Genomic DNA, 404,753 nt, shown 5'->3' with positions numbered 1-404,753 from the left:
TCCTTTTTGTATTTTTGAATAGTGGTTTATCTTGGCGCTTTTTAGGCACGATGGGAAAATTCCAATTTGAAAGGAACTGTCACAAAGATGAGATGCCTCATTTTTAAAGTTCTGATAGCTGACAGGATTTCTTTCTTTGTGTTGGAAACGGAAAGGGTGAAACAGGATTTATGTCGGTATTTTCTGATGATACTAGACAGTTTTTTAGTGCAAAGTCTGATTTCAGTGACTAATTGCCCACTTACATTGCTAAAATAAGTATCAAACACATTTGCTATTACTTCAGCATTAGTAACATCTTTGTTATCATAGTTCAGTTTAGTAACCGATCAAGGTGGCTCAGTGGTTAGCACACAGGACTCACATCTGAGAGGATAGCAGTTCAAAACCATCTCTAGGCATCCAGATTTATATTTCCGTGATTTCTCTAAATTGCTCCAGGAAAATGCCAGGATGGTTTCTTCGAAAGAGCAGAGCCGATTTCCTTTCCTATCCTTGACACCATCCGAGCTTCTGCTTGTAAGTAGGCTGTTTATGTTTTTTTATTGGTAACGTTACGTAGCGCTCTGTATGAAAATCACTGGCTGTGCTGTGTGCAGTATGTGGCTAGTTTGCATTGTTGTCTGCCATTGTAGTGTTGGGCAGCGGCAGCTGGATGTGAACAGCGCGTAGCGTTGCACAGTTGGAGGTGAGCCGCCAGCAGTGGTGGATGTGGGGAGAGAGATGAACTGCTATATATATTATGACTATTAAGGTAAATACATTGTTTGTTCTCTATTAATATCTTTCATTTGCTAACTATCCCTATCAGTAGTTAGTGCCTTCCGTAGTTTGAATCTTTTATTTAGCTGGCAGTAGTGGCGCTCGCTGTATCGCAGTAGTTCGAGTAATGAAGATTTTTGTGAGGTAAGTGATTTCTGAAAGGTATAGTTTAATGTTACTCAGGGCCACTCTTTTGCAGGGATCTTTGATAGTCAGATTGCGTTGCTCTAAAAATATTGTGTGTCAGTTTAAGCACAGTCTTGTATAATTGTTCTAAGGGGACGTTTCATATGTCGACCCTTAGCCAAGGATATCTCACTGGAATCTTCTGATTTTTTCTTGTAGTTTGTGTATTTAGTGTAGCTTTTGTTTATTGCTAGCGCGTAATTATAGAGAGAATTTCCTTGGTAGTTGTGGTTTTTCACTGTTGCATAGTAAAACAGATGTGGCATGCATGTAGATTTGCACCAAGTATTTCGCAGCTGCAATTAACTAGATATTATTTTCAGTGCTATGTTAATGTGTTCTCTTATTTTTGCTCTTCAAATTGTGTTTTTCTGTGTTATCGTGTGAAATATTGTCACAATAATGGCGTGTGAAAAACGTAACACTAGGCTCCAAAGTAAACTGAGAAATAATAGTGACGACGAGCGTAGCTTATCAGCACCACCGTGTAGTGAATTAACAGACATTCCAAGTAGTAATTTGGTAACTGTGCATAGGGAAATGGAGCGGGCGGCAAATAATGGTGTAGACAGTGAAACAGGTAGTGAACAGGGAAGCATTATCGATCGATCGGTCGGCAACAGCTCGCCTCAGGAATCCGAAATGACAGAACACAATACTGCAAATACTGTAGACTTCGGTTTTGGGTCCTCACCGTTTTCTCAAATGAGTCAAGACACATTTTCTGCTTGTCAAAATGTGAATGTTGCCGGTGAAAATGCACTGCCAAAAAGCATAGAGAAACAGATTCCAGACACTAATACATTACTATTGCAATTAATGCAACAAATGGAACAAAATCAGAGACAAACGGGACAAAATCTTCAAAAGTTAGACACAATGGAACAAAATCAGAGACAAACACAGCAAAAGCTTCAAAAGTTAGACACAATGGAACAAAATCTTAAAAATTTAGACACAATGGAACAAAATCTTAAAAAGTTAGACACAATGGAACAAAATCTTCAAAAGTTAAGACACCACACTTGAACAAACACGTGAAGATTTAACTACTGAATTACATAACATTCAATCGAAATGTCAAAAAGTCTGTAATGACGTAAAAACACAAATTTGTGAGCATTTTCAACCTATTTTTTCGCGGCATGAAAATGCATTACAGAATCACGAAGCAGCCATAAAAGAACTGCAAACCATTGTTCGTGAAAATCATGAGACCTTGTGGGCTAAAATTGACTCAGTTGCATCTACCGATTCGGTTACGCAACTTGCAAAAACTCAGGAAAACTTAAAGGACACAGTAGATACGATTTCAACACAAATGGACACTCTGAAACTTGGTTCAGAAAAACACACTGAGGAATTAAGTACACTAGCGGAGAAAGTAGCCGAACTTTCGGATCAGTTCACTAACTTATCTGCAAAGGTAGATGATGATCTGAATGACACAAGACCTGTAGCCATCACTGACACAGAAGAGTGCGAACAAATTAGGAAATTCAAACAAAATCAGAATCAAATTAATACGCAACACCAAAGAGAAATCCAGGAAGTACAAGATCAGCTGACACAGGTAATACAAGAATTACGTATTTCAGAGGCCACTCGCGCTTCAATACGGGAAGAGGGACATAGAAATACGGAACAGCCACAAAATAGTAACTCAGGGCACTTTGGAAATTATGAAAGAAATTGGCAAAGTACACCGAATTTTGAGATGGAACCACCGACACGACGAACCAATGACCGATATGCGACTTGCCGACACGCTGATTTTGACTATAAGCTGCTCATTACTACACGTAAATTCAAAACGTTTAAGAATTCTGCCAACGACATTCATCCACAAGCGTGGCTCCATCAATTCTCTCATTGTTTTCCTCCCAACTGGTCATTGGAGCACAGGTTAGAATTTATGTGTGGCTACTTGGAGAATGAACCAGCTGTAAGAATGCGATCGGTCATACACGATTGTCACAGTGAAGGAGAATTTTACCATGCCTTCCTCTCAGCATATTGGTCACAAGCTACACAAGACCGAGTAAAACATAGCATCATGATGATGAAACACTTTGAACAATCTGAATTTTCCAGTCTTGTCAAATATTTTGAAGACATGTTGCACAAGAATCAGTACCTGTCAAACCCATACAGCCCCTAAGAACTCATCCGCATTTGCTTAATCAAATTACCTGAACATTTACGGCATATTATTTTGGCAGGACGTTGCAAAGACGACATTGAAGCTTTTCAGGGACTCTTACAAGAATTAGAAATTGACACAGACAGTCGCGGGATGCGAAAACAGGGAAACAATCACTACAGGTCACATCCGTCACAATTCCGTGACAACAGAAACAATAAATGGCCACGACAAGCCTATTCTTACAACGTAAATCGTGACCAAAACAGACACCACCCGTATGACAACCACTGGCAGAGTAATAGTTACAGAGAAAGATCGCATTTCCGTAGTAATGAATATGACAGAGACAATCATAGAAACAGACAATTTGGCAACCGGAACAATTATTATCACGGGAGACAGAATAACTTCAGACGCAACGGTCCACTGTGCAGTGGTAATTCAGGAAGAAATTTTCCACCACATGACTGACAAACAAGAAACTATGTAAACTACCGACAAAACGACAGACGTGAATTTCATCAGAACTGGCGGGTTTCTAAAAGAGCTGGGCCCTCTCGGCAAGGTGAATTTGTAGAAGTTAGGCCTCCTAATCCCAGTAACGACGCGCGCCAACAAAGAAACAGACAATGACTCGCACCCCAGGCAGCCTCGTGCGCCGGCTGGCTCAGAGAAAAATAACATATGTGCTAACCTTGAGAAAAATTCCAATATTCCTCACCGATGTATACCACATGATAATTGCATTCAAGTTGAAACTCTGCGTACTGAGAAGAGCAAAGGTTTACACCACATTTCACATGTAAAACCGTTTATTGAAAGATAATCTGCTTTTTAACTTTGTCTTTCCCATAAAACATTTCACTTCACATTTCTAGTATGCATTGTCAGACTTAGAAACTGTAACCATGCAACAATGTTTTGAAGTTCAATATCCACTCAAGAACCAAGAGAACTTATTTAAACAGAAATTACGAATGCATTGTTATTGCGAACAGACGACACAGTGTTATTGTGTGTGTGCATTCTTGCTTGTTAGTTGCACGATTATGTAACGACTATAAGGCTCACATACTTAGAACATTTACCAGTACTGCTAATGGGATTCTAATGCAACATTTTGGTTTACTTGAAAATACATTCCGGATTTAAAGTACTTTCTGAGAGATACCAGAGGACACAGTGGTTAGTTTATGTGACAGCTACACGATTATATCACAACGTTACTAATGTGTGACACAATTTACATTGTTGCTTTTGCGGAGTATCTGTTTTATATCTGCATGGTTTTTCTGAATTCTTCTGGAAAGCAAAACATGTTTTAGTAGTAACTTTTGTGGTATAGCTACAAGGAGACAGCCTTTTCCGTAGCACAACAATACGTTACAGCACAGCACTTTCTTCATCACGGCAATAAGCGTAATAAGTAAGATATCTATACGCAAAGCATTTCACTTTTGTTTATCATGAGGTCAGTACATTGACTTCTGCAGAACTTAGCTTTTGGAGGACGATAACTACGACACTTCCACAGAGATTATCTTACAGCAAGACGCACATTTAGTGCTACAGGACACGTATTTGAGTGATTAATTTTGTACTTAAAACATTTATTTTTCAAGATTTTTGAAATACAAAGAAAGTTTTCTGTGATACATTTCATTCCATGGATGTAATCTGTAACACCTGAGGGTATAATTACATTAATCCTCAGGGGGGTACACGCTTACTTTGTGTACCATGTGTTTGGCAAGCACAAGGAGCCCTAGCTAATATGGTATTTGCTTATACAACTTTACACTTCGGTACCATATTTCTCTAACACAAATTAAACAGCTATCTGATCATTTAACTGAGAGAGACAAACTTTTTTATTACGTCAGTGACAGATGTTTACGCAATTACACCGTTGTATAACTTCACACTTATGAAATTGTATTTTGTCTGTACTTTGTGAACTGTTCATATTTTTTCGGACCCATTGTGATATTATGAGAGCTTTGAATGATGTATTTGGGATGGGATCATGATTTTTAAAGTACGTTTGAGGTAGATGACACTATTGAAATGAGCAGAGAATTTTCTTTAGGTTTCGAAATTATTGCAAAAAGCTACGACGTTTTTGTGATTTGACTGAGGTGTTATGATGTTATTTTTATGACGATGTGTATTATGCTGTTGAGGTATGTTTATGATCAATAAGCTGATGCTATATGAGTTATTTGATTATGCTACGTAGCTGTTATGATGAAATATTGAAGAGTGTCGATGAATATGTAGATGTGTAATAAGGTAAGGAATAATGAGTAGTGGTTAGGGACTCTGATTTATGAAAAGGATGTTCGAAACCAAGAAACGCACTTTAAGAGTTATGAAATGTGTGTGTATATGCGTGAATGTATCACAATGCTAGCGAAAATTTTTTGGACACTGTTATATTTATAGGATTTGTTTCTACACATTTGTAACGCTAATTCTTGACCTGTGAAATTTTTTATATGAGACTGCCACTGTAGCAGAAATTGCTGTCGTAAATATTTCAGTAAGAAAGGTAAGTGACCTTGACGTAATGCGTTTTGGGCGCCCAGCTGAGAAGTACTCGTCTGACAAAAGAAAGCCATTAGGTGGAGAAAAAAAAAGAGGCCATTATCCTCGCTATTGACATTCCTTTGTAGGAAGCATCGCAAAAACGACATGGTCGAAATTGAAAACATATGATTACACTGTGGAGCTCTTAATTTATGATATTTACTGAAATGCCTAATGAAATGACGAGAAATATTTTTATGTCTATACACCTGATTATGACTACTGTCTCTGTAGTTGAGAGATTTTTCTACTAACTTATGAAATGCCTCATGACTACTGAATGATGTTCTTATGTTTTACTTTGTACATAGTTGCTTATTTCATTTGATATCTGGTTTCCAGCTGTCTTGCAGCATTGGTTTCATAAAATAAAATTAAATGCATTTGCTAATGTGAACACTTTCTGTCAACAGATCTATTAAATAATTATTTTATGATCCACATTCTTCGAAAAAGGAGCTCTTGGAATGGAAAGAACAATAAGAAGGGACTAGTAACAGTAACTGCATACATAATATTCTTTTCAAGTACATGGTAATATTTCTTTTAACAATAAGTTGTTGTGGTGCACCACTTTAATTACATAGACATTAAGATGTGAATAGACATTTCCCTTTTCTGCATTGTTGTTTTTACTGTAATATTTTTTCTGCTTGAGCTATGTCATGTTTAGGTATAAGTTACTGCTGTTTGCCAGACATAGTGTTACTGAATTTGACTATGTGTTACTCTGCTAAGCCAGTTTATTACTGATTCATTTTTCTTATTTGCTGCACAGTGCCTTATATTAGTTGTATTATTGCAATTGCTTTGCCAATTTGCATTTTTTTTAAATTGCTGTTTGTATTAATTGTTTTATGCTGCTGCATTGCCTCGTCCCTTAGTTAAGCATTTGTGCTCAGTAGATTTAAGTTAGCTTAAGAAGGGTAGACTATATAAGAAACTGACTATGGACAGTAGGGAAAGAATGCATTGAGAAGTTATATGAAAAAGATTTGGGCCAAAATGAGTATTGTACAATCAGAAATACTTATTTTGAAAGAGATATGAATAGAATACAGGAAGGAGGTATAGATAGGACTTTTTGGGAATAATGATGAATGAAGGGAGATCTCCAAGAAGCAAAGAAAGTTTTGTTTGCCAAATACTGCAGTAAAACAAACCCTGTCCTTTCCTTGTGTTATCCCACTATGTGTTTGTGTACCCTTGTGTATTTGTTTTCTTCCTGTCTCTGTGTAGTTTCATAGAATTTTTTCTTCTAATACTAAGCTATATTCACTATGATGAGGAATACTGTTATCCTCAAATATAATTGGCATTAATAATATGTTATTTACCTTATAAATATGCTTAGACATTATTTATTCTGTTTTGTTTTAATGCTCATGTGTAAAGTTGATGTTTCAAAAGTTATTCTGATCGTTTATGTATCTACTTATCTCATAATTCCTGTAACATTGATGTATATGTTTATTTCTATTCTGTTGTAAAGCCTGTACTACAAATGTTATCTGTATTGTTATGTTCTTTAATGATGTATTTTGTACCTTTGTAATTGTATTCTTATGTTATATATTTGTAATTGACACCAGTTCATCATATTATTAACTTGTAAGTTCCATTTCACTGCACACGTTTCTGTTGGTCACGGTATATGGACAATATGTGAGAAGTAGGGACTGTTAGTGTTTGCACGTGTGTTAATAATTCAGCAAGGGACTGGTTAACAGCATTGCTGGTTCTAAGGACAATTCCAAAAACTTTGTGAGTGCACAAGTGGTTGTTATGGACTTGCTATATTCTCCGCAAGACTCTTCGATGGTGATTGTGCACCTGCACAGTCGCAACAGATGGCTGTTGGCCGTCTCTACAAGGACTTCAGTGGGTTTGCATCTTTGATGACCCACCAATACCACAATCTCTACCAGGACTACAGTGGGCCTGTCCACAATTTCTACAAGGACTGCAGTGGGTCTGCACCTCTGGTAGCCCACCAATACCGTAATCTCTACCAGGACTACAATGGGTCTACTCTGTGATGACCTACCTACCAATCTTCTTCAAAATGTCGAATGACTCTGCTGTGGGTTTGCTCTGTTGTGGCCCATTACCTGTCAGCATGTCACGAGTCAGCACAGTCTTTCCATTGGAAGGTCAACACTACTTCTTCAAGACTGCATGGACATCCACTACTTCCGTGTGCATTGTCTTTTACTGCTCAGACTTTGATAAAAGAAACAGCAGTTTTACTCTGATGAATGATAAGGACTGTCTTTATTGACTGTGAGAAAATTTTAGCTTTTGACCAACATTGTATTAATAAGTGTGTGCATTTGATATCTTTCTTACTGTAATTATGAAAAATTTTTTCAAATCTGTACTGGCCAGTGCCCAACACATTTTGTAAAATTTTTTGTGGGGAGCATGGGAGCTATGTAAGTAGGCTGTTTATGTTTTCTTATTGGCAACGTTACGTAGCGCTCTGTATGAAAATCACTGGCTGTGCTGTGTGCAGTATGTGGCTAGTTTGCATTGTCTGCCATTGTAGTGTTGGGCAGCGGCAGCTGGATGTGAACAGCGCGTAGCGTTGCACAGTTGGAGGTGAGCCGCCAGCAGTGGTGGATGTGGGGAGATAGATGGCGGAGTTTTGTAATTTGTCATGAACTGCTATATACACTCCTGGAAATTGAAATAAGAACACCATGAATTCATTGTCCCAGGAAGGGGAAACTTTATTGACATATTCCTGGGGTCAGATACATCACATGATCACACTGACAGAACCACAGGCACATAGACACAGGCAACAGAGCATGCACAATGTCGGCACTAGTACAGTGTATATCCACCTTTCGCAGCAATGCAGGCTGCTATTCTCCCATGGAGACGATCGTAGAGATGCTGGATGTAGTCCTGTGGAACGGCTTGCCATGCCATTTCCACCTGGTGCCTCAGTTGGACCAGCGTTGGTGCTGGACGTGCAGACCGTGTGAGACGACGCTTCATCCAGTCCCAAACATGCTCAATGGGGGACAGATCCGGAGATCTTGCTGGCCAGGGTAGTTGACTTACACCTTCTAGAGCACGTTGGGTGGCACGGGATACATGCGGAAGTGCATTGTCCTGTTGGAACAGCAACTTCCCTTGCCGGTCTAGGAATGGTAGAACGATGGGTTCGATGACGGTTTGGATGTACCGTGCACTATTCAGTGTCCCCTCGACGATCACCAGTGGTGTACGGCCAGTGTAGGAGATCGCTCCCCACACCATGATGCCGGGTGTTGGCCCTGTGTGCCTCGGTCGTATGCAGTCCTGATTGTGGCGCTCACCTGCACGGCGCCAAACACGCATACGACCATCATTGGCACCAAGGCAGAAGCGACTCTCATCGCTGAAGACGTCACGTCTCCATTCGTCCCTCCATTCACGCCTGTCGCGACACCACTGGAGGCGGGCTGCACGATGTTGGGGCGTGAGCGGAAGACGGCCTAACGGTGTGCGGGACCGTAGCCCAGCTTCATGGAGACGGTTGCGAATGGTCCTCGCCGATACCCCAGGAGCAACAGTGTCCCTAATTTGCTGGGAAGTGGCGGTGCGGTCCCCTACGGCACTGCGTAGGATCCTACGGTCTTGGCGTGCATCCGTGCGTCGCTGCGGTCCGGTCCCAGGTCGACGGGCACGTGCACCTTCCGCCGACCACTGGCGACAACATCGATGTACTGTGGAGACCTCACGCCCCACGTGTTGAGCAATTCGGCGGTACATCCACCCGGCCTCCCGCATGCCCACTATACGCCCTCGCTCAAAGTCCGTCAACTGCACATACGGTTCACGTCCACGCTGCCGCGGCATGCTACCAGTGTTAAAGACAGCGATGGAGCTCCGTATGCCACGGCAAACTGGCTGACACTGACGGCGGCGGTGCACAAATGCTGCGCAGCTAGCGCCATTCGACGGCCAACACCGCGGTTCCTGGTGTGTCCGCTGTGCCGTGCGTGTGATCATTGCTTGTACAGCCCTCTCGCAGTGTCCGGAGCAAGTATGGTGGGTCTGACACACCGGTGTCAATGTGTTCTTTTTTCCATTTCCAGGAGTGTATATTATGACTATTAAGGTAAATACATTGTTTGTTCTCTATTAATATCTTTCATTTGCTAACTATCCCTATCAGTAGTTAGTGCCTTCCGTAGTTTGAATCTTTTATTTAGCTGGCAGTAGTGGCGCTCGCTGTATCGCAGTAGTTCGAGTAATGAAGATTTTTGTGAGGTAAGTGATTTCTGAAAGGTATGGTTTAATGTTACTCAGGGCCACTCTTTTGCAGGGATCTTTGATAGTCAGATTGCGTTGCGCTAAAAATATTGTGTGTCAGTTTAAGCACAGTCTTGTATAATTGTTCTAAGGGGACGTTTCATGTTTCATATCTAATGAACTCTATGTCGATGGGGTGTTAAACACAGTCTTTCTCCCTTCCTTCCTTCTTTCAATTTCATATTGGAATTTTGAGGAGAATTATTATCAATTTGCTATTTCAATATACTCCGTACAGCTTGCATTTTGTTATTGGAATTATTTATACAGGGTGTCCCATTTATCTTGACCACCCTAAATAACTGTTTGTCCAGATGCATATTACAAAATGTTTCAAGCAAATGTTCTGTAGCCGTCAGGGGGACATCAATCAGCATGATTTCCTTCGTTGTATCTTTGTTTCTTACAAAGATATGAACAGCGGCATGTAGAGATGGGCAAACTGAAACACGTAACTGTTTCGAAACAAATGAAACAGTACAATGTAATGTTTCGACACACTGTTTCGAAACGGTGAAACAGTTTGTGTTTTGTAATCTAATAAACCTACACATTTTATCATCTTGAATGTCTACTCTATAAGTATGTCCATATAAACACAAATGAGGTGCGAGAGCGCTAATCATATCGCAGAAAGCTTGAAACTATCACTTAGGCGTCTTGGCAGTTTCATATTTCCTGCAGCAAATGCGCTGCTTTCGTGTCGTGTGACTTTCAGACTTTTCAATTGGCTGAGGACAGCCATAGCTGAAGACAGACGAACCACCACGTACGGAACTGGAGGTGGGAGCAAACTGCAGAAACAACGGATATGCTACTGGGATTCCCATATTCTGCTAGTATGGGTAATATACCCATCCTGCTAATTTCCATTCACACAAAAGGAATCATTGTGGATTGTGGCGACGTCATTTATCCACTGCGCCAAAAACAGCGGGTGAAAGCTGCAGCTGATAGATATTTATCATTGCCGTAGTCGGCTTGGTTACGAGTTGTTTATTCTTGTTAGTTTTTGATCTGTGCTTGGAAAATTAAATGTTTTCTCATCTCATGAAAAAGCTGTTACTTCATAAAATATAAGGGCTCCCATAGTGGTGACCCCGAAAAATCGTAGCAGAAGCATAAAGAAAATATATATACCGACGAGAATAATGAATTCAGAGACAAAAGCATGGGGCAGTGGAATCAAGATTGAAGACTACAGTCTGTTCGACCAAGGATCGCGGTCCACGCCCTTTGATTCGCCACAAAACGGAACGACAGATGTTAACGCAAAAGATCGGAGTACCTACGCGAGACAGGGAAATGTTAAGCTTTCCGCGTTCTGGTCGACGCGCCTCCAGCTTTGGTTTACGCAGGCTGAATGCATATTTCGGCAGCGTGGGGTGTCTAACAACATTGACAAATTTAATATAGTGGTTTCAAATCTAAATTTAGAAGTGATAGAGCAAGTAGAAGAAACCTTGTCGCAACAAAATTACTTTGTGCTAAAGGAATCTCTCATACAGCATTATACGTTGTCACCAGATTTGCGACTACAAAAAATTTTCGCATACGAAGATTTGGGCGACAAGACTCCGTCACAAGTACTCAAAGCCTTACGTACATTAGCCGGCCCGGAACTCCTACCTGAAGAGTCTTTACGTCTAATATGGCTTCGTAAACTTCCTGCCAACATCCGTGCCGTCATTGCAGCAGAAACAGACTTACCATTGCAAGTCTTAGCAAAACAGGCAGACACCATCGCAAACACCTTAACCGAAGTTTCTGCGTGTTCCGAATTCAACTACAGCCAGGATAGAGGCCCAAGAACGTGTAGTGTGATGGAATCTGACGTCAGTGAGCCAGGAACATGCAATAATACTTCCCAACAGCAGTGCTCATCGACCGAACCCACCATACAGCAACTGGCAGCACAAGTGGCAAAACTCAACGTGCAAGTAACTTCACACCACCACCAGCTACGAAGTCGCAGTTGGAAAAGACGAAGAAATGCTATCCAACAGGATTTGACAGATCAATGGTGCTGGTACCACAGACGCTTCGGTAACACTGCCAGCCAATGTATTCAACCCTGCAGCTACCCAAACTTAAAAGGCGGGCGTTAAAGTGCGCTAACGTTCGTCAACAACAACATAAGCGCCCGAGTCTTAGCGTGATTCAAAGAGGTGAAAACGCCACGGTATCTGCAGTCAACCAATGACACCGACTGTTCGTGTTGGACCTCTCTTCAGGTGAGAAGTTTCTGATTGACACAGGTTCAGAAGTCAGTGTTTATCCAAGAAAGAGAGATGATATACTCACGACAACAACGCAACAAGTGCTGACTGCGGCAAGCAATTCCAGAATATCTACCTATGGTGAGAAACAGTTGGCATTACATCTGAATTCCAACTTCCATCCAAAATAGACTTTTGTGGTTGCTGATGTGCCGAGTCCTATAATTGGAGCGGACTTTTTACGGAACTACCGACTTATGCCCGACCTGGTTAACCGTCATTTGGTGACAGTTCCCACAGAAGGGATATTGCCTACTGCGTCTTCCGCGTCGGTTCAAGTGCAGTGCGATGTGCCCGTGTCTTTCCGCACGAATATTTCCGGCTCCTCTACCGCGTCATCCGCGTCGGGATATTTTGATACGATTTCGTACCCGCAACTAAGCGGGGCGCACACGTGTGCGTCACGCAAGAAGACACCGACAGTCGTAACGATTCGTATACTGTAGGCAATATCAGAGCACTGTCGGAGGAATCACTTTTTCGTAAACTGCTTCAAGACTTTCCAGCACTTACCGAACCCGTCAACGCAACCAGGAAATACAAACACAATACTCAACACCACATCAGCACGACACAAGGTCAACCCGTTGCCTTCCGCCCGCGGCGTCTGCCTCCAGAGAAGCTGCTCGCGGCGCGAGCTGAGTTTGACAGACTTCTAAAAACAGGTATTGTAAGTAGGTCTGATAGTTCATGGGCATCTCCAATTCACATGGCCCGTAAAAAAGACAATTCATGGAGAGTATGTGGAGACTACAGGGCGCTCAATGCCCGCACAATTCCCGACCGCTACCCAGTACCCAATGTGACTGATTTTAACAGTACGATTAGCAATGCCAAAATATTTAGTGTGATTGATTGCACCAAAGCATTTTCCCAGATTCCCATGGCTCCATCTGACATTAAAAAAAACAGCAGTTATCACACCATTCGGTTTGTTTGAGTACAATTTTATGCCATTTGGTCTCAGAAACGCTGCCCAAACATGGCAAAGATTCATGCATGAGGTGCTTCGAGAATTGCCATTCGTATTTTGTTATATGGACGACATTTTAGTATTCTCTGGTTCTGTATATCTGCATGTCGAACATCCGCGGCAGCTTTTCCGCCGTCTGACAGAGTATGGCATAATTATTAACGAAACAAAGTGCACGTTTGGAAAACGCGAGGTTAAGTTCCTGGGATATTTGGTTTCAGCAGCAGGCCTGTCACCTTTGCCTGAGCGGGTTGAAGCAGTACAACAGATGCCCCTTCCCACAACTTACAAAGGACTTCGCAGATTTTTAGGCATACTCAACTATTACAGACGTCACTTACCTAAATTAGCTGCCGCCCAAGAGCCACTCACAACGTTACTTGCAGGTAAAAATACAACAGGAAATCGTAAAATTCCATGGAGTCCAGATGCTGAAGCAGCTTTCCATGACTTAAAGAAATGTCTTTCTCGGGCAACACTACTGGGACATCCAAGATTGAGCGCTCCTTTAGCGCTCATGGTTGATGCGAGCCAAACAGCAGTGGGTGCAGCGCTACAGCAAGAAGTTGATGGCAGATGGCAGCCGGTCGCATTTTTCTCTAAAAACCTGACTCGACAGCAGCAAAAATGGAGTGCTATTGACCGTGAGTTGCTTGCTATTTACTTAGCCATAAAGCATTTTCGCACGTCTGTCGAAAGGAGGCATTTTGCAATTTTTACCGATCACAAGCCGTTAGTAGCTATATTTCAACGACACACAGAGCTCAATTCACCACGTCAGTGCAGGCAAATCGAGTACATTGCACAGTTCACAACTGACGTGCGTCACATTTCAGGAAAAGACAACCTGGTCGCAGATTGCCTGTCTAGGAATTGTGCCAGTTTAAATTCAATTCGTTGGACCGAGTTAGCGTCTAAACAACGAGAAGATCCTTTCTTGCGCCGTCTAAGAGAGGAACAGAGAACTGCGCTGCAGCTCAGACGTGTGTCTGTCCCAAATGTTCCAGACGGAATTTGGTGTGATGTAGCAAAAGGAAAGGAGCGACCTTACATACCAGAACCATGTCGTCACGAGATTTATAGTGCACTACATAACCTATCACATCCAGGAGTACGAGCTACAGCCAAGTTAGTTTCCTCCAAAGTAGTGTGGCCTGGAATACAAAAAGATTGTCGTGCAGGGGCGCGTGCATGCCTAACATGCCAGCGTAATAAAATCAGCAGACATGTCTTTGCACCTATTGCTGACTTCCCGACGCCATCTGCAAGATTTTCACATATACATGTGGACATTGTGGGCCCGCTATCATGCTCTTCAGAACAACGCTATTTGCTCACAATCATTGATCGTTTTACCAGGTGGCCAGAAGTGGTTGTAATACAAGACATTTCTGCGGAGTCGGTTGCCAAAGCACTGTTGCATTCATGGTTCTCCAGGTTTGGCGTTCCGCAAAACATAACAACAGATCGCGGAAGGCAGTTTGAAAGCCAACTTTTCAATGAACTTTTACTACTGTGCGGGTGCAACCACCTACGCACCACAAGCTATCATCCATCTAGTAATGGAATGGTGGAACGACTACACCGCACGCTCAAAGCTGCATTAATGTGTAGTTCCACTTCATGGCCTGAAGCACTACCGCTGGTCCTACTCGGATTGAGAACGGCCGTGAAGGAGGACTTACAATGCTCTTCCGCAGAGTTGGTTTATGGCGAGCAATTGAGGGTTCCTGGAGAATTTATCGTTCCAGCATCTACACAGCCGTTCGCCCCTGAGCTATGCACGCAATTCGCGAGACAACTCAGCGTTAGAATGAGAAACATCAAACCCACTAACCCTGTCAGACATGGAGACCGGAGAGTGTTTGTACATAAAGACCTGCAAGCAACGTCCCACGTGTGGCTTAGGGATGATACGGTGCGCCCGCCGCTTGTTTCGCCTTACTCTGGACCATACAGGGGAGTCACAAGAGGAAGCCACAGCTCAAAAATCGATAAGGATGGTAAAGAAGAGACAGTCTCAATTGAGCGGCTTAAACCTGCTTACACCGAAGAGGGCACACTCCTTCCACGGTCTGCAAAATCACCCTCAAACGTGGAGGCCAAAGAAACAGCAGAGAGTCTCGCCGAGGCCTCGGTTTCAGAAGAGGACAACGAGCAGCAAGTGCAGAACAGGAGCAGCCATTGCCTGCACCAGATGTTTTCACGAGAGCTGGTAGAAAAGTCAAGTGCAAGTTTCCCCACATACCTGGTGCACCCGGTTTCAAAAGGAGGGGGGCTGATGTGGCGACGTCAGTTATCCACTGCGCCAAAAACAGCGGGTGAAAGCTGCAGCTGATAGATATTTATCTTTGCCGTAGCCGGCTTGGTTACGAGATGTTTATTCTTGTTAGTTTTTGATCTGTGCTTGGGAAATAAAATGTTTTCTCATCTCATGAAAAAGCTGTTACTTCATAAAATATAAAGGCTCCCATAGGATAATAGGCACAGTGACACCAATTTAGTATTGGAGGGCAGCGTGGAGGGTAAAAATCGTAGGGGGAGACCAAGAGATGAATACACTAAGCAGATTCAGAAGGATGTAGGTTGCAGTAGGTACTGGGAGATGAAGAAGCTTGCACAGGATAAAGTAGCATGGAGAGCTGCATCAAACCAGTCTCAGGACTGAAGACCACAACAACAACACGACTATAGACTCACAAATAACGCCAAATAATTCGAATAAATAACAAAATATAACAGAATAAAATTTTGTCTTTCAAGGTGTTTCAAACCATTACTATAAATTCACCCAGCCCTTCCCATTCACCATTACACTATCAGTGATACGTCAAACAGATTGCTTGCAATTATACCTACATCAAATTTATGTATATGTCTAATAACCTTTTTTTATTCAAAATGTTGTAGGTTTACTTGCATTTCTTAATGTGATTACTGTACGTGAACAGAGAAGAGTATGTTATAAAAAAGTGTAATTTAACTGAATTGTATTCACATATTTATTATTTTGAATGTGAATAGTATGCGTTGTTTTATTGTTTGGTTAGTGTTTATGAAACAGATGTTACGCCATTTCGTAATAGGACAGTCAGCTAGAAACGAAGCTTTATTTTCGGATATCTTAAGCTTCATGCAGTTGCTTGTCAAAAAGATTTCGACACTCTTGAAAGTGTTGCATGCAGTGTTATGTTGTGTTTCAGCACCTGTGCCGAGCCCGAATCTCGTCCGACACAGACCGGAATGAAACATCACTGTTTCGATACAATTAGTCCGTTCCATGCACATGTGGACTGAAACAGCCTTATTTTGAAACAACGATACAGTTTCTGTGTCTGGCTCGAGATCGAATCTGGTCCGGTTATCCGAGCCAGGGGCGGAATGAAACACCACTGTTTCGAAACAGTGAACCACAGCCGTTCCGAAACACTGAAACAGTTCCACGTATCGATACACTGTATCGAAACATAGAAACAGTGGCCCAGTCTAGCGCCATGACATTTTAAATGACACTCTGTATATTGTATTTGGTAATTCGTATCCTCGCCTAAATACCTATTCAAAAATGTGTCACACTGTACGATTCACTGAAACACAACGTTATTAATTACATAACACAACACTGACTTTGAGCCTGGAATCACAAACTTGTCCACTTGCTAGAGTTGTCAGAAAACAAATTAAAACCAAGTAAAAACGTAACACAAAGTTGACTCTGACTCTCCTGTACCATTGCCCAGGAGTAGAACATTCAAAGGTGCTCAAAGTGATGAGCCTGGACACCGATACACTGGTGCACTCGTTGAATGAAAGAATTACTTACTGTTTCCAGTGTTGCCTGCTGAAGAGATTTACAAACAATCACGATACATGCTAAGCGACGCCTGGGGTGGCGTTACCTCGTCAGCAGATGAGGGAGGCACGCGATCAAGGTGCCCTTCCTTGGTGCTGACTTCCTGCAGCTAGATCGTCGAACAAAAGAATTTACAGGCAGCCAACACTGCCGGCCGAGGCTTGGCCATAACAAGGAAAATGAAGGTACCATTTGAAAGCTCGTATAATAAAGCAAAATCCCCTACTGTCTGGCTCATCCTTCACATGTATCTGCCATATTAAAATTCATTATGCACATACAGACGATAACCACTACAATGCACAAATGGCTGACTCAGACACGTTTAGAGTGACAGATTTGTAGCGATCTCCTGTCCACATCCTTCAACTTGTCTGTGCAAATATGATTTGAGCCAACAAATTTGATAAATTTCGCTCAAACCTCTACCTCCAACTTCCAAGTTTGGGGATCTCATATCTACACAAAACTCCCATGCACACACGAAGATATGTCGATGCAGATGCGATGTACACAGACATTTGCGCAGACAGATCGTTGCATAGTTTTTTTAAATAGAGGTGGAGCCCCTCCACGCCCACACCGGCATGATGGCCAACACAAAAGGTCTACTGCCATCTCTGCATAAGGGTTAGTATTCACTAAAGTGAGGTGTCGCAGGATGTGGGTACTGCGATGTTTGCGTACGTCTGGTTAGGATTAACCATTAATACGCGCTCATCTGGAGATAGATTGGTCGAAATCTGACGAAGGGTAGCGGTTTGAAGGGCAGAGGGAAAAAAGTGCCAAGGCAAGAGCCAAGGGAAAAAAACCTCTGCGAAAGTTAGGTCGGGCGGCAAGAGCAGTAGCGGTTGTCTTGCTGCCTGCGATAGGTTGTGCAAGGATAGGCTTTGTTAGTAGTGGGTATCATGCATGTCGATACCTTGACGTTGTGCGTTTGTGCTGCTCGGCGGCTGGCGCTGGGTGCTGGTACAGAGTCCTCGTTCAGCGTCCTGCAACCTGCAACAGTTATGTTTGTTATCGGTCTTGTGTCCAGTAGGTCATATACCGGAGGCACAGTGTGAGGGAGTGTTGGGAGATTGTTCGTGCGTCTGTGGGCGAGCTCGTCGGTGTCCCTGCTGTGGCCTGTTGGTCGGCTCTAATAGCAGCTGGTAGTTGCCAGTCAGTGTTGCTGATATGCAGGGGCTTACCGACGTTTGTCGCTGTTTGCGTATGTTAGTTTACCATAGGTAGTTATGCCCTAGATAGCAGTGTCTTTGGTCGCTTGTGTTTCCACCTGTGGTTGTGATCGTAGTTTCCCAGAGCGAGGATGAAAGGATTGTTCGAGTGTCTCGAGTTCCTGTATAGTCGTGTGGCGTGTTTCTTGAATACTTCCTTGAGGGTATCAAGGCGGTATTCATGGTGAAGATCCACGGTGCGTGTGTAGCGTGGAGCATTGCTAATGATTCGTAGCACTTTGTTCTGTATGATCTGCAGGCGGCGCAGTCGTGTGGGAGCTGCATATCCCCAGACGGGAGCTGCGTACGTCATCAGAGGTCTAATCAGTGTCATGTATAAGGACCTCGACACCCTCCTATTCAGTGTGCTTTCCCTGTTGAGCATTGGGTAGAGCTGTTTGAGCTTCGCGTGCGCTCGGTTGGCAACGTATTCGATGTGGTCCCCCCATGTAAGTTTCCGGTCCAGCCAGACACCTAGGTATCTGACTTTCTCTCGGAAACGTATTGGGCGTGTATGTAGTGTTATCGGTTTACAGTGTTGGTGTTTGCGCAGTAGTTTCGGTCTGCGTGTGAACAGAACTGCTTCGCACTTGTCGACGTTTACTTTAATACGCCATCGCTCCAGCCAAGGCTCAGCTGTTCTGAGTGCTGTCTGTATTCGTGAGTTGATGTTCGACGGTTTCCAGTCTTGCGCGAGGATGGCTGTGTCATCCGCGTAGACGGCTAACGTCGTGTTTCGTGTCGCTGGGAAGTCATTAATGTACAGGTTAAACAAGATGGGCCCCAGGATGCTTCCTTGGGGTACTCCAGCTTGGATACCGTGTTGTGTTGATTGTTTATCCTGCACGTTAGTGTTGAAACATCTGTTCGTGAGATATGAGTGTATGAGACGTACGAGTCCGTCTGGGAAACCAGCTTCGCTTAGTTTGCGTATGAGTCCGTTGTGCCAGAGACGATCGAAAGCCTTTTCGATGTCTAGGAACACGGCCCCTGTGGCTTTGTTCATGTTGTAGCCGTGTGTTATATGTTCGACTACGCGGAGGAGTTGTTGTGTTGTCGAGTGGTGATTCCTAAAGCCGAATTGCTCCGGTCTTAGGGTGTCGTTGGCGATGCAATGCCTAGTGATACGTTTTAGTATTACCTTCTCAACAATCTTGCTGAGCGAGCACAGCAGACTGATGGGTCGGTAATTTTGTGGGAGGGAGTGGTCTTTCCCTGGCTTCCTGAACATCAGGACCTTGGCCACCTTCCAAAAGTCAGGGAAGTGTTGGTGTGTCAGGATGGCATTCGTTAGGTGTGTGAGGTATTCTACGGCTTTATCCGTGAACTCCTGGAGGACACGGTTTTGAATGCCATCAGGCCCAGGGGCTTTTCTAGCGTTGGTGTGCTTGATAGCCCATGTGACCTCATTTGTGCTAGCACGTCTTATTTCGTCACGCGAGGGCTGGGCTACAAGTCGTGTAACCTCCTGGTCCGTTTCAAGTGTGAATGCTGGGTCTGAAGGAAACAGATTCGGCATGAAGGACGCTGCAAGTGTTGTGGCCATAAGCTCTGCCTTCTCTGTCGCGGAGTAGGCTGGGCCGTCTGGTCCTTGTAACGTGGGAATGTAATGTTTCTCCCTGGTGAAGTGTCTGGCCAGCTGCCACACGCCAGGACGTGTGGTATCCAGCCGAGCGTTGCATAGGAATGGGCCTCAACCCTTTATACGATAGTGGTCGATATATTGATCACTACCATAAGTGTGAAACAGTGTACTTTTTACACTGAAAACTGACCCTTAACAACAGATTAGGTGTTCCTAAATAGATGTTGGGCCCTTGAGAAGCCACTTTTCGTTCTATGATGTTGTTAGAACGTTCTTATTGAAATGGTGGTCGGCTAGCTGTCCACTGTCCACGTGAGATGTATCTTTTGCTACTGTTTTGTGTATATGAGATAATATCATTCAACTGAAGGCGTTATTAATGTGAGAATTCGTTAAAAATAATATGCATGACATTTAGTGAATTAATAGTTATGTACACTTTACATTATATACACATTTTATGTAACCTAAATTGAGAATGCAAGTAATAATACAAAGAAATCCGTGAACATAATAGCAAAATTGGAGAGTCGCTTATCACGTTTTTGTAAAAGCGCTCTTCTATCACATATGTACGAGGGGCTATGCAATATTTACGTTATACCTAGATAACATGTGAGTAATTTATAATATATATGAACTGGATTTAGTGTCTTGCTGAGGAATTATTAGCAAATGAACACTTACATAATGTAGAATAACATAACCTCACATCCTCACATTTCATTTTTAACAGCTGCACAAAATGATGAACAGGTTTTCATTTCGAGAATTTGAAGAGATGTCACCACAGGATTTTCGACGTTTGATGGACGAAACAGGTGATGATCAAGTTGTTGATTCTAAGCGTGTAGGTTATCCGGAAGCCAAAGACGTAGTGCCAATTACTCATTCCAATACTAGCAGCAGAAATGACTCTTGTAGTGATATCATTCCTCCATCACACAAACAAAGGATTGTAATCCCTGTAAGTTACAAAGATGAAGACGAAAATGAAGAAGAGGATGAAAGTGATAATGCTCATTTTAGGACTTACCTTGCAATACAATTTTGCAAAAAACTTTACTGATACTTTCCTATATAATTCAGTAATTTATTTACCAGGTTTGGAACAAAGACTGATGTGAATTTAGAATTCCCGTATGTACTCTCATTGTTTTTTATAACTTCGTCTTAGAACATATTATTAGAGAATCTTATCTTTATGCTAGTCAGCAAGGTACTCACCTCAATCTGACCTCAGCTGAACTGCAAGCACTCTTTGGTGCACTTCTTATGATGGGATTCCATCTACTTCCGAGCATAAGACATTATGGTCATCTGATTCCAATTTATTTGTAAATGTCTGTCAGAAGATTTTTGAAGATAATAAGACTTATGCATGTAAATGATTTCCAAAAAATGACAAAAAAGGGGGAATGTGGGTATGACAAATTACATAAGATTCACCCCCTTCTTTCCCACCTAAATCATCCTTTTTTAAAATTTAGACATAGAAGATTTCTCAGTATTGATGAACACATGGTGGCTTTCAGAGGCAGAACTTTCCTAAAGTAGTATATGCCAATGAAGCCAATGAAACAAGGATTCAAAATTTGGGTTACAGCCTGTAGCATTATGGGGTACATGTTAACTTTTCAGATTTAAAAGGCAAATCTGAATTCAAGGCAGAAGAATCTCTGGGAGAGAAAGTTGTTTTGTCAGTTTGAAAACGATTCCAAGTTTTAGGGTGCCACCCCTTTTTGACAGAATTTGTACGAATTTACCATTGCTTTCAAAATTACTGACTAGACGAACATTTTACTGTGGAACAATGCTCCAAAATAGAAAACATTTTCATAATATGTTACTAAAGAGTGACAAGCAGATGAAATTAGGAGAGCATCACTCTGCTATGGAACATGATATTTCCATAACAAAATGGAAATACAGAGCTACAAAATCAGTTGTAATGTAGAGTAATATCCATAGCCCCAGTGTGGGGTGTCAAGAGTCTAGGTAAAACAAGAAGGGTAAGAAGGAAGGTATTGAGTGTCCCAAGGATATTGCTGACTATAATAGATACATGGGACGGGTTGATAAATTTGATCGACTGATGTCGATCGACTGTGTTTCCTGGAAATCAAGAAAGTTGTGGATCAAATTATTCTATTAATTTCTGGATGCTGCAGTTGTCAATTCCTTATTCTTTATAATAAGGCTACAAAAATGGCACAATATTATGATGGAAAGCCAATGCCATACCAAAAATTTCTGAAGTATCTTTGCCAATGAATTAAATCGAAATTTTAATAGTTAGAAGTAACATGGACAACAGAGTTCCCCAAAAGTTTTGAACACAGATGCAAAATTTATGGAGAAAAATGTTTGCAACACGTATCCACAGAGAGTGACGATTGTAGGGGCAGATGTTCCACAGAAGGATATGAACAGAAGGTGTGCTCATTGTACTACAAAAAAGCAACACAAATGGAGTAGTATTATACACAGGGAATACAAAGTTACTCTTTGTCTTCCTGTTTTTCACCTGTTTCATTCCAAATAAAATGTTTAGCTTTGGAATTTATAACATTACATTGGGTTCAGTTTAGTTTTCTTGTCTGATTATTGTAATATGTTCCAGTTTTGTAATTCAGCAAATTAATTAATATATTGTATCAACTTTGCCTTCAAATGGTCATGTTTTTATATATCTACTCCAGGTATAAGAAGATGGTCTTTTAAATAGCCACTATCCACAGCAATCCAAGCCCCCCCCCCCCAAATGGATAGAGGTCTGTAATTCTACTAACTATATTTTTCTCTCATTTCCAAGGAAAATGAACACAGAATAATTGTAAGTACATTACTTGTATATATAAGAAATAAGGAATGCAATTAAAGTAACACTTTTCGAATTCTGACAGGAAAGTGCTTCACCTATAAAGAGTTAAAGACTGCTTTTTAAATGTTGTCACACTACAGATTTCCTGTTCCTTTTAAAAGTAAAGCATTTAACTCCACATAAAGTGTCGTAATCATAATGTTTTAATCCACACAGCACACTACATCTACATGTACATCTATGTCTATACTCTGCAGACCACTGCGAAGTACATGGCAAAGGGTATGTCCCAATGAGCAGTTATTAGGGTTTTTTCCATTACATTCATGTATGGAGGTAGGCAAAAATGGTTGTTTATTTGTCTCCATGTGTGCTGTAATTAATCTAATCTTATCTTCATGATCCCTATGGAAGACATATGTGGGGGGGTTGTAGTATATCCCTAGTGTCATAATTTGAAGCTGGTTCTTGAAACTTTGTATGTATACTTCCTCAGGGACAGTTTACATCTATCTTCAAAAGTCTGCCATTTCAGTCTGTTCAGCATCTTTGTGACTTTGTCGCACAGGTCAAACAAACTTGTGACTGTTCGTGCTGCCCTTCTCGGTGTACAGTCAATAGCTTTGGTAGCCCTATTTGGTATGGGTCCCACACACTTGAGTAATATTCTGGACTTGGTTGCACAAGTGCTTTGTAGGCAATCTCCTTTGTAAACTGATGGCATTTCCTCAGTATTCTACCAATAAACAGAAGTCTACCATCTACTTTATCGATGTGTGAGCTTATGTGATTATTCTCTTTCATATGCTTACAAAATGTTACTCCTAGGTATTTGTATATGTTGGTCAATTTCGACAGTGACTCACTTATATTGTTGTCAAAGGATACTACGTTTTTCGTTTTATGAAGTGCATAGTTTTATATTTCTGAACGTTTAAAGTAAGTAAAAAGTCATTACACCGTTTGAAATCTTATCAAGATCTGACTGAATATGCAGCTACTTTCAGACATTACTTTATTATAGATAACTCATCATCCACAAAAGTCTTGGATTACTAATAATATCATCTGCAAGGTCATTAATATACAACATGGACAGTAAGGGTCCCAACACAATTGCTTGGAGCACGCCTGAAGTTACTTCAATGTCTGGGAGTGACTCTTCATCCAAGATAATGTGCTGTGTCCTCCCTACCAAAAGATCCTCAATCCAATCATTAAATTTGCTTGATACTGTACCCTATACGATCGTACTTTTGATAACAAGTGTAGATGTGGTACAGAGTCAAATGCTTTTAAGGAATCATGTCATATAGCGTCTATTTGACTGCCTTGATCCAAAACTTTCACTACATCATATGAGAAAATTGCAAGTTGCGTTTCACATGATAGACGTACTTGTAATCCATGCAGTTGGCATGAAGGAGGTCACTCTGTTCGAGAGATCTCATTTTGTTTGAGCTCAGAATATGTTCTAAAGATTCCACAACAAATCGACGTCAAGGATATTGGATGGCAGTTTTGTGGATCACTTCTATTACCCTTCTTGCAGATGGATGTGATCTTTACTTTCCTCCAACTGCTGGGCATGGTTTTTTGTGTGAGGGAACTATAACAGGTTATAGTGAACAGAGGTGCTAAGTCAGCCACAATTTCAGTGTAGAATCTTACAGGAATTTCATTGCATCTTTGAGCTTTGTTCAGTTTTAATGATTTCAGTTGTTTCTGAATGCTACTGACACTAACACTTACTCAACTTATCTTTTCAGTGCTATGGCGATTAAAATGGGACGTTTCTCCTGGGTATTCCTTTGTGGAGGAATTTTTGAAACTGAAGTTAAGTATTTTAGCTTTTGCTTTGTTATTTTTAATTTCAGTTCCTGTCTCATCCACGAGTAACTGGAGGCTTGCTTGGATACTACTAACAGCTTTCATGTATGACTAGAATTCCTTTGGGTTTTTTGAAAGATCATTCAACAATATTCTGCTAAGGTAGTCATTGAAGGCTTCATGCATTGTTCCCTATCTATAGCCTTATGTTATGTTTCACACCTATCAGGGAGAAATCACAGTTTCTTTAGAAGTTTCTCTACAACGATTGTATATCATGGAGGGTCCCTCCTGTTATGAACTGCTCTAAAGGGTACAGATCTATCCAGCATATAGTTAACTACTCTTCTAAAATTGAGTTAAAGTTTGTCTGCATGCTCCTGTTCTGTGCTAAGAGTTTCAAGTTCCTCATTGTGATGTGACACTATTGCTTATTTATCTAGTTTGTTGAATGTATATATCTTTCTACTTGTTTTAATTGTCCTTTGTACATGACACTAATGGACAGTATTCCAGAATGTGTCACAAGACTGATTGTTACTATTTCCTTTCGTCATGAGGAATAATTGTTCAATATTTTATCAATAAATTTACATCTCCTTTCTGTTTGAACCATAAATAAACTTATAACAATGTTTAGCTTCTTCAGCACTAGCAGACAATATGAAAATGTTTCAGTGCTCACAAGAATAAATGTAAATAATTCCTTCGCTGCAAGACTATTATGAACACAAATGTTCTATAACATGAAAATTATTCATTTTCTTGTGCATTCCAAGTTACGTTCCTTCAATATACAGGGTGTTACAAAAAGGTACGGCCAAACTTTCAGGAAACATTCCTCACACACAAATAGATGTTATGTGGACATGTGTCTGGAAACGCTTAATTTCCATGTTAGAGCTCATTTTAGTTTCGTCAGTATGTACTGTACTTCCTCGATTCAGATGATCAAATTGTAAATTTTCACAATCAACATGTGTGGTCTGACGGGAATCCGCACGCAATTGTGCAATCACGTCATCAACACAGATTTTCTGTGAACGTTTGGGCAGGCATTGCTGGTGATGTCTTGATTGGGCCCCATGTTCTTCCACCTACGCTCAATGGAGCACGATATCGTGATTTCATACGGGATACTCTACCTGTGCTGCTAGAACATGTGCCTTTACAAGTACGACACCACATGTGGTTCATGCACGATGGAGCTCCTGCACATTTCAGGCGAAGTGTTCGTATGCTTCTCAACAACAGATTCGGGACCGATGGATTGGTAGAGGCAGGCGGACGAATTCGATGGCCTCCACGCTCTCCTGACCTCAACTCTCTTGACTTTCATTTATGGGGGCATTTGAAAGCTCTTGTCTACGCAACCCCGGTACCAAATTTAGAGACTCTTCATGCTCATATTGTGGACGGCTGTGATACAATACGCCATTCTCCAGGGCTGCATCAGCGCATCAGGGATTCCATGCGATGGAGGGTGGATGCATCTATCCTCGCTAATGGAGGACATTTTGAACCTTTCCTGTAACAAAGTGTTTGAAGTCACGCTGGTACGTTCTGTTGCTGCGTGTTTCCATTCCATGATTAATGTGATTTGAAGAGACGTAATAAAATGAGCTCTAACATGGAAAGTAAGCGTTTCCGGACACATGTCCACATAACATATTTTCTTTCTCTGTGTGTGAGGAATGTTTCCTGAAAGTTTGGCCGTACCTTTTTGTAACACCCTGTATTCTGCTTTTCATCTACATTCACCAATGTCCAGGGTGTGTTCCTTCAATATATTCTGCTTTTTATCTACGTTCACCAAGGTCGATAGATACTCTTCCGCTTCTAATGTTTGTAATTCCTGATCAGGGCAAAAAATGAAATATCTTTTATTCATTTTAGATCCTCATTCCATTTTCGTGCCGGCCGCGGTGGTCTAGCGGTTCTGGCGCTGCAGTCCGGAACCGCAGGACTGCTACGGTCGCAGATTCGAATCCTGCCTCGGGCATGGGTGTGTGTGATGTTCTTAGGTTAGTTAGGTTTAAGTAGTTCTAAGTTCTAGGGGACTTATGACCTAAGATGTTGAGTCCCATAGTGCTCAGAGCCTCCATTTTCGTAATCAGTATAATATGGTACTTGATTTTCACTACTACACCAAAGAAAATGATGTTTTTTAAATACAATAATTTGATATTTATGTCACAAATATTAATTACAGATTAAAGTATTGAAGGTGACAAGACAATGCTACTACTATCGAGTATCCAATGGATGTTATACTAGCAATACTTGTTGAATACAGGTACACACAAGCTTAGCATGCAGCAATGTAATAAGAATACTCTTACTTTTGTTAGACCAATACAACAATAGATAATGTCCAACAGAATAGTTGCATTAATATATTTAAAACTGCTCTGAATTAGCAATTTAACTTACATTATCTTACAAATAATCAAAGCCTCCACATAGTAGGAAGGGTGGGAAACTAACCATACTTCAATTTTTCGTTAAAGTAAAAATAGTTTCTGTGTTTCACTGACAATCGACAAAAATTAGTTTACTTTAAACCAGTAAGATGCTTGCATTATTAACATAATTTTTCAGGTTGGTAAGCCTATTACTCCTCCTCAGGGGACACTGCTGTAATGTAGCACTATCCGTGTGGGCGAGGAGGTTAGTGTGCTCTGGATACAGAGGGCTATGCCAGCAGTAGCGTAGCTACCAGCAGGGTCACCCATGCCATACACACCAAACGGGAGGAGCCAGATGAAGAGTGTCCCACAATGACCTATCATTAGCCTGTCTCCTATCCTATCCTATCCTATCCTATCCTATCCTATCCTATCCTAAACCTCTCCTTTTTCCTTACCATTATCAACTTTTGGCAGGGATATGGTGAAGTCCTTAACAGCAGCTACTATGGAGAAGAACATCTTTGGTACAGTGCAGCTGACGGAGGAGGCACCCTTTCCCTCCTAAGGGCAAATGAGGAGTGGTACCACTGCCTTGTGGTGAAGAGGGATCTTCAAAGGCTGAGGGAGTAAACCCTGAAAGAAAATCCTCAGATGTGTTAGGCTTAGCAGGCCAGCAGATGAGAAAAAGTTGTTTTTGCTTTCAATCAAAGAACGAGCATTGGATTAAAAATACCTAATGCAGACAAGACAGCACTTATTGTTCCCCTGGAACGCATGACAGCTCATCACAGCCTGAGGAAAAACCAAGGAACGCAAGGAGATACACTAAACAAGAACAGAAAACTAGACACCAATAAAAAGACAAAAACAAGTTGAGAGTTGGAACATTAGATGTAACAACCTTGACAGGAAAGACTGAAGAGATTGTACACATGATGGAGAGGAGAAAAATTCATATCCTTAGATTGAGTGAGACCAAGTGGAAGGGAAAAAGCTCTAAATTGCTGAGAGGTGGCTACAAATTATACTGGCAGGGTCACAATAAAGAGGCAAGAAGTGGAGTGGGGATGTGTTTCACAAAGACATTGACCCAGTTACATATGTGAACTTTGTAAGTGATAGGATAATTAGAGCACGAGTGAACTTAGGAAAGAATAGTTTTACTATACTCCAAGTGTACGCACCTAAGCAAGGCGTACAGTGAGGAAGAAAAAACGAAATTCCTTGAAGAACTGGAAGATCATGTAAGATAAGATAACATTATGATAATTAGGGATCTGAACGCTCAGGTCAGCACCGATAGAAATGGATATGAGAAGGTGGTTGGCCCTTCTGGATACAGAAGACGAAATGTTGAGTATGAAGAAATTCTAAATCTCTGCACAAGGAATCATGTTTTAGTGAAGAATACATTCTTCAAGAAACAAGATAGCCATAAGATTACTAGATATCGCTAGGATGGCAAATATAAGACAGTTATAGACTATATATTAACAGACAAATTAACTGGAGGAAAAGTAAGGGACACTAAGGTCCGACCAAGTGTGCACTCGGATAGTGACCACAGATTACTAGTAGTTGATCTAAATTATAATAAGAAAAGTTTGAATGCTGTAGAAAGAATGATAAAATTGAGGTGCGGAAGTTGAAAGAAGAAGGAAATTAGAATAGTCTCCAAAATCTAGTAGCACAAAAATTGCCAGAAACTGAAAGGGTTAGTGTAGAGGAAGAGTGGAACCTATTTAAAACATCAACAGTGCTGTGCAGATATGTGGCAAAACAAAGGGTAAAGTGAAAGACAAAGATACCAGTTGGTGGTACGATAGAGTAAAAGATGCAATTAAAAAACGTAACATGGCACAGAAAACATGGAGTTTGAAAAAAAAAAAATCAGAACCAGGGGCTGGTACCAATAGATGAACACAAGGTAATAACATTGGAGAAGGAATACCGGCAAAAGTAACTCCAAGCAAAGAGAATTGTGAAAGAAAAAAAGGAGAAGAGTTGGAAAATATTCAGCCAGGAACTAAAGCAGGATAGCGGAGGGAACCAAAAACTGCTATGTGAGTTATTGAAAAGTAAAAGATCTGATAGAGAAGACATAAAAGCGATCGAAACATAGGATGGGGATATTCTCAGGGACATGAAAGCTTTCAGAGAAGAGATGAAGAATTATTTTGAAATCTTACCGAATGGGGAAGGTGCACAAGCATGTGACACCGAAGTCATTGAATTAGAGGAGGAGCAGGATCCAGTATCTTGGTTAGAAGTTGAGAATTCCCTGAAATTTGAAAAGTGGGAAGGTGGCTGGAGTAGATGAGCTGTCAACGGATCTGATTAAAGCCGCAGGTATCCATGGAATACAAAAGTTAAATTGGGTGCTGGGGGTGATATGGAAAGAAAACAAAGTGCCGAATGAATGGAAAAAAGGAATTATAATACCATTGTTCAAGAAAGGTAGTAGAAAGAAATGCACCAACTACCGAGGAATCACACTGTTATCACACTGCCTTAAGATAATGGAAAAGATCTTATAAAAAAGATTGCGGAAAATTCTAGAACACCAATTAGAGGAAAAACAGCGTGGGTTCAGAAGTAATAGGGGAACAATAGATCTCATTTTCGCCCTCTGTCATTTAATGGAGAAGTATTGGGTAAAAGGAAAGGACGTGACAGTCATATTCGTGGATCTGGGGAAAGCATATGACAGTGTACCAAGGGATAAAATATGGGAATGCTTGAAACAACCTAATGTTCCTGATTCATTATTCAAAAAGGTCCAGATGCTGTACGATGGCTGTGAGAGCAGTGAAAAAGTAGAGGTGGAAGATCAAAATGGTTTAAGGCAAAGAGAGGTGTTCGGCAAGGCAGTTCACTCTCCCCTTTACTCCTTATTACACTTATGGACGCAATCATCAAAGAAATCAAGGAAGAAGAAAATGAAGGTCTCAACGCTTTTGTTTTTGCTGATGACATTGCCATTTGGGGAGAGACGGAAATGGAGTTTCAGAGGAGACTAGATTACTGGAATACAAAATTTTAAAAAAATCAAGTCAACTGTGAGTAGGAGCAAGACAGTGACAACGAAGGTGAGCAGGACACCCACATCTAGTAGCATTATAATGGAGGGGAAGAAGGTTGAATGTGTGAAAAGCTTCAATTATCTGGGAAGCATCATATCACATGATGGAAGTTCCAAACTAGAAGTCTTAAACAGAATAACAAAAGGATCTAGCTTCTTTCAGCAAGTACAAAATCTAATCTGGGACAGGGAAGTACCTCGAAGAGCCAAACAGACCATGTATAAAATTTATCTCCAGCCAACCATGGTGTATAGTCTAGAGGCCTTAGGTCAGCTTTAGATTAAACTAGGAGAGACAGAGCCAGGAATGATTATTTAAGGAGAGACCTGCAGGTGGTGTTGACTACAGAGGAGAGGATGAGTGCTTTGAGATTGAAGTGGTTCGGTCATGTGAAGCGAATGCACCTGATACGAACTCCATGGTAGTATTTGGAGATGGAGGTACCAGGAAGAAGACGAATTGGGCGGCCTAGAAAGTGATGGACAGACCAGTTCAGGAAGATCTCAAGAGGAGAGGAGTAACATGGGATGTAGTGGAGAGGGAAAAGGTATAGCAGGTCAGAAAACAATGGAAGCATATCGTTCACAAAGTTCCTACCCAGTTTACTGGAAGGAAACCCTGATGATGGTGAAGATGAAGCCTATTACTAAAACGAAGAAAGGTTGTGTCATCCACATATGATACTTAAAAGATCTTGCAAATGGAGGTATCTCAATAACCACTAACAGAAACAAAAAAATTACAACGCAGATCTGATCTATGCTATATCTTTCTTTGAAAACAGAGAACTTGCTTACTATATTCCAGAAAGAAATTTGCAAGTTTTAGGCTGTTGCTTCAAATACTATAATAGTACGTATTCTTCATTTTTCATTTATATTTTTCCATTTTTATTTTTTATTTTATTAATTTTAATTTTTTATTTTTTTGCAGTCCCAATTCCTACTTACAATTAACTGAATTCCAGAACGATTTGAAGCACACCATTTTTATTTCGACAAAAATAAAATAAGAAACCGAATTCATAAACAAAGCTAAATAAAAACATCAGAAAAATATAAATTTTAACCGACTATAAAATAAATAAAAAAGTAAAAAAAACCATAAATTGTAACTGAATATAAAAATTAATGAAAACCAGTGGATCATAAATTTTCAATTGGATTAAAAACTCCATGCTATCTCATGTTGGAACCTGGGACAATACAAACAGAGCAGATGGTGGATGTGTTTAGTGGAGGCAAGACTGTAAACCCCTTCTGACACCAGGAAGTCGCCAGAATCTTTTAGCAAGTGGTAAAAACATATATTTCATGGGCACGACTGTGTGGGAAGCTTAACAGCTGTCTTTCAGAAACTGGAAATGGTCGGCCCACAAAGATTAGATCTTTCCGTAAATGAGGGACTGTAGTCCCATGTAGGTACATGTTTTTTGCCAAAAATGCTCATGCTTACCATGAGAACGACTCCTTCCTAGTCTAAAAACTTCTTTCTTAGACAAGAGAGATTTGGAGGTGCTGATTGGGTCCTACAAGGATATGCAAGGTGGAGGCTTGTTCCTCCATCTTGGGAATCCCGGTGCTGTGTGTGGATTGGCTACTGGGCCAACAGAACAGTCCAGAAGGGAGATTCAGTGACTAGAGGATAGTTCAGTTGGTTTGTGCAATATGGGTGTCTTTCGTTTTTGCTAATTCGGTTCCCATATCGAAGCTTGTTGGAGAGTGGTTGTGATTTTTTGGGACTAACCAATGTCCCACCTCGCTCTGTTTGTCATTTTTGTGTAAGATTTATCAGCTAGTTGTAGTTACAAAAGGTTTTATAAAGCCTGTCATTATTTGTTCTCATTCTTACTCCCTCAACTATTCACTGTTTTTATTTTGTAGTGGTGGTACATGGGTACTCCCACAATTTCAGGCCCAATCTATTTAAATTAATTAATCTGATTATTAATTTGAATTCTGAAAGTGAATACAGGCACAGGCAACAAAAGTAACATGGGTAAATTCACTGATTCATATATTTAAAATTAAGGGTGTACCTCACAGTTTAAAGGTTACTAATAAGATAACGTTTTTCTTAATGTAAAAATAATAACATTTAGCATCGTACAGACATATATTTATGATTAAAGCAAGTGATGGCTTGCAATCTTGGATTACATATTTTTGTTGGACGACATATAGGGTAATAATCACAGTTATTGTACAGTTGGATAGAGAGTACACACATCAATATTTCTTATTTTTGCGTTACCACTGTCTGCTTAAGCTCTCAATTTTATTACGTTTGTATGACCTCTATAAAAAGCATCTCTTGGATGCTTTGGTTCGACAACTTCAGGTAACTGTTTTAATTTCTTCAGTTTTTTACACACTGTTGAGTTAATTCAATTACATTCCTCCATCTCTACTAAATTATATCCTCAATTTCATATTTCTGTACTTCTTGTTAATGTCTTTCGATATAAATCATCCATTTATTCTCAGTTTTTCTTGTTAATAGATTCTGATTTGAAACATTTCTTACAATGATGCCAAAAACCGCCATGGTACTGATAAACAGTATTCGTTTCCTTATCAAAGCCATCCACTCTTGCTCCAGCTATATTTACTTCTCCACCTTTAAGACCATGAGGATTATTATCATTGTTTTAATTATTTAACCAAGATATAGCCTCTTCTCTATAAATTTCCTTCTGTTCCTAGGCCAATACAGCAACAATTCTGTTAGGCAAGTATTTAGATCTGTATATAGCCATACAAACTCCAGCAGTTCTTAAGTAACAGTATAGATTTATATTAGCTGTTCCTAAGAATTGTTTTCTTAGTTCTAAACAGCCTTTTCTTACTAAATCTACATCAGAATTACAGAATCCATTAATTTCTTTCTTCATTGTATTTGCACAATAATATACGATATCAGGAACTACACTCCTGGAAATTGAAATAAGAACACCGTGAATTCATTGTCCCATGAAAGGGAAACTTTATTGACACATTCCTGGGGTCAGATACATCACATGATCACACTGACAGAACCACAGGCACATAGACACAGGCAACAGAGCATGCACAATGTCGGCACTAGTACAGTGTATATCCACCTTTCGCAGCAATGCAGGCTGCTATTCTCCCATGGAGACGATCGTAGAGATGCTGGATGTAGTTCTGTGGAACGGCTTGCCATGCCATTTCCACCTGGCGCCTCAGTTGGACCAGCGTTCGTGCTGGACGTGCAGACCGCGTGAGACGACGCTTCATCCAGTCCCAAACATGCTCAATGGGGGACAGATCTGGAGATCTTGCTGGCCAGGGTAGTTGACTTACACCTTCTAGAGCACGTTGGGTGGCACGGGATACATGCGGACGTGCATTGTCCTGTTGGAACAGCAAGTTCCCTTGCCGGTCTAGGAATGGTAGAACGATGGGTTCGATGACGGTTTGGATGTACCGTGCACTATTCAGTGTCCCCTCGACGATCACCAGTGGTGTACGGCCAGCGTAGGAGATCGCTCCCCACACCATGATGCCGGGTGTTGGCCCTGTGTGCCTCGGTCGTATGCAGTTCTGATTGTGGCGCTCACCTGCACGGCGCCAAACACGCATACGACCATCATTGGCACCAAGGCAGAAACGACTCTCATCGCTGAAGACGACACGTCTCCATTCGTCCCTCCATTCACGCCTGTCGCGACACCACTGGAGGCGGGCTGCACGATGTTGGGGCGTGAGCGGAAGACGGCCTAACGGTGTGCGGGACCGTAGCCCAGCTTCATGGAGATGGTTGCGAATGGTCCTCGCCGATACCCCAGGAGCAACAGTGTCCCTAATTTGCTGGGAAGTGGCGGTGCGGTCCCCTACGGCACTGCGTAGGATCCTACGGTCTTGGCGTGCATCCGTGCGTCGCCGCGGTCCGGTCCCAGGTCGATGGGCACGTGCACCTTCCGCCGACCACTGGCGACAACATCGATGTACTGTGGAGACCTCACGCCCCACGTGTTGAGCAATTCGGCGGCATGTCCACCCGGCCTCCCGCATGCCCACTATACGCCCTCGCTCAAAGTCCGTCAACTGCACATACGGTTCACGTCCACACTGTCGCGGCATGCTAACAGTGTTAAAGACTGCGATGGAGCTCCGTATGCCACGGCAAACTGGCTGACACTGACGGCGGCGGTGCACAAATGCTGCGCAGCTAGCGCCATTCGACGGCCAACACCGCGGTTCCTGGTGTGTCCGCTGTGCCGTGCGTGTGATCATTGCTTGTACAGCCCTCTCGCAGTGTCCGAAGCAAGTATGGTGGGTCTGACACACCGGTGTCAATGTGTTCTTTTTTCCATTTCCACGAGTGTAGTTCTATGAAATTTTCATTTTCCTGTGTGTTGAAGAAGTGTGGGCAATAGCCTTTTTTTAGTTCTTACTAATCAAATGTTTTAGGAAAACTAAGAAGTGATCCTTGAACAAAACTGCTGCTCTCTGTAATTTTTAAACCTAACTGTTTTATCATTAGTAACATTAATTTAGTTCCTGTGTAGGTAGTGTATGGCTGTATAGTGTTTTCAACACAATACTGTAATTTGTGAATAATTTCTAAATTATATTCTTTAGCATATTTAACTATAAATATATAATTATTATGTTAATTAAATATCATCCACCTTCAGAATTCATCATTTGTTTTAAATCTGTAAGCTGTGCAACCATTCTAGTACGAGATTTGGAACATGTATTGCTATCTCTTATTGAGCTCCATAATAAAATCACATGTATTTTTCAGTATAGGTACAAGGAATTCTCTTTAGGGATCCTTTTTTACAACACTTAATCTGTTTTCCTGTAACTACATTATTGCAGTTCAAATATTCAAAAATATAATATTTTTTTAACTCTCCAATAAAATAACAGCCATTTTCAATACATTTTTGACAATCTTTGACTAAGTCTTCACTAAATTTTCTTCAATGTACAACAATTTTTAGTATTTTGTATTGCATGTTACATTTGTGATCTTTAATTTCTGCTTCAAGATCACAGTTTCTACATCTTTCAAAGCCTCAATTGTATACTCCAGATCTCAAACAAATCCTTTTACATTATTCATATTTATAAGCTATAGTACAAACTTCTTTGTGGTTGTTTAAGCATTCTTCATTATAGCAGTATCTATTACATTTTTCACAATATATCTTATTTTCTGCAGTATTGTGTTCTTTACCCTTCCACAACATAGAGGCCAACAGTCATTGAACTGTATGAAATAAAATCGTCATAACTTCTGAATGGTTTGTGACCGAGAGAGGTGGCGCAGTGGTTAGCACACTGGACTCGCATTCGGGAGGGCGACGGTTCAATCCCGCGTCTGGCCATCGTGATTTAGGTTTTCCGTGATTACCCTAAATCGCTTCAGGCAAATGCCGGGATGGTTCCTTAGAAAGGGGCGGCCGATTTCCTTCTCCATCCTTCCCTAATCCGAGCTTGCGCTTCGTCTGTAATGACCTCGTTGTCGACGGGACGTTAAACAGTAATCTCCTCCTCCTGAATGGTTTGTGTTAGGATGTACAAATTGCACGGGTGGTACAGGCCATGATGAGAATTAGTACGCCCATGTGCACACACTTTGTTGTTGTCGGCCATTTGCATGTGAAAATGTCACAGTACAGCGTGACTGAGCGTACAGCTCTTGTGAAGGCTTACCATGCTAGCAATAATAGTCCAACTGCGGCGCAAAGGAAGTTTGCGACCGAGTTAAAGCTGGAGACAACAGATCCAGGCGTGCTAACAATCAAGAATTTGATTCGCAAGTCTAAAAGAACAGGTAGTGTTCGTGATGAAGTGTTCGCAATGTCGGTCGTCCAAAACGGCTGAAAATGCCTGAAAAAATCTAGAAGACAAACGCTGTGTTTCGAACCAGCCACTGGAAATCGATCAGACGAGCTGCACAATAGGTAGGAATCACCCAGGAGACACACCGACAAATTATTTTTGAAGACCTGCATCTCTTCCCACACAAAATTCAAATCCATCAACCATTAAACCCCAGGACCATGGAACAGTGGATGTGTTTCCCCAACACTATAGTGCACAGAATTGACGAACAGGACTTTGATGTTAATATAGTTTGGTTTGGAAACGCAGCCCACCTTCATTTAGATGGGTTCATCGATAAGCTAAATTGGCGCATTTGAGGGACTGAGAATCAGCATTTCGCGCTCGAGAAGTCTCTTCACCCTCAGCGGGTGACTGTGTGGTGTGCAGTGTCCAGTCACAGATTAATTGGTGGCATATTCCTTGATGGCACTGTACTACCGAATGGTATTTGAAGGTTTTGTGAGATGGTTTAATCCCGAATATCCAAAGTGAAACTGATTTCGATAAGATGTGGTTCCTGCAAGTTGGAGCTCGACCCCATCGAAGCAGCAGAGTGTTTGATGCCCTGGAGGAACACTTTGGGGGCCGCATTGTTGCTCTGGGGTACCCACAAGCCACTGACATGGGCCTCGATTGGCTGCTGTATTCTCCAGATTTGAACACACGAGACTCCTTTCTGTGGGGTTATATAAAAGGCAAGGTGTACAGCAATAACCCTAAAACCACTGCTGAGCTGAAAACAGCCATTTAGTAGGTCATCGACAGTATTGATGTTCCAAGACTTCAGCGGATCATGAAGAATCTGGCTATTCATCTGCGGCCTATAATCACCAAGGATGGCAGGCATATCAAACATATCATAATCTTAATACAAATATCTATAGTGACATTCACATGTTGAATACAGTGTATGCAAGCCGTAGTTCGTGACTATTTTATGTGTTTTTAGATATAGTCCCTCAATTATCAACCTGTATATAACATTCTTTCTATCTTGCATTTATGTTCATTCTTGTTTTGTTACACTTATTAAAAAAATACGATGACCCTTAGAAAGCTGACATACTGTTAATTACATCAAAGTGGTTGTGATTTCTATACAGATATATTTTTATTCCATTCTCAGCACCATAACAGGTAACTGAAAAGAAATTTTCAGTGCATACAACATTTATTCGAATATCCAATAGCTGCTCAACATTTTTAATATCGTCTAGAGTAAATGCTTAATCCTTATATTCGCCTAATTGGTTACATGATATTTTGTTTAAATCTTTATGTAATTAGTATTTATCTCCTCCAATTTTCTTAATATCGCCAGTAGTTAGCTCTATCTGTAAGATAAAATTTGTGTGATGTGTTAATGCAACTATTATTCCTCTAGGGCAACACAAATTTTCACCATTATTAATTCTAGTAATGCATCTTTTAGTCTTTTTATCATCAACTAAATTTATTATTTTATTACCTTTGCTACCTCTTGGAATTGCTAGCATTTGAATATTAATTGCAGTATTTGCTGTATCAATAGACTCATCAGATGTTAAAATATCTCTGCTTTTATTGCATAAAACGTGAACAAATTATTAAGTACTTTTTGATGATTTAATCTTGTAGAAATTGGGTAAAACATTTTTTGATTTGCTGTTGTTATATTCATCTTACGTCCTTTTTTAAAATTATTTCTATTTTTAGCTACTTCTAACATAGAATTAGGTGGTTTATAACTAACAATATCTAGTTTACTAATGTTGGAATCGTTAAAGACAATGTTATAGTCAAGAGACAAAGCTTTAAATTTTTCATGAAACTTTATTTAATTTTTTTATTCACGAATAAATAATTTTTCAACAGTTTGATCTCTTTTGTTTCTCAAATAATTTACTGCTGAATGGATAAATGTGATCTAGCTTTGACTATTTGTCCTTACTTGGTGGGCGAGTGTTTTCAAAACCATCATCATCAAATCTGTAAAAATATTTTGTACACTCCTGGAAATGGAAAAAAGAACACATTGACACCGGTGTGTCAGACCCACCATACTTGCTCCGGACACTGCGAGAGGGCTGTACAAGCAATGATCACACGCACGGCACAGCGGACACACCAGGAACCGCGGTGTTGGCCGTCGAATGGCGCTAGCTGCGCAGCATTTGTGCACCGCCGCCGTCAGTGTCAGCCAGTTTGCCGTGGCATGCGGAGCTCCATCGCAGTCTTTAACACTGGTAGCATGCCGCGACAGCGTGGACGTGAACCGTATGTGCAGTTGACGGACTTTGAGCGAGGGCGTATAGTGGGCATGTGGGAGGCCGGGTGGACGTACCGCCGAATTGCTCAACACGTGGGGCGTGAGGTCTCCACAGTACATCGATGTTGTCGCCAGTGGTCGGCGGAAGGTGCACGTGCCCGTCGACCTGGGATCGGACCGCAGAGACGCACAGATGCACGCAAAGAACCGTAGGATCCTACGCAGTGCCGTAGGGGACCGCACCGCCACTTCCCAGCAAATTAGGGACACTGTTGCTCCTGGGGTATCGGCGAGGACCATTCGCAACCGTCTCCATGAAGCTGGGCTACGGTCCCGCACACTGTTAGGCCGTCTTCCGCTCACGCCCCAACATCGTGCAGCCCGCCTCCAGTGGTGTCGCGACAGGCGTGAATGGAGGGACGAATGGAGACGTGTCGTCTTCAGCGATGAGAGTCGCTTCTGCCTTGGTGCCAATGATGGTCGTATGCGTGTTTGGCGCCGTGCAGGTGAGCGCCACAATCAGGACTGCATACGACCGAGGCACACAGGGCCAACACCCGGCATCATGGTGTGGGGAGCGATCTCCTACACTGGCCGTACACCACTGGTGATCGTCGAGGGGACACTGAATAGTGCACGGTACATCCAAACCGTCATCGAACCCATCGTTCTACCATTCCTAGACCGGCAAGGGAACTTGCTGTTCCAACAGGACAATGCACGTCCGCATGTATCCTGTGCCACCCAACGTGCTCTAGAAGGTGTAAGTCAACTACCCTGGCCAGCAAGATCTCCGGATCTGTCCCCCATTGAGCATGTTTGGGACTGGATGAAGCGTCGTCTCACGCGGTCTGCACGTCCAGCACGAACGCTGGTCCAACTGAGGCGCCAGGTGGAAATGGCATGGCAAGCCGTTCCACAGAACTACATCCAGCATCTCTACGATCGTCTCCATGGGAGAATAGCAGCCTGCATTGCTGCGAAAGGTGGATATACACTGTACTAGTGCCGACATTGTGCATGCTCTGTTGCCTGTGTCTATGTGCCTGTGGTTCTGTCAGTGTGATCATGTGATGTATCTGACCCCAGGAATGTGTCAATAAAGTTTCCCCTTCATGGGACAATGAATTCACGGTGTTCTTATTTCAATTTCCAGGAGTGTATTAACTATATGGTGTGGTCTTTTATTAGTCTTTAGAAATAATTCTTGATGAAATCGAAGATCTTGTAAAATAATTAAATTAATTTATTCTGATCTCTTTAATTTACTATAGCCTCTATTACCAAGATTTTAGCTTTAGTTTTGAGTTCAGATACTCTCGTATTAATGAGATCCTCCATAGGAATAGGTAAATTATTAGATATAATTAAATTAATTAATTATTATAATTAGTTATAGTACTTCTTCAATAATCATGAAGTTGGGCAATCACAGATTGCTCCATTTTAGTCTCTTATTTAATATAAAACATTTTATTAAGTAATTTCTTATTTTTGATATAAGGGGCGTTCGAAAAGAAACGAGCCACAGGCATAAGTACAGAAACCAGTACGTGTATGTTAGAAGTATTAACCCTGGGTGCTGTAACACTTGTCCCACTGTGACACAAGGTGGTGAATGACTGTCTCATAAAATTCCCGGGGCTGCAATGTTAACCAGTTCCGCAAGTACAGCTGGACGTCGTCATCTACATGAGTGCAAGAAAGGTTATGCTGAAGTTCTTCTTTGACCAAGATGGCCCTCTTCTGATTCACTTCCTGCAGCACAGGACAACAGTGAATGCCCAGCATTACTCGCAAACCTTGACCTTCAATAAGCAATCAAATCAAAATAACCATGCCTCACCCGTGGGGTCATTCTGCTCCACGACAATGTAAAGCCTCATACTGCCAAAAAAGTCGTGGGACTCCTGCAGAAATTAGAATGGAAGTTTCACAGCCACCCTCCAAACAGTCTGGACCTCTCTCCCTGTGTTTACACCATTTTTGGTCCCCTTAAAAAGGCTCTGAGGATCAAACGATTCACCTCGGGCGACGACGTCCAGCTGTACGTGCAGAAGTGGTTAACATTGCAGCCCCAGGAATTTTATAAGACAGCCATTCACCACCTTGTGTCACAGTGGGACAAGTGTCGCAATACCCAGTGTCAATACTTCTAACATACAGATACTGGTTTCTGTTATTAAGCCTCCAGATCTTTTCTTTTTGAAAGCTCCTTATATATTCTAGAGTACATTGCTTACATCAACTTGTATGTTAGATGGGGTTAAAGTAAAAACAGTCTATTTATTTAATCTCATGACATTCAACACATTTTTATGTGTTAACTGTCTCAGCCTGTTGTCCACTATTTTTCATCGTCAACAATATCTTCAAATCTTCTTCACTTGGAATTCATTGCTAGTGATTTTTATAATAATATATAGAAACATTTTTTCTGCACACACGAGGAATTCGTTTTCTATTGTATACTATTGTATACAACAATTCATTAATGTACCTAAACACCGAATTTATTCTAGTACACAATCCTGGAAATTCGCTGGTTGTAATACCTCATCTTTTATTTTTAAAATCGCATTCATATGTCACTACATGGAAAAGTTCATTATGGAAATCAACGGTGTTTTTGTATATCTGTTTACTAAACCATTTAATTTCAAGTCTTAATGCAATCCCGTATTTGATGTTGCCTTAGCATATCCTGATATTAATTGTAATATACACATATTTATCATATTGTCAACAAAGAAAACAATTTCACAGTCTCATCTTTGATATATTTAATCTATTCCTTGTAAATCACGCGGTAAAAATGTTATTAGCTGTGATTTCAAATCACTATCTATCCACACACACTTCTGATAAAAGATGTATACAATTCCATTCACAGATAATAAGTGATCCAACATCTTAATCTGACACGAAGAGTCAGTTCCTTCATATGAAACAACTGGAATTCTTTTCAGTATAGATGGCAGTGTTGTTGTCAATATATTTTACCATACAATTTTGAATAGCATCCATATGATCTTCACATAATTCTAAATGTGAACCATTACCGTATGGATACATTATTGCTCCATCAACATCCATGTTTTCTAAACCTTATCCATGACTACTTTCATGAACCAAAACGTCAGATTGATTTGTTTTATCTTTTCGCATATTCCTATCAATCTCCAAGTACCACAGCTCTTCGTCATCCATATGAAGTTTCACTGGATCATAATTCATATTTGGAAAAATGTGTGACCTACCACATTAGCAATTCCATCTACATCATATGGACAATGGTGACCATAAATTTCGCAACTACATACACACATTTTATATTTGATTAAATCGTCAGGATTATTGGCATCTTGATGAGACTGAATGTCAATATACTTATGAATAAATGAAATGCAGCCTTTGTCGCTTGTAATACCTTTTTAGTTGCACCTTTATAATACCATTATATATATTTTTATTGCATTTATACATACTAGTTCTATAGCCGCTATTTATATCATGTACACCAAATTTAGGTTTATACACAAAATTTAAAGTTTCCTCGCAAGTCGTCATTTATTTCAAGACCATATGTGTCCTGAAATATCAAAGTGCTTTTCTAAATACAACATCATTCAGTTGAGGAAGTTCTGTGTCATCCTGAATATCTAGGTAACCATAATCATTCAAATATTTTATTGCTTTACTTCTGTCATCTCCAACTACTATTTCCACAATCAACAATAGTAGAAGTACATTCATTTATATAGACTTAAAATATTATAAATTTTTATTAATAAAAAATTTATCAAAAATTATTTTTATTAAATGAAGACAGTCACAGACCTCATCAACAACAAGCTTACATTCAAAGGGAAACAAGTATTAGTGATTATTGATGAAAAAATGTTTTAAAGGAAAAGATGAGACTAAAATTTTAGAATTTAAAAATAGGCAATCATTCAAACATTTTGATGATGGTGATATTATTGCATTAGAAAAGTTAAACCCATTAATTCAGAGTATTGAAAGGAAATGAGAAATCAGCTATTTCCCTCAATAAAGGTGGCCTCTATTCTTTAACTTTACAATCACAACTGGAAGAAACCAAACGATCCAAGAGGTGGATTAGATATGAGGTATTACAATCAATTAGCAAACACGGAGAACATCAAATTAAAGAGATGTACTGAGGTCAAATAACTAACTTGGAAAATGTAAACAAATTAAGGATGAATGCATAGAAAATTTAAATGGAGTAGTTGATAATGCTATGGGAATAATACAAGACAGAAGCAGAGAAATTGACAATTTATTACCTTATGTTGTCCCTCAAACATTCCATCAGAAAATCTGATTAATACTATGAATATATGTTATGTCATTAGAAAACATCGAAAATATTTTCAAAGGGCAATTTATTGAACGGAAGACAGATATCCAATTTATGAAGAAATGTTAAGACTTTATTATAATCTGAATTCAGTAAATTTATGCCAAAGAATGAAAGAAACATTAATTATTTCAATATTTTAAATGATTACACACAAGAGCAATTGATTAATAATACAATTACTTTTCTTCAAAACTGACTCATCTCACAAATTTTTAACAACTCTTCAACGCACTGGACAAGAAGCATGATCTGCTAACCACTGATCAATACAATCTCTACAAAAAATATGATTGCATTTTGTTTTTACAAATTTATGATTTGATCAATTAAACATGTAGTACAATCATTACCTTCAGACTGATCAATTATTTCATAAGGTACTGTTATTTTTTGTATGAATGATGCAGATAAATTTTGACAGCTTAAAATTTTTTCCCATTTACTTTACTTTTAACTTCCATTAAAAATCTGCAGACAATACTTGGTTACTTGATATACCATCCAAATCTGATTTATCTTTTTAAATCCTCTCATAAAATTTTCAGATAAATTTTGAAACATTGATATACTTTACCAATTTATTTTATTTTGAAGTTCTCTCATATAATTTTCAGATAGTGTTTGTTCAACTGATACACTAATCCAATCGATTTCATCTTGAAATTCTCTGACAAATGTCTTCAGATAAATTTGGATTACTTCATACATTATTGAAATCGACTGTATCTTTAAATTCTCTAACAAAATCTTCAGACAATTTTGGATGATATGACACATATGACCAATCTAATTTGTCTTTAACTTTTCTTATGGCGATTTCAGATATATTTTGTTGGTATGATATACAATCCTAGTTTACTTACACCTTAAATTCTGTCATAAAATATTCTGAGAAGTTTTGTTGCAATGTAATATCTACCCAGTGAACATTATCTTGATATTATCGAATAAAATCTTCTGACAATGTCTGATACACAGATATATTATTCCATTCTAATTTATCTTTAATTTCTCTCATAAAATCTTCACACAATTTTTCTTTTTTTGATACATATGTTCAACCAGATTTTCCTTTTTGATATAACCAACAATTGTAGTTCCATGTGTTTAATTTTTTAAGTACAACTCATGCAAATGTTCTAAATTTAAAATTTTACACATAAGATGAATCATTTGAATAAGTTATTGTTATTTAGCTTTTAGTTAATTCACCTTATTGTTATTGTTAATATTATTATTGTTGTTACTGTTAATAAAATTAACAATAACAACAAAAACGTTTACACCACCAAATGTGCATTAGTCTTTGAGAGATGATCAATAAGGTGCTCTTTTCTCGACTTAGACTATCCTTTTATTTCTATCTTACTTTTAGGCTCTCCATTTATTAGCACTATTTTTTTAGAAAAATATAAAACTATATACAAGATCGAATGATATTTTATGGAATTATAAGGTCTGGCAAACCAGACACTGTAAAACTAAGAAATTAAGTAGCGGTGTAAGTAACCTACATCTCTTTTTTCTCATATACATAAGCAATAGATATTTCTTCTCCGTTTAGATTGTATAAATAAATTACATTCTCATAAATTAATTAATCTATGAATGTCGATACATCATCATCCAGATAACATACATAGAGAATATGAATGTTTTAATTTTCTCATTGATATTGTGTGATACATTTATATATAAACATTTTTTAATAAAAATAAAAATTCTAATACAAATTTTTTGTTTAAATGGAACCAACTTCAAGAAAATTGACTTAAGCTGTAGCACCGGAGTAACAACAGGACTGTTTACAACAACAAAGAAATTATAAAAATAATGATGATGTCATTCAAAAACATTTAGATATCGATGATAAAGTAAAGTATAAAAATATATCTAGACCTGACAAATTACCAGGAGTAACTAATAATGAAAAAAGAAGTATAGTTATCAATTAATCTGGACTATACCAGTTCATATTTTAATCAAATATGCCTCTTGCTTAAAGATTTACTAAATGGGTAAAGAAAGAAGCTGTACCATCAATTCAAAAACACGGTGTATACGAACCACATTCAACAGCTGAAAATTGACAAGAACTAATTGAAGATTTATGAACTGATAAAATAATCAGCTATGTGTGTTCTGAAGAAAAGAAGAGATGAAATTCAAAAGTTAAAAAGATGAGGGGAAGTGCTTGTTGAACAGATAAATGAAATACAACCGCATGTCATTGTACCAACTGGAGATACTGATTTTGGAAATATGTTTGTTACTCTTTGATTATTTGATGATTAATTTGAGTATGATTACTGTGTGATTAGATGCCAAAGAAAAAAGCTTCAAACATGAATAAATGTACTTGTAGATACACATAGGAACTGTGAAGAAATAATAAAAATAAAATATAATCCAAACACAATAAACTTGTACAATAAAATAAAAGAAAAATTGGATCAGAATATTGTCTTTACTTTTCATTAGTTAATGGATACACTGAGAAACAACTTTTACAAGATGTAAGAATCTTTTTCGTCAAATGCCTTTAATTTATACATGACTGGATTAGAATGAATAACATCTTTGGTTTCAAAAAATTCTATTGACTAATTAGATGTACAATATTTTTCAAAACTTCTTTTAAACATACAGATTCTAACTTTATTGCCAACTTTATATTTAGGTTTGTCATTAGATACAAAGACATTAGGATTATAATGTTTTCATTAACTGCTATTGGCTTCATTTTTATTTTTGAATGCTTTGTATTACTGTATTATCAAAGAATCTTTCAAATAATTTAGTCCATTTATTATATCTTGTAAGTCAATTTTTTTCCACAGCGCTTCTTTATGTATTCTATTAAATCTATCTACAACAGATGTCTTTAATTCAGTAAAAACTGAATATTGATTAATATTATATTTTTTCGTAAGTTTTATAAATCCTTTATTATCGAATTGTGTCTGTTTGTAAATTCCATAGCGTTTCCTCTCTAAAAGTATTTTTTTCGGACACATCAACTACATTTTTAGTTGTTTTCTCTTTAACTAGAATAGGCAAAGCATATTTTTAAAAAAATCTATTACAGTTAATAAATATTATATCCTTTATTTATTTTTTAACTTCCTTTCAATTTACTGGAATCCATTTCTACTAGATCAGCTTTAACTATACCAAAAGAAATCAAATGTATTTTTCTAAATATTTTTCTCATGGTTTTATGTAATTCATTAATGATATCAGGACTGGATGAATAACCCATCTCTCACGTACAAAATTTGGGTAACATACTTACTCTATGTAGTTTTACAAACAGTGCATTTTTTTATTTTTTTTTTTTTTTGCTACTCTGTGAGGATTGCATGTTTAGGTTAATTTTCTGCATTTAAGCATCACATATGTTTATTCATTTATATAGATTAAAATTTATTAAATATTAAATTATTTCACTAAATATAATTTTCTTTACATCTACTGGTGCAGCTGTAACTGTATCTTTTAATCTTACAGTCACAAAATTAGATTTGTGTACCTTTATTGATTCATTACTATAATTTGCTTCATACAACGTGTAAGATACATTTACTGTACTATCAGACTAACCAAATTTCGAATCTTTCTTTATATTATTACCAACAACAATAATTATTTTAGGTCATACATCATATTCAAAATTGCACATTTTTTTGTCTCCAGTCATATAAGTAAATTCAAATACTTGTTTATTATGTACTATATTTTCTAGTCTATTGCTACTGTCTAAAGCAAATCTAAGAGCTGTATGCAAACTTTTCACCTTCTCATCTATATGTTTTAAAGTGGTATAAATATGTATCACGTTTTCATTAAGTTCATTTGTAGTGGCTTAATTACTGAATTGTGTTAAAACATCTGAGTTCTCAGGTTTACTAAGAATACTGGTTGATTCACTTTCTAATTAATGTTTAGTAACTGCATCATAACTATTTGCAGGATCTGTTATATTTACTAACCTTCTACCTTTAAAAATAACCTTCAATTGCTTTAAAAATCTTACTTAATTCTTGCTGAAACTGACTCATTAAGGTGTCTGTTTCTGGTTCATTAACCAATTTGTTAACTATTTTTCCTGCTTTTGATTCTTAGGATTCTATTTCCTCTGATTTTATTTTTATTTTTGTCTTTATTTCTTCAGTAGTCTGTAGTTTAGCTTATTTGAAAAAATATCAATGCACTATATTCAAAATTTAATTAAACATACACTATGTGATCAAAAGTATCCGGACACCTGGCTGAAAATAACTTACAAGTTCGTGGCGCCCTCCATCGGTACTGCTGGAATTCAGTATGATGTTGGCCCACCTTCAGCCTTGAGCAAAGCTTCCACTCTCGCAGGCATTCGTTCAATAAACTGCTGGTAGGTTTCTTAGGGAATGGCAGCCCATTCTTCACAGAGTGCTGCACTGAGGAGAGGTACTGATGTCAGCCGATGAGGACTGGCATGAAATCGGCTTTCCAAAACATCCCAAAAGTGGTCTATATTATTCAGTTTAGGACTCTGTGCTGAGCAGTCCATTACAGCGATGTTATCATTGTGAAGCTACACCGCCACAAGCTGCGCATTATGAACAAGGTTCTCGATCGTGTTGAAAGATGCAATCGCCATCCCCAAATTGCTTTTCAACAGTGAGAAGCAAGATGGTGTTTAAAATATCAACGTAGGCCAGTGCTGTTATAGTGCCACGCAAAAAAACAAGAGGTGCAAGCCCCCTCCATGAAAAACACGACCACACCATAATACCATAATACCACTGCCTCCAAATTCTACTGTTGGAACTACACACACTGATGTTCACCGGGCATTCACCATACCCACAACCTGCCATCAGATTGCCACATCGTGTACCATGATTCGTCACTCCACACAACGTTTTTTCACTGTTCAGTCCCAATGTTTACGCTCCTTACAACCAGCAAGGCGTCGTTTGGCATTTACTGGCATGATGTGTGGCTTATGAGCAGCCGCTCAACCATGGAATCCAAGATTTCTCACCTCCTGCCTAACTGTCATAGTATCTGCAATGGATCCTGATGCCGTTCGGAATTTCTGTGTGAAGGTCTGGATAGATGTCTGTCTATCACACATTACCACCCTCTTCAACTGTCAGCAGTCTCTGTCAGTCTACAAACGAGGTTGTATGTATGCTATTGTGCTGAATGTGTCCCTTCGCGTTTCCACTTCAGTATCACATAGGAAACAGTGGACCTAGAGATGGTTAGGAGTATGGAAATCTCGTGTACAGATGTATGACACAAGTGACACCTAATCACTTGACCACGTTCGAAGTGCATGGGTTCTGCGGAGCACCCTATTCTGCCCTCTCACTATGTCTAATGACTACTGAGAACGCTGATATGGACTATCTGTTAGTAGGTGGCAGCACAATGTACCTAATATGAAAAAAGTGTGTTTTAGGGGTGTCCAGGTACTTTTGATCACATAGTGTATAATTATCTGACATTAGTTTTAAAACAAATATACACAGTGGCCACAAATTTCATCCAAATGAATAAATCAACAATTTTTATCTTTTTTCTTGTAATAACAGATCCAATGAGAGCCAGCATCATCACATGTATCTAAATTAATTAATCCAGACTTATATTCTCTAGGATGATTAGGTAATTCATCGATCATAAAAACACCAAGAATGTATTTGATTTGTAATTGTTTAGCAAGGTTTCCTGTATCAAAATTACTTAACACATTAGCATATGAATGGATAATTTTTTGCACTTTTTTGTTCCAGTGCCAGATTTCTTCTCCATTACTAAATTACATCATTTTTGTTCTTCTGTTTCTCCATCACCTTTTTCTTGTCCTTTACTGCTTTTACAATACCAACTGCCCCACCTGCTAGTGAACCAATTATTGATAATAATGGTAATGCTGTCAATAAGAAAGAAAGAGATCTTCCGTCATGTTTTATTACTTTTGAATTTTCTTTCCTTTTTGTTAGGAATTTGATAACTTTTTTCATTACTGGTATCCTTAATGTTATGAGTAGATTACCACCAGTTTTTTTATCTCTCTTTATTTTTTGTGCCTCAGTTAAAAATTAGCAATTTTATTTAATTGTTTATTATTGAATTCAATTTTAATTGATTTAGTTTTCCAACTAGGTAGCAAAGTAAAATCAGTACTGAAGTGTTTCATTTAAAAAGATATTGTTTATAAAATTTAATATTTTTACAGTACCCAACTGTTATCATCAAGGTCCAGGGGGGATACCTAATTTTCTCTTTCCAAACTTATTCCTCTGCTGTAGCAGCTAATTTATCTGAAATTGTTGCATCAGAATCATTCATTCTTTCTTTTGTAGCTAGTTGAAGTTCATTATCTGCTTGGTGTCTTTTTTCTAAATCTTTATTATCTCTAAATGTAATATCATATTTTTTTGCTAGCTTCATCTACTGGGTTTCTTCCTTCATCTTCTCTAGATAAACTTTCATCTGTTTTGATCGCTGGACAACAAAATCAGTACTGGTAGATGCATTTCAAAAGGCAATTTAAATTTAATGTGTTAACTAATACTTTTCAATATTTTGCATTTTTCCAAAATGTGTGTGATAAGTTATTCAAAACTCTGATCCAATATGGAATTTCTTGCAGATTGTTAATAATTAAGTCACTAAATTTATTTGTTAATGTTTGTGATATCCCCAGTTTTTCATTATGATCATGTTTATTTCCAGCTAATTCTTCTCCATGAATAGCTGGTAATCTATCAATTAAATACCTAACATCATTCATCCAAATATTTTAAATTAGTTTTTCTGTATATTTTTATTATCTAGTTCTATTTTTGGGAAATCATGTGCATCTGAATAATCTGTGATTCACTGTAATCGTCTTAATTTTGGGTAGTAATGATTATCTATTTGTTTTATCACTTTAGTTGTATTTTATACCTATACTTGAGTTTACTGTATTTGGTTCCTTTTCAGAATATAATGCATCTCAATGATATAATTTATCTGCATAATTTGATAAATCAACACCATCAAATTTTTCACCCATATCATCCATGTGTTTTTGGGTTAACAGACTCATTAGTCCATCTGTACCTCCACATTCCTTTCCATTGCTAGTTAAATTATCTCCATCAAATTTTAATGTTTTATCACCATTATATTTAAACATATTTATTTTTCTACTTTCACATTCACCTTGAGCTATTCTCCATATTATGTCTGGAAATCTTGCATTTATGATTTACTTAAGGTATAGTCGTACTTATTAGGAAGATCATCAGACCATTCATACTTTGGACGTAATATCCTCCTGTATCTCCAAATTCTTGTAAATATCTATGACGATATGGGACCATTTCTTTTTCAGCCTCTATTTTCTTCAATAGCTTTCAGTACATTATCACCTAAACCGTCAACTTCTTTTTTAACTTTTTGATTGCATCAATGACAGGCTGAGCTTTTTTATATTTTTATTTTTATGTACTTGTTATTTTTTTCCAAAACTTGAATCCTTCTTTTATTTCTTAATTTTTTGGTCCATTTCGTTAAGCTTTATTTATAACCCCTGGGTCATGTTTCTGAAGCATGTACTAAGGATATAAAACAGAAATTAAATATATTTTTATGTATGGATTCATAAAAATTAGCAAGGTAATTCATTCTGCTTTTCCCCTTATCAAAAAAATTGCAGCCACATGTACTTGGCCCACAACTAGCTTCTTTACTAGCCTACAAACAATTAGTATAACATTCACCAGTCTTTTCTAATTTTTCATATTCAGTTGTATAGTCAAAACCATCTTTAAATTAATTTATATGTTCAAGTACAATACCATCACCATGGTCTAACAGTTATGCGATATCATATTTTAAAGTGCTCATTTAATAAGGATAAAGAACATTAAGTTAGGAAATCTCTTATATAATATCTGTATTTTCTTTCAATTGGTTTCCTAGTCATATATCTTGCAAAAAATCGAAAGTGATCATTCTAACATTTACAACACATTTCTTTAAAAATCATCAAATTTCAAATGTTGTCCAAAAATATTTAAAAAATTGGACTATCCCTTATTAATTGGTTTGGTATTTTTAAATATGTCTGAGCTAAATTAAAACCACCTAGTAATTTATGTCTTCCTCTGGTAAAATATTGCCTAACTACATCTTTATTTTGAAGAATGAAATCATCTTGGTGTTGATCTAGTCATATAATTCCATCACTGTGATTCTTGAGTTTCTCCCGGCGTATTTGATAATCAAAATATCTACGGGTGTAATGCCTGTCTACAGTGTCCAACGAGCACAATATTTCAGCGATCATACATGTCGCCATCATCAGGTGAACTGACGGACTGAGCTCCTGTGAACGTGCCGTCACGGAGATCCATACACTATGGCTGCTCGAAAGGAACTGGGTTCGATCACAGCAGCAGCCGATTTAAATACCCTCCGCCCGCGGCGAGCTCCCTCCATTATCTGCACCCCGCCCCACGGTCACGCGGTGGAACAGATTGCGACGGCGTCTGAGATGACGTCGGAGTGATGGCTCTGTCCACTGTGGTCGTCACAACTATACGTTTGCTGGATTTACTCTTGATTAACCCAATCGCTGGTTCCCAAGCCTTGCTAAGATTACAGTCACAGTCACGGTTTATGAGGTCATCATTGTTGCGAATTTTGATGGCCTCTCTAACAACATTGCCCCAGTATCTCGACGTCTGTACCAGAATCCTCATGCGTTCATACTCCATAGCGTGATTTTCTGACAAACAATGTTCAGCCACCGCCAACTTGCTCGGATACGTTACTCAAGTGTGCCTCTGGTGTTCAGGGCATTGATCCACGACGGTACACCTGATGATGGCGACATGTATGATCGCTGAAATATTGACCCCATTGGACACTGTAGACCAGCAGTACACCAGTGGATATTTTGAATTCCATTACTGTTTGCACCAAATTTTCTCATTATTTTATCTACCACCTTTGTACACATTTTTATAAATTCTTGATATTTTAGTTGAATAAATTTTTGAATAAACATACAAGTGATTTATCTTATTCCAGTTTAACCATCCTGGAGTTCGCATATAAGTGTCACTCATTGATTTTATTTTTCGACAACCATTTGGATGTATTATAGCATATCGAATTGAGTTAGGTAAAAACTTACCATGTTTATTTCTTTATCTCCTCTTTGGAATTCTTATTTTTGGTTCCTAATTTGTTTTCATTTAATTCAATAATTTGTTCTAATATTATATGAGTCACCTATTTTAATTGATTGGTAAGTCATCTGTTCTTAAAAAAAGATTGACTGTACTTGTATGAGAAAGCTCTAGCAATGTTGCACTGGTTGGGTTTTATACAACAGTTCCAACTCCAGATGTTACACCAAAAAATAACAAATTATGTTGTAAAGGAGAAACAACAGAAATTCCCAATGACCAATGCAGTTCGAAAAGCTTCGTTCAAAAAGCCTAATATACACACTAAAGCCGATAAAATTAAAAAAAAAAAATTCTACTGAGAGGGGTGTTAAATTATATATAGATATAAAGGATGGTATTTGAATCATGCTTTGATTTAGTGGTCGAAGTATTGAAGCTAATAAAAAAGCATTTTCTAATGATATACCTAAATTTATTCCAGTAGAATTAATCAATGTAAATTTTAATCAAGCTGATGGAATTATTGTGAAACATACTGATCATTTTCATTGAGAATCTTATATTATTGCCTCATTCAAGAGTAATGCTGAATTTGGTGGACAAATGATTTGTGAACCACATAATCCTGTACGTATTCGAATTTTTGGTACTATACAGGAATTAGAAGAAACTATGACTGATGAAAATGATAAAATACAGGATTTAGAAGTAATTGATCGACTTCAATGGTGCTACTGTAACAGTAATTTTATAAATGGCTCAATAAATTTTTATCCTTAATACGTAGTGAACAAAATAGAGAGTTAGGAGCTCTACTTTTTCCCTGTGAATGAGGGATCAAAAAATAATCTAAATATTCCTAATAAGCATACAGAAATTAACATAAATAAGGGTGACAGATAGCTTTGTCCTAATCATGCTCAGTTGTACATGAGCTTCAGTATTATTGGTGCTAATGGTACAGATTATCCAACTTATGATGGAAAATCTAATAAAAAATTAACTAACAATTATTTGGTGAAGCTATTTGATTTTACAATCATAAACAAGGAAATATAGTTGTGTTTAGAATAGTGCATGCTTTTATTTCATAAAAAGTTTTTTGTATTTGACTTCATGTCTTAATGATAAAATAAGTATGGAATAACAGTAAGATAAAAAGTAAGAAAAATGAAGTGCTTTATCCACTGAATATAGTTGGTGATTTCTTCAGGGACTATAAAGAGATTTTATGGGAAGAAGATTTCTATTTGGAGTACCAGCACTCGGGATGTTCTTCTTAGATGGGCTTACTACAGTTATGCTGCAGTTGAAAACAACAGAAGGCAAAAATATAGTAGAATTTATGGAAACTTTTTGGAATGAAAAAACATAGCTATTTTTTAAATTAATTCTATTGTTTCAAAGTCCCCATTATTTTCAACTAAATTTTATTTCATTCTATTGAACTCAAAATTAACTTGGATTTTTATATATAGTAGTAAGAGAGTACACTGAGCACACTAGGCCTGTTTTTAATACACAACCCTTTTTTACAAATTTTATAAAATTTCATAAAATTTGTAAAAAATGGTTGTGCATTATAATCATGCCTAGTGCACTCAACATACCAACTTACTACTTAAGTGTCATGCGAGTTCACACTGATATTTGGAGTGGACGTCCAGTGATCAGCGAACAGCAACAAAGTTGAGAATTGTGGTTGGGCTGCACAGCAGTGGAAATAGTATTTTGCAGTGCATTATGAACAGTCTTCCGCTATTATCGCCTGACCTTCATTAGATGATTTGGATGTAGCTATAGTTTGGAGAACGACTCGGCACATTATATGTTATCAAGGCTTGCACTTTCTAAGCAGTGTCTTCTTAATTTCTTCATTTTTATAGGCACTGATTGCGCACAAACACAATAACAAGAGAAAACAAGAAGAAAACAGTGAAAGAGAACATAAAGTTCCGTTCGTGCCATATCTGGGTGCATCTCCCACAAGAATCGACCAAGCTCTGTCTCAGGGAGTTATTGAGCCCATATTCCAACCACCTGCAAAAATAAGGATCTTCTGTTTGGCATGAATGACAACCATGGACGTCGTACATGTTGGCTCTGTACTTTGCCTATGAATCGGGAAAAAACTTACTTTGGATGAATTGGTGCAGCGATGTGTCCCTGAACATTGCATGGCGCATATACAAAATGTAAGGCTTGAGCAGGAAAATAAATGTGTACTGACAGAGCATAGCTCAACAGAAGAATACACATTCGATATAGAAAATACATCCGTCCATTGCTCACTTTACAGTTTCTGGGACAGCATTTTTAAGGAGGCAACTGAGAAATGAATGATGAGGAATCTTGTTGACCGATATAAGGGTTTTGCCCTCAACACAGCTCCAACCAGTCTTTAAGCAATAAAATGGCAGAGGGAGATTTCTGCATAGCTTATCCAGCAATGTATGACGGAAGTAGTTGCCAGCTAAGTAAACAAAATACCAGCATTCATACTGTTGTGGAGTGGCAATTGTGGGGTTTAAATTGGCACTTCTGATACCTGCCGTACATAACATGGATAGCCACTTACCTTACCTTTGGGAGCCGAAAATGTATGGAGGTGTTTCGGCGCGAGCCGCATTTAGAGACTAACAGTTAACATTAATGAAGAAACACTATTTGAAAAATGACATTATTGAACTATTTTATTACACACCAAGAAACCGAAAGTTACTTTGTGACATGTCTTTTCGGCTGTTTACTTTTGCTATCAGATTTTTGAAATCCGGCTGATAAATGGTAAATGCACTTTACACAAATTCACTTAAATGTTCATCACATAGTACAGGTTGATATTTAGATTTTATGAATTTGAGTCTTGAGTACAATGATTCACACATATAAGTTGCTTCGAAAGTGGAAATCCATTTCTTATTAGTGGATATTTTTCTTTTGGATCCTTCTTCAAAAATTAAAGAACTGAACAATTGTTACATTTCAGACCACTTAGCCCTTTGTCCACTAAAAGTTCTAGTACATCCAACTATACAGCTGATGAATCCTTAATAACTGCCGGTGAAATGAAGCACCCATCATCCATAACACCACCAAGGAAATGATTTTCCAGGATTGAAAATGAAGTTTTAAATGTCCTCAGATCACTGAATCTGACATTTATTTCTTCTGAAAGGGCAGACATTCGACATGAACATTGTTGTATTTACAACTGAACTAAAGGGAAGCTTTTAATAGTTAAATTCAGGCATATGAAATGAGCAAATGTTTTAGTCTGAAGATGTTTCTGAGAGGAAGTTATGAGAGCTGAACACAGACTGTGCTAAAACGGAAATAAGATTATCTCTTCTCTCGAAAAATGTATTTAGTGTCTGCAATTGCTGAACAACATCAGTAAAAAAGGCCATGTCTAACAGCCACTGTGGCTCCTCTAGTTGAAGGACTAAATAGTACCAAAACACATCATCAGGAAGCTTGTCATTGCTGATTTCTTCTATGAAGGATTTGAGCTGTCGGTGAGTTTCGACATTTGAGCAAATGTAGCTCACAAGCTTTAGTAGCATCTGCATCAAATGTAGACACTGAAAATATTTAGATGTTAATTTTTTTCTCTGTGAATAATACAGTGGACAGGTCGGAAATCAGGACATGAAGTGTGAGCATTTAAAAGCCCCCAAAGACCTTGCTTTCTACCAGTCATAGACCTTACACCAGCAATACAGACAGTTCTTCCAGTAGGTACTGAATATTTCACTAAAGCACCATCCAGGGCTTCCTCAATGTCACAGCCTAGAGATGTAGCCTTCAATGTAACAAGATTTAATAGTTCTTCCACCATTCCAAGTCATTTGACACAAATCTAACAAATATGACACAGCTGGAATTTATCTTGGATACCTTTTGACCCATCCAAAGTCAGACTCATTGCTGGGCAGTCATTTATATATTTCTGCAAATTACTTAATACATCACCACTAATAACAGAATCTCACCTCTCTATTGAATATGTACAAGTGGTCATTTGATAATACAGTTTTTGAAGTCTCTTATTTTCGAGATCTAAAAGAGAAACAATTCGTGCAGTATTGTTATTTCTAAACTTCCCCTTTTTTGTAAGGATTCTTTAACTTTGCAGTATTAAAAGCCAAGATGAGAGCAGCTTCAGTTGTAAAATCTGCTTCCCTGGTAAACATAGTCATAACCCTAATCTGCCCTTGATTTTTCCCTTTAATGATGACAATTTAGTTTTCCTTAACCGAGAACCATCAGAAAAGCCTTTCGTGAAACCACCATGACCAGTGTCAAGAGGGCGTTTGAGATTACTAGCCTTGTACTGTAACAGTGTCATTTGACACAAAGGATACATTGGCCTACCGTTCCTCTCTACGAAAACGAATTGCTCCTTCCACTATTTATTAAACACTCTGTTCCCTTCTTCTTATTTACACTTCTTAGATAACATCATATCTTTTAGGACACTAAATATAATCATAAATTTCCTTAAACAATGTTACCACATGGATTAGCTATGAATGTGACTTGCTACTGACTGCTGCACCTCAATTTGCACTTTCACATGACCAGCGCGAAATGGCGCAGCATTGCCAAATCAACAATGTTGTCCTCTTGCCAATGAAAGTAAGGAGTTCCGTTTGTATTATATAAGCGTGTATCATTTTTTACTTTTCAAACTTTTAAATGTACAGTATTTTTATAATATATTTACTTATTTGTATATTTCACATCGACAGCCACACTTCATTGAAGCATGAGGCTTGTGAGCTTCGTTTCACCACTGCTGGTATATAAGGATACAGTCTCAGATACTTCAGCACTTTGCCAGAAGATGGTAATAGACAGTAGCCTCTCTGAAACGTTGTGCTCAGGCTATAATATATGTGTGAGAAACCCATGTAAATTTTATTGCACTGACACACCACAAAAAACTCATGGAGACTTATTGCATTGATTCACATCACAATTACCCAGTTATTAAAAGAACAAAGGACTATGTAGAGTACAGCACATGCAGGGAAAGACAATTTGGCACATCCCATGCATACATGCGTTAATGTGTTGTATAACTAATTTCTGTTTCTGGCGATACTTTGATTTCAACGTTCTAAAACTGCAATGCCCGATAGGACCCAAACTGTGCATTACTTGCAAAGAGTTCCCTCATGCAGAATTAGCAGTTTGCCATCACACACATCGTAATAAGAGTTGTTGATGCTTTTCCTGTGAACCTTATACAGTTAGAGTCTGGGTGGGGGAGAGAGAGTTCAGCAGATTACCAGAAGTGATATGGAACTTCCTATTAATTGTGTGATACTCAGTCCAAATGACTTGTGTAAAGAGGCATACATCGTTACTATTCTCAGCTACTTGTAAATGAGTTTAAGTTTACATGGTGAGAATTTTTATGAATTGCATTGATGACTGAAACACAAACTTCTCTCTCTCTCTCTCCACTTATATTATTTATTTTTGTCTGGATGAAGGACAACACTCACAGAAACAAATTAAATACAGATACATTCAAATGGCTCTGATTATGATATTTTTAATGCTTCCAGTGGTTGTCAAGCAAATGTTGCAACTATAAACTGCGTTCCAAATCGGAATGCTTTTGCCTTACCACCAACTTGCTGTGACTAGCTGAAAACAACGAAGTTCCACAAAAAACTGCTTTGTCTCATAGGTTTCAGCCAAGCAGCCTTTGTATCACTGTCTCTTGCCTGGTGTGTAAATTGATATTATGTGGGTGAGATATCAACTGCATATCTACAATTTCACTCATAATATTTTGTTATGCTTCTGTCACAATCCTTTAAGTTTTTTCATGTGACATGGGATTTTAACTTCTTGTGGTACATATGGACTTGTGTTAGAATAAATTGGTTGATGACTAAGATTCATCACAGCACTGTTGTAGTGGGACTTCATAGCTGATGTGGTGCACAGATACCAGATGGAGGGCCATGTGTGTCATCACCACCCTACAGAAAAATTTTACGTATTTCATTTTTGTTTTATTCCTCATTCAAAAGATCACACATGTGATATGGAATCTGTCATTAGACTATTAATATGTAACACATGATAACAACACATAACATAATAACCAAGCAAAGCAAATTATGTACCCGTAGCACATAAATAAAGAACAAACACTTAGTACACAAAACATACACACTCATTCAAACATATGTAGGGCATTAACTGTGCCTGATATACAAAACGTATTGGAAGACTTTAACAGAATTTTTGAAAGTATTTCATAATTTGAAAATTAATTTAAATTCGTTTAAATTATTGAAACCAAGTAAATGTTTCAATTTATGGTCTGAAACAGATATTCGTTGACACTGTAGGAGGATTTATCCATCAGGTACTTTTTCTCCATGCTTGAATTTACGTTTGTCTTCCAGCTCTTTAATTTGGGATGGAAGTTCATTTAAAAGCTTTATTCCTAATTGCCTCACATGATTCTGACTTCTGGTTTTTGCTACATAGGGAATGTGAAAATCTTTACAATGCCTTGTATTGTGATTATGCTAGCTAGAAATGGTTTGAAGATTTCAGTGATTTTTACTGATCCTTTCTGGGAATCTGAAAATATATAGATGGTATTGTTAGCATCTTTAGCTGTTTAAATAAGAATCTACAGTGTGTTTGTGGTGTGCTATGAGTCATGGTTTGAATAGCTCTTTTTTGTGTAATAAAAATTTCTATTAATCTTGACGTGGTTTTGCCTCTAAAATTTATGCGATAGCTATTCAAATGAGGGTCTACAGTGTGTTTGTGATTTTCTGTGTCGTGATACAAATAGCTCTTTTTTGTATAGTAAATATTTTCTTTAATCTTGACTCAGTTATGCCCTGAAACACTTATGCTGTTGCTTTCAACTGAATGGAAATAACCCAAGTACACAGACATGATGTTTGGAAGAACTCCACTTGTAGCTGTAAGCGGAGTTCCTCCTGACACCACACCTTTCAACAGCTTCGGTTGCCTGGAATATAAAATAGTTTTCAAAGAACACAGCTCTAGCACATGCTAGGCTACATACCTTGGGTATTATTCTTAAGGCAAAACATACTAAACTGAATTTCTGAGTAAGATACGTAACATGTTCATTCCATTTTAAATGTTGGTGAATCTGCATTCTGAATAACTTTGTTGTACACACCTTTCCTACTGTTTGTTTTTCAGCATCATGGACATATTTTCCTCTTCACACCTACTTCTATACTCTATAAAGTTAATTTTTTGTATTTAAAGTCAGCTAATTGGAATAAACTCATGACTGTAAGTAGAAGAGCACTTTTTCTGGTGTTGACTCTTTTATACGGCTAATTATGACAATTGTGTCACTTGCAAATAACATAATTTTGGCTGAGCTGTCTGGAATGTGTATCATTGATATAAATTAGAGACAACTATGGGCCGAGGACGCTGCCCTGTGGAACACATATTTCATTTTGTTTTGGTTCTGATATGAGTTTAAAATTATGAAAATTGTGAGACTACCTCAGTTCAGCTAGTTGTGACTTGTTTTGCAGGTATGATTCAGACCATTTTTTGACAGTACACCTAATACCTATTGCTCCAAGTTTCCCTAGTAGTATTTCATGGTTCAAAGTATCTAAAACTTTGGGATTTCCATAGCTTTATTTTCCTCCAAATTGCTTTCTATTTCTGTTGTGTAGTCCAAAATGGCTGTCTTTGTACTGCACCCTATTCGGAAACTGTGTTGACTGTTGTTTATTAGTTTATGTTTTTCTAGATATTTTGTGACCCTGATTTTCATTCATGCCTCAAGCCGGGAGGGGTGATAAAAGTCGGTAATTTTCTATTTTGTGCCTGTCATCGTTTTTGTGTAGTAGCATAACTTTTGAGATTTTAAGCTTATCAGGAATAATCCCTTCAATAAAAGATAAGTTTGCTATGTGGGCTATAGGTTTAACAATACATGATGAAGTTTTCTTAATTATTGATACAGATACTTCATCCATCCCAGATGACATTTCGGATTTCAAGCTTTTAATAACTTTTAGTACTTCATATTCATTTTTTGGAATTACCACCATGCTGATATTCACCCTTGGAGCCACCACTATTTGTTGTTGCTTAAAGTTGCTATTTAAATTATGGGGAATATTTACAAATTCCTTGTTTACATAGTCTGTCAAGACTTCTTTTTCTATAGATTTATTTTCACTTTTTTAAAGATAGATTTCCTGTTCTTTTCTTATAATTTTTCACATTTTGGATGTGTTACTAGCCTGCCTTATTAATCTGTAATTGAATAATACTTTTGCTTTTGCTATTACTTTGTGGTAAGTCTTTTGAAGGTCCTCACATACACAACAAATTGCTGATCATGACATGTCTTTAGCTTTAAACTTATCATTTTCTTGGTTTTACCTGACTTTTCAATTTGTGGTGTAATTCATGAATGTGACACTTTGGATCCAGATGATCTGTAACTTACCAGCTTTTTCGCGAAACGCATTTCAAAGTTTGTCATCAAAATGTAAGAAAATATATTGCAAGCGTCATTTGGTTTTGCTTGTGCCAAGACTTCTGACCAAACTCTATTTTTTAAGATACTTTTAAACTGGTTACAATTTTCAGTAGAGCAAAGTCGTTTGTACTCATTGTGTACTACCTTTTCCTTCTTAGGAATTACAGTGAGAGTAAGGGCTAGTGGGTTATGGTCTGATAACACCTCATTTGCATTTATTACCATCACTTCATTTGTGACACATTGGAAACATGTTACCCAGTAATTTTCACTGGAGTGTGTTGTTCTAGTGAGATTTGATATGTGGGAAAAGATGTTGAAGCTTTTTAATATGTCTAGAAACTTTTTTCTGAGTTAAAGTCATCACAAAGAATTATCATAGAGTCCTCATTTGAGAAAGTGTTGAGCAATACTTTCAATTTCTTAAGAAAGACATCAGATTGTGATCTGCAAACTGCTGCAACAATTATTTTCTTCTGTAAACTATACAACTGAATGGCTAGTGCTTCAAAAATCTTTTAAATGCTTAATCATTTAGCCTCAGATTTTAACTTGAATGTAAGGTTGGGGTTTATATAAATACGTACACCACCACCTTTGGCATTTTTCCTGCACTACTGACTGGCAAGTTTGTATTGGCTTAAGTTTATGCTATTTAATTCACTCTCCCTACACCAATCTTCCATAACACATAAACAATCTTTACTGTCACTATTTGCTACTACATCAAGTTCATGGAACTTATTTTTAAGGCACTTAATATTCAAACTAATAATCCTTAGATGATTTGAACGATGTGATTGTCCTATGTCTTTACACTCTGTTGATACACTCTCTCTTACTCCGTTTAAAGTTTTCACACTTTGTTGCAGATTCCCCTGCTTGCAAACTGTTTCCCCATTATGTGGTGTTGTTCACTGTTTGGCCTCAGAAAAAAATTCTTGCTTTGTAAGGCTCTGCTTCCAGTGTGATGACTGCTGCTACTGCAACTATTAGTAGTGCTGCTGCGTGCTGTTGCTGCGATGCTCACGATTTTGATAGGTTTGTCATTGATGTTTTAACTACTGTTACTGATGTTTGTTCTGCTGCTGCTGCTGTTAATGTTGGTTCTGTAGAGGTTCCTCTGTTGCTACTGTCATTTGGATGGCTGGCCATGGTGCTACTGCTATTTTTGCTGGTGACGATAGTATCACTGCTACTGGAGATTCATACAACCCCAGTTCATTCACTGCCATTTTCGAATTGCACTAATTGCTTCTCTTATTAAGTTTCCTAACCTGGCCTTCCCATTACTGTTTAAGTGTAACTCATGATTAATAAAACGTTCTCTATCAAGTGTGCTTGAGTAAATTAATTTCACATTACTGAATGGCCCACCACAACTTTTACGTGTAGCATTACTTCTGTGAATTTCCTTATTTACAGATGACCATTCAGGTAAATCATGCCGATGCGTAAAGTTTACAAGTATAATATTTGTATTTGATAGTACTAGCAAAAGACTCAAAAGCAGTTTATACATTTTCGTAGTATTATTTTTGTAAATATCTTTTTCTCCCCGCAAATTAGAACAGTTTCGTGCTTGTCATAGTTATATTTTACAATGTTTTCCGTCACTTCTTTGAACCAGCACTCAGTTTAATCATACCTGTAACTATTGATGATTTTCTGTTGATTTGCAATTCTTGACTGAGGGGCAGCTGTTATTTGAGGTGCCTGGGCAGAAGACCTGCTTGTGAGAACCACTTTCCTCCTACTGTAAGTGATTAATTTCAGCAGTTCAGAATGTCCTGACTAATAGTGGCAATTTGGTTGTATCTTTCACTTTTTTATGCTTAAGGGTAGTGATCCAGGTTCTGCTTCTAAATTATGTCAATTTTTCGTAAGTTTAAGAGAAATGTCCCAGTTTGTCAGACAGAAATTATGGTAGCCCTAGGCTGGAACCCACATTTGACTTTAGCAAAATAATGTGCTTTCATATTGCCAATGGTTTGTGAATCTGCTTAGCTGATTTTCCTCTCACAGCATTTGAAACTGTGTGTGTTATGGCTGAGGATTCACTCCTATGCCAAATAACATGAAAAATTTAGCTTGGTTGTCAAAAGTGATTCCTGCCCTTGCTTTCCCAGGACTTTTTACCTATTTCTCCTTGAAAAATAGAATCAACATGATCAATGGACAATGAAAAATACAGGATGGTCATTCCGCCATCATTGCATCAGTGTGCCATAAACTTTCTGCCCCTGAACACTGGGGCATGATGTGCATGAAGGCACTTGCGAGAAAGCATGTTACTTGCCAGGCAACACATATGAAATAAACTAGAGAAGACCCAGCACAATGCTTCCATACTTGTGCAACGCCTCTGTGTCTGTGCAGTAGCACTGCTCTTGGCCTACTCTTCATGAACTGTCTTAGTCAAACATTTTCACATTCAGATTCAACTTAGCCTCAAAAGATTTAAGTTTTTGCTTTAGCTGCCAACATGACTTTGCATTCTACATTTCAGTAAGTACTTAGGTTTATGACAAATAACTACTACTATCAGTTTTCAGTTCTAGCCAACTGGTGATATCGAGCCTTATATGAGTCCCCCTGTTTTCAGGAGTTCTCCATGCCAGCCCTTTTAGTACATATGTTCTTAGAGTTCACCTTCCTCTCTAAGTATAGAGACAGAGGATAGAAGTAAACTGTGTTGACAGCTATAAAATATGCAACATCAGAACCCAAATGTAATAGTATTATTCTAAGAGTGGATATAAATAGAGTTTACACAGTAGATAGAATCAATTACACCTGAGTTCCCAAGAAATATATTAAATACTAAGAGAGAAAAGTTAAATAATGATATGGATGACTAAAAAGATGGAAATGACAGCCTAATGGTGTAGAATATTGACGAAGAGGTCTCATGAAACGAAAGTTAAGAGAGAAGATAAAAAAGGAATGAAAATAAAAATCAACCTTCAAACTACTAAATTATTAGTGCAGTTAGAAAATATCTGCATTCCTTGAGATTTGAACATAGAAGCCATAAGCTTACTATCAATTTGTTAATGAGCACACTTTCTAAAATAACACTGTTGTTACAAGTACATAAAATTTGCCTGCACTCATTCATTCTTATTAAGTACTTTATTTGGTCATTCCACAAGAATAAAGATTGTCTTATCAATAGTTAGCACCCAGTTAGCTAGAATGAATCACAAGATGCCAGTTAAGAAAAAGAATTCAGGTTTTGATAGATAAAGGATAATGATACGAATCAGTGGTCATCTAAAATCATACACTGACATTAAAAATAAGAGTAGACAATGTAAACAAATACATATAAAATCTATTTAATGAGCAAAAACAATATTTTACAAAGAAACACATTATAGACATACGGGTATAAGAAAATGTACTCATAAACAGTTCAGCGATATTGTATAACAGCTATTACAATAAATATACATTATCATCTAAGATATATAACAACCATTCAGCATCAGGATGCTCACAGCAAGTTTGAAACAGAAATATAAAAGATTGTTCCTTTCACACCATGCCTTATTTGTGCTTCAGAATTTACAAACTTGTATCATCGATGTACCTTACCCAAAATTTGATATTTTACATCTGTATCTGCATTACATGAGGTCTCGTTCACAACACTGATCAACTGAATTACAGCAAATGCTAAGCAGATTACTGTTCTCACACACAATGACTACACATTAGAGGAGTTCTTTTTTTATATAACTGAACAGTTGAGTATAGTAGATGATGCACAGATTTCATTTGTACATAAAACTGTCATGTGTCAATGTTATTAAGCAAAAGTGACACATCTTTTAATAGCTGCTTGCATTTGTTTCAGTCACTGTCTGTCTCAGAAACTGTTGCATATGTAGCCTATTACAAAATATAATTAACAAAAAGTAAACCTTTCAAAGTATGTACACAGGAAAGAACTAAACAGTTATAGATTGACCAATTGAAGTGTATGCCTGGTGGTGAACAGCACTCAGCCATGGCAAGTGAGGGGAACTATTCAGCTACTCACCACAACTGGAAAATGGAGCAGTTGGTATTATTCTCCTCTAAAATGTCCTATAATTAAGGAAATGAGTGAAGAAAGTAGTACATTGACAAGAAATGGCAAAATATGTGTGTGCAGCAATATTAAACTGAACTTGTTGCTTCACTCTTTGTTTTGTTGTGTGTATATAGTCTAATTGTTGAGCACAATAAACTTAACAGCCCACACAACCCACTCTAGCAATACTTAGCTAAAAAAAAATCTGCCATTCTCTCTCCAGGTCCACACCATGTTTAGTTGAGCTACACCACAATTTAGCTGAATCTTGTTTCAGAGCAATATACATTGCACAATAATCTTTCTGGGGATTGGCTAGTAGAAATACATATACATATTTCACATTTCTGCACCTCATATCCTTCAATAGTTCAGTATGAACTGAGAGTTTTGATTTTATCATCTAAAGAGTGAATAATGCAAAAGCAAGGAAAAAGTAGAATAGTCAGCAAAGTTTATTGATCTGAAACATTTATGGCAATAATAATAATAAAATAATAATAATAATAACTCACCAATACTTATTTATGGCAATGAAACATTTCTGACAGCAGATGACAGGCAAAATTTGATAACTGCCATATGTCTGTGACTGATGCAAATTTTTAATATTCAGCTGTACATCACATTATAATTTAGATCTGACTAGACTTTAACTTATCATAAAAAATATACAGTGATAAAAACAAATAAAATTATGAACTGACAGTTTGACAGAAACTCAATTGAGTTATTTTGTTATGGCTCTTGTTTATAACAAATCTGCAGTTGATGTATGGTATTAACTTGACATGAGAATACACACATTCACATATAAAATCATGCTATGAATACCATGGGCTTCCTAAAACTGTAAAAATAGCTTTACTCCTTTTAAACCCTTATTGTCTGCATTATGTGGGTTAATAAAGAGGGACTGTGTTCAGAATACACGTATTTGATTTAATGCCCACAGAATGTTGTAGATAAAACACTTTTTTTTGTTTACATCCACAGCAGTATAGAGGAACACTTCAGTTGTTCACTGTCTCCTGCTCATCATCACTTACAGTTGATAATGAGCATTTACATGTCTGTTTTCCTAAAATGAAAACAGCACTAAATCAGTACTTCATCAGTTTGTACCATTTGCTAAAGACTTATTTGCAACTGTACGTAAGTGAATATCTGTTGATGCATTGATGTAATAGTCTGATGCTTGATTCTTGGAGTAGCCATTTGTTACAGCATGTCCATTGCTGACAGATGTGTGATTGATTTTGGTTTCATTCTGTAAGAAAAGGATATTCTGTGATTAGTTCAAAATACGTCTTGTTGCAAAATCATAAGTTGTCAACAATCAGAGGAATCCTTATAAATAAATTTATTAAGTGGCGCTACAACCAAATGAAGAGGAAACTGTTTAGATGTTAAAATAGTTCTAACAGAGCCAAAAAAAGCACTGTGACAGTTCGATTATTCCGGACGTCTGACAGTGTTTCATTGGGATTTGGTTTTGACTCATTTTTCAGCCAGTCTGATTGCTATTATTGTCAAATACAGTAGATTATAAGTAAAGTTGTCACCAGTCTGAAGATTGTTTTGAACACCACAGTGCATTACTAGGCATGGTCTCTTTGGAGTAGTACGCCGTTGGCTTCCTCTGAACTTTGAACTGACTTACCTCACCAGTTATACCTCACCAGCTATACCTCAGTTAAACGTGAATTTCAAATCACAGTGCAATTCTGCCTTTTCACATCAATAAACATTGACAGAGGTCAAAGCAGTATTAAATGAGAGATTAAAATCCTAGGACTTTAAATTTGTAGTATAGCAATTCATCAGTGAGCCACCAAGCCACACACAATAGATTAAATCATCACAAAACAAAAATTTTCTTTGTACTGTATTGAGTCATTCTTTTTTCTGGAGTTCAGTATCACTGGTTAATTGCACAGTAAACTGAAATGGGTAGTTATAAAAGTAGCCCATATAAACGTTGACAAATGAATCCTGTTAAGACTGAATTATTTCACTTGTCTCACTTTTTTAAAATCGTTATGAAAGTTGCCCATAAAAAATGCTATGAGCAGACTATAAAATATTACTTATTGTTTATTTCACTTATAGTTTCCATAAATGAGTTCTACATTACCAATGATATAATGAGTTTCTGTGGTTATTTTGTGATGATATCAAGTCATTAACTACTACATTTACATCTACATGATTGCTCTGTAGTTCATAATTAAGTACCATGTTTGAGTGTAATATGTGTCATACATTGGAATTCATATACAGTTACCACAATAGCCCATGTTAATTTAACAAGTGACTGATTTATAAATGAAATATAATCATTCCAAAAGAGAAATCATCATATATTCCACAAAATTCAGTTACTAGAAATATTCCAAGGACATACATCTTCTGAAACTGCACAGCTGCTCACTAACAAGAAAATGAATGCAAATTTATTAAATTGTTTGATCTTAGATTAGTCAGATGAAGACCAAAACTCTCCTGTCATTAATTGGCTTGAATGATAGGAGGGATGGCTGAGAATAGATACTGGTGAGCAGTATACTGATTAATCTCTCACAAATAAAATCAACATGTCTTTTGTGTTGCACATGACGAGATTCAATAAATGTGAAATGACAGAACAATTCCTCTTGATGAGAAAAGAATGGAGTACATGAAAAAATAAGTACACCCATGAACATCAGACTACAAAATTGCAACTCATCATCACTGAAATGACGCAAAAAGGAAGATGTAACCACTGCATCAAAGCCGTGGCAGATATCAATAAAAATTATTCATCATACATTGCAGGCTTTCACTGCTAGTATATGTGTCCTCGGTGACTTCTGTTTTATGAGCAAAAGGCTGTACCCCAATGCATATTTCATGGGCCTAATTCATTGTCTTCTAATGCTGGAGACACCATCAGATAGTATAGACTCATATAAAAAATTCAAACTTACACGAGTTCAGCGAGCCAAACTGTTTATATGTATCCACACAATGGCCAAGTCATGGCATCTTTTGATTAATGCCTAAGATCACAGAGTCACGCCTACGAGTCTCTTGGAGCTTGCGGTGCAGTAGAATTGGAGCGGTTCGCTTCATTTGCTACTAAGCATCACAACTTGTCTAATTTCAATCCTTGTTCTTTATTCTAAAGTTATTTTTATTATTTTTTTCAATATGGCCTCTCTGTACATCCAAGCAGAGTAATAGTTGTATTTTAATAAAACTGTAGTAGTATTGAACAAATGAAGTTGGCGGTTCTCTGGTCCCAGAGTATGATCTGCTACTGCGAATTTATTCATGTTTCCCAGGCAAACATTACTCTTGTATTCTTTAAGTCACATGATAATGCTTCTTTTTGTAGATCCTATGTATACTTGACTTCATGTGCAAGGGATTTTGTGTACTCCTACTGTTGCAGGCAACAGGCATAGGTCCCTTGCTGTGTTAAAATATTCATGCACTTTTCTTATTGGTTTAAGCACTATCAGTACCATGTCTTTTTAGTAATCTGCTGAGGCAATTTGTGACTCTTTTTACAAATGGGAGGAAAATTTTCCCTTTAGTTGGTTTTGTTTTTTCACCTGAAACTCCAGATCTTTTAGGAGGCAGTGCCTTATTTATCTCTTTGCAGAGTAGCAGTTCCTTTTGAAAGTAGTTCTTAAATGATTGAACTTTTTCTCCAAGTACTGTGGTCCACAGAATCTTTTAGGCCAGTCCACCAATGTTTTAATAATTCCCCTTTTGTGCTTGGGATGGTGACTGGAATTTTTGTGACAATATCTATCCATGTGAGTAGGCTTTGTGCTCTAAAAGTTCTGCCACGTTTTTTAAGTACCTGGATATACAAAACTGAATTGGAACCTTCTTTCAGTTACACTGTAGTTATAAAGAGATAAAGATAAGAGATTTTTTACTGCAGAGGATGAAAAATTGAAGATATTAGTTTTGGGTGATAATTTGGTAGCCATGCAATTTAAGCACATAGCTCAAAGAATAAGCAAAAATGCATTACAAAGATGGTCAAAATTACTCTCTCAAATAAGGATAATCTGTGGTGAATCAGAAACTGAGAAACTGTAAATTAAAGTCTAAAAGAAAATAACCAACTTTGACAAATTTGATTCCAAAAGGAACCAATGTGCACGGCGACTGTAGATTAATTAAGGAAGAATAGGAATACAGCAATCAGTCATAATCCTACTAGTTTCTTACTATATTTGTATACTCAGATTTCAATTACAAATAGCCATCTTCAGTGTACTTAAATGAGTTACCATCCAACGAACTCTCAACAGTACGTCACCTTAAGTCACATGATAATGCTTCTTTTTGTAGATCCTATGTATTCTTGACTGCGTGCGAGGGATTTTGTGTACACCAAATGTGGAAAAAAATTCATAAGGTGACATGTACTGTAGTGAGTTTGTTGGATGATAGCTCACTCAAATGCACTGAATATGATTATTTATAGTTAAAATCTGGATGTACAAGAATAATACAAAACAGTGGGATTGCCACTGACTGCTGTGTTCCTATTCTATCTTAAAAGAAAACACTGAATTCATTCCACCTGAAAAAGTTTGTAGCACACTAAAAGACAAGAAGAAAATACAAAAACTGAGTGAATTTAATTTGAAAGAAGAGGAATAAAATCAAAGCAAATTGCAAAATAGTATAAAGAAAATGGAAAAGAGAAACTCATCAAACTGAAATAGATTGTAGTGCAGAAGCAATGAAAAATGAAATAGAAGTTCGCAGCATATAAAAGTGCAATGCTGGACATTACAGTCAGCAAAAGGCATCTGTATATTTTGGATGAAAGTAAATGACCTATGGAGAATGTACAAATGCAATGAGTACATTATATGATAATATTTTGTTATCAGAAAGAAAAATTAAGGAAAATATCTTCTCAAAATCAACCCTAGAAAGGAATCAATGAATTCAAATCTCCTTGTAAATGAAATTACAGAAGATTTTCCCCCTGTTCCGAAATATAAATGATCTATCCTTCCTTTACAACCTTCCCTTTCCCCACCCCCTCACCCTTCGAGACTTCCATTTCCCTTCCACAGGAAATAACTGTTGGTTCTGAATGTTAGGTAGTGTGTCACTGCTACTTTTATATGTGACTATTGGCAGTACTACACATTTTGCATCTGAAGGTAAGCGCTGGTAAGCAATTGTGTTTCATAATTCATTACTTTTCTCTGGTGAATTTTCCTTTGATACAATTTACAGTTGAATTCAGAAAACGACTTAAAACATGATAATCTTACTCCAGGATCCTTCTCTGAGACTGCTGACTCTCAGATATAATAGTTCAGTATGGTTGCAAATTAGCTTGAAACTCCTGTGAGCTAATGAATATGTTGCTATAAGTCTACATTTAACTGTATGAGTAACCTAGGAGAAATTATAAAATCAGAAGAATTTGAAAACAGCATGATAGTGTTAACTACTGCAACATAACAAATTTGTGTCAGGCTGTAAATCTGTGTGTTTCTCTAAATTAAAAAAAAATGCAGATGGCTTATAGGGGACAGTCAAATGAAAACATTACAGATGGTGGAAAATGTGGGTAGACTGTTTATTATTTAAAAAGTAATCACCATAACAGTTAATACATTTATCTTACTGTGAGACAAGATGGTCAACACCTTCATGGAAAAATGTGTGCAATTGCCTACAGAACCATGATTGCACCCAGGCATACACCTCTTCATCTGAAGCAAATTGACGGCAATGAATGTCTTTCTTCAAGGCTCCAAATATATGGAAATCAAATGGTGAGAAATTTGAACTGTGTAGAGGATGTGTAAGGGCTTACGAGTGAAACTTATGCAGTATAGTCAAAACAACTTGCCAACAAAATTCCTGTCCACATGTTCATCTATATCTGCATCTGCTTCTACGTCAATATGCCACAAGCCACTTGACAGTGTGTGCTGGAGGGTACTTCTGGTACTACTAACTGGTCCCCCATTCCCTGTTCCACTTGTGAGGCGTGAGTGGGAAGAATGATCATTGGTAAGTCTTTTCATTTTTGTCAGAACGTAAACTAATTTTGTGACATATTACAAGTTCCTAATCAGGAGCGAATTATTTAGTCTCACCTGAGTGCTTTGGTAGTTCAGTTTTTTAATCTCTGCATGTGAATCTGATTTACTAGACACAGTTCTCCATGCGTACAGTAGAGTTCCATAGTGGATGTCGATTGTCCTTGTTTGTCTGTGTAGTGTAGTTTCCCACAGTCTTTAGTAAGGATAGGGCTGTGATTGCTGTGTGTGGATATGAGGTGAGTTGGTGACTCTTTGCTCTCAGCTCCAGGCTGTGATGGCTTCGGTTACACAGCTTGAAACTGCAGTGGATGGGCATCATTGTTGTGGGCCGGTCGTGGGGATCCAACAGACATCCAGCACATCTGAGTTCACTGATCAGTCCACACCAGTGGCCAGCACAGTTACTGCTCACACTGAGGTTGACCCCTCACCCATTGTCGAGTGGGATGTCACCTCGGAGTGTGGAAAGCGACGAAGGACTTCCCAAGGGGCTGAATGTAAGACCTCCCCAGTTAGTCTGACAAACAGACTCCAGGCACAAGACATTGTCCCTCAGTCAGATGCAGTTGCTTGTCCTGTTTCAGAGGAAACATCTCAGCCTGAAAGATTCAGACAATCACAGAGGGTAGGATTATTGTTAGTTGTGAGCTTCAAAGTTAGGCACATTATGGTTCCCCTTAGGGACTTGGCTGCCAAGGCGGGGAAGAAATCCAATGTGCACTCCATGTGCATGCTGATAGGATTGGTTCCAGATGTGGAACTGGTCCTTCTGCATGCACTGAAGAGCACTGCAGTGGTGGCTCACATCTGTGATGTGTGTTGCTTTGGACTGGAAGAGATTCTCTCTGGTTTCGAGCAGCTAACAGAAATGGTAAAGGCTGCCAGTCTTGCTTGCAAGATGAAAGCAGAGCTCACCATTTGCAGCATAGTCGACAGGAATGATTGCCGACTCCTGGTAGAGAACTGAGTGTAGTGTCTGAATCAGATGCTCAGTTGGTTCTGCGGCCATGTAACTGAAGACTCCTTGACTTGCGCGACAGGGTGGTTGGGTTTCTGGTCAGCTGAGTAGGTCAGGAGTCCACTACATGCTGTGTGGCATAGACTGGGCAGTTTTTTAGGTTAGAGCATCTTGGGAAAACACAAAAAGAACTTCATTCTCAAAAGCCGCAGGTTGTACGCAGGAAGAATATAGAGCCAGGAACTATCGGTATCTGTTGTAAACTGTCATAGCTGTGCTGGGAAAGTACCAGAGCTCCAAGTGCTAATAGAAAGCACTGATTCTCAAATTTTTATGGGCACCAAAAGCTGGTTAAAGCTGGAGATAAGTTCACCCAAAATTTTTGCAAAGAACCTAACAGTGTTCAGCCAGGGTAGGTTAAGCAAAGTTGGGAGTGGCATGTTTGCTGCTATTACAAGTAGCCTAGCTTGTAGCAAAATTGAAGTAGATAGTTCCTGTGAGTTAGTATGGGCAGAGGTCATTCTTCGCAACTGGATAAAATAATAATTGGATCCTTTTACTGAGCTCCTAAACCACATAATAACAATTGCCAAAAGGTTCAAAGAAAACTTGGGTTTAATTTCAAACACATACCTGACCCATACAATTCTAGTTGGTGGTGAATTTAATTTACCCTCAATATGTTGGTGAAAATACATGTTTAAATCAGGAAGTACACAGAAAACATCTTCTGAAATTGTGCTAAACGCATTCTCTGAAAATTATCTCGAGCAGTTTGTTCATGAGCCCATGTGAATAGTAAACGGTTGTGAGAATACACTTGACCTCTTAGCAATGATAATCCTAAGCTAATAACGAGCAACAAATTGAAAACAGGGATTAGTGAACACAGGATTGTTGTAGCGTGATTTAATATTTTAGCCCCCAAATCCTCCAAAAATAAACAAAAATATACCTATTCAAAAAATCAGATAAAAATTCAATTGACACCTCCCTGAGAGACAATCTCCACTGCTTCACAATTAACAATGTAAGCATAGGCTAGATGCAGCTTCAATTCAAAGAAATAGAATCGACAGCAATTGAGATATTTATACCAAGTAAATTAACATATGACAGAACTAACACCTTATGGTACATAAAACTGGTCATAACAGTGTTGCAAACCAATGAAAAAAGCATGCCAAATTCAAAGATTGGCAATTTTTACAGAAGCTCAAAATTTAGCACAGATGTCAATGCAAGATACTTATAATAGCTTCTACACCGAAAATTTGTCTTGAAACCTGGCAGAAAATCCTATAAAATTCTGATCATATGTAATATGTACTAGTGGCAAGACAAATTGCCTTCTCTGTGTAAAAGCAATGGAAATACTATTGACGACAGTGCATCCAAATCAGACTTACAAAACACAGCCTTCCAAAATTCCTTCACCAAACAAGATGATGTAAATATTTCAGAATTCGAATCAAGAACAGCTGCCAACATGAATAACTTAGAAGTAAATATCTGCAGAGTAGTGAAGCAACTTAAACCACTTAATAAAAGTAAGTCTTATGGTTCAGACTGTATATCAGTTAGTTCCTTTCAGGGTATGCTGATGCAGTAGCTCCATACTTAACAGTGGCAACACGCCCCCCCCCCCCCTCCCCCCCAACCCCCAAACTCGATATGTTCAAGGAAATGTAAGACATGTTATTTGGTCTTTTGTGTGCCAAAGTGCAGTGCCACACCTATTCACACAGCATTCTTCTATCGCACGTCACTTTATTTTGCTCTGTGCAATTCATACATATACATTTTGTAATGGAAGCCATCAGACCCATATTCAGGACAGTGGAAATTAAAATATTCTGTGGTGCCTCTCCTGTTCCCAGTCGGCTCATTTGACACCCTACACCCCCTTAAAAAAACTCGCAATTAATACTGGGTGGGATTATTTGTGACCGAGAGAATAAGAACTCTTCAGAAAATTTACACTATTTCTTACCTGTTAGCTAATAATGTTCTCTTTTGTGTGACATAAAATTAAATATAGGAAACATAAAACCAGTAAAGACAAGAGACAAGCAAGACAATACGCATTTCTTCAATCCTTAGGTCCCAGAATTTTTTTCTCTCTATCTTGCTAAGCGTTACATGGCTTACTTTCCTTTCTGCAAAAGAATCTATTACCTTACTAAAGTTCGCCAAATGTCTTGCTACATGAAAACTCACAATGTAATTGTATAATACTGAAACAGTTGGTAAAACAAATAGTACTTATGGCTTGTGTGATATCTCGATTTGATTACATCTGTGTTGTCACTGTCTGCTAGATAAAATGAAAAAGATCTTTCTAATATTGCAGCAATTGTAACACATTCCAAAATAGTGAGACTGATTTTGCACAAATGGTCATTTTTATATACCTCATTCACATAAATAACGTGACAGAATGGAATTCGCAAAGCACTAATGTTAAATGTCTATTAGGCCCACTACAAGCAAAAAGTTCTATGTTAGGAAATAGTTTCACATTTCATTCAAATGCTTCAGTTCCTCAAATATGACATCGAAAACTAGTAGTACAAAACTTCTCTATAAATATGGAACTGACATATTCTTCCACATAATTTGTATGATGTACCCATTTCTTCTCCTTTCTCGATCCAACAAACAATCTTGTCATTACTAATTCTTGCAACTATTCCTGCCATTGTCAAAATTTATTCTCCAGTTAACTTCCCTAAGCCTGCCAGAATCACCAGCTCAGTTATCCCACATTTATTTTCTGGTTAGACATTATCAAGTGTTCATACAATACGTTTTTCATGCTGTTCTGAGAATAGAACTTAAGCAACTGCTAATAGGGACTGTACAACTGGCCATTAACAGTGTAGGGTTCTGTCAAACATTTTCTGTCAAAATTTCATTTTCTTAGATATACTGAGAAGATATGTAATCTTTCTTGCCTGTTATTCTTGTTAGTCATTTAAGTCCACTCTGGTAATCTGACTCTACGGATTTCACTAATAATTATAAAAATGCTGATCATTCGCACACCCCATCAACCACATAAACAAACAGCAATTGGCACTCAGCAGTTTGGGTTTATTTGACTCAGCTCATATAGCCCCATCCCCTCTTGTCTGTGGGAAAGTTTTTCATTTTTAGATGCAACGGAGATGCCCCTGGCAGGTAAATCATGTACACTATGCACCCATTCAAAAATCAACTTATGATTCATTTAGAAATCAACTTTGAATGTGCTCAAAAATGTTCAAAAACCAACAGGGATGTGTTTCAAAACCATATGAATAATCGATATACCAATGTGCGCTGGTTGCTAGGTGCTTTGTGAAACAAGATTTTTTTTCTTCAAGTATATGAATTTGGCACCCCATAAAATTCCTGCCCAGGGCAGATACCCTGGTTTGTTTTTTGTCTGGTTTGAAAATATTGTAGACCCAGGGCTGTAAATGATTTAGGAGATAAACTGATAAGGGAAACTTCCCATCACAGCCCCTTGTGATTTAGTGGTAAGAGTGCCCAGTGTACAGCCCATCAAAAACTGAACACAGATCAAGCATGAAAACAGGAAGAAGGTGTACTGATCTGTGAAGAAAAAGCAAAATAAAAACTGTGAGTGGTCCAAATTTAACAAGTGCTACACTGGGTGTAGAAGTGACAATGTTGTTGTTGAGCACAACATGGCTTGGCAAGCCAGCGTGTTCAGTCAGAGGGTTAGCTGCTGTCTGCAATAAAAAAAATAAAAAAAAACTGAGTAAATGGATCAACAATGAATTTTCACAGGTATCATGGGATGTCCACCCTGAACAAATTCATTGGAAAAAAAGTGGTCATGGTGTTGGACCGCAAAGTGGGCGAGCTGTGTTCAATGCTCTCTTTTAGTGAAGTGTAAGGAAGGGACCTACAATGAAATTCAATTCTGCACAACTACTCTATTAGCAGCTGAAAGGAAGTGGCTTATGAATGGGAACCAAAAGACCAGAAAACACATCTGGTGGGTCATACATACATAGACTGTATGTGTGTCATATGATAGGACCTAATTTGTACACCTGGTGAGTGAGTGAGATATGCCTCCCTGCCCAGTGTAGGTGTTTTTATGAATGTGAATGTGATCTCTCTCAAGGAAATGAGAACATAATAGTTTGCCACATAAGCTGCAGATAATGAATGCAACAGTTTCATAACCACACAATTTCTCTGTGCTCTGTCAAAACACATATTTTAGTGTTTTTGAAGTTGCACTCAGTTTTGGAAGTTTTGCTCTTGAATTCCTTTGTTAACATAGTTAACACCTGTTTATTTGTTGTTTTCATTCCTGTGAGGTGTATATGTGGTATCTCACCTGCTCTTACTATTCATCATATCTACTTGTGATAGTACTGTATTCATACCACATGATTTATGTTCTATAACCAATGCACAGTATGACAACCACCAAGCCTACAGAAAGAGAACATACATTTCAATGACTGAATGGACAGTTCATAAAGTTGTGAAAAAAAAATAAATGGCTCAAGGAGGTTTAGAACCCAGATCACCCACTTCATAATCCAACCCTGTGACCACTTAACCATGGCACCATTCCTCAGTATTGTATTTGTTACATTTGGACTGTTCACTGTTTCTGTTTTTTTTTTTTTTTTCCGTAGTTCAGTACACCTTCTTCTTGTTTTCATGCTTGATCTGTGTTCAGTTTTTGGCAGGAAATCCACTAGGCCATCTTCCCACTAAATCTGATGGGGGTGCGATTGGGAGGTTTCGTTGTGAGCAGCCATCTTAGGTTGTTTGCAGATGATGTTGTCATTTATCGTCTTGTAAAGTCATCAGAAGATAAAAAAAAATTTAAAAAATTACAAAATGATTTAGAAAAGATATCTGTATGGTGCAAAAATTGGCAATTGACCCTAAATAATGAAAATTGTGAGGTGATCCACATGAGTGCTAAAAGGTATCTGTTAAACTTCAGTTACATGATAAATAAATCAAATCTAAAGGCCGTAAATTCAAATAAATACCTAGGAATTACAATTATGAGCAACTTACATTGGAAAGAACACAGAAAATATTGTGGGGAGGGCAAACCAAAGACTGCATTTTATTGGCAGAATGCTTAAAAAATGTAACAGATCTACTAAAGAGACTGCCTACACTACTTTTGGAGTACTGCTGCAAAGTTCAAAGAAAAGTACCATGTTTCATATTATCGTGAAATAGGGGAGAGAGTGTTACTGACATTATACAGGATTTGGGGTGAACATCATTGAAAGAAAGAGGTTTTTTGCTGCGGTGGAATCTACTCACGAAATTTCAGTCACCAACTTTCTCCTCCGAATACAAAAATATTTTGATGATGCTGACCTAAATAGGGAGAAAAGATGATCATAATAAAATAAGGGAAATCAGAGCTTGGACAGGGAGATATAGGTGTTCCTTTTCTCTTTTCTTCATGCACTGTTTGAGATTGGAATAACAGAGAATTATTGTGGAGCTGGTTCGATCAACCCCCTGCCAGCAATTAAGTGTGATTCATGGAGTATAAATATATTTAGATGTAGATGCAGATGAAGCCTCTGTATTAGCTCTAATTTCTAAAATTTTTTCTTTGTGGTCATTTTGTGGAAGGAAGTAATATGTTGTCCGACTCTTCTCAGAAATCACACTCTCAAAATTTCAACAGGAACCCTTTCTGTGATGCACAATGCTTCTCTTGTAGTATCTACCACTGGAGTTTGTCAAGGATTTCTGTAATGCTCTCATGCTGACAAAATGATCCTGTGATGAAATGTGCCACTCTTTGTTGGATCTTCTTTATCTCTTTTATCAGTACTACCTGGTAAGCATCCCAGGCTTATTTATGAACAGTACTCAAGAATCAATTAAGCAAACACATTGTAAGCCATTTATTTTGTGGATGAGTTAAATTACCTTAAGATTCTTAACATTAAATGTCTAACAGTACTCCACCAAAATATTCAGTGTGTAAAAAACAAAGTGCAACAGCTGGAAGTCGAGTTACAAATCTTAGACAGCACTGTTATCTGTATTACAGAGCACTGGTGTAAAGAAAGTGAAATCTTATATATTAATTTACCCTCATATGTCCAAGCATGTTCTTATTGCAGAAACACAATGAAAGGTGGAGGATCATGTATTAATGTTATGAATGGCATTGAATTTAAAGTCAGAAATGATATTATCATGCTAAGTGTAGACAAAGACTTTGAAGTGTCAGCAATAGAGATAGTTGCTATAAATATGCCCAAGAAACTAACTATATTATGTGTATATCATTCTCCCAGTGGTAATTTAGAGATATTCTTTTCAAAACTTATATAAAGCCTAGGACTAGGATTGACTCTGAAACATAATATCCTTTTGTGTGGGGACTTTAACATAAATACAACTAAAACAGATGACACCAGTAACACATTTGTGAATCTCCTACATAGTTTTGGTATATCATCACTAGTCAACTGTGCAACAAGAATAACCACACATTCATCATCTACCATTGACCATGTAGCTACAGATGTAGGCAGAGAAAACTGTGATGTACTTGTCAAAAATCTGGGACTGTCTGACCAGCTATGTCAGATTATAAAAGTAAAAGCTTGTGTAAAAAAAGAATCAAAACTGCATGTATATAAAAGAGTCTACTCCCCATCAGCTTTGCAAGAGTTTTCTTTAAAGTTAGCATGTGAAAGTTGGGAAGGAGTATACATAGAAACTAAAGTGAATAGCAAGTTCTCCCATTTTATGTTTGAGTTTAAATTAAAATTTGAAGAAACATTCCCCAAAGCATTAATTCCCGTTGGAACATACACCAACAATAAATGGATTACTAAAGGAGTTAGAAAAAGTGCTCAAACTTGTAAATACCTAAACTCCATCAAAAAGGACAATAGTGATCTAATTTTTTTGCACTACTACAAAAACTACAAAAGGATCTATAGGAAGGTACTCCAAAGTGCAAAAAAATCAGCCAACGATAGGTTCATAAATTTAGCCAATAATAAAAGTAAAGCTACATGGGCTGTAGTGAAACAAGAAACAGGAACTGTGAAGCAGAGAGGTACAAACACACAAATCAGAACTTAGAAAGTAACCTGAAAGAATTAGCAAATTATGTGAATACCTACTTTAGCAGCATTGCAATGAACTTACAGAAAAATTGTTCAAAAGGTGCTAATCAACCAATACAGAAGCATACAGCAAACTCAATTGTATTGCTTCCAACTACTGAGGAGGAAGTATGCAATGTTGTAATGCAATTAAAGAACAAAAACTCAGCAGGTTTAGATGAAATCCCAATGTGTGAGCTGAAAAAAATGCATAAACGGTATCAAAGCTCCAATAACAGAAATCATAAATGAATACTTCAAAACTGGTTGCTTCCCTGACTATCTGAAGCATGCTAAAATTTTACCAGTTCACAAGAAAGGTGACATAGAAAACGTTGAGAACTACAGATCAATAGCCCTAATGTCATACTTTTCCAAAGTGATAGACACAATAACAAAAAACAGGCTTTTGAGCTATCTAAGTAAATTCAACCTCCTCTGCAATGACCAGTATGGTTTCAGGGCTGGTAGAGGTACAGAATCTGCAATAGCACAATTTACAAAAACAGTTTTAGAAGCACTAGATGAGAACAGCTATGTAACTGGCCTTTCCGTAGCCCTGTCTAAGGCATTTGATACAGTTGACCACCAGAAGCTGTCACATAAATTAGAGGCACTAGGAGTAAGGGGAGTGGTTCTCAAATGGTTTCGTTCACATCTAGAAAACAGAGTACAGTCAGTAGAGATCACACATGTCTCCAGTGGATCAAGTACATTGGGAAACATATATCTGATCCACAATATATCAATATTGGGGTCCCCCAAGGAAGTGTACTAGGCCCTGTATTATTTCTGGTGTTTATAAATGATTTCCTACAACATATCAGCCATGGAGAGAAGATACTGTTTGCAGATGACAGCAACATAGTAATCACCAGTAAGACACCAGCACAAATGTTGGAAAATTCTACTGAAGTGCTAAGGGATGTTCACAAATGGTCCCAGGAAAACAAAGTAGCTCTCAATGTAAAGAAAACAAATACAATATGCTTTAGAATGAACAGAAAACAGAGCCCCTTAAATTTAAAACTAGATAACATCTCCATAGATGATGTACCTACAACAAAATTCTTAGGGTTGCACATTGACAGCCAAATGAAGTGGAATGAACATGCTATGAAACTCTCAAAAAAGATATCCACAACATGGTATGCACTTGTATCCGCTTGCAGTAGTGAATATTTGAGGACTGTATACTTTAGTTATGTTCATTCGGTACTCAGTTATGGTATTATTTTCTGGGGAAACAGTGCTCAGAATTTACAAACAGTATTTAAAATGCAAAAGAGAGCAGTAAGAATTATAACAAAAAGCAGTAAGCAGGCCCACTGCAGAGAACTTTTCAAAATGTTAGAAATTATGACTGTTCTTGTGAATTTATATTCCAAACCATAGTGTACATCAAGAAAAATATAAAAAATTATAGCACAAATAGCAGTTTTCATAACTATAGTACAAGAACAAGTCACTGTCTTCACCTAGACAGAAAGAATAAACATAAGACTCAAAATAGCTTCTTGTATGAAGGTGTAAAACTGTACAATAAACTGCTAAAGAAAATAAAAGAAGCAGATAATGTGTACTACTTTAGGAAAAATCTTAAATTGTTTTTGCAGGAACACTGCTTTTACACTATAAGTGAATTCCTTAGTGCAAAATGATTGTAAATAGCTTTTGTTTTGATAAGGAGCAAAAATGATTGTAAATAACTTATATGTCACAATGTTTAACTACATGTAACAACAAACTGTATAAATATATGAATGTACGCAACTAACAACATCCATACATTTTAAATGTCCACAGATGGATAAATAAATTAATTAATTAACCTCAGTTGGCAATGTTGCTTTGACTACAATTCAGAAGGTTTGCTGGGCAGCCATAAGACATCCTCAATACAGTCCCATTCTCTTGCCATGAGAGTTCCATATTTCTAGAGCCCTGAAGGAAAACGTTTATGGCCATCAATTTGCTTTGGATGAAGAGGTGCACATCTGGGTACTATCACGGCTCCATAGGCAACCACAAACATTTTTCCATGAAGGCAATGACTGTCTTGCCTCACAGTGGGATAAATGTACCAACAATTATAGTGATTACTTTTGAAGTAATAAACAGTGTACTTACTTTTTTCTATCTATCTAGTTTTCATTTGACTGCCCCTTATATTATAGGGCTACATGTGCTGACCATGCTGCAGACATTCTAAAGTTTTCTATGGTTTTTGTTCCAGATTTAGTGTTACTATTATTTTTCTTTTCCTTATTACAATTTTTTTCCTACCTGTGGTTCAGATTTCTCTTCTCTTCGTGATTTGCTCTTGTAAGCTTGATTATAAAAATTCGAAAACAGGAAATAGAACATGACAGCATGCATTCCAATCCACCACACAAATGCCTTGGGATAGTTGCAGTCTATGAACAATAGCTGGAAGGCATGTACCATTATTGCTACAAACTGTACCTGCAAACATAAATATTTGTTTTGCGGCTTCAATTATTTATACACAACAAAGTAACAAGATGAAAAAAGACATCTTAACTTTCTAAGCAACTCAAAAGTCCTCTACGGAAAGAGCTACTGGTATATCTGGTAACAGTAAAACAAAATTAGAGCTAAATATCATTCTGTTTTGAGATAACAAAATACAAAGTGAAGGTAACTGTTATTTTGAAATGGGGGAAAAGCAAAACTTACACACACACACACACACACACACACACACACACACACACATGCACACTAGAGCTTATAAGACAGTTACATTCAACAACTGGCCACTTCACAATACTGCAAGTTGCGGGGATAAACACATCAATAAGTTAGTGTATGCTGACAGTTTTCACTGACTGGTGTCTTTTAGAATCACATTTTGAGAGACTTACATAAGCAAGGAAATTCTTAACCCATATAGCTTTGTCATAAGTATAACATGCTGTGTTAGTAATAATTATCTTCTAGGCATTTTTAAACAACAATATTATGAAAAGGAAAGTTGCTACTCACCATATGGCAAAGATGTTGAGTCGCAGATAGGCACAACAAAAAGACTGTCACAAATAATGCTTTCAGCCATTAAGGCCTTTGTGAACAGTACACACACACACACACACACACAAAGTCGTGAGTGTGCATGCATGAGTGTGTGTGTGTGTGTGTGTGTGTGTGTGTGTGTGTGTGTATGTGTGTGTGTGTGTGTGTGTGTGTATTGTTGACGGCCTTAATGGCCGAAAGGTGTGTAGTGACTTTCCTTTCTGTAATATTGTTACATTCCATCCAGGCATTTTAAATAGTTAGACAAGTTAACTGCAGTTCCACAGTGGATATATTCTTTAAATAAATTTGTTATAAACAATGCACTGTTTTCAAAATGAATAATAATATCTGTAACTAAGTTACCAAACGATAACTGACTGTACGTGCTCTTCATTGAACCTTACTTTGGTTTGAAAGGGGAGAATCATACTATCACAGATATTTTCATGACTTTCTCAATGATTTAAATATGCCCAATGGCTAGCAAAGCCCACTCTAAAAGCAAACCAGTGATGTTCCTTCTTGACAACTCTTTCTTGTATAAAAAAAAATATACTTTATTTAAACATTTTAGATGGCTCCATGAAGAAAATGGGATCTTTTATGAAAATGAACAGTTTCACTCAAACAAACAAAAATATATGGTATATAAAATCTAAATTTCACATGTTAATGTGATACTATAATAACATTTAATTAGCATGATGCAGATTTCCAATTATCATATTACTTTTAGATGTGCTTGGAAAGTTGCATGGTCAGCCTCTGTTTAGGCAACTTCAGCACTGGAATTGAAAGATTAAATGAGGCTGTTTGTAAGCCTTGTCCAACATCTTAACAATTATGCCTTTACATGTTTACAGATAATAGCTTTATTCTCAGAATGTAAAACAGTTTCCTCATTTTATTTGCTTTTACTGTGTTTGTTGATTTTTGTATTGTAGAGATTAAGTAGCTTTTATTGTTATTCACTGAATTGGCATCTCCTAACCACTGGCTTTGTTTAAGTTCTCAGTCAAGAATCTCATAACTGATGTGTTTATGAAAGATGGTGGTTTTTAACATTAGACAATAAAATTAGGAAAGAGAGAATGGTTCTTCACCCATAGAAAAATGAAAATCATCAAAATACAAAAACAGGAAATAATTATAGCTGGTATAAGAAAACTTTCCTTATTGAGAGAATAAGCATTGTAAACCAGTTTTAACTTACCATTTGGAAGGCAGTGAGGTATTTTTTCCACCAAAGGTATTTTTGATATTGTGGGCCCATTGCAGCCAACAAGTAATAAGTATACATAATAATGTGAACAAATGTGTTAACCAGTCCAAAGAAAGTGCTGTGGCCTCCTAGAATTGAAACATAAACAATAAAACGTGTCACTATCATATGGTATACTCCAAAATTTGTGAAGTGCAAGTCAAAATACTGGTAAGGTCTGCTTCACATACAAAGAGTTAATATGGGTAATTTGTAAATTAAATATAGGGTTAGGTGTTTTACAATAACTTTGTGCAGATTTTGGTCAATATTATCTTTTGGTATCCAATTTTATTAAAAAAAGAAAGTTACAATATTTCAGAGATGAAATTAAAAGAAAACTGCTGGCTGTGTACAGGAGAGCAATCTTACTAATTCTAAAAAAAACATTTTCACAACTGAAATTGCTGCTGGATTATCTATGTCAGATGATTTCTGTGATAGTTTTCTGAATACATAACATTTACAGCTGAAGTGGATATTTGAGGTTTTGATTGAACTGTCAAACAGTTTGGGAGAAAAAGCCCTGATTGCTGACTATATTTTCTTAATCATCTAGTCATACACGTCTTTTTAGTATTTTGGAATATGTTCTAACTGTCTCTTCACTGTACTGCTTCTCTTCATCTGAGAAGAATTGTCTTCAAAGACTGCCATAGCAGCATCTCCATTTGGAAGAATTTTACCATTTCCTTTATTGTCAGATTAAACTACCATGAGTTCAATTTCTACCTTCTTATTACACTTGCTGATAGCCATAAGGTCCTCATAGTTCAGTTTCTCACAATTAGAGTTCAGAAACTCACACACATTATCTTCAGTAAAATAAATGAAAACCAATTGAGGCACCATGCAATACCTCTTCAGTTTCACTGGTAATTTCACTGACCAGTTTATAATTTGGATATGATTAAGCAACAGCCAATGTGTTTCTGTGCATACCCATCACAAATTTTAGAGTGAAATAATTTAACTGTACTAGTTACCATCCTAATGTCAAACTACCACCAATGTGTCCTGATGGTACACTCACCAGCTGAACCAAATGCTACAGCAAGCTCAGAAAAATTCCAACATTGTGACAATAGTACCCTGATCTATGGGTTGTGGTATACGTCTGGTCTAAGAAGACAATAATGGAAGGTTGATGGCTGTAAATATTATCAACAAGGAGGAGAATTTTGAAAGGAATTATTTATTTATCAGAAAATTTCTTCAACTCATTTGTAGTTCATTATTAAAGTATTTAATGGAAATTAAAGATATCATGCCAATTTTTTACCTTTACTGGAGATGCAACCTGTTTCTATTAAATCTCTTGAGTACTCTCAACTTTTCTGAATGATAGACCAAATGAGGTTTTAATTTACAACCACCTGAAGTGTTTTCTATGAAAACACAAGTGCATTGATCATTAGCAGTCTTAAAAAGGCTTTAGTTTAGAAATGGGTATATGTATGGTAAGGCATTCATTTCCAGAGCAAAAATTGAACCTGTTTCATTCAGATGTGTATCCTTTCTGTCACAATGTATTTCAATCTTACTTTAATCTATTTGGTTCCAAGTTATTCTCTTGGACTTGCTAACTCATTAGTTTCATATTATGGAAGCCAAACTCTTGCCTGAAACAAAGAAACCTACTTCTTAGCTACAGCTTGAATTACAGCTCCAAAAAGAGGCATCACCAGCAGTTGCTGTGAAGAATCTATTGACTTATCTTTGTTACCATTTGTTCTTAGTGAAATTTAGTCACTCTCATTTCAGTGAAGTAGATTTGACATTGAGCTTTTTTCAATTTATTCGGCATTGTCACTAAAAGTTCTCACTGTAGATCCCATAAGTCCCATAGCACACGGACTCTCTATGCTCACCTTACTCACAGTGATTCAAAACATGTAACCATTTTTTAAGATGACTTCCATACATTACTTGACATCAAAACATTCACATGCTATTCTTTCTTGTGTAATTTTGAAAACAGACCCTCTCGCATGCACATGAAAGCCACATAGCAATGATTTGACGACAATGATAAACAAGCTCATAAAAATGTACAAATATACAGTATTACTGAAACATACAGGCAAATTAAAAATGTGTGCTGGATCAGAACTTGAACCTGGGTCCTTTGTTTTCTATGGGCAAGTGATCTATCAACAGAACTATCCAAGTATGACTCATGACCTGACCTCACAGCTTTACTTCCACCAGTACTTTATCTCCTATCTTCCACACTTCACAGAAGTTCTCCTGCATACATTGCAGGCCTTGCAGTCTTGTAAGAAAGAATATTGCAGAAACATGGCTTAGCCACAGCCTGGGGGACTTTTTTCCAGAATTAATTGTCATTCTGCAGTGGAACACACACTAATTTGAAACTTCCTGGCAGATTAAAACCCTGTGCCAGACTGGGACTTCAACATGGGACCTTTACCTTTCATGGCCAAATGTTCTGCTGACTAATCTGTCCAAATATGACTTATTTTTAGAAATATAATGTAAAAGGGTACATAAAAAAATCTACTGACTAAGTGGTGGCAAGAGAACACACATATAAATGTACTGAAACTTGCAAGTTTTCAGAGTGAGTGGCTCCTTCTTCTGGCAGAAGGATTGCAGGGGAAGGAAGATTGGTGAAGGAAAGGGACAACTGTGGTTTAGGAAGTGTTTGAAAAAGTTGCCCAGAGCAACACTTCAGGGGAGACTTATTGGACAAGATGAGGATGGTTTCCTTCTCATCCTGTCCTGTAAGTCTCCCCTGACCGCAGTTCTGGCTGACTTTTTCAAACTTTCCTTATTTCCTAAGCCTCACCAGCACTTTTCTTTCAGCCATCTTCCTTCCCTTTCAAACCTTATACCACAGAAGGAGCCACTGGCTATGCAAATTTTAATGTGTTTATATGTGTGTTCTCCTGCCAACCCTTGGTGAGTAGATTTTTTATCTGTTATACTACATTATATTTTCAAATATGACTCATGACACACCCTCACAGCTTTACTTCCACCAGCACATCATCTCCTATGCAGGAAAATTTTTGTATTGTTTGGTAGGTAGGAGAAGAGTTACTGGTGGAAGTGAAACTGGGAGACTAGGTCATGACTTGTAATTGGATAGCTCAGTTGGTAGAGCACATGCCAGTGAAAGCTGTATGTCCCAGGTCTGAGTTCTTATTTGGCTCCCTTGTTTTAATCTATCAGGAAGTTTCAAATTAGTGGGCATTCTGCTGCAGAATGAAAATTCATTTTGCATACAGTATTATTTTTTGACTTATTGGCAACTAATGAGGCATGTGTTATACTCAGCACACACTTTACACATGAATAATAAAACAGTGAAAATGCAGATAACAGAAGTACATACACCAGGGTTTTATTGCATTTCATTTTCTCATGCTTATTTACCTGGTGTAAATTTAACTCCAAACCAAACACTCATAGGCATTACTCCATGGTGAATTACATGCAGTGTTGACACATGACTGTTCTTTTTCCGAAGCACAAAAAAGAACTGAAAGAAAAAAGACAAAACAAGTTATTTAAAATTTATTATTCAAGTAACATTACAAAGTCAAGAAATATTGTTGTTTAAATGTAAGACTGAAAATTACACAATGGAAAATAAATAAGAAACTTACTGTATCAAAAAATTCTGTGAACTTGGAGAAATAATACCACCAACATGCGTGGACCATCTGCAAGTAAATTCATATTATGGTAAGTTTTCAAATACAAAAGACTGTCTTACAAGTGCCAAACATTTCAAGGGACCTTTTGTACTGATTTGATTCTTATGAACTATGTTTTATACTACATTATACTGTGTTTTATACAACATATTGAGTTACATTAAATCTTTTTTTTTTAAGCAATGTTAGTAACATGACAAATAAGCCATGAATTGCATATCAATTATAGAATATGAAATGCTAACATATTGGAACATTTGCAACTAACAAAAAGCCAAGGTTCCAATGGTAAAGGAATTATGCTTTATTTATCAAACTATATGCACAAATGACAGCAATATGGAGTTCTTGGAACATAAAATCACAGTAGCAATTGATCTCATGGTCTGTTGAAACTGGTGGTTTCATCCATTTTACACCAACTCAACAGCAAAAACATCAGTGCTGGCTAATTATGCATGTCTGCCTTATGTAATCAACCATACTGGCTCTAAATAATAGTGGCAACACAAACTTAAAAAATGTTATAAATAAAATTACTGTTTATTGATCAATTAGTGCTTTCATAAATAATTTGTAACTCATACTGAAAATATTCTACTCTTTGGTTTATTTATGAGATTAATTTAATCCAAGATAACAGATTAGTGTTCCACTCATTTCAACAGACCATTCCTATAGCCACTGTGAGCTGTTCATGTGAAGTAAATAAAATAACAATGGAGGAGAAAGTAAGAGCTAAAATGCATTAATTCAAACCCACTCTACAAAGAAATAGCTTCTTTCCTGAATCGTTATCATACAAGCATTCCATGAAGACAATAATCACAGATGAATTAGAATTATTAATAGTTTTTTTCCTACACATGCAACATAATTTCAAGCTGCTGAACTTCAAAGCAGTCTCATTTCAATAATTTGCACCATTTCACAGTTACCAAGAATTATGCGTGTCAGACATCCAGCAACATATTTCATCATTTTCTTCTTATTTTCTGTATGGTCTCTAGGCTACAGATATAGGATTTTCTCATATTTGCTGCATGTTTATGTATTGTGCATTCCAGTGCAAACCTGCAGATAGTTTTTCTGTGATCATTGTTGAAAGCTAGCAACAGCTGTCCAGCTCTCCTCTTTTTATGTGCCCAACTTGCTTGGTGTTTTGCACAATACATCTGGCCACAATCTGTTTAAGGTAAATAGTTGTCTAACTATGACCTAACTTTTGTTATGTTTCTTATACATTAATTGCATTTGCAGTTTCTGAGCATTATACAGAGACTCTTTCTTTCTGTAGTTGCTTAGTGTGGTTTAGTTAAATGTGGATTCTTCTTTTTTTTTTCAGGACCCCAACCACTTTGCAACTTATCATATACATTATGTGATCGAAAGTATCCAGACATTCCCAAAAACATACGTTTTTCATATTAGGTGCAATGTGCTGCCACCTACTGCCAGGTACTCCACATCAGCGAACTCAGTAGTCATTAGACATCATGAGACAGCAGACTGGGGCACTCTGCAGAACTCACAGGCTTCAAACATGGTCAGGTGATTGGGTATCACTTGTGTCATACATCTGTAAGCGAGATTCCACACTCCTAAACATCCCTAGGTCCACTCTTTCCAAAATGATAGTGAAGTGGAAACGTGAAGGGACACATACAGCACAAAAGTGTACAGGCCTACCTTGTCTGTTGACTGACAGAGACTGCTGACAGTTGAAGATGGTCATAATGTGTAATAGGCAGACATCTACCCAGATGATCACACATGAACTCCAAACTGCATCGGGATCTATGGCAAGTACTATGACAGGCAGGAGGTGAGAAAACTTGGATTTCATGGTTGAGCGGCTGCTTATAAGCCACACATCATGCCAGAAAATGCCAAATAGTGCCTTGCTTGGTGTAAGGAGTGTAAACATTGGATGATTGAACAGTGGAAAAATGTTGTGTGGAGTGACGAACCACAGTACACAATGTGGTGATCCAATGGCAGGGTGTGGGTATAGCGAATGCCTGGTGAATGTCATCTGCAAGCGTGTGTAGTGTCAAGAGTAAAATTTGGTGGCTGTGGTGTTATGATGTGGTCATGTTTTTCATGGAGGGGCTTGAACCTCTCGTTGTTTTGTGTGGCATTATCACAGTACAGGCCTACATTGATGTTTTAAGCACCTTCTTGCTTCCCACTGCTGAAGAGCAATTCGGGGATTGTGATTGCACCTTTCAACATGATCGAGCACCTGTTCATAATGCATGGCCTGTGGTGGTGTGGTTACATGACAATAACATCCCTGTAATGGATTGGCAGGCACAGTGTCCTGACCTGAATCCTACAGAACACCTTTGGGATGTTTTGGAACGCTGACTTCATGCCAGGCCTCACTGACCAAAATTGATAACTCTCCTCAGTGCAGCACTCCATGAAGAATGGTCTGCCACTCCCCAAGAAACTTTCCGGCACCTGGTTGAACGTATGGCTGTAAGAGTGGAAGCTGTCATCAAGGCTAAGAGTGGGTCAACACAATATTGAATTCCAGCATTACTGATGGAGGCCGCCTTGAACTTGTAAGTCATTTTCAGCCAGGTATCCAGATACTTTTGATCATATAATGTACATCCAATGCTACACATATTAGTACAGTTATTTACAGTCTTTGACTGATCTTGTATGTTCACTTCTTGGAAAACGTACTCGTTATTTTCCCATATGTTGTGCCTGCTTTTGGCTTCATATTTCATATTAATTTAATTTTTGGTATATTCATTTATAGACTTAATTTCATTGCTTCCAGGCATAATTAATGGAATGCATCTTTAATTTCTGTCTTACTCTGAACTAATATGATTATTTCATCAATGAGCTATATATTCCTACCTGATATCCTAACTCATTTTGCTTCTCAGTATCTGTTTTTAAACATATCTTTTATCACCAATGTAAATAATTTTGCATCTATTACATCCTACCAGCTAATATTACAGTTGATTTTTACCAATTTGATGTCTTAATATATGCTTCATTTTATGTTGTTTTTCCTAATCTCTGTGTAAAGTTAATGAACTGCACATTCCTTCCTATCACTTTCATCATTGTTATTACTGCCAAAAATACTACTGTGTGGAAGTAATTTCAGAGTGCCCTGCACATTCCACTGTTGTAATCTATAACTTTCTGGATAAGTATGCCTGAATATGGATGTGCTCTACTGTCCTGGAGTCCATTCTAAAGTCTGTGTCTTCACTTGTTTGACACAACTCAAATTTTTATCCTAACTATACTGTGAGTGTTCTCACAAAGAGTTTATAAAATTGTAATATCAGTCTTATTGTCAGTTTTTCAGCAATACTTGGATCTTCTATGTTGTATATCAACATAGGTGTTGTAGGGTCCCAACTCTTGCGAAACTTCTTTTTATTCTAAAAATATACTGAGCAATAAGTTCAGCTATTTTATTAATGATTACTTTCCTTCTTTTTAAATAACTGGCAGTTCTTATTTTTTTAGTCAGCTCATTGCTTGTATAGTTCCTCATATTGAATGCTTGGTATTTCTCTGACAATGTATTGCAGATTCTATTACAGTAACCATTATCTTTTTAAGTTGCTTTTTTATTTATTTATTTGGCAATCTTGTGTTCCAGTTTGTGAATATATCACAGCACATGGAACAGGTCAGTCCAGTTTCGATTCTCAAAAGCCAATGTAGACTTGTTATTCATATATATATATATATATACACACACACACACACACACATATATATATATATATATATATATTATATGTTGTTGTGGTCTTCAGTCCTGAGACTGGTTTGATGCAGCTCTCCATACTACTCTATCCTGTGCAAGCTTCTTCATCTCCCAGTATCTACTGCAACCTACATCCTTCTGAATCTGCTTAGTGTATTCATCTCTTGGTCTCCCTCTACGATTTTTACCCTCCACACTGCCCTCCAATGCTAAATTTGTGATCCCTTGATGCCTCAAAACATGTCCTACCAACCAATCCCTTCTTCTAGTCAAGTTGTGCCACAAACTTCTCTTCTCCCCAATCCTATTCAATACCTCCTCATTAGTTACGTGATCTACCCATCTAATCTTCAGCATTCTTCTGTAGCACCACATTTCGAAAGCTTCTATTCTCTTCTTGTCCAAACTAGTTATCGTCCATGTTTCACTTCCATACATGGCTACACTCCATACAAATACTTTCAGAAACGACTTCCTGACACTTAAATCTATACTCGATGTTAACAAATTCCTTTTCTTGAGAAATGCTTTCCTTGCCATATATATATATCCTACAACCCAAAGCATTACATTGACTGTTTATCAATGTGTTCATTTCCCTGTTATACCTGACTCCTTGTTTGAAGATTTTATGTCGCTATTTGAGTGCCTCAGATTTGCTGCTTTAGCTCTTTCCTTGATGTCTTGTTAGATTACACATATTATGATGTTTCTTTAACCATTGTTAATATTTTCTTCTTTCTAATACTGGTAATACCTTAACTTTCTTAGTGGTGTTGTCTTCCTCTCCAATACTTTTTCACTGAACTCTGGGTTCTGTTCTTCCAACAGGCTTTGACCCATTCTTTACATATTGTATTTGATCAAAAAGTGCACCAGAGTTGAAGCAAGTTGCAACAGAGCCAGCCACAGGCAGGTTACATGTTGCAAAGCAAAACATGGCCAACAGGCATTGTGAAGCAGAGCCAGCTGGGAGCGATACAGCAACAGCTGACACTGCAATATGCTAGCAGAAGGAAGGAGCCTTTCATCACTTGCCACTACAGAAATGTTTAGAGTATGTGCCTTAAGCCCTAAATGAACATAGTCATGTACTAAAATATTCTTGTCTTAGTATCACAGCCTACACCATGAGCCTGTGACACCTGGAGTGACATCCTGGAATGCAGTACAGGATCTGCTGCTCAACCATGAGACAGAACAGCCTGCACTGACTCATGAGTGAGCCACCACCAGAGCAGAGAGCAACCCCATTGGTGAAGGGAGGTCATGGCCATCTCCACAGTATTGTCAAATGTGCCACCATGCAGTCATCACAGTTGCAGCCAGAGATGTCACTGATAGTGGCATTTGAGTGATTCCACACGCAGCCCCGCTCTTTGCGCTATCAGAAATGCCAGACATCTATTGCTTTGCATGAGAGGCAACTGGACACCTCCACTAAGCTGTTCCTGATACAACTGAGGACTAGAATAAAGAAGTTAATTAAACAAATCTACTGTCATCCTGACATCCAATTTCACTGCCCATGTGTGACCATCAAAGGGTCATCTAACACTCATGTCACATCACTGACATCGTCTTCTTAGAGCAACATCTGAACCTACAGCCTACAGTATGGTGAGTGCAAAAAATTTATCATATTTTGGTCATGGAGAAAAGATTTGTTGGTTGTGCATTTTGTAAATTGGATTTTATTATGAGTAGAGAGCCAGTGGATTTCTCTAGTTTTAGAGGTAATGGAAGTCAAGTGGTGGGCTTAGGCATCAGAAACCACTGATGGCCTTGCAAAAAATGTTTTGAAGCTGTTAAAATTTTAGCTACTTAATTGTCCATTCCTACATCCGTATGAATGTAGTACTATTTATCCAGGGTCATCTGGCAACACTATGACAGTTAAGCCTCATTACAAGATGCATCTAAGGTGTACACCTGTGTGGCCGCGCACCAAGCACACAAGTTTGGGACTGCAGACTGGTTCTGGTAGGCCTGTTACATTGCATGATTTATACAGGATATACCTACCACGAATCAGCACATGTGCACTAGATAGCAGTAACACATGGAACTCGAAGGAGACTGTTTTATTTTAAAGTTTTTCATACAGACTAAAAAAAATTGTAAAATAAATTATTAAATTATATACTTAAAGAGGAAGCTGATCGCCATATTACAGAAAGATGCATGTTAAATGGAAAATACACTTACTTTTCTTTACACCATATTCACAGCCCACTTGGTATGCAAAGTTTTTCTGAACTGACACTTCGATGCAACAATGAGCAAATGCAGCATTGCTCTGTGGAAGAGTCAATACAGGCAGGAGAATTGTCTTGGCCAATAATGCCAGCTCTCTGAAACCAATCCTACCAAGTGACACTTCACTCTTCTTTCAAGTTATGGAACTGGTACAAGTGAACAAGTCTTTTATCTCTGAAGGTGGGGTTGAACAAATTTCAGCCATACATACTAAAGGAAACCCATCCTATTTAAGTCAGTATACAAATACATTTCTGGGTATATTTATTTGGCTGCTGTCATGCATGACAGAATTTAAAAAAAAGAATTCTGCCACGTATGATAATCGCACAGCTATACTATGACACTGAGTACTTTAAGTACCCTACTGTACTTTCAATGTACTTAGCACAAAGTGCTTTTTAGATCATCATGTCTGGCAGACTCTCAAGAGACAGAAACATAGGCAGAAAATGAGAATCTGGTGCATCAGAAAGAAACAGAAAGGCTGAGATGATTATATCGAACCGAGCTATGAGTTCGAGTAAGATGAAATTTCTTAAGAAAACTTCAGGTGTAACTGCTCCCGAGGCCTCCAATGAAGCTCTTATTCAAGTGTCTTTATCCCAGAGGATCTCATGGATAAATTAGGCACTGGACGCTATTTTTCAAAAACTGATTTGTGCGACGCATATCTTCAAATACTGCTTGATGAAGAATCTCAAAAAGTGTGTGTAGTGAATGCTCATTTGGACTTGTTTAAATATTTGTGTTTGCCTTTCAGCAGTGCTTCTGCACCTGCCATTTTTCAATGGTATTTGGAACAGCTGACTGCACAAGTGTCAAACTGTTCAAACTATTTGAATGACATTGTCATAGCAGGTCGTACACCTGAAGAACATACTGCAAATTTATGTGCTTTCTTTAATGTGTTGTCTGAAACTGGACTGGAAAAGTGTGATTTTTTTTAAACCTGAGTTGCAGTATCTTGGTCATGTCATAAACAGTCAAGGTGTGCATCCTCTTCAGCCACATTTGTTAGCCATATGACACTTGCCAGTTCCTCCCAGTGTCACAGAATTGCAAACTGTTTTAGGGAAAATGAACTATTATATTCAGTTCATAGCAAATGCTGCACAAATTGCAGCTCCAATTCCTTCCATCACAAGAATGTCCCCTTTGTTTGGATGAATGAGTGCCACATAGCTTTTCAGAAATTTAAAGATGTATTGTTCCATGATCGATGCTTAGTTCACTTTGATACTGCAAAACCAGGTGTATTGCAAGTTGATGCTTCCTCTTACAGAAACCGTGTAGTGCTTTTGCATAGAACTGGTGATAAAGACAGACATATTGCTTTCACATCAAAAGCGTTGTCCAAAGTGCAGTGTAAATATTCACAAATTGAAAAAGAGTCATTGGCTATTGTGTATGTTGTCACCAAATTTCACCACTATTTCTATGGCAGAAAATTCTGCTAAGTAACAGATCACAAGCCTTTGCAGTCATTGTTCCATCCGATGAAACCGGTTCCTGTACAAACTGCAGAAAAATTGCAAAGGAGGACTTTGTTGTTGTCTCAACACCAGCTCAACATGGTAATGTAGACTCACTTTCACATCTTCCGATTGGCCCTGATACAGACTTTGACACTTCTGCTGCATCTTTTTGTCACATCAATTATCAGGATTCTGAATTGCTTCAGTATTTTCGCTGAACCATAAGAAAATTGCACAGGCCACAGTCCTTGCACTGTATAAAGAACTCTGTAGTGTGCTGATACTTTGCATATCAGCATGGCCTTGCTGTACAGAAAGGTGTGATTCTTGTACAAAATGTCACTTATGTTTATTCCTGTAGAAAGTCACAAAGGGGAAGAACTAGCCACCACAATTTCAAATTTTTTAAACAAATGTAACATTGCTATAAGAAATTTGAGAGGCCAATCTTATGATAATGTGCCAAATATGTCTGGATATTACAGTGGTCTACAGGTGCATATTATGAAAATAAATCACCTCTTACACTACCTACCATGTTCAGCACACTCATTGAATTTGGTTGGAGTGCACGCTGGAGAGAGCTGCTTTGGAGCTATCTCATTCTTCAGCTTTGTACAACTTTTTTGCAGCATCAACTCATCACTGACAGTTATGGTCAAACATCTTGAAAAAGATGATAAAGATAACCATTATTTGTCATCAGTTCTGGAAAGAGTCTCCAACACCAGGTTGTGTGTAAGAGGCAATGTGACTAAGGCTTTGTAAAAAGGTTACAATGTTTTCCAGAAAGCTTTGCAGTGTACTGATGATGAGACTCAGACATCACAAGTGATTCATGAGGCCAGATGTCGATTAAAGGATTTGGGGGGGGGGGGGGGGGGGGAATGCCTTAATGGCTGTTTTCTGGGCTGCCACACTACATAAAATCAGTGTTGTCGGTATCTCTCTACAAAAAACAACTATTTAACTTGGAATGGCAGTTATCCTTTTAAAATCACTTTTATATTTTTTACTTTCATAGCAAGAATTATTTGATGATTATAAGGTGAAGGCAAGTGAGAAAGCTGATATCCAACACAGTGATGAAAATGAGAAAGTGTGAAGAAGGAAAAGGCATCAAAATGATGGAGCTGCAGAAGACATTGCATACAGAGGAAAGGAGAAGTTAAAAACTGAAACTTATTTGTGTGTACTACATATGCTGTGTACAGTATTGTCACAGTGACTAGAAGCTTAGGGAAATTAATTCTCTGTTTGAATTTCTAACAGATTTCTTGACAAAGTCCACTCATTAAATTACAGAGGCTTGTACAAAGCTTATTGAACATTATTCTGAGGATACCAAGCCTGAATTTATAGACAAGATTGTGCAGTTCAAATACTTCATCTTACAATTAGAGAATGCCAGAAAAGATAAAACTGTACCTGCTGAGGAATCATATAAACTGATTTTTGGTAATATGGCACAATCAATTTTCTCAAATGTAAGGACAGCATTGCAAATGTTTGGAAGTCTGGTGATTACAAATACCATGGGTGAACATAACTTTTTATAATCAGAATCTGTCTTCATTCATTAGTGTGTTGGAACTGTTTAAGTTCATTGGTGATAATGGAGGCTGAAAATGACATATTGCAAAATGTCAGCTTTCAAGATGTTTGAAGTGATTTTGCATCTAAAAAATTTAGAAGAGTTAATATTTAAACTTTTGTTACTTTAAAATACAGTTTAGTAAAAATATGCATATATATTCATTTGTTTCAATTTTTATTGAATAGGTTGATGGTATATCTCTATAGTGCATAAAACAGTTTAATTATGAATAAAACTGAGTTGTGGTAGAAAAAAATATATTTTATGGAGTTAGAAAATGGTAAAGGGACCTCAAGACATGCATTGCCTAGGAACCTCGACATGGTTAATCTGACCCTTCTGGCAATAATTTTTAATGTGAAAAATACCAAGTTGTATTATATCTTGGAGTTCGCACTTAACTGTGGATCCCATTATAACTGGCTGGATAAAAACCTTTGAGTTGAAGACAGCTTTACCTTATCCATAACCCAAATTCTATGCTGACAGTCTGTTGATTTCATTCAATAAAAAGTAAGTTCTGTAATCAGGCCCGGAGCACTGAAAAAGGCCAAGCTGCGGCTGTGTGATCCTTTGCAACACCATATGGTACGGAGGGCATGGAGTTTGCACATGGCTGTTGCAGTCATTGTTTGCTTTCCAAACCTTCGAGCTGTTACTTCTCATTCAAGTATCTCCTCAATTGCCACCATGAGGCTGAGTGGACCCCATTCCATCGCCACAGAAAAATTCCTACCAGTACAGACTGAACCCAGATCTTGTGCATAGCAGTCAGCCATGTCAACTGCTCAGCTGTGGAGACAAATGATTCAATAATTCTTTTAAATTTTCCTTCATTTTGCACAGGAGAGTTATGTCACATATGTATCCAAGAATTTGTTTCTGTTAATTTTGCACTTTTAGTGCCCTTTTTAAATTTTGTTTTGCTTCCTTTACTACTTCTTGGAGATACAAACTTAATGCTAGAGGAAATTAACTGTGAGTCTGCCTTATGTTGTTTGTAATATGAACTTGTCCATTTTTATATTCCACATCTATTGCACCCACTTTATTTTTGAAGATATTTTGGTTGATTGTATCTCTCCTCCTGTACTTTATTACAATTCATGATTTCAGATATCTTACATTGTTGACGGCTTTCTCTAGATCACTATAATGGTACACTGTTTTTTTTCCCTTATTCTTCTTCCATGGCTATGAAAAAAGCTACAGTTATGTCTCTGGTATCATTAATTCTCCTAAAGCTAAAATGATCTTCATAATATATGTCTTTAATTTTTCTTACTATCCTCCTGTATGTTATTCCATTTGGTGATTTACTAACGTGAGATGTCAATAGTTTTTACATTTACCTGTTCATCTGTTGGTCTGCTCATTCCTTCTATAGTGTAGCATTTTTTGTAAGTCTGAGGGTAGATCCCATCTTTCACAGATTTTAGACTTGAGGTTCAAGAATCTTTAAGTTACGACACTTCACACTGATTTTACTATCTCTGAAGGTATCTCATCAGCTCCAGCCGACTTATCAGCTCAAATAATTTAGTGTTCTTTCAACAATAATCACACTACTGGACCACCTATTTCTTCCACATCAAACTCCTTTTCTTAAATTGTTACGCTCCAAAGCAGCTCTCCTCCATCACACATACATTAATTGTCCTCATGTGATCAGTTGTTGTAAATAATCTACTGCAGCTCAAAAAGAGCAATTATGTAATAATTAGAATATCAGAAGAAAAAATGCTATTCATTACTCCACATTAAGGCTGTTTGTAGCACAAAAAGAGGGGCACAATGCTGCGTTCAAAATTTTGGTCACTTATCCAGTGATACAAAATGTCTGCCAGACTGCAAAGTTAAATTTGAAAACTTACTGAAAAAGTTTCTTCTTGACAACTTCTCCTCTTCCACCGAAGAATTTGAATTTCTATTATGTGTAAAAGGTGGTGGGTAGGAATTACTAACTCACAGCAGTACTAAAAAAATTGTAAATGGTCAGTATGTAGCCATATTTACATGTGCATGTGAAACGTGAATGTAGAATGACTGATTCCACATCATTATGATTAATCCCACAAACAATCCATGGAACATGAACTAATTACCAGTAAATAATTAACTAACACTCTTCCTTTTACACTTAACAGTTCTTTCCCATTATCACCTAATACGTTCTCATGAAAGCAATCTACACTGGTATCTTCCCACATCATTATTTGAATTGCTGATCATTTATTTCACTGAAAATCTTGAGTATTTCCAAATGTACCATTGGGTTTCTTTCTTGTACCTTTACTCTACCTGTGGAGACATTTTTAGCCTTAACTATTTCATTGTTTATGAAATTTCACTTCATTTCTACTGAATATTTCTCAACACTTCTGCCCAGATCAATGATAATTGTTCTGAAAAATATCCACTTTCTCTCAGTTTTGTGTTAAATGACCGCAAATTAAAGGGCTGCTGCCTAATATGTCAGAAGGGAAAAAAATATTTTCATCTGCAAATTATGTGATTTTTCTATTAATGGTGTTCCTGTGTATATGAAAAGTCACCCTGCATAAAATGATGAAACTTAATGTTTGATAGTACGCAATTTCTGGAAAAAATTGTCAGTATATTAAAGCAGTGGAAAATCAAGATGTTTCATACTAACGTTAAAAAACATTCATCATTTAATAGTTTACATCATTTACCTCATTTCTTCCATAGCAACTAAGATTACACACAGTGAATAAAAAAAACATTCATACAGTTACCATTAACAGTTACACAGAATGCTTGTTTGATAATATGCTAAGATTCACATTTGCACATCAGTATTCCTCACAAAAGAAAAAATTAAATATTCCTTAAATTTCAGAAATTTTGTAGCTTTACATTTACTGCAAAAATGAAAATAGGTAAAACTTTTGTCATATGGCTTAAAAATTACAAGAAATCCACATTCTGTGTTTATTATCTGATAACCTGTAAGAGAACTCACAGTTAAACTTGCCATAATAATACTCTATACATTCCACATACTCACATGTGCTGGCACATTAAAGGGATTGTAGCTGTCATGACTAAAATGAAACAGAGGCTTCATTATCTTCCCCAGTGAAAGATTAAGTATTTTAATGTGATAATGACATTTTATGAACACATTTATTAAATTATAGATGATATTGCACCACATCTGTACCCCACAAAGCTTTTCATTAAGCATTATGCACTGCAAGATTGCCCATTTGCTGCTTTCTGACAATGTGCATGCAATGCTTGTAACAATCACATAACATGTATGTTGTGTGAAACTCTATACACATATGAGGGATAGTCATAAAGTTTTAATTATCACCTTTTGGGAGGGGGGGAGGGGGGAGGGGGATGAAATAAAGTTACATAATTAATTTTTATAACAATAATGGAAATTCCTGGATGGAGCATTATGTAAAATGACATAAAGGCAACTACTCACCTATAGTTGATCGATGTGTGGAGCGTGGTAACACATAACAGAAAACAGCATTCACACTAGCTTTTGAGCACTAGCTCTTTTTCCAGCAATAGTACACACTCTCATGTACACAACCACACAGACACTCAAACCGACTCTCCCATGGCCACAGGAGTGTGTGTTTGGCTTTCTGTTTGGTTGTGTGTGTGAATGTGTGCACTATTACTGGAAAAGAGCTAGTCCTTGGAAGCTAGTTTAAATATTGTTTTCTGTCATGTGTTACTGTGCTCCATGCATCAATCTGTTATAGGCAAATGGTTGTCTTTCCCTTATTTTAAATAATTGATTTTTTGTTTGTTTACAGGTATGCGTCCACAGTCCCAGTGCAGACTGAAATCTCCACACCACAGTACTGTTGCACACTGCTAGAGGAACCAATACAAATTGGCACAGGCTATTGATAAAGTAAGTGGAGTATCTTGCAGTAAATAGTTTTTAGCAGTGGTGGAAATGTCACAACTATGTCAGGCGATAGCCATCATGGTTGATCTGACACAGTTGTAGTAGTTTAATTGATGCTGGGAACAAATCACTGCATGTTACTCCATTTTGTCAATGGGCTGCACTATTTTGTTTTGCCAACTAGGGCATGGAACAGTACTGAGGCATGAGGACTTTGATTATACCAGGTCTGCAGACATGTATTTGTAAAACAATCAAAACATTAATTATATAACTTTATTTTTGTTTTGAAGTGATGATTAAATGATAGGAAATGTTAAGTATAACAATAAACACAGAAATGAATGACATTTGATGTAATTTCATGCAGTAATACAAGCCAAATGTGAATGCTAATTTTAATAGTAATGAATAACTAGAAAAAAGTCTACAGCCCACTATAGTTTTTTAGAAAGGTTTAAGTATGCAATCGCTTAAATAATTCATAATTTCTCAAATAATTATATGTATTCATGAAAGCCAATGAGTAATATATATTTAGCCTCTTTATTACTGCAATTGCTTGAAATACTCTCTGATTATTGATAAACATTGATTAGTGGGCAGCATATTTTTTCCCAGAATGAATGTAGGAAGCTCCTTTCATGACACAATGAACTCACCCTTAATGTCTTGGGATTATTTGAATAGTCGACAGGTTGACAACGGAAATTATACAGGCCTGTTAACCAACCTGACATGCTTATCTGCAAAACAAGTACCATTATATACTTGGATGGAATCTAAATATAAGCAGACACAACAAGCACTTCACTTTACTCCTTATTTCTTTCCAAAGGATGAACTCTGGAAATGTTTCTGTAGAAATATGGCTGATACATTCAGCAGCACTTTTCATGTTAAAATTTTAGTTAATTTAGAAATTGAAAATTCAAAGCATTAGAGAGAATTAAGATACATAAAAGACCATGCTCTAGGGGTGATAAATTAGCTCAATTCTTTTGACAGGTGTAAGCATGAAAACTGAAATTTGAACTTTTCCTTTTTATACAGGAAAGGCAGTTGATATGAACCAAAGGTCACGATAAACACAGTGACATTTGTCCAATAATAAATGAACACAGTAAAGAAATAGTGTGTAGAGAAACCTACACAGAAAATATGAAGGAGGCAACTGTCTGTTCAAGAGGTGACAATCACAAACAGGAAAAGCTTAGAATAACACAAAATGGGAACTATGAAAAAAAGAGGTAAAGGGGAAAAGTGAAAACAAAAATAAAGCAATTGTGGCTGAAGAAGCAAGTAATTGATTTAGGAAATAAGAAGGTCACAAAAACAGTGAGAAGTGATGTAAATGTAGGACAAAATGAATACAAACATGTGATACACAAGGTGTCAAAAAAGAAAAATGAGGAGAAAAGGAAAAAACACAGCAGCTAGAAGACAACTTTGCCATAGGAGGCAAGTCAGGATTTATGTAACAGAAATTTGAGGAAGAAAGAGGAGTTGAGGATCCTAATATTAGCTAAGAGGTATTACAGAAAATGGTATGGTATTTCTTTATAGAATTCATATACTTTTCCTTACTTTGTTTATGTCTTACATTTATGAAGGATGAAATTATAGTTCCAAAAACTGAATGTTTAACACTCTCTATATATGTATCTACATAGAATTTAACTTATGATAAGCATGGCTCCTTTATCTATCTTTATTCATTTTAGTTATTCTACCATTTTCTGGTTACACTTTGGTAAAGCAATGATTATAACACTCTTCTTTCACCATGTTAGATATGAATATCAACTACATTAACAAAACTGGACAGCAAACTACAAATTCATTACTACAACCACATAAACATGCATCTTTTGCAAACATATACTTATGAGTATTTTGATAAAGCATATTGAAAGTATTCCTTCTGTTTCTTCCAGAGTAACATAATTTGAATTGTTTTATTTAGCTTACACAAGTCAAAATGTATAATTGCTATGTTATGTAAAAATTCAGCATTAACGTGTATGGTGTTACAACTTTCACTTATTTGTCACGTTTTCCTCAAAAATATACACAAATAAACAGTAGTATTATACTTGCAGAAAAGTTTGTTAATGTAGTAAAAAATTACTCATTTCTGTCAGTTTCAGATGATTAGAATAAATTCAGCAACTGATATTCATTGACATTCTGAATAGAATAGTCATCACTACGAAAGTAATTTTTTGTAGCCATAGTATTTTAAAGACTATAATTAAAAGCAATATTTATTATGACAATATTCATTATAAAAAAGTTATTCACAAATTTAGTGTCCCCAAAACGCAAATTTTTAACTTCCATAAATAAAAAGCTTAAAAATCTGAGAATAAATCTCTTACTACCCAAAATCCATTACGAGTGATTTTGGAACTAGTCAATTGCAGTGCTGCTCCAGCTATTATGAATCTCTCTGGTTTTTATATTGATTAAAATGCAAACAAATAAACAACATGGTGAAAAATTATTGCACATCACTCTAGGTGTACCATAAATTTTCACCAGTACTGGGAGAATTGCACAATTTAGATGAAAATCATAGCTTACGGCTATTCAGAAAGATTAACAATTTGTACACTTTCCTCATACCAGAGGAAATGTACACCAGCAAGACCAGAAATGCAACTGAAATTGATGTACAAATATATTTAGATGATGAGCACAAAAGCCAAAAGGAAGCTCATGTACTTAATGACCAAGTTGTGTGGTCGGTATCCTAACACTGCACTCATAGCAAGGTCCTAGTTGTTTTATTTTTGTATTGTTTTCTGCTTGTGTGTAAGATGTGTCAAATGTGTGACTATATGCTTCAGATAACATTAAAGAGTGCAGTACTTGTGAAGAGCAGTGTTCTGCTGATGTCTGCATGAATGAATGTAAATAAGAAAGAAAGGGAGAATCTAATACAGTATCACATATAGCTTTGTCTTCTCAAATGGCACTACGGCATTCACTATATTTTTGTGTCTGTATCTCCATCCACACTCTTCAAATCTCTATAACATTAGTGTTAAAGGGTGCTTACTACTTTTCCAAATCTTAAGCATCTGCCATGTTCCATTCACAAATGGGGTACATGAAGAATGAATAGTCGTCTATGTCAGCAGTTATTATCTTCATTTAAAAAAGTTCTTATTCTACAGGACAGTTGTGAGAAGTTCAGAATTTAATCCTGGATGAGGGGACATAATGATAGGATCAAAACTGTACTGCACATGTCTTCATTTTTTCCGCTCCTATACCAGCTCAAGACTATGGATGCTACAGAGCTGTGATTTAGAGAAATCATAAAAAAATATAGTTCAACTGACTGAAACTAATTTTTAAAAATAAGAAAAGAAAGATGTACCTAGTCAGATATGATGTCCTACACAAAATATTATATGCCACTGTCTACATGAAAGGGGAAAATACAAGTTTTTTGCAATGCAAAGACATACACTGAGGGAACAAAAGTCATGGGATACTCCCTAATATCCTGTTGGATTTCGTTTTGCCAGGCATAGTGCAGGAACTCAATGTGGCATGGACTCAACAAGTTGTTGGAAGTCCTCTCCAGAAATATTGAGCCATGGTGTCTCTATAACCATCCATAATTACAGAAGTGTTGCCAGTGATGTATTTTGTGCATGAACTGTCCTCTTAATTATGTCCCATACATGTTCAATGTGATTCATGTCAGGATATCTGGGTGGCCAAAACATTTGCTCAAATTATCCACAATGTTCTTCAACGAACAATTGTGGCCTGATGGCATGGTGCATTGTTATCCATAAAAACTCCATCTTTGTTAAGGAACATGAAGTGCATGAATAGCTGCAAATGGACTCCAAATAGCTGAACATAACAATTTCCAGTCAATGGATGGTGCACTTGGACCAGAAGACCCAGTCCATTCCAGGTAAACATAGCCCACACCATCAGTGAGTCATCACCAGCCTGTACAGTGCCTCATTGACAACTTGGATCCATGGCTTCATGTGGTCTGCACCACACTTGAACCCTGCCATCAGTTCGTACCAGCTGAATCTAGGATTCATCTGATCAGGCCACAGTTTTCCTGTCATCTAGGGTCCAACCAATATGGTTACAAGGTCATGATAGGTACTGTAGGTGACGTGCTTTTAGCAAAGACAGGTTGTCTGCTACCATAGACCATTAAGACCAAATTTCTCTGCACTATTATAATGGATAAATTTGTCATACATCCCACATTTTTTCTGTGGTTATTTCAAGCAGTGTTGCTAGTCTGTTAGCACTGACAACTCTTCAAAATCGCTGCTGCTCTCCGCCATTAAGCGAAGGCTGTCAGTCACTGCATTGTCAGTGAGAGGTAATGCCTGAAATTTGGTATTCTCAGCATACTCTTGAAACTGTGAATCTCAGAATACTGAATTTCCTAACGATTTCTGAAATGGAATTCCAAATGGATCTATCTCCAACTACCATTTTGTGTTCAAAGTCTGTTAATTGCTGTTATGCAGCCATAATCATGTTGGAATCCTTTTTCATATAAATCACCCAAATACAAATGACAGCTTTACTAACGCACTGCCCTTTCATACTTTGTGAAAGCGATACTACCGCCATCTGTGTATGTGGAAATCACTGTCCCATAACTTTTGTCACCTCAGTGTAATCATACAACAGGGACCAAGCAAATGAGGCATTTCTTCATCGAAGCCATGGCAGACCATCTATCCTATCCTTACAATGCATACTTATATGTTTAGGATGCATGCATATTTTTTAGCTATTTATTTTCATTTTATTATGATGACAAATCAAGTATCATTATCAGGTGATTCCTCAATGAATATATGTGTGAGCTCAACTTTAGAGTGGAACAAAACATTAGCATTAAGGGAGACATGCTGCATTTGGGAGCTTAGTTTTACTAGAAAGAAGCATTTATATCATGTGTGGAGTTTACATAGAGATAAGAGGCCTATGGATGGCAGTTGTGTGGTGATTGTAGTAGCAGTATAACTATGTGATGACATGTGGTACAGGAACTTGTCTCTAGCCTGCTCTGATAAAGTCACTGTTCATCCCTAATCCACTATATTTGCTTTCCAAGCCCCTTCTGTTCCTTATATGCCATCTTTATCAAATTTCATATCCACAATTCTGTCACAGTGGTGAGTACTGGACTCCTATTTGAGGAACTGGCACTTCAAATCCCTGTCTGGCTATCCATATTTAGGTTTCTCATGGTTTCTGTAAATTACTAAAGGCAAATGCCTGGGCAGTTCCTTTGAAAAGGACATGGACCAAGAACTTAACCAAAAACAAAGCAATGTTTTTAATCTTGTTTCTATGTATGTCAGCTATTCTGTGCCTCTAGTACACAGTGAGTGGATACCTTCACTCCTTCCATTATTTGTGTTTCACATGACCTACCAGTACAATATTAATATCTCTAGGAAAGTTAGATGAACTGACCATTGGATACATTGTGTGAAGATTCTGTTACATTTTCTCCTGATACTGTTTCAACAGATTCCTAAACCATGCACAGGTAATATAAGTTATGGCTTATCTATAAAAATAAGAAAATTTTAAATAAATTTTTCACACGTGGAATGTTTCCCTCTATTATATTCATAAAATAAGAGGTTTGTTGCAATTGTTCCTGTACCTTCAACCAATAGCACAGTCTGCAGGAAGAAGTAAACACCAATTCTTGTTTCCTCAGAACACTTCAGACAGCAATGAAACTGAGTTACACATAATAGATTCATCTAAACATCTAGTCAGCAGTGCAGTGATAATTACTCTTCAGGGAGAAGCTCACATTCTAGAAACACAGATACACAGCACCCACGTATGTTGTTAATTAAGCCATTAGTATCATGCGGTAAAAGGCTTCAGTGTTAATGTTCAATCACAGTTAATAAATGACATCTATACACACCCCAATTCCTTCACAACAAACACCTCATGCGAGTCAAGCATTTACCGTTAAGCAAACAAAGTACATACAAGTGGTAATGTAGTAATGAGATACTGATGAGTCAATGGAAAAATGATATCATAGGGGAAAATAATTTAGCATTTTCACTTTGGCAGATTTACAGCAACTATGTTTTCATATTGCAGCTTTACAGCATAAATATTTAGCAACAGAAAAGAAGAAAATTTTACATTAAAAATATTTTATATTGACAAAATTCAGTGAAAAAGTAAATATCCACAATTTATCTCGAATGTATATATGTACAGAAAAGAGTTGTTAAAAATAACTGAAGTGACATGTGATTGACCCACCATGTGATGATGTTTTTGCAGTGTCTTTAACAGCATTTCACTGCATTCATGGAACATGGAATGTATATTCCATTAGGAGAACACTTAGTTTCATCTCTCAAAGACAGGATAAGCAATTTTTCATCAAAATTCTGCTAAAATACCATCACCTGGAGGAATCACAAGCTACTTTTTTTTTAATTTGAAGTTAGAGAAAATATATACTAACTTTTTATACAGAAGTATTATACCAGCACATGTCGTATTTATTTTGAGTATGCAGTTTCAGATTTTGCTTTAAATGAGTTAAAATTAGGCTTATTTAAAATTTGAATATTGTTAAAATTTCCAAAGAAGAAAAAGGTACATAGCTGTATGTACCTATACTTCCTAGACTGAAATTCCAGGCAGTATCATAAGTTTACAGAGTGGGCACAGTGACTCACCCTGACAGCTAAAGGGTTGTCGGAGTAGTCGATAGGCTGGCACCGGAAGCTGTATTCAGTCAGCCATCCACTCATGAGACACTGAGAGAAACAAGCTGTTACATTCCATTCACCGAAAGCTACTCTATGTGCACAGTTTCCCCACAGAATGAAGAAGTGCCTTCTCCTGGAGAGTTTTCATTACTCACATATTAATTTTGATAGAATTTCACATGTGTATTTCTAGATATGTACATTGACATCAAGACCTACCCTTCCGCATTTACTGATATATTTATTTCAATAAAATTTCACACTTGTTTATGTACATACGGATATTGATACCAAGAGTTAACCCTTTGAAATTTGGTCATAATGATAATATTAAAGCAATCTGAACAGATATTTGCTTGTTCTTTTGATGTCTTCTGACCAAATTGTAGTTAATTTGTACAGTGATGTATGTTATACCTATGCAAAATAATTTGTCATCAGCCAGTCTATTATCTTCATTATTTTGGCCTTATGCTGCAGGAAGATGAAAAAATACCATAGTGTTAAATATTAGAAAAGTTATGTACTATGGCTGCTGTTTAACTGTAGCATGGATGAAACTTTAGTTTCATTAATTCATTAACATGCTGTCCCATAAAAATAACTCTCTGCATCAAAAAGTTCAACTATACTTTCACATGTAGACCTACTTCAGATAATATTTTTAAGTAACTCACTGAATAATTGTTCTTTCAGGTGTTTAAATAAACACGTGATGTTTTCATCAAGGAATAGTCATACTTTCTGGTCAAGAAAGTTTCACTGTTCATTGAAGATTTGCAAAGTATCTCAGACAGCAAAAATCCAAAATTTTAGACAGTGACTGGACAGCATATTCCTGAATCTTTTGACTTTATTTAACAACATTGAGTTTTCCCAGTTCTCATGAGACAAATACTCTCTCGCTGTTAAATAGGAAACTAATGAAAATATGTATTCCAAAGATGGATTACAGCAATGTGGTAGCCTGAAGAGTGCAGTTATATTAATGGTATATGGAATGCAGTAGGCTGGGAGTTATATAATCTCATCTTTTGTGCAGAATGTATATATAAAACTGGGTATTTATTTTCATTCATTCACTATCACTTCAGGTAACGCAAAGTCTAGTTTCATTGCCACTATGGTTCTCTGCCCTTCGATCAACTTTTCCAATAATAATTTTCTAGTGTGATACAGTGGTGTAATGGTGTCTGCTACCATTAAAAATCTTCTGCAATTATTACTCTTCAGTTTCCCACATTAATTTCTAGTTCATGAAATTTTATATTTGAACGCAACTGAAGCACTGCTGTTGTTGTTTCAGGGGCATTTGACTTCAAAGTCATAAGTATCCACTGGAATGCAGATATAGATGTAAACTGCAATGTGTTACTTTCTCCATTGCTACTGGAATGAAGTCATATATTGCCAGATTGTTATCTTCATATCACCTACATTCTCATAGTCAATATACTTCAATGATATAGTATGTTCCAATTTTCTTTCTATAAAAATAATGATAAGGGTTTATTATTCTGTGAACCATTCATCATCTTTTTGGAGTTTTCTGTATCAAAATTATTATATAATGTCAACACACAAAAAGCAAACTAAAAACAAAACAACACTGAAATTAGCATTTATCATAGTAGCTGTTCAGATCATCTCTTCCACTTCTCTTTAAGAAATTAATTGCCTTAGGTGCAGAACAGACTCATGTAAATTCAGGAAAATGTAAGTTAGGTAACCCTTTTTACTACTAGTCATTTACAACTCTGTAGCAATACTGAATGCTTTGGAGAGCCAAGAAAGTACTGAACAATAAACTAAGCTTGTTAAATACACTGAAACACAAAGTTTTAGTAACAATAGTAACAGTCTCCATTAGTTTTTTCTCTGCTCAGTAGAGGAATTTCAATATAAATCAAAAACATTTAGAAGCAATAGACAAATTATTTTTGCCATTTGGTGAAAAACTGAAAAGGTGACAAACAGCTGAACTAAAAAGCAAGCTGTACTGGTAGCAAACACTCAAAGCATGAAATGCAGAAGAAGAAAATCTTATACTTAACTCAAGGAAGAACAAAATAAAAGAGGGTAGAATTATTTCAAAGTTTTAACTTTTCATATATTTGAAACATGTACATTAATATACTAAGGCTTTGCATCATATAAGGATTCTGTGCAACAACAAAATGTATTATTATGAAATAACACATCATTCAGCTAATGTATCTTGATTAAAAATCTGTTGTAAAGAAAAATCTGATTTTGTAAATGAAACAAGAAACTGTATTTTGAATAAGTTACTTAAATCTAAGGAAAAAATTAAATTAAAACCAATTTCTTGAAATTTATATGTACAACAAGTAAATCAACATTTTCAAAGCAGTTGCACAGGTCATCCTTCACATTCACACAAAATTACAACTGAATCAGAAAGTGGAGAGAAAGCTAAGTACCAGTTACGTGCAGAAACAGTTTAAAGAGAGAAAGATTATTTTGTAGTTGAAGTTCATCACCAGAGGACAGAATACTGTACTAAAATAAGACATTTCACTTATTCTGTGCATGTTTATTTACAGTGCTTGTCCAAAATCCTATTTACAAGTGTAAGTGATTTTTAACCTTCACCCATAAGCTGTAATTAGGTTTTTGCAAGTCATTCCATACACTTTTCTTTCATTTTACTTAAATTGTAGTATGTTCCCATGAAAGAATGGTCTTCCAATCTGTAGTAACATTATTTACAGAGGTTAAGAAATAATGCCTTTATTCTGTTCAGCAATACCCACATTTAGGCAATGCTGGTGCTGATATATCAAATTCAGCTAATTTATTTATTCTGAAATGGAGATCAGTCTGAGGGACTTAAAATACATGCACTGCACTTCTGATAACATGTGACATCCATATTAGCCTCCCTCCCTCCAACCCCCTCCCCTACCATCTCCCCATAACTCTGTGATTAAAAGAATTTGTTTATTAATTTGGCTGACAGTGCATACACCTGTATTCAAATTATTTGAAGCTTGTTTGATGCAATAGTTCAAACTTAACTGACATCTTTCAACAGATGGCTATATGAGGGACCACCATGTGGTGTTTGATAATTATTTGAGGAGTTAGCTATACTGACAGTGTAACAGCAGGTGTTTCGTCACAGAAATAGGAAATTCTTATACAATTTACTTCTGTAGGTAATTGTGCAAAGATAATTGTACAAAGATTCAGCTATATCACTGCTTACTATTATTATCTGATTATTACTGAGCAGTATTACCACAGATTGGTAAAACAGTTCCACATGTACTCATGTGGACATGTTACTAAAAAGATAATCTACTCTGCTTTGAAGTGTCTCATATAGTGCTGATGACTAAATTTCCCATGTTTATTTATTATTTATACTTCTCAAATGACTTTCATATCATCAGGCTGCACTGCTGTTCTGATGATCAGAAAATGTATTGCGTTCTGTGTGTATTTGAAGGGAAACTCGACTATCACACTATAAGGCTACTCTAGCCTCACAAACTCCAAAAGACCTTCCAAATAGGATTGCACATATTACATTCACTGATAATGGTGCTCTGCTGTAACTTGAAGACTAGTCAAAATATTTCTTACTTAGTTTAAGGGAGGCAAGTTGTATGCTTCGTACATTTACATGCTCAGTATTCAACTATTAACATTGTATATATCTGTTTGTGTGTGTGGTTTTCCGATATTTCATTTAAACTATGAACTTACAATACACATGCTCTTCAAAGAAGGTATGCTGGAATGTTTGTGTACTATTACTTACCTCGTAAAAAAGCCATGCACTGAATATAACTTGGAAAAAGTTGTATGCAATCAGTAGATTTTTTAGCTCGAATGGCTTACGATTTTCCATAAGTCTTGGGCCAAGTACTTTTACAATATATACATATGTGAGACAGATTGCAGCAGTAGGGAATGGGCTTGACATTAGGAACCATTTGCTAGTCCTCGGATCTGCAAACATTTTAGAAATGTCAAAATCATGTACATAATCTAATGAAGTTATAATACAACAAAATATTTAACCTGTGAATTCAGAGAGCATTTCATAACAACACATTATTGTCACAGAATCCATTAGATTACAAGTCCTGGCATGAAGAGCACATTTTAATGAAATAAAGGCATGCGGTCATAACAACCTGTAGTTTCTTGATGATCCACGATAAGTTTTAAGTGCGGAAATGAGAAAGAATATAACACCATTTTTGTGACTGCTTTAAGAAAAGAAGAGAAATAAACTGAAAAATTGGTGTCTACATCTTATTCGCAGTGACTGGAGGTGAAGATCCCCACACTCGGCATTATTAAAATAATGGAAAAAAATTTCTGTGAAATTTGCTAACACTGATCATCCATGTACTTCAACTGCCATTTTTTACTCCAGTGAACAAGGTTGTCTGCAATATCATAGACAGTATAGTACATATTTGTCCATATAGGTGGCCAGATGTACATGAAGCAAAATGGCTGATTATTTGGATTCTCTGTTAGACAAGATTTTAAAAGATCTTGTAGTTTAACCCTATTACAAAAGAGTGTGTATAAACAGCAATGTGTGATGACAGTACACACTCTTTATGAGAAGTCACTTGCAGAGAGTAACTGCAGACAGACATCAGCTCCCAGCAATAGTAAAAAAAAAAAATAATAATAATAATAATAATGGTTCAAATGGCTCTGAGCACTATGGGACTTAACATCTGAGGTCATCAGTCTCCTACACTTAGAACTACTTAAACCTAACTAACCTAATGACATCACACACATCCATGACCGAGGCAGGATTTGAACCTGCGACCCTAGCGGTCGCGCAGTTCCAGACTGAAGCGCCTAGAAGTGCTCGGCCACACCGGCCGGCGAGCAATAGTCAAAAATTGTAAAAGAACTGTCATAAAGAACTGTGCAGATAACTACACACAAGTGATTTAGACCCTCAGTAAATATCTACCAAAACCAGTGTTTCAAAATTATAGCTTTGCTGAAAGGTAAAAATTGAACTTCTGTCTTTAGGTTGTTGTCCTGAAGCACCCAACATGCGACAAGAATACATTAACGTGATGCAAATTCTACCACGTCCATGTCACAGTCTCTGTGTCACTTTTGATGTTTCCAACTACTGCACAGGTGAGTAGTAACTCCAAATACGACAGAAGGAGCCTCAACTGCTTACTTTGAGAAACGAAACTAATAGTAAGAAAAGAGCAACATTATTTAGTTTTTCACTGATTTAACAACTTTTAACATCTTAAGCTCGCAGAAACTCATCAAACGGATGACCACCAGTGGCACTGCACACATTACAATATCTTCTATTGTCAGAACTGCTCTTTGGGTTCAAAATCCTTTGGCCTATTGCTAACACGTACTGTCTATGATTCTTCAGAAAGTACTTCATGGTTGTCAGACGCTTATGAATAAATCTTCTCACACACAACCTGGCACCGTCTCTTCAAATTTTACTGTGTGAACAGTTCTTTGCTGAAAACCTTGGCCAGTTCTCTGAGAATCCAATGACCCAGTTTCTTGTAAGTTTCTATACATGGTGGTAAATTTGAAGCATTCTCAAATGGTATCCGTACAAGATCCATATTGTACAGCAACATGCACCAAAGCACTCACAACAACATGTTGACTTCACTCTCCACTTTCTCACTAGGATTGAAGTTGACGAGTGCTGGCCCTGGACCATCTTATGGACATATGACGCTCATTTTTCTTAGATGGGTGAGGTGAACACATAGAATTGCCGAGTGTGGTGATCTTCACCTCCAGTCACTGCAAATGAAGTTCCTCTGTACGGTGAACATGTCACTGTATGGTGTGGCTTCACAGTTACGTTCATCATTGGACCGTTCTTTTTTGAACAGGGTGGTGCTCAAGGACCAGAGACGTGCAGTGTGACAGGCCAGCATTACTGTGATATGCTTCACCAGCACATCATATCCACACTACAGGAGAGAAACACATTGAACTCAATATTTTTCATGCAAGACGGGGTCCCAACGCACATCACTTCTGAAGTTCACCCGCTTCTCTGAAACACATTTGGATACAATCAAATTATCAGCTGATCATTTCCAAATGCTTGGCTGGCACGATCACCTGATCTCACTTCCTGTGATTTCTGATTTTGGGGCTACCTAAAGGACAGGGGAACATTCACACATGTGCTGATCTCAAGTGCAGCATATCAAGAGAGGTAGCTGGCATACCCACAGACATGCTTCATTCTGCTGTGCAGAATGCAATCCTGCACTTTCAGACTCTTCTGGGCACTGATGGGGGCCATATTGAGGCCCTTTTGTAGCAGTAATGGTACCGGTATGTGATGGTATGATGTACCATTGCAGCACATCAACAGTGTTTCAGTTGTATTGATTCTGCATTATTTATCTTATCCATGTCCTTGAAACTAATGCTACCAAGTTTGTTACTCATACGGTAATTAGTTACCATGTTATGATGTGCTAAATTGGGTAAGTGGTAATTAAAGTGCATTACTCACAGACATTCAGTGAGGGCTTTGATTGCCATATGGCAACAAAACTTGGTAGGTATTCTAATGCATTAATTCGCAACTGATTTATGCTGGAAAAAAATTATTTCCAATTTTAGCTACCAGATGCAAATCTGTCTTTGTGAGTGCAAGAAAAATGGATTAGTAATGAGACATGGGCAGAAAAGATCAAATAAGTGAGAAAGACATAATCTTGATTTTGTTATGAAGCACCACTTACACAGTTTGTTCAGTATCAGCATGAGAAATGTTGACGAGATGCTATACAGTGCCATATTTGCATCTGATATTCAAAATTGGAACTAATTTTTTTCCAGAGTAAATTGGCTCTCCATTAATACATTAGCACATCTACCAAGTTTTGCTGCTGTACAGTAATTACAGCCCACAGCAGACCTCTGTGTGTTGCTGCCCTTTAATTATAACTACCTGGTAGTTTTGTCACCCTGCACCTCAAACCAAAAACTGACTGAGGACAGCACCTAACAGAGCAAGGACACTGCTGACCATTAAAATTGCAATACCGTGAAGACAAAATGTGACAGGTGTCAAAATTGCATAACATGTACTACTGCATACAAGTGATTATAATTTCAGTTCAACTATGCATAGTAGATAGGAGTAATGCCATCTAATTCTCTACATAAGGAAAGATTACATTTTTCATTCAGAAATAGTATTTGAATGTCCATTGTTTATGAGAAGAGTGTGGTATATGCCTCTATGGTGATATACCTAGCAGTATGTGTTGGAATTTGACAGTGGCCAGATTGAGGCCCTTCAAGACTGCAGTTTATTATTCCACAACACTGCTGCATCTCTTGGTAAGGATCTCACAACTGTGATGCAAATATGGAATTGATAGGTTCAGGGAAGGTCACACTGAGCACTTGACAGATCAAACATATCATTCATGCGACTGTGGATGACTATATTGCCAAGTCAGGTATGATATGACAGAAAATGGGCTTGTTTGCAGTAAGATAAGCCTCCACAAAGACAGTGTGATGATTTCTGGATCACCATGGGCTGTCAAAGCACCAACCATTATAATAGTTTCCTTTGCCACAGCACCAGAGTTGTACACCCACGGACAACACTGTGGACAGGAGAGGTACCCTGTCATCTTTTCATACGAGTCCCAGTTCTGTATACAACACCACAATGGGCATATCTGTGTACGGAGGCTTCAAGGTGAAGGAATGTTGTCAAATTGCATTCATCATCGTTATATGGGAGTGCAGCAGCTACCGTGCCAGTACATATGCCACTGAGTGCACAAAACCACATGGCTGGTAATTTCTACAGTAGTCATTTGATTTCATGTGTTAATATCTGTGCTTGTGCTCTTCTTTGTGGACTCTGTGACATGCTGTTTATAATGTGGTTATCTACCTTGGCACAGAGGAACTTCGACTGTTGCCCTTGCCTGTAAGTTCTCCAGATCTCTCACACACTGGAAACATCTTGTCATGGAGAGACTGGCATGCCACAACTCATCAGCCTTAACAAATGCCAAGCTGTTTCCTAATCATCTACAGTCGAGTCTGCAGGGTGAATGAAGGCAGCACATAGGCTACCACGGACAGAAGTGTGGTGTGGAGGCAACGAGCTCCACTTTGTCTAGTGCTGGTATAACACTGGCAGCCATGGGGTGGGCCGCAGTGGGTGGTGGAGGAGAAAGGGGGGGGGGGGGGGCGGGGCGACAACCAGCCGTGTTTTTCATCACACACTGCTGGTACTGCTTGTTGCGTCATATTGTGCATTATGCTAAGCTATGAGTGAATCCGATCACAATCTTTGTTTGGCTAATGCCAGCTGTACCGTAGTCATTTTAGTGATTTATCAGAGCATTGGTAGGCCGAAGTAAATAGACATCTACCGACTTCCGCTGGTCTAGAACTAGGGAGTCCTGGTTCAGGCTGTTGTGTGCAAGTAGTGCAAAAACAGGAGTACCATACCCAAGAAATGAATGACTAAGTTTGTTTTCAAAACGATCATTCGGTGACGTTGTTATAATTAATTTCCTGTCTTCATTCTGTAGTTTAAGAACTGATCAGAGAATTTGTATTGAATGTTGCTTTTGATGAGTCACCTATGAGTAAAACAAGAATTTACGAGTCGTGTAAGTGTTTTAGAAGTCGGGTGCGAAGGTGTCGAAGACATTTCCAGCACTTACACTTGAACATGAGGTTTGCTCCAGACGCAGATAGATGCGATACACAAATTCCTGCCGTCCGGCCTCTAACCGTCGCTAACATTGTTAAAACCCATATAATAACGCCGATCCCGTACAGCGACGACAGAAGAGAAGGAAGAAGGAGAGGAAGTAGATGAAGACCATCTTGCTTTGGCCGCTGGCAATTAAGAATCAGTTCTACAAGGCAATCCGAGGGTAATTTTCCGAGGTTCTTCCAATTCACCGAGCGAGGTGGCGCAGTGGTTAGCACACTGGACTCGCATTCGGGAGGACGATAGTTCAATCCCGTCTCCGGCCATCCTGATTTAGGTTTTCCGTGATTTCCCTAAATCGCTTCAGGCAAATGCCGGGATGGTTCCTTCGAAAGGGCACGGCTGATTTCCTTCCCCATCCTTCCCTCACCTGAGCTTGCGCTCCGTCTCTAATGACCTCGTTGTCGACGGGACGTTAAACACTAATATCCTCCTCCTCCTCCTTCTTCCAATTCATCTAGTGTTCACAAATGGAGCTTCTGAAACATGTTTACTTAAGCTTTAATTATGCCAGTTGGCATTAAAAAATAAAAATGAATGGTAATGCAAGAAATCGAGTAACATGATCAGATGTAAAGTTATCTAGGCAGATACTGTTATAGATGGCATCAAAGTTGATTCTTTTTAAGTAAATGGCCAGTAGAATTTTTTTTATTGTTAATTATGTGTTCATATCCAACAGGAAGGTCTCAGTTCTATCTTTTAATTTTGAGTGTCAACTTAAGCGTCCTTGGTATACAAAAATATCTCTTGAGAATATTTTGAAGGTCCATTTCCTGTCTTGGTAGGTAAGTTGGATTTAATAATATAGAGATGTAATTTATAATAGACAAATAAAAAAGGTGATATATTAACAATACAGGAAGATGTACTTTGCGTATACTAATGAAATACGCTTAAATGTTAGGTATCAAAGTAATCTACCGTAACAAAATATTAAGTGGACACACACTTGAGGTAAAGTAAGTGTTGTGTATCTTCTGTAACATACGGTTCTAGGGGTCAACTATACTCCGTTCATCATAAGAATAAAACTCATGTAAACATTAGGCAATGTATTCTTCCGCATTTTATGGAACCTTGTTGGGATTTCGTTTCACTTGGAGCTGAAGCCAAGCTGTCTCGTGTACAGTCTAGTACAATGAGGATACGTTTTATGCTGTGTGTGACGCACACATCGATTTGGCGATTATGCGGGGCAACATCTTTGCTGACGCATTTAACTTGGACAGCACTGACCAGGCAAATGAGCCAACTAACCTGTAGTGATGTGAACAGCTGCAGTAAAGAAGTAAAAAGAGACGAGCAGAGAACAATATAGCTTTGAATGTCGTGACAGGCATATGTACTGATTTATCTAAAGCATTTGACATCACTAACCATAATGCCCAAGCAGAAGATTGACCAATTAGGAATTAGAGGTATATCCAATGAGTGGTCGCAAACAGGTGGTTGAAGTGCAATATACTGACCATAACAAAATCAGCTACTACTATTCAGGATATGAAAATGTGAAATATGGCGTCCCTCAAGGATCACTATTAGGACCCATTCTGTTTCTCCTCTATGTCAATGATCTTATGTACAACAGGTATTGCTTACCTGTTGCCTACCCTCCAATTTGCAGACGATACAAGCTTCCGTATTAGTGGTAAAACAGAAGAAAAACTAAAAGACTCTGCTATCCACACAATGAACAGTGTAGAACAGTGGTTCAGCTATAACAAACTAATTATAAACAAAGAAAAGACAGTACCACTGAACTTCTATAATGTAAAAGGAAGACACCACCCAAACATAGAAATAGAACTTAGGGACAGAGTTCTTGAAAGTGTTGACAGCACAAAATTTCTGGGACTCTCACTCCAGAACAACACAAAATGGGAGGTACACATTGAATATTTGCAAAGAAAACTAAGCAAAACCTGTTACATGATACAGATCTTAAAAAATTGTTGCAGCAAAGCCAGCCTGTTAAATGTATACTACTCCTATGTGTATTCTGTAATTAAATATGGTATAATCTTCTGGGGCAATGCAACAACAAATATTAAACTTTTCAGGATGCTAAAGAGAATATTAAGAATTATTGAAGGGGGGTAAACAATACGAAATCATGCAGGCCCATATTCAAAAAACTGTCAGTTCTTCCTTTTCCTTGCATTTTTATCTACAAAACATCAGTTTTCATCAAACAATATATTGATAGATACCCAGATATCTTATCAATAATGAAGATATACATGCACACAATACAAGGCAAAAATCTGACCTTCATATGAAACAGGTGAGAACATCATCGTGCAAAAAGGCACACTACATACTGGGATAAAGATTTTCAATAATCTACCTAACCAAATTACATCAGCAGGTAAACTCTGTAGTTTTAAGGCTGAAGTAAAGGCATATTTAATTGATAATTGCTTTTACAGTCTGACAGAATACATAAAAGCCAAACAACAAAAATAAAGATGCATTATGAATATTCTACTTTGTATGTTGCCTGTAATGTTTGTTGTATGTACGAATCTTTGCTAAATTACTTCAATATCTAGTCCTTAGGATTGCAACAAAACTGTATTTTATCTTGTAAATACCTAACCATGTCCAATATCCTTGTATATATTCTATACATGTAGGATTTGAAGAACTAAATAAATAAATAAATAAAAGAAAGCAGGCTAAAATTAACAGACAAAAAACATGCAAATGCTGGGCACATACTGTACAACAGTTTACCGCAATGTATAAAGACATCTGATCGATATTTGCCCTTACAGTGTTAAAGACTATCTTGACATAAAAAATTAAATAATGTTTATGTATAAATTTTTTATAAAGTACTTTAATGACATTTTCTGTGAATATTCTATAAAATATATGTATATGTACTACCTTTTTGTAACTAGCTATGTATATGCAAGATTTATGTAAAAATGAAAGTGTCCAATATCATTGTAATAAATGATCCACAGACAAATAAAGAATACAGGAAATAACGGTAAAACTCAGGCGATACCCTTCTTAGATGAACATAATATGCTCTCGATCTTAGATACCATAGTATCGTACTTATCCCTTAACTTGGCATCAGAACAGTTCTAATGGTTTCAGATTGCAGTGTTAAGATGACAACTGTAAAAATGCAGGATTTGTAGGGTGTGCTCGACGCCATGAAAATTATTGTTTTCCATGTTTCTACAATGCTTATCACTCTGGCTCGTGTGAAACCACATTTGCCCTACAAAACAATGAGCATATTCAAACGATGAGTATTTGATTTTTCATTTTTCTCAAAAAATTTAATTGTGTAATTTTTTCCTTAACTTCAACAATCTTTAACCATATTTTATAAAATATCGATAACTAAGAATGAGTATTTGCAATGAAAACCATAATTTTACGTGTGATAGTTAGTTAGTTATGTGTTCCATTGATCAACCTCACGGTCACTGTTACGATGTGGAACGTGACAAGTGCATAAGAAATGCACACAAGAACCATTTTTTTTTTTTTTTTTGAGATTAAAATTTTTATTACTTACCCCATTCCCTTAAATGGCACAAAATGCGTATATTATACCTGTAGATTTATTTATTTCTATTCAAGAATTCAACTATGGTACAGAAGGAATTGTCACGGAGATACAATTTCAGTTTATTTTTTAAACTATTACTGCTATCTGTCAGACATTTCATTTCACCTGGTGATTTATCGAAAAGTTTTACAGCAGCTTATTTTACCCCTTTCCGTGCCAAAGATAGCTTAAATAGAGGATAGTGTAAGTCTTTCTTTCTTCTGGTATTGTAATCATGAATGTCACCGTTGTTTTTAAACTGGCCCATGTTGTTGAGAACTAATTTCATTACTGAGTAAATGTACTGTGAGGCTGTTGTAAGAATTCCTAATTTTTTAAACAGATGTCTATAAAATGTGCTCCAACGAGCACCACACATTATTCTAACCACTTTCTTTTGAGTAGTGAATATTTTTTTTATCAAACTGTTGAGTTACCTCAAAATATTATTCTGTATGACATCAGAGAGTGAAAGTATGCAAAGTATGTTAGCTTGCTAATTTCTATATCCTTAAAATTAGCAGTTATTATGATTGTAAAAGTTTCTGAACCTAGTCACTTTAGGAGATCCAAAATATTAATTTTCCAATTAAGATTCTCATCTACATGTACACCCAAAAACTTAGTATTCTCTACCCTGGCTACTGACTTGACTTCTATTGATATTTTACATTTATTGAAGGAACAGTACTTCTTGCAGTAGAAAATTGGATGTACTGCGTTTTTTCAAAGTTCAGAGGAAGCCCATTCACAGAAAACCAAACAGTAACTTTTTCAAAGACATTATTTATATTATTTTCTATTGGAGTTTCTTTTACTGGATTAATAATGATGCTTGTATCATCAGCAAACAGTGTCAGTTTAGCTTCTTCTTTCACATAAGAAGATAGATCATTCACATATATCAAGAACAGAAAAGGCCCATGATCAAACCCTGTGGAATACTTAATGTAATTGCAACACAGTCTGATGAAGTGGGAAGCTTTCTTAAGTCACTTAAACAATATAATGAGACTTACTGCTTCCTGTTCTGAAGATATGACTTAAACCACTCATACGATGTTCCATTTATACCATAGAATTGTAATTTCTGTAACATAATGTCATGGTTCACACAATCAAATGCTTTGGATAAGTCACAGAAAATTCCTGTTGGTGACATTCTACGATTTAAAGACTATATTATGTAGGCAGCGAAATTGTATATTTTTGTTTCAGTAGAACAGTATTTTTGAAATCCAAACTGTGATTTACTAAGTATCCAATTACTACTGAAATGGGTAACCACTCTTGAGACATTACTTTCTCGATGATTATTGACAATGCTGTAAGCAGGGATACTGGCCAGTAATTATTGATATCTGTGGTGTCCCCTTTTTTGTACAGAGGCTTGACAATAGCATATTTTAATTACAGATGTGACTCATAACATTGTTTTAGTAATTTGCTAGAGATGTCACCTATGTAATTAGAAACTAGAAGACGTGCAATTTTCTTGAAAAAATGATTGTGAAGTACGAGTAAGTTACCATATATTTGATGGATTTCGTATGTAAATGATTTAAGTATTCAAACAGAAAAAAAATTACAAACCCAACGGGTTTCGCACTGTCGCCCGCTAGCGCACTCCATTATTGCTCAACGACGCTATCGATTACACCACACATGTAATGAAAATATCTTTCTTATATTTATTACGTGAACTGCTTATCCATTTCAGTTACTGTTTTTTATGCTCAAGTAGTCAGACATAGTTTTATTTACATTTTCATCTGAACACTCATCTGATGTTTCTTTGTCTTAACGTGATTCACTATGTCAGACCTTCAACAATGTCCAGTACCTAAATTTGATTCACACAACGTACATTCTGCAGTGTCTCCGCTACCTGTGATAGGAGTAACTCACTTTTTACGAGGGCGTGCTGAAAAGTAATGCCTTAGAATATTTTATGCTGCTGTCAATATCGGTTGACGTATTAACGTCATGCATATTACCCTGTCGACTTTCCCGCTTCGTTGCCGCGGCGAATACATTTCTCCTGACGAGAGATCAGTTTATTGATTCTGTTAATGTTGACATTGTTAGATCTGCAGACTACAATAACAACGATCTGAGAAAAAGTGAGCAGTATGGAAAGCAATGAAGCCTTTTCGCGCTACATGAAATTCCTAGTGTCTATTCACATTCTTCAGCTGTCGTAAACGGTATAAATTAAGAAAAAAACTAATAGACGTATATTTACCTCCTTGTCTGTCCATTAAGTCCTGAAAATCGTCTATTAAACTGAGGATGGCTGCCATGGTCTCGCGTCAACCTTCCTGCAACAAAGACGTGAACCATTTAGTCTTAATAACGTAGTGTGTTAATCGTTGAAGAGCACAATTATGTATCCCATTCACCTCTGACTTGTCAACGGATCTACCATTCCTCTTATGAAACCCTCGTGTATCAGTGTTCTGATTGACATAAGTTACAATTAACGAATAATTTGAGTTGTTAGAGAGAATGCGGGTGGCCTAGCAACAAAATAAGTTTGAGCGTCAGTGACCAAACCTACTTACTTCTTTTGTCATATACACTGTTGATAGGAAATATTATGGCCACTGCCGACCGCGATACTGCATACTGCCTGGCGGCGTTGTGGACACGTGATAAATCCTGACTCAATAAATATATCGAGGTGCGGTTTTCGCCCAGTTATAGCGGACAATATGGCGAATTTCGTGACATTCGCAAGTAATTGTTATCGTTTATGATCGCCAAATTACGATACGACTTCATTTTTTTCTAATATAACAGGCTATATACTTTTCTCTGTGGCATTTTAAAGAATCTTGTAAGAGAACTTCAACGACAGAACTTGTATGATACTCGATTAAATAGTATCAAGATAACAGCGCCGCAAACCATTGTCCCGCCGCCAGGAGAAAAGGTTCCACAAAACGTCTGCCCTATTATACCAAATGTATGTCTGGTACGGTTCTTGTATTTACCTGTGTGATTGCAGCTGTGTTCTACTGTTGTAGCAATCAGATAACTTGCTCGTACGGTTACTCGGGCATTCAGAATGTATACGACAGTTGAGAACTATTAGAACAAGTGCGGTTGTATGCTGAAGAATATCCATATCGTGTCAAGCACTCACAATCTGTCTTTGCATATATTACAAAAAAAGTTCTAGAAACTGGAAGAGTCGAGAATAAACTACGCCGAGGAAAAAGAAGAGCAGCCAAAGAAAGAAATGAAACAAATCATATTTTAGCAGCAGTTAACACACAATGCAAATGCCAATAAGAGGCATCTCAGAAGTCCGAGAGGGATCAACCAAACGAATGCTCTACAAACGCTACATTCCATCGCATTTCATCCTCTCGACATTTAGCTGCTTCTAAGCTTCATGGCAATGACTTCCAAAATTGGTTACAGTTCTCCGAATCTTATCTAAGAATCGTTAACTAACGATGGGCGAGTCAATCTTCGCAATGAGCAGTAATCGTCAGATGAAAATCCACATAAGATTTCACACACATTTTTTTGGAAAATCCACGCTGAATAAAAACAACGCTCTTGGTCTATCAACGCTTGGTAAGTGTTTTTCAAGACCTGCATCATTGTTCCCCGTTTTATTAATGAGAATCTAAATACACTCAAGTATCTCAGGTTCCTAATACACTCCTGGAAATGGAAAAAAGAACACATTGACACCGGTGTGTCAGACCCACCATACTTGCTCCGGACACTGCGAGAGGGCTGTACAAGCAATGATCACACGCACGGCACAGCGGACACACCAGGAACCGCGGTGTTGGCCGTCGAATGGCGCTAGCTGCGCAGCATTTGTGCACCGCCGCCGTCAGTGTCAGCCAGTTTGCCGTGGCATACGGAGCTTCATCGCAGTCTTTAACACTGGTAGCATGCCGCGACAGCGTGGACGTGAACCGTATGTGCAGTTGACGGACTTTGAGCGAGGGCGTATAGTGGGCATGCGGGAGGCCGGGTGGACGTACCGCCGAATTGCTCAACACGTGGGGCGTGAGGTCTCCACAGTACATCGATGTTGTCGCCAGTGGTCGGCGGAAGGTGCACGTGCCCGTCGACCTGGGACCGGACCGCAGCGACGCACGGATGCACGCAAAGACCGTAGGATCCTACGCAGTGCCGTAGGGGACCGCACCGCCACTTCCCAGCAAATTAGGGACACTGTTGCTCCTGGGGTATCGGCGAGGACCATTCGCAACCGTCTCCATGAAGCTGGGCTACGGTCCCGCACACCGTTAGGCCGTCTTCCGCTCACGCCCCAACATCGTGCAGCCCGCCTCCAGTGGTGTCGCGACAGGCGTGAATGGAGGGACGAATGGAGACGTGTCGTCTTCAGCGATGAGAGTCGCTTCTGCCTTGGTGCCAATGATGGTCGTATGCGTGTTTGGCGCCGTGCAGGTGAGCGCCACAATCAGGACTGCATACGACCGAGGCACACAGGGCCAACACCCGGCATCATGGTGTGGGGAGCGATCTCCTACACTGGCCGTACACCACTGGTGATCGTCGAGGGGACACTGAATAGTGCACGGTACATCCAAACCGTCATCGAACCCATCGTTCTACCATTCCTAGACCGGCAAGGGAACTTGCTGTTCCAACAGGACAATGCACGTCCGCATGTATCCCGTGCCACCCAACGTGCTCTAGAAGGTGTAAGTCAACTACCCTGGCCAGCAAGATCTCCGGATCTGTCCCCCATTGAGCATGTTTGGGACTGGATGAAGCGTCGTCTCACGCGGTCTGCACGTCCAGCACGAACGCTGGTCCAACTGAGGCGCCAGGTGGAAATGGCATGGCAAGCCGTTCCACAGGACTACATCCAGCATCTCTACGATCGTCTCCATGGGAGAATAGCAGCCTGCATTGCTGCGAAAGGTGGATATACACTGTACTAGTGCCGACATTGTGCATGCTCTGTTGCCTGTGTCTATGTGCCTGTGGTTCTGTCAGTGTGATCATGTGATGTATCTGACCCCAGGAATGTGTCAATAAAGTTTCCCCTTCCTGGGACAATGAATTCACGGTGTTCTTATTTCAATTTCCAGGAGTGTATATGCTGTCGCCAAAGTTATTGGAAGACATCCCATAACGCAATCATTGTGGTACCAACATGACGAATGTCCCTCCCATTCCGCACCTGTAATGATAGACACTCTTAAGAGAAAATTTAGACATTGGAACGATCGTTCAGAAATGGTCTGCACATCCACCAAGCTTAACATTTCTGTAATTTTATTTGTGGCAAAAATTAGCATGAGAGGTCTGTTAGGAAACACCGACGACTCCCGAAAGCATGAAATGCCTAATAATACGGGCCTGTGCTACCGTTAACTCCAGATGAAATTCAACATGCAGCATTGTTTTTCCAGAACCACTTTAAAGCGTGTAGCAGTGCTCAAGGTCAACATATTTTGCACTTGGTACGACAGCGGTGGTGGTAAACAGACGAACCGTAACTGAGTTATGTGCTTGCATACATTTGGTATAATAGGTCAGACGTTTGTACAATCTCTTTTCCTGACGGCGGGGCAGTGGTTTCCGGCGATGTTACTGAAATACTGTTGACCAAGTTCCATGCACATTATGTCACTGAAGTTCTCTCAGAAGCTTCTTTCAAATGACACAGAAAAAAAGTATAGTTCTTGAAGAAAATCAAAGCGACTATAAACGACAAAAATTACTTGCGAACTTCTGAAATTCGCCATACTGGAAATTTGTGGTAAGGTCTTACGGGACCAAAGTGTGTGTCGTAATTCGGCGACTATAAACGACAAAAATTACTTGCGAACTTCTGAAATTCGCCATATTGGAAATTTGGAAATTTGTGGTATGGTCTTATGGGACCAAACTGCTGGGTCATCGGTCCCTAAGCTTACACGCTACTTAATCTAACTTTAACTTACCCTAAGGGCAACACACACACCCATGCCCGAGGGAGGACTCGAACCTCAGACGGGGGAGTCGCGCGATCGGTGACAAGACGCCTGAGACCGGGCGGCTACTCCGCGCGTTCGCCATATTGTCCGCTATAGCTTGGCGGAAACCGCATGTCGATATGTTTATTATGTCTGACCTCGCCCTGTCTAAGCTGAGCAGAGACGAATGGGTTATCATTCTAGCGACGATACGGGCCGCAGATGACGAAAACCACCGAAGAAAACGACTTTGACAAAGGGATGCCTTCATGCTTGATGTCTTCTTCGATCGTGATCGCTTCTCTCTGCGGGATAATGGTCCGTGCCACAAGGCCTGAATAGTGCTACAGTGGTTTGAGGAGCATGTTAGTGAACTCACGTTGATGTCATGGACACAAAATTCACGTGATCAGAGCCTGATGGAACACTTGTGGGGCGCTATAGGGCGCCAGCTCCTTACCCACACAGCACGGGCCCATAATTTATGGTGATTGCGTGACCTGAGCCTAGATATCTGGTGCCACATACCTCCGGAAACCTATGAACGACCCGTCCAATTCATGCCACGCTTAATAGTTCCTGAATTAGATTCCAAAGAGGAGCGAATACGATAGTAAGCAGGTGCCCATAATGTCTGACTCATCAGTGTAACGATCGGACTGTTGGGACTGAAGGCTACGTAATGGGTGGCTATAAGGTTGACTAAACTTAAACTAAAAAGGCAGGATTAAAAAATACTCACAATACATATTGGTTATGGAAGAAAGCCTTCGCAAAGAGAAAACTAGTAAGAAATTTTGTAAATACTCATGTAGATAAGTTAGACGTGCAATAGAAGAAGAACAGATGCTGTCCTCCTCAAGAGGGGATCCGCGAGTAGGGGACTGGTACAACAGGAACTCAAAAAGTAAGTTACACGTTACTATGGGAGACCAAGTAACTTTTATTCAATGCTGCACTGCACATCAAAGAGACACAGATACACTATTGGCCATTAAAATTGCTACACCAAGAAGAAATGCAGATGATAAACGGGTATTCATTGGACAGATATATTATACTAGAACTGACACGTGATTACATTTTCATGCAATGTGGGTGCATAGATCCTGAGAAATCAGTACCCAGAACAATCACCTCTGGCCGTAATAACGGCCTTGATACGCCTGGGCATTGAGTCAAACAGAGCTTGGATGGGGTGTACAGGTACAGCTGCCCATGCAGCTTCAACACGATACCACAGTTCATCAAGAGTAGTGACTGGCGTATTGTGACGAGCCAGTTGCTCGGCCACCATTGACCAGACGTTTTCAATTGGTGAGAGATCTGGACAATGTGCTGGACAAGGCAGCAGCCGAACATTTTCTGTATCCAGGAAGACCCGTACAGGACCTGCAACACGCGGTCCTGCATTATCCTGCTGAAATGTAGGGTTTCGCAGGGATCGAATGAAGGGTAGAGCCACGGTTCGTAACACATCTGAAATGTAACGTCCACTGTTCAAAGTGCCGTCAATGCAAACAAGACGTGACCGAGAAGTGTAACCAATGGCACCCCATACCAAAACGCCGGGTGATACGCCAGTATGGCGATGACGAAAAAACGCTTCCAGTGTGCGTTCACCGCGATGTCGCCAAACACGGATGCGACCATCATTATGCTGTAAACAGAACCTGGATTCATCCGAAGAAATGTCGTTTTGCGATTCGTGCACCCAGGTTCGTCGTCGAGTACACCATCGCAGGCGCTCCTGTCTGTGATGCAGCGTCAAGGGTAACCGCAGCCATGGTCTCCGAGCTGATAGTCCGTGCTGCTGCAAACGACGTCGAACGGTTCGTGCAGACGGTTGTTGTCTTGCAAACGTCCCCATCTGTTGACTCAGGGATCGAGACGTTGCTGCACGATCTGTTACAGCCATTCGGATAAGATGCCTGTCATCTCGTCTGCTGGGGATACGAGGCCGTTGGGATCCAGCACGGCGTTCCGTATTACCCTCCTGAACCCACCGATTCCATATTCTGCTAACCGTCATTGGATCTCGACCAATGCGAGCAACAACGTCGCGATACGATAAACCGCAATCGCGATGGGCTACAATCCGACCTTTATCAAAGTCGGAAACGTGATGGTACGCATTTCTCCTCCCTTACACGAGGCATCACAACAACGTTTGACCAGGCAACGCCGGTCAACTGCTGTTTGTGAATGAGAAATCGGTTGGAAACTTTCCTCATGTCAGCACGTTGTAGGTGTCGCCACCGGCGCCCACCTTGTGTGAATGCTCTGAAAAGCTAATAATTTGCATATCCCAGCATCTTCTTCCTGTCGGTTAAATTTCGTGTCTGTAGCACGTCATTTTCGTGGTGTAGCAATTTTAATGGCCAGTAGTGTACGTGGCACTATTTTTCAACACAGTCACCAAATCTCTGTAAACAATGGTGGGAACGTTCCAGCAATCGTTCAGTTCCTAGAAGGTAGAAATCCGCTCCTTGATCACGGAGGACTGATGATACCAGCTGTGTTGATATGCGTCTAAAAAAAGGAACAGGAAGTGTTACGTACGTAACAAAACATTCACTTATCAGGGAATGACCCTAATGCAGGAGTAATGAGTGAGCAGGGAAACTGGAATATGTAACCCCTTCTGACAATACGCCACTGTTGTTGCACAGTGGTCTTAACGAGTGAAGACAAGTGCAGCTTACTTCCTGAAGCCCCTAAGTATATTACAGAAAAAATAACAAAGTGTTGAGATTCATCTCTATGTATGAATGAACCTGAAAGGGACGTGGAATCATGCCGACTCAGCGACATGGTCACCTGGCGCTAGGTTTATCAGTTAGGATCATTGTCGCGAACAGTCCGATCGAGGTGGTCCCACAGATTCCCGATTGGGTTTCAATCCGGGGAATTTGGTGGTAAGGGGAGAACTATAAACTCATCCTGGTGTTCTTCGAACCACGCACATGCACTTCAAGTTGTGTGACATGTTGCATTGTCCTGCTGGTAGGTGCCATCGTGTCGAGGAAAAACAAATTGCATGTAGGGATGGACATGGTCCCCAAGAATAGATGCATACCTGTGTTGATCCGTTGTGGCTTCCGGAACGAGGAAATCAGCTATAAAATGCCACGAAAAAAATCTCGAGACCATAACGCTCCCTCAGCCGGCACGGACCTTTCCAAAGATTGTTGCGAAATATTTCGCGCCGTACTCGCCAACGGCCATCCATTAAAACTTGATTCATGTCTATGGGCCACCTGTAGCTACAAAGGGGACTCTTGCAGTGCTGGCGTGGAAATTCCAGATGTTGGGACATGTCCTGAGGCATCAAGTAATCGTCAGTTTGGTAATGATGGGAAGTACGAGGGAGTAAAAATTATCGAGGAAGGTCAAAGGATACTCTAAGCAGCTTCAGATGAATTTCGGTTGCAGTCGTTATTTAGAGATGAAGAGGCTTGTACAGGACAAACTAGAGAATAGAACTACAAACCAGTATTCAGACTGAATACCACAACAACAACAGCAGCAACAACAACAACACTATTAATTACATATCACACGTGAGAGTATATGTACAAAGCTGCCAGAGTTCTAATTCCGAGATGCAAGTTGGAATTCCGCATTGACACTTGCAGCTGTGGGAGAACGCTCACCGAAGGTCTGTTTCAGTGAGTTTAAAACATGCAATAAATTCCGAACGTCTCTTTTATGTAATTATTTTACGAGCCAAATTCTTCAGTTTGAACTGATGAATTTTTGAAGAGAGTGAAAATGACGTCGTTAAGCTGAACAAACAGGAAGAGTGCTTTTTAGGTGGTCTTTAGCAGGGTAATATTTTCCTCTCGGTAGCCTAAATGAATGGAAGAGTCCATTATGTAACGTATCATAGAGCTGATTGTGAGGCAATGACTCCCAAACGACTGGCCCGTAGACATGTGGTCCCCGCTGCAGGTGGCTGTATGTTCTTCTTCTTCCAACAGATTAAGGAGAGTGTGAATGCCCTCTCATGCAGTCATCGTGACTAGAAGTGGCGGTCGGTCATATAACGGCATCACACAGACCCCACTGTTTGTACACTGCCCAGCTATCTTTGCTATCTCTCTTCTCGTAAAAGGAGAAACAGAGTCCGACATATATGCATCGTCCTATAATAAAAACGACTGTACGAGATAGTACAGTGGTTTGTACACTGGAGTCCACATCGACGACGGCTATTTTTCTTTTCAAGGTCCATTCGGTAGCGAAATTGAAACCACAGTGAAAATCAAACATGTTTTGTTTGTAACATTTAGCTACATCCTCCAGCTGCTTCACTGCGCAGTCGCTATTCCGACTTACACATTTGTCGTAGCGGTGCACCGGCTTTTCAATACCCGTGTCATATAAGGCAGCCGCCTGCGTTTTCCGCCAATTTTCTATTCTTGTACCAATTCTGCTTGTTGATCGTAAAGTGGAAGTTTATTCATATATATAAATAAGGGTGGACCCAATATTGAACACTGTGGGACTCCCTTTGTGATTTCTCCCCTGTCACTAAATTTTCTACCATTCCGACATTGTGTGAATTACTCAGCACACTCTTTTTCATTCTGTTTGTTAAGTACTATTTAAACCAGCTGTGCGTAGAGCCATGAATTACATAATACTTGAGTTTTTCTAATACAGTAAAATGAGCTACACATTCAAAGGCCTTGGAAAGAGCACAAAAAATACCAACTGACGATATATTGTTATTTAAGGCTTGTACTGTTTGGTGAGTGAATATACAAATACCAATCTCAGTCCAGAAGCTCTTCTGGAATCCAAACTGTTTTCCGAATAATTCTGAAAAAGATATCAGTATGGAAATTGGGCTATAAGTCTGTCTTGTCATATTTCTTATGGAGAGGTTTAACAGTTGCATATTTTACCTGTCTGGGAAAATTCCCTGTGCAAGAATTCACATTCGCTTGTTCTGAACTGACCTTCTGTTCTGAATTGGCGTTCTCAGGTAATCCTGGTCCACTCGCTGAACAAGATCATCGGTTGATACGCGATTTCTTCCCTGACCGTCTGATCATAACCGTCTGTATGTCCTGCTTCAAAGTTCCTGCACCGTTGTCGGACTTTGGTGCCAGACATGACAGTTACGTTATGTGGACTGCATGAAATCAAGTGGAACCGCACTAAATAAAGATATCGAATGACAGCATGCACTTCAAACTTGGCAGGAGACACTATTGTCCCAGCCATGTTTACGTGCTCACCGTGCGCTCAGAACTCGTTAAGTGCGACGTGACGCGGTCGACAGTAGAGACACAGCGCAACGTATCTGCGCAGAGCTTAATTGGATTTTCGCTGTGGTTTTAATTTCGCTACCGATAGGACCTTGAGAAGAAATAGCCCTCATTCATAAAGAATGCTTCAGATAAAGTGTTTTTCTCTGCATTTAACAAAATAATAGGTGAAAGGAATATTTATTTAGATAGATGAACGTAAGAAACTTTAATATTTCTGTGAAGTTATGAACCTAGTTTATGTAATTATTTTATCAGATAGTTCCAGCAATGAGTTAAAATGTTTTAAATAGAAGATTACTTTTTCTGTCATGCGACAGATGTACACTGCCTGAAAAAAAGAGTAAATGAAGCAGGCAGAAAACTGGGTGGGGTGTCAATGTACCTACGTACAAGTACATACCACCTACGGGGATTTAAATGATTATAGCTGCAGTTCTCTATGAGAGGTAGAACTCATAGCATAGTACAGTAACGTTGTTCATGTTTAGTGTTGTTACCAGGCCTGGTAGGGCATATAAGAGTCGTGGACTACTTCAGGTGCTGAATGATTACTGTGAAGGGCTAGTGCGAGACGTCGTTATCAGCACCTGACAGAGCTTCAAAGTAATCTCATCGTAGGTCCTCATATGGCCAGGTGGTCGAATCGTGCAATATCCATATTTATGGTGCATTCAGATATGGCTGTGACCTCACGTTGGACTGCATGGGAACGTGAGGAAAGGCATATTCGTCGTCAAGGTTCTGGTCCACATCTGACCACCGAATTGGAGGATCCTCCTTGTCTGCCGCAGACACATACACTCTGTGATCAAAAGTATCCGGACACCCTCAAAAATATACGTTTTTCATATGAGGTGCATTGTGCTGCCACTTACTGCCAGGTACTCCAGATCAGCGATCTCAGTAGTCATTAGACGTCGTGAGAGAGCAGAATGGGACGCTCTGTGGAACTCACGGACTTCGAAGGTGGTCAGGTGACTGGGTGTCACTTGTGTCATATGTCTGTACGCGAGATTTCCACACTCCTAAACATCCCTAGGTCAACTGTTTCAGATGTGATAGTGAAGTGGAAACGTGAACGGACACGTACAGCACAAAAGCGTACAGGCCGACCTCGTCTGTTGACTGACAGAGACCACCGACAGTTGAAGAGGGTCATAATGTGTAATAGGCAGACATCTACCCAGATCATCACACAGGAACTCCACAATGCATCAGGATCCACTGCAAGTACTATGAAACTTAGGCGGGAGGTGAGAAAACTTGCATTTCATGGTCGAGCGGCTGCTTATAAGCCACACATCACGCTGGTAAATTCCAAACGACGCCTCGCTTGGTGTAAGGGGCGTAAACATTGGACGAACAGTGAAAAAACGTAGTGTGCAGTAACGAGTCACGGTACACAATGTGGCGATCCGATGGCAGGGTGTGGGTATGGCGAATACTCGGTGAACGTCATCTGCCAGCGTGTGTAATGCCAACAGTGAAATTCGGAGGCCATTGTGTTATAGTGTGGTCGTGTTTTTCATGGAGGAGGCTTGCACCCCTTGTTGTTTTGCGTGGCACTATCACAGCACAGGCCTACATTGATGTTTTAAGCACGTTCTTGTTTCCCACTGTTGAAGACTGGGAGACTGATATAGACTGGGAGACTCAAACGTTCATAACGGGTGGCAGGGACAAAGAATCCAGTGAAATTTTTTTTAAGTGCTTTATCTGAAAACTACCTTGAGCAGTTAAACAGAGAACCGACTCGTGGCGATAACATATTAGACCTTCTGGTGACAAACAGATCCGAATTATTTGAAACAGTTAACGCAGAACAGGGAATCAGCGATCATAAAGCGGTTACGGCATCGATGATTTCAACCGTAAATAGAAATATTAAAAAAGGTAGGAAGATTTTTCTGTTTGGCGAAAGTGACAAAAAGCAGATTACAGAGTACCTGACGGCTCAACAAAAAAGTTTTGTCTCAAGTACAGATAGTGTTGAGGATCAGTGGACAAAGTTCAAAACCATCGTATAATATGCGTTAGATGAGTATGTGCCAAGCAAGATCGTAAGAGATGGAAAAGAGCCACCGTGGTACAACAACCGAGTTAGAAAACTGCTGCGGAAGCAAAGGGAACTTCACAGCAAACATAAACATAGCCAAAGCCTTGCAGACAAACAAAAATTACGCGAAGCGAAATGTAGTGTGAGGAGGGCTATGCGAGAGGCGTTCAATGAATTCGAAAGTAAAGTTCTATGTACTGACTTGGCAGAAAATCCTAAAAATTTTGGTCTTATGTCAAAGCGGTAGGTGGATCAAAATAAAATGTCCAGACACTCTGTGACCAAAATTGTACTGAAACAGAGGATGACAGACTAAAGGCCGAAATACTAAATGTCTTTTTCCAAAGCTGTTTCACAGAGGAAGACAGCACTGTAGTTCCTTCTCTAGATTGTCGCACAGATGACAAAATGGTAGATATCGAAATAGACGACAGAGGGATAGAGAAACAATTAAAATCGCTCAAAAGAGGAAAGGCCGCTGGACCTGATGGGATACCAGTTCGATTTTACACAGAGTACGCGAAGGAACTTGCCCCCCTCCTTGCAGCAGTGTACCGTAGGTCTCTAGAACAGCGTAGCGTTCCAGAGGATTGGGAAAGGGCACAGGTCATTCCCGTTTTCAAGAAGGGTCGTCGAACAGATGTGCAGAACTACAGACCTATATCCCTAACGTCGATCAGTTGTAGAATTTTGGAACACATATTATGTTCGAGTATAATGACTTTTCTGGAGACTAGAAATCTACTCTGTAGGAATCAGCATGGGTTTCGAAAAAGACGGTCGTGTGAAACCCAGCTCGCGCTATTCGTCCACGAGACTCAGAGGGCCATAGACACGGGTTCACAGGTAGATGCCGTGTTTCTTGGCTTCCGCAAGGCGTTCGATACAGTTCCCCACAGTCGTTTAATGAACAAAGTACGAGCATATGAACTATCAGACCAATTGTGTGATTGGATTGAGGAGTTCCTAGATAACAGAACGCCGCAAGTCATTCTCAATCGAGAGAAGTCTTCCGAAGTAAGAGTGATTCCAGGTGTGCCGCCGGGGAGTGTCATAGGACCGTTGCTATTCACAATATACATAAATGATCTGGTGGATGACATCGGAAGTTCACTGAGGCTTTTTGCAAATGATGCTGTGGTGTATCGAGAGGTTGTAACAATGGAAAATTGTACTGAAATGCAGGAGGGCCTGCAGCGAATTGACGCATGGTGCAGGGAATGGCAATTGAGTCTCAATGTAAACAAGTGTAATGTGCTGCGAATACATAGAAAGATAGATCCCTTATCATTTAGCTACAAAATAGCAGGTCAGCAACTGGAAGCAGTTAATTCCATAAATTATCTGGGAGTACGCATTACGAGTGATTTAAAATGGAATGATCATATAAAGTTGATCGTCGGTAAAGCAGATGCCAGACTGAGATTCATTGGAAGAATCCTAAGGAATTGCAATCCGAAAGCAAAGGAAGTAGATTACAGTACGCTTGTTCGCCCACTGCTTGAATACTGCTCAGCAGTGTGGGATCCGTACCAGATAGGGTTGATAGAAGAGATAGAGAAGATCCAACGGAGAGCAGCGCGCTTCGTTATAAAAATGGTTTAAATGGCTCTATGGGACTCAACTGCTGAGGTCATTAGTCCCCTAGAACTTAGAACTAGTTAAACCTAACTAACCTAAGGACATCACAAACATCCATGCCCGAGGCAGGATTCGAACCTGCGACCGTAGCGGCCTTGCGGTTCCATACTGCAGCGCCTTTAACCGCACGGCCACTTCGGCCGGCCGCGCTTCGTTATAGGATCATTTAGTAATCGCGAAAGCGTTACGGAGATGATAGATAAACTCCAGTGGAAGACTCTGCAGGAGAGACGCTCAGTAGCTCGGTACGGGCTTTTGTTAAAGTTTCGAGAACATACCTTCACCGAAGAGTCAAGCAGTATATTGCACCCACCTACGTACATCTCGCGAAGAGACCATGAGGATAAAATCAGAGAAATTAGAGCCCACACAGAAACATACCGACAATCCTCATTTCCACGAACAATACGAGACTGGAATAGAAGGGAGAACCGATAGAGGTACTCAGGGTACCCTCCGCCACACACCGTCAGGTGGCTTGCGGAGTATGGATGTAGATGTGGAAGAGCAATTCGGGGATGGTGATTGCATCTTTCAACACGATCGAGCACATGTTCATAATGCACGGCCTGTGGCGGAGTGGGTACACGACAATCCCTGTAATGGACCGGCCTGCAGAGAGTCCTGACCTGAATCCTACACAACACCTTTGGCATGTTTTGGAACGCCGACTTCGTGCCACTCCTCACCGACCGACATCGATACCTCTCCTCAGTGCAGCATTCCGCGAAGAATGGGCCGCCATTCCCCAAGAAACCTTTCAGTACCTGATTAAACGTATTCCTGCGAGAGTGGAAGCTGTTATCAAGGCTAAGGGTGGTCCAACACCATATTGAATTCCATCATTACCGATGGAGAGCTCCACGAACTTGTAAGTCATTTTCAGCCACGAGTCCGGATACTTCTGATCACATAGTGTAGTAACTTCTTCACATCTGCGTCAGCCATCCGAGAACAAGCAATGGACTCCCTGGGACATTGGTCGGAGACTAGCGGCAGCTTAACGAGGAAATGACTCTCCCATACGTAAACCGCCGTTAACACCGAAACACAGACGGCTGCGCTTGGAGGGGTGCCTTGACTGGGAAGCATGGACTGTTGATGAATGGTGACACATTGCACTCAGCTATGACTCGCGCTTTTGCACTACCCCGGGTGACCAACGTCTGCGAGTACCGCGGCGACCTCGGGGAGCAGTCCATTCTTCCAATGTTTTGGAGCGCCACGGCGGTGTTGTTACTGGCGTCATGGTGCGGCGAGCCATCGGGTATGGCTTCAAGTCAAGGCCGGTAATAACTGAGATAACACTGACAGGAAAACTGTGCTTCACAGGTATGGTATCCTGCGTCCTCATGTCTTACCTCTCAATCGAGAGTATCGTGGTGCCATTTTTCAACAGTACTATGCTCGTCCACACATAGCACGTGTCGCTATGAACTGTCTGCTTGATGTCGAGGTACTTCCGCGAGCAGTAAGATCCTCATATCTGTTTCCGATAGAATATGTATGGGACCAGCTCGGATCTCAACTCTGTCCCACTGCCAATATCCAGGTTATCAAGGACCAGGGAAGACGTTTGAAACTCTTCCTAACCTAATGGATGCATGAACCCGTGACAGCGGGGTGGAGTGCAACGTCATACTGATAAGTCAAGTTCTCTGTAAATCTGATTTTGTTTCGTAATCACTGACGTAGCATCACTTACCCTCTCAAACCGTGAAGTTTCATTTCATATCCTCTTCCACTTCTGGGTATTGTATTGTATTGTATGTTAACCGTCGTGTCTTACGGAGAGAGTATATGCGGCACTGTTTTAAGCTCGATGGTACCCTGGCGGCTATTCGGGAGGACTAGGCTATGAGCCGACACCAAGTTTCATTATCTCCCATTCGTTCAACCTTAAAACGAAAAAAACACTAAGAGGGGTAGTCATACAGTCACCTCGAGAAAATAAAGTTACGTAATGAATGTTTTGTTTGTTTCAGGTTGACGCCTATAGTCTAGGCGATGCAGTAATTTGTTTTCTACATTTGAATGATAAATACGTTGCAACAATCCATACTGAGCTGGCGTAACTGCATGATAAAAAAGCACCATCATATGACACAGTGTGGCGCAGACGTACGCGGAGTGTCGAACAAGTCTGAATGACGATGAAAGAACTGACAGGCTATCTCTCTGGGAATTGCAAAAGAAGTGCGGGCCCTTATGGGCGAAGGATGGCAAATTGGAATGGAAACGATAGTCGACAAAGTGAAAATCAATCACAGATCGGTGTTTACGATCTCGCACAGTCTGAACTCTGTAAAAAGGTCGACAAGCGCTGGGTTCTCCGACTGCTCACTACCGAGGGAGCATCGTTTCTGTTGCACTGTGTGTCAGGTCAATCCAGACGACTTCTTTAGCCGTCTGTGTTGGGTGTATCAGTATATCCCCGAGACAAAGAAGTAAAGTGAGCAACGAAAACATGTACAGTGTTATTTAAAATGGCCTAAATACTCCCAAGTGATTGTAAAAATGTTTGCATGATTATATGTATGCGAACAGCAAATCAAGTTTTTTGTCACAGTGATCTTTAGCCACATAGCTTTTAGACCAAAGGAGAGGATATTTTGCATAGTTTATGCCGAAATTTCAAGATAACAGTGAAAATTTAATTTTTCAACAGATTGGTGTCTCAGTGGACTTCCACAAGAATGTTCGTGAGTTCTTGGATACTGAGCTATCAGGACGACGGGTCGATCGTGCGTCAGCCGGCAATTTATAATAATGCAGTTTCTCACATTCCTTCAAACAAATGTAACTCTTCCATTATTCTTCTCTAAATCTGGCTTATGAGAGTGTCACATATAACATATTATTGCTCCAATGTTGCCAAATTGCCCTTCGTAAAAGTCCACTTTCTACCGATGAAATTTTGTTATGAGCATTTTTGTACTGCTGATATGGCAGGATTCGCTCACTACGCAATTTTTCTTTGCCCTGTACAAACCGTTTGAAGATGAGTTAGCTAATCGGTCGTTGCGTGTCCACAGCAACCATCCCTGTATTCCCATTGCCGGCCGTGGTGGCCAAGCGGTTAAAGGCACTACAGTCTGGAACCGCGCGGCCGCTACGGTCGCAGGTTCGAATCCTGCCTCGGGTATGGATGTGTGTGATGTAGTTAGGTTTAAGTAGTTCTGAGTTCTAGGGGACTGATGACCTTAGAAGTTAAGTCCCATAGTGCTCAGAGCCATTTGAACCATTTGTATTCCCATTAAGTGATGTCAGAAAACCAGGAGCAACATACACTCCTGGAAATTGAAATAAGAACACCGTGAATTCATTGTCCCAGGAAGGGGAAACTTTATTGACACATTCCTGGAGTCAGATACATCACATGATCACACTGACAGAACCACAGGCACATAGACACAGGCAACAGAGCATGCACAATGTCGGCACTAGTACAGTGTATATCCACCTTTCGCAGCAATGCAGGCTGCTATTCTCCCATGGAGACGATCGTAGAGATGCTGGATGTAGTCCTGTGGAACGGCTTGCCATGCCATTTCCACCTGGCGCCTCAGTTGGACCAGCGTTCGTGCTGGACGTGCAGACCGCGTGAGACGACGCTTCATCCAGTCCCAAACATGCTCAATGGGGGACAGATCCGGAGATCTTGCTGGCCAGGGTAGTTGACTTACACCTTCTAGAGCACGTTGGGTGGCACGGGATACATGCGGACGTGCATTGTCCTGTTGGAACAGCAAGTTCCCTTGCCGGTCTAGGAATGGTAGAACGATGGGTTCGATGACGGTTTGGATGTACCGTGCACTATTCAGTGTCCCCTCGACGATCACCAGTGGTGTACGGCCAGTGTAGGAGATCGCTCCCCACACCATGATGCCGGGTGTTGGCCCTGTGTGCCTCGGTCGTATGCAGTCCTGATTGTGGCGCTCACCTGCACGGCGCCAAACACGCATAAGACCATCATTGGCACCAAGGCAGAAGCGACTCTCATCGCTGAAGATGACACGTCTCCATTCGTCCCTCCATTCACGCCTGTCGCGACACCACTGGAGGCGGGCTGCACGATGTTGGGGCGTGAGCGGAAGACGGCCTAACGGTGTGCGGGACCGTAGCCCAGCTTCATGGAGACGGTTGCGAATGGTCCTCGCCGATACCCCAGGAGCAACAGTGTCCCTAATTTGCTGGGAAGTGGCGGTGCGGTCCCCTACGGCACTGCGTAGGATCCTACGGTCTTGGCGTGCATTCGTGCGTCGCTGCGGTCCGGTCCCAGGTCGACGGGCACGTGCACCTTCCGCCGACCACTGGCGACAACATCGATGTACTGTGGAGACCTCACGCCCCACGTGTTGAGCAATTCGGCGGTACGTCCACCCGGCCTCCCGCATGCCCACTATACGCCCTCGCTCAAAGTCCGTCAACTGCACATACGGTTCACGTCCACGCTGTCGCGGCATGCTACCAGTGTTAAAGACTGCGATGGAGCTCCGTATGCCACGGCAAACTGGCTGACACTGACGGCGGCGGTGCACAAATGCTGCGCAGCTAGCGCCATTCGACGGCCAACACCGCGGTTCCTGGTGTGTCCGCTGTGCCGTGCGTGTGATCATTGCTTGTACAGCCCTCTCGCAGTGTCCGGAGCAAGTATGGTGGGTCTGACACACCGGTGTCAATGTGTTCTTTTTTCCATTTCCAGGAGTGTACATTTGATGATGTGAATCCCAGTACTGCCGAATACGAAACCAGTGCCATAAAACCTATGGCACCTCGGTTGGTTTGCCTATCTGAGTACGCCTCATATACCGACTTCAGGCTTCCATACAGAACACTCGACGTGTGTCGTAAATTGGATGGCTCTGGTTCGAGACCCAAGTCAGCCGCTATCAGACAAATGACGCCTTGTTTCAGTAAACTACACCAGGCCTTTTTCGAATACCTTCCTTTCGTAAGGCCCTCCAGACTTCACCGACGATCCTTATCTTAAGTGAGAAAGTCAGATGCTTAATGGAAATGGAAATGAGCATTTGACGTCATTGACCGGGAGGCCCTTTACGGGGCAGGTCCGGTCGCCTTGGTGCAGGTCTTATTACATTCGGCGCCACATTGGGCGGCCTGCGCGCCGGATGGAGATGGAATGATGATGAAGACAACACAACACCCGGTCCCTGAGCGGAGAAAATCCCCGACCCAGCCGGGAATCGAACCCGGGCCCGTAGGACGGCAATCCGTCACGCTGACCACTCAGCTATCGGGGTGGACAGCTGCTTAATGATCATCTCTGTTGATGTGATTTTAAAATATCGAAAGAAAAATTATCTTTCTCGGTAAGCACGCGGAGTGCTACTCCGGGCCCGCTCAGTTGGCGAGTTACTGTGTGACGTATTTAGATCATCTAACGATGACTTGCTAATCAACTTTCAATGGGTCTTCAGGAAAACCTCCTGAGTATTTTGATATAAGGGACACATAGCCTCCGGTGACTTGTTACAAAGTTATTGCATTTCGTTTGGTTTATTGCCTCAATTAGATATGTATTTGTATTGCACTGAAAATAGTGCACAACAGTGCAAATTTTGACGGATATGCATGTGCCTTTTGGTTGGAAACGAACTTGTTCCAATGAGCCACACTACTTGCTGTGGTCAACACTAACGTTCACTTAACTCTTCGCCCTGAAGGCTGCAAACACTACTGCGTGGTTCTGTCTGGGATAGTTTTTCCGGCAGTGTTAGCTGTACGCTAATACTGATACATAGCAATACGAACAGGTTTATTGACGAAGAGCTGGACATCACGCACAACGTTTGTGGTGTCAATGAATACAATGCAAGAGTGGCACAATGACTGTGCGCTGTGCTGTTGACACAGCGGCGGTAACCTCGTCACAGTACTTTTGGACCTGGACTTAAGTGTTTTGGGTTCTACGGTCTTACGATTACATATTACAGGTTTATTAACTCTTATCAAGGTATGTTCACAGAAGCAAAGATAACTGGAGTAAGAAACCGAGTAAGCTATTATTATACTGTAAAGAGGCATCGGTGATCACTGGTTCCTATACCGAAATACTCAGAAAGCATTCTCGAACAATCTCTCAGATTTCGTCGGTGATGTTCTGGTCTCCTATGAGTCGTCAGATATTTGCGATTTCGTTTTCGGTACGTGTACCTGGAGTCAACCCAAGCAAATAACGTTCACCACTTCCTTCATACAGGGTGTTTCAAAAATGACCGGTGTATTTGAAACGGCAATAAAAACTAAACGAGCAGCGATAGAAATACACCGTTTGTTGCAATATGCTTGGGACAACAGTACATTTTCAGGAGGACAAACTTTCGAAATTACAGTAGTTACAATTTTCAACAACAGATGGCGCTGCAAGTGATGTGAAAGATATAGAAGACAACGCAGTCTGTGGGTGCGCCATTCTGTACGTCGTCTTTCTGCTGTAAGCGTGTGCTGTTCACAACGTGCAAGTGTGCTGTAGACAACATGGTTTATTCCTTAGAACAGAGGATTTTTATGGTGTTGGAATTCCACCGCCTAGAACAAAGTGTTGTTGCAACAAGACGAAGTTTTCAACGGAGGTTTAATGTAACCAAAGGACCGAAAAGCGATACAATAAAGGATCTGTTTGAAAAATTTCAACGGACTGGGAACGTGACGGATGAACGTGCTGGAAAGGTAGGGCGACCGCGTACGGCAACCACAGAGGGCAACGTGCAGCTAGTGCAGCAGGTGATCCAACAGCGGCCTCGGGTTTCCGTTCGCCGTGTTGCAGCTGCGGTCCAAATGACGCCAACGTCCACGTATCGTCTCATGCGCCGGAGTTTACACCTCTATCCATACAAAATTCAAACGCGGCAACCCCTCAGCGCCGCTACCACTGCTGCACGAGAGACATTCGCTAACGATATAGTGCACAGGATTGATGACGGCGATATGCATGTGGGCAGCATTTGGTTTACTGACGAAGCTTATTTTTACCTGGACGGCTTCGACAATAAACAGAACTGGCGCATATGGGGAACCGAAAAGCCCCATGTTGCAGTCCCATCGTTCCTGCATCCTCAAAAAGTACTGGTCTGGGCCGCCATTTCTTCCAAAGGAATCATTGGCCCATTTTTCAGATCCGAAACGATTACTGCAACACGCTATCTGGACATTCTTCGTGAATTTGTGGCGGTACAAACTGCCTTAGACGACACTGCGAACACCTCGTGGTTTATGCAAGATGGTGCCCGGCCACATCGCACGGCCGACGTCTTTAATTTCCTGAATGAATATTTCGATGATCGTGTGATTGCTTTGGGCTATCCGAAACATACAGGAGGCGGCGTGGATTGGCCTCCCTATTCGCCAGACATGAACCTCTGTGACTTCTTTATGTGGGGACACTTGAAAGACCAGGTGTACCGCCAGAATCCAGAAACAATTGAACAGCTGAAGCAGTACATCTCATCTGCATGTGAAACCATTAAGCCAGACACGTTGTCAAAGGTTTCGGGTAATTTCATTCAGAGACTACGCCATAATATTGCTACGCATGGTGGATATGTTTTCCAGACCGCAGCGCCATCTGTTGTTGAAAATTGTAACTACTGTAATTTCGAAAGTTTGTCTGCCTGAAAATGTACTGATGTCCCAAGCATATTGCAACAAACGGTGTATTTCTATCGCTGCTCGTTTAGTTTTTATTGCCGTTTCAAATATACCGGTCATTTTTGAAACACCCTGTAAGATGCCCAGTGTTAGCAGGAAACGTCGATTTGTTTCTCGTCACAAACAAAATGATTTCTAATGCAGAATTTTACATACCCTTCGATAGAGCGGTCCCAAATTTGTCTAGTACGATATTAGTTTTAGCAATATGGGATTAACAGGGACAGTAAAGAGTGAAGACAGTAGTCTAGCAGCGACATAGCCGTTCTTGCCCGCGCTGACTGCTATCCCCATGAAGCAGCGCTGCTCATGCGCTGTTGGAGTACCGGCTCGATAGTACTAGAGTAATCTGCGACCGCTCTATCAAATGGGCATGTACAATACGGCTCCATTTTTTTTTTAAAGAGGAAACGACTGTTCCCGTCGACGCTGGTCGTCACATGGAAGAAGTGAGTATTTGGTTGGGCTGACTCACCATACACATGCAGAAACACAATTACAAACATCTCCTGAAACGCCGTAAAACACACGTCTGACCATTTTCAGGAGAGACAGGGTGAAGAAAAATTCGCGCACTCGGACTTCGCAGCGCGATTCCTCACATACTAGCAATACAAAGATGTGTATCACAAATTTTCAGCATGCGCAAATTTCTGGCAGTAAATATACGTTACCAAGATTGGCAATCTGGAAACACTGTAAGACGTGTACAGTAACTACCTCTGTCAGCAGATAGGAACAGTGCTGTGCAGTGGGTGTAGTGGATAGCGTTTTGGATTAACATGCAGGAGTTCGAGGGTTCGACACTGGGTGGAGGCGTGTTTGATTTTATTAGCTAAATGTAGCCTGCGTGGTACGGTATTTGGCGTTTTAACCGTCATACGGTGATTACAGTGGGTCTTCTACGAAAAATGTTCACTTATATACTACGAACGCATAAATCGTTTTCATTGGTAAAGCCTTTTGTACGTCATTCCATTATACGGTTGGTGGTCGTCCATATTAGCAACTGCAAATGCATTTCATGTGTTTAATAGGTAATGTCTCAGAAAAAATTATTTCAGTGTTATGGAGAGACGTATTAGCCGGCCGAAGTGGCCGTGCGGTTAAAGGCGCTGCAGTCTGGAACCGCAAGACCGCTACGGTCGCAGGTTCGAATCCTGCCTCGGGCATGGATGTTTGTGATGTCCTTAGGTTAGTTAGGTTTAACTAGTTCTAAGTTCTAGGGGACTAATGACCTCAGCAGTTGAGTCCCATAGTGCTCAGAGCCATTTGAACCATTTGAGAGACGTATTGTTCGTAAAACAGCTTTGCTATGTGACTGGAGCGATTAAGAGCAAACTGTGTTCTTTAGTCTAAATGTGTTGAGTGGTGTTAACTGTATTGTTCAGAGGGACAAAAATCAAGGCCGCTAACATCTGTTAGTTCTGAAATCGGTGAAACAATATTTTATCAAGCAGTAACTTCGCATATTATATGGAACTCAAATAATACGTTGAAAGAAGTACGTATCGTGGAATAGAGGTCCTGCTGTTCATCAGCGCTACGGTCCCAGCGCCAAATTTTAATACCTATGCCTCAGTGTCTGTAGACAAGCCTCTAGAAAAGTTAGGCTGGACAGGAATCTGACCTTTCTCATCCAGTATCTTAAAAATTTAAAGCATCATCGTCATTTTCAGTTCTTAACCTGTATTGAGAATCACACGCAGATAACTGTGCACTGATGGTTCATATATGGCTCCTCGAAGAGATTTGAGACTCCAGTGCTGCAATGATAAAATTTGTATTAAGCCACAGACCCATCGGTCTGTTGTAAGCCTGTCTGTAAAGTGCAGAGCGAGCAGCGCTTGTGGTGTGGGAGAGGCCTGCCTGCCTCTGTTTTGCCGGCAAGGTGAGGACAGGAGGTGGCGTGAAGTTCCTGGCCACCTGTCTTTGCACCAAAGCCCTGGCTTAAGTTCTAGACGTCTGTAGTGTCTCATCAAGTGATGGCAGGCAACACTATTGTAGGTGATCCGTCCGTCGGATGGGGATGTTAAGCTCAGCAGCCCCTTTCGTGCTATTCGAAAATGGTTCAAATGGCTCTGAGCGCTATGGGACTTAACATCTGAGGTCATCAGTCCCCTAGAACTTAGAACTACTTAAACCTAACTAACCTAAGGACATCACACACATCCATGCCTGAGGCAGGATTCGACCTGCAACCGTAGCGGTCACGCGGTTCCAGACTGAAGCGCCTAGAACCGCTCGGCCACACCGGCCGGCACCTGCTAACCATTACGAACTCAAACCAAATGAGTCACGTAGTTATTTGCAAAATACTGTGTCAAGTAGTAAGGGTGCCACTCAAACGTATTCTTATTTACAGAAAAATAATTTTTTAAATAAGTTTCTTGAATATACTGTCAAAATATTGTTGGCGGCTCAGTTTTTGACCTTTCGCGGTCCAGATCTGGACCGCGGTCCGTCAGTTGGCGACCTTGATCTATAGGCTGATTCCAGTCTCATACGGGTCCTTTGCAGTGCACCTTTTAAACCAGTTGTGACACAGTGCTAACACATGTCCGGGACGCATTTTTTTCACTAAGCTCGTTAATACTGTAAAGAATACGGAAATTAACAACTGAAATAACTAACGCAAGAAACGGACACGAACAGATCTACCCAAATCGCTGTACCTTGCACTGTCCTACTACCCTGATACACGGGAAAGTAAAGATGTAAGTGGCGTATGGCATTGTTGGCTCGGATATCCAACGGGGTGGGTTCAGCCTGCAGCATTTCTGGCTTTACAGCCATCATATTCAGCTAAAAAGAGCTCTTCTTAGAGTAGCTGAGAAGGCAACAGTGGGGAGATGTGAGGTACCGATGGCAGATGGTTTTTTCGGTACGTGTATGGTGAGAAAGGCCGCCTAAATTCTATTCCGACTTCGCGACTGACTGCTGTCTGCGGAAGTAGCGCGCCAAAATGGATATATTTTGTTATAAATATTAGAAAACCTAAACAATGAATTTACTCGCATTTCATATAAAATCGCTTCTCAGTAACAGGCTATCATTCCATTATTTCAAAAGTGTCGATAACCTGTAGAATAATAGACAACTGCTAAACGAAAAGCAGACGAAGCACTTCGGAGATCTTCGGGTCGCGCCTAACTTGGATGGCAGGTGAGGTGGATCGGCTGACAGATGAGGGCTCCAGTGGCGGTTGCTGTGTAAGAGAACAGGAGCACGTGAACACTCTAAGTTTGGACACCTTGCGGATTTATTGGTTATTTTTCTTGAATATTGTTAAAAGTAACATAGATGCTGCAGTCCTAAGGATACAACACTTAAATCTACTGCGTTACTGCTCCTGTAGATTCTGTGAAACATGACATCAGGGTCGCCAGTACACCTCCAGTTGTGCACGTTTTAAGGAGCATGCGCATGCGCAACTCGCGTGACGTAATGGCCTTACGGATTTGATAGAAAAACGTGCACGGTTCATAAGGTACAACGCGAGCCCTTGCCACTCAACTAGAGGTTTACGTCAGTTCCACGAGGTAGTAACACACTGCGGCAGGCTTTTATCCCCGTTCGCTCGGCATAAATCTTGCTAGATGATAGCACATTCCCAAATACGATAATTCACTCACTATATACTGTAGTAAAATTAGATCGGACGATAATGTAGATTAAAGTTGTGCTGACAGTAAACCTATTTTGTGGGTCTCCGAATGAGTTATAGTACATTAAGTTGTGAATTCTATCATACAGTAATCCATTTGAGGCGCTGAGGATCATAAGGGCCTAAAGTACATCACCATCGACTGTGAGACTGCAGCATTTGTTCATGCTTCTGAAATCTGTTGATCTGATGGTGAGCCACGTTTATCTGTATTATAGGACCACATTGTACATCTGAAAACTCACGAAAAGCTGTATCACTGGTTTCTCCGATATTCACTTAAATGTGAGATCGATAGCGGTGTGCTTAAGGTCTTTATGAAAGTCAGCGCCTCATTTGTATTTTAGTCAGGTGACCATTTTGGTAAACATTACGACTTGAGTATAATCATTTCCATAAACGGCACTTTGTGTGTGGAGTTAGTTGTTAATTGTGCGGTAATCGGCTTTCGTGCGCAGTGTAAACGTGAACTATGTCGAATCTATATTAAATGCGAACAAAAAAGTAAAGCTGTGAGGATGGGTCGTGAGTCGTGCTTGGGTAGCTCAGGCGGTAGAGCACTTGCCCGCTTTGCAAAGGTGCCGAGTTCCAGTCTCGGTCCGGCACACAGCTTTAATCTGCCAGAAGTTTCATATCAGCGCACACTCTACTGCAGAGTGAAAATCTCATTCTGGGAACAGAAAAGTAAATTAGCAGCAAAAGCTAGCCGCAAAGGAACTAGGGCCTCCGAGAACGGATCCTCTGATTGAGAGTGTGACGAAATCAAATACGCGTGACCACAAGCGAACATTTAACAAGGAAGTGTACAGTTAGCACAAGTTGTTGTGTGGCTGCAGCGTAAGATCTGGAAGTAAATTCGTGAGCGAATACATCAGTTAGGGTGTTGCACATTTGTCCGAAAAAATGAAATGCACAAAAACTCCCAGTTACATAAAAATGCGAAATGGAGAGTTGCGAAAGCTTACACATTATTTCGTTATTGCCCTAAACTATACATAATTATGTACAAAACAACAAAATTCCACTAAAACAATTATTTCTTTTGTCAGATAAGTTGTGCATCTTATTATTTATTGTTATCATTATTACTGTTGTTATTATTATTGGCAATGGCAATAATTGCAGACACGTTGTCTGTCGCGGTCGGTGTCAGTTAAGACATAATTATGAATCTCTGGTTTGTAAATGTGGGAGCTCCATCGGCAATCATGGTCGTTGTTAGTTAAGAACTTAATTAGCAGTACAACTCAAATAATTAATGGATAACTTGATCAAGTTGATTAACTTTTTGAGGTCCCGTTCCGCTCTTCAGCAGAGACAGTACGAAGAGTTTCTATCTGAGTTCGATTCGTCGCATTCTGACTAAACGCAGCACAACAATGTTCGTTGGCTAAGTAAAGGTGGAGTGATAAAATGGTTTTGCAAAAGTAGAACTAACCACTTTCGTAGACAAGAAGCTACGAGTTCCTAGCAATCGAACGTTGTATTCTATCTGTGGCTTTCCTGAAAGACTTTCTGAAACGTTCAAACGAGCTCAAGTACCGACCTACACGGAAATGGGAATTACATATGTGATCTGACACGAAGCCTGTCTTCTTTCCGTCACAAGGTGAATATATCTGAAAAAGAAATGTAATTCAAGAATATAATCGCTTTCCAACAATTATTGAATATAAAAATAGTTCTTAAACAGTCATAGCAGTTTTTTCCAATTTTACGTCTGATCTTAAGAAGGAATTGCAGCAAGATTCCAAGACTTCGCTGAGATAGAGAAGTTGTCGCATTTCTTAAAATCGCCTTTTGAAGTTTCTGATGTGGCTGCGAAGTTGTTCCGCCATTCAAAGCCTTTCCTCCAAATGGAGATAACAGACTTGAAGGAAGACATTTCTTTGCTAACACAGAATAATTTTGGAGGAAACATTTTCCAGAAAAACAAGGAAATTGCAAAAAGTTAGCCATTTATCTGCTATTGTGTTTGGCTCCAGATATGTTTGTGGTACTACGTTCTCCAGTGTCTTTTGTATGGGGCCTGTTTGCTGTTGAAGCGGCCATAATGCTGCTTTGATCGTCACTGCAGGGGCAGTTCCTTCTTCTTCTTTAACAAAGGCTGTCGCATCGTCACATGATGCGGATGGTTTGAAAGTGAACTTGGAGTCCGAAACTTGTCACCATCAAATAAAATAAGAAAGATACTTCTTAATGCGACTTATGACGGGGCTAGAACCATTTATTTAATTCATTTTTAAAAAGATTTTTTTTGAAGAACCAGTATCTCTCAAGCCTAATGGTCGGCCACCTTGAAGACGCTCTTCGCATAAACTGCTCCCTGCGTGAACCTAAGTTAAAAAACTGCCTCAAGACCGGAAATGTAATTTCTCCCATTGATTCTGGAATACAGTTATGGCTACCTATTGTTGTTCATATTAGTCTCTGAGTGAAAATTAAAATAATATTAGTAAGAAATATGAGTTGCTTTTTTTGGGATTTCGATAAAAATTTTCAAAAGTATCCGGACCCCACCTAAAATTACTAACCGACCCCTGCTATAGGTCCTCCTTGTGACGGAACTGGGTAGATTGACTGCTATTCGGTTTGCAGACCAACTACACCTTCTGACAATGACTGAATGTAAGACAGTGAACGTCACGGCCTTCAGCGGTAACTAAGGCATCACCACGCTCGGCGGGAATGCCACACATTCCTCCCGAGTTTTCATACTCATCTGCAGAGCAGTCTGAATGGAATAGTACGTAATAATGCGGAAATGCTGGCGCAGAATAGTATCTTGGTGACAGCGAAAGCGAAGCTGGCACGAGAGCCTACTTTCGCTGGCGTAGGCGGCACCGCGCGGTCCGTCCTAAAAGCGCTTCCAGCCGAAGCAAAAGCACTCTTCCCCACCAACCGTCACCCGTACTTTCCGGCCTCGAAAGTGGCCGACGTCTGAAAGGTGAACAAATCCTTGTTAAGAGGAAGGCCGCCATGCCAAGTTTTTAAGAAAGGGCCTTTTGTAACTATCGAGTCGATGGTCAGTTGCCACCGTTGCAATCGATCCCTCAGACACACTGGAGACCGAGAGCAGTCCACAAAAATACAAATGAAAACTCCGAAAAGTTGTAACAGTTTTGTGTGGAGAACTTCGCGCACACAAAACGAACTGAAGACGTTGAAGACTTGCTCAGTAGCGTACCAACGCTTATTAACGAAAGTAAAACTGTTTACAACCCGAAGGTTGGTTTGAACACCGCAGTGCTTACTAGGCACGAGTAGGAACACAGTAGGCATACGGGGTCCAGAGTGGTTATAACTGGTTTCTTATCACTATATAAGATAAGGTCTTCCAGGTTGAACACTTGGGCTCCTTGCTTCCCCTACTCCCTATCCCTGGGGAACCACAGGGAATTGATCAAGGTCACCCAGGTAATCACCCAGGCAGTTGTGCTACTTACATTCAAAGTCATGACGTCATGTGACATTAAAATGGCGGCAACCCCCTCCGTTCCCCTCTGGACCAATGAGGATTAAAACACCCTCCACACCTTCATCTTTTATACGCTGTTGAAGTGACTGTTATTTCGATTGCGATGTGAAGTTCCTTTGGACATGCATACACTGCGGCGACCACACCGTTACGAAACACATCAAATGAATTCGCAACTGCGAATGACTACCATCAGCTGTATACTGGAATGACGACAATGAAAATTTGTGTCGAACCGGTACTCGAACCCGGATTTCCCGCTTCTCGCATAGTTGACAACGTATGGAAGTTCGGGTCTGGCCGTGAGTCGTAAACGAGGTAACCAAATGATAAGGCGACTGCTCGCGATAAGCGGGAAATCCGGGTTCGAGTTACGGATTGGCACAGATTTTCACTGTCGTCATTCCATTTTACAGCTGATCGTAGTCCTTATTTGCAGTTGCGAATTCATTTGATGTGGTTCATCTTTTATACACTACTGGCCATTGAAATTGCTACACCAAGAAGAAACGCAGATGATAAACTGGCAGTCATGAACAAATATATTATACTAGAACTGACATGTGATTACATTTTCACACAATTTGTGTGCATAGATCCTGAGAAATCAGTACCCAGAAAACCACCTCTGGCCGTAATAACGGCCTTGATACGCCTGGGCATTGAGTCAAACAGAGCTTGGATGGCGTGTACAGGTACAGCTGCCCATGTATCTTCAACACGATACCACAGTTCATCAAGAGTGGTGACTGGCGTATTGTGACGAGCCAGTTGCTCGGCCACCATTGATCAGACGTTTTCAATTGGTGAGAGATCTGGAGAATGTGCTGGCGAGGGCAGCAGTCGAACATTTTCTGTATCCAGAAAGGCCCGTACAGGACCTGCAACATGCGGTCCTACATTATCCTGCTGAGATGTAGGGTTCCGCAGGGATCGAATGAAGGGTAGAGCCATGGGTCGTAACACATCTGAAATGTAATGTCCACTGTTCAAAGTGCCGTCAATGACAACAAGATGTGACCGAGACGTGTAACCAATGGCACCCCATACCATCACGCCGGGTGATACGCCAGTATGGCGATGACGAATAAACGCTTCCAATGTGCATTCACCGCGATGTCGCCAAACACGGATGCGACCATCATGATGGTGTAAACAGAACCTGGATTCATCCGAAAAAATGACATTTTGCCATTCGTGCACCCTGGTTCGTCGTTGAGTACACCATCGCAAGCGCTCCTGTCTGTGATACAGCGTCAAGGGTAACCACAGCCATGGTCTCCGAGCTGATAGTCCATGCTACTGCAAACGTCGTCGAACTGTCCGTGCAGATGGTTGTTGTCTTGCAAACGTCCCCATCTGTTGACTCAGGGATCGAGACGTGGCTGCACGATCCGTTACAGCCATACGGATAAGATGCCTTTCATCTCGACTGCTAGTGATACGAGGCCGTTGGGATCCAGCACGGCGTTCCGTATTACCCTCCTGACCAACCAATTCCTCATTCTGCTAACAGTCATTGGATCTCGACCAACGCGAGCAGCAATGTCACGATACGATAAACCACAATTGCGATAGGCTACAATCTGACCTTTATCAAAGTCGGAAACGTGATGGTACGCATTTCTCCTCCTTACACGAGGCATCACAACAACGTTTCACCAGGCAACGCCGGTCAACTGCTGTTTGTGTATGAGAAATCGGTTGGAAACTTTCCTCATGTCAGCACGTTGTAGGTGTCGCCACTGGCCCAACCTTGTGTGAATGCTCTGAAAAGTTAATAATTTGCATATCGCTTCATCTTCTTCCTGTCAGTTAAATTTCGCGTCTGTAGCTCGTAATATTCGTGGTGGAGCAATTTTAATGGCCAGTAGTGTAGTTGGATCAGTTATGTGGGAGGGGTTATTCTGCAGCTGGATAGCTTAGTGAGATGATTTGTCTATTTCTTAATAACAGATTACGTTAAGTCACGTCACTTGAGTTCTATTTATTAACAAAAATATTACGTGGCACCAGCAGAGACGTCATCTAGGCAGATATGTAAGTACTCTCACTTTCATGTATTTCTCGTAGTTTCACGTATTTTTCATCTATTTTCCTATTTTATAACTGGAGGCACTCTGGAGCATAGGGAGAGGTTGTGTATGTTTGTAACAAATTACGTCACTCTAGGTCTATTTGTCAATAACATATTAAACAGCATCAGGAGAGACATCACCTACGCAGATATGTAAGTACTCTCAGTGTTGCACATCTTCCTCAGTTTTACGTATTTTACCGGATTTTCCAAAATTTTAAGTATTTTATCTCAGGCAATCACAATATAGAATTAGATACCACTGATAAAGAGTCACACCTCCCCTAATCCATCTCCTAAAACTGGGACACTCAGGAACGGGGCGGCGTAAGGATAGGCCGAGTCTATTAATAGCAAATTACGTCACTCGAGATTTGTTCAATATTTCGAAGCACCAGCAGAGGTCTCACACAGAGAGATAATGTGTAAGTAATCTCAGTTTTACGTATTTTCCTCAGTTTGCTGCATTGTACACAATTACTTGAACTATGTGTCAACATCGCGACGCGTCGGGTCACGAAACCACGTCACAGTGTCGCGTCGCTTCGGGTCACGTCGCGTTGCGTCACGTCAGCTTCATGATGCTTTCAGCTTTGGTTCCGATGTATGTACCATAGCTAAGCCTAAGCTGGTGTTTAACGTCATAGTAGTAGCTACGTACACGTTGGTAGAAATAATTGTATAAGAGATATCACACTGCATTACTAGATTATGTGACGTCATAGGAAAATTATGATGCCTCCAACCAAAGATACTGTATTTTTAGCACACCTCTTGCATGCTGGAGGCTAGATCGCCCTCAGACTCCGACTTTTGGGGTGTTGCAGCGAACGCCAGTGGTCGCGGACACAGTGCCCAGCAGTTGCCGAGGAAGTTGCGGCTGCTGCCTAACTTTGCTGCTATATCATTTCTGGCCGAGAGATCCTCCGCTCGTGGTAATAACGGCAAACAGATCCGAAGACGTAGGTGGAAATATCAAAGACCGATGCAAATCCACACCGCCCTCGTCACAGTATGTGCTGGATAATACCGACACGGCATGAAGATCCTCGTACGATCGTGATTGCCAGGTTGCGAACGGGAGTGCTCCAGGTGCCTGCCTAACAGTACGCCAGGCCATACCCCCAGACGTGTTAGAGAAATTTGCAATCACCTCCGACCCAGTAGCTGGCACAAATGCCGTTCAATCGTCCGGGGTGAGAGCGTCCCTCCACAGCGAAGCCTGTCGCAACTTGTCGACGCCTTTGCAGATAAACACTGCTACCAGTTTAAGCCCCAAGCACCCGCTCCCTCCCTGCTGCTCTGTGTAACGCCTAAACAAACAAGTCTTAACTCATGGACATCTACAACCTCACCAAAGGAAATCTGTGGACTCCTTTGCGGATAACCACTCCAACAGCTTAAGCGCCAAGCACATCCCTCCCCACCTCCTCGTCCTCCTCCCTCCAACCGTCATGCTTTTGAAACGAGTGCGGGTGACTCCATTTTGAGCTGGGCGGCCTCCCAAGTGGGATGAAGGCTCGTAAAAAAATAAACCCTGCAAGAATATGCGACATTATTATAAGCTTCGTATATTAACTACGGGGAAATTCGATTATGGTACGTGATTTCGACTGATCCACGTACAATACTTCCTTAGAGACCGAGCACTGTGTCTCGTTAAACTGATTCTCCAAACATTAATTACCAACGCGATTCAAAATTACGAACAATACACGCAGAATGACCGCTGGAAAAGCGAGTTGCACGTACTTGATAACAGTGCTATCAGCACCACGTTTGTGACGAGATGCTGCTCGTATGTGCCAGCACTACATACAGATGTACGAAGCACGAGGAGCGAGACTGCCACTATGAGACTGTAATAAGCCGTGCAACACGTGCCCGTATACGTGCCCACCAGTCGCGGGGAAAACCCATCTCATGGCTCCAAGTACGCGAGGGAAGCTATCCACGCAAAGCTGATACATGGAGGGGGATCACCGATCCGTGATGCTGTGAGTAACGGTCCAGACTTCTTTTTTTTCGGCGTCTGGTAAATTGCACCACCTCGACCGCAAAGCGGCAATTGAAGCAATAGCCAAAGAGTGCCTACACGCTGTCAGTAATCTCCAGAGGCCTGCTTGATAAAGCTACCAGCTCATCGCCTGTCAGACGCGAGGCAGACAGCAGAGACTGTCAGAGCAAAAACATTCAAAAATTAAATTTTTATCATACATTTGTGAGCTGCTACATACACTACAATATTAGTGAGTCGTAACTGGACTCAGTCCTCATACAAAATCATTTCACTCATACAACTCCTTAGGCATCTTGAATGGAATGATCACATAGGCTACATCATAGGTGAAGCAGGTGTTACACTTCAGCTCATTGGTAGTAGACTGGGAAAATAAATTTGTATGTAAAAAAGATTGTCTACGAAACACTCCTTCGACCCATCCTACAATACTGCTCTTAGGTGGGTGGGACCCATACGAGATAGGACTGACAAGGGATACGGAGCGCATACAAAGAAGGGCAGAGTCAATGGCTGCAGGTTTTCTTGCCCCAAGGCGAGCGTCAGTGAGATGCTGTAAAAGCTGATCTGGCGGACGCTTGAAGATAGACATCAGTTTTCCACGAAAACCAACTTACAATATTTCAAGAGCCTAGCAACATCGACAACCCTTTACGTGCTGCTTCCGCAGAGATCGTGAAGACAAGATTAGACTAATTACGGCATTTAAGCGATCATTCTTCCCGCACTTCATACGCGAAACCTTAATACGTGATACAACTGGAAGCACCCTCTGCCATGCTCTTGACAGCGGTCTGCAGAGCACAGTTATAGATTTAGATGTAGACTGAAAATGCTCATGACTCCTTACCACGACGACAATACGCTGCACGCTGAATTCATATCGTTTCATGGGACACGAATACACGTACACCTACAACGCGATTTTGCTAAATGTTATATGGAAATTTGACCGGAAATGCGTTCCAAGGGAGGTACACTCACTAGACTCCGCCCTAACAGTCCCCGGAAGGCCCAACGTTACCGACCGACCCGACCGCCTGGTCATCCTCGGATGTTTCGAGTTGCTGGATGCGGATTGGAGGGGAATGTGGTCAGGACACGACTCTTCAGGCCGTTGTCTGTTTTCGTGACTGCAGCCGCTACTTCTCAGTCAAGTAGCTCCTCAATTTGCCCCACGAGGGCTGGATGCACCCCTCTTGCCAACTGCGCTCGACAGACGTGGTGATCACCCATCCATTTGGTAACCAAGCACAACAGCGCAGAGCTTCGGTGATTTGACGGGAAACAGTATTACCACTGTGGCAAGGCCATTGACAGCACACCCACTTGAAGGTGGAGATAAAAGATCTTTGACAGTGATCAGGACGAGGCACTTGGCCCGCCAGCATGTGGTAAGCCAGACGACTGTATAGAACATTTTCCATGAAAACTGTCATTGTCCATGTCACTTAAGACTTATTACCTATGGACTCGGCGACGATTTTGTCGCTGGTTCGTCGCCCAGGCTACCATGGCACTAGGATTCTTGACATCCACCCTATTTACAAATGGTTCAAATGGCTCAGAGCACTATGGGACTCAACATCTTAGGTCATAAGTCCCCTAGAACTTAGAACTACTTAAACCTAACTAACCTAAGGACACCACACTCACCCATGCCCGAGGCAGGATTCGAACCTGCGACCGTAGCAGTCCGGCGGTTCCGGACTGCAGCGCCAGAACCGCTAGACCACCGCGGCCGGCCCCTATTTACAGATGAGGTTAATTTATAAGGGCGGTATCGTCAACTTTCACAACACCCACATGTGGGATACGGAGAATGCTTATGGTACTGTGGACGTGAACCATCAGCACCGATTCAGCCTCAATGTGTGGACGGGGATTATTGCCGACCGCCTCGTGGGACAAGTCATCCTTCCACAATGTCCCATATGCGAGGCATATCTGTACTTGCTGAGGGTGAAGCTGTCTGCCCCGCTGGAAGACATGCCTGTGGTGGTACGAAGGGTAATGTGGCTACTAAATGATAGTGCTCCAACTCACTGTCCTCTTGAGCGTGGAGAAGAAACACTAGTATAGACAGAACATTCCCACTTGCATGGTGTGTTCTCATGTGTGCTTTCAGTCGTTGAGACCTCTAATGTCAACGATCTTTTATCTCCACGTTCAAGCAGCTGTACCTCTCTTGGAACACATTTCCAGCCATATGTACATATGGCCTTTGTTGCTTATCTTCTCAGACCCGAAGTTTTTCCCCATTTAGCAAAGTCATCCAGCATCGTCTGCCAATCACCTGCCAAGAGCATTTTTGTAGTAACTGTCCTCACTTCTTCGAGTGTATGCTACCTAAACAACTCTTAGATTTCTGTTTCACTTTCTTGCCACTCAAACAAATCAGTCGTCATTAGCGTTGCCCTTCTTTGCATACAGTGGATGCCGCATTGGGGCCCGAACTTTTATGTATCCCATACCATTCAAGAGCAGGTCTTACAAGCGTTTTGTATGCTATCTCTTTTGTGCATAAACTGCGGATGTTCGATATTTACAAAATATCGATGTTGGAAATTTAGATATTGATGTTTCGACAGCGATGCAGAAGTCGTAGCATCGATATCAAAGTCAAAATCTCGACCTTCGATGTGGGCAAAAAAAAAGGCCACTTGTTATCAGTGTCAATAATTTTTTTGTCACTTAAACGAATTTTGCCTCTGATCATGCCTCGTAATGACATCTGTACAACACATTTGTGACTTGTCAAAGGCGGCCATGGGGGAGAGAAACAATATTTTTAGCGACAGTAAATCAAATAGAAGCAGTATTTCACATTTAGTGTCTAAAAACCCTCTTCAGGCAACAGAGAGTTCAAATTTTCGAAGTATCTCAGTATATACTTCAGAAGTTGGAATGGAGGGTGTACACTTGTCTGTACTCTAATGCATTTATTCATCGGTTGTAAATATGTATAACCTTTCTAAATTGTTGTAAATGAAGGCTTTTTAAATCTGTTGAAAGTTATTACACTTTTGCGCGAACTACCGTCGAGACATACATGCAAGAAGATGCTGAAAAAGAATTTAAAGTTAATCATAACTACTCCAAAACTAAAATTCAGAACGTAGACAGTTTAACACTCACGGCAGATATTTGGACGACAAGGTGCAGAGTAGAAGTTTCTTGGTGATTACCGTTCATGATTTGGATGGCTATAAAATGGAAATAGCTACTCATGTGCTCTGTGTGAGGACGACGTTCTTTTCGCGAAACACTATCCAGAAAATTTAGAGAACCGGCATTTGAAGCTGACTGCGAAACGGTTCTGCTGCCGCCAACGTATATTTCGCACAAGGACCACGAAAATAAGATAATACCAGTTTGGGCTCGTACGGAAGCATACGGACAGTCGTTTTTCCCTCCTCCTATTTGCGAGTGGAACAGGAAAGAAAATAACTAGTAGTCGTAGAAGATATCCTCGGTCATGCACCATACGGTGACTTGCGGAGTATGTGTTAGATGAAGATGTACCGCGTTGAAAAGGATCATAATTAGGTACTGACATGGTCAAATCGGCGGACGTGGCAGATGTAACGCACACAGGCTTTTGTGGTTAGTTGAAACAACCTACCTGCAGGATTTTCAGTACTCGTATTGTGTTGCATTAGATCGCAACAGTGTAAGTTTGGCAGAACAAGTGGTAGTCCAATAGTATCTGAGGGGAAATATTGGTTCAAATGGTTCAAATGGCTCTGAGCACTATGGGACTCAACTGCTGAGGTCATTAGTCCCCTAGAACTTAGAACTAGTTAAACCTAACGACATCACAAACATCCATGCCCGAGGCAGGATTCGAACCTGCGACCGTAGCGGTCTTGCGGTTCCAGACTGCAGCGCCTTTAACCGCACGGCCAGGGGAAATATGACAAACAAAAAATGAAGCCAGAGTCAGCTCCATGCTCACCAACGAGTTTTGACGACAGTCCTGGTTAAAGTCATTATAGTACTACCGTAAGTTAAAGAAGCCATCAGCGGAAACGGATATTAAGGTGAAATAAACTTCCAATGGAGACGCAAGCGTGGCAGAACCACTGTAATTTCCAATGAGTCCATATAAATTACGAGAACAATTTGTCAACTTGAGTTTAGAACAGAAAAAAGAAAGCCAGTTTCTCCGCCGAGTGGGTATCAGTTTTGCCGTGTATTGAAATATATGTAATTTGTTTCAAGACGCTTTTACTTGGTGTGATCTACAAGCCACGGGACACTTGGCTCAAAAATGGCTCTGAGCACTATGGGACTTAACATCTATGATCATCAGTCCCCTAGAACTTAGAACTACTTAAACCTAACTAACCTAAGGACAGCACACAACACCCAGCCATCACGAGGCAGAGAAAATCCCTGACCCCGCCGGGAATCGAACCCGGGAACCCGGGCGTGGGAAGCGAGAACGCTACCGCACGACGACGAGATGCGGGCGCCACGGGACACTACTGTAAAAGAAAGTGCTGCTTCTGATGTTTGTTGAAGAGAAATTATAGCTTGCACTATAAACATCTGTACATTAACTCTCTGTCATCGAGTAGCATGCAGAGCAAACAACGATAATAAAGTACTGGGTCTTCTTTTTGGTTTTGTACTGGTCTGTATTCCAGAACAGGTTTCTCGTAGTATTCGTTTGCGAAGTTTCGCACAACTAAATTTTAGGTTAGTTAATGGCACGTTGGAGGACCGTTAAAACGTAAGCATTAGGTTTAAAAACAGCCGTCTTGGTAGGATAGACTTCTCACACAAATTACATTGGTGTATGAAATACATCAACTAACGAGATAATCTGCATAAGCTGCATCGACAGTTGTTTTCTTTTCATTCGCATTTTTTTATTAGCAGGACTCGTGATCACAGTTGCGTAACACTATGGAAATGGCTGCTAATTTCTCATCGATTTCGCGTAACAACGAATCGTGAAGTCAAGCTGCGGTCGGCGGGTGAGGCCATCGTGACTGGAAAAAAGAAAGCGAGTACGTATTTACGAAGTTGATTATTCTCTCATTTATAGCATGAAGTTGTACAGAAAGAACAGGTAACTTGAAACATTTTCGGTGTTCTTTTAATTTTGTCCACAATCTGCAGAACGGCTATTACATATGCTGGAAGTACAATAGACAATGTCTTTAGTCACAAACGTTCGCACTTTAGGGTGATAGACATTGCACTTCGGACCTTTAAAAATTCAAACATATCACGTATTAAAAACTAAACTCCTCCCGCACAGGCCATGAAGGTCCAAAGGTACCGACTGGCCGCCGTGTCATCCTCAGACCACGGGCGTCACTGAATGCGGATATGGAGAGGCATGTGGTCAGTACACCGCTCTCCCGGCCGTAGCTCAGTTTCCGAGACCGGAGCCGCTACTTATCAGTCAAGTAGCTCCTCAGGTTGCCTCACAAGGGCTGAGTGCACCCCGCTTGCCAACAGCGCTAGGCAGACCGGATGGTCACCCACCCAAGTGCTAGCCCAGCCCGACAGCACTTAACTTCGGTGATCTGACGGGAACCGGTGTTACCACTGCGGCAACGCCGTTGGAACATATGACGTGTAATAGTCCTTTAATCCATCATACGTTAGGGAACTGTTACCTGTTACAAATTATCGGCACTGATGTCCAGAGTAGAAATTTTGAATGACTGAAGTTTCACCAGTGAACAGAATTTGGGCCCCGTCACATGCTAAAAGTCTCACGAATACACCACGTGACCAATGATGAGGTACTTCACCACGCTGATAAAAATGTTGGTGTCGTGGTGTTCAGTCCGAAACGTAGTTTGATGCAAGTCTTCACGCTAGACTATCCTGTTCAAGCCTCTTCACCCCTGCGTAACACTTCCTCCCATTACCAAATTATAAGCGGCGATCAGAAAGTTTCCGTTCGAAGCACTTACAGTCCATTAATTAATTATTCAAAAACAGTCTTAATCGCATTTATTATTATTATACCGCCAACCGGTTTGAACCCGACGTTGGGGTCATCTTCTGGGCGTTTACACCATTGGTCGAACCTCGTTCGGTAAACCAGCCAGGAATTGTTGCCGTCAGAGAATGCATGTCAATTTCAACCAGCTTTCAAGCTAACATTGACAGGGGAACTGCATGTAGTGGAGATTTGGAATTAGGTATCACACAAAATCAATTCCTCATACTGGCAAATAAAAATGCACGCTTTCAGTGGTGCGGACAACACATAAACAGGACAGGAAGGCGTGCTGTGTGTTCATACGAATTGCAGTTTTTCTTCTTTTCATGTGATGAAATGACCAATGACGCGTTTAACCCTCTTTGGTGGGTGTAGTTTAGGTCGGAGGTGGTTCTGCGACTTTTGCGTTTCTTGTTTCCATGATTTGAGACCAGTTATTCAGGTTACAATGAATATGAACGAGGATGATTATTTCAGTATTACAGGTGACCAAATGTTGCCCATACCTCTAAGTCTTCGCGAAGAGTATGCTGTAAATATTCCCGTTCTCCAAGATGCTGACAGCCATGTTCACAGAGCTGAACGCGTATCGTCCTGATTTGGCGAACACTTAGGGACGCTACTGCACCTCTACTGGCCCGCTGAATGACTCTGTATTTATCCCAGAGAAAATATCTGGAATTATTTGGAACAGCGAGTGACAATTAGCAGTCAACATCACCACAATTTGATTTCTCTAGAGGATCTTATCATCAATGAGTGGCTTCAGCTGGATGTGCCATACAAGGGTTGGGCAAAAAATGGAAACAGCGCAAGAAATGCCTGCTTGAAGATAAATGCAGATGCTAGCGAAGCATGCAGGTGGGGTTATTGTATCTGACCATGAACGGCACATGTGCAATGCCCTCCATAAAGTGCAGGTGTCAGTTACTTAGAGGTGGCAAAAGTCGTGGAATACCATACAATATCGTGTCGGATATCCTTTTTTCCGGAGTAGTGCAGCAACTCGACGTGGCATGGACTCAACATGACGATGGAAGTCCCCTGCAGAAATATTAAGCCTTGATGCCTCTATAGCCGTCCGTAATTGTAGAAGTGTTGCTGGTGCAGGATTTTGAGCACGACCTGACCGCTCGATTATGTCCCATAAATGCTCGATGTGTTTGATTTCTGGCGATCTGGGTGGCCAAACCATTCGTCAGAATTGGCCAGAACGTTCTTCCAACCAATCGCGAATAATTGCGACCCGGTGACACGGTCCACTGTCACCTAGAAAAATTCCATGTTCGTTTGGGTTGCTGCCAAGAGAGAGACTAGTGGGGGTTAGGCCAGCATTTGGATAGCCATACCGTGGTATTCTATGCTGGCCATGGTTAATCTGCAAGGGTGCATTACTGCTAATGATTAAGTGACCATTTTGGCTGATCTGGTCCACCCTAAGGTACGATATTTGTTCCCCAATGGTAATGCTGTGGTCCAAAACGACAAGGCCCGTCTTCACACAGCTCGCTTTGCCCAGGATTGGTTCTGCGAGCAGGATTAACTGTCGCATCTCCCCTGTGCACCACAGTCACTAGATCTCAATATTAATGAGCCACTGTGGTCTACTTTGGAGATAAGGGTGAGTGATCTGTATCCACCTCCATCATCGTACCTGAGGTTGCCACTATTTTGCAGGAAGAATGGTATGAGATTCCGACGAAAACCATACAGGACCTCTATTTATCCATTCTGAGACCACTGGAAGCTGTTTTGAATGCCAACGGTTTTCCTTTTATATACACCCCTGGAAGGCGGCGCGTGGGTCTGCTCCTGAAAACCGAAAGGTTGGCCGAATGTAGAAAGTGAGTAGGTGCAGGAAAAGGTGAAAATCTCTCGGTACTGCTCTTAGAAATGGTTTTACTATATCACAATATCAACTGAATACATAACAACGTGAATACCTAACTTTGCGCCGGCCGAGATGGCCGAGCGGTTCTAGGCGCTACAACCTGGAACCGCGCGACCGCTACGGTCGCAGGTTCGAATCCTGCCTCGGGCATGGATGTGTGTGATGTCCTTAGGTTAATTAGGTTTAAGTAGTTCTACGTTCTAGGGGACTGATGACCTCAGAAGTAAAGTCCCATAGTGCTCAGAGCCATTTGAACCATTTGAACCTGACTTTACACTGAGGAGCACGTAGAGACTATCACTCAGGCACACGGTAAGGGCTACTAGTAGTGAGACAATCTACCACTGAAGTAACAAAGTCAGAAATGGCCCCCTATGAAGTAGAAACAATGTTGCTAGGTCATCTCCTCGGAATCATATGAGTGGATCTGGAGTCGAGCTCATCGAGCTGCACAGCGCCGGCTAGAGGGCGCTGTCGTCTGTGTCGAGTAGTGCCAACCTACGAACTTGCACCTACGCCGTGGCATCGTAGCTATCGATACCACATTTCCTACACCGTTTTAAGCATAGTAATGTGTTGGGTTTTTTAGTGTTTCCATATTTTTGTCTACCCTGTGCATATGAATAAATTTGTAGACTCTTCCTCGCTCGCCAAACAGTGGCCACTTTCAAGGTTACAGGGAGCGTTACACGGTATTACCGTGTTTTCTTAAGGGAGCGACAATTCTTGTGTGTGGTGCACTCATTACTACATGAAATAAGCTCATGCTAACATGAGGTAATGTAACGACAATACAGAAGCCAACATACACTTTAATTCCGGCGCTGAATAAGAATTTACATCTGCGGCTAACTGGGAGTATACCATTTATGTAGATTGATTTGATTTGTAGCCGAACATATGCGTCTTGAGCGAAGTCATGTGCCGCGGTTAATGAAATTATACAGAGCATGTGATTGCATTGTCAATATGTAAAACTCTCCGAAGTTTCGGCCGCTGTTGCAATCGGACATTTTGGGACAGTGGCCGATACGTCGGAGGATTTTACATATGGTATTGCAGTAAAATACCGTGAAGAATTTTATTAACAGTTACAACGGCCGCGGAAGACTACGCTTACATTTACTGTGCTATTCTTAAATGCGGTTCGCAACGCTTGTAGCCAATCTAGCGTCAAAGCACGTTCCTCTGATTTTAATTTCCTTTTACTGGCATGTTTTCAAAAATTGACACCACCTTTTCGTAACAGAAACGCATTTAGTAGACTTCATAACGCGCAAGAACAAGGCAACTAAATTAAGATGCAAACTACACATGGAGTTCGCAGTACTGTTAAGATTGAATTTTTGTGGATGAAGGGTTTGTCTATTACCCATGGTGGCCAGAAACAGTCTGAGAAGGTTGTAAGGGTGTTGCAGGGTATGCTGTGGTGAGAAATACTTATTAAGTTAAATAAATTGACACGATACGGTGTTTCCAAGTTAATTAGCGTTGAAGTTAGCCAATCAGACCATTGCGCGAACCCGAGCCAAAGGCTGAGCAGTCTCGTGCGCTATCATCTACTACGTTATGAGAACAACTGACACTAGCAGTACCTGGCGGGCCGCTTCAATTTGTGCGCGCAACGGCCTGATTCGCTAAATTCAATGTTAATTGAATTGCAATCACGGCACAACGTGTCGAACTTTTTCTTAACAATTATTTATCAGCAAAACCCACCGTGCAACATCTTTAAAAGGTTTTGAGACTGTTTCTGACTACCGTGTGATTACCAGAACTTGAAGTGTGCAGCACTGGCAGGGAGATGACGGCACCAATTATTTAGATACGACCGTAAAACTAGTGTAGAGACCACATGAGACGTGGACCCTAGCCGCTAACAAAGTAATGTGCTGAGTCCCTACATTTCTTGCTCCGTAATTATGGCCTACTGTTCTTAATACGCAGGTCAATGGAAGGCGAAGAGTCTCCATGCAGATCGCGTACCCTCAAACTACTACAGTAAGACAGCGCACCATTCACAGGGCAACTAAAGGCCGAACATGGAGTGCTAAACGTTCCAGAATATTCGTAGGATGCTAGTCCAAAGTCTTACTCCGATTAAAACCCGTTTTACACGAGCGACTTTCTGGTCAATATCGACTGCTAGAAGTGCGTGCGTCTTTCGTGTTAACGAGAAAATCAGCACACAAACAGGTGTCAATGACGTCAGTGATCTGTAGATTGTGCCAAGTGTGGAGTTCCATTTTTCCCAGTATGCTGCACGCTGCACGTGCGCAAAAACAAGGGACTGTGGCAGCAAACATCGGAAGTTAAACTGTTCTAACAGGCTACCTTCCACTATAAAAATGGATTTGGTGCTTTTGTGTCTTCTTAACCTTTCCTGTGTTGTTTGCTTTGTTTTCGTGACACACTGAAAAAGTTGTACGATGTTCTGGTATTTTTCGTACTAGTGTTCTCCTAAAAGAGAGGCGAAATATCTGAAAGCAAAAAGATATTTACGTTTTACAGAGGATAAAAAAGCCTACACCATTCATAAATGAGTACGTAAATTGGTAAACGTGTTTTAATGAAAATTATTTCTGCAGTGAGAAAGTATGAATTACTTGACGAGGAAAATAGTTTTCGGCGTTATTTGTCGTTTAGCAAGACAATAAGATACAAAGGGTAAAGTAAAAGGGCGTTATTTACTGTGTTCTACACATTGTTTGATGTGTTTGCAAGTACGTATTTTTTCAAGCAATAAAGGTGTATGTTTTGAAATGTTTGGACGATTCTTTCAGTTCTCAGGACTGTAGAGCATTTACCACACAATCTTTGCCAAAACCATCCACTATGACTTTTGCTTTGGCCGTTAACAAACTCAATTATAATTACTTGTGCCTACATTTTGTTTCTATATATCGATTTCTTTTTTTTTTTTTTTTCAAAAGTTGTGGCCCTCATAACCTCACTTTCACCGTTCAGGTGCCAAATTTAATAGCACGCAGCTCTCTCAACGCACGCAATTTTGGCGCTGACGCGAAAATGTCAGCGTCACTGCAATTGTCTAGAGTAGTCAACTGAGACAAGAAAGTCGATCGTGTAAATGGGACTTAAGACTGGAGATCTGCATTCATGAAACAAACACGGAATGAAGATCAGGGTTTACCGTCCCGTCGACGACTAGACCGTTAGCGTCAAGCTCGTGTTTTGGAGGGATAGGAGAGGACTTCGACCGGGTCATTTTCAAAGGAACCACTCCGGCAGGTGCCTTAAGCGTGAAACGTCCCCTTAGAAAAATTGTACAAGACAGAGCTTAAACTGACACACAATATTTTTAGCGCAACGCAATCTGACTTTCAAAAATCCCTACAAAAGAATGGCCCTGACTAACATTAGACTATACCTTTCACAAATCACTTACCTCACAAAAATCTTCGTTACTCGAACTACTGCAATACAGCGAGCGCCACTACTGCCAGCTAAATAAAAGATTCAAACTACTGAAGGCACTAACTACTGATAGGCATAGTTAGCAAATGAAAGATTTTAATAGAGAACAAACAATGTATTTACCTTAAAAGTCATAATATATATAGTAGTTCATGCCATCCAGTATTACAAATTTCAAAACTCCGCCATCTCTCTCCTCACATCCACCACTGCTGGCGGCTCACCTCCAACTGCTCAACGTTACGCGCTGTTCACATCCAGCTGCCCAACACTACAATGGCAGACAACAAAACAAACTGGCCACAGACTGCACACAGCACAGCCAGTGATTGTCATACAGAGCGCTACGTAACGTTGCCAATAAGAAAACATAAACAGCCTACTTACAAGCGATTTGGCGAAACCGTGGAAAACATAAATTCGGGTGGTTGGACGAGGATATGACCACCACTGACCCAAGTGCGAAACACAGCTGAAGTCAGTCAACTCATAAAAGTATTTGCTCGTAACAGTTTGTGAGGATATGAAACGAAATGATCACAGAAACCCAGTGATAGTTTCTCAGATACATGAATGGCTCGAAGACTTTTTCAGTAATAGAACCCATTGCCTTGTCCTGGATGGCGAGTGTTCATCGGAGTTAAATTTTCGCCAAGAGTGTCCCAGGGAAGTGCGATGGGACCATTCTTGTTCTCTATGCACCCAAACTGTCTGACGGATAGGGTGAGCAGTAGTCGGCAACTGTTTTCTGATGGCACTGTGGTGTACGGTAAAGCGTCGTCGGTGGGTGACTGTAGGAGGACAAGAGATAAACTGGGCAGAATTTCTGTTTGGCGCGATTAATGACAGCTGCCCTAAATGTGGAAAAATGTACGTTAATGCAGATGAGTAGGAAAAACAAGCCTACAGTGTTCGAATACAGTATCACTGGTGTGCTGTTTGACACAGTCACGTTAATTAAACATCTAGACGTAACGTAGCAAAGCGACATGAAATGGAACGAGCATATAAGGTCGGTTATAGAGAAGCCGAATGGTAGACATCGGTTTACTGAGAGAATTCTAAGAAGCACTTGCTAAGCCATTCTTTCCACACCACGAGCAGTTTTGCCACTGGTTTCTTCACCAGGCAACCACGATTCGGGGATATGTGTCATCCATCCTATTCACAGATGAGGCCACCTTAATGCGTATTCACGCTGCCTTTGACACTGTTCGGATGCAACCTGGCCGATGTTAAAGTGTGAGACCGAACATGCTACGACACGTACACACATGCTTTAAGGCACATGAAAACAATTTTCAGCACATACTGTAACTCTGACTGCATGGTACAGCGCGTGTTAGAGCGCAGTCTCTGTGACTATGTACCACTGAATAAATGATCTCTAACATGGAAACCATGCATTTCCGGACATAAGTTCATTTGACCTTTTTTGTTCCGTATCCTCTCATCGATCAATCCCTAGATTTTGTACATGGTGGAAAAAAAGTCAGCCTATACATACATGCAAATATTTTAATACGCTATTCTACAAGTAAAACTAAGGAAAAAAGTTCATATAAACATAGGTTCGCAAGTGTTTAGTTACGGAGTTACGGCTAATAAAAGATTTTGCCTGAAATTTAGCAACTTATAATATGAAGCCATCGCAAAACTGTACGAGGTTAAAGTAAAGCACGATTTCCACTTGTTTTGTTTTTATTGACCTGATAAATCTAAAAAACATGTCCCAGACGTTTATCTGCACTAGTTTTCCAGAACATCCTGAGAAGCGAAGATGTAATTTCGTAAAATTTATAATTAATTAACAACTTGGCCCAAGTTGTTTTTTAAATTCCAGACAATTGCACAAAGTTTTCAGTAGAAGTTGTAGAGAATTTAATTTTGGAAAAATGATGGTAATAACTTTAACTGAAACTGTATGAATGTGTCAGATAATCTGCTTTTATTACTACAATAGCACACGTGAATTCATGTTAAACCGTTGTTATTACGTTCTTTCACTGAACAATACAGAAAAATAACTCGTTTCAAGGTTAGGAAATGACTGAAACAACTCACTAACGGTTGTCAACAATGACATAAACGCTTGTTCATTCTTAATGGAAAGTAAACAAATTGACTTGTATAATAATCTTTGCTTCTCTGGACGTTCTGAAAAACTACTGTACGTACACGTCTGGGACATGTTATAATAGATTCACCAGACCAATAACAACAAAACAAATGGAAATCGTGCTTTACTTTAACCTCGTACAGTTTTTCGATGGCTTCATATTAGCGATGTTGCTAAGTTTCAGGTAAAATCTTTTATCAGCCGTAACTACGTAACTAAACATTTGCGAACCTATGTTTATATGAACTTGTTTCTTTACTTTTACTTGTGGAATAACATATTGAAATATTTCCATATCTTCGTGAATCACCTGTATACAGGGTGGTCCACTGATAGTAACCGGGCCAAATATCTCACGAAATAAGCATCAAACGAAAAAACTGCAAAAGCGAAACTCGTCTGGCTTGAAGTGGGAAACCAGATGGTGCTATAGTTGGCCCGCTAGATGGCGCTGCCATACGTCAAACGGATATCAACTGCGTTTTTTTTTAAATAGGAACCCCAATTTTTTATTACATATTCCTGTAGTACGTAAAGAAATATGAATGTTTTAGTTGGACCACTTTTTTCGCTTTGTGATAGATGGCGCTGTAATAGTCACAAACGCGTAAGTACGTGGTATCACTTAACATTCCGCCAGTGCGGACAGTAATTGCTTCGTGACACATTCCCCGTGTTAAAATGGACCGTTTACCAATTGCGGAAAAGGTCGATATCGTGTTGATGTATGGCTATTGTAATCAAAATGCCCAACTGGCGTGTGCTATGTATGCTGCTCGGTATCCTGGACGACATCATCCAAGTGTCCGGACCGTTCGCCGGATAGTTACGTTATTTAAAGAAACAGGAAGTGTTCAGCCACATGTGAAACGTCAGCCATGACCTGCAACAAATAATGATGCCCAAGTAGGTGTCTAAGCTGCTGTTGCAGCTAATCCGCACATCAGTAGCAGACAAATTGAGCGAGAATCGGGAATCTCAAAAACGTCGGTGTTGAGAATGCTACATCAACATCGATTGCACCAGTACCGTATTTCTATGCACCAGGAATTGCATGGCGACGACTTTGAACGTCATGTACAGTTCTGCCACTGGGCACAAGAGAAATTACGGGACGATGACAGATTTTTTGCACACGTTCTATTTAGCTACCAAGCGTCATTCACTAACAGCGGAAACGTAAACCGGCATAAATTGCACTATTGGGCAACGGAAAGTCCACGATGGCTGCGACAAGTGGAACATCAGCGACCTTTGCGGGTTAATGTATGGTGCGGAATTGTGGGAGGAAGGATAATTGGCCCCCATTTTATCGATGGCAATCTAAATGTTGTAATGTATGCTGATTTTCTACGTAATGTTCTACCGATGTTACTACAAGATGTTTCACTGCATGGCAGAATGGCGATGTACTTCCAACATGATGGATGTCCAGCACACAGCTCGCGTGCAGTTGAAGTGGTATTGAATAGCATATTTTATGACAGGTGGATTGGTCGTCGAAGCACCATACCATGGCCCGCACGTTCAGCGGATCTGATTTCTCCGGATTTCTTTCTGTGGGGAAAGTTGAAGGATATTTGCCATCGTGATCCACCGACAACGCCTGACAACATGCGTCAGCGCACTGTCAATGCATGTGCGAACATTACGGAAGGCGAACTACTCGCTGTTGAGAGGAATGTCGTTACACGTATTGCCAAATGCATTGAGGTTGACGGACATCATTTTGAGCATTCATTGCATTAAGGTGGTATTTATAGGTAATCGCGCTGTAACAGCAGGCGTTCTCAGAAACGATAAGTACACAAAAGTACACGTATCACATTGGAACAACCGAAATAAAATGTTCAAACGTACCTACGTTCTGTATTTTAATTTAAAAAACCAACCTGTTACCAACTGTTCGCCTAAAATTGTGAGCCATATGTTTGTGACTATTACAGCACCATCTATCACAAAGCGAAAAAAGTGGTCCAACTAAAACATTCATATTTCTTTACGTACTACACGAATATGTATTAAAAATGGGGGTTCCTATTTAAAAAAAACGCAGTTGATATCCGTTTGACCTATGGCAGCGCCATCTAGCGGGCCAACCATAGCGCCATCTGGTTTCCCCCTTCACGCTAGACAAGTTTCGTTCTTTGTAGTTTTTTCGTTTGACGCTTATTTCGTGAGATATTTGGCCTGGTCACGATCAATGGACAACCCTGTATACACAGATCTCCTCTAGAGCTGAAAGCAAAGAAGGTAGTGGTGTTGGACACTAGGATTTGGAACGAAGTCAACGTTCTGGCTCGCCCCAAAGGTGTTCCACTGGGTTCATATTGGGACTATGGGTACGCTAGTACATTTCAGCAATATTATTGTCCACAACCATTGCCTCAGAGATGTTGCAGGGTGACTGGGTGCACTGTTATGCTGATACTGTTCTTCTACTGTACACAGTGCACAATGCTGTAAAATGTTTCCATATCATTCCTCATGTAGCATTTTCTTAAGCGCCTCTAGGGGAACACAACCTAACCACGAAAAACACCTTCATACCGAAACACCTCCTCCTGCGAGCTTCACTGTTGGCCAAACCTTTCCATCGCACTGCCACATCACATAGCAGTTATTCACCACTTCAAATCGCTCGTTTCCAGCCATCCTCTGTCTAGTGGTTTTGCTTGTTACACCACCTCAAGCATCACTCAGTACTGACTACATACATGTGTAACATATGAGGAGCTGCTCGATTATTGTACCCCGTTCTTTTTACCTCCCTACGCACAATCATGGTGCTAGATGTATTGCTGGTAGCATTTTGGAACTCACGAGTGATTCCATCCGCTGATTTGATGCTATTTTTTTACAACCACCCTCCGCAGTGCCCGACAGCCCCTGCCCGTCAGTAGGTGAGATCTGGCTAGTCTTGGTTTAGCTGTGGTTGCTTCTTCGCGTTTCCACTTCAGAATCACGTCGCCAGCAGACGAGTTGGGTAGCTTTCGAAGGATTGAGCTGCCCCTGACGGACCTGTTGTTTAGGTGACCTCCAATGACTAGTCCACGTTCGAGTCGCTCGCTGAGCTGTGCTGACCGACCCTCTGTGCCGTTACTGCATCTCTACTGACACCACAGTACTGCCCGCCTCCTTTGATAGTGGTAAGTCCGCCTCTCGTGACATCTAGTGGTCAATTCAGCATTACAAAGGGGTGTTCGGATGCTTTTAATCAGATAGTGTACATGTAGAAAATCTGGCCTTTCGATCTTCGGATCTTCCTTTCTCAAGGAAAGGACAGGTACTTTATTTCAGTTTCTATAGTAATGTGTCACATTACCAACAACTTTAATCTTGGCACAATTCATGCATCTTTAACCCATACGGACACAGACTCTGATTCATTTACTTTACGACGATTCCTTGTTCTAAGAACCAACGAAATTAACGACATTGTAAGCATATAGTAAGATGAACCACGATCTCTGTTGTACACTTCACATACAGGGTAGCGCACGAAATTTGTTACCATTTTGTTTTTGAATATAAACTTTATTGTCAATACAATCTGAAAGGAACATATATTACAATGAAGAGGCGCCCATGGAGATTTGTTCTAACTCAGCATATGCTCAATATGCCCACCATTTCGTTTCCTAACTTCCTTCAAACGAACACTGAAGTTAGTGATTACCCTACGGCACATGTCTTCCGTAATTTCACTGCAAGCTTGAAGAATAAGTCTTCTGAGCTCCATTAAATCACTTGGACGTTTTGGGAAAATTTTTCCCTTTAGGTACCCCCAAAGAAAAAAGTCACATGGATTGAGGTCTGGACTATTGGGGGCCAATTTTGTCCGTCATTGAAGCGACCTGGAAACCTGAGTGAAATGATCTGCATGTTGAAATGCTCGTGTAAAAACTCCAACACAGTGTTTGAAGTATGTGGCCTTGCTCCATCTTGCATGAACCACTGCGTGTTGAAGGGCAAGGCAGTAGCAAGAGGCTGTGGAATGAAGCTATTGCGAAGCTTGCTCAAATAACGCTCGCTGTTCACAGTTTCTTCAAAGAAAAAGGGTCCAATAATTCCGTGACTGGAAATTGCTGCCCACGCTGTAATCCTCGGAGCATAATGTTGTCGTTCATGAAGCACTTGTGGGTTTTCAATGGCCCAAAAGCGTACATTTTGTTTGTTAACCATACCGACTAAATGAAAATGGGCCTCGTCTGAAAACCAAACGTTGTTAAGAGTTTCTTCCCTATCCTCCGCCCAATGAGCAAACAGTAGTCTCTGCTGCTTGTGTTCTTCAGTGAGCTTCTGTGCACAGGTCATCTTGTACGGTTACATATGGAGGTCACTTTTAAGAATGCGTTGAACGGAGCGTCTGGATATTCCCAGTTACACTGCTGCCTTTCTACACGATTTCCCGGGACTTCTCTGTACAGCAACTCGTACCGCTTCAATATTCTCCGGCGAACAAACAGGTTTAGGCCGAGGTCGCTTCGCTTCCAATACTGTTCCTTCCTGTACAAATTTATCGTACAACCTGTGGATGGTCTTCTTGCAAGGGACCCATCGTGTGTTAAACTGTTGTCGAAAACGCCTCTGAGTCACAACAAGGCTTTTCGTTTCATGAAAAAGTAACACAATTGCCGATCGTTGCTGTGTCTTCAGTCTTCCATTGTCAGTCATTGCTGCTTACTGGACTCCTAGCGGCAGTATATCTAATGAGCGTCGTAAATTGTGAAAGAAACAATTGGTAACACATTTCGTGCGCCACCCTGTATCTGAAATGTACGATAAGCAATAACTTCTCGGCTGTTAAAAGTCTCCAGCCCTGATACAGTCTCCACTTTACAAATGCGAACTAGAGCCACAGTAACCCAACCATTACAACGTGAACTAGCATCAACATTCGTAAGTGTAAAATTCTGCACGCATCCACATAACACTGAAGGACCATAAAGAATAACTTGCGCATCTACTCCGCTCTTCGTAGTGATAGATATATTATCGATAGCTTTATAGACTGTAAGGTGCGTACGCCTTCTCCTCCTAAAATAAGGCGGCATAAGTAGTCTGTGTCGATGCTGCTGCACGTGCGGCTGCTCGACGACAGACGCCGTCTTACCAGAAAGTTATGCCGCGTTATTTTGGGAGGAGAAGGCGTACACTCCTTACAGTCTATAAAGCTATCGATAATATATACGAGGGGTGTTTGAAAAGTCCGTGCAAAAATAAAAACTACTTACGTGTTTGGCGTAAACCTTTTTTTTATTTTTCGACATAGTCTCCCTTTAGACTTATACACTTCGTCCAACGCTGATCTAATTTGTTGATCCCTTCCGAATAATAGGAATTGTCCAGATCTGCAAAATAACTATTAGTTGCTGCAATCACCCTGTCTGAATAAAATCTTTGTCTCGCCAGCCATTTCTTCAAATTGGGGAACAAATAGTAGTCCGAGGGAGCCGAGTCTGGAGAATAGGAGAGATGTGAAACGAGTTGGAATCCTATTTCCATTAATTTTGTGGCCACAACTGCTGAGGTGTGTGCTGGTGCATTGTCGTGAGGGAAAAGGACATTTTTGCGGTCCAATCGTCGGCGTTTTTCTTGCAGCTCGGTTTTCAAACGGTGCAATAACGATTCACCTGTAATAGTTTTCCCCTTTTCCAGGTAATCGATGAGGATGATCCCTTGCGAATCCCAAAAGACAGTCGCCATAACCTTTCTGGCCAAAGGAATGGTCTTCGCCTTTTTTGGTGCAGATTCTCCCTTGGTAACCCATTGTTTAGATTGTTGTTTGGTCTCAGGAGTATAGCAATGTATCCATGTTTCATCCACAGTGACGAAACGACACTTAAAGTCCTGCGGATTCTTCCTGAACAGCTGCAAACCATCCTTGCAACACTTCACACGATTCCGTTTTTGGTCAAGCGTGAGCAATCGCGGAACCCATCTTGCGGATAGCTTTCTCATGTCCAAATGTTTATGCAAAATATTATGTACCCATTCATTCGAGATGCCCACAGCACTAGCAATCTCACGCTCCTTAACTCTTCTGTCATCCATCACCATATCATAGATTTTATCAATGATTTCTTGAGTCGTAACCTCTACAGGGCGTCCAGAACGTTCCGCATCCCTTGTGCCCATATGGCCACTCCGAAAATTTTGAAACCACTTATAAACTGTTCTAATAGAAGGTGCAGAGTCACCGTAATGTTTATCAAGCTTCTCTTTAGTCTCCTGAGGCGTTTTGCCTTTCATAAAGTAATGTTTAGTCACTACACGAAATTCTATTTTGTCCATTTTTTGACAAGCACTCGACTTCCTTGATTCACACGAATGCCAAAACACAAAGAAATAGACGAATATGGCTGAAACGTGGTGTGCGTTCTTTCCAAAGATGCTACTAACTAAACATGACCTCGATGCGCGCCGGTGGTGCCATCTCTCGGACTTTGCACGGACTTTTCAAACGCCCCTCGTATATTACTACGAAGAGCGGAGTAGGTAAGTTATTCTTCATGGTCCTTCAGTGTTTTGAGGATGCGTACTGAATTTTACACTTACTAATGCTGTAAAGTAAATGAATCAGAGTCTGTGTCCGTATGAGTTAAAGGTGTACTGAATTGTGCCAAGATTAAAGTTGTTGGTGACGTGACACATTACTATAGAGATTGAAATAACGTACCTGTCTTTTCCTTGTCCTTTCTGACTTGTAAAATACGTCAGGCTGACAGACTGTTGTTTCATTTTATTTACTGGAATCTGGTAACAATATCCATTTCCGTGTGAGCGCGGAGCTTCGCAGGGCGAACAAAGGACGCCGCGTGTCCGTTGGTCAGAGGCTGTTACATAATAGGCTCCGCGGACTATTGTCATTCTGGACAAGTGTCGCGAAAGCGAAGGCGCCGGCCGTCGTTGCCAACTGTGTCACCACGGTGCTGCCGTACTACGCGTAAACTGACTCGTCTCAGCTGATATTGGCAGGCAACAGACTGATTCTGGGACAAACAGCTGACACTGCGGGCGCTTCTGAAAGCAACACTAAGCAGCTACTCTCTACAGTTTCAGAATTACGGCTGTTTGAAGCCCACTTTCTTTGGCATGTTCGTCATGTGAGTGCAACACAGACGGGTGTGGCTAAAAATATTACCTGTGCTCAGGTCGCGGCGGCCCCTCTTCGACAATATGAACCCACTTTTTTAAACTATTATTTTACTTGGTTGATGCTATAACAATGAATTCAAAAGCAACCGTAACAAAAGAAGCTGACTGAAGGGGGAATGGGACACTTGCAGAGTATTTTTCAGTGAGATGGGTCAGTTGCCAGCAGAGTTACGGAGCGCAGGAGGCGGTTTCGCCAAACAGCTTCAGATGACACTGTGCGTGTTAGCTTCTGAAAAGTAGTGTGGTGGTAACACTGACGACGGCAGTCGAGCAATCTGCTTTTATTTTGTGCAGAATAATAATAAAAAACAAAGATTACGTAGTGTTTCAGTTTGTCTTAAATTTTTATTTAGTTGTCTTAATCGCAAAGGTTTTGGACAGAAATACCGGTTTCGGCTGTACAATAGTCATCTTCAGAATGTACAACAGAATTAAAAGATAAGAAACATTAGTATCTACTAAAATAAGAGATTAAAAACAAAAGACAGAAAATATAACATAAACGCGACACATCTCTCATTCCGCTGCGCTGCAACAAGTCATAACCATGTAAAAATGCTATGTGTCAGAATTGTCATGCATGCATCGACCGGATATATACAGGCTAAAATGGTTCAAATGGCTCTGAGCACTATGGGACTTAACATCTATGGTCATCAGTCCCCTAGAACTTATAACTACTTAAACCTCACTAACCTAAGGTCAGCACACAACACCCAGTCATCACGAGGCAGAGAAAATCCATGACCCCGCCGGGATATATACAGGATGCAAAGCTGTCCCAGAGGTTGTTCATGCACGCGTAGCTTACAGATATTTATACAAAGTAATTAAAAGGGATTCATTTAAAAATACAGTCCTTCAAAGTGTCTTCAGTTGTATGTAAGTAAGCAAAAAGTTTATTTTGTTTATTAACTTTTATGTTAAATAATGTGAAAAATCTGTTTGTCTTCTTATAGTTTAAAGCTGATCAGAATTTAACAAGGAGTTCAGGAAATAAAAAAAATTGATTCTGTAATCATTCTAAAATACATAGAATGCATTGTACTACAAACAATCCTGTTTGACGAACATCCGCAACTGAGCATTATACTAGAGGTTGAAAATACCGCTTCAGTTGTAAATTTCTTTTATTATCACGACCGGTTTCGGGCTCTCATAAACCCCTCCTCAGGTGTTGAAACTGTGCTGTGGCCCCTGAGCGCCGCAGTGGACGTGTAGTAGGCGCTGTTTGCTACCTATGAGCACAGAACATGTTCTGGGGTAGGCAACTTTCGGAGGCAATATGAACCCACATATCCAGTAAACATGGGTTTTAAAATGCATACTTTAAGAGCTATGAGCACTTGTTCAATAGGGGATATGTATTTCACAGTAGCGAAGATGAACAAGTGCTCACAGCTCCTACTACCATATAATCTTTGCGACAACAGTATCACTTCATGTATTTCATTGTCAGAGGCATCAGACAGGTTTTCGTTTATAAATTCCGACTCGTCCATTTCCGGAACAGGGACCCTTAGATCAAACTGATACATTTATCCTTCTCCATCACCTCAGGAAGTCTGTAACATCATCACGGAATCATCCTCTTCATACATTCGTTTACAGGCGCCGGCGCCTATAACTTTGGCGCTTTTGCGCGTCGTTGGACTATGTTTCCGGACACAGTTTCCTATATACAACCTAATCTAGTATGTCCTCTCTACAACCTCTAGAAGCGTGTGACATGAATTGTGAGACACCCTGCACATTGTAAGTAGCACAATAAGTAGTAAAACTGGAAATGGAAAGGAAACAAACGTGATACCAAAAAAGAAACAAATTACACCAACATTTGAATAACGTCAGTGAGTCATACCGTGTTGTATTGGGGGAAGGTAGTGAAGCGCAGGTATGTCGTGTTTATTTTATATTTTCTATGCTTTGTCTTTAATCTCTTATTTTAGTAAATAGTAATGCTTTTTCTTTTACCTCTATTGTATATTCTGAAGATAGCTACTGTATAGGCGAAACGGGTAATTTAGTTCAAAAAACTTTGCGATCATGACAACTAGATAAAAATTATATAGGTTATATAATCGCTTTCCAAATTGTTATTTTACACTAAAGAGCCAAAGAAACCTGTACACCTGCCTAATATCGTGAAGGGCCCCGTCAAGCACGCAGAAGTGCCACAACACGATGTGGCATGGACTCGATTAATGTCTGAAGTAGTGCTGGAGGGAATTGACACCATGAATTCTACAGAGCTGTCCATAAATCCATAAGAGTACGAGGGGGTGGAGATTTGGCTCTGAGCACTATGGGACTTAACTGCTGTGGTCATCAGTCCCCTGATACTTAGAACTACTTAAACATAAGAACATCACACACATTCATGCCCGAGGCAGGATTCGAACCTGCGACCGTAGCGGTCGCGCGGTTTCAGACTGGTGGAGATTTCTTCTGAACAGCACGCTGCAAGGCATCCCAGATATGCTCCATAATGTTCATGTCTGGGTAGTTTGGTGGCCAGCGGAAGTGTTTAAATTCAGAAGAGTGTTCCTGAAGCCACCCTATAGTAATTCTGGACGTATGGGGTGTCGCATTGTCCTGCTGGAATTGTCCAAGTCCGTCGAGATGTACAATGGACATGAAGGCATGCAGGTGATCAGACAGGATGCTTAAGTCGTATCTAGCCTCCACCAGCTTGAACAGTTCCCTGCTGACATGCAGAGTCCATGGATTCATGAGGTTGTCTCCATACCCGTACATGTCCATCCGCGCTATACTATTTGAAACGAGACTCGTCCGACCAGGCAACACGTTTCCAGTCATCAACAGTCTAATGTCGGGGTTGACGGGCGCAAGCGAGGCGTAAAGCTTTGTGTCGTGCAGTCATCAAGGGTACATGAATGGGCCTTCGCTCCGAAAGCCCATATCGACGATGTTTCATTGAATGGTTAGCACGGTAATACTTGTTGATGGCCCAGCATTGAAATCTGTAGCAATTTGCGGAAGGGTTGCATTTCTGTCACTTTGAACGATTCTCTTCAATCGTCGTTGGTCCCGTTCTTGCAGGATCTTTTCCGGCCGCAGCGATGTCGGAGATTTGATGTTTTATCGGATTCATGATATTCACGGTACACTCGTGAAATGACCGTACGGTAAACTCCCCACTTCAACGCTACCTCGGAGATGCTGTGTCCCATCGCTCGTGCGCCGATTATAACACCACGTTCAAACTCACTTAAATCCTGATAACCTGCCACTGTAGCAGCAGTAACCAATCTAATAGCTGCGCCAGACACTTGTCTTATATAGGCGTTGCCGACTGCAGCGCCGTATTTTGCCTGTTTATATATTTCTGTATTTGAATTCGCATGCCTATACCAGTTTCTTTGGAGCTTAAGTGTACATCAGTTTCCATTTTTGTTTGTCACTGAAACTATTCAAATCAGCTCTTCTAAAGCTTTGGACCTTGGACCAAAGGATTACAAAAAAGACATATGTGGTGTCACCGCCAGACACCACACTTGCTAGGTGGTAGCTTTAAATCGGCCGCGGTCCATTAGTACATGTCGGACCCGCGTGTCGCCACTGTCAGTAATTGCAGACCGAGCGCCACCACACGGCAGGTCTAGAGAGACGTACTAGGACTCGTCCCAGTTGTACGGACGACTTTGCTAGCGACTACACTGACGAAGCCTTTCTCTCATTTGCCGAGAGATAGTTAGAATAGCCTTCAGCTAAGTCCATGGCTACGACCTAGCAAGGCGCCATTAACCATTTCTAGAGAGAGTCTCACTTGTATCATCAAGAATGCTGTATACAAATGATGGATTAAAGTTAAGTGTTCCAGCAGCTACGTACTTTTCTTTATAGCATTCATTACGTATCCTGTTTCAGAGTTAGCGCCACCTGCGTGAGTTGACGCGTGCATTTCGGCCTCCTCTTGCAACACAGTGTTGGCTCTTCTGCCAACACTACAACATGTGTGTTCACGGGAGTTGTGGATTTCACAGACTACCGAATGCGGGCACGAATTTATGACAACTGAGCTTGTAACACCAACATTCTGTGCCATCAGTATAACTATAGATGTCTTACTATTGTCTGTTCATAAATGTATATATTTTTTTATTATTTGTAATAACGATGAATATTCTTTTCTGTGCGGTTTATGTATGTAAAACCGTTCGTTCGGCTACAGATTCATGCATAGGGACTGATTGGTAGAAATATACTGTTAGCGAAGGAAAAGCTGGACGGGAGTCCGTCTGAGTACACGAGGTGTTTAGCGCGCCAAAATGAAAGGCATAATAGCACCTAGTGAGCGGCCACTAGTCAGTCGCTGGAATTTAGACTGTCAATATTATGCAGTGGAAACGAGACTAAATTATCTGCAGATTTCTTGGAGTGAGCCTCGGGTGGACACATTACTAACTTACTGACCGTGGAATGCTCCATGATGTTTGGGTGTGGAAGGAGGAATTACGTTAGAGCAATTTTTATAATGATCCACGCTTGCGAAATGCTAATCAACGCAGTCACCCCCGCATCTTAACGCTCGTCGCATCATGGCAATGTGCTGCTTCTTTAGACTAGTAAAAATGCATGAGTCAGTATTTCTTTTACTGTGGTATAATACATTTGTGGATGTGGCAATCGTGTGTTACAAGACAGTTATTGACCTTAGATTCGTAACCTGTGCTAGGATCCTGTTCCTAATTCCTAAAGTTATCTGAGTGCGTATAATGATGAACCTGATGATAAAAGGACTGTTTGATTTTGCTAATAATAATAAATGAATGCTTAAAATGTGAGTAAAATCGCTAGTCAAGCTAAAGAAAAACTCATTTCTTAGATTGCATAGTCTAAACTGAAAATTTACTTGTCGAAGAAGAAGGTAACTAATATTCTATTTCACTCTTTTTGAAACTATTCTTGAATAAGAAATTGATACAAAGGTTGAATTTTGTGTAATATATTTTTGCTGGAAGAGTGTTTGTAATAAGTGTTGCCATGTGTTATTGTAACGAGTGGACCCCCATATTCTAGAAATAAGTTTCCACGTTGGTTGAAAAGATATCATAAGAGGATTACTTTTTCAGAGTTAAATAGTTCAGTTAGGAAACATTATTGTGAGGAAAGAGTTTGCTAATCTGTTTATGCACCATAGGCAGAATTATCAACCGTCTGGCTTTTTCCGGAATATCCGGCTAATGGATGCTTCGGAAATGTGCGGCTGTTGGATGCTACTTTTTTAACGCCCAATGCCCGTTCGGCACTTTTTTTTTTTTTTTTTTTTTTTTTTTTTTTTTTTTTTTTTTTTTTAGAAAACGCAACTGATTTTGGAAGCGAAGTTATATATCATCAGCTAACGAATCTCTGCGTAGAGGAATTGGAATGAATTATAAGCTGCACACACTTGGCTATATATTTTTCACCAGGTTCGCTACCAATGGTGTTATTGTTTTCAGAAACACTGCGTTTATACACGACGTATAAGATATCTCGATTCGAGATATTGTAGTTTGTCTAGCATTGTCTCGGTATTTTCATACCCTGAAACAAAAGCTTGTTAGTTAATAATTTGAAGCTGAAGTTTTCATGTGTTGCCGTGTTTGGAAGTGTTGATTCACCGAGAATTTTAGCGAAGTACTGTGGCTATATACGATTAAATATTACTACTTCCAAGACAAACAGTAGTGAAGGCAGATAAAAGCCAAACAAGTTCTCAGACAAACGCACTTTCAAACGAAACACCACTGGAAAGGACTGAAAATTATTTCTAGGTAATTGCACTGTATTTGTAAAAAAAAATACCATTGTGTAATACTACAGCAGATATTCAACGTATTTTCTTCTCGTATTGACATTAGAGCATGTTTCTAGCGCCATTGTGTGAAATATAAGCAATTTATTGAATCTAAAATAAACTATTAAGCTTTTTTTAAATGCCGTGCTTTTTGTGAAGCACTGTCCTGCTTTTGATAATTTTGAGTTGATAACCCTACGTTTAGTAGACAGCTGTATAGAAGCTGTTGTTAGTAATTGATTTTGCGAATCTGACCTTACCTGAGATAAATGTTAGAAGGTTTCATTTATCTAATGAATCTCTGAATTCTAAAACGATTAACACTTATTTCATAAATATTAGTTCGATTTGGACTCAAGATCGTATTTTTTACCTGACTAAAAATTACCACAATTTCTAAACGAATCCATGTTCTCACACTCGTTTCTAATACATACTCTTCTGCATAAAACAGTATTGTATTTTGGAGACGAAACCAATAGTCTGACTGCTTAAAATTCATTAGTTGCACGATCGCGGCCATAAACCCTGTAAAAGAGTAACCCTCACTAACATACCGCAACAAAGGAATGTTATAACCCCAGGTGGTTGTCGAAGATGGAGGTGATAAAATTAATGCGTAAATAAAATGGATAAATAAGAATGGGAGATGTCAGGTAAGTGATAGCATTGACTTCAGGAAGGCGTTACTAGTGCCACGAGGAGAATAAAAGTCTACAGAAGGATATTGACGAAATTCCTTCGATTCCAGATTAAAAATTCATTCAACATTTTTATAGTTTTTGAGCATAGGCACAGAAATAAAGGTTACTCATGAGAATTTGGGTAGTTAATTCCAATCAATGCTGTGTTCGTTGAGTATTTATTGACATTGGCCTTTTCTCTGTAAAGAAAATCGCCATTCTTATTTTTGTGGATATAATTTATCCTGGTTTCACTACGTAGCTTTCTCATTTCGTTTAATTGCAGCTGCAGCTTTTACTTGCGAGGTATACTTACCGTCAGGGAACTGGGTGAATATTATATCATTTCAAATAGTAGCTTTACAGACCTACGCTCACAGGCGCACGGTTGACCTGCTTCATTATGTCTCAAGCGTCAGTGGCGCTTTGCCGCCCACGACAGCGTTCGAGGAAGAGCCGTTCCTTGTCGAGACAAGCGCGCGCTGGCTAACCAGTCAGCGGTTCTCGTCAGGTGGGTGTGGGAGTGTCTGCACCAAGCAATACAAAAACGCGCACTCAGCGAGCTTCTAGGAATAACTGCTGTCTCGACAGCGTGTGACAACTACATTTACCCACGGATATTCGTGGCGTGCATAGCGTTGAAGAAACGCAGTGAAATCTCCAAACGCGTCCTAAATCATATTGCGCTCAGATGAACCTGCGGAAACTCAACAGGACAATAGGGTCACCATTATCCCTGCAGGTTTTATCCGAAGCTTGCAACAGAATTATTTTCACACTTGGCTGCAAATGACCATAAATCTGATGGGCAGAGAACTGCTCCATCTGATAACAAATGAGTCTAAGTCATATTAGTCTGCAAAAACAAATAAAAATAAAAAAGATAGCGGAACTGAAGCAAAACTATTATGGAGCGTTGACCGTATCAGGCTCTAACAGGATTCCAGGAACTGTTACGAGTACAAAAACCTACCACCAGCACTGTTTTCGAAATTAACAATCAATCGAAATTCTTCTTGTTTACTTCACTTGTGGTGGTCTTAAGTCTGGAGCCTGGTTTGATGCACCTCTCCACGCTACTATATCTTGTAAAAGCCTCTTCATCTCTGCATAACTGCTGCAACGTACATCAACTCGAAACTGCTTTCTGTAATCAGCCTTGGCCTACCTTCACAACGTTTACTCCCCACACTTCAGTCCATTACCATTTTGACGATTCCATCGATAACCAAATAAAATATTCTACTAGGTAATATTTCCTGAAGGACAATGTTTTTATCAGGTTACCTTTCATTCGGATAGTGCGTGCACTCAGCGACTGTTATGTGGCTTATAAATTATAGAATGCAGCAATCAGTCGTCCTTTTCTTAGAGTTAATTACGTAAATCCATTCTCTATTCTCTATTCTCAATGCATGTAAGTCGCTGTTGTTCAGGCGTCAGTCACATTTCTTTGAATACTTGAATAGCATGGCATACCTACGCTCACAGACGCACGGTTGACGCCCGAACAACAGGGACTTGCATGCATCGAGAATAGAAAATCGTGCATTGGGAATGGCTAGCTTGTAGCCGAAATCTGGATTTGTGTAATAAAATCTAAAAAAGGACGACTGATTGCTGCACTCTATAATTTATAAGACAACGTTTTTGCCTTTCATTGTTGACTTTACTTAAAAATCACCACAAATATTTGTATATCAATATATACGCTATTGTACGAGGACTCGTATTGCAAATTTGTTCAAATACACTGACGCAAAAAAATCACAAAACCAAAGAGTAATTAGTGTAGAGTAATGAAAATTTGGGAATACATTTGTCTAGGTAACATATTTAAGTCTACATCTACATCCATACTCCGCAAGCCACCTGACGGTGTGTGGCGGAGGGTACTTTGAGTACCTCTATTGGTTCTCCCTTATTGTTCTCTGGTATTGTTCGTGGAAAGAAAGATTGTCGGTATGCCTCTGTGTGGGCTCTAATCTCTCTGATTTTATCCTCATGGTCTCTTCGCGAGATATACGTAGGAGGGAACAATATACTGCTTGACTCCTCGGGCCGGCCGCTGGTGGTCGAGCGGTTCCAGGCGCTTTAGTCTGGAACCGCGCGACCGCTACGGCCGCAGGTTCGAATCCTGCCTCGGGCATGGATGTGTGTGATGTCCTTAGGTTAGTTAGGTTTAAGTAGTTCTAAGTTCTAGGGGACAACTTCTCCTTGGTTTTGCAACTTTTTTTCCGTGAGTGTACAAATGGTTCAAATGGCTCTGAGCACTATGGGACTTAACTACTGAGGTCATCAGTCCCCTAGAACTTAGAACTACTTAAACCTAACTAACCTAAGGACATCACACACATCCATGCCCGAGGCTGGATTAGAGCCTGCGACCTTAGCGGTCGCGCGGTTCCAGACTGTTCACCTAGAACCGCTTGGCCACACTGGCCGGCCGTTAGTGTACAACATTAGTTCGTTCCGTGATACGATGTAATGCTATTTCCTCCTGTATTTTAGGAAATTATTAAATTTTAAGCAGAGCTATAGCTGAAGGTTGTTCCTAGTCCGTAGTTTCTCGTCAATCATTTGCATTCCCACAGCGCAAGTCAAATATCACGTGATTGCTCCAGCAGCGCTGGATACCGTATCGAGTTCTGAGGCGTATCGTTCGCCGATGACATTGTAATTCTGTCAGAGACAGCAAAGGACCTAGAAGAGCAGCTGATCGGAATGGACAGTGTCTTGAAAAGAGGATATAAGATGAACATCGACAAAAGCAAAACGAGGAAAATGGACTGTAGTCGAATTAAATCGGGTCATGCTGAGGGAATTAGGTTAGGAAATGAGACACTTAAAGTAATAAATGAGTTTTGGTATTTGGGGAGCAAAATAACTGATGATAGTCGAAGTAGAGAGGATATAAAATGTAGACTGGCAATGGCAAAGAAAGCGTTTCTGCAGAGGAGAAATTTGTTAACATCGAGTATAGATTTAAGTGTCAGGAAGTCGTTCCTGAAAGTATTTGTATGGGGTGTAGCCATGTATGGAAGTGAAACATGGACGATAAATAGTTTGGACAAGAAGAGAAAAAAATGGTTCAAATAGCTCTAAGCACTATGGGACTTAACATCTGAGGTCATCAGTCTCCTAGACTTACAACTACTTAAACCTAACTAACCTAAGGACATCACACACATCCATGCCCGAGGCAGGATTCGAACCTGCGACCGTAGCAGCAGCGTGGTTCCGGACTGAAGCGCCTAGAACCGCTCGGCCACATCGGCCGGCGGACAAGAAGAGAATAGAAGGTTTCGAAATGTAGTGCTACAGAAGAATGCTGAAGATTAGCTGGGTAGATCACATAACTAATGAGGAGGTATGGAATAGAATTGGTGAGGAGAGACATTTGTTGTACAACTAGAAGAAGGGATCGGTTGGTAGGACATGTTCTGAGACATCAAGGGATCACCAATTTGTAAAAATCGTAGAGGGAGACCAAGAGATGAATACACCAGATTCAGAAGGAAGTAGGTTGCAGTAGGTTCTAGGAGATGAAGAATCTTGGACGGGGTAGAGTAGCATGGAGAGCTGCATCAAACCAGTCTCAGGACTGATGACCACAACAACAACAACATAAGTACGTAGGCTTTCCCGGCGTAATAAGTCTTGAAAGTCTTTTCGGGTTTGCTGCCGGTTCCTAAAATCAACTTGACTCGATATTTCGGCGATCCAACTATTCGCCATCTTCAGGAAATGCTGCTTCTGCTGATGAGTCCCGCTGAGAAATGACGCAAGATTGCAATTCGACGTCCTATATAGGCCACCGTTCAGTACACGGCGCATGCGCCGCCCATCACGGTTTCTGACTTCCAAAACAGGGAGGTGGCGCCGCCCTTAGTGAAACACTGCTGGCAACGATATATCGCAATCAAGGCCGCACCGAAGAACGTTCAGTTTTGATGCGAGATAATACAGGATTCCACGTTTTGCTAAGAGGAAACCCATTGTCCCTGTTGATTAAATTATCAGCCAACCTAATTTCGATCGCCTCTTTATACACACTATTCCAAAAACCGGAAATGTTGGCAATTACAACAGTTTCCTCAAATTTCATTTTGTGTCTCTCATTCAGGCAGTGTTCTGCTATGGCCGATTTTTCCGGCTGTTGTAGCTTCGTGTGACGGCGATGTTCCACACACCTGTCATTCACTGTGCGAATAGAACGGCCAACGTAAGCTTTCCCACATTGACATGGGATTTTGTACACCCCGGGTTTCCTAAGTCCCAAATCATCCTTCACAGAGCCGAGCAGAGCCCTAATCTTAGAGGGTGGACGGAACACACTCTTAATGTTAAAACTCCTTAAAATTCGTCCAATCTTAAACGATAAGCCTCCAGCATAAGGAAGAAAGGCCACAGATCTATGTTCCTCTTCGGACACCTCCGGAGACGGTCCAAATTCCATAGCCCGACGAATCTGTTTCTCGGTGTATCCATTTTCCTTAAAAACAGTCATCAAATGCTCAAGTTCTTGGGTTACGCTGTCCTTATGCTGGGGGCTCATCAGCAGAAGCAGCATTTCCTGAAGATGGCGAACAGTTGGATCGCCGAAATATCGAGTCAAGTTGATTTTTGGATCCGGCAGCAAACCCGAAAAGACTTTCAAAACAACATAAGTAACATACTGTGTTCTTCCCTTATTTTCATTTATATGACAGTAGTAGCACTTGCAGAACTTGTTCTATGTGGCATACCAAAGATGTAATATCAGACAAGCAGAATGAAAAATAAATATTGCCCGACATTTCTGTGGGATTATGATTTGGAGATTTAGCAGGCCATCTGAAGGGCGACAGTGTGCCTGAGTGTTCGTCAGACCAGTCCTATGCACGTAGCTGTTGTCATCTTGGAAGCTGGGAACGTCCACTGCATACTATTCATGAAAGTGTAGTAGAAAGGCCAACTCTTCGTCACCGAGAATATGGAAATAAATATCGCGTGAACCAGCATAATTGGGCCAAGTAATGGTGCGAAAGACACCCCAAAACATCACCTTAGAACCTCACTGCATCATCCAGGCTTAAACGCTGCGGATTAAACGTCTCACTAAGCCGTCGGTGAACTCGACACCGTGCATCATTTGAAAATAGACAGAATCTCGACTACACGCCTCCAGTCAATTACCGTTCAGTTTCTGTGTTCTCTAGGCAACTGAAGACGTACAGCTTTGATCCGCTGTGTGGGCCTCTTTAGGTTGCAGACACTAAACGTCTATCGCATGCAATTCCTTCCTCAATTTTCACTCGTAAATTAGCCGAGAGGGACCTGTATTCAACTATAACAACAATTCCTGTCGGGTTTGAAACCGATTGTCATCGGCAGGACGTGGCCCTCGCCTCTGGGCCCTGTCGGTTAGGATCTTTTTACGACCACTTTTCTTAAGCCGTGTTACATTCCTTGTGGGCAAGTAGGACGGTGCACAATAATGCGCCAACAAGTGGGGTGGTCGTGGGCACGTTCAAACAAAATAGCTTCTTTGTGCTACTCTATCACGACTCCACGTCCATCATACGATCGACTGGCACATACACACTACTTCATTGCCATGACTTCCGCCGGCGGTGGAGGATCACATGGGAGCCCAGAACCAGTTCTACATGATCTACAGCACTTTAAAGATACCAGTGCGCGGACAAGAAGAGAATAGAAGGTTTCGAAATGTGGTGTTACAGAAGAATGCTGAAGATTTGGTGGGTAGATCACATAACTAATGAGGAGGTATGGAAGAGAATTGGGGAGAAGAGAAATTTGTAGTACAACTAGAAGAAGGGATCGGTTGGTAGGACATGTTCTGAGACATCAAGGGATCACCAATTTGTAAAAATCGTAGAGGGAGACCAAGAGATGAATACACCAGATTCGGAAGGAAGTAGGTTGCAGTAGGTACTGGGAGATGAAGAATCTTGCACAGGATAGAGTAGCATGGAGAGCTGCACCAAATCAGTCTCTGGACTGAAGACCACAACAACAACAACAACAACTATTTTCTCCGAATGTTGACGCCTCCAGTTTCAGTGGGGCAAGTGTTCTGCCACGTGCTCACGGGACATTTGATAGCTAGCACGCAGACGAGTTGAATGCGTCACACAACAGGACTCAATTCCCAGCCGCAGCTGTCAGCGCTTCGCTCTTGTCCTTCTTTTTGGTCAGTCTCAGGTTAGTTTGTTATTCAACTATCAACATGCATCGCTTCGATTGAAGTTTTCCGGACTAGCCCAAGACTGTTTGTTTAGCAACTGTCCAGGTATTCGCCTGGGATGTTAGTGAAAATCGAAGAATAAGGTAAAACAGTTTTTTTGTCTATTTTACTTCAAGCGTTTGAAGCCCTGTCAGATGCAAGGCCACGTCAGGCGGAACGGTATAAATCTGCGCCGGGTAATTACTGCACGCTGATGTCTGATTGCGCAATCTGAAACCGTTCCGCAGTAGAAATCCTGTTAAGTAACGGTGCTAACTGAGAAGAACCCTGTGCTTTGAAAACTATGTTTTTGCAATTTTGTAAAGCGAAATCCGATGCCGATCACACAATAGGTTGAAAAATAGTCATACTGAAGCTCGATGCATACAAGAGACCAGCTAAATGGTGTGTGTCGAAGCCTAACTTAGAGTTGCTGCATAAAACTGCAGGCATTTGATTTTCGTTGCAATTATTTAGGACGGAGTAATATCGGTTGCAGATTCTGAAGTTTCGTCAACGCCGAGGTAATTGGGAGGAGTCGAATAATGACTGGTTGAACAAAGAAACATTTTTGTATTGTTTTCGAGAAGTCGAAGAACATTTTTACTTGTAGTACAAGATAAGAATTATAACTTCACTTAAAGAGGTCAAAAAGATATACTCTACTGGCCATTAAAATTGCTACACCAAGAAGAAATGCAGATGATAAAAGGGTATTCATTAAACAAATATGTTATACTAGAACTGATATGTGATTACATTTTCACGCAGTTTGGGTGCATAGATCATGAGAAATCAGTACCAAGAACAACCACCTCTGGCCGTAATAACGGCCTTGATACGCCTGGGCATCGAGTCAAACAGAGCTTGGATGGCGTGTACAGGTACAGCTGTCCATGCAGCTTCAACACGATACCACAGTTCATCAAGAGTAGTGACTGGCGTATTGTGACGAGCCAGTTGCTCGGCCACCATTGACCAAACGTTTTCAATTGGTGAGAGATCTGGAGAATGTGCTGGCCAGGGCAGCAGTCGAACATGTTCTGTATCCAGAAAGGCCCGTACAGGACCTGCAACATGCGGGCGTGCATTATCCTGCTAAAATGTAGTTCGCAGGGATCGAATGAAGGGTAGAGTCACGGGTCGTGACACATCTGAAGTGTAACGTCCACTGTTCAAAGTGCCGTCAATGCGAACAAGAGGTGACCGAGACGTGTAACCAATGGCACCCCATATCATCACGCCGGGTGATACGCCAGTATGGCGATGACGAATACACGCTTCCAATGTGCATTCACCGCGATGTCGCCAAACACGGATGCGACTATCATGATGGTGTAAACAGAACCTGGATTCATCCGAAAAAATGACGTTTTGCCATTCGTGCGCCCAGGTTCGTCGTTGAATACACCATCGCAGGCGCTCCTGTTTGTGATGCAGCGTCAAGGGTAACCGCAGCCATGGTCCCGAGCTGATAGTCCATGCTGCTGCAAACGTCGTCGAACTGTTCGTGCAGATGGTTGTTGTCTTGCATACGTCCTCGTCTGTTGACTCAGGTATCGAGACGTGGCTGCATGATCCGTTACAGCCATGCGGATAAGATGCCTATTATCTCGACTGCTAGTGATACGAGGCCGTTCGGATCCAGCACGGCGTTCCGTATCACCCGCCTGAACCCACCGATTCCAAACTCGGAAACGTGATGGTACGCATTTCTCCTCCTTACACGAGGTATCACAACAACGTTTCACCAGGCAAAGCCGGTCAACTGCTGTTTGTGTATGAGAAATCGGTTGGAAACTTTCATGTCAGCACGTTGTTGGTGTCGCCGCCGGCGCCAACTTTGTGTGAATGCTCTGAAAAGCTAATAATTTGCATATAACAGCATCTTCTCCCTGTAGGTTAAATTTCGCGTCTTCGTGGTGTAGCAATTTGAATGGCCAGTTGTGTAATTGTGTAGTTTCTCATGTTCTGCTAATAAAAAGCGAGTGGCATCTTGTATAAACAAAAGTAAATGAAAATTTAATTATTCACATAATATTGGTTCCTCGCTAAGAGTTTCTTACAGTCTAAAGATAACGGGTTCAGCACTTACGTATTGTTTTCTGTACAGGGGCAACAACTATAGAAGAATGCAGGTTGGTGAACATTTATTAGAACTTATGCATCCCACTCAGGGCGGTGTACTGCAGTCTTAGTACAAATGGAGTCAGGACACGTCATCTGTGGTAACACAGAGGAGGTACGAAGGAGAGAAGATTTCGAGAGAAGGGATTTTTCATACGCACATATATACACTCCTGGAAATGGAAAAAAGAACACATTGACACCGGTGTGTCAGACCCACCATACTTGCTCCGGACACTGCGAGAGGGCTGTACAAGCAATGATCACACGCACGGCACAGCGGACACACCAGGAACCGCGGTGTTGGCCGTCGAATGGCGCTAGCTGCGCAGCATTTGTGCACCGCCGCCGTCAGTGTCAGCCAGTTTGCCGTGGCATACGGAGCTCCATCGCAGTCTTTAACACTGGTAGCATGCCGCGACAGCGTGGACGTGAACCGTATGTGCAGTTGACGGACTTTGAGCGAGGGCGTATAGTGGGCATGCGGGAGGCCGGGTGGACGTACCGCCGAATTGCTCAACACGTGGGGCGTGAGGTCTCCACAGTACATCGATGTTTTCGCCAGTGGTCGGCGGAAGGTGCACGTGCCCGTCGACCTGGGACCGGACCGCAGCGACGCACAGATGCACGCCAAGACCGTAGGATCCTACGCAGTGCCGTAGGGGACCGCACCGCCACTTCCCAGCAAATTAGGGACTCTGTTGCTCCTGAGGTATCGGCGAGGACCATTCGCAACCGTCTCCATGAAGCTGGGCTACGGTCCCGCACACCGTTAGGCCGTCTTCCGCTCACGCCCCAACATCGTGCAGCCCGCCTCCAGTGGTGTCGCGACAGGCGTGAATGGAGGGACGAATGGAGACGTGTCGTCTTCAGCGATGAGAGTCGCTTCTGCCTTGGTGCCAATAATGGTCGTATGCGTGTTTGGCGCCGTGCAGGTGAGCGCCACAATCAGGACTGCATACGACCGAGGCACACAGGGCCAACACCCGGCATCATGGTGTGGGGAGCGATCTCCTACACTGGCCGTACACCACTGGTGATCGTCGAGGGGACACTGAATAGTGCACGGTACATCCAAACCGTCATCGAAGCCATCGTTCTACCATTCCTAGACCGGCAAGGGAACTTGCTGTTCCAACAGGACAATGCACGTCCGCATGTATCCCGTGCCACCCAACGTGCTCTAGAAGGTGTAAGTCAACTACCCTGGCCAGCAAGATCTCCGGATCTGTCCCCCATTGAGCATGTTTGGGACTGGATGAAGCGTCGTCTCACGCAGTCTGCACGTCCAGCACGAATGCTGGTCCAACTGAGGCGCCAGGTGGAAATGGCATGGCAAGCCGTTCCACAGGACTACATCCAGCATCTCTACGATCGTCTCCATGGGAGAATAGCAGCCTGCATTGCTGCGAAAGGTGGATATACACTGTACTAGTGCCGACATTGTGCATGCTCTGTTGCCTGTGTCTATGTGCCTGTGGTTCTGTCAGTGTGATCATGTGATGTATCTGACCCCAGGAATGTGTCAATAAAGTTTCCCCTTCCTGGGACAATGAATTCACGGTGTTCTTATTTCAATTTCCAGGAGTGTACAATGAAGAGCCAAAGAAACATACACCTGCCTAATATCGTGTAGGGCCCTCGTAACCACGCAAAAGGACTTGACTAATGTCTAAAGCAGTGCTGGAGGGCATTGAGACCACGAATCTTGCTGGGCTGTTCATAAATCCGTAAGAGTATGAGGGGGTGGAGATCTCTTCTGAACAGCACGTTGCAAGGCATCCCAGATATGTTCAATAATGTTCATGTCTGGGGAGTTTGGTGGCCAGCAGAAGTGTTTAAACTCAGAAGAGTGTTCCTAGAGCCACTCGGTAGAAAGTCTGGACGTGTGCGGTTTATCATTGTCCTGCTGGAATTGCCCATCGGAATGTACAATGGACATGACTGGATGCAGGCGATCAGACAGGATGCTTGCGTACGTGTCACCTGTCACACGCCCCACATCACTACAGAGCCTCCACCAGTTGAACAGTTCCCTGCTGAAATTGAGGGTCCATGGATTCATGAGGTTGTCTCCATACCCGTACACGTCCATCCGCTCGATACAATTTGAAACGAGGCACGTCCGACCAGGCAACATGTTTCCAGTCATCAAGTGGGCCTTCGGCTCCGAAAAGCCCGATGATGTTTCGTTGAATGGTTCGCACGCTGACACTTGTTGATGGCCAGCATTGAAATCTGCAGCAATTTGCGGAGGGTTGCACTTCTTCACGTCGAAAGATTCTCTTCAGTCTTCGCTGGTCCCGTTCTGGCAGTATCGTTTTCCGGCCGCAGCGATGTCGGAGATTAGATGTTTTATCGGATTCCTCATATTCACGGCACACTCATGAAATGGTGGTACGGGAAAATCCCCAGTTCATCGCTACCTCGGAGATACTGTGTCCCATCGCTCGTGCGTCGACTATAAAACCACGTTCAAACTCACTTAAAACTTGATAACCTGCCATTGTAGCAGCAGTAATCGATCTAACAACTGCGCCAGACACTTGTTGTCATATATAGAGTCGCCGACCGCAGCGCCATATTCTGCCTGTTGACATGTCTCTGTATTTGAATTGGCTGGTCCCGGCGGAGGTTCGAGTCCTCCCTCGGGCATGGGTGTGTGTGTTTGTCCTTAGGATAATTTAGGTTAAGTAGTGTGTAAGCTTAGGGACTGATGACCTTAGCAGTTAAGTCCCATAAGATTTCACAAATATTTGAACATTTTTTTGTATTTGAATACGCATGCCTATACCAGTTTCTTTGGCGCTTCAGTTTATATCTCGCTCTCTCTAGCCCTCTCGTTTTCGACTTGCCGTAGCCAGATACCCGGCCTTACCCGGAATGCCCGGCTTTTTACGGTCATGCCCGGCGAAATATATGCTAGTCTGGGGTGTCTGGAATTTTTTAGACTTTTTAGCGATGAAATGGAGTAAACACAACAAGACCCGTTCTAACACAGTGGCGTAAGCGCAAGGAATAAACATGAAAATGAATAATGAGATATACAGTAAGGATATACAGAATGCTCCTGTAAAAGAGTGCAAAAATGCAACATTGTTGGTTGGTTGTTTGGGGGAAGAGACGAAACAGAGAGGTTATCGGTCTCATAGGGTTAGGGAAGGATGGCGAAGGAAGTCGGCCGTGCCCTTTCAAAGGAATCATCCCGGCATTTGCCTGGAGCGATTTAGTGAAATCACGAAAAATGCAAGAGGACATAGAGAACGCTCCAATGAACAATCTGAGGTAGAGAACCTGGAGTCGAAGATATAGAATTAAACTTGTCGAGCATGACTGTTTCCCAACTTATTTACAACTAACATGCATTCCAGTTTACATGTACTGTGCTGTTTATCTACATCTACATTCTTCATTTCCTGCAAGGAAACAACGAGGACGAGCCAGGAAGCCATGATGCAGATTTTGTTTACTTTACTTGTCCTTAATGAGGCTCTGTTGTATCGTATTTACATTGTCCCTTGACAGAACGTGCTATGAATCAACAACAGACTCATTCATTACTCAGTGCTTTTGAGAGACGTACAGTACAGTACGACGGAGCAGTACCCAGTACAGTTTCGCAGAACTAGCTGATATGCACCTTGTGTATGGTGAACTACCTTGAAATGCTCTCACTGCTGAATGGCTGTACAGGGAACGATTTCCTAACAGGCATCATCTGTCACGATGCGTGTTTATTTCTCTAGATCGGCGAATGCAGGAGGCTGGTTCACTGGAAAGAAGAAACGAGGGACCTGGCGACATGAGGACCACTGGCACACGCGATTTTGAGGAGAAGATGAACGTGTTGCAGCGGACCCCACTACAAGTACTCGTCGTATAGCTGCACATACAGGGTGTTTCAAAAATGACCGGTATATTTGAAACGGCAATAAAAACTAAACGAGCAGCGATAGAAATACACCGATTGTTGCAATATGCTTGGGGCAACAGTACATTTTCAGGCAGACAAACTTTCGAAATTACAGTAGTTACAATTTTCAACAACAGATGGCGCTGCGGTCTGGGAAACTCTATAGTACGATATTTTCCACATACCCACCATGCGTAGCAATAATATGGCGTAGTCTCTGAATGAAATTACCCAAAACCTTTGACAACGTGTCTGGCGGAATGGCTTCACATGCAGATGAGATGTACTGCTTCAGCTGTTCAATTGTTTCTGGATTCTGGCGGTACACCTGGTCTTTCAAGTGTCCCCACAGAAAGAAGTCACAGGGGTTCATGTCTGGCGAATAGGGAGGCCAATCCACGCCGCCTCCTGTATGTTTCGGATAGCCCAAAGCAATCACACGATCATCGAAATATTCATTCAGGAAATTAAAGACGTCGGCCGTGCGATGTGGCCGGGCACCATCTTGCATAAACCACGAGGTGTTCGCAGTGTCGTCTAAGGCAGTTTGTACCGCCACAAATTCACGAAGAATGTCCAGATAGCGTGATGCAGTAATCGTTTCGGATCTGAAAAATGGGCCAATGATTCCTTTGGAAGAAATGGCGGCCCAGACCAGTACTTTTTGAGGATGCAGGGACGATGGGACTGCAACATGGGGCTTTTCGGTTCCCCATATGCGCCAGTTCTGTTTATTGACGAAGCCGTCCAGGTAAAAATAAGCTTCGTCAGTAAACCAAATGCTGCCCACATGCATATCGCCGTCATCAATCCTGTGCACTATATCGTTAGCGAATGTCTCTCGTGCAGCAATGGTAGCGGCGCTGAGGGGTTGCCGCGTTTGAATTTTGTATGGATAGAGGTGTAAACTCTGGCGCATGAGACGATACGTGGATGTTGGCGTCATTTGGACCGCAGCTGCAACACGGCGAACGGAAACCCGAGGCCGCTGTTGGATCACCTGCTGCACTAGCTGCGCGTTGCCCTCTGTGGTTGCCGTATGCGGTCACCCTACCTTTCCAGCACGTTCATCCGTCACGTTCCCAGTCCGTTGAGATTTTTCAAACAGATCCTTTATTGCATCGCTTTTCGGTCCTTTGGTTACATTAAACCTCCGTTGAAAACTTCGTCTTGTTGCAACAACACTGTGTTCTAGGCGGTGGAATTTCAACACCAGAAAAATCCTCTGTTCTAAGGAATAAACCATGTTGTCTACAGCACACTTGCACGTTGTGAACAGCACACGCTTACAGCAGAAAGACGACGTACAGAATGGCGCACCCACAGACTGCGTTGTCTTCTATATCTTTCACATCACTTGCAGCGCCATCTGTTGTTGAAAATTGTAACTACTGTAATTTCGAAAGTTTGTCCGCCTGAAAATGTACTGTTGTCCCAAGCATATTGCAACAAACGGTGTATTTCTATCGCTGCTCGTTTAGTTTTTATTGCCGTTTCAAATATACCGGTCATTTTTGAAACACCCTGTACTAGCGTGTGGCGAGTACTGCACGAACAACAATTACACCCATATCACCCACAACGAGTCTCTGCAATGCTTGAGACTGACTTTGCACCAAGGGTCGCATTGTTTCAGTGGTTGCTCCAACAATGGATCGACCAGATTTCCTCCAAACTGTGCTGTTTGCTGACGAGGCCTCATTTGATCGTGGTGGTATTTCGCACAGCAGGAATAGCCATGTGTGGGATGAGGAAAACCCTCAAGTTGTAGTAGAGTCACATCATCAAGTACGTTTTGCTGTGAATATCTGGGCCGGCATTGTTGGTGACAATTCATTGGACCATATCTTCTACCTGGCCGTCTGAATGTCCACTCGTGCTTGAGGTTCGTGCAATGAGTTCTCCCTGAGTTGTTGGAGAATGTGCCTTTGGCACACCCTGTATACAGGGTGTTTCACAATTGATGTTACACACTTCTAGAGGTTGTAGGACCCAACAACAAACACATTTCTCCCAGCGAGAGACCAGTTTCCTCAAACTTTGTTGACGGGGCCACAACCTCTCCTATGCTTGCACCGCTTCATTACTATCAAAGTGAAGTCCACGAAGGTGTTCAAGTTTTGGAAACAGACGAAAATCGGATAGGGCCAAGTCGGGACTGAATGCAGGACGATCAATGACACTGAACTCAAAGTGTCAGATTGTTGCAGATGTCGCAGCGCTTGTGTGTGGTCCGGCATGGTCATGCTGAAGGAGAGGCTGCTCCATGTCTGGACGAACTCTTCGAAGTCGAAACAGCACGCTGTTTCTCACGGACCGAAATAGTTACGTTACACATCGCCATGTTACACGCTGCAATTGGAAGTCCTTTAGCGCCGCGCCAGAGGGCTGAAAATATGTAGACATGAAGAATAAAGATGTAGAATGGTAATAACGTTTGTTTTATTTAAAAAGCTTTAAGAGTTTTTACACAAGATATTCGGAGCCGTTACTTTATAGCACTCCGTCGTAATTCTTCTCGTGATACTGGTCCTCGAAACTTTGTAGGAAAGCTTTTGCGGAACAATTGACGTCTAGTTTCAAGCGCCTGATAATTTCTGCTTTTCAACATTTCCGTGACGCTCTCCCTTGATTCAGACAAACCTGTGCCGATTGCGCTACATTTATTTCTACACGGCTATATGAAATGGGTTTCTCATACCAGACCAGTGTTCTAACAAGAAAACCTCCCCATCGCACCCCCCTCAGATTTAGTTATAAGTTGGCGCAGTGGATAGGCCTTGAAAAACTGAATACAGATCAATCGAGTAAACAGGAAGAAGTTGTGTGGAACTATGAAAAAAATAAGTAAAATATACAAACTGAGTAGTCCATGCGAAGATATGCAACATCAAGGACAATGAGAGTTACGGAGCGCCGTGGTCCCGTGGCTAGCGAGAACAGCTACGGAACGAGAGGCCCTAGGTTCAAGTCTTCCCTCGAGTAAAAAGTTTTTTATTTTCAGTTTGTGTGACAAACTCTTATGTTTTCATCACTTTTTTGGGAGTGATTATCACATCCACAAGAAAACCTAAATCGGGCAAGGTAGAAGAATCTTTTTACCCATTCGCTAAGTGTACAAGTTAGGTGGGTCGACAACATATTCCTGTCATGTGACGCACATGCCGTCACCAGTGTCGTATAGAATGTATCAGACGTGTTTTCCTGTGGAGGAATCGGTTGACCTATGACCTTGCGATCAAATGTTTTCGGTTCCCATTGGAGAGGCACGTCCTTTCGTCTACTAATCGCACGGTTTTGCGGTGCGGTCGCAAAACACAGACACTAAACTTATTACAGTGAACAGAGACGTCAATGAACGAACGGACAGATCATAACTTTGCGAAAATAAAGAAAGTAAAATTTTCGGTTGAGGGAAGACTTTTGAACCATGGACCTTTCGTTCCGCAGCTCCTCACGCTAACCACGGGACCACGGCGCTCCTGACCTCATATTCACCTTGATGTTGCCTATCTTCCACATGGACTACTCAGTTTGTATATTTTGCTTATTTTTTTCATAGTTCCACACAACTTCTTCCTGTTTTCTCGATTGATCTGTGTTCAGTTTTTCAGGGCCTATCCACTGTGCCAATTTATAACTAAATCTGAGGGGGGTGCGATGGGGAGGTTCCCTTGTAAGGTGAGGCGTGCGAGTGTTTTGTGAGCAGTCACATTTGTAAACTGACTCTATTTCCCAGTTATACCACCAACGAACGGATGTTTGCCACCTGTTTTATCTATGATTGACCCTATATGATAGTTCTGTTCCATATTCCCACAAATTTTTAGAACGACGTATGAGTTGATTGATTCTATTTGTGACTCATGGCTGTTGTAGTCATAAGATACTACTTTTCTGCCCTTTAGTGAAGTGCAAAATTTATGTTTCTGTACATGGATCACCTGGCGAATTGGCCTCCTGGATGTCATTCGGGAAACTTGATTGCAATCTCAGCAAACCGCTTATCGACCGAGCGAGGTGGCGCAGTGGTTAGACACTGGACTCGCATTCGGGAGGACGACGGTTCAATCCCGCGTCCAGCCATCCTGATTTAGGTTTTCCGTGATTTCCCTAAATCACTTCAGGCAAATGCCGGGATGGTTCCTTTAAAAGGGCACGGCCGACTTCCTTCCCCGTCCTTCCCTAATCAGATGAGACCGATGACCTCGCTGTCTGGTCTCCTTCCTCAAAACCAACCAACCAAACCGCTTATCCCTATAAATTTAAAGAAGGTTTACAACACACTCATCCTGGCAGTAACAACATACCGGCTTGAGACAATGACACAACAAACAGCGCAAATCGCCTCTATCAGAGAGTAATAGAGAGAGCATACTTGGAATGAGTCTGAGAGACAGAATCAAGAACGAAGAGCGAGCGTTTATCGAGACTGAAATGGCGTTGGGCAGCACATGTAGCCACGAACAACTTCAAATGGACCAAAACACTGATGCAGTGGCGTCCAAGACACTCGAATAGAAGAACTGGACGTCCTTAGGTGCGATGGAGAGACGACATCCGATGACATGCGGGAAAATACTAGACACAGACCGCCCAACGAAGATGGATACGGAAATCTCTGAAAGCGGCCTTTGTCAAGGAGTGGATATGTAGAGACTGAAGAAGAAAGCAAATTACCAATCTTTTCACCACTCTGAAATCTTATCATGATCTGCCAGGATATTTATCCAGCTTTTTTTCAGACAGTACTTCAATAAACGTAATTGCATCGTCTGTGAAATGTCTATCGGGTCATTATTATACAACAGGAACAGAAAAGGTCCCATTACACGTCCTTGTGGCACTCCTGAAATTACTTCTACTTCTCTAGATCCAAGGTAACATGCTGCGTCCTGACTATCAAGAAATCCCGAATCCAGTCACAAATTCCGTTTGATTCTCCATATGGTTGCCCTTTCAGTAATAAACTCCGGGTCGGTGATGAGTCACTACTACTTTATTTTATTTTTTATTTTACACGCCTCGTTCCGTAGGACCAAACTGAGGAGCAAATCTCCAAGATCATGCAACGTGTCAGTACATGAAATTATAACAGAAAAGTAATAACATATAAAATAAAATGTTTATTAATCCAAAAAAATGACAAGACATAAGCTTATGTACACGCATTCAACAATATAACTCAGAAATCAGCTTAATTTTTGAAGGAACTCCTCGACAGAATAGAAAGAGTGACCCATGAGGAAACTCTTTAGTTTAGATTTGAAAGCGTGTGGATTACTGCTAAGATTTTTGTATTCTTGTGGTAGCTTACCGAAAATGGATGCAGCGGTGTAGTGCGCACCTTTCTGCACAAAAGTCAAGGCAATGCGATCCAAATGCAGACTGGATTTCTGCCTAGTATTAAGTGAGTGAAAGCCTCTAATTCTCAGAAATAAGCTGGTGTTGTTAACAAGAGACAACAGTAAGGAATATATCTGTTGAGAGGCCAACGTCAGAATACCAGACTAATGAACAGGGGTCGACAAGAAGTTCGGAAACTTACACCACTTATTGCTCGAGCTCGAGCCAAAAATACCCTTTAAGAATGGAATGAGTTATCCCAAAATATAACACCATAGGTCATAAGCGAATGAAAATAAGCAAAGTAGACTACTTTTCGTATCGAACTATCACTTAGTTCAGATACCGTTCTAATAGTAAAAATGGCAGCATTAAGTCTTCGAACAAGATCCTGAACAGGGCTTTCCCCGACAGTTTACTTTCTGTCTGAACACCTAGAAATTTTAACAGTTCAATTTCACTAATTATATGCCCATTCTGTCAAATTAAAACGTCAGGTTTTGGTGAATTGTGGGTTAGAAACTGTATAAACCGAGTCTTACTGTGATTTAGCGTTAGTTTATTTTCTACAAGCCATGAACTTATGCCTTGAAATGTACTATTTGAAACAGTGCCAACGTTGCACACAACGTACTTTACTGCCAAGCTAGTGTCATCAGCAAACAAATATTTTAGATTTCACGTGTGATACTAGAGGGCACATCATTTGTTTAAATAAGGAACAGGAGCGGCCCCAGCACTGATCCCTGGGGCACCTGGTATTTAACCGTGCCCCAATCGGACCCCACATCATAACCATTTTCAATACTGTGGAGAATAACCTTTTGCTGCCTGTTATTAACGTAAGTGGTGAACCAGTTGTGAGCTACTCCCCGTATTCCACAATGGTCCAACTTTTGGAGCAACTCTTCAACAGTCTGCACCATATACGATACTGTGCATGGAACTTGACTTGTTAAAAACTGTCAACTTCTAGGTGGAGGCTAAATGAACACATCAGTCTACTTACCTCTAAAGCATATACGCACTCAAAGAAATCGGAGCTTTTATGAGCATCAGATGGGGGTCTTGGGACACCTGCCCCGAAACACGCCTCTCCTTATGCAGTGTACTTTGGATCGACCCCGGGAGAGAAATCAGGGAACGTGCGGAAGTATGCGTGCGACCGGTTTCCAGAAACTCCATACGCGAATGTGACATGAGAGAAAGCAAAAGATTCTTGTTCGGTAGCTCCGTGTAGAGATCAATCTCAAAGTCAATTGCATGCAGTCTTCCTTGTAGTGTGAATTTCCATGCCTGTAAAGTCCCTTTTACACAAGGACTTTCTTGTCTCAGTCGACTATTCCTTGCTAGTGAGTCTACTGCAGCGCCCCGGGAATATTATTTCCTTAAAAGTATAGGAATAAAATAAACTATCAATTCCCTTACTGAAAAAGCAGCTATTTGAAAACGTCAACAGAGCGTTCGAGGTAAATGGATTATCACTGAATTTTGACAGTTCAGTACTTCTCAAACAATGAAATACAATAAGTAGAAAGTTTTAAGGTTTTGGGATTACAGATACATCACAAATTCAGTTGGAAAATCTGTTTCCTAGAATTTACGAAGAGCCTTGGCTTAGCTACGTTTCCAGTACGAATGGTTACTGCTATAGGCGGTTTTAAAACGAATTCACTAATAGGTTATGGAATCATTTTCCTAAGGAAATTCGAATTACAGGGATAGTATTTTCAGAATACAGAAGCGGGTTACAAAAATCTGGTGATACTGCAAGAACATTCTGCAGAGACCTCTTTAAAAAACTGAGTATTTTGACTATAGCTTCACAATACACATATTCATTAATATTCTTTGTCATTACTAATATTTCTCTTTTCACGAAAAACAGTGAAAGTCATGAATGTAACATTTGGACCAAAAACAACTTCTAAAAAGTCTTGGAGTTAAAAATAGTACAGAAAGGAGTCACGTTCCTGGATACACATGTATTCAGAAACCTAACATAGCACATTAAATATCATGTAGATAATGTGGCGGAGTTTAAGACTGAACTGAAGAACTTCATGTTATACAACTGTTTCTACTCCACTGCAGAATTTGTTCACAGTAACTCTTAAGTTTAATGTTTTATGTTAATTTATAATTATGATTAGCACTGTAATACATTAATGTCATTTCACTGTATTAAACTTAAATGTGCATATTTGGCTTCTTTACACGTCCAAGACGCCATTCTCCGTGAATTCCATGGAATACTACTAGTGTAATGTAACGAATGATCGTTTTGTTTACACGGTGGTAGAAAATGTCATGGATGGACCGACCGATGTAATTGCTTCCTCATTCACAAGGGATGTTATAAATCCCAGGGATCCTGAGACTGAGACTGCCCTTCACATCTCCTTTATGTTCTTAGGAGGTCAGAAACTAGGTCTTACACCTCGTCCTCCCAGAACTCTGTCTGCTTTGTTGGATACAGCACCGCAGAGAGAAAGGAAGATAATTGGTGGATCATCACGTGAATGTTGATATCTTACTCAATGAATGTACTAACAATACTTTTTAATGATGGAGTAATTTGGATTTCGACCTCATCATCAAATGCCTGCATCTACTTACCCACTTTGGAATATTCACTGGTTCACACCCAGATGGTTTTCCTAGAAAAAGAAAACAAAAAATGATTTAATTTTCGTGTGTGTTTGTACCGCACTAGATAGACAATGTACACATTATGTGAGGAATAATGTAAGTAAATGCTGGGATTGCTGGTGTACAGTCGGATGTAGTTAACTTTGAATACTTCAGAAGATAGCGGAAATGCACACTGACAAAATCAGTACATGGAACTAAATATACCAGGTTACATATGAGAACTTTCGATTACTAAGTGCATTCTGTAAAACTAGAAGTTCAAAATACCAGAAGGAATAGTTTGAATGTTTCGAGTTTTTGATATCATTGCCCACATTAGAGCACAAATTCTTCTTTTTTTAATCCTTCGTTATCCATATGATTTGACAAACCTTTGCCCATTTCGCGAGTTGACATGTATTTTATTAACCGCATACTCTTTCAGTCTCCACGACCCATGCTTGTCTTATTGGCAGGTTTTCTAGGAATATTTTAAGTTATAGTTCATGTATTAGATAAAAATCTGTAAATATTTTTTCCTGTTCAATGTGATATCCGAAACCAAAGACGCTTGATGCTGGAATGAGCCAGTATATGAGCAAACCAGACAAAAAATTAGTCGACGCTGGAGAAACGGCGCTAATACCATGTAACACTGCCTCGAGCCTTGATAATGACCTTAGTGTGGCGATGAAGAGAAGCCACAAGTCTCTTTATGTATTCCATATCCAGCTGATGCCACTCTCTGATTGGGTGAGCAGCAATGTGTTAATGTTTGCTGATGACGCTGCAGTTCACGGGAAAGTGATGTCACTGAGAGACTGCAGTAGGATGCAGGATGAGTTCGACGGAATTTCTATTTGGTGTGGTGAATGGCCATTTGCACAAAATGTAGGAAAATGTTAGTTACTGAAGATCAGCAAAATAAACAATCCTATAATGTTTGAATACAGTATTTGTGGTGTGCTGCTTGACACAGTCACATCAATTAAATATCTAAGTATAAGTAGTGGGACTGTGACAGAACTGGTGCAGTCTGCATTGTTAGTCGATCTCAAGGTCAAGGTCAAGGTCACCTTTTCCCCCCTTCTCCCTTCTCCTTTCCCCCTCCCCTGCTCTAGGACGATTGGGTGAGACAAAATGGCTGCAAATTCAAAAGTGTGTGTTCCTATTGGTCTAAAAAGTTTGTGCAGCCAGCATGGTTACCATATTTATCCTCAATTAGTGTATGTCACTTGAAGCAATTCCACATCTCAATTTATTACATAGTTATTATAACTGAGGTCATGTCACATCTTCTTTATGAATTAATACGTCATGCTGCTTCTATGATTTATGACCTAGAAATGTGTGCCTTTTCTCCATCACTAGCGGGAAATTCAAAATTTGGAGTTGAAGCATTATCCAATTGGACAGGAAAGATGGTGCAGCCTGCATAGTTGCAGACTGATTCTGTTTCTTTGTAGTAAAAGGATCATCGTCATGTTATGTCAGCAGCAGAGATCTGCAACCTCCAGGCGGGTTAAAAGAAGAAAACTGACTCATTCAGTTGAATGTAAGAAGTAACCCATTCCTCATTGATCATTATTATTCATTATACTTTTTCGCATTTAATCCACAACAAAATTAAATGGTCACTTCTTCGAAACTACGTAATTGCCTCCCACTGTGACACAGAAGTTTGAAATTTGGCTAAAAGAGGGTGCCAACAACCTTCTTCTGTAATGATGCAAAAGCCCTGCGACGTCACTCCAAGGCTCAGCAACATTTCAGACAGCAGTGTATCGACACAAGCGAAGAAAAGGCTAGACCTCAGAAGTTCATATGAGTAAGGTGGATTAATTACATCACATTGGCGCCAAATTTGACCGCAGTTCTGACCAACGCCACTGTGGACGTGTCACATGATGCGAAGGTTTTCATACCCCCTCTTACTCACATTTCACCTCTACTTTTGAAACCTCTGTGATGGAGGCCAGTACCGCGATGCCCAGCTTCAAATCACGCTTTTTTCTTATGGGTGGCTGAGGAAAACAATTGAGACACACTGCCACTCAGTATCGACACGAAAAGGCCTCAGAGAGGTGGCATAAAGTGCAGCAATCGAAACACCCCTTCCTTAGGGCGTGAATGCCAATACATTTAGCTGTCGAAAATGACTTTTCACACTGTGATGCGCAACAGGACGACTTTCCCCATAACCTTTGACACTGCTGACATTCCCCAGTCGGTTCAACCCTTCTCTAAAGACATCGTCGGCCTGAAACCCCACTGAACGTGATCGTACCCCTTTGGAGTGTATTGCGACTGTTATTTTTCCTCTGCTACAGTGAGTGAATTCACTTGGGACAGCTAAAAACCATCTCAAGAAATGTGAACTTGAACGGAAACCCCGCCCCCCACCAAATTGACAACACCCTCAGTGCCAGCCACAACATTTTATTGAATACTTTAAAAATGTACATGTACAGAGAGAACCAGTCACAGATTACTAGGCCGGCCAGTAAGGTAGAGTGGTTCTAGGCGCTTCAGTCTGGAACTGTGCGAGCGCTACTGGCGCAGGTTTGAATCCTGCCTCGGGCATGGATGTGTGTGATGTCCTTAGGTTAGTTAGGTTTAAGTAGTTCTAAGTTCTAGGGGACTGATGACCTCAGATGTTAAGTACCATAGTGCTCAGAGCCATTTGAACAGATTACTAGGCGCCGTCATGACAGGCATCTCTTTCGAGACCCCTTCGATTTCTCATGTGGCCAGCAGGTATTAGTTCAGCGATGCAGTGGTACTCAGCTCAGGGGTCCCCAAATGGTTGTCTGTCACGCTGGCATCTAGCAATCAGCGACTGTTTGTATACAGTTACATTTTGAAAGTGCACAACAGAGGCGTGCAGGTGGCACTGAGAGTGTTGTGGAACTGTGAAGGGGGTCTTACAGCTACCCTTTTACATTTTATTCACGACCCCCCCTCCCCCCTTCCTCTAATCACGCCACAGGAGGACGCGAAACGGGAGGGATGAAAAAAGCATAAACACCATTTGCTGCTTGGGATCACATTCAAATTTTGTTGAATGGTTTTGGACGATCCCTAGTGGTTCCACTCGGCATACCAGAGCAAAAATTGCTGACCCTCTACATTCTAAAGGGGCGCAATCACATTCGATGGGGTTGCAGGCCCACGATGTCCTCAGAGAAAGGTTGAATTGTCTAGGGGGTTTCAGTAGCGCCAAACGCTGTAAGAACGTCGTTCTGTTGCACATCGCACTGCAAACTGTCGTCTTCGAATGCAAAATACGTGGGAATCAACGCCCCAAGGGAAAGGATGTTTCCACTGACACCCTTTATACCACACCCTGAGGCCGTTTCGTATACTGAGCGGTAGTATGTGTGAAATGTTTTCCTCGTCCACCCATAACGAAACCAAGCGATTTCAACGCTGGGCATCTCAGTTCTGACCTCCATCGCAAAGGCGTCAAAAGAGAGAGAGGGAAGGGGGGGGGGGGGTGATTTGTGGGTAAGAGATGGTATGACGATCTTCCCATCGTTTGACATGTCCAGGCTACCATTGGGCCGAATTATGGAGAAATTTGACGTCTGTGTGACATCGTTAACCAATTTTACACCTCACATGAACTTCTGAGTTATGACCTTTTTTTTCACATGTATCTACACCTTGCTGTTTGGAACGTCGCCAAGCTTGAGGGTGACGTCTCGGGACGCAACGCTTTTGTACGATTACAGAGCAAAATTTTAAACTCCATCCTCGCAATGGCAGACAATTAACGGGTTTCGGAAAACTGACCCTTTAATTGTGTTGCGCAACGTTGTTCTGACTTTTTCCTTTTCCACAGCCCTTGCGCCGGCCGGAGTGGCCGAGCGGTTCTAGGCGCTACAGTCCGGAACTGCGCGACCGCTACGGTCGCAGTTTCGAATCCTGCCTTGGGCATGGATGTGTGCGATGTCCTTAGGTTAGCTAGGTTTAAGTAGTTCTAAGTTCTAGGGGACTGATGACCTCAGAAGTTAAGTCCCATAGTGCTCAGAGCCATTTGAACCATTTTGAACCACAGCCCTTGATCAGAAACCAATACTGCCCTAAATATCGAATCAGGAGGCTCAATTGTTTCATAAATACGAGTTTTTATTGTCTGCACTGCTGCTGCTTAGTGAGCAGAAATCAACACCTGATATTTCGGAGCAGGAACACAACTGTTCGCTGCAGTAGCACCACCAACGCCGCCACAATGACCGCCACCATCAACTCGCCAGTCTGCATCTACATGGTTTGGGTGATGATAATAGAAATTGAGAATGTTAAACATGTTGCTATAGTTTAGTTTACAAAGATTTATTGGTATAGAGTATGTGGTAAGAGGGAGTACATCGATGATCAGATGACGATGGAGTACGACCCATCTAGTCCTCCTCGTGCCGTCTGCTTCTTTGGCGTTAAGTTGTTCATCATCAAGATGTATAGGGATACAGCATTCAAGCTAATATCTGGAGACTCTTCCATTTATTTACATCATTCCAGTGTCATGAACTTGCGCGATCTACGTATATGATGCATTATGGATTGCAACAGACTGACTGAGTCGTTGGCAACTGTATGTCAAATCAGTATTCAAGGATTTCGTAAGCTACATGTGTGAGAATAGTGTACATGTGAGAGAGTTAGAACAATGTATAAATCCATGTGTCCTCGCAGTACCAAAGTCAGTAACTATCACATTCATAAGTATTAAATTCAAACAAGAGGAATTTATGAATAGATTACGTCGACACATTACTGTTCCAATAAATATGGATGCAATACAGGGTGAATTCAAACCAAACAAGAAAAAGTTGTTTGAAAAATTCTACAGTGGGGATACTGCAGAAAAAAAGAGAATGAGTACATTTTTTGATGATTGTCAATAACAATGTGTGAAACTATATATAGAATAAATACTATTTCTTACAAGACTGTTTCATTTTTTCCCACCCCATCCTGAGTGATTTAAGAGTTTATAAAGATGCGCAGTCATTGTAGTTCAGTGATTAAGGTAACTGAGGAGGAAAAGGAGTAGCCCCATTACTACCCACACTAAACAGGCTAAGCTGCAGTGGCTGCACAATTTTCTAAGAATTTCTTTAAGAAAAACGTATATGAGATACTGTGAAAAAATTATTTTATTTGTTCCCTTTTACAACCCCCACAGCACAGTTTGGTAGAAGTAGGTTCATTAGTTTGATATTTTCCGTCCAAATTAAAATTCATACAAAATTATCATACATGGAAATAAACAGATCACCCTGAAACACTTGAGGTAACTCGTGAAATCCATGTGAAATATTACATTAGTTGTTTAGGACTTCGCGCATTGCCCTTCTTGTAGCCGAGTGCATTTCGTTAGCATCATCGTATCTGCAAATCTATGTTTTGCTTCTTACCTGTAGTGCAGAAGACTCGGTTTCTTAACAAGTTTCACGATACAGTCTGTATTCCAAGGATGATAACTACGATTTGATTAGTAACGCGCACCATCAAGTGAACCGGAACAGTGAACGCACAGCAAAGCTGCGAGGTGAAAGGATAGTTTGGCGTCTTGAAAGTAATGAGTTGCCGGGAAACGACAGAAAAACAAATATCCTGTCATCCGGTGCAACTTGCTAGGCGTCAGCCCAGCCCGGCGCTGAAACACCGTGTATTTAAACTTAGCGCCTGCCTGTCCGCATCTCCCTCCAGCTGTGCCAACATCGCGACTACCAAAGATTTGTCGAATACGGGAAATCAGCAGTCGGGGGAGAGAATGGGGGACGTACACTGCTTCCCAGTAAAACTGCAACGCCACCGATGCGATATGCAAAATACGTCAAATTGGCGTGAAGTGTATTGCGTGCTTGGATATTATTTTATATCATTTTATTCGCTGCCATTTAAATTTTACTTGCCTCTAAATAATTGACACAGGTCGCATTTTCACAATATTAAATTGAACATGTACATAAAATGAAGCTGTTTTAGTTTCTTGGCGTTATAATAAAGGCGCAGATTTACATATTTGGGAACTTCAAACCAATTAGGAAACGTAAAAGCTTAAAATTAACAATTATGTATTAAGAAGATAGAAAAATAGAAAGAAACGTAAGAGTTTAGATTTATAGCATGCCACTACCGATGTTGCCCAGGCGGGAGTCCCTCACAAAATCATTGAGCTTCTCGCTCCTGGGCAGCGACTACACGAAATAAGCATCCGAGAGCGAAGACCTTGGCAGTAGTTTGAGCCTCTCGCCCGTAGCTGGCTTGGTCCCATATTTAGGAACGATTTTATTTCTTCCAGCTACTCGACAGGGTATCGTGTGTTGTCCTCTACTTTCCCTCTGTCTTACAATCTAAACCTACTGTCTAATGTACACTTATTTTCGTGGCACTGAGATGACAGTCACCAGTCACATTTAATTATGATTCTATTTATAGCTTTTCTACTCTGATTCTTCAGACCTCTACCACGTGTCTATTTATGAGTATGTTGTAGTGTGAAACGATCAGAATTGTTCCATGCCTCTGGAAATATGATTCACCTGCATTAGTAGCTAGCATCTACGCAATGTTAGCACTGTACAGTTAGTTCTTATGGTACTTTGCTCAATTTTCGTCTTTCCCGCTGTCGTATGATTTGCTACCATTATTAGCGTTGACTGCCTCGCTAGTATTGCATGTGGAGCCATTAGTCGCCTGTGTTCGTTGGCCCCTGTGCTCTTGTCACTACAAGTACTCTTATTCACTGCTTCAGATATTCTATCTGCACAATCGTTGAGATCTGTCCACAAGGTCTGGTCTCTAAGTGGTTGTGTTATGTCGCGGTGTGAGTGTGCTAGTCGTCTTCCCTGCGACCAACGGTCACAGTGTAGAAGTATGTGCTCTGGCGTCCCTTTCTCTCCACAATCAGCCTCACCAATGTGGTTTACACGCAGCAAATACGTGAGCTATGGCCCGTGGCAAGTTAAGAAATTAACCGTGCGCCGGGTGGGATTGACATGTTTCATCCTCAACTGCTCTCTGATGTAGGATAAGAATGCATGTAGGCTATGGGCTGTGCGTTATCGTCTGAGTGCGCAGGCCATGAATTCACTCTGCAGTTTTTGAACTCTCGCTAGATCTATATTTCCTCCCCACTGTCTCTCGCTGTGTCTGATGCTTAGATATACAAATGATTAGAATTTCAGAGCAACCTCAAAAACTAGGTGGGAGTAATGCTTCCTAACTTATGTGTAAAGGAAAGAGTATGTAGCGTATTTCTCATTCAGAAATCGCATTTGAATGCTGTTTATTTGTGAGAAGGTCGTGTTATGCCTCGTACTATAATCCCTTCAGCATAAGGATAAACCTGATGTAAACATTGTACTATGTATTCTTCCGCGTTTGCTGGAACCTCATTGGTTTTCCGTTTCACGTGGGACTGCAGCCAAGCTGTCTCGAGTACTGTCAAGTACGATAATAAGGTACGTTTTGTGTTGTGCTTTACGCACACATCGACTTAGCGATAATACGGGACAACAGCTTTACCAGCGCATTTAACTTGGACATCACTGGCCGGTCAGCTTCTACAGCTAGCCTGCAGTGACGTGGCCAGCTTCAGTTCACACGTAAAAAGAGACTATCAGAGGAACAATACAGCTTCGAATGTCATTCAGTTTTAAGCAGAATGAAATAATACACTGTAAATCTCCCACAATACGCTCCTTAGACGACTAGACGAAAATGACAACACGTTATCGTTTTTAGCTAACAAACAACAATGATGAAAATGCCTGACATAACCGCAGGATAATTTTTCTGCATAAGTTGTGTGTAACGTAAGAGAGTATTGAAGGATTTCACCGTATAGTTAAATACTGAAGCCACTGAAGGTATTACTTACAGTTAGTCGTCTGGTAATCTCTTAGCTCCTTCCTTATCCGAATCCGAGAGATACATTTCAGTTCTGGAAGTGTCACCCGCTACATTGATAACGAGCATATCAACAACAGAATCCACGAACCCAACCAGGCACAGCATTTTCTCTTCTTTTATGACGAGCCGTTATATATTCCGCCAGCGCTCGGCATTGACGTGTGAAAAAGCTGCGTGCATTAGTTCCAGTATGTATGGCAGCTTAACAGTCTTGTTATTCCTCAGGCCAAATAACGCAGCTTGACTCCAGATCATTCTGTCGGGTCCATATTGTAATGGTACAGTGGCAAATGTAAAAATGCAGCATTTGAATGATGTGCTCGATGCTGTGAAAATAATTGTTTTTCATGTTTCTACGATACTTATGTACCTTTGTGGTACAAAACGATGGACATAGTCCAAATAAAGAGTATTTGGTTTTTCATTTGTGCCTTAAACATTAAATTATGTTTTCTTAATTTAAACAACTTTTATGAACAGTCTTTCACAAAACATCGATAATTAAGGATTTGTATCTGAAATGGAAACAGGAATTTTCGCGTGAAATATATAATTAGAAACAAGAAGACGTGCATTATTCGTAAAAAATGATAAATTTTATAATTACGAGATGTAGGTATTTCAAATTGAACGAGAAAAAAGAATTATACTGTGGAGATGTGCACCAACGCACGAATAACCGCATTTTGTTAATATTCCATTACGCTCCCGACTGCGCTACCCATTCAGTGTGGATTAGTTTGTCAATTGCATTACATACAAAACTTTAAAGCCGATTATCTCCGTAAATTTATGAAAAACATTAAGAACATCGTATTTCTCGGACCTCTCAACCGTGTTCCAAGCGCGTGTTTCGCTACGGAACAGAAAACAGCCTCAGCCATGTTCATACTGCGCATTAATAGCACGAAAAGCAGAGCACAATGCCAACCTAGCGAAGTATATGTGCCGGCCGCAGTGGCCGTGCGGTTCTAGGCGCTACAGTCTGAAACCTAGCATGCCGGCACGGTAGCTCAGCGTGTTCGGTCAGAGGGTTAGCTCCCTCTGTAATAAAAAAAAACTGAGTTAATCGATCAACAACAAACTTAAACGGATGTCCTACGACGTCCGCCCCGAGCAGATGCAACGAACAAAATCGAACAAAAACGAGATTTAAAAAAGAAAAAAAAAAGCGACCGCTACGGTCGCAGGTTCGAATCCTGCCTGGGGCATGGATGTGTGTGATGTCCTTAGGTTAGTTAGGTTTAAGTAGTTCTAAGTTCTAGGCGACAGATGACCTCAGAAGTTAAGTCGCATAGTGCTCAGAGCCATTTGAAGTATATGTTCGAGACTAACTTCTATTTATGATGTTTATACCGTGTATGTGTGTATGAGTGAGAGAGAGAGGGGGATAGTGCCGACGATTTTTTTTGGAGGGGGTGGGGGTGGGCGTGGCGTGTGTACTAGCTGTTAGTGAGTGGCAAAACTATTAATATAATAATACTGTCCAATGTAATAATAATAGAACCCAACATCTTTACACTCACTCATCCATGAACCCCTCCACAGAATACTGAAATGAAAAGTCAAAACAACTGCCACCTAAGTTTTCAGCCACTCGCTAACAGCTAGTACACCGCCCCTCCTCCCCCCCCCCCCCAAAAAAAAAAAAAAAAAAAACACTCATACATATACACACACACACACACACACACACACACGGTATAAACATCATAAATAGAAGTTAGTCTCGAACGTATACTTCGTTAGGTTGGCAACAAATAGGTAAACATACCAAAGAAGATGAAACACGTAATGGAGTCGCAATATTTACGCTGTGAAAAGCTGTGTACGACGAAATAGTTGTATCGAGTGACAAAAGAACAATAGTCCACCATAAAAAAGATTGAGAAACATGGTGAACAGTGTGTGGAAGGCGAGAACACAAAGATGTGATTATATGGCAGTGATAAAAGTGGTAGTGCGACCTCCAGACCAGATGTGAGGAAACGCAGATCGGCAAATCGTAAGTAATTACTTTTTTTTTTTTTACAAAAAATCGCGAAGTGAACTGTTTGATAATCTATAACTAACGAAACTATATCGTTATAGATCCCACTGATGATGCCTTAGAACAGAAGGCGAAACGCGTATGGGATAAATAAAGTGACTAGCAGCAGGAAAAGGCAGTTTTATCTACAAAACAAGTATACATAGCACAATGTTTGCTTGCGTGTTAAACTTATGATGAGTAAAGTATAGAGCACAGAGTTTTTGCAAACTGGACGGCCTGACACCCTTGGTTGTCGAGTGGTAATATCAAGACTGTCGCGAGACTAGTAGATTCAGAATGGGGAACTTGTTGTAAAATAATACAAAACACCTTTCTCTTTGTTCAGTGTAGCCATAGATAATGTATTAAATGAGTTATCGGTATGTTGAGTTCACCATTTTGTTCATAGAACTTCCAGTCATGGCACTAGAGTTGTCTCTTCTGCTGCTATGCATTGCCACTCTCTGTCGGTCCATGTCTTAACAATCTTCTCGTGTGGCGATTGTATACTTTTTCTTCCGTGTGTTTCTTGGTTTCGTTAGTGACAGGTGTCATTATTTTGCTTCTTTCAAAGTGATTTAATTTGAGAAGTCATCAGAAATGAATGAAGTTATTGTTAGATAGAGACCTTCGTCAGTTAATGAAACATCAGATGCAAAGCAACAGTTAAGCGATGTGCCTGAAACTTAATAGACGCGCAAAACTTGTCTTGCGATTTCTCGGAATTGCCAGAGTAGTACACCTTACTTACTTACTACTTGCACATTATGTTCTTTTAATGGCCAACTAAAGGTGTACACGGTGCGAAGTAAATCCGTGATCCCAACGTCGTGGCCTCCTCTTGTTAGAAATGAAATACAAAACTGAATATTTCTTAAAAATATCATTTGTTACAATACAGTCTCTTTTATTCATATTAGCGAAAGGGTATCACTGTTTTTATCTCATTTTGTTGGTTATTATTCGTTCCATTTGAACGACAGCGCTGCACTAAAGGGTGAATGCATATTAGAAGGGTGTCGCCATGAGGAAAAGTTTGGAAAGCTCTGGTTTAGAGTATTGGAGGCGCGTGACCGTTGCCGATGGTGTTCATTCAGCTGCGATTCGCGAGCGAGACGGCGATTAAACTTAGCATGGCTTGGCGGAAGTTGCCAAAGATGAACGATAGTATCTCGCCTAATGACATGTCACCGTATTTTTAAATATTTTTTTTTTCAATAAATCGGCCGTGACCTTTTCGAAGAAACCGTCTAGCTGGCCGCCTTAACTGATTTGGGAAATCCGTTTCATCTAGAATACAAATCCAATGCCGTATTCTGCTGAACTCTGTGATCCTATTCTTTGCTTGCCTTATATCTTCCCGAATACTCCAACACTTATACAAAGATTTGTGCCAAAACACAACCTTGGGTTAATTATTCCACAAAAAGCGGAGAAATGCAGCGAACAGTTCCGTGAGTTAAATGTGGGCCATTGAGTGGGCACTTTCACTTGATTTCTCTACGTAGAATGAGCCACGGATCAGGTTGCGGAGCGGGTTCTTTGTATTCGTGGCAGCCCTGCACACTGGATGCCACCTTGCATCATTGCCTCTGCTGTTCTCCGGACGCAATTCTACGTCTACCCCCAGTCACAACACAGCGTTCGCAAGTCAGCACCGCGCTGTACTACAGGGTGGATGCACACGAGCGATTTATCATCGCGAATTCGCAGGTTCATTTCTTCGCGCGTTTTAACAGTACATGTGAAACAATGGAGCGACGCACACTATGGGAGCGAAGCTGCGAACTCGCAGCGAGAGAACTGTGTCCGCCGACAACTGCTGCTTCCCAGCGATCTTCCCGATCACTGCGAAGCAGTGTGAGAATTTGGCAATACACGTGTGCTCGCAACTTTGGAAACAGCTATCGTCAGCCTGCCGGTTTGGACGTTGAATTATATATTGAAGATGTGAAAAAACACCCTGAAATATTGGACATACCTCGCAAGGAGTGCCATCGTAAGATTAAGACGAGAGCCACATGGTTTCAAATGCGGGAATTGTTTTGTGAGGGTTCTGCTGCGAAATCGCATCAGGAGTAAGATGGTATTAGAAAACGTCAAAATTAACTGTTTAATGTTTACGTTCTAGTGCTGACGTTTTTGATGGTATGTGGCCATTCAGAGTTTGAAATAGGCCTAAACAGCAAATGATTCGCTCCCTGGCTAGAGCCTTTTCATCTCAATGTACAAATCTTCAGTCCAGAATAACAGTTTAAGTATACAGGGTGTATCAGAAAGAATCATCCGATTTGGCACGTCTATATTTCTGAAACTAATAAACATATACAATGAATTTTGTTTTTTTAATAAACGGAAAACTCAAAAAGTTTTTTTCATACCTTTTCATAGGGTTCAATATACTCCCCTTGAGATGCACAGCATATGTCAATGCAGTATTCAAATTGCTCCCACACTGCAGTGAGCATGTCTTGAGATACAGCTTCCACAGCTGCTGTTATGCGATGACTCAGTTCATTCATAGTTGTTGGCAACGGAGGCACATAAATAGTCTTTTATAAACCCCCACAATAAATAATCACATGGAGTCAAGTCTGGTGACCTTGGAGGCCAGTAATGTAAGGCTGAATCATTTGATCCAGTGCGACCGAACCATCGTTCAGTAATCCTTTGGTTTAAAAATTCCCGCACTTCTAGACGCCAGTGTAGTGGTACCTAATCTTGTTGGTAAATGAAGTCGTTCGAATCAGTCTCCAACTGTGGGAAAAGTTAGTTATCAAGCATATCGAAATGTGTGCTTCCAGTAACAGTGTTCTCTGCCAAGAAAAATGGACCATACATCTTTTGCGGTCAAAATGCACAAAACACATTAAATTTTGGAGAGTCCCTCTCTCGTCGTACAACTTCATGCGGTTGTTCCGTACTCCATTATGATGGTTCACCTTTCCGTTTAAATGGAATGTTGCCTCGTTACTAAACACTACGTGTAGAAGAAAACTGTCATCCTTCATCTTGCCAAGAACGAAGTTATAGAACTCCACACGTTGTTGTGTGTCACCTTCACGAAGAGCTGGCAGTAGCTGAATTTTGTATGGTTTCATGTGTAAACGTCGACGCAATACACGCCAGACGGACGTCGAGGGCATGTTGAGCTGCCGAGCTGCACGGCGAACGGATTTCTGCAGACTTATTGTGAAACTATGGCGGATGCGTTCGACGTCTGTGTCAGACACTCGGGGACGGTCCGGCGATTTGCCTTGCACAAGCAACCTGTTTCTCGGAATTGTCCATGTCATCGTCTAATGTTCTTTGCTGTAGGATGATTCACACCATACCTAGTACGAAAGTCACGGTGAACAGTTAATGCTGAACCGCAGTGCGCAAAATGTTGAACGCGAAACGCTTTCTGTTGTCCCGACACCATTTTTACTAGAACTGAAGTGGGCGCACACCATTGATACCTAGCGGGAACCATGTAAAACTCGAGAGTTTGCTCTTTCCAATAGTATGTTGTCCACGCACATATCTCAAATAACGTAATAGTTATGATTTTTTAAAAAATCGGATGATTCTACTTGATACACCGTGTATATTGTGTTATTTCAGACATTTCAGTGTAATGACTGCTTTCTTGTACACCAACCGACTTTTTCTGCTTCCTTCTGCTTACGCCTACACTGTTTGCCTTCCAGTTTAGTACTGCTGCGCGATTACCACTGCAATGTCACCGTGTGTGTACTGAAACGATTTTTAACGCTATTGAGCTCGCTGTGTGCACAGCACGCGCATTTCCTCGTTGCATCGAGACTGAGGCCTGAGACAAAATGGACGGTCCTTGCATATATTCTCGAACATACAAGATTGGATGGTTGTTTGGTATTGAAATAAAAAGCAGCATCTGTCCCTTTACTAAAAAAAAACAACTTTATAAACATTAGAAAATATTTGCAAATGATTCAAAACAAACGGTTTATGTGAGTTTTCCGGATTTCTCAGTGGGTCTACTGCAAATACACTTCTTGGGATTGCCGCCGCATCACATTTGTGCAAGTCCCACAGTACTTCTTCGAAGCAACTGTTTAGCATCTTCAGGTGATCACGGTAATTATTGCTGCAATACGCGGGTGTAGATATTCGCAAGGCGGCGTCCAAATTTATCACGGCCACAAACAAGAACCACACATGAAACTTCCTGACAGATTAAAACTGTGTGCCGGACCGAGTAGAGCACTTGTCCGCGAAAGGCAAAGGTCTCGAGTTCGTGTCTCGGTCCGGCACACAGTTATAATCTGCCAGGTAGTTTCATATCAGCGCACACTCCGCTGCAGAGTGAAAATCTCATTCAAGAACCACACATGCTCGGAAAAGCCCTTATGTTGGACAAAAGTTGAACACGCTCCATTCGAATATTCAGTTCACTGTGGAAGTGGAAAGAGATAGCAGCCTACAGTTTTGGGTTATCATAGTTAGCAGAAAAGCCGACGAAACGCTGGGGAATAACATCTACTGCAAACCTACTCATACAGAGCTATATTTGCAGGCCAAAAGTAGTCATCACCCTGCAAAATGTGGAAGCATCTTATGATCTCTGCTCCATAGAGAACATGTGGTCCCTGATCTCGATAGCGTGCCACGTATGCTGCAACATCTAAGAGTGGTGTTCCGACAGAACGCTTACTATTCTGAAAAACAGTTAAACAGCGCATTCCGTTCCAAACGAGTTCAGCACAGGGAGGTAAATCAAGATATGAAGATAACCACTACAACGGCCTTCTTGCCGTTTTTTGAGGTAATGTCTTCAAGAATCGAAAAGATCCTTTTGAAATATGACACCAAGTGCGTTTTTCATCCTCCTGCAACGCTGAGGAATCAACCCCACGGGAAATAAGGAAGGTCACGTGCTGTGTGCAACAGGAAAGGTTATGGGTAATGAGGTGTGTAAGTGTGGCATACTATCAATTGTAACCTGTAGTGTGTGCATCTGTTGCATTGGTGACATGTTTGACTAAAAAAAACCATTCAGTTACAATAGATGGATTTGTTCTTATCTACATTATAAGTATAATTGAGACTCCGGTTTTGTTCTGTCAGTTACGATCTTGGTCTTAGAAAACGCGGCGTATGTAATATTCCATCCTAACGTGGGAAGTCTTTTATTAGACGGAGATGTCATACTGTGCAAGAACGCTGTGTTGAACACCGTAGAAATACACACCTGGGCCAGCCTGACAAATCGGTAGCAGCGGAGCATTGTCTAAATATGGGACACCGTATGTTTTATGAAAAGACTCAAGTTTAGGTTCAAAAATGGTTCAAATGGCTCTGAGCACTATGGGACTTAACATCTATGGTCATCAGTCCCCTAGAACTTAGAACTACTTAAACCTAACTAACCTAAGGACATCACACAACACCCAGTCATCAAGAGGCAGAGAAAATCCCTGACCCCGCCGGGAATCGAACCCGGGAACCCGGGAAGCGAGAACGCTACCGCACGACCACGAGCTCCAGACTCTCAACTTTTGTCCTCAGAATAACAATTCTCGGGCTGTGTTTATCCAGACAATCTCATAAGCAGGGATGCGGGATTTCAATAAAGGGCTGCCTTCAACCCAGCGCTGGCTGCCATTAAATTAAAATGGGAGAAGCAAGAACTTCCGATAACATACTCGACGCAACGGATTGCAGAGATTTAATTCAGATTTTAGCCGACAACGACCAGGACAACGGTGTGCTGACCCCTTATTCCTCCATATCACATACGAATGACACCATTGACACGGCTGCCCCCGTCGGAGGTTCGAGTTCTCCCTCGGGTGTGGGTGTGTGTGTCGTTCTTAGAGGAAATTAGTTAAAGTTAGATTAAGTAGTGTGTAAGCCTAGGGACCGATGACCTCAGCAGTTTGGTCCCATAGGAACTCACCACAAATTTCCTTTACACCGTTGACAGAGGATGACACGGCGGTCGGTTGGTCCCGACTGGGCTTGAAACTTGAAAAAGCAAGCCGCAATAACGATCGGCAGCACTGTCATCGCCGACGACGCATTGGCGAATGGCCTCTTTTCGGCTTCCGACAGGTGGAGCGGTGAGTGTTATTTTCTTCCAACTATAAGAGCGTTTCCGTGCGTGCGTGTTTCCTTCTCGTGGCCCTTGTAAATTTGGACGCCACCCGCAAGTACCAATGATTGCGCCTTAAAACGTCCACTAAAATTACCGCCTTGGTATCTTACTGAAACGACTCACGAAGTAACTGGGATGACGGTCCTCCCCACGCGCTTCAAGTTCTACGAAAACACTACCGACGACAGCAATGCAAAAATTCGTACTATGTGCCACAAGGTCCACCGGCGGCTGCGCACACAGAGCGTTGTTGTGCTACCTGTCCAGCGCGAAATGACGATACCAATGACTATCAATTAACGCCTATCGCAACCACACCCGACATCAAATAACGTAACGACACTTTTCTCTTTATTAATCACATTAAAATTGTTTTATTGCTTCCTTGGATACTTGGATACAAAGGTCAGAAAACTCAAATTAGCTACTACCTCCAGCTTAGACGCCATAGGCGCTACAGTCCGGAACCGCGCTGCTGCAACGGTCGCAGGTTCGAATCCTGCCTCGTGCATGGATGTGTGTAATGTCCTTAGATTAGTTAGGTTTAAGTAGTTCTAAGTCTAGGGGACTGACGACCTCAGATGTTAAGTCCCATAGTGCTCACAGCCATTTTGTATTACCTGTCAGCTTGGCGCAACATCTCTAAATACAATCTTATGTGACCTTTCAATGAGAGAGCTTTCTAGACAAATGACGTACCACATAACTTGTGATTAATTTAGTGTACAGTCATTTTATGTGACCTCTTGTTGTTTTAAAAATAAAAGGCATATCTATTGAAGTAGTAGCGTAGGGAGTTTGAAAAAAAATGTGTGTGTGAAATCTTATGGGACTTAACTGCTAAGGTCTTCAGTCCCTAAGCTTACACACTACTTAACCTAAATTATCCTAAGGACGAACACACACACCCATGCGCGAGGGAGGACTCGAACCTCCGTCGGGACTAGCCGCACAGTCCATGACTACAGCGCCCCAGACCGCTCGGCTAATCCCGCGCGGCCAGGGCGTTTGAATACGACCACCACTCCACTGCCGAGAAACAGGAAAAGCAGCTCCGCAACATGAGGGAAAGCACGAATACGCACGCAGCTCAACAGCAAGATTCAAAATTTCACGCCGGCGTGAACACGTTAAACAGTTAAACATATCACAGGTTACATCTTACTGAATCGGGGTTTGATTTAATGGAATATGTATGTATGCTGAACGATTGGAACAGTTCTAAGAAAAAGCAAACGACTAGGAGAAGGGAATCATCGTTGCTTAGAGATTCCGCAGGCAGAATTTCGAGGGAAAGGAAAGCTGGTAACCGATGGCAATACTGCTTCGTGAATATTGCGTCGGTAGGGCTTCGCATGAGGTGGCCAAAGCCTGTCGTACACTCTCCGGAACAGTGCTCAGTCGAGCACGTGTGTATTATTTGTAAAAAAATTGCGATGTAATATCGACGATCGTAATTAAGGACACCAGTGTCCAGCAGTGTACTGGCATCTCTTTTAACGAAAGCTCTGTCTAAGTGAGTATTGAGTTATGAAATCGATTTGCGGAACGTACGTGACGTACACGAGGAGGTATGAGTCGCTAGAGAGAGAGAGATCAAATCAGATTCTTTCTTTTATAACTTCGGTTATAGAGGAGTGACGTCAGACGTCATCCCCTCAATCATGCCCCGATACCAAATGAATTGATGAATCGTAACAGGTGACACCCTTGTTTCTTTCTGTAGGGACCACGGGAGTGGGTCAGTTTTCAGAAGTTGGTAGACACCAGGAACATAGACCGAGCAGGAGTGGAGGAGTGATTGTTAAGATTTTTAGTGCTACTTTGTTAACGGAAGCCACCGGGAGATCCCTCAAACAACAGTCGTTTTGGCGTGGCCAGGAAGGACAAAGATTTTCAATTCAGTCGTCTCCTCTCGTAGGTAATTTCTTAAATTATTGAATGTGGGATGAAAACTGTCCGGAAAGTGGGAAGATAGTTCTCCACTGCCTTAGGATCATTTTTACATGGCTAGTCGAATTTTAACTTTTGCAGTTCACGGCAAAATTATCTTTTCAATATACACGAATTCATGATTAATCAAAATAACAGTATGAGTGATCTGTACTGCATCCATTCTTCAATCACTCAGTACATTCACACCTAGTTCACCACATTTCTCAGACAAATGAGGCGGCTCCACTAGGAGGCATATAAAGGACTTTATTGTACGAATGGTACGAGACCGTCAGAATTGAGCTTGTTCATTGGCTTCGTATTGCAGTGATACGTATTACCTTCATTTCTTGAAAAATTAAGTTTGAATTTCTGAACTTGCAGTGCAGTCAACATTGAGTTGCTTAAATTTATTTTCTATCGTACTGTGAATAAAGTATATTACACTGACGGAAAAAAGATCGCAACACCATCAAGGAGTTGTGCAACGTAAGCGAAAATTTGAAGGCGCGTTTCTACCTCTGAAAGATGACGTCTACCCTAATTTCGCGCCAGTCGCATAAGAGTGGCGCTAATGGCGCCACTACGGGATGCAAATCAGATTTGCTTTAAATATACGCTGTAATGGTCTTGAGCGTTAGTTGCCTTTGATATTGGACATGGTAAGTTGATGTTAGTCACTCATGCCTTCAAGGCGACAAAGACGCTTTCCTCAACATCTCACTGAGTTTTAACGAGGTCGTGCAATAGGGGTACGAGAAGCTGGATGTTCCTTCTGCGATGCTGCAGAAAGACTTGACAGGCATGTAGCCACTGTAAATGATTGCTGGCAGCGGTGGTCACGAGAATGTACGGTCGCAAGACGACTGGGTTCCGGACGGTCACGTGGCACTACTGAGGTGAAGGCCATCGTGTTTGGCGACTGCATTTGCAGCAGCAGTCAGAGCAGCAGTTGGCATCGCATTTATATAACGGACTATCACAAATCGTTTGCTTCAAGGACAGATCCGAGCAAGACGACCCGTAGCGTGCATTCAAGTGACCCCGAACCACCGCTATTTACGACTTCAGTGGTGTCAAGCGAGAGCTCATTGGAGGACAGGGTGGAGGTCTATTGTCTTTTGCGTTGAAAGCTGGTTCTGCCTCGGTACCAGTGAAGGGGGTGTGTTGATTAGAAGGAAGTCAGTTGAGGGCCTATAACCAACCTGTTTGTGAAGTAGACACATTGAACATACACGTGGAGTTATGGTCTGTGGTGCTGTTTCGTATGACAGCAGGAGCACTCTCATGGTTATGCCATGCACCTTGACTGCAGATTTATAGATCAGTCTGGTGATTCGACCGGTTGTGCTACTATTCATGAACAGCTCTTCAGGGGGTGTTTTCCAACAGGATAACGCTCACCTACATACCGCAGTTTTAACCCAACATGTTCTACAGGTTGTCGACATGCTGTCTCAGCCTGCTCGTAAACCATATGTCTCCTACCGAGCACATATGTGACATCATCAGACGACAACTCCAGCGTCATCCACAAACTGCGTTAACTGTCCCTGTATTGACCGACCAAGTGCAACAGGCATGAATCTCCATCCCACAAACCGACATCCAGCACCTGTACAACACGATGCATATACGTCTGCATGCCCACATTCATCATTCTGGCAGCTACACCGGTTATTAACGTACCAGAATTTCACATTTGCAATGACTTATCTTTCTTTGTCTGAGCCTTGTCCCGCAGTTACACAGGGTCGGCCATCGGTAATCGGATGTGGCATGTTAAGTTTAAGGGGTGGCTGGATGCCCTTCCTGCCGCCACCCCGTACCCCCAGGGAAGGAATTAGTGTACCCCAGCTGTCTGTGTCTAATATAAGCCACGAAATAGTGCAAATGTGTTCCAAATGTCTGCCAGTCGCGTAAATGAGGCGGAACGTGGGGACCAGCCCGGAATTCACCTAGGGGGATGTGGAAAACCGCCTAAAAACCACATCCAGGCTGGCCGTCACACCGGCCCTTCATCGTTCATCGTTAATCGTTATAAACGAAAACGATTCTGATACCTATGACAGTGGAATACGTGTACTTGTACTATTGTTACTAAGATTATAGGTTAGGCAAATTTCAGAGGTGGTAGTATGGACGAAAACAAGGAAAAAATGTCCAGCAAACATGGGTTGTAAAATGCATACGTGAGGAACTATGAGTACTTGTTTATCTTGAACGTTTGATACATTTATCCTTCTCCATGATTCTAGAAAGTTTGTAAGATCATCACTCAATCACTCTGTATATACATACATTTACAGGCGCCGGTGCCTATAACTTTGACGCTATGTGGCGTAGTTGGATGACGTTTCCGGACATGGGTTCCAACATAAAACTTGATCTACTAAGTCCTCTCTACAACCTCTAGAAGTGTGTATTATGAACTGTGAAAAACCCTGTATACAAAAAAGACATATGGTAGGTATATAATGAAATATAGTATACAATGAAAGATTAATGACAGGTACTGGATCCGGGAACCAGCAGCATGTGCCATGGAAAACCGGAGCATGAGACTGTTTTGGCAAAAGTCACATACTGCTAGCTGATATTCGGATCAAATGATAGTCTGCATTTATAATTAGATTAATTTTACATGTAAGATAGTAAGTCTTTATTGCTGGAATTTATGTGGTTATATAATTAACATACTGGTTCAAATGGTTCAAATGGCTCTGAGCAGTATGCGACTTAACTTCTGAGGTCATCAGTCGCCTAGAACTTAGCACTAATTAAACCTAACTAACCTAAGGACATCATACACATACATGCCCAAGGCAGGATTCGAACCTGCGATCGTAGCTGTCGCTCGGTTCCAGACTGTAGCGCCTAGAACCTCACGGCCACTTCGGCCGGCAATTAACATACTGTATTCTTCTCTTATTTTCTGTTATATGATAGTAGTAGCACTTGCAGAACTTGTTCTATGTGGCATACCAAAGATATGATATCAGACAAACAGAATGAAAAATAAATATTGCCCATCATTTCTGTGGGATTATGATCTGGAGATTCAGCAGGCCATCTGAAGGGCGACAGGGTGCCTGAGTGTTCGTGGGACCAGTCCTATGTACGTAGCTGTGGTCATCTTGGAAGCTGGGAACGTCCACTGCATGCTATTCATGAAAGTGTAGTAGAAAGGCCAACTCTTCGTCACCGAGAATATGGAAATAAATATCGCGTGAACCAGCATAATTGGGCCAAGTAATGGTGTGAAAGACACCCCTAAACATCACCTTAGAACCTCACTGCATCGTCCAGGCTTAAACGCTGCTGATTAAACGTCTAAGCCGTCGGTGAACTCGACACCGTGCATCATTTTAAAATAGACATAATCTCGACTACACGCCTCCAGTCAATTACCGTTCAGTTTCTGTGTTCTCTAGCCAACTGAAGACGTACAGCTTTGATCCGCTGTGTGGGCCTCTTTAGGTTGCAGACACTAAACGTCCATTGCATGCAATTACTTCCTCGATTTACGCTAGTAAATTAGCTGAGAGGGACCTGTATTCAACTATAACAACAATTCCTGTCGGGTTTGAAACCGATTGTCATCGGCAGGACGTGGCCCTCGCCTCTGGGCTCTATCGGTTAGGATCTTTCTATGACCACTTTTCTTAAACCGTGTTACATGGTTGCGAGTGGTACACCATTCCTTGTGGGGAAGTAGGACGGTCCACAATAATACGTCAACAAGTGGGGTGGTCGTGGGCACGTCCAAACAAAATAACTGCTTTGTGCTACTCTATCACGACTCCACGTCCATCCATCTTAGTGCGTTGATTTCATACAATCGACTGGCACATACATACTACTTCATTGTCATGACTTCCGCCGGCGGTGGAGGATCACATGGGAGCCCAGAACCAGTTCTATACGATCTACAGCGCTTTAAAGATACCAGTGTGTTGTTTTAAAGAGGCTATTAAATTTTGTGCAGTGAGCTTAAGTAAAAAACAGTTTTATTAATGTTGTATAAAACTGACCCAGTGTTGAACCTACATCGAGTAACGAATAAAGCTGTAGTTGATGTGATATTACACATCTGTACTATGTGACTAAAGAATTGGGTCTACGGCTTAACTATAAATGAGACACTACCGTGTTGAGGCAACTCAAACAAATATCTGGATGTTACTTTTGATGATAACGTAGCCACAGTCGCAGGTGGAGCGGGGGGAAGACTTCTTTTCGTTGGCAGAATACTGGGGAAATGCAGCCAGTGTAGAAAAGAGATTATTAACAAAACACTCGTACGACCACTCCTAGGGTACTGCTCAAGTTTGTAAGACCCACAACAATTAAGACCAGCGGGGGATGAATGTATACAAAGAAGGGCAGCACGAAAAGTCACAAGTTTGTTTGAGCCATGGGAGAGCGTCGCGAAAATGTTGACAAATTTGAATTTGCAGACGCTTGAGGAGAGAGATCGAGTATCTCACAAAACCCTACTTACAAAATTCCAAGAAGCCAGTATTATATGAGAATTCTGGAAATACTCCATACTCTATTATGTACCGTTTGGCAACTCCTTTGATACCCCTTGTATGGGGTTTGCCTACTTTCAGGCACTAGGGCAGCCGCCAGGCTGAAATGGTGTCGAAGTGTCTCACAGGTACATTTGTAACGTGCTCAAGGAAGTTGCGTACGTGGCGCCGAGGGTACTGCCGAACTGGAGAGTGTTGAGGGACCCTTTGCCATTTTATTCACGCGCGTATTAATGTAGCACTCCCGTGTAATCACGCCACAGGAGGCCGGGAAACAGGAGGGTTAAAAAAAGCGTAAGTGCCCTTTGCTGCTTCGGATCACGTTCAAATTTCCTGGAATGGTTTTGAACGGTCCCTAGTGGTTCGAGCCTGTACACGAAGGCAAAAAATTGCGGTCGCGCTGCACTCCAAAGGGGTCCTGTAACTTTTAGTGGGAATGCAGCCTCATAATGTCCTTAGAGAATGATTGAAACGTCCAAGAGTGTCAACAGGGTAAGAGGTTGTCAGGATCATCTTCCTATAGTTCATCGCACTGCGAACTATCGTTTTCAACCGCGAAATGTGTGGGAATTAACGTCCAGGGAAAGGAGTGTTTCCATTGACACCCTATATGTCATCCCGTGAGGCCTTTTCGTGCCCGTTCTGAGCGGCGGTGTTCTGAAATGTTTTTCTCGGCCGCCCATAAGAAAGCCGCGTGATTTCAATGATGGGTGTCGGGGAATGACTTACATCGTAGAGACGTTAAGACTAGGGATGAAATGTGGGTAAGAGGGGCTGTGACGGCCATCTCTTCGAGTGATACCTCCATAGTGGCGTTGGACAGAATTGTGGTGTAATTTGGTGCCAATGTGATGTCATTAACCCACCTTACAGCTCGCATGAAATATAAGCCGTGGCCTTTTTTCTCGTATGTGTCGTCACCTTGCTGTGTGAAGCGCCGCCGAGCCCGAGGATACGTCTCAGGAAGGTTTTAGGCACCTTTGAGCCAAATTGCAAACTTATACGTCGCAATGGGAGACAATTACGGTATTTCGAAAACGTGTTCCTTTAATTTTGTTGCGCATTTTATACGTAGAAACTGGGGAGAAACGGCAGTTTTGTTGCATTACGACTCGCGCTGGCTGACAGTGCGGGAAGGGCAAGAGCTGTTGAACACGAAGATCACCTGGTATTATGACGACGAGTCATCAGGGCGGGCTCTAGCTGTCGGGAAGAACAGTAACGTGGTGGAAAAAGGCTAGTTAGCAGCACGGAAGTTACTTTGCTGAAGACATTTGTCGCCTGAGATGTCTGAAGGAGATCTTGTAGGCAAAAATGGGACAGAACCGGAGAGCCGTGACGTAAATGGCTGGCGACCTTGGAAGACCGGGTGGTGTTCCAAGCTGGTGATCCGATGGACGTTTCTCGTTCCTCGCATCATCTTTCGCTTCCCTGAGATGAGAAGCCAACTGTTCCTTGTTCTTACTCCGAGTACAAGTCTGCAAATAAATTTGCGATAGGACGCGAAACTGGTGGTAAACTGATAGTAGCACACCTGCCTAGCGCGCTGGAGACCCGGGCTCGAACACCGGCCTTGGTAAAAATTCTCATTTGTCTCTTCAGTCTGCGTATATACATCTCTGATGCTTGAGATTTGAAGAGATCTCTAGAACCGTATAGTTTCATTTGAGTAGTGTAGTTTCAAATCTACATTTTCACTGCGTCGTCCACTTTGCGATGCGTGAAGGGGGATACTTGTCGCACTTCACTGCGTCATCCACACTGCGATGCGGGAAGGAGGGTCCTTATCGCCCCAATTAGGCTGGCTCTCGTGACTTTTTCTTCAAAAAGCCTAACAAAATGATGCAACCCATTGATAAAACGAAATATCATACGGTTATTCCTTTTCTGTATTAGAAGTGGAACGAAGCTGCAATATTCATTGTGGGTTGGTGGAAGTTTTCGACCAAAAATGCACCGATGCATCACACACTGGTTACGTTGCGCAGACGCTTCCAGAGTGGTCAGACAAGTCCGAAATGATGTGGCGGACTATCTCTCTGTGAAGTACCAGGAATCACAAGGGAGTTGGAAGCCACGGTGCTCAAAGAAGGGAGGATCAGAAAGGAGGCGACAGTGGATAAAGTAAAAATCTACCATGTATCAATTGTCAACACCTTCCATGACATTTTCAGCATGAAAAATATCGCCGCCCGCTGGATTTTCGCGAATGATCACACCCTTTAAAAATAAATAAATAAATAAAACCGCCCACGCCAAAAGAAGAAGAGTAGAAATGGGGAACGCTCAAAGTGCCAAATCTGACATTTGTTAGGAGAATAAAAATAACAGATTTTTATCTAAAACATTGAAAATGTATTTTGGTACCACAGCATTATGCTCCTCACATCACTGTAAAAAAATAATGAGACAGATCAGAAAATAAATGCTTTATTAAGGAGATGGACCTAATTTTTTTATTGGATTAAAATGTTCCTTAGAGTCTATTTTTAAAATCCATTTATATAAGGTGTGCTACCAATGTAAAAATATAGGGGTCTGGAGCATCCGAGCGCTCGAATGCAATCGTTGTTATACTATAACAGTTACCGACGGAATAGGGATCCTGTTAGTTTCGGATATTATTAAAGAGGCATTAGTATCAGCTAAAATGCTTTTCCCAACAAGACTACTCTTCGTAACATGATTCGTTTATGGAAACAGTCTGAAAGCACGTGCTTGTCCCGCGTCTGCGTAACTTGACATTTCGCTTGTTTTTTTTTTTTATACAACGTAAAAGGTGATTGCTTGAAAATGACAAATAAATGTTTGTATACGGATCGAAAAGGATCGAAAAGTAATTCCAATCGTACAAAAACACTTCGATTGGTAAGTGGAAGCTAGTGAATCGATATAATTTCGTCAAAATGAGAGTGGTTCGAAATCGTCGAAAAAAAGGCCAATTGCCGATTAAAAGTTTTGTTCATTTTAAATACTAAAAAAAACAAGTTGAAAACTTAAACGCGTTTTTTTTTAAAAACAATATCTTTCAAGTTGACGGGAGCTGTAACTCATGAAATATACATGCAATGAGATTAAACCTTTTTGTAACTTGCGAATCGGTGTTTTTATGCTATAATACGTAGGATTTTGGCGACATATTGTAATATGGATTTTTGGTACACGTTTTTATAACGACTTTTTTGTTGAAAAAATTGACTTTTGGCTCTGAGCACTATGGGACTCAACATCTTAGGTCATAAGTCCCCTAGAACTTAGAACTACTTAAACCTAACTAACCTAAGGACATCACACACACCCATGCCCGAGGCAGGATTCGAACCTGCGACCGTAGCAGTCCCGCGGTTCCGGACTGCAGCGCCAGAACCGCTAGACCACCGCGGCCGGCTAATTGACTTTTATTTCAGGGTGCTGCCACTTTGTTAAAAACCACTTTTATTGAAATCCCTACGTATTACGTTTGACAATATCCTCGGCTTCAAAGTAGTTACTGAGACTCTGTTCTAGGTTGAATATTGTGGCATTTAGAGCTTCCACCAACCACCCTCGCACTCCGCGAAAGCTTTTTGTCGATGTCGTGTAGTGTCCTCTGTTTGCAAGTTTTTTTACCTGCAACAATACGTAATACAATCTTAAAGGTGTACAATAAACGTCTAAAGTCAGTTTTGTAATTTGTTTGTTACTTTATAGAAAAAAATCATGAATATCGCTTCCAAACTCGAGCGTCAGTCTGGTCTACCGCCTTAAGAACATTAGAAGTGCCACATGAGGAAACTGAGTGGTTTTGAATGCCAATAAGGAAGTTTTTACAAGTTTATTCTTGCAAAGGTGAAAACAGCAACCAGCCACTGTTAACGATGCTATTTATTTACATGAATAGCGCCGTTACCGGTTTCGTATCGACGGGTTTATCTTCAGACGCCTGTTCACGTTTATATTACATTTGTTGTTGTTTACATTAGCTGTTAGCTGTTTTTTTCGAGAAATAATGTAAACAACAACAAGAGATGTAGTATAAACGTGAACAGCCGTCTCAAGATTTACGTGTCCATTCGAAACCGGTAACGCGATTTGTGTAAGTAAATATCACTATTAACATTGACTCGTTGTTTTTTTCTTCTTTGCAACAATAAGTTTGTATTCTGTACACAGCCACGGTCACAAAAATGTCAGTTTACGAGAAAATAGCAGGAAGAAAGTTTTTGTCCAAGTGCCTTATATCTGAGGCACTGCGTTCTATTTGTCGTAATACAAATACAGAAATAGAGAATTAGGTTTTTAACTGGTAGAACCTTAGTCAATAAAAACCACTTCTCATATATTTCAAGTTTTGGAACTACTAATGTAGTGCTCCTTGCCCATTATCCTCATTACTCGCGGCGTTTCGCCGATTGCCGTAATGGTTTGAGCCTGGTGTACATTGCACTGAAGAGATTCTTTGTGTCTTAATTCATAATGGCTGCTGGAACAAAATGGTGTCTGTTCTTTCGGACATATTTGTGAAGAATATACGTAGTTGTAGCTTGCTGCGCTGAAAGCAGGAGAATTTCAGTATTTCATGCATGAGAAGCATATATTTCTGCTGCTGTCTCTTACTATGATAGGTACTTTTCTTTAAACTTAACAATTTTTGATGTTGCTGAGTAACAGTCATACAATATTTTTTAAAGGAACACACCGCCATTTGACTGTAATATTGTTTATTTAAGTACAACCCCGGTTTCGCCGTTTTCTAGTATTTTGATTTTATGTCTTTAATATACATTGTGTAATTAAATCACTAAAAAAGGGCAAAGCACCGGGGCCAGACGGCATAATCGCGGAGGTGGTGCAGTTCCTCGCCCCCCAGCTGGTGGCGTCTCTCACGGGACTGTTCAATGAGTGCCTAAGAACAGGAAGCTTCCCCAAAATCTGGAAAAGGGCCAATGTAATAATCATTAAAAAAGGAAAGGACAAGGACCCCATAGAACCCAAATCCTATAGGCCAATCTGTCTCCTCGATAATCTAGGAAAACTGTTGGAGAAGCTACTAGCTGACAGACTCGCAGCGCACAGGATACTGCGCGGGATGAGCGACAGGCAGTTCGGCTTTAGACCGGGGCGATCGGCGTCTGACGCAATTGCCCTGGCAGCTGAGGTCTGCAGCTCAACCCCGCACAAGTATGTGGTAGGCATCATGGTGGACATCAGTGGCGCCTTCGACAACCTGTGGTGGCCCTCGCTCTTCTCCCGCTTGCGTGAGAAAGAGTGCCCAGGGCCCCTCTATGGCTGTCTGAGGAGCTATTGCATGGACAGGGAGGTATGGCTATCGTCGCCTAGCGGAAGAACAAGTAAAACCATCACGAAGGGGTGTCCCCAGGGATCAGTTCTGGGGCCACTCTTTTGGGATATAAACATAGAGCCCCTCCTAGAGAAATTACAACTAAGTGAGGATGTGCTAGACGTGATAGCCTACGCTGACGACCTCCTCCTGTTGGTAGGCGGCCGCAGCCGAGAGGAACTAGAGCCCAAAGTAGAGCAAGCCATGACAGTACTTCAGAAATGGTGCCAAGAAGCAAAAATGAAAGTTGCACCACACAAATCCACATATCTATTAATGAAAGGCAGTCTCGTCAGAAATCCAACCGTCAGAATTGAGGGAACTCCAGTTCTTCGGCGTCGAGAGGCTAGATACCTAGGAATCACAATAGATGAAAAATGGAATTACAATACACATATAGAAAACATTACGCAGCGAGCATTAGAAATTTTAAACAATCTAATCAGTATAGGCCATAGAAGATTTCACCTACCTCCCAACCTGATCAAACTTTATCATAATAGCGTCCTAACATCCTTAGTAGGATATGCGAGCGGGGTTTGGGCACACAGGCTCACGAGGGTGGTGCCCGCAGTGATCGTGAGAAGGGTGCAGCGGAACATGCTGTTGCGTTCAGTCGGGGCATACCGAACAACACCTGGGGGGGCCTTACTGACAATAATAGGATTATGTCCCTTAGACATAAAAATAAGAGAACAAGGAGCATGGTACTGGGTCTCAAAAGGAAAGATAGAAAAGACTAGGGAAATCATGGGGGTACAAGTTGGGGATAGATATGCAATAAAGAGAAGGGGCGAAGAGTTATGGCAACAGCAATGGGAAACTGAGGAAACGGGAAGAAGGGTATTCCAGTTACTACCGAACATCAGAGAAAGGCTTCAAATGAGCCACTTTGAGCCGAGCAGAGGTTTGCTGCACTTTCTTACAGGTCACGGGCCATATCCGACATATTTATGTCGATTTGGGAAACGGGCAACACCAGCGTGCGACTGTGGTGCTCCGCATGGAACACCCGAACATGTCGTCTATGACTGCACGTTGTATGACGATGTGGCGCTCGAACTTAGGAATCAACTGCAAAACAGAGACACATATAACCTACTGCGACGTGCCGAGAACTTCAATGTCCTCAACAATTTGGCAAATGAAATATCCCAGAAGATCTTGAGGGATTATATTAGTAACCAACGCGGATAGACATCAAAAATAACCCGATGAAGACTCAGGTGCACCTGCAATTCCCCCGAGCGCGGTACTGGCCGGCTGTTTCACAGCCGGAATCCGCCGCGCTGTTGGATCAGGGGAGCAGGGGCACCATTCCCGGACTTGACATATGCACTAAGATCTGATAGGAAGTAGTTACTAGAATAACGTAAATTTTAGAACACTAACATCACTAACATAGGTAGGGACTGCAGCGATTCCAAAAAGTAGTAGGCCAGCCCAGTGCCAGGGGCACGCTCACTGGGATTAGCTCAGTGAGCAGGCCGGTTTAGTAGGTTTGTACTTCGTCTGGCACACCTGTAACGCTGCAGAGTAGCTAGATTTAGAATAACCAGAGTAGTTAAATAGTTAGATTAACCCTGTACATAGTAAGTGCCATTAATTAAATAGTAAAAGCTGCTTGTTTTCAAGTATAATAATTGGACCCACTAATTAGATACGGTGGTGTGTTAATGTGTAGCATACAATGTTTGTTGTTATGAACAATTTGTATCACAATATCTTCTTTTATTGATTGTTTCATAATAGTGTTGTTGTATCAATAAAGGATTAAAATATATATATATACATTGTGTCCGCCGCTCGTGGTCTCGCGGTAGCTTTCGCGCTTCCCGGGTTCAATTCCCGGCGGGGTCAGGGATTTTTCACTTGCCCCAAGATGACTGGGTGTTGTAGTGTTGTCTTCATTATCATCATCATCATCATCATCATCATCATCATCACCATCATTCATCCCCATTACGGTCGGAGGAAGGCAACGGCAAACCACCTTCATTAGGACCTTGCCGAGTACGGCGGTGCGGGTCTCCCGCATCGTTCCCCTACGCTCTGTCAAGAAGCATGGGACTTCATTTCCACTATATATTTCAGGACACTTGACATGAGCTTGACAACATGTTAAGCGTCCTGCAGTATACTTTAACGATATAAAACTAAATACTTGGAAATGGCATGAAAGGCTGAAACCTGGGCTGCACTTAAATAAGCTATAAAACAGTCAAATGGCAGTGTGCTCCTTTAAAAAATAATGATTTTGTACAGTGTCTAACTATTTGCTTTTCTAATACCGTACACGAATATTTTTGTAGATTTAATTACGTTTGCTTCCAAAGCGAATGTGTCGAAGATTTTTGTCGTTTGCGACTCAGATTTAATAATAGTTCTGGAATTTGTATCTTCTGTGTTGCTAAAGAGTTTTATTGTTCTTGTCGTTTTAGTATCACGTCTGTGTGGCTTTTCCCTTCAGCTACAGCTATGGTGGCTTATTTGGTACGTTAAATATTGCATTCCACACAAGTTTCCTAAGTCCTAAATTCACTAATTAAAATAATCATATGGAATCGATGCCCGGGAGTCCCCACCCGGGAAAGTTCGGCCGCCGAGTAGCAAGTTTTTTCAGTTGATGCCACATTGGGCGACTTGCATGTCAGTGATGATGAAAGGGTAGTGAGAACAACACAACACCCAATCCCCAAAGGGAGAAAATTTCCGACCCGGCCGGGAATGGAACCCGGACCTGTTGCCTGGCAGTCAGACGCGCGGACGACACAACTAAGTAGGTGGACTGTAGATTCACAAATGTGACTGAAAGTGAACAAAACTTCACATTGTTGAACAGATGTATGACGTCTTTTGCGGGACTACCGGACCGTCCAATCTTCGGCTCCTACAAATCATTCAAAACAGATGCCTCTGCCTCATCTTAGGAGCTCCGAGATGGGTCCGGATTGCCGACCTTCACGCCGAACTGAACATCACGCGCATCTCTGATCACATCACATCTGCAACGCAGCAGCTCTTCCATTGGATTGACGAACTCAGGCTGCGAGCCCGTCCCCCTTATTACGTCTGAAGAGAGCTTACATAAATTCCTGTACACAGACATCTCAGAAGTCCGGCCTTAATGCAAGGTAGAACTTTGGCGCGCGCGCGCTAGCACACTCTTAGAAGCTGCGACTGTTATGTTAGGTTGTGCTTGTACTCTAATGACATTGTGGTCAACGGGCCGTTCATCCTTAATTTTCCTTCCTTTCTTCGGATGAAGAAACCCTTGCGTGGTAGGCAGTTTCAGAAAGACGAGAGATGATTTTCGATATGAAACATTTCCTGAACAGCCGAAGTGTGGATTTCTACAACCAAGAACTCCATCAAGAGTGAATATATAGATAAGGCACCTTATCACCAAATTTTAAGTTCGCAGCTTGATTTTTCTAGATGCGCCTCTCAGTCGGTAGAGCAATTGTCCGCGAAAGGAAAAGGTTCTTGGTTCGAGCTCCGTTTCGGCACAGAGTATTAATCTGTCACGAAGTTTCACATCAGAGAGGGTATGCGGTTTTCATTTGCTTTAATGTGTATTCGAAGTTATTGTAATTTTCTGTGGCGAGTTTGAGATCGCTAAGCATCCGTTTGACTGTCGCATTAGCGGCGCGCCCTTGCATCGTTCGGAAGTGTGGTGGCCGGAGCTGCAGTTAGTGACCCCGCGCCGCATCCAGCCACTTTTCGCTGAGTAACGTTGCGTCAGCGGTCGAGCGGAAGAGGAGAAAGTGCGGGCTTGGCAGCTGGCTCCTTTCACCGCAGCCGGCACTGTCCCCAGACGTCACCGGACCTCTTTGTTACGAGTTCGCCCGCTCAAAGAAGTATTTTCGCCCGACGGAAGAATCGAGAACAACTCCGGTCATTGTCGAGAATGGCAAGCGGCGCAGTCCGGGAGTGAAGGATGCACCACGCCGAGAAAAACAGCTAAGAGGGATCAGTATTCACTTCCGGCTCGGAGCAGGATGCCACAAACCTTCTGGAACAGCGGTTTCCTCCAAGCTTTCTATCTCCTGTTTCACATTACCTACGCCATTGCGCTTCGGGTTTATCCCTGTTGACTCGCGTAGCTCACGGGGAACTAGACCGCATCTGCGGTTCGTGTAACATGATCCCGCACATAGAAAGTGCAATTTTTCTGCATCTCCATGCTTGTGAGCAAATAAGATTACCTTCATGGCGCCGATACGATTACTTTTATGGCTGTAGTGCACAAAAAAAGAAAAACACATAGAAAGCCGGCCGTCGGCCACTGTGACCGAGCGGTTCTAGGAGCTCCAGTCTGGAACGGCGCTGCTGCTACGGTCGAAGGTTCGAATCCTGTCTCGGGCATGGATGTGTGTGATGTCCTTAGATTAGTTACGTTTAAGTAGTTCTAAGTCTAGGGGACTGATGACCTCACATGTTAAGTCCCATAGTGCTTGGAGCCATTTGAATACATAGAAACACAAACAGGAAAAGTAAAGCCGGTTAGTACACTTAAATATCGTGGAAAATCCGTACAGTAGAATGGACTAGTATAATTTTCAAGAGATGTAACAACTAATGAAATGGAAAGAGCATCTGGTTGGGCTAAAAATATCTGTGACAAAAAATGCCTATCTAGAAATACAAAACTGGAACACTGTACCATATCCATAAGACCAGACTTTTTATATTCACGTGAATGCTTAACGATGAATTACAAATGTAAAGAATGTGGTGTCACCGCCAGACACCACACTTGCTAGGTGGTAGCTTTAAATCGGCCGCGGTCCATTAGTACATGTCGGACCCGCGTGTCGCCACTGTCAGTAATCGCAGACCTAGCGCCACCACATGGCAGGTCTAGAAAGACGGACTAGCACTCGCCCCAGTTGTACGACGACTTTGCTAGCGACTACACTGACGAAGCCTTTCTCTCATTTGCCGAGAGACAGTTAGAATAGCCTTCAGCTGAGTCCATGGCTACGACCTAGCAAGGCGCCATTAACCCTATCTGGAGAGAGTCTAATTTGTATCGTCAATAGCGATGTACCACAATGATGGAATAAAGATAAGTATTATACAAGCTACGTACTTTTCTTACATTACTTATCCTGTTCCAGACTTCACGCCAGTCGGCGTGAGTTGACGCGTGCCCTTTCGGTTACCTCACCCTGTGTCTAGACTGTCTTGTCTAGACACAACAAAGAATAGATAAACTTCAAAGATGAGTTAATGGAAAAAGAACAAATTGGCTCTGAGCACTATGGGACTTAACATATGAGGTCATCAGTCGCCTAGAACTTAGAACTACTTAAACCTAACTAACCTAAGGACATAACACACATCCATGCCCGAGGCAGGATTCGAACCTGCGACCATAGTTACAGGAATACCGATGGCCGGTAAGCCTCTGCGTGGGGTCCAATCTCTATAATTTTATGTTCTTTGTTCTTTCACGAGATATATGCAGAAGGAACCAATATATTTATTGACTCTGCTAGGCACGTTCGCTCTCGGAACTTTAACACTAAACCGCATTGTGATGCGGAACGCCTCTCTTGCAATGTCTGCTATTGGTGTTGGTTGATCATGACTGTGACACTTTCGAGCCTACTAAATGAACCCGGAACGAAATGCGACACTCTTCTTTGGATTTTCTCTATTTCTCTATCAGCCGTATCTGGTACGGATCCAATATTGACGATCAGTATTCAAGTATCGATCGAACAAGTGTTTTTTAAGTCACTTCCTTTGTTGATGGACTACATTTTCTGACGGTTTTTCCAATGAATCTAAGTCTGGAATCTGCCTTACTTGACATTAATTTTATGTGGTCGCTCCATTTCAAGTCGCTCCGCACGCATATTCCCAGGAATTTTATGGACGTAACTATTTCCAGTGATTATTCTGCAATTTTGTAATCATACAATAAAGGGTCTCTCTGTCTATGTGTTCGCAATACGTTACATTTGTTTATGTTGAGGGTCAACTGCCACTCTCTGCACCAAACGTCGATCCTCTGCAGGTCTTTCTGCATTTCACTACAGTTTTCCACAGTCGTAACTTCTCTGTATACAACAGCACCATCCGCGAAAAGCCTCGTGGAGTTTCCGACGTTATCCACCGAGTCATTAATATATGTAATGGTCCTAAGGCACTACCCTGGCGCACGCCTGAAATTACTTTTGCGTCTGAAGACTTCTTTCCGTTCAGAATAACATGCAGTGTTCTGTTTGATAGAAACTCTTCAGTCCAATCACACAGTTGGTCTGATATTTCGTACGCTCGTATTTTGTTCACTAGGCGACAGTGCGGAACAGTATCGAATGTCTTCCGGAAGTCTACCTGGGCGCCTATATTTACTGCTTTCTGTGTCTAGTGGGCGATCAGAGCGAGCTGGGTTTCACAACATAGTTGCCTTCGGAACCCATGTTTATTCCTACTGAGGAGTCTTTCGGCCTCCTGAAATGTCACAATACAGGCGCATAAAACATGTTCCAAAATTCTACAACTGATCACCGTCAAAGATATACGTCTATAGCTCTGCGCGTCTGTTAGACGGCCCTTCTTCAAAAAGGGGATGCCCTGTGCTTTCTTCCAGTTATGAGGAAGACTCTGCTCCTCCAAAGACCTACGGTATATTGCTGCTAGAAGAAAGGAACTTCTTTCACATACTCTTTGTAGACTCGTACTGATATAGTGGCCTTCCCTTCGTTGAACAGTTTCAATCGCTTTTCTATTCCATGGTCACTTATTTCGATATCAGTGCGATCTCCCTCTGTGAAGTAGTTTTGAAAAAAGACATTTTGTATTTCGGCCTTTTCTGTGTCGTCCTCAGTTTCACTGCCACTATGGTCAAAGAATGTCTGGACAGTTGGCTTCGATCCGTTTACTGATTTAACTTGAGCCGAACACTTCTGTCAGATTGGTAGACAGAATTTTACTTTCGAATTCGGTGAACGCTTTACGCATGACTCTCCTTACGCTAATTTTGGATTCGTTTAACTTTTATTTGTCTGTGAGGCTTTGACTACGCTTGAATTTTGCGGTGAAGCTCTCTTCGCTTTCGTATCAATTTTCTAACATAGCTACCGAGCGAGGTGGCGCAGTGGTATGCACACTGGACTCACATTCGGGAGGACGGAGGTTCAAACCCGCGTCCGGTCATCCTGATTTAGGTTTTCCGTGATTTCTGTAAATCGCTCCAGGCAAATGCCGGGATGGTTCCTTTGAAGTGGCACGACCGACTTCCTTCCCCTTCCCTAATCCGATGGGACCGATGACCTCGCTGTTTGCTCCCCTCCCCCAAATCAAGCAACCAACCATCTACCGTGGCTGCTGAGCGACGGTGCATCTTTTCCATTCATCAAAACTTTGCTTGGCACGTACCTATCTAAAGCATATTGTACAATGCTCTTGAACTTCGTCCATTGATACTCAACGTTGTTCGTGCTGGAGATGAAATTTTCGTGCTGATCGCTGAGGTTATCTGGAATCTGTTTCTTGGCACTCTTGCTAAGCAGAAAGACCTTCCTGCTCTTCTTTGTATTCCTATTTACAGCGATATTCAGTGACGCTGTGACGGCCTTGTGAACAGTTCCCAGTTCTACACCGAGTCGAAAAATTGGAGTCGGTTTGTCAGTAGCAGGTCTAAGATACTATCTTCACGAGTCCGTTCTCTGATCAACTGCTTAAGGTAATTTACGGATAATGCACTAATTCTTTTTTTTTCAAAATTGAAGTGGAGGCGAGAAAGGCATCCGGCCATCCCTTAAGTTAATCATGCCAAATCCGTAAATAACCATGCCGACCCTGCTCCGATGCGGGACAAAGTCACAAGCAAAAGAAGAACACTGCAATTAAAATCAAAGACGTAATCAGGTTTTGGGGAGTCATTTATTTGCGAATACTAAATACCAGTATGGAAAATTAATTTCACAAGTTATCTCGGTGAGACATATTCGACGACACAACTATCTCGAGGAATTCGGTCTCACTCTGAGAGTCAAAATAATGTTTATTATCAGACACTATATACCATCAAAGTCGAATACTCAGGAAACTGAATTTTCTCAATTTGAGAGAACTGAAAGGCGATTTGTTTAATTACTAAAAACCATTCAACAGCCAAGACCGCCTAACAGATTTCTTTATTTAAGACAACCGGTTTCAACAGACTATGCTGTCGTCTTCGGTTCTTAAATTCCTTTTGTTGTAAAACACGTTCATTTTACGCTGACCTCACGCATGAGATTTCAAGTAGATGAAAAGAATACGTCCAGCATATGTAAACATTTGCGCGATTGTGTACCGTATTTGTATGATACAAAAAGTAACTGTGAGCACATAGACTGTCGCACAAGTTGCTTTATGTTTTTAAATATTTTAGTGACAGCAAACATTTTATAAAGTGCCATTTTTATCCACTTGACACCTTGTGCGTGGGGTCAGCGAAAAATGAACATGTTTTACAAGAAAGAGTTGAAGACATGAAGATGACAGCATAGTCTGTTGACACCGGTTGCCTTAAATAAAGAAATATTTTATGCGATCTTGCCTGTTGAATGGTTTTTAACTGAGGAAATCAGTGCTTGTCTTGTTTAGTGTTGTGTTTGAGTTATGTGCGAGAGGAAGGGAGAAAGTGAAATCTGGTACCAGCACATGGCCTGCTCCTCCCGAATAGCAGCGAGTGGGGCGACGAACTTAAATATTCCTATCCGATGGACAAGTCACCATCATCAACAGTGTCACAAATCCTCATTCCCACGAGATTAGTGCGAAGTATGGTGATCACGACGATTTAACTATGTGTATTACCGGAAATCGTCAGGTGCGGGGGACAAAGCGATATTTATTAGCCGGCCGCGGTGGTCTAGCGGTTCTAGGCACTCAGTCCGGAACCGCGGGACTGCTACGGTCACAGGTTCGAATCCTGCCTCGGGCATGGATGTGTGTGATGTCCTTAGGTTAGTTAGGTTTAAGTAGTTCTAAGTTCTAGGGGACTGATGACCTCCGATGTTAAGTCCCATAGTGCTCAGAGCCATTTGATATTTATTACTTATTATATGCTTTAATGATATTATATATTTTAATTGCACTAAGTTCCGATTTATTGTTATGTGGGAGAGAAACCTCTGTACTGAGGAAAATATGAAACAAAATAATAATCGCTATATCATGCAGTAACAACTACATGACAACAGATTTCGGTTGGTTAGCGACTATCCTCAAACTGTTATTTTGGAATCGTGTTGAAATCGATAATTAAGAGCCAAATTGAAATATGCCAATTGTTTACATCTTGATCCAGGACATACTGCATGAAAAGTTTATAACATTTGTAACTTTTATTTGTATTCCTTCTACGTAAGGTGTGTCTTTAACAAAATATTGGACTTAGCCTTTGCAAGATTAATTTTAGCTAAGTGAAAAAGTTGCATTACTAACTTTTTCCGCATTTTTAAATGGATTCATTTATCTCTCCAACATTCATTCTCTCAAATATGATTTTTTTCTTGTGATTCGAATATTTGCTGATTCTATCTTATTGTACATTTGAAACTCTATTTCGTTTCCAGGACCTAAATTGTTGATTACGTAGCTGACATACTGATTCATTATCCAGTGTATGGCATTGCCTTTTGTTGTTGCATATTATTTTGTTCGTAGTCTGTAAAGACGCTTTGACATAATACAGTCAGGTGAAGATCTTGAAAGGGAATGCTATTTTGTCCCTTAGCGAGTTCCTACTGTTTATGTTTTCGTTGCATGCGTATCTATATATAGCAATTTTCCTACATGCGTTTGAAAAAAAAAGGTTGGTTTGATTTGTAAGATCGAGTTAGATCTTTCACTGGTATTTAATTATACTATCCAGGTCTTGAGTGAGTAGTGACTGTGAGAACACCCCCCCCCCCCCCCCCAAATAAAGGAAGTGGCTACAGCGCGACGATATCTTCAGTTACCTTGCCTACACAATGAACTTCTCGCACAGTAAACACGTAATTGGTTCTTGCTCGCTGTAGTACTTCACCGCTGCCATTTCTCCGGAGAGAAATGCTCAATCTCGTCAACTCATCACAACTTTTACTCTGTATCACGGTTGCTGCGCCACGTAGCACATGGTTTTCACTACTACTGTTCATCGGAGACTATGGTACCGTCAGGAGTGCCCCAAGGAAGTGTGCAGGTCTGCTCTCGTTCTCTGTGTACTTAAGTGACTGACGGATAGCGTAAGCAGCGAACTGCGATTTGCTGACGACGCTGTAGTGTATGGAAAAGTGTCGTCTTTGAGTGACTTTAGGAGGATACAGAATGGTTCAAATGGCTCTAAGCACTATGGGACTTAACATCTGAGAGCATCAGTCTCCTAGACTTAGAACCACTTAAACCTAACTAACCTAAGGACATCACACACGTCCATGCCCGAGGCAGGATTCGAACCTGTGACCGTAGCAGCACCGCGGTTCCGGACTGAAGCGCCTAGACCTCCCGGCCACCGCGGCCGGCGATACGGAACGACTTGGATAGAATTTATATTGGCTATAATGAATCGTAGCTTGCTCTATACGAAGCGTGCGCAAATAGTAGCCCGCGGGCCGCATGCAGCTCGCTAAGACAGTCAGAATTTTTATGTAACAATTTATACCTTTTCTGAAATCCAAATTTAACTAATGCATGCAATAATTTTAAAAGATGCGGCCCTCTGCTAATCTCTGTTTCCACAAAGTGGCCACCGAGCCAAAACTAATGGCCGTCCTTGCTCTAAACGTAGACAAAACTTAAGTTATTGCAGTTGAGTAGGCAAAACAATACTGTTATATTCGTACAAAATATTAGTCGTGTGTTGCTTGATACAGTCGAGTCGTTTAAATAACTGGGTGTAACGTTTGCAAACCGATATGAAATGGATCGAGCATCGTGGTAGGGAAGGCGAATGGTCGACTATAGTTTATTGGGAGAATTCCAGGAAAGTGTATCTTATCTATAAAGGAAACCGCATACAGAATACTTGTACGACCCTTTTTCCAATACTGCTCGAGTGTTTGGGGTCCGTTCCGAATCGGATTAAAGGGAACATCGAATCAATTCAGAGATGTGCTGCTAGATTTGTTACCGCTGGGTTAGGTCAACACGCGAGCGTGTCGGAAATGTTCCATGAACATGGAGGAAGGAAGACGTTCTTCTCGCAAAGTGCAATTGAGAAAGTTTAGCTAACCGGCATTTGCAACAGACTGCATCTACATGCACCTCGCTTAAGGACCGCGAAGACAAGATAAGAGAAATTAGGTCTCTGGATGTCTATCTTTTCAGAGATGGTTGCGAGACTCAGCTGTTCGCTACAGAATGTTAAATCAAACACCTTTCAGTCGTCTAGTTTCCAAACGGTTATTTTATTTGGCTACCAGTTCCGGCGATTTAGTACGCCATCTTCAGACACCTGACCGGCGTGTAGGAAGATTCCAACACCGATTCCGGTCAAAATAGTGGCCAGCATTCAAATACTGGTGTCTGTAGATTTCTGCTTGACATAGCGATCACTTCAACCATCATCTGCCGATGCAGCAAGCAACTATGGAGTTCTAATATCAACATGGATCTTTCAATAAGTCATTATTATTTTTGTGGGAATATTTTCCATTTTATCGCCATAAAGTTGTTAGAATCACTTTGGAGTCAAAACAGACCCCAGACACGAAATGCGTTTTTCCAGAACTGATGACATGCGAGGGTTAAGTAGGTCCTCAACTCGCATCGCGAGGATGGGCGCACCCCGTTCCAGTCCTCCTACCAAGGAAAAATCCCTGGCAGTACCGGGAATCGAACTTGGGTCCTCCGTATAACAGCGATATACGCTGATCACTGAGATGTGGAGGTGGACTCACCCTTGAGCCACTAAAATATTTGACCGCCTCCCTTGTGAATTAAATGTGCTGAAAGACAATGAAAGTTTGAAAATAAATTGAAACTGACAACTCCTTAAACTCTACAGATAATTTTCTTGAGTAGATGGAGGAGTTGGGTTATATTTAACTTTTTTTTTTTCTAAATTAAGATTTTAAAAATGCGATTATGTGAATAGCCAGCATGCAACCATGTTTCCACAGAGGAAATGTATCTTGAGGTATTACCTGTTGGGTTTCGTCTTGGGATATTTCGTCGACGTATGCCAGAGGATATACACAGAGATAACAAAAGTCATGCAACACCCCCTAATATCGCGTCGGACCTCCTTTTGCCCGACGTAGTGCAGTAACACGACGTGGCATTGACTCAACAAGTCGTTGGAAGCCTCTGCAGAAATATTGAGCCATGCTGCCTCTATAGCCGTCCATAAATGCGAAAATGTTGCTGGTGCAGGATTTTCTGAACGAAGTGATCTCTCGATTATGTCCCATAAATCTTTGATGAGATTAATGTCGGGCGATCTGGGTGGCCAAATCATTTGTTCGAAATATCCAGAATGTTCTTCAAACCAATCGCGAACAATAGTGCCCCGATGACATATTTGGAAACATGAAATCAATCAGTGCCTGCAAATGGTCTCCATGTAGCCGAATATGACCATTTCCACTCAATGATCAGTTCAGCTGGATAAGAGGACCCAGTTCATTCCATGTAAACACAACCCACACCGTTATGGATCTACCACTAGCTTGCACAGTGCCTTGTTGACAACTTGGGTCTATGTCTTCGTGGAGTCTGAGAGATACTCGAATCCTACCATTAGTTCATGCCAACTGAAATCGGAACTCACTGACCAGACCACGGTTTCCCAGTGGTATGGGTTCAAAATGGCTCTGAGCACTATGGGACTTAACATCTGAGGTCATCAGTCCCCTAGAACTTAGAACTACTTAAACCTAACTAACCTAAGGACATCACACAACACCCAGTCATCACGAGGCAGAGAAAATCCCTGATCCCGCCGGGAATCGAACCCGGGAACCCGGGCGTGGGAAGCGAGAACGCTACCGCACGACCACGAGCTGCGGACAGTGGTATGGGGGTAAATGGCTTGGTCACGAGCCAAGGAGAGGCCGTGCAGGTGATGTCGTGCTGCTACAAAAGCACCAGCGTCGATCATCCGATCATCTGCTGTCATAACCCATTAACGTCAAATTTCGCCGCACTGTCCTAACTGATGCGTTCGTTATACGTACCACATTGATTTGTGCGGTTATTTCATGCAGTGTTGCTTGTCTGTTAGCACTGACAACTCTACGCAAACGCCGCTGCTCTCGGTCGTCAAGTGAAAGCCTTCGGCCGCTGCGTTGTCTGTGTGGAGAGGTAATACTAGAAATGTGGTATTCTCAGCACATTCTCGACGTTGTGGGTCGTGAAATAATGAATTCTCTAACGATTTCCGAAATAGTGATGTCCTATGCTTGTAGCTCCAACTACCATTCCGTGTTCAAAGTCTGTTAATACTCGGCGTCCGGCCTTAACCACGTCGGGAACCTTTCCACATGGATCACTTGAGTAGAAACGACAGCTCCGCTAATGCACTGCCCCTTTATACCTTGAGTACGCGATACTACCGCCATTCGTGATTGTGCATATCGCTATCCCGCTACTTTCATCACCGCAGTATATATTTCTGTCGCGTCAACGTCTGAGGGCTCCTCCATAGTCATTTCCACAGCAGCTACAGTCTGCTCAACAATTCTGTAAAGTGCATCTTATTTGTAAACGTACTGACATGTTCCCCATGATGACGCACGAAACAAATGGTTCAAATGGCTCTGAGCACTATAGGACTAAACTTCTGAGGTCATCAGTCCCCTAGAACTTAGACCTACTTAAACCTAACTAACCTAAGGACATCACACACATCCATGCCCGAGGCAGGATTCGAACCTGCGACCGTAGCGGTCTCGTGGTTCCAGACTGCAGCGCCAGAACCGCGCGGCCACTTCGGCCGGCACCGTAGCAGTCACGCGGTTCCAGACTGAAGCGCCTAGAACCGCTCGGCCACTCCGGCCGGCGACGCACGGAACAAGCAAAAAACTAAACAAAACGTGTTTGCTGCTAGATGATCTAGAGAGTCTTACTAAACGAAGCGCTATAGAAGAATGTGTAAAAGTGCACAAATGGCGAATGCTAGGAATGGTCAGAGCGAATCAGAACGGAGAAGGTGCTTATCAGGATATTGTAATTTGTGACACAGCAGTGACTACAGCTATTTCTTCCGTGGGAACGAACTGTTACTCAAGCTTCACATGACCTCCTGTTTGTCCGTTGCCACATTCTAGCACGTCAGTTCGGCCCCAGACATACGATTTGCAATCAATGGAACCTCTTCTCTTGACGTGAATGTCTCCAAAGCTGATTGTAAGTAAATTAGTTTCGCGGTTCGCTGTTAGGTTAACTACCTGTCAGCTGTGAACATAGGTAGTCGTACACCTCGAAAGGCCTCTCACTTAACAGTATAACTATTACGCTGCTGCTTGAACAGTTACTGAAAAGTACGCCACCATCGTCAGAATATTCTGAGCAGCAATTTATTCTTAAAATTGCTCTTAACAAAGAAAAAATGTTACTAATAATGTGAAACCTATCAAAAAATAAACAAAGAATGACTTCAATTCGGCTGCGATACTCTGAGCATACACGGGACTTCGGTATAATTTTTTGCTTCTGAGGAGGTACGCAGTGTCCATATTACACACTCAACATTTCTTAAACGACTCAAGTTATAGAAATAAGATTTCAAAGAAGTACTAGGACACACAAGAAAAGTAAGTTATCGAGTAAACAATGAATTTAAGAGTTAGGATTTCTTTTGTGAAATTACAGTGGAAGACAGTAGGCTTCGAGTGATGTGTCACTGCCAAGAAACATAGCTCGATGAACCTGTACCATACGTAGAAAGAACTGCTACGGTATAGGGCAGCAAGTAACTTGCAGAAATACACAATGAAAAATACAAACGATACTTGCAGCAAAGACACTCATTAAACTGCCAACACGGCGATTCATGATAGTCCCTTGGACATTACAATAGTGAGAAATGGTTCTTAATAGGACGTGTGATCACCGCGGACGACAATGCATGGCCGGCAGCTGTGGCGGAGCGGTTCTAGGCGCTTCAGTCCGGAACCGCGCTGCTGCTACGGTCGCAGGTTCGAATCCTGCCTCGGCCATGGATGTGTGTGTCTAGGGGGTAACCATCCGGCTGCTATTTTTCGGGGTGCACTCAGCCTCGTGATGCCAATTGAGGAGCTATTCGACCGACTAGTAGCGGCTCCGGTCAAACAAGATCATCATAACGACCGGGAGAGTAGTGTGCTGACCACACGCTCCTCCTATCCGCATCCTCATCTGAGGATGATACGGCGGTCGGATGGCCCCGATAGGCCACTTGTGGCCTCAAGACGGAGTGCAAGTCTAAGGGACTGATGACCTCAGATGTTAAGTCCCATAGTGATTCGAGCCATTTGAACTTTTTTTTTTTTTTTTGTGTAAATGCATGCTCTGCAACGTGTTCCCACGTTGGTCACAAGTTTGGTAAGGAGTTCTGGCGGCATTCCACCACAACTGCTGGATGGTCGTTACTGCATGTGGACGTGGTGTATTACGTTTCCTCAACGCAATCTACACGTGCTCGATGGGGTTTAAGTCGGGAGAACAGCCAACGCTGTCCATTCACACCGAATATTCTCTCTTTCTAAGAACTCTGCATCTGCGTAGTTCGATGCAGCCGCCCATTGTCATCCATAGAAATGAAGTCAGGGCCGGAAGAAAAGACGCACGTTGAACGGTGAGTGTAATGTATTTAAAGATTGGCCGAACTCCCCCGAATGGAGCCTCCCGGCCAACAATGCCGTACGATTATTTCCATTTTTGCAACGTCATGCCTCCTCATACCGCTGGATCACTAAACCGATCATGTTCAAGAATATTCCTCGGTGCACTATGCGTTCCCAACTCTTGTCATAATTATGACGGTACGACAAGCATGGTCGAACATAGTCGTTTTGGTGTCCAGGTGTTATGGTGTGCGGAGGCATAACGTTGCATGGGGGTATTGACCTCCAAATCTTTGAGCACAGTACACTCACAGGTCAACATTATTGTGAGACTGTATTGCTTCAACATGTGCGTCTTTCTAGGGACGAATTCTGCCCTGACTTCATTTTTATGGATGAGAATGTGCGACCGCACCGAACAGTGAAAGTGGAGGAGCTCTTGTAACGAGAGAATATTCGGCTAATTGAGTGGTCTGCCCATTCCCCCGACTCAAATCCCATCGATCACGTGTGAAACGCGTTCGGGAGATGTATAGCAGCACGTCTACATATGCACCAAGGACTTCTTGTGGTAGGGAGTTCCATTCCTTCAAAACCGCAGTTGACAAAACTGCGCTTTTGTAGGAATGGAACTACCTACCACAAGAAGCCCTTGAATTGTATTGTGATGTATGTTAACCGGGGGCCCAGAAACGACAGAGAGGCTCCGTCTCCGCCGCAGCCGCAGTGGTCCACAACCCCATGACGACTACCGCAGTCCACTTCACCCCTCCGCCGCCTCACACCGAACCATGCTTTCAGGGTTATTGTGCGATTCGGCCCGCGAAAATCCACGATGACTGCGACAAGTGGAAGATCAGCGACCTTGGCGGGTTAATGTATGGTGCGGCATTATGGAAGGAAGGATAATTGGCCCACATTTTATCGATGGCAATCTACATGGTGAAATGTATGCTGATTTCCTACGTAATGTTCTACCGATGTTACTACAACATGTTTCACTGCATGACAGAATGGCGATGTACTTCCAACATGATGGATGTCCGGCACATAGCTCGCGTGCAGTTGAAGCGGTATTGAAAAGCATATTTCATGACAGGTGGATTGGTCGTCGAAGCACCATGGCCCGCACGTTCACCGGATCTGACGTCCCCGGATTTCTTTCTGTGTGCCGGCCGCGGTGGCCGTGCGGTTCTAGGCGCTGTAGTCCGGAACCGCGGGACTGCTACGGTCGCAAGTTCGAATCCTGCCTCGGGCATGGATGTGTGTGATGTCCTCAGGTTAGTTAGGTTTAAGTAGTTCTAAGTTCTAGGGGACTGATGACCTAAGATGTTAAGTCCCATAGTGCTCAGAGCCATTTGAACCATTTGAACCATTTATTTCTGTGGGGAAAGTTGAAGGATATTAGCTATCGTGATCCATTGACAACATGCGTCAGAGCATTGTCAATGCATGTGCGAACATTACGGAAGGCGAACTACTCGCTGTTGAGAGGAGTGTCGTTACACGTATTGCCAAATGCATTAAGTTTGACGGACATCGTTTTAAGCATTCATTGCATTAGGGTGGTGTTTATAGGTAATCACACTGTAACAGCAGGCGTTCTCAGAAATGATAAGTTCACAAAAGTACACGTATCTCATTGGAACAACCGAAATAAAATGTTCAAACATACCTACGTTCTGTATATTAATTTAAAAAACCTACCTGTTACCAACTGTTCGTCTAAAATTGTGAGTCATCTACATCTACATCTACATCCATACTCCGCAAACCACCTGACGGTGTGTGGCGGAGGGTACCTTCAGTACCTCTATCGGTTCTCCCTTCTATTCCAGTCTCGTATTGTTCGTGGAAAGAAGGATTGTCGGTATGCCTCTGTGTGGGCTCTAATCTCTCTGATTTTATCCTCATGGTCTCTTCGCGAGATATACGTAGGAGGGAGCAATATACTGCTAGACTCTTCGGTGAAGGTATGTTCTCGAAACTTCAATAAAAGCCCGTACCGAGCTACTGAGCGTCTCTCCTGCAGAGTCTTCCACTGGAGTTTATCTATCATCTCCGTAACGCTTTCGCGATTACTAAATGATCCTGTAACGAAGCGCGCTGCTCTCCGTTGGATCTTCTCTATCTCTTCTATCAACCCTATCTGGTACGGATCCCACACTGCTGAGCAGTATTCAAGCAGTGGGCGAACAAGCGTACTGTGACCTACTTCCTTTGTTTTCGGATTGCATTTCCTTAGGATTCTTCCAATGAGTCTCAGTCTGGCATCTGCTTTACCGACGATCAACTTTATATGATCATTCCATTTTAAATCACTCCTAATGCTTACTCCCAGATAATTTATGGTATTAACTGCTTCCAGTTGCTGACCTGCTATTTTGTAGCTAAATGATAAAGGATCTATCTTTCTGTGTATTCGCAGCACATTACACTTGTCTACATTGAGATTCAATTGCCATTCCCTGCACCATGCGTCAATTCGCTGCAGATCCTCCTGCATTTCAGTACAATTTTCCATTGTTACAACCTCTCGGTACACCACAGAATCATCTGCAAAAAGCCTCAGTGAACTTCCGATGTCATCCACAAGGTCATTTATGTATATTGTGAATAGCAACGGTCCTATGACACTCCCCTGCGGCACACCTGAAATCACTCTTACTTCGGAAGACTTCTCTCCATTGAGAATAACATGCTGCGTCCTGTTATCTAGGAACTCCTCAATCCAATCACACAATTGGTCTGATAGCCCATATGCTCTTACTTTGTTCATTAAACGACTGTGGGGAACTGTATCGAACGCCTTGCGGAAGTCAAGAAACACAGCATCTACCTGGGAACCCGTGTCTATGGCCCTCTGAGTCTCGTGGACGAATAGCGCGAGCTGGGTTTCACATGACCGTCTTTTTCGAAACCCATGCTGATTCGTACAGAGTAGATTTCTAGTCTCCAGAAAAGTCATTATACTCGAACACAATACGTGTTCCAAAATTCTGCAACTGATCGACGTTAGAGATATAGGTCTATAGTTCTGCACATCTGTTCGACGTCCCTTCTTGAAAACGGGGATGACCTGTGCCCTTTTCCAATCCTTTGGAACGCTACGCTCTTCTAGAGACCTACGGTACACCGCTGCAAGAAGGGGGGCAAGTTCCTTCGCGTACTCTGTGTAAAATTGAACTGGTATCCCATCAGGTCCAGAGGCCTTTCCTCTTTTGAGCGATTTTAATTGTTTCTCTATCCCTCTGTCGTCTATTTCGATATCTACCATTTTGTCAACTGTGCGACAATCTAGAGAAGGAACTACAGTGCAATCTTCCTCTGCGAAACAACTTTGGAAAAAGACATTTAGTATTTCGGCCTTTAGTCTGTCATCCTCTGTTTCAGTACCATTTTGGTCACAGAGTGTCTGGACATTTTGTTTCGATCCACCTACCGCTTTGACATAAGACCAAAATTTCTTAGGATTTTCTGCCAAGTCAGTACATAGAACTTTACTTTCGAATTCATTGAACGCCTCTCGCATAGCCCTCCTCACACTACATTTCGCTTCGCGTAATTTTTGTTTGTCTGCAAGGCTTTGGCTATGTTTATGTTTGCTGTGAAGTTCCCTTTGCTTCCGCAGCAGTTTTCTAACTCGGTTGTTGTACCACTGTGGCTCTTTTCCATCTCTTACGATCTTGCTTGGCACATACTCATCTAACGCATAATGTACGACGGTTTTGAACTTTGTCCACTGATCCTCAACACTATCTGTACTTGAGACAAAACTTTTGTGTTGAGCCAACAGGTACTCTGAAATCTGCTTTTTGTCACTTTTTCTAAATAGAAAAATCTTCCTACCCTTTTTAATATTCCTATTTACGGCTGAAATCATCGATGCCGTAACCGCTTTATGATCGCTGATTCCCTGTTCTGCGTTAACTTTGTGACTATTACATCGCCATCTATTACAAAGCGAAAAAAGTGGTCCAACTAAAACATTCATATTTCTTTACATACAACACGAATATGTAATAAAAAATGGGGGTTTCTATTAAAAAAAACGCAGTTGATATGCGTTTAACCTATGGCAGCGCCATCTAGCGGGCCAACCATAATGCCATCTGGTTTCCCCCTTCAAGCTAGACAAGAGTCGTTCTCTGTAGTTTTTTCGTTTGACGCTTATTTCGTGAGATATTTGGCCCGGTCACAATCAATGGACCACCCTGTATGTCATGTATTTCATAACGGCTGTAGCACCGCAGTGCCTGTTCGTTTGGATATTCATGCAGGGCCAATGGAACATTGCATCCTAATCGGAATAACACAGGCACTGCAATATAGTGTATATTAACTAAAAGCTAACCCTACTAAGCTGCTGCCAGCCCGCCCCCTTCGGTGGGAAGTGAAATTTAATAAAGGGGGAAAAAAAAGCTAACCTAAGACATCAAGGAACAGTCAGCTTGGGAATAGACGGAAACTTCAGGAACAAAAGTTGTTGAGGAAAATTAAAGACTGAATACAGCAAACAGTTGCAAGTGTATTTAGGTTGCATTAATTGTGAGAGTTGAAGAAACATCTACCGTCCGATTAAAATTACTTCTAACCTGACGTCTGTCGCTAGGCGCTACTCTGTTGCCACATCGACTGTCGCTCGGTTAGAGGCGACGCACAAACATGGCAGGTGACTTCGCAAGTGCTGAAGTGCTGTTACATGTAAATGTTGGCAGAGCTCTCCGTCAGGTATGACGGGAATGCGAGGTGCTCCGTCCACAGCAGATTTTAAGTGATCGATGACTGAACTGCAGCAGACGATGCGTTCTGTAACCCTGATTTTACACTCATGTCCTAACCTACCCACAATCTCGTGATGTACAATGGATCCGAGAAAACTTGCGGCAGAACTATTAACTTCTCTCGCTTTGTTCACGGCGACTGAATCTGAGATCTCTTCTGAACAGCACGTTGCAAGGCATTCCAGATATGCTCAATAATATTCATGTCAGGACAGTTTGGTGGCCAGTGGAAGTGTTTAAACTCAGAAGAGTGTTTCGGCAGCCACTTTGTAGCATTCTGGATGTATAGGGTGTCGCATTGTCCTGCTGGAATTGACTGTCAGAGTTGTATCTAGACGTATCAGGGGTCCCCTATCACTCCAACTGCACACGCCCCAATACATTACATAGCCTTTACCAGCTTGAACAGTCACATGCAGAGTCCACGGATTCATGAGGTTGTCTCCATACCCGTACATGTCCATCCGCTCGATACTATTTGAAACGGGACTTGTCCTACCAGGCAACATGTTTCCACTCATCAACAGTCCAATGTCGGTGTTGACTGGCCCAGGCGAGGCGTAAAGCTTTCTGTCGTGCAGTCATGAACGGTACAAGAGTGAGCCGTCGGCTCCGAAAGCCCATATCGATGATGTTTCGTTGAACGGTTCGCACGCTGACACTTTTTGATGGTCCGGCATTGAAATCTGCAACAATTTGCGCAAGGGTTTCACTTCTGTCATGTTGAACGATTCTCTTTAGTCATCGTTAGTCCCGTTCTTGCAGGATCTTTTTCCGGCCGGAGCGATGTCGGAGATTTGATGTTTTACCGGATTCCTGATATTGACGGCACACTCGTGAAATGGTCGTACGGGAAAAACCGCATTTGATCGCTACCTCGGAGATGCTGTGTCCTATGGCTCGTGCGCTGTCTATAACACACGTTCAGAATCACTTAAATCTTGATAACCTGCCACTGTAGCAGCAGCACCCGATCTAACAACTACGCCAGACACTTGTTGTCTTATATAGACGTTGCCGACCGCAGCGCCGTATTCTGCCTGTTTACTTATCTCTGTATTTGAATACGCATGCCTATACTAGTTTCTTTGGAGCTTCAGTGTAGAATATGTGACGCCGAGTCGCGTCTTATGCGAAAAGATCCAGTACTGTTCGGCTAGTGCTGTGTATTAAGCGTGCATATTTCCTTACCATCGTTGTGTGTGTGATGTTTTTGGTGTGATTATCATGTGTGATAAAATGTGAAATACAACGGCCAGCCAAGAATCCGGAATCCAAACACATTAAGGAAGAAATTCATACAACGAATTGGAAGTGAATTGGGTATTTGTTTTGGCAGATTGGCAACGTGATGTGGAGCGCTTTGATTGGAGAAAACCAGTTCCAAAGCGTGAAGATTCAACTAGCAATTAATTTTAGTCAGACTGTAGTAGGCTATCCCAGGTCGCAAGCCCACCTGTGGGAAGCCGGGCACCCGCGAGTAGTGGTTGGCAGGCGTGGCCAAACAGTTGACGCGCAGGCAGTCCCGGGCTGTATCGTATGCGTCCATACTGCCTGGTCTCGCTCCTGCGGGCATGGGTTGGTAGGGGTGGCAAAAACCGATCGGTTAAAACCAGTACCGATATTTTAGTTCTGGGTAACCGATATCTTTGTCTCGGTTATAACAGCTTTTTTTATTTTTCCACTAATACACTACTGGCCATTAAAATTGCTACACCAAGAAGAAATGCATATGATAAGCGGGTATTCATTGGACAAATATATTATACTGGAACTCACATGTGATTACATTTTCACGCAATTTGGGTGCATAGATCCTGATAAATCAATTCCCAGAACAACAACCTCTGGCCGTAGTAACGGCCTTGGTACGCCTGGGTATTGAGTCAAACAGAACTTGGATGGCGTGTACAGGTACAGCTGCCCATGCAGCTTCAACATGATACCACAGTTCATCAAGAGTGGTGACTGCCGTATTTTGACGAGCCAGTTGCTCGGCCACCATTGACCAGACGTTTTCACTTGGTGAGAGATCTGGACAATGTGCTGGCCAGGGCAGCAGTCGAACATTTTCTGTATCCAGAAAGGCCGGTACAGGACCTGCAACATGCGGTCGTGCATTATCCTGCTGAAATATAACGTTTCGCAGGGATCGAATGAAGGGTAGAGACACGGATCGTAACACATCTGAAATGTAACGTCCACTGTTCGAAGTGCCGTCTATGCGAACAAGAGGTGACCGACACGTGTAACCAATGGCACCCCATACCATTAAGCCGGGTGATACGCCAGTATGGCGATGACGAATGAACGCTTCCAATGTGCATTCACCGCGATGTCGCCAAACACGGATGCGACCATCATGATGGTGTAAACAGAACCTCGATTCATCCGAGAAAATGACATTTTGCCATTCGTGCACCCAGGTTCATCGTTGAGTACACCATCGCAGGCGCTCCTGCCTGTGATGCAGCGTCAAGAGTAACAGCAGCCATGGTCTCCGAGCTGATAGTCCATGCTGGTGCAAACGTCGTCGAACTGTTCGTGGAGATGGTTGTTGTTGTGCAAACGTCCCCATCTGCTGACTCAGGGATCGAGACGTGGCTGCACGATCCGTTACAGCCATGCAGATAAGATGCCTGTCATCTCGACTGCTAGTGATACGAGGCCGTTGGGATCCAGCACGGCATTCCGTATCACCCTCCTGAACCCACCGATGCTAACAGTCATTGGATCTCGACCAACGCGAGCAGCAATGTCGCGTATGTAGCACGTCATCTTCGTGGTGTAGCAATTTTAGTGGCTAGTAGTGTAACTGAGTAAAAGCTCGAAACATCAATTAGTCGTGGCAGCAGTCCTAAAATTTTCGTTTTTAAATAAAGCTTGAAAACTGCATTCGTTAGAAATATTGCATTATTACAGGAAATGGAAAAAGCCATCCGTGCCATTTTAGTAACAACTCCAACAGAAACGAGCAACAAACGCATGGCATAAGAAGTGGTATAGCGCTGCTGAGATAATAATGTTCCTCTCACTGTGTCTTGTTTTAAGGCACGCGTGTACGTGCAGTGTGCAAGCCGTGCTCCCACTTGGTCTATACCATAGTTACTGGCTGTCGTCCGTTTTACTGCAGAAGGGCATCAACCGTTGTTTCGAAACATCTTTACGAAGTGACATAGCAATGAAGGACAATGCTTCATTTGCTTTGGAAGATTAAAGATTCGCCTGTTATTTCCATCAACTTGTAGCCCTTTAGCACTGGCTATTCGTAGTGCCCAAATAGTGCTGTGACCACCGTTTAGAACGTGCTTTTGAGCAGAGTTTCAAAAAATTGCAATCAGTGGGAGAATACTGGTAATTTTTTGTAGTATTTAGTCACTTATCACTTTTCGAGAAAAGTTGCGAATGGTGGATGGATTAAGTTTTCTTTTATTTGCCTATTTAATTCAATATTTTAATCGATGCGTCTTGAGACTGAGTGAGTCAAAATTTTTCAGTCTTCATTTGATTTCTACGTTTATTACAGGAATTAATAAGAACAAAAAACCCGGAAATCGGTTATTTTAGTTACCGGTTATTTTGAGCGATTTTAACAATCACGTTAAACTGGCGTGGGAAAAACCGGTATAACCGAAAACCGGTTGTTTGAGCGATAACTGCCATCCCTATCGGACGGCCAAGTGGTTTTTACACGCAAAGAACTGCAATAACTTACCTGGGGAGGTAACCAAAACTAACTGAACTTATAGCTACATTCACCAGCGCCCGTTCCTAATGGGGCAGCAATGGAACAGCAACTCAGTCGCATCCAACCAGTCTTCGGACGGAAGACCACAATAAGAACAACGCATATCCCGTGTGGCAGTAGCGTACGATGGCTTTTGTTATATTTGACGCCACAGTATAAATGTTGCCATGTTTGGTTGGATGGTTGATTTGGGGGAGGGGTCCAAACAGCGAGGTCATCGATCCCATCGGATGAGGGAAGGATGGGATACGAAATCGGTCGTCCCCTTTCACAGAAACCATCCCGTCATTTAATTTGTTCGATGTCTGGGGGAAGGGGGGGGGGGAGGTGTCAACAACTGCCTCAGCTAATTTTCAGAGAATAAACGAACGTGAAAACTAATAAGAGCCCCAAAATAGGCACGGAGTTCTAGAAAACTACAAGCTATGCTTGACAGAAGATAGATTTAGATATTACCCCACGTGAATCAGCTTGCGGCCTGACAACCTACAGAAAACATTCCACCCAGGTAGGGGCGCTTCATGATAGAGTAGCATCGAGAGCTACATCAGACAAGTCTTTGGACTGAAGACCACCACGACAACAAAGGGGCGCCTATTCACAGGCTAACCGTACGTGCTGCCAATAACAAATTTGACACGGTTCTTGAGTTCTCAGGTAGAACATGCGTGACAGAAAGGTGAAGCCCATTCACTAAGGAAAAAACAAAAAAAACAAACCTAGCAGGAACACTGACTTTCGATGGAAACGAATAAAAGAAACAGCTTTACTCCCATTATCCGCTCGCACAGCCATAATCTGCAGACCTGTGTCCATTATCGTAGTGCCAAGTGAAATACTGATGATGGTGAATACATACTTCAAATTCCTGCTGTGTACATTATTATTCTTGTAACTTATGTTAAAGTGATGTACCAAGCGTTAATGTAACGAAGTTGTTATTATAATATCAAAACATGTTATCCAGGGTGGACCATTTTAATTCATAATAGGGAATAATTCAGGACAGAGATGAGATACAGCGCAATGTTTTAGATAAAAGTTGTAGATGGGGAAGAGGGTCGTGTATTGCCACTAATGGCCGTGACCTTGAACGTGATTTTCAAGGTGATTTGGAGGTTAAAGTGATTTTCTTAAACGGAAACCGTAGCATTTGATTTCAGAGTTGAAAACAGACGTATATTTTCCTTGTAAATGATACATTATTCAAGGTCATGGTAAGGTTCAATGAAGATCAAATAAGCAAATATGTCTTCAGTTCTAGTAGGAATTAACTCGAAGTAGAGGAGGAATACAACAAATGGTGGTCATGTTGAGCATATGTTGAATAGTTAATTTTCAGGTAGAAAGGGAAAGGCATAGGAGTTCTTTGAATCAAGCACCCAAGGAATCAGAGGCGAGGAGACTCTTTCAGCGATTTGGAAATAAATGATCTACGTTTTTGTGGTGTGCGTCCTGTAAGACCTTCGGTACACACACCATCAGATTATTTGACTTGTCGCTCTATGCGAGTGTCAGCAATATGTCTCGTGGTCTTATCGTAGCGTGTTTATCTTCTGCCTTTAGGTCAGACGATGGAAATGCCACTTGCACGCTTAGAGTAGCAGATTGACGGTGACCAACTTTAAACAGAACTTGATTAATTTTCACACACATTTATTAAAATAATAAAAAAGCATAGAAATTACTTAACTTGATTCTGGATGCTGTTTACAATTGACAATCTGAAGTTCCCTTGGTCTTGGTACGTTAATCTTATTCTCACATATCTCTGATACTTGAGAAAGTGTCTATACGTTTCTCTTCATGGCTATGTACAGGAATATGATAATCTTATTAGGCGCAGACTGAAACTTGACTGGTACAGACAAATGGAGACTGGTACAGACAGGTGCAGATAAATGCAGACTCGTACAGACTAATGCAGACTCACTAATCGGAGGTCTGTACACTCGTTATAATACCTCGCGCGTTCAGGTATCACTGCGCGAGTGTGATCCGCGAGGAGAAAAGGTTCTACGTTAGCAGCAATCTCACTGGCTGCGTTACATATTAATACGCGGATCGGCGGAAGCAGAATTTGGTCCGTCTCTAAGATAGCGCCATCTCGTAGTGCGGAGACGGACGAGCGCTGCGCCTGCGCTGTTGTGCTTACAAGGGAACCTCCCCATCGCACCCCCCTCATATTTAGTTTTAAGTTGGCACAGTGGATAGGCCTTGAAAAACTGAACACAGATCATTCGAGAAAACAGGAAGAAGTTGTGTGGAACTACGAAAAAAATAAGCAAATTATACAAACTGAGTAGTCCATGTTCAACATAGGCAACATCAAGGATAATGTGAGCCGTGATCCCGTGGTTAGCGTGAGCAACTATGGAACAAGAGGTCCTTGGTTCAAATCTTCCCTCGTGTGAAAATTTTTCTTCCTTTATTTTCGCAAAGTTATGATCTGTCCGTTCGTTCATTGACGTCTCTGTTCACTATAATAAGTTTAGTGTCTATGTTTTGCGACCGCACCGCAAACTTACAGTTCGGAAAATATTCATTGACCTTGTTATTGAAGTCGCGAGCTATATTTGCTGGATTCATATTGCCCACGGAATACATCTCACGTATTTAATGCACTCCCGTCCAAAGTAGCGAACAGTCAACTGCCAGCCAGGGAGCCTCGTTAGCAGGAATACTCCTCTTCCGAGCGCTATTGTCGACTTACGTCGTGTGTTTCGATGTTTGTTTACGTGTACCATCCTCATGCTACGGCGCAGTTACCTCGCATCGGACGGACGGACGGACGGACGGACAGATAATAATTGTCTGAAAATTAAAATAATAAACTCTTCACTCGAGGGTAGACTTGAACCAAGGACCTCTTGAACCGCAGCTGCTCACGCTAACCACGGGACCACGACGCTCCTGAGCTCACTATATCCTTGATGTTGCTTATCTTGCACATGGACTACTCAGTTTGTATATTTTGCTATTTTTTTCATAGTTCCACACAACTTGTTCCTGTTTTCTCGATTGATCTGCGTTCAGTTTTTCAAGGCCTATCCACTGTGCCAACTTATAACTAAATCTGAGGGGGGTGCGATGGGGAGGTTCCCTTGTTAGCAGGGCGCGTTCTAGTGGGAAAGTTGTGTACGCGCTGACTACGCGGAACTATGTACACAACAGCTTTATTTATATTTGTTCTATCATGCAAATGTCAAATTACATTTATGCACTGTGAATTATGTGTTTTTGCCAATAAACACTTTAATTAAAACTTAAGGTTAAAATCTTTCTTCCCTCTTTCCAAATCCGACGTCATAAATCTGGGTTACCATGAAATAAAACTCAGCCTTCGAATGATCTTCGATAATTACCTTTACAATCTTGGTTGTTCGTGAGATACGTTATCTTTTATGCCACTTCTAATTTGTATCTAACATTGTATTTTGTTGTATCCCTCCTGTGTTCCGAGTTAATCCCTACTGGAAACGGACGTAGTTACTTATTTGACCTTCATTGAACCTTGCCATGTCCTTGAATAATGTACCACTTTATATGTAAAATTTGCCGCTCTTTTCAAATCTTAAGTCAAATGTTAGGGTTCCCATTAGAAAATCACTTTAATCTTCAAATCACTTTATAAATCAAGTTAAAGATTACGACCAGTAATAGCAATATGTGGTGCTCTTTGCCACCTACAACTTTGATCTGCGGCATTTGGTGTATCTCGTCACTATCCCGAGTTATTCCCCATTATGGATTAAAATGGTCCACCCTGTATACATTATTATTATTATTATTATTATTATTATTATTATTATTATTATTAATTCCTAGGCAAAGGCGATTCTGGTTAATGTTCAGGAAACTAAACGAAGAATGCTCAAAATGGGGCCTGACAATTAACACCAAAATATGGAATACATGGAAGTCGGTGAAGATGAAAGAGAAGACTTGGATGTAAGGTTTTGCACAATTAAAGCTATCTCTACATTTAAGTACTTGGGCGTCATTTTCACAGATAGAATAAATACCCAGGACATCACAAATGAAATTGGTCAAGGGAAAAGAGTAATTGGCCAACTTAATTCTTTGCTATGGAGCGACAAATTTACAAAGGAAACGAATTTCTTGCTGCAAAAGTCAATCGTAGAGATTAACACCATGTATCATGCTGAAAAATGGGAGCTAACCAAAACGGAGAAAAACCAATTGATTTCCTTTGAGATGGATTTTTGGCGAAGAATTTGCCGCATCTCCAGACTCGACTGCGTCGGAAATGAAAGAACACGGGGAATTATAGCAGGAAAAGACACACGATCCCGTAGATAGCTCAATATTACATGGGTATGACCACCTCCACCGAATGGATAATAACCGATGACTAAGAAGGATCTATGAGTGGACACCGGCTGAGCGAAGAAAACATGGAAGATTAGAAGATGAATGCAAGATGTTAAAGATGTGATTAATTTAACGCGCCTTCAGGAAGAAGATTAGACAGGTTGGAAACCGTGGAAGTTACGCTGAGAGGCAGAAGACGACGACCGTTGTTAAAAAGCCGCACCCAGACGGTCACCCACCCACCCACACACCCACACACACACACACACACACACACACACACACACACACACACACAAAGAAAACCTCGTAGCTCTGTTTTGTAAAATTTTACAGGAGAAGCATAAACGGTTCTTAAAAAAATAATATCAAGTGTTACACATAAAGTCGCTACATGTTTAACTATGTGGTAGAAGCCTAATTATTGACACATTACAGAAACCCATGCTGCCGGCCGGAGTGGCCGAGCGGTTAAAGGCGCTACAGTCTGGAACCGCACGACCGCTACGGTCGCAGGTTCGAATCCTGCCTCGGGCGTGGATGTGTGTGATGTCCTTAGGTTAGTTAGGTTTAAGTAGTTCTAAGTTCTAGGGGACTTATGACCACAGCAGTTGAGTCCCATAGTGCTCAGAGCCATTTGAACCAAGAAACCCATGCACTTTCAAATCTCTCTTTGATAACAGAGTTACTGGTTAGTGGAACTACGACGTTTTCACAGACAGAGGGGGTTACGAGATTCTCATCTATTTTTTGTAAAAACGAACTTTGTCGACAGCTTCCTTACACTGCAACAAGAAAAAAGTCTAGTAAACACGGGCTCTAAAATGCTGAAACGCATATAAGAGCTATGAGCACTTTTCCGTCTCCGTTACCGTGAAACACACGTCTTATAGTGCAAGCACTTTGCTTTCCATCTTTTGGTAGGAGGGAGTACAGACCAAAACAACAAACAAAGTCCAGAAAACATTGATTCCATAATCCATACCTTAAGAGATATGAGCAATTGTACAATAGAAGACATGTATTTTACTCTAGCATAGTTGAACAAGTGCTCATAGCTTTTCAGGTGTGCAGCTGATCATGTTTACCGGACTTTTCTTCTTGCAGAAAATACGTGTTTGATAGTATCGAAGATGAAAAAGTGCTCATAGCGCTTAAGGTACGTATTTTAGAGCCCACGTTTCATAGAAATTTTTTTCTTCTTTTAGTGTAAGTTTAACTGTAAATCACAGTCCTACAAGGTGGAAAATGGTAACTAGTTCAAAAATGATTCAAATGGCTCTGAGCACTATGGAACTTAACTTCTGAGATCATCAGTCCCCTAGAACTTAGAACTACTTAAACCTAGCCAACCTAAGGACATCACACATATCCATACCCGAGGCAGGATTCGAACCTGCGACCGTAGCGGTCGCGCGGTTCCAGACTGTAGCGCCTAGAACCGGTCGGCCACCCCGGCCGGCTGGTAACTAGTGATTATGTATTATAAATAATTGTTGAGATCCAGGCAAAGATATACACGATTAAAAAACTTCGTGGTGCTGACATTAAAGCGTAAATAGCTCCACTGGCAGCGTTTTAACTTGAACGGTAAACTGTTTGATGATGATGATGATGTTTGTCTGTGTGTGTATGTCGACGAGGTTGGCGTGGTCATCAGCAAGGTCATTAGTGAAGAGGAAATTTTGTTGATACGATGAGGAAGCGGAAGTAAACAAAAATGTCATTTAAGAAATGATGTCGCGTTTCACAAGATGAGAAGCGGCGGAACTGCTCTAGCACAATGGCCGGCTACCGTGGATGTGTTTTAAGAGTGCCGCCACTATCTGTACTGATCTGACGTCTGTTCTGATAGAACGTTGTTGTATTCTCCACTGTTTATAAATTTTGGTTCTAGTGCAAACACTCATTCCTCATCGAGCCGGCTGTTTCAGATCGAAAAGCTCTTCGTTCACCATATCTTTAATTTTTTACGAAATAAAAATGGGTCTCGATGTAACACAAGACACATTTTCGGGCACAACATAAAACTGCTCGAAGTTATCCGTCAAATTTGACAATATTCATTTTACTTAGACCTAGATTGAGTCTACCAGCTCTCATCGAGTGACTCAAGTTTTTGTTTACAATTTTATTTTTAGAAATTATGCCTAAGATTTATAACGTTTATGGATAGTCAGAACCATCTCTTATTCGCAGTGACACAATAGGTTATGCGAGGAATAGCTCCCAGGAGATCTGAGATCTGTTAAAAAAGACTTTTGAAGCAGTTCAGACATTTCAGTGGAGGCAGGAGGTCAAAACACATCGATTCAGATAACTAAACTGACTGACACAAAAAGTGAAGCAACCAGAAGGGGAGGAAGAAACGAAATGAAACTTCGCGGGTTGTAAGGATATGTGAAGTTATTTCAATGCTTACAAAATCGAGTCAAATTTACAAAGAACTTGGAAGTACACTATGTGATCAAAAGTATCCGGACACCTAGCTAAAAATGACTTACAAGTGCGTGGCCCCTCCATCGGTAATGCTGGAATTCAAAATGGTGTTGGCCGACCTTTATCCTTGATGACACCTTTCACTCTCGCAGGCATACGTTCAATGAGATGCTGGAAGGTTTCTTGGGGAATGGCAGCCCATTCTTAACGGAGTGCTGCCCTGAGGAGGGGTATCGATGTCGGTCGTTGAGGCCTGGCACGAAGTCGTTGTTCTATAGGATTCAGGTCAGGACTCTGTGGAGGTCAGTCCATTACAGAAATGTTATTGTCGTGTAACCACCCAGCCACAGGTCGTGCATTATGAACAGGTGCTCGATCTTGTAGAAAGATACAATCGGCATCCCCGAATTGCTCTTCAACAAGCAAGAATGTGCTTAAAACATCAATGTAGGCCTGTGCTGTGATAGTGCCTCGCAAAACAACAAGGGGTGAAAGACCCCTCCATGAAAAACACGACCACACCATAGCACCACCGCCTCCAAATTATAGTGTTGCCCCTAAACACGCTGGCAGATGACGTTCACCGGGCATTCGCCATACCCACACCCTGACATCGGATCGCCGCAACATTATGTACCGTGATTCGCAACTTCACACAACGTTTTTCAACTGTTCAGTTGTCTAATGTTTACAGTCATTACACCAAGCGAGGCGTCGTTTGGCATTTACCGGCGTGATGTGCGGCTTGTGAACAACCGCTCGACCATGAAATCCAAGTTTTCTCACCTCCTGCCTAACTGTCATAGTACTTGCAGCGGATCCTGATGCAGTTTGGAATTCCTGTGTGATGGTCTGGATAGATGTCTGCCTGTTACACATTACAACCCTCTTCAACTGTCGGCGGTCTCTGTCAGTCAACAGACAAGGTCGACCTGTACGCTTTTGTGCTGTACGTGTCCCTTCACGTTTCCACTTCACTATCACATCGGAAACAGTGGACTTTGGGCTGTTAAGGAGTGTGGAAATCTCGCGTACAGACGTATGACACAAGTGACACTCAATAACCTGACCACGTTCGAGGTCCGTGAGTTCCGCGGAGCGCCTCATTCTGCTCTCTCATGATGTCTAATGACTACTGAGGTCGCTGATATGGAGCACCTGGCAGTACGTGGCAGCACAATGCACCTAATATGAAAAACCTATGTTTTTGGGGGTGTTCGGACACTTTTGATCACATAATGTATGAGCTTGTTTATCAATATGACGAGGTAAGAAGAGTATAGAAGCTTTTGAAATGTCGTGCTGCAAAAGAGTGCTAAATATTAGCTGATGAGGCACTGAATCTAACCCCCCCCCCCACAAAAAAAAGAAAAAAAAACTAAAAGAAGGTTGCTATATGTATGCGTCTGGTGTCTGTGATGTCGGATGTGTCCAACGGAGCAATTTGGTAATGGAGGGAAGTGTGAGGAGTTAAATTTATAGAGAGAAACCTAGGCATGAATATTGTAAGCAGATCAAAATGAATGTAGTTTGCCTAGTTATTCACAGATGAAGAGGCTTGCACAGAATAGACTAGCGTGGAAAGCTGCATGAAACCAGTCTTCAGACTGAAGTCCAGGACAACAATATTTCTTCAGGGCACCATCCGTGAAATGCCTGAGATTGTAACTATCAATGTCCGATAAGTCGCAAATGTATAACATGTATAACGGCGGTCCTGTTACACTCATCTGCCGCACACCAGATAATATTTAATTTGTGACATGTTTGTTACTGTAGAAGAGAATCGTGAAATTTCTGTAAAAGAGTTCCTATTCAACATTATACAGATACAAACGTCACTGAAACTACACCGCTCTGTAAAACTCAAGGACGAGATAGATAAAGTAAAATAATATATTAACTACGCGGTAGAAATGGATGAATGTGTGGGAGCATGTTGCCAGAGGTCTACCAGTCGTGCATGGCATGAGGTCAGCGTGACTATAGTACCAAATGGGGCTTGTGCCACAACACGAGGCAATTGGAGGAACGGGAAAAGACAGTTTGTGTCAATAAGAGAGCAGTTACGGTGCACTGTGTGATGTTTTCATTACAACATGGCCCGGAGACTACATTTGGATCACTTCACACGGACAAGAATCATCGCGAAACCGGAAGAAGGACGAAGTGTGCCGATTGTTGTGCAGGAGTTTGGTATTTCTCACAACGTTGTTTCAGGCGCATGGGGAGCGGTCCGAAACACAGGCAATGTTTCACGAAGGGGAGGAGGTGGTACACCACGGTCGATTTAGCAGCAGATGACCGCTACATCTTGCAACACGCAAGAAGGGACTCCACAGCAAACAGCGGGTGCGATTGCAAACCACATTCAACAGGACTGCAAAACACGCAATCTCACGTTCCACATTGGCACGGCGACTGCACGGGGGTGGCTTCTTTGACCGACGACCAGTACGGTGTGTTCCGTTGACACCGCACATCGCGACACCGTTTGCAATGATGCGAGCAGCCTAGGGACTGGAACGACAAGTGGGAGCGCGTGCTCTTCTCCGATGACAGCAGGTTCAGTCTGAGTAGTGATTCTCGACGTACCCTCACATGACGATCGGTTGAAACACACAATGCACCAAGGAACATTGTCGAATATGGTCGTTTCGGGGCCCAGGTATTATGATGTGGGGAGGCATAATGTTGTATGGACGTACTGACCTCCAAATGTTTGAACACGGTACACTCACCAGTTAAGGTTACTATGGCACTGTACCCCTTTCCCATTTGCGTTTTTTCTGGGATGTATTCGGCCCTGAATTCATTTTTATGGATGAAAATGCGCAGTCGCTTCGAGCAGCGCAAGTGGTGAGGCTCTTGGAACGAGAGGTTATTTGGCGAAAGGATCGGCCTGGCATTTCACCTGGCCGAAATCCCATCGAGCACGTTTGGCAAGCGTTGGGGAGATGTATTGAAGCACGTCCACATACGCCAACGACCATATAGCAGTTGTCAACCGAACTGGCGGAGGAATGCAGCGCCCTACCATAATAACTCTTTTCGTCTTTTTGGCCAGCATGGAAGAACGTTGCAGAGCATGCAACGCCGTCGATTGTGATCACACACCGCCTTTTGTAACGTTCATGTTTCCTTCCAGAGAGGCCTCCAAGGTCCAACGGGACCGACAGACCGCCGTGTCAGCCTCTGCCTATAGGCGTCACTGCATGCAGATATGGAGGGGCATGTGGTCAGAAAACCGCTCACCCGGCCGTTGTCGGTTTTCGTGACAGGAGCCGCTACTTCTCATTCAAGTATCTCCACAATTGGCGCCATAACGGCTGAGATCCCTCTTGCCAACAGCGCTCGACAGACCCAGACCGTCACCAATCCAAGTGCTGGCCAAGCCCGAAAGCGCGTAACTTCGGCGATTTGACGGGAACCGGAGTTATCACTGCGGCAAGGCCGTTTGCTTGTAATGTTCACGGGACCATCATAAATACTGAAATGTACGTATTGTCTTTGAATGAATTTCTGTTCGTCTTATTGCATATGTCTTTCCTTCTGTACTATGCTATAGCATTTCTCTCTATTGATGTTCCAGGTTTCATAGAGCTATGTTACTTGGCAGTGACACTTCATACGAAAGTTACTTGCGTCCTTAAGTATTGTGCACTAATGTATACTTTGTTTTGCGTTTTTACTCTGTAAGAAACTGTGCTCCGTTTGCTCCCCTGCTCCGTCTTCCACGAAAATAACATTTTATTTGCCCCACCCCATCTTCCCCTACCCCACATCCCGAGCGGGCAATAGCCATAACGTATTACGAATGGGCTTTGCACGCACGATTGTGCCCAGCTGTGTAGGCGGTCTATATGTAGCTCGCGTCGATGGGAAGTACTGTAACGGCACAGGTGGTATAAATATTTCATCGACGCCCTGTTACCGCTAAGCCTTAGAGAAGGCCACGGCCACTGGGGACAGAACGGCCCATCTGCTTGTCTACGCGCGGCGCTGGCATCGCAGTTGTCTGAAATATTATGCGAGGCAGACATGCAGTGCTTCCCCCTGTCGCGCCGAACGTGAATCTCTGGCAGCAGTCAACGCCTGCGGCTGGCGTACAGCCTCTGCGCAGTCCTACGACTATTGGCATCGCTAAGCCCGGCCTAGTCGTTTGACTTAGCTAGTACGATGCTCGCTTATTGGCCAGATTGGCGCATGTTTAATAGACAACGTAATGGCCCCTCTACCTTTACGGTAATTCTTTTTACCTAGGCGAATACTGAAACGTCGGAAAAGGGGGAAGGAATAGGTGCACGTGCTGTACAAAAGGAGAGAATTATCTTGTTAATGTCACCTCGTTTCCATCCATCTATAATCTCCGTCTCTGCAGCTGAGTAGCCAGCGTTTCTGACCACCATTGGAGGACCTTGGTTCAGTTCCTGATACTACCAGAGATGTTTTCTTCGTTGGAGGACCAGATCATTCAGTCTCGTATTGTCAGTTGAGCAGCTGCTTGAATGAGAAGAAGCGGCTGTGAGTTCTGGAAGCTGACCATTTCTATCCATACCGCATGCGAATGATGCCAATGGCAAAAGATGACACGGTAGACGGTCGACACCTCTGACATCGCCGTTCCCCACCCTCTAGTCAGAATTCCGCCTTTTCAGACGTTTGCTTGTCTGTCTGTCTAATACGATGAGCGTGTAGTAAAAGTTAATTGAGCACGATTGGGTGAATTTGAAATATTCTTTTACTATATCTTCTGTTGAAACTGAATCTGAAATTTTTGGGACCAAATTATGCAATGAAACTTAAATAAAACTTTAACTGTCATGAATACGTTAAGCTTGGACGATAGTCACTACTTGCGGATTACTGTTAGGTCCAATTAATGTTACAAGACAAAATCATTCTGCCCGACACGCGCACGTAAATACATATACTCCACTCGGCTGTCAGACCATTTTACGATATCACTAGACTGTCACGCTTGTGTTCACCCGATACTTTGCAAAATCGAAACTCATTTCTGATCACAGTGACGCTTAATCAGTTGCTGTCGCGACTCGCAGTGGTTGTTGCCGTTATCGTATCGATCATAAGTCGCTGAATAGATCGAGATGCAGCAACAGTGACTTCACATACTGAATGGTCCTCCAGGGCAGGAACGTCGAGCTCATCTGAGAAAAACAAACGAAACGTCTACAGACGGATATGATCACCCGTGAAGAGACACCGCACACTCAGCTACAGTGTCAAACATCGTTCCGGAAACAGTCCCTTCGGTTCGGTTAATCCATTTCTACACATTATCCTTTCTTCCAGGAGTGCTAGACTACCAGAAAGGCGTGCAGTTGATCCTCTGTGATGTCTGGAAGGTAGGAGAGAGTACAGACAGTAGTGGAGCTGTGGTGTGGGAGGAGGGGCTCGTTGCTGGACAACGGCTACAGAATAATACTTGGGCCTTGTGATTGACGTGTGCTCTGTCCAGGAATCTGTTGATGTAGAGGCGAATCGTAGGCCCCTATCCCAGCAGATTCGAGGAGTGAAGTAATTTTCATTGGTTATGGGCGCAAGTGGTCACTGCGGTTGACTGCAGTGCGGAGGGTCCGTGTTCGATCCCCTATACTGTGAGGGATTTTCCCTTGGTGGGAGGACTTGTAGGGGGTGCAACCCGTCCGGGGTGCGGGGTGCACTGCCCCTCGTGATGCCGATTAAGGAGCTACTTGACCGAGTAGCAGCAGCTCCACGCCACGAAAACTGACAACAGCCGGAAGAGTGGTGCGCTGACGCCACGCCCCACCATACCGCATCCAAAGACGCCGCTGGCAGAGGATGACACGGCGTTCGGTCGGTCCCGATTGATCCGCCAGGGCTTATGGACGAAGATTATGTTACGTTTTGAGTGCAGGAGGGCTAACTGCTCAGCCGCATCTTATTCAACTATGAACAAATACTGTAAATCTACCGCTGACTATCGCAATGCTTGGATTTATAGGATGTGTCGCAACGCTGTTCTTATTGCATTGGCTGACAAAAAATACGCAATGGAATTGGACGTACTGCCAGACAAAGAAGTTTGTACTCCTACAGAGTACAACTTTTATTCTGAAAGAGAAAAAAAAATATATTTCGCCCAAGCGATGTTGAAGTTCCAGATGTTACAGTGCTATTCACTTCTTTTCACGTCAGGGGAATTTCTCTGTTCGTCTAGAATGTCCTAAGAAACATCGCGCTACCATAGTGTAATGAGAAATGACAAACGTCTGGGGTTGAAGCTTGATGACTTAGAAAATGACATGAGAAGTTAATAAGTTTACAAGTTTGTGCTGAGAACGAACAGTAATTCTTTGAGTGACTACGTTGAAATTCGTTAATTTGAACGATATCTTTAAGTGTTAATGTTAAATTTTGGGAAAGCCCTCTTATCCATCTGTTTAGTCCGTTTATCTGCTTAGTGCTATTTCCTATTAAGAATTTGTTGTAGGTGGGTTCGAGACTCTGTTAATTACACAATTTTAATTTCTCAGGGTGGTCCAAAACAGTGCACATTCCGCCGTAGAGTGAAAGACTGATTATACGTTCTCCTTTATAATTGAAACGACACGGTTCTCTATTTTATCATAAATATCAGATAGAATGTAAATGGCGGGGAAACTTACCTTGGATGTTGAATATTCCCGTGAGTCCTGCGCCCTGGACGCGGCTACTCCGACTGATGTCTAACAAATCCTGCAACAGGAATATCATCGTCACTTCCCATTTTCTGCTACACACCACGCGCAGCCGCTTCTTATGTAAGACAGGACAGTAAGCCTAGATAAGCTCGTCTTACGAGGCTCGGAACAAGCCCACTATAACGACAGTACGTGCTAATGTTTCTTGCCGAATATGCAGCGTGAACCGTAATTCGCGCACACGGACACCGCCACGACACGATTCGTTGCACACTAACATTACAGATATCTCCCTAACAAGATTTCGTCCTGTACATATTTTCAGTAGAAAAGGGACGTAGAAGAAAGGTGTTGTGGCAACACTGTTATCACATGTACGACAAATATCTTTCTACAACAGCGTGTCCCTGTGCTACGCAATTAAAAAATTAAACCTATTCCCAGAATCGAACTCTCGAAGTAGAGTATTGTAATCCAAAAATCTATCCTTCCAGTAACTGTGCGGCACCAGCACTGCCTGTTGAATGATGATACTTGTCGTATACGTGAATAAAGTGCTGCCGAATTGTCTTTCTTCCATATCCATTTTCTATCGAAAATACGCATGGGACAAAATTTTGGTAGGGACATTTCTGTAATGTTAGTATTTTTGTGCTGTTAGCATGCAAGGAATTGCGCTCTGGCGTCCGAGTGCGCCTATTTTGGTTCAGCATGTATATGTTTTTGATACCGCAATTAAGGGCTAATTTCCGAAAGAGGTATTATCTGGAAAGGTGTGTTGCAGATGGGGTGCTACGTTACTTATACAGGGTGAGTCACTAACTATTGCCACCTAGAATAACTTCGAAAGTATGATAGTAGCTCAAAAGTTTGTGGGACAGATGTTGCATGGGACAGCTGGGGCCATGATATGACGTTGGTTTTTTGTTGCTAGATAGGGTCGCGTCAGAAATATGAAGATAAACTTTGTTTCTTTTACATGGGATGCTATAGTTTGGTACATATTTTCTGAAAGCGGCTATCGAGACGAATCCAATGATGTGTAACAGTAAGGTCTTTGAAGATCAGCGAAGGTCAGAAAGGTGGCATGAACGTCCATTTAAAGAAGGTGTTCGAAGTGATGAGCATTGGTATCAATGCAGTGCTGCAATCTTCTTATCATTGATTGGGTGGTATTCCTTATCGCTTCGGCACTTATCGAAGCACATGCTCTGGCAATTCTCTCTCGCATATCTTCAGGTGTAGTTGGAATGTCTTTATAAACAATGTCTTTTACGAATCCCCACAAGAAAACATCCAGAGGCGTCACGTCTGGCGAACGAAACGGCCACGACACATCTCCTCGGCGTCCAATGCCACCTTTTTGACCCTCGTTGACCTTCAAAAACCTTACTGTTACACATCATTGGATTCGTCTCGATAGCTGCAATCAGAAAATAAGTACCAAACTATAGCATCCCATTTAAAAAAACAAAGTTGACGTTCATATCTCTGAAGCGACTCCACCTAGCAACAAAACACCAACGTCATATTATGGCCCCCGTTATCCCATGCAACTTCTGTTCCACAAACTTTTCAGCTCCTAGCATACTTTCGGAGTTACTCTTGGTGGCAATAGTTAGTGACTCACCCTGTATATCTGTTGAAATAGACAGACAGTCACAGAAAAATTAAATCTTATCTAAAGGTAAGATACAATTCGAAATTAACAGAAAGCAAGCAATAGCAACAACGCAATGTTCACATCTCCGAAATATACCGAATTTAACATTTCTGAGGACGCCATAACTGCGCTGAAACATGTTTGGGTAACACAAGCAAATAACTGTTTTATGTTAGAACGCATAGCCTGAAAACTCCATTTGCTGAGTGTATAGTGACACAACACAACCATCTGGAGTACTACAATTAAACTTGTAAAACAGCTTTCTATGGTCATTTGCCATTGGAGTTGCGACAGTAGCCCTTGACAAGAAATGCAACCATCATATCTTTTTTCGACTTGGATAAATTGCACCCTTTGCCCTCTAAAGCAGCAAGGTATATGCGCACGGACAGTGTATTATCCCAGTTGGATAATTACCTCAATAGTGCGTATAATGGTGGTACGCCATAAGCCACGAGCTATGACGTCGCATTCAGGAGCTAGCAATAATTACGAAGACTACCACCAAAACCTCACACATCCTGGAGATGTTTAATGAGATCGCTGTCAAAACTAACCTGGATATGGACTTTAAGCACTTAGACAAACTAACACTTAAAGAACTTAAACGCAACTATCGGAAACACTGACAAGAAGAGAGTGACCAATAAAACCCGTGCAGAAAAGCTACGTAAAACCTGTACAATCATCTGGTATATCCATAACAAGGAATCCATTTCCATCAAAGCCTGACTTCGCCATTACCAGATAGATGTTCCATCAGAAACCCTGTATGTCTATGCAGCTAAATCATTATCATTAACCATCAATGCCAATGCCTTCTATAAAACGGAACGACATCAACTGTGGAAAATATTCGGATCCAAGATCCAAGAAGGAATCTGGACGTGCGAAAGCTCTTGAGTACGGTCTTTCCTGAATCAACGGTTTGGTCTTATTGTACGGATAGGACTTATGAAATTTTTCAGACGTACAACATGGATGGACGCCTCGCTACTAACCAGAAAATCTTCCAAGTGATGAACGAGGTCCGAGAAAGACGAAAGTACAATGGCTAGCCAACACCCAGAAGGATGTCACGGAAGTCACTATTGACCTACTGGCAACTGCAAGGGCTACATGCAGGCGGAAGATCGATTCTCATGAGTTCATGTCCAACCAACTGACAGACATGAGTCTGTTCCAAAAACACATGGACACTAGACATGTAGTTGCCAGTTTTCACCAAGTTGGTATTTTGTTGTCTTGTTCATAACTTCGCAAGTACTGGAGCCTACTAACACGTTTAACCATATCGTCAATGAGATATTTATTTTGTGCACTTTGCTTCTAGATGCTTGAATCCCATTCCACTCAGCACCGTGTCCTTCCTGCCATAACTTACACACTATCGACTTACTCAGCATTTCGGTTCAATTTTTTGTCGCCTTCTCCATCGCTACTGCCATTAATTTCTCCATCTCATTGTCAACAAATTTACTGACAACAGTACAACTTCATGGATGCACCGCAAAAGTAATTTCCGTTAACGCTTTCCACGCAAGTGCTGAGAGCTGTGTAGTATAGCGCGCACTACTTTGAACTGAAACATGGTTTACCGAGTCAGGTGGTCAAGTTCTCGCTACGGCTAGGTCCATGGTTCTCTAATGAAAACAATAAGGCGTTGTGAGGAGACTAAATAATTGTCCGATTCTTCACGAAATACTGCACGAGTTATGGTGTTGCGAAAAAAACTTAAAACAATAGAAGTGTGAATTAATTCACCCACTTCAGCAGAAAGTGGAAAAATCCTATACGACCAGTTAAAGAGGAATTTCCTTACTTTAAGTCGGATATAGAATACCCCCTAAAGTCCTATTTAATAGGTTAAAAAAAACAAACAGACCACTTGATTGGAGAATGTCACTCAAGGTTTCAAAAAAAAAGGTGATCATGTGTAGGACAGATCCTAAAGTTAATTAAAACTATTCTCCAAATATACAAAACTAAACAAACAGTAATCAAATTTGCTGATTAAGAAAGACGTATCATGCGAGCACTGTTTGATGTATTAGAGGAATTTCAAGTAGTCAAATAGTAGGAAAATAAACACGGAAACTGGTCAGACTAACTTTCACCAATATAACAACAAAAGTTAAATTTTTGTTCAAATGGTTCAAATGGCTCTGAGCACTATGGGACTTAACGTCTGAGGTCATCAGTCCCCTAGAACTTATAACTACTTAAACCTAACTAACCTAAGGACGTCACACACATCCATGCCCGAGGCAGGATTCGAACCTGCGACCGTAGCGGTCGCGCGATTCCAGACTGAAGTGCCTAGAACCGCTCGGCCACTGCGGCCGGCCTAAATTTTTGTATGAGAAGGAATCGTTCGAATCAAGACAGGTGGCAGACAGGAGAAATCTTAATACCAGAATGCGAAAATAAGATTTGGATGAAAATGAAATCGCAGGATATCTATCAAGATATATCAAAGAATCACAGAGAGGTATCATCGGGAGACATTATTAAAGTTTTAGGGTCACCAATATAGAACGGACAACGAAAGGCTCACATTCTTTGTGATCAATTAAAAAAAACACAGCAACAGGATAACAGAAGTCAATGAAAACCTAAAAGAAACCGTCAGTCAATGAGAAATCATTGAAAATAGAACTAAATTTCGAATCCTAATTCTCAAACACAAATTTACTGAGCAGTCTACCCGACCAATTTTAGGATGGGTAGAAGGACGGGGAAAGAAACTCAGTGAATGAATGAAGAGATACTGAGAGGAAAAGAAGAAAAAAGTTCCTAAAACGTTCAAACGCGCCTCTTAGTTGGGCGTGTAAGTAGGTTGTTTAGGTTTTCTTATTGGCAACGTTACGTAGCGCTCTGTATGAAAATCACTGGCTGTGCTGTGTGCAGTCTGTGGCTAGTTTGCATTGTTGTCTGCCATTGTAGTGTTGGGCAGCTGGATGTTAACAGCGCGTAGCGTTGCGCAGTTGGAGGTGAGCCGCCAGCAGTGGTGGATGTGGGGAGAGAGATGGCGGAGTTTTGAAATTTGTAATACTGGATATCATGAACTGCTATATACATTATGACTTTTGAACACTATTGAGGTAAATACATTGTTTGTTCTCTATCAAAATCTTTCATTTGCTAACTATGCCTATCAGTAGTTAGTGCCTTCCGTAGTTTGAATCTTTTATTTAGCTGGCAGTAGTGGCGCTCGCTGTATTGCAGTAGTTCGAGTAACGAAGATTTTTGTGAGGTAAGTGATTTGTGAAAGGTATAGGTTAATGTTAGTCAGGGCCATTCTTTTGTAGGGATTTTTGAAAGTCAGATTGCGTTGCGCTAAAAATATTGTGTGTCAGTTTAAGCACAGTCTTGTATAATTTTTCTAAGGGGACGTTTCAGGCGAAACGAATAAAAATTATAATATTAAAAATTTCCCTATGTCTACAGTTGTTACCAGTGCGCAGAATTCCGTCAAAATGACGAGAAACTGGGGGAATCTCAATATAGGCAAAATGAGACTGGAGTGGCGCACGATACAAGCAGTGGCCATGGACAGTACATTGTACAGACTCGTCGCTTACCGGAAGATGAACCGCGCGTCCTTCGACAAGCCACTTCTGTCGCAAAGTCGGCAACGGATGACAACACGATCTTGCCTCTGGCGCGTTGGATTCTACCTTCAGCTATGGAGGACTTTTCTGATCGCAATTCCGCAAGGCGTCACCAGAAAAAAAAATTGAAAAGTGTTGTTAGCAGGACAGTGCCAACAAAAAGGATAATAGTCTCCTGATCAGTATTTCCAATGTCGGAAGTCGTGACGAAAGAAAGGAGATTGGCGATTCCCTAAAGCATATGATTTTATTGAATGCATGTCAACCAGACCAAAATTATAATTTCAAGAAATGACGTAGATGGCATAAAGAAAACATTTCGACTGGACTGGCTGTCATTATACTCGTAGTTGGTTCATTCTAAAGCAGTTAAAGGTGCGCTTTGTAAGTCGTGTGCGCTTTTCTGGCCACGTATAGCGCTTGGCAGTCATCATGGCGCAATCACAAGCCGTCCATTCACCAATTTAAAAAAGTTTCATGACTCTGCAAAAATGTATGTGAATTCGGAATGGCTTCGAGATGCACTCGGAAATTTCGTAAACGTTATCGGAAACAAACCAAAGAGTAAAGAAGAATTCACCACTGAGAATCTTGCGACAATAATTGAAACTAATCGCACTAAGTTGAAATCAGTTGTTTCTTGAGTAGTGTTTTGTGAATTACGTGACTTGCCTTTAGGAGAAAAAACAAATTCAGGTGATTTTCATGATATTTTATTGCAGTTTAGAGTGCGGTCAGTTGGTGAAACATTTTGAAATAACCCCTAAGAATGCCCCTTCTATTTCTAATGGAATCCAAAACTAAATACATTCTGAAACAAGCTGTAGAGTTGGGGTTACCCATTATCCTACAGGTTGTGCATGAGCGGGTGCATAGCGTAGTTTCCACATAAATTGATTTGAACATCGATATTGAAGCTTGTGTTAGTGGTTCAAAAGTGCAAAATTTACGGAACGTTACCTATTCGGAATATTTAATGGCAGGAAAACAAGTAATTGTGAGAACAGGTTTTGCGACGGGATCAACAGAAAATTACAGAAATTTAGGGAAAATGTAAGATCTGTAAATGTGCAAACAGATTTTACTGTAATTATACTGTTTGTTTATGTTTATACAATTGACCAGGTACTAAAAGTGCACTGTACAAACCAGCAGGAGAAAATGATGAGCAGATAACAATCTCCTCAAAATTTCTAAATCTCATGTATGGGAGAATGGTTGCCCTAGTGATATGACAACTTGCACCACCCCTGAGTAGTACTATGATACACATTTTTGTTACTGGGTGAATATTTTTGGATGTACAGGGTTCAGTATTGCAAAATGAAATCTTTGTGGATTGGTTTTTTAAATTTAAACTGTTTTGTGGTAGCCATAGCTTGAATGTTGCATTGAATATCTCTTTTTATATGTATTTGTAATTTATGTATATTTTAAATGTATTCATTTACTGAGTGAGAAAAATACAAATAGTTATATTATTCTTATTTTGATTTATCAATTTTTAGAATTTTAAGTTTCTATGTATGAATGATTGTAAAATTGTCATTTCAAAGTTTGTAGACATATGAGACGATGCTTGCTTAATGGAATCACAGGTGATTTCGAAAAATTACCTCCTAAAAGGCATCTCGTATTGGTCCTGATTCTGTCAGAGATATCCTATTCCAGTATTTATGGTTTTTTCGAAAGTTGCCATTCTTTTGATTCGTCCTGTATTAGAGTATGGGGCGACGAAACGCATGGCGAAGCTTTTCCTTGTGTCGACACGGCGAGGGGAAAGGCCACCAGGGCCCTGGAGCCATTCCAAGGCGGCAGAGGCGCGGAATGCTAAGCTGAGAGCCGCTGAATCACTGCGCAAAACGACCGACTTTCTGCCACCGCAGCGCCTTTCCAACTACACCAATGTAATCCAAGAGCTTCAGCACACAGGACACCACATTAGTCACCCGCAGGAGGTTCAGCTCCATACCGTGTAACATCGCCCCGAATCTTGATACTGACATTAATTCGGCCGGGGAGAAAATCCACAAATTTCGTCAGATACGCCATATCCAGCAGAAGCCACTCATTGGTGATTACATATTGTACGGTTACAAACGCTGGGATACGGACTGTTACGTTTCACTGCTGTTCCAAACAGTCGTAGATATTTACTGTGAGATTAAAAACCTGAGTCTTCGTCAAACGAGGAACGTATGGCTGCAGCCCTGTCCACGCGTCTATTTTCCTTTTGGATGACGGTACTGTCCATAGAACGCTCACCCTGAAGATGTAGCACAAATGACATTGCTTGGTCAGCGAGAATGTTAAAATAACGTTCTGTTTCATGCTCGCGGTAAGTAGAACAAGTTGGTCCAAGTTATGGAACCAAAAAACGCCCCAAAATCATCACAAAACTACCTCCAGCCTGAACCATACGTTGAGCAACGTAAATCGGAAGTTAGAATTAACTGGCGACTTGGGAATTGCTCCTGGGATAGGCCTACAGCCAATTGCGCCACAAGTTGTTGAAGAAGTTACTGTTGGAATCGTTGAGAATGATGGACGCCATGTGCGATCTTCGAGCAGTGCATGAGCTGTGTCACGACAGCTCAACACACCATGGTCCACCGTTCGAAAAGTCCTACGCACAATTGTGAAATGGTATCCGAACAAACTTCCAGGTTGTCGGGGATGCAGATGGTCGTTACAATGAGCAAAGTTTGTAACCCGAAATGCAAACATGGTACCCAGTTAACATATGTTATCCTCTCATGTGGAAATTAAAATCTGTTTCTTTCTACGGGTTATTCATTATTTCTCTTCCGCATGTCCTTATAAACGTTTCCACAAAGTTTCATTGTCCTACGATTCCACCTTCTTCATGGGATTCCTGTAAAGTAGCGAAATTTTAATTATAACCACCATGTACATTACATGTTATCGATCTCGGAAACAAATTTTGAATACTGTACGTGTCCATATGAAGTTCCTTGCTTCACATGACCATTCCTTGTAAGGCACCCTGTATATACTGGTGTACAGAACTTAAGGACGAACGTAATTTTCACATTGTGTGTCACTCAAGTAAAATAGGCCTGTGAAATTTGGACCATACATAGAAAGAACTGCTGCAATATAGTAAAGAAGGTAACTGAAAGAAATACGCAATGAGATGAGCAGAAATGACACTTTTATTCAAAGATAATAATTACACTGAACCCACCGCGATTTATGATGGTCCCCTGGACATTACAAAAGGAGGGACGTGATTCTTAATAGTGTGTATAGTCACCACGGACGACAATGCACACTCTGGAACACGCTCCCATGTTGATCACAAGGTTTGTAAGGAGTTCTTGCGGTAGGGAGTTCTATTCCTCCACCAGCTGCTGGATGGTCACTGTTGCATGTGACGTCTCCCCAGTGCATCCCACATTGGCCCCATGGCATTTAAGTTGGCCAGTACATTCGCCGAATATCCTCTCGTTCCAAGATCTCCATCCACAGAAGTGAAGCTAGAGTCGAATGCACCACTGAAAAAGTGCACGTGGGAAAGGAGTACAGTACCACAATAATATTAACCAGTACGTGTACCGTGTTCAAAGCTCTGAAGGTCAGCATGTCATCGTTTTGGTAGTCTAGGCGTAATGATGTGGAGATGCATAATGTTGCATGGGTCTTCTGACCTCCGACTCTTAGGACGAGGTACACTCACAGGTCAACGCTATTGTGACACTGCACTCGTTCCCAAATGCGCCGCTGATTTCATCTTGAGGATGACAATGCGCGACAGGCTCGAATTCCGCAGGTGGAGGAACCCTTGGAACGAGACGATATTCAGCAAATGGATTGGACTGTGCCCCCTCCCCTAGATCAGCCCCCCCCCCCTCCTCCGCGACTTAAATACCACCGTGTGGCTGTTCGGGAATACGTAGCACGAATTTTCGGCAAGTGTATCGATAGTGGCTTGCTAATATCATGGCCTGCTAGTAGCTGAGATTTGAACCTGTTGGATTTGTTCGCGGGGTACATTTAAAAGCTTTGGTGTATTTTATACCTATTGATATTGTCGACGAACTCCGGGAACGCATTGTGGATGATTGTCGAAACATTCGGAATACACATAGGGTTTTCGAATGAGTCCAGACATCGATGAAGAGACGTGCTGAAGCCCACCTTCACATGAGCGGTGGCCATGTGGAACATTTTCTGTAATGCGTTTCTCCTTCAAGTGCATATCTGCAGTTTGGATCCTTGGGGACTCATAAAGTGTTCGTACATTTAGTCTTAATGCGTCGTTTCGGGGAAACCATTTGTTTCCAGACCTGTCTGTTTCATTGTCGTACTCCACCCACCATTCGTTTCAAACATGAGATGTCGCTGCTCAATTTGCGTACCTTAGTTGTAAATAATATGAATACTAAGTTACTCTAAAAATGTGCTGCTATAAACACTAATTACCCCAAAATAATGTATCTATAGTTTACTAAAAGAAATTTTCTTAGCTTTGTAGACCACTAAAAACGATTAAAACAATTCGATGGAACTTGGTTGGTTTGAAAACGGAATGAAAATTCATTTGCGAGTAGTAGAGAATAAGTAGGAAGAAGCTGGCTGAGAGCACAGCACCACGCAGCGTGTTCTACCTTCGCTTTCCAAACACAAGCGCACGCACACACACACACACACACACACACACACACACACACACACTTGTGACAGTTTTAGTTCGATGGCCCGTCCAGCAGCACCGTATTATGTTTGTTTATTAAGTTATTATCTACTTGCTGTCAGGCGAGTTCGTGCTTTTACGCTCTAAATGTATATGTGACGAACTTCCATGTAAATCTGTTTTCAGAATACACGACCACGATGTATTCAGTACCACGACATGTCTCGGTTTCAGGATTTTGCTTGAACCAATGTTGACAACACCATTTTCCCTAATCATACGTTTTGTATTTGGTTAACGTGTCGCCGTTCTGACTTAACAGGTCCTCTCTTTGGTGATATCGTTAATGCATCACTAGCACTGCGATTTTTTCATACAGGTTAAAGTATGCCTTGCTTAAACTCCTTATAAGAATGATGAAAGGGAAGATTTAAAGGTACTTACGGCTCGATTCCCTTACTACTATCTTTTTGCAAAATATTCAGGAAAGTAACGTACTCACGACCAATATCACTCAGTTAAGTAAAGACAGTTTACTTAGCTCGTTACAATTTGGATTTCAGTAATGTTCCTTGACTGAGAATACTATTTATACGTCCAATCACCAGATATTGCAAGCCTTAAATAATAAAATATCGGCAGCTGATAATTTTTGTGATTGTGTAAGTAACGTACTCACGACCAATATCACTCAGTTAAGTAAAGACAGTTTACTTAGCTCGTTACAATTTGGATTTCAGTAATGTTCCTTGACTGAGAATACTATTTATACGTCCAATCACCAGATATTGCAAGCCTTAAATAAGAAAATATCGGCAGCTGATAATTTTTGTGATTGTGCAAGGCTTTGAGTTGTATGATAGTCTATGAGGAAACTATGCGTTTTAGGCAGTTAATAGTTTTACAAGCTATTGATTTGAATCATTCATAACGAAAATAGTTTTACAAGCTATTGATTTGAATCATTCATAACGAAAATAGTTTTACAAGCCATTGATCTGAATCATTCATAACAAAAACAATGCAAGAAGTTGAGATGAATGTGGAGGGGGAGAAAAGTTAAGTGATTCGGGAGAAATCACTAAGGGAGTCCAACGGGGTTCAGCTCTGGGATTCTACTTGTCATGCATGTGAGTGGCACTGCAATTTACATCAAGCTGAGTAATTAATTTTTATGAATGACACTAAAATTATAATTAATCGGTCTTCCTCTATTTCCTTCTAGTTTTGTAATTTTACGTTATTTTTGGATGTCTATTATCGGCCAGCAGTACAGCACGATTTAACTATTTTTCTCTTTAACTTTTTCTAGTATACTCTTTACACCTAATATGAGCGTTACGTCTTCATTTCGGACTGGATCAGCTCTTGTGTATCCTAAAGTCTAGCGTTAAATCCTCATTTCCGCTGTCTGTATTCTTCGTCTTTTTATTTTTCTGTCATACATGGCTTCATAAAGGATTGTAGAGACTCATTGTTTCATAAAATTTTGTCATTAACTCAGCACTGGCTTTGCTATCTAAGATTATTTTAACTGTGCCGCATAAAGTAGAGAATGATTTAATTTTAGAGTTAAGATCACCGGAATTATCTAAAAACTTAGACTATAACCAAGGTATTTAAAAACATTGACCTCGTCCGTAAGTCTGTCTATTATTAGGATTCGCTCTTGTCGGTTGTTTCCCGGTGAGTGTTTGTATCTTAGTGCAGACATTTAGCGTCTAATGAAAAACAAAACAGGTATTTTAAGTATTGTACAAAAACTAGAATAAGACCAACGACTCGTGTAGCACATAAATAGAAGAGAGTATACACATAGATGAAAATTTGAACTGGGAGAAACGTATCACTTAGCTCCTCACAGTTCGCGTAATTGTTAGTGTTGGTAACAAACAAACCAACATATTAACACGATCTGTATATTTCCCCACATTAACGTTTCCTGGAATCTGGATGGTTCACAGAACAGATACACCTTCGTGTTTTAAAATCATTTTTACATGGGTTTAGCTGTTCGAGCTTAAGTTTTTCCCTTGTCAATTTTATGACGATGCAGAGAAGCGATAATAAGTGGAAAGAACAATCATGTCAGTTGTAGCGAAGAAGAAATCAGATAGTTTATAGTTTTGGAAATGTGTATCGCAGCTGTAAAGGAAACTGCGCACAACATGTCTTGGGCGACCTATTCTTAATTACTGTTCGTACCTGGGTGAAGCACCATGTGTGAAAATTAACGCCGCCATTTACAATCCCTCCAAAGCGCCCAGTGTGCTCTATTACGTTCGTGACTACCGTTTTATCCGGTGAGCTTATGGTCAACATCGATATCACTTAAGAGATTTATCGAAAAGTAGAAATATCGATACCTTAGATATTTTTCCATCTCTAGACACCAGAAGGGCCACACAGGGATTTGTATGGTGGTCCGCCTCAACCCACTGAGCTGGCGCGCGGCGTGTTGGGGACGGCCCATCATTTACGAACTGTGTGTGTGTGTGTGTGTGTGTGTGTGACGTGACCAGCTGGCGATTGCTCGGCCGTGGCCTTCCGGTCGCTTTCCCCAGACCCCGAGACAAGGGCGCCTGTCGTAACATACCTTTCCCACTGCGCCGTAGTCGTGCAAACCCTCTGTCGTCTGTAGCCGACTATCAGCTGTTTGGAGCGGAAAATGAGTGTAGTACCGTCACTCTCCCCTTCCCGTTCCTACATCTATACACCGCAAGCCACCTTATTGTGTGTGGGGAAGGGTATTTTGTATACCACTGCCACTTCATCCCTTTCCTATTCCATTCGGGAATGGTCCGTGGGAAGAACAGTTGTTCTTCGTGTGAGCTCGAATCTCAGCCCTTTTAATCTTCTCTATTTCGTTCCTCTACCAGTCCTGAAGGAAGGAAGTTTAGGTTTAACGTCCTGTGGACATCGAGGTCATTAGTGACGGAGCACAAGCTTCGGTGGTGGTAAGAATGGGGAAGTGAATCGGCCGTGCTCTTTCAAAGGAACCATCCTCGCATTTGCCTGGAGTGATTTAGGGAAATCACGGAAAACCTAAATATGGATGGCCTGACGCAGGTTTGAATCGCCGTCCTCCTCAATGCGAGTCCAGTGCGCTAACCATTGCGCCACCTCGCTCGGCTCTGCCAATCCTACCTGGAACCGATCCCAGATTGACGAGCAATATTCAAGTATTAGTCGAACGAGGGTATTATAAGCTATCTCATTCATAGATGGTTCTTCCAATGAATCTGTGTGGCACCTAACATACCAGCGATTAGTTATATGTGATCGTTCCACTTTAAATCGTTCTGCACGCGTACTCCCTCATATTTAATGGACGTGATAGTGTCCAGTGATCATACAGTATTGAGTTTTTCTGCCTGTTTAAACAAAGTACTTCACATTTTGTTATACTGAGCATCAACTTCCAACCCCTGCACCAAGCTACCATAATCTGCAGGTAGCCGACTCGAGGTGCCTACTGAATGCAATTCTCTTCCTCATGTTCTTCACTCGGAAACTGGCTGGGATAGACTTGCATTCACTGACAGGAGCAATTCCTGCGGGGTATGAAGCCGACTGTCATTGACAAGGCATGACACTCGGCCGGCCTATGTCAGTTAGCTACTTTATAAAACCGTCTTTCTAGCGTCGTGTTACATGGCTGCGTGTGGTACATCTGTCCTTGTACACACGCTGCACGCTGAACGGTCCACGATGAACGCCAACAAATCGGGCAACTTCTTTCACGGTCTGGTCATGGACACATCCAAACCCACTAGCTCCTGCCTGCCATTTTCACGTCTCCACGTTCACCCATCTTACTGTGCTGATTCTACACAACCAACTGGCAGGTATTCATAATTTCACTGTCGTTACTTAATGCCAGTGGTGGAGGGTCACATGACCGCTGGTACCTGTTCTACGCAAGCTACAGCGCTCCGCCAGTATGTGTTTTAAGAGGATGTCTCATGTCAGGTGGTTACAATTTTAGTGCAGCTACTCAAAGACGTCCAGTGTAGACTGTAATTATCATACGGCAGCGAATCGTGGTAGATGTCCTAATGCGTTAATGCGACCGATTTAAACAGTGCTGATTCTATTATTAACCTTTACGGCTTAACAAACGACGGCGTGGATCTCATATCGTCATAAAAACAGCGCACAGCGCCAGATTTGTACCTGGTGGCGAAAGTTGGAACAATTTTTTTCCGGAGTAAATCGGTCGCGTATTAAAGCATTAGCGTATGTACCAAGTTTGTCTGCCATACTATAATTGCAGCCCACAGTGGATCTCCGCGAGTAGCTGTACTTCAATTATAAACACTTGGTGTGTTGTTCGGTAAGCTTACATATTGAGAAACTAATTGGGAATACGGTACGCATATGTATAGTCAGCCTTCAAAGTGTCTATACTATCATTTCTTGACGTATGTTATTTTTCTCAAGTAACACTCTGTATACTTACAATTCTACGGGACAGAATTCACAGAATTAGGCGTAGTAATATATTGTTCTGATGCAAACACAGTATTTATATAGCAGAAACATTGAGAATTATCTATGTTGATACTTGAGCCTTTGTAAATACTCGTAATTTCGATATGGACACCATCTGCAACGTGACAAACATCTGAACGATATTCTGTTTCAATGGTTCATGTCAGCTGTAGCCGTAGCAACAGTTTCCACCATCCTTTCACCCAAACGGTATAAATCAAGAATTTATTGAAAATCATACTGGACCAGCAGCAGCTGCTTTTGCGAATCACTTGATCAGTTTCTGTTGCAAATGTCACCGTCAGGTACGGAAACTTCTTAGCATCGAATCACTTGTGTATGGTTACAACCATGATGTTTAAAAATACCCTATACAACGCCGAATAACTAGTCAGAAACTTGACAGACTTGTGCGAAAGACATCTTTCGATCGTATCTGACAAATGTAATATTGGCAGTAAATGTAAGTGTATCCAATGTCGTCATTACTGATAAAATATTGAACACAATTCCTGAGAAACTCGGCACTAAGGCTAATACTGGGCACTGAAGCTGCGCTGGTGCGACGTATGTTAACAAAGGACCGTGTTTCAGAACTACTTGATTGGGGAAAAAACAAAAAACAAATAAATAAATAAATCTTTTAAAACTCTTTTTATATGCCTCTGGTGGACTGGGCATTTTAATGTATTGCTGTGCGTCACCAAACTGGAGAGGAAAAGCTGGTTGAAAGAGACATGGAGGGAGAGAGAGAGAGAGAGAAGGAGGAGATAAATATGGAGGGGAAGAAATGAGTTGGTAGTATTGTTGACTTCGTCACTGAGACAGAAGGCAGAGGAGCAGTCAGAGAGGAAAAGAAGCCGAACCGTTGTTAATGGACGCTGAGAAACTGTTTCCTTATCTTGTTGGCTGAAACGAGTTGGTGTAGTTTAGTTTTGGAATTTAGATTGAATATGTCAACCACTGGGTGACATGTCTCTTCCTTGTACGTTTGGCTTTCTCCAATGTTGTCTTATGCAAGCTGGGGAGGCAGAGCTGCAACGCAAGGTCGCAGAAGGGTTGGCTTTTTCCACTTAACAGTGCGTGGTGTTTACAAATGCACCACTGAATGGCTGGAGAACGTCCGACGCAACTCAGCTGCCAGAGAATCGTTAGTCTACGGATAAAAGGAACGGAGATTAGAGATTAATGACACTCTGACAAGTCGTTAGAGAAGAAGCGCCAGCTCCGGTGTCTAAGTACTTAAAGGGTGTCGACCTTGTCTTGCTGAGGGAACCAGCTCAGTATGCACTATAAGTGGTGGTGGGAAACCACCTGGATGTCAGAGGGGGAGAGTATTATTCTGATTTTCATGACTGTCCATTGCTCCAGCTCCGTGAGTCATAGCTTTGGTATGTTTTGGCGACGCGTATCAGGACGCAGTGTGGACCTCACAGAATCTGTAGCTACAAGTATATTATTGTATGTATACTTCTGTTTTTTTTCTGAACATTTATATTGTAATTTTAAGTGTCAACTATAGTAACATTTTAACATACAGCGACGAATCAAAACAATCTACTAGCATCTAGCTAGAGCTGGCAATGCCTGCAGGGGAAACAATGACTGTTGACAGTAAGTTTGTAGGACAGCCACATGGCGCGATTAGTATCCTTTATTGCACGGTTTCGTTCAGTTTAATGCGTGATAATCGTCAGAAACTCATGTAATCAGCCAATTACTCTTAATTGTAAATTTTACAGTTCATGACGATGCTTTTGTTAAAATGAGCGAAATCGGTAAATAAAATATATGGATTGCGGCTTGTGGTTGTCCTACAAACTTACTTTCTAGCTTGTTGGTACGCCTTTGAGGCACAACGCAGGAGTGATTCTGTGCGGCATGGATTCCACAGGTCTTTGGTGTGTTTCCTGAGATATGTGGCATCAGATATCTACGCACAGATCACGCTGTTCCAGTAAATTAAGAGCCGCTGATTCCTGGGCGCGGAACTGACGCCCGACAGCGGCCGAGATCTTTTCCATCGGGTTCAGATCAGGCGATTTTGGTGGCCAAGACACCAAAGTCAGTTCGCTATAATGCTGGTCAAACCAATGTAGTACTGTTCTGGCTTTAAGACATACACAGTTATTCTACTGGAAGATTCCATCGCCGCCGGAAAAGACAGAAACCTCGAAGGGATGCAGCTGGCCCTCATTAAGGGGAGGTATACTATCTTTTGGTTAAAAAAATCGATTTTTTTAAATTGCATTTTTGGATCCACAAAAGTGCTTAGAATCCACCCCTGAAACGGTTTTTCCGTGAAATCGGCCTTTTTCACGCACCAGTTTTTTCGTTCGGAGGACGAGTTACTGTACCGGTGCTTGGGAGGAAACACACAAAATTCAAATGAAAGGTTGAACGAGTGTGTTTGGAAGTTAGCCCCCAAGCATTTGCATTCTGGTGCGAAGACTGTGGAGATTGCGACTTTCCTGGCAGTGAGCAGCTTCAACGAATGGTATTCAGCAATTCTGAAGACCATGACAACGATGGACGTCACCGTGGGACTCTATTCGACGCAGTTCGCCAAGCATTCGGACGACCACCGGATTCATGCGATCGAAAACCGCTTGTCACCGGCCGTACGAGCGGCTCTGGAGCAGCGCAGGATGGCCCAGATAGAGTAGAACGCCCTCTGTGAGGAAGAGGAAGGACTAGTTTATGGACCCGGAATAGCAGATTGAACGTAAGTTGCATAATATGGCATTTATATGTAGTCAAAACTTCAAACGCGTTTTTCTCGAAATGACTTTTTTTTATCGCGCAGTATGATAACTGCAAATCTTCGGAACCGATTGGCATGATTCTTTGTTTCCGACGAAGCTAACTAAATTGTCTAGGAGTTGTACTACTTTTATTCCGATCCATCAACTATAAATATTTTTACTTGGCCGACGAAGTCGAAAAATCGATAGAAAAACCCTATTTTTTTTCAAACGTCCGCCATTTTGTTTCCTATGGTCCAAATAACTTATACGAGGTACAACTCCTAAAGAATCTTATATACTTCGCTGACGTCAACTCAATTTTGGTTTCAGACGAGCCAGATGACCTGTGACATACCGCGCGTGGAGGTCTACATCGAAATTTTGTTTACTTCCTACGGCACTTCCGCCTTTGCTCTTCGACATTTCCGGTCGAAAAAATTCCAGTTTGTAGAGGAAATACCAATAAACATTATGACCAAATTTGACATTGACATTTATAACATATCCCGAGAAAAAAATTCTCAAAGAACATGTTTTTTTTGGGCCTAAGATAGTAAACCTCTCCTTAATGGTCACGTAGTCCAGAGCTGTCATGGTACCTTCGACTACAACCATAGGTCCCATGGAAGGCTAGGTGAATGTTCCTCATAGCATAATATTGCCACTACCGGCCTTCGTCCGTGGCGGCGTGCATGTTTCGAGCATCCGTTCTCCTGGATGACGGGGTATTCGAACACGAGCATCGACCTGCTGTAATAAGAACAGTGATTCATTCGACCAGGCGCCACGTTTCCAATGATCTACGGTCCAATCTCTAAGATTCCCTGCACTATGCAATCGTAATTGACGATGTCGTTGAGTCAACATGGGAACACAAAGAGGTCGTATGATGCGAAGTCCCACGCTCAACAATTTGCGAAGAACGGTGTGCTCCGAAGCACTAGTATTATACTCTGTTGTCGTATCTGTCACAGATCGCCGCCTATCCTTCTGCACTGAACTGGCAAGTCTCCGACTTTCACGTTTGCGATCAGGCGTGGACGTCTGACATCTTGTTGCCTACCCGATGTTTCACCGTCCATCGACCACTTTCTTCAGACGCTCTCTACGGTAGCAATGGAACAGCCGACCAACTTTGCCATTTTCCAAATATTTGTTCCCAGGCGCCGGGACATAACAATGTGCGCTTTCCCAAAGTTACTTATTTTAGTGGATTTCCTCATTTATGACCCATATCGTCACTGGAAGAATTCCCCGTCCGTCTCTTCTCCGCCTACAAATTTTACTTATCTGCAACGCCACCAAGTTGTATTCTATCACGCGGTAGGCAGTGGTTATAATGTTTTGGTTCATCAGCGTATCTCCCTTTACTAGTATGTGCCGGGTGATTAAAAAGTCAGTATAAATTTGAAAACTTAATAAACCATGGAATAATGTAGATAGAGAGGTAAAAATTGACACGCATGCTTGGAATGACATGGGGTTTTATTAGAACCATCCCATACTGCTAGACGCGTGAAAGATCTCTTACGCGCGTCGTTTGGTGATGATCGTGTGCTCAGCCGCCACTTTCGTCATGCTTGGCCTCCCAGGTACCCAGACCTCAGTCCGTGCGATTATTGGCTTTGGGGTTACCTGAAGTCGCAAGTGTATCGTGATCGACCGACATCTCTAGGGATGCTGAAAGACAACATCCGACGCCAATGCCTCACCATTACTCAGGACATGCTTTACAGTGCTGTTCACAACATTATTCCTCGACTACAGCTATTGTTGAGGAATGATGGCGGACATATTGAGCTTTTCCTGTAAAGAACATCATCTTTGCTTTGTCTTACTTTGTTATGCTAATTACTGCTACTCTGATCAGATGAAGCGCCATCTGTCGGACATTTTTTTGAAATTTTGTATTTTTTTGGTTCTAATAAAATCCCATGTCATTCCAAGCATGTGTGTCAATTTGTACCTCTCTACCTACATTATTCCGTGATTTATTCAGTTTTCAAATTTATTCTGACTTTTTGATCACCCGGTACATGAGACTGCGTTAAACCGCCTTGTGAACAAGGGATAATTTAGTTTCGTCCTTGGGAGGCACTGATTAGGCTACCTCTTTTGACCATTTGTTTTAAATCATGTATAAACACAAATATAAAGGGTGGATTGTAATTAAGAGCGAATCCTGACGTAGGTGAAAGTGTCCATACATGTAATAAAATGGATGTGTATATGTATGTATGTTCCACGTCTCCTCCTAAACCACTGGACCGATTTCAACCAAACTTGGCACACATAGCCCATACTGTCTGGCAGGGGTAAGAACCACTTACCTATCATAGTTCAGGAGAAATGACTTCGTAAGCACTGAAATACGTGAAATAATGCTGCATTACTTCTGTGCTACGAAACCTAATCGGAAAAACATTTCATATGCAGTATTCACATGTACCGCTAAATGCACCTACAAAATTATATCACGATGCAACACATAGTTCAGGAGTTATAGTGTCATAAACTCTGAGAAGTGTGAAAAACTGCCTCTTTGTGCCCGACGTTTAAATTTAATAAAACCAGATACGATCCATTAAAATTGACCGACACTGGACTCGCATTCGGGAGGACGACAGTTCAATCCCGCGTCCGGCTATCCTGATTTAGGTTTTCCGTGATTTCCCTAAATCGCTCCAGGCAAATGTCGGGATGGTTCCTTTGAAATGGCACGGCCGACTTCCTTCTCCCCATCCTTCCCTAATCCGATGAGACCGATGACCTCGCTGCCTGGTCTCCTTCCCCAAACGACCCATTAAAAAAAATGGCTCTGAGCACTATGGGACTTAACTTCTGAGGTCATCAGTCCCCTAGAACTTAGAACTACTTAAACCTAACTAACCTAAGGACATCACACACATCCATGCCCGAGGCAGGATTCGAACCTGCGACCGTAGCGGTCTGGCAGTTCCAGACTGTAGCGCCTAGAACCGCTCGGCCACTCCGGCCGGCTGTCCCATTAAAATTGACCCGGAAACTTCACCTCAGTCACCCAGATTTTTATGACTGAGGTCATCTCAATTTGAAGCGTACAATACTCTCTTTGATACGGTTGAAAAAATGGAGCAACTAATTGTCAATCTTGTCAAGATTTACGGGATAAAGAGTTCGTAACTTGATATTTTCCCCGACGACGGTAGCGTCTTGCAGCAGTACAACTGGCCGTGCCACAAGGTCGGAATCGCGTTACAGTGGTTTGAGCAACACGATAGTGAACTTACACTGGTGCCTTCGACACAAAATTCGCTTCATCTGAACCAGATGAAACTCACCTGGGACACTGTGGGGCACCAGTTTCTCGCCCTAAAATCACCGTTCGTAATTTACAGTAATCGTGTGAGATGTGTGTAGACATACAGCGCCACATTCCTTCATAAACCTATCGAGGACATGTTGAATCCATACCACGCAAAATCGCTGCTGTACAAAGGAGGGCCAACACGCTCCTGAACGGGTGGTGGGTCACCAGTGTAAAAGGGTGGACAAAGATATGGAAACAGTACAAACACAACACATTAGCATCTCTAATTCGGTGTAGGAAAACCGTTGGTATTGAAAACAGTTTCCAGTCGTTCCGGAATGGATAAATACAGACAGGTCATGTATGGTTTTCAGAAGACTCTTATATCATTTTTCCTGCAAAATAGTGGCAAGTTCAGTTAACGATGATGGAGGTGGATAGCTATCATGCTCCCTTCTTTCCAAAGTAGGCCACAAAGTATTGAGATCGGGTGACAGTGGTGGGCAGGGAGATGAGACAATTCATCCTAGTGCTCCAAAATCAGCCCTGAATGATGTGATCTGTGTCAACAAGGAGCCTATCATCTTGGAGCACAGTGTCACCACTGGGGAGCTAACGTTGTATTAGATCTACAACTTTGCTTCTTCAGTTTCTTTAATGGAAGTTCGAAGCTTTATTGTGAAATACAAAAAAAATACGATTCACAGTATTGGCCATCACTGGCCACTACATTTCCCACATTTTGGGCAGCATATGAATCCCGCGGCGGAAGAACTGAGCGTCTGTTACGGAGATACATGAATCGATACAATCTTGCATTTTTTCATATGACTGGTTGGTTGATTTGTGGGAGGGGACCCAACAGCGTGGTCATCGATTCCATCGGGTTAGGGAAGGTTACGGAAGGAAATCGGCTGTGCCCTTTCAAAGGAACTATCCCGGCAATTGCATGAAGAGATTTAGGGAAATCACGGAGAAACTAAATTGGGATGGCCGGACGCGGGTTTGAACACTCGTCCTCCCAAATGCGAGCCACTGTGCTAACGACTGCGCCACATCGCTCAGCTTTTCATATGAGCGCAAGTGCTGATCAGCCAGGCAGTGGTTTTCCACTCATCAAACAGGTGGTGGCCTGAGAAAGCAGTGTCTGAAATATACAGCGAGTGGGATAAGATTTCCCATTTCAACGTTTCTAATTATGTTTTATGGGTTTTGCGATATGCGACCGAGCATCGTCATGCAGTAAAATCACCTTTTCATGTCTGTCGCTGTGTTGTGGCCATTCGTCTTTCAGTGCTCTGCTCAAACGCATCAATTTCTTCCGATAACGATATCCTGTGATAGTTTCCGGCGGTTTCAGTAGCCGCCATGCCGGTCTTCGAGGTCAAAATTACCGTTCTTGAAGCGTTGAAACCATTCTCTGCACGTTCTTTCACTAATAGGTGCATCACCCTAGGTCTTACCCATCACTGTATGAGCCTCAGATGAACATTTACTCGTGTTCAAGATGAAAATTAAGAAGTTGCGCAAATGACGAAGATTGGGCTCGTAACTTGACATATTCCCTCGTGAATAACTTTATGATGCTATCACACATCGAATAATATTTTGATGGCGTCATGTTTACAAATGCCTAAGCTTATTGTATGACACCCTACCACCTGCACCACACTACTGACATCTACCGCAAAACGACAGAAGCAAAGTTACAGACCTAATACCATGAGATGGGCCTGATCGGCCAGAATGCTCTCATAATTCATGGCAGCAATGCGAACTTGCAGTGCAACTATGTGGCCCCGTGGAAAACCACGATATGGCTGTCGGAATCACCACCGAACTCCCGCCACGTTTCATTCTTGACACGTGAATTCGGCCAAGAGTTGGCAACAGTGTGAAACAACTCATCCGACCAAATGACCTGCTTCCATCGTTCCATAGTCCAGCTTTCATGGTTTCCGCACCACTGCACGGGCAGTTGTATCACTGATGAATGGTTTTGGAATTCGAGCTCGCCCTGTAATTCCCTGCTTCTGTAGCTCCCTTGGTGTTGTTTCGATACTGACAGGGTTCACGATTGCAACATTCAGTTCTGTAGTGACTTTTGCAGCTGTCGGCCTCTTATTTTTCGTCACAATCCTCTTCAATGACGGTCTTTCACGATCACTCAACACACACTTTCGTTCGCGTTGTCACTTAGCGGATGACGTATTTTCGCTTCCCCTGTGTGCGGTATAAATGCTCGATACTGTGCCTCTTAGAACACCAAACACTTTTACTCCCTTGGTTAAGGAAGTACCCACCATAGCAGCACCAGCTATCTGCCCTCGTTCGAATTCACTTGGCTCCGACATAAAATGCACTCACAACTACACACAATACTCTTCTGACCACGAATGACACTTGCAAAAAAATGGTTCAAATGGCTCTGAGCACTATGGAACTTCACATCTGAGGTCATCAGTCCCCTAGATCTAACCTAAGAACATCACACACATCCATGCTCGAGGCAGGATTCAAACCTGCTACCGTAGCAGTCGCACGGTCCCGGACTGAAGCGCCTAGAACCGCTCGGTCACAAGGCCTGCCTGACACTTGCAAAGCATTGAGGACATTGCACAGGTGCCGATCTTGGTCAAATCTAACAGCACAGTCTGCAGACTGACTAGCATCTACATTTAAGTTCAAGCACACATTTCTTGCGGTATGTTCATATTTTTGTCCAACCCCTGTATATTACGATACAACTTTGCAGACTGACGTCGAGATATTATCGAGTAACTGTTGCCCTAAGAAGATAAAAAAATCGTCCGGATTTTGGACTTATATATTTTTTATTTATTTATTTTTTAACAGTGAACATCGAGTGAGCAAGTCTGAGAGAAAATACGTTGCTCATCTTCACTCCCTCTGTCGCATCACACGGGCGACGCGGTGCGAAATATAACACATTTTCACCTATAACGGCACTATGCCGCTCACGTAATGGTTCCATTATCGTACTGCAAGTAACCTGATTCGCAGTTTACACGAGGTATTTCCGCTCATTCCCCAATGGCTGGCGGGACGTCACAACACGAGAAGATAAAGTTACGAACTTGGTAAAAGGAAAAAATCGGGCAGCTCAGCCATCCAAAATGGGCGAGTTCGATTTTGATCGGATTACCTGATCGTGACGCAAAGAGCGGTGGTGAGCCAACGCGCTGCTTTGGCACGGGCGTAAGCGATGCGTATCCAATACGTGAAAGTGCGTGCCGCAACGCTACCACCTGAAGCAACCCGGCGCGGCTGCCACTGAAAGTTGACTTTTTTGCCGCGTCCTAGCAATACCAAGAACACTGTGCCCACAGATCATGGTAAGCATCGGCCTCTGAACGATTGATTAACTTTTTGTGATTTTTTTTAGACATAATTCATAAAATCCACTATTGCAGTTTGGTCGTGAGGCCACAAATCGACTGAAGTATTGTGAAAATTGTCCTCCAGCATGTCAAAACTTCAAAAAACATCTAACATGTACATGTGTCGTCATCACGTCCATATGCTGCATATTTAGCGATGTGGTCACCTTTTAAGTAAATAGCATCAAACCATTACATATGTTCATAGTACTAATGGTAACATGTGCAGTTTTGTAGGAAGAGCACATTGAAAGGTCTTGACGGTTGAATATGTTTTTCTTCCTCCAACACCATCAGTCGCCATTAACACAGTGACCATGTGTAGTGGTTTGTTGTTATTTATGTAAATGTGACATGATAGTTATACACTCAGCATAAGGACGTCATGATGACGTGTATACATGTCTTTGTTGCCTAACTACAGCCTGATGGCTACGAAGTGCCGCTGAAACCTACACAGAAAAAAACTTACCCGATCCGCAACCACTTGATCATATTACTACAAATGTTCCAGAATCTTAGATAAAAACATAATCAACTGTTTCAGATATAGTGCAGAATACTGTGTCAGTTCTGCTGTGTTATTTCAAAACTCTGTTGTGATCGGGACATATACAAGCTTTTCAGAAAATCTATTTCACTTCCTCTTTACTCATACCTTGTTGTGCAAACCAACGCCATGGGATGGAGCACAAACAGAGAAAGTAGATAAAATATTATAAAAGCTGAACCCTCAAGTACGTATAACTTGAAAAATCAAGAGTCGTAAACAATGCAGACTCCGCATGAACAAAATTGAGCTGAGCTCATTTTAGTTCAACTAATACAGAGGTCTCCGGCTTCCAACCGAGAGTTTTCGTAGAAATAGTGCCTAGTAGAGAAGATGATAGGAACGATACTAATCGAAATATCGCGCCTTCGGCGAACTTACAGGTGAGGAAACCCGAGAGAGTTATATTAGAGAAGCTGACATTGTTTGCTCAGGTATGCCACTAATGTTGACAAAAATTGCGAACGAACTAAGCAAGCACTCGTGAAGTGAAGTATTATGAACATAGTTCCTATCATCAAAAACACCTCTTAATACTGCCATAGAGGCATTGGTTATATGTGCTGTTGTAGTGTCGTGCATGAAATAACCGTAGGTCGTTTCGTTAGTTGTTAGTTCTCTGAAAAAAATTGCAGTATATTATTCACATACCTATCAGGTTTTATGAAAAAGATTGGCCCAATAATTCGTGTTGCGCTAGCCGCACACCACGCTCCTGGTTTCACGCCACGCAGAGGCTCATGATGTAGCTGATCAAGATTTTCAGAACTCCACCGTCAATTCATGGAATCTTCTCGACTGATCAGCCGAGTGGTGACGTAGTCTTCTCGCAACGGTTCGATGAGTTTCGTACCCATCATCTTCAACCGATGTGTTGGGATGCTGTGTTTCACCTATCTATAGCATTCCGACACTCACTTGAAGATGATATGTTTAATCTACTTACAGAATCCAAACACTTCGCTTGAAGATGACGGGTATGAAACTCGTCGAAACGTTGCGACAAGACGACGCCACCACTCGACTGATCACCTGACAAGATTTCATCATTGAAATACGCCGAGAAAGCCTGCAAGCACATACATCCAACGTCAGTTGTTCTGCAAATTCACATACTCTGATAAATGTAGCCACGATTCTTTATTAATAATAGCACACAATATGAACCACTCCATTATACACAGACTATAATAGCTAGTTGCACTATGGACCTCGAGCAACTGTATAAAGACCTCTCGTAACTCGTCCATTTCCGCTAAAACCGGTACGCCACCTGAGATGGTCCGAGGAATCTCAGCCTGCGTTCCTGGTATTGGGTTCCGCGCAACGCCGGACAAAGTGTTTGGATCGTATGTGAAACACTCTTTATGGTGAAGTACGCTTGTTGAATTTTGATGTTCCTGGCGAGTGATCAACATTAAAATACTTATTCCCTGTCCACGTCTCGCAATACTCTTGTTTGCCTACAGTATATCATAATGTGTGAAAGTTTTCTTAATTCTGATTGCTTCTGCGTCACAGGAAACTATGACCAATACTGTTCGTAGCTCCAGGCCACAAACCGCTTTTGTAACTTTGGCGATTTCGCCAGTTGTATGCAGGCAGTTAGCAATTCCTGCAGTTTTCGTCAACACTAAAAGACACGTCTCGCCATCGCAGAGCTTGCTAGAAAGTCGTTTAAAGTATTCTCCTGATGCAGCATTCAGTGACTTCTTCGTCTTTCCCCGGATGAAGAAATGAAGAACGACGGCGACAGATTTTCGAGGCGGAACGTTCCCTGAACAGCCAGAATACAGACTCCTAGAACCAAGATCTCCGTTAAGTTATTCATCGTTCGATATCACAACTCCTCGTACACGCATTATGGTACAGTTGCAAGTGAGTCGTCCGTATTGTACAGTCGTGGTCCATGTAAAAATTTTCCGTTCCTAACTTTTCGTCCAGAGTTGCGATGGACATCTTCAAGAGTGCTTCAGGATCCGCTGAGTCTTGCCGAGTGGCGATTCGGAAGTCGAAGAGCGACATAAATTCTGTGGAAAAGGGGGCGTGGTAGAATTTACACTTGATCGGCAGAGATAATTCTTGTCAGAGATAAAACGTAGCTATCGGCTGTCGTCTGTCTTTGGTAAAACTTATATATCGATTCTGTATGGCTACTGTCTATACATCACTACGTTTCGTAGTTTCTTTCTTTCTGTTAAAACTATCCTCACGTCTGCATATTTCGATGACTTGTCTACAGGTTGCTTCACAATTCAAGTTACACACCTCTAGAGGTTGTAGAGGGGACTTACATCAAGTTTTAGATAGGAACCCATGTCCGGAAACGTCATACAGCGACGCTACAGCACGTCAAAGTCATGGCGCCGGCGCCTATAAATGTATGTACGAAGGTTGCCCAGAAAGTAATGCACCACATTTTTTTCTCAACCGAAAACAATGCTACGAATGCGAAGCATTACGCGTATATTATTTGATGTCTCCTGAGTGAGCGCGCCAAGTTCCCGTCACTTCCGACAGATAGCGTAGCTGCAAGACAGTTTCAAAATGGCGTCTGTAGGTGGTGTACGTTACAAGCAACGTGCCGTCATTCAGTTTCTCACTACAGAGAAAGAAACTGTGGGGAATATTACAAACGCTTGTGCAAAGTCTATGGACCATCTGCTATTGCTGGGAACGGAGAGTAAGGTCATCAGAAGGCGGTTCGGCGGAGCTCCACGATTTGCAGCTGCCGGGGAGACCATACACGGCTGTCACACCTGACTGTTGCAGCGAACTGATGTTGTCATTCGCGAGGACAGACGCATTACGACTCGGCATTTTGAGGACGATGAGGAGGTGATTCACACAGTGAAGCAATGGCCGCGCCACCAGAACAAGGATTCGTACAGACAGGGCATACACGCCCTTGTTTCACACAGGAGGAAGGCCATAAACGGAATGGAGATTACGTGGAAAAACAGGGTGTCTAGAAAACCACCATTCTTTCATGTGTATAATTCTCATTATGTTCAATAAAGAGTTGTGGAAGAAAAAGATGCGGGCAATGATCGTATATACAGGGTGATTGCGTGATGATGTTACAAACTTGGTAGAATTATGGAGAAGGATAAATGCATCAATTAGAAGTAAGTGTCCCTGTGCCGGAAACGAACGAGTCGAAAGTAATTAGCGAAAACCGTTCTGATACTTCTGACAGTGGAATATACGTACTGGTCCTATTTATGCGACGGTTTTAGGGTACGCCACTTTCAGAGGTGGTAGTATGGAATAAAACAAGAAAAAATGTCTAGCAAACATGACGTCTAAAATGCATGCCTTAAAAGCTATGAGCACTTGTTCAATAGAGGAGAAGTGTTTTACAGTAGCGAAGATGAACAAGTGCTCATAGCTCTTCAAGTACGCATTTTAGATTCCAAGTCTACTGGAATTTTTTTTCCTTGTTTTGGTCCATACCACCACCTCGGAAAGCTGCTGCCAGAAAACCTAGCAACAACAGTACTAGTACATGTATTCCACTGTCAGAGTTATGAGAACGGTTTTCGTTTACAACTTTCGACTCGTTCATTTCCGGTACAGGGACCCTTGCCTCAAATTCATGCATTTATTCTCCTCCATCATTCTAGAAAGTTTGTAACATCATCACGCAATCACTCTGTATATACATCCATTTACAGGCGCCGGCGCCTATAACTTCGATGCTTTGTAGCGTCCCTGTATGACATTTCCGAGCATGGGTTCCTATGTAAAACGTGATCTATGAAGTCCCCTCTACAACATCTAGAAGTGTGTAACATGGATTTCGAAACATCTTGTATATAGTGTACATAAAATTCTAATTGCGGAAAACGTCACTTCGCGTTTTTCTGAGTGAAGAGCATGCTCTTACTCGCCCACTTGTTTTTTCATTTTTCACGAGTCGGCAAAGATATTTATGTTCCTTCAGCCGTGTATTCATGCTTTGATTAAGGAGTACCTCCACCGATCACGTGTAAATTTCTACCACGCCCACTTTGCCGCAGATTTATGTCGCCCTCCGACGTCCGACTAGTCAGCCGACAAGAATCAGCGGAACCAGGAGCACATCTAAAACTGTAAAGCGCAACTTTGGTCGAAATGTTAGGAATGGAAAGGTTTCATGGACCACACAACTAGAAAACTGACTTGCAGCTATGATATCCGGTCGTGAAAGCCCTCATTGTATGATCATTTTGATTCATTTGACAGCGTCGGGTGCAATAGCCACTCTGACAAGAGGAACCCTCCATAAGTCGCTCTCTGATACAAACGAAACCTTCAGGTCGAAAGAGAGGATAAAATAACGGGACACCTATTTTGGCTTAGGTGCCAAAACTGAATAGTTTCGAAGAGAATGACGGTTAAAATTTCGAAGAGAGTATATCAGCCTCCTTGCGGAGGGTGGAAGTAAGTGCGTTGACAGTGTAGCGGTTAGGATCACAGGTTCGACTCTTTGCGACCCCTGTTCAAACCTAATCTTACGCTTTTTTATCTTCTGTTATTGTGGATCTATGTCACAGTATTTTTTGTGACATCATGAAATAAAATGATAAAGGAAATAAATATTTCAAACATTACTAAACATAGATTTTATCATCACAAATCCTATACAAATTTATGTTATTAACAGTAAGTGGAAATGAAAAAGATGTGAGTGCAGCGTTATGTGCTTTTGCACGCTGCTCGTGCGTTCCCCAGTTTTTATACTATGGATGTTTTAGGATAGATGTCGTTATGGGAAATGCACTGGTTCTTTTGAAGTATAAAAGTAAAAATGTAACCGAAATCTAAATATTAGAATTTATGTGTTTTTCATCTTCAATTAAAGTTAATAATACAAAATGATTTATATTTTATGATGATAATATCCATTTTTAGAGGGTTTGAAAAACTTATTTATTGTGTCGATAATTCCGATGTATTTCACGATGTCACAAAAAATATTGATGTCACATGCATCCACAACAACAAAAGAAAAAAAAATGGTTCAAATGGCTCTGAGCACATTGGGACTTAAGCAGCGATCTCTTGTATCCACAGGAATATGTATTTTTTAAACAGCATAAATTGTTTTTCGTTCTTGTTGCAAAACAGTTTGCTTACGCTATGTTATACTTTTTTGAACTGTTTTTATATGTAAATTAGTGAAATTAAACAGCAGACTTGCAAAATTTGCTACAGGATTTCAGTTTTTTTCTAAAAAAAAAAGGAATTTCACGTGTGTGCAACAGCTACACACAAATACGTACAGCTTCGTATTCGTGCACCATTTCTATCATTGTCCTTGCATTGTTGTGACTGTACTTAGACACCTGATTCTGTTTATAGATTTCGTTCTTGGCACCACATCTTCTTGAACTAGGAACAATGGAACAATGGCTCTGAGCACTATGAGACTTAACTGCTGAGGTCATCAGTCCCGTAGAACTTAGAACTAGAACTTAGAACTACTTAAACCTAACTAACCTAAGGACATCACACACATCCATCCCCGAGGCAGGATTTGAACCTGCAACCGTAGCGGTCGCGCGGTTCCAGACTGTAGCGCCTAGAGCCGCAACAACGCAACAACTATAGATAAGGAAAGATAATAACTTAAGACTGGATTTGAATACGGGGCGTAAAAATGCGAACTTACGTTTTTAACCACTATGTTACCGACCCGTTTCCTAACAGACTGATAAATTGGTGTCGAAACGTTAACCATCATTTTCTCGGAAGCTATTAAGTGTTGCCACCTAAGCTTTATCTTCACCCTTCTTTCGCCTTGTAATGTTTAGTTTGTGTCAGTATGCGACCTAAGGGGGGTCCCCTTACGAGATGAATAAGTTAGCACCTAACAGGAAATAGGGGGGCTGCACCAAACCAGTCAGTTCAGCAAAGAGTGCGGAACGGGCGTGTATCAGCGACATTGCACTGCGAAGGAGAAGCGGATTGTTATAGTCGGCTCGTTGGAGAAGATGACTAGATTATCTGGGAAGGCCGCGTTTTGGCTGGGCTGTGTGTGGCCTTGCGGTAGGCCTGCAAGGGTGTCCTCCAGCGAGGGAAATCGCTGGCTTTCGCCGCGCCAGACGTAATGGCGCCGCTTGTATGCGGGGCCGGCACCCAGGCAAACACGCGACAGCGCGCTAAGCCACACAACACCCACCAATACGGCTCCAGAGGCTTCGCGACCGCCACTTGTACAGAACGTCACATCGTTCTTAAACAGAGATGCTTAAAATAGTTTCTTTTCGTTATTTTGATTTAAGTGTATGGAATCTCCTGGACACTCTTGACACACTGATGGTTCAAATGGCTCTGAGCACTATGGGACTTAACATCTATGGTCATCAGTCCCCTAGAACTTAGAACTACTTAAACCTAACTAACCTAAGGACAGCACACAACACCCAGCCATCACGAGGCAGAGAAAATCCCTGACCCCGCCGGGAATCGAACCCGGGAACCCGGGCGTGGGAAGCGAGAACGCTACCGCACGACCACGAGATGCGGGCACACACTGATGTAGCAGAACATTGACAACCTGCATTATGGCGTCTTGCTCCACCTTTGGTATGCAATACAGCAGCTATCCTTTGTAGGTTTCCAGATCACACAATTGGCAGTGGTTTGTGGTAGCAGATTTGGCGTCCGCTTTCCGCGCCCGGATTCCCGGGTTCGATTCTCGGCGGGGTCAAGGATTTTCTCTGCCTCGTGATGACTGGGTGTTGTGTGATGTCCTTAGGTTAGTTAGGTTTAAGTAGTTCTAAGTTCTAGGGGACTGATGACCACAGATGTTAAGTCCCATAGTGCTCCGAGCCATTTGAACCATTTGGCGTCCGGTACCGTCCCACGAATGTTCTGTCGGTTTCAGATCAGGTGAATTTGGTGACTAACACATCAAGATGAGTTCATTATCGTGGTCCTCAAATTCCTGTAACAAGACTGGCATTGTGACACGGACCGTATCCTGCTGGAAGATGCCATCGCAATCAGGGAAGATATCAAACATGAAGGGATTACGACAGTCCGCAATAACGTTCATGTGGTCCACATATGTCGTGGTGCCTTCGATTACTGCCAGAGGCCTCGTGGAAGATCGGGTGAGTGCCCTCGGTAGCTGGGGACAGGGACATTTTGTTGAAACGATAACGTGACGGACAACGCGAAACTGTGGCAGATTTTAACGAAATAACTTGAAATCTATGATTTTTAGCGACATTACGCGAAATCGGTGGTTTTTGGCGAAATTTTGAGGAAAATATCATTTTTCCGCGTACCTGGATAAAAAAGTTGGCAGTCTGAGGACGCTTGCGACAAGTGAAAGCTATTTAATGGTGAAATTTTTTCTTTGGTCAGCACTTATTGTGGCGTACAACATAATTTAAAGTAACAGTTCATTTCCAGAATGAAACCAGAGATGTTTTGTGTCCGTTCGCTGTCAGCCTTAGCGATTAAACAGTATCGTGCGCAATAACATTGTCCTAATCACGCACTACGTTTACAGGTTCTCTAAAGTCAGGTTTGGTAAACCGATTTCTCAGTACCGGTTTGGTTGGTCATGTAAACACTCCAACATATATTCTGGAAAATCCGTCTAGCTGCCGGATTTCCTCTTTAACAATCGATTTTCACTCCCATGAAAACGCTCAACCTTTTTTGAAACGTGCTTGGGTTGTTATGATATGTCTTCTTTTTAAACATTTCTGGCTAATCCGGATGGTATGAATTTTTGTGCAGTTAAGAGAAATAGAAATATTAGACTGAGCATTCACTACAAAGAGCCTGTGGCTAAATAAGTCAGAAACTAGAACATCTGGCTTCCAGACATCATTTTTATGAAACAGCTGAAGATCAGAAAACCAATATTCGAATGGTCTAGCAACAATACTTTGGCATCACTCCGAGTTCACACACGCAACTGAAGTGACGCCACAGACAGTGGAATACCGCACACGTATAGCAGTTGCATGTGTGAACATCCAGTTTTTAAGGGCATCACTCAAGTGACACCACTTTCGTCACGCCACAAGAAGTTCAACTTGGCTGTGTTTTGTGACCGCCATTTTCCTTCCCCACCACCAAATAGCGTCATTCGACTGCTACATCTTGCCTGAATTTCGAAGCACCACCACTGTATTTAGGTTTTAGTGCTTGTAATTTTCGGTTTGTGTGTTTTGCTGTCCCAAAAAATGTTTAAAAATGGTCTTCAGCCAACTGTACAGTTTCTTCAACTGTATGAGGAGCTATCATGTTTGTGGAAACACAAAATCAAGTGCTACAAATACAGAATTTTAAGAGATCAAGGATTTCTTGAAATTGTGGATAGTATGCGGGAAAACGTCTCCAGTTGTGCTATGTGCATCGCAAAACCTCAAATTAAAACCATTTGCAATGCCCACATCAATCAATACAACAAAGTGTTAAAATCTTACAAGAGCGTTGTGTCTGCAGGTCCATCAGGTGCCCAAAAAGATTTATTTCTAAAAAAGGTATGGTTTTATATAAGACAAATTGTATTTAAAAAATTGTAACTTTTTCTTCTACATCTACATCTACATCTACATTTATACTCCGCAAGCTACCCAACGGTGTGTGGCGGAGGGCACTTTACGTGCCACTGTCATTACCTCCCTTTTCTGTTCCAGTCGCGTATGGTTCGCGGGAAGAACGACTGTCTGAAAGCCTCCGTGCGCGCTCTAATCTCTCTAATTTTACATTCGTGATCTCCTCGGGAGGTATAAGTAGCGGGAAGCAATATATTCGATACCTCATCCAGAAACGCACCCTCTCGAAACCTGGCGAGCAAGCTACACCGCGATGCAGAGCGCCTCTCTTGCAGAGTCTGCCACTTGAGTTTGCTAAACATCTCCGTAACGCTATCACGGTTACCACATAACCCTGTGACGAAACGCGCCGCTCTTCTTTGGATCTTCTCTATCTCCTCCGTCAACCCGATCTGGTACAGATCCCACACTGATGAGCAATACTCAAGTATAGGTCGAACGAGTGTTTTGTAAGCCACCTCCTTTCTTGATGGACTACATTTTCTAAGGACTCACCCAATGAATCTCAACCTGGTACCCGCCTTACTAACAATTAATTTTATGTGATCATTCCACTTCAAATCGTTCCGCACGCATACACCCAGATATTTTACAGAAGTAACTGCTACCAGTGTTTGCTCCGCTATCATATAATCATACAATAAAGGATCCTTCTTTCTATGTATTCGCAATACATTACATTTATCTATGTTAAGGGTCAGTTGCCACTCCCTGCACCAAGTGCCTATCCGCTGCAGATCTTCCTGCATTTCGCTACAATTTTCTAATGCTGCAACTTCTCTGTATACTACAGCATCATCCGCGAAAAGCCGCATGGAACTTCCGACACTATCTACTAGGTCATTTATATATATTATGAAAAGCTCAAAAAAAAAAGGTTCAAATGGCTCTGAGCACTATGGGACTCAACTGCTGTGGTCATAAGTCCCCTAGAACTTAGAACTACTTAAACCTAACTAACCTAAGGACAGCACACAACACCCAGCCATCACGAGGCAGAGATATTATGAAAAGCAATGGTCCCATAACACTCCCCTGTGGCACGCCAGAGGTTACCTTAACGTCTATAGTCGTCTCTCCATTGATAACAACATGCTGTGTTCTGTTTGCTAAAAACTCTTCAATCAAGCCACACAGCTGGTCTGATGTTCCGTAGGCTCTTACTTTGTTTATCAGACGACAGTGCGGAACTGTATCGAATGCCTTCCGGAAGTCAAGGAAAATAGCATCTACCTGGGCGCCTATAACTTTGAGGCTCTGTAACGTTGTTAGTTGACGTTCCCAGACATGGGTTCTTATTCAAAATATTATGCACTCACTCCCCTCAAGCCCTGGAAGTTTGTAACGGAAACTTCCGAACACCCCGTATACATAATTAAATGGTTCAAATGGCTCTGAGCACTATGGGACTTAACTTCTGAGGTCATCAGTCCCCTAGAACCTATAACTACTTAAACCTAACTAACCTGAGGACATCACACACGTAGCGGTCGCGCGGTTCCAGACTGTAGTGCCTAGAACCGCTCGGCCACTCCGGCCGGCTGCATAATTAAGTTTGCTCGGAACTCTAAGAGCGCGAAACCTACTCTCGCTTGGCCCGTTTTTAAATGATGGCAAACGCTGCTGTGTTTTTCTGCAATTACAACAACTGCTGCGGAAAATTAAGATTTTTTATGCGAAAAAATGTTCCAGGGTTCAACGTAGTCTTATACCCTGGAACAAATATTCTATTGAAATTTAAAAGCGTTGCAGTCAAGAAAATCTTTCCAATATCGCATTTAATAGCCTACCTGTTGCATTATTACCCTACTACACATCAACGATCAGTAAAAGACGTCAAATTAAGTTGAAGTATTAACAAAACCCAGTTACAACTTAAATAGGTTTTGAAGCAAAAGTTATTGGAAAGCAACACAAATTTTCATTCCCAACGCAGGTAAAGTTGTTAAAAGATGAAAGAATCTGAGTGAATTTGCGAATTCATATGTTCCATGGTAAGAGATCTTCCGTTTTAGGGTACAAGATGCTTCACGATGCATGACCGGCGAAGAATGGGTTAACTGTCCATGCGTCGCACAACTAGTTTTAAAAATATATGGAATTTAACTTGTCATAAGATTCTATAAGTAAAGTATTAACAGTACTTCCCAAACACCTTTAATATATCATACAAGGCCTAAATGTACAGAACTAAGAATACTTACAAGTTCTGCGCAAAACACAATCTCATGTCTCACAACAGAAACTAGAAAATGGAAGGAACTGCTTACGGTGGCGCTAGTGCGTATAACTTGATGTGATTCTAAAATCGATCACTAGACTGCAACATTGACGAGGAAACATGTTTTCATAGGTACACTATTCTCAAGGTACAACACTTCCCGCTACTCCGTGCTTGCTTTGTGGTAAGGACGGTATGTGTGTGTGTGTGTGTGTGTGTGTGTGTGTGTGTGTGTGTACGACAGTAAATAACGCGTGTTGCCATAACGACGTGACCACAAACGAAAGCGCACTTCCTGCCCGTCCGTGACTCAGTCACACAACGCTACCGTTGCATTGCTGTTTTCGACTTAACTGTTACGCATTCCTGTGTATTTCCCTACTTCGGTCATGGTCGCATTAGTTTCTTAGTCTCACAGTTGTCGCGCCCTACGGCCAATGTTGCAATTTCAGAATGATGCAACAAGGATGATCAGTAAAAGAAAATGAACATCGGATCCTTGGACCTATAACTGGGAAGGGTAAACTTATATTTTAGTAAAATTGTGAACTATTATTACCTAGTTTAACGAATATTACTCCTCTATTTATCGACGTTGGTAAAAATACACACGCTTTTCCACTTATTGCTATTTGAATCAGATTTAATCCAAACTTTATTATCATTTCTTTAAGAAGACATATGAAAGTAATCTTGAAATTCAAAGAAATGGTTTCTATACAAAACTAAATAATAAAGGGGAGAAAAGCATTGTTTGAAAAAAATATAAAAAATAGTAACAGTCTGCATTATCAGGATTTCCACAGTTTCTAACATTTCATAAGGAGCCCTGTGCTTCTGTAATGGCCTGCAGTCTTCTAGACATCGAACACACAACATTGTCTATGTGTTTAGGACCTAATATTGCTTTCCAAGTGAGTGTATAAAATATTCTTCCACGGACGCTTATTCATTTCCCTGTGTGTCCTTTTTTATTTAAGTAAAAAAATAGCTTTTTTGAAGTGCAAATCAAGATAAGTTATCACACTGTGTACAATTGTCGATCCTCTTCTAATACTAAAACGCTTTTGTGAAGCCAAAACGTCTGACATAAAACTGGGAACTGTTTGCGCAAGTACTACACAAGATGGAGTTTAGTTGCAGCTAGACTGCGCAAGAGAATTTCTAGAAGTCGAGCCATAACAGAAGAAAAGGAATTACGCCTGAAAAAAGCAAGGCAACGTTACTTGTTACATAGTTTTTGATTCTCCTTTATTACTTTTTTATGTATAGTGAATAATTTAATTCGATCATATTTTAAGGTTATACCTGCATATTCATTTACATAAGTAGCAGCACCTTAGAGTTAAATGTAACACAAACACAAATGCCTGGTAAAGCTGGTCTATGTTTTCTTTTATAAGCGCCATAGGTCAAATTTACTATTAAATCTGAAATCGCGACACGTGTTCTTTCAACACTACGACCTATATTATTTGGCTGCAATAATTTCTTTTTTTTTTTAATACAAAGCATATCTTTATTCCTAAAATTGTGCAAAATTATTTTTCAGTTCATTCATGTTGGAGTTCGGCTACAGTTACGAGCGAACAAAAATAACGCGTTAATCTATTTTCTTCTCAGGTTTCCAAGTTAGGGCTAAGATAAACTTGTTCCAGTTTCATCTTGTACTTGGTCCGAACACTGTACTAAGCCGTTGAGGGCTGTGAATGTCAATTAGAATTAAAAAAATACAATTATGCACCAGTCACGAAGTTTTATTTAATTCACTGTGCGTTTCGATGACATATTTCATGTGGCCGTTCTTAATGGCGAGAACTGGTGATTTCGAGCAGTAGCATACGAGGTATCCGAGAGGTTCCGCTGTGACTTGCACTGTTAATAATTACAAGAATTAGCCACAGATCTTATATATGTGACAGAGAAGATTTTTTCTTCAGTGTAAGATCTGCTTTGCCGTCCTGTCTCTGACATACCCAGAGTATGTTCCTTCCATTCTTTTCTATTTTGTGCAACTTTCTCTATTATAGATTTCGTATCTAAATTTTATCTGCTGCAACGGTTCAAATGGCTCTGAGCACTATGGGACTCAACATCTTAGGTCATAAGTCCCCTAGAACTTAGAACTACTTAAACCTAACTAACCTAAGGACATCACACACACCCATGCCCGAGGCAGGATTTGAACCTGCGACCGTAGCAGTCCCGCGGTTCCGGACTGCAGCGCCAGAACCGCTGGACCACCGCGGCCGGTTGCTGCAACGTTGTACACATTCCGAGGGCTTAATTTCTGACTTTCCGTCTATCTGACACCTTTCTTTTTCGTAGCCCAACTATTTTCTCTGTATAATAAGATTGTTCATGTATCAAACATTGAACGCAGTGTGACATGGGAGACAGATTTCAGCATACAAAATAAACCCCTCAACCAGGATGAAAAGGCCACTGCTATATGTCTGTCATTCGACAGCGAGGTTCATACTCTACATGTTCACAACCAACGACTCCTCCCGTGGCAGATAAGAAGCGCCAGCAGGCAGTCAGTCACATGGGCCTGGCCGCTGACGTCAAGCTGGAGATGAAACCCAACCGTCGGGCCGGTGCAAGACATTCCGAAGCGCGCTCTGCGTAAGTCGCTTACACCATCCTTTTGTCGCCTGACTACACATGAACTATGTTTTGAATTACTATTCTATGGATTACTGACAGATTTGCTTTATCTTGGCCTACCAGGATTTTTCTCTTGGTGTGTTCTACAATTTACAACGACCTGATGCGGACTGAAATTGTTAACTAGCAAGTGACCACCGCGTATCCATATTTTCTGTGTAATGAAGAGTCTGTTACTCTGTAACGAGTCTAGTAGAAACAAGAAACTTCACTTTTGCACCACAGCGATTGGCTGCACCACTGCACACTCTGGTGTCCAGAACGGGACGACAGTGATGAGGGAGCAATTAGAAATCTTGGTGGGCAGAACTATCAATATCGATTATATTGATTATGAAGAATTACAACCTGAAGGTCGAAACAGAAATTAATTAATATGGATCTTCGATATGAATCTAAGAAGGGTGTCCAATAAGAAAGTTTCCCAATTTTATAACAAACATAAACACAATTTACCACCTCTGGATCACGGGGTCCCACGTCCATGCCCGGCAGGGACGGGGATTTTCTCCACCTGGGGACTAGGTGTTTGTGTTGTCCTCATCATTTCATCATTATTCGGGAAAGTGGCGAGACTGGGCAGTGCAAAGACTGGGAATTAGTACAGCCCTGATAGCCACGCAGTTGAGAGCCCCAGAAACCAAATATCATCACAAAATTTACCATGTTGAAATAATTTTATTGACATTGCACAATGGTTCTGCAACTTTTCTACATAGTCCCCACGTTTTTCCAAGCATTTTTTGGTAACGTGGCACAAGTTTCTCCAAACCAGTGTTGTACTAGGTCGGATCCTGTGCTTGTTCACTCTTGATGTGAGTTCATCATCGCTGTTGAAGTGCTTTACTCCAAGATGACTTTTGAGTTGGTATAACATGAGAAAATCAGTTTGGGCAAGATCTGGACAATATGGAGAATGCTGGAACACTTTCCAGTTGAATCTTCCGAGCTCTGCCTGTGTCATTCGAGCGGTACGCGGCCGAGCATTGTCATGGAGGAAGAGAACTTTGCGAGACAAAAATCCAAGACGTTTTCTTTTGATGGCAGCTTGCAGATTCGTCAATACGAGCAGAGGTCTCGATTTGATGAACATTGTTTTGGAAAAAATTGTGTAAAGTCATCAAAAATACTTCGAAAAACATGGCGACTATGTGGAAAAGTAACAAAAGCACTGTACAATGTCAATATAATTATTTCAACATGAAAAAATGTGTGTAATATTTTCTAATAACAGGGAAACTTACTTATTGGACACCCTTTGTACATCCCTCCAATCGACACTTAAGTATTTGGCAGTGGGTTTATAAAACCACATTTACACTATTTCTCAACCGCTCCACTGTCTAAAGCACGTGGTAAAAATAAACACCTAAATCTTTCCCTGTGAGACCTGATTTATCTTATTTTATTACGATTGTTGTTTCTCCAGGTGTATGTGGAAGTCAATAAAAAATTTTAATATTCAGGGAAGGAAGTTGATGATTTCGTGAAAAATTTCTCTGGAACGAAAAACGCTCCCAACCCCAACTCGCTTATTTTGCGTTGGTATAAAACGAGCTTCCCTTCTTTGAACCGACCTCCGTCAGTGTTATCTGGTAACGATCCCACACCACGCAGAAATACTCTAGAAGAGTATAGACGTGAGTAGTTTTAGTCTCTTTAGTAGATTTGTTGCATCTTCTAAATGTTCTGCCAATGAAACACAGTGTTTGGTTCCCCTTCGCCGTAAGCTAAAGCAAGATGCCTAGAAATCCTTAGTCAATGCTAGAACAAAGGAAAATCCTGAAACCAGTGGGAGCAAGCTGTTGCAGCTCCCATATTTCAGAAAACAGTCCGGAATGATCAAAATAACTGCATAGGGATCAGCCGTTTGAACTGTTGTTACAAATTTTATGCTTTGATACTTGCTTCTCCTTTCGGCCAATCATCGAGACTGCCTTGCGACAAGAACAGGGTAGTTCCCGTGCTGATAAAGTTTTCTCCATGAAACAGATAACAAAGAAAAGAGAAAGAACCTACATTGAATTTATAGGGCACGTCGACGCTTTTGACAGAGTGCTACAGAGCAAGCTATAGGACGGAAGGAGAATATCCAAGCAACTCTCGGAACTACTGAAAAACTTTGAAGAAACCAAAGGTACGTTTAGCAAATGTTTGCCAAATCGACGATTAGGAATTAATGTACAAACAGCCACAGTTCGTGTATTATTCACTAATTACCAGTTTCCCTCTACTGACGAGAGCAATTTCAAATACTCATTGCCCATATCCCAACACGTTAATGGTTAAAGCTCTTCTCTGCGGCAGCGTCATTACAAAAATTGTGAAGTAGTAATTAACTAGATAGTACACGTAGTGGAGTTTCTGTACATTAACAAAGATATGTGCTAAGACGAGGTTCATTTCAGGATACAGTAACATGGGCATACGACAAGGCTTATTTACTTTAATTTACTTTAATAGACAGACGACGCTATTACAGAATGGAAAAGAAAACTTCTACGGTTAAATCCTTGGCGGTTTATGTTTACGTTCCATGAAACAGAAATATCAGGGATGTAAATCCCGGCCGTAAAAGCGTGTATTGTGTGATTGTATAGTCAGCTTTGACGATGACACAAAAACCGATAGCTTTGTCTTGACGCTCTTGTTTGCCAACGATCAGGTAACATATGAGCGCGAGTTTTCGCAACCGCAGTCCATGTCAGTAAAATTCTTCTGTAGGTGTGACTATGTTTCGGCTGTTACTGCTGGCAGGTTTCATCGGGATACAAAACTTTTCTGGGATCAGGCAATATGGGGGAACTTCAATAAGTAAGTTTCGCTTCATTATACCATTTTCTTTATTTTTTGAGACAATCACTTTTTTTTATGACACAATCTTAACCGGTTTCGGCCCCGCTAAGAGCGGCAAATGTTCACGCATTGTCAGTTTGATCTTAGCAGTTGAAGATGATCGTTGCGACCGAAACCGGTTAAGATTGTGTCATTAAAAAGTGACTGTGTCGAAAGATAATCAATACTTGATAATAAGTCAGTCACGTCACCTTACACAATACGTAATTTTTGGCAGGCCAAGTAAATTTCATTGAGTACTGCACTACACTGTGAAGTTCAGCAGTTATATCACACTATTTTTCAATATAGTCATCAAGTCTCTGCCAACAACGGTCGGAAATTTCTATCAATAGTTCAATACTTAACGATAGAAATTCGCAACTAGATCATGAAGCCACTCAAGAATCACTTTGTGGACGTCCTTGCCGCTGGACAATCTCTTTCGCCCCTGACGTTCTTTCAACCTGCCGAAATGACAGGAATCGCACGGTGCAAGACCTGGTTTTCCGGATCAACATCACCCAGCATCATCCATATATAGCCAGAATTCAACGGTGAATCTAGACGTTTTTCCGACAAGCATCGTGCTGTCCTGCTTACTATATCTTTGGTGGACTTCCCAGCTGTCGCGCCATTTCACTTGCACGCTGCAGTGCACCTGTTATCAGTACAGCAACAGAACTGTGTCTGCAGCAAACCCGGAACACGTAGTCTCTTCTGACAATGCACAGTTGTCTTAGCGTGGGTCATCTGCAGCTTTCTTTCTGAAGTCCCTGCGCAGTTTAAAATTCTTAGCACATACCACGTCGAGATTGTTAGAACTAAATAAAGTAATGAACAATCAAACACTGTCCGAATGAGCCTTAAAGGCCCACCGGCACCGACCGGCCGCCGTGTCATCCTCAGCCCGGATGCGGATACGGAGGGGCACGTGATGAGCACACCGCTCTCCCGGCCGTTGTAAGTTTTAGTGACCGATGTCGCTAATTCTCAGTCAAGCAGCTCCGCAATTGGCTTCTCATGGGCTGAGTGCACCCCGCTTGCCAACAGCACTCGGCAGACCCAGACTGTGACCCATCCAACTGCTCGGCAAGCCCAACAGCGCTTAACATCGGTGGTCTCACGTGAGAATAAAGTAATGGGGCAATACAATTTTGAAATTTCGCTGCATAAAGCAGAATCCACTACATTCTGTGGTCTATCCCAAGTCCGCTGCAGTTGGGTTATTAATATCAAATCAATTATATAGATAATGCAATTTTCTTTCCTAGTGCATTCTCACCATTTGAAGAACTCGGTATTGGAAGGGAAACTGAAAAACTTAACAGATTAGTGCACAAGAAAAAAGACATCTTTGGAGCCTTAAATATTGCAGCTGCAATTAAGTTACTTCGGGCACAGCATAAAAGCTGATGATTCATTAGAAAAGTCTATAATGCTCGGAAGAACGAAAGGTGAAAGACTAAGAAGAAAACCTGTGAGAACGTGGATAGAGGAGATGAAAGGAAGCGTCGTGATGACCCGGAAAGAACTGAAGACAAAGACGTCTTCCAGGAGAGCATGGAGATTCATATTTCCTTGTATCACCAGACGTTGGATACGACTTGGCCGGCCGTGGTGGCCAAGCGGTTAAAGGCGCTACAGTCTGGAACCGCGCGGCCGCTACGGTCGCAGGTTCGAATCCTGCCTCGGGCATGGATGTGTGTGATGTCCTTAGGTTAGTTAGGTTTAAGTAGTTCTAAGTTCTAGGGGACTGATGACCTTAGAAGTTAAGTCCCATAGTGCTCAGAGCCATTTGAACCATTTGATACGACTTGATGTATCGTAACAGCAACATGGTAAATAAGTTGGACGCTAAAAACCATAGTAGGGAAGTTTGTAATGCCGGAGATCTACGATACTAACGATAATATGGCTGCACCACCTGGTTTATACGGGACTGAAGCGTGAGTCCTCACCAAAAAGGGCAAAAGTAGAGTCCAAACCTCTGATATGCGATTTCTTCGATTAGTTGTGTCGATGACAAATAGAGACGGAAAGAGAAATGGCGACATACGACAGGCATTCAACATTTATAGCTTAAATCAAAAAATCTCAGAATATTGCTAAAACTGAAACTGTCATGTGGAATGTGTAACCGATGAATGTTTGCCAAAATCGGTCTACACGTACGAGAGCGCGCTGAAGAGTAATGCCTCCTAATATTTTACTTGAAAACTCTTATAGCTTTTTTAAATAAAGCAATCGTTTTTAACATTCAGCTCTCTGTCACTAGAGGGCTCCGAATTGTAGCGTGTAACATGGCGGTGTGTAGCGTAATTGCGTCGGTGCGTGACAAATAGCGTGCTGTAATCGAGTTTCGAATTTGAAAAGTTAGTTCACACATGGAGCACTGTTCCCTTCAGCATAACAGTGCCAGACCACACACGAGCGCTGCAACGTTTGCAACAATCCCACACGTCGTGTTCGCTATCGTCGATCATCATCCATACAGTTCCGGCTTGGCCCAACCGATTTTCATCTCTTTTCAAAACTTAAAGAACACCTTCGAGGATTTCACTTTGGTAGTGATGAAGTGGTGCAAGCAGAGGTGAGTTTGTGGCTCCGTCTACTATGTCAAACATTCTACTGTGACGGCAGCAACAAACTTGTCTCTCGTTGGTAGAAATATGTTCACTGTCAGGGTGACTATGTTGGAAATAAATATGTAGACATGATGAATAAAAGTGTAGAATGTTAATAACGTTTGTTTTATTTAAAAAGTCTTAAGAGACTTCACATACAAAATTCGGAGGTATTACTTTTCAGCACGCCCTCGAAGTCTACAGCGTTCCGCAGAGTGGGTAGACCAAGAAACTACGGAAGGATCAAGTCTTAAGTTCACAATAACACGAAGGGCATGATGAATATGAAGGTGAAAACTGCCAGTACTTTGTAAAATTTCATTTGCAATTATCTCCTCATTTATCTTTTAAGTGTTCTTGTGATTCTCCCACATGTTCTTTGATGCAAGCTTGTTTTATTTTATCCTCTTCATCGGTTTGTCGGAGCCGAAGAACTGGACATGAGGCACTTGGTTCAATGTTTGTCATCGACACAGATTTTTTATTTTACTGATTCCTTTCCGAAGAAAGACACTTAGTTGTTTAAATCTTTAAATTAAATGCACATATCAAGAGATGTCATTTTCATGCTGCCCTATTCAGTTGGTCTTCACTTCCTTTAATCATTACTTGATCGTCTGCGCAGAGTAAGATGTTGACATACTGTTGGCTTCCTAGTTTGGTTCCCAAAGGAGCACTGCCGTCTTTACAGGTTTTTATCGAGACACCTATGCAGATGATAGGGGATTTGGGCTGGAAATCATTAGAAGAAAGGCGTCTTCTCACGAAATTCCAATCACCAACTTTCTCCTCCGAATGCGAAAATATTTTGTTCACACCGACCTACATACGGCGGAACGATCACCACGATAAAATAAGGGAAATCAGAGCTCGTACGGAAAGATATAGGTGTTCATTCTTTCCGCGCGCTATACGATATTGGAATAATAGAGAATTGTGAAGGTGGTTCGATGAACCCTCTGCCAGGCACTTAAATGTGATTTGAAGAGTATCCATGTAGATGTAGTTGTAGATGATAAACAGCGACGGAGAAATACTATATGAATATCTAACTCTCTGTTTTATGTCTATCTTTAACGATAACCGCCGTCCAGTATTTATGTCGTTTCTAGTATTCGTAAAAAAGCTGAATCATTTGGATCAAGTGTTTCAGGTAGTCCCTTTTGCACATTATTCCCGATAAATTCTTTCTGTCAACATTGCTAGACGGTTTATCGAAATGAAATACACACTAATCCATCTCTACGTAAAGGGTGACTTTGTCAAGGAAGTGCGTATTTTACAATGTTTCATAGTTTTCCTTTAGAAGACGTATGCCCGCCACGTACCTGACAAATAGCACGCTCAGCCAATTCACACCTTGTTGACGTAACCAGCCCTGCCCACGTCTATTCACGTCAAGTGAGCAGCCTCCGCTCCTCTTCACTTCATTGCAATCTTTTGTTACGGGTAGTATCCATACTCTTTACTAACTTGTAGCTATTAGTGCTACCTCAAACTCATACTTATCCCTTCAGTGGAGAATTGGGAATACTTTTTTTTTTTTTTGGTCAAATGTTTGAGCGGAGCGAAGGTAGAACCTGGAAAGTACTCAATAGGTTTTTATCCGAATCTTCATAGCCAAACGAAGAGTAAGAGATCGACAAATGGGGTATCAAATTGATCAGCATGAGATATACTTCTGCAAAGAAAGATTTAATTGCTTAAAGGTAATCTAGGTGAATAACCCTTAATTAGTGATTTGAGGAAAATTTTTGTCCGAATTTTTAATAGCCGAACGAAGAGTATGAAATGGACAAATGGGGCAACAAACTGACCATCGTTGGGTCTACTTTAGCAGAAAAATATTTAATTTTTTGATGTGCTAAGGGTAATTAAGAAAAATTTAATTAGTGATGTGAGGGAACATCGAAATATTTCATGAACAGCTGTTTATAACTGTGTAAAAGATGTGTCGAAAAAATCAAATCACAGAATAAATTGAAACTGTTCTGCTTTGTCCTGATCTATATAACTTTAATAATAATGAATACGGATCGATACTTAAATATAATGTACAGGGTGTTTCACAGCTCATGTTTCACACTTCTAGAGGTTGTAGAGGGGACTTAGTAGTTCAAGTTTTACACAGGAACCCATGTCCGGAAACGTCATTCGACGACGCTACACAGCGTCGAAGATATAGGCACCGGCGCCTGTAACTGTATGTGTATGATTCCGTGATGATGTCACAAGTTTTCAAGGATGACGGAGAAGGATAAATTTATCAATATGAGATAAGGGTCCCTGTACCGGAAACGAACGAGTCGAAAGTTCTAAGCGAAAACCGTTCTGACACCTCTGACAGTGGAATACATGTGCCGGTACTGTTCTTGCTAAGTTGTAGAGTAGGCAACTTTCAGACGTGGTAGCATGCACCAAAACAAGAAAAAATGTCTCGTAAATGTAGGCTCTAAAATGTATACCTTAAGAGCTATGAGCAACTGCTCAATAGAGTAGGTGTGGAGGAGGAGAGGAGGCGGAGATAAGTGTTTGACGTCAAGTCGACAATGAAGTCATTAAAGACGGAGCACAAGCTCGTATTAGGGAAGGATAGGGTCCTTTCAAAGGAGCCATCCCGGCATTTGCCTGAAGCGACTTATGGAAATCACGAAAACGTAAATCAAGATGGCCGGACGCGGGTTTGTACCATCGTCCTCACGAAGGAGAGTACATTGTGCTAACCACTGCGCCACCTCGCTCGGTATGGGAGATGTGTTTGACAGTAGCGAAGATGAATAAGTGCTCATAGCTCCTTAATTGTGCATTTTAGAGCCCATGTTTACTATAAATTTTTCTTGTTTTGGTTCATACTGCCACCTCTGGAAGTTGCCTACCCTACATATTTAAGCAACAACAGTACCGGTACATGTATTGCATTGTCAGAGATATCAGAATGGTTTTCACTTGTAAATATCGACTCGTTCGTTTCCGAACGAGCGACCCTGACCTTAGGTTGATACATTTATCCACTTACATCATACTTGACAGTTTGTAACATCATTATGGAATGACCTCGTATATACATACATTTAGAGACGCCGGCGCCTATAATGTTTCTGGACACGAGTTTCTGAGTAAAACTTGACCTACTAAGTCCCCTCTACTGCCTGTAGAACTGTGTAACACGAATTGTGACACAGCCTGCATACCATGCATTCTAAACAAAATTTCATCTACTCCACCCAGTAATACAGATGCGAGCAAAAATCAAGCAGAATACTAGCAATATATTTAGGGTGAAATTGAAAGAGCGCAGTGCAAACAAGTAGTCGTAACTATGAACACAATGCATTACAACCAGCTTTTGTTTATTAAGAAACGAAACCAGATGTGGAAGAGTTTAAACCACTCAATACGAAAATGAGACGAGGGATGATTAACCAAGTTGGAGTGCTCCAAGTGGTCGCTGCGCTCGACTCGAACTGTTCGAGCAGTTGACGTCAGGACGCCGAGAATTCTAAGGCTTTGCTCGAGCTTTCGATCGCTGTAGAGACTTCTGTAGTACTATCTCTATGACGTGATATAGCTTTATTAATATGTAATGGATTGTAATTCTCGAACTTCAGGTCGACCTACGATCTAATGTCTGTTGGTATTATCTCCACAACGGGTCTTGCCACAGTTATTTAATTTCGCGATCGCAATTATAGTCAATCTAATTTGATTTTATGCGTTAATTAAACATTAAGTTCCTAATCGTTTTTCTTCCTTGCTCCATCTGAATGTTACCATTTCGTTTTAAAGCTGATTAATCACTGGTAACTTTTCAGAGTTACTGTAATGTGTGAACAGGAATCGAAATGGTCATTTGCAAACTCACTTGGTAAGTTACCATGGTGTCTAATAATTAAATGAAACATATTATTGGTTTTAGAGTCGAATAATGATTCTGAAAGACAATACTTTCACCTCTGACTATTAGCTTTACATAAAAAACTCCATAAATGTTTATATACGCTATCTGTAAATACTGTATGATAACTCTTATTGTACATCAGTTCAAATACAATACCAGTTTGTACGGTGGTAGAATTTGTTACCTTTTCCACCTGTATTTCATAAAACTGTCACATTTCAAGCTTAGCTGTAGCTTATTATTGCGGCAATAATTTAGATGCTCGCGATCGCTTACTTTCACGCGCTGAGAGTCCAGTGTCACGTCATCATTATTCGAGCATCACTCGATACTGTATTGAGCTCTGCGTCTTATATGGAAAGCGCGTTCGAACCGGAGAATCGTTTGTCCAGCCCTACTTAGCCCTTCGACCGCAGTTTCGGTACACATTGCCGAGTCAGCAGCTATTCTGTTTCTGTGCACTGTCCAATGTTCGTCGGTAGTGTAAATTATAGTCGAGGTTTTCTGTGCGTGTCTTACTTCGGAGCGTTTCATTGCGGAAGTGGAAAGCTCACCAATTGCTTTGGCTGTTACATACCTGACTATGAAAAAGGGAATTGAAAAGGTCTGAAGCTTGGAGTGAAATAAAAATGAAAGAAAATGCTCGTATGGGACCCGTTTGGGGTTGTTCGGGAGCGTGTTGCAAGACTTTCTATCTGATACCACTTCGATGAAATAAATAGTTAAGCACTTGTAAAATTATTGATTAGTCTGTAGCACGCTATTTATCGTACAAACATGTGTAACTGATACATTCTACTACAGTTATTTCTGAGCAAAGTCACGATAACAAGTTGGTGGGGGGGGGGGGCAAGATGACAAGAGGGGGCAATTGCACCCTCTTGGAATCTGCCTACAGGTTTTTATTCTTTACACACTACTCTCGAATTTCCAGCAATGATTGTCTGTGACTCCGCCGAACTGCAAATTGAACGTTGTCGACTACGACGAGAAATACTGCAGCTTTAGGAAACACAATTTAAAGAGTGGTTATAATTAAACTTTTACTACTTGAGCCAGAGTAGAGGGAAAACTGTTTGCCACATGGGTACCCAACTTTATAGGAATGATGTCCAGACTGTGCGCTGTAGGATTGTTACTAGCGTTAGTGTCATGACTTACCGTTAAGCGCCGGCACCCCGACGTGGGCATGCGTGTGAAATCTTACGGGACTTAACTGCTAAGGTCATCAGTCCCTCAGCTTACACACTACTTATCCTAAATTATCCTAAGGACAAACACACACACCCATGCCCGAGGGAGGACCCGAACCTCCGCCGGGACCAGCCCACAACGTAGAGTGCAAACGTAAGCATCAGTGTGCGTTACAGGTACAGACACTCAACATGGGTCTGGACAAGGTGAGCAGGGCTTCACTCGTACAGCTGTTTTGTCAAAATAACAGCAGTATTGCTGCTGCTTTTCGCGAGTATCGGCTCATTAAAGGGATACGGAGAGGTCCTCTTTCAGTACGGGGGATGAAGAACATGATTCTGATATTTGGTTCCGTGTCTACTCACACCACGAAACAAATAGCAAAAGAAGGCTCTTGGAGTATCCTAGCAAAGGCAAAGGCCGTCCGCCGTCACTGTGCCCGCGGCCATGGAAGTTGACGGCCAGCTATAAGTCGTCGCCGACCGTGACCCACCATTCTTCCACGACTTGTGACACTTGCGACCTCCCCGGGACGACGCGCTGCAAATTAAGCGTGTTTACACCCGCCATACGACGCACTCTCGGCAACTCAAGAGCACGGAACCGATTGTGGAGGTGCTGTGGTCAGCACATTGGATTCACGGTCGGAAACATTCTACCATCCAAATTTAAGTTTTCCCTCTGCATTTTCATTCCGTGCTTTACCGACTTCTTACAATCCCAGCGGCGCAACTCTGAATTCTTACAGTGTCTGCTTGGTACAGACTCCAACAAATCTATATATTCGATTAACAAGATTTTACACATTTCTCCCATTTCATATCGCTTCTTCTTAGCTAGAACTAAAATCTGAGATCAGGCGCAGAGGTCTGTACAATGCTGATGGGTCGCCTAGTCATCCTTTGCCTCATGTCAGGAAGAATATCTTGCCATGGAGCAGAGCTTATGTTGGCCGATTGTGGAGAAGGAAATGCCGCGCGGGGTTAGCCGAGCGGTCTAGGGCGCTACAGTCATGGACTGTGTGGCTGGTCCCGGCGGAGCTTCGAGTCCTCCCTCGGGCATGGGTGTGTGTGTGTTCGTCCTTAGGATAATTTAGGTTAAGTAGTGTGTAAGCTTAGGGACTGACGACCTTAGCAGTTAAGTCCCATAAGATTTCACACACATTTGAACATTTTTTGAGAAGGAAATCAGCCGTGTCCTTTATGAAGGATCTATCCCGCCATTCATATTAACAACTACAGGAAAGTTTTCAATTTTTTAGTCTATTTATTTATTTTTGTAGCTTGCAGAGTGCTAATGCAGATCGTAATGGTTCAAATGGCTCTGAGCACTATGGGACTTAACTGCTGTGGTCATCAGTTCCCTAGAACTTAGAACTACTTAAACCTAACTATCCTAAGGACATCGCACACATCCATGCTCGAGGCAGGATTCGAATCTGGGACCGTAGCGGTCGCGCGGCTCCAGACTGTAGCGCCTAGAACCGCTCGGCCACTCCGGCCGGCTGCAGATCGTATTTAGCAATAAATTCTCACTGTAAAATTTGAACAAACAGGTTTCTGTAGTTAAGTAAATTACTCATTAAATATATTTCAGTTACTGTTATTGTACTGTGCCTAAAGTAAATATACATTTGTAACGAGAGAATCAGACAGAGCAAGAGAGATGCAATATGAAGATGCCTCTCTCCATATATATGTTCAGCGCACTTCCCATCAAAAGAAAAGGATTAATCACAATTATGTCTCAAAAATTATTTTTAACTTCTTCTACTTTTATTCTACGTTGTGATGCTCATTTACACTTAATATTTAGTATCGTGCCTTAGCATTGAACACATCCACTTTTATAATTTTGAACTTCACTTAGTGACTAGTGCTCTGTTCCCTACTGAGTACCGAGCGAGGTGGCGCAGTGGTTAGACACTGGACTCGCATTCGGGAGGACGACGGTTCAATCCCGCGTCCTGCCATTCTGATTTAGGTTTTCCGTGATTTCCCTAAATCGTTCCAGGCAAATGCCGGGATGGTTCCTTTGAATGTGCACGGCCGTCTTCCTTTCCAATCCTTCCCAAATCCGATGATACCGATGACCTCGCTGTTTGGTCTCTTCCCCGAAACAACTCAACTCAACCTACGGAGAAGTATATACTTATAGCATTACACTTATAATTATTTTATTATCTCAATTGTATTTCGTCTTCACATGCTGCTGTTATTTACAAATTATTCTTGGTGCTGAGAGTACTTGTGCTAAATTGGTAATGCAATGTATAAATAATGTTCCCATTTTTCGTTCTTAATTACAGAATATGAAGATGACAGTAGCCCAAACATGCTGTGAAATGATGAAATACATACAAAAAACATTAGGAAATTTAAACAACATTAACAAAAGGCAACATTATCCGCGAAGAAAAGAAAATATTTTCAATTACAGGATGGAGAGTTTGCTGCACGACAATTCCGTCAGATTTTCAGATCGTTCCAATTAGTAATTCCAAATTATCCTGACCGAATTTTTGTTATATGTAGGAGGAAATCTATCTTCATTAGTTCTCACTGCCGCAAATTAAATTATTTGAATTGCTGTGTACTTATTAGTGATTGTACCTATTCTAAGTTCAGCTAGGATTGAAAGAAACATATATACGAAACTGATGATTGTTTTACTGTTCAAGAAATAAGGTTCAGTCATAATACTTTGTATCAGAGTTATTCCATATAAAGTTAAAATGAATATTCCATGGTCGCATTCGTCGTCCTCATTCCGTGCCAAGCCGTGTCATTGTGCGACTTCAGGTGTGCAAGAAATCATCAGGAAACTGCTTCGAGCTGTTGTCAATAGAAGGTGGTATCAGTACATTTCGATATTAACGACATATCGTGTTTCATTGTGTTTCAAACCGGACGCTCTTCATACTGTGGCAATTGGTAACTTGAAGCGTTACACCGAGGTGAAGTACTATTTCTCATTGAAATTGATAGAAAAGAACCGATGCGTGTTCAAATATTGATCCGTACCTTTATTTTTTTAGAGTTAAAAAGTCAAATTTTGTTCTGTGCGAGTAACGAATTCACAGCTTCGTGACGAATTCTCACGCGCATGTTCTATCAGACTCGCTATCATGACAATACGGAGCAACGGACCTGGAGTCCAGGAACCCACGGACAATAACGAAGAATCCAGATGTCGGCGACGCACCGGAGATAGCAACAAACATTACAACAATTCAGTGAAGTTTTTCACCTTTCCTTACGTAGCTCCACATCCGATTCTTCCGAAGCAGAATCTCAGAGTGATTTGTAACAAAACGACTGATTACATCTCTTTCCGTCAACGAACAGTCCAGCTCTTCCAGGAATCTCTTAAGAATTTCCCAGAGTCTTTCAGAATTGACAGAGAGCCATGATTTTTCAGGTAAATCCGATTTCCCCGAGAATTCCTCTTTTTTCCAAACAAATCGCCACTCGGAATTAGGCGAGGGAACCCATTTACCCCTCAGGGTCAGCCAGCCAACAAAGACATAATCAGTGGGCACTGCGCTGGGTCAAGGCAGGAAGGCATTTCCACCATAATGTTGCAACTGCGGTACCGATTAGTTGTCGCGGTACGGGCGAGGTGCCGTGGCAGTGTTGGCATTGCGCGGTGTGATAAAGAATCGAGACACGCGCGCATTACCTTGTCCGTGCCGAGTTCCGTTGCGACAAGGGGGGCCTTGCATCACGCCCACTGGCCCGGCTACGCTTGCCCAACCATTCGTCGGATCGCGACGCGCGAGCCTAAACAATGCTGACGCGCCGGCCACACAGCCACCTGCCTGGGGAGCTGGCAGCGGCCCATTCAACCGCGGCCCATTCAACCGCAACGCTCTGCGGGTCCGCAGCCCCATTATCGTAACATTTATCACTCATGTCCAAGAATCTATTGCTTTGCAAAATTGGATAGAGATTTTGATTCATCAAAATATTTCCTGAGATTTCCAGGAGTTTTCAGGTTGAAATTACAAATTTTCCTGATGTTGTATGGTAGAGGAAGATTTACTTTGCAACAAGTCGTTTTTTGAATTTGAGACAAAGGGTCATAGGTGAGTCTCTGTGAACAGTCTAAAAAAACTTCGTTTGAATCGGCACAGAAATCTTACACAATTTTCAGTATGTCCTGGCACCAAAACACGTCGGAAATGACAGTAGTCATCCTCCTGCTTAATTTGTTGTTCTACAAAGATACAATCAGAAATTCAACCCATTTACACACCTACAGCTTCCCATGTTAATTTTTGTCTGCCATGTATGTTTGTAAAACTTCCATTCTTTTATTCATAAAACAACTGTTTCTCTATTTTAGTTTACCTGTAACTGTTCCATTATTTATTATTTTGTACTGACATGGTTACATAAACATAAGCTCAATTCATATACACACGTACAGCTTATCATGTTCATCTATAGCGTCCATCAAAAAGTACCGAGAAGGATTTTATTCCAAGCGATAAGCGAGATTAGTGCAGTAACTACGGTAGCAGATTAGTAGATGAATAGAGTCCAGGTATTTGCGCGTCGTCGGTTACCCTGCATCAACACGACGTGCTTTCGACCAGGCAGTTGTGAGCGGGCAGTGTTAAGCAGTGGACGTGCGACCATAGCGTGTAAAAATTGTTATGTCACAAATCGCAATGGAGCAACATTTCTGAATCAAGTGTTCAAGATATTCTCCAGAGTTTTTTGATGAAGACAAAAGTGTGCAGAGGGGGAGAAGGAGGAGATTAGAGTTTAACGTCCCGTTGTCGACGAGGTCATTAGAGACGGAGCACAAGCTTGGAGTAGGAGGGATGGAGAAGGAAAGCGGCCGTGCCCATTCGAAGGAACCATACCGGCATTTGACTTGAGCTATTTAGGGAAATACTGGAAAACCTAAATCAAGATGGCCGGACGCGGGTTTGAACCGTCCTCCTCCGTAATGCGAGTCCAGTGTGTAAACCAATGCGCTATCCCGCTCGGTAAAAGTGGGTGCAAAGTTTGTCCCGAACAACCTGACTCCTGAACAAAAACAAGGACGCGTGGGCGCTTGCCGCGCCTTGATCGAAAGGCAAAAGGCGGACAATTCCTTCCTTATCTATACCTACCACAAAATGACAAAATGCTGAAATTCACATGTAGAGTCAACACTTATCCAAACCAATGTAACGTGCGAGTTGAACTACACCCTAAAGATGGACTTTTCTGTCAGTTTTACACTGTTGCATTAAAATCCTGTGCGTTGCACCCAAGTGATGCGAGACTATAAGCTTGCTATGCATTAAGCATAAAAACCACCATCTTTTCTGGAAGCCTTCACCTTCTTCATGTTTATCTGTTTTTTTTTTTTTTTTGGTTGATACAGTCTCGGAATATTTTTGGACTGACAGGATACGTCTCTCACATATTTTAGTAACTCATTCACTCTTTAATTACTGTGTGTAGTAAATACTGCAATATTTTTACCTGTAATCGATAGCACATGTATATTGTCAACGTATTGAGACAATTGCACCTTGCAATATTCACTTACATCCGTTATCTATGCTTGTAAATATTTTATTCTATAATGTAATACCTCTCCTGTCAAGGATCCTGATGTGGCAAAGCGTGAAATCAAGCATTTTCATACTGTTTGTACTTCCATTCAGTGTTTATTTACTGTGAAACCAAGTATACCTAAATTGTGTGTGTGTGTGTGTGTGTGTGTGTGTGTGTGTGTGTGTGTGTGTTTAACCTGGCTAAGATGTATATTATTGGAATTAATTCGTAAAGGATACCACGAGGCAGTGCTATGTAAGAATCATAGGACCTAACGATCTTTTCGTTTCGTAAGCGTTTTGATAACTAATGGCTAAATTTCCGTTATTTCCGCCAGCGCGACAATCCTAACGTTTAACTGCACATGGTACAGAAAATAGTGTTTCTGTGGCACCTCCACCTGATGTTAGGCCTGCAGTGTCTCGAAAACTAGTTAATGGTGCAATATATTGTATGAAATTCAAATACGACTTGTCGTATTTACACAAACCGATAATACAAGCGAATATTTCAAGTACATCTGGGATTCTCAGTTTTAGCAACAACCAGTACGCCCTAAATTCCGCAAAGAACAAAATTCCCATGTATAAAACAGCTTCAGACGTCTGATTACTTTAGAAATGCGTTAGATATTTCACTTTAAGCATGTAAGCGAGAAAAACTTTGGGAAATGTTTAAAATTATGATTTAAAGTTTGTTGAAAGCTCTACGGTCTCTCAGTATCAAAGACTGGAGTTTGGGTAATTTGCGCTCCATTCTAAGCAAAAGCTAGTTTTTCAGGAATCTCAGTGTTTATGACGTCATGTCTCCTGAAGTATGGGTCGTACGATGATATACTTTTACACGTACATTAAGAGATATATGTAGATACTGTCTGCAAAGTGTGTTGCGAATAGAGTTAGCAGTGAAGAAGTAACAAATTAAAACGTCATGTGTGATGCTGAAGCTTTGCTGCATGAGCAGCGAAAATGTTGTAAGCGATAAACTTCATTCGTTTCATTGTTTTGTGGGGGTGGTGGAGTGGTTGTTAGTGAGAAAAAGTTTCATAAAGGTTTGAATTCATATGTAACGTTTGTTGTAATAGCTCAGTGTTCTTTATCAGTTAGTAGATGAATAGAGTCCAGGTATTTGCGCGTCGTCGGTTACCCTGCATCAAGACAAACACACAGTTTCTAACTGTAATTATGGTCTTATTGCGCCAAGCTTTTAACATGAGGTTATCTATCTATTAATGAGAAGATAGAATAGCATTTTAAACTTTTAAATTCGTTTAGTGATTATGCGAAAAAATTAAAATTAAATTTTTGTTACTCCTGGAAGCTGTTAGATACGCAACCTGCGAGTGGTTCCGGATTTCAGGATAGTCACTTAGTAGTATAGATCCTGTACGTTACAAGCTCTTGACGCCCATGTAAATTCCATGGTTACCACCGTCCGTCACCAGTGCGATAACGTCATGTATATGAGAGATCGTCGCAGCAACACGCTTGGAACTGTCGTGTCATTGTAATGTCAACAGACTTTAAAACCAACGATGCATCTGGTGCACACTGAAATCTTGGCAACACAGTACCGAAGCACGTCGCTACAGGGTTCCAAACATAAACTGGATTATCGTGCGGCGATTGGTTTTCAGTTGTAGCGGAAATGTTTCAGCTGTCCGCTAAGACGGCGGCGGCAGCGGCGGCAGCTATGGCGGCTGTAAAGTCACTTGGGCTGGCCCGACACTTCCGCTTCTACCGAAAACAAATTACCGCTCGACAACCTACTTTATCAATGGGCTAAGCCGTTTAGTTCTCGTTCCTCTAGCAGCGTCAGCGTGCTGTGGTACAGTGGCATGCGGTTTTCTACGTATGCGAGGACTTCAGACACGTATCTTAAAATCTTAAAAAAAAAGTTTCAAATTATGAAAACAGCGGACCCGGTCCGACGGGACAAACGCTAAGAAAGAGAGATTCGTATGGAGTAAAGGAAACGTCCGGTGTACCTCAAGGTAGCCTAATAGGGCCTACACTGTTCAAAAATAAAAATGGTTCAAATGGCTCTGAGCACTATGGGACTTAACTGCTGTGGTCATCAGTCCTACACTGTTCGTGACATATATACATATTCACAAACGACACAAATGTTTACAGGGAGGTGACATCCTTTGAAAATTGTTCCGACATGCAAAGAGGCTTACAGATAATCAGCACCTGGTGCAAAGAATTGCAGCTGAATTGAAACGTTAATAAACGTAATGCAGTGCGTGTAAATACACTACCCGATCAAAAGTATCAATACAGCCTTGTGTAATGCGGAAGTGCCCAACAGATGTCACAAAAGGCAGTATAAAGGGGGATGGGGATTGTTGTGTTGTCAGTAGAGAAACATTAACAGCAGAATAGGCAGGCCAGGAAGGGTCAGTGACTTCGGACATAGACTAGTCACTGGATACCACCAGAATGACAAACACATCTGGGGCAATTTAATTTTTCTAAAGGCCGGCCGGAGTAGCCGAGCGGTTCTAGGCGCTACAGTCTGGAGCCGCGCGACCGCTACGGTCGCAGGTTCGAATCCTGCCTCGGGCATGGATGTGTGTGTTGTCCTTAGGTTAGTTAGGTTTAAGTAGTTCTAAGTTCTAGGGGACTGATGACCTCAGCAGTTAAGTCCTATAGTGCTCAGAGCCATTTGAACCATTTTTTTTTAACTTTTCTAAAGCTGCCCAATTTGACTGTTGGTGGTATGATTATGAAATAGGAACGCGAAGGAACAATCGCAGCTAACCGAGAACAGGCAAACCTCATGCAAGTGCGTAGCGGGTTAAAAAGAACGGGGTACATTGGTCCAACAGCTTCTTATTAGCTACGCTTTTCTGTAGCCACTGCTAAGTGATGGCTAAGGTGGTGAAAAGAGCGACGCCACTGGACAGTGAATGACTGAAAACAAGTGATTAATCATGCTATAACCTGGGGCAGCCCTATGGAAAGGTCTGAGTTTCGTGAATGCCTGGACAACGTTAGCTGCCATCACGTGTAGCGTGAAAAGAAAGGAGGACGTAGTGTTATGGTATGTGGTGTTTTTCGCGATTGGGTGTGGTCCCATTATTTCGCTGAAGACAATGCTAATTTCGGAAGGATATGAACACATTTTCAGCAATGCGTGCTGCGTAGCGCACGGGAACAACGGTCGCGCGGTTCCAGACTGAAGCGCCTAGAACCGCTCGGCAACACCGGTCGGCCCCAGAGGTGTTCCATTAGGTTCAGGTAGGAACTCTGTGTAGGTCAGCCATTTCAAGAATGTTATCATCCACAAACTATTGCCTCACAGATGCTCTCTCATGACTGCGTGTATTGTCATGCTAACAAAAACAATCATCGTCTCGTACGCTATACCGGTGATTGTGAAAATATTTCTCTTAGCTAATAACTTTCACTTCGAGACTAAATTTGCTGCTTTTTATGGAAGTCCTCTTCCACATAGAAGCCAATCTTCTTTTTCCCTGGCGTAACAGCTTTCGTAAAAGTGCATTATGGGTATTAAATAAGCTGAAGCTTAACATTCTGCATAAATGAAGAGTTTCCTAACTTAAAATAGTGTCTATTTGGCGATTATTTAAGATAATAACGGGAAGTGAAAAAGTAATTTTTATTGTATTTTATATTTTTCATTGAAAATTACTTTTAGTAAAGTAGAAATATCTGTAACCTTAAGAAACCTCTCTTAGACAACAGTACTCCATTGCTCACCTCTCTTCAATGATTTGACGACAGAAGGCTCGAGTTTCTTGTAATCTCTCAACCTAGAGTTAAAATATATCGGAACATGCATATACCCAAAACCCCGTCCCATAATAAGACTGAGCCGGCCAGTGTGGCCACGCGGTTAAAGGCGTTTCAGTCTGGAACCGCGCGACTGCTACGGTCGCAGGTTCGAATCCTGCCTCGGGCATGGATGTGTGTGATGTCCTTAGGTTAGTTAGGTTTAAGTAGTTCTAAGTTCTAGGGGACTGATGACCTCAGATGTTAAGTGCCATAGTGCTCAGAGCCATTTGCACCATAATAAGACTGCTCAGTCTAGTCCAGCTGGATGACAAGGATACGTACTAGTTAAGGCAAATAAAAAGCTGGCTCTTCCGTTCCATCTACGCATTTCTTACGGCATGTTTAAACTGATCAATACATTTCTTCACTTTTAGCTCCAACGTGAAATCAGCAGTAAAAGTCGTAACACCATACACTGTTTCACCTCTGAAGTTCAACCAATGGCCTTGCCGCAGTAGTAACACCGGTTCCCGTCAGATCGCCGCAGTTAAGCGCTGTTGCGTTTGGCTACCAAGAGGACAGCTGATTGCTGATTGCTGTCGGTAAGCGGGGTGCACTCAGGCATTGTGAGGCCGACTGAGGAGCTACTTGATTCAGAAGTAGAGGCTCTGTTCATGAAATTGACGACGGCCGGGAGAGCGGTATGCTGAGCACATGTCCCTTCATACCCGCATCCAGTGACGCCTATCGGCTTAGGAAGACACGGCGTTCGGTCGGTACCGTTTGGCCTTACGAGGCCCCTTCGGACGGAGAGTTCCTGAAGTTTAGGGTATAAAAGACTTGTCGCACCTGACAGTACTCTTTGTCAAGTGGACGTTTGAGACTATTACTCTGTAGGAACTGCAGCTGTTAGAAAATTTGTCGCCATGTGCTGTAATGTTTATGTCTTCTTATACTTTGATTCTCCGCCGTGAGATACATTATACAATTCTGTAGGGATGCAGATTTTACTGTAATCGCCTAGTAGCCATTTTGACCGGGACGCCAAATGAAACTTGTTTTTTCCTTCTGGGTATAGGGTGTAGTCAGAATTGCAAACTTTTACATAGTTCACTTCCAAATTTCGCTTTGGTATCTGCAAATGAACTTGCGTGCAAGCTTGTCTATCAAGGGACATTTCACGCAATACGGCTTAATTTACCACTGAGTCCCCGAGACATCGCTGGACGATTCGTCACTGTATTTTTGGTCAGCGTAGCATTGTCACAGAAATGCTCAACATATTCAGCTTGAATAAACAATTATTATCCTAGGTGTAAGACAAGAGTGTGGACTGTCGCCTACTCTTTATCATATTTACATTGACTTCATTCTCTTAAACAGAAATGTAAACTAAACAAAGGAATTAAGATAGCTAATGATGAGCACCTGAATGTGCTTCTGTTTGCAGATTGTATCGTTATTACTCAAAAGACTGAAGATGACTTTCAAGGATCAGTATACCAGCTGAATGAAATATGCAAGGAATACAAGTGAAAAGTTTGTAGTAACAAATCGAAAATAACGACATTCCGAGGAAAATATCCAGTCAGACGAAAAATAGTTTTAGATGGTTCAGTTTTAGAACAAGTCTCTCGAATCTCTTACTCAGGCAGCAATGTTAGTTCTGATTTTGATTCACGTATTGAAAATAAAATACACTAACTTTAAACTGGCTGTGGAACAATTACCAAAACATTGGGCCATAAAGTGCAAGAAGAGAAATTCTATAAGTGGTGGCGGCTCGTGTCTTATCCTGTGGAAGTGAAAGCTGAATTATCACAAAAAGAAACAAGAACATAAATTCACAAGGTAGGGGTGAGGTTCCTGAGGAGGACAAAGGACTGCATAAGAAGAGAAGTGATTAAAAATGAAGATGTCAGAAGAGAATTAAACATAGTCAACATGAATAAAAAAACTGAAAAGTAACGTGGAATGGGAAACAACACCTCATGAGAAGGCTAGGTAATAGAACTCTGCAGAATATAATGAACTACTAGCAGAATGGGGAAAGAGATATTGGAAGACCTCGGAAAAGATGGGAATAATTTTGCTTGCGAATTCGGAACAGGCAGTAACCTCATCCTTAAAAGTGAGACGACGACGTCGAAATTGCAGTTTGAGACGTTGCGAGAAACAAGCTGTGCATCGAAGAAAACTTTCCTAACAAAATTCCGAGAGCCTACGTTCTAAAAAATGTCAAACATATTACTTCCTCCAAAATACCTCTTACGTAATGACCACGATGCTAAAAAGAGAGAATTTCGGAAACAATCTTTCTTTCCGCGGATGGGGCAAGAAGGAAGAAAATGACGTTCCTGCACCATGCAATCTCTGCCACACAGCGCACGTTGGATTTCGGAGTGTATTAACAGACATTAGGTACTGATTAGCGGAAATGTACAATGCAAATTTTAGCACATGTAACAAAACGATATTTTTTAACGCTGAATCCTACGTGTCTAAATAGTCATCAATCTCCACTGTTGCACAGAGCTCTACACAAATGCCTAAAAACCACTATCTAGATTCGAACCCGGGACCTGCAGGGACGGAGACTAGAGCTCTACCCGCTAGATCAAATTGTTTTTAACTGATCTTTTACTGAACAGAAACACAAGAATTTCAAAGTTTTACAAATGTTGACGTATAGCTTAACCATTATCAGTATAGTCTTCAAATCGCTCACCTTGAACAAGGAATTAATAATAATGATAATGTGACAATAAAAAAGACCGACCTTAGCGGTGATCATTTTGTATCGACAGTGACATATATTTTTTAAACAGCGATGTCCTGTATCCACAGGAACATTTATTTTTTAAACAGCTTAAATTGTTTTTCGTTCTTTTTTCAGAACAGTTTGCTTGCGCTGTCTCATACATTTTTTGAACTGCTTTTAGATGTAAATTAGTTAAATTAAACAGCAGACTTGCAAAATTTTCTACAGGATCAGTTTTTTCCTAAAAAAAGGAATTTCACGCGTGTACAACAGCTACACACAAATACGTACAGATTCGTATTCATGCACCATTTCTAGCTTTGTCCTTGCATTTCTTTGACTGTACTTACACACCTGATTCTGTTTATAGATTTCGTTCTGGGCACCACATCATCTTGAACCAGTTGAGTGGTGAAGTTACCTACGCCGTCTGTCTTAATAGTGAAATTTACTGCATGTATTTTCATAGTTACACTGTCTGTGTTATCTACCTGAGGTGGAAATAGGAAACCAACCTACCATTTGGCTAAAAGAAAGTAGAAAACTGTCTATGAAGCACATACAGCCAGAGCAGTGTAGCAGACCTACAGTCGTTATTCCAGACGCGTCTGGTCTTGCTAAGTACAACTCTAAGCATTGCATTGTACGAGAAGATGGTTCACAAGTACGAAAATGTGACGTTATTGGGAGAACTAATAATGACAAAACTGTTCCACCTGGTATGCGAGATATATGGCGCATGCGAAATACCCTTAGGGTTCAGCAAGACTGCGATTATTCCAGTTCCATAGAAGTCCGGTGCTTCCAGATGTGAACAGTACAGAACCAACAGTTGCATAATTCATGGTTTCAAAATACTGTCACGAATAATTTATAGAAAAATGGAAAGACTAGTAGAGAAAGACCTCTGGGAAAATCAGCTTGCGTTCCAGGGAAATGTGGGCACATGCGAGGCAATGCGGACCCTATGACTTATCTTGGAATATACGTACAAGAATGCCAAAACTACGTTTACAGCATTTGTAGATTTATAGGAAGCACTGATAGTGTTGACTGGACTCCCCTTCTTGAAATCTGAATTTAGCAGCTTTGAAATACAGGAAGCGAACGTTTGGGTACAAGTTATTCAGAAACCAGACTGCTGTGATATGAGTGGCAGGGCAAGAGAAGTAAGGAGTTGTTGCGAAGGAACTGCGAAAAGTTTGTGCCTACCCTCGATGTTATTTAACCTGTACAATGAGGAAGGAGTCAAGGAAACCAAAGACAAGGTTTGAAAGAGAACTGGAGTTCAGGGAGAAGACATAGGAACTTTGAGGTTAGCGGATCACACTGTAATTTTGTCAGAAACGGCGAAAGATTTGGAAGAGCAGTTGACTGGAACGGATAGTTTCTTGAAACGAGGTTATAAGATGGATATAAACAAATGTAAAACTAGGGTAATGAAACGTGGGTGAATTAAGTCAGACGATGTTGGAGGTTGAAGTTAGCAGTTTCGATAATAAAAGTAGAAGACTAGTTTTCCTCTTCGGGCAGCAAAATAACAGACAATGGCCGACGCAGAGAGAATAAAAAGTGCACACTGGCAAGAGCAACAACAATGTTTCTGCAAAAGAGAAATTTGTTAACACCGAATATAAACTTCAGTATTAGGATGTCTTTTATGAAGGTATTTGTCTGTAGTGTACCCCTTTATGGAAGTGAAGCAAACGTGGGCCGTAAGCATTTCACACAAATAGAGAGCACGAGCTTTTGACATGCGGTGCTACAGAAAAATTCTGAAGATTAGTGGTTATGCACAGATGAAGAGTCTCGCACGGGATAGAGAACCGGGAAGAGATGCATCAAACCAGTCTTCGAAATGAAGACCATAACAACTACAACAACAATATTTTAAAAAATAAAAGCGGTTTTTTGTGAGGGCATTATTCGAATCTACTGTTAATACCCAACGATAGCATCTCATTGCGATCTTAGCGGAACTCATTTTTCAACCGTATATCCCGTAATAACGTCTACGAGAAACTTGCCAAAACTGACATAATTAATTTCTGTTTAGTTTACCTGTTTCGTTTATACCGCATATCGGAACAGTTCCTGCGACGAAACTATTCTACGCTGAATGAGCTGATCTTCGATCCCTCCTACTCTAGCTTTTCTTTTAACAACACGGAATAGAATTTCAAGTCACAACCGGAAAAATTTTGCCAACAGAAAGTGGGAATTATAAAGAAAACTGTAGAAAGTTTCAGCTCACTATGCAAAAAGTTTGAAAAAAAAAAAAGAAGAGATGCATGAAGTTCAGTTTATGCCTGCCGTTATTGCAAGCTCTCGTAAATGAAGACGAAATACTTCTTCCCGAAAAAAGAAACTGTTTTTGAAATATATTTTGCAAAAGGTTAAGTAAAGTGGAAGGGGAAAAACATTACGTGTTGGTTAGGCGGAATGTTTATTTAGAAACTGTATTGGCTCGGAACGATCGATACCCTAGCAATATTGCTGCCGATGATACAAGAGCCGATGTTTGGGAATAGATAACGTATCTACATATAGTAAATATACTGAAGGCTGACGCGTAGTTGCAGCGGAAGCTAAAAACTTGGCCCAACGGGGATTATCCAGGTTTCGCTTCCCTCGGCGTCAGGCGTGCTCTTGCAGGTGTTATTACGTCTGACGGGCTGCATGGAAACTCTGGGGCAGGTGTTTACTGGCTGTTGTTGACGTCGTAAGCAGGTACTACCACGCGAAGAGAAAAAATTCTGGCGCCCGTGGAAGCGGAAAATTTGTCGTCGAGTCTCTATTAACATCAAACCACCCAACGACCTCGCTAGCACAGAACAGTCGCATTAATCACGCGGACTCGTAAAAACGGCTAGAAAACCCTGGTTTGCATGTGAAAATCGATCAAAATGATGGAAGGAAGGAAGCTGAGGTGTTGCAACGTGTGGATCTAGGTAAAGATGTATAGCCGAACGTACGTTTTAACACCACAGTGCTTTCCTATTGGAGGTTCTATACCCTTGTCTTCCCCTGACCTTTGAACTGACTTACCCAGCCATTTATTGGGAGGCCTACAGTCTAACGTGGATTCCGAACGACGTTGCTATTCGACAGTTTTCACAGTAACAAACATTGATAGAGGTGAGAGAAAATCCTAGGACTAGTCATGGATCTAAATAGAAACCTTTGCATCTGTAGTATGGCACTTTACCACTAGGCCACCAAGAGAAGTACGGGAAACATCAAAACGGAAAATGTCGGTGCACTCGAGGTCCCAGTTGCAATTCAGAATTATTACTAGACAAAGTGAAGCCCGTAGCGGAACTAACTCGGTCAGGTGAGTACTCTACAACCACGTTCCAGTTCAACCTAGTGCACGTTGTTAACCTCGCAGTGCAAGCATGGAGCGTTATTGCGGAAATGCGTAGCTCTCGTGACTTACTGTTAACGTTCTTAAATTTATTGTCGACTTGTAGGAGAAAGGAGTAACAGTACCGAAGGAGAATGCAACGGAACGTGCGACAAAACTATTGGAAGTTGACTGAAGCAATGATGTTCAAGTTACGGAACGAGGGACACGATACCGAACGGAGTGGGATTCAAGTATCTACGCCAAGGAAGAGAGGAAGAAAGGTTAGAGTTTGACATTCCGTTTGCGTTCAGCAATTTAGGGAAATAACGGAAAACTTTAATCTGGATGGCTGGACGGCGATTCGAATGGACGTCGTTCCGAATGCGAGTCCACTGCGCCACCTTGATCGGTTACGTCAAATAACCAGAAGAAGCAAAGTGCACACTATACATCTTCCATCGACGATACACATAAATGTGTTATTAGGCTGCAATTTCTGTGATCCTGTGAACAGAGTAAAGCAGTACCATCTTAACGAAAATTTTACAGATTTTGTGGCACAGAACTGGACTTGAAGGCTAGCAATGAAACTCTGAGCCAGAATAAACGAGTCGTCCGTTTGTGAACGACACGACATAGTTTCAAGAAAGTTTTTTTTATGAAAAAAATGAAGCATAATAATTAAAGATGAGACTTATTCATACGAAATGTGGCATCATACACTTTCACTGTGAATAAATGTAATCACAGATGTAATGTGCGGCGAGTGCTGTTACACAAATGAGCTGGTCAGTGTTTAATTGGCGTATAGACGTGTAGTATCTGGCAGCGCTTAATTTGTATTAAGACTTATACGCTTGTAATGCCTACCCTCCTTGTACACGAGCATAAACGCGACGGTGCTACTACCGCAGTCAGATCTTCAGTTGACTTTGGCGAGTAATATACTCTTCTTATTTACATCTACTGCTGTAATTGACAAGCCATGGCTCGGTGTGTGGCGTGGGATTCATATAGACACGGTGCCATTTTCTCGCTTGTTCTTCCATTCCGAGAAGGAAGACCGCGGTCAGTCATCTGTATGAGCCATTATTATTGCTATAGTATTCAGTCCGAAGATTCGTTTGATGCAGCTCTCTACTCTAGTCTATCCTTTGCAAGCCACTTCGTCTCCGAAGAGCTACTGCAACCTTCGTCCAATTGAACCTACCTACTGTAACCGTGCCTAGGTGACCTTCTACAATTCTTATCCTCCTCCACTTCCCACCATTTTCAAATTGCCGATTCCTTCACGCCTCAGGATGCATCTTATGAGCCGATGCCTACTTTTATTCAGCTCGATTCAGTAACTATTCGTTAGTAATTCTATCTACCTATCTAATCTTTAGCATTCTTCTGTATCACAACATTTCAAAAAATGTCTATTCTCTTCTTGTCTGAACTGCTTATCGTACACGGTTCACTTCCGTAAGAGGTACACTCCAGATAAACACCAACAGAAAAGACTTGTTAATACTTAAATTTATATTAGTTGTCAATAAATTCGTCTTTTTCAGAAATGCTAGTCTAGCTACTGCCTGTCTGAATTTTATATACTCCGTATTTCGGCCATCATCAGTTATTTTGCTGGTCAAATATTAAGGCTCATGACCATGTCTAATTTCCTAATTTAATTCCCTCGTATCGACGTATTTAATTCGACCACATTCCAATATCCTTGTTTTACTTTTGTTGATGTTAGTCTTATAATTTCAAGACACTATCCATTCCGTTTAACTGCCCTTCTAAGTCCTTTGCTATCTTTGACAGACATATAATATAACCGGGAAATTTTTATTTCTTCTCCTTGAGGTGTAACGTCCTTTTTAAATCTTTCCTTGGCTTCCCTTACTGCTTACTCAATGTACAGAGTGAACAACATTGGGGAGACGCTATAACCCTACCTTACTCCCTTCTCAACTACTGCTTCTTTTTCATGTCCTTCGACTCTTAGAACTGCAGTCTGGTTTCTGTACAAGTTGCAAATAACTTTCGCTCCCTGTATTTTACCCCTGCTACCTCCAGAATTTCAAAGAGTGTATTGCATTCGTACGAGCCATAATACTTCTAATTTTAAGGTATTAGTCATTACGTAAGATGTGTGTTGGAGGAAGTCGTAAGCTTCTTGACTGGGTATGGAACTCGGGCACTTGGAATTTTGTGTGTAAGAGTATCCAATCTACACAACGTCTTCCTCGAAATGTCTTCCCCTGCAGTCCGTTGAACATTTCCGTGACGGCCTAACGCGGAGTAAATAAACCTAAGACGAATCGTACTGCTGTTCTTTGAAATTTTCCCCTCGAGTACATTAATCAAACTTGCTACGGGTTTCAAGTACAAGTACACACGAACCGTACGTACTGCTGTTATTTGAAATTTTCCCCGTCGAGAACACTAATCAAACTTGCTACGGGCTCTGACTAAAAGTACACACGGACAAACCAGTGTTTGGTAAATCACTTCTTTTGTACGGGACTTACACTTCCTTAGATCCTTTTCCAATAAATCTAAGTCTATCATCTGCCTTACCCACTACTACATTTACGCTATCTGATCAAAGATATCCAGACAGCGCTATGTAATTCGGAATGGACCACTAGATGTCATGAGGGGCGAACCTGCCAGTAGAAAAGGATGCGGGAAGGATTGTCTTCTCAGTAGAGAAGAGGTAACAGGAGAACGGTCAGTCAACAAAGCTCACTGACTTCGAACATGGACTAGTGACTGGATGTCACCTGGGTAACACATTCATTAGGAGCATTGCGACTCTTCCGAAGCTGCCCAAGTCGACTGTTGGTGATGTAATTGTGAAGTGGAAACGTCATGGAACAACCGCAGCTAAAACAAGATCAGGCAGATCTGGTGAACTAATGGAGAGGGACCGTCGAGTACTGCAGAAGGTGGTCGTAAAAAGTCGCTCGAAGTCAGCGGAAGAAATCACTCGTGAGTTCCAAAGTGCCACCAGCAGTCTAGCTCTGGAGTTAAAAATAATGAGGTTCAATGGACGAGCAGCACCTCATAAGCCACACATTTCTAGTCAATACTAAGCGATGCTTGAGGTAGTTTAATGAACGATGGCACGAGGCAGTGGATGATTGGAAACGAGTAATTGGGAGTAATGAATCACACTATATCCAGTGCAAATCCGATGGACGTGTTTCGGTTCGCAAATGCCTGTAAACGTTACCAGCTCTCCTGTGTAGTGCCAGTAGTAAGTGGAGACGAGGTAGTGTTATGATATGAGGTAATTTTTCGTGCTTAGTGTGTGGTTCCCTTATTGTGCTTAAGGAAACACTAAATGTGGAAGAATATGAATATAGCATTTTGTGCTACACACAGTAGAAGAACAGTTCGGAAAAGATCATTGTATGAGCGTGAGATTGTACCCTATCATAAAGCAGTACCTGTGAGGCAACGGTTTGAGAACACTAACATTCCCGAAATGGTCTGGCCTGCCGAAAATCTCGACCTGAACCTAACGGAACATCTCCGGAATGGGTTTTGCCATCGACTTTGATCCAGACACTGGCGTCCAACATTACTATCTTCTCTGGTTTCGTCCGTTGATGATGACTGAGCTACCATTCCTCCACAAACATTAAAACACCTAATTCAAAGTATCCCCAGCAGATTTCAACTCGTAATATAGGCGAAAGGTGGACACATCCTATCTTCATATCCGCTAAAAGGTGTCCGGATACTATTCATCAGATAGTATCTATGGTCGTTTAACCTGAAATGGCTCCGGCTGGAAACTCCTAGATACCTACAGAATGAGATTTTCACTCTGCAGTGGAGTGTGCGCTGATATGAAACTTCCTGGCAGATTAAAACTGTGTGCCGGACCGAGACTCGAACTCGGGAACTTTGCCTTTCGCGGGCAAGTGCTCTACGGGTCGTGAGTCGTGCTTGGGTATCTCAGATGGTAGAGCACTTGACCGCGAAAGGCAAAGGTCTCGAGTTCGAGTTTCGGTCCGGCACAAAGTTTTAATCTACCAGGAAGTTTCATATCAGCACACACTCCGCTGCAGAGTGAAATCTCATTCTGGAAACATCCCCCAGGCTGTGGCTAAGCCATGTCTCCGCAATATCCTTCCTTCCAGGAGTGCTAGTTCTGCAAGGTTCGCAGAAGAGCTTCTGTGAAGTTTGGAAGGTAGGAGACGAGGTATTGGCAGAATTGAAGCTGTGAGGACAGGTCGTGAGTCGTGCTTGGGTAGCTGAGATAGTAGAGCACTTGCCCGCGAAAGGCAAAGGTCCCGAGTTCGAGGCTCGGTCCGGCACAAAGTTTTAATCTGCCAGGAAGTTTCCTAGATGCCTGATGGTTGTAACTGGAACCGGCTAGTGATCGCCAATCGCGGATTCGATCGATATCGGATTTTATCGGCTATTTACATGATTTCATTACATTTATCTGTGTTTAGAGTCAGATGTCTAACATTTTTACCAGGCACCGACCATCTCGAAGTCTCTCTGCATTTCGTTATCAGGCCGAAGTGGCCGAGCGGTTATAGGCGCTACAGTCTGGAACCGACCGACCGCTGCGGTCGCAGGTTCGAATCCTGCCTCGGGCATGGATGTGTGTGATGTCCTTACGTTAATTAGGTTTACGTAGTTCTAAGTTCTAGGGGACTGATGACCTCAGATGTTAAGTCCCATAGTGCTCAGAGCCATTTTTTTGCATTTCGTTATAAGTTTCTTACGATGCTTTTTTCCTGTACACAACAATGTCGCTTGCGCATAGTCTTGTAGCGCTATAGATATCTGCCATGACATTTATATATTTCTTAAACATCAACGGCTCTGTTCCAGTACGTTGAGGGACGCCGATTGCCACCTGTTTTTGATTATATAGTTATAACCACCTGATTAGAAGCGTGTTCGTCCGTCTTTGGAAACCAATACAACAGCTATTACGCGTGGCAAGGATTCGACAAGTCCTTGGTAGGTTTCTTGAGGTATGTGGCACAAGGTGTCTACGCGAAGGTGACGTATTTCCCGCAAATTACGAGCTGGTGGTTTGTTGGCACGGAGCTGGTGCCGTGTAGTGTCACAGATTTCTTCCAACAGATTCATAAAAGGAGAATTTTGTAGCCAAGAGATCGATGTGAGTTCACTATCATGCTCCTCAAACCACTATAGCACGGTTTTGGCTTCGTCATGCACCCAGTTATTCTCCTGGAAGATGCCCTCGCTTTCAGGGAAGACGTCAAGCTTGAAAAGACGCACATGGTCTGCAACAATGTTAACGTGGTCCATAGAACGTTCTACAATGTACACGAGCCCAGTGTTGCGATACATTCGTTCCTGTCTTAGCACTGAACCCTGTCGTCTGATCTGCCACAGATAAAAACTTATCCTGCTTTACAGAGCTGAAAAGCCTCGGACATCTGCGGTCTATGATGCGGTGTAGACGCCAACAACTTGTCGCTTATCTGTGTTCCCACCGTCCTTCAACACATTTCCACAATACTTATGACAGTGGCACGTGAATAGCCGACCATCTTCGCTGTTTACGAGATGCTGGATCCCAGGCGCGGGGCCATAACAATATGCCCTTCGTCAAAGCCGCTTATGTCAGTGGATTTCCCCGTTTGCCGTCCGTATCTCCGCTATAACGATTCCCCATTCGCTGTTCTCCGTCTAGAGACTTTCCTAACCGCATCACGTTACCGCAACGCCATTAGTCGGCTTCAGTTTCGCGGTGGGCAGTGATCATAACGTGTTCGCCCACCAGTGTATGTAGATGTAGTAAAGCAGAAGGAAGACAAGAGTCGCCGGTGCTAAGCACAACGTTTTATCACCAAGCCCACCGACGACACGCAGTGTCGTCTTAAAATGAGTCCAAATGATTGCAGCCACCGCCGATAATGTGTCTACGACGTAACTGAGTTTCCAAAAGGTCTCTCTCATCGTCATGAGTGCACAGATGGACCCGCTACGTCTCGCCCTCCGAGATGTTAGGTGCAACTGGTGGTCATGTCTGAGATTAAGAGGGAGTTTCACACTACTCTATGTCGTAAGAGTCCAGTGCGGTAATGCTGTGCAACGACTGATTTACATGTGCTGGATTCAGCGAGTTCTCAACAACCAAAAGGTCGAGCATGCAGTGCCGCTACAGACATCGTTCTGAATTTTAAGCTGTATATTACTACTGAGTCTTTACATTTGGTAATTTCTAAGTGCGATGCATGACGCATCAATACACAGGCTCGTCGATATGACATCATCTACATATATAGTCAGGTGGAAAAAGTAAAGGGATAGCCATATGCACATATAAAGATGACCGTAGAATCGCTGCTAGACGCATGGGAGATTCCATTTGGGAAATCATTAGGGAGTTCAATATTCCGAGATCCACAGCGTCAAGAGTGTGCCGAGAATACCAAGTTATAGGCATTATCTCTCACCATGAACAACGCTGTGGCCGACGGCTTTCACTTAACGACCGAGAGCAGCAGTATTTACGTAGGGTTGATAGTGTTAACAGCCAAGCAACACTGCGTGAAATAACCGCAGCTATCAATGTGCGACGTGCGACGAAAGTATACGTTAGACCAGTGCGGCGAAATTTGGCGTTAACGGGATATGGCAGCAGAAGACCGACTTGAGTGTCTTTGCCAACAGCACGGTATCGCCTGCAGCACCTATGCATGGCTCGTGACCGTATTGGTTGGACCCAGCCGACTAGAAAACCTAAGTACTCTTAGATGAGTACCGATTTCAGTTGGTAAGAGCTGATGGTAAGTTCGAACGTGGCAAAGACCTAACAAAGCCATGGACTGACGTTGTCAACAAGGCACTGTGGAAGCTGGTGGTGGCTCCATAATGGTGTGGCCTGTGTTTACATGGAATGGATTAGGTCATCTGATCCTAATAAACCGATCATTGTAAATGGTTATGCTCGGCTACTTGGAGGCGATTTGCAGCTATTCATGAACTTCATGTTCCCAAATAACGATGAAATTTTAATGGACAACAATGCGCCATGTCACCTGGCCACAGTTGTTCGCGATTGGTTTGGACAACGTATTGGGCAACTCGAGCCACTAATTTCGCCACCCAGGTCGGCCGACATGAATCCCATCGATCATTTATGGGCGTGGCTCAATATTTCTGCAGGGGACTTCCGGCGGCTTGTTCAGTCCATGCCACGTGGCGTTGCTGTACTGCGCCCGATAAAAGGAGGTACGTCACGGTATTAGGAGGTATCCCATGACTTTTGTCACACCAATGTATATTCCACAAGCCGGCTAAATACTGACGGTGAAAATTTCATCTACCACTAGGATTCTAACGGCGAATCGAGCACCACCACACAGGTGTGCGGTAACGACATTTTTTCCTTTCTTTCTTTCTTTTTTTTTTTTAAATCGGGGCTCGAATTCGGGGTCTTTGACTGACGCGGGTAAGTGCTCTATGGTATACAAACAACTGGCATAAACTGCTTCTTTCGCCACAAAAAAATAATGGAGTGCGTTCCTCGCCGATCCATCCTCATGTGTCCAGGCACGTCTTCGCATTTTTTGTTTTACTTCATTTTTTTGTAGCTGAAATGTAAGAGAGAAATCAAAACTCTTTGAAAAGAAAATAACTCAAAGGGCACAAAATACACCTTTTTTTGAGTTTAAGCGATATCATCCACCGGGCATTCTTCACTAAGGAAATGATACATGTCCTTGTATAAATATGGAAAAGAGAGAAAAAAAGGAAGGAAAGAAAGAGAAAGAAAGAAAAGAAAGAGAGAAAAAGAAAAGAAATAAAATCTCAAACCTCGACTACGGAGGCGGGGCAGACTATGCTATTACTCCTAAATATTTAAACGATGTGTCACGCTCCAGATGTTCGCCACTGTTTCTGTCATACGACACAGTAATTATCACTCGTTCCTCATTTCAGAATACTCAGTTTTGGATCCTCAACAATTTGTATAATTATCAAGCTAAACGATTGGGACACACTGTATGCGTGACTTTAAAGGCAGAAACCAGCCGACGTTTCAGTTTAACGGTCGCGTGAAAGCCACATTTGTTTACGTAAGTGAGTGTTTCACAAAAAGATAATGTAACAGTGATATCTATCGTCCCTGTTATTCTTACACGAGAGTTTAGTAGGAATCCCGACATCCATTCCTAAACTTTTTTCCTCGGCTGCTCGCTGGAAGCCGTTGTAAGGACGAGAACTGTGCTGAGGAAAGCAGTCACTACTTCCGCAGCACGCACGGCACGCCCGCTGTCGGCATGTTTACTCGCCGCGGGACCAAACAGACCTGTAAATAGCGAATTCCGTACACAAAGCAAAGTGTTCGGAACGCACAATAGGCTGGTGCAGAAGTGAAAATAAACAAAACATTATGACACGTAGTCGGCCGTGTCCGAAGGCAAGTGCAGCCAGCTGCCGTGGACGCTGCGTCGCGTTATCGGCTGGCGAACGCAAATGGCCCGGCGACGAATGACATCACGGGAGCTGATGCTATTCTACGAGTATAAGGCTACACTTGGAGCGCAGTGCCCTGCTCGGCGCCAAGAGGGCGGCATGAACACTGCTGGCCATTAAAAACAGCAACGCCGTGTAGCAAACAAAATTGGCGTGAAAAGTACTGCACGTTTGGGTACGCACGTGATTCGCGCTCTAACGCACAATCGTACACTGTAGGTAGGAGTGGTTCCACCTACATTCTATATACAGGGTGTTCGTAAATTCCCGTTACAGACTTGTAGAGAGGAGTAAGTACATAATATTTTGAATAGGAACACATGTCCGGTCAATGTTATAGGCGCCGGCGCCTGTAAATGTATGTATATACAGGGCGATTCCGTGATGATGTTACACACTTTCAAGGACGATGGAGAAAGATAAATATATCAAATTGAGGGAGGGATCCCTGTACCGGAAACGAACGAGTAGAAAGTTATAAGCGAAAACCGTTCTGACACCTCTGACAGTGGAATACATGTGCTGGTACTGTTGTTGCTAGGGTTTTAGGATAGACAACTTCAGAGGTGGTAGTATGGACCGAAACAAGAAACAATGTCCTGTAAACATGGCTTCTAAAGTGCATACTTTAAGAGTTATAAGCACTTGTTCGATAGAGGCTACGTGTTTCACACTAACGAAGATGAGCAAGTGCTCATAGCTCCTCAGGTATGAATTTTAGAGTCCATGTTAACTAGACATTTTTTCTTGTCTTGGTCCGTACTAGCACTTCTCAAAACTGACAGCCCTAAAACCTCAGCAACAACAATACTAGAACATGTATTCCATTGTCAGGTATCATTTTCGCCTGTAACTTTCGACTCAATCGTTTCCGGTATAGGGACCCTTACCTCAAACTGATTCATTTTTCCGTCTCCACCGTCCTTGAAAGTTTTTAACATAGTCACGAAATCTCCCTATATATACATACATTTACAGGCGCTGGTGCCTATAAATTTGACTCTCTGTAGCGTCGATGGATGAAATTTCCGGACATGAGTTGCCATGTAAAACTTGATTTAGGAAGTCCACTCTACAGCCTTTAAAAGTGTGTAGCGTGAACGAAAGTTTTCGTAGCGCGTTTCTCATTTAGAAATCGCATTTCAGTGTTGAGGTCTGTGAAAAAAAAAATGGTTCAAATGGCTCTGAGCACTATGGGACTCAACTGCTGAGGTCATTAGTCCCCTAGAACTTAGAACTAGTTAAACCTAACTAACCTAAGGACATCACACACATCCATGCCTGAGGCAGGATTCGAACCTGCGACCGTAGCGGTCTCGCGGTTCCAGACTGCAGCGCCTAGAACCGCACGGCCACTTCGGCCGGCTGAAGTTTGTGAGAAGAACGTGTTATGCCTCTTGTAAGAAGGAGAAACTTGTACCTCCTACGGCCTCTGTAGTTCAGTGGTCATCGTCTCTGACTGCTATGCGAGTTCGACTTCGATTCCTGGTACAGCCACGGATTGTTCCACGGTGAGAAGAACTGGAACGGGGTGCACTCAGGCTCGTGATACCAACTGAGAAGTTAGTTGATTCAGAAGTAGTGGCTCGAACGTCAATAAAGCCTACAACAAACGGACGCAATGTGCTGCCCCCCTGCCGCTCCAAACCACATCCACATGACGTCACTAGCATAGAACGACACGGCGGTTGTTTGGTCCCGATTGGCTCGTCTGGGTCAGAACGCTAACTCTACCAGCGGGCGAAGGGCATCCGGCCACCCTCTACCACCAATATTGCCGAATGCAATAATTCACATGCCGACTGAGTAAAGATACGGGATAAACGCCAGGATAAAGAAGAGAGAAAGATGCCATTTCCAGGTAACAGCTCACTATGAAGTGCATCAAGACGGAAGTGACGATAGAGGGTATTAAATACAATTAATAACAGTCGAAGCGGTAAATGTTGTCCCTTCTAGAATACTGCAAGACTGGTGGACACAAATACAGAAAATAATTCTGGGAGTTATTTGACATCTTTTCGTAAATGTCGGTCAGGTCAGATTTGTACCCTCTCCCGCGGGGTAAACAAGCCTATAAAAACACGTACCGCCATTCTTTTTAGAAACTACACTGCTCGTGACAATGGTTCTTGCGGGTTTTCTAGTTCAAAAATTGTTCAAATGGCTCTGAACACTATGGGACTTAACATCTGAGGTCATCAGTCCCCTAGAACTTAGAACTACTTAAACCTAACTAAACTAAGGACATCACACACATCCATGCCCGAGGCACGATTCGAACGTGCGACCGTAGGAGTCGCGCGGTTCCGGACTGAAGCGCCTAGAACCGCTTGGCCACACCGGCCGGCCGTTTTCTAGTTATTGAAACACGTCAGAACTGTTTCTCAGAGAAATAAGGCCTAAGGGCGACTGGGCGTATGAGCATTGTTTCAGAAGACTGCCACGGTGTAAGAGGCTCCTCCGGAACTTCGAGAAAGTATCGCTTCCAATCTGTGAGTCTGGTGCTCCTCCCGCGATGAGCGCGGCCCACAAGAAGTGAAGCGCACAAGAAGAGCGCACGCTTTCTTCACGCCTTACGCAACGGCCGTGCGATCATTCGCTTTCTAGTCGACACGCTTATCCCAGCCCTGGCGGGAACCGAGCCAGCTCGTGCCATCGTTTCTCCCAAGCCACGGCCTAATTCCTCTCCCATCCTCAGAAAATCCACTCCACCGACAATGAATCTGTTTTCAATTGGTTGGCTTTTGCCGCTTAAGGTCCACAGTTGCTACGTCGTCGATTGTGTGCATTCGTTACTAACATGTAAACCTACACTTCGATTATGATCGGTTTTAAGTATATTGTGGTGTAGAGCAAAATAAGAGACACGTGTTTTTTTATACTTACCTGTCCGGCCGTTTAAGGGGTGGAACACCTCTTTCAAAAATTTGAATTTAATCTTTCTGAACGAATACAGTTGAAACGGTGACAGATATAAAAATAACTTCCAATAAATATTCTACGGTTTATAATGTACGTTACAGCGGTGCACCTAATTTTGCCGAAAAACTCATTTTTTCGAAATCCCTTTCCTCTCACCATTTTGTTTTTCATTTCGACATTTGACTGATCGTAAAACGTATACCATCGTTAACATCAAACTGAATCATATATCATGAGGTGGTATTCCAAAGACGGATTTGTCAGACATCAGGTAGAAATATCTCTAATCGCTGTACGCGGCGCCCGATATGTGCCTAAATCGTTCAAATGGCTCTGAGCACTATATATATATATATACTGAATATTTTATGTTTTCAGGTTGTAACTTTTACAGATTTAATTATGTTATATTTTAAATTGTTGGTAAATTATTCTTGTAACATTATTGTAAATCTGTGCAATAATGAGGAAGCGCAGAATTGTTCACAGCACAAAAATGCTGAATGCACTTTTATTTTGTCCACCAAGCACAAGCACATGCGTCTTTGGGATATCATTTCAGTTTATAATGAGTGACAGAATTTGATGTTAAGGATGATATACGTTTTCCGTTAGTGAAATGTTGATATAAAATATAAAATAGTGAGAGAGAGGAGATTTAGAAAAAAATGACTTTTTCGGCAAATATTGGTGCACCGTTAAAATGTACATTAAGCATCATAGAAGTTTTATTTGAAGCTTTTTGGCCGGCCGGGGTGGCCGAAGGGCTCTACGCGCTACAGTCTGGAACCGCGCGACCGCTACGGTCGCAGGTTCGAATCCTGCCTCGGGCATGGATGTGTGTGATGTCCTTAGGTTAGTTAAGTTTAAGTAGTTCTAAGTTCTAGGGGACTGATGACCTCAGAAGTTGAGTCCCATAGTGCTCAGAGCCATTTTGAAGCTTTTTTTCCCCCTAACATCTGTGCCGGCCGAGGTGGCCGAGCGGTTCTAGGCGCTACAGTCTGGAACCGCGCGACCGCGACGGTCGCAGGTTCGAATCCTGCCTCGGGCATGGATGTGTGTGATGTCCTTAGGTTAGTTAGGTTTAAGTAGTTCTAAGTTCTAGGGGACTGATGACCTCAGAAGTTAAGTCCCATAGTGCTCAGAGCCATTTGAACCTAACATCTGTTACTGCTTCAACTGTATTTATTCAGAAATATTAAAATCGGCGTGGTGTTACACCCCCTTAACGGCCGTATGGACAAGTATAATAACTAAATGTCTCTTATTTTGCTCTACACTACAACATATTCAAAGCCGACCAAAATCGAAGTGTTTCCTTTGGGTAGGTTTACTTGTGAGTAACGAGTATTCCGCGAGGCTCGAAGTACCGTTTCGTCACTGTCTGAAGCGTTTCATTACTAGCATGTTTTGTTCGCTGCACGGAGTACGTGTCCGATTCGGTCCGAATAGGTAATTTTCGAATTCGTCCAGTTCGTTATCCTCAGCGGAGTAATAGCAACGTTTCGTTACTCTCCTGTCGTCTTTCCCGCATGTTTTAGTGTTCCTCCAGTTTCTCATTATCAGCGGAGCAAATCGTCAGTGATACGGAGTACGGAATAATTTTTTTCATTTGTCATGTTTTGCTTCCCGCAAGCAATTCGTGTCCGGTTTAGACGAAATCGGCCGTATTCGTAATGCTCTAATTCCTTCGTTTCACACGCTGTGGGTTTCGCCGTAAGGGAAATTGCTGGCTTTTCGGTATCCCGGGGAGTTAAAAACGGCATTTTAACAGGGCTGCGGCAATAATTGGCGGGAAAGCGGCTGCTGCCGGCCAGCGACCCGCTGTCGCCGGGCCTTGCCACTGCAAAAGCCGGCCGACGCACGGCCGCCTGTAGGGGCTTACTTACATTACCTCATCAAAAGCGTTAGTGGACATTAAACTCTTATGAGAGCTTGAACTCTGCTGGAGACACTTTCAGTGAGGTGTCTGAATGTCTGTGGGGAAAACAAGCAAGCAAGTTTTTAAGATTGCGAATTACTATGAAACTGCGTTCCCGGAAATAAAAGAATCGCGGCCCGATGAAGCCGCCACCTCTGCTATACTTCCTAGCAGCTTCTAGCTTCACCTGTATGATAGGTTAACGAACTTCAGTGATGTTCACTTGGGACGGGACATCTCTCTATCGGATTTGTTTACTGTTATTTTGGGCGCACGTTTATTGCGAGCCTTGTATGTACCACTTGCGATATGCAATCCAGTTATGCTTCGGACTCATACTTGTTGTTAACATGTGTTTTGACATTGTAATTTCGACTTTTTGTACATAGATTGCTCCTAAAATGGGTATTAACCCTAAATCGGTCACGTACTGAATAAACTATTTTATTCGCAACTCGGGCTGCCTTTTGCGTCAGAATTTAATAAGAGTTCCAGTACTCTGGAACTACGCATATTCATTCAGTATCTGGGAGCATGCGTGCAGAACGATTTAGAATGAAAGGACCACATAAAATTAGTCGCAGAAAAGGCAGATGCAAGACAGATTCAATGGAAAGAATCCCCAGGAAGTTTAGTCCACCCACAAAGCGGGTGGCTCACAAAACCGTCAATCTCTCGTTCGACCGATACTTGAGTAATGCTTCTTAGGCTGGGACACTTACCAGATAGGACTGATAGATGTAATGGACAAAATCTGTTATGACTTTGCACGCTGTGTGGTACTTTAGTGGACACAGGAGTGAGCAACAGATGCTGTTCGTGAACAGAGAATTCAGATATGAATTTATTCTATATCTAATATCCAATAGCAAAAATAATACATAACTTTGTTGCTGTATTTGCAGCGTCAGTTGCTGACAGTAGATCTGAATGTAGAAATAGATACAGATATAAAAGATTTATAAATCTGTCGTTCTTCAGTACACTGTCTATTTGGAAGATGTCGAACCCTGGCCACTAAGCAAGTCTGTAAATGTTATACAACTGGCAAACACACAAAACGGGCTCAGTGCATGTTGTTCGAGCTTAAGTACATCCACCGCTGTAACTCCGGAGATAGGATGCTTGCATCTCATTAGTAGCGCCATAATCATTCGCGGCAGAGCCCTCGTGCTGCGGTGGCGGCTGTAGCAAACGCGACGGGGCAACTAGCGGCGTGAGTATTTGAAAGTGCAGCCGACCGGATAGTGGCCGATACCGCAAGATCCAAATAAGAGCGGCACGTTTCTTCACAGCTTCGTTTAATCAGCGCAGGGGCGTCACAGAGATGCTCATCCAACTGCAGTCGCATAGGAGTGGTGTTGTGCATCGCGAAGTAGCAAAGGCAAAGCTCCGAGTTCTGCCCCAGATGGGACCAATCGTGACCGACCGACCGCTGTGTCATTCTCTGCGAGTGGTGTCATTCGGAAGCAGTATGGAGAGGCATGGGCCTAGCACATCTCTCTCTCGGCTGTTGTCGGCTTTGTAGACCTTGGAGCCGCTACTTCTCATTCAAGTAGCTCCTCAGTTGGCATCACGAGGCCGAGTACACCTCGTTCCAGTCCAAGGAAAAGTCCCTGGCGGTACCAGGAATTGAACCCGGGTATCCCGCATAGCAGTCAGACACGCTGACCACTGAACTACGGAGACGGACTGCATCACGATGCCGTTTAGAGTAAAAATTCCGACATCGTACGTTCCTAGAACAGCCGCCCGTCATATTGCTCCATCTTACGTTCAAGTCGCGAAATATCATCAAAGCAAGATTACAGGGATTCGAGCCCACGCAAAGGCTTGTCAACAATCGTTCTTCCCACGCAACATTCGCGACTGAGACAGGGAGGGGGGAAAGTGCAGTAGAACGTCAAGTACCCTCCGCCACGCACCATAAGGTTACGTGTAGAGTACAGATCCAGATGCAGCTGTATAGGAGGTCAATTTCCTTCACATCCTAGTCCGATCCAAGCAAGTGTTCCACTACTAATCACCTCGTCGCCGACGGGACGCTAAATCCGAAATTTCCTTCCGTAACTTTTTTATTTGTGGGCCAGAGTTTCAGTTCGTTATGCGATCAAACGGGTCCCACACAAAATTTATTAGAACGTTCTGTAATGGATGGATCAAACGAATGGGACATTAATATTCGCATTCCTGGGAAAGTGCGAAGGTCATTTCCTCTCTATATATACTGAGTACCTTACGCGTACTCAACAAGAATGGTAAACGGAATTCATTTACATCAAAATCACTGAGTCAGACATTTGTGCGTAATGTGCGTACTTCCGTACTGAGAGTGTGTTGTGCGAAGATTTGCCAAAACCGAGGTTAGAAGCGACGAGGCGCAATTGTACACTCCTGGAAATGGAAAAAAGAACACATTGACACCGGTGTGTCAGACCCACCATACTTGCTCCGGACACTGCGAGAGCGCTGTACAAGCAATGATCACACGCACGGCACAGCGGACACACCAGGAACCGCGGTGTTGGCCGTCGAATGGCGCTAGCTGCGCAGCATTTGTGCACCGCCGCCGTCAGTGTCAGCCAGTTTGCCGTGGCATACCGAGCTCCATCGCAGTCTTTAACACTGGTAGCATGCCGCGACAGCGTGGACGTGAACCGTATGTGCAGTTGATGGACTTTGAGCGAGGGCGTATAGTGGGCATGCGGGAGGCCGGGTGGACGTACCGCCGAATTGCTCAACACGTGGGGCGTGAGGTCTCAACAGTACATCGATGTTGTCGCCAGTGGTCGGCGGAAGGTGCACGTGCCCGTCGACCTGGGACCGGACCGCAGCGACGCACGGATGCACGCCAAGACCGTAGGATCCTACGCAGTGCCGTAGGGGACCGCACCGACACTTCCCAGCAAATTAGGGACACTGTTGCTCCTGGGGTATCGGCGAGGACCATTCGCAACCGTCTCCATGAAGCTGGGCTACGGTCCCGCACACCGTTAGGCCGTCCTCCGCTCACGCCCCAACATCGTGCAGCCCGCCTCCAGTGGTGTCGCGACAGGCGTGAATGGAGGGACGAATGGAGACGTGTCGTCTTCAGCGATGAGAGTCGCTTCTGCCTTGGTGCCAATGGTGGTCGTATGCGTGTTTGGCGCCGTGCAGGTGAGCGCCACAATCAGGACTGCATACGACCGAGGCACACAGGGCCAACACCCGGCATCATGGTGTGGGGAGCGATCTCCTACACTGGCCGTACACCACTGGTGATCGTCGAGGGGACACTGAATAGTGCACGGTACATCCAAACCGTCATCGAACCCATCGTTCTACCATTCCTAGACCGGCAAGGGAACTTGCTGTTGCAACAGGACAATGCACGTCCGCATGTACCCGTGCCACCCAACGTGCTCTAGAAGGTGTAAGTCAGCTACCCTGGCCAGCACGATCTCCGGATCTGTCCCCCATTGAGCATGTTTGGGACTGGATGAAGCGTCGTCTCACGCGGTCTGCACGTCCAGCACGAACGCTGGTCCAACTGAGGCGCCAGGTGGAAATGGCATGGCAAGCCGTTCCACAGGACTAAATCCAGCATCTCTACGATCGTCTCCATGGGAGAATAGCAGCCTGCATTGCTGCGAAAGGTGGGTATACACTGTACTAGTGCCGACATTGTGCATGCTCTGTTGCCCGTGTCTATGTGCCTGTGGTTCTGTCAGTGTGATCATGTGATGTATCTGACCCCAGGAATGTGTCAATAAAGTTTCCCCTTCCTGGGACAATGAATTCACGGTGCTCTTATTTCAATTTCCAGGAGTGTAGTTACTGGACGTATGTTTCAACGGCGCCGCGTCCCACCTATGGCCACCCGAAGCATGCACCGCATCCCCCTGCGGGCACCCGAAGTATTTTTGTAGGTATTTCTTTAAATCATTTCAGACATACACCAGACTGTTCCCTTAAAGGCTTAAACAATGTCACGACGGATTACATCCTCATCCTTGTGAAGCACCTTCAATCGCTCAACAGAGGAGACTTCACCTGATGGTAAATTTATATTGTTCTAAAGACTGTGCAACAGAACTTGCACCCCTTCTTCTAGCAGCACTTTTACTCAAGGACGCAGGAGGAACGGAGGGTTCCAAGCCACTGGACAGAGACGCAGATCATTCACTGGTTCAGGAGCGGTCACCATAGAGATGCACATTGTCATTCCACTGTATCGCTGATACAATCTGCGAGCATGAAACGTATTATGTAATTTTACAACAGATTGCCGATCTTTCCAGCCAATTAAAATCTTAATTTTTCATATCTGACACCACGTCTTTGGATTTGTTGGTTGATTTGGGGGAGGGGACCAAACAGCGAGGTCATCGGTCCCGTCGGATTAGGGAAGGATGGGGAAGGAAGTCGGTCGTGCCCTTTCAAAGGAACCATCCCAGCATTTGCCTGAAGCGAGTTAGGGAAATGACGGGAGACCTAAATCAAGATGGCCGGACACGGGTTTGAACCGTCGTCCTCCCGAATGCGAGTCCGGTGTGTTGACTACTGCGCCACATGATCTACTTGTAATAGTATTTATTATGAAATCTCAACTTTAGAAATCAACAAGGGAACGAAGATGTTGTGAAATTCACCTCAATCCGTTCGTCTATGTGATCCAAAGTGCCATAAATAGCGGCGTCCAGGTGGATGCCGTAGTCTTTGGCTTTCGGAAGGTATTGGATACTATTACCCATTGCAATTTAGTGTACAAAAACAAACTTACCGAGTACTGGTTCGACACTGTGCTCGTATTTTAAACTTCCTAGCAGGTAACACTCAATAAATCGTTCTTACCAGGAAGAAATAGCCAGACGCAAACCGAACAAGAGAGCGATACAAAAATTGGAAATGGGACGGCAGTAGGGATCGAACCCGTGCCCAAGGCTGAGCAGTCTCATGCGCTATCATCTACGCTATGAGAACAGCTGACAACACTGATTGTATTCGGTGGGACTGTTGAATTTACGCGCGGAATGGCCTCACTGAGTAACTTCAATGTAGATTAATTAGGAAACGGCGCAACGTATCGAATTCTTTTCAGAAAAAGGACCAGAAGGTCTTCAAGATAGTGAAAAAACTACAATTTTCTTCTTTTACGTAATTGTCGACAGACTCACTTCTTCGTGGAAGCTTTATACTTAGGTTAGTACAACAGAAGCTAAACATGAAATCTGAACAAAATGGATAAAATTTTATTGAAATGTGAAAATATTTACATATTATTTTCCTTACTTTCTGTTTTGCAAATTTATTAATTAGTAAAGTAAATCTCTCATCAGTTCAAAGGCTGCTTTGAACACAACAATGTACCTCGTATGGTACTGTTAGAGGCAGCATGATGTTGTCTGTGGTGTCACCGCCAGACACCACACTTGCTAGGTGGTAGTCTTTAAATCGGCCGCGGTCCGTTAGTATACGTCGGACCCGCGTGTCGCCACTATCAGTGATTGCAGAACGAGCGCCGCCACACGGCAGGTCTAGAGAGACTTCCTAGCACTCGCCCCAGTTGTACAGCCGACTTTGCTAACGATGGTTCACTGACAAAATACGCTCTCATTTGCCGAGACGATAGTTAGCATAGCCTTCAGCTACGTCATTTGCTACGACCTAGCAAGGCGCCATTACCAGTTACTATTGATGCTGTAAAACATGTACCGTCAAGAGCGACGTTCACCATTTACGGATTAAAGTTAAGTATTCCACCAGCTACGTCCTTTTTTGCGACAGTCTAATTTCCTTGTCCTGTTCCAGACCTCACGCCAGCCTGCGTGAGCTAAAACGCGTGCCTTTCGGCTTCCTCTCAGACCGGTGTTGGCTCTCCTGCCAACCCACAACATTGTCTTCCTCCGACCTTTGAACTGACATACACAGTCAGTTATACGGGGTCCTACAGCTTAACGTGGATTCCGAACAAGAGCGCAAATCGGCATTTTTAACAGTAAACAGGTGAAAGAAGTGGAAAGTGACAGGTAAAAATCTGAGAACTGACCAGAGATCAAACCCGAGACCTTCGTATCTGTAGTCTAGCACTGCAGCACCTTTTTAAATTATTTATGACAAATAACTGAGAAATAATAAGTTTTTGATAGAATTAAAAATACAAACCAGTAACTTAAAGATGAGAAAACGCAAGGCGACTGCAAATTAAGTATGCCAATTACAGCAGTCACAGAATGGAGAATCACATGTAGTACTCAACAATTTCATAATATGGAAACGAATTTAGTCAACTTTTTTTACTCGACAACAGTCTTTGTTGTATCGTTTAAGTGGTGGTATTTATACACGTCCTTTTTCTTTTCCCGCATTCTGAGGTTCCTCTTCATCAATATCCAAACCTTAACAAAATTCAGTGATGGTTACGGACTTGTTTATTAAGTGGAAGACCGTTATGGAGAACTCATCCAACTTCAGTGACCGACGCTGCAAGAGAGGCGTTATTGCATCACCAAGAGGTTTACTGTTAACAATCTGAAAGGACGAGTCAGATAACATATTATTTTATCCAGCATACATTTCGCTAAAAGGCAATGCAAGGAGACTCGGATGAGTTATAGTTTTGTTTAAACAAGTATTTCAAGAAAAAAACGTAACTAAAATTATGAACTGATTTTCACCGTGTGTAGAGAGACATACGAAATATAAATTTCAGAATTTTTACGTACTCTTGTAAGAGACAGAGATTTTAAACTTCATACTTATTACGAGTCAAATATGGACAAAATTGAAAAAATGCCGTTTTCCGAAGTTTACACAAAGCAAACACAATGCAATGCGTAACTGTAGAAAGATCCGTTGCCGAGTGAGGTATTTTGGTACTCAACGAAAATCTGTTTCCCGGGAGGAAAAATTTCATCTATTTTAAAAACATCACCAGGTACCTATCCTTAATTAAGAACAAATTTTTGATATGCTTCGGGATGCTATAGTATCTAAACCATACGTCAAGTAAAGTTTTCTTACGTGATTTGTATAGGAGATAGAGAAGTTATTTAGAAATTGGAAACCTAACAAACGAATTAAAATACAGAGGCTCAAACTGAATTATAATGGCCATAGCAGCGGCCAGACACGTCGTTTAGATAGTACCGACATATGTCGCTAAATCGCTGGGGCGATCAAAAGCCAAAGCTGAATCCGACTTTTTTTAATGTATTAATTTTATTTATTTGGTCTCTAGCTGGTCAGCTATTTAGCCACCGAGACAAGATTTCTTCAAGTGTAGCGTAAACTGCTGCAGCCACGCTCAAATAAGGCACTGCTTTTAAGTACAGAATACATGAACCGAACAGTCTTTTTATATTACATCCCTGTTCTCGTTCAACTGAGGTAGTAAAAATAAATAAACTATGGTACAACCGATGTAGGACCCACGGAGAGTTGTATGAGGGTGGCCAAACAGCAATTTTTAAAACATTAAAAATAAATTTCTTGTTTTGGCATTTCCTTAATGTGCAAACCATCACGTCTCATCAATTGACGAGTACGACTGGCTTTATTCGACACAAAGGTCGCTGTCTAATCGTCATCCGCGGCATAATCTCCTAACTGTTTTGCTGCAAATGACTTTAACGGAGACGGGATGTTAAATACCTATTTGGAAAAGTATGTCGTTAGGTCCTGCTTGATGACAAGGAAGTATGTGGCGCTTTTCATTGCTAAGTGGGACACGAGCGTTCTCGTAACTCATGCTTCGTAGAAAAACATTGCTTGTCTTCAATACAAGAGCGTTAAGAATTAGATTAGAGCGATTTCTAGAAGTTCCACATACTTAATGAAACCTATCGTATCTTCGTCATCAGTTCCCAAACAGCCTCCAAACCCTGTTAGCATCCAACGATATGGCAATGTATAAACTACTGCACGATTTCGTAAACAGTGCCAACATCCCGATATAGCTTCCTGCTCTGCTAATCTAATGCTCTTGCTAATTAGAATGCCAGGGGAAGATCAAAGCACAATTAACCGTCTGAATTCCCCCGGCTAATCAGCAGGATGTGGAACGCTCAGCCTATAAATGTGTGTCACCATGTATCTCCTCTATGTATGTGTCTCAGTATTGTTGTATCCATGTGTGGCTTAATACTCACATACGGCTCTTGTATTCTGTTCTCATGTTCTGTCTATATGGTCGTTATAGACCTGCACAAAAATGCAATTCTCTATCCGCAGCTTTTGAAACGATTCTTACAGGACACCCAAAAAATAAATTTGTTGATAATTCAGGAACATGCATTGAACAGGGAATATCCTAAATGTGTACCAACGTTGATTTATTATTTCTTATTGTGTTACCAGTAGGATATTTTTTCTCTGTATATCATGTGTTACATTTCCGTCTCGTTTACACGTTTCAGTATACTGTGAGTGTAAAATCTGTTTTATGTCTTTATCTGTTCTTTGTTAGGCATATGTAACTCGGTACCAGGGTAAGACTGAAACTAATGCACACCCTGAATTGTCAAAACAAACTGCAGTATAACATTTCCAGTGTTGAGATGGCTGTTAAGGTATGTTTCGAAAGCCAATAAAGTGAAAAAAAAGACCTATTGTCGAGAGCTTCGCAGAAACTACTAATGACCTATCTTTACACTGAGGTAACAAAAGTCATGGGATTCCTCCTAATATCGTGTCGGGTCTCCTTTTGCCCGGCAAAGTGCAGAAGTTCGACGTGGCACGGATTCAACACGTCGTTGGAAGCCCCTGCAGAAATACTGAGCCGTGCTGCCACTACAGCCGTCCATAATTGCGAAGGTGTTACCGGTGCAGGATTTTGAGCACGCACTGACCTCTTGATTATGTCCCGTAAATTTTCGATGGGATTCATGTGGGACCAAATCATTCGCTCAAATTGTCCAGAAAATTCATCAGACCAGTCGCGAACAATTGTGGCCCGGTGACATGGTGCATTGTCATCCACAAAATTCAATATTTGTTTGGGACATGAAGTCCACGAATGGCTGCAAATGGACTGTAAGTAGCAGAACATAACCAGAATCCAGTCCTTTCCACGTAATCACAGGTCACACCATTATGGAGCCACCATCAGCTTGCACAATGCCTTGTTGATAGCCGGCCGAAGTGGCCGAGCGGTTAAAGGCGCTACAGTCTGGAACCGCACGACCGCTACGGTCGCAGGTTCGAATCCTGCCTCGGGCATGGATGTGTGTGATGTCCTTAGGATAGTTAGGTTTAAGTAGTTCTAAGTTCTAGGGGACTTACGACCACAGCAGTTGAGTCCCATAGTGCTCAGAGCCATTTGAACCTTGTTGATTACTTGGGTCGATAGCTTCGTGGGGTCTGTGCCACATTCGAACCACACCATCAGCTCTTACTCACTGAAATCGGTAATCATCTGACCAGGTTATGGTTTTCCAGTCGTCTAAGGTCGAACTGATATGGGCACCAGTCCAGGAGAGGCAATGCAAGCAATATCATGGTGTTAGCAAAGGCAGGCGTGTCGTTCTCTTGCTGCCACAGCCCATTAATGGCAAATTTCGCCGGACTGTCCTAACGGATACGTTCGTCATACGTCCCACATTGATTTCTGCGGTTATGTCACGCAGCGTTGCTTGTCTGTTAGTACTGACAAGTCTACGCGAACGCCGCTACTGTCGGTCGTTAAGTGAAGGTCGTCGGCCACTGCGTTGTCCGTGGTAAAGGGTAATGCCTGAACTGTGGTGTTCTCGGCACAATCTTGACACTGTGGATCTGGGAATATTGCATTACTTTACGATTTTGGAAATGGAATGCCTCATGTGCCTAGCTACAACAACCATTCCGCGTTCAGAGTATGTTAATCCCCGACGTGCGAAGATAATCACGTCGGAAACCTTTGGACATGAATCACCTGAGCACAAATGACAGCTCCTCCAATGCACTGTCCTTTTATACCTTGTGTATGCGATACTATCGCCATCTGTATATGTGCATATCGCTATCCCATGACTTTTGTGTGCTCAGTGTATGCGGCATGGAAATGTAGAGTTCAACATCCAGTAGATATTAAAATCATTTAATGGAAGATTTGTATCCACGTGTATACTCTGTAAGCCACCGTAAGATGTGTGGTGGAGTGTACTTCCTGTACCAATATTTTCTCTCCTTTTATATTCCATTTGCTAACGGTGCAGGAGCAGCTGGACTGTCTGTAAGCTTCCTTATAAGCTCTCAAGTCTGATTTAAATTAATTAGCATTTGATGTTGTCGCGACAAGTGTGTCTGCAGGCAGCCGTTGTTTGAAGTTATCTGCGATTTGTTTATTCCACGTCAGTATCCATGGCATAGGACCACCGCCAGAATTTTCGGGCCCCAGGTAAGGGTCCCTCCGCCAAATTTTTTATTTTAAACTTCGTTTTGTTAATTAGGTCGGAAAATTTTACAGCAAAACCTGAAAACCGCCTTCTTTAAGAATTTGTTTAATGGTCACAGGCCGAGCGGTTCTGGGCGTTTCAGTCCAGAACCACGCGGCTGCTACGGTCGCAGGTTCGAATCCTGCCTCAAGCAGGATGTGATGTGATGTCCTTAGGTTAGTTAGGTTTAAGTAGTTCTAAGTATAGGGGACTGGCATTAAGTTTTGCACGGATAGGTCATTCACAACAACATTCATCACTTATAAGTGGAACTGTCTAAATAACGACGTACCTCATCACTGAGATTCCAGATCCCGCTCACTATCAGTTAAGGAAGCGTCAACATCATCTTCACGTTCTTCCTACTCCTCGCCTCTGCTGGTATAGCGAGTGGCCCAAAGGGTAACAAGGTAACACTGTATGGCCATTTTTCGCATCCTGATCTTCCTCATCCTTGCTCTTTCGCTTTTGATACACTGCTGAAGCACTGTAACACATTTTTCCGCTCAGGTGACTGGTTTCCATTATGACAAAACTCTTAACACTGCATAATGAAACTATAAAAAAACATAACTACTACATCATCTAAGTCATACTCCGCAAGCCACCTAATGGTGTGTGGCGGAGGGTACTTTCGGTACCACTATCTGATCCCTCCAATCCCGTTACATTCGCGAATAGTGCGTGGGAAGAATGATTGTCGGTAAGCCTCTGTATTGGCTCGAATTTCTCGAATTTTCTCCTCGTGGTCAATACGCGAGATGTATGTGGGGGGAAGAAATACGTTGTCTGATTCCTCCTGAAAAGTACTGTCCCAAATTTTCAGTAGTAAATTTCTCCGTGATGCACAACGCCTCCCTTGTAACGTCTGCCAATGAAGTATTTTTAGCATCTCCGTAACTATCTCGCGCCAGCTAAACGATCCCGTGACGAAAAGCTTTTCGTTGGATCTTCTCTATCTCCTCTATCAGTCCCACCTGATAGGGATTCCAGATAGATGAACAATACTCAAGAATTGGGCGAACAAGAGCCTTATAAGCCACTTCTTTTCGTGGATGAGTTACATTTCCTTGAGTTTCTTCCGATGAATCTGAGTCTGGTGTCTGCTTTTGCACTGTCTGTTTTATATGGTCATTCCACTTAGGATCGCTCTGGATAGTTACGCCTCCAGCTGTTTGTCAACAGTAGTGTAGCTATACTGTAGTGGATTTCTTTTCCTATGTATGCGAAATATGTTACATTCATTTACGTTCAGGGTCAACTGCCAGACTCTGCACCATTCATCAATTCTCTACAGGTCGTTCTGCAAATTATTACTGTCTTCTGGCGTTGCTACTTTGGTATAGACAGCTGCATAATCTGTGAATAGCCTTAAAGAGCATCCTACGCTTTCTATTAGATCATTTACGTATACTGTAAAGATCAAAGGTCCTATCACACTCCCCTGTGGTATTCCGGATATTACCTTTATATCTGTCGATTTAGTTCCGCTAAGAGCGACGTGTTGAGTTCTATTGGCAAGAACTTCCTGCACAACCACAAAATAACGGAGAGAGTTCGGCAGGCTGTTCAGCTGGATTGACTTCTGAGCACTACTTCCACATATACATCTGCAAACCACCGCGAGAACCGCGGGACTGCTACGGTCGCAGGTTCGAATCCTGCCTCGGGCATGGGTGTGTGTGATGTCCTTAGGTTAGTTAGGTTTAAGTAGTTCTAAGTTCTAGGGGACTTATGACCTAAGATGTTGAGTCCCATAGTGCTCAGAGCCATTTGAACCAAACCACCGCGAAGTGCATGCCAGAGGGTAAGTCCTATTGAATCCAGTTATTAGGGTGTATTCGCGTTCCATTCACGTATGGAGTGCAAGAAGAATGACTGTCTGAATGCCTCTACACGTGTTGCAGTTATTCTAATCTTATCCTCACGATCTCTATATGAGCGATACGCAGGGCTTTGTAGCATATGCATAAACTGTTAGTAGACTTTCTCGGGATAGTTTAAGTCTGTCTTCAAGAGCCTGCCAGTTCAGTTACTTCAGTATCTCTGTGACAATCTCCCACGGATCAAACAAACCACTTGTGTTGACCTCTGTATATGTTCATTATCCCCTGTTAGACCTATCTGGTGCGGGTTCCATATATTAGAGCAATATTCTATAACCGGGCGCACAAGTGATTTGTAAGCCATCTCCTTTGTAGACTGATCGCACTTCTCCAGTATTCTACCAGTAAACCGAGGTCTACCATCTGCTTTACCGACGTCTGAGCTTATGTGAGCATTTCATTTCATATTTCTACAGAGTGTCACACACAGGTATTTGTAAGTGCTGGGCTATTCTAACAGTGACTCAGTGGTGTTATTCGCATAGGATACTACGTTGTTTTTGTTTTGTGAAGTGCACAATTTTACATTTTTGAACACTTAAAGCAAGTTACCAGTCTTTGCACCACATTGAAGTCTTATCAAGATCTGACTGAATATTTATGCAGTTTCTTTCTGAGAGTAGTTTCATATAGATAACTGCATCATCTGCAAAAAGGCTGAAGTTACTATTAATATTCTCTGCAAGGATACTAATATGCAACATTAATAGCAAGGGTACCAACACACTTCCATGGGGCACACGTGAAGTTACATTTAAATCTGACGACGATTTTCCATCCAAGATAACATGCTACGTCCTCTCTAGTAAAAAGTCCTCAATCCAGTTCAAAAATGGTTCAAATGGCTCTGAGTACTATGAGACTTAACTTCTGAGGTCATCAGTTCCCTAGAACTTAGAACTACTTAAACCTAACTAACCTAAGGACATTACACACATCCATGCCCGAGGCAGGATTCGAATGTGCGACCGTAGCGGTCGCGCGATTCCAGACTGTAGCGCCTAGAACCGCTCGGTCACTCCGGCCGGCCTCAATCCAGTCACATATTTCACTTGATACTCCATATGATCGTACTTTTGACAACAAGCGAAGGTGTGTTAATGAGAAATGACAAGCCACAATACGAAACAAAACACAAAAGAACAAACGTTTGCCTGTCCTCACTCGGACGAATTTGGTGCTGTATTCATGGCTTGTCAGAACTTACTTTCGACAGGTTGCCTCTTCAGTAGCTTATAGTAGAGGCTGATTCACAGTATCTGTGCCGGTGCACCGCCTTCTCAAGTACACAAACGTGAAAGCGCGAACCGTATTAAAAATATCACAACATAACCATTTTTGTCTACAATGTCGTCCTAATCTCTACAAGGCGAAAATCCTTTTAAGTGACGAAAAGAAGAAAGCATCAAATACACAGGTCGTGGATGTCAATTAATTAAACTTTTTATTTATTTTTCACGTGGAGAGTAAATTAAAAGTTACTTAACAAAAAAATCACTTTTGAGATATGCTTTAAATAATTATATTATTACCATAGGAAAGTAGTAAATAAATAAATGTCGTGTGACTAGGGCCTCCCGTCGGGTAGACCGTTCGCCGGGTGCAAGCCTTTCGATTTGACGCCACTTCGGTGACTTGCCGGGAATCGAACCCGGCCCTTAGGATTGACATTCTGTAGCGCTGACCACTTTTTTTTCATTTTGTTCGTTATTGTTCGTTGTATTTGGTCGTAGCGGACGTCACATGACATCCGTTGTAGTTCGTTGTTGATCCCTTCACTCAGTTTTTTTATTACAGAGACTAGCCAGGTCTCTGATCGAACACGCTGAGCTAACGTGCCGGCTCGTTATAGATACCACTCAGCTACCGAGGGCGGACACACGAAAGTAGTTAAAAAGTTTTTAAACTTGTCAAGACAAGAGACACAGCTCAGTCACTATGCGAAACCAGAACTGGACGAGGGGCGTCAAGTTTAAAGTCCGTACATGCGTACACGTACATAGACTGAGGTGGCAAAAACCATGGCATAGCGATAAGCAGATGTACAGATGGCGGTAGTATTGCATACGCAAGGTATAAAAAGGCAGTGCATTGGCGGAGCAGTCATTTGTCCTCAGGCGAGTCATGCCAAAAGGTTTCCAACGCGATTGTGACCGCACGACAGGGACTTAACAGACTTTGAACACGGAATGGCAGCTGGAATTCCATTTCGGAAATCGTTAGAGAATTCAATATTCCGAGGTCCACAGCGTCAAGGGGTGTGTCGAGAACACCAAATTTCAGGCATTACCTCTCGCCCCGACATCGCAGTAGCCAACGGCCTTCCTTAACGACAGAGAGCAGCGGCGTTTGCGTAGACTTGTCAGTGTTAATAGACAAGCAACAATGGGTGAAATAACCGCAGAAATCAATGTGGCATGTTCGACGAAAGTATTCGTTAGGACAGTGCGGCGAAATCTGGCGTTAATGAACTATGGCTGCTGACGACCAACGCGAGTGCCTTCGCTAACAGCACGACTTCGCCTGCAGTGCCTCTCTTGTGACTGTGACCATATCGACTGGACCCTAGACAACTGCAAAACCGTGGTCCCGTCAGATGAGCCCCTATTTCAGTTGGTAAGAGCTGATGGTAGGGTGTGGGTGTGGCGCAGACCCACGAAGCCATAGGCACCGTGCAAGCTGGCGGGGTTCCATAACGATGTGGGCTATGTTTACATGGAATGGCCTGGGTCCTCTGGTCCAACTGAACCAATCATTGACTGCAAATGGTTATGTTCGGCTACTTGGAGACCACATGCAGCCATTCATGGACTTCATGTTCCCAAATAACGATGGTATTCTTATGGATGACGGTGCGCCAGGTTCAAAAAATGGTTCAAATGGCTCTGCGCGCTATGGGACTTAACATCTGAGGTCATCAGTCCCCTAGAACTTAGAACTACTTAAACCTAACTAACCTAAGGACAGCACACAACACCCAGCCATCTCGAGGCAGACAAAATACTGGCCCCGCCGGGAATCGAACCCGGGAACCCGGGCGTGGGAAGCGAGAACGCTACCGCACGACCACGAGATGCGGGCGGTGCGCCATGTCACTGGACCACAGTCGTCGCGATTGGTTTGGAGGACATTCTGGACAGATCGAGCGAATGATCTGGCCACCCATATCATCCGACATGAATCCCATCGAACATTTATGGGGCATAATATGGAGGTCAGTTAATGCTCGGGCTCCTGCACCGACAACACTTTCGCAATTACGGAAGGCTATAGCCGCGGCATGGCTCAGTATTTATGCAGCGGACTTCCAACGACTTGTAGAGTCCACGCCATGTCCTGTTGCTGCACTACTCTGGGCAAAAGGAGGGTCGCCACGCTGTTAGGAGGTATCCCATGACTTTTGTCACCTCAGTGTATTACGCAACATACATACTCGATACGACTGTAAATACACTTATCTGATAAGTAAAAACTGTCTTTACTTTGATTAAAAGGTTTTTCATATACTTCCATTCAAATATAATATCAGTGGCGGGAAATTAAAATATGTCCATAAGTATTACAACACTTGCACGTATATAAAAAATATGTTTTGCTCTACACTGTTTGGCAGACTTACATGCAAAACTTTTTTAAATTAATTTAACAACTAGTTATATATGTATTTTTTTTTAAAAGCAACCCCGCAGATTCAGTGAGGGCCTCCAGCGCCCAGGCCCTTTTTTACAAAGTCGTAGATGCAAAATTAAAAAGTTAGTTACGTTTGACTTCTATTTAGTTTGACGCCCGTGCGTGTCCGGTGTACTTTTGTCCCGTTTGCAACCTCCCCCCCCCCCCCCCAACCCCGTCACCCGTCACCCGTCCACCTCTACCAACCGCCCGCCCTGCCTTGGCAGACCGAAGCCGAAAAGCCGAACCTCGCCTCGTTTGTTGTACATTCCGTCAGTGTAAGGATACATTGTTCACTCTAACCAAACATGACTTCAAACAGCTTACCGCTCTGTGACACTAGCAACTTTGAAACTTTCTAGCTGCCTAACTAAAATTGCTTTCGTGCATATTTGGTTGAACTACATCAGCTACATGATAGAAACAAATAATGTTCTATTTAAAAAATTATAATTCCTTTTGCATCTTTCTAGAAAATAGCTACATAAACTATGTTTATAACTCTGCAGAGAGATGATCGTTTCTTACGTTTATCTATATTTACTTGCATGTGTTGTAATACTTATGAACATTCTTTAATTTCCAGCAACTGATATCACACTTGAATGGAAGTATATGAAAAACCTTTTAATCAAAGTAAGAAAACATTTTTAATTATGAAATAAGTGTATTTCCTTTTCTTATTTTGAAATTTACAGAGAAAAACATCTTATATTAGAGAACTTGCATATAGGTATGAGAACTCCCAATGAAAATTTGTTGACATAGAACATGAACTTGTAAGGTGTTAAGATATAATGCTAATTCCTCCTGTATTTCAAGAAATTTTTGTCTCCTTTGAATGATGGTGCTGGAGGAAACTCCGCACAGCTAAACGGACCGCGAAAAGGACGAATAGGTCAGTACTACGGCAAATGACGCCGCCATGTTGCAAGCTACAACTCGGAGCCCTTTAGCGGCAGAGGGCTGCAATATGTAGACATGAAGGATAAAGAAGTAGAATGTTAATAACGTTTGTTTATTTAAAAAGGGTTAAAAGGTTTTAACACAAAAAATTCAGAGGCATTACTCTTCAGCACGCCCTGGTATATGTATTGCACTGAAAATATTTGCACAACAGTGTAAATTTCGTCGGTATCCGCTGTATGTCTCATTTGAAGACAAAGTTGTGCAGTTCACTTACAGTACTTGCTGTTGACAACAGTAATACCAGCCTTACTCATTGCCTTCAGTACTTCTTGGTTTTGCCTCGTGTTTGTTTTCCCAACAATTTTAGCTGTACATTAACAGTGATACACAAGAGAATGGATAGGTTTCATGACGAAAAGTTGGCCGATATGCACTTCGTGGAAGGGTAAAGTGAATGAAATGTTTAGTATCCCCGTCAGCGGACAATGAGATGGATGCAGATGAACTGGCGTGTATATCGCATAGGGATAGTGCGTAACACAGTCACGGGGGGCGCACGCGAAGTGTGGCATGGACAGAGACACTGAGTCACGTGTTTGTTTACCTGTCAGCGGCGATAGACCTGACCTGGCAGTTCTTTGGTTGACTTCAACCACCTCAGACCTGGCCTTCGCTTCGTGCTGTATCGGCGCGCTAGCCTCGGTCATTTGCGTGGTCGCGTTTCTGTTTATCTTCCTGCTCGTCTCTACACAGCGTTCGGACTCTCTGCTCCCCCGTAGGTTGACTCGCACGTTGTTTCGTTCCCTCTTCCGGGGTTCAGCTCCCGGGCTTTGTTGTCGATCCACTGTCGTCTCGTCTAGTTAGGTTCGTGCCAACAGTGCCGGTTCGCGGCGTCGTCACGTCTTGCACCGATATAAAAGAAAGGAAAAGGGTCGCGACGAAGCGGTGCTGATCTGTCAACTAGCGTCGACTACCACATCACCATTTGTACACTGGCGTCGGTGTTTTGCCTTACGTTTTAGTGACTGCATTCTACACTCTTTTTCACTGTTGTGATGGCATTGTCACAGAAACAAAGGTAACTGGGGTAACTAAAACAAATAGACCGTAATCACACTATTATTCTGTATCGAGCCACCGAAGATCACGGGCCCTCTATACCAAAACACTCCGAATTTATACCTGAACAACCACGAAAATGTTATCGGAGTTCGGGTGCACCCTGCAGACAGTACAGCTGAGTAGTTGACATAATCGTCCTGGTTCCGTTGCCCGCCCGAAACGTATGTTTCCCCTCCCAGACTGGGGATGAACATTCGGCGATACGGAATTTGGTAAGACTGAGCAGAAAGGTTGCCAACTATCTCGCAAGAAACCAATGAAATCGTTAAGTAGTAAAAGTCTGCTCGGTCCCATATTGCATCGCCGGACACAGTGGCTCGGTCCTTTCCAGAATGGCAGGTGCATGTTTTGTTTCTGGTCGGCAGCCAGTGTCAGCTGGTACCATGCCTCGCCTCCGAGTTTCCCTCGCCGCAGCTACGGCTCGTGGCTTTCACCGCTGCAAACAGCAATCTCGGCCGCCTGCTCCCACCTCGACCTTAACCTCGGCCCACAACGGCGGCCGTGGCAATTACCACCTCCTTAGCACCACTACCCGGAAAATAAACAAAACGACTGGTGATTATTCTCGTCGTTTCTGGTATAAGATCGCCACCGATGACGACAAATAAAGATCCAAACTGGGCAGTGTAACTGCTACATTTATTTCTTTCTAGTCTCGTCGCATCACAGTGCGGTATATAGGGTGCATCATAAATGAAAATATTATTTCATGTGTTATATAAATGAGTGGTGTTTGTTCTTTCGGACATGTCCGGAATAAGACATCACGTGGAATCCACAGCTGTGATACATATTTTGGAAGTTGATGGTGGAGGGTGGAGAAAGTAAAGGAAACGGAGAGAACTGATGACATCTGCTGCATCGGACAATTCCGAAAGAACATGCGCCACGCATTCATACAATTGATTCGCCTTGATGGGCAGTGAATCGTCAATCTTCAGTGCGGACGCACAATATCGTTCGACCTCCAGCTGGGTCGAGTATGGTGGACACGGACGGGGGGGGGGGGACTGCAGAGAGGTGACGCTAGGTGAGATTGTGGGTCGGCCGGGGAGCGGAGCGTGCCGAGGTAGTCGGCGCATTTGCGATGAACACTGTGTATGGATGGCGCAGTGGTTCACGCAACTGCCTACTAAACAGGGAATCCTGGGTTCGAGTCCCGGTCCGGCACACATTTCCACTCGTCGCCGCCGATTCCGCATGAAATCTCGATGCAGCTGATATCAGTTCCTTTCCTTCCTCCCATTTCTTTCTTTCTTTCTTTTGCTACTGCCTTTATCCCGCATTGTGCGCAGGTTCGGCAGGGTTAAGTACGGATTTGGCATGGTTAAGTTTAAGGGGTGGCCGGATGCCCTTCCTGCCGCTACCCCATACCCCCCGGGACGGAATTAGTGTACCCCAGCTGTCTGCCTCTAGTGTAAATCGTGAAATAGTGTGACTGTGTTTCAAATGGCTGCGAGTCGCGTAACTCAGGCGGGCCGTGGGGACCAGCCCTGTATTTACCTAGTAGGATGTGGAAAACCGCCTAAAAACCACATCCAGGCTCGCCAGCACAGCGGCCGTCGTCGTTAATCCGCCGGGCGGATTCGATCCGGGGCCGGCGCGCCTACCCGAGTTCAGGAAGCAGCGCGTTAGCGCTCTCGGCTACCTTGGCGGGTTCTCCCCTCTCAACCTTCAATTTACATAATATGAAAATATTATTTTATATATGTTCTACAATTCCTATTATGTAGTAGACGGGACTTAGTAGGTCAAGTTTTGATTAGGAATCCATGTCTGGAAATGTAACGTCTGAATATAAAATACGTTTGAAGACTTGATCACTTTAAAATCTCCCACTTCACGGTACACTCACAGAGAAGAGGGTGCCGTCGTCTGTCTCTGTGTAATTGACATCACAAACAATATTCATCCTACAAAAACACCGGCTGCGAGAAACTGGTACGTTCGCAACAGAAGGATTGACTGTGGTGCTCCACGGACGCACCACATTCTCGACTGTAAAGGAGACGTTCTCCAACTCTAACGAAAAAAAAACGCAGATTTTGAGACGTTGTGCAACAGAGATATACCTATTTTTTACCAATACAGATACTGTTGTCGCATTTTTAAAATGCGCAGAAAAGCGTTAAAATTACTTTTTAAGAAGTCTAAATTTCAAAGACAACCCCGCTGTACCCTCCCCCATCCCCCCCACAGGAATATGTATATTGCAATTTCATTTTTGCAATATGTAAATGGAGTCAGCCTAAATAAATATTGCTCACGTTTTTTCATGCGACGCTTGACATCAACGGTAAGCGTCGGTGTGTTTCTCGTAGCAAACAATGGTATCTAAAGCGGAGTTTTGGATGTCCATCCGATAGAGCGGTTCCAGATTAGTGTAGTGCGTATAATCGATATGTATTAACAGCCGCTCAGTCGCTGCTGGGGCATTGATTATTCTCCGTTTCTTACTGCTCCTATTCATACATAAACGAATATGGCACTAGACTAATATAGTACCGTTCTATCAAGTGAGCAAGTAAAATCCAGCTTCAAAAATCATTTTGTGTGTAACGGGAGATAAACCGACGCTTTCCGTCGACACTAGGTGCCCGTGAAAGAGGTAATAAGCAGTGCTTGTTTGGGGTGATTACAGTTACACATTGCAAAAACGAATTTGCAAATACCCCCGAAGCATCAAAAAATGAGCCTGACGACTCTTGGGAGAGACACGCTGTTTCAGGAGGAATGCTCAATATTCATGGATATGGCAGGAACGATCATTCGAAGCAAGAACGTCTTATAAACATGTAATCTAAAATGCATTCCTTAAGAGCTATGAGCACTTCGTCTTTGATGCTGTGAAACAAGTCTACTGTAGTGCAATCTATTTGTTTTCTATATTTTGGGAGGAGTTAGTATGGACTAAATAGAGGGCTATGAGCACTTGTTCAGCAGAGTAGATGTTTCACAGCAGCGAAGATGAAAATGGCTCATAGTTCTTAAGATATGCATTTTAGAGCCCATGTTTAATAGACTCTTTGGTTCGACACCGTTTATATGCTTCTTTCTTAGCACGTATGAAAGACGTTTACCGATCACATTCATGTAATAAGATAATTAGACATTCCCCTAAAATGGGTGTGTGGTGAGGTTTAACATCCAAGTCATTGGCCATTCCTTTTTGTTGAAAAATCATTAGCAGTCAACATCTATCCCGATATGTTAGAACAGTTTTCAGAACCGCAGCTGAGCGACTTAGAGCCTGACATCAGTAAGAGAGTGCAGTAAATTGTAACGTGTTACGAATGATAATAGTTATAGAGACTTGACATGATTTCGAGTGGAAATATATTTGCGGCACTAATTAGTGTTCTAATATTTTTCATGCATTCTATTGTCCCATTTGTCTTTTTAATGATTACTGCTTTCGTTTTAATTTCGAACATCTTCAGGTCCATTGTAGTTGCAGAGCAGCTCGTCAGTTTTATGTGGTGTGCACAGCCTCCATGAGTCACGCCATCCACTTTTGAAGCCTGCGCACTGCAAACAAACACATTGCCGGATTGCTTTTTAACTACAATGGATCTGAATATGATCGAAATTAGAACGAAACAGGTAATAACTAAAAAGACAACTGAGACAACAAACTAAAGCAAAAATGTTACTGCTATAGTAGTATTGTATTTCTTGTTCAAGAATGCCGTGGGTGAAATTTCAGGGGTACACTTACAACCCTGTCAGTTGTTGCTGTTAACTATGGTACACCCTGCATGTTGTCTCTCTATACTCTGAATGGACGATGGAAAGGGCGAATTTCAGGAAAATGTATTGTGAATGAGGCTGCTCTGATAGATTTGAGCGTAATACATTCGAAATAATGACACAGGTGACATTTACGTCTTGCCTTTTGACAGTATTTGAGGGTTGGAATTTGACATTAAACTAATCATAGCGTGTATATAAACAGGACCTCCACGGCCTAGCAGCCAGTCGTAGACACACCTCAGATGATGTTGCCCGCAGCTGGCAACGAAACGTCAGGGAGAAGTATTTCTGCTATTGGACCACGGCCTCTTAGCCCGGAAGTTTTAATTACTGATTGACATTAAACTGTTCAGTGACGCGTATTACATACGTTGAAACTGTAATTCTGTCCGTATCTTACAATTCAAAGGTAGTAACGTAAAAGCAGATTTAATCTTACATGTTTTTGAGACGAAATGGACGTCGTCAAAATCATGATGGATTGTAATTACATATATCTACTTACGTGAATTTTGTGGTCTGATGATAATATTGGAAGTCTAAATTGGTAGAACAACAAAGAGATTCACCTATAATCTGACGACGTGTATCCAACATGATCTTCGTAAAATAAGTCACAAAAATAGCGAACCGTCAATCGAAAATACAGGCTAAATTTCTTTTTAAGGATCACTTTTACTGACGTGCATTTAAATACACTGTGGGTACCCATAAACAAAGATGTTTCAGTGATACTGATAAAAACCTTCAGGGACAATTTGAAATTGGGAACTATGGTCCAGAAACGAATGAACGCAAATGTAACAACGAAGTGCGAATTTAGCACTAGTAATGTGAGAAAGTTTATAGGAACAGTTCCCCAGCCCTGTACCAAACAGAAGGCGCACATCAAATACAGGAATCTAGAAAAATTTTAAGAATAAACACAATACTTTGTATGAGCAGACACCGATTCTAGACCAGACTTCACGCAACTGGAACTCAATCATTAACAGGCTGTGCAAATTGGAATGTGTGCAACAACATTAACAGAAATGTAGCATTCCCGTTGAGCACTCTACATCTAAATCCACACTCTACAAACCGATGTGTGAAGTGCATGACGGGGGATAATTCCCATTGTATCAGTTGCTAGATTTCTTCCCGTTTACTGCTTAAACTCCTCTTTTCGCCATTCGATCCCCAGGGCATCGAAACACAGGGGGTTGTAGTATATTTCAAGATTCGTCACTTAAAGCAGGTTCTAGAATTTTTCTAACTACGTTTTCACGAGATAGTTGCTCATGTCTTCAAGCGTTTTCCTGTTTTTTCATCTTCTCCATGACTCTCTCCAACGCTTAAAAAAAACTTGCGATCATCTGTGCTGCCTTTTTATGTATACGTTAAATATACCCTGTTTATTCTATTTGGTACTGGTCCTACACACTTCAGCAATATTCTAGGATGGGTCGCACGAGTGTTCAGTGAGCAATCTTCTTTGTGGACTGATTGTATTTCTCTGGAATTCTACGAATGAATCAATGTCTGTCACCTGTTTTACGTACGACTGAGTCTACGTAGCGTTCCATTTCATATCCCTACAAGTTATTACACCCAGGTATAGGTATGAGCTGCCCGATTCCAATTGTGACTCCCTTATATTGTACTAGTAGGCTACTACGGTTTATAGCATTGTGAAGTGTAAAATTTTATATTTCAGAACACTTAATGCAAGCTGCTGTCCTTTGCACCACTTTGAAATGTTATCAAGGTCCTACTGTATATCTGTGTAGCCTTTTTTAGCTATTATTGCATTACAAACAACGACATCGTCTGCGGAAAGTCTGAGGTTTCTACTTATGCAGTGCGTGTAAGAGGACGCTTGACACCGAGAACTGCATAACAGTAAGTTCTGTATCATACGTCATGATGGATACAAAGGCGCTTGCGCGCGAAATTTCATCGCTGGTGCCAACGTAATTTCCGTTCGCAGTGGCCACTACTACCAACTGTTACACCTTTTTGATTCCGTTACTTCTCCGAGAAGCAGTTGCTTTGCTGACGACGGAAATGGTCGTTATTGCCGAAAGCTAGGATGCTGATAGTGTCTTAACGCGACAAGTGCACTGAGAAATAATTATACAACGAATGAGAGCTGAATTTTAAACGAAAAAGGGATTTCAAATTCACTGTCGATCTGCTGACGATGATAAAAGTTAAAGTAGACACATTTTTTAATGATTTTATTTATCTGCACAACTTACACAAGCCGTTACATTTACATCTGGATCACTAAACAGCTAACACCGGGTACGGTCAGTTGCAGGCTGTTTATTTAACGGCTGCAGGGGCAACAAAAATTTGATTTTCAATATTTCATAATGTTCGTGATCAAATTTAAAATTTTAAAATGATGCCATAACTTTCTTATTAAGAGCTATAATATTTATCCTGAAGGGTAACGCAACAAGGCAAGTATTACTGTTAGAAACTGTGTACGTGCCTTGAGGCGGGGTAACCAACGCCGCTCAAATTACCCAGACTGCAATCATCCAGGATTTTAGAATTTGAGCACTTAGCGACTTGCGACATATCTTACACATAATTTCAAACTTTTAAGGAATTTTTCCTCACTGAACCCCCTTCCCCCTGGCCCCAAGAAAATGATGAAAGGAGACCAGTTTATGCCTTACTACATTTTCAGCGTTCATACAGTAAAACTGCAGCATCACCTGCAAAATCATATCATATTATATTTCTGGATATGTGACGATTTATATGTAGGAGTTCGATCCCTTAAAGAACCCGGGTAGGGGGAGGGGGCGGGAGAGTTTACTGGTTTGTTCTACACAGCGTCTTCCCAGCTTCTAAACACTCAAGACGAAGTCGCACAAAGTACTATCGTACTCGTTCCAACAACTCATGTGTCGTACGAACAGTGGTCGTGGTTTGCCTACTCTGCAATGTATAGGATTTCATCTAACAAACGATGATTCGTAGATTACCGTATTCCACTGGCAGAGTTATGTCACAGCTGGTTTGACTTCGTAATTTTCCATTGATTTGTTCCCAGACTACTGTTCTTGATCTCAAACTGATACATCTACTCCTCTCTATCATCCGTAGAACGTTTTGTTATCACCGAATCACCCTGTGTATGGAGAACTTTCTGTTTGTTTCTAAGAAAATGACTTTGATGGAAAACGACATATAAACGGTGAGGGTGCTAAGTGACGTATACCTACTTACAGGTTGGTTGGTTCGCTGGCTGGTTGATTTGGGGGAGGAGGCCAAACAACAAGGTCATCGGTCCTATCGGGTGAGGGAAGGACGGAGAAGGAAGTCGGCCGTGCCCTTTCAAAGGAACCATTGCGGAATTTGCCTGAAGCGATTTAGGGAAATCACAGAAAATCTACATGAGGATTGCTAGACACGGGTATGAACCGTCGTCCTCCCGAATGCGAGCCCAGTGTGCTAACCACTGCGCCACCTCGCTCGGTGCACCTACTTATGGGACTCACGCTATAGTTCATCTTCGTGGACAAACGGAGATAGGTCTCCCTTCTAAAATACAGTCCTTTATTGAATCTGGAGAATTCAAGGTACTCCAAGGGAGAATTTAACGTACCCCAACAAGGAAAGCATACACTCAACGGGTCACTGATTCTGGTCATCTTTTGCACGAATGTAGTACATAATTACGTGTGATAAATGATGCTATTGTACGACACGGTTCTCCAGCGTTTTCGAGAACAGAAGTTTAATGTTTTAAAAGTTTGTCTAATGACATACGTACGGGCCTGCTGTCGACAAGCGGTGATAACGCACTATAACAAAGATACCCCTCCTCTGTCAAATATCCACGGTCGTCATGGACACAAGTCTGCAGAAACACTGACGAGTCGGTGTTGGCTACAAAAGTCTGAGCCGTTTGGGGTGATGCAGTCTCAGAAACACTATCAATACCCGAAAGGAAATTTAAACTAAAACTGATAACGAATAGTGTTTGTAATTCCTGCAATTAGATAGCAGACATTGCCCACTACTTTCTTTGTGACGAATATACACGCATTTGGAGTTGAACAAGGGACGAGTTGGCACTGATAACAAGGACGACTCCTCAAGAGATTGATATCACGACCCTGCTGCGACGAGACTGGAAATTCTTGTCTGCTGCTAAGTGCCACAGCTACATTTGGTTGCTCGGACAGTGCGTCTACTTCACGCTGAAGACAATACATCATTGTGTACTGGACTACCACCTTCCGCAACACTGGATAATGAAAGGGCAATTTCATAAGAGATATATTGTAACTTTTCAAAACTATCTGTGAATGGCACTAGCAGACGACTGGTCTAGATTACTTATTAAATGTCCTGCAACAGCTGAAGACCCGTAAATAAGGAATATATTTTATCTACGTCATGTGTTCTTCCTTTATTTAGATCTTACGTACGGCCCTAAATTACCTTACTTTGGTACTCAGGTATGTAATTTATCCTTGCATCCATCTATCCAATGATGATGGAGAGGACGTCTTGCAAAACATGGCAGTGTGTGCTTTCTTTAATGTTTTTCTTTAAAAAACGGCAAACTCAGCCGAAATAGAAACAAAGCGACGAGCTAAAGAGACAGACTAGAAGTCTGCCCTTACTGCGTTCAAATCACGCCATTATCTTTTTTTTCCTAAGATTCCACGTAACACTTGTTTCCTTCGGAAAGGAACAATAATAATAGTTATCACTGTGCTACATTAATGGCGAAGTATAATCGAGGTGTAACAAGGAATCGTGATGAAATAAACATTCATTTATTGGCACATTCACGCGCCTGTCACAAATACAGTGTACGCTATTTAAAGCAGGTACAACTCCGTATGATTTCTCTGTTATACGCGCAAATGTAAATTTTCTCACGATTCCTTATTATAATGTGCTCTGTGTATGTGCGTATCGCAGTGAAGTCATACCGGGCAGTAGCAGTGCTGAATAATGTACACTGTATTTGCGATACACGCGTGACTGTATCGGTAAGTAAATGTCCATTTCATCAGCATTCCTTAGTGTTAGAATGAAATGTATACTGTATTTTACGATTCCTAATTATGCCTCGCCAAAAGTGTACTATGACGATCAGTAATGTGTTTGTTGTTGTTGTTCCTTTCCGAACAAACGTGATTCGATGTTTGGTGGAAGATTAGAAAAAATCACGGCACTCGATCGCAGTACGGGCAGACTTACAATCTGCTGCATTAGCTGGATGGCTGGCGCTCTCGTATGGCATTCAACAGGTTCGTAAAACTTTGATCGTCGGTTTCTCGAAAACGCTTCAAAAGCACATCGTACTAGACCAGTATTTGTTACATCTAGGTATGCACTACAACAGAGTACAAGATGAGCAAATTCGGTGAGCCGTTGGATGCACGCTCGCATTGTTAGTAACTATCACAGTTACTAACAATGCGAGCGTGCATCCAACGTGTTCCGCGCGATCGTAATGCCGGATAAGGCGAGCGAAATGGCGATGCCCAGACTCTTTCGGAGCAGAGGGGTTTAATCCTCGTCCAGATGTCCAGATTTAGATTTTAGGATATTTGTTGTGAACGCTGTGATGATTCCTTCGACACTGCAACGACTGGTTTCGTACCCACTTGTGTAATCAGTGTCTGGCGACATGGACAACCAAAGGACGTTAAACTTTAAGCTTCCTTGTTCATGTTCATGCAGAACATAGCTTTTGGGAGGGTATTTTCGGATACTGCAGGACCTGTACTGTGCACGCTGCAGAAATGACGGAGTCGAACCTAACAAGGTTATTTTACTGACGTCTAATTCAGTACTGCTGATTTCTGAAAACTGCAGCATTTTAAACTCGTGGCATTTGTGAAGGCTCTGTGTTTAACTGAAGTGATATAACGTAAAGCTGTCCTCAGCTGTAAGGTTGGTTGAACAACACAGTGCTTTACTAGCCGTGGTCCTGTTGGAGGTGGCATGTTGTTGCTGTCCGCAGACCTTTAATTTTTCTTACACAGCCATTTAAAAGGCGAGTAGTCAGTTTTCAAATTAACAAATCGCTTCTAGAGGTGGATGTGCCTAAAAATTGGAATGGTAGTCTGACATGGACCCAATCAGCAAAAACCCTATTACGCCGGTAGTCTCGTTACAACTTCGAATATTTGGTACCTGAGGATCTATTCTTCGAAAACAGCTCTGAGGAGAGGATGTGGCAACCTGGACCCCTTCTGATCTGTTAGTGAAGTAAGCAGAAATGACTTATTTTGATCTGTTCGTAACATCAAGCAGCGAATTTGTGTTCACTAAGACAGAAATATCATTCCGACGATTTATCCGATTAATAAATAGTGCTGCTGTTTCTTCCGAAATAGCAGATCTATCCAGTAGGTTAAAGCACGCTGGCTGTTTGACAGGAGACAGGCGGCGCGAAGTCACAGCTGTTTGAAAAGACAGTTTTGCGCGCGCGTCTTTCTAGCCAGGAGTGCAAAGCACAGATATCCTTCGGAAAGCAGTCGCTGATTTGATTCAGTTATTTCTCTATAATTGTGCTGAAAAGCAACGACCTTACGACAGCTAAATAAAATTGAAACTACTCTGGAAATTGTTCAATCAGTTACAACTAAAGTTTCTCAGTACAAAATCATAACGTCAGTGGTACAGACACCAACAACGCTATCGCAATTCCGCAGAATCGGTATGGACCAGGAGTCCCACATTTTCGTCTGATGTCATAGGGTTCACATTACTTTGACAATACGTGAACTGGCATAAAGTTTTGTGTTAAACGTAGATTATATCTACTAAAATATTTGCTTCCATAATGCTCTGCACTGAACTCTAACTTAATGACGAGCTGAATAGTATAGTACACTCACTACCCCAAATTACTGGACTCCTGCCGAAGACATTCAGAAAATGTCATTCATGATTCAGGAGCCACTTTAAAGTACAAGTCGAAAGTCGCAATTTTTCTGGTCTGAACAAACCTAATCCACAGAATTCGCAGATTTTTATTTTCTTTCATTGTTATCTCGGAAAATGAGATCTCTCCGATATCAGTGCAAAATTTATTGAGGTATTACACACAGCCGAGGATCGTGAAAGGATCTGTTTCGTGTCAGTTTGCGTAGGGATGCGCTGGAAAATCTGCGACTGCAAGTCCAGCAGCCACAACTCTTTATCCTGGTTTATGGTATAGTTGGAGAGAAATTCATCCGCCTCCTAGTTACACCTGCGAAATCCCTGGCTGCACTGGAGAACCACGAACTGTCAGATCACGCAAACACAGCATATCGGTCGAGACCAAACTGGCTTACTTCCCAGAAAAGCGACGAACTGGAAGAGATGCCGTAACGGAAAGAAGGCACTGGCAGCAGAAGGGAGCGGCGAGCAGACCGCTACGTACCTCGGAGCTGTAGCACCTCACTCGTCAACGTCGGCGTCGCAGGACAGACTGCGCTGCTGAGGGCCGCTCCGCAAGGGTAACTGCGAGCGACGGCCTTGACGCCAGCGCCTCTGCCGGCCGAGAGCCCCACTACGCCACCTGCCCTTCCTCACTGTGGGCTGCGGAGCGCCGGTTCTGCCCAGCCGCCCGTGGAAATCTCCTCGCTCGCCTTGATTAATTCACGTACGATGGCTCTTACCTTTCGTAGATGCATCCCACAGTTATCCGTATACTTTATCCGCCGTAGGAAGAAAAATTAGGAAAATCCTCCATTTTTTCCCCTCTGTTCTGCATCTACAAAAATATTACGCAAATCACCATGAAGAGCATAGCAGAGAGTACTTAGAATGGTACCCCATGTTAGGGTTTTTCCCATTCCAGTTGCTCACGGAGCACGGGAAGAATGACTGTTTATTGCGTCTGTGCTTGACAAACTGGTGTAACCCCGTCTTCAAAGGCCCCTATAGGAGGGGAGTATGAATAAAAAAAGAATATTTTTCGGAGAAGATTCTCAGAACAAAAGAACATTCTCTGAGAAGGTTCTCAGTTTCGCATGAAAAAAAAAATTCGAAGCATATTCTCCGACAAGGGTGTTCCTTCTCGCTACCTCCCCTCCATCTTCAGAAGGTTCTCAGTTTGTGTCATCTGCCGTGTCCGGCACAGAACAAACGCGTAATGTTACATTTCATCCAACTCGCTCAAACAGGCAAAGTATCCAGTGTACAAATATGGAACTGGTAGCAGTGTGTTCTGGAAGAGTTGCACTACGTTTCGATTTTACTTTTATGTGCGGCGACAAGTTATAAATACTATTACGAGCAGTTTACGAAAATGCATTTTCTTGCGATGTTACCGACATCTCGACTTGCGGGAAACTTTTCTGTTATTGAAGTTAGGTGACCACATTATCCGAACGAAATCTTAAGATTACATGACCTTTTCATCTACTCCAAACCGGAACTCTGTGAGTTTTCTAACACAAGCTAATTTTGCTTAAATACTAAGTATATTTGTCCGCTCGCACGTCAAGTGCGTAAGGTGGTTGCTCCTGCTGTTCGTTACGACAAACAGATCGTTAGGTTTGTAATAAATCACGTATTAATTTTTCTGATCCGCCAACTTATTTCTAAGATAACAAAATATGAGATTTGTGGTGTGAGAAAACACGATGATGAACATCTGAAAATGTCAGTGACACAGTTGTCTGGTGTATACTGTCTCATCGTGCATCAGATTGAAAACTTGGGTCTGCTAAATAGAAACAATTTTTTTTAAATTTTCACTTTGTTTGAAAGGTCGCTCCCTCTTTCATGATTTTCGGGAAGAAAGTTAACCATGCAAAATAATGTTTCTATTGTTAAACCTGTATAAACTTCTATGGTTTCTCTCTTCAGTATTTTTACGGGCTATGTATACTTTTTGCCTTCTAAGTAAGACAAATTCTGCCATTTTTTCAAAAAAAAGCTCGGTAAAAATTAAGCTTAACAGAACTTATTCAGCTCGAAGTATGCTACAGAGTTCACTCCAAAAAATGGAGAATGTTCTCCGTTTGTGAGAAGCTCCTCTAGTTTTTCTTCGTACGGAATCGGAGAATGTTCTTTGTTTTGAGCAATTTCCTCACCCTTTTACTCATGCTGAGAACATCCTCGAGTGAAGTGTATTCTAGAACTCGCTTTATTCGTACTAACCTGAGAATATTCTCTTAAATTTCGAGTATAAAGTATATTCTCCGTTTTATTCACACGACCCAAGGTCTCTAGATTCTTCTCGAATATTTTTAAGTAGGCTTTCACTGGATAATTTTCAAAATTTCAACGACACTCTCCTGTGGGTCCTGCAAAACCGTGTCCATTGCACACGATCATTGGACCCATTAGTCCTATTTGGTACGGATTCCACACACTTTAGTATCAGACGCACATGTGATTCGTAAGCAGTCTCCTTTGTAGACTGGCTGTATTTTCCCAGTGCCCGGCAAATGATCGGAAGTGCAACCTGCTTTATTTACGACTGAGGTTATGTGATCGATCCATTTCCTATCCCAGAATATATCTAGGTATTTGTACGACTCGACTCATTCCACTTGTCACTCATTTACGTTACGGACATAGGACATTTCTTTTCTGCTTTTTGTGAAGTTTATCATGTTACATTCCTGAACATTTAAAACAAGCCGCCTACCTTTGCACCACTTTGAAATTTTATCAGGAGCTTGCCGGATATTTGTACAGTTTCAGTTTAATTATAGTGAACTGCATCATTTGAAAACAGCCGGACGTCACTACACTGCTCTGGAAAAGTCAAGGACGAGACAGATAAAGTAGCAGAAGATAATAACAACTCGGTGAAAATGAATGAAAGTACAGGAGCATACTGCCTTAGGTCTCCCAGCCGTGCACAGAAAGTGGGACGTCACATGGCGTGAGGGCAGCGTGACTAAAGGCCCCAGTGGAGTTGGCACCGTAACACGAGGTAGCTGAAGGAACGGGAAAAGGCAGCGTGTATTGCTAATCAGTGAGCAGTTACGGTGCGCTGTGGTGGTGTCCTTTATTAGAAAATGACCCGGAGACAACATTTGGACGACTTCATATGGGGGAGAATCATAGCGAAGCAGCTCAGGAGTATGGTATTGCTCACATCGTTATTTCACATGCACGGGGAGCATTACGAACCACAGGCACTACTGTCAGAAGGAGAGAAGGTGGCCGTCCACTGTCAACTACAGCAGCAGATGACCACTCCAGTGTGCAACAGACAAGAAGGGACCCACGTCGAACTGCAGGCATAATTGCAACGACGTTTAACACGACTGCAAGGCACACAATATCACGCTCCACTTTGGCACGGTGACTGCACGAGGGTGGTCTCTTTGGTCTCTTTGCTCAATGAGCAGTGGTTTATTAGCATAGAGTGTAAATATCTATGGAATGAGCATAGCGTACTGCGCATGTTCTGTTGAGAACACACACTGAGAACAAACCGGGCTATTCACATAGTAATGGGACGTCGCTGTTGTTGCAATTTGTGGTAACAGTGAAACTTTCATATTACAAGTGTTCACCTGCTTTTACATGCCTTTATACACGTTTTAGTAGTAATAACAAAAAATGGTTCAAATGGCTCTGAGCACTATGGGACTTAACATCTGAGGTCATCAGTCCCCTAGAACTTAGAACTACTTAAACCTAACTAAGCTAAGGACATCACACACATCCATGCCCGAGGCAGGATTCGAACCTGCGACCGTAGCGGTCGCGTGGTTCCATACTGAAGCGCCTAGAACAGCTCGGCCACACCGGCCGGCTAGTAGGAATAACAGCTATGGTGTAGTATTGTTGTTGCTACGGATGTAAAGAGAGATACGTGAGCCCGCATCTCGTGGTCGTGCGATAGCGTTCTCGCTTCCCACGCCCAGGTTCCCGGGATCGATTCCCGGCGGGGTCAGGGATTTTCTCTGCCTCGTGATGGCTGGGTGTTGTGTGCTGTCCTTAGGTTAGTTAGGTTTAAGTAGTTCTAAGTTCTAGGGGACTGATGACCGTAGCAGTTAAGTCCCATAGTGCTCACAGCCATTTTTTTTAGAAATACGTGAAAGGAAGACCACTTACTATTCATAGGTACGTACAACAAATCTCTAATAGTGAATATCATATTGATGTGAGGCGCTTCGTATGTTTAAAAATCTCGAGACGCGGTATTATTATGTCTTGGAGTGTATAGCAAATTTCTGCGATTTTTGTTTTTGCCCTTGTGTTTATGAGAGGAATGCTAGATAAATTTGCAAGTGCGTTTAAGCTTCCAGTCAGTGTTTACGTATTCGCGCTATGTTCATCTGCAGATAAAATTTAAATAAGACAGTGTGATTAATTTCCTCCAGTTTATTCAGGTCCTCAAACCCCTGTGCATATCTAAGTACTTCTGCATGAGACAGTTTCCTACATTATATAATTTTTGTGTTCTAGTTTTCCGAAAGATGAACAGAGAGTCAAAGTATGACTGCACAAAATAAAAAGAAAGAATTTCGTCCCTACAAAATATTCAAAAGTGTGCTCTAAACACTTCGCTGAAGAATAGAGCTATGATACTGTGGCGAAAAAGCACAATACCCTTCCTCTTCACAGTTTTAAAACTATTTCAGTTCCAGGTATAAAATTGTTAAGATGTCTATAAAACGCATATACAAAGTTTCAGGATACTTCTGAAGGTGATCTATCTGTTCAAGCGCTGTACGGACTAATGTGCGCCGTCCCAAACCCACGTGACTTGAGCAGCAGGAGATGTTGCGGACAGATTTCTCGTTCTGCGCATCCGAATGTTCACTCCATAGATATTTATACTCTATGGTCGTTAGCCGGGCAGCGGGTAACCTGGTCCAGTGTCGTGCAATTTGCCTACGTCAGGGGTAGCTGAAAGACAGGGCTGTGTTACAAACCTGCAGCTAGGCAGCTGGGACAATTTTCCTAATGTAAACAAACCCACAGCTGCTTGGCCTCTCCTCCTTATGTAAACAATTACGTCAATGTTGTGTTTTTTGAAGTCTAAATTAAGACTCTAATGTAAACAGACCACTCACTTGGTTATGACCCCACTATAGGTAAACAATTACGTCACTTGGACATGGCCTTTATGCACTTACGAATGCTCTTTCTAATATAAACAATGGCATCAGTGTAATGTTTATGGAAGTGTAATTTACACGATCAGGCAGAATATTATGATCAGTTACCTAATAGCCGGAATGTCCACCTTTGGCACGGATAACAGTGACAGCGCGTCGTGGTTTGCCGGCCGCGGTGGCCGTGCGGTTCTGGCGCTGCAGTCCGGAACCGCGGGACTGCTACGGTCGCAGGTTCGAATCCTGCCCCGGGCATGGGTGTGTGTGATGTCCTTAGGTTAGTTAGGTTTAATTAGTTCTAAGTTCTAGGGGACTTATGACCTAAGATGTTGAGTCCCATAGTGCTCAGAGCCATTTGAACCTTTCAGCGCGTCGTGGTTTGGAAGCAATGAGGCATTTGTACGTCTCTGGAGGGAGTTGGCACCACATCTGCACACACACACACAGGTCAACTAATTCCCGCAAATTCCGGGGAGGAGGGCGATGAGATCTGACGCCACGTTCAATCACATCCCAGATGTGTTCGATCGGGCTCAGATCTGGCCAGATGGAGGGCAAGCACATCAACTGGAACTCGTCACTGTGTTCCTCGAACCACTCCATCACACTCCTGAACTTGTGACATGGTGCATTATCTTGCCGAAAAATGAAATTGCCGTCGGGAAACATAATTGTCATGAAGCGGTGTACGTGGCCTGCAACCAGAATACAATACTTCTTGGTCGTCATGGTGCCTGGCACCACGAGCTTCACTTCCCCCATGGACGCCCATGTGGATGAATGTTTCCCAGAGTGTAATGGAGCCGCCACCAGATTGTCTCTGTTCACCAGTATCGTCATCAGACAATGCAATGCTCTGCCACTGCACCATCGTCCAATGCCGATGGTCACTTGCCCATTTCAGTTGAACTTGCCATGTAGTGGTGTTAACATTGGCAAATGCATGGGTCGTCGACTGCGGAGGCCCATCATTAGGAGTGTTCGGTGCACTGTGTGTTCAACGCACTTGTACCCTGCCCAGCAATAAAGTCTGATGTTAGTTTCGCTACAGTTCGCCACCTGTCCTGTTTTACCAGTCTACACAGCATACAGCGTCCAACATCTGTTCAAATGGTTCAAATGGCTCTGAGCACTATGGGACTTAACATCTGAGGTCATCAGTCCCCTAGAACTTAGAACTAGTTAAACCTAACTAACCTAAGGACATCACACACATACATGCCCGAGGCAGGATTCGAACCTGCGACCGTAGCAGTCGCGCGGTTTCGGACTACAGCGCCTAGAACCGCATGACCACCGCGGCCGGCTCCGACATGTGCAACCACGAAGTCTGGACGTGATTTCACGTTAGTTTCGTCACGTGTTGAGGACACTCGCCACGGCACTTCTCGAACACCCGACATGTCGTGGAGTTTCCGAAATGCTCGTGCCAAGCCTAAAGGCCATCAAAATCTGCCCTCGGTCAAACTCAGATAGACGCAGCATCTTCCCCATTCTACACATGGACAGCACCCTCACTGCTAGTACATGCACCGTGCATGTGTCTGACTAGCAGTCATTCCTCACCAGGTGACACTGCTATCGCCTGTTTATATCGACACTAGGTCGGTGGTCATATGTTCTTGCTGATCAACGAATGACCCTAATGTTAAAAAAAGATGTTCTTTCAAATTGCCACCTCCTCTCTCCCCTCTCTCTTTCATCCCTGTCCCCAATTTCGCTTTCCTATTGGCTGAAAAAATGGCGGGAAATTCAAATAAGCATTATCCTATAGGCTGAACGACAGTAGTGTGTGTTACATATAATTCATTACCCAGTTAGCTTATCGTTATAATTTATGTCATCCTTTTCTTAATTACTATAAATTATGTTATTCCACTTATGTTAATTAATATAAATTATGATTTACAATCAAAGAATATGGTTGCCTCTACATTTCTGTCGCTCTTTTATTAATTACTATTACTAATAGTCCAGAAAAACACATCAAGCACTTTGGTATTCCAGTATATGACCACCCTCCATTTCTATATTTACAGTCTTGGGATAATCAGATATAGTTTGGGGCAATTCATTTATAATTCTTTGCAATTTTGGCGATTTTCTCTCAGTATTCCAAATATCCACTTTTCTATACTGTCATCCAGAGACACGTGTAAATACGAAGCTTTAAATGTTTAAACAACTTCCACAGTGTATTATTTTTAAAAATGACACTCTTGCTACAAACCAATTCTTTTTTTCACTGCAAGGAACTTGTCCCTGCATTGTTAGGATTCTACACACACTATGATATCACTATGAGGCTGTCTTACGTGAGTCTGACACTATAAGATTATAGCACACTTGTAAAAAACGAAAGGAAATAAAAAAATCCATGAAAGAGGGTTTCTGCAGACATGTACGTGCACACACTGCGAGTCACACGCAAGACGTCGCTAATATCCCATATTTACATTATTTTCCACACTGTTGCAACTTCAGACATAGACCGCTGTCGTTTGTAATGACAGGACTGGAATGGGAGAAGTATGCACTTTGCTTAAAACTAGGAAAAGTGAGGGAGGTTATCTTCCATCGTCTGCTTCTTTATTGGAGATATTTCCGGAATGAGACGTTATTAAAACTCCAGCACCCTGAAATACTGTTATTACCTGTATAGAGCTATACACACCCTTTCTTCGCAAATTTTAAGCGAGCAAAACTCCAGGTACAGTAACGACATAGGAACTGCATTGACCACCGTCAAGGTCACAGATCTCCAATAGGCGATCTAGTTGGGCTTTCCCTCGCCGATTAAACATATCTTTTATTACCCCTAAGTCTCGAAAAAATGTGGTTTTTTAAACAGCTCCTTTACTTACTTTTCGTTGCGAAGATGCAACTTCTGCTAGTACCATCATTTAACATCTGTACCTGTCCCATTTAGGAACGGCATGTAGAAAGAGTGTCTGTCGGTAAGCCTCTGTATTAGCTCCTATTTTCTCCTTGGATACATTTCGTGAGAAGTATGTGGGTGGAAATAATACGTTGCTCGACTCTTCTTGGGACGTAAGCTATAGAAATTTTAACAGCAAACCTCTCCGTGATACACACTACCTCTCTTGCAGCGACTGCCACTGGAGTTTGTGCCGGCCTCTGTGGCCGAGCGGTTCTAGGCGCTTCAGTCCGGAACCGCGCTGCTGCTAAGGTCGCAGCTTCGCATCCTGCCTCGGGCATGGATGTGTGTGATGTCCTTACGTTAGTTAGGTTTAAGTAGTTCTAAGTTTTAGGGGACTGATGACCTCAGAAGTTAACTCCTATAGTGCTCAGAGCCATTTGAACCATTTGAACCATTTGAACCTAAATCAGGATGGCAGGACGCGGGATTGGACCGTCGTCCTCCCGAATGCGAGTCCATTGCGCTAACCACTGCGCCACCTCGCTCTGTGGGATGCTTTCATTGACGCCCTTTAAGCCTCTCGTGTCGGTTCTGAGTGGCTATGTGTCTGAAATGACACATCAGAAAACCGGGTGATTTCAACTTTGGGCGTCGCTCTTCTAACTTCCATCGTGGATGAATCAATAGAAGGGGTAAAATGTGGGAAATGTGGGTAAAAGGTGGTGTGACGACCCTCCCATCGTGTGACACGTCCACGAAAGTGTTGGACAGAATTGTGGTGAAGTCTGATGCCGATGTGAAATCATTAACCTATCTTACATCGCACATTAATTTCAGAGCTCTAGCCTATTCGCCTCTTGTGTCGACACCTTGCTGTTTGAAGCTCGCCGTGCCCGAGGGCACCACGTTTTTACGTTGTTATACAGGAAGGTTGTAGGCACCAAACTTACACGTAGCTTTGGGAAATAATTACAGGTTTTCGAAAAAGTTATACTTTAATTGTGTCGTGCAGCCTGTACAGAAAAAGAATGTAAATAGAATGATCAAAAAGAAAATGTAAGTATTGTATATAGAAATAAAAACAACAAATTGGAGTGAGAAACATAGTATTTAAGCCTGTCAGTGTAATGTACACTCCTGGAAATGGAAAAAAGAACACATTGACACCGGTGTGTCAGACCCACCATACTTGCTCCGGACACTGCGAGAGGGCTGTACAAGCAATGATCACACGCACGGCACAGCGGACACACCAGGAACCGCGGTGTTGGCCGTCGAATGGCGCTAGCTGCGCAGCATTTGTGCACCGCCGCCGTCAGTGTCAGCCAGTTTGCCGTGGCATACGGAGATTCATCGCAGTCTTTAACACTGGTAGCATGCCGCGACAGCATGGACGTGAACCGTATGTGCAGTTGACGGACTTTGAGCGAGGGCGTATAGTGGGCATGCGGGAGGCCGGGTGGACGTACCGCCGAATTGCTCAACACGTGGGGCGTGAGGTCTCCACAGTACATCGATGTTGTCGCCAGTGGTCGGCGGAAGGTGCACGTGCCCGTCGACCTGGGACCGGACCGCAGCGACGCACGGATGCACACCAAGACCGTAGGATCCTACGCAGTGCCGTAGGGGACCGCACCGCCACTTCCCAGCAAATTAGGGACACTGTTGCTCCTGGGGTATCGGCGAGGACCATTCGCAACCGTCTCCATGAAGCTGGGCTACGGTCCCGCACACCGTTAGGCCGTCTTCCGCTCACGCCCCAACATCGTGCAGCCCGCCTCCAGTGGTGTCGCGACAGGCGTGAATGGAGGGACGAATGGAGACGTGTCGTCTTCAGCGATGAGAGTCGCTTCTGCCTTGGTGCCAATGATGGTCGTATGCGTGTTTGGCGCCGTGCAGGTGAGCGCCACAATCAGGACTGCATACGACCGAGGCACACAGGGTCAACACCCGGCATCATGGTGTGGGGAGCGATCTCCTACACTGGCCGTACACCACTGGTGATCGTCGAGGGGGCACTGAATAGTGCACGGTACATCCAAACCGTCATCGAACCCATCGTTCTACCATTCCTAGACCGGCAAGGAAACTTGCTGTTCCAACAGGACAATGCACGTCCGCATGTATCCCGTGCCACCCAACGTGCTCTAGAAGGTGTAAGTCAACTACCCTGGCCAGCAAAATCTCCGGATCTATCCCCCATTGAGCATGTTTGGAACTGGATGAAGCGTCGTCTCACGCGGTCTGCACGTCCAGCACGAACGCTGGTCCAACTGAGGCGCCAGGTGGAAATGGCATGGCAAGCCGTTCCACAGGACTACATCCAGCATCTCTACGATCGTCTCCATGGGAGAATAGCAGCCTGCATTGCTGCGAAAGGTGGATATACACTGTACTAGTGCCGACATTGTGCATGCTCTGTTGCCTGTGTCTATGTGCCTGTGGTTCTGTCAGTGTGATCATGTGATGTATCTGACCCCAGGAATGTGTCAATAAAGTTTCCCCTTCCTGGGACAATGAATTCACGGTGTTCTTATTTCAATTTCCAGGAGTGTATATACGTCTTCAGAGAAAAGCTTTGTAAATAAACCAATGTATATATGTCATAATAAAATAGCTTTGCAAATAATTGTATATAAGAAACAATTAGCTTTGTAAATAAACGAAAGAAGAGTAGTGTTGAAAATTGATGTATATAAGAAAAATTATGTTTGTAAATAACACAGCAAAAGAAGATGTTAATAATAAACCGATAGTTAATTTGTTGTATTATTGTTATTACTTCCAAGTCCTTTCACTATCGTATTATTGTTGATAATAATTTGTTCTTAGCAAACCTTAACCTCTCTCCATGATGCACAGATCTCGAATGAAGAGGCCACCATAAGTATACTAGTTTCAAAGGATGATAAGGTGGAGGGTGAGTTCAAATCTTAGTTTTCCATGGGGGAATGAATGGTCATTTTAATGTGCTCTCATTGACTGAGATACATAAGCGTTTCTCACCAATTTTATATGACCCAAACATTGTGACCGGCTTCGAGTTATGTCATGACCCTGAATATACTCATAACTAGCCCAAGTGTCTAACCTGACACCAAATGTCCTTATCAGTGAGCTTGTGATAAGATCATTAGCTGATTTAGTACTGGCGGTCTTAAACTACTCTTCTTAACACGAGATCTGGAGAGCGTTCGATCAATAGTTCAGGAAACAGGAAAATGCCTGTACACCCAGTAGGCTTATCACCTCTGAACTTATATCTGTGGTGAAAGTGGAAGCAAGAGGTCGCAAGCAAACGCTGACGACCCCGAAGACATGAAATACAGTATTATACAGGATAGTGTTACGATAAGACCAGAAGAAATTCCACTAGCAGTGTTGTGTGTCTGGAATCCCTGTATAGCGTGAATCATTGGAATTTTTGAAAATACACTTTGGAGTTAATAATTTACCTTTGCTGAACAGTTGTGAGTAATTGTTTGGAATATATTCTAACAGCCGGCCGAAGTGGCCGCGCGGTTCTGGCGCTGCAGTCTGGAACCGCGAGACCGCTACGGTCGCAGGTTCGAATCCTGCCTCGGGCATGGATGTGTGTGATGTCCTTAGGTTAGTTAGGTTTAACTAGTTCTAAGTTCTAGGGGACTAATGACCTCAGCAGTTGAGTCCCATAGTGCTCAGAGCCATTTGAACCATTTCTAACAACTGTATCTCTGTAAACAACAAAAATTGGACACATGTTGTATCGAATATTTTATTCGAATTAGTCTATGCTACCACCTGCTAAAATGTTTAATAGTCATCGTGTAACATCTTATGTATAAACTTATCTTACCTGATCCTCTGTATGACATGTAAAGTCTAGTAGAACGAATAGCGTCATTATCTATCTACCCACTGTCTTTCGTCAAATGGCCGCCTCGTCCGTTTCATCATCGCCTCTTATGGTATCGCTATAGATAAGCGGATCAAGCCCACTAGTCGGAAGTTCCGGTTTACTCGCCGGTTGTTTATAGTATAGTCGGTGATGGCTCTGAGCACTATGGGACTTAACATCTATGGTCATCAGTCCCCTAGAACTTGGAACTACTTAAACCTAACTAACCTAAGGACAGGACACAACACCCAGCCATCACGAGGCAGAGAAAATCCCTGACCCCGCCGGGAATCGAACCCGGGAACCCGGGCGTGGGAAGCGAGAACGCTACCGCACGACCACGAGATGCGGGCAGTATAGTCGGTGAAAGAAGAGAGCTGGGAACGATATTGCCACCTTTCAACTGCGAAGCGCAAACGGGTGCAGGCGTAAACAATGTCGTCTACAGAACTGCGGAAATACTGAAGAGTAGCCACAGAGACGTACTGTATACAAAATCACGTTACGTGGTTGGTTGAAGAGGATGCACGAAGCACTTGCGTCGAGTCTACTGCAACTGTTAGGGATGATCTTATGCCAACTATAGTATACCTATATCCAGGTTAGGCGGCTGACCCCCGTTTAATCCTGTGTGGCACCATTTCGTCGTCATCTCCTGTGATAGCACTGTAGATAACCAGAGGGAACTTACTACCCAGAATTCTGAATTACTTGCCGTTTAAGCAGATCTACACTCCTGGAAATGGAAAAAAGAACACATTGACACCGGTGTGTCAGACCCACCATACTTGCTCCGGACACTGCGAGAGGGCTGTACAAGCAATGATCACACGCACGGCACAGCGGACACACCAGGAACCGCGGTGTTGGCCGTCGAATGGCGCTAGCTGCGCAGCATTTGTGCACCGCCGCCGTCAGTGTCAGCCAGTTTGCCGTGGCATACGGAGCTCCATCGCAGTCTTTAACACTGGTAGCATGCCGCGACAGCGTGGACGTGAACCGTATGTGCAGTTGACGGACTTTGAGCGAGGGCGTATAGTGGGCATGCGGGAGGCCGGGTGGACGTACCGCCGAATTGCTCAACACGTGGGGCGTGAGGTCTCCACAGTACATCGATGTTGTCGCCAGTGGTCGGCGGAAGGTGCACGTGCCCGTCGACCTGGGACCGGACCGCAGCGACGCACGGATGCACGTCAAGACCGTAGGATCCTACGCAGTGCCGTAGGGGACCGCACCGCCACTTCCCAGCAAATTAGGGACACTGTTGCTCCTGGGGTATCGGCGAGGACCATTCGCAACCGTCTCCATGAAGCTGGGCTACGGTCCCGCACACCGTTAGGCCGTCTTCCGCTCACGCCCCAACATCGTGCAGCCCGCCTCCAGTGGTGTCGCGACAGGCGTGAATGGAGGGACGAATGGAGACGTGTCGTCTTCAGCGATGAGAGTCGCTTCTGCCTTGGTGCCAATGATGGTCGTATGCGTGTTTGGCGCCGTGCAGGTGAGCGCCACAATCAGAACTGCATACGACCGAGGCACACAGGGCCAACACCCGGCATCATGGTGTGGGGAGCGATCTCCTACACTGGCCGTACACCACTGGTGATCGTCGAGGGGACACTGAATAGTGCACGGTACATCCAAACCGTCATCGAACCCATCGTTCTACCATTCCTAGACCGGCAAGGGAACTTGCTGTTCCAACAGGACAATGCACGTCCGCATGTATCCCGTGCCACCCAACGTGCTCTAGAAGGTGTAAGTCAACTACCCTGGCCAGCAAGATCTCCGGATCTGTCCCCCATTGAGCATGTTTGGGACTGGATGAAGCGTCGTCTCACGCGGTCTGCACGTCCAGCACGAACGCTGGTCCAACTGAGGCGCCAGGTGGAAATGGCATGGCAAGCCGTTCCACAGGACTACATCCAGCATCTCTACGATCGTCTCCATGGGAGAATAGCAGCCTGCATTGCTGCGAAAGGTGGATATACACTGTACTAGTGCCGACATTGTGCATGCTCTGTTGCCTGTGTCTATGTGCCTGTGGTTCTGTCAGTGTGATCATGTGATGTATCTGACCCCAGGAATGTGTCAATAAAGTTTCCCCTTCCTGGGACAATGAATTCACGGTGTTCTTATTTCAATTTCCAGGAGTGTATATATACTTGTATGTTGATATTTGGAATTTGACAGATTTGCATCAGAAAGGTCGAAATGTTTCCACTCGTTAACATCCCCGGATCTACGATATTTCCGAACCGGGGCAAAAACATGATAGTGACGCCCCCTCCCTCTCCCTCGAGCGTTTGAGTTTGGACGTCAAAAATTTTTAAAAATAGATTTTTCAAAAATACGTTCATTTCGTGGTGCACAGCTTTCTCAAGAATTTAATATATAAACCATATATGTTCGAGGAAATGTAAGACGTTATTTGGTGCTAAAGTGTAGTGCCACGTCTCTTCACACGGAATTCTTCTATCGTACGTCGTTGTATTTCGCTCTGTGGAATTCAAACGTATATTTTGTAATGGAAGCCATCAAACCTATATTCAGGACAGTGGAAATCAAAATGTCCTGTGGTGCCTCTCCTGCTCCCAGTCGCCCGGTTTGACATCCTAACCCCCCCCCCCCTTTAAAAAATACTAACAATTAAAATTGGGTGGGATTCTTTGTGGGCGGGAGAATTAGAACTCTTCAGAAAATTTGCACTCTTTATTGCCTATTAACTAATATCTTTCTCTTTTTTGAAACACAAAATTAAATATAGTTAACATAAAACCAGCACAGACAAGATAGTACACATCTCTTCAATCCTTAGGTCCTAGCATTTTTTCTCTAATCTTGCTACAGCTTTACACTTTCTGCGGAAAAATTTATTACCTTGTCAAAGTTCGTCAAACGTTTTGTTACGAGAAAAATCGAAATGTCGTTGTCTGATACTGAAAAAGCTGTTAATACCAATAGTACCCAAGACTGGTATGGTTTCTCGATTTGATTGCGTCTATTTTGTCACCGTCTGCTAGATAAAACGAAATAGGCCTTTCAAATATTGCAGCAGTCGTAACATATGTCAAATAAGCGAAACTGTTTTGGCACAAATAGTAATTTATTTTTATTTGCCTCATTTACATAAATAACACTTCAGAATATAATTAATGAAATGCCAATATCAAATGCCTAATAGGTCTCCTACAAACAGAAAGTTGTACCTAAGGAATTAGTTTCATATTTCATTCATACGCTCCAGTTTTTCAAGCACGAGATCGAAAAGTAGTAGTAGTACGAAATTTTTACATAAATTTGAAATCGTCATGTTCTTCCATATAATTTTTGTGATGTGCCCGTTTCTTCTCCTTCCTAGTTCTATCAATCTTATCAAAACTTTTTCTCCTGTTAACTTCTTTAACCCAGCCAGGATCACCTGTTCAGTTATCCCGCGTTTATTCTCCAGTTAGCCGTTATTACGTGTTCGTGCAACGTGCTTTCCGCGCTGTTCCGAGAATTGAACTTAAGCGGCTGCTAACCGGGGACTGTACAATTGGCCCTTAGTAGTGTAGGGAACTGGCAAAAATTTTCTGTCAAAATTTCATTCTCTTGGATACACAGAGAAGATAATATACAATCGTTCTTACATATCGTTCCTGTTAGTCGTCTATTTCTGCTCTAGAAGTCTGAATCTATAGATTTCGCTAATAATTATAACAACGCTTATCATTCGTATTCACCTATTCGGGTTTATTCGGCTCAGCTCGTATAGCCCCACCCCTTTTGTCTGCTGGAATTTTTTTTATTTCAAGATGCCACGGGGATTCCCATGGCAGAGACATCACATACACTACGCACGCATTCAAAAATCAACTTATGATTGGCTCAGAAATCAACTTAGAATGTGTTCAAAACTGTTTAAAAACAAACAGGGATGCGTTTCAAAATCATACGAATAATCGATAGACCAACGTGCGCTGGAAACTATGCGCTTTGTAAAACAAGGTTTTCTTCTAAAAAGAATATTAGTTTGGCGCCCCCTGAAATTGCCGCCCGGGGCAGATACGCGGGTTTGTCACCCACACCTCTCCCCCCCCCCCCCCCCGGATCCAGGCCAGTTCCATATTCCCAGTAGTAAGCATCTGTCAGGAACAGAAAACCAATTTTAAGTTTCGTATTTGCTGGACGTGAAGCATTTTCCAAAACATAGTGCTATCATTTAGCGGGAATTTCATAGGACACAAAAAGTGTGTATACAATTGAAGAGTTCAAATATCAAATGTTCTAAGTACCAAATATCACATTTTTTAGGGGAATCAAAAAATAATGTGTTGTGACGGGATGAAGCTATAGCTATCCGGCCACAACTGTGGGTTCCTTGATTGCTCAGTGAGGTGGCACATCAAACTAGATCACGTGAAATAATTGTTCATTTTATTCTATAACAAAATAAAAGATTTACTTAAGTTTGACGCACGTCTTTGCCACAACAGTACTGACCTTGGAAAGTGGACGTGTTTGTGCGGGTTATCTACATGTACGGACAATATAAATAACTTTGTCATTCTTATCAGTGATGTCATCAAACCATGTCCTCTCTTTCCTCTTTTCTCCTCCTCTCCAGCCATCACGATGTGGTATTACAATGAGACAGCCAATCAGAAGGTAATTTCAATAAAAGAATAAATAAAATAGAGTTAAAAAAATCGGCGGAACAAGCCCGGCTGTGCTTTGTATGGTGCCAAACTCGAAGTTATGCAGTAAAAAATTGTGTGATCATCACTTGATTATGCGACAAGGTCAAAGATATGCATTATTTCCGTGAAAGTCAAAGACATTTGCGTGCAGGTACAAACATACATACACACAGATCTCGTACTAAGCTGAAGGAACTTTCAGATGAAATAAATAAAACATGTATTTTAATTAGCTATCAGCTTTAATGCTTTTACGCTTTGATACATACACAATCGATCACCTCCATAGCCGATTAAATGGTTCAAATGGCTCTGAGCACTATGGGACTTAACATCTGAGGTCATCAGTCCCCTAGAACTTAGAACTGCTTAAACCTAACTAACCTAAGGACACCACAAACATCCATGCCCGAGGCAGGATTCGAACCTGCGACCGTAGCAGTCGCGCGGTTGCAGACTGAAGCGCCTAGAACCGCTCGGCCACCCACCATAGCCTATTAGTTAGGGTCACTGCCTTTGGTGCGTAAGGATCCGGGTCAGCTCCTGGTAACCTCAGACAGGGAAGTCTGGAATGGGGATTGATTCAGTCTCACGATAAAATAGGTCAACATCATTTTTCAGATGACAGTGGTCCCAAGCTAATGTTTTCTCCTTACCTGGAAGTATAAAACGTTTTGCATCCTGCGCTAGCGTGTAGCAACGTGGGATAATTGAATGAAAAAGACACTGCACAGGAAAAAAATTATAGAGCGCATGAGCCTAAACTTGTTTTGAAGTTGCGGTGGGTTACTGCCGAATCACACAGCAAGCGTAATCTCCATGAGTAATCTGAACTGTGCTTGTCTCGCCTGCATCGGCCGCCAGCATGCACCTTGTGCAGTCCTTAAGATTCTTTTGGCTCTTAAGGGGACTTCCATTAACGACGTGAACTCAGAAATGGGTGGGGTGGGGGGGGGGGGAGGGGTGAGGGGTGAGGGGTGTGGCAAAATCTCACCATATCTTATTTAGAGGGAGAGGACCAATGAAAATCTCACGTCACCTTTTTAATTCAGAGAATATACATTATTATAACGGATAACATTTTTTAATAAAATTAATCCCCAGCTTAGGCTATCTTAAAGTGTCAACCAACCTTTATGGCCTCTATGGTCTGTACCGAACGTCTACACGTGTGCATGCCCGGGATCCCCGATTTGAAACAAATGCCACAAAGTGTCTGATTTCATGAAGAGAGTTCCCCGACTTGCCCGTCGAAATCACTGAGTGTCAGTTAGTGAGTCAGTCGTGATATTCTGCAACACATACACTGAAGCAGCAAGGAAACTGGTATAGGCATGCGTATTCAAGTACAGAGATATGTAAACAGCCAGAATACGGCAACTCCTATATAAGACAAGTGTCTGCGCAGTTGTTAGATCGGTTACTGCTGCTACAATGGCAGGTTATCAAGATTTAAGTGAGTTTGAACGTGGTGTCATAGTCGGCGCACGAACAATGGGACACAGCATCTCCGAGGTAGCGATGAAGTACCATGAATATCGGGAAACCGGTAAAACATCAAATCTACATCACTGCGGCCGGAAGAAGATCCTGCAAGAACGGGATCAATGACGACTGAGAGAATCGTTCAGCGTAACAGAAGTGCAACGCTTCCGCAAATTGCTGCAGATTTCAATGCTGGGCCATCAAAAAATGTCAGAGTGTGAACCATTCAACGAAACCCTTCGATATGGGCTTTCGGAGCCGGAGGCCTCTCGTGCACACTTGATGACTGCACGACGCAAAACTTTACTCTTCCGTTGAGCCCGCCAACACCGACACTGGACTGTTGATGACTACTAGTTGTAGAATTTTGGAACACGTATTGTGTTCGAGTATAATGACTTTTCTGGAGACTAGAAATCTACTCTGTAGGAATCAGCATGGGTTTCGAAAAAGACGGTCATGTGAAACCCAACTCGCGCTATTCGTCCACGAGACTCAGAGGGCCATACACACGGGTTCACAGGTAGATGCCGTGTTTCTTGACTTCCGCAAGGCGTTCGATACAGTTCCCCACAGTCGTTTAATGAACAAAGTAAGAGCATATGGACTATCAGACCAATTGTGTGATTGGATTGAGGAGTTCCTAGATAACAGGACGCAGCATGTCATTCTCAATGGAGAGAAGTCTTCCGAAGTAAGAGTGATTTCAGGTGTGCCGCAGGGGAGTGTCATAGGACCGTTGCTATTCACAATATACATAAACGACCTGGTGGATGATATCGGAAGTTCACTGAGGCTTTTTGCAGATGATGCTGTGGTGTATCGAGAGGGTGTAACAATGGAAAATTGTACTGAAATGCAGGAGGATCTGCAGCGAATTGACGCATGGTGCAGGGAATGGCAGTTGAATCTCAATGTAGACAAGTGTAATGTGCTGCGAATACACAGAAAGATAGATCCTTTATCATTTAGCTACAAAATAGCAGGTCAGCAACTGGAAGCAGTTAATACCATAAGTTATCTGGGAGTACGCATTAGGAGTGATTTAAAATGGAATGATCATATAATGTTGATCGTCGGTAAAGCAGATGCCAGACTGAGATTCATTGGAAGAATCCTAAGGAAATGCAATTCGAAAACAAAGGAAGTAGGTTACAGTACGCTTGTTCGCCCACTGCTTGAATACTGCTCAGCAGTGTGGGATCCGTACCAGATAGGGTTGATAGAAGATATAGAGAAGATCCAACGGAGAGCAGCGCGCTTCGTTACAGGATCATTTAGTAATCGCGAAAGCGTTACGGAGATGATAGATAAACTTTAGTGGAAGACTCTGCAAGAGAGACGCTCAGTAGCTCGGTACGGGCTTTTGTTGTAGTTTCGAGAACATACCTTCACCGAAGAGTCAAGCAGTATATTGCTCCCTCCTACGTATATCTCGCGAAGAGACCATGAGGATAAAATCAGAGAGATTAGAGCCCACACAGAAGCATACCGACTATCCTTCTTTCCACGAACAATACGAGACTGGAATAGAAGGGAGAACCGATAGAGGTACTGAAGGTACCCTCCGCCACACACCGTCAGGTGGCTTGCTGAGTATGGATGTAGATGTAGATGTAGATGTAGAAACATGTTGCCTCGTCGGACGAGTCTCGTTTCAAATTGTATCGAGCGGATCGACGTGTACGGGTATGGAGACAACCTCACGAATCCATGAACCCCGCATGTCAGCAGGGGACTGTTCAAGCTGGTGGAGGCTCTGTAGTGGTGTGGGGCGTGTGCAGTTGGAGTGACATGCGACTCCTGATACGACTAGATACGACTCTGACAGGTGACACGCACGTAAGTATCCTTTCTGATCACCTGCCATTTACGTCCATTGTGAATTCCGACGGACTTGGGCAAATCCAGCAGGACAGTGCGACACCCACACGTCCAGAACTGCTACAGCGTAGCTCCAGGAACACCCGTCTGAGTTTTAACACTTCAGCTGGCTACCAGACTCTCCAGACATGAACATTATTGAGCATATTTGTGATGCCTCGCAACGTGCTGTTCAGAAGAGATCTCCACACCCTCATGCTCTTACGGATTTCTGGACAGCCCTGCCGAATTCGTGGTGTCAGTTACCTCCAGCACTCCTTCGGACATTAGTCGAGTCCATGCTACGTCGTGTTGCGGCACTTCTGCGTGCTCGTGGGGGCCCTACACGATATTACGATCTTTGGTTTTTCAGCGTATAAAGTCGATGTGCGTTCAGCATGAATTTCTATCAAGACTTTTACAGTGCATCTGTTAAACAGCATGCCTTCAAGTCGAAACAAACGTGCCAACAAGAAGTTAATTGTTCGTGGCAGAAAGCTAAGCTGAAGTTCAGCGAGAATAATTCTCTTAGCGATCATATTAATCAAGAGACACAAAATGGCAACTGATTATGTCCAACCTATTCATGGAATGTGGGGGCCCTGAACATCAACAAAAGCAAAACGAGGATAGTGGAACGTAGTCGAATTAAGTTTGGTGATGCTGAGGGAATTAGATTAGGAAGTGAGACACTTAAAGTAGTAAAGGAGTTTTGCTATTTGGGGAGCATAATAACTGATGATGGTCGAAGTAGAGAGGATATAAAATGTAGACTGGCAATGGCAAGGAAAGCGTTTCTGAAGAAGAGAAATTTGTTAACATCGAGTATAGATTTAAGTGTCAGGAAGTCGTTTCTGAAAGTATTTGTATGGAGTGTAGCCATGTATGGAAGTGAAACATGGAAGATAAATAGTTTGGACAAGAAGAGAATAGAAGTTTTGGAAATGTGGTGCTACAGAAGAATGCTGAAGATTAGATGGGTAGATTACATAACTAATGAGGAGGTAATGAATAGAATTGGGGAGAAGAGGAGTTTGTGGCACAACTTGACAAGAAGAAGGGACCGGTTGGTAGGACATGTTCTGAGGCATCAGGGGATCACAAATTTAGCATTAGAGGGCAGTGTGGAGGGTAAAAATCGTAGAGGAAGACCAAGAGATGAATACACTAAGCAGATTCAGAAGGATGTAGGTTGCAGTAAGTACTGGGAGATGAAGAAGCTTGTACAGGGTAGAGTAGCATGGAGAGCTGCATCAAACCAGTATCAGGACTGAAGACCACAACAACAACAACATTCATGGAATGTATGGCCAGACTATATAATTTTACTTATTGAGTGTTAATATGTTGTTTAAACGTTTTCTGTGGGAGACATATCACGATGTATGTAAAGCCCTCTAATGGATAAGTTCTTACGATCAGTGCGCGCCAACATAATAACATCCTGATGGCCGACGCAACGGAGGGTGCTGATCATTGATGTCTTTTTTCAGCTGTCATATAGACATTTATCTTTCAGAGGTAATTTATAGGTTGCTACAGGCAATGTATTACGTATATTAATTTTTGACCGTAAATTCACCAAAAAACAGGGTCGGACCCATTATCTTCATATATTTCCTTTTAATAATTTAATGTGGGTAACTGTATTCGTCTTTTACTGTATCACAATTGGTTTCTATGATAGTTATCAATATTTAAAAGTCTGCTACATGTATTTTACCTAATGTGTTTTTATCAGATTATGTATTTTGCGTAAATGATGACTACATCCAAGCCTACAATAGGTAGAATGTAGGCAAACAGATTTCTGGTATCTACTGTGCTTCAGTAGCCAGTTGCAATAATGACTGTGTGGACGATGTGGCATATTTTACACCTTATTTTAGATCTATGTGACGCTGCTGTGCTAATTATATGTTTTGACGATGCCTTTATGGCCTTATCACATGGTGTAGAAAAGGTACGTTATACAGTATTTTATCTGTTCATTTCCCTGATTTTATGATAATATATTGTGATACGTATTGCTGTATTGTGTTGAATACACACACACTGCTCACTAGGTGTATATATTTGTATATTGTAGATCTGAGGATGGTCATTACGGACTGAAAACGGTCACCGTCAAAAGAATTGATATTGTGATCAAAGACTGGAATAAAAAACATTTGAGTTGCATATGTAATATATGTGGGATTTAATTTCAAAATTTCAGCTGTGAAACCTTACATATTTCATTCATTTACTTTTCTTTTTCTCGAAAATTGCGCAGTTAGCACTAAAGCTCTTACTTCATGAATTTTACCGTTTTGTTCTCTCCTTACTCACGAGACAAAATGTTAGTTACTCATTTAAAAGAGCACACTGGTCACTTTGGAACGCCGTAGAACGTGGAGAACTGGTGGAAACCGGACATAACGCAAGTCATAGCAGTGAAATAATATGTATGTGCCAGTCGGATCTATAGAATCAGTGCAATTAGATGGATCAACGAGGAGACGAGACAGAATGGCAGAAAGGATCTATCGTGTAGGGACGTACCCATGATCACACGGTAAATTAACCTTTTACGAGAAAGAATTGTTTAGCCAGCGTAACTGTGTACCACACGTCAGTATGTTCTCCTTGAGAATAGTAATAGATAAAATTGCTCGATTTATTATGTATTTCTAAGCCCATTACGAGTTATGCTGTGGTAAATATTCATATCAATTCATCAGGAGCGCAAAATATATGCTGAAAAAACTTGAAAACTTTGCAGGAAGTTAGCAGCAGCAACTTCCTTAACTAAACCTGTGCCCTCCGTAGAAAGATATTTCCCAAATGACTGGGGTAGGAGGAAGATATTTCCCAAATGACGGGCTCTCAGCCAACTTTAGACCATGCATATAAATCCACATTCGCAGCCTCTTAGCTATCGGAAACAGTTTCACGACTTTCAAGAAAGCACAGGCGGACATTCCATCCTACTTGTTGGTTCTGTACTAAAAGTTTCACCCACTGGTCCACTTGACACTGTTACCCAGACTATAGCCACTACTGTTATAGTGTTGGAAACTGTAGAAATGGTAGCTACGCCACCTGCATCAGAGTCTCCTCCAAATTCTGAATCTTCTGCGTGCTCTTCGGTAGCCTTTTTCCACCAGTTTATTACACAATCAGCCAGAACCTCTTGTGGCATGGAACTATGCCACTTCCATGAACTCATGCTCATAGACATAAAAAAAAATCAAGAATGTCAATGTGATCTCTCTAACTACAAAAGCTGACCAAAACATGAGTAAATAATGTGCATATTACATTGAAGTGTGCGCATAAACTGTTTTCGTCACGTTGCAAATTTTTAGTAATCATGCTACATGTGCACTATCAGCGGAACTAACTTATATTGTCTCAGCGGCTAACAGTTTCGAGATAATTAGTGAAACAATATCATGTGAAATGTCTGAAATCAGTTCACTCTACTTATTTACATGTACGGTGTGGAAGAAAACTAGCTGTAAATATTCTAACAAACGACTCCTGTATTGATTTTATACTTTATTACGTAGGAAATGTTACTGTGAATCGAACTTACAGTCTTTACAGTCTCAAACAGTAAATCCTTAGGCACACGTGTCACTAGCACTAAATTACTGGGAGACGATGACTAAATAAACTGGGTATAAATCACAAGGAGGTCCAGACGGAAGATCCCCTTGTAAAAAGGTGAAACATTAGGTCCCGAAACCACTTGTTGGAGGATTCTGGGTGCCCCAGACCATATACACTCACGCTCATAAATTAAGGATAATTGCAGAATGTGGTGCCACACGACGTGGCAATACACAAAACTGATTCTAATAGCATAGACACATAGGGAACACACACGACACAGAGCTGTAAGTCCACGGTATTGGTTAACAAAACCGTCCCGAAACACATGTGCTACAAAACGCCACTGTTTCCTGCGCATGTACCCCGACATCAATATGGGATCTGATCACCATGCACAAGTACATACGCCGCACAACGGGTTGACATACTATGGATCAGGTGGTCGAGCAGCTGCTGGGGTATAGCGTCCCATTCTTGCACTACTGACTGTCGGAGCTCCTGAAGTGTCGTAGGGGTTTGAAGACGTGCAGCGATACGTCGACCGAGAGCATCCCAGACGAGCTCGATGGGTTTAGGTCTGGAGAACAGGCAGGCCACTCCATTCGCCTGATATCTTCTGTTTCAAGGTACTCCTTCTCGGTGGCAGCTCGGTGGAGCCGTTCGTTATCATCCATCATGAGGAAGGTGGGACACGCCGCACCCCTGAAAAGGCGGACATACTGGTGCAAAATGACGTCTCGACACACCTGACCTGTTACAGTTCCTCTGTCAAAGACATGCAGGGGTGCATGTGCACCAATCATAATCCCACCCCACACCATCAAACCACGACCTCCATACAGGTCCCTTTCAAGGACATTAAGGGGTTGGTATCTGGTTCCTGGTTCAAGGCAGATGGAAACCCGGCGAGAATCATTGTTCAGACTACACCTGGACTCGTCCTTTAACATAACCTGGACCACTGTTCCAATGATCATGCATTGTGTTCTTGGTACCAGGCTTTACGGGCTCTCCTGTGACCAGGGGTCAGTGGAATTCACCTTGCAGGTCTCCGGGCGAATAAACCATGTCTGTTCAGTCGTCTGTAGACTGTGTGTCTGGAGACAACTGTTCCAGTGGCTGCGGTAAAGTCCCTAGCAAGGCTACCTGCTGTACTCCGTGGCCGTGTGCGGGCACTGATGGTGAGATATCGGTCTTCTTGTGGTGTTGTACACTGTGGACGTCCCGTACTGTAGCGCCTGGACACGTTTCCTGTCTGCTGGAATCGTTGCCATAATCATGAGATCACACTTTGTGGCACACGGACAGCCTGTGCTATGACCTGCTGTGTTCGACCAGCCTCCAGTCGCCCACGTATTCTATCCCTCATAACGTCATCAATATGTGTTCTTTGAGCCACTTTCAACATACAATCACCATTAGCACGTCTGAAAACGTCTGCACACTTATTCGCTGCACCGTTCTCTGACATGCACCAACAAAGCTCTGCATATGTGGACTGCAGCCAGCGCCACCGTGTGACGACCGCATGTCAGATGCACCGCATGGTCATACTCCGAGGTGATTTAAACCCGCAAACCGCCCACCAGGTCATTGTTTCACCATGTATCAGCATTATCCTTAGTTTATGAGCATGAGTGTATTTTAATGGCACTTAAAACTCCTAAAGCGTGTTGGCCGTGCGGTTAAAGGCGCTTCAGTCTGGAACCGCGTGACCGCTACGGTCGCAGGTTCGAATCCTGCCTCGGGCATGGATGTGTGTGATGTCCTTAGGTTAGTTAGGTTTAATTAGTTCTAAGTTCTAGGCGACTGTTGACCTCAGAAGTTAAGTCGCATAGTGCTCAGAGCCATTTGAACCATCCTAAAGCGTGCCAACTTGAGACTGGATTAAAACGTATTTTGCAATTAGCGTGTATAAAAAAGTTATGTAATATTAACATATAAATTTATCGATAGTGTGTGAATGACTTTTATGTATTATGTTCCAAACAACCGTGAAAACTACACTGCCAGGGAAAAAATTAGTACACCCTTTTGGAGGTTTTCAATTTAGTAAAGATTTATTGTTGCAACAGTGCGTATGGAGTATATCAAATGATTACCTTTACAGATCAATAGCATGGACAGTTTTGAGGTTCTAGGTATCGACCTATGCTGAAACACACTTATTAGTATGGGGTGTAGCCTCCACAGACGGCAATGCAGGCGCTGACTGTGGTCTCAAGTCGATCGTGCAGACGGCGAATACTGTCCTGGAATACATTATGCCACGCCTGCTAGACCCCTTCATGTAGTTTTGTAAGAGTTGTAGGTTGACGAGTTCCAAGGATCACTTGTCGTCCCATCGTACGCCATATGTGTTTGATTGGAGACAAGTCCAGGGATCGTGCTGGTCAGGGGAGTTGCTGCATGTTGTGCAGAGCTATTGAGTTCATGGTAAGCTTGTGGGTGAGCATTATCCTGTTGGAACAACACATCACCTTCCTGTTGCAAGAACAGTAAAAGAACGTGTCTAACAACATTATGCACGTACTGAGCGCTGATTAGTGTCCTCTCCAGAAACACAAATGGTGAACGAGGGTTGTAGCTTGTCGCACCTTAGACGATAAGGCGTGGGATGGGGTCAGTGTGTCTTAAATGAATGCACTCTATAAGACAGCACTCGACAGTTCTACGTCATTCGTGCAAACGGCCGTCACCAGCGTGTTAGCAGAATCTGCTTTCATTGCTGACGACCACGGCGTACCTTTCTACCTTCTAAGTGACCCTCTGACGGTATCAGTCGAGCCGTGCATGTCGATGCTTTGGCGTGAGTCGAACACGGGATTATGGCGTGCGTGCCTGTAGTCCCACTGCTAATAGTCGGTTCGCAACAGTTCGTGTTGACATGCCCTCTCATCTGTGTTGTAGTAACTGTAAGATCTGCCACTGCTACGACGGTCCTGGTAGGCATCTGTGCTGCGTGGACGTCCAGAACCTCGTCTACAACTGTGAGAATGTTCACAATATAACACCCCCTTTCTTATCCGGTTGGTGGACTAATTAAAGAATAACCGCGTTCCTAATGGTTTGATATTAATTTGGGATAAGACATAGAATCCGAAGTGAAAGTATTACCTGGTAGAAGTCAGATGCTGTCACAACTTGGTCGTTTTGTGCGATTTACTTTGTGCAATAACGATCGGCAGAAATAAACATAGTACAAAATAATACAGAAACTAGCTAGTGAAATTTTGGTCCCCAATGATGAATTAATTTTAACTCTGTTTGAAAATTACTGTAAATGAACGGTCGCCAGCTCACTTAGTGTGAGACAAATCAGTTAAAACTCTTGACTTTGAAATTAAATTACGTTACTATTGTAGCACGTTGGCAGGCGTGTACAGTCGCAAAGGCACTGACTCCCGCTCATTATCAAAACACAATGATGACCCAAAAAAATTTCAGTCATGGACAAAAGCAAACCTGCAACTACTTCATGAAATTAATTACTAGTTCTTTACACTACCAGTTGGGTAACAACTGAACTGCGTTTCTCACTGTGATGCGAACTGCTGTTAAACTGTTTTGCAAAACGTAAACTTTTCAAAAACAATAATTTTTGTATTTAAATTGACTGTTCTACAATAAGAACCAGTTTTTAAAACGATTACGAAGTTCTCTACTTTGACATATTGTTACGTAAATTACCTCTCAGGTGAAACTACACTCCTGGAAATTGAAATAAGAACACCGTGAATTCATTGTCCCAGGAAGGGGAAACTTTACTGACACATTCCTGGGGTCAGATACATCACATGATCACACTGACAGAACCACAGGCACATAGACACAGGCAACAGAGCATGCACAATGTCGGCACTAGTACAGTGTATATCCACCTTTCGCAGCAATGCAGACTGCTATTCTCCCATGGAGACGATCGTAGAGATGCTGGATGTAGTCCCGTGGAACGGCTTGCCATGCCATTTCCACCTGGCGCCTCAGTTGGACCAGCGTTCGTGCTGGACGTGCAGACCGCGTGAGACGACGCTTCATCCAGTCCCAAACATGCTCAATGGGGGACAGATCCGGAGACCTTGCTGGCCAGGGTAGTTGACTTACACCTTCTAGAGCACGTTGGGTGGCACGGGATACATGCGGACGTGCATTGTCCTGTTGGAACAGCAAGTTCCCTTGCCGGTCTAGGAATGGTAGAACGATGGGTTCGATGACGGTTTGGATGTACCGTGCACTATTCAGTGTCCCCTCGACGATCACCAGTGGTGTACGGCCAGTGTAGGAGATCGCTCCCCACACCATGATGCCGGGTGTTGGCCCTGTGTGCCTCGGTCGTATGCAGTTCTGATTGTGGCGCTCACCTGCACGGCGCCAAACACGCATACGACCATCATTGGCACCAAGGCAGAAGCGACTCTCATCGCTGAAGACGACACGTCTCCATTCGTCCCTCCATTCACGCCTGTCGCGACACCACTGGAGGCGGGCTGCACGATGTTGGGGCGTGAGCGGAAGACGGCCTAACGGTGTGCGGGACCGTAGCCCAGCTTCATGGAGACGGTTGCGAATGGTCCTCGCCGATACCCCAGGAGCAACAGTGTCCCTAATTTGCTGGGAAGTGGCGGTGCGGTCCCCTACGGCACTGCGTAGGATCCTACGGTCTTGGCGTGCATCCGTGCGTCGCTGAGGTCCGGTCCCAGGTCGACGGGCACGTGCACCTTCCGCCGACCACTGGCGACAACATCGATGTACTGTGGAGACCTCACGCCCGACGTGTTGAGCAATTCGGCGGTACGTCCACCCGGCCTCCCGCATGCCCACTATACGCCCTCGCTCAAAGTCCGTCAACTGCACATACGGTTCACGTCCACGCTGTCGCGGCATGCTACCAGTGTTAAAGACTGCGATGGAGCTCCGTATGCCACGGCAAACTGGCTGACACTGACGGCGGCGGTGCACAAATGCTGCGCAGCTAGCGCCATTCGACGGCCAACACCGCGGTTCCTGGTGTGTCCGCTGTGCCGTGCGTGTGATCATTGCTTGTACAGCCCTCTCGCAGTGTCCGGAGCAAGTATGGTGGGTCTGACACACCGGTGTCAATGTGTTCTTTTTTCCATTTCCAGGAGAGTATATGAACATGAAATATTGTTAACTATACTGCTTTGTAAAATTATTTGTCAATATTCAGCACTTAATTAGCAAGTCCAAAAAAATAACTTTTTTGTTCACTTTCATTTAAACTATTAATCAGTTCGATAAAATTCACTCTTCTTATTATTTACTTGCAGTTCATTAATGACAAATTCTGTTAATTATGGATACGGAGAGGATCCTGTCAGGTAGTTGTTACTGAGAATTACACACGTTAACACCCGTTAGTTGCCAAAGTATTTGTTATTGGAGGATTCACAACTAACACTGGCAAGTCTTTTACAATTATAAATAATAAACTTGTTGGGTCTTACTTCATAGCGGTGCGACAACGTAAGGCTCCAGGTTCTTCACCACAATTAACTTTGGGCCCCCAGCGCTCTTCTTAAACGCTGGTCAACCTTGCTGTTTTGTGCTGTGCCCAATTACTTCTCCAAATTATGCCTGGCCATACCGTACGTGGGATCTTGCAGTAAAACAAGTCTTGCGTCCTCTCGCAGCAGAATTCCTCCTTTGTGTCCGACACGCTCACTTGCTACCAACCGGCTCTCATTACTATCTGACAGACACTGCCCAACTGCCGCGCTCCTGCGCTCAGCAACAGTACGACAGTAACAATAACCTCTTTGGTTTACATAACGATATTCCCTGACTTGGCCAGTGCGTTTGGTACAATTCTTTACATTCTCTTTCATTGGTTATTTTGCACACTGGAAATTATTAAAACATATATACATCACAATAACATACATACAACAAAAAAAGTTATGCACCACCTCGGTTCCGAGAGTTCCGGAACCTGTACAGAAAATTGGAATAGAGATCAACATAAACATCATTTCCGTCCTTTTTATTTCTCATGAAAAACCACACATTGCATGTTGTACCCCCATACAGCGAGACCTTGAGAGGTGGTGGTCCAGATTGCTGTACACACCGGTACGTCTAATACCCAGTACCAAGTCCACTTGCATTGATGCATGCCTGCAATCGTCGTGGCATACTATCCACAAGTTCATCAAGGCACTGTTGGTCCAGATTGTCCCACTCCTCAACGGCGATTCGGCGTAGATCCCGCAGAGTGATTGGTGGGTCACGTCGTCCGTAAACAGCCCTTTTCAAATCTATCCCAAGCATGTTCAATAGGGTTCATGTCTGGAGAACATGCTGGCCACTCTAGTCGAGCGATGTCGTTATGCTGCAGGAAATCATTCACAAGATGTGCACGATGGGGTCGCGAATTGTCGTCCATGAAGACTAATGCCTCGCCAATATGCTGCCAATGTGGTTGCACTATCGGTCGGAAGATGGCACGCACGTATCGTACAGGCGTTACGGCGCCTTCTATGACCACCAGCGGCGTATGTCGGCCTGACATAATGCCACCCCAAAACAGCAGGGAACCTCTACCTTGCTGCACTCGCTGGACAGTGTGTCTAAGGCGTTCAGCCTGATCGGGTTGCCTCCTAACACGTCTCCGACGATTGTCTCGTTGAAGGCATATGTGACACTCATCGGTGAAGAGAATGTGATGCCAGTCCTGAGCAACGTGATGCCAATTCCGAGCGGTCCATTCGGCATGTTGTTGGGCCCATCTGTACCGCGCTGCATGGTGTCGTGGTTGCAAAGATGGACCTCGTCATGGACGTCAGGAGTGAAGTTGCGCATCATGCAGCCTATTGCACACAGTTTGAGTCGTAACACTACGTCCTGTGGCTGTACGAAAAGCATCAATCAACATGGTGACTTGCTGTTAGGGTTCCTCCGAGCCATAATCCGTAGGTAGCGATCATCCACTGCAGTAGCAGTCCTTGGGCGGCCTGAGCGAGGCATGTCATCGACAGTTCCTGTCTCTCTGTATCTCCTCCATGTCCGAACAACATCTCTTTGGTTCACTGGGAGACACCTAGACACTTCCCTTGTTGAGAGCCCTTCCTGGCACAAAGTAACATTGCAGATGCGACCTAACAGTGGTTTTGACCGTCTAGGCATGGTTGAACTGCAGGCAACACTAGCTGTATACCACCTTTCTGGTGGAATGACTGGAAATGGTCGGCTGTCGGACTCCCTCCATCTGATAGGCGCTGCTCATTCATGGTTGTTTACATTTTTGGGCAGGTTTAGTGACATCTCTGAACAGTCAAAGGGACTGTGTCTGCGGTACAGTATCCACAGTCAAGTCTATTTTCAGGAGTTCTGAGAACTAGAGTGATGCAAAACTTTTTTTGATGTGTGTATTTATACACTTTATTTAAATGTACATAGTTAATAAAGCAGGAAAAAGTTTATGTTCGGGCACTGTGTTGTTCCGTTACAACAAGACCACTGTCACCAGCATCGTTGCGCTATTGATGCAGCATGTCCAACTCGTGTGGAAATTCTTCGAAAGAACCATTCCGCCACTCGGAAAGCCACAGTTTGATTCCTTTTAAACTTGATCATTTGGCAGTAGCAAGCAAGAGTAAGTCTCCGTGGCATGGTTTCTAACATTCTGTGTGGTTTCTGTTTGTTCTAAGTCGTGTCTCCCTACCTCTTTCGCGCAACGACGCTCTGAGCGTGTTTTTTAGGGAATTGAATAGTTTGAACCTGGGACCTGTGGAAGGGGTTCAAGACTTTCCTATTTTTAGTTAGCCGGTAAAATAACGTCGAAAAAGCAGTTAAGTTTACCACTGGAAATTTTATTCTACTCACAAAACATTGTTTATAAATTGCACTATTGATAAAAGGAAATGTTTTAATACAGGATGATAAAAACCAACTGCGTTCAACAAAAATGTGAACGAATATTCCCTGAATGGGTTTCCAAGTTCTACAATGGATCGAAGGATGACCTATGCCATATCACATCTATAATCTAGGTTTAAATTAAGTTTCACAAAAGAGAAAACTATCAAAATGTTCTACAGTGACCCTCAATTATCTTTAATTACTTATCTAACTTGTCGTAAATTACAGTGGCTGATGTGGCTTCTCAATAATTATATAACAGAAAAATCATCGCGTTTCAGATTTTAACTTCATAGCAAATGTGAATACCATGAGCTTCAATTGACGATCGACACTAGTATTACGTAAAAAGGGGATGTAACAGATGAGACTTCTGCAGTTCTAAGTGAAGCCTTATGCGCTCAAAAATGCGGCATCGCGTGCGTTCATTACCTTGTCGGTGTTCGTCAGGGGGCGGCGGCCGGCGCAGCTCCATGCATCTCGCCGTCTCGGAAGCAACTCTCTCCTAACTTCTCCTTACTACAATTTACCGAAGTTGGTTTTAAAAAAACTATCTGGCTGTGTTTTCATCTAACCAATCAGGGTCTCAATGTTAACCTTAAGCTCCGCCTACAAAAATTCTGTCTATCCAATGAGAAACGTTATATTTTTAGTGGTGGGGCAATGTTTTTAAAGTTTGCAACGTAACAGAGGCGCGAAAAAGTCTCACGCTAAAACTTGCAGCTGGTGTGGCCCTTTTAGTGTTATCGTAAGATCTATACTGTTCTTCTGGAGGGCTCTATCTTTTAACATGGGCTGGGGGGTAGTCCTGGCGGTTACTTTTCGTGGCGGGGCAATGTTTTTAACGTTTGCAACGTAACAGAGACGCGTAAAAGTCTCACGCTAAAACTTGCGGCTGGTGTGGCCCTTTTAGTGTTATCGTAAGATCTATACTGTTATCTGGAGGGCTCTAGCTTTTAACATGGGCTGGGGGGTGGTCCTGGTGGTTAGCTGGCAACGTGGAAGTCCGTCCCTTATCGTAGGGCCTTCTAGCTTAACACGGTTCTGCTCTCGGCTTCTGTTCTCGTTTCTCCCCTCGGAACTGCGTCTGTCTCACGGTGGGAAGGTATGACATGCATTTAGGCATTCTTGTGTTAGTCTGTGGTATTCCATTTGCTCACTCGTTACTCGTATTACTTTGGTTAATTTAATGTCACGATTTATTCGGAGCTATGTGACATACTACTGGATTTGCTTATCATGTCAGGGTTTTCATGGAAGATGTTGGATTTGCCTGACACCTTACAGGTTGCCTGCTTGATTCACATGTTTGTGTCACACAGAACCTTCTGGCTGTAAGTATTTCACATTAAAAGGTAGGCTCAGATAGCGCTCTGTTAGTTACACCACTACGATCTCTGTTGGCGGATGACGTTAAAACCATTATCAGTACATCTGCTGTCCCCCAGGTGGCATTTGCCGTCATCGAATCAAAATGGACGTTGTCTGTCCGGGTGTACTATTTTCTTTCCGGCAGTGTGTTTCAAATTGAATCGTTTTTCAGACTAAATAAAAACTTCGTTCATACAAAATTTTGGCTCAGTCGGTTGAGTGAAACAGCAATAGACGAAGACCTCTACGTATTTAAATACTATATTAGTTTGATTATTGAAACTAGTTTAAGAAAATGAAAATAGACCGCCAGAAATCACATTGTATTTAGCAACTCAATGTACAGACCTATGCTTACAAAACATGCATGCATGTCCGAAGCAACAGGCACTGCAGTAGATACAGCCATAATGAAATACTTGAAATTTATTCGCATTTGCGAGTATGGAAATGCATCAGCTGTACAATGGAACGACGACAGTGGAAATATGTACTGGACCTGAAGCCAAACCTGTATTTTCCACATAGCACTAGCGGTCGCCTTACCACTTTTAAATGTTTTTTTTGTTGTTTTTTTAGGCCCCTTACCATTTTTCCTTCCAGAGCAGAAGTAAACAGGCAAATAAAAGAAAAAAAAAGAAATGGTTCTGCCTGGGATCGAACAGCGGACTTTCTTTTTTTATTTTATATTTATTTATTTAATTATTTGTTATTACAGATAAAGAGCGAACCACATCAATATTACATTGAAAATTAGTACCTTGTGGTACGAAAA

General features: G+C 41.9%; 1 protein-coding gene and 1 pseudogene across 4 annotated transcripts; both read right to left on the bottom strand.

The window, feature by feature from the left end:
- Nucleotides 1-63,589: 63,589 nt before the first annotated feature.
- On the bottom strand, nt 63,590-371,756 carry LOC126183497 (elongation of very long chain fatty acids protein AAEL008004). Of its 4 annotated transcripts, XM_049925534.1 has the most exons (12): nt 371,694-371,735; nt 265,388-265,457; nt 199,790-199,830; nt 120,883-120,958; nt 110,072-110,262; nt 106,249-106,329; nt 100,177-100,260; nt 86,469-86,525; nt 86,236-86,341; nt 82,786-82,922; nt 80,820-80,999; nt 63,590-65,623 (listed from the first exon to the last, which is right to left on the bottom strand). In XM_049925534.1, exons 4-12 carry the CDS (start codon nt 120,938-120,940, stop codon nt 65,468-65,470), a joined length of 1,050 nt encoding a protein of 349 aa, XP_049781491.1. In that variant the 5' UTR covers nt 120,941-120,958; nt 199,790-199,830; nt 265,388-265,457; nt 371,694-371,735; the 3' UTR covers nt 63,590-65,467. The 4 variants fall into 4 exon arrangements, with proteins under 4 accessions (XP_049781491.1, XP_049781488.1, XP_049781489.1 ...); XM_049925531.1 differs by lacking the exon at nt 106,249-106,329 and having other exon boundaries at nt 371,694-371,756; XM_049925532.1 differs by lacking the exon at nt 100,177-100,260.
- Nucleotides 157,956-158,073, bottom strand: LOC126185670 (5S ribosomal RNA; annotated as a pseudogene).
- Nucleotides 371,757-404,753: the final 32,997 nt, after the last annotated feature.

Source organism: Schistocerca cancellata, chromosome 4 (genome assembly GCF_023864275.1).
Source record: "Schistocerca cancellata isolate TAMUIC-IGC-003103 chromosome 4, iqSchCanc2.1, whole genome shotgun sequence".
Classification (NCBI taxonomy): Eukaryota; Metazoa; Arthropoda; class Insecta; order Orthoptera; family Acrididae; genus Schistocerca; species Schistocerca cancellata.
The sequence above is the reverse complement of the archived record's forward strand: the minus strand, read 5'-3'. Positions and strand labels throughout refer to the sequence as shown.

Bases quoted from the DNA above. Each gene is read 5' to 3' on its own strand.
- LOC126183497 (XM_049925534.1), bottom strand. From the start codon at position 120,940: ATGGCAGCCATCCTCAGTTTAATAGACGATTTTCAGGACTTAATGGAC. The intron at 86,526-100,176 runs GTGAGTTCATTG...ATTTACTTGCAG, and splicing joins ATAATCCCAAGACATTAAGG to ATGGTCCACGCATGTTGGTG. The intron at 86,342-86,468 runs GTAAGTTTCTTA...TTTTTCTTTCAG, and splicing joins TCACAGAATTTTTTGATACA to TTCTTTTTTGTGCTTCGGAA.